Source organism: Mercenaria mercenaria, chromosome 16 (genome assembly GCF_021730395.1).
Source record: "Mercenaria mercenaria strain notata chromosome 16, MADL_Memer_1, whole genome shotgun sequence".
Taxonomy (NCBI): Eukaryota; Metazoa; Mollusca; class Bivalvia; order Venerida; family Veneridae; genus Mercenaria; species Mercenaria mercenaria.
Genome location: NC_069376.1, coordinates 10,147,296 through 10,717,279, shown reverse-complemented (window position 1 = coordinate 10,717,279; position 569,984 = coordinate 10,147,296). Strand labels below are relative to the sequence as shown.

At 35.1% G+C, this 569,984-nt stretch overlaps 4 protein-coding genes and 7 long non-coding RNA genes across 17 annotated transcripts; 3 read left to right on the top strand and 8 right to left on the bottom strand.

Moving 5' to 3' along the window:
- The first annotated feature begins 27,052 nt into the window (after positions 1–27,052).
- LOC128549466 (uncharacterized) lies at positions 27,053–50,277 on the top strand. Of its 2 annotated transcripts, XR_008367700.1 has the most exons (4): positions 27,053–28,407; positions 40,707–40,849; positions 45,358–45,433; positions 50,149–50,277. It is a non-coding gene; the product is annotated as an uncharacterized LOC128549466 (long non-coding RNA). The 2 variants fall into 2 exon arrangements; XR_008367699.1 differs by lacking the exon at positions 45,358–45,433 and having other exon boundaries at positions 27,123–28,407.
- A 718-nt stretch (positions 50,278–50,995) lies between these two features.
- LOC128549467 (uncharacterized) lies at positions 50,996–59,318 on the top strand. The gene is made up of 3 exons (XR_008367701.1): positions 50,996–51,637; positions 58,195–58,279; positions 58,377–59,318. It is a non-coding gene; the product is annotated as an uncharacterized LOC128549467 (long non-coding RNA).
- Positions 59,319–61,960: 2,642 nt separating this feature from the next.
- LOC123540052 (uncharacterized) lies at positions 61,961–75,187 on the bottom strand. Its single transcript, XM_053527489.1, has 5 exons — positions 75,172–75,187; positions 74,643–74,801; positions 63,907–64,932; positions 63,027–63,449; positions 61,961–61,971 (listed from the first exon to the last, which is right to left on the bottom strand). The coding sequence occupies exons 1-5, from the start codon at positions 75,185–75,187 to the stop codon at positions 61,961–61,963; spliced, it is 1,635 nt and encodes a 544-aa protein (XP_053383464.1).
- A 67,394-nt stretch (positions 75,188–142,581) lies between these two features.
- On the bottom strand, positions 142,582–557,538 carry LOC123540064 (uncharacterized). Of its 2 annotated transcripts, XM_053526102.1 has the most exons (6): positions 556,744–557,538; positions 555,824–555,982; positions 174,745–175,429; positions 160,376–160,627; positions 160,045–160,089; positions 142,582–142,802 (listed from the first exon to the last, which is right to left on the bottom strand). In XM_053526102.1, exons 1-6 carry the CDS (start codon positions 557,314–557,316, stop codon positions 142,744–142,746), a joined length of 1,773 nt encoding a protein of 590 aa, XP_053382077.1. In that variant the 5' UTR covers positions 557,317–557,538; the 3' UTR covers positions 142,582–142,743. The 2 variants fall into 2 exon arrangements, with proteins under 2 accessions (XP_053382077.1, XP_053382076.1); XM_053526101.1 differs by lacking the exon at positions 142,582–142,802 and having other exon boundaries at positions 159,676–160,089.
- On the top strand, positions 267,044–283,828 carry LOC123539715 (periplakin-like). The gene is made up of 4 exons (XM_053526103.1): positions 267,044–267,480; positions 267,704–267,775; positions 280,496–281,531; positions 283,440–283,828. The coding sequence occupies exons 1-4, from the start codon at positions 267,088–267,090 to the stop codon at positions 283,538–283,540; spliced, it is 1,602 nt and encodes a 533-aa protein (XP_053382078.1). The 5' UTR covers positions 267,044–267,087; the 3' UTR covers positions 283,541–283,828.
- Positions 381,922–397,303, bottom strand: LOC123540719 (uncharacterized). Of its 2 annotated transcripts, none has more exons than XR_008367695.1 (8): positions 396,625–397,303; positions 395,709–395,902; positions 395,067–395,190; positions 394,206–394,404; positions 386,945–387,143; positions 383,869–383,968; positions 382,984–383,120; positions 381,922–382,084 (listed from the first exon to the last, which is right to left on the bottom strand). It is a non-coding gene; the product is annotated as an uncharacterized LOC123540719 (long non-coding RNA). The 2 variants fall into 2 exon arrangements; XR_008367694.1 differs by having other exon boundaries at positions 394,267–394,404.
- LOC128549465 (uncharacterized) lies at positions 420,295–423,313 on the bottom strand. Its single transcript, XR_008367698.1, has 3 exons — positions 423,229–423,313; positions 422,725–422,840; positions 420,295–421,885 (listed from the first exon to the last, which is right to left on the bottom strand). It is a non-coding gene; the product is annotated as an uncharacterized LOC128549465 (long non-coding RNA).
- Positions 424,035–427,294, bottom strand: LOC128549464 (uncharacterized). 2 transcript variants are annotated; one of them, XR_008367696.1, is made up of 3 exons: positions 427,103–427,294; positions 425,885–426,103; positions 424,035–424,425 (listed from the first exon to the last, which is right to left on the bottom strand). It is a non-coding gene; the product is annotated as an uncharacterized LOC128549464 (long non-coding RNA). The 2 variants fall into 2 exon arrangements; XR_008367697.1 differs by having other exon boundaries at positions 425,977–426,103.
- LOC123543926 (uncharacterized) lies at positions 448,246–464,120 on the bottom strand. The gene is made up of 4 exons (XR_008367691.1): positions 463,780–464,120; positions 449,706–449,791; positions 449,157–449,346; positions 448,246–448,751 (listed from the first exon to the last, which is right to left on the bottom strand). It is a non-coding gene; the product is annotated as an uncharacterized LOC123543926 (long non-coding RNA).
- On the bottom strand, positions 502,567–513,389 carry LOC128549463 (uncharacterized). Of its 2 annotated transcripts, XR_008367693.1 has the most exons (8): positions 513,204–513,389; positions 511,143–511,266; positions 510,246–510,443; positions 509,842–509,929; positions 509,120–509,246; positions 505,778–506,025; positions 505,274–505,389; positions 502,567–504,491 (listed from the first exon to the last, which is right to left on the bottom strand). It is a non-coding gene; the product is annotated as an uncharacterized LOC128549463 (long non-coding RNA). The 2 variants fall into 2 exon arrangements; XR_008367692.1 differs by lacking the exon at positions 509,842–509,929 and having other exon boundaries at positions 513,204–513,379.
- LOC128546076 (uncharacterized) lies at positions 548,419–551,159 on the bottom strand. 2 transcript variants are annotated; one of them, XR_008367688.1, is made up of 4 exons: positions 551,015–551,159; positions 549,492–549,769; positions 549,064–549,258; positions 548,419–548,537 (listed from the first exon to the last, which is right to left on the bottom strand). XR_008367688.1 is itself a non-coding variant. In XM_053526104.1 (4 exons), exons 1-4 carry the CDS (start codon positions 551,128–551,130, stop codon positions 548,444–548,446), a joined length of 498 nt encoding a protein of 165 aa, XP_053382079.1. In that variant the 5' UTR covers positions 551,131–551,159; the 3' UTR covers positions 548,419–548,443. The 2 variants fall into 2 exon arrangements, 1 of the variants encoding a protein (XP_053382079.1); XM_053526104.1 differs by having other exon boundaries at positions 549,677–549,769.
- Positions 557,539–569,984: the final 12,446 nt, after the last annotated feature.

Genomic DNA, 569,984 nt, shown 5'->3' with positions numbered 1-569,984 from the left:
CAATTCGATTCATTTTAAGCTCACCTGAACTTTGTACATGTGGATTGTTCGACGTCTATCGACTTACGTCTGTCGTCATTCCTGCAACTTTAAACATTTGACTCATACATCTTATCCTCAAAACAGAAGATCTACGGGGGTGGGGGGTTGTCTCAGTAGAGAGAGCGTCGGTCTACGAATTGCGGTGTCGTGAGTTCAATTCCCGGGCGGGGCGTATGTTCCCCGTGACGATTTGATAAAAGCCATTGTGTCTGTGGGGAAGTTGGCAGTTACTTGCGGAGTACAGGCGTGGACTGGTACAGAATCTAGGAACACTGGTTAGGTTAACTGCCCGCCGTTACATGACCGAAATTCTGTTGAAAAACGGCCTTGAACCCAAAACAAACAATCAGAAACAGATAGAGGAACTTTACAGGATTGTATATGTCACATCGCTGAGCTCTTGCTCCTCAGGTGTTAGAAAAAAAAACGATTTTCCTATACAAAATTATATAAAATAAATCACTCCATTGGCGGAATCTATTTTGACTTCTGCGACACGGAAATATTTTTAAGCTGGCCTCATTTTCAGTGCAGAAGACGTTGGTCGACGTGATGTGTCTATAAAAAAGAAACTCTAAGTTGATGTTTCTGCAAAGAGTTCATGTGTGGTAAAAAATGATATATTCGTGTCTTTGTTCATTAATTTCATATATTATAATGGACAGAACCGCGAATTATAATTATTATTTTTTCAACTCATCTAAAAATGCAAAATGAAAAGACCCTCGCATAAATAAGGGGTTCATATACGTCTAGATAATTTCTTCATGCCATAATGACACATCAAGTGTAATAATTGCTCTAGAGTCATTTTAAAAAGTGTGCCATCACGGCTAGTACATTTATTGACTTTTTCATTATATACCTTTTCTTCATATTTATCTTTGTGTTTTCAAACTTTCCAAAATCTAGTATCATTTGTATTGATTTATCATCAACAGTGTAAACATCATTTTAGTATTGATCTAAAAAAAACAAATTAGCAACCTTTCAACGGCCATAATGATGTTACAACAAGACGTCAACGTCAGAACGCTCCGAACATTTGGGACTTTTATGATTACGGCGATTGATGCACACTGCACCATCGTCAGCCTTAATGACCTTTTAACGGCTATAATAATATCAAATATTTTCCCAGGAGCTACAATTCAGATACAAATTACTGTAACAGATGTTAGTATGATACGTTTTGCTTGTTTGTTACATTTCCCGCCATTTCTTGGGTGTTGCAGAAGACAATTTACGTAACATGATTCGTTTTGTCTCGTTTCTGAGTTATTGAAAAGCACAAGTCGCTGACCTGGTGCGTTAAGCTTTAGGCAGACTACTAATGAGAAGACGCTTTTTACCTAACACTATGTGCCATACTGTCGTTACAAGGAGTTGATCAGTTGATTGAAAATTCCACCAAGCATTAATTAGTCCTTCCATTTCAAAGAAAACAAAGGAGTTCGCAAATGAAGGTTCTATTCATTTAATAAATATCTCAAGATTGTATTACAGACCAGCTAGTACCCCAGATGTTATCACTTTTCTCTGACTTCTCCCTCACTGCTCTGTACTATCTATCAGAGGTGTTCCGATTGTCGCCGGTGATCGAGTAAGTCGGCGACATCGATTCTGACCACAGAGAACTGATTGTAGTCGTTACATGCCTTCCTTGAAAATAATAATCAATTTGAATTGTCTATGCTTTTTCAGATACCGCTTGCTGCTTATCGTACATCTTTGCGCGATTTAAATCATCTTTGAGTTAATTTTTCAAAATATCTGATCTGTAAGGTTGAAGGTCGGTAATTCAAATCCTTCATTGTTTCATATTAAAGCGACAACTTCATGTCGTCTCAATGTATCTTTATTGAATACGTTTCTTTCTACATCAATTTCTCATACAAGTTCTATCATAAATACACACAAAAATTGAAAAGAGAATAGACGACTGAAGAGGTCCTAGTGATGTACAAAACTGACCATATGGGGTATACACATAAAAAACATGCAGATTGTATTCTAGCAGTGAAAGCGTGTGATTGAATACACGAATTGCGCTTTGGACTTCTTCCGATTTACCACGGAAGAACATTTTTGACCATATGACTGGCCTTATTCCTTTAAACGGGCCGCTGTTTTAACGACGTCCTCATGTAGTCAGGGAGAACATTTCCTAAATGACGTCACAGTTGTTCCATATATTAAAGTCACGTAGCTGATTTCAAAGTTAAATGCAACAAAATATGCGAAAATTATAATATAATCCTGTTTACAAACGGAATGAAATATGAAATAAGATTTTTTTTTTTGTTTAAGTTCAAGCAAAATAAAATGGATCTGCAAATTAGTAATGAATTGCTAGAGCGGTTTACAGATTATAAGGATCTTACATATCTACCAGTGCAACATGCATGTGTTTTTCACTACCCGAGAGTCAGTTTGGAAAGACAAAATGAGCGTTAGCGATGTGTCTTTATCCAAGATGTCCCGAGGGTTAGGAAAAAAAACTGTTTTATACAGGCGGACGTGTAATATCATACTTCTTGCCCATCAGGCTCAAAATAGATCATGGTCACATAGATCTATAGATTTGGTGCCAATATTATGTGACGTCACCTACAGCACGCTGTGTTAGACAATAAATTCCCCTAGGGAAAGACGGGAGAGTTCAGGCATATTTATATTATCCCCGCTTGCTGGTCAAGAATTGCTAATATCTTATTTTGTCGTTCATTTCGCCGAAAATTTCTAAATGATAATATATATCTAAAAAGAAAAAAATAAACGATTTATAATTTCCACTTGAACAAAAAAAAAAAAAAAAAAAAAAAAAAACATCAGTCAAACATCAAAAAAAAAAAAATCATTGTATTCAATGTTAAACCACTGACTGTGATATCTCTCAAGTATGCAATAATATTAGGTTATTTAACATTGTTCTGTACAATACGGAGATATATTTGGACTCGTACCCAGCTGAGAAAACCATATTGGACGAGCCGCTAGGCGAGTTCAATATGGTTTTCTCAGCTGGGTACGAGTCCAAATATATCTCGTATTGTACAGTACAATGTTAAATAACCTTTTTATTCTATATCTATTTTATCTTACTATAATAGTTTAAATTAAAAATGTTTCACTGAATATTGTTTTCCTGCCTTTTCTAGTTTTTCTCAGCTTGGTATGAGTGCAAATATATATTATACAGAACAATGTTAGACCTTAAATAACCTTTTTATTCTATATTTATTTCACTAATACGTAATATACGTAATTCATTGAATGTTGTTTTTTCTGCGTATCATCATTAAAAAAGTATATGGTGCAATCTCCCTACAACAGCCATTTGGCAATTTTGGTGGTAATAATACTTGGCTGAGATATTATGCCCACAAACATTGTCAGCAAGTTTGATGAAGATCGGATGAAAACTGTTCGGACAAGGCTAAATTCCCCATTTTTCGAGTAATTCAAGGACTATAATCAAATAGTACCTGGTACAATTTGGCTGGTTATCGAAATTGGCCGAGATGTAATACCCACAAACATTGTCAGCAAGTTTGGTCAAGATCCGACGAAAACTGAATTATAGAGCAGACATGCTTTGGATGCTGACCGCCCGTCCGTTGCCATTCATAATCTTCTCCATTTTGTTTCTTAAAAACTGCTGAGGTAGCTATTCAGACTGTCAGGGCTGATACCAATCTCTAGGTTTCGTCCGGAACGGCTCCTTTAAGCGACTTTTAAAATATTCCAACATCTGATGACCCTTTTTACTGTATTTTTAAGTTTTTGATTATTAACGAACGTTTTAATATCTAAATCAGATAGCATTGTTATCCATTGAATCGTTTTTGTCTGTACATAGAGCGCCTACTTCATCCGATTTACATTCGGAACATTTTCACGCGTTTCGGGCTTTATCGTATGTTTAACATAGGACTGCTGAACCGTCCAAATACAGAAAATACAGAATTTTTTGTACGCGCGTGCGTCCAAATACAGAAAATACAGGATTTTTGTACGCACGTGCATCCAAATACCGTAATATATATACCGATTTGAGACTAAATAGTTTATTCCCATATGACTACCAATACTTAAATCATCACAACGATATTATGTCCTCGTGACGTCACGTCGACGTGATATTCAGCGTCAGGTACGCATCCAATATAGCGCTTCAATTTTGATGAAATATTGTTTACTTTAAAAAATGTTTGAAACAAAATGTCGCATAACACAACTACAGCTCGTTTAAATGGGTCAACCGTGTTGTTGCACTTATAAAATAGACTGGCCCGTTTCATAGTGTGGTTAGTACGGAATCCTGTTAGTGCCATGTGGAATGTCGTCCGTCGCCCCTCAAAGGCGACGCACGACATTGCGATACGACATCGCGACAATGCGATACGACGCGCGACAATGCGATACGACACACGACAATGCGATACGACGCGCGACAATGCGATATGACATTTGTCAAAATGTCGCGATGTCGCTTCGCAATGTCGTGCGACGAGTTGGCAATTTTGGCACGATATGTCGCGATGTCGCGTCGCATTGTCGTCCGTCGTATCGCATTGTCGTATCGCAATGTCGCATCGCATTGTCGTGCGTCATGTCCTGCATTTAAGCGACGTGCGACGCGCGACAATGCGATACGACGCGCGACAATGCGATACGACACATGACATTCTCAAACGACATTGTCGCGATGTCGTGTCGCATTGTCGTGTGTCGCCTATGCGCCAATAGCACGACGCGCGACATCGCGATACGACACACGACAATGCGATACGACATCGCGACAATGCGATACGACGCGGGCCAATGCGATACGACAAACGACATTCTCAAACGACATTGTCGCGATGTCGTATCGCATTGTCGTGCGTCGACCGGTGTTCACTTGAATAAATACCGGTGTTCATTTAAATAAATACCGGCTAATCTTGGTCGCAATTTTTCGAACAATTCATCAATTTCATTTTATTATCAAAAGCGTTAAAAGTAAGGTATCAAAGTGAAATTTCTTTTAATAAGTAGTATTGCCTAATCGAATATTAAAAACAATGTTCTTCCCCGACGGGCACGCCGTCGGGAACATTTGCTGAACTTTGTCATTTTTGGCTTAAAATACTAGCAGTAAAATAAGGAAAAAGTGCTTATAAAATATTCATTTTGGGTAAATAACTGCAAATAAAAACTTGTTTTGAAAGAAAATGACAAAATCTGAATATTTGTGACAAAAAAGACAGCATCTGTTCGTCCGTCTGTACGTAATTAAAGATAAAAACTGTATTCCCGTACTTTTCCTTACGGAAAATGTCCGTGTTTTTCATTAACTTCAAATAATTGTAGAATGTTTCAAACACAAGATATTTTAATGAAATAACTTTTATAAATTGAATTCAAACATTGTCTAAACGGATATGTAACTTGTATAACTTTATCGCCGACGGTTTCGTCGAAGAACCGTCTCAAAATTTATCAGTTTTTGTGAAAATATGCATGCTATATACATATATTAAATAGAGGGGTGGTCCTTGTCTGAGGAGCCATATCTTCATAACCTGATGTCCGATTTTAATAAATGATACCTTGTTGCAAACGGCAAGCCAGTACCAAGAGGAAAAAGGACACGTCAGGTTCGAATCCGGTCGGCTAAGGGTCAAGGTCATAGGTCAAATTCCGGTAATATTCTCAAAATATGAACTTGTCAGAGCAGTCAAGACGGTCCTGAAAACCCAAGCTCTACCTTCACTGAGTCCAATGACACCATTGGAGCAATTCTCACGGCTCCCCGGGTCGGGTCAGCTTAGTCTTGGCCAACACCCTATCGCATATAACAAGTTTGATCATTTTCTGATACATGTCCTATTTTTTTTAATTATTATTATTGTAATTTATACTGCATATGGGAAAATTACACCCATCGTGAAAATCACCACAAAAGCCGATAATACGTTTGGCCAGGTAAATCGGCTGTCGAGACTGTTCGCTAGTTTTCGGCCTACTCCGTATTTCAGGCCGATGTCTAACCCTTCTTCGCCAATGTACCGTTACATTAATACTTTTGATCATATGGATTTAGGGATATTGTTAAGGCCAGTTTTTCAACTAGTAAGTAAAGACTTAAGCTCCGACTTAAGCAGTGTCGGATATATTTACAACGCTTAAGTCAGTCCGTGAATAACGGGGCTCGACAAAAGTAAACCTTCGATTGGATTTTTCTAATTTGAGCGGTGTCAGCAATGGCTTTTCTTTCTATTGTTATTTTAAACCTGGGGCATAGGTGGTTTAAGAAAAGATGGAGGCGGAATATTTAGACATGGATTTAAATTTCCAGCATGAAGTTAAAGCAGAAATGTTGAGGAGGGAGGGAATGATACGGGACTGAGCAAACCCTTTCGTTATGTACGACGATTTGGACTTTTGAGTAGATTTCGTCCCAGTAAAGCTGGTATTAGAGATGTTTTACTTTATAAAAAAAACTTAAACCAACGGTGAGGCCGACGCCGACGCTGACGCTGGGGCGAGTGCAAAAGCTCTATTTTTTATTCGAAAGGTCGAGCTAAAAATGTAACAGATTCAACTGTTCAATTTTAACTTTACTAAATTCGCTACGTTTGTACACGTTTCAAAATATACGAGCAAGCATAAATATATAAGTGCATGTAATTAATTATAATTACATGTAACGCAAAAATATGTAGTTGAACATATATATAAACATGGTATTTTTTACATAGGGTTTTAAACAATTAAGATTGATTAAACATGGTATTGTATACGCACTTGACTCACGATATAAAGTCATATTTGAATGTACGAAAATCTGTTTACATTCGTCTTTATGTACTGTATTTTAAGTTTAACGAGGTCATACAGAGGGCCTAAGGTGTGAATATCCCGTCACCTTTTATCCATAGAGGCAGCTTAGGAAAAATGATAATAATAAAAAAGATAAATATCATGCCACGGGTACAGTTTTCACCCCAAAAAGGATGGTGTTGGTGTTTGGTGCTTCCAGGACGGATATAGATTGGCATTTACTACATACAACCTTTCTGAATGTGAAACTATATTTTAAACAGCCAGCTTCCGGGAAAACCCAGTACTGGTGTCATATGAGAAGTCATGGTCGTGACCCCTTTCACGGATGCCCGAACCCACGACCCCTGGGTTGAGCGGCCGACACATTATTCACTGGACGACCGCTCTCCTCAAAATATTTGAATTTTGGTCATCTTGCTGGATCTAATTTCAATTCTGCTTCGGAATTCGACGAATTCTTTTTATTTTAATTTCGATTTCCGAGTCTGTGCGAAATTCAATGTAAGCGAAATTCAACATCATCCTTTCAAAATTTGAATTTTGAATTTCTACTTCTAACTTGCCCAAAATATGCCGCCTAAAATTTCAACGTTTCTTTTTTAAATTTTGAACTTCGATCCTCAAGCTGTTTAAAATTGACTAATCATATTATGGAGTGTCCACTAATTTATAAATCCGTACATGTGTGCTGTTTAGCGGGTGAGAAGATATCAGTCTTTACCGTTAAGGAGCTTAAATTCCGTAAGAATTGACGGAAACATACGAGAATGTTCGAGTCTTTCCGATAAGGAAAAAAACAATCTATACTCATCTGCAAAATGCTTAAAAAAGACCATTTTCTTCTTTACCTAGAAAACTGAAATTAGTATGAAACAATAGCTAAATGAATATAGATTACTAAGTCGTTTGCAAAGGTCTTTAAGCACACATAAGAATATATTTATTCTTTGTTAAACAGAAGAAATTTCAGCAAATTATCCATATTTTACTATATTTCTAATTGTAGATAGACAGACATAAAGTATACGCAAAAAAGACCATTTTCTTTTAAATTCATTTTTAAAATAAAATATTCATAAGAAAGACAATGCATTGAATATTATCACATCGTTTGCAAAGCTAAAATACCTATAATACTTTTTCCATGAATTTAAATAAGGTAAAGGGCTCCTTCTTTGCGCTATATAAAATATTTTCACTCGTGTGAAAAATCGATGGGTCTAATTTTCCCATATTGAATTTCAGTTGATAATGACACTATGCTAGATTTAGACCCTTGTTCAAGTCTCTACACCCCAGGTACCTACCTATACCATATATATATGAATATGTTCGTAGATGACTTGGCTTTACATTTAAGCTACTTACAAGTCCATATGATGCCATCAGAGCTCAGGACAGGTATCAGAAAATGATTTAACTTGTTATATGCGGTAGGGTGCTGGCCAAGACTAAGCTGACCCGACCCGGGAAGCCGTGAGAATTGCCCCAATGGTGTCATTGGACTCAGTGAAGGTAGTGCTTGGGTTTTCAGGACCGTCTTGACTGCTCTGACAAGTTCATATTTTGAGAATATTACCGGAATTGACCTATGACCTTGACCCCTAGCCGACCGGGTTCGAACCTGACGTGGCCTCTTTTCTCTTGGTACTGGCTTGCCCTTTGCAACAAAGTATCATTTATTAAAATCGGACATCAGATTATGAAGATATGTCTCCTCAGACAAGGACCACCTCTTTATTTAATATAATGAAGAAGTATGCATATTTTCACGAAAACTGATAAATTTTGAGACGGTCCTCCGACGAAACCTTAGACGGTAAAATTATACAAGTTAAATATCCGTTTAGACAATATTTCAATTTAATTTCTAAAAGTTATTTCATAAAAATATCTTGTGTTTGGAACATTCTACAATTATTTGAAGTTAATGAAAAACACGGACATTTTCCGTACGAAAAAGTACGAAATACAGCTTTTATCTTTAATAACGTACAGACGGACGAACAGATGTTGTCTTTTTTGTCATAAACATTCAGATTTTGTCACTTTCCTTCAAAACAAGTTTTTATTTGCAGTTATTTACCCAAAATGAATATTTTATAAGCACTTTTTCCTTATTTTACTGCAAATATTTTAAGCTAAAAATGGCAAAGTTCAGCAAATGTTCCCGACGGCGTGCCCGTCGGGGAAGAATATTGTTTTAATGTTCGATTAGGCAATACTACTTATTAAAAGAAATTTCACTTTGATACCTTACTTTTAACGCTTTTAATAATAAAATGAAATTGATGAATTGTTCGAAAAATTGCGCCCAAGATTAGCCGGTATTTATTCAAGTGAACACCGGTCGACGCACGACAATGCGATACGACATCGCGACAATGTCGTTTGAGAATGTCGTTTGTCGTATCGCATTGTCGCGCATCGTATCGCATTGTCGCGATGTCGTATCGCATTGTCGTGTGTCGTATCGCGATGTCGCGCGTCGTGCTACTGGCGCACAGGCGACACACGACAATGCGACACGACATCGCGACAATGTCGTTTGAGAATGTCGTGTGTCGTATCGCACTGTCGCGCGTCGTATCGCATTGTCGCGCGTCGCACGTCGCTTAAAGGGAATTCCTATAGTTTTTTATGCGCATCTTTCTGCGCAGCCGACACATTCTATGGAAAACTGAACTGAAGTCAACACTTGTTGAAACATGTTACAGACAATCTTAAATATGACGAATCTTGAATGAAATAACATTTTTGATAAGTTTCATCAGTAATCAAATGTTGATACTGGTTTATGTTGTATTGACAAGTATCATGCGTGACAGGTATCTTGCTATTTTTATGGTTGTGTTTTCACATCGAATTTTAGTACAAAGACAGTGTTGTTCATATAATGTAAGATAATTGACTTAGTACTGATAAGACAATATCACCTTTCAGATTATTTAGTATTCAATTATAGAAAGAATTAAGAATTTTTAAAACTTTTTTTAACTTCTAGCAGACATACATGTAATCAATTTGGCCAGGTTCGCGCCATTTTCCGTCCGAACAGGTGTTGTATTTTAGCGGTCTTAACATAAAATTTAGCCTGGTGACCCATACATTTTTAGCCATTTTTATGCTCACAATACAATTATCTATACACAAGAAAAACAGGAAAAAATTCTATGAAAGAGTTTTTTTCAAAATCTAAAATAATATTCTTCACTATGGGTATTTTTCATTGAAAAAAGTAAATATGAAACATTTTTTTTTTCATTTGTACCCATTATTGTAAGGATAGAGTACTACAAATATGACTATGATATCAAATAAGTATATAATAAAATCTGTAAAAAGAAAAAAAAACCGTACTGTGCTGTCTTGATGTATATTTCGGTTGGTATTTATAAAAAAGCAGAAAATTATGAAAATGTTGAAAAATCACTGACAGTTTCAGCAACAGTGGGTATGTTCAAAACAATTTTTCACAAAAACAAGCCTGGTGACCTATTGTTTTTATTTGTTCATTGTTTTCAGCACAAATGTTCCTATAATATCGGAATTCTCTTTAAACGCTGGACACGACGCGCGACAATGCGATACGACATCGCGACAATGCGATACGACGGACGACAATGCGACGCGACATCGCGACATATCGTGCAAAAATTGCTAACTCGACGCACGACAATGCGAAGCGACATCGCGACATTTTGACGAATGTCATATCGCATTGTCGCGCGTCGTATCGCATTGTCGTGTGTCGTATCGCATTGTCGCGCGTCGTATCGCATTGTCGCGATGTCGTATCGCAATGTCGTGCGTCGCCTTTGAGGGTCGACGGACGACATTTCACATGGCACTAACAGGATTCCGTAGGTTAGGGCTATGGATATGTATTGTATTTTGCCACTGAAATATTGCTATAAAATACTTCTTCCCCTTTCGTTTGGATCCGTCCATGTTTACAAACACGTTTGTTTATTTTATGGACTGTATCTTGATAAATTTATACACACATGGAGTTAAGTCGCCATCATTTGCGCCCTCATGGAACTATTCTCAGTGCAGACGTGTTACCATTTCCGGTCCTGGCGTGTATAAACAAAGGACCATTTGGCGTCGTACATGTGACAAGAAACAGTTCTATCAAACGGATTTAAAGATCACAATGAACATGATAAAAATATATTAGAATCGAAATAGTTCATAGCAAAACAGTGTTTTAACACTACTTATGCACTAGGCATGCAGACACTAAATAGAAAATAGCGCGAAAAAATGGTAATCGCATAATGGCGGATACAAATAGTTCTTAGATTTTTTTGCTCTGTAGAGCTTTTTTCCTTCTTTTCTTTGCATTTGTTTTCTAAGTGCACATGACAGATCTATGCTTGATATGTAGGTAGCATTTTCATAATGAAATAACAACATGACAACATTTTTCATGGAAACTTAAATAACACACAACCAGTATAATTTGGGGTCTAATTTTTAGCTGATTTTGCAGTTTGTGTGTTTGACTGAAATTATTTTTTCTTGCATCAAATATAGCCCTCACTTTTCTTTTATTTTTAGTTTTGCACTGACAATATTCTTCAAAAAGTGTAGGTTACAGACATTTAAAATGGGTCCTGATGTGTGCTGTTGCCATTGGAAATAGGTAAATTTTATATAGAATAAAGAACAACACTTATTTAGTGTGTTATAACCACTAGGCCGGTGATACATCGTACTAGATAATTTCACGAGGGCACAGCCCAAGCAAATAGCAGTATATTGTCTACAGTATCACATATTTGATTTTCAAAATATTGCATTCTACTGAAAATAATGGGATTCACGTTCTGTCGAAATTTCATGACTGTCGCCGCCGTACGGTTCAGAGAATTGACAACAGTAAATAAAAGATAATACAATTGTAAGTTTTGTTTTGGTAAATAAACGTTAAAATGAGAAAAGACGCTTTCTATTCATCAGTGTTATATTTCAACAGTTTTACCAGTATTACACTTCCGTGATTTCAAGGATATCTTAAAGTCTCACCACGACTTAGTGACCTACTTTTTTCACCCACAAAAATTTCATGAAAAGCATTCTTATAATACGGTAATATACAGCTATACTACAAGTTTTCAGCTGGACAATATTGAGGTCCTTCCGCAATAAATGTGTTTTTCAAAACTTCATCTGCAAACTTATTCAGACAATCTCTTTTCAGCAAAGTTTTAAGAATACAATAGGGTTATTATAACAGTAGATTGATCTAGGATGCAGTATTCGGCTCGAGTGGATTATGCTAGATCGGATCTTACGAGGCGCGCAAGCGCCGAGTGTGATCCGACCTTGCAAAATCCACGAAAGCCGAATACAAAGTCCCATATCTATAGCTACTGTTATAATGACCCTTTTATTATATACCTTTACCATTTTGATTCTTGTTTTGTTCTTGAACGAAACCTTCAATGTTTATCGATATTAAATGGAACTTAGTGAAGTTTTTATGTGCGCTATTTATAGAAATGTGTCGGGTCATGCATATTTATGAAAATAGTCCTGCAGCATACAATACGGAAGGTACAATACGGAATTTAAAAGGTACAATACGGAATTTTTGTCTGTCTGTTCATATTTGATTGTGAAATACAAGCCGATTTTTTACAGAATTGATATAGGTATATAACAAAATAAAATATTAAGACATTTAACATATTGTCTTGGCTTAATATAATGTCAATGTCAATTTGAAACTAAATTCTTGTATATCTAATATCTTTCATGCATTAGGTATTATTACCATCATTGAAATACAAAAGAAGACATTTATTTTTAGGCGTGTCTTTAACGCCACTGAATTTCATTTAGGATGTGAAAATACAAAATACTAATCTCATTTTTATAATTTCAATGCGGCTGGAAGGCAGCACCATGTTACATGAAATTTCATCAACAAGGAACATGTAGATCTTAAAAATCCATGTCGATTTCCTCGGGGTTAGACAGTGACACCTGATTCATTTTTTCAAGATGGCGCTGTATCACCAGCTTCCCGGAAATGCACCGACTACTAGAGGGCGCTCAAAGCTGGAAATGCGCCGACTACCAGAGGGCGCTCAACTGTCTGATGTTTCTAAGAATGACCTTATAGATACACCGAAAACACACTGTAACCTTGACGTACTGGCTGGAATCTGATGAAGAAATGAAACATCCGTCAACTGTTCGTCTTGCTGAAAAACAAAAGATTCTTATTTATTTAGTGAAGTTGAATAAAGTGTCCAATATTCCTACTTCCTCGCGTTACATTTATGAGAAGGAAAGGGACATAATTATACATTTTTATAGTTAAACCCGCTAAAGGTAACAACCCCGTTATTTTGAAGTTCACAATCTATAATTAAACATTGGCACATCAAATTTATCAAAAAAAACACCAAAAAGGACTATACTTTTGTTTTTTTTAGCCCAAGGGCCACAAACTTAACCAAGGTCACATTTACGGAAAAAAAAGATAAATTCTTTTTGATTTTAAAATAGTCAACACAACTTTACCTTTTGCACTCTTTTTTAAAAATTGGAAAACTTGAAGATTTTTTTAAAGTTTTACTCAATTTTTTTAAGTGTGAATTGTAAAACCGAGCGTTAACGATTATTTAAAACCCGGCTTGTCACTTTACGAATGATCAATTTAAAACAAAAGAAAAAAAAAAACAAAAACTTTTTGTTGCAGTTTTTAAAAAAACGAAAAACAGCACAACAGAAACATTGAAAAATGCATCCTTTGAAAAAAATATTTTGCGATTTTAATCATTATATACATGTTGTTTTTCGTTTTTGAAACAATTTTTTTTGTGATATTTTTTTACAGGGTAAAAAAGTAGGCAGAGCTTTTCAATTCCACAATTAAGATAAAGATACAGACTACAACACTATTTTAGTGTTTACAAAACTGCTGTCGTCCGCATATCGTCTGCTAAACGCTGCCAGAATGAAAAAACAAAATTTTTACGGGTTTGGGTTATAGAAAATTTTTTTGGGGATTTTTCAATTAACACTCAAGTAATGTATGAAACACATTTTTTAAAAAAGGACAAAAATTTTTATCCCAAATAGAGAGATATAAATAGTTTGTATACATGCCCGTTTCCCTCCGTCTTCAAAATAAAAGTTCGAATTACTCTTTAAGGTTAAGAAACAAAAATCAACAACACCAATATAGAAAAAAGGGATTTGTTTGACTGAAAATTGAACGCATGAAAAACATGTTAACTTTACGAAACAAGTGTCGAAAACTGATATAAATTTTTGAATTCCAAAAATGACGCCATAGGGGCCCCATTTCCGGACAGTCAAACCCCTTTTAAAAAAACCCCCTTTTTCCCAAAAGAACTTTTACACATGTTCGTTTTGACCATTTTGCAATGCGTGGGGTAGTGAAATTTCCAAAAACAAGGTGGAACATAGTTTTTCAGCAATTATTTATCTTTATATCTTTACAAATGCCCGCCCCCGGGTAGCTCAGTAGGGAGGCGCGGGGCACGGGTCGCGGGGGCGTGATTCTTTTTTAGGGCGGGGCGAAGTTCTCCGTGACTATTTGAATACACATTTTTCTAAACATTAGGGCCCCCACCTTGATTCATGTGGGGGAAATTGCAGTTACTTCGGAGAACGTTTTGTTGGGACAGAAAAAGGAACCTGGTTGGTTAACTGCCCGCCGTTATATGACTGAAATACTGTTGAAAACGGCGTTAAACCAAAAACAAACAAACAAAATCTTTACAAATGGCTTTCATTTTCAAAGGGAGACAATTTTTTCTCGACAATTACTTAAAATAATCGGAAAAACCTGTCTCCTTTTTCTCGACGATTACTTAAAATAATCGGAAAAAGTTGTCTCCCCTTGAAAATGAATGCCATTTGTACTTAAAATAATCGGGAAAGTTGTCTCCCTTTGAAAATGAATACCATTTGTAAAGAAATATAGATAAACAATTGCTGAAAACTGTGTTCCACCTTGTTATGCGAAATTTCACCACTCGCATGCTATTGCAAATGCATCAAAACGAACATGTGTAACTGTTCTTTGAAAATGGTGAGTTTTTAAAAGCGTTTAACTGTCCGGAAGTGGAGCTCCTTTAGGTAGTCCTTTTCCAGAATTCAATGTTTATATCAGTATACTGACACATGTATCGTAAAGTAATACGCATGTTTTACATGCTGTTCAACTTTCATGTCAAATAACTCTTTCGTTCTATGATTTGGTGTTGTTTGATTTTTGTTTCCCAAGGCCTACTTCGAAACCTTAAGAGGTTTTTGTTTGATCTTCAGGAAACTTAACAGACATGTTGAGAACAGCATTATCATTGTAACAGGAGCCAAAATTATGAGCTCTGAAAGTCCCAGGTTCGATCAATGTTTTAGTTTCGGAATAATTTTTGAAGAAAACAAAACAATCCACAGTTCACACTTTCTTTTACTGGTTACCCTTTCTAAATTGTTCAAATTTTACAACTCATTAATAACAATTGCTCAATTACAAAACCCAAAAAATAAGCAACTAAAATATCCTAATATAATATCTGGGGGGAGAGAGAGAGGGAGTGGTTCAGGCAGGTCAGTGAAAGGAGGTAAACACTTTACCTTTCGTTTCGGCGACCAAACACAGAACAAACCCACTGCTATGCAAACCTGCCTATTTATTAGCCTAACATTCGCCAAAAACGAGGGTCATAGTAAAAGTAAAGTAAAAGTTATGAAAATTCTAGAAACCATGTACACAATCAATATGGTAAATTGAAATATTAAAACTATTGACCAACCCTGCCCTGACGACTGCAGCGAAAAAGCAAGAATCATGAAAAAATTATGAATTAAGCTACAGTCTAATACTGGATAGTTTAAAGGTGCAAACCAATTATTTAAAAGATGGTACAATATGCAAGCAAAACTGCAATAAAAAGACCCTCAAATAGGAGGCAAACATAAGTATTTATCACCTAATTACTAATTACTAAGCTTGTGAAGTCCCAATAGGTACAAAACATCATTTAAATAAGATTTAGAAAAAGTGACCATCATTATACATGTATATAAAACAGTATCACTATATGGCATGGACCTTTAAGGAGAAAATGTACTGAAAACTGGTTTAAGTAAAAATAGAATGCACAATTGATTTAAGGTGGCTGTATACCAGTTGAAATAAGAATATACTGACAGGTATGTACTTGAAAATATCATTCCTGCTACATCATTATGCCAGCTGAGAGTACGGTAACCGTTGCAATCTTTGCTTATCTTTTTTTCAGGCGCATTAATTTTTGAAGACTTTTATAAATAGGCAATGTGTTGACTATGTATATAAATATATATACATCTATATTCAACATGATTGTGTACCAAGCATTGTTGAACCGTATATGTCACAGAACGAATATGTAACACGAGTGAAAGATTTTACCGAAAATATCACACCTGTGATATATTCTGTCAAAAATAGCACGCGCGGTAAACGAGTATTGTACATAATATGTGATATATTCGTTGGACATAAGTTTTTATAGGCACACACACAAAAAAGAATATCTCACATGCAAAAATAAGCAAGGAAAAACGAATTTTCAACGAATACATTACATTTTCATTAGTCTGGAAAGAATCATTTTTAAAACAATCAAATTTTATTGACACATTTTAGTTATGCCACACAAATTTTGCTAATGCTAGATTCACACGGCCGATCGGATCAGTCCGATCTTTCCAAAACATTGTTCGAGTACTGGACTTGTGTGGTCAGGATGATTAGTCTTACGTGTTCAATTTGTATAAATGTTTAATCAATTATCGACCGAATGATTCAGAAAGTTATCGACTGCGTTCGTGCGGCCTTCAGATCTTTGTTAACATTGACAAAAAATGGGAAATCAAACTCCATTAGCAATAAGTCGGGATATTCGTTGTAGGTCTACTTTGATCGTCAATGCTCGGATTTTTAATCCAATATTTTTGATATCTTAAAACATTGAGTAGCAGTCAGTTTGCAAGCGTTGTTGAATAAATCGTGAAAAGATCATGTAGCAATCGACTCTTCATCATTTAGAAACTGCCTTGATTGAAAAAAAGATCGAAAAACGATCCTTGATTCCTGTTCCAAATCGCCACCCGATCGATTCCATCTGCTGTCCAGATAAGTTCAAACTACCACTACCAGCATCACTACCACTACCACTACCACTTCTATTAGTTCTATTCTATTTCTCCGCTTTGAGTGCGGGAGGTCTTGGGTTCGATCCTCCGCCACGTTTTACCAAAGACGTGAAAAATAGTTCCAGTAGCTCACTTTCTTAGCGCTCAGCGTTAAATGGGAAACTGGCTTCTCTTCTTTCATACCTACGTGGAGATGGATTCCATCAGGTATGAGGTGTCGAGAGTGATTATTATAAGTTGAATAACTTGCTTCACAACCTACCTAAAATAAATTATGTATAAGCTAACCACTACCACCCACCACTACCACTACCTACTACCGTCACAACAATGACTTCTACTACTACAACAATTACCACTACTACCACCACTAATAGCACGATCACCACTATTAATTCTACTACCACCACTACTACCACAATCATCACTACCACCGCTTCTACTTCTGCCACCATTACTACCATTACCACCATTTCTAGTACTACCATCGCTACTACCACATCACAACCACTACTACCCTTTGAAATTTCTTTCTTTGAGCTATATCTTTGTCATGCCCCTGACCATTGCTCCCTTTCAAACATTGATGGTATAATAATAAATTACGCTGCTAATTTTATACAGCATGTACATTTTTATTACATCGAGTATCAAATATCACTATGCATTTTTATCGGTGTAACAGTTGGGGACATCTATTATAGCATTTCATTTTTCATCATTGTTAAAGGCTTAGTCTGTTATTTACGGACAGCCGAAATGCAATGGCAGGATTACCTATTACAATACATTTATCTCATAAATACTGAGTAAACTTGATATATATTTGCATGGCCGGCTTCTGTGGGGGATCCAGGATGGGTGGGTTTCTATCCCCTTCCTGGAATGAATTTAACTGATTAGTATAATTTGTAGTTTTTATTTTATATCACAACATATGTGACATATACGTTTTTGTGTAAACTGTCAAAAATGACCAAAGGAATATGTCACATTAGACAAATGCCAATGTTACGGTCGAATACACCACACACGTGTTACATTCGGTCTGTGACATATACGTCTAAACACAGCATGCATGTACATGGAGTAATACTTCCAACGCAACACTTTTTGACATACTAGTACTTTCGAAATTACGTACAGTAATTAATACTGGTTAAATTCTAAGGTATTCGATCCACAAATAGGTAAACTTCCGATGTCTGACGACCCTATGATTTTTGTATCACTTAAAACAGTAACTGTATCTGCTGTACAAGAATTAGTAAAAATATGAAAATCATAATATGCACGAATTACTACTGTAACAGCTTTTCTTTTCTGACTGCGAAATGATAGATCTTACACTGTGACAACTAGATGTCTGTTGAAAACTATGATGAAAATATAAGAATTTTATAACATATTTTGTCAAGTTATTTATATCTTATTTTCCAAATCAAAACACTATCAAACGATTCTAAATTTTTATGAGTTTATTATCATAAATGACATATTTCAATTGCATAGTTATATAGAACTTGCTTTATGTGGACCGGATAACTTACATCGCAATTTATTATATATGTATTGTAAAAAAATCAAATTAACAAGATGTATTAACTGTATTCATTTAAAGAGTCGTCATATTTTATGGTAAAATTGTGTTATCTAGACCATTTTTTTTTCAAACTGAGATGTTTTGAGAATGACTTGTGAATTAATTAAACTGACAATTTTTTTTCTGCAATATTATCCCGTAAAGGTAGCACTGTAACGCCGCATAGCAGCATCGCCGCATAAACGTGTTTTTTTTTCGTTTATGAGGTGATTTTCAACGCATAAACGTTTATGCGGCGACGCTCAACGCATAAAGCATAAATTGTTTATATGGGGCGCAGCTGTGTCTTTTTGCCACATAAAGAGGATTAACTTAACCATTTATTATAAAGCTAAAAAATAGAGTTCTAATATTTCAACAAAAACGATGATGATGATGTTGATGTTGATGATGATGATGATGATGATGTCCGTCCGTCCGTCCGTCCGTCCGTCCCGAAATCTTGTGACATGGGAGTCTCCAGAGTCACTTACATTTATTCATTGGTGTATGAAGCTGTGTACCTGCTTTAATCATTTTTATTTTTATTGTTCCAGTAACGACATAATTATGACCCTTGATTCAGTCAAAATTGAGATATTCTTTTCAGAATAATTTTAGTGCTCGCATAGCTCCTTACCTACCACACATAGAGTCACCAAACTTTACACAAATGTTCACTGGCATGTGAAGTTGTGCACACGAGTTTTCATTTATACATACATATATTAATGACAGTGTTATAGTCCTTGACCTAGTCAGTAAACATTTGTTTTATTGTTATTTTGTGGCACATCTTTGTCAGAAATTACGTCTCTAAAAGTCTAGTTCAAAGCTTGGTTAAGTGGACACAAAAAACTAAGTCCGATCTTGATGAAACTTTATCAACCACTATTGTACTAGTATGAGTTTTAAAGACGATTTCGGGAGTTTCATGCTTTTTTCATATAGACAAAGAAGGAAAATTACAAACTGTTCAATAGAATTTTCTTAAACTTGGCATGATTATAGAAAATTACCCCAGGAAGAAATTTATGAGAAAAAAAATCGAGGGTCACCGTCCTACATTTTGAGTTATCTGCCCTTGAATCTGGGATTTTTACTATTTTAGGTCATTTTCAAGGGCAGATTACTTAAATTTGCGTCTAGTCATACTAATTGTCATTTAAAATAAATGGTTTTTACTTTATTCCGTGTCAGTGTACCAACTTTACAGAACTTTCATCAGACAGATATCTTTCAATAGTCTCTTACGCGAACAAATAGATTTTTTTCAAATTATCTCCCTTTGTTCAAGGAAAATTCAATATGCTTACTCATTGAAGTATAGCAATAATTCTATTTGAACGAATTATTTAAAACTTTGCAGAATGTCTGAAATTGAGATAACAAACAAGAATATGAAATTGTATGAAGTATCAGTAGGCTTGATTTTGAGTTATCTGCCCTTGAAAATGACATAATAGCAAAAATCTCAGATTCAAGGGCAGATAACTCAAAAAGTAGGACGGTGACCCCCGATTTTTTTCTCATAAATTTCTTCCTGATGTGATTTTCTATAATCATACCAAGTTTAAAAAAAAATCTATGGAACAGTTTGCAATTTTCCTTCTTTGTCTATATGAAAAAAAAAAACCCAAAAAACACGAAACTCCCGAAATCGTCTTTAATTGTTTTTTATGCGGCAAAAGTGTGCCTTTTTACCACATAAGAAAGTCCTGTTTATGCGTTGAAAATCACCGCATAAACGAAAAAAAAAACACGTTTATGCGGCGATGCTCTTATGCGGCGTAGCACAAAACTGTTTTGACAAGAGAAATCAAATGTACTTTTTATGTCTTTTTTCTTTTTAGCCCACCATCATCAGATGGTGGGCTATTAAAATCACTCTGCGTCCGTGGTCCGTCCGTCCGTCATTCCGTCCGTCCGTCCGTCCGTCCGTTAACAATTTCTCGTTATCGCATCTCCTCAGAAACTACTGGGGGGATTTTGACCAAACTTTGTCAGAATGATGTATTGGTACCCTAGTTGTGTCCCCCTGAAAATCAGACTGGTTCAACAATTTATGAGTGAGTTATGGCCCTTTGTTTATTTCTATATTTTACATAGATTTATATAGGGAAAAACATTGAAAACCTTCTTATCCAAAACCACAGAGCCTAGGGCTTTGATATTTGGTTTGAAGCATCATCTAGTGGTCCTCTACCAAGATGATTCGAATTATTTCTCTGGGGTCAAATATGGCCCCGCCCTGGGGGTCACATAGTTTATAATGACTTATATAGGGAAAAACTTTGAATAACCCCTTGTCCAAAACCACAGGGCCTAGGGCTTTGATATTTTATATGTGACATCATCTAGTGGTCTTCAACTAAGATTGTTCATATTATACCCCTAGGGTCATATATGGCCCCGCCCTGGGGGTCATATAGTTTACATAGACTTATATATGGAAAAACTTTGAAAATCTTCTTGTCCAAACCACAAAGCCTAAGGCTTTGATACTTGTAATGTAGCATCATCTAGTGGTTCTCTACCAAGTTTGTTCAAATTATCGCCCTAGGGCCAAAAATGGCCCCGCCCCGGGGGTCACATGGTTCATATAGACTTATATAGGGAAAAGCTTTTAAAATGTTCTTGTCAATAACTAAAACATTCAAATTTGGACCACATGTATATTTTTGAGTGGCAAGATGAACCTTGACACAAGTTGACCTTGATTTTGACCTAGTGACCTACTTTCACATTTCTGTAGCTACAGCCTTCAAATTTGGACCACTTGTATATTTTTGAGTGGCAAGATGAACCTTGACATGAGTTGACCTTGATTTTGACCTAGTGACCTACTTTCACATTTCTGTAGCTACAGCCTTCAAATTTGGACCACGTGCATAGTTTTGTGCACTGGAAAAAACTTTGACCTTGATTTTGACCTAGTGACCTACTTTCACATTTTTGAAGGTACAGGCGTCAAATTTGGACCATATGCATAGTTACGTGTTTCAAAATGAAATTTGACATTGATTTTGCCCTAGTGACCTACTTTCACATTTCTCAAGCTACAGCCTTCAAATTTGAACCACATGCATAGTTTTGTGTGCCGAAAAAAACTTTGACCTTCACATTGACCTAGTGACCTACTTCCACATTTTTAAGGTACAGGCTTCAAATTTGGACCACATGCATAGTTTTGTATTCCGAAATAAAATTTGACCATGATTTTGACCTAGTGACCTACTTTTACATTTCTCAAGCTACAGCCTTCAAATTTGGACCACTTGCATAGTTTTGTGTACCGAAATGAACTTTGACCTTTACATTGACCTAGTGACCTACTTTCACATTTTTAAGGTACAGGCTTCAAATTTGGACCACATGCATAGTTTTGTATTCTGAAATAAAATTTGACCTTGATTTTGACCTAGTGACGTACTTTTACATTTCTCAAGCTACAGCCTTCAAATTTGGACCACTTGCATAGTTTTGTGTACCGAAATGAACTTGGACCTTTACATTGACCTAGTGACCTACTTTCACATTTTTGAAGGTACAGGCTTCAAATTTGGACCACATGCATAGTTTTGTATTCTGAAATAAAATTTAACCTTGATTTTGACCTAGTGACCTACTTTTACATTTCTCAAGCTATAGTCTTTAAATTTGGACCACAGGCATAGTTTTGTGTACCGAAATGAACTTTGAGCCTTCAAATTTGGACCACTTGCATAGTTTTGTGTACCAAAATGAACTTTGACCTTAAGATTGACCTAGTGACCTACTTCCACATTTCTGTAGCTACAGGCTTCAAATTTAGACCATATGCATGGGATTGTGTACTGAAACAAACTTTGACATTGACATTGACCTAGTGACCTACTTTCACATTTCTCAAGCTACAGCTTTTGAATTTGGACCACATGCACAGTGTTGTGTACGGAAATGAAATTTGACCTTGAGGTAGTCAATAAGTCTTGAAATTTGGAACACTCAAAAATGGCACATTGGTGGGCGCCAAGATCACTCTGTGATCTCTTGTTTTTTTAATATCAGGGATTCTTTCTACATCAAGCTATGAGCATATAAACATTTTTTACCAAAGTATATGGGATTAGCTTTCAATTAACGAAACATTACCGAACAGAAACAAATGTGAATTAACTTTCTTTTCTCCAAAATATGCTTACAAAATTTACTTTTCTTCCTAATTTTGAAGAAATATTAGACTTAATTTACTCTTCGTATTCGCCTGGCATTTGTGATCAAATGGATTCAACCCGTTTAAAGGGAAAACTTCTTTTCTCGCTAGTTTTAAGCGGATTATATGAGTTAAAATATGTATGCTGTTGAAATATGACTATAATATTTAGGTTGCATTTTTCTGACTGTAAAGCAAATGCCAAAAATGTGCATCAGGTATTATTAAAATACTGACCACAATCTAAGGTTGTGTGAGTTAATTAGTGTAATTCAGTTATTTTTGAGGACCTAAAAGTATATATGGTTCGTTTCTTGTCGTTATTTTAGGACAAAATGTCTTTAAACTGAAAAAGTTTGTTTAGCGACTGAATGAAGCGGTATTGGGGGACACACGCTTTTTTTTTAAAGGAGATCTCTTTGCTTTTTTTTTGCATTATGTACGTTTTGTTTGTAATGTCATATATTAACATATATTGTTATAAATATTAATGTGCAAAAACAAGTAATAAACATTAATCAAAATTATCATCTTTCGATATCTGGCTATAATCATTTTGAATCTATTCTAGCTTCAAAATGATACCTTGGTCATTGGCAAAGACGATCTTCGGAAAGTGCTGGATGATGGTTGTAAAGCAGTTCAAGATGAAATAAGGACAGCAAAAGATGATTACAAAAAGGATGCTGAAAGGCAAAAGTTACAACTTATCAAAATCACAAATGAATATGTCAGTGATATTGGCAGACAAGGAAAAGCGTCAATGTCTCAGCTAGATCAAGCATGTAAATCTGCGATGGATGAAATAGAAAAACAAAGAAAGAAATCGGTTAAAGAAGTACAAGCTGAAGGAGGAAAACAAAAGGAGATTATAGTGGCCGAAGGACGTACTATTGCGAAAACGGTCATCGAAGAAGTTCAGATAGAAACAGTAAATGCTAAGAGAAAGATAGCAGAAGAGACTGATCAAGAAGTTAAAAGGTTGAAAACAGAGGCTACTGCTGGAATTAACACGTTGGAAGCGGAAGCCCATACTCAGGTGAAAACGATTTCAACAGAGGCTGGTGAAGCTGTAAAACAAATAGTGGGAGCCAGAGACGAAGGGGTGAAAGGAATGAGAACAGAGGCACTTACTCGAATGGAACACCTAAAAGAATATGCTGAGGAAGGGGTTAACAAGATAGAAGTTGAAGCCAAAGCTGGAGTTACAAAGATTAATTTAGAAACTGATGAAGCATTAAAGCAGATTGAGAAATCAAAAGCAGAAAGCAAAGAAGATATATACAACAAATTAAAAAATGGTAAGTGTATTTTCTTTATAACCTCCAGTACTTAAACATGAAGCATGAGAACTTGTAAATATCAGCTAATCATTTTGCTTCTGACTCACTTGAATGCTTATATTCAATGCAGCACAATAAAAGGTTAGCTTGTGTGTCACCTAAAATGATTTCATTTGAAGCATTATTTTCTTTGGTTATTATTACATGATTTACCCTGAATATTTCAATGGTTGTCATATTTCATGTGATATACCATTATATAGATAATCTGATATTTCAGTAAGCCGGTTCAATCTTACTTAGCCAAATCAATTACTGGTTCAAGACAATAGAAGTTTATATATATATTGATAAAGTGTATACACTTTTAGTTCTTATGACTATCACAGCAGCGTTGTTTGTGTCATGTGGCGGCCGTAAAATGTCTCCCCGTACCTTCGAACAGAGCTGTTGTATCCCGATCTCTTCAGATCGTTAAGCACGACATTTATGTTGTGTAAGCATGGTTAGTGTACTGTTTATTTTTTAGCTCGATCATTTCGGCCTGGGTGGTTCCAATACCCCGGCTTTAAAAGCTTTGGGTATTGTTTCATCACCTCTTTGATATGGCGCCTGCTTTTTAATTTTGTCTTCTGGCAGTTTCTGTAATATGCAGGCTCAATAACCATGGATACCCTATCTAAATTCCAGTTTGTTTAGTTCTGCCCATTGTTTTCTTGATTAGAGCAGTCATTATTTTATCTGGGGACCGTACGCCGCTTTTCGTGGAATTGCATTCTGTGTATCGTTGGAGGTTCCACGTGCACCACCACATAAACACATTTGAGGATGTCTCTAAATTACATTCTGGTACTTATAACATGTGTAAATGTTGTGTTCTGCTAAACCCGGGGTTAGAGGGCATGGACGGTAGCTTGCACTTCCACTACCGCCAATGAACAGGTTCCTTTAATATTTATAAATTTACAGAAATATCGGCCTTTATTCAATGCCGGGTACATCTACTTCTTAACATATCTAGTTCTGATATAGGTATATAATATAATATACAAAATAAATATTTCATTTTCAGCTATTTGCTTTAAATGTAGAATTATCCGTCGAATATTAAAATTTAACTTTACAGTTACTGTCTTTATATAATTTGATTATGTATTCAACACTCATAATATAAATGTCATGAAGTTACTATTTTACAAGTATTGGAATGGAAAATTGTGTCTCAATATTATTAATGCTGTTGCACAAAAAAGAGAATATATTTACGTGTTAACATTTGACGAGGACGCAGGGCGAATCATTCTGGCCACGCAAACCAATTTTGAATGTTTTGATTTAAGTAAACCATGATTGATTTTCCTATACACGCTTCACATTATTTTTGTATGCTACATTATTTTGATTAAATAGACCTATTTGTAATAATAGAACAAGACAATAGAAAACAGTACCTGCATGAAAATAAATTAAATAGGCTTATTTGTAATAAGAGAAAAAGCAATAGAAAACAGTGATCTATTTAAAACTTAAAACAATGCATTATAAGACAATACCGGCTACAAATCCAATGTAAGGGGAATAAGTCTGTTTGGTTCAGAGTTATTTAAATGGTAGTGATAGCTTCCCTTTATGTATCACTTTACAATAAAAGAGGTAATATACCTTAACGTCCCCGTTGGAAGCTATATTATAACGAGAGGATTAACGGCAATGTTTACGACAAACTCTTTAACATGTGCTAAAATAATGAATAAATTATACCACAGAGAATCATTTTCCATGCAAACTTCATAACTTTCATCTTGAGAGCATGTAATTCTGAGTATTTTGATGTTTTCGGCTTTTTTTGCACTCGTATTGAAATGTAAGCGTTATGTAAGAAAATGGATCATGCTAACTGGTGATTTTTAGAATATACATGTAGTTGGGTTCAGTGTAACTTTCAAATAAAAACTGTATCATATAATTTATTTTACAACCATTTCATCACACATGAAATGTTGCAGCACTTAATACTTAACACTAAACAGTTAACAACCAGAAGAAACCAGTGTTTGTACATGACACACACTACAAAACATTAAGTTATGTAAGGAATTAATGTTAGTTTTAGAAAATTGCGTTTATTCGTAAAGTTATGGTCATACTTCAGTTTTATTTAGGTACAGGGATTGGGAAAATGGTAATGTAAGGCCAGAAACCCTATGAAATATTAATTGAAAGGTTTATGCAAGGTAATAATCGTCTGCCTACCAAAACAGTACATCGATATTCATAGACAACATGAAACCTCAGAAAAGCAAAAATAAAAAATAAGCACATTTTGGTCAAAAAACACCAAAAAGACATTGTCAGAACTATTTTTGAAAATATTTACTGAAAGAGTTCATGAAGAAACTATATAATTTGACAAAGTTCACACTAATCCGTCCGTCCGGAAACATATCTAGGAAGTAGTTTGGGCTATTTAAATAAAACTTCATAACATACATGTTCACCACTACAGGGAAATAGAATCCGTCAGTTTTCAGTCAGACTGCCCAAATAATACCAGAGTTAGGGCCCTCAGTAGATTTTAGCGTTAACTTTATTGGATACTATGAATTTGAATATTTCTGCTTCATAACATATTTTAGCAACTTCAGAGTTATTGCCCTTTAACTGCTTAAAAATCGCATATTTTACATAACAAACTAACCAATTGGTAGAATTTCATTACACTTCTTTCACTTTTTTCCCATAAACATTTATTATCAACATGTGAAGTTGTGTACCTGATCACTCCACCACCCTGGTCACACCTCGTCCCCCTCCCTACCCCACATTTTTTTGTTTTCATATTTTGTTAACATTAAACGTTCCTTGAACATTTACTTACCTTTGATCTCATTTTGGATTTAGGTTGCTTTATAGGTTATAACACATTAAATAGTTGTTGTTCTTTATTCTATATAAAATTGACCTATTTCCAATGACCGCAGAAGAGTGTTGTCAGTGCTAACTCAAAATCAAAAGAAAAGTGGGGGTCATGTTTGATGCAAGAAAAATAATTTCAGTCAAACACACAAACTGCAAAATCAGCAAAAAATGAGACTCCAAATTATACTGGTGGTGTATGATCTAAGTTTCCATGAAAAATTTTGTCATGTTATCATTTCATTATGAAAATGCTACTTACATGTCAAGCATAGATCTATCATGTGATTTTTGCAAAACAATTGCAAAGAAAATAAGGATAATACCTCTACAGAGCAAAAAAAACTGAGGCCATTATGCGACTACCATTTTTAGTGCCATTTTTCTATTTAGTGTCTGTATGCCTATAAGAAGAACTTTTCTCTCACACTGTGCCAGTTTCATTTGAAATGTACAAGAAACTCAAATGCATGAAAAGATACAAGGTTTTAGCTTGACCATGTTGATATAAACAGTTTCCAAGTTTTTACAACATTTTCAGTACCATAGGACAAAGCATCAGATATATTGTGTCAAAAATAGCTGCCGCGACATAAGTTTGAAGCTATTACCCTAAATGCAGCTTTGACATTTTCTACTCTGACTTGCATGCAAATTATACATTTATTAAACTGTTAAATATGTTCACTTTTACCTCTGATGCCCAGAAAATAGCAATCAGTATAGCCTATAAAAAGCAGTTTTTGAAAAATATACACCCAAAACAGTGAAAAGGTGATATTTTTGGGTTTTATCCTCATTTTCAACAAAATTGCAATTAATTTTCTATCAAATTCTAATCAAAGTAGCCCATTTCCACCATCATCTGGCCAAATTTTATTTTTTATCAATGTCGTCTTATATGGGCCATCTCGGTTAACCAAATGGGACCGTTTTGTCTAACATCAATACCCCTTACAAGAATGAATTGATACTAATACAGATGTAAACTGTGACCATTCCTCATCTTTAGACATCACCTGACCTCAGTTTGACCTTGACCTTTACCTCGTTTTGGACTTAGGTGCAAAATCTATCGACAAGGATACCACTGGGGGCATTATGCGTTTTATATTGAACGGCAGCTCCTTGTCACAATTTTAAAGTTTCGTCTAAATTTATAAACATGTCATTTTGCAAGTATATAGTATTTGTTTTATTATATATGCCTATAAAAGAACTATTCTGCAAATATATTACTGAAATATGTTCTCATTTTTCAGCAGACTTTAGATGGATGTTCTTTCCAGATGTAAATTAAGTGAATTGATGAAATCCTGAAAAAGTGTTGGTGTTGTCCAGATATTAAAAGAAGAATTGAGGTTTGTATTAAAGATTTTTTATGACTATGAATATCTGAAAAAAATGTTAGTGTGTGCTAGTATAAGAAGTCGGTATATTTTATATTCTCTACAAACCCTGATTTGCAACCAGTGCAGATCATAATCAGACTGCACATCCATGCAGTTTGATCAAGATCTACATGTTCCCCATTCAGTCAGCATTTTTGGTAAGCACCCCTTTTGACAGTTAATGGTACTTTCCAAATCGACAGATGGACAAGTTGATATAAAAATTTAGCAGGGTAAGGGCGAAGAACTTGCAAGTGTTGAAACATTTAAATTGAATTACAATTTTCTTCTTCAAGTCTGTAACTTATTTAGTAAACATAGTCAAAAATAGGAATTGCTTATCAGATGACAGTCAATCATTATCACTGTGAGATCTTAGGTTCTCTTTAATGTGCCGGTGAAAATGTAAGATGCGTTTTAAAAAAGTTTTTGATATGCATGTTCAATTATTATTTAGTAATATTTGAAAAGTACAGTGTAAAAATCTACATTATCAGACAATGTGTCATGCCTTAGACACAGACCCCTACCTCCAAGGTCAAGGTCACAAACTTAGAAGTCAAAGGTTAACAAATTCTGTTTTGTGTCCGGTTCACTCTGCCATTCATAAAAGGATTTTGAAATTACTTAGCTGAATTGTTCCCCATAATGAGGTGACATATCATGCACAATACCCAGACCCCTAGCTCTTAAGGTCATGGTCACATGTAGAAGTTAAAGATTGAAATGGTTCGTTTTCTTATCCAGCCAATAACTCTGCCATCGATGGAGTGATTAACCAGGTTTTCAACGAAAACCTGAGTTATTAAATTGGGGTAGATGTCGGTCAGGCGGGCGGGCGGCAGCGGCGGCGTCAAACTGGTGTTTCCCGTCAATAACTTTTGCTTCGGTAAAGATATTTGAATAAAACTTGGTATGTATGTAGCTTATATCAAGACAAAGGCTGGGATTGATTTTGGTGTTTCTGGGGTCAAGGTCAAGGTCACTGTTACTTAAAATAGAAAAAGGGTTTCCGGTCAATAACTTTTGTTTCGGTAAAGATATTTAAATAAAACTTGGTATGTATGTAGCTTATATCAAGACAAAGGCTGGGATTGATTTTGGGGTTTCTGGGATCAAGATCAAGGTCACTGTTACTTAAAATAGAAAAAGGGTTTCCGGTCAATAACTTAACTTAAGAATGAGCTATCGTGATGAAACTTGGTGTATAGAAAACGTATATAAAGTTGTAGCTTGGGATTGATTTTGGGGTTTCTGGGATCAAGGTCAAGGTCATTGTTACTAAAAATAGGGTTAGGGTTAGGTTAGGGTTAGGGTTAGCATATCTTCTACATGCATGGAGGGATTTTGATGAAAGTTGGCACAATTGTTCACCATCATGAGACGGAGTGTCATGCGCAAGAACCAGGTCCCTAGGTCTAAGGTCAAGGTCACACTTAGAGGTCAAAGGATACAAGAATGAAAACTTTGTCCGGAGCATATCTTCTTCATGCATAGAGGGATTTTGATGAAACTTGGCACAATTATACACCATCATGAGAAGTGTCTTGCGCAGTTCCCTTCTTTAGAATTACTTCCCTTTGTTGTTACTATAAATAGCTTATATTGTAACTTTTTCATTACTAGACATAGGGAAAAATCAAGACCACTTTTCTGTAGTACAACATGCATGTTACATCCAATTTTGAGGTGTACTTTGACCAATCTCTACCTGGTAAGGATTTCTGTGTGGACTTACAATTTTTGTTTTGTATTTTTTTTTTTTTTTTTTTTTTTTTTTTTTAATTTTTTTTTTTAAGATTAACTTCCCTTAGTTGTTACTATAAATAACTTATATTGTAACTTTTTTATAATTGACCATAGGGAAAAACCAAGACCACTTTTCTGTGGTATAACATAGTTGTTACTTTCTAATTTTAGGTGTATTTTAAGGTATCTCTACCTGGTAAGGAGTTTTTTGTGGACTTAGAAAAACAAAAGAATTACAATGATTACTAAACAACCACAAAATTAAAATTACATCTGCAAATACAGGTGCTAGAGTAAAGAAATTTGCTGTGACGGGCGTATATTGTGACATTCTGGCACTCTTGTTTATTCTTATGAAAAGTGTTGAAAACCTGGTTTCGTGGCATTGCCGCGTTTCTTGTTTTAAAATTACTTTGGTGTAAAATTTAATATTTCTTATAATGAGATGACATGTCACGTGCAAGACCCAGATCATTACTGCGTAGGTCAAGGTCAGACTTAAAAGCCAAATGTTAACATGTTCGGTTTCATGTCCGGTTCATAACTGCCATCCTTGAAGGGATTTTGAATTAGTTTGGCATAAATGTTTACCATAATAAGACAATGTGTCATGCGCAAGACCCAGACCTCTAGCTCAGAGGTCAAGGTCACACTTAAAAGTCAAAGGTTAACATGGTCTGTTTCATATCTATTCCATAACTCTTTAGTGAACAGTTTTTTCTCCATAAAAATGTTTTCAAGTCTATTCCTAGAAAATATTGTAGAAAAAGTAAGAATCACTTGTGTGACAAGGACATCTGGATGCCCAGTTAAAGGCTTACATTCTTTTTGTAATTATTGTACATGTTTATCCCCACCTCTGCCTCTGTCAATATGCACCTTCTTTCTATCGTTTGACATTTGTAAAGCTTACATTATCAAGTTGTATGTGAGTGGTTTTCAAAATAATGAAGATTTTTTTCTCTCTCACCTTACTTTGATTCAGTTCAGTTTTAGAAAGTGTTTTGGGGTAAATTATATCCAGATCAATGTAGTCAATAAATGTGTGCAATTTCAGCTAAATGGCTCAAGCAGTTTTAAAGTTATATTGAATTATATAGCTAATTTTGTCCCCTGTGCACCCAAAAATGTGTGACATTTTACATGAAGGCTAGCTTTCAACAACTTGTTATATTGTTTATTATTACAGCTTTGATTTTTCAAAAAAAATAAACTCCCCACATTTAAAACAAAATGCTTTTTTATAAACAGCATCTTATTCTTACCAATATTTCACATCTTGTGATTGAACCCCCTTCACATGTGTTCACAAAAAATAGTGAAAAAATACTAAATTTAAATGTTGAACTCTACAATTTCACAACCCCATTACTTTTGCTAATTCCTAATGTTTTTCTAAGATCTTAATCCTTTAAGCTTTGAAAACATTATTTGACTTTTTGTTTAATAAATCAACTTCCTCAGAATCTTGATGAATGTCTATACACACAAAAATGTCCCCTGTGCACCTTTTCAGTAGTTAAGCGACCTGACGATTTCTTTTATTCTTTAAATAAAATGGGGTTTTACTTTATTTTCCTTAAAAGGAAGTTACAATGGATACAAAAGCAGCTTTCAACTTCACATATAAAGGACTGTTAAACTTTCACAAAGCCAAAAGTGATGTCCCCTGTTCACCCTTTTTTCGCATTCATCAATTATCTTAGCATTGCTGTAATATATGGTTGGCAGTTCTATATTCTAAGCAATGTGTACACAAAATTTGGCTGGCATACTACAAAACATAGAGTGGAGTCGTGGAGTGGAGTCATGGAGTGGAGTCGTGGAGTGGAGTCAAAATTGGAGTGGAGTCATGGAGTGGAGTCAAATTTGGAGTGGAGTGGAGTCAAAATTGGAGTGGAGTCATGGAGTAGAGTAAAATTAAGAGTGGAGTGGAGTCAAAATTGGAGTGGAGTCATGGAGTGGAGTCAAATTTGTTTTATCAAGAATATTTATTTATTTATATTTTTATAACTATTCAACATAGTGCTTTTGTTTAACATTGATTGTAGGTACACGGAACAGAGGGTTTGATCAAATTGTTAATTGTCAGTATATTTAATCTCATTGTTTTTGAAAAGATTTTAAAGCATCACATAGATATGAAATACAATTTTGTTTATTTGAGAACAGTTGTAAACAAATCAAAAGGAGGTCAACCCATGGGAACATATTCAAATAGACCACAGTATAAAATACTGGTAAAAAGTAATAACCAAGTTCCCAAAACAACAAAGTTCCAACTGAACAACTGTAGGAGCATGTTCTAATTACTACTTGATGTATTCTCTGATGGGTTGGGTATAATAATAGACAATATTTTTCATAACCTTTATCAGTGAACAAATATAACACTCCTCATCAGTGTTTTTTTTACTGAAGTTTGTTGTTTTTGTTGTTTTACTTAACAAATTTTTCACTTGGCCTTAGATCATTTTCAAAATTTGTCGACAGATTTATTATGAGAACGTTTCAGTCCCATTCTAAATACCAAAATCAATTTACAAGTTTAATTATCTTATTAGATGAAATATTTCAGCAGCATTTAATTTAAAATAAACAAGAGGAATTTATGCAAGTCAGATAAAATTTAGATATTTAAACTTGTTACATAAATAATTTAATATTTGTGATTCTGCATATTAGTGTTTGAAATTGTTTATGTCCACTGATATTGCAATATTCACTACCGTATAGCTCGGGTTAAAAAAAAATAAGTAGCATGCATGTTGGTGTGTTAAGTTCATTAATTTTATTGCTGACAAAATTTCTATTGTATCCACCCGCAACCTGCAGCCCGAAACCTGCAATTTAGTGTATATGTATATATTTTGCGGGCTGCAGGTTGCTACAACGAAATCAGTAGGGGAAACTTCCCGATCGGGAAATCATTTACTGGTTTTTCCCTACTTCCCGAACAGGAAACTTGTTACTAATAATAGTAACATGCTTCCTGTTCGGGAAGTAAAACCACTATATTTTATGTAGGTTCATTAAATATAACCGGTGCATAAGACTATACATGAGATCTCGAAATTGAATATGCCATATTGAACTTAAAAGGCATATCTAGATTTCTACCGTTCAGAGTTTTTTTAAATGTCTTAGTATTTTTTTAATTTTAGATTGAATCTGCCGTTTTTCTGAATGAACTGCAAAAAAGCAGAGTTTTCCGATTTGGAAACCTAACTTCCCGATCAAGAAATTCTTCTTATTTGTGAAAAAGCGTGGTACATCTTTTTATCATACTAAATGGAATATCAATCCAGTCGAAGTCATAAGAACCAGAAGACATTTCAAAGGGAGATGTGAAAAATACTTGATAAACTATATAAATATGAAAATCACAAAACTAGTGTCATATTGCAAAGGTTGTGTCTCCTACATTGAAAACTTTATTATAATAAAACTTTTATACAGAATGCAAAAACGGGACGTATTATGGGAACGCCCCTGGCGGGCGGGCGGGCGGCGTCCACAGACTTTGTCCGGAGCATATATTCTTCATGCATGGAGGGATTTTGATGAAACTTGGCACAATTATTCACCATCATGAGACGGAGTGTCTTGCGCAAGAATCAGGTCCCTAGGTCTAAGGTCAAGGTCACACAGAGGTTAAAGGTCAAATTCAAGAATGACTTTGTCCGGAGCATATCTTCTTCATGCATGGAAGTATTTTGATGTAGCTTGGCACAATTGTTCACTATCATGAGACGGAGTGTCAGGCGCAAGAACCAAGTCCCTAGCTCTAAGGTCAAGGTCACACTTAGAGGTCAAATGATACAAGAATGAAAACTTTGTCCTGAGCATTTATTCTTCATGCATGGAGGGATTTTGATGTAACTTGGCATATATGTTCACCACCATAAGACGGAGTGTCATGCGCAGAAACCAGGTCCCTAGCTCTAAGGTCAAGGTCACACTTAGAGGCCAAAGGTCAGATACAAGAATGACTTTGTCCAGAGCATTTCTTTTTCATGCATAGAGGGATTTTGATGAAACTTGGCAGAATTGTACACCATCATGAGACGGAGTGTCATGCGCAGGTCCCTTCTTTAGAATTACTTCCCTTTGTTGTTACTATAAATAGCTTATATTGTAACTTTTTCATTACTAGTCGTAGGGAAAAACCGAGATCACTTTTCTGTAGTACAACATGCATGTTACATCCAATTCTGAGGTGTATTTTGACCTATCTCTACCTGGTAAGATTTTTATGTGGACTTACAATTTTTCTTTTTGGATTTTTTTTTTTTTTTTTTAAGATTAACTTCCCTGAGTTGTTACTATAAATAACTTACATTGTAACTTTTTATAATTGACCGTAGGGGAAAAGCAAGACCACTTTTCTGTGGTACAACATAGATATTACTTTCAAATTTTAGGTGTATTTTAAGATATCTCTACCTGGTAAGGTCATGAGTTTTTTTTGTGGATTAAGAAAAACAAAAGAATTACAAAAATTACTAAAAAAAAAAACATTGTGAACAACCACAAAATTAGAATTCCATTTGCAAATACAGGTGCCAGTGTAAACAAATTTGCTGTGACAGGCGTATATTGTGACATTCTGGCACTCTTGTTACATATTAAAATAAAGTCAGTTTTTAGGTTACTTATTATACATGATAATATAACAGTATTACAAAACATAACGTTAAAATATGAAAGGGGTTTACTTATAATGACAAAGAAAGATAGCAGTGACAAGTCTCTATAAGCTCATGGATTATATTGTTTTGGAATACTAGTATATGCTTTGATAGTAACATAGATATTTGACTTTAAAAAAAACCTCAATCATAGGTGACGCCATCGCCAGCTCTACTTTTTTCTTTTAAAAATCGAGCTAAAGATTGGAACCGATACTGACAGACAATTTACCTTGTGATGCTTGATACTGTAAAATATTAAACATAAAGGAAACTGGGGCCATAAGATGCATGTACCTGAAAATGTAAATCTGTTCAAATGCAGCACATGCTCTTACAGTATTTTGGGGTTTCACGGTGTCAAGAAAAGATATAACTACTTTGGTTCTTTCACTTTTATATTTATCAAAATCTAAGTTAATCAAGGATTCTAGGTTTCTGTTAATAGCTGATACAGCATTACAATCTCTTATTATATGTCTTTCATTTCTGCATACCCAAATGCAAAGGTGACAAATGCTCTTTCAGACTGTTTTAAACCTAACTAGAGAAGTAAACAAAAATATGACTTCAATCTTAAAAATTTTATTTACTATCAAAGTCTACACCAATCCACATAACTCTAATTTGACTTATGACAGTTATTCTCCTTTTTAACTTAGACTTTTTTGTTAAAGTTTTTGATAAAGTCAAATATCTCTGTTACTATCAAAGTTTTTGACTTGGAACTTAAAATAGGTATTTACTGAGTTATGCCCCTTTTTAAAATTGATTTTGTTGTGAAAAAAGTTTCGATAAGTCAAATATTTCGGTTACAATCAAAGATTAAAGCTTTTGGCGAGCCCGTAAGGGAGTTGTCCAAATGGCTGTTCGGTGTATGTGTGTGCTTGCATGCGTCAGTGCGTCCGTCTGGATTTCTTTGTCCGGACCATAAGTTTGTCATTGATTGTGGGATTTTAAAATAACTTGGCACAATTGTTCACCACCATGAGACGGCGTATCGCGCGCAGATCCGTATCAATATCTTAAAGGTCAAGGTCACACTTGGAGTTTAAAGGTCAAATATGCTATAATTGACCTTGTCCGGACAATAACTTCGTCATTAAATGTGGGATTGTAAAATAACCTGGCACAATTGTTTACCACCATGAGATCGTGTGTCGCGTGCAAAACCACCATCAATATCTTAAAGGTCAAGGTCACACTTCGAGTTTAAAGGTCAAATATGGCTATAATTGACCTTGTCCGGACAATAACTTTGTCATTGATTGTGGGATTTTAAAATAACTTGGCACAATTGTTCACCACCATGAGACGGCGTGTCGCGCGCAACACCCGTGTCAATATCTTAAAGGTTAAGGTCACACTTGGAGTTTAAAGGTCAAATATGGCTATAACTGACCTTGTCTGGACAATAACTTCGTCATTGAATGTGGGATTATAAAATAACCTGGCACTATTGTTTTATTTGGCACAAATATTTGTCTCAGTGAGACCGAGTTTCGTGTGCAACTCCCAGTCCTTTTGACAGCTGGCGGGCTCGACATGTTGCCCTTGGGCATCTAGTTATCAAAGTCTACACCAGGAGAAACAATCCCCATAACACTGATTTGAAATTTGACAGAGTTATGCCTCTTTTTAACTTAGACATTTTTGGTTAAAGTTTTTGATGAAGTCAAATATCACTGTTACTATCAAAGATTTTGACCCGAAAATTAAAATAGGGGAAACAATCCTCAACTCTGATTTGAATTTTGACTGTTAAAATTTGTACTGGCAAAGCTCTTATTCAGAGTCAAGCACTGACAAGACTTATGGACAGCTCTAGTTATTCATCTGGTTGCTATCTTACGTTAATGAAGTGGCTGACATCACAGGGAACTTAGCAACTGAAATTTCTTCTGTCTTACTGTATAGAAGCCTTTGACAATGATCAAATGGAAAAACATGGTCAATTAAAGCTGATAACAAAGTAAATGCATCAGTTGTAACATCATTTTGTGCAGTAGATTTGAATTCAGAACATCAGTTTGACAAGGATATGCACCCAAATACCTGGTTCCGATATAGTGAAAACTTACAAAAACTAGACGGTGTAAAGAACAAAACAGGCCAGTATCATGATTCAGTTTATGACCCACATTATGAATATTTGTAAATTTGTTTCAGCAAAGAAGATTATTTTTGAAGAGCAGAGGTCCGCATTTGTTGAATGCAATATCTCTGATTGTATTGACAATGATAGAAACTGAACAATAGAAAAGTAATGAAATAACATGTGTATTATGTAGTAACACATACAAGAGATCTTAAAAAGATATCGCTGGGATTTTCTAAGTACAAAAATGGCCGTAATTCTGACAAAATGCAGATTAGAGTTATGGTTCTTGAACTATATAGTCCCTAATGATCGGTGATAAATAGGTGTGCAAAGTTTCAAAACTGTAGCTCTTATAGTTTTTGAGAAAAGGTGACCTAAAAAAAACATTTAACCAAGAAATTAAATTTTCCAACTACAATAAAGGGCCATCATTTTATCAAAATGCATATCAGAGTTGTGGTTCTAGGTAAACATAGTCCCCTAATGTGCGAAGTTTTAAAGCTGTAACACTTACAGCGTTTGAGAAAAAGTGGACCTAAACAAATTTTTTAATCAACGCAGACACCGACGCCAACGATCAAGTGACGACAATACCTCATAGAATTTTTTGTAAAAATCAGACGAGCTAGAAGGAGAAAGAAATTACGTTTACGTCAGAAACTATGCTGGAGTTACGCAAGACAAAATCTTGGTAAATGTTCAAATAATTGACCCACTGTCTTTGAACCCAAACTCATACGAGTCTGTTAAAATCCTGGGGCACCGGACACATCAAATTACTCCTTGAAAACATGAAATTTGAAATAGTTGCTCTTTATAACAAAATAAAAGAATAAATTTTCTTAATGTCTACTTTCAGTTCCCTGGTTGTGAAGTAACTTAAAGGCTCCGTTTCTCGATCAGGAAGTTAGGTTTCCAATTCGGGAAACTCTGCTTTTAAGCAATTTCTAAAGAAAATGGCAAATTTCAGTGTCAAATAAAAAATTCAGTAAGACATTTAAAAAAATTGTGAACGGTAGAAATTTAGATATATCTTTCAAGATTAATGTGGCATATTCAATTTGCAGATCTTGTGCATATTCTTATGCACTGGCTATTTTGAATGAAATGGGTCTAAAACTTGCGATATTGCTTCCCGAACGGGAAGCATGTTACTATAAAAAGTAACAAGTTTCCCGTTCAGGAAGTAGGGAAAAACCCATAAATGATTTCCCGAACGGGAAGTTTCCCCTACTGGAAACATTTTTCCATTAGAGCAACCCGCAATTTAGTGTTACTGTATTAAATGGTTGCACATTTTTACTCAAAAAATGATGAGTTGAGTACAATAAGCCTCTGCAATTTTGTCAGGTGTGATGTTGATCATTGACAAAATTCTTGTATTTAAGTTTATACTAATTTCTTTATTCTCGATTGCGAAACAAGTTCTTACAACTTAAGATTAATCGCTCTCAAGACTCATTCCAGATGGAATTAACCTCGAGTTAAGATGTTTTAGTTGTCTTGTAAAATGAAAAACGCAATAAGTATTTAAAAACAAACTCATACTCATCACAAATTGCTGTATCTCGTACAAAAATGATAGACTTTTGAGATTTCACAAGTTATTCTATTATTCTGAGAGCTGGATGCCCAGGTTAAACCTAAGTTTTTTGATATGCTCCAGTATACCAGCGTGTACACCTCATTCAATTAATTATTTTTATAATTTGGCTTTCACGATTTTTTTTTATTCCGATGTTACTTTGTTCCCAAAAAATTGCTTAAGGAACTACACATGGAGTAGCATTATTTATTGAACGACCCTCGTATTCCTGAGTGTCAAAAAGTTAGCGATGTTTTAAATCCATGTGTATAGCGCATGTGTATTTCCTGACTTATGTAATGATAGCGTAATGTTTGAAAGAATCTTTTCAAATGGTGACATTGACCTAATGATTCCAATAGCCCCTTCATCCCAGTGGTCTCAAATGCATTTCACAGATAAGAAACATGTATTTTATAAAGTTTCACCTAAAAGTCAGTTACTTTTAATAAACAAGAAAAAAACAACAAGAAAAACAACATGTTATCTCCATGTGATGAACATTTAATATATAAATGCAAATGCCATTTCAAATTTAAATAATAAATCCAGTGCTACATCATGAAATGCTAGAATTTTTTTTAATCATTTTTGATTGGAATTGACACCACTATGATAATGCACAACCTTTCTCCTGTCATTTAAAATGAAAATTAATGTAGGCAACAACCATTATTATAACCTAATTAAACCTTCAAATATCTAATCAACCACATGGTAGGTGTTAGAAATACATGGAACTAGAACATAGATATAGACACTACATTTATTATTTCAGAAATATATTATATATATACTAACTCGCATTTTCTCTAAAGGGCAATAAATCAATTATTTTGTTAACAGGAATTTAGATGGAGTTTCACAGGCTTAATACATTTCAAAATTTTGACTCAACAATTCCACTCCAAATTTGACTCCACTCCACGACTCCACTCCAATTTTGACTCCACTCCACTCCATGACTCCACTCCACGACTCCACTCCATGTTTTGTAGTATGCCACAAAATTTAGGCATTACTTCATAATTTAGCATTATAAAAGAAACCCTGGACAATTTAAAATTCATTGTTTGCATTTTTGTCCTAGTTGCCAATTTTCAAGTTAAAAAGTGGAAATATTAACTTTATTGATTCTTAAGCTGTCAAGTTTACCTATATATGTTAATGTTCACTAGTGAATATTGTGTAGTTGAAAGAATTTACTTAAATATGAACATATTCTATAAATACATGCGGTTGATGAACATACGAACTGTTAGAAAAAAATATGTTTTATAATAATATGTTCATTATTTTTCATTGAGCAATAACTTTTCTAAGAAGAATTTTATTTTCATGTCATATTTATGCAGAAATGGTGATTTTAAGAACCAGTGTCCACAAATATTTGATAAATTAAGTTTCGAACAACACACACATACCTATGTAGGGATAAGGCATATGTTTTCGTGTTATAACATCTGAGGGATTCTGGAAACGTTACAACACGAAAAGAGCATGCGCTATCGCTATTCTAGCATAACACGTGTAAAAAAAGCAGGTAAATGAATATATTTTCCCTCAACGTCATTAACTTCCATGAAATGCGTGGTAAAGTCTACGTTGTTTTTTTCACGTTGACGTCATTTCCCTTTGAATTATCCGTTTTGGGGCCGTAATACGTTTACGCTTTGCCACGGAATGCGCCTATATAAAAAGGTGTTATAACAGCACGTGAGCGCGTGAATGTCTCTGTTAACGCACGTTTTCTCTCCTGTTAAAACACCCCTGAAAAGTGACAATAACAGCAGTTTTATGCTAGGATTATGTATCATAAATATTTTCTGACTGGTATTTCTCAACACTTTGCCAAAGCTATTTCCTTGAAATTAGAAGTATTTGCTGTCATATGAAATAGGTGACCACTATAAAAAATAGGTTTGAAATTTCAACCCCTATGTCACACTTTGCTTCATTATTTTCAAAAAACACACATGTACGCCTTTGGTGAATTTGAGGCCTATTACGCCATGTTATCCTTAATATTTTCTGGTATAATATTATAATGAATTTGAAGCGACACTTATTACTGTGTGTATATAGTTATCTTTAAATTCATTGATGTCATAATTATAGAAATAGTACTTCTTTTCTATTTTAGGATCCGATTTGATGTGTAATTCAAAACAAATCTTCAAATTGACAATGGCAAAAAGCAAGGGGAAATGGAATACTCCAGTTGATGAAAATGGTTAGCATGGCTAACGTATGCTTGTGAAAAGTGCAAAGATCTATACAGTACTGGTTTGTTTTTTGAGTCTGTTTTTAGCTTGACTTTTCGAAGAAAAAGTAGAGCTATTGTACCCGCCACGGCATTGCCGTTGGTTAAAGTTTTTGATGAAGTCAAATATCTCTGTTACTGTCAAAGCTAACTTGAAACTTAAAATACTTTTTACCATCAAAGTCTACACCAGGAGAAACAATCCCCATATATCTGATATGAATTTAGACAGAGTTATGCCCCTTTTTAACTTAGAATTTTTGGTTAAAGTTTTGATTAAGTCAAATATCACTGTTACTATTAAAGCTTTTGACTTGAAACTCAAAATGGTAATTTACTATCAAAATCTACACCGGGAGACACAATTCCCATAACTCTGATTTGAATATTGACAGAGTTGTGTCCCTTTTTAACTTAGAATTTTTTTATAAAGTTTTTGATAAAGTCAAATATTTCTGTTACTATCAAAGCTTTTTACTTGAAACTTAAAATAGAAATACTTGTTTACCATCAAAGTCTACACTAGACACAATTCCGTTAACTCTGATTTAAATTCTTACAGAATTATGGCCCTTTTTAGCTCACCTAAGCAATGCTGAGGTGAGTTTTTGTGATCGCTCAATGTCCGGCGTCTGTCTGTCGTCTGTCAACATTTAGCTTGTGTATGCGATAGAGGCTGTATTTTTCAACTGATCTTCATGCAAATTGGTCAGAATGATTACCTTGATAAAATCTAGGCAGAGTTCAAAAATGGGTTATCTGGGGTCAAAAACTAGGTCACTAGGTCAAATCAAAGAAAAACCTTGTGTATGCGATAGAGGCTGTATTTTTCAATTAATCTTCATGAAATTTGGTCAGAATGGTTACCTTGATGAAATCTAGGCCGAATTTGAAAATAGGTCATCTGTGATCAAAAACTAGGTCATTAGGTCAAATCAAAGAAAAACATTGTGTATGCGATAGAGGCTGTAATTTTCAATTAATCTTCACGTAGTTTGGTCAGAATGATTACCTGGATGAAATTTAGGTCAAGCTCGAAGAATATGGGTCATCTGGGGTCAAAAACTAAGTCACTAGGTCAAATCAAAGAAAATACTACATTTTTAATATTTTTTCCATGAAATCAATAGGTCAAACATTCTTATTCTGTTTAAAATGTTGTGTTATGGTGTGTTTCTCAGGTGAGCGAACTAGGGCCATCTTAGAATTTTTTGTAAACATTTTTGATAGTCAAATATCTCTGTTACTATTAATGCCTTTGACTTGAAACTCAAAATAGTCATTTGCTTTTAAAGACTTCACCACGAGAAACAATTCCCGGAACTCTTGTTTGAATTTTGACTGAGTTATGTTCCTTTTTAACTTGTATTTTTTACTGGCAAAGCTCTAAGTCAGAGTCAAGCACTGAGAAAAGTCGAGCGCGCTATATTACGGACAGCTCTTGTTATTTCCAGCAGTACCTTTATTATACCCCCTTCGAGGTGTATATTGTTTTGCTGATGTCGGTCTGTCTGTCCGCACACCCATCCATTTCAAGAAGATAACTCAAAAATGCTTGGGCCTATGATCATACTCTGTTTAATATGTTATGGTATGGTGTGTTTCTCAGGTGAACGACCTAGGGCCATCTTGGCCCTCTTGTTTTGATTTTCAGGTCTCTGGCCTAAAGGTCAAGGTCACAGCTGCCTTATATAGGAAATCAATTTATGCTCGATATCTTGATATATACTATTCTCAAGGCTGTCATATTTCACAGGGTGATTGGTCTTCTTATGTTGACCCCTGTTGATTTTTGGGGTCAAAGGTCAAGGTCGCAAGGTCCTAATTGGTCAAATCCATTTCTGATTATTACCTTTAGATAACTATTTGACCTTGAGCCATTATATTTTATTGTATGTGTAGTCTCCTGATAAATTGCAGGTCATGAGGTCAAGGTCATTTAGGGTCAAATCCATTTTAAACCAATATCTTGAGATCTCTTTAGATTTCATATGTTGATTGGTCTCCATTAGTAGATGACCTTCATCAATTTCGGGTCACGTGGTGAAAGGTCAAGATCACCTAGCATCAAATCCTTTATAAATCAGTATACAGCAAAACTGATTTACTAAGTCTCCTTGAGAAGATGACCTCTTTTAATTTCCGGTCATGATGTCACGTGTCACCTAGGGTAAAAGCCATTTCAATTCAGAATCGTTTAATGCTGCAGCTGGCAACAAACTGGGATTCATATAGTGTTTTAACTATCTGTCTCTCAAACATTCACATGCACTCCGCTCCTCAAGTGCATGCGCATATTGTCCAAATATTAGCTCACATGTTACAAAATGACAAGATGAGCTCTTGTGATCGCGCAGCGTCCGTCATCCGTGCGTCCGTAAGTTTTTTTGTGACCACTCTAGAGGTCACATTTTTTCATGGGATCTTTATGAAAGTTGGTCAGAATGTTTATCTTGATGATATCTAGGTCAAGTTTGAAACTGGGTTACGTGTGGTTCAAAATCTAGGTCAGTAGCTTTAAAAATAGAAAAATATTTCGACTTTAGAGGCCATACTTTTTCAATAGATTTCATGAAAGTTAGTCAGAATGTTTACCTTGATAAAATCTAGGTCAAGTTTAAAAATGAACAGACTCAATCAAACCGAGTCTGCAATTTTCACTGTTTGTATTGTTCTCGGTGCTTCCGATGGATCTACTTTTCAGATTATATTTACGTGCTGTGAAAAACTAGGTCAGTTGGTCAGATAATAGAAAAACCTTGTGACCTATCTAGAGGCCACATTTTTATTGTATCTGTAGGAAAGTTAGTCTGAATGTTTATCTTGATCATTTCTAGGTCAAGTTTGAAACTGGGTCGAATGATATTACAAACTAGGTCAGTAGGTCTAAAAATAGAAAAACCTTGTGACCTCTCTAGAGGCCATACTTTTGAATGGATCTTCATGAAAATTGGCCTGAGTGTTCACCCTAATGATGTCTAGGTCAAATTTGAAACTGGGGTTTTTGCCTTTAGTAACTCGGTCAGTAGGACAAATAATATAAAAACCTTGTGACCTCTCTAGAAGCCATATTTTTCATGGGATCTGTATGAAAGTTGGTCTTAATGTTCATCATGGTTATATCTAATTTTAGTTTGAAACTGGGTGAACTGCGGTCAAAAACTAGGTCAATATAACTAAAAATAGAAAAACATTGTATCTTCATGAAAATTGGTCTGAATGTTTACCTTGATGATATCTAGGTCAAGTTTGAAACTGGGTTATGTGCGGTTAAAAACTAGGACAGTAGGTATAAAAATAGAAAAGCCTTGTGACCTCTCTAGAGACCATATTTTTCATAAGATCTTAATGAAAATTGGTGAGCATATACACCCTGATGACATGTAGGTCAGGTTCAAAACTGGGTTACGTGTCTTTAAAAATAATAGGTCAAATAATAGAAAAACATTGTGATCTCTCTAGAGGCCAAATTTTTCAAGAGATCTTCATGAAAATTGGTCAGAATTTTTATCTTGATGATATCAAGGTCAAGTTTAAAACTACATTGTGTAGGTCACATGAGCTCAAAAACTAGGTCACTATGTCAAATAATAGAAACAATGACGTCATACTCATTTGAAAACTGGGTCATGTGGGGACAGGTGAGCGATTCTGGACCATCATGGTCCTCTTGTTTTTCAGGGGTATGGCCCTTCTTCGGACTTTGAAATTTTGTATCTTTATCAGAACATCGTGTCAACAACTCCTGTCCTCTTCTTTCTGGAGTTATAGCACTGTTGTGAAATTTATATATTACTCTGTCAAGCACTTTAAGAGTACATATGTTACACAGTTATGACATCATTTTACCACCACAAAACGAAGTTGTTTTTAGGGGTGGGGTGGGGTTGGGTGGGGGATTATATAGGAATGAGCTTGTCCGTTGGTCTGTCAGTCCGTTGGTTTTCATGGTTTCCGGACAGTAACTCATGAAAGGTTTAACAGATTTAAATAATGTTTGGTACACAGGTGTAGCATTATAAAATACATGGAAATTCAATTTTAAGGTCAGTTGGTCGAAGGTCAATGTCAAAATGACTCGGAACAGTTAAATGGTTTCTGGATGATAAATTGAGAATGCTTAGGCATAGGATCATAAAATTTTATACACACATGTAACATCATAAAATACAGGTCAAGGTCAACTTTGAGGTTAGCAGGTCAAAGGTCAAGGTCACAATGACCAGGAACAGTTAAACACTTAAACATCAAGAATAGTTTAACTTAGTGTGCTCTGTACATCCACTGAGAAGGTTTGTGTGGGGCTATTTATCGCCGTTAGTGATAGTTCTAGTTAATTAAGGAGTTAGCCTTTAAAGTTCAGTGTTTAAAGTGGAATTATATGCATTTTTTCAAGTAAAAATCCAGTTGAAATAGATGTTTGTGTAAAATAGGTGTAGAAAATTATAGCTTTTAACCCAATATACCAAACTCTTTCTGTTACCAGTACGAAATAATAACACTGCCAATATGACTTTTCTTATTTTGGCAGGGGCAGTAGTTTTTAAGAGAATTTAAACTGCACTCAGGAGTTGCTTCCCTTCAACTTCAGAAATCTCTACCTATAGGTAAGGGAGATAATTGCGTAGAAGTTTGAAAAAAGAACTATTATTAGCTCACTTGTCACAAAGTTATAAGGTGAGCTATTGTGACCGCTTGATGTCCGTCGTCCGTCATGCGTCAACAAGTTGTAAAAAAAATCTTTACAAAGATTGACCCCGCCCCATGGTGTTACTTGATTGTACATAGAAAAATCTTAATTTTTTTCTAAAAATAAACCAGAAGGCCTAGAGCTTAGATATTTCATGTGTAGCATTGCTTAGTGAACCTCTACAAAAATTGTTCAAATCATGAACCCCGGGGTCCAAATTGACACTGACCCAGGGGTCACTTGATTTTACACAGGAAAATCTTCAAATATTTTCTAAAAATAAACCAAAAGGCCTAGATCTTGAATTTTTGACTTGTAGCATTGCCCAGTAGACTTCTACAAAATGTGTTCAAATCATGACCTCCGGGGTCAAATTGACCCCACCTCATGGGGTTACTTGATTGCACATAGAAAAATCTTCAAAATTTTCTAAAAATAAATTTTTAATTACTTCCTTTTTATGTTTTTAGCTCGACTATTCGAAGAATAGTCTAGCTATTCTACTCCTGGCGTCGGCGTCGGTGTCGGCGTCGGCGTCACATCTTGGTTAAGTTTTTGCATGCAAGTACATACAGCCATCACTGAAAGGCATATAGCTTTAAAACTTATTTCTTCTTTTTCTAGGTCAATTACCAACCTCTCTGGGTCAAGTCCCATAACTCTGACATATGATTTGAGCAAATTATGCCCCCTTTTGGACTTAGAATATTTTGGTTATAAAACTAGTTGATAGCAGCAAGTCCCATAACTCTGACTTTCATTTTGGCCAAATTATGCCCCTTTTTGGACTTAAGAAAATTCTGGTTAAAGCTTTGTGTGCAAGTACATACAGCTATTTCTAAAAGGCATATAGATTTGAAACTTATTTTTTCTTTTTCTAGATCAATTACCAACCTCACTGGGTGAAGTCCCATAACTCTGACATGATTTTTTAGCAATTATGCCCCCTTTTAGACTTAGAAAATTTTGGTTAAAGTTTTACATGCAAGTTACTATCTCCAAAACTAATGCAGATATTGATTTAAAACTTCACATGTGTCTTCGGGGTTATAAAACTAGTTGATAGCAGCAAGTCCCATAACTCTGACCTTCATTTTGGCCAAATTATGCCCCCTTTTGGACTTAGAAAATTCTGGTTAATGTTTTGCGTGCAAATTCATACAGCTTTTTTTAAAAGGCATATAGATTTAAAACTTATTTTTTCTTTTTCTAGATCAATTACCAACCTCACCGGGTGAAGTCCCATATATCTGACATGTTTTTTTTTGAGCAAATTATGCCCCCTTTTGGACTAAGAAAAATTTGGTTAAAGTTTTACATGCAAGTTTCTATCTCCAAAACTAATGCAGATATCGATTTGAAACTTCACATGTGTCTTCGGGGTTATAAAACTAGTTGATAGGAGCAAGTCCCATAACTCTGACCTTCATTTTGGCCAAATTATGCCCCCTTTTGGACTTAGAAAATTCTGGTTAATGTTTTGCGTGCAAATACATACAGCTATTTTTAAAAGGCATATAGATTTAAAACTTATTTTTTCTTTTTCTAGATCAATTACCAACCTCACTGGGTGAAGTCCCATAACTCTGACATGTTTTTTGAGCAAATTATGCCCCCTTTTAGACTTAGAAAATTTTGGTTAAAGTTTTACATGCAAGTTATTATCTCCAAAACTAATGCAGATATTGATTAAAACTTCACATGTGTCTTCGGGGTTATAAAACTAGTTGATAGCAGCAAGTCCCATAACTCTGACCTTCATTTTGGCCAAATTATGCCCCCTTTTGGACTTAGAAAATTCTGGTTAAAGCTTTGTGTGCAAGTACATACAGCTATTTCTAAAAGGCATATAGATTTAAAACTTATTTTTTCTTTTTCTAGATCAATTACCAACCTCACTGTGTCAAGACCCATAACTCTGACATGTATTTTGAGCATATTATGCCCCATTTTAGTCTAAGAAAATTTTGGTTAAAGGTTTACATGCAAGTTACTATCTCCGAAACTAATGCAGATATTGAATTGAAACTTCTCATGTGTCTTCGGGGTTATAAAACTAGTTGATAGCATCAAGTCCCATAACTCTGACTTTCATTTTGGCCAAATTATGCCCCCTTTTGGACTTTGCAAATTCTGGTTAATGTTTTACATGCAAGTTTCTATCTCCAAAACTAATGCAGATATTGAATTTAAACTTCTCATGTGCCTTCGGGGTTATAAAACTAGTTGATAGCAGCAAGTCCATTAACTGATATGCACTTTGGTCAATTTATTCCCACTTTTGAACTTAAAACTCTTTTGATATTTAACCTTTTTGGGTAATATTTTCCTGCTTCTGGGACAATATTTCGAATAGTCGAGCTTGGCTGTCTTAGGGACAGCTCTTGTTATAAATTAGCTTCTTGTCCTTAAGTGCAATGATAACAGGTGAGCGATATAGGGCCATTATGGCCTTCTTGTTTTGTTGGTCTGATTTTTTTTCTAAAGGATCCGCTCCAAATATTTATGTGGCATTGTCGTTAATTTAGCACATCTAAATGCACAGCAACCGAAAATTGCTGTTATAAAACATTCACTAAAAACACACTTTGTACATTAAGATGTGCATAATGTCGCTTTAATAAAATTTGACCAAGTCAGCTAGGATATGAATGAACTTTTATAGTAGTAAGCCTGTGTTGTAGTTGTGCATATTCTAGATGTTAAAGATGGGATAATTCTAAGCTATTTGAAGAACACATCACCCATTTTTTGGCATCTTCATCAGCATCGTGATTAAGTGAAGTTTTTTTTTTGTTATTTTACCCGTTAACAACTAATGAGAATATATTAAAACTTCACAAAAATGTTCAGTGTAGTGAACTGATACGCACTACAAATGTTTCACAAGTCTTTATGGGGATTTACAAAGTTAAGTTGCTCAGCAATATTTGGTTTAGTCTTTAATTTCTACCAGTATACGGGGTGAGCAATTGTGATCGATCGCTGTCCGATCCGTCCGTCTATACTTTCTTTAAACAACATCTCTTCTGATACCTTTTGGTGGAGTTGATGAATATATGTGTGGTGGAAACTTAAAAAAATCTTCTTGTATGAATTGAAAATAATTTTAAGGAATATGGACCTTGTGTAACACTGTACAAAGATTGTTTAAATTATTTTGATTTGTCAAAAACAAAATGGCTGCCAGAAGGTGTAGCTATTTTTATACGCCCGTCTCTGATAGAGCAGGGCGTATTATGTGAACACTTGTGGCAGTGGGCGCTCGTTGTCCAAAAAGCATGTCTGCTCTCTAGGTCAAGCAGTTTTCATCCAATCCTCACCAAACTTGGTGACAATGTTTGTGGGCATAATAATTCAAAGTTCGATAACCAGCAAAATTGCTCCAGGCGCTCTTGGGTTATGGCCCTTGAATTACTCAACATATGCAGTTTTAGCCTGTCCACCCTCTAAGTCAAACAGTTTTCATCTTATCTTCATCAGACTGCAGATAATGTTTGTCAGTATAATATCTCAGCCAAGTTCGATAAACAGCCAAATTGCCCTAGGCACTCTTGGATTATGGCCATCGAATTACTCAAAATCTGCAAATTTAGCCTTATCTGCTAAGTCGATCAATTTTCGTCCGAACTTCACCAAACTTGCAGAAAATGTTTGTGGGCAAAAAACCTTGGTCAAGATCGATAATCAGCCAAATCACCCTTATGGCCCTTGAATTAGGCCAAATTTTATGATGGGTATATTTTGTGACAGTCAGTCTGCCACTCTTGTTCCCTATAGTTTATATTGGAAACGTAAAACATTCTTGTCAGAATAGCAGGCTCAATTTTAAAATAACAAATGATTCTTGGGTGACCCTTTAAGAAGACTGTACAAATTACTCTGTTTCATCAAAAAGCATTGCAGCTAGATGTGGTTATTTTACCCCTTATTTATGTATTGGAAACTTTTAAAAAATCTTCAGGTTTGATATAGAGGATATTTGTTTGTTTTGAGTGAATATTGAATATAACTCACAGAGAAGTGAGAAAAATTCAAAAATGAATTTTCTCACGTCGAGGTGAGATATATTCCATATTCACAAAAAAAAAACAACAACAGATTTTCTTTTTATTTGATGCCTAAATATGTTGAGATGTGCATTTTGCGTCAAATTTTAATCTCGGCGTGGGAAACAGACGCCCGTAAACAGACATTGCGTCACACGTGTTGTGATGTTAGAAAGATGCACACGACATACAGTTCCATTTTATTTTTTTTTCGCTGCATAACGTTACGAAATTTTCATTAAGTAAAATAATTTGAATCGAGAAATATACTATAAAGAACAAAGTGCGACTACAATTTTCATTCTGTTTAAAGCAAATAATTTAAAATTCATACACAATGTACAAGTAGATCGGCATGTACTGCGAGTGATATGCAGTGAGTGGTATGGATTGTATCTCACTGATAAAACACAGTATTTCCATCAGTTAGCATAAAATAAATTGTCATGTCACATAATTCCCTAATGTCTTACCCAACTTTTACCCCCACAAGCAAATAAACTCAGGTTAGCGATATAGAGCCATCATTGCCCACTTCTTTTGTATACATGCTGGAAAATAATTACACTTTTTTGTCTTCCAGGTCTGCACAGATTGATTGGTCAGTTCACAAACATTTTGTTAGAAAGTCTGCAAAGCCATCGACTTGAATACGTTGGTTTTTTTCAATGTACCAACAATATAGAAATAAAATTTGTTTATAAATTTGAAAGGCTTTTTAGAATTTGTAACTTTGTAATTGTATCCACTGCCACGAGTGGTGGGGGTTAATAGGAATAGTCGCTGTCCGCCCGTAACAATTGTGTCCGCTCCATATAACTTAAACCCCTTGAAGGGCATCAAGCGTTTATTGAACGCAGCTCCTTGTTTATGTTTACATTATATTTGTTTTCATTTGTAAACAAGAAAAAATATTATAAATATTTTGAGGCATTTAACATTACCATTAGTTTCCCGGCCATTGTGTTCGCCAGACAGAACAACAACAACGTCAAATTGAGCCGTTCTATGTGAAAACCAACACTGTGCGTTTGCGACCAGCATGGATCCAGACCAGCATGCGCATCCAAGTTTCCTAACAGTTTCTCTAATTGCAATAGGCTTTGAAAGCGAACAGTCTGGTCTTGATCCAGACCAGCCTGCGCATCCAAGTTTCCTAAAAGTTTCTCTAATTGCAATGGGCTTTGAAAGCGAACAGCATGGATCCAGACCAGACTGCGCATCCGTTTCATAACAGTTTCTATAATTGCAATAGGCTTTGAAAGCGAACAGCATGGATCCAGACCAGACTGTGCTTCCAAGTTTCCTAACAGTTATTCTAATTGCAATAGGCTTTGAAAGCGAACAGCATGGATCATGACCAGACTGCGCATCCAAGTTTCCTAACAGTTTCTCTAATTGCAATAGGCTTTGAAAGCGAACAGCATAAAGAGGGAAGTAACTCCTGTAGGTTGTTTCTACATTGACATTTCTAATTGCCCCTGGCTCCGATGTATGGTTCAGACATCAGATAATATGTGCTTAGTGCTATTTTAGAGGCTTAAGATTTTCTTATTTATATAAAAAATTAACCATGCAGCCAGGGAGTCAGACTAATGCTGCGGACGTGTCATACACATGTAGAGCTCTGTGTATGTATTATGCAGGATTATCTTGAAATAAAGTCCCGTAGATGTAGGGCCTAATTTACTTTTGTACCTAACCCTTTACATCATTTTTTTCGACATTTAAACTACTGCGATCAATATAATTATAGAAATACACTTCTTGGCGGAGCAAACTACACGCGATAACCAGAGTGACAGTTACGTCATTAACTACCTGCGTTTGATGTAAACGCCCATTCGGTGAGCTTTTCTGAAAATGGCAGTAGCCCAACTGATACGTGATTTTGTAAAGCATCTTCAAATACTGTGCTGTGAAATTATTGGTGACGCAATAACGACCAATCAAAGACTCGTTGACAACAGGTCGGAGATAGTGGTGTTTATCTACATAGCGTTACACAAAATGTAGATAGATCTACATGCGGATTTATTCAGTTTCAACGCAGGACATTTAACATTCTTGAGGTATGTTTCGTCTACAGCTACTTGTTTTAATATTGGATTGCATTATATAGATCTATATTGCATCATTTTTTTTTCATTGCTTGCGTTATGATCGGGGTTAAAAATTAATCTGTCTCCACCCACCCAGACCACAGGAGCCTGAAATTCTATCCAAAAATCACGAAAAGTCTGTATATGAAAAAAGACCCCACTTCTATATAATAAAAAACTACAGGAATGAAACACATTCACTCCCCACCCACCACGAGAAAACAAGAAAATTTCAAAGTAAGCAGTGCGAGTGTTCTCGGGTGGCGTAATTATCTAAAGGCAACTAAAATATATGCGTGACTGTGCTTACTGGTCGCTTCACCGTATTAACTAACACGAAATCAACGATTTCAACAACATTTCGTTCATCGTCCAAACCATTGCGTGACGTCACACCTTCATTATATTTCTGCACCGGAGTTAATAATGCTTTTGTGTAAATGCCAATATCCGGTCCGATCCGTACACAATTCAGAACAGAACAGAACAGCATCGTGTAAACAATGTCATTTGTCATTTACAACACAATTAATATTTGATATCAGAAAACTCATTCCGTATCACCAAGCGTAGCTGAGCAGGATGATATTCTTTTTTTCTGTTATGCGCTGCTTCCGTCAATGGTTGAGTTACTTCCACTCTTTTGTCAATGCTAGAGTTAGTTCCCATAATGGGTTTTTTCCAACATGATATGCCTAATTCTTTTATTATTTAATGGTTAAAGAAATTCAAAGATATAATATTTATTGAAAGAAATACTAATAATAAAACATGACATATACAGATATTTTTTACCTGGTTCTTGAAATTATTTTGTATTCTCTCCGGCGCAGAACTATACATGAAGGTGTGACGTCACGCAATGGTTTGGACGATGAACGAAATGTTGTTGAAATCGTTGATTTCGTGTTAGTTAATACGGTGAAGCGACCAGTAAGCACAGTCACGCATATATTTTAGTTGCCTTTACACGGTGCCTATACCACGTGACTTTTATGGCTATGTGTGGGTATAAAAAACATAAACAGTCGTCGATTCAGGTAACATTTTTCATGATAACTTTCTTAATCCTGCACCACTTTTATTCAAATGAAGACGAGGGCCCGGCCATAAGAAAGATACAATCACGGCCCATCAGTTTGAAAAGAATAAATTCGTATTTTTGTCGAAAAGTGCAACCGGGCATTTTTTTGTCAGATTGCCGACGTGCTATGTGTGGGTGCATTCTGTTAATATCGTTTATAAAACTCTTAAAAATGCGTTCAGCGACAGGGCAAATGGAACCGAGAATGTAATTTTACCTTGTTTGACAGTTGCAAAATGATCGTTAAGAAATATAGCGTATTCCTCTCGTTTTTTAAATAAATAAAAACATGCTATGTGTGGGTGCCGCTAAATTTATGCTATGTGTGGGAGTAAACTCATAAAAATGATACCGTTGCTTGAGATACTTGCACTTAGTGAGTTTTAACTTACTCGTGTTACGTTCATAGAAGAAATGAGTATCCATCTAGCATAACTGATCTGTTTTATATTTATTTAGAAAGTCGCTGTGTTATAGAGAATAGCGCGTCAGATTCATTATTGTTATTGATTACGAGCGCGTGTTATCAAACATCTTTGTAGGGATAACGCATATTTTTTCGTGTTATAACATCTGCAGAATCTCGAGGATTGGTTGGTACCGAGCCCGTTACGGCGAGGGTACCAACGATTCTCAAGGGATTCTAAAGATGTTATAACACGAAAAGAATATGCGCTAACGCTATTCTAGAATAAAACGCGTTAAAACGGGAAATGAATATATTGTTCCTCAATGTCATTGAATTTCCATGAAATGCGCGGTAAAGTCTACGTTGTTTTGTCACGTTGACGTCATTCATTTTGAATTATCCGTTTTGGGCTGTAATCAGGTAATGCGTTATGCTCTGCCATGGAACGTGCATATATATATATATAAAGGTGTTATAACAGCACGTGAGCGCGAGAATCTCTCTGTTAACACACATTTTCTCTCCTGTTAAAACACCCCCGAAAAGTGACAATAACAGCAGTTTTATGCTAGAATAACGTTATAACTCTGATATATGTTTGAAGTAAAATTTATGAAAAAGTTATTTCCAATCTCCTTCAGTTGTGTTGAAGTGTGTTTTTTTTTATCTTGATGCATAACAACGTTTTTCATAAACACACAATTGAATCAGTGTCCCTAAGGTAGTTTTAAAGGGCAGTATGTGTGACATATAGTGTAGAGCATAGATCGTAGCCTTGGATGCTGCTCCATTGTAAATTCCACTGTTCACCTAGTTCGTGGTTAGTTGCAGCTAAAATGGCATTTATTGTAGCTTTGCGCTATACGTTTGAAACAACACAAATTACTACTACTTCAGGGTTGTAGTTCAAACCACTTTTTAAGCATAAAGAAAGGGCTTCAATCCCTCGAACGAAAGTAAAGTACCTGCGGTAGTGCATGTAAAAAACTGCTATTAAATTCATACCACACACATAACACATGGAGTCATTTCATCAGAGCCGCTAGTCTATTTAAGAAATAATATATCTCATCCAGTGATTTGTCGCTGAATAAATCATTGTTTGGAATTCAGATGCAAAGGAATTATATCACGAGGGCGCAGTCTTGTTGGAATGAATTTAGGCGCTTACAAAACCAATCTGTAGCGTGCCTATCGCTAAAAGTACAGCCAAATAATTTTAAAGAAACACTCAATCAATTACATTTCTTGATAATTAAAATTTCAGTTTGTGATTTTAGAAGAGTTCGTCACAGGTCTGTTGTGAGATAATATCTATCATAGCTTTTGCTTTTTTGTGTTGGTTTTGTAAGCGCCTACATTCATTCTAACAAGACCATTGCAGAAAATAAGGCTCCAAAGAAATTATCAAACAAATTAAGAATAAAATTGTTTGTTATGAAGGGGGTGAACTGTCCAAGGAACTTCTCTTAAAATGATCTAACAGACATAATTTTACCAGTATTTTGATTGTCTTCTACTTTGTTAGTGATAAAGGACACTCCATTATACTTATCTACTGTGACCTGCCTCCGTGGCCGAGTGGTTAAGGTCGCTGACTTCAAACCACTGTAACCTCTCATTGATAGAGGACCGTAGGTTCGAGCCCCAGCTACCCACTATGTCTCTTTATGTGAGAAAGTATGCAGTTGCTTACGGAGGATGGGAGTCTAGTATACTGGTACTTCCCAGGAACGATGGTTAGGTGAACTGCCGCCTCATATGTCATATTATAATTATATTTAAGTTGTAAATAATTATGTATATGGAATTCATTAAATTGATAGATCTAACTGATCAATTTGGGATATCAAACATATACGGCCAGTGTTTTATGCATTTCTCTATATGATGTCATAGATTTGTTTTTTGGTATACAACTTTCTGTTTCGTAACGTTTTTATATATTTGTGAAAATTATGTTTGTCTTACTTTCCCATATATATTGTATATCACCACTGTTCGTTTATATTATGTATATGTGTGCCACCGTGGGCTTATAGCCCAGTGGAATATATTTGAATAAACTTCAAACTTCAAAAACTTCATATGACTCCGACTGTTGAAACAGGGCGTTGAATCAAACGAATAAACAAACAAACTTACTGCATCACAACATACATGTCAATCCTAATATTAGTTATATTCACAGACGATATTTTGAACATTGTTTATATACAAAATATTTTCAATAGTAAAATGGGTAATCAGGCAAGTAAACTCTCCATGCAATATGATTCACTTTGTTGTTTGGCACGGAAGAGTTCACCGTATTGTCTTACCTTTTTACTGTTTCTGTATATAAACTTTTGTCAAAATATCATTTCTTAACTATGTGTTTATATTTTCGTGTGAACAGTTAAGACGCAATACTGACGTACAGTGATCTAAGTATGAATAACGACTCTGATGAAATGACTCCATGCGTTATGTGTGTGGTATGAATTTAATAGCAGTTTTTTACATGCATTATCGCAGGTACTTTACTTTCGTTGGAGGGATTGAAGCCCTTTCTTTATGCTTGAAAAGTGGTTTGAACTACAACCCTGTAATAGTAGTAATTTGTGTTGTTTCAAACGTATAGCGCAAAGCTACAATAAATACCATTTTAGCTGCAACTAACCACGAACTAGGTGAGCAGTGGAAGTTACAATGGAGCAGCATCAAAGGCTACGGTATGTGCTCTACACTATATTGTCACACATACTGCCCTTTAAAACTACCTTAGGGACACTGATTCAATTGCGTGTTTATGAAAAACGTTGTTTATGCATCAAGATAAAAAAAAAAACACAACACTTTCATACAACTGAAGGAGATTGGAAATAACTTTTTCATAAATTTTACTTCAAACATATTTCCGAGTTTTAACGTTTAAATAATTATGTTTGATAACACGCGCTCGTAATCAATAACAACAATGAATCTGACGCGCTATTCTCTATAACACAGCGACTTTCTAAAAAAAATAAAAAAGATCAGTTATGCTAGATGGATACTCATTTCTATGAACGTAACACGAGTAAGTTAAAACTCACTAAGTGCAAGTATCTCAAGCAACGGTATCATTTTTATGAGTTTACTCCCACACATAGCATAAATTTAGCGGCACCCACACATAGCATGTTTTTATTTATTTAAAAAACGAGAGGAATACGCTATATTTCTTAACGATCATTTTGCAACTGTCAAACAAGGTAAAATTACATTCTCGGTTCCATTTGCCCTGTCGCTGAACGCATTTTTAAGAGTTTTATAAACGATTTTAACAGAATGCACCCACACATAGCACGTCGGCAATCTGACTGAAAAATGTGCGGTTGCACTTTTCGACAAAAATACGAATTTATTCTTCTCAAACTGATGGGCCGTGATTGTATCTTTCTTATGGCCGGGCCCTCGTCTTTATTTGAATAAAATTGGTGCAGGATTAAGAAAGTTATCATGAAAAATGTTCCTTGAATCGACGGCTGTTTATGTTTTTTATACCCACACATAGCCATAAAAGTCACGTGGTATAGGCACCGTCGATAATTACGCCACCCGAGAACACTCGCACTGCTTACTTTGAAATTTTCCTGTTTTCTCGTGGTGGGTGGGGAGTGAATGCGTTTCATTCCTGTAGTTTTTTATTATATAGAAGTGGGGTCTTTTTTCATATACAGACTTTTCGTGATTTTTGGATAGAATTTCAGGCTCCTGTGCTCAGACCAGTGACCAGCAGGGGCGGATCCAGTATGTGGGTTTCTGTATATAGTGGCGTGTGGAGGTTTTAGTTGGGTTCGGGTGCATACCACCTTGGTTATAGTCACATGGTCTGATGTGTGTTTGAACATGAATATAGATATAGCTAAACATTCACACAATCAAATGAATTGACCAGTAGTGTCTGCTCCAACCAGTTAAGTAATTTCATACATGACATTCTAGCATATAACTGCTGTTATTGTCACTTTTCGGGGGAGAAAAGGGTGTGTTACTTGGTTTTTACTCGTTTTATGCTAGAATAGCGTCAGCGCATGTTCTTTTCTGAAACTGTTTGAAACCGTTTTATTTGATTATTAAACGCCTATTTTTACGCAAAACATATTCAATGACATTTTACAAATACATAAAAATACGACAAAAATTAAGATATTTAATGACATTGTCATATAACATAAATGAGCATAAATATCATTTTTCGTGTTATAACATCTGCAGAATCCTGAGGGATTGGTTTGTACCCTAGCCCGTTATCCCTACAAAATAAAGTTACACTTTTTACAAGGGCGTTGGAGCTAGGATGGCAGAGACGGCAGTCGCCGCCCCAATATTTCAAGGAGTGGAAAAATGAACTCGTAATTTTTCAAAAAAGCCAGAAAATATAATTGAAAATGAATACATCGGTCTTTTATTTATCATAAAGTGCATCTGAGGCTGATATTTATACACAGAATCTTGTCATATCGCTTACACCAGGTTCTACCCTGGCAAGACATTGTCCGTATCTAACATCTTGCCACTGTTTAAACACAGTATATGTAATTTATAGGGGAGAAAACTCAAGAAAAAAGCGAGTATGTTCAGCCATAAAAGTCGCCAGATTGCGCCAATTACCTCTTCTACCGTGAATTTTACGGAATACCTCACCCAGTATCACCCCTCCACTGTCAAGTGCTCAAATCCTCCCTACGCCTCTGCTTTATCAATTTTTCTGGGTGAAGCAAGAAAAATGATTGGCAGAGCTACCGCAATTTCAGGATATCAAAAATTCATGCTTGCCATATTTTAGTTCGAGATCCGCATTCATTCACCACAACTGGCGACTTTTGAATCATAGACCTCTGGGTTGGCATTCAGTCACATTGCCACAAGCAGTACGTAGGAGGTTTTATCCACATTATTTTCCATTGGTTTTGCTTTTGGTCTCTAGGAGAGTAACCAGACTGTACTAGAAAACATAATTATAATTTATTCATTTTGCAGCTTAATCATAAACTTTGGATATTTCAGATAAAGAAGGTAGGGCAAGAAAATGGCTGTCTGAACTCTGGACAAAAAATGAGCATGCATTGATAGAACATCATTTAATTCCCAGGTAGGTCCTATTGTGTCAATTTGAACAAAATGCATTCTTGATGTATGAATTCATCTCGAACCCACATGCACTATTTCATAACTGAACATTATTTCAGGGGCCTCCGTGACCAAGTGGTTAAGGTCGTTGACTTCAAATCACTTAATTTGCTCCTCATTGATGTGGGTTCGAGCCTCACTCGGAGTGATAAATTCTTCATGCCCAGTGGTTACAATTCTGGCCAGGCATTGGATCTGTATAATGAACTTGAAGACAGAACGAGTTTCCTGACACAGGATACATATATGTAACTGCAGGGCCTGCTCTGGGTGAGATTTTCTTTGAGCTAATTGGATGTCGCAGTTGTGGGGCGGGGCACGGGGCTGTTTTCGGGATGAAATTTTTAGTGAATTTCAAGTGTGAATGGTGCTATGATAGCTATTTTGAGCATTATTTTTGTTTTTTTACTGGGAGAACATAACTATACTGTAACATACTATAACATATAAGATAAATCAGAGTTTTAACTGTATCATATAACTTATTTTACAACCATTTCATCACACATGAAATGTTACAGCACTTAATACTTAACACTAAACAGTTAACAACCAGAACAAAACAATGTTTGTACATGACACACACTACAAAACATTAAGTTATGTAAGGAATTAATGTTAGTTTTAGAAAATTGCGTTTATTCGTAAAGTTATGGTCATACTTCAGTTTTATTTAGGTACAGGGATTGGGAAAATGGTAATGTAAGGCCAGAAACCCTATGAAATATTAACTGAAAGGTTTATGCAAGGTAATAATCGTCTGCCTACCAAAACAGTACATCGATATTCATAGACAACATGAAACCTCAGAAAAGCAAAAATAAAAAATAAGCACATTTTGGTCAAAAAACACCAAAAAGACATTGTCAGAACTATTTTTGAAAATATTTACTGAAAGAGTTCATGAAGAAACTTTATATAATTTGACAAAGTTCACACTAATCCGTCCGTCCGGAAACATATCTAGGAAGTAGTTTGGGCTATTTAAATAAAACTTCATAACACACGGCTACTAAACGCTAGCGCCACCACCAAATTGTGGTGATAAGGAAAAGAGCTATCGACATTTCCGTGGTGCAGCTATCGCCCGTTTCTACTTGTAAACACGTGAGTAAAATTTATATTTTATCTTATATTTTCATTGATAGAACTTTCTTCGAAAATCGGAGAATGTAGTTCCGTGTAAGAACACTTTTACTACAGGTTGGCTGTGATTTCATTAAAATAATATGCAAATTGTGGTGTCAGGAGCTTTTCTCCCGAATCTGACAGTGGCACATTTTCATATCGGCCAGTATTCGGATACCATTCCGATGAATAGACACACTGTAAGAGCATACCTGCGCATGCAAATGGTGTAGAAATGATAAATGATTATATACGCACACACCATGAATAATAGAATCTCGGGTTAGAAGTAATATACCAGGATTTTAAAAAGTGGTGGCGCTATAACTCTAGTGATGGCGCTATACAGTAGTGGTGGCGCTGTTACGGCATCTAATAATACGAACTGCTGACGCATCCGGAACAAAACAAACACCAACATTCTCTAATTGATAAATATTCCTGCAAGGAATTATGCTATTACAGAAAGAAAAACACGATCATATTTTACTTACCATTATGAAACATTCTCTATCCAAAAAAACAAAACAAATACTCACAGACCTTGGGATTCTTGTAGTCAAAGTAAATATTTTCCTTTGTTTAAAATGTTAATGTAGAATTATTTTTAACCTTTAAATATTCTACTTAAATACAAACGTAAGTGTACTTTAAATTGAGGTCAAGAAAATAGTAGCAATACTTTTATTTCAAACAAGATTTGTACATTTTTAGGGGTACCGAATTTTTTATTATTTTCAGAATATATCTAACTTTATCTTCGACGTCATTTGCATAAAAAGTGTGCATTTGACCTTTTCAATAATTGTACATCGGGTGAAGATCAACTTTTGCTGTTAATTACGTATGTTATCAAGGACGCAATTTGTTTTTGAAAATCCTGCACATATCAGGTACACCTTCTTCACCTTAAAAGCACTATTAACTAGAGCTATCACTAAAGGTGATGAATGTACCCCCCCCCCCCCTCCCCCGCATTCACTGACACAGTGCATTGCAATTTGACGCACACAAGATTGCATAATTATGCTGACTGTATGTATATAGACTGTATCTATACAGTTTAGTGACAAAAAACAAAGTCCCATAACTATGCATATTTATCTAAAAGAACATAACATGCACCTTGCACAACTAGGGTTGGCACTGATTACTTGTGTCAAGTTTCATTAAATTGTGTGCAAGGGTTCGGAAGATTAGGCGCACACAAGACTGCATATGCAGACTGTATATACATTGTATGTTAACAAGAAACAAAGTCCCATAACTCTGCATTTTTTGTCGTTGAAAGAACCTAACATGCCCCATGCACAACTACTGTTGTTACTGATCACTTGTGTGAGTTTCATTAAAGTCTGTCAAGGGGATGAGGAGAGATGGTGCGCACAAGATTGTGTCTACGGACAGACAGACGGACGGACGGACCGACAGACCGACAGACTGACAGACGGTTCAAAAACTATATGCCTCCCTTCGGGGGCATAAAAGAAATGAAATAAAAAATAAACATAAGCAAAAATTCATCGTACCGTAGTATTTAATTCATTAAATGTGTATTCACGGCTCAGTGTTCGAAATCGAATTATACAATCTTTTAACACTTTACCTATTATTTTATTTACCTTATTTGAACGTATAAAAGTAAGATAATTACTCTACTCCTGATGACTGTTCTATAAAAATCCATATTCACGCTCACGTGCACATATCTCCACAAATAACGGTAGGTGCGTAAATGAATTTAAGATATCAATTTGCAAACTACTGATAAAAAAAACTGTCATGTGTATTATGCATTATTATCCATGTTTCACGCATAGGTGACATGGTGTTTTACTGCACCCCCATTTTTTTTTTTTTGGGGGGGGGGGGGGGGGGGGGGGGGGGGGGGGGGGGGGGGGGGGGGGGTGTATTTCAGTATCAAGGTTATTGTGACATTGATCTTCAATCTACTGAAACCTAGAGCAGTATAAGTATTGGTGCTCTATTGACTAGAGGCAGTTAGCCTATGAAGTTTGTCTTCTGTAGGCCAACACCACAGCCTCTAGTAATTGACTGGAAATTGTGTTCTGATAGTTATACATCAAATCATCCTATAAAAGTTGACAACTGTCGTTTTCATTCAGACATCGGCCTACTGTCGCCAAGCTTCATCGGATGATTATATGTGGTCAGTTGATAACATTATTGTTTTGAGAATTAGTACGTCAAAGGCCACGGAATTAATGACTGTCAAACTAACAACAATTTCCGGACAATAACTAAAGAACGCCCTAGCCTAAATCTACAGGCATCAAATGACAGAGTTGATTGCCAGTGGTCAGTAGATTACACTTTTGCTTTGTGGATCAGTAGGTAAAACGTCAAGGTTTAAAAGACCTTCAGACTGAAAGAAGTCCCCTCAATACCTAAGGATGTCTTGACCTACAGTCATCAAAGTTTTTAACATTTCTGATTGCGGTAAGTAGATGACCGTTTTCGTTTCTTTTCGGTTAAGTAATTCAAAAGATTAAGGTCATAAAGACCCTGAAAATAAAATGCAATTAATAACCAGAGAACACTTTAGTCAAGAGACGCCACACATATTAGCTTAATAGGATGATTGACTGCTGTCAGTAGTGCGATTTTAATATGCTAACCTCCGGAGGCATAAAATTAGTTTCAAAGTTATATACCTTTTTATAATTGCTATATGTACTTGCACGCAAAACCTTAACAAGAATTATTTTAAGCTTCAAATGGAAACACACTGGCATTGTTCCGTTTTGATCATTCACATAAATCGGTAACTGATGTGCTGCACTAGTCTCTCTGATGTGACACTAGGCAGTTTAAAAAAATGACATACACTCTGTTACAAGCATGGGATATGTTTTCAGAACAGATTTTTCTTTTCTTTTCTTTTTTAATAATTCCATATAAAATTGATATAATAATTTCAAGATCTATCAAGATTGTTCAAACTAATTTGAGTCAGCTAAAACTATGGCCACACTAAAGTTTTTCTAATATATGTTATGTTGATGAAGCTTTAAAAATTTTCAGCACCCAAATTTTATTGACTTTGGAGAGAAACATACTTTTGCCTAAAAACGGATCGCTAAAATAATATTTTTATACATGTGATTTCCGTGGCAGGAGGGTCAAAATCGAAATATTTCACTGGCGATCAGCCTATATGTCCGTGGAATTAGTCTTGCCGCCAGCAGGCTAAAGATTATTTGGTTGATAAATAAAGAATGAAAAGCCACAGGTGACCAAACATTCCTTATTTATCATAAGTTCTAATCCCTGCTTCATTCTAAGTTATACGAAAAAGGAGATAACATCTTTTTCTTAATTTTAGGATTTCATTTAAAGACAGTTATAAAACAATTTCTAGTTTGAAATATTTATAGCTATTACAATAAAGTATCCTTTAAATGAAAGATATTTCGAATAGCCACAAACTACGTAACGCTAAAAATGTTAAGGATAGAAGTTCATCATTTGTAATTATTGAGCAACAGCGTTTAAGGTCTTTTAGAAAGTCATAACAAGTTAAACTTTGATGCTTAAAAATAAAGGCATGAAACAATTACCTTTGTGATTGATTTCGGTATCATCTATCCGGTCGTCGACTTCTTGGAATGCTTTAAGGGAGTATGGTGGTGAACAACCGATCGCATGGAGTATATCACATATTGGCGTAACAATTGCGTATCCTTTACTTCCGCCAGCCAAAAGACCTATAGCGACGAGTCCATTGTCAGATACACTAAACACAAGAGATCCAGAGTCACCCGGAAGAGCAAATGGCTTTTCCATATTATATATTTGAAACTGGTTACTAAGAAGAAAGTGGCCAAACACCATCGTTTTTGCTCCATAAAACCCGAATCGTCCCTGCTTCAGAAGCGTAGTTGCGCCATATTTTACAATATGTTTATCTTTCTGTCGAAGAAATGGTTCCGTATCGTAAACCATTCCAGATGTGTATCTTAGTGTACAGTCTGCATCAAACCCTTTTACACAAATAAAATGATATATTTGTTACATAATACCGTGTTATATTGCATATTTGTAACAGGATATTTCTAATCAATTGACCTTAATTTTAGTTCTTTGATGTTTGTAAGTGCATTGAGGGTGCTAAAATACTTGTTTTGCAAAAGAAACAATATTGATGGTATTTTTTAAAATTGATATATTAGTATCATTTAAGATTGCTAGTGAATCGAACCAAACAATCTGTTCCAGGCAGCAGGAAGAAAAATTGCGACTTCCACTGAGCTGCGAGGCCGTCATGAGATAATATCTGGTAAAATGCTATTTCAATTTATTCTTCATGAGTTTTATAAGCAACCACATACAAGGTAATTCAAAACAAAATTATTTTCTATACTCTATGAAATATTTATAAAAAATCATATACGCTATGGTCTATAAAAAGGAAAATATAAAATTTAGAACACAACATACCAGACAATTTAACGTCATCCGAGCTAATTTCAGGAAAGATTCCATTAACCGGCTTCCTTGATTCATCTATTTTCACCAATGCAGCATCAACACCAGCTTCCCTTCCTACTACTTCTCCTATTTTATGGTCTTTAAGTTCGCCACAGCGAAAATGGTTAGAGGCGGCCTCTTTATCAAAACTTGGTTGATAACAGGTAATTGGAGGTGTCTTATTCATCTGCAGTTCTTCAACATTAAGTAAAACATGCGCACATGTTATAAAACATATTCCATGATGTGGATGTTCAATGATTCCTCCGAGAGTTCCATAACCGTTCACCCCCTGCAAACCAATTCGGCATCCCATCTTTAAATCTTTATGCCACTCATTTGGTTTTCTACTGGTATATACTTGAAAAACATCTTCACGAATATCGACATTAAAACCTCCCAACGTTTTAGGGAAGCACTTCTCTTTTATTGGAATCAACCCTTTGACATGAACAAATAATGTAATGCAGTCTTCTCTTTCCATTTTATGATTATTAGTCAAGTAGCCAAAAGACTTCATTGAACTGGCAGAAATCATGGTAATGTTACTATGCTGTTTTCCTAATGTATCAGAATTTCCATTTATAACATTTCGCATTTCCTCACTTCGTGTATCACTTATATAATTATCTGATTCCACTTCGTGTTCAATTACTATTCTATTTTCTTCATTCGTGTCCCCATCTGCCCTTAAAACAATTTCAAAATCGTAAACATAATCTATATCTTTTGGTGAATCTAAACTTGTATCTGTAATGACTACGAAGACAATATCCGTTCTGTTGTTTTCTCTGTATGCTGGCCAAACCCGTAATATATTATCAGACCCTGCTTTGATATCTTTGCATATATCTTTAGTTAACTCCTCAACTTCTTCTGAATTTATTCCAAATTGTTTACATGTATTCTGTAAGTATTTCTTGTTTTTCTGATCAGTTGCATGCAAAATAGGCTTAATTTCTTCGCTGATGCTTGGTTTGTTTGCCTTCAAATATTCTAAAAGAAAGGAAAGAAGTTATTTTCAATGAGGTCGTTCTAAATAGTAATAAATATACACACAAAAAACACGTGAAGGAGTAACACAGGAGGACACTGCCTTGGATCGTTCAATGGCAAAACACCAGGTACGTGCACCCTAACCTCACTGTTTAAGCCCTACCATATTCCTATATGACAAGACGGTGTAAATAAATTTACTCCCCGCCAGGTGAATCCCTAACACATGAAACAGTATCCACAAAAACACATCGTAAAACACAAAATATTCTTAAGTAAAGATATATAAAACAAAACACATGGAAGAATTAACATTATATTATGTACTAGAAGCCAGACCACCAAGGCAACCCCAATTAAGGGCACAACGAAGCAGGGCATGGGACAAATATCTAAACCAGTTCGTCCAAAGGAGGGAATTTAAGAGGAGTCCCCCACCTGTCACGTTATCGCACAATAGAGGAAATCGTACTGACCAACTATAAAAAGGCTCAGTGTGTCTTATAACAATACGGTCATAGTCTCTAGCAATAAAAAGTTTGATAATTTTATAAGATAATGGTCGGAATTGTGGATATGCTTTAGAATTTTACGATGTTTGTAAATCACATCTCCATAAAAATAAGGTTGTGACATACCTTGTCGCAGAAGACTCTTAAAATTACTGCGGAATTTAATCACTTATTCCCAATTACGGTGATACATTTAGCAAACTATTAACGAAGCTTATGAAAGGAGTAGCGCCGCTGAAGAAGCGTTTTGAAAATGGCAATATTACGTAGATTGAAGTCTTCAGCCTGACTACAGGCTCTGGTAAATCTGATAAGTTGTGAAATATAAACCCCATAAGATGTGGCATGAGGTACATCTCCTCAAGGTCAAAATTAAAGTCACCTGTCTTATCATATATTCTTATACGTATAAAACACATGTACTCTATCACAATGATTAGAAATACTGTCACGGAAGTATGATACTGCTAGACGGTTAACTAAAATAAATATTCTTACTAATGCATGCTGGCCATGGTAGTTCTGTATATGTTCCCCTGATATCCTAATGTCCTAACAAGTAAGCAGTCTGAATAGTTTGTATGTATTAAATTGATTACTTTTGCTTTGCTTAAATTGATATCTTCCAAAAGTACATAAAATTGTAGTTTACGGCAACATTATAATTAACTGTACGCAGACGAATGTCAGTCGGCGTGTTTTGAGCTTTTATAAAGTTCCTGAGAAAAGGGGTTTTGTTTTGTCAGCATAGAATTTCCAGTATTGAAACAAGAATTACAGTTTAGATATTACAACATGTTAACGATAAGATGCGTGTTGCGTTGTAACAGGCCTCTTACGGAATCAGTCAAGTTGCACGGGGTACATCTCCATTTAAATGAGGAGGCTGTAATACCTATCAATTCAAGGACTGATTACTCCAAACAGGAGGTGACTACTCAGTGTTACCTGTGAAGTAGTCCAAAATGTAGTTCCATGTTGTTGTATACTGAGTCATATGAGGATGTGACAGTTACATTATTGGCTTAGTTTTATCGCTTATTATATTGAGTTCTAGACCATTTTCATTGTGAATTTCGAAGAATAAGTTTTATTCTTTGAGAAAATGTCTACATACGCGTAATTGCTAAACGGCTATTTTTGTTTAGGCATTTTAGAGGGTGATGTTTCTCGGAACAGATTATTTTTCTTATATGTAACATAACATGTCAATATTTTCTAATTTTTTTTATAAGAAGACATATCATACTAAATGATTATATATGGTTTTTATATCATTGAAATTATGTAAAGTGCTGAAAATGAGGTCTGAATATTTTATTGTTTATATGAAATAAAAAAAATGAACTGGCGTGGTAGAATGTAACCTAGACGATGAGCAGGGGTAAAAATTGAAACTTGTTTGGATGTGGCTGTAAATTGGCTAGTTTGGCCAGATTATGATAGAAAATGACAGTTTTAGTGCAATTTTGCAGAGAAAGTGTAGAAAAACTAAAAATATTTCAATTTCACTGTTTAGGGTGTAAAAACTAAATATTGCTAAATTGTAGTTGCCAGGGGTGAGTTTAGGTATATTTTACAGTAAAATTGTGTGATTTGAGTGCAGTTTATGGTAAAAATTGATAAAATATGGCAAAAAACGCCCAAGCAAGGAAAATTGGTCATATAGTTTGTCGCGACAGCTTTTTTGAAGGAAATTTGACACGCTAGCATACATTACTGAAAAAGCCATAAAACCTTAAAAATTGATTGTATCAAACTGAAACTGATATTTTTCATGCATTTAGGTTACTGGTACAATATATGTGAAAATAACACTTTTTGAGAATAGAAAGTTTTCCTTTCAGGACCGATTACACCAAACAGGAAGTGACTACTCAGTGTTACATGTAAAGTAGTCCAAAATGTAGTTCCATACTGTTGATGAAATCTGGTATAACTAGAGCTATCACTAAAGGTGATGAATGTACCCCCCGCATGCACTGACATAGTACGTTGCAATTTGACGCACACAAGATTGCATAAAGATGTGTACTGCATGTATATAGACTGTATTTATACAGTATAGTAACAAAAAACAAAGTCCCATAACTATGCAGAATATTTATCTTAAAGGACGTAACATGCACCATGCACAACTAGGGTTGGTACTGATCACTTGTGTGAAGTTTCATTAAATTGTGTGCAAGGGTTCGGAAGATTAGGCGCGCACAAGATTGCATATGCAGACTGCATGTACATAGTATGTTAACAAGAAACAAAGTCCCATAACTCTGCTGTTGAAAGAACCTAACATGCCCCATGCACAACTACTGTTGTTACTGTTCATTTGTGTGAAGTTTCATTAAATTGTGTCAAGGGAATGAGGAGAGATGGTGTGCACAAGATTGTGTCTATGTATATAGTAAAGTAATTAAAAACAAAGTCCCGTAACTCTGCAATTTTTTTTCTGAAAGAACCTAACATGCCCCATGCACGACTAATGTTGTTACTGACCACTTGTGTGTGAAGTTTCATTAAATTGTGTCAAGGGGATGAGGAGAGATGGTGCGCACAAGATTGTGTCTACGGACAGACTGACAGACAGACAGACAGACGGACGGACAAACAGACAACCTGAAACCAGTATACCCTCCCTTACAACTTTGTTGTCGAGGGGGGGTGGGGGGGGGGGGTACAATAAACCTCTTGCGAGTTTCGAACTCGAGCTATATTTCGCACTGCACAGCTTAGCCACCTGAGTTATTTCACCAATCAAGTAATGTTGATTTCTATTTGACAAGTACAGTGGACGCAACCTGACCCCGATGGTTGACCTTTGTATTGTAATACATAATGAGGCACAGCCTATTATGGAAAAGGAGTGTACGTTAAACACTTCATATCTTTGCATTCATAAATTTAAACACACGGCTAACCTAAGCACACCATATTTCTACAATGAAATAGTCGATATGAATAATCAGTCTAAAGTCAACCATCGCGGTCAAACTGCGACTACTACACACTATGTACCCGGATAATCCTAACTCTGTTCCAACATGGCTGACAGAAAGACGATGTATGTGGTTAATTTCCTTGTCTTCTTTCATGTTTTTATGTTAGTATGCAATGTTAGCGTAAAACTTTTGATAGCCAAAATATCCTGTATTGATAACATGTTTTGAGTACTAAATATTTCAATCGACATGTCACATTACTTATCAACTGTATTAGTTCAATAAACATCTCTTAGACAATGTTTAACAGTATCAAAGTTTGAAATTCATTTTTATAGCTTAAAAACTGTATTGATTATGAGGTGGGTTTAGATTTGCGGATAATTCCTGACTGGTATAGGAAACAGTGCTGGATAAATACGAACTTAGAATGGATAAACACCCAACCAAACGAAAACATAGCTGTTCGTCTGTGCTTTATGTATGATCTATAGATGCTCGAAGTTCTTTGACCCACCCTGTCCTGCAGGGATGTTGGATTCCTATATCCAACTTGTCCAACTCGTGATTTTTTTGCCAGCAGACAAGTGCATTTTTCATTCTGTGTGTCCACGGACAAGCAGAATTTTTCACGTTTAAAATGAGAAAACAAAATATATCATTTAGATTAAGTGTTGCTTCAAATGTATGGAGGTGATAAAGATAATTTAATGTATAAAATCCGTGATGTACTTGCTGACAGTCTCTCGATTGCTGCAGTTTTATAAAAAAACATGCATCTGTGTCTTTAAGCATCACTTTCCATGATCTGATTGGTTCTTTGACTAGGTCATGCGCACACTGTAACTCGATGACTATGATAAAATAATCAGAAACGTAAACAACTTAAAAAAGTATTTCGACAAGTATGTTAGTAGAATTCCAACTGCTGAGACAATAAGTCACTGTCAAAGGAATTATTGGAGTCAGTAGTCAGTCAAATGATAACCAAAAGCACACAGAGATCGCAAATATGACTAAAAATAAGTCGGAACGTTTTAAGAGTCTTTCTCTGAATTCATCTGGCTTTGTACCATTGCGTGGACCGTGTTTTTGGCAAGGCATCAAAAGATCACGAATCCTGCTTGTGCGATTTCAGACTTTTATAAACTTTAAAAGGCAAATATTTTAACAGCTTATTTTTTACCACAGTTACTGTGATATGCTTTTCTTTTCATTATCCTAAATAAAGAACTCCCCAGTCTATTTGCAGTTTCATGAAGGTTTAAAATGTGTGGATTTCCACACCCCTGGCCTGTCAGTCCATGATCACCCCCACCCCCCTCCACACACACACACACACTTTTCTTCCCTACTTACCGTCTGAAAAATATTATATTTAATAATTAATCATAAATCTAATCGCATTTAAACAACATAAAAAATTTTCCATTAGCACCTCTATAAAAGCTCTTACACTATGAGAAATACAAGATTTGAAATAAACGCAATTCTTCTGAAACAGTGTGTGCGTGAGAGAGAGAGAGAGAGAGAGAGATGGGGGGGGGGGGGGGGAGAGAAGGTTGGTGGTTACAGAACTTCAAACATTGGTGGTATTAAATAATTTCTGATATAATTATATAATAATTTTGACTTTTATATTGAATTATTTTCGAGGGTATATCCAGATTTTTGCAAACATTGCTATTTGCATAATATTAAAATTATGAAAAAATGTTTGACTGTAGTGGGCATACATATAACATCTTGTAAAATTAATGACAAAGTTTGAAGACAATACCGCTTATAAAGTAAAGTAATGTTTACAATAATGAGACTATGTACATGTCAACTCGTTCATTTCTGTAGAATACTAGTCAGTTAGGTGTTTATCCTTCCCGCGATTTCGTGTAAGTTAGGTTTTTATCCATTCCTCGTGTAAACTGAGTTCGGTTTTTATCAACTCGAAGTTAGGTGTTTATCCCTTTTCTCGCTGTCAGTACATTTGAACATGTATTGTGTCAACATGTAGTGGGTTAACAACATAGTGTAAACGGGCCTATAAAACAGTATATTTTTTCCTTCGAACAACAAAATAGTAGAGGCATCAAAAGCATATAAGTATTTTTTAAGATTTTTTGTATAATGTTTCATTGAAAAGTTTGCCTTGTTCGTCGGTACTTCACCTGAAAACACAAGGGTTGATATATTTAACATGATACATTTTGAAATAAATATACACTTGATCAATGGAGACAAATATAACAACCGAAACATTCTTTTATACATTGAAATTACACAGAAAACAAAGCTGTATCGGCTTTATATCCGCCATGTTGGCACTGAGTTAGGATCGCTGAACAGAGTTAAGATTATCCGGGTACATAGTGTGTACTACATCATACGAATTCCTTTCTAATTTACCATGTAGGCATAGGAAAAAGAGATCAATATAATTGCACCTTTACTAATCCTACCAGGTGTTCTGTATTACAAGAGTGCTTCTACTGTGACATTTCGATACAAGCAAAACTGTATTATCTGCACTATAAAATACTTACTGGTATTTCATTTTATTATCGGCTTGTTAAAAGTTATTTTTTACCATAAGTAAGTTGACAAAATCATAGGAACCAGTGTTTCAGGGTTAAATCAAGCACATATTAATAAATCCTAAACGATTTTGTTGTGCAAAAATGTATATTCTTGTGTTTTAAACCGTTTTCGTTTTCTACTCTATTGTGTAATTGCAAGGGAAGTAAACTAATGAATATCTCTGCTTTAAAGTACTAGCCCAAGGCAAGAGTTGACATTCTTTGCGGATCACAACTTTGAATTAAATATTAAAATTTCTGTTACTGATATTAGCAAAACTGTCATACATTGTACATTTGTGAAATCATTTTTGTTAATTTCAAGGACTTGGATATCAATTTCTAGACTTTATTTAATGTATTTCTATCAATGAAAATGTTAGGGTCTATCTCTATACCATGACATCTGACCAACCTAAATTATCTGTCTTAGACTCGCCTGACATTTTCGCGCTATTTTCATTATCGTTCGCCGACTGTAGTTTTCAAATAGTACCAGAAAGACCCGAGACAATCTCTGATCATTAATCAATCCACGGGCGAGTGCTCTGATAAAACCACCGGGATTTTTTTTACTTTTTATGAAATAATTCTGCAGTCTCAAAAGGGATTTTGAACTAGTAACAGCGAAGGACAAATTCTTTAATCTCAGTGACTTTTAACATTGACATCAATGTGTATTAATTAACTGACAGAGTGATAACTGCCAGACTTGCTGTAAAATCTGTGTTTAGAACACTAAATATGGTATGAACTTATTATTTGGTATAACGGACATCGTTGTAAATGATTCGGATACACTATTTCGGAGTAGATTTGACAATAAACTATTAACTAGAATTATTAATTGCTTCCGTTACGGGTTTTGGAAGACCTATATCGCGTAAATAAGTAATTTACACTTTTACAGTAAATTTACAAGAGGAAGTTACTTTCCCTTCGCAAGGTCTGAGGTATTTTTTCAAAGTCAGGAATAAGATGGTGTAACTGCACACTATTTTTGAGGCAGTTGACACACGATATGCCATAAGACAATACGACGTGACACACAATATACCATATAACAATGCTATGTAAAAACACGATATACCACACGACAATGCGACGTAACACACGATATAACACAGACACAAGGAGACACACGATATGCTACACAACAATGCGAAGTGACATACGATAGGCCACACGACAATGTGGCCTGATTCAAAATATGCCACACGACAATGCGATGTAAGACACAATATGCCACACGACAATGCAATGTGAGACATGATACGTCACACGTCAATGCGACGTGACTCACGAAATACTACACAACATTGCAAAGTGATACACGATATGACATACGACAGTGCGATATGTCACACTAAATACCAGGCAACAATGCAGCGTGACACACGATTAGCCTTACGGCAATACGCAAATTGCCTCGGCAAGCCAGTTTTATGATAGGATTTTACAATACTCAGTTCCAAAAGAAAGTGTGCACTTTTTAAGTTTAAATATTTCAAAAAATTCCCCGACGTTTTTGTTTCATTTCTTTTCATACACTAACTCTCAGGTATAACTCAAAATCTAAAATGCACATCAATTTGTTTCCGAACTGATTTAAATTTTGGTACCAAACATTATAAGTTTTCATGAAAATAACCGAGAAAAAATAACAGAAAACTAAGTGCACACTTCCTTTTGGAACTGAGTGTATGAAAACTATTTAAAAATCCGAAAATCTCCAATTCCTGGCTCCCAGCTTTTTCCCTTAACTACAAAGAGCAAGCCAGCAGCCTAAAAGAAAATGGCGGTTAGTTGATGAAAGTAACAAATCAACCATTAGGATCTCTACACTGGAAATATTTCAGGGACGGGATACATGTATATATACATTTTACGCAGAATGAGAAACACTAAACATTCCATGGAATCACTGACATTACCTTTAGATCTCGATTTTGATTTGATTAATTCTGATTCATTTAGGTCCACTGTAAAACAAATCATTTAAGTTTTGATAAATCACTGTCAACATGTTATTTCATGCCGTGAGTGTATGAAACAGGGGAACCAGTTTTCTTTCAATGCTGAGCACCAAACAACGGAAATTTCTGGTACCATCTTTACGTCATTGGTATGACGTAGCAAGGGATTGAATCCATGACTTCTATTAAGAATTGAATGGTGTTTTTCTGCGGTTCATCGATGTATGAACTGTCTGGAAGTTTACACCGAAGGTGTTTCTGTAAAAATTAGGTGTATACTTCCTGATAGTTCATACATTGATGAACCGCAGAAAAACACCATTCAATTCTTATAATTACAACTTTCAAATCTTCTTTAATTTGTTTCCTATTTGAAAAATCCAAACTTTTATACTGAAATGCAAGCTTTTACTTGGGGTAACGCGTATTAATTTCGACGTCATGGACGCAAGCGAACGACTCATTTGTATAAAAGCAAAAGAAAGATGGCCGACATCAACGTCGCGATCGTGACGGTCTGGAGTTTTAGGCTTGATTAAATTAAAATCGGATTTTTGAGGTTGCTAGGATGGAATTTGTGGTTTAACAACTGTAACTATTATCAAAGATATTCTATTTTTATGAATATAGCGTTCAAGAAATTCATTTGAAAGGATGATTGGAGAAAACACGTGTCAGAGTCGGTCAGTGACACTGACATCTGAAATTTGGAGCAAGGAAAAAATTTGAATGGATGATAGCGAATGGTAAGGAATTTAATTCATTATATGTCTGTTTATTGCAATAAAAAGTATCTACATTTCACAAATCAATAAACGTGGAAAAACTCCACAAATTAAACTCTTTTTTGGGCAAATTTTGCGTGGCCTTAAATTAAATTTAATTACTACATTGTAATTAATTCATCTGTTAACATGTGTTTATATCAATTTATTTCTGTCAACAGTTCAACAAGTATTATGTACCCGTGTTCTATGAATTAAATCAGGTATGGAAAATTTAGCACTGGGACAATGAATTGTTACAAGATAACAAAGTGAACATAATTCTGAATCTGTTTTTTTCAAATTGAAATTATGTTTTTAGTTTTAATAACTGAAAAATCTGAGCTTTATTTTGAGTATTTAGGGTACTTTGCAGAGTGAATGTGCAATTGTTAAATGTGCATGAAGACGGATTAAACATTCCCATTCTGGAATCTTGTTGGCACATGGTGTTTTTTTTTTATCTCATAGGTTGGATTTGGACCATCCGAGATGGGAACCGGAACTGCATTTGAATTTAGCTGAGAATTTTCCTTAGTGCCAGTTGATAATCCGATGAGGATTTTTGACATTCATTTTCTGCTCTGTTGTCGTTTCTCTGCTGTATGACCAAACAGATGCTTCGTTACGATATCCGGTCATAAGCATTATACGCCGGAGCTCACATCCGGCATCATCTAGCCCCTTGGTTGCACTAGCACGAAGGCAGTGTGCGGTGTATCAGAAAATGCAATTATGGTACCGTACAATAACCAGCTGACAATAACGAACAATCTTCGATGTTTATGTCAATTAGTCGTAAACTTCTTGACAGTTTATACATAATGGACTGCAGAAAAGTAACATTCAATTCTTATATCTGTGTGAAATGTTTAGTATTGATTTGTTTATAAGAAGCTAATTTTGTTTAAAAAATGGAATTGAAATTATTTGAAAACAGAGTTACCGTGTGTCAAGACGTGCATTTCTAGAAATATCGCCCATAATACTGGTGAATTGTTTGATGCTGACTGGTTTAGTGTTGTACCAAATCTGACAAACATGTTTACATGGCAAAATAACTTTTCAGCATTTGGATCACAGTGAGCATACAAGCCTTCAAGTTCTGAATAGGACAATTTTCACTGTCACCTTCTATAGCATAAATTTTTATTTCATTTGTGAGGTCACTTTGATTTTATTTTTCTTTCACTTCATGGGTTAGAGAAATGTACTCCCTGCCTTCCTCATCGGCACAAATCTGAAGGCTGTTGCGGTTCAACTGTGGGTGAAATTCAAGATACTGCAGTACCGGAATCAAACATTTTTTTCTACTCCTAGTTTGTATTTGTTTATGACCATGCTTGTTAAAAATTAAAATAGGATTTTATGTAATATTTTTTTGTGAGAATTTCAGTGGGCTAATTAGAAAAAGGTGGTAAATCAGCTTTAATGCATAGTTGATTTAGTAGAATGATTACTGAAAATCCCCATACCAATTTCTTTTCCCATCTTAACGCTCCGTTTTAGCTGTATAAACCAGAAATCGAAAAATAATTTTGCTAGCATATTGCAGTTCCACTGGCCAGATAGCTCAATTGGCAGAGCAACCCAACACTGTGGAAATTACATATGGTAATTTGTGTTTTGGGGAGGTTCCAGGTTCGAATCCTGGTCTGGCTGTGCAAACTGTCATGTTGTCAAGACAAGATTAACTTTCTTCAGTTTCTATGGAAGATACCGATAAAGTATAAAGATGGATTTTTTACTTAATATATTGCTGTATCACGGCATTTACCTTGAATAGGATTTATTCCCCACTTGGTCAGTATTTTGTTTTGTCTTGGGTAGGGGTGTAACGATACATTGAAATATCGATGCATTGCGATCGTGAGTGTCCTGATAGTATGCATCGATAGAATAGTCACGATCCAATAACAATCGCCGATAGTTCCTTCAACAATCAATTGTTTCGATTGTTTTGAAATTTTAGTAAATACAAAAATGTTTATATAACCTGTTTATCTTAAATGAGAAAAGGTACTATGGTCATGGAGAAAGTAGGCTACTCATATGATATAGCCAACTTTTCGGTAGGGCACTTCATTTAGTGCTGGTACACCTTAGTGAAGTTAGTCTGGTCCGTCAGTTTTCGTTTTTTTCGATGCGTTGGGTTATTAAACACGTTGACATTCGCAACAAAATGGCCAATTCGATGAGTATACCTTTCATAGGTTTTTTGTTTTACTTATTGTTTCAAAGCCAAGGAATGCAAGAAATGTTAAAAATATTTAATGTTAGATTTATTTCTGTGTGTTTCAGTTGATACAAACATTTCAATGTGTATTAAAGGGAATTCCTATAGTTTTTTATGCGCATCTTTCTGCGCAGCCGACACTTTCTATGGAAAACTGAACTGAAGTCAACATTCGTTGAAACATTTTACAGACAATCTTAAATATGAGGAATCTTGAATAAAATAACATGTTTGATAAGTTTTATCAGTAATCAAATATTGATACTGGTTTATGTTGTATTGACAAGTATCATGCCTGACAGATATCTCGCTATTTTTGTGGTTGTGTTTTCACATCGCATTTTAGTACAAAGACAGTGTTGTTCATATAATGTAAGATAATTTACTTAGTACTGATAAGACAATATCACCTTTCAGATTATTTAGTATCCAATTAAAGAAAGAATTAAGAATTTTTAAAACTCTTTTTTAACTTCTAGCACACATACATGTAATCTATTTGGCCAGGTTCGCGCCACTTTCCGCCCGAACAGGTGTTGTATTCTAGCGGTCTTAACATAAAATTTAGCCTGGTGACCCATACATTTTAGCCATTTTTATGCTCACAGTACAAATATCTATACACAAGAAAAACAGGAAAAAAATCTATGAAAGAGTTTTTTCAAAATTTAAAAAAATATTCTTCACTATGGGTATTTTTCATTGAAAAAAGTTCACCAAAGTAAATATGAAACAATTTTTTTTTTATTTGTACCCATTATTGTACGGATAGAGTATTACAAATATGACTATAATATCAAATAAGTATATGATAGAATCTGTAAAAAGAAAAAAACCTTATTGTGATATCTTGATGTATATTTTGGTTGCTATATATAAAAAAGCAGAAAATTATGAAAATGTTGAGAAATCGCTGGCAGTTTCAGCCACAGTGGGTGTGTTCAAAACATTTTTTCACAAAAACAAGCCTGGTGACCTATTGTTTTTATTTGTTCATTGTTTTCAGCACAAAATTTCCTATCATATATGTGAATTTAAAAAAATTCTATGAAAGGAAAAAAACTATAGGAATTCTCTTTAACAGCAATTATAAACGGTGCTCGAAAGGAAAGTATGTTAAACGAACGAAGTGTCCAAAGTTATAAAAAGAGTTTAATTACGGTGGCACAGATTTGCCATAAATGTTTTAATATTTATACGCGTATTTAACCCATGCACATTTATTAGTCCATGTATTGCAATAGTAACCTGCAATAGAATTAATCGCATTAAGTTTTTCAGCAATACTATATCAATAGTATTGCAATAGTAACCTGCAATAGAATAGATCGCATTAAGTTTTTCAGCAATACTATATCAATAGTATTGCAATAGTAACCTGCAATAGAATTAATCGCATTAAGTTTTTCAGCAATACTATATCAATAGTATTGCAATAGTCAAAATTTGCCTCAATAGTCACCCCTAGTCTTGGGGGTATATTTGTTCTCTTTGATTTTTTCAATTTCTCCTGGTGACAAGTTTTGAACTCTGGGGGGAGCAGCAGTTTATGTTACATGTATAGATTTAGCTTCAACATATAACAGTTTCTAGTTGTTCTGCATTCCCCCCACCCACCCCAAGGACTTCACTTTCGTCTTTGGTGACAGCTTAGACTCCGGGTTGTTAGTGGTTTCACTTTCAGTTTTAGTTTTACTTTCAATTTCAAGTTCATCATCGAAGGGCCTGAATATCCTCGGGAATTTCTTCTTGACTACTTTCATTTGGCTCATACAAAGTGCCAAATAATTGCTTAAAGACAAAACAAAATCTGATTGTTGTTGTTGTTGTTGTGCAGACGAAGTTTACAGAACGGTAGATGCGGCAGTAATTATCTATGTTTATCTACAATTTTTTTTCTTGGAAGAAGATGATAAATTATGCAGAGAAAACATGAATTAATAGCATAATTTCATTTTGAATCAACTAAAACTAACTTTTTATTCCCGTCCACCAAAGATTCATCGAAGATTCTTTGTAATAAAAGCTTATTTTTCAGGATAAAATTTACGTCTGCTTTGTTTACATTTCCTCAATGAAAGTCACGTGATGTGACAAATAACTTGGTGTGACGTCACAAGGGCATTCCAAAATGGCCGATATCTAACTGACATGTGCTGTTTTTCTGTTAGTTTCTTTTTATAACTTGGAAAACTATTCTGAAAATATTGCATGGATTGAAAGGAATAGGAACATTTATTAAGGTAAGATTAAAATTTTCCTAAAGATTTTAAATGCATTTATGCTGGAAATCATTAAAGGGACGGCTTAAAGGGACGGCTCATGGGCTCCCGAGGATATATAAATGTTTAATAAAAGATTTAAAGGGAGTAAATAAAAACAAATAATTCCTATTATATATTTATTTTTTGTTCCATGATTTATGGTCAGAAAATGTACTAAATCGGCGAATTGAAACTGAAAGTGCGTGGCCCAGAAACGAAAAGTAGTCCGTAGAATTATGAATATTAATTAGATCTAATGAATACGTGACGGCTTCATTGAGAAATGAAAGTTGGTCACGTGTGCTGAAGCAGCCAATCAGAAACGCGCAGATATCTATGAATTGAGTAATAGTTGTTATTATTATAGGGCACAAGCTCTATACGGCGTTACAGTTCATCTGTTGAAATAATTGTTACTGCTTGTTATCTAAGTAACGTCGGACATATATCTTTCACAAAGCCGGACGTTTTACCACAACTTTCCCGCTAGAGCTTTACGCAAAATATAACATATTGCGGAAGCTTTTATTAGTTTATGGTACAGTTTGCTGAAATTTGGTTTCTCAATACCAACTAAAGACAAAGAAACTTATTTTACACACTGATTTAATGTCTTAACATACTGAAAGCACTTAAGATTTGCCCACATGTACGCCAATATACTTTGGCAATTAAACGTGAAATTGCCAAATATCATTTAATATAAATGTGAATTTAGACTTAAAATATTGTTAATCCTAGTGCCGTATATAGCACCTTTTTTAGATTACAGGTATCACAACGCCACACTCAATGCGGTCATCCCTATTATTAGTAACAAACATTCATGGCAGAGAGATTTTCGGACAGTAGAATTCTATGGTACATAGAGTTAATTACTGTAAGGATTGCATTTGCACATTCTTATCTCACAGTAAATGATGTACCTGGCCAGTGATGCAAAAGTTTATATTTAAAGCACTAAAATGCATATCAACTGAGATGGTTGAATATTTGATGCAGTTTGTTTATATTATTTTTTTAATAAACATGAATGAAATATATATGTTATAATTGATAATGTATGTATACATGATTATGAGACATTTTGCCAATATTCTTAGTATAAAAAGACAATGCTTATAAAATGTCTCAACAATAGCATTGGCAAAGAAGGCAGTTAAAATAAGAACATCTGCTTTAATTATATATACACACGATGGTATAACTTCAAAAAATAATGGGTTATAATTTTATAGCCTATTTTAAGCTACTTAATTCATGTACCGAGTGTTTTAAACTATTATTTTCCAAGATGTTATTAGATGATATTTGTTAATGATGATAAATTGTATTTTGTAACAATTACTGTTTTTTATTTTAGACGGAAAATGTATTAATGACAAAAGATAAAGAAGGATTTTGATGAATTAAATTTGAATTTAGTAACTTTAACACATAATAATTATTATTTATATAATCTTGAATGATAGTAAAAATATGAAGAAAAAATATTGTTTCATTTCTGTTACCTATTTAAATTTGTAACACTTATTCTGACAGATTCTACTTGTTTTCTTTTTCTTTATTGTTTTACACGGCATTATTATCATTTTAGTCCTCTTTAGGTTTTGTATCATGAGTCTATTAACTGACGCAATGTAAACTGTCATACAACTTCCCCACAAAATTTCTGCAGAGAGCAAATTATTTCAGATTTACTCTCTCTGGTCAAATTGTCTCAGATCGAACTCGCAACATTTTGATTGGTCCCACTGAGTTGGCCCAAATTCTGATCACGTTTTAGTTTTTAAATTAAACATAAAATATTCTTACAAATTAAGACGGTTGTTCATGATCTCCCCACTCTGGTTCTCGAAAAAAGGAAAATTGTTTTATACTGACAAATCACTTTCAGCTAATTGTTTTCATTTTGATTGCTATAGATTTCAATCTAAGTCTTCAAAAACAGATGTATTATTTTCCTATTGGTGTCATTTTTTGTTTATTTTCACCAGTGATAATACATAAAAATATGTGATTTAATTTTATTACAGTTTTCCCTAATTATTATTTCTTATAAGTAAAGTCATAGCTCTCAATCAATCTAAATTTCAACATGAATAAGATAATCTAATAAGTAATATGGCATGAAAACAGTTTACTACATGTTAATAATAACATCAGGTAAAGTAAATGTTTTCTGTAATTCATTCTACAGAATTCTAGGACACGTCTGAAAACCATTTACAGTTCTTAAACAGAAAAAATAATGTGTATAACATCATACAACCATCACACAATTCATTGTTTGTCCGAACCCTCTAACCATAAACCTGTGTAGGACCCCCAAATGTAAAAATGGTCACATATGTAAAAATGGTAACAAATGTAAAATAATTTTACAGTATATGTAAAAAGTTTCTACAAATGTAAAACCGAGTTGTTCCAAATGTAAAAAACGTTGCTGGTGACATATGTAATAAAAAAGCGTCACAAATGTACAAAGAAAATTTTGGTCACATATGTATAATCAGTTTTCTACAAATGTAAAACCAAATTTTTGCAGTCACCCTGTGATTTCATCTGTATGAAAAAGCACGCCTTTTATTTTTTATAACAAAAACTGTATAGCCGGAGTGGTCTACGTAGTGATATGTGTAGTGTGCGCGCGTGTGTTAGTAATGGGCTTGCCTGTCCCTCAGTTTGTATGTTCCTTCTGCATAAAAGATAGAAGACAATGCTCCTAGCGGCGAATACAGGTAAATTGCTTGGGCAGGGGAAGGTGGTGTGTGTGTGTGGGTTGGGTGTGGGGGGATAGATGATTTTTTCGGAAAATAGCACCACAAGGATCATGCTACTTCTTAGGCATGAAATACAGCTTATGTTTACATTGAGCCTGTGTTTGGTATGGATCTGTGTACATCGTTTCCCTTTAGGAAGCACTTGAAAGGAAGCGAAAAGCGATTTTCGCGTCATATTCGTGCACGTGCAGTTGGAAAATGTATATTAAAGGTATGTATGTCTTTTCAATTATGTGGTAGGCTTTATGCATAGATGTTACGCAATGATCATGGGCAACTAGAACCTCGTGAGACGTCAAAAATTGAGCTATTCGGACGTCTCCCTTCATTATTCTTTACAGTCATAACATGCATTGTATCACTTAATAATTGCTATGTATTATAGGCGGACAAAACGTATTTACATTTTTGTCGAGCCCGCTTGCGGTAGCTCAACTTAGTTATCATAATGGCGGTTCGGTTTCAGTATGGGCACCCATCCGTGCGAGCGTCTGTTCGTCTGACTTGTCCAGGACATAGCTTCTTTGTGTCTTGGAAAACTAAAAAAAAAAACAACAGATGTTCACAATGATGAGTAGGTGTGTCGTGCGCAAGAGGCAGGTCAGACATTAATATCACACTGAAGGTCAAAATAGACATTGTCCTGGCTATATCTTTCATATGAGATGGTCAGTTCTGAGCAAGACCCTATTCTTCACAAGTGAGAAAATCGATCTGAGGAATCGGTAAATGACTATTATTCCAACGCGGAGACAGGTACGATATATAGGGCGTGGCGTATGTTCTCCGTGACGTTTTGATAAAAGACATTGTAACTGGAACAATTCGTCCTCTACCTCTGTGGGGAAGTTGGTAGTTACCTGCGGAGAACATGTTTGTACTGGTAAAGAATCCAGGAACACTGGTTAGGTTAACTGCCCGCCGTTACATGACTGAAATACTGCTGAAAAACGGCATTAAACACATAAACAAACAAAGGCATAAACGAAATAACTGTGACGCCAACGCCAAGTCTTCATAATTTCCGCACAGTAGATTGAGTTAAAGACATCCGTAAAATGTACATAAAGATCTAATGGGTTGTGGGGTACCAGATTAACATACATTTGCTGCAAGGTAAATTTGACAACAACCTAATGATATAGTGAGGGAAATCTACTGAAAGACAGTGAAAATAAGACAAATTATTATGTTGGTATTCAAAGCAATCGCCATCGTATTTTGACAATCCTCATATACATTTTCTGGATGTCTTTAAAGCCCTGGGCCGTATTATCCAACAAATCTTAGTTTTGACTTATCTTGGACTTAGAACCCGACTTAAGTTTCTGTCTTTGCATGTTCATCAAATAAAAAAGGACATATCTTAGGCAGGCTTGACTTAGTTTTGACTTATGTCAAATGTATGACAAATAACAGATTTTCGCTTTTAAACAATGAGCGGCAAGGTGCTTGTTATTTCACCTAGGGATTACTGCCAAAGTCTCTTAACTTAGTGATGCACATTTTTTAAAATATTTTCTCGACATATAAGAGGTACTATAAATCATGTACATACATAACAATGATTTTGGCAGTCCCAATAGCTCAGTGGTAAGCATCGATATCTTGAAATGTTGAATTCTGCGGGCCGTAGGTTCGAATCCACGCCAAGTGTTTTGTTTTTGTTTTTGTCTTTTTTCTATTTTCCTGTTTCTCTTTCAGGGTAACCCTCAGAATCGTTAATATTTCATGGATTATGTTTATTTTTTCAGATAATAGAAATATTACTGAATTTATTTATGTTGAAAGGAGACTGGTCGTCAGTTTGTGTTAATACATCGTATTATAAACTCATAGTCAGTTTGATATAGAGATAATCTGGGCACATAGCGCCCCGAAATCAAACAAAACGTGTTGCAAAGGAAGCCGTTGTTAGAAATATATAAATGAAAAGAGAAAAAGTAAATAGAAAAACACATTTGATTGAAACATAAAAAATGATAAAATATTAAAGAACAAAGGTATGAAAAATATAGATGAAGTGGGATTCGAACCAACGATACAACAGAAATGAAAAATCCTAACGCTCTTTGGAAGTCTCCCCGCAAAAGGTCTGTTTTGACCTATAACCTCTAAGTAAAACTGACCATCTCATCATGGTCAAGATGTTTGCCAGGTTATTTTAAAATCCCTCCAGGCATGTGGAAGATATAGTCAGGACAATGTCTATTTTGACCTTCATGCCCTAAGTGTGGTATTTACCTTTTGACCTGCCTCTTGCGCACGACACACTTATTCATCATTGTGAACAACTGTACCAAGTTATTTTGAAATCTTCCAAAACACAAAGAAGTTTTGTCCCGGAAAAGTCAGACGGACAGAAGCATGCACAGGTGGATGCCCATACTGACCCCGAACTGTCATTATGACAACTAAGTTGAGCTACCGCAAGCGGGCTGGACAAAAATGTAAATACGTTTTGTCCGCCTATAATATATAGCAACTAAGAAGTGATACAATACGTTTGTACATATAATGACTGTAAAGTACAATGAAGGGGCACGTCCACATAGCTAACTTTTGACGTCTCGCGAAGTTCTAGTTGCCCATGGTCATTGCGTTACATCTAACGAAAAAATAAATTCATAATTATGCAAAGGGCTTACCACATTATTGAAAAGGCATAAATACCTTACATATACCCTTCCAACTTCATGTGCACGAAAATGACGCTAAAATCGCTTTTCGCATCCTTTCTAGTGCTTCCTAAAAGTAGACGAAGTACACAGATCCGTAACAAACATTGAGTCAATGTAAACATAAGCTGTATTTCACGCCTAAGAAGTAGCATAATCTTTGTGGAGCTGTTTTCTGAAAAAAAAAAACAACAACATCTATTACCACCTCCCTCCCTTTCCCCCGCCCAAACAATTTACCTGTATCCGCCGCTAGGAGCATTGTCTTCTATAATTTATGCAGCAGGAACATACAAACTGAGGGACGGACAAGCTCATTACTAACACACGCGCGCACACTACACGTATCACTATGTAGACCACTCCGGCTATATAGTTTTTGTTTTAGAAAAATAAAAAGCGTTCTTTTTCATACAGAAGAAATCACAGGGCGACTGCAAAAATTTGGTTTTACATTTGCAGGAAACTGATTTTACATATGTGACCAAAGTTTTGTTTTTACATTTGTGGCGCTTTTTTATTACATATGTCACCAGCAACGTTTTTACATTTGGAACAACTCGGTTTTACATTTGTAGAAAGTTTTTACACATACGGTAAAATTATTTTACATTTGTTACCATTTTTACATATGTGACCATTTTTACATTTGGGGGTCCTACAAACCTGGGTTTTATCAGGTCATTCTAAAAATAGACTCAGGGGCTGATTAGAAAATGTGCTATTAAACACGTATAAATTTCCGTCTAAACCTGTGTAATTGATCATGTATAGTCCCGTGGCATTGTGGTCCAGCACACCTAAGTAATATTCCCTATATATTCTACATAAAATTGTTAATGTTCAGAGAGCTGCCACATATAACTAGAACCATTTCAAAGTAAAAATTATCAAATCATTTCGAAGAATTACTAGTCGAGGGCTGACCGGGAAACTATTGTATCTGCATTTTTGTAAATTTTCCAGGAGAAAGGAAAAACTGAATATTTTCTTAAAAACACAGTTTATTATTACCATTCTTAGTAAATCATTATCAATTGAAATAAGAAATAATATATTGGCTTTTAAAATGCACTCAAATAATTTGTTTTTAAGATTTAGCAAAAATTGTCAGATACAATAGTTTCACATTCAAAATGACGTTATTGAATTTAAAAAATTAACGTGAAAATACAATAGTTTCACGTTCAAAATGACGTTATTGAATTTAAAAAATCACCGTGAAACTATTGTATCTGCGTTGTTCATTAAATATTATTTATAAAATTCATATTGCTTTAAGCATAGAATTATTGTTTTACTTATAAATAACATAAATTACAAATATACAATGAAAATAGTGTTAGATACAGTATCTTCTTTCTGATGACCGGGAAACTATTGTATCTGCACTTAAATGATTTTTTCATTTTTTTATCATCTTACTGAATTATCGCTTATCTGTATTTATATCTTTGTATTTCCACTGATAAATTGGTAAACGAATATTTGTTAAGGCTCTGAAAGTAACTAAACAATATCATAATGCAGTAATAATGGTCAAATAAAAAAATATGTTTATCATTACCTTTATTATTTTTTTTGCCAGCATATGTATTAATACTTGTCTGTACACATTTCATTACATCCGGATATAAATTTTATACAAGAAATCAAGAAATTAATTTATGCTAAAATGAAGCTATACAAGGGGAAAATAAGCTGCAGCATGAGGAAACCAACATACAGCATTTATGATCAGTATGGATCCAGACCAGTCTGCGCATCTTTGTAGTCTGGTCAGGATCCTTACTGTTTGCTAACTGTTGTAAGTTTCTCTAATTGCAATAGGGTTTGAAAGTGAACAGTATGGATCCTGACCAGACTGCGCAGATGCACAGCTATTTGCTTGCTTTCTGGCTTTTTATTTTGCTGTCTGTCATTTTTGAAATTTTAGCCTCAAATATTGATAAAGTTTATAGAAGTTATTGTAATAAACTGAAGTTCTGTTAGAAACACCTTGTCGATTTTGTCATTTTTTATTTGTACTATAAAGATTTAAATTTTTTAGTGTATATGAATACCTTTGTCCAAAAAAGAAAAAGAGACAATGTCATGTAGAAGTTTTTTAAAATGATTCTTGATAATATTCTGTCTTTACCAAAGTTTCCCTATACTACTGTAGCTGTAACACGGGTGATACAGAGAACAAAATCCCATAATTGTTCACATTAAGGTAAATAATGCCTTAAAAATTCTTTGTTTTCGGTAGCATGCTCAAAATAAGTTAGGGTATGTAGGTTGGAAAATGTTTTTTGTTTGTTTAAAATTATTGAGACTTTATGAGAGGTTATGCATTTAGAGCACCAATAAGTTCATTTCTAACATTTGAAAAAAACTTTAGCTAAGGCCATAAAAACATTAAAATTTTAGGGTCGGACCAAACATTTTGGGTAGGTCGGAATACTGTAAACAAACAATGGAAACAAACAATTTTTATGCCTTATACAGTCACTTCAAAACAAAATTTTTTTTATGCCTTACACAGTCACTTCAAATTTTAGCAACAGAACTCTGTAACCATGCCACTGCACATCAATATTGGCTATAAGTTAAAACACAAAAGTGCTGTAACATTACTGAAATAATGACAGTGGAATTCACCGACTGTCCCGAAAAATTAAATTCGTGTTTATCAATATTTGAGGCTAAAATTTCAAAAATGACAGACAGCAAAATGAAAAGCCAGAAAGCAAGCAAATGACCATGCATGTGCGATAAATGAATAGTAACTTAGGCATTTTGTCCTGTCCTTACCCTCTCCGAAGCATAGAACCCTCCCATGTGACAAATCAGCATAATTCGAGAGAAGTCACAAAGGAAACTTCTAAGTTAATGCATCATTGACCTTATTTGGTCACGCTGCCATTTTCAAAAGTAAAGGACAAGAAAAAGCAACAAGATAAACCATTATGTCACATAACAGAATGACACATGGGTATTACTCCGTCTTCTATATTTTCATAAAAGTGTGTACTAAATTAATTCCATAGCCATTAGGGTGTAAATAAAATCTGGAATGTAGATCCCTCGGAAGCACCGAGAACAAGGCAAATAGTGAAAATTGCAGACTCGGTTTGTAGCCATGACTGTATGAATTAACCTGGTTATAATAGAGCCACATCACACTAACAACTGCCTTTGGTAATCTTCAGGACTTTGCAAACAGTGTGTGCCCAGATCAGTTTGATCAGGGCCCACAGTGTTTGCTAAGTAACAAAAGACCTGTTAAACTTTTTCAAGAAACAATTTTCTGATCCTGTTTCAACAACCTAGAAACACAGGAAAGCCTGGATCTACACTAAGTCTTGACAGAAATTTACTCAGTCATGAAGACACTTTTTTGCATGACATAGCTCAATTATGTAATAGTATTCAGCATTTATGTTTTGGGGAAATTGTCTTTGAAGCTTACAAGCCGAGTTCTTTCTGAAAAAAAAGTTACAATTTTCCAACAATAAAAATAACATGAGGATCCCACAGAATCGTGAAACGCTCACCTCAATTGTACCAATTTACCAAATATATAAACCCTTGGCTTTTTGGTTTTAGTCTAGATAATATTTTCAAATCTTTTCCTACGTAAGTGTATGTAAAAGAAGTGATTTTAAGAACAGCTTGAAATATCTTGATAGAAATATCTTGGTAGAGGGTCACCTCCAAAACATTATTGGACAGGTTTTGTTTAAACCATTCATGCCTAGCATCTGCGAAAGAGGACTTTGGCAAACACTGAAGACCAACATCAGATGCAACAGAATGTGACGTATGATCAGGGACTTCACTGTTTGCATGAAGGATTCTCTTGTTCTAAGTAAATCAGGACCTGACAGCCCCATACAAGTTTGCACATACAACATTTTGTTTTTTAACCAGTGTGTTTGCAGTTACCGTGAAACTATTGTATCTGTATCACATTTTGTGAAAATGTTAATGTAAACTATTATTTATTTTAGTTCTTTAATATTCACATAAAACCTGAACAACAGTAACAAGTTTTCTCCTAGTTTGGTGTTTAAAGTACAGACCATAATGTCACAAATAATGTTTTTTTTTTTTTCAAATTGAGACAGTAACTGGAAATGTATGGGCTAGGAGGCAGATACAATAGTTTCCCGGTCAAAAAAAGTTGATGGTTGCAGATACAATATTTTCACATTATTATAAAAAGAACAAGAAATTATTGGAAAGTTTTTATAATATTTTTGCAGTAGATGTATGACAATAAAAGGCTTAAGAAAATGCAATAAAACCATTTTTGGTCAAAATGTCAGATACAATAATTTCCCGGTCAGCCCTCGAAGTGTCATCCCGGAGAACGGAGCCTTGAATGGTATTCTGACAGGGAGTTACGGGCTAACCGGAAGTTATGTGACGAGCAGATATACCTGATGTATACAAACTGTTATAGACGATATTTCAATACTGAAAAAAATAATTTTAAAAAACTGGTAATTGATACAGTATGTCTTCAGATATTAGTTAATATTAACATTTAAAACAGCAACAGATCCCCGACGGGTTCGATGCGAGGGACAGTTTCATCGAAAGTTTCGTATTGCGACCCGAGTGCTTATCCTAAATGAAAGAGGAGTTTTCTGAATCAAAGAAAAGGACGCATTTCAAAGACTCTTATTTTCAATTGGTTATTTTTGATGTTTATCAAACTAAGGATGACCGCGAATGTGTAAACTGTGTAAAATAAGGAATGCTCGAATCGATTGTCTACCTCTTCTGTGGCGGTCGGGTTTAAGACCTAACATGACGTGTCGAAATTCAGTCAAAACTGAAACGGCCATCCAATCGTCTAGATTCAACTCAATTACTCAAATTTGTGAAAATATAATGGTGTCACGTGATCAACTGGTAAAAGTCGATGTTAATACAGTGATGAAAAAATGGATTTTATCTGGAATTTAATGATTTATTCAAAGTGAAAAGTAAATGTAGTTACTGGAAATATAAGTAAGGATATATAGACAATTTTACATGGGGAAAGGAAAACGGATAAGGTCAGAAAAAAGGAAGAAAAGTAGCGAAGGAGAGAACAATGGGCAAACACTAAAGGCGGGAAGGTATAGGTCGAAATCTAGTTCAAATTCAAGTCCGGTAGTAGAAGTTCTGAATGAAACTAACGGCATTTTATACAATAGTGAAACTTTTAGTGACAGTGTATTTGATCTTTCATGTACTTCCCCTGATACCACCTACGCAATCAATATGGCATCAAATGTAAATAAGGAGACTAGTAATGATGATCTTCTGGCGTACATGAAAAAACTTGATACCAAAATTACAAATATGGACACTAAACTACAGTCATTAGAAAACCTAGAAAAGAAAGTTGATTGTTTTGACAGTGAATTAAAAAGAATATGGACTAAGCTACATGACATGGACAAAAAAACTAGTGAAAAAATTAACAAAATCGAAGAAAAAACGGAGTGTAATGATTTTGCGCTGGCGCAGACTGCAAGCAAACTAGCAGTTAGAAAAACAAAGAGAGGACTTGCAAAATGAGGTAACTTATTTACAATCACAATCTATGCGCAATAACCTCATTTTCACTAACATACCGGAGGCCCCTGCAGAAAAAAATGAGGAAACAGAAAGCAAATTAAGACAATTTATGACTGAACAAATGAAAATTGCGCAGGACCTTGTCGATAAAATATCTTTCGAGAGGGTACATCGTATGGGTAGTAATGCAAACGGGCGCTGTCGCAGTATTGTGGCGAAGTTTACTTTGTACAAAGAGAAAGAGCTTGTACTCAAACAATGGAAGACCCTGTCCGGTACACCGTACTTTGTCAACGAACAGCTCCCGAAAGAAGTTGTCGACAAAAGGAAAAAACTCGTTCCTAAGACGAAAGCTGCCCGGGAACAAGGCAAGACTGCATGGATATCTTACGATACCCTATACATAGATGGAAAACCAGTCAGGGAATAGGAGTTCGCCGGAGATGAACTTAAAATTCTTTCATGGAACATTAATGGATTAGGCAAAGATAAAAGAGGCGATACTGAACTTGTGAACATTTTATTAAAGCATGACATCATTTTTTTGTATGAGACATTCGCTACTAAAGACAGTAATATTGAATTATCAGATTATGTATCCCATAACTTTTATAGAAAAAAATTTCAACATCGCAGAGCAAAAAGATCGAGTGGTGGAATAGCATTATATTACAAAGAAGCAATTTCGGAAGGTATTTCTGTTATTCAAAACAGGTATGACACTTTAATTTGGATAAAATTAGATAAAACGTTTTTTCATACAAAAAATGATATGTATATTTGTGGCGTTTACCTATGGGGTGAAGACTCACCTGCCTACAATACAGTGAATGTGGACCTTTTTGAGTGCCTTGAAAATGATGTTAGTCTCTATGAAACTCTAGGCTCAGTGTATTTAGCTGGAGATTTTAACAGCAGAGTTGGTGTTAAACATGATTTCATTATTTACGATGGCATAAATCAGGCATTTGATGATGACTCTTATGTTCCCGACAATTACATGGACCGGGCCTCTTTAGATAAGACTTATAATAACTACGGAGTCAAATTAATTGACCTGTGTCGGTCTAGTAATCTTCGCTTAGTCAACGGGAGATTAGGTACTGATTGTAATGTTGGAATGTTTACATATGTTTCTCAAAACGGGGCGTCCGTTATTGACTATGTCATAACAAAAGAAAATAATTTTTCTAGTATAAGCTCTTTTTGTATACAAAATATAAATGAATTGAGTGATCACGCTCCCGTTACTTTTTCATTGATTACGAATTATAGCGCACATGTGTTAGAAGAAGGTGATAGTACTAGATATAAATGGGAAAATTATCTGAAAAATAGCTTCCGGGTAGGTCTGATCGCAAAATTGCCCGATTTTAATCGCCTTACGAGCGATATTGATAAAAATGATCGCGGGTCCATTAATACTATGTTAAATAGTTTTACAGGCTTAATTAGAGAAGTAGCAGACCCACTTTTTTCAAAAACTTTTAGAAGTAAAAAGCATGTTACATTTGCAGATAGTTATTCTGTAAGTGATGCGGACTGGTTTGATGCTGATTGTAGGTCATTGAAAAGAGCATACTTAGACGCACTGAGTGCTTTTAATAGTTGTAAAAATTTAGCCAGTAGGCAATATTTTTGTCGGTGTAAAAAAGAATATAAAGATTTTATTCGTAGAAAAAAGAAAGCTTATATTAAAATGAAACACTCTGAAATTGAACGATTACGGTTTTGTAATCCTAAGCAATTCTGGAAACATTTTAAGAAAAAGAAGTCTGCCGTTACAAAAGACAACATATCTGTAGATGAATTTAGTAAATATTTCGAAAATTTGTCAAACAATGTATTTCAGTCACAAAATGATGAATGTAAATCTTTCTGTAATGAACATGATTTTAATTCTACTGACTGTAGTTATGAGGAATTAAATGTCCCCATTACGCTTGAAGAAATACAGAAGGCTGTAAAGTCACTAAAGTCAAACAAAGCTGCAGGTTCAGATTGTCTTTTAAACGAGTATTTTATTTCATCTATAGACGTATTGTGTTCACATCTTTGTGATGTATTTAATGCTATTCTAGAGTCTGGTTTTTTTCCAGACAAATGGACAGAGGGCATTATTGTACCTGTATTTAAAAAGGGTGACCCCAACGTTGTAAATAATTATAGGGGAATAACTCTAGTTAGTTGTATGTCTAAGTTATTTACTACAATATTAAATAATAGAATTGAAACATTTTGTAATAATTATTCAGTCATTTCTGATTGTCAGTTCGGTTTTAGACAAGGAAAGTCGACTGTTGATGCTGTGTTTATTTTGCACTCTGTTATACAACATTACCTTAATAATAATAAACGCCTTTATGTAGGATTTATTGATCTAAAATCTTGTTTTGATAGCATCTGTAGAAATTCATTATGGCTGAAAATGTATAAATGTGGCATACAAGGAAAACTTTTGCGTATTATAAAGGATATGTATGATAAAGTAAAATCATGCGTAAGATGCTGTAATTCATATTCTGATTTTTTCCAATATGCAATAGGCTTACGTCAAGGGGAGGTAATTTCGCCCATACTCTTTTCTCTCTTTGTAGAAGACCTTGAATTGTATTTGCAAGGCAATTTTAATTCGGGTTTATTGATTGATGACATTGTATTAATTCTATTACTTTTTGCCGATGATATGGCAATTATGGGTAAAACTCCGGAAGATTTGCAGAATAGCCTTGATTTATTACACACATACTGTATACAATGGGGATTAGAAGTTAATGTTATGAAAACTAAAATTGTTGTATTTAGGAAAAGGGGGCCTATTTTTGCTAGAGAAAGATGGTTTTACAATGACCAACCAATAGAAGTTGTAGATTGTTTTAATTATCTTGGTACATTGTTCAACTACACAGGGAGTTTTGTTTTAAACCAAGAACATTTGATTGGTAAAGCATTAAAAGCTTTAAATGTTTTATTATGTAACTGTAAAGATTTTGATTTTAAACCAAAGGTATTATGTCAGTTGTTTGATTCTTTTGTAGGCTCTATTTTGTCATACTGTTCTGAAGTATGGGGCCACAATAAGTCAAAAGATATTGAGCGTGTACATATGAAATTTTGTAAAAGGATCTTAAACGTTAGAAGTAGCACGTGTAATTCAAGTGTTTATGGTGAGTTAGGTAGGCATCCTCTGTATATTAATAGGTATGTGAGACTAATAAAATATTGGTGCAAATTAATAAACACTGATAATATTATATTAAAGAAAGTCTATGAGCTGGGCGTATCCGACTGTAATATAGGTAAAAATAACTGGGTATCGAATGTAAAAAAATATTAGATATGTATGGCTTTTCTGAATGTTTCAATAATACTTGTTTGTTAGATTGTAAAACGTTTCCAAAGATTTTTAAACAAAGACTTATTGATAATTACATGCAAGAGTGGCGTGCATCTGTTGAAAATAGTGCTGTGTTAGATCTTTTTAAAAATTGTAAAACAACTCTTGTATATGAATGTTACTTAGATTTATTACCTAAAAGTTATAGATTTTTTGTTACAAGAATGAGAATGTCTGCACATACTCTTAGAATTCAAACTGGCCGATACGGGCAAAATAGAATACCACGTAATGAGCGATATTGTCTATGTTGTAACACGATAGATATTGAAGATGAATACCATTTCATTTTAATATGCCCATGTTATATAGATATTAGGAGAAAATATATTAAGAAATATTATTATAGCAGACCATCGATGTATAAATTTATTGAACTTATTACTACAAATAAAAAGACTACATTATTAAATCTTGCAAAGTATATTAAAGAATCTATTAAAACTAGAAATATGATTATGAATGTTAACAATTAATATTAACATTTTCGCCTTATATTAGCAATTTAAAGGACATATTTATGCCTATTTGTGGATAGAATTATTTTAAATATATTATGAATGTTATATTATAACTGTTCATCCTCCATCATCAAACATTACTATTTATTGAATAATCATCATTGTTTGTTTAAAAGATCATGATAACGTGACAATGTATTATAATATTGTGTTGTTTATTATGAATGACGATGTACTATGTACAAGTCTTTAATAAAATTCTGTTCTGTTCTGTTCTGTTCTGTATAATTTTTTCAAGACCACTTAATACACCTAACTTCCTGCTATACAAATAGTGATGGTAATATGAAACAGGTGTCAATACATAAGCACTTTGCATATACTTACTTCATAATCTATTAGTGTCCTGCAATCGACAATTTAAAACGAACGAAAATGCAATACATTCACTCTACTGTCCCCGACATTTCTCAGACTTGTATTTGCAATGTTATTAAAGTACTTCTGTGGAAATTTCAACAGTCTCACTCTGTCGCATTATTACAATTGCATTTAAATATATATAGAGATTTTTTTCTATTTGATAGCTTACCGAGGAGAAAGTCATTGCTTCAATCTATTTTCAAGCAAAAATTCGATTAGCGTCTAGGGAAATGTATTTGCGAAAAATTTCTTTTAATTTTTGACTTCATTTTCTACTGATGATCTACAAAATGGAAATACTCTTTTTTTTCAACTGGAAGATTTTCATACCGCCCCGTCTCAATACGAAGTGGGGCTACACCACATCGAAATTTCCATACGCCCTTTTATGTTTCTTGGATATAAACATTCCTATATAAGGTTCCAGTTCATAATTCTGTTTAAAAAACTTGTAGGTCATTAACTTCTACCACTTGTTCCTTTATCATTATTCAAAGAATTATACCAGTCATTCTTTTATACAGACATCAATGGATTCACAATCTTATCATAGAAATACTCAGCCCATATATGATCACAATCATTATAAAAACCTGGTAATTTAACTTTATGTAAACATTTGTAAAAATCATATTGCCAGTTTTACAATTATTACTATTTTATTTCCACAAGCTTTAAAAATTTTGTAAATCCAAATTTTATATGTATACATATAATGACATTTGTCACATTCAACAATTTCACATATGTAAATTACACACCTTGACCTGAATTAACCACGTGACCTATGTTTACTCACTAGTCAGTTAATTACGTTTTCCCCAACAAGATCTTTGGTCTATTTCAATTAGCTATTATACTCGCCCTGAGGATAAAGTTAGGATAAAGTTTAATAACGAAAGTTTATTAGGTTATAAGCCTCATATGTCTCATTCCCCGAACCGACAGTCTCTCTCGTTCTCAACACCTTCTGGGCTTTAAGATATGACCTTGAAAAAATTTCATAGTAAGTCTTCTGAGCGATGTCACACATAAACAGCACAGTAAGTCATCTGAGCGATGTCACACATAAACAGCACAGTAAGTCTTCTGAGCGATGTCACACATAAACAGCACAGTAAGTCATCTGAGCGATGTCACACATAAACAGCACAGTAAGTCATCTGAGCGATGTCACACATAAACAGCACAGTAAGTCTTCTGAGCAATGTCACACACAAACAGCGCAGTAAGTCTTCTGAGCGATGTCACACATAAACAAGCGTATTAACAATACAAGCCGTATGTTCATAATTGACATATAAACCACAAAAAACACTAAGAAATGTAGGAGTCATGTATTTACTGAAAAATATTTTGACTGACAGGTCAGCACACAGTGGGATCGATTGTCTAACCCGCTTGGTACAGCAATTCCACCCGACTTGTTCTCGTTTCAGTCGGGCTAGCTGCGTGCGCATGAATTCGATATACATTCGGGATATGTGGAATAGCTAGATCGAAACATCACGGCACATTCTAATATACCGATCACGTTTTGTTTTCTGTTGAGTTTAACGTCGCCCCGACAAAATTTAGGTCAAATAGCGACTTTGCAGTTTTAATGAAAGAGGAAGATCTCAGGTGCATCTCTGTGCATTATCTCATCACAGGCAGACATCCGGATAGAACTACCGACCTTCCGTAAAACCATCTGGATGGCTTTCTCACATGAAGAATTCGACGCCCTGAGAGAAGCTTGTACAGATCACGTGATTGGTATTGTCCGGTGCTTATCAATCAAGCCCCCCTCCTCTCTCTTCCCATATCGGACATATTCTAAACAGACGGCTTAAATATTGGTTTAAAAAACAAACAAAAAAAAAAACAGGTTCATGCCGTGAATTCCCAGTCAAAATTACCACTTTAGATTTTCGCAGTAGAGAACTGTGGCAGGTCTATATCTGCATGTAGTTTTCGTGTGGCTATCGGTGTGTAACATTAACGTATTCGCATTGACCGTTAATTATAGGCTATGGGCTATATTCATAGTCGTCACTCAAACTCACACTTGACTCAAACTCCGGTAAGTATCACTCAAGTGGACCTCGAGTAGACCTTGCGGAAGTGTGAGTGGAGTTCGAAAGTCATATTCATAAATTCCACTCAGTCTTAACTTTCGGAAGGACAGCTGGAGTAATGGTTTTATGGCCGGTTGCAGGACAGATCGTCCGATAACTCGCGGATCAACGCTGAGCGGCGGATTGAGTTATCTACCTATAATCTCGAGATTATCCCGGAGTCAAATGGGTTGCGCATGAAAATTTAAAGTCTTACTCAGTTGAGTAATGGATGATAGGCGAATCATGTTTATTTAAGCATTCACATGTATATGTGTATACACGGTATAGCATTATAAAATTAATAGTAATAATAATACTAACTTTATTTTCTGAAGGTTACATTATAATTTACATACTTAGTGTACAAATACAAGTACTAAGTATTATACAACTTATTTCCAGTATGGCCTTCAATTAAATTTCATATACATTTACACATGTACACAATCATACAATAAATTCATAATTATACATTTATACAAAAATGCACATATCAGAATTACTTAAATTTTTTCCGACAAACAGGCCTCGAAATAAAGAAGTCTTAAATAAACATGATATACACAAATTATAATTATAACAATAACTATGTTTTAAAAAAAATATACCATGCGTCACAAAGATTAATTCACGACAATTAAGATGTGCAAAAAGTCTGTCCAATGAAATAATATACATGTTCCAGATTTGGATAATAAGATGATACACTTATAATTATTATTGTTAACCGAATAATTCAACATTCACGCTCATTTGGAAACAAACGTACCGCGCCATGAGAAAACCAACATTGTTGCTTTGCGACGAGTATGGATCCAGACCAGCCAGCGCATCCACGCATTCTGGTCAAGATCCATGCTATCGCTAACGGTTTCTCTAATTGCAAAAAAGCTTTGAATGCGAACAGCATGGGTCCTGACCAGACTGTGCGGATCCATGCTGGTCGCAAAGACACTATGTTGGTTTTCTCATGGCGCGGCTCATTAATAACATTAATTCAACAAAATTCTTGTTAATACATGTAACTGAAGATGCCTAGGCAAAAGGGCGTTTTATTTTCTCCTTATGAGAAAGAAGTTTTTTTAGAGCTTGCAGAGAATAATAAGATGATAGAAAGCAAATGTAACAATGCCAAAATCAAACACATACATACTATAATTTACCTCATGTACAATTGAAAACAAACCATGTATATAAATTGAAATATGCTTTGACTTGGCGATAAACCTACTAACAACCAGGTTTGTACAAGAAGTGTCCACTGAGAAATCATTACCGTCGTGCAAACCCAGCCATATCTTGGCCAAGAATTGTAACGGTTACCCAAGAAGGCGTTTCATGCAACCCGTTTGATCGGCGGATCACAATAACTATCGCTTAACTCTAGCTTATAGTTGTCTTGCAACCGGCCATTATTGTACACAATGGATTTAGAGGATTATAACGGTTTATATGACATTAAAACATTGTCATGACGTCACTTCTTTGTTCTCGCTGTACTGTATTTTTAACATTGGACTGCTTTCAATGCGACTTAGTACAGTATTTTCCACGTGGAGGCCAATATTATTTTAATATTGGACTGCGTATTTAATATTATAATGTTATTAATCAAGCAATTACGGCCTCGGGCCAGTGCGACTGCCCGAGGACAAATAACTAGGCCAATATGAAATCGCTTGATTAATGATAATATTATTATTCAACTTTCAACTGTTGGCGGTAACAGTATAAGAACTCTGTGAGTTACTTTATGACAGATATGCACGTTGACAAGTTGTTTAGACGTATTTTAGAAATCATGATCCTTTTTCGGCAGTAAAACAGAATGAGTTGTATGTAGGTACTTGAGCATAATTTTGAGAGATATTTTTTTTTAAATGCGACAAAATCAAGAGTAACTAGAACTTACCTTATTTTTGTGGAATTCCTACTAAGTCTATTTATTTTCTTTAGCCAGTATCTTATCATTTGAAATGTGATAAAACTGCTTAAAAGGTCATTTCCTTTTAGGCTGCAAGCAACGAGACACAAAATTATACACATATGTGTTGATCAAGATAATACAACCAACCAAACACATATTATATAGTCCCATGCCTCGTTTAATTCTTATCCGAAATTGTTTGCAGTTCACAACTGACACTCTTGTTCGCCAATTTATTTATCCATTTTCCAGCACTTGAATTGCTATTTATCATTGCACAAATAGGTTATTAATAAAACCCGGCCCAGCCCGGCCCAAACCACGGAAATAGCCGATTCCGATTGTACGGAAACCACCGGAAACTTACGGACGGAAGGCTAATATAATTACGAATGATATCGTGTCGATATCAACTTGCATATTTAGAGTTTAGTAAAAAACACTGAACTTTATGAAGCCCGCGAGGAACTTCTTTGATTAATGGGTTAAAAGACTGCGTGTTCTTGCAAAAACGTCTTAATATAATTTGTAAACTTGTACACAGGAATCGTTATACACAGCGTTGTTTTGACGAGCTTTCTAATTAGTTCCCGAAAGTTTGTATCGTTATCATTACATATACTATTTTATAATCACGTTTTGTCCAAAAAGTTGTTATATTTCGAAGAAAGGAATTCCTCTCGGGCCTCAAAGAGTTTTTGTTTCACCTGTGCATTCCCAAAGCCTAAATAATTCTTTGTGTCCAGTAACATGCCTAAAAATAGGTAGTAAATAGGCAGGTTTTTTTATACTTTTTTGTTCAATGAGACTTTACAGAAATTATTTTTATATTTCTAATCTCACTGACAATTTCTAAAGAATAGAATGAGCAGTTTTTTTAAAACATTTTATTAAAAAGTTTTTAAAAAATCTCAAAAACCATAAAACATTTAGGGTCATGTGAAAAATTTAAATTAGGTCGGGATACCGATTACGCACGGAGAATGCAGCGTTGAATATTGAAAAGTTTTACATACGGTACCCCATATTTTTAAAATATTCCTGTATAAATATATAGAAACAAATACTGAGATAGGTTTTTTATTCACGCAGTATTCTGAGTATCTCTTGAACTTAGTCAACTTGACGTGCGATGAAAGTCACACATTGAATTTATTGTGGTACATTGCAGTTTGTGGCATAGTCTTTGCACTTCATTCTCATCCATCAGATGTTCGTCAAAAAGTTCATCCGGGGAACCACGGTAGAAATCTGGTATGCGAGAATGTTGCACTTTGGATATTCGATTTCATATTCGGCAGGTTGCTATGATGTTTTAACATCTTTTTTTTTTTTTTTTCAAGTTTGCAAGTAATCTCTGAATAATCTGACTTACTTAAGTTATATTCAAATTAGTTCAAAACTATATAGAGTAGAATCGTGATACAAATTTTACCTTTTTTTCATTTTTGTACAGAAGTCTCGTAATCCGGAGGTCGCGGGTTCGAATCCTGTTAGCGGATTTTGACCGTGACTCCAACAGTCCCTTTTTCGGTGCGAGTACTGGTTAGTTTTCCAGGAAGCAGTCATCGAGTGTATTTCACATTAGTTAGTGAACCAAAACTCGACGCGAAAAAGAAATCTTTTAAATGGGAACAAAATTACCATTTAACTGCACTCAATATATAGAACGATTCACACTGTTCCGTGAAAAAAGACCAAGTAAAAACTTGTTAAGGTTCGTTTGGATATTTACCAATGCTGTACACTTTCAGATTAAGCATTTAGATACTTCAAGATTAAACTTCAAAGATTAGACATATCTCGCAAAACTTTGCAATTTATTTAGGTTGATTTGATATATTATTGTATACAGAATGTCCTTTCAGTCAGTTTGCTAGTGCTCGGCATTTTTGATACATAACAACAGAAGAATCGTTTGAGCCCGCTAATCATAATTTACAAATAAGTCTGGAAAAAGCAAAATAAAACTTTGAATGTATGTTGTTTCTTCAATCTCACAAATTTCTTCATTAAGATTTTTTTTTGTAATATTATCAAATACACAGTGTACTGCAGACGATTTACTCCAAAATTGCTTACTTTACTATGGTCACGTGACCACACCGGAAGTGAACTGTACTTGTATCTATATTAAGCAGCTTTAATGCTGTCGCATTCTGAGACCCTACGTTTTGTGAGTTTTTCATTGGTAGAACCAAACCTATTGTAACTATGCAAATTAAACTGTTGCTTTTTTATATACAGAGTAATTGTACGATAGTTTGCAGTTTTTTACGATGGATCTGAGTGTACTTCTCCAGCTAAAATGGTTTGTTAAACTGCCCATGTGTGGCCAAATCCATAATGCATCTCAGAAAAGTTTTAACCTTGCTTTATTATATACCTTACTATAAATAGTAACAACAATGCCGTTAAAAACGGTCATTACGGCCTCTGTTGACGAATCCATAATGGCGCAGTGCGCCTCACGCGCCATAATCATAATGTCCCCGGGTAACCGGAACGTCTGCGCGTTCTGGCGTCGACGTCATTCAGCAACGCCAAAATGGCCGCCGTTCGAGTCGGATCGGTTACTGAATTTAGATGGACTTGTACAGGATACAAATAATAAATTGAACACATACCAGTTTGTTTAAAGCATGAAAAATGATAATACAAAATCGAAAACAAAATCTGACTTTGAAAAAGTGGAGGAATTTATAAGAAGTGTCGGAGAGAAGCGGCAGTTATTTATTTATTTGGGTTTTACGGTGCACCAAGCGGCAGATTCAAATAAACTTACACCACCTGTGAATTGTGAGTAACTGAAAATTTAATATACAACTTGACTGCATTATCGAATCACTTTTAGAGAGCTGCTAATTTATTTAGTAACACCTTGTCACGTTTCAGGAATTATGAATATACAGTATATGCATTTTATCGCAATTTTCAAAATAAACAATTTTGGAAAAAGTATATGCCATGTTATGAGGGAAATTAAGCGTGGTATATCATCCTCAGACATCTTGGGAAAAAAAAAGGATTTGGAAGTCTTGTGTATATAATAAAAAGCTAAGAAGGCACACCGGAGCCGTAGGCCTATATTAACCTCTTAATATTTTTTTTTCAACTTTACGGTAAAGAAAGTGTAATGAGCGGGATTTTCCAAAAACAAGTTGCATACTTCATAACTTGTTTAAATAATAGTAAAAGTTGATCTTCACCCGATATTACATTGTATTGAAAAGGTAAAGTTCGTACTTCTTACGTAAATCGCGTCGAGAAATCACATTTTAGCTCAACCCTAAATATATATACATGTAGTTGTGACGTTTCTGTTTTTACGGAGATTAATTTATTTTTTGGGGTTGTCCATTATATCCAAAAAGTAATTATGTTTCATTTGGTATAACAGGCCCATTGAAACCTATATGTTTTCAAACGGAATGACTAAGTAGTGTGTTCTTTTTTTTCACAAATACAATTATGATAAAAAAATTTAATTGTAATATGAGCGAAAACTGATAAACAGGGGTCACCTTCTTCGTTTTCGCGGTATTGTCTTAATTTTCTCCCAGTACCCTATTTTCACGCGCAGCTATTGCACACTCAATTTTTACATACAAATGCTTGTATCTAAGGGAAAAATAAGTTAATCACCAAAAAAAGTTTACCACTGCATAAATTTCATTTTAATTATATTCTTATTTTGTTAGCCATTTTCGATTTCTTTCCGATATTTATTGTTACGCGTGTATACCTGAATACATGTTACACACAGAAGCAGCGTAATGAAAAACATAATATAGTACTTCTTATTAAACACTTTACTGATCGTTCGCCACTCAGTATGTATCTTTTATTTTCTAAAAATGTTCCTGAAATGTTTTTGAATGAAATAAAATTATAAAATGACTACCAGGTTCATTTTCATGCTGTGGTGCTTGGAAAATTTGGACTGTGCATATCAAAGTCCCGACCAACTTAAAAGTCAGAATTAGCCGGGAAGAATTATTTCCTGTTGTGGTCTTTTAGGATTTTAAGCCCATTTTCGTCAACATTTTATTGTACATTTACAGTTGAAATACTAAACTCGTTCTCTACAGTAACTACAGTAACTTGAGAAATATTAGTCACGGATAGAGTTATTTCGGGGGATCACCATCTCAGGAATACATTATTTATTTTATTATACCGAAAAATTAATGAAATTATTTATTTAACATTAAAAAAGGTTATTACTAACCAAAAACTGAAGACAGAATTAAGGAGGCTTTACTAGTAAGCACTTAGAAATTGTCGCGACTTTGCTGTATAAAAATACTTTCTGATAGGTATAGTCTTGAGGTAACATAACGCTGTATTTTATTAATGGGCATATTTCAACAAAATCAGCAGCAGTAACATTCGAAAAAACGGCGATAACTACGGAACATATAATGAGAGCACTCATTTTCTTAGTATTTAGTAGTTAGTTAATTTCCAATCTGATGGTGATAGTTTCAGTTTAACATTTGATGAAAAAATGTTTTCAGAATGTTGCATGTAGAACAAATCATTCAAAAGCAGAAAAGAAAAATAGGCCCGGTTCACACATGTATGAACACAAGATAAAGTAATTTAATCCTATGTATAAATAAGCGCATCGTCTTTTAATCAGTACGAACGTATCGATCTCACACAGGGAGACATGAAAATGTAATATCACATGCGCAGAAAAACAAAATAGCGTTGTTGCGCATGTGATATGAAATTATTGTTCTTATCATTAAATCTATATCTATAGTCCTTTCCATTGTTCTAGATGTAGTCACAAATTCAACGATAAAAAGTCGTATTTTCTCGAAGGCGGAGCCAAACACACGTATTGACCTCCAGCTGTGACGTCCACACGTTAACGTTTAAACAATGCGACGTCGTGTACAATTAACTACGAAAGATGACCTAAGGCTGCAGACTATATATGTATATACTTATGAGTGGGCTGGATTTAATAATAAAACAATTGTCGCCTTTTATGTGTGATCGATAAGTGGATTATCGACCTTTTAAAGCGATATCAAGCCGATAAATATATTGCTTTTATCATATCAGGCCGATAAATCCACATATGAGCCACGCCATGAGAAAACCAACATTGTCTATTGCGATTAGAGAAACCGTTAGCAAACAGCATGGATCCTGCCCAGACTGTGCGGATGTTGGTTTTCTCATGGCGCGGCTCATATCGACCTCACCAAAAGGCAATTATTGTATAATATCACATGTGCAGAAATTGAAAAATAACGATTTTGCGCACGAGATATAAAAACGCTTGTAAATACGATATATTATTCAAGTTAAACTAATGGGAAAATTGCATTGGACATTGTGTGGGGTATAATAATTTAACATCTGAATTGCACACATTTGCAATCCATGCTTTAAAATGTTCATTTTAAAAACAAAAAAGTTAACATTATGTGAATAGTTGTATAAGCATAGGCTGAAATAGTTCGTAGTCCGACCAGACCGTCTTTTTTTTAATTCTGTGTTAAAAAGATATACTAGTATTATTTCAAATATAACAGAAAGAGAAATCAAAAATTAAACAATCTAAAAACAAAAACAACGTTAGCAGTTAATTGTTAAAATACGCAAGTTCATTGCTATTACTACCCTCCCATTTATCCATATTAGATATTTACCGTTTTTTATTGTATTGTATTGTTTTGGACAGACTGAGCGGACAGGTTTGGGGGCGTGTGTGTGTGAGGAGTGGGGGGATTGGGGGGGGGGGGCGGGTGGGGTCGAAACTTTGCGACCGATCTTTCATATTTTAAACTCCAGCTCATTCATTTCTACAACTTACTGTAACTCCGGGTATCATCTCCATACATATCACCCGGTTTTGTTTAAAGCTAAATCATATGATTTATCATTTGAGCAAGATTTTATTTTTTTTCCAGTTTTCTTGTATTTCAGGAACAAAGACCTATTACATAGAGTTATACCTCTTCTGGAAATGTTTACTTTGATACTTTTATGAAATTTTGTAATTGTCTCCCTTTAATATGAAAAAATGTAAAAAGTGGGCTATTTTTTAGCTTTTGATATAATTTATTGGTTTCTTTTCAGATTTGAATACTTCAACAACCTGAAACAAATGGCAAGTATAAAAACAGCGCATAGCTTCGAAGTTCATCTATTTTCGATCTGTCTTGGTTGCGCAACCGAGATAGGCAAAAGGCTATTTCGTGTCTGTCCGGTACACAAAATGACACATCGACTGCCGATTGAGTGTGATTCAAATATCTTGTTATTTTAGGTCTTTGCTTATGTCAAGTGCAATACTTCATCAAACATACGTATCATCAATATTAAATACTTTGCTTCTGCTTTTGTAATAATAAAATAAAATATACATGTACATAAATTTGCCTTGATAAAGATGGCGGTATCACCATTCGTAATTATATTAGCCTTCCGTCCGTAAGTTTCCAGTGGTTTCCGTACAATCGGAATCGGCTATTTCCGTGGTTTGGGCCGGGACGGGCCGATCCGGGTTTTATTAATAACCCACAAATAGTCCACACTATCAAAATGTCTGTTAAAGATAAGTCTCATCCTTTTAATTAATCTGAGTTTCCATATTTTCTTATTATTTTCCTTGACAACGCCAGAACACTTGCATTTTACACAATATCGAATAAGCGAAAGTACCGTTGTAATCTCTGAAGACGTACATCCCGCTCAGTCATACTTGGTTATTAAATGAACATGTTGGATGAATTTTTTTTTGTCAAAATGTGAAAAAAATGTAATTTATAACTCTGATGTAAAACAAAATGGCGTCATTTAAAAATCTAACGGAAGTGGCTTCTGCGTATTGGCCCTCTCTTTTGAACCAATCAAAATGCTTGAATTCCGTACTGGCCCTATTTTTCTCGTATTGGCCCTGTTTTTCTCATATTGGCTCAGTTATGTTTTGTATTACCTCTGTCTCTTTCATATGATGTTTGCAATTGATCTAATACAGTGTGTAATATTGTAAAGTTGAATAATAATGGACTGCACGAGAAAACTATTTATATACAGAATCAGTTTCTTCGTGTAGTCCGATATTTATCAATACATGTAGTGTAATTCTATAAAGAAATATTGTAATCAAATGAAAGCAGTCCAATATAATAACACAGTACTGATAATAAAAAAGGAAAATTAATATAAAACTAAGTGTTATGTATAGATCTAGATGCATAATATAAATGGATAAAATCGCAAAATTTTAAAAAAGCATTATACATATTTTGCATGCGTCAAAGTAGACTTACTCCCTAAACGACGACTTCCTAGAGCAACAATTTTCTCAATATTGTTCACGTTTCCAGTTTTAAAAATTGTGCAAGAAGTTATTTCTCTCTGTGTAAAAAGCAGTTTTATAAGACCAATCATGATAGTTATTTAAGGCTATACTGTTAATGGCCTTTGCGATTTTGTGAAGTTTAAATGAAATGTCATAAATAAAAGTAATGCTCCGGACAAGCCTTATTTTGTATAATAAAGGGAGATAATTCAAAAGCTAGGTAAGGTAGAGTTATTGTTCTTTGACACTGCTCTTTGTCTCAATGGCCTCTATGATTATGTGAAATTTTAATAAAATGTCATTTATTAATACTTTTCAAGTTATACTACGGACGGACGGACGGGCGGACCGACGGAAAGACGGACAAAGTGTCAACCATATGCTCGCCCTTCGGGAAGTATAAAAATAACAGTAATAATAATTTACGAAAGTTAAGTAAAGCATAGCATCCTCGTATACACAGCTCATTTTTTGTTATGTCACTATCCACATTTTAATAATGTATCCGTACATCTGTACATAGAAAAAACTAGACAAATGCTTACACGTTTCTGAATGTTCATTAGCCGCGCCATGAGAAAACCAACATAGTGCGTTTGCGACCAGCATAGATCAAGACCAGCCTGCGCATCCGCGTAGTCTGGTCAGGATTCATACATGTACTGTTCAATAACAGTTTGTCTAATTGCAGTAGGCTTTGAAAGCGAAACAGCATGGATCCTGACCAGACTGCGCAGACTGGTCTGGATCCATGCTGGTTGCAAAACCAATATGTTGGTTTTCTCATGATGCAGCTCATATTTTTGTTGTGGGTATTGACAGTTACAGTTTATGTTTATTTGAGTATTACATCCGTATTGAAAAAAAAAACTGCAAAAAACAGGATGTTCCTTTCAAAATATAAACGTTTACAGCACCCTATGTAGAACAAATTGCCTTCATTTCTTGTGTTTGAAGCCAGTGTGAAGCATTTGCTCACATTTGTTCAGTCTGTGAGACTGCCTATTGGAAAAGAAAAACAACTGCAGTTAACAACTGGTTAAGGGACACGTGTACTTACATGAACCTTAGTTTTGTCGAAATATCTTTTAATTTTGTAATCGTATATTCTATTTCATTTTTATACTTTTTTTATGAAATACCGAGATTTTAGTGAAAATAAATTCAAAGTGAATGATATCAAATGTATTTTTCTGTATTCCAGTTAGGACCACATTAAACATCCATTGTGATAATAACTTAAATAAGAGTAGCTTCGAGTGCATAGATAAAATTCATATTGAAAGCAAGTTTTCCTTAGTTTTCAGCTTCCGCCTCGCCAGTATGCGTCGTGTATTAACCAGTTAAAAAGGAACGAAAATAATATTACAAGTTTAGCATGATTTGTTCTGTTCAGCTGTTAGTCTTCTTGCACTAAATTTGAAGATTTTCGGGCAAATTCATGTACAACCCAACAAAACCTGTCATTGAACTGTTGAACTAATAAATCACAACAGTATATTGTCAGGCGTGTAAACAAACACCCATTTTCTCATTTAGTGCACATGCAGCAGTCATTTTCTCCAGCTGTCCGATTCCAACAACGCTTTCAGCTGTTCAGCTGTTCAGTGAAACATTATCCTAATCCGCCATACCCTTGTAAATTTTAACACAAAGGAAGCTTCTTTGTACACATTTAAATAAAAAACTTTACCCTTGCCATGAGTTAAAATAAATCCAGTTTTTTGTTTCTAAAATGTCACAAAATTTATTTCCTCCCGCATACTACTGTTTATTCCGTACATGTGTAAACACAATTAAAAACATCACGAGAATCCCGGGCTAACGAAAGTCCAATATTACGAAGGCGAGAAACCCGAGAAAAACGCAGTCGTGCATTATGAGAAAAACGTGCGTACAAATAGTCATGAGGATCTACAGAGTATTTCATTATCACATAGCAACTTTTATCAAATGCGGCAAAGTGAATAAAAACCGAATTAATTTAAGAATATTTTACGTCAATGGTTTATACGGATTTTTTTTAATGGTTATATCATAAAAACAATGTTTTAAGTAAGATATAGGCCTCAAACGATCCAATATGTAAAATACTGGACGCGCTTCGGACAGTCCAGTATTTTACATATTGGATCGTTTTCGTCTTATATCCTATACATAACATCAAAGATATGTGAAAGTGCTGATCATTATTTTTGTAGTTGGAACTTGTCATCTTATTACTCGTCTGTATGTTTAACTGTCCGTTCGTTTGTCTATTTGTTTTATAATACTTCTTTCTGTCCGGTTGTCCGTCCATCAGCCAATCTTCTAATCTACATTAATAAAATTTAATTAATACTTAGAAATATAGAGTTTAACTTTCGCTGAAATTGAAATTTATTTAAACAATTGATTTTTTAACTCTGCCATTAATTGTTGGTTTTCCCGAATGCCAGCCCGCGTATCTTTTTAAAGTGCAATTACTAAAAACATAATTGAGCCGCACCATGAGAAAACCAACCAAGTGCGTTTGCGACCAGCATGTATCCAGATCAACCTGCGCATCGGCGCACTCTGCTCATAATCCATACTGTTCGCTAATAGGCTTTGAAAGCGAATAGCATGGATTCTGACCAGACTGCAAACGCACTATGTTGGTTTTCTCATGGCGCGGCTCATATCTTTTTGTATAAATAAGTGTTTCCGTTGTCATTTAAATAATGAGATTTAGTAATGATAGGTTCTTCATGACATTTAATTTGACGGATTGTATATATTTCAGTACGAATAAACGGATCTCTAGGTTGTGAAATGTAAATATCTGTTACTACGTCGTGTGTTTCTGGGAGTGACTGATGAGCCTCTTTAGGCTTGGTTTCTTAGATGTATATTTGATATTTGTCTTTTTAACTGTTTATGTTAATTAAACAGTCTTTTAATTTAATGGGTATTATTTTGCGTTTTCGTCTTCCTCAACAACATGTATTAAAAAAAGAACATTATATATCTTTCCAAAATACCTTGCACAAATATGAACTTCCGCTTTAACATGGCACTGTTATCTTACCTTCAAATTAATTAAATATTGTAAATTTATCATCTAAACTTACATTATGAGACCTTGAGAAACACTCATGGGTCCCCAGGACCTCCCTCAACAGTCACTCACTCTTGGGAGTTGACTCGACTGTCACTCACCTTTATGAATACAAATGGAATCATTCCTGAGTAAAGACGTGACCGTTAGGCAATTTATTTGAGTGTACTCAATGAGTGGTGTTTGAGTATTGTCTATGAATATAGCCATATAGCATTTATATTTATCCATCGGTATTTAACAAGTTAGAGAGTTAAAGACCCACCAATACCTAGTAGTCTACTTTTTCCTCCCACATGAACTTTGTGCAAATAATTCTGGTAAAACTGGTATCATACAACTATTCTACAAGATGACAGGCGGACAAGCTCAGTCCGGTTTTCATAACTTCATCTGCAAACTTACTCAGTCATTCTCTTCTCAGTATAGTTTTATAAAAAATAGAATAATAACTATTTTACACTGCATATAGAAACAAAGTGTGATCTAAACTCACCTTAATACATGAAGTACCGTGCATACTACTACATTAATTGAATAATATATTTAGTAATACATTGTCTTAGCCTCATATCTGTTACTGTCAAACTGTAATTAGACACTTGATATTTCTCATTTCTCCATACAAAAATGTATAATTACAATTATGGAACAATCTGACTGAAATACTTGATCTTCTGAACGAAGATCCGAGAATGACCCATTCTTAATCGTCTTCTGTATATTTTTGATTTCCAGAATTGCTATTTTTATTTTCGCAATTCTATTTTTTTTATTTTAACCAATCAGACGATTTGTTCGAATGTCAAAGATTAAGAAAAATGTGTAGGCTGTCAGGGACTCGAATCCGGGACCAGTCGCTTACAGAGCAAGTGCACTACCGACAGAGCTAACGCTTTACCGACAGAGCCAACTGACTGACACTTTACGTCATAAAAAATGTAACTATCAAAAATCCAGTCTAAATATAGATTTTTTATTCTTACAAAATGTTGTAAGTAAGTAAAAATGTGTAGGCTGTCAGGGACTCGAGTCCGGGACCAGTCGCTTAAAGATTTATTCTTACAAAATGTTGTAGGTAAGCCTTCTGCCTGGCTAACGGAATGGTCGTCAGAACGAGGCTATCAATAGCTCCTTCAGATCCTAAGTATAGCGTAATAGGAAATGTACTTTAGTCAGACAGTATTATGGAAATACAAAAGGTTACATTTAGTTAGTGGTGTGTCTTTAAGGTAACTTGACAATAGCCACTACTGACCTTGACATTTTAAAGGGATAAGTACAAATATATATATAACTCTCAAAGTTAGAATTGAAGCTCAAACAAGAGATGGCACTATAAGTGACAAACGCCCTCGAAGTTTGTCCAAGAATGCTACAGTTCGATGCGCAAAATATGCCAGAATAGTTAAGGTATGACTAATTTTTCGACAAGAGAAAAAGTTTCTCCGAAGGTAACCTCGACCTTAGAGCTAGGGTCTGGGTCTTGAACATGACACACTAACTCATCATAGGGAAACTTGTGACAAATAATGTTTGATGATGGCAGAGTTATTGACTGGACAAGAAGCATAAATGTTAGTTTTTTAATCTAAGTTTGACTTTGACTTTGAAGCTAGAGATTTTGGACTTGCGTCTGACACGTCATTTTAATATAGGGAATGTTTATGCCATGTAATTTCAAAATGTCTTCATCCACGGAATAGGTATGGAACTGACAAGAAACACACCATGTAAACCGTTAACCTCTAAATGTGACATCGATCGTGGAGCTAGTGGTCTGGTTGTTATGCACGACACGTTTTCTCTTTATCGGGGAATATTTCTGCTAATTAATTTCAAAATTTCTTGATTAATGACAAAGTTACGAACCGGATATGAAACAGACCCTTTTAACCTTTCACTTGACTTCTAAGTGTAAACTTGATCTTTGAGCTAGGGGTCTGGGTCTTGCGCGTAATCATTTTGTGGCTTCGAATCTACGTGAGTTGTTTTCATGTTTTGTGTGTGTGTGTGTGTTTTCTTTTCGTTTTCATTCCCATATTTTTGTTTCTTTCTTTGATGGTTTGTATTTGTATGTATGCCTTTATATAAAACAACAGTGTGTTTATTATTTGCATGGCTTAAATGCATGCATTTAGTCAATATCATCTTTGATATAATGGTAAACTTTTCTGGTCTGCCATATCGGCTTATGATACTTCTCTGTTGTGTTGTCACATAGTTCATGAAGGAATCTAGATGTTTACGGGAAAAAAATAATGTCGATGGCGAGTTTCGAACCCACACAGTAAAAGATCTGTTTAACATGGAATGTATGCTTTACCAATGAGCTAATTTGCAATTGGTACAAAATCTTAAAATATTTAGATTGTAACATGATTAATGACAGAGGTACGAATCGGATCTGAAACAGACCCTTTTAACCTTTCACTTGACTTCTAAGTGTAAACTTGATCTTGGAGCTAGTGGTCTGGGTCTTGCGCGTAACACCTCCTTATGGTAAACATTTATGCCAAGTTGTTTCAAAATCCCCTCATGGATAACAGAGTTATATATCGGACACGTAAAGATCTATTATGATATGACTTCTAAATATGACACTGACCTTGGAGCAAGGGATCTGGGTCTTGCGTGTGACACATTGTCTGATTATAGTTACCATTTATGCCAAGATATTTCAAAATCCCTCCATGGATAGCAGAAATATGGATCGGACACAAAATAACCCTGTTAACACATTGACCTTGGAGCTAGGGTTCTCATTTTGATAAACATTTATGCTAAGTACTTTTAAAACCCCTTGATGAATGGCAAAGTTACGATCGGAACACAAAACAGACTGTTTGAATTCTAAGTGTGACCTTGACCTTGTAGAAAGCGGTCTGAGTGTTACACATGAAACGTCGTCTCATTTAGGTTAATATATTTATGCCAAACTAGTTCAAAATTCCTTCATGGATGGCAGAATTACAGCCCGGACAAGAATTTACAAAGTTACGGTCGGCATTAAAATCAGAGAACATACTGAAGTGTAAATAAAAAGTTATTTGCTGAAACATATTTAAATGATGTAAGGATGTTATCATTAAATAAAATCCTAAAATTATCTAATGGTTTTTTTTATCTTTTTTTATTATTTCTTGAAATAGCTATTGATATATACTTAATCACTTAATAACAACATAATATATTATGCTCTAACAAAATCTGAAAAAATAGATCCCTCAGAAGCAACGAGGACAAAACAAATAGTAAATATTGCAGACTCGATTTGACTGATAGTTGGTTTAATTTGTACGTTAGTCAGCAGTGTACATGTATTTAGATAATTTACAACTATGCTTTGCACGGAATGAATTTGCAACCATGCTTTGCACGGAATGCCATGGATCAGAGGGATAGACTGGCTATATTCATCACTGAAACCCGGCAAACTGTATGAAATCTAATGTGGTAGGATATTCATGGTATGAAGATAAAATATCAAACAGAAAATGAGCAATTGACGTGAAAGATCATTTGCAACCAGGTGGGGCTTTTTACGTGCACGCACAAGTGTAAAATCGAAAAAAAAAAACGATACATACACTTTGAAAATAAACAGTTTGATCTATAACTGAGCAAAATTTAATACTATTCCGTTAAATGTCTACATTCCGCTCCTAGGGTGTGGATCGACCTAAAAACATTTCCCGGAGCTGTTACTGTTGCCGATTTGATACTTACTGATTCAACTTTAACTTAATGAAAATCTTCTAGAAGGTAAAAACCGATTATATCTAATGGAAAAAACAATATTATAGAAAAACGAGATGCCCATTTGCAAGTAAGAAGATATGTATAAGAAACCACATTGAAAAATAAAGGTTATCAGAAATTAGCAAAAGAAAAACATTTGTTAAAATATTCCATCTACAGATTTAGATTTAATGACTGACAGTTTTCTTTTTTCTTTTCTTTCTTTTGTAAAAATCACAAGTATTTTCTCTAGATAACTCATTTAATTCTATAAGACTTGTCTCTCATTCTTATCCTTCCCTAAATTATAATATTCACTGAATGACTATATATCAATGTATATGTTTACTATCTGAGAATAAATCTGTTTAAACTAGATAACCCAGAAACTAGAATGTGTCTGTAGGACACAGGGTGTGCCCCCACCCACCCTGGTAAATAAGTAAGAGGCAATAATTAAAATGTTTGCAGTCTTAATGGGGTATAGCCTCATCAAACATTTTATAAAAAGGATTCGTTATTCTAGGCCATACACGTTTTGAGCTATGAGCATCACAAACAAAAAAATCCACTATTTTGGCTATCTCAAGGGCTATAACTCTGTAATTAGCACTAAGATTCTCAAGAAGAATGCCAAGTGTGCAAGGTCACATCATGATAAAGATTCAAGCAAGGTTTCGTGAATTTACATCAAATATTTTTGAGCTGGGTATATAATTAGGTAAAAATGTGCATTTTTACAATTTCAGGGGCCCTAACTTTAAAAATAGAGGTAGAGCCAGCCAAGAAAATAAGAGATGTGCAAGTTTATTTCATGATTAAGACTTATGCAAGTTTTCAACCATTTATATTAAATGCTTTTTGAGCTATGTGTGTCACAAGGTGAAAATGTGCATTTTTTGACTATTTCAACGGCCATAACTCTGAAATAGAGGGCGGACACAAATGAAAAATATAAGGTGCTCAAATTATATCATGATCAAGACCTATGCAAGGTTTAATGAATCTATATTAAATACATTTTAGCTAGGCCTGACTATCAAGTTCAGGGCCAAAACTCTAAAAATAGAGGGGGAGGGGGGGGGGGCGGAAAGGCGGAGCCAGACGAAAAATAGGAGGTGCGCAAGTTCATATCATGATAAAGGCTCATGCAAGGTTTCATCAATTTATATCAAATACTTTTTGAGCTAGGCGCGTCACGAACTACGGACAGACGGACGTCCTCACGGACAATACCAAATATATATACCCACCACCACTCATGGGGGGCACAAAAAGCATGCATACCTATTTTTATGTTTTTGTGTTTATGAACGTCGACTGAAAAAAGTTATGATCTAAACATTTGCTTTGTGTTACACTTTTAGTATATCATACAAGAATTTTTCTCTGAAATATTATTTTCTTTAAATATATTCTTTTAGTTTTTTTAGTAACTATATATATCAATTTTGAAGTATAATATATATACTGTGGTAAAACTAAAAAAAATGTGAATATATATAATTTTTCACGAACATAATTCATAGTTCTCTTAAGTTCTTCGTTTTCATATTGAATTCGTCATAGGGACTACATTTATCCTGTCTATATCTTTAAAACAGGGCGTGAGGACATAATAATAATATCTGTCATGTGTTTACGAATCGGATAGAAATATCCGTCCCGGGGGCACCTGCGCATTGGGCGGTAATGAAGCTTGCCGAATTACCGCCCATGCGCAGGTGGCCGAGGGACGCATATTTCTTTCCGATTCGTAAACACATGACTGATATTTTTTCTTGCGTATCGTATACATGTTAGCATTTTATTCTGGCAGATTATTTTTCTTGAATACCGTATTTTACAAGTAACAGGTAGAAATTCTTACGAAGCACTCTTTCTTATTGTAGAGAATAGACACAAAGCGCGGGAAATTAACGTCCGTAAGCAGAAGTGACGTCATGATGTTTTGCGTTACGCACAATAACAAAGTTCCACTGTAGTTTTATCAATTGTAGCGTAACGTTATGTTCTTACGGTAAACTAACGTATCATGGTCAGCTTTTAACGAGAATTTGCAAGAATTCTCTCCCTTCATTGCTGACTGTGTGAATGCAATTCTCTTCAAACTGGATTACCTCCCTTACATTAGCTAAAGTGTCATTCATGACCTAAGTCAATAATTCTTTGTTATGGATTTGCATTGATCTAATATTTTGCTTTAAGTAACCGTAATACACGGAAAATAAGGTCGCATGTTACTCCATAGACAGCAACAAAATATGTAGCCAGTTTTTGATATAAATCATGTTTTATATAGAGGATAATTGTTGGTTTCGGTGTAATATCACGTTATAATTTCACCGAGTGGGCACCAAAAGTGATATTTTCACGAGTGGCGCAGCCACGAGTGAAAATAACAACTTTTGGTGTTCACGAGTGAAATTACCGTGATATTACATCCATACCAACAATTTTTCTGTTTATTTTATGTCTAAAACTCTACTGTTGTTGTGTTTGTTTCAATAAAATGTCGAAATTTGCGGGAAATTTTATCAGGAAGCATCGCAAAGATGACGTCATTTTAACGACGTCATCGTCATATTGTTTCCGGCTTTCAGTACGCTCGGTAAACTTTTTGACGTTAATCCGGGTATCAGATTTGATAATTTTCACTGAGTGGCCAGTGAGTTTATCAGGATATAATTCACCGTTATATTTCGATAAACCACCGAAAAACATAAAATAAAGATTCATAATAGAAGTTTTATTCATGTAAAGATATAAAACGTTTCTGTTAAAAAATCCACAACATTATGTTAGCTTCTGATATTGCGAAATTCGTGTTGTCATGTAACAGAAAATGAAAACATTTGAATAAATTTCTTTTCTTTTAAACTTTTTGAAATCCCGCCAAACATTAAAATCGCTGCCACACTATAAATTCAAAATTGCCAACGACGTTCACGACGTCATCTAAATAAAACCGTCACTTTTCGAACGATTACGTTTGTAATATTAGCGCGACGTTTTGTTAATTAAGTAGTAATTGGGAATTTGTAAATATGCAAAAGAGGGCGTGTGTTTTAGATATTATAGTTTAATAAACTTTTTATCATTTTTATAAAATACAAGTGCTTGATTCTCATTCAAAACATATGGTCAGTTAGTGATACTTATTTTATTTTAGCTCGATTGTGATGAAAGGTTCAAGCTTATCTGAACCACTTATGACTCCGCTTCCTTGAAAAACCAGTACTAACGCTCACCTTTATACAATAAGAATTAAAAATAGCCATTATAAGATTTACATTATTATTGAAACATGCGAGGTTTTACTTGATAGCAGTGATGTACATGTCGCCAGATATACAAACATATGTAACAACAAACAGAGAAGGGCATTTTTGCATTCCTCATTTCGAGCTTTTTTTAAAACGTTGTTTAGTAAACGTCTTGATTTAATAATATGAAAAACGAATGAATACGGATGAACGGAAGCCATACTCAGCATAATCAGTGTTGTTTTCTTCATCGCTGTAAACATATAGTTTGTGTATGTACATAGTTTTTTCTGTCATGCCTTCAACACTGTTCAAATTTCATTCAATTGGTTGATACATAATGAAAAAATTCTATGCCAGAACTGCTGATACAGGAACGGACGACAGTGTCATTGACGCAACCGCAACTTTGCCATAAAATTACAGTGTGAACTGCGAGCGAAAACGAATTCGGTGCCCTAACATATATGTGAAAACGTAAACAAATACGCTTGCAAAAGTAGTATGTTATCATGATTAGTTCTGGATTATAATGTGAAATTTAAAACATATATTTAATGGACTCTTACTAAATGTCACTATAATAAAATTTACTTACTTACTTACTTACTTACTAAAGTAAAAATTGTGGCTTTACGTATGAAGATTGCATACATTCATTTTATTTAAAAGTATTATTCAAATACATGCAGAAATGGAAGCAGTTTATCCACACATGTATAAAAATTTATGCTACAAAGCACGAAACAAAGACAAAAATACACAGGTAGGGTAAATAAGTTCTCATATTTTGACCCTACCTAAACGAAGATATATTGTTTTCTATTGCAACTTTGTCGTTAACTAGGATTACTAAAACGGGAAAGGGAAATGATAAATACCACAATGCCCTGCATTGCATACAAGTACTCTAAGCACTGTAATAAACTCGCGTCAATTAAACTTAATTCGGTAATGTTATGATAAAAGACGCTGAATTTGATTTTGCGTTGTGAAAATATGCCCGTGTTTACTGGCTCATATTAAGCTTTTATGGAAGTTTTATGGAGTTGTCTCCCTAATTAATTTTTTTTTGAAATAAGATCGGGACTATGAAAGTGAATAGATTAATGATGTTGTTGATTCGCGCTCAAGTAAATGTCAGACGGTGACAGTGTGTTCTGTGGTACGTAAAAGTGAACTCGGCGTATCTGTAGTGGCATACTGTGCACTAGAACCTGTTCAGCGTGGTCATTAGACCATACGCCTCGGGCAAACGGTGACTCTTTTGTTTCCCTTCCTTTCAGCATTTCCTCAACCGATTCACAAATTGCTGTCTGGTTCGAAGATGTTCATAAGAAAGCGAATTGACACTCCTCCAATGAGTTTAAGCCTATTTAATAGATGGTCGTTATTATGTTATATTAAATGTAAGCGTTAATAGTATATCTATGAACAAGATAAAAAAAGTAAACGTTTTGCTCATTTTCGATGTTTTTTGATGATCAAAAGTATAAGTTAATTAAAAGCTTATCTTTGACGTTTACATCAACCAATTATTTATTATATTTGGTTACGATCTTGTGTTTCTCGTTACTACTTAGTCTGGTTCCCGTCCCTAGGTTTTTTTTTTCTTATTTTTTCTTATTTACATATATCAGTTTTCTTCATTTAGAGGGAAGTAACTTAAGAATTTTGTTTCTACATTGATAGTTTTATTGTCCCTGGCTCCAAACAGCCATCAGACAAAACTGTGCTATTTTAGAGTCTTAAGGTAGTTCTGCACTTTTAATAAACCGGAAGTGATGGCGTAACGTCATTTATCCAGAAAACGTAGAAAAAGGCCTGGATTCGGCGTACGGAAATAAAAATTATTTTAAGAATTAATTGAAATCTTTGAGTAAATTCATTACAATGGCACTGTTGCTATATTTCTAAAGTCAAAATATGATATTAAAACATATGACACGTTAAAATAATCAAAATAATGATTGAAATTAGCGTGAAATGTCCGGTGCACTTTAATCATGGTCAAATATCTCAAAAATAAGCACACGGACCTAAACATTTTATTTCACCAAATTATAGGTCATGTGTTTATTTACTGTGAAAAGTTTTGCCAAAATCTACATTGTAGGAAAAATTCTATTTGCGAAAATGTTATGAAAGTAATGGTTTTTCCATAAACTCCCATTATGAAATATTGCGTGAGGTCCAAATTGTTCAAATCAGTCTAGCAAAAAATCAAGCACACGACCCTATCTTTTTTATTTGCTGAAAGTTGTAGGTATATTCTGAAGTTTTGAAAAATCAGAGTTTAATCAAATTCTACATTGTAGAAAAATTTCCGATCCAAACGTGCAGAACTACTGCTGGATCTGTCCGTAGCGGAGGATGCTGGATCTGTCCGTAGCGGTGGATGCTGGATCCGTCCGTAGCGGTGAATGCTGGATCCGTCCGTAGCGGTGAATGCTGGATCTGTCCGTAGCGGTGAATGCTGGATCAGTCCGAAGCGGTGGATGCTGGATCTGTCCGAAGCGGTGGATGCTGGATCTGTCCGTAGCGGTGGATGCTGGATCTGTCCTAGCGGAGGATACTGGATCTGTCCGTAGCGGAGGATACTGGATCTGTCCATAGCGGAGGATGCTGATAACCACCCATGTATTTACTGTATTTGGTAACAATCTTATGTTTCTGGTTATTACCTAAGCTGGCAGCATGGAAAGTATTCAACGATTTTACTTTTATTTTTTAATTTATTTTCCTTGAATGTCATGCAAAAAAACCCAACAAAAACGGCGCCATTTCTCTCTTAAATTTTTATCATTTATTGTAGCTGTATGCTTTTGATTGCATTTGGCATAATGTATTTGACGTGATAATCCGGTCAAAAATATTTTCAAAAACTAAGAGGCTACTCTAAAGCGGATGTGAAAAACAAACTGTCAAAATATACATAATAAAAACTCTTAAACAAGGTATCTTGTTCAATGGGTTACAAAAAAAATGTTGTTATTTCAAAACGTTTTGGATTATGGTGCGGGTAAGCACACTTCTAAACTACTAAGTACTCTGTCTATCTCGTTTTCGTCGGTACTGTTCATCCTGGGCTTATTGATCAGACCCATGTAACACGGAAAATAAATACTTTCGGTTTATTTATTATTAGTTTTCTCTACCAGTGAATAGCGCCTTGGTGCTGGAGCCTCGGTATGTGTACAATTGAACATGACGAGAAAGTTGGTTACTTATTCCTTATTCCTTTTTCGAATAAGGGATAAGTAACTAAGTACTTTTTGTTACTTATTCCTTATTCAAATGCGAATAAGTAACAAACACATTAATACAAGATAAAGTCTCATCTCCTACAAAAACGTGTTCTGAACACATCTCATATCTATTTCTCCAAGCAATGATAAAAGTTGAATAAGGAATAAGTAACTGGATTCATTTTTGTTACTTATTCCTTATTCAAACGCGAATAAGTAACACACAAATTAATACCATATAAAGTTCATCTCGTTCACAATTCTTCAATATGATTTAATTATTCACTATAAGACCTAAAAAACGTGTTGTGAAACATACCATATATCGTTTTCGCCGAGAACTAATATACGTCGAATAAGGAATAAGTAACTGGATTAATTTTGTTACTTATTCCTTATACAAACGCGAATAAGTAACAGACAAATTAACAACAAAAAAAGTCTCATATCGCGTTCTCTATTTCTTCGACATGATTTAATTACTCACTATAAGACCTACAAAACGTGTTCTGAACACATGCCATGTCTTTTTTCACCTAGAAGTATTATAACTCGAATAAGGAATAAGTAACTAGTTTCATTTTGTTACTTATTCCTTATTCCTTATTCAAACGCGAATAAGTAACAGAGAAATAAACACAAGATTAAGTCTCATCACGTTCACCATTTTTTTCAATATGTTTTAGTAACACACTTTTTAACCTACAAAACGTGTTCCGAACACATGACATTTTTCTTTCATTAGAAAAATTTCAGAAGTCGAATAATTAGAACTGGAAAAAGTAAAAGATGAATGAACCTAAGATAACACCTCATCTCGTTCATCATTTCTTCAACTTGATTTTATTACTCACTATAACACCTACAAAACGTGTTCTGAACACATGTCATATCGTTTTCGCCAAGAGCTGATATACTTCGAATAAGGAATAAGTATATGATTTCATTTTGTTACTTATTCCTTATTCGAAAAAGGAATAAGGAATAAGGAATAAGTAACCAACTTTCTCGTCATCAAATGAACTGTACCACATACTGGTATAGGCTAAAAACATTTTAAAACCGTCTGCGCTATATATATATGTCATTTTTTAATCATTGTGCAAACTAACAACCACTTTTATCAAAATTTGATATATATTTTGATACACAACGAGTAATTGTGTGTATGTTGGAATTTTTTTTTTTTTTTTTTTTTTTTTTAAATTTGGATTTCTTATTTTTATGTTGTGTTAGAAAATTATTGAAATATTTTGTTTGCCTACATTTCAAAGTTTATTTCCCCATCATTTATACTCTAATCATGATTGAAATGTAACTTTAATGTAGTGGCCGGCAAACTCAAACAGAAGTGTACGTAAGAACTCATTCATTATCTGCTAAAATGCTATTCCTTATCCAACGAGTTTTCCTGTTTCGAAGTTCGATATATATAAGTAAAGCAGAGTTAATTCGGGGTAGGGTGCAGGCTGAACTTGAAAACATAAACGTGAAAGTAATGGTTCATTTTGTTTGTTTGATTGAGTTTTACGCCGTTTTCAGCAGTATTTCAGTCATGTAACGGCGGGCAGTTAACCTAACCATTGTTCTGGAGTCTGTACCAGTACAAACCTGTTCTCACAAGTAACTGCCAAACTCCCCACATAAATCAGAGGTGGAGGGACTAATGTTATCAGACCAATGTCGTTTATCAAATAGTCACAGAGAAATACGCCCGCCGTGGATCGAACTCGCGACCCCAAGATCTGTAGACCAACTCTCTTACCTATCGGAGCTAAGCGGGTGAGCTAGTGATGATTAGGTGTTACCGTATAAACATACACATGTTGATGTCATCAACTAATATCAATTTGTTACTTGTTCCGTTTTCTCATCATGTTAACTTGTGAACTTCATTGTCAAATAAACTTTGCTTGGAATAACGTTCTGGTATATGTTTTGGGCACTTTCATCAGCTACTAGATTTGTTGTTTTCTTTTTCGTTCCGGTGGAAAACACTCTCCATCCATATGTTTCATCATTTTGAAAATGTTACGTGATGATATTATACATGTCAGGTGTTGTAACGTGTTTCCTTTTCATAATTTTCCTTTTCCCAATATACTGGTGTGGATGGTACCAGCTCTGATCTGAAATAGTTTTGCCTCCCTTCAATATCTCAAGAGGCAGTAAACAAACATGTAGTTTTGTTGTAACAAAGTGAAATATTAATCTGATTTTACTGGATGGGAAAAAATATGAAATAACTTAACATGCAAGTAAAATGCTTTAAGACAGCAATGAAACGTTCATACTTGTTGTTATACAACTGTAGGGTAGAAAACATACCATAGTTATACTAACTTTCACCGTCAATATTCAATGAGACGCAAATCCCATTAGAACTAGGACAAAATTAAAATTATTGTTTCGATACAGTCTATATCATACAAATTAAATACGTTTGTGCATTTCAGTCAAGACAGTATAAAACAAGGGCTCAGTGTGCCAAAAAATTTCGTTTACACGAAATTTTATAGGTATACAGTATCAAATATAACTAATAAGACAAGTTCAGTTATCAACGTAATTGGAATATTTACGGCGCGAATTTCACGTAGTCGACGTCACGGCGGAAATGACGTCATAAAGGTGCAAAATAATAACTATTAAACATTTCATCAAATTCCTTTTTAGCAATAAAAATTACTGGAAATAAACGTTCTATATCGGTCCCAAATTGAGCGGGTGTCGGGCCACAGAAGTGGCCCTTGGCAAATTTGGTCATTAGTCGGGCCACAAAAGTGGCTCTCTGGCAGTCTTTAGGGTTAAAATCTGAGGAATTAATTCATAACGAGCTTCCCACAAACAACATGGATACATAATACTTTTCTCGAGAAAACGAAACTTTTGTGATGATCTATGTATTCCATTTTGACTGATTGTTCTTGTCCATATACACGTTACTTATGTTTAAACTTTCATGCCTTAGATGTTTACTCTTTAAACTGGTAAGTATAAACTAAGCTATACAGATTTGAAGGCAATGGGGAAGAAATAACCCCGTAATTTGACAACTTAAAAAAACAATACATGTTACTAAAATCACGCACCACATGTTTTGTTTAACTGGACGTGATCCAGATTTTCCATAGAAATCAATGGAACAGAAAGCATCTATTGTATTATGAATCAAGTTTCTGATTTTTTTGAGCAGCATAGGTGTATGGGTATCATAGATGATCCTAACTATTTTGTTAAACAATGCGCTCTGACTCATCTGTCTCCTTTTTTATAGTGCTAAGTTACTTGATATACATAAATCAACTTTGCCATTCAGCTATGTGTATGTACATACGGTACTATACAATTTACCATGAAAATCAATTGATGTGAAATTAAAGTCTTTAGCTGTAAAGGTGGATGTTTTTTCATTTCATGCTTTCCACGCACAAAACCGTGACCAAAAAATGTAGGTCGTACAAAGAGATTAATCTACCGTGGTGCAAACTACTGAAAAGCGTGCCAATTATTTTTAAGCTTGAATTTCATTTCTAAAAATAGGCATGATCTTGCGCGTCTGTTAATTTCACCCTTTCTTTGTACATCAAAAGAAACTATGTGTGTCTTTTGTTTTAAAGTCCTGCGCGTCCTACCTTTTAACCATTTAACTGAAAAAAGCATGAAAAACCCTGACTATGAAACAGTGACATTGTTAAAGATAGAGTCTATTTTATATAAAATTCCATTTGAAATATTTGTGGTTTTGCGTGCTGAAGTGGTGGCCACGTGGCCGTGAATGTTACTATTGTAATCGATGGGTGCATACACACAAAAGATTTGAACAGCGGAAGCAGGGCTTTAAATAGATGTACACATCCTCTTCCCCCACTTACCAGCTTTTAGTGAGCGCCTAACTTGCCCACTTACACGATTGCCATTTTGTTTGTTGGATTTAACGTGCACCGACACCGATTAGGTCTCCATGGGACTTTCCGGCTTTATATGGTGGAGGTAGACCCCAAGGGTACCCCTCCGTGCTTTTTTCATCACAAGCGGGCCACCTGGGTAGAACCACCGACCTTACGTAATGGCTTCATCACATGAAGAATTCAACGCCCCGAGTGAGGGTTCCGAGTGAGGCTCGAATCCCACTTCCGATGTGGGGCAACAGATTTGAAGTCAGCGACCGTAAACCACTCGGCCACTATTTAATTAAAAAATTTTGTGAAGTTGTTTTTGTCTGTCGTGAATATTTCAATATTTGAAAGATATTTAGCTTTCAGTCTTGAACCTATGTAATTTTGTTGATTCGTATTGTTCTCATAAAGAGTTTGGGGAAATATCAATGCTCTGTTCTATTTTGTTCTTATTTGTTTTTGACTAATTAGACAATTATGAACGTTATTTACAGGTATTTCAAAAGAACTGTATGAGCCGCGCATGGCAAAACCAACATAGTGGGTTTGCGACCAGCATGGATGGTGTTCAGTTTCAAACCCTATTGCAATTAGAGAACAAAACTGATAGCGAACAGCATGGATTCTGACCAGACTGCGCGGAATGTGTGCTCACTGATTTAATGGTAAAGTAATAATTACGTATTTGCACCATTTAGCTGATAACATACTGGTCGTACTGTTTTATACATTGTATGGTGTAACTCTATATATTTAGAAAAAAGTGTACGGCATCCATCACTATATGCATGAACTTCATTAGGTATGTCATTGTTACTGGCAGTATGCAGTTACAATATACATTCCTTACTTTGAATCGGCCATTTTGTTGCTAATGTCTTCAACGTTTACCAGTAAAAATAGGAGTGTTTAATATTTTGACTATCTCTGTTTTGGTAATTTTTTCGTGAGGTATACATGTACACAGAAACATTTAAAAGCCGGTGTCAAAAGATAAAAACCCTTTTATGCAAATTAAAGCTACAAACGATGCGTAAATAAAGATTTTGATAAGAAATATCACAAAAAGGAGGGTAAACTCCGTCCATGGACTAAAGTTGGTTCATAATTAATTCCCCAAATATCACATATGTATTTTTATATTAATTTTAATGAATGCTGCGCACACTTCATACGATCCCTATAATGCGCAATTTGGCTATTTGGTTTTATACAGTCAAAGATTATTTTCCAACGATAAAGACTCGAGACGCGCGACAACAAAATTCTAAGCAATCAGCGATCTCTACGAACAGATCATTGCAGTAAAACTCACAAAAATGGATTTGGCACTGTCAATAATGTTTGTCTAATTAATATCATAAATCATGGTTTTAAGCGCGAATAATCTTGTGAAATTGTTATCATTATTTTAATTTCATTTTCAAGGGCGACCTTGAGCGTTTGTTTACCGGATAGAATTGAGTATAGCCGGATCACTCAGCTCGGTACGCTTATATGGGTCTATTGATTTGCATTCGCCGCTGGCGTATCGGGGAAGCCGGTCACATGGACCGGGTTACTCCTATATGATGAGTGAATCGGCACTCCGGTTAAACAAAAAATGGGCGGCTTGCTGTGACAGCTGTCTGTAATTACAGATTACGTGCATTCTTATCTTTTTTTAAGTATTTAAGTTATGTTACTCAACTTTTTTTTTTTAATTTATCATAATAATTAACCTAACTTACTTCAAAATTTCCTTATGAGTAGTTTTCAGCCATATTTGTCTACACTCGCCGCATCTCACCGCATTGTGATCCCGTGCGCAATCGGGTTCTCGGCGGCGCAAACGAGAGAATAAGTGGCTGCGCCGGTTCCGGAAGTTGAAATCCCGGCGTTAAAACGGTGAGCCGCCTTTTGTAAAAACAAGCCCCACACATTTAATACCGGAGCTGGAAGTGAAGTTTTACGGTCTTGTTAACAGTCTTGTTTGCATCACCAACGGATGTTAATGTTTTTCATTCAAATTATGTTACTATTTGTTCATATATTATAAAAATGTTTGTTTCTCTACGAGTTTGTTCTTTGACATTGAAGTCGTACCTTCTCATTCTCGCATTGTTTTGCGGTCTCCTAATTAGGAGGTATGGTGTGAAATACAGACCTGAAAACGCCGCCAGATTCTTTTGTACAATAACGTTTCCGCAGCCTGTAACGTAATTAAAAACAAACGGGATGACCCCTGCCGTTTGCCCTAATATAGACCTAATCCATAAGAGTCTAGACGACTTTCGTTTAGAAGTCTGGCATGTCTACTTTTATTTTCTTTACTTCTGAAATGAGCTAAAAAGTCGAGTGATGTCATTTTCATACTTGTATCAACGATGACTATGTTAGAATAGTTTTTATACATAATATTGTTCATGTATTTGCCAGTGTACACACTGAGTGTTTTAAATAAAACGGGTCTTAATATCAATCTTATACACAGCAGCTCACAACAAAGAAAATGGAATAAGATTAAAATATCTTCACAATAAAAACTTAATACATCAAGTTTGGGTTCTACATTTATAAATATTCACGGACATCAGAATTACTCCAGAAAAGACAGGTATAAAACACAAAATTTTTAAAATAGATACTGTATACCTTCAAGAGACTTGCGGTCAAGAATAAATTTTAAAGTTCTCATTTATTGAGGATTTCGTTTCACGCCTTTTCTGGATACTAGTGACAGAAATTACCGTCGTTTGTAATACAACACTTAAAATGTGTGAGGCATTACTTATTAACTGGAACACCAGGAATGTAGGATTCTGCATTTCTTTTAGTACTATTTTTTTATAGTAGTTAATTAATTTACGCATTACACAGTCATTCACTTACAGTCCGAGCGTCATTTTCTACATTTTACACACATGCAAAGAAAAAAATCACACTAAAAATACTGATCACAGAAAAAACTGTTATCGTTCAGTGCCTACCAATGTGAACGGTCTTTTTTTATGCCATGCAAATGTCAGGAAATAAATTCTGAAACATTCTGTATCGTGGGCAATTTTATATTCATGCTTGTTTCATCATTATATTAATATTGAATGACATAATAAATCTTCGGGCGTTTTCGTTTGTTTTACTTAATTATAATATTCTTAAAATGAGCCGCGCCATGGGAACACCAACAATAGTGGCTTTGTGACCCAGTAAGGATCCAAAAACAGCGCATCGCGCAGTCTGCAAAGGTCAGAGTCTATGCAGTTCGCATTTCAAAGATTTTACAATTAGAAAACCGTAAGCGAACAGTCATGGATTGACCAGACTGCGCCGGACTGCAAAGCCACTATTGTTGGTATTCTCATGGCGCTGGCTCAAATTTATTTTTTCTTTCTAATACAATATATTAAGTAAGTCGATGACACGGTAGTGAAGTAGAAAGGTTTTCTGACTTTTCACAAACGTTACTACAGGTTCGAAGTCACTTCAGATATTGTTGTTTCAAATTCTTTAAATGTATTTTATAGACATTACTTTTATTCTTACATTATTTCATAACATTGTTCACGAATTTTTTTGAATTGTTTCTCTTGTTAAAATTTATTTTCTGGAGAGATTGGTCAGTTTCAAAGATTTGTCGGGGATAGGCAATTACAATCCCCCCTCGCTGATGTTATACAGAAAAAAAAACATGCGTATCCCGTATTATAACCCACCGCAAAATGAAAGCATTGTTGTTATTTTTGCTGTCCCAACTCAACTGCTGTCAAATACTGACAACTGAACACACACTATATCATAAAAATGAATAAAAAAATAAACAGTAGTTTAATAAGACAAACATTCATTGGACCATGATAGTTTAAGAACGTCACGCTTAAAAATATAATGGCAAAAGGAGTGTATCTTGGTTGTCAGAGTACTTCTCTAGCATGTAGTAGCTAAGGGTAATAGACTCGTTATGACATTCGGCACTTGCCGTTCGAGTTCCGTATTCTCCGAATGCTATTGCGGCATTATTCGGCTGCTCACGTAGTTTATAAATACGAGCAAACCATCAGCGGATGGTGAAAACATATTCCACCTCGTGCACGTCGCGGAGAAGCCAAAGGCATCGACAGATGTAGAAAGCCAAGACAACTGACGGTGTCCTGACTAATCCGGAGGGAGTGGGCCCTATAGGGACCTGGTTTTTGGTGGACACAGAGATACGTACTTGGCTGACGGCTTGTGTTCAGACGGCCTGCCAGAAAAAAACCCCCCCCCCCCCCCCCCCCCCCCCCCCCCAATTACGACGGCATGCAGAGAAGCCAAGTGATCGAACTCCCTCGCTCACGTGAGGGGAGAGCGAGGGGAGGGGCACAACACCACAGCGGAGGAGCGGCGGGGATTCCAGCGACAGCGGCTTGCAGCACTTACCGCAATTTTAAGGGCGGCTCTTCGAGCAACCAGTCTCTTTACGGGTTCTCTGTCGTTTAGGTCTATTGGCTGTACAGAGATTCACTTTGTGGCATCAAATTATTTTTCTTTGGCATATACTCTACGGAAATTGCGTGAGGGAAATTAATCACCTTTTGGGTTCAAAAACTTATCTTTAACGGACTGAATGGTGACATGTCGGGGGTCTATACTCTACTTAGCTAAAATGCTATACTGTGCCCTAAGGGCGGATGGACCCTTATTTAAACATAAATAAACTGTACTGAGCGGAATGGTGAAATCTTTACGGAAAATACGTTACTTTACGGAAATTACGAGTGTCATTACGGTTTCAATACCTAAAACTATATTTGCCAAACTTTACATTTTGTCGCGTTACAAGAAGAGGCCATATCCTTGACATTGGTACCCATTCAGCAAGTTTGATTCTCAGTTTGGATAATCACGTGAACAAGGAGAGTTCTTCAAAGAACAATTTCTTTGTTTCAATTGAAATGTTCAGTTATCCTAATTCATTTATATATAGAAAAAAATCAGTACGCAAAATAATATGATTTGTGCTTTCATTTGTCTTGAATCCATCTCGTTTTTTCCTGAAATCGAAAGTGGTTTGTATGGGTACAGGTAGAGGATTCCTTGAAAGATATTCGCTGTATATATCAGCAGTTTTCTGGGAAAGCGGTTGTCATCAATCTAACGAGAGGGGCCAAAATGGCCCTATATCGCCTCACCTGTTTATCAGTGAACTTAAGGGACGAGAAGATCAAACCTAGAGAGGCCCACAAGGTATTATTTGACATAATTATCCTAGTTTTTGAAGGCATGTGACCCAGGTTTTGTACTTGACCTGATATCATCAAGACATTTTCACAATTTTCATGAAGATTCATGAAAAATAGGCCTTCAGAAAGGTCACAAGGTTTTTCTATTTTTTGGATCTACTGAACCTAGTTTGTGACCGCACGTGACCTAGTTTCCGAACTTGACCTAGATATTCATCAAGGTGAAAATTTTCACCAAGTTTCATGAAGTTCCATTGAAAAAACATATGGCTCTAGAGAGGTCACAAGGGGTTTTCTATGTTTAGACTAGTGACCTAGTTTGTGACCGCAGTTGATTCGGTTTCAAGCTTGACCTAGATATCATCAAGATGAAATTCAGACCAACTTTCATAACAGTTCATGGAAAAATAATCGGCCTCTGAGTGGTCACAAGGTTTTTCTATTATTTGACCTACTGACCTCTAGTTTTTGATTCGCATGTGACCAGTTACAATTTGACTAGATATCATCAAGGATAAACATTCTGACCAATTTTCATGCAGATCCCATGAAAAATATGGCCTCTACAGAGGTCATAAGGTTTAACTATTATTTTGACCTACGAACCTAGTTTTAAACGCAATGACCTAGTTTCGAACTTGACCTAGATATCATCAAAATGAACATTCTGACTAATTTTTATGCAGATCCCATGAAAAAATGACCTCTAGAAAGGTGATAAGGTTTTCGATTATTTGACCTAATGACCTTCTTTTAGACCGCACATAATCCAGTTTCAATTTGACTTAGATTTCATCAAGGTGAACATTCTGACCAATGTCATGAAGATTTTTGAAAAAATATGGGCCTCTAGGGAGATCACTAGGTTTTTCTATTTTTAGACTACTGACCTAGTTTTGGACCGCGTTGATCCAGTTTAAAATTTGACCTAGGATATCACCAAGATGAACATCTGGCCAATTTCATGCAGTTCTCATTTAAAAAAAAGGCCCTACAGAGGTCACAGGTTTGTCTCTATTATTGACCTACAAACCTTGCTTTTGGACTGGACAAGATCAGTTCGAATTAACCTTAGATATCAATCAAGATGAACATTCTGACCAATTTTCATGAGTATTTGTGAATAATATGGCCTCTAGAGAGGTCACAAGGTTTTTCTATTATTTGACCTATGACTAGTTTTGACCACAGTTAATACAGTTTCAAATGTGACCTATGTATCATCAAGATAAACATTCTGGACTAATTTTCATGCAGATCCCATGAAAAAATTCGACCTCTTACAGAGTCTGCACAAGGTTTTTTATTATTTGACCTATGACCTAGTTTTGGAACGGACAATAACACAGTTTCAAATTGACCTAGATATCATCAAAGAATATACATTTCTGACCTAATTTTCATAAAGATCTTGTGGAAAAATTTGGCCTCTAGAAGGTCACAAGGGTTTTCTATTTTTAGACATACTGACTAGTTTTTTGACCGCACTGTGATCCAGATTTCAAACTTGACCTTGGATATCATCAAGATGAACATTCTGACCAATTTTCATAAGATCCCATGTCTCTAGAGTGGACCCGCCAAAAGTTTACGCAACGGGACGCACGGACGCACGCACGGACGACGGAGACGGACGCTGCGCGCTTCACAAAAGCTCACCTTGTCACTTTGTGGACAGGTGAGCTAAAACTGTTTAAGCCACTCTCATCCGTAGAATTAAAACTCATCTGCATGTGAATATAATATATGTTTAATTATTTATAATGAAAGATACTGACAAAAGAAGGAACATGATGTAGCAAATGATGCAATAAACGACTTTTTAACGAATTTTAAATATGTCTTTTAAATTTCTTCTTAATTCCTATAAGCAATCGGTTGATTATATCATGTCGTTTTTTTTCTTGTCAAGAAATCCTTTGGTTGTGATTCGGAATATAAAATAAAGATGCTATGATTGTCGAAATACACGTTAACTTTGGTAGCGGGATAACGTCGCAACCAAAAAAATTTATTTACATTTTTTAAAGAGGGAGAGGAAGGGGGTTTAGTTGTGGGGTGGGTTGGTTGAGAAAGGAGGAATAATGTTGGCAGGGAGAATGAGGACTAAAGCAGACAATTAAAAAAAAAACTAAAAGTAAAAAAATCCAAAATGCCCTCTGCCACCTGAAATAATGTAAGAGGGGCACATAGGATCTTTCGCTGCCATGAAGCTGGATAGTTGCCTTTTGACTTTAATGTAAACCTCCAACAAGAAATAGAACCATGGACTGATCAATAGAGAATCTTCGTTTTTTCGTTTCCCTTCCTGTACTGGTATAAAAGAGAGGTTAACCCGTTTAGGTTAAACTGGTTGCGGATATATAATAAGTGACCGGACAGGTTTAGTCTCTCTGTGCACCCCTTTATATGAACTGGCCTTAACAGATCGAGTAGTTCACATTATCGCCATGTGCAATCAATTGCATTGAATGTCTTTCTTGTTTTCAACCTTATCGGGGTACGATTTTGGTTCGCCAAGGCATTTTTAATTTACATTTTCCAATTACAAAAAATATATTTTTAGCAGCTTTTACTAAATGAAAACCGTTGGCTTGGGGGCTAGTTTAGCATATAAATTGATAAAGCCACCCGCCTTTTTATAACGCCCGAAGGGGCGTATTATATTAGGACACGGTGTCCGTCCGTCCGTCCGTACGTTAGCAAGCAATTTCGTGTCCGCTCTGTAACCTTTGATCCACTTGAAGGATTTCGAAGAAACTTGACACAATGTTCACCACATCAAGACACATGCAGAGCGCATGGTTTTGGATGGCTCGCTTCGTGGTCAAGGTCAAGACGTAGGGGTCAAAGGTCTTTGACTTTGTTTCGTGTCCGATCCGTAACTCTTGAACAGGCATGGCGTTTTTAAGAAACACAAAATGACTCACGACATTCGAGTTGACGTGCAGAGCTCATCCCGGTTTGGGTGGCTCGCTTCACGTTCACGGTCACACATGGAGTAAAGGTCATAGCTTCGGGTGTATATTGCTCGCATTGCGGGCTCTTGTTATCTTTTGTTATATTTGATATCGTGAAGTAGTTGTCGGAACTGTCTAAAAGAAAATGTTTATATTTAGTAAAGTAAGGATGTAGTATAGGACGCACACTTAAGATGTTGTTTTTTTCGCCACTCACGAGCAATCGAAATAAGATGCGTGCGATAAAAAAAAAGGAGTCGCGAGCTACGAGATAAGATTTTCGTGTGATCGAGTAAGAAGTCGTGAACTCGAGATAAGAAATCTTGCTCTCGAAAAGAGTTGTCGCACAATCGAGATTTGATGTCGTGAACTCGGGATTTGATGTCTGCATTCGAAGCACGCCATATGCGACACGAAAGCATGACAGTTATGTACACGACACCGACATGCGACACGAAGCGCGACTTTGATGACACATATGTCGGTCGGATTGTCGGCCCGTCGGTATCATGTGTCGAGCGTCACACTGTTGGGCATCTCGTTGCGGCAACCAGGCCCCGATCGTGTCCCAGGTTGAGTCCCCTCTCCCCAATGCTAGCTGAAAAGTGACCTATACTCATCAAGGCTGCACTCAATAATTCTGAATTTAAGATTTTTCTCAAAATTTAGATCCAAAAGCTCCAGAGGTCAACATTTTTTACCTCGAATTTCAAAATTTCCCGGAGGAAAACCCATGAACCCCCTATAAATGAGAAAGAGTGCCCTCCCAATTACTTAAATGAAGTCAACTAATGCATCAGTGGCCACCATTTCATACCTTTATTTCATTTTTTCTAGGGGGAGAGCCCCCTGACACATTCTCCCACCCCCGCTCTAAAAATTTACCAAGGAGTACCCCCTCCCATCAATCAAAATTTATAACAGAAAATGCACCAGAGCCCAAGCATTTCATAACCTGTTATTCAAATTGTTCATGGGGTGGCGAGCCCCTAACCTCCCTAAAATGATGAAGAGTTACCCCTCCAATACCTCAAAAATGAGACCAAAAAGGCACCCACAGGCCAACATCTTTATACCTCTGTACATAGACAACTTCCCTGCCCCCCCCCCCCCCCGTGAACTCTAACAATCACCAATACAGAACCCGTACCTACCGCACCTCGCCGGTGACGCTTTGTTCTAAACTGGTGCTCCCCACCTGGGCCTTTTGTGTAATGAAATTCTTCCTGTCGACGCAAAACATTCAATGCAATGAGATAAAACATTGAATTACGTAGTCTGAAATAATTTTAGTACTGTGGCGAGTACCGCGTTAGTGTCAAACTTTAAATATTAATAACGTATGTATGGCACGGGACCGGTTGAAAAAGCAAACGTGCAGTTCAGAGGGGATGTCATTTAAGCCTCATTGCTATCGCTGCATGCAAGCTGCACCCACCCAATCTATCTCTAAGTTGTAAAGACTGTTGAACTTTCCTTTTTTTTGCTGTGGACATTTAGCGTTGGTGTTGCTAATAAACGGTGGGAAAATTTTTGCAACATTTAACCGTTAAAGGTGGTTGCGACACGTAGCGGTGTTGCGACATTTACGTTGCCACACCGTTGTCGTCAATGTCTTTATCTTTTAAAATAGAGATAATCATTTATTTCTCTCAAATAAACTAGAATTATTTTCAGAGAAAAGAAACTGTTAGCTCGGTTACAAATTTCTGTAATGTTATTGTGTGCTTTGGTATTTCATGCAAAACAACCCGTCTGCGGACTACCGAAAAACATAAAACATTCCCCCGTATTATGCCAGGGTACAAAGACGAATAACTACTAAACGGACGTTACCCGTTCGAGAGATTTTATACCTATCATACACAAGAAACATATACAGCAAACTTGAATCTTAGAAAATTTTATTTTGATATTAGATTGATTATCTTTCCGGATGGGTCTGAAAAAAGATAGCTAGTTATAACATGTTTTAAAGACAGCTAAGCTTTTAAGTTGTGCGGAATGGTATTGGGCTTTAACAAAGTACATTCCTAGTTTTCTAAAAGTGATGTCAATGATTTTGTATAAAATACCAATCAGAATGCTTTAAAAAAATTATCATAGATCTCAAATGTTTTGAAATTTCATATGCAGTAACTCTGATTCTGCCTTCAGGCAGTATGAATTTGTCACAACAATCGTACTTGACAAGTATGCAAAAAGCTGTTACACTGCGGTTGATTGATATTTCAAGTGAAAACAAAAATAAATCTATATGCCACTTATTACTTTTTTTTGGGTTTGCTGCGATCAGTGCGATACTTTTAAAACTATACATTATGACCTTTGCCAATAATATCTATTTAAATGCCGATTTTTTGTCTCAGGTACATTTTCATTCATATGTCATGTTTTGCATTATTCTTGAAATATTCATATCTCACACAGTTGGCGAGATGTTTGAACATTTACATTTTCCGAATAAAGATTATTGGAACTTACAGTTATTTTTTGTGTTGTTCTTAAGTCAACCTGTTACCTTATCCGGGTATATGATATATCTCGATAGAGTTAATAAAATCCGATAGAGAGATGTACTTGACCTGTTAAATTTTTATGACAAAAACAATTATGTTACAATACAAGATATGCATGATACCTCCATTCACTATAAATCGGGTACCATTATGTAGCATAAGATATGACTATACGAATACGCGCATCTATAGATACGGATGTCTAGTCCGATTCTATAGTGCTTGAGTCTACTGATTTGATCAAGTAGTTTGCGCCAAAACGTGCTAGTGCTGATTACCGTACTCCTCGATCCACATATATGTACACTCATACACCCACACTATAACGCGGATGACACCCTCGATCCTCCAAGCCCTCCCACTCCACACCATACTCGCCCCCTCTCGGATCCCACCAAGCATTCGCCCCATGATACGTCCATCACTTATTTGCCATGATCCAAAGTTATGCAGATAACCTCCATCACTTATATGCATGATACAAAGTTATGCATGATACGTCCATCACTTTATGATGGTCAATGATATGAAGATACCTCCCTTCACTCTATGCATGGAACAAGTAGGCATGATACCTCCATCACTATTATGATGATACAAGTTATGCATGATACCTCCATCACTATATGCATGATACCAAAGTTATGCATGATACGTCCATCAATATATGAAGGGAACAATGTTATGTCATGATACCTCCATCACTCTATAGCTGGAACAAAGTTATGCATGATACCTCCATCCACTATAGAGCATGATATCAAATTTATGCCTGATACCTCCATCACTATATGCATGATACAAAAGTTATGCATGATACCTCAATCACTATATGATGATACAAAGTTATGCATGGATACGTCATCACTATATGAATGGACAATGATATGCATGCTACTCCATCACTCTTGATGGAACAAAGATATGCATGTACCTCCATCACTATATGAATGAATACAAAGTTATGATGAAACCTCCATCACGATATGAGATGATCCAAAGTTTTATGCATGATCCCTCCATCACTATATGCATGATACAAAGTTATGCATGATACGTCCATCACTATATGAATGGAACCATTGATATGCATGGATACCTCCATCACTATATCATGGAACAAAGTTATGCATGATACTCCATCCTAATGCTTGATACAAGTGATGCATGTTTCCTCCATCACTATATGCCATGTTACAAAGTATGCATGATACTCCCTCACTATATGCATGATTGATACAAAGTTATGCATGATACGTCCATCATATATTGATGGAACTATGATATGCATGTACTCCATCAGCTCTATGCATGGACAAGTATATGCATGATACCTCCATCACTATATGCATGATACAAAGTTATGCATGATACCTCCATATATATGGCATGGAACAAAGATAATGCATGATACCTCCATCACTATATGCATTGATACAAGATAAAACACTGTTATTTTTGGTGGGGTAACTTTTTTACGTTTGCCCTGTTGCGTAACTTGTAAACAGAGACTGTAGGAATTGTACTTTGGGAATGCATCCGCAGTTTATAAGTTCCCATATCTCAGAATGCATTTATGTAAAAGGGATTTTGTAGATTTATTGACAATAGCTCAATATCTTTTAACATACAATTTGACACAGGACCGATACACGCATGTCAATAGTTTTTTCATTCTGTTTGAGCTTACTTGGCTCGGTTTGCTCTTCTTTCTCGCAAACCACAAACCATATTCAAGTAATTTATATCGTTCGACAGATAGAGGCTGATCTGTTCAGTACAGCAACTACCCTGTAAAATCAAGAGAAAATATCTGAAGTATAGTTCTTCGTCAATCATTATTGTTTTTACGTGAAGGTATTCTTATTTATGCACATCTCCTACAATGTGGGTATTGAAGTGATTATGATTTATACTGGCTGCTCGGACCCAATTCAAATCTCTATATAAGTAACGCGTTCAAAAAAGCCATGATCATACGTCTATAAAAGGAAATTGGTTTTCGTTTGTATTAAAATTTTTCAAAATTTACTTGGTCACGAAAATTTAGCTATGTAGAATGGATATAAATGATAAGAAATTCACTCACACGAGTGTGGTTAACTCAGTCCGAGTTATAATTAAATCCACAATTTACACCTATATGTACTTTGTTTATAGTACAGGAATGCTGCACACTTCAAACTATCCCCGTGATGTACAACGTAGGCTTATATTTTGGTATTACGAACCTCTTAAGATATATTTCAACGAAAAATACTGGAGAGCACGCGAAGAAAATTGAAACATAAAACCAAATCAGCGACCTCTAAACAGTTAAATTGCTGTGGGTAACAGTAAACTCATCAAAATGGTTTTGGGGGACTCTCAATCAAATATGTTCTCATTTACATCATCTCGTATAGGAGACATCATGATGTCCGGTGACTATTGCTGACTATGTCAGAATGGTTATATAACAGATAATTTTGCTATTGTCTTTGTACATGTTAAAAAGAATGTCAATAACTTTTTTATATACAAAGCAACAAAACTAAGAAAAATGAAAGGAATAACTTGTTACATTTTCAGAAATGTTAAACTGATAAACATACTTCTGACAAATTCATATTATGGAAGGAAATGTTTCAAACAATGGAAAATATTAAAGAATGTTCATTGTTTCCACTAACGCCAAAATAGCTATCGAACTGTGATACAGTTTATTTCTCGCATACTCATATCCTTCTATAGTAGAATGAAAAAAAACGAGACTTACTTTTGTTTAAAGCATTATTTTATCACAGTAGCTTCAGAATTTACGCATTTGTTTCTATGTTAACAGTATAGAAGTCATCTTACACCATCTACAACATGCAAATAAATCCATCTTAGTGCCTGCCTAAAGTGAAACGTTAATGTTTATGCCGTACAAATGTCAAGGAATAATGATGAAACTATTATGAACAGTTTAGGCATATTTGTATACATAGATATATATTTATTTGTCGTTATGGTTTCGACCTGGCACAAATACATTTTTAGTTTCGCAATATTTTCGGGCGTGTTCTTAGTTTTATGCAATTTTATGTTTATGAAAAAATATTTTTTACATATCTAATTTTTTTCATTAGCCGACGACACGAGTGGCAAAGTAGACAGTTTTCTGACTTCCGCACACATTTACCACGGGTTCATATATTTTTGAAACATTTCTAAAAAAAAAATATTGTAGTGCAATTTTATCGATATTGCTATTGTATATAACCTATTTTCGAATATAAAGTATATTCTCTAGCAGAATTCTTTTTTTGAAGCGTTTGTTATTTGATATTTGTCTGATTGAAAAATTTACGGGCTTGGGCACCAACGAAAATAAAAGGAGACGTTGTGTTTTTCTATATTGTAACTTGACTGAAAAAAAATATAAGCTTTGCTTTTTATTGTTGCTGTCCAACTCAACTGTAGTTGACTCGTTCAAATATTGATACACATGTATATTAACACTGAACAAAAATATAAGTTAGGTATGAATTAAACAGTTACCCGTAGTTATAATCGAAAAAAAAATGTCATTGGACAAGTTCAGTTCAAGTAGGATTACCCTAAAAAACAAGATGACAGAATTAGTGCATCTTGGAGCAGTGACTGAAGATGCAAATGGGGCCATATGCGTGATTAAGGTAATAGACACGTGATGACATCGGCAATTTTCGTTCGATTCCGTATTGCTCCGAATGCTATTTCAGATTTTTCGGCGTCTTACGTACAGTACACCTGTCCTAGAGGGGACCCTCTCTTAAGCAAAACTTCTCTATAACAACATCATCCAAATTTCCTAAGCTGTGAAATATGCTACCGATTTCCCTCTCCAGAACAACAACCTCTACATAACAGTCATATTTTGCATCTCCCAAAGGGGTGTTGATCTACAGAGGTTGCACTGTAGTTCATTCGAAAATCAGCCGGAGAACGCCGAACTCTCTACGGAATATACTTAGAGTACGGAATAAATATTAAAAATACAAAAAAATCGATACCCACAAGCCGTGTATTTAGGAATATGTGATATTGATTGCTATGCTAGGTATTTTTCTTTTTGAAATTTTAATTTTAATCATTTCCAATCCATACATCTTATACTAAACATAAACATTAACAGTTTTTTTTTTTTGCAATAAACTTTCAAATTTATATGAGAATATCATCATACATTCGTTCAGTGAAAGATATTTTTGAATCATACCGAAGAATATTCCTCCGGCCACTAATCGATAGCGGTCAGATTTTCTATATAGAAATAAGAAGGGCATGTACACATTTTACTTAATAACAAAATTACTAAAAATAAGAAACCTTAGGTGCAAAAAATATTACCAAAGTTCAACATTTGATTCATCACAAGGTTTTTTTTAAACTAAATTTTATCTTAATTTTTGATTCGTTCTTCGCATGAAGTTTGATGCCATCATTTCATCATTTTTCCCTTCCTTTTTTCCATATAAAATGTGCAAAAATCTCATACATGCGTTTCTTCAAAGCATTTTTTGTATAAAACCATTGATATGAAAGCTTAGGTGCAAGAACTTTCCTACTCTCATTGAATTTATCTTTTGAATGATATTTATTTCATTTTTGTGAAATAAAAATTTGATTTGTTCTCAGACGGTTTATTTTCACTAATTTCGAAGAAAAATTAACTTCAGCGTGAAGTTGTTGTTGTAGCGTCATAAGCAGACGATATTATTATGCCGCGTGAACATGGGGTATTGTGATCAAAACGTTAAAGTAATGATTTAATCATTTAATGTAATTTTACTTCGCGAGTAATTCATTTTGTGTTAATATCACAAATTAACAATATAAGAAATGCAATTAAAAATATCAGTGTCAATTATGCCAATTATGTCAATTAAACATTAAATGAGATAGCTTTCTTAACGACCCTTGGATCACAGTTTTATTGCTTATTCAAGTCTCATTCATATACATTGTACATATATCACATTTACATATTAATTGTACAAATACATGTATATGACCATTCTAAAATAGAATTATAAGAGACTACTGTTTAATACACTTAAGACCTGCTATTCAAACACATAATCATATGTTAAAAACCACATAGATGCTGCTAATCGACATTAAAATCACTTAAAATGCAGTTGTTATTTAAAACACTGAGATACAAAAAAGACGCTAACGCGTACGGATTCAAAAATGTTTTTAAGAAATCGATATCCTCTTTAATCAGATTAAAGAGGGCCTGATTAACAACATCTATATGTATTATATATAAATACACAATTATTTAACTAAGAAATACAGGGACATTATTTACACATTATAAGAGATCGCTTACGTAAAATTTTAAAACAGGTTTTGGCAGTAATCCTTATCAATTGTGGGTTTGAAAATAAATAAACCAGTTTGTCAATATCGGTCATGTTTAAGAAAGCAGGACATACATGCTCTGCTTTCATGTAAAGTTCTTGCCTATATTCTACGTATATATGACAATTAAACAAGACATGACATTCATCTTCTATAGCATTGCAAAAAGTGCACTTTCTGTCTATAACATTAAGATTTTCATATCGACCAGTTTCAATTCTTAACGGTGCCACTCCACACCGAAATTTACTGAAAGCTGACCGATGTTGGTGGGGTAATATCATTTTACAATATTGTTCAACATCAAAATTTGATTTAAACAGAGAATATGTGCGTAATTTATTACGGCCTACATCACGTATACCATTTACTCTGTTAATAAATAATTTCCACTCGTTAATGAATTCGTCCATTAACTTGGGCTTTACTATATCAAATAACATGTTTTTACCTATATGTTGGTTGATAGTACTGTATACGTGACAATTCAAATTAGTAAGCCTATTCATTACAGTATAGAACCAATTTCTACATCTAGAACTAGCTTTAAACTGAGCCCATAGTGCAACACGTCTATTTATTCTACGGAATGGAAGAGAAGACATACGGCACCACAAGTTACATATAGTCTTCCATTGTCGGACTATTGGAGGATCCCATCCCATTTCACCAACAACTGCTGCATTTGGTGTATATTTCCCCACGCCAAGGAAGAAACGCATGGCTCTATTATGTATAGCATTAATACATGAGAAAGATTTCAGGCCCCAAATAGCTGATCCATAGTCAATAACAGGCCAAACCAATGAGTTGTATAATTTCGTATATACATCATATGTAAAACCACCTATTGCTTTGCATTTCGCTATCAAAAGTCCAAGGGCTCGACTTGCACTCTGGGCTACAACTTTAGCAGTAACATTATAGTCAAGGTGTTCATGCAAAACAAGGCCAAGATAGGTATATCTGTCGACAATATCTAAGGTAAAAACACCACACTTGAAGACAATGTCAACTCTAGTAATAGAATTAGGTCTAAAATGGACAATTTTGCTTTTAATAGGATTGATTTTCATGTTGTTTCTACCACACCAATAATCTAACTGGTCCAATAAAAATTGTAAATCTTCTTGTTTGTCTGCTATTAAAACAATATCATCAGCATACAACAATATACATACCACGTCATCATCAACTTTAATATCAACATTAAACGACTGGAGAAATAAAACCAAATCATTGACATATAAATTAAACAAAAGAGGAGATAACACACATCCCTGTCTCAATCCACATTTAACCTCAAACCAATCGGTATTTAAACCATTAACTCTAACACATGAGGACACTGTATTATAGAGAGACTTAATTGCTAAAAATAATTTACCAGTTACTCCTATATTCTGAAGACGTTCCCAACGTTTGGTTCTATTTATTAAATCATATGCTTTTGTAAAATCAATAAACGCACAAAAAGTCGATTGTCTACCCTTTTTCCTTGTTTCTATTATGCTAGTCAACGTAGACAATTGATCTAAGTGCAAACTGTCGTAAAAAGGTTAAATACAGAATTTTTTGTATATATTTTACTTAATAATTTTTAGTAAATAAATTCAAGGTCCGCCTTAATCAAATTAAAGCTGGAATATTTAATTATGTCCGGAGCATTTTTGTGTACAAGAATGTTTTTGCAATGTAAATAATATTTGCATTTAAAACAGAATTGAATTTTACTTCAGTAACTTAATGATATATTTTTGTTTTCGTGAAGATTTTACCTGGTTTCATGATCTTTTCAGTTATCATAAATGTCGCCGTGATTAACTTACTTTCATAATTTATTGTACATGTTCAATTCAAGATAATTTTACATAAAACTAATTTCTATACTGTAATCCTATTGAATGATAGTTTATAAAAGTAATAGAATGTTATATGCATCACGCATAAATCCTTTTTATTGGACCTGTAATAAAACTTGCCAGTTACCTCTAAATAAGGAACGTTAAAACAACACAGACGTTTATAACACTGATAAGGCTATAATGGGGACTATCTCATATGGATAGTCCCATGTTATTTGGGCGATATCTTATTTGTTGGTTTATTAAATTAGTGGTATATGTCCGTAAGTCAAAGCAAATTTAGTGGTGTTTGTCCGTGGCGCATATACCACGTCATCGTACTACGTCACATTCTTTTCATCCTTGAGCTGCATTGAGGAAGGTGCGTAGAAATTCAGACAATTTAAAATTGGCGGTATTCAGACAATCGTATGGCAATGGACAGGTCCCGAAAAAGACTTAACAGTTACGGGGCTAAGAGGGTGGTTGATTCGGGTGGTGTTTCTCTCCAGCACCCACGTATAAATGTTCAGAGTCCCACACTGTTTCAGGGTGATGGAGTTCATTTATCTGAAGAGGGGAATATGTTATTTCTGCATAGTTTGGCTAGTCAGTTGGATGCAATTGTTAATGTCTGATGTGCTATTGGTAGTAAACTAAGGGCGAATGGTCTGGGCGTGGCATCATTGGTTTGTCTTGTTCGCTGGTGCCAAATAAGTTTTTGTTTATTTGGCGGTGGCCTTCGTTCCTGGAGCCCACTAGGTCTCCAGGTCTGATGGCCATGTGGCGGCCAGCGAACTTCGGACGCATAACTTTACCTCTTGCATGTGATATAAGCCTCTGTTTCCCAGGGCCAAATTTACAATAACTAACATGATTCTAATCCTCTATGGTCCGAACGATATGAACTAATTGTTGCTGTTGTTGTTTAAACAATGCCAATGTGGGGCGTTATTGTGACTTTAATGAACTCATAGTTGCCGGGATACCCTAAATGGTCGTTTGTAATGACTGAGTATCTCGAATTGTTGTTGAAAATTTAAAATTGTGAAAAGTGAAATATTGTGCTCGTTGAGTGAAACTTGGGACGTTGACAGTGCGGAAAAATTGATAAATATTGACATTTTTTTAAAAACTATGGAGCCGCGCCCAGAAATTGCCATTCTTAAAGTTCAGTAATAAAATTGTGTACATTTGTATTTGTGTTTACTATTTTTTGCTTTTGAAAAAGTAAAACGCTGTCCATCTTATATACTTGTTACTTAAGTCTTTTGAGAGTACCAAATAATTGCGTTTTGAATTACGGGTATTTTCTTTTTGTAATTACAAGGTATAATTATCATGCGATTTTAATCTTTCGCATATTTTTTATTTTGCAATCAGTTTTCATATATTGGTGGAATAATGTCTGCTTGAATACGGCAAAATACCTGTACCACGCTGATTGCCACTATCTTTTTTTTTAATTTTACAAACTTCCTATTTTACCAATATTTTAAGAATTACTGAATTGATATACGTGTGATGTTCAACCATTCAACCATTTCAGAATAAAATAATTCAAAACCTACACCTGTGTAATTATAAATTGTAAACAGCTGTTTAAAAGAAAAAAAAAACAAGCAAAATAACTTACGTATGTATTTTTGTGACATAAGAATGGACGTGGTAGTGGCAGCAGGTATAATACATACCAATCAGACAATTTTAAAATATATTCGTCAAGTTTATTTGTATTTTGTGACTTCCCTGTTTGATATTTGTCTTTGTTTTTTGTTGTTTTTTTTCTTCTTTTTTTTGACAAGAATGTGTTATGGCCGTAAAAGTTATAAAATCGTATAAAACAATGGGGGGGGGGGGGGGGGGGGGGGGGGGGGTAAAAGGGGGCGGTGGTACCTAGGTCTTTTACACATATTATACTTAAAGACAGCGTTATTTAAAACAATGTAAAATCAGATCATATTTCTTTAATATATATGTCAGATTTTATTTTTCAATGACAGCGTATTTTATAAAAATATCAATGCTAGTGCTATATAAATATAAAAGGAAGTGTCTATGGGTACGAACCTCCCTTTTTCTAGAGATTAAGGGTCATTTACATTTCAGATTTGGTTGAAAATGAAAAAAAAAATAAAAATTAAAAAAATAAAAGACCATCGATATTTGCCTTCAACTTGAATCTAAATGGTTTACAGATAGCAATGTTCACCCGATTTTTTACACTGTTTTTCGAAAACATGTTAAAATATACATTCTTCTTATATAAGAATATGTATGAAAATAATTTTATATGAAAATATGTTTTTTATTGCTGATAGATATGTTATATTGATATAAAAATTAATTTAATTATTATAAAACAACATGTTAAAAAAGCTATGGTTCAGAAAATTACATATTAAACTTTTTTTTTGGATAAAAATGACTTGTTTTATTTCTAATGAAAAATCCCTTTTCCATAGTTTGTAACTCCAGTGACATTTCAATTAAGCTTGTTTAATTATCTTATGAAAAACCTTCTCTTTTATTACACTTGATATTGAAATAAACATCCAGGTGACAATACTGACATCTCTCAAAAAGTGTTTTCAAAAGTAAGTGAGTTGCATGTAAAACTTAGCGGTTTAATGATAAACCAAACACTGGTTAATATTAATGAATCAATTTTGTATGTCCTCATATAATTCTACGTTATTCAATACAAACATTTATGAGGCAACAAGAAATATTGGAGTGAACATATCAACATTGTTACTTACGAGTTTTTCGTTCTTCATAGTCTTGCTCTGCCTGTGACCTGGGGTGTTTATCTTGAAAAAAAGAATAAATAAAAAAATAAAACAGTTGTCTGCAATCAAGGTCTGTAAAAAATCCAATCAATTTATATAATTAGCAAATATTATCTTTTATTATACCTCACATAAATGTCTAATGCAAATTTCCCATTAGTTTAACTTGAATAATATATCATATTCCCCAGTGATTTTATATCACATGCGCAAAATCGTTATTTTCAATTTCTGCGCAGGTGATATGATCCATAATTTCATATCACATGCGCAACAGCGTTATTTTGTTTTTCTGCGCATGTGATATTATTTTTTCATATCACCCGTTGAGAGATTGATACTTTCGCATTGATTAAAAGACTGAGTCGATAAATTTTCAGACAAGGCGCTTACATAATTATACTTTAGGATTAATACCCTTTTCTGGCATGTGAGAACACGGCCGAATTTTCTTTTTTATGCTACGTGCAAAATATTTCGAAAACAAATTTTCATCGAATATCGAATTGAAACTACCACAATAAGTTTGGAAATGATCTGACTAAGAAAATAAGTGCTCACACTTATATGTTTCGTTTAGAAAAAAGAAAGTTATCGCTGTTTTTCGAATGCTACTGATTGACACAATGTTGAAATATTAGAATAAATATAGAGGTCAGCGATATGTAAACGTCCCGACTAAATCTATAAAAAAAGTCTTATTACACAGCAAAGTCGCCACAAATTATGAGTGCTGACAAGTAAAGAGTCTTTAATTCTGTCTTCATTATTTGGTTAGTAATTACTTTTTAATGTTAGATAAATCATTATGTTGATTTTCCAGTAAATGCTTTGACCCTTATAATCTTTCGGTATAATAAAATAAATATTGCATTCCTGAGAGGGTGATATGAAAAATGTTCACCCCTCGAAATATGAATATAGACCTCGGCTGGCGCCTCGGTCAATGTTCATATATCTCGCGGTGAACATTTTTCATATCACCCTCTCAGGAATGCAATATTTATATAATAACATCGTGGAAAATAATAGTACAAAAAGGTTTATCCTACAGTTTCACTAGTTACATTAACGACCCATTATTTTTTTTTCAATTTATAACTTTAGACTCTTATTTTTCAAGGTCCACAGATATTAGCGCCAGGATATCCAAGTCCTGCATATGTTCATACTTTAACTGCCTCTTTTGACTAATTGTTAAGACATTTCAAGGGCATTTTCATAATTTTTACTAATTTTGTTTGGCAAGAGTTTATGTCTACATAGCGAATTTATGTTCATTTTAAAAATGCACCAAACTTATGAAATATCTCCGTAGAGTTTGATTGCGTGCTTTGAGCCGAGAAGGAATGATACACCTTTTCAATTAGGTTATTTCGATATTTGTTCCATACCGGTTAAAATATCTCAACAGAGTACTAAGTAGACTGGCATCAGTCGTTAGAGTCATTAAATGTAAAGCACTTGGCCATAAAATCAATCCTCTTTGATAGCACTTTCTAAAAAAATTTACAATATCTCTAACCTCTGACTCTAACGACTGTTGAGATGAGCCTAGAGAGAAAATGTTTTTCTTGGAAAATATTAGTGTCAGTATGAAGAAAGAATAAACTTTATTACAGATAACTTGATCTCAACAGACTTTGTAAGTCTAAGTACTAAGTTGATATGTATTTTTGTTTACCGTGAAATTGACTATATCGCTGGCGAAATTGGTAGAGCGTACTGATTACAAACCGTAAGGTGCGAGTTCAAGCCCAGATTACGGGCGTATTTTTTCTCTATCATACATTATTTTTCATTTTATTTCCAAATTAGTCAAGAATCTTTGAAGACTCTTTTCAAAAACCATTTCATGTATTTTGATAAAAATGTTTAACTTTTTTTTTTTCATTGTTTCTTTATTTTTAATATATTCTGCTGTTATTTCAATTTAGTTTGTGTCTTACTTGCTGTGAATGTTGACGACCTTTCAGCTGTGTCAGTCTTTGAGTCAGATGATGTATCGGAATCCGAGTTAAGCTCGATGATTACCGTTGCCGAAAGATCGTCTATAGAAATATCTAACGTTGAATGTTTATGGATTCTTTAAAAAAAATGTGAACGTACTAAGGCTCGAATCTCGAACACCTTTGTTAAAGGCAACGTCAATATCCTTTAGGTCGTGCATTTGTTTACATTAATCGATAACTTATATCGCTTTACTATTTGTAACCAACTCGGTAGCCTAGAAGTAGAGCGTCCGCTTCGGGTGCGGGAGGTCGTGGGTTCGGTCCCGGGCCGCGTCATTCCAAATACTAAACTAGAAATTGCTTTTGTAAAAAAGCGCATGTCTCCCCCAATGCAAAGTCCTATAGGCAAGAAGTCAATAGGGGTCAGGAGCGAAAGTCAAAGAGACACTGATGGTTGGCTGCAAAAGGGATCATCTACGTGGCATGTCCAGTCATCCCGCTTTTTCAACACTCTTGGCCTAGTGGTTCTCAAGTCACTGTTCAGGCTCCTGTGACCTTGACCTTTGATAAAGTGAGGGTCATCTACTCTGCATGTCCAATCATCCTATTAAGTTTCAACATTCCAGGTCAAGTGGTTCTCAAGTTATTTTCCGGAAATGATTTTATATTACCAGGCCCCTGTGACCTTGATCTTTAATAGACTGACCCAAAAATCAATTGAGGTCATCTACTTTCCATGTTCAATCATCCTATGAAGTTTCAACATTCCGGGTCAAGTAGTTCTCAAGTTATTGATCGGAAATTGTTTTCCATGTTCAAGTTCCTGTGACCTTGACCTTTAACAGAGTGACCCCAAAATCGACAGGGGCCATCTACTCTGCATGTTCAATCATCCTATGAAGTTTCAACACTCTGCATTAAGAGGTTCTCAAGTTATTGATCGGAAACGGTTATCAATGTTCAGGCCCCTGTGACCTTGACCTTAAACAGGGTGACCCCAAAAACAATAGGAGTCATGTACTCTGCATGACCAATCATCCTATTAAGTTTCAATATTCTGGGTCAAGTGGTTCTCAAGTTATTGATCGGAAATGTTTTTCAATGTTCAGGCCCCTGTGACATTGACCTTTAACAAAGTGACCCCCAAAATCAATAAGGGTCATCTACTCTGCATGACAAATCATCCTATGAAGTTTCAACATTCTGGGTCAAGTGGTACTCAAGTTATTGATCGGAAATGGTTTTCAATATTCAGGCCCCTGTGACATTGACCTTTGACGGAGTGACCCCAAAAACAACAGGGGTCATCTACACTACATGACCAATCATCCTATGAAGTTTCAACATTCTGGGTCAAGTAGCTCTCTAGTTTTTGATCGGAAATGGTTTTCAATGTTCTGGTCCCTGTGACCTTGACCTTTGACGGAGTGACCCCAGAAACAACAGGAGTCGTCTACTCCAGCAGCCCTACAACCCTATGAAGTTTGAAGGTTCTAGATCAAATGGTTCTCCAGTTATTGCAGTTCGGAAATGAAGTGTGACGTACGGACGGACAGGGCAAAAACAATATGTCTCCCATAGAGGGGGGGGGGGGGGGGAGGGGGGAGACATAATAATGGTACTAGCAGCTTCCTCGCTTGGTGCTCAGCATTAAGGGGATAGTGCTAGGACTGGTCAGCTCAGTGTCAGTACAATGTGACCGGGTGGGGTATCATGCCACGTGTCTACGGCGTGATATTCCAGTGATGCAGCATTATAAAGTTGGGCATTGTGCTCACTGCTACAAGTAGACACCGTCGTTTTTATTACTGAAAAATTGTTGAAAAAGACGTTAAACCCGAACTTTGTGTTTAGTGCTTTATATATAAACATATTTTGCATCACTGGCCATGCAAATCATTTTCTGTGAAATTAGAATCTGCAGTTCCAATCCTAACAGTAATTAGTTCTATGTGCTTCAGAATCCTACTGTCCTAATATCTCTGCACCTGCACTTTTAGTTACTTATAATAAGGATGACCGCATTAAGTGAGACCTATTGATACCTGTAATCTGAAAATGTGCTATAGCAGTTTGTTAGACTATAATTTTATAAATATTTCAAATGTATACTACTGTAACAGCAGTTTGATAGACCAAATTTATATGTTACCTTTGTTTAAATGTAAACCACAGCAGTTTGATAGACCATGTTTATATGTAAATTTTGTTCATACCATATGCATATTGTATATATTATCCGTGGCATTATTCTATCCAATTCTTTAATATTGTATTTTACCATTGCTGTATCGGAGATTAAGTTTTAACCTTTCATCAATATTGGAAACCAATTTATTAATTTTATATTTCCTTAAAAATGGATAAATAGTGCAGCAGCTTTTAAACTTTTTCTGGAGAATGTAAAGAAGTTAATTAAAGGTTTTAAAATTTCAATCACTCGTCATATCCAGCATTGATATTTTGCTTTCGGACAAGATCTAATGCGGTTTGTAGAAACATTTCATACATGAATAGTATAATTGATATGACTTAAATGTTCGAATAAATATAACAAATCTTTCGTTGTCAAAATTATAACTTTTTTATAGATAAGTAGAGCTATCACTTCTTGTGATTCATATAATCACTAAAAACCTTGAAAGAAAAGGTAATAGAAAATTGGTAATACATAATGATCACTGATTCTTTTTAATACCACTCACAGCACGTTTATGTTCAATTTTGGAGATAATTAAATTTATAATCAAGAAGAATTACATTCTTCGTGCATTTTAGTTTATTTCCTTAATATTATGGAAAAGAAGTACGAATAGACAGATAGATTATTACTACCCGGGGCATGGTAAATCTGTCTTTCAATTCCTCTAAATGATATGTATCACTATATCAAGTTATATCAAAATCCATACATATGAATGAAAGTCATTTTCTTTACTTCTGACAAAAATAATATGTGACCAACTGAATCCAATTAGAAAGAGATATAACGTTGTAAAACTAAAATGTGTGACTTTCTAGGTCGCTGAGCTTTCGTGATGTCACCTCCTATTAGATAAATTCCATTCTGTAAGGCGAAAGCATTTTTCAAAGATAGAAAAAGAAAAAGGACTTTTATATTATTCATAGCAGAGTTATGGTTATTGTGCCTTTCAGTTCCTCAATTCTATGTCAAATTCCCTTCTGTAGATTTAATGACATTTTTTCTCATAAAAATGTGAAAACTAAATACAATTACAAATGGAAACAATTTTGTATTGATAAGCAGTCAGCGCTATGTGACTTCTCATCCCAACTTCCTTATAAGCCAACAAGCTTCTTCAACATTCTAATAACATACCTCAATTAATTTCAAAGCTACTTTAGGAAACAAAAACCTTACTAACGGAAATGGAACTTTAAAGATATTCTCAAAATACAAGACGGGTCGTACTTTTGTCAATATGAAAGTAAGAAGTTTGGGACCTAGTACATGAAAAATGCCGTAAGATCCTTACAAACCTAATTTAATGTCCAAAGCCATATCTTCATAACTACCAATATAATCTTAAATGTGTGTCTGGAGTTTCCATTCAATGCATTGACTGTGACAAATTTCAATCAATTGCCTAAGCAATATAGAAGGAAAATTCTTTTTATTGACAATTTCCCACAGAAAAAAGGACAAATAATTTTGTCTATCTATTAGTCAGACTTATGGGACCTGGTATGTGAACTTATCAAATAAACCTTCACTTTCACTTTAAGTTTGTTTGTTTGTTTTGGGTTTAACGCCGTTTTTCAACAGTATTTCAGTCATTCAGCGGGCAGTTAACCTAACCAGGGTTCCTGGTTTATGTACCAGTACAAACCTGTTCTCCGCAAGTAACTGCCAACTTCCCCACATGAATCCGAGGTGGAGGACTAATGACATCAGACACAATGTCGTTTATCAAATAGTCACAGAGGACATACGACCTGCCCGAGGATCGAACTTTTTTTTACTGTAAGAGTCAACATGGTATATGTATTGGATCCGTATAGGGGTATAGTGGTACAGGATAGATGGGACGGTAAGTTTGGTAATGGTATGATTAAGAAACTGTATGTTGAAAGACGAAATACTTTAATGCCATAGTTACGTTAGTTACACAAGCTAGGTGGATTATCTTATTCGAAGATCTTTTTTCGTTTCACTTCGAAGTTTTAAGAAAGCTTTATCCAAGGTACACACGAATTTTGTTTTCACTCCTGCAGACAAAGCTTCTAATAAAATTATTACTATATGACGCATTTACTACACAGAAGTACGGGTATTTCAAAATGAGCTGAAACATACTAAAACTTACCAGTTATCAGAACTAGATGAGAAAACTATTGCAAAATGTCATGTAAATCAATGTATAAATTTTAATGTCGCTCTTGACAGTCAAATGAAGCTCCCTACTCTTTATTGGATTCCTAAGCTTCACAAAACTCCATATAAAGCTCGATTCGTTGCAAAGTCAACCTTATGCACTACAAAAAAGAAACATTTCTTTACTTTTGACTTCTTGTCTTACTGCAATCAAAGAGCACGTACAGATGTATTGCTCCAAGGTATATGAGAACTCGGGTGTTAATCTGTTTTGGTCCATCAAGAACTCTGGAGATGTTATCAAAAAGCTAAAGAACAAACACTTCAAATGTTCGACAATAAGTACTTATGATTTTTCTACTCTTTATACTAATTTACCACATAATCTTATTAAAGACAAACTAGTAGCTTTAATTGAGAAAACATTTGCAAGAGAAAATGTTAACTATATGGCTTGCAAGGAAACTAGAGCATTCTTTTCTAACAGTACATTTAAGAGATACAACCTATGGAGTTGTGATCAGGGTTTTGAAGCTCTAAAGTTTCTACTAGATAATATATTTATCAAATTTGGCAATAAAATTTACAGACAAGTAGTTGGTATCCCGATGGGAACCAACTGCGCCCCCCTCATTGCTGATTTATTTTTATACTGTTATGAACGAACCTTCATGCTAAGTTTATCCAGTGAGACACAACTTGAAAATATTGAAGCTTTTAATGGAACCTCAAGGTATCTTGATGATATTTTAAATACAAGAGGGCCAAGATGGCCCTAGGTCGCTCACCTGAGAAACACACCATAACAGTGTAAACACGTTTGACCTAGTGATTTCATGGAAACAAATATTCTGTCCAATTTGAATTAAGACTGGACCAAAAATGTGGTCTCTTGAGTTTAAACAAGTATTTTCTTAGATATGACCTAGTGACCTAGTTTTTTAACCCAGATGACCCATATTCAAACTTGACCTAGATTTTATCAAGGCATTCATCCTGATTAATTTCATGAAGATCCATTGAAAAATACAGTCTCTATTTCATACACAAGGTTTTTCTTTAATTTGACCTATGACCTACTTTTTTGCCCGAGATGACCCATATTCAAACTCGACCTAGATTTCATCAAGGTAATCATTCTGACATAATTTTATGAAGATCTACTGAAAAATACAGTCTCTATCGCATAAACAAGGTTTTTCTTTGATTTGATCTAGTGTCCTAGTTTTTCACCCCAGATGGCCTATATTCCAACTTCACCTAGATTTTATCAAGGCAATCATTCCGACTAAATTTCATGAAGATCAATTGAAAAATACAGCCTCTATCGCATGCATAAACAAGGCCTTTCCTTGATTTGACCTAGTGACTAGTGTTTGATCCCAGATGACCCATATTCAAACTTGACCTAGATTTCATCAAGGTAATCATTCTGATCAAATTTCGTAAGGATCAATTAAAACATACAGTCTCTATCGCATACACAAGGTTTTCTTTGATTTGTCCTAGTGACCTACTTCTTGAACCCAGATGACCCATATTTAAGCTCGATCTAGATTTCATCAAGGCAATCATTCTGACCATATTTGCCTTGAAAATCAATTGAAAAATACAGCCTCTATCGCATTAACAAGGCTTTCCCTTAATTTGACCTAGTGACCTAGTTTTTGACTCAAGATGACCCAATTTAAAGTTCGACTTAGATTTCATCAAGGTAATCATTCTGACCAAAATTCATGAAGATCAATTGGAAAATACAGCTTCTATTGCATACACAAGGTTTTTCCATGATTTGACCTAGTGACCTAGTTTCTGACCCAAGATGACCCATTTTCCAACTCGGCCTAGGTTTCATCAAGGTAATCATTCTGACCAATATTCATGAAAATCAATTGAACAAGAGCCATGTTAGACATGGCCAATCCCCCCGCCGGGCATATTATAACTGAAGGCTAAAGTTCCTGGCAAGTTAGTGTCTGAAAGTATTAATTTTGGGGAAAGCTTTGAAGAAACATTTAGTTGTGGTCCACATCAGGGGTTTTAAAGATGTGAAAGAAAGAATAAGTCAGTGGTGAGGTGGTTTACTGTTAAATTTTATTAATTTTCATGAACAGTATAGCTATGATGTTTTTCTATATGGCTACTGTAAAAAGAAGGAATGGAAAGCTAACAGGGAACACGAGTGCCAGAATGTCACAATATATGCCCGTCACAGCAAATTTCTTTACACTTGCAGCTGTATTTGCAAATGGAATTTTAATTTTGTGGTTGTTCAGTAATCATTGTAAGTCTTTTGTTTTTCTAAGTCCACAAAAAACTCCTTACCAGGTAGAGATATCTTAAAATACACGTAAAATTGGAAAGTAACATCCATGTTGTACCACAGAAAAGTGGTCTTGTTTTTTCCCTATGGTCAATTATAAAAATGTTACAATATAAGTTATTTATAGTAACAACTAAGGGAAGTTAATCTTAAAAAAAAAAAAAAAAAAATTGCAAGTCCACAAAAGAATCTTTACCAGGTAGAGATTGGTCAAAATACACCTCAAAATTGGATGTAGCATGCTTGTTTTACTACAGAAAAGTGGTCTCGATTTTTCCCTACGACTAGTAATGAAAAAGTTACAATAAAAGCTATTTAAAGTAACAACAAAGGGAGGTAATTCTAAAGAAGGGAACTGCGCATGACACTTCGTCTCATGATGGTGTATAATTGTGCCAAGTTACATCAAAATCCCTCCATGCATGAAGAAGAAATGCTTCGGACAATGTCATTCTTGTATCTGACCTTTGGCCTCTAAGTGTGACCTTGACCTTAGACCTAGGGACCTGGATCTTGCGCATGACATTCTGTCTCGTGGTGGTGAACATTTGTGCCAAGTTATATCAAAATCCCTCTATGCATGAAGAAGAAATGCTCCGGACAATTTTTTTTAAGAAAATATGATAAAGGGGAATAACTCAAAAATAGGCAAGGCAGAGTTATTGTTCTTGCACACTGCACTTCCTCCCAATGTGTTCTATCAGTGTATGACGTTTGAAGAAAATCCCTCCAGTACTTTTGGAGTTATGCTCCGGACAAAATTTTTTAAGAAAATAAGATAAAGGGGAATAACTCAAAAAATAGGCAAGGTAGAGTTATTGTTCTTGCACACTGCACTTCCTTCCAATGTGTTCTATCAGTGTATGAAGTCTGAAGAAAATCCCTCCAGTACTTTTGGAGTTATGCTCCGGACAAATTTTTTTAAGAAAATAAGATAAAGGGGAATAACTCAAAAAATAGGCAAGGTAGAGTTATTGTTCTTGCACACTGCACTTCCTCCCAATGTGTTCTATCAGTGTATGAAGTTTGAAGAAAATCCCTCCAGTACTTTTGGAGTTATGCTCCGGACAAAGATCGTTGCGGACGCACGCACGCACGCACGCACGCACGCACGGACGGAGAGCATTTCTAATATCCCCTTCGCCTTTGGCGGGGGGATAAAAATACAGCCTCTATCGCATACAAAAGGGTTTTCTTGATTTGACCTAGTGACCTAGTTTTTTACCCCAGATGACCCATTTTCAAACTCGGCCTAGATTTCATCAAGGTAATTATTCTGACAAATATTCATGAAGATCAGTTGAAAAATGCATCCTCTATCGCATACACAAGGTTTTTCTTGATTTGACCTAGTGACCTAGTTTTTTATCCCAGATAACCTATTTTCAAACTCGGCCTAGATTTCATCAAGGTAATCATTCTGATAAAATTTCATGAAGATCAGTTGAAAAAGACAACCTTTATCGCATACAAAAGCTAAATGTTGACGGACGGCAGACGACGGCATCGAGCGATCAGAAAAAAAAACACCTGAGCATTGCTCAGGTGAGCTAATAAACAACCATTTTTTTCAGAAATGGTGAAATATATTTACCCAAATTACAATTCATCAAGGCTAATACTTCAGATTTAGAAGCGTCATTTTTGATTTAAATTTAACAATTGTGAATGATAATCTAGAAACGAAAATATATAATAAAAGGGACGATTTTAATTTTGAAACGTCTTAAGCCCTCTACAGACGGTAGGTTTTTGTTGTACAACACTAATTATCTCCAAGATGTACAATTTTGAAATTGTACATTTTTCACATACAGACAGTATTCCATTCCCATATAAATCACAGAGATTTACCTAGTAAACATAGTGCATCAGGTACTGAAAAGAATGTAACCATTAATAATAAAAAATAATATTCACCTTTTTATGTCCCATGAATTTGATTACGCATGACACAAATGAGCCACGCCATGAGAAAACCAACATAGCGGCTTTGCGACCAGCATGGATGCAAACCAGCCTGTGCATCCGCGCAGTCTGGTCAGGATGTTTGCTTTCAAAGTCTATTGCAATTAAAGAAACCGTTAGCAAACAGCATGGACCAGACTGTGCGGATGCTGGTCGGAAACGCACTATGTTGGTTTTCTCATGGCGCGGCTCAAATCATTTAACTTTTCAGTGTCATCCTTTTTCCATTATGCATTAGAAGCCATTTTATATTCAGATTTGTGTTTATTTTTTGGGCATTTGTTTCTGGAATTTCATTCACTTGCCTCTTTATCAACTAATTATTTACCAATTTATTGCTTGTCAACGTGGGTGGTACGTAAGGCAAAACTTACGAAATAGAACATGTCCTAATCTGTAAGTCAAGACTTAAGATTTACGAAATTAAGGAATAGCATCATACACACGATAATATTTGGCTGTACATCTTGAATTTAATTGGTGTTGTACAACAAAAACCTACCGTCTGTAGAGGGCTTTACGGTGTCTATATTTCACAACTGATTTTAGTAACTTTTACCACAGATAAAGTCGAAACTGTTAGAAAAATACAATACGAACCTTAAAACACTTCTAAAACTTGGACTTACACACCCAGAATACTATGGAGATGTAGTTTATAAAATTCGGAAACTTAAACAAAGCCCTTATTTCAATCAAATATTTGTAAAATGGGTTAAAAGGTTTATCAAAAGAGGATACGATGCGAAAATCGTAAAGCACAGTGCATATTTAGTGACTGGCCCCTCTACAGTTAATTGAGCTACGCTTTCCTATTTGATAGCGCGATGACAAATAAAGTGTAAGACTCCATGATGCTTTTCTCCTAAATCCTATATACAACGGACGGATGGAGTTGAATTTTGTCTTACAGTTTTTTTCAGTCGTGCCTTTAAAAGTTAGGCTCTTGTTGCTCAGACTTCAGACAAGTTGTTGAGTACTTTGGTGTAATTATACCTTAGATTTACTTTAATTTTATGTTTTGCTTTATTTATCTGTTATTTTTGCACTAATGTTAGAGCCTTTCTCAGCAGGGATTTTATTTACATTGTGTTGTCTAACATGTTGAAGATAGGGTAAGTGCGAGGTTGGCATGTCCTAAACGCGTTTAAAACCCCAGTTTCCTTTATATAGGTTACTGACCGTTCTAAGGCGGTGCCCCTATTTTCAACTGGTTGTTTTGTCTGTCTTGTATTGTCTGTTGCGTATATTTTCTTGTTTGTTGTAAGCGTTTTTTCCTCCTCCTCATTTCCCCAATCGACCCTCATTTCCCTTGAATTTACGCTACTTTTGCATCCCCTCTCCCTTTACTTTGAGTAAGTTTTCGTGGCTACCCTTTGTTTTAGCAGTCGGAATCCTAGGACGGTTCACGACTGTTTCTTTTTCTACTTGTTAGGGTGCGTTTGTATGCTTGTGAGTCTATAACGGCCCTATTGTTTCCTATAAGCCCTATTGTTTCCTTGTGTGTTGCTTGTTCGTTTTTCTATGTTATTCAGTTAGTCGTGGTTGTGTGTTTATTTTTGGAACACGAGAGTCTGCTGTATCTTGATGTAAATTGTAGTGTGACTGTTATTAAGGAACGTGGCATTCCCTTTGTATATTCTTCCTTGTTCAACTTTCCATTTCGGGTTCCTCCCCCCACCACCGCGACCCAATTTGCCCCTTACCATTTCCTTCTCCATCTATATTTAGCATAAATCAATATGTACTTGGATGTTTGAAGCAACCTGTCTGAAATATTTTTTTTCCATTACAGCTTCTTTTTGGTGTGGGCCTACTATGTAAATGCGTGGCTCTGTTGCTGTTTTTGGTGCTTTGTGCTTCAGAGAAATCTACCTCTAATCTTTTTTATGTGATGTGATTTGTAATCCCAAAACATGTAATATGTGATATCTATGTTATTAATATAAGGCGGATGCTTTCTGGTCCCTATCATGTCACTGACGGGGTTTACATATACATCTAATATGGTATAAAATATCTACTGCCAAATTGACCAAGGCTGACAAATTTCCGCTCAGATATCTTTTCCAACTTTATCATTTATACAAATTCTAATTCACTTGTCAATTATTCAATTTTATTCCATCATTAAACAAGAGGACCATGATGGTCCTGAATCGCTCACCTGTCCCCACATGACCCAGTTTTGAGTATGACGTTGCTTTTTCTATTATTTGACATAGTGACCTAGTTTTTGAGTTCATGTGACCCAGTTTTAAACTTGACCGAGATACCATCAAGATAAAAGTTCTGACCAATTTTCATGACGATCCATTGAAAAATATGGCCTCTAGAGAGGTCACAAGGTTTTTCTATTATTTGACCTAATGACCTAGTTTTGAAGGCATGTGACCCAGTTTTAAACTTGACCTAGATATCATCAAGGTGAACATTCTCAACAATTTTCATGAAGATCTCATAAAAAATATGGCCTCTAGAGAGGTCACAAGGTTTTTCTATTTTTAGACCTACTGACCTAGTTTTTGACCGCCCGTAACCCTGTTTTGAACTTGACCTGGATATCATCAAGGTGAACATTCTCCCTAATTTTCATGAAAATCTCATGAAAAATATGGCCTCTAGAGAGGTCACAAGGTTTTTATATTTTTAGATCTACTGACCTAGTTTTTGATTGCATATAACCCAGTTTCAAACTTGACCTAGATATTATTAAGGTCAAAATTCTGACCAATTTTCATGAAGATCCACAAATATGGCCTCTAGAGATGTCACAAGGTGTTTCTATTTTTAGACCTACTGACCTAGTTTTTAACTGCACGTAATCCAGTTCCGAACTTGATCTAGATATCATCAAGGTAAACATTCTAACAAATTTTCATGAAGATCCGTGGAAAAATATGGCCTCTAGGGAGGTCACAAGGTTTTTTTTATTTTTAGACCTAGTTTTTGACCGCACGTAATCCAGTTTCAAACTTGACCTAGATATCATCAGGATAAACATTCTGACCAATTTCATAAAGATCCCATGAAAATTGTGACCTCTAGAGTGGTCAAAAGCAAATGTTTACGCACGCACGCACGGACGGACGGACGCACGGACGACGGACGCCGCGCGATCACAAAAGCTCACCTTGTCACTTTGTGACTGGTGAGCTATAAAACCTCTAACAACATTTATCAATTTTTGCTATATATTCATTTGTAAATTGTAATTGTAAGTTAAAACCAACGAAATCTAAGGGGAGTGTCTCCAACTTGGTCAAACTTTATTTTGTCCGACTTTGTCTTATCCTCTTAACTTTAATGTTATTAGGCTATGTTGTCTAATGCTTGTTCCTTTAAGATTCAAGTAATGGTATTAACTGACAGATTTCTACGCACGGTTTATTTTCTCGAGAGTAATGGTTAGATAAAAACAGCAGTGGGAATACATGTAAAATATATCATTTTAAATGATCCAAAGAAATTAGATAAATAACATGTAAAATTGAAATGGGGGTTCGTCTAGAATTTTTTCACCTTAAAGATCACGGAGTGTTGCAAGAATTATCGGTGACTCATGACCGCCCAATTATTACGTTTTATATGCAGTTCAGAAAAAAAAGTGTATACTGCATTTCTTTATTTACATTTAAATGTGAGTGTCTATAATTATGAAAATTTGAGATGCAAAACTTTAAAGTTGTCATATTAATTAAAAGTGCAATGGATAAAGGTATTGATAATCGAAGTTGATTGATTTGGTAATTTGAGATTGAAGAGCTAAAGGTAGTAGTTATTGGAGGTGAAAGGGTTCAAGTTTTAGATAATGGAGATGACAACAGTTTTAGTATGTGGCGATTGATAGAATAAGGATTTAATACTTTGAAATGCAAAAATTCAAGAGTATGATAGAGCTGCAAGAGTTTGAGGTTGAAACGTCATTCATCTTGGTTGTGCATCTTGACAAACGGTAGACAATAATACTTTTCAAACTTGTATTTCATAATGACTTTGGCTAAATGTATTATGATCTTTGGCAAATGAAATACAAAATTTTTGTTCGTAGCATTCTTTAGACATAGTATGTTTGTCAAAGCTGTACTCATGCTAAAAGAAATTTATCTTGGTTTGGAAACCAGGATAGGTAAACCAAATGTTAGAAATACCTCTAGTAAAAATCTGACATGTATCAAACACAGTGAACCAGCAATGTGTACATGATCAATTGAAGGCTTTCACTATAAAGACCATAGATGATTCAAGAATTGCTAATGACTCCTGACAGTTAAATATTTCGTTTCACATTCTGTTTTCAACTCCATTTCAAACAGTGTAAAATAATTTCTATATTCACATCGTTAGTCATGTAGGCAACATCAAACGATACCAGCTTTAAGGCTGCGATAAATTGACGTGTAATAGTAACTGGAGTGTAAGTTTGTGACTGTTACATGTGCGATAAGGCTAAGATGGTTGGAGATGCAAGGGATTTAGGGATTTTCGTTTTTGTCGTGTTGAGCGACCTGTGAAGTTTCCACTTTTCTCTATTTTACAGCTGTTGGTGACATTAGGAGGTGCAAAATAAATAAGGTTGTGACAATGGGAGGTACAAGAGCTTATGCGTGTGCATGGTTTGGGATGCAGTAGCAAGTACGGGTGTACTGATAGCAGATGCATGAGGTACATGCTGTGCTAGTGGAAGCTGCACGGGTTTAAGGTAGTGATATATGGAGTGTTATGTTGTGACATTTGGATAAGCATGGTTAAAACTTGTGATAAATGGAGGGTTGTGATAATTGTAGGTGCAAGAGTTTAAAAGTTGGATCATTAGAGGTACAGAAGTTAAATCTAGTGATAATTTGAGGAACAAGAGGTCAAGTTTGTGATTACTTTCATTGAAGATTGCTGTAACTAGAGATGCAAAGGTTTATGGTTGTTATGTATAATGGTGCAAGAGTTAAATTTTGAAACATTTGGTGGGTACCGGAGTTTACGGTTGTGTTACTGATTGAGATTGATAAAACCCGTGATAAATGGGGGAACCAAGTATTTAAGCTTGTTAACATTGGTGGTGCAAGTGTTTAGGGGTAATTTAAGCAGATGTGCATTAGTTTACAGTTCTGATAAATGGTTATGAAAGGGCTAAAGTTATGATTGTCGGAGGTACAGTTTAAGATGTTTAAGTGCTAGTGTAATTCAATTTTATTCAAGGATCCGTACAAATGCTATCATATTAGATGCCATGTAAATTCTGCAAGAATTGCCGGTAACTCATGAAGTTCATACACTATGTTTCATTTTTAAATTTTGACATTAGGAAGCGGAACTGTTTAAATTTGTGACAATATGAACTGGCCGTGAGAAGTGGAGGTGAAAGAGTTTAACTTTGTTAAATGCTGTTTAAAGTTGTTATAATTGGTGCTGCAATTGGAAGTGCAAAATTTAATGATTGTTGCAATTGGAGATGCAAGAGTTCAAGGTTGTGACAGTTGGGGATGCAAGAATTAATTTCAGGTTGCGATAATAAGAGGTGCAATAATTTAAGGTTATGATTACTGCAGTTGCATTCTGTTTGTGATAATTGAAGGAGCAGAGGTTCTAGTGTGTGTTAAGCAAAGGTGCAAGAACCAAATTTATTGATAGTTTGAGGTACAAGAGCTAAAATTTGTAACAATCAGAGGAACAAAAATTGTTCTGACAGGTGATGGTGTAGGCGTATTCGATTGTGGCTTTTGGTCCTGAATAGTTTAACGTATTGTTAATTCGAAGTGAAAGAGTTTAAGTTTGTTATCATATAAATTTAGGAGTTTAACGTTTTGATAATTGGAAGTGCCTAGTTTAAGGCTGTGGTAAATTGAGGTGCAATGGTTGTGAAAACTGGAGAACTTTGTGATGAGTTTTGGTGCAAGGGTTTGAAGTTGTAGTAATTTAAGGCGCCTGAGTGAAAGGTTTCGATCACTTGATGTACAAGATTTATGATGGAAATGCAAGTTTTAAGTTTGTAATAACTGAATGTGCAATAATTTGATTTTGTAATATCATGAATCTCTAGAGTTTAAGGCTGTCCTTTTTCAGAGTGCAAGGGTTTACTGTAGTAATAGTTAAACATGCACGAGTTTTGTAGACTAAACTTAAGTAAGTATGGCAAAATTGTATTAATGTAGTTCAAAAATTTGAATTTTCAAGTTTAAATATTAAATAAAGTCAGCAGACAACAACTTGATATTTCAAATGTTTTATGTAAGTTTGCATGTTGCAATTCTTTTACACATAAGGTAAACATAGCCATTTATTTTTTTGCAGAGAGGAATAACATATTGTTTCTATCGCATAAATTGTTGGCGGTTCTGTCTAGGTCAAAAAGAGACTGATAAAAAAATGGAAATTTGTCAGACAGGTAAAACAATTTCTTTTTTATTAGTCTAGTTTCTCATAACAATTTTATTTGAAAACGTTTTTATTTTAAGGAAAACACTTAATTGAGTCTATCAACTCAAACACAGAAACATATTTTGATAATTTTTAAATATCTATTATTGATACTTAACGAATATCATTAGATTCGTAAATCGCAAATATGCTTGCAACTCTTGCTATCTAATAAGTAACAACATTGTCGTTTAAATGTCTTACTAAACGAAATGTTACTGGTGCTCTTTTCAAGCAAATAGTTACTGGTTCGTGATAATATATACATACTTTTTTCTCTTGGCTTGTATTTTGAAGCGTCAGGGAAAGATTGCTCTGAAATTGATAATTATCAATTAGTTACCCGTATTGACCATAACGTCACTACTAGTAAATAAACTGACTCTATTAGAAGCAGGCTGATTTTTTCCCCATAAAAGTCTAAAATGCGATTATTAACAAAAATACTTTTATCGATAAAGTGGACATACACTGTTTTAATGCATATTGTAAAAGTTTTATTGTGTGAACAAATTTGTATGAATTACCGTATTTGTAGCATTGAAACGTATTTTAATTATGTACTGTTTAAAATATATCATTAATATTTTAATAATCATACCAAGTGCTTCCCAGTCAATATATGTGGACGATTCATTACTAAAGGCAGTGAAAAGCTTTTGTTTAGTGCCATTCAGTCCTTGATCTTGCTGCCAGACCTGTAGCATTTTATATATCCTTTTCTCCGTAGTTTCATTGTCCATTTTTATATGGTCAATCTCCGCTGTACGTAGATCAAGGTGTGGTCCTAGAAGCTCCCAGTTAATTCCTATTGCCTTCACAATCTTAGCTAGATCCGAATCGGATGGTAAATCTGGAAGCACAACAATATTTTCTGAATATAGCAACGATAGACGAAAACTTTGAGCATGCTCATTTCAATTTGCTAGGGGCCGTGTGGCGACCATAAGTAGCCAATTTCTTTTTATTTTTATTGTCATATGGTTGTGTTTCATCGCCGTTGTCATATTCATTATAAAAGGAAACAAGAGCTCGTCGAACACGAAATGCCCCCCTTGATGCATTCAGTAATTGCACAAAGAACAGAAATTACATGCTCACTGTAAACAAAAGTTCTACCATTCTGGTTTAATCTGACCTTGACCTCTAACCTATTAACCTAACAAGAGATTAGAGTGATCTTGGCGCCATCCACTGAGCCATTTTTGAATGTTCCAAATTTCAAGACTAGCTCAAGGTCAAAATCAAGGTCAAACTTCATTTGAAAGCTGTGGGTTGAGAAATGTGAAAGCAGGTCACTAGACCAATTTCAAGGTCAAAGTTCATTTCGGTAGACAGAAATGTGCATGTGCTTCAAATTTGGAGGCTGTAGCTTGAGAAATGTGAAAGTGGGTAATAGGTAAAAATCAATGTCAAATTTACATTCAGAACACAAAAAAAAATGCATGCGGTCCAAATTTGAGGCCTGTACCTTCAGAAATGTAGGTCACTAGGTCAGTTTCAAGATCAAAGTTCATTTCGGTACACAAAACTATGCATGTGGTCCAAATTTGAAGGCTGTAGCTACAGAAATGTGAAAGTAGGTCACTAGGTCAAGATCAAGGTCAACTCATGTCAAGGTTCATCTTGCCGCTCAAAACTATACATGTGGTCCAAATTTGAATGATGTAAGTTATGGACATGAAGATTCTGAGTTTTCCTCTATATAAGTCTATATGAACCATATGACCCCTGAGGCGGGGCCATATTTGACCCTAGAGAGATAATTTGAACAAACTTAGTAGAGAACCACTACATGATGCTACATTACAAAATATCAAAGCCATAGTCTTTGTGGTTTGGACTAGAATATTTTCAAAGTTTTTCCCTATATAAGTCTATGTAAACAATGTGATCCCCAGGGCAGAGCCATATTTGACCCTAGGGGAATAATTTGAACAATCTTAGTAGAGGACCACTAGATGATGTCATATACAAAATATCAAAGCCATAGGCCCTGTTGTTTTGGACAAGAGGTTTTTTCAACGTTTTTCCTATATAAGTCTATATAAACCATGTGACCAGCAGGGTGGGGCCATATTTGACCCCAGGGAAATAATCTGAACAATCTTGGTAGAGGACCATTAGATTTTGCTACATACCAAATATCAAGGCCCTATGCTCTAGGGTTTTGAACAAGAAGATCAGAAACCGTTTAACTGTTCCTGGCCAATGTGACCTTGACCTTTGACTTAATGACCTCAAAATCAATAGCAGTCATCTGCTGGTCATGGCCAACCTAACTATCAATTTTCCTGACACTAAGCCCAAGCGTTCTTGAGTTATTGCCTGGAAATCATTTTACTGTTCCTGGTCACTGTGACCTTGACCTTTGACATACTGACCTCAAAATCAATAGAGGTCATCTGCTGGTCATTACCAACCTCACTATCAACTTTTATGACCCTAGGCCTAAGCGTTCTTGAGTTATCATCCGGAAACCGTTTTACTGTTAAGGGTCATGTGACCTTGACCTTTAACATACTGACCTCAAAATCAATAGGGGTCATCTGCTGGTCATTACCAACCTCCCTATGAACTTTCATGATCCTAGGCCCAAGTGTTCTTGAGTTATCATCCGGAAACCGTTTTACTATTCAGGGTCACTGTGACCTTGACCTTTGACATATAGACCTGAAAATCAATAGGGGTCATCTGCTGATGATGGCCAACCTCCCTACCGACTTTCATGATCCTAGGCCCAAGCGTTCTTGGATTGGTCTACATTCCGACCGACCGACCAACCGACAGACCGACCGACTGACATCTGCAAAACAATATACCCCTCATTCTTCGAAGGGGGGCATAAAAATTGGAAGTAATGAGCTTCCTCTTTTTTGGAAACTTTCGAAGTTTTATCTTGTTTTCATAATAAAACCGTTTTGTATGATCGTTCGATGAGGAAACCAAGCAACATAATAGCACGAATCTGGTCAGTCCTAATTTGTTCGAGAACAGAGTCTCAAGTCGCCGGTAAAATCTACAAAACGATATTGAGAAGCCGATGAAAAATGGAGGAAAAACGCATCCAACTACATGAACGGCAAGACCAAGCAACCAAGGTAAATTTACAAGAGAGTTTTTTCAAAGTCAAGAATAAGATTGTGTAATTGCACACTATTTTTTGAGACACGATATGCCATAAGACAATACGACGTGACACACCATATACCTTATAACAAAAAAAAACGATATACCACACGACAACGCGAGGTAACACGCGATATAACACAGACAATGTAAGGAGACACACGATATACTACACAACAATGCGAAGAGACATGCGATAGGCCACACAACAATGTGACCTGATACACAATATGCCACACGACAATGCGATGTGAGACATGACACATCACACGACAATACGATGTGAGACACAATATGCCACACGACAATGCGATGTGAGACATGATACGTCACACGACAATGCGACATGACTCACGATATGCTACACAACAATGCGACGTGGCACACGATATGTCACACGACAATGCAACGTGGCACATGAAATACTACACAACATTGTAAAGTGACACACGATATGACATACGACAGTGCGATGTGTCACACTATAGTGGACGCAACTTGACCCCGATGGTTGACCTTTGTATTATAATACATAATGAGACACAACCTATTATTGGAAAGGTGTGTACTTAAAACGGTGTACACAAACTCATTCTATATAAATATACACGACCACCCTAAGCACCCCTTATTTCTACAATGAAATAAAAGATATGAACGATTAGCCTTACGACAATGCGATATGAAACACGATATGCCATACAACAATACAACGTGATATACGATATGCCACACGACAATATGACCTGACACACAATATACTACACGACTATGTAAACGATATGCCAAACAACAATGCGACGCGATAAACGACAGTGCAACGCGACATTTGATATTTAATGCGACATTTCATGCCACATGCGCGACACATGACAGTGCAACAACGCGACATTCCGTGTAAAAATTTAGTATGTCACGTCGCAATATCGACTACTGAAGTGAGTGTCGTGTTGCAGTGTCATGTGCCGTGCCGAGTGCCGTATTTAGCTCAATATGACTCAAACCGGATTTCGTAAAAATGAGGTTATGAAAGAGATAAATGATATTTCATCTTTGAATCTTTTTGAGACATTACAGTGTGATAATCAGCTGGTAATACTGATGTTTTCTCTACAGTTTGCTGGCTTGCCTCGGCAAGCTAGTTTTATGATACGATTTTACTATGAAAACTATTTAAAAATCCGAAAACTCCAATTCCTGGCTCCCAGCTTTTTCCCTTAATTACATCTTTCACAACTTTCCCGCTAGAGCTTTACGCACAAGCTTTTATTAGGTCATGGTAGAGTTTGCTGAAATTTGGTTTCTATAATGTACGTCTATGGGAAAACAATTGATGGTCTCTAACGATATCCAGACTTCCTTCAACGTTATTTGTGGCGGAATTGGAAAAGAATTGGAAAAGTATACATGGTCACATGACATTTGATAATATATTAAAGTAATAAAATCACATTTTATGTTTGCGTGACATGACAGGCAATATTGCTTTATAAAACGGACCAAGCTCTTTCCTCTCAAACCGACTTTGCTCTAAAATGTTAACACCAAAATTGTCCTCTTTCTATTCAGTATGCAAATAAAGGTATGAATTAAGGTACCGCCTAGATTATAGGGCCAATTCGTTTCTCTCAACCGGGGACATGCCGATCACGTGAGCGGCAAGAAAATAATAAAATAATTTCCGCCAGCTGAATAATAAACGAATGCTTCAGCGTAAGCCACCAACGTGAGCTGCAAATTTCCAATTTATCATGATTTCATATTCAGGCCTTGTCATAAATAAAGTTAGCGAAATATGTTTCTACCTTTACTGTTACATTTTATTAACCAAATTTTTCAGATGTATAACCGATTTAATAAATGCGAATATATATGATGTGCCGCTTTGCCTATCTTTTTAGACCGGCGCACATCGGCGTATGCCGGTAGAACCCGGGAAGTGCCGGAAAACCAAACGAACGCCTAGCCTGTTGAAACAGACAATTTATATTGTGTCTGTTGCAGCGAATATCTTATGGATTAGCCTTTAACTCGAGCGACCTCTAAATGCAGTTATGCAGAATGTTTTACAAATTTAAAACATGTCAAACTTTGCAAAATTTAAGGAAAGCCGGTGACGTCATTTTCTATTCGCCGCGCTCTCGCACAGACTTTATGATTACTAATGACAATACGTTCCGTTGTCTGTCCATTGTCTGTCCATTGTCTTCATCTTCTAAAATAAAATACTTATTTCTTTCTCTCAAATTACTAGAAGCATTTCTTGCATTATTTTTGGTGAAAGAAAATAAAACAAGAGCTGTAGGAGGACAGCAACGCTCGACTATTCAACAGCCTTGTCAATTGAATGAAGACAAAAGTTGAAAAAGGGGCATAATTTTGTAAAATGCAAAGTAGAGGTATTGAACCTCTGTCTTGCATGTCATATCATGACAGTGAACAAGTGTGTGAAGTTTCAATCCTTTCCAATTTGTGGATACTGAGATACCAGCTTACATACAAAAACTTAACCAAAAACTGCTAAGTCAAAGGGGCATAATTTTGTAAAAATGCCAAGCAGAGTTATGGGACCTTCACAGTGCATGTTAGATCATGACAGTGAACAAGTGTGTGAAGTTTCAATCCATTCTCATTAGTAAGTACTGAGATACCAGCTTACATACAAAACCTTAACCAAAAATTTCTAAGTCGAAAAAGGGGCATAATTTTGTAAAAAAGCAAAATAGAGTTATGGAACTTGTGCAATGTAGGTCAGTTCATCACAGTGAATAAGTGTGTGAAGTTTTAATCCATTCCCACACGTGGTTACTGAGTTTCCAGCTTACATATAAAACCTTAACCAAAAATTTCTAAGTCGAAAAAGGGTCATAATTTTGTGAAAAAGCAAAATAGAGTTATGGAACCTGTGCAATGTAAGTCAGTTTGTCACAGTGAATAAGTGTGTGAAGTTTCAATCCATTCCCACAAGTGGTTACTGAGATACCAGCTTACATACAAAACCTTAACCAAAATTGGGACGCGGACGCGGACGCCGACGCCGACGCATGGGCAAGTCCAATAGCTCTACTATTCTATGAATAGTCGAGCTAAAAAATGTTGGCACGGTTTACAAATTTCTGTAACTGATTTGGGGTGCCTTGTTACTCATGCAAACAACCAGTCTACGGACTACCGGAAGACATAAGAAAATTGCCCCGTATTAGAGAAATATTTTGTTTGATTTTTCCATGAATTTGCATTCATTCTCAAGGTACACCTATTTCACAATGATTCTGCTTTGTTTTGGTGCAAAATATTGAAAATATATAGAGAAATGACAATTCATTACAGGTCACCCCCTCCCCAAAAATATGCAAAATTTAGCCCTGTGCAAGCAATATTTCAATTAATTTTACCTTATTCGTGGAATTTACATTTAACATCCATTTAATCGTTACGATGTTTGTCATTTTCATTCAGAAACATGCTAATTTCAATATTATTTAGACAACTGAAGTGCTAAAATGCGAGAAAAGACATTTACTAGGTCCTAAAAAGAACCAAAATAGTGCCACCTGGTCGAAAATTCGATCTAAATTCCAAAAACACAAGAAATTTAAGCGTTTTCAGCCATTTGTTACCGTTTTACATCATAAAGAATAGATTAATGGCATTTCCATTCATTTTCGAGGGGTTTCAGAAAATAACATGTATTGCCCTTATAGGCTGAACACCACTAAATCCAGCTGTTCTTTATTTCATATAAAATCCACTCACTTCATAACGGTGTTTCGACATTTTCTAGCATATCAGATTTTCAGACACTTATATTCCCATAAAGAACTAGATCGCTACTTTAGAAAAACAAAAAGAAAAGGGGGTGTTAACTTTTATATAAGAAAACTACAGTTCGTTAAATACAACCCGCTGAATTTACTACTTTTCGCTTCTTTCAATTTCTCTTTTCGTGACATTAAATTCTTACGCCGCCATTTTTATCTAGCATGCGATAGGAACATGCCGATTTCATTAGAATGCAAAGTGATACATACTGAAACGCGGTAGGGTAAAAGTAAGCACGTTGCTGCCGAGAAAATGCACTAGGAAAGGAAAAAAGATTAGTACTAATTATATTTGGACTACTTGTGACTAGACCTGCGGAGGCTTACATTCTATTTGGTAGTGATCAGCCTATTACAAACTCCAACGCAGTGATCAATCAATGAGCGAAGCGGCAAGGGAGATCACTGCGTTGGAGTTTGCCCGTATTATGCAGATAACAAAGACGAATAACTATATACGGACGTTGCCGTCTGGAGGATTTTCATACCCTATCATACTCATGAAACATAAATATCAAACTTGTATTTTAGACATATCTAATTTTGATATTACGGATTGAGCATTTACATTTTCCGAATAAAAATTCACCTGAACTTTAATACTTTTCTGTTGTTCTTATGTCACCCCTGTTACCCCGATCAGGCTATATGATATATAATACAATCCGGCAGGGAGATGTACTTGACCTGTTAAAATCTTTTTATGACAAAAATACTTGTCTAAAGGACAAGATAAGACAGGTTATGTGATATGGATGTAATATTTTCTTATTATAATGTAAATGATAAACTTACTTAAAATTGTGCGGACAATGTGGCTCAAATGAGAGCATAGCAGTAACTATGGCAACAGTGTTCACTATGTTACTGCATTAACTTTAAAATTATGACAGATGAAAGGGAAACAATTAAAAGAAATATTTATGTATCAATATTTAATGTATTGAATATTAATGTTCCATTTTGTTTATTTCATATTCTTATTTCTTTTGTTTATTTGTTTGTTCTCTCTTTTAAATAGAAGATCCATTACGATGATTTAAGAATGGAAAAAGATAAAGCCGTAAATTGAATTGCTCACTTAATTTAATGTAAAGTAATAATTACGTATTTGCACATTTAGCTGATAACAACGGTCGATACTGTTTTATACAATGTATTGTGTAACTCTATATATTTAGAAAAGTGTACAGCATCCATCACTATATGCATGACACAAAGATAGTTTTAACCGTTTATTCCTTTAGCTTAACTTGTACATAGAAATGTACAAAACAGTACAGTTCAATACAACCGCATTTTATAAGATTCATATCAGAATTCATTATTATACGTTAGTCGAAACTGTATTAAGAGAATGTCCAAGGAACAGTTAAAAAGTGGTCTCTTCATAGAATAGTTTCTAAATGAATTTCAATGAGGTAAAGATAAATGTTATTTTTAACTGTTAATGTAGTTTGTGTTTATACAATGCGGATGCCATGATTGCGAAAAGCTAACTTTATGATTTCAAATTATGCTTAAAGATCGTGAACAAAGTCAATTGCATTCAGCCAGGTGCAAAAAGTGCTCGCTAAGTACACAGGTGAAAAAATGCCCGGCAGGAATTGGTACCCGGTTGTTTAATAGTTGGGACCACATTAATGTTAGACTGGTATCAGCCGTGAGAGTAATTAAATGTAAAGCAACCCTCCATAAAATCAATCCTCTAATCCTCTCTGATAGCAGTTTCTGAAAAAAAAATCATTGGATTGGAAACAATTAAGGACAAGTTTTCTTTTAATGACTGATCTATTTTTAGGTTTGATTAATCATTTTTATTAAGAAACCTACTTATTAAATGGCATATTTTTGTATAGTAACAACAACTGCACCTGACTGGGACACTTCATTCAGGTATGTCATTGTTACTGGCAGTATGCAGTTACAATATACATTCCTTATTTTGAATCGGCCATTTTGTTGCTAATGTCTTCGAAGATTACAAAAACAAGTATTCGCCGCTGGCGTATCGGGGTAAGCCGGTCACATGACCGGCGTACACCTATATGATGAATGAATCGAGCAATCCCGTTAAACAAAAAATGGCGGCTACTGCTGTGACAGCTGTCTGTAATTACAGAATTAATAAGTGATACAAGATTTATCTTACCAAAAAATCCTTCTAGCACATATTAAATATTCTGTTTAAAGGTCCTGTTACATATTGGTGCACTTAGCTATCATTTCACTCTGAAAAAAAACCTATAAAGATGAATTTGAATTTTTTAGGTACCATCTCTACATAGACGACTTTCGTTTTGAAGTCTGGCATGTCTACTTTCATTTTCTTTACTTCCTGAAATGAGCTAAAAGTCGAGTGATGTCATTTTCCGTGATGTCAAAAACATACATATGCCTGGAGAGGTTGCACAAAAATGTGAGGCTATCCTAAGAATATCTTGTTGTCCAGTCTGATTATTATATGCCATGTATCAACGATGACTATGTTAGAATAGTTATTTATACATAATATTGTTCATGTATTTGCAGTGTACACACTGAGTGTTTTAAATAAAAACGTCTTAATATCAATCTTATACACAGCAGCAAACAAAGAAAATGAATAAGATTACAATATCTTCATAGTAACAATTAATACATTCAAGTTTGGGTTATAAATTTATAATATTCCACACGACATCAGAATACTCCAGAAGAGACGGTATAAAACACAAAATTTTAAAATAGATACTGTAGTTTCAAGAGACTTGCGGTCAAGAATAAATTTTAAAGTTCTCATTTATTGAGATTCGTTTCTGATACTAGTGACAGAAATACCGTCGTTTGAAAATACAACTCTAAGATGCTAGTGAGGCATTACCTTATTAATTGGTACACCAGGCATGTAGGATTCTGCATTTCTTTTTAAGTACTATTTTATTATAGTAGTTAATTAATTTACGCATTACGCAGTCATTCACTTACAGTCCGAGAGTCATTTTATACATTTTACACACATGCAAAGAAAAAAACAAACACCATAAAAATACGGATCACAGAAAAAAACTGTTATCGTCTCAGTGCCTACCAAATGTGAACGGTCTTTTTTATGCCATGCAAATGTCAGGAAATAAATTCTGAAAACATTCTGTATCGTTGGGCATTTCATATCATAGCTTGTTACATTAATATATTAATATTGACTGACACAAATAAATCTTCGGGCGTTTTCGTTTGTTTGCTTAATATACACATTCTTAAAATGAGCCGCGCCATGAGAACACCAACATAGTGGCTTTGTGACCAGTATGGAGCCAAAACAGGCTGCGCATCCGCGCAGTCTGCAAGGTCAGAATCTATGCAGTTCGCTTTCAAAGCATTTTGCAATTGGAAAAACCGTAAGCGAACAGCATGGATCCTGACCAGACTGCGCGGATGCAAAGCCACTATGTTGGTTTTCTCATGGCGTGGCTCAAATATATTTTTTCTTTCTAATAAAATATATTAAGTAGGTCAATGACACGGTAGAGAAGTAGAAAGTTTTCTGGCTTTCACACACGTTACTACAGGTTCGAAGTCACTTCAGACCATTTTTTTTCAAAATTCTATAAAATGTAATTTTATCGACATTACTTTTATTCTTACATTATTTCGTATAACATAATTCACGAATTTGAAATGTTTCTCTTGTAAAATTTATTTTCTGGAGAGATTTGTCAGTTTTCAAAGATTTATCGGGGTTAGGCAATTTCAATCCCTCGGCAGATGTTCTAACAGAAAAAAACATGCGTCATCCCTTTATTATAACCTCACCGACAAAATGAAAGCATTTGTTGTTATTTTTGCTGTCGAACTCAACTGCTGTCAAACACTGACGACTGAACACACACTATATCATAAAAACGAAATAAAAAATAATAATAGTTATAATAAGACAAACATTCATTCGACCATGATAGTTAAAGAAACGTCACCCTGTCACAAATTGACATACGGGCCTTATTTTACCTGTAGTGTAAATGCAGGTATTGCATCATATTTTTGTAAATTTTTGAGTTATTGAGGTAAATGTCAGATTTCACGCATAAAATACCTCTCATGTTTTTCTGTATTTCATAACTTAAATTTTCATGTAAATTTCATTAAATTCTGTTCAGTAATAAGAAAGTTGATATTTTATAAACTTCAGTAATTCATGTTTTTATCCCCAAAACCACTATAATGGGCCTCAAATTGTCAATTTCAATCCGCGCCAAAGTAGTTAGATTTCCCGGCTATATTGTGAATCCCGTGGAACCACAAATAGTCGGAGTCCACGGCTTAGCCGTGAATCCCATGAAATTTAGTATTTGGCGGGACATTATCCTTTAAATAGACTGGACTAGATATGCATTGCGCACACCACCTTCCGACATTATAGACGAATCTATGTCTGATTAATTTTTCTTTCTAAATAATTATGCTCGATCGAGGTAAGAAATTTATTTGTTAGATTTTTGTATGATTTTTGCATTACGATTTTTATTTGGTAAATTTTTGTTCATTCTACAGAATTCTGTAACATTTACTTTTCGGCATATGATTTTTGCTAGTTTCGGTATGTCAGGATAATTTATTAAATTTTTCAGACTTTTGTGAATTATTTGGAAAGAGGAATCTAAAATGTTTCATTTATATAAGATGTAAAATTTGTACTGAAATTTGTAACATGATATTTATAAAGTACTTTGTTTCAAAAACTTATGTCAAACATTTCGTTGTTATGGAACGCCATCACTGCACTGTATTGTTATGTATAACTCTATATGGCAAGTCTAGTACCATGTATGTAATATATTATTGTAATATGAAATTGTGTGACAGTCTGTTGCATACACATACAATGTCCGTTTTGTTGTATGGCATTAGATATTATATGGATGCCAACTATCATATAACGTTTGATTTACATTGAATTTTGTTAATTTGTAGTTGTAAATAATGGCTGCAGTTTATCATTTCCATTACTATAATGTTTCATCATATACTTTTCATATCATTTCATACTTTAACTTTAGTCTTTTAAGTAAGTAATTTTTGTAATAATGGAAGTAATTAGTGACGTATTTTAATCACGTGACGTCTGAACTTAGTAGCACATATGTTTTGTATAAGTAGCACGTATTATTTATGGGAGCCTACGGAGGTATGGTGTACCCAAAGGAGCAGTTTTATGCCCTGACTTATTTGTTTTGCTATGGTGCTTACCATATGTTATATATTTTAGCTTCTTCCGCCAGACGATTTTACCTGGTGATGTCATAACCCGGAAGTACAATGCCCGAGGTTCACTTGTCTTCACTCGCCTGGATGTGATATTCCCAGCGCAGAGCTTTCGTCCCATGGTTGTGCCGTAAACCGCAAAGACGATGATTTTTGTTATCCTCTGAAGTCAGCTCAGGGATGCAATCGCCTACCACCATAGGGAGCCAACACGGAATCAACGTATTCACGGTTTAAAGGGACTGAATTTAGAGATACGTTTTGTTTGTGCTACTTAAAGTTCGCAATTAAATTAAAGAATTGTACCACGTCACATTAGAATGGAACTATACGAACTTTGTATCTGGTGATACTGAACTTTTATTTTTTTTTCTTATAATCAGTTTTTTTTCTTCATATCATCTATTCATTGTAAATAATCATCTTATGTAAATAAATTTGTAAATATTGTAAAGGGTGTTGATTTGTTCTGATGGTTACTGTCGCCGGTACGGCCATTCCTGTCACACACCCTAAATAAAATGTCAAAATGGGTGTATCTTGTTGCAGAGTACTTCTCTAGCAAGTAGTAGCTAAGGTAACAGACACGTGATGACATTCGGCAATTGTCGTTCGATTCCGTATTCTCCGAAAGCTTTTTCGTTATTATTCGGTTGTTGACGTAGTTTATACGAGCAGCCATCAGCAGATGCTGAAATCTCTTTCGGAAAATACGTTACTGTACGGAAATTACCGAGTGTCAGTATGGATCTAATACCGAAATTGAATTTGCCAGCAACTTTACATTTATCACGCACAAGAAGAGGCCCTACTCTTGACACTGGATACTGTTCAGCAAGTTTGTATTGTCAATTGGATTTCCGGAACAATTGAACACAATGCGGATAATTATGTGATCCTGAGAGTTCCTTCAAAGAACACATTTCTTAATTTAGTCTTAAACTGTTCAGTTCATTGCAGTTTATTTATATACAGAAAAGAAATCAGTACTCAAACATAATATGCCTTTCTTTGTGCTTCTTTTTGTCATGAATCCCTCTCGTTTTTTTCCCGAAAGTCGAAGGTGTTTTTTTTATGTTGTACAGCAAGTGGATTCCTTGAAACAATTCGCTGTATATATCAGCTCTTTCGCAGGAAAGCTGTGTAACAGACTTAATACTGTTTAAGTACACTTTCCTCCGTAGAATTAAAACACATTCGCATGTTTATATCTGATGAAAGATATTTGCAAAAAAAAGGAACTGATGTAGACAATTCTTTGATGCATACAACGAACGTTTTAACAAACATTTTGATCACACCCTTCAAAAGCTACACGTTTTTTAAATTTACGTGTTTAGTTTTTACAAACAATCGGTAAATATATCATTTCGTTGTTGTTGTTTTTCAGAGTATTTTTGGGTTGCAGTGTTAAAATTGATGGAAATCTACTACAATGTACTAACTCTTCGTTATTACACAGACATCCTTGTAACTTAGATTCATTTAGAATATAACCCTCTCGTTAGCTTCCAGTGGGGACGTTGAGGTATATTACCTCTTTTATTGTAAAGTGATACATAAGGGGAAGCTATAACTACCATTCAAATAACTCTGAACCAAACAGACTTATTCCCCTTACATTGGATTTGTAGTTTAGAATGCTCAGCCGGTATTGGGTGTCAATGCATTGTTTTAAGTTTTAAATAGATCACTGTTTTCTATTGCTTTTTCTGTTATTACAAATAAACCTATTTAATTTATTTCCATGCATGTACTGTTTTCTATTGTCTTGTTCTATTATAACAAAAAGGTCTATTTAATCAAAATAATGTAGCATACAAAAATAATGTGTAGCATGTAAAAGTAATGTGTAGCGTGTATAGGAAAATTAATCACGGTCTACTTAAATCAAAACATTCAAAATTGGTTTTGCGTGGCCAGTATAATTCACTAATAAAATATTTATTTCATGTACATGCTATACCTATATCAGAACTAGATATGTTAAGAAGTAGATGTACCCGGCATTGAATAAAGGCCGATATTTCTGTAAATTTATAAATATTAAAGGAACCTGTTTATTGGCGGTAGTGGAAGTGCAAGCTACCGTCCTCGCCCTCTAACCCCGGGTTTAGCAGAACACAACATTTACACATGTTATAAGTACCAGAATGTAATTTCGAGACATCCTCAGATGTGTTTATGTGCTGGTGCACGTGGAGAATGCAATTCCACGAAAAGCGGCGTACGGTCCCCAGATAAAATAATGACTACTCTAATCAAGAAAACAATGGGCAGAACTAAACAAACAGGAATTTAGATAGGGTATCCATGGTTATTGAGCCTGCATATCACCGAAGCTGCTAAAAGACAAAATTTAAAAGCAGGTGCCATATCAAAGAGGTGATGAAACAATACCCAAAGCTTTTTAAGCCGGGGTATTGGAACCACCCAGGCCGAAATGATCGAGCTAAAAACTAAATAGTACACTAACCATGCTAACACAACATAAATGTCGTGCTTAACGATCTGAAGACTGAGATCGAGATACAACAGCTCTGTTCGAAGGTACGAGGAGACATTTTACGGCCGCCACATGACACAAACAACGCTTCTGTGATAGTCATAAGAACTAAAAATGTATACACTTTATCAATATTCTATTGTCTTAAGCCTGTAATTGATTTGGCTAAGTAAGACTGAACCGGCTTACTGAAATATCAGATTATGTTTATAATGGTATATCCCACGCTTCATGTTTAAGTACTGGAGGTTATAAAGAAATTACACTTACCCTTTTTTAATTTGTTGTATGTATCTTCTTTGCTTTCTGCTTTTGATTTCTCAATCTGCTTTAATGCTTCATCAGTTTCTAAATTAATCTTTGTAACTCCAGCTTTGGCTTCAACTTCTAACTTGTTAACCCCTTCCTCAGCATATTCTTTTAGGTGTTCCATTCGAGTAAGTGCCTCTGTTCTCATTTCTTTCACCCCTTCGTCTCTGTCTCCCGCTATTTGTTTTATAGCTTTACCAGCTTCTGATGCAATTGTTTTCACCTGAGTAGTGGCTTCCGCTTCCATCGTATTAATTCCAGCAGTGGCCTCTGTTTTCAACCTTTTTACCTCTTGACCAGCCACATCTACTAACTGTCTCTTCACAGTATGTCCTTCTGCGACTATATCTTCTTTTTGTTTTTCTCCTTCAGCTTGGACGTCTTTAATCGATTTCTTTGCTTGCTTTTCTATTTCATCCATTGCAGATGTGTAGGCTTTCTCTAACTGAGACATTGACGCTTTCCCATGTTTGTCAATTGTACTGACAAATGTTTTTGTGAGTTGAATAATTTGTAACGTTTTCATTTTAGCATTCTTCACGTAATCTTCTTTTGCAGTCCTTATTTCATCTTGAACTGCTTTACCAATATCGTCAAGCACTTTCCGGACATCGTCTTTACCAATGACTAGGGTATCATTTTGAAGCTAAAATATAATATATAATCAAAAAGATTGTAGCCAGATATCGAAAGATGGTGATTTTTATTTAACTTTATTACAGTTTTTGATAGATACATTTGCAGATAGATATTTATAATATTGCGCTATGTAAAATATATAGTGGATGATAAAATGTTTGAAAATTTATTTTAAGTATTTGTAACAACATATAAACATAAATAATGCATAACACTAGGTTGGAGATTTTCTTTAGAAAAGCGTATGATTCCCAATACTACTTCATCCATATAGGATGATGAATAGATATACAATTTCTGTCAATAGCAGAAATACAATTTGATAGTGACAGACGCAAGTCCTGTCAAAATCAAATAAAGCAAACTCGACGGGACATTAGAAGTTTGACTCTAACAAAAGGACTATATGGCTCGTAATCGCATACATGAGTTTCAGAGCTGAAATAGTTTTAAGGGTGTGCAATTCTGAAAGACGACTATAATATGCTTTAAGTGGCAACAAAATATATCGGGAAAAGGAATGAAAAATAAATGTTTGGTGGAGGGAGTGCATGATCAGGAAGGTGTGGTCGACTGGCTTAGAGGAGAGAGGATGGTGTAGAGTAAAACTTAGCATGCTGATAAATATTTATTAAAGGTTTAAAAAAAAAAAAACAGAAAAAAAAACTGGTGGTGGGGAGCGATACAGGGTGATCAAGGTGATTGGGATGACCGGGTTTGGCTAAATAACTTCACATGTTGATTGTTTTGTTGTTGTTGGATTTAACGTCGCTCCGACACATAATATGTCATATGGCGACTTTCCAGCTTTAATGGTGGATGAAGACCCCAGGTGCCCCTCCGTGCATTATTTCATCACGAGCGGGCACCTGGGTAGAACCACCGACCTTCCGTAAGCCAGCTGGGTTGCTTCCCCACACGAAGAATTCAACGCCCTGAGTGAGACTCGAACCCATATTGACGAGGGACAAGTGATTTGAAGTCAGCGACCTTAACCACTCGGCCACGGACGCCCCCTCACATGTTGATAATAAATTGTACCTGTATAAGTAAATGTAAAGCAAGAGGCCCCTTGACAAATATTATCTAAGCTCTGGGCCATATGGCTTGAAAGAATATATATTTTTAAAGTTTTTTGAAGACTACCCACACAATTCTACTTTACATATGTCATGTGGTTTTGTACAAGATTTTCAAGGTTAACGTCATATACAAAGAGCGCATTCTTTCCAACACCATATGATCACAGGGCGGGACCATATTTGACACTAAGTGAACAATCTGAACATTCTGGGTAGAGAACATTTAGATAATGTCACATACCAAAAATCAATGTCCTAGTCTCTGTGGTTTTGGACAAGAAGATTTTCGAAGTTTTTCTTATAAATTAATATGAATTAAGGCACCGCCTAGCATTGGGGATTTATATTTTATATATCCGCTTAGAAAGAAATATTCAACGCTCAAGAAAGTGAAACTCCGCTCTAAACTGTAGTTTACATTTAGTGTCATCATACCTCTTACAGCGAATATCATACTTTGCAGAATTTACGGGAGCCGTCACGGTGACGTCATTCAGCGTTCTCGCACTAGCTTTAGGATTTTTTAGTTTGTTTGCACTCCATGCAGAAACTTGACGGCTTTTACACATCCTTACTGTTTTAAAAGTGTTTTTAAAAGTGTACAGTTTTCATTACGAAAAAGAAGTAAAATAATCATGTTAGCGCGGTTTACGAATTTCTGTGACTGATTCGGGGTGCTCGGATGTTCATGCAGACAACCATTCTGCGGTGTGTATATAAACCGGAACCGGAAAACATCGAAAAAAAATGCCTCAGTATATGCAGACAACAAAGACGAATAACTATATACGGACGTTACCGTCTCGGGGATTTTCATCCCCTACAGTAATATGAAAAAAGGCAAAGCCTCAAAGAGAGCTCAAAGAAATCGGATTTAGCTAAAAATATTATGCATCATTTATTTGTCACAAAGAAACTATTCACTACTCAAAAGAATTCGCGAGAACCTATTCACTTGAAAAAAGTCTACATTTAGTGTCACCATACCTGTAACAGTGAATATCATATGTTGCAAAATTTATGGGAAGCCGGTGTCGCGTTGACTTCAGTACCGCGTTCTCGTGGCTTTCTGCTTATTAATGACATTTTTTCCATTTCCTGGCCGATGCTTGATCATTTAAATGAAAATAATATTTTTTTTTCAAACAACTTGAAATCTTTCTTGCGTTAATGTTGAGTGATGAATAATTTTTAGCAATTGAATGAAGTTCTGTATTCACTCCGGGAAGAAGTATTTCCTGTGAGCACCTGTCCGCTAGGGTGCGCTTTTTAAGAACTTCCGACGAAACGTTTCAAATCCATCACCAAGTGTGAAAGTATACTTGCGTTACCGTAAAGCTCGATTGAGCTCGCTATAACAGTGAATATCATACGTTGCAAAATTTATGGGAAGCCGGTGTCACGGTGACGTCATTACCGCGTTCCCGTTTCTTTCTGCTTATTAATGACATTTTTTCCATTTTCTGGCCGATGCTTGATCTTTTAAATGCAAATAATATTTTTTTCAAATAACTGGAAATCATTCTTTCATTATTGTTGAGTGATGAATAATTTTTAGCAATTGAATGAAGTTCTGTATTCACTCCGGAAAGAAGTACTGCCTGTGAGCACCAATCCGCTCGGGTGCGCTTTTTTAAAACTTCCGACGAAACTTTTCAAATCCATCACCAAGTGTGAAAGTATACTTGCGTTACCGTAAACCTCGATTCGGGCCTGCTCTTCGAGCTCGCTAATATGAACTAAGGCAAAGCCTCAAAGCGAGCTCAAAAAAATCGGATTTATCTAAAAATATTATGCATCATTTATTTGTCACAAAGAAACTATTCACTAGTCACAAGAATCCAGGAGAACCTATTCGCTTGAAAAGAAGTCTACATTTAGTGTCACCATGCCTATAACAGTGAGTATCATACGTTGCAAAATTTATGGGAGCCGGTGTCACGGTGACGTCATTACCGCGTTCCCGTTTCTTTCTGCTTATTAATGACATTTTTTCCATTTTCTGGCCGATGCTTGATCTTTTAAATGCAAATGATATTTTTTTCAAACAACTGGAAATCATTCTTTCATTATTGTTGAGTAATGAATAATTTTTAGCAATTGAATGAAGTTCTGTATTCACTCCGGAAAGAAGTACTTCCTGTGAGCACCAGTCCGCTAGGGTGCGCTTTTTTAAAACTTCCGACGAAACTTTTCAAATCCATCACCAAGTGTGAAAGTATACTTGCGTTACCGTAAAGCTCGATTCTCGAGCAGGCCCTTCGGGCCTGCTCTTCGAGCTCGCTATTAGTCTATATAAAGCATGTTACCTCCTGAGCGGAACCATATTTGACACTAGAGAGATAATCTGAACAGCTTGGTAGAGAACCACTAGATGACACAAAGTTGCAAATACATGTATCAGCCATTTGATCCGTGATTTTGGAGGAAAAGATTTAACGACATTCCTTCCGATTGCTATGGCAACCACAGTTCTGCATCGAATTTGACACAGTTATGAAGAAGACCATCCAAGGATCATCCCAGACCTGCGAAGTTTCGCGTTATTTTTTACAGGAAACTGTGGACGGACGTACGGACCCTGAGCACTTTGTGAGCTAACATCCAAGGTTCTCTGTTGCTCTATAATAATGTTTGACAACAGTACGTACGAAACACGCTATATGATATGTGGTGTATGAAATTGTAAATGTTTCACGAATATTCCACACCAAACTATCTTCAGTCGCTAAACATTTCTTTTTAAAAAATACATAAATAAATAAAAACAAAAGAAAACTAGAATTGTCACAGGAGTGACGAATTGTACCCCCATATTACGGCATTGTCACAGGACTAAGCTAATGTCAAGCCAAACTTGCTTGAGCTTTGACCTCCTGACCTAAATATCAATACAAGTCATTTGTTAGTTATTTTCTTGCCTACCTAGCGGGGAAAGTATACATTTATCCGAGCACGCGCCGGGGATAGATATTCCTGTCTTTCCCTAGGGAAAAACCTTGTCTAAAATAGCGTGCACTAAGGTGACGTCACATAGTACTGGTACCATTGTGACGTCATAAACTTTATAAATAATGTCGGGAAATACCCAAAACCTATTTGTCTCCACGATCTATTTTGAACATGATAGGCAAGAAAAATGATCTAACATGTCTGCCTGTGTAAGACAGCTGTTTTCCCTACCCTCGGGACAGCATGGATAAAAAACCTCGCTAACGCTCGGTTTTCCATTCCACACTGTCCCTCGGGTAGGGAAAACCCAGTCTTACACAGACAGGCATGTAAGATCCTTATAATCAACATTCCTATGAAGTTTCGTGATCCTTGTCCTAAACGTTCTCAAGTTAGTTTCCGGAAAAGGTTTTCATGTTCCAGGTCACTCTGACCTTTGACCTTTGGAACTCGTAATCAATAGGAGTCATCGGTTGGTCATGACCTACCTCCCTAATAAGATTGGTTATCCTATTCCAAAGTTGTCTTTAATTAGTGTCCGAAATTCGTTTTAAATATTCCGGTCACAGTGACCTTGATCTGTGACCCTTTGACGCAAAATCAAAAGAAGTCATCAGCTGGTCATAGCAAACCTCCCTATCGATTCTCATGATCGTAGGCTAAAGCATTCTCAAGTTATCAATTGGAAACTGTTTAACTATTTTGTGTCATTGTGACCTTGACCTTTGACCTACTAACTTTAAAGTCAAACTTCACCTGTATTTTATTATATTACACCCTAGTATAAAAATATGATCCTAGACCAAAGCGTTCTCAAGTTATCGTCCGAAAACCGTTTAACTGTTTCAAGTCAATGTGACCTTGACCTTCGACCTACTGATCTCAAGTCGAACTTGACCTACACTTCATGATGATATACCTGTGTACAAAAATCATGATCCTAGACCCACACGTTCTAAAGTTATCACCCTGAAACCATTTAACTGTTCTGAGTCACTGTGACCTTGACCTTTGACCCAAATGTCAAACTAGACCTGCATTTTATGATGATACACCTGTGTACCAAAATGTATGATCCTAGGTATAAGCGTTCTCAAGTTATCATCCGGAAACCGTTTAATTGTTCAGGGTCACTGTGACCTTGACCTTTGACCCAAATGTCAAACTAGACCTGCATTTTATGATGATACACCTGTGTACCAAAATGTATGATCCTAGGTATAAGCGTTCTCAAGTTATCATCCGGAAACCGTTTAACTGTTCAGGGTCACTGTGACCTTGACCTCTGACCTACTGATCGCAAAGTCAAAGTTGACCTGCATTTCATGATGATACACCTGCGTACCAAAATGCATGGTCCTAGACCCAAAAGTTCTCAAGTTATCATCCGGAAATCATTTAACTGTTCCGTGTTACTGTGACCTTGACCTTTGATCTACTAACTTCAAAGTATGACCTGCATGTTATGATAATACAACTTTGTGCAAAAAATCATGATCCTAGACCCAAGCGTTCTAAAGTTATCATCTGGAAACCATTTAACTGTTCCGAGTTACTGTGACCTTGACCTTTGACCTACTGACCCAAAGTCGATCTTGACCTGCATTTTATGATGATACACCAGTGTACCAAAATGTATGATCCTAGGACTACGCGTTCTCAAGTTATCATCCGGAAACCGTTTAACTGTTAAGGGTCACTATGACCTTGACTCTTAACCTACTGACCCAATAGTCAAACTTGACCTGCATTTTCTGATGTTACACCTGTGTACAAAAGTTATTTAATTCGGTCAAGTCTTTCAAGAGTTATCATCCGGAAACCATAAAACCATCGGACCGACCGACAGACCGACAGACAAGCTCACTCCTATATACCCCCGCCCCCTACCATCACCACCACCCTCCGCCCCCAAATTTCGTTTTGTGGGGTATAAAAACATTTTGTCCTGAAATTACGCCCAAAGGCGGATTCTACATGTTTCCTATGCATATAGCCCCTCTGAAGCTAATAAACCACACAAAGCAACTCACAAAACGTTACATTTTAGTTATTCTATTAAATAATACCTGATGCACATTTTTGACATTTGCTTTACAGTTAGACAAATGTAATCTACATTTTATTGTCATATAATATACATATATTAACCCGTAAATCCATTTTATAACAAATGACAAATAAGGAGAGTACAATAGTGCTTATATTTCTTCAAAGTCAGGAAAAAAAGTAAATATTGTAAGCATCAATTCACCATGCCTTTGACTAATATATACAAATACAATTTATCGTAGCCACCAAATGTTCATGCACATTAGCATTATTTTGTAAATTTCAGATATAAATTATATTTCGTTCTAAAGGTATCCAAAAGTGGTAGGAGGGCATTTTTTATTTGCGAAGATTTAACACTTAATAAATATTAAAGAAAATTGTTAAAAGCTATTTCCGATCGCATAACTGTATGACTTTGTGTTCCTTATTCTAATACCATTTACACCATTCAAATAGATTACAGAACAGAACAGAGCAGAACAGAACAGAAGGTTATTAAACAATTGACGTTGATCTTTATAATTCATTAAAATAATACCCTGTTCAAAACACAGTTTACGAAGAATTGATATTATTACGATAAAATAATAAGAATTTAGCATGATCAAATTCAATGAGAATCCGAGAACTATCCCTTTGAAACAAAGAACCTAGCAAATCAAGAGACTAGAAGCTTCCATTTGTTTGAGTTACATAATAAGTGGAAAATTAGTTATACAGTAGTTACATATAGTATTGTGCTATTTAATTGACCTGTCAAAACATGTTCCCAGCTTTCATGTTAATCTTATATAGGCTCGAACATAATATAATAAAAGCCGAGTCCATTTTTTGACAGGTCAAATAAATTGGACAATAGTTGCAGTGACTTTAAGGACCAGAATATATAATAAAACTCTATCATCATTACAAGGAAGAAATTTACAAGCTATTTACAGCCGAAGTCATGTAAAAGATCAAAGCTAAAACACTATTCTGAATACTATAGATAACTTAAAAGAAAACAATTATTTAAATTCGTTCAGCCCTTATGAAAGCCCTGGAGGGACAATTGATTTCCGTACTTCCTACTTCTGACTTCTAACTTTTGCACTTCTCACTTCCAACTTCCTGACTTTCGACTTCTTATTTCCAACTTCCACACTTCTTACTTCCGACTTCTTGACTTCTTACTTTCTGCTTCTTACTTCCGACTTCTTGACTTCTTACTTTCTGCTTCTTACTTCTGACTCCTAACTTCCACACTTCTTACTTCCAACTTCCTTACTTCTTACTTTCAACTTCCACACTTCTTACTTCCGACTTCCAAAATGGGAAAGTTGGAAGTCAGAAGTGCGGAAGTGTGGAAGTTAGAAGTAGGCAGTCAAGAAAGTGGAAGTGAGTAGTGTGGGATTTAGAAGTCAGAAGTGCAGAAGTTAGAAGAGGGAAATAAGAAGTCGGAAGTAAGAAGTGTGGAAGTTTAAAAATCAGAAGTCGAATGTCAGGAAGTTAGAAGTCAGATATGCGGAAGTTAGAAGAGGGAAGCAAGAAGTCAAGAAGTCGGAAGTAAGAAGTGTGGAAGCTGGAAGTCGAAAGTCAGGAAGTTAGAAGTGCGGAAGTTAGAAGTCAGAAATGCGGGAGTTAGAAGAAGGAAGTAGAAAGTCAAGAAGCCGGAAGTTAGAAGTATGGAAGTTTGAAATCAGAAGTCAAAAGTCAGGAAGTTGGAAGTCAGAAGTGTGGAAGTTAGAAGTCAGAAGTGTGTAAGTTAGAAGTAGGAAGTGGGAAGTCAAGAAGTTGGAAGTGAGAAGTGCAAACGTTAGAAGTCAGAAGTGGGAAGTACGGAAATCAATGGATGGATTCCTGCTGTCAATCAAACTAATTGTTATCTATGATATTGACCAATAAGATAACGCGGATTATTCAGTGCATTTACCTTGTTGCTAACCAGCCATTGCTTCCCACAAGCTTTCACTTAGAAACCGTTATTGACTTATTCTTTTAAGTTTGATACATTTTTTTTCTTTGAAGGAAGTGGTGTTGAGGTGTGCATTATGAATATGTAATGCCGACGAGTGGTACCCGAAAATGCTAGGAGGGGGGAGATTTATTTTTTCTGTAAACCAACAGCTGATTTAGAAAAATGTAAGCGTTGAACGTTAAACAGATCAATAAGCAATCTGCTCAAATGTAATTCTAATATTAAACTTTATATTGAAACTGCCGTGTGTGTCACTAATGTGCATGGTATAATATGATAGCATACGTAATACATCATGAATCGTCTCTATCTCTCTCTCTCTCTCTCTCTCTCTCTCTCTCTCTCTCTCTCTCTCTCTTTACTCATTTGTCTGTGGTCGGAATTTTAATATGAATGCTCACTATATTTTAATTTAGCCCGATCGCAGAATTATTCAGTTCAAGACATTAAATATATAAGTCATAAATGTATATCTTATTTCATATAAAAGTAACAGCCAACCTTCTTCAGCAATATATTCTCGCAATTGAAAGTATGATCTATATGTTTGCATTTGACTGTATGTTAATTATACTACATAAAAATGTTGAATTAAGCGACAAATCGTCTTACACAGAAAAATATTAAACATAGAGCGCACATTGAACGAGTCATTAATAAAGTCAAAACATATATTACATGTAAATTAATTTTACATACAATACCAAAATCATTATTCAAACATATACATAAGATCTGGACAGTGAACGGCACATTAACTTTATTTCAAGGACAAAACGTAAGCTTTTATTAAGACATTAAATCAGGAGCATAAAGATATATATTAGGAGTGAATTTTAATGCTGTCTCATTATTTATTATGTTGTTATGTCTTTCATATTTGTAGACAGCAAGTATAACAGTATCCCCTGTTTCGGCACCATTCTGTTTTATTCAATGAAGTTTGTCAATTGATAAGTTTAAATTGATTTTCCTTTTAAAGAGAATTCCTATAGTTTTTTTCCTTTCATAGATTTTTTTTTAAATTCACATATATGATAGGAAAATTTGTGCTGAAAACAATGAACAAATAAAAACAATAGGTCACCAGGCTTGTTTTTGTGAAAAATTGTTTTGAACACACCCACTGTTGCTGAAACTGCCAGCGATTTTTCAACATTTTCATAATTTTCTGCTTTTTTATAAATACCAACCAAAATATACATCCAGGCAGCACAATACAGTTTTTCTTTTTACAGATTTTATTATATACTTATTTGATATCATAGTCATATTTGTAATACTCTATCCTTACAATAATGGGTACAAATGAAAAAAAAAAATTCATATTTACTTTTGTGAACTTTTTTCAATGAAAAATACCCATAGTGAAGAACTTTTTTTTTTAATTTTGAAAAAAACTCTTTCATAGAATTTTTTCTTTTTCTTCTTGTGTATAGATAATTGTATTGTGAGCATAAAAATGGCTAAAAATGTATGGGTCACCAGGCTAAATTTTATGTTAAGACCGCTAGAATACAACACCTGTTCGGACGGAAATGGCGCGAACCTGGCCAAATTGATTACATGTATGTCTGCTAAAAGTTAAAAAAATGTTTTAAAAATTCTTAATTCTTTCTATAATAGAATACTAAATAATCTGAAAGGTGATATTGTCTTATCAGTACTAAGTCAATTATCTTACATTATATGAACAACACTGTCTTTGTACTAAAATGCGATGTGAAAACACAACCACTAAAATAGCAAGATACCTGTCAGGCATGATACTTGTCAATACAACATAAACCAGTATCAACATTTGATTACTGATATAACTTATCAAAAATGTTATTTCATTCAAAATTCCTCATTTTTAAGATTGTCTGTAACATGTTTCAACAAATGTTGACTTCAGTTCAGTTGTCCATAGAAAGTGTCGGCTGCGCAGAAAGATGCGCATAAAAAACTATAGGAATTCCCTTTAAATGTAATTTGAAAAAAAAAATATATACGCACATGTCGATGCGGTTTAGAATGTCGCTGATTTTTTATGTTTGATATGTTTATTTATTTATAACTACTATTAATACTATGATACAATAAATGCAAATGGGTTTATTTTATCTGTTTGTTCTCTCTTTTTTCATTTTTACTTTTTGTTTTGCTTGCAGCAGGAATACATACTTAATTTTATGAACTGTCAAGTAAACAGATCACATGTTTTCGTTTCCTTGTTTCCACCGGTCTAACAAAAACATGGTTAATAGGTTTCGGCAAGATCTTTGTCCCTTTTAGTTTGTGCCATTGCTGTGATAGACTTGTTTAACTTTGCTGGTCTGGATTTTTTTAAATTTAATTGTGGAGGAGATTTAATCAGCCCTATGATATGCGAGCAATGTCCGACCGCACTGAAAATAAAATTAATATGACTATCAAATGTTCAAAATTTTGTAAGTTTTCACGCAAAAATTAGTTCTGAAATATACACCAAGCATGGACATATGTTTATTTTTAAGACAACTGCGTGGTATTTTACAAATACATATAATATAATAGGATTAATTAACTTTATTGATATCACAGTGATGATCGACAATTCCACAATCAGTTGCAACAGCAGCCCGGTCGCAAAACATACTTGTAAAATAAGAACAGTAAAGTATTACGCAACGTTAATATAAAGCTATTGAACCAATTAATAAATTTCTTTATCTGTTGAAAATGTTATCTTGATGTAAGAAATCACTTACACCATATGTGACTATACATGGTGTTTGATATTTTTATCATATAAGCCTAGCGTGGAAATACAGTCTTTATAAGGCAGAAGTGGGCGTACTATTTTGATCAAATAATTTATGTAGTAATATAAGACGTAATTTCTTTTCACATGATGCTTAAAAGATAATTAAGATTATAATATTAATATTATACCATGCACTTGCATAAGGACTCGATATTGTTCCTGTCAGGAATACCTAGCAAGGACGGAAAGTGGTTTTTCTTTGATAACGCCAGCATTTTGGCGCTAACTTTTACCGTGGTTTCTTCTGAGTTATGTTTAATATCATGTACACAATCTTTAGTAAAACAACTAAGCCTTTTTGACAGCTATCTTTGTGCATTTTGGTTCACTTTTTTTTTTAAATATTTCACACAGATATCATCTGAAATACTTTCTAGCGAGTCATTCGCTAATGTACATTAATCCGCCATTTTGAAAGAAGCTTGTGGGAAACAGCAACAGTAACTAAGGGGCGGAGTTTATTGATCGGTTTACGAATCCATCCATTGTCCCTCCAGGGCTTCCATATAGAACAGAAAGTAATGGCGTAATGTCATTTATCCAGGTAACGCAGAATAACGCCTCGTCTCAGCATCCGATATTGTAATGTATTTCATGAATTAATGGCAACGCGTGTGTAAACTGCAATATTTATCACTGTGAAGATAAGATATGACATAGAGATATTTAACATGTTAAATAATTCCAAATTGACTTGAGCTTGAAATAACAATTGACAAAAAAGCACTGACATGGACCTATGCGTTTTATTTCCCCACATATATGACCATGTGTTTATTTACGACTGTTTCATTAGAATTTATATTGTAGAGAAAACTGAATTGGAAAATGCTTTATTTTTTTCAAAAGGCATCTTTTACAAAAACCTCCGTGAGGCACAAATATATTACACATCAGAAAAGACAAAAATCAAGCACATCTTATTCTGCTATTTTTTGCTAAATTCTATATAAATATTCTGAAGTTTTAAAAACCCCAATGTGATAACAGTAAAAATAAGATGCGTTAGCATGATAACACGATGAAACGGCCCGACAAAACGACGTAAAAATGGGACAGTGCATGTCTAACAAGAATGCCGTCAAACCAACGTCTTGTCATTCTCGTCACCTCAGCAACCTAAGGTAGCAAGGTACACTTAGATTAGAATATTTCAGACAGTCTTACATGTAGCGAGTCGCAATTTTGCACTTCCCTTATGAGCAGAATCAGGGTGGCCATTTTATAAATTGCGTGCATGTTTTGTGCTTTTAATTAATGGCAAGATCAGGATTCTCATACAAAAATAAAGAAAGTTATCAAAACGAAAGTTTTACACCATCCATTAAAAATAGCATGCCAAAATCATCAGTTTTGCACCTTTTGAACAGCCTGCAATGATCCCGCTGCAAGAACAATGCCCAATTTTATTGAATTTCTCAATTTAATAGTCCTTACTGAACTTCAGGATATAAACGGAATGGGGGCCCATTCCGTATTCCGTCGTTTTTTTCACAAAATAGCGGAAATGTTCCCGAGTACCAATCAACAAGCACAGAACCCTTCCGTGATTTGATTTTTTTTCCCGCGAAAAGTTGTCTCATTGATTCATACAAAGCTAGCACCAGTGAGTTAGTTTTACAACTGACAGAATTTTACGTGTACCGGCAGTATAAATTTTCTAAAGAATTAACAATCACTATCTCTCACCTTGATTTACAGACATCCAAAATCACGAAGTTCTAATTATTACAAATATTGACGGGGTAAAACTTCGAAGTGTACCCTGCTACCTAAATATTTTAGTGCGAAATAAATGCGGCACTGCTTTCCAATTTCATTTTTTTTTGCGTTGTCACATCGTGTTGTCGTTGTTTACAGTTTTGAAATTTTGGATAGGGTAACTTCGTAAGCGTAGTCTTAAAGCTGATTTTGCAAAAATCCATTGTAGTATCAAGGTATTTCGTAACAGGTGTCAACACCCGGCAGTCAGACTTTATGTAGAACCAAAAGAGCCCGCCCGCTTAGCTTAGTAAGTAGAGCGTTGATTTCAGAATCACGGGGTCATGAGTTCGATCTTTGGCGGGGCGTATGTTCTCTGTGACTATTTAATAAACGACATTGCGTCTGAAATCATTAGTCCTCCATCTTTGATACAGTGGGGAAGTTACTTGCGGAGAACAGGTTTTCACTGGTACAGAATCCAGGAACACTGGTTTGGTTAACTGCTCGCTGTTACATGACTGAAATACTGTTGAAAAAACGGCGTTAAACCCAACACAAACAAAAGAACCAAAAGTATTTTCAGGTGTCTGAGTATGTATGGCAAAGACATTGAAATTTTTTATTATTGTTACAAACATGAACTGGCAATACAGCGTTCTCTATTTTAAAGGAATAAGTCAGTAATACGGTCGAGTGGTGTAGTCGAGGGAAGTTCACAGTAAGTAGATCATAATTGTCCTATTTTTGGCGCAATTCGTGTTAAGCGAGTACTTGGTTCAGTCACATGTTTTAACTGCTAGAATACATTCTGCGTGAAATGAAATGTATATACATCCTTTACGGCCAGTTTTGCACATCGAAACCTGAAGAAGTGGTTTATTGTGCGGACAAGAGCAAGTATGCGCCATGAGTAGGGTAGCAGACCAAAACTGACTGGCATTTCACTAGGATCTATTCAATCGCCTATTTTCTTAATTCTTTATTTTATTTTTTTTTATTTATTTTTTGTTTTTGTAAATTTATGATAGAATGGAAGGTAGAAGGTAGATGTAAGGAAACGTGATGTTCTATAAAGATACGTAAATGCGACCTGGTATGGAACAAAGAAGCATTTGAATTACCGAATTACCTACATTCAACCTTAAAGAGCATGAAATATTAACCCAAATATGATTTAAAACACACAAAGATGTACATTAAGCAGCAAGGAGTATCTGAAATAGCATTGGAAATTTAAATTGTTTTTCTTTAACAAAGGCATCGACTAGAATCGATTCTCTGTGGTCAGAATTGATGTCGCCGACTTGCTGATTAATCGATCATCGGCGACAATCGGAACATCTCTGCAGATACCCTTTACCAATACAAGAGTATTGTTCGTGTCGGGTATTTACAGATGCCCTCTAACAATACAAGAGTATTGTTCGTGCCGGGTATATACAGATGTCATCTCCAATACAAGAGTATTGTTCGTGCCGGATATATACAGATGTCCTGTACCACAATACAAGAGTATTGTTCGTGCCGGATATATACAGATGCCCTCTATCAAAGCAAGAGTATTGTTCGTGCCGGATATATACAGATGCCCTCTACCAATACAAGAGTATTGTTCGTGCCGGGTGTATACAGATGCCCTCTACCAATACAAGAGTATTGTTCGTGCCGGGTATATACAGATGCCCTCTACCAATACAAGAATATTGTTCGTGCCGGGTATATACAGATGTCCTCTACCAATACAAGAATATTGTTCGTGCCGGATATATTCAGATACCCTCTGCCAATACAAGAATATTGTTCGTGCCGGATATATACAGACACCCTCTGCCAATACAAGAATATTGTTCGTGCCGGATATATACAGACACCCTCTGCCAATACAAGAATATTGTTCGTGCCGGATATTATTAGTTACACTGCTTGTTGGTGACAGGATACGGGATATACGCAGATACAATAAAGTAATAACGCAAGTCAAAACTCAATAACATCTATTTATTATTTCTATATATAATTCTATGGATATGGAAGAAATAACTTACAAAATTTTCATATATAATTTGGCAAAATATTAAATTTTGTCTGACATAGAACCTTTACAAGTTCATGCATAAAAATAGTCATAAAAATGAAACGAAATATATTAGCATAATGTGACAGAAATCAAAACTGTGATTGTGTAAAGTCATTATACATTTCATGAAATATTATCACAACACTGATACAACACAGCCGTGCATATATCATGCGGATGATCTGAAACATTTAAATTGTGTTCGTACAAGATCCACAAAAAGAAAAGAATGATTTGTCATGATAAAGATAATTTATATTCATTGAGTGTATCAATAATGGCATTATTCTTAAGCTGAGAATTCAACTCGTTCAAAAACTCCAGTATTGAACCTGCACTGATTTGATATACTCTCTTTAAACATGTTTATCATAAATGTAGACATCAGATAAATGTTGTGATAACATTTTGCATGGAAATAGTGTAATAGGCATAAGACACCAATTCAACATAAATTCCTAAATATGTATATAGAACAAAACTATGTACAAGTACTTATATAACATACACATGCATGGATCATATAACTTAATATTCAATAATCAGAAGAATATATCAGCTATGGAAGGTAATATCCGCCACAACATATATTCCTTTACATGTATATAGAACAAACTATTTACAAGTATTTATATAACATACACATGCATGGATCATATAACTTAGTACTCAATAATCAGAAGAATATATCAGCTATGGAAGGTAATATCCGCCACAATATAAATTGCTAAAATACACAGTCATTGGAGACTGGTGATTACAATTTCCTTAGCCTGAATGGAAACTTCTAACTTTCACCTGGTTAAACTGAATGTTGCAATATCTGACATCTACAATGAAGAGATATTACCTAATTTTTCAAATAGGTATTAAGTTCAAACGCTTTGAAATGTGTTTGAAGATGTGTCCATTTAACATTTTTAATAAAGGAATATTTTTGTGATGAAGGAAAAGTAACTTTTCCTAAACATGTAGAACAGAAACATCGAAAGGACATAATATTTATAGGTTATCAACTTTGTATTGGATATATTCACAAGTTCTGCAGCGGTAATATTGCGCGACTTTAGGAGCGCAATATCTTCCGCGAAAGAACGTGAAAATACACCTTATTTTTGAATTACCCTCAGCCGACTGAGTCCACCTGTGATTATTATTAGCAATTATCATAAACGGGAATAATAAACAAGTATTTGAAAATATGCAAACATTTTTTAAGTTGCAACATTCAAGTTAACGACATGGAAAGTCAAGGTTGCCATTTGTGTGCATTCGATTTGTATTTACAAATATTATATAGCAAATTTGTATTATGGCAGACAATACCCACCATATTCATCTATAGTCGCATCATAAGTGTGCAATATGGAATTTAAGGTAGTTGTGCACCTTTGGTAAACCAGACTGCTGCCTGAGTCAAGGTACACAGATTCAGGTATCGAATGTTATCATGTGAATCAGTATGAACTACAACTTTTTGAGCAGATGACGTACGACCATTAGTAATGATCACAATTCCTCTCCACGAACACTTTGTGCTCATGACCCAAAGTTTTTTTATTTGCCGAAATTCAATGCTTTTTGTATGTGCCTACACATAAGTTTTTAATCAAAACGGATATACCAAAACGCACACAACTACCTTAATACAAAAGTGCATTCCATAAGAAGTAAACCTATATTTAACGTATCTTTATAATTTATCTGATTGCATATTTCATCATCACCAGCATCATCATCATCATCATCAACAACAGCAACAACAATTTCAATGGAATCCATTTTCAATGAAGCGTGTGGCATTCAATTATTGAACAAACAATATTTCATCTATATACAGTAATAAAATACAAATGAAATTAACATTTTTTATATAAAGTAACTTAAGTGTCTTTCATTGAAAGCTTATACTTCTTCATTTCCCTAACATCCCCATCACTCATTTCAACTCACCCAATAATCTAACTACTGATACTGCAATTATCATGATATCCTCGCCATAAACATGCTCATCATATATGATATAGACATAAAAATAACAAATGTAACAAAACTATGTACAAGACATCAAAACATATGCGAATCCGTATATTTCACTACTCTTAATATATGATTTAGTTTATACTAATTTATTTATTCTCGATTGCCAAGCAAGCTCTTTCAATTTATATTAATAACTCTCGGGACTCATTCCAGATGGAACCAACCTCTAAGAGCAGAGAGAGAGAGAGAGGCAATGTGGAATTAAAGTGTCTTACCTAAGGACACTACCACTAAGGCAGTGGTCGGGATCGAACCCGGGATCCTTCGATCTCAAGGCGGACGCGCTACCACTGCGCTACGGCGGCTCCACTATATATATGATTCCACGTAACTTTGTACATCACTGACAATAGTAAATAGCAATAGACACTACATAAAATAGTGTATGAACTGTATTTAATATGACATGTCATGCAGTTCTGCGCCTATGATATTCAAGACTACTGCCCGGCATAGTTCACCATAAAATATACGAACTGTATTAAATATGACATTGCATGCAGTTTTGCACCTATGATAATCGCACTACTGCCCGGCATATGTCATCATAAATTATTATATGAACTATTTTAGATATGATATTTCATGTAGTTCTGCGCCTATGACTACTACCCGGTCCCGGTATATGTCATCAAAAATATATATAATAAAGCCAATACGCGGGTAAACAGACAACTTTACTATTTCTCTTGACATAAGTATAACAAAACTGCTAACACTGCCATACAAAACGTATTTATTAAGCTTTAGATAAAAGGTTGTTAAGTATGAATTTCTCTGTGAAGAATTGATCAAAACGAAAGAAAAGTTTGTTGTTTTTATGACAAGGCAACTCGGGCTAAATTCCGACTCATACAAGGTTACATTCTACCAATTCATTTCATTCTTTATTTTCTTATAAACCATAAAATATTCAGACCTAATTTTCAGCTCTTTAGAGCATTTCAATGATTTGAAAACCATATATGATCATTTAGTATGACATGTCTTCTTATCAAAAATAGAAAATATTGATATGTTATGTTACATAAAAGAAAAATAATCAGTTCTGAGAAATATCACCCTTTAAAATGGCCCCATGAAAATAGCCGTTTAGCTATTGCACACGTATAAACATTTTTCTCAAAGAATAAAACATATTCCAGGAAATTCATAGTGAATTTCTCAATACAGCAAGCAATAAAAGTAACCTAAAATATAACTGTCACATCCTCATATGACTCATTATACCAGATTTCATAAACAGCATGGAACTATATTTTGGACATGTAAGACTGAATAGACACTTCCGGTTTGGTGTAATCTGTCCTTAAAGGAAAACTTTCTATACGCAAAAAAGTGTTACTTTCACTAACATTTTTACGGCTTTTTCAGTAAGGTACGCTAATTTGCCAAATTTCCTTAGAAAAACCTGTTGCAAAATGATTTATGACCACTCCACTGTTCCTTGACATAATCTATCATTTGTTTAGAGTACACTGCACTCAAATCACACAATTTTACTGTGAAATATACCTGAACTTAGCCCTGACACCTAAAATTTAGCATTATTTAGTCAGTAAACATGCAGTTTTAGATAAAAATACACCATGAACAGTGAAATTGAAATATATTTAGTTTTTTCTACACTTTCTCTGCAAAATTGCACTGAAATTTTCAGTTTCTATCATAATATGGCCAAACTAGCCCATTAACAGCAATACCTAAACACGTTTCACATTTTACTCCTGCTCATTTTCTTGGTTACATTCTACCAATTCAGTTCATTCTTTACCTCATATAAACAATTCAGACCTTATTTTCAACTCAGTAGAGCATTTCAATGATATGAAAACAATATATACTCATGAAGTACGATACACTTTCTTATTAAAGATAGAATAATATCAACATGTTATGTTATATACAGGAAAAATAGTCTTTTCTGAAAAACATCACCCTCTAAAATTGCCCCATGAAAACAGCTGTTTAGCAATAACGTGTATGTAGACATTTTGTCAAAGAATAAAACTTAAGTTCAAGGAAATTCACAATGAAAATGCTCTGGATATTTTCTCAATACAATAAGCAATAAAACTAAGACAAAATATCACTGTCACATCCTCATATGACTCATTGTACCAGATTCCATAAACAGCAAGGAACTACATTTTGGATTACTTCACATGTTACACTGAGTACTCAATTCCGGATTAATGTAATAAGTCCTACATGCTATTTTCTTTTTGAATTAAGTGTTAAAATAGTAGAGAAATTAGAACAATAACAACTACAAAACCAAAAATAAAAAAAATTCGTGTTTTAATATTTATAATACGAGTAAACATCTTTTTTAATAAGTCCAGTCTTTTCAAAGGGAAGTAAATCTGCTGAAATATTATATATAGTACAACGTCACAGGAAGAGAAGAAAGCAGATACAAAACAGATACTATAAACCTTTGAACTGCAAGTACATGTATGACCTTAAGCTAAGGCTCTGCTAAATGAGCAGGACAAGTCATATCATTAAGGTAGCGTTTTACCCTTAATGAAAATTTATTTAGTAAATTTCTAAAATGCTTGAATTTTTTGTCATTAAGAAATAATTTAAATCGGCGTCTGTTATTTAAATGTCCTTTAAATCCCTGAACAGATAAAACAATATAATACAGACATCGTGCATACATGTACAAAATATTTAGGTCACTATATGGAATACAATATTTAACAAATTATCAATAGGCAGTGACTAGGTAGCCGGTTCCGGCCACCATGACCCTCATCTTTAACCTACTGACCATACAAAAAATAGAAAATTGTCCTCTTCAAGAGGTTCCTCGTGATCAAGAAAAGTGAGAAAACTAAAGCTGTTATAGTTTCCCTGTTCAAAAACGTAATGATTTCCAGAAATTATGTCAGGTCCCTGCAACCTTGACCTTTGAGTCACTGATCCTGAAACCAATGCCCAATTTCCTCAGATCTACAATATTCGTATGTAATTAGAAAAGCCAGTAGCTGTTACAATTTATAACTTACATAATTGTTTTTCATTCTCTGAGTCAATGTGACCTTTACCTTTGACATTTAAACGCAAAATATTCCTAATCACGCACAATGATACAAAATGGGTGAAACGCCCCTAATGCAGCGCCCAAGTTCCTTCCCGAGATAACATGAATTCCAAAATATGTAGGCACTTTTTCCGCCTAATTACTGTGATGTCATTGGTCATACTACGGAATATAACAAGTGTTCGACAATATGTGTAAAATATGACCATAAAAAATTTTTGCAACAAAAAAGTAGTACTAGATGCGCAGAAGACTTGATTTACAAGTTTAAGATAAAACCTGATTAAATATGCATCAATGATCTATAACTGGTAAGGACAATATTCAAGCGAGAAGGGCAGGTTTAATGGCCTCTTACACTTTTGCACAAGTGAATCTTAGGGTGGTGCCAGTTTTAAATCAAAGGGCAAAATTAAAACATACGGAGACGGGACCCACAACAAAAGTTATATTCAAAGGGCTGAGGTTTTAGATAAGAAAATTTTAAAGAATGTCTTTTGAAGAATCTTATTAATTTGGAAAACAAGGTATTAGGCTTTAAAGGGAAATAATCCTAAAGGTGAGCAAGGAAAAAGTATGGTTCTTTAATTTCTTACAATACTCTACACTTCCTCTAGAGCGTGCGTTAAAAGTGTTTTCTTTTTATAATTTGACCTAAAGTCCTAGTTTTAGACCTTCGGCCTGGTATAAGACCTTAAGTAACCAAATTTCTGAAATCGACCTATATTTTTCAGACACAGAGACCTTGACAAAGAATAATCATGTTCATTTAGAAAACACTGTTTGACCCGTTTCACAATTAAAAGACTTATAATATGTGTTATGTGTCGCATTTTTCATTCTGACCACCTATTATGTCTATTTCTTATTAAATCCTGTTTCAATAATTGTGTTTTTATATTCTTGGCAAAGGTTTGAATATCAATTAACATCGTGGAAAATGTTATTTAATCCATCATTTAAGATTGCACACCGCCCCAACCTCCCTTTATTGTCCAAACTGTAAATTCATGTGCAATATTGAAAGAGGAGCCATTCTAACATAATATCTAAATTGACAGCTGCTTTATCTATAAAATTAACAAGAGGGCCAAGATGGTCCTTGGTCGCTGACCTGAGAAACATTTCATAACAGTGTAAACATGTTTGCCCTAGTTATTTCATGGAAACAAATATTCTGGCCAATTTTCATAAGGACTGGACCAAAAAATGTGGTCTCTTGAGTTCAAAAAAGTATTTACATTGATACGACCTAGTGACCTACTATTTGACCAATATTCAACCTTGACCAAATTTCATGGAGTTCAGTTGAAAAATATAGCCTCTATTGCATACACAAGGGTTTTCTTTGATTTGACCTAGGGACCTACTTTTTAATCCCAGATGACCCATATTCGAACTCAACCTAGATTTCATGAAGGCAATATGACCAAATTTTATGAAGATCAATTGAAAAATATAGCTTCTATCGCATTCACGAAGTTTTTCTTTGATTTGACCTAGTGACCTACTTATTGACCACAAAAGGCCCATTTTTAAACTCGAATCTGATTTCATCCAGGCAATCATTCCGACTAAATTTCATGAAGATCAGTTTAAAAATACAGCCTCTATCGCATACACAAGGTTTTTGTTTGAATTAACCTAGTGATCTAGTTTTTAACCCAGATGACCCATATTCGAGCTCGACCTAGATTTTATCAAGGCAATTATTCTGATTAAATTTCATGAAGATCAACTGAAAAATACAGCCTTTATCGCATACACAAGCTAAGTGTTGACAGACAGGCAGACGACAGACAGACGCCGGACATCAAGCGATCACAAAAGGCTTTAAGCTTTTAAGAACAATGTTCAGGTGAGCTAAAAACCTTATGGAACTTTAAGACGTTAGGTAACCCAATTTGAAGATAACTTACATTACATAGAGCAAATTCCTCGCAAAGTGCTATGAAAATCTGGTAGAAAACGTAGTAATTTGGTATATCTATGACTTAACCTAGTGACAAAGTGTTTGAACTGAAATGATCAGGTTTTAAAGACCTAAATATTGTAGATGTAAACATTCTGGAAACGTAAATAAACAAGAGGACCATGATGGTCCTGAATCGCTCACCTCTTCCCACATGACCCAGTTTTGAGTATGACGTCGTTTTTTCTATTATCTGACATAGTGACCTAGTTTTTGAGCTCATGTGACCCAGTTTTGAACTTGACCTAGATATTATCAAGATAAAAATTCTGACCAATTTTCATGAAGATCCATTGAAAAATATGGTCTCTAGAGAGGTCATAAGGTTTTTCTATTATTTGACCTATTGACCTAGTTTTCGAAGGTACGTGACCCTGTTCTGAATTTTACCTAGATATCATCAAGGTGAACATTCTCACTAATTTTCATGAAGATCTCATGAAAAATATGGCCTCTAGAGAGGTCACAAGGTTTTTCTATTTTTATACCTATTGGCCAAGTTTTTGATCGCACGTGACCAAGTTTCGAAATTGACCAAGATATCATCAAGATGAACATTCAGATCAATTGTCATGAAGATCCATTGAAAAATATGGCCTCTAGAGGTCAAAAGATTTTAATAATTTTGGGCCTTCTGACCTAGTTTTTGACCGCAGTTGACCCAGTTTCAAACCTGCCCTAGATATCATCAAAATGAACAATCAGACCAACTTTCATACAGATCCCATGAAAAGTATGGCCTCTAGAGAGGTCACAAGGTTTTTTTATTATTTGACCTATTGACCTAGTTTTTTAAGGCACGTGACCCAGTTTCAAACTTGACCTAAATATCATCAAGGTAAACATTCTGACCAATTTTCATGAAGATCCATTCAAGTGTATGCCCTCTAGAGAGGTCACAAAGTTTTTCTATTTCAAGACCTACTGACCTAGTTTTTGATCGCAGTTGACCCAGTTTCAAACTTGACCTAGATATCATCAAGATAAACATTCAGACTAACTTTCATACAGATCCCATGAAAAATATGGCCTCTAGAGAGGTCACAACGTTTTTTTCATTATTTGACCTACTGACCGTATTTTTGAGGGCACGTGACCCACTTTTGAACTTGACCTAGATATCATCAAGATAAACATTCAGACCAATTTTTATGGAGATCAATTCACAAGTATGGTCTCTAGAGAGGTCACAAGGTTTTTCTATTTTTAGACCTATGACCTAGTTTTTGACCGCACATGACCCTGTTTCGAACCTGACCTAGATATCATCAAGATGAACATTCACACCAACTTTCATACAGATCTCATGAAAAATATGGCCTTTAGAGAGGCCACAAGGTTTTTCTATTATTTGACCTACTGACCTAGTTTTTGAGGGCACGTGACTCACTTTCGAACTTGACCTAGATATCATCAAGGTGAATATTCTGACCAATTTTCATGAAAATCTCATGAAATATATGGCCTCTAGAGAGGTCACAAGGTTTTTCTATTTTTAGACCTACTGACCTAGTTTTTGACCGCACGTGACCCAGTTTCAAACTTGACCTAGATATTCATCAAGATGAACATTCAGACCAACTTTCATACAGATCCCATGAAAAATATGGCCTTTAGAGAGGTCACGAGGTTTTTCTATTATCTGACCTACTGACCTAGTTTTTGATGGCACGTAACCCAGTTTAATACCTGACCTAGATATCATGGAGGTGAACGTTCTGACCAATTTTCATGAAGATCTTGTGAAATATTTGGCCTCTAGAGAGGTCACTAGGTTTTTCTATTTTTAGACCTACTGACCTAGTTTTTGATGGCACGTGACCCAGTTTCGAACTTGACCTAGATATCATCAAGGTGAACGTTCTGACCAATCTTCATGAAGATCTCATGAAATATATGGCCTCTAGAGAGGTCACAAGGTTTTTCTATTTTTAGACCTACTGACCTAGTTTTTGACCGCACGTGACCCAGTTTCAAACTTGACCTAGATATTCATCAAGATGAATATTCAGACCAACTTTCATACAGATCCCATGAAAAATATGGCCTTTAGAGAGGTCACAAGGTTTTTCTATTATCTGACCTACTGACCTAGTTTTTGATGGCACGTAACCCAGTTTAATACCTGACCTAGATATCATGAAGGTGAACGTTCTGACCAATTTTCATGAAGATCTTGTGAAATATTTGGCCTCTAGAGAGGTCACTAGGTTTTTCTATTTTTAGACCTACTGACCTAGTTTTTGATGGCACGTGACCCAGTTTCGAACTTGACCTAGATATCATCAAGGTGAACATTCTGACCAATTTTCATGAAGATCTCATGAAATATATGGCCTCTAGAGAGGTCACAAGGTTTTTCTATTTTTAGACCTACTGACCTAGTTTTTAATGGCACGTGACCCAGTTTCGAACTTGACCTAGATATTATCAAGATGAACATTCTGACCAATTTTCATAAAGATCCCACAAAAAATGTGACCTCTAGAGTGGTCACAAGCAAAGTTTACGGACGCACGCACGCACGCACTGACGGACGACGGACGCTGCGTGATCACAAAAGCTCACCTTGTCACTATGTGACAGGTGAGCTAATAAAAAATAGAAAATGGAGCATCTGGAAATTTAATTATGTTTTCAGTTAATTCTACATATTTTTATGGTTTATTTGAAATAGTGGACCTCTTGTCTGAGATTTTATCAAGGTCAACATTTTGACGTTTCATTAAAAAGAGTTCCTTAAGTTGTTGACACCAAGAAATTGGACGATCGCGATAGCTCACTTTAAGCATTTTATGCTCTCAGATGTGCAAACAATAATACCAATGTTTAGATCAAAACCACAGTTACATACTATTAATATGTATTCTTTTCATAAATAAAAACATAAATAGTAAAACTCAAAACAACTTATATACTGAGCCGTGCCATGAGAAAACCAACACAGTGGGCTGCTTCAAAGCATATAGCTATTAGAGAAACCGTTAGCGAACAGCATAGATCCTGACCAGACTGCGCGGATGGCTCATAAATACACAAAACAAGTAAAACTCAAAAAAGTTCATATATAATACAAAATAGCTAAAACTTCAGACAATATATCTACCATAGTCTATCAACTGTATATACACAAGGCAACTGCTATAATTCAGATAGCAAACACACATCTTCCTTAAAAATAGACCTACATACAATATTACAATAATATATGTAAGCTGATAATACCCAAGTCCTATGTTTATCATATAGTCCGTAGTCCCCCTTTCTAGTAAATCCAATGTTTGTTGGTGAAAATATTATTTTTTTGTAACATCTATTCATTGAAATGTAGAAATACATGTACTAAGTGAAACTTTAAACAATTTTAATCAGATATATAAAATTAACAATTTAACCACTATACGCCTGACACAAGATATATGAATGATACGCCCATCACTATATGTATGATACACAAATATGCATGATACACAGATCCATCACAATATGCATGCTTCACAGATTTGCATGACACATCCATCACTATATGCATGATACAAAGGTATGTGTGATACAAAGATGAACATTGTTCTTTGATGTAAATATGTTTACCGTTTGTTCCAATGTTGCTGTAACTGTACATAGAAATGTACATACAGTACTTATCAATACAACCGCATTTTATATAGATTCATTCAGAATTCATTTATTATGAAAGTATATTGTGTATAGATGTAATGCATATAGCTCAATATCTTAATAACATAAATATTGACAGAACGTGCTTAGCATGACAAATTATGATAGATCTCGATATCTGCTTTAACTCATTTGTTATGCAAACCAAAACAAAAACCATATTCTTACATTATATTTATACAGATAGTCTGTGCAATTCATTACATTTATATGTTACTACGTATATCATAAGACTGAATCAATTCATTATATTATATCTTACTACAGATAGAGCTGATCAATTCATACATTAATATCTACTAACAGAATAGAGTGATCAATGCATTACATTTATATCTTACTACAATAGAGCCTGTCCAATTCATTACATTTATATCTTACTACAGATAGAGGCTGATCAATTCATTACATTTATATCTTACTACAGACAGAGCCTGATCAATTCATTACATTTATATCTTACTACAGATAGAGCTGATCATTCATACATTATCCTACAGAAGAGGCTGATCAATTCACTACATTTATATCTTACTACAGAGAGAGCCTGCTCAATTCATTACATTATATCTTACTACAGATAGAGTGACATTCATACACTTTATCTTACTACAAAACATCACTTACTATTGCAGTAGAGGCTGCTCAATTCATTACACTTATATCTTACTGCAGATAGAGAGGCTGATCGATTCATTACGCTTATATCTTACTACAGATAGAGGCTGATCTATTCATTACACTTATATCTTACTACAGATAGAGGCTGACCAATTCATTACATTTATATCTTACTACAGACAGAGGCTGATCAATTCATTACTACAGATAGAGGCTGACCAATTCATTACATTTATATCTTACTACAGACAGAGGCTGATCAATTCATTACATTTATATCTTACTACAGACAGAGGCTGGTCAATTCATTACACTTATATCTTACTACAGATAGAGCTTGCTCAATTCATTACATTTATATCTTACTACAGAGAGAGCCTGCTCAATTCATTACACTTATATCTTACTACAGATAGAGCATTACACTTACATCTTATTGCAGGTAGAGGCTGCTCAATTCATTACACTTATATCTTACTGCAGATAGAGGCTGCTCAATTCATTACACTTATATCTTACTGCAGATAGAGGCTGATCTATTCATTACACTTATATCTTACTACAGATAGAGGCTGATCTATTCATTACACTTATATCTTACTACAGAGAGAGCCTGCTCAATTCATTACATTTATATCTTATTGCAGGTAGAGGCTGGTCAATTCATTACACTTATATCTTACTACAGATAGAGCCTGGTCAATTCATTACACTTATATCTTACTGCATGGTCTATTCATTACACTTATATCTTACTACAGATAGAGGCTGATCAATTCATTACACTTATATCTTACTACAGATAGAGCCTGGTCAATTCATTACACTTATATCTTACTGCATGGTCAATTCATTACACTTATATCTTACAGCATGGTCAATTCATTACACTTATATCTTACTACAGATAGAGCCTGGTCAATTCATTACATTTATATCTTACTACAGATAGAGGCTGATCTATTCATTACACTTATATCTTACTACAGATAGAGGCTGATCTATTCATTACTTTTATATCTTACTACAGATAGAGGCTGATCTATTCATTACACTTATATCTTACTGCAGACTGAGGCTGATCTATTCATTACACTTATATCTTACTGCAGATAGAGGCTGATCTATTCATTACACTTATATCTTACTACAGATAGAGGCTGATCTATTCATTACACTTATTTCTTACTGCAGATAGAGGCTGATCTATTCATTACACTTATATCTTACTGCAGATAGAGGCTGGTCAATTCATTACACTTATATCTTACTACAGATAGAGGCTGGTCAATTCATTACACTTATATCTTACTGCAGATAGAGGCTGATCTATTCATTACACTTATATCTTACTACAGATAGAGGCTGACCTATTCATTACACTTATATCTTACTGCAGATAGAGGCTGGTCAATTCATTACACTTATATCTTACTGCAGATAGAGGCTGATCAATTCATTACACTTATATTTTACTACAGATAGAGCCTGGTCAAACAAATATCCTCTATATCTTACTGCAGATAGAGGCTGCTCAATTCATTACACTTATATCTTACTACAGATAGAGCATTACACTTACATCTCATTGCAGGTAGAGGCTGCTCAATTCATTAAACTTATATCTTACTGCAGATAGAGGCTGATCTATTCATTACGCTTATATCTTATTACAGATAGAGGCTGATCTATTCATTACACTTATACCTTACTACAGATAGAGGCTGATCAATTCATTACACTTATATCTTACTACAGATAGAGGCTGATCTATTCATTACACTTATATCTTACTGCAGATAGAGGCTGGTCAATTCATTACACTTATATCTTACCAAAGAGAGAGCCTGCTCAATTCAATACACTTATATCTTACCAAGGAGAGAGCCTGCTCAATTCATTACACTTATATCTTACTGCAGATAGAGGCTGATCAATTCATTACACTTATATCTTACTACAGATAGAGGCTGATCTATTCATTACACTTATATCTTACTGCAGATAGAGGCTGGTCAATTCATTACACTTATATCTTACTACAGATAGAGCCTGCTCAATTCATTACACTTATATCTTACTGCAGATAGAGGCTGATCTATTCATTACACTTATATCTTACTACAGATAGAGGCTGACCTATTCATTACACTTATATCTTACTGCAGATAGAGGCTGGTCAATTCATTAGACTTATATCTTACTGCAGATAAAGGCTGATCAATTCATTACACTTATTTTTTACTACAGATAGGGCCTGCTCAAACAAATATCCTCTATATCTTACTGCAGATAGAGGCTGCTCAATTCATTACACTTATATCTTACTACAGATAGAGCATTACACTTACATCTTATTGCAGGTAGAGGCTGCTCAATTCATTACACTTATACTTTACTACAGATAGAGGCTGACCAATTCATTACGCTTATATCTTATTACAGATAGAGGCTGATCTATTCATTACACTTATACTTTACTACAGATAGAGGCTGACCAATTCATTACATTTATATCTTACTACAGACAGAGGCTGATCAATTCATTACATTTATATCTTACTACAGACAGAGGCTGCTAAATTCATTACATTTATATCTTACTACAGAGAGAGCCTGCTCAATTCATTACATTTATATCTTACTGCAGAGAGAGCCTGCTCAATTCATTAAACTTATATCTTACTACAGATAGAGCATTACACTTACATCTTATTGCAGGTAGAGGCTGCTCAATTCATTACACTTATATCTTACTGCAGATAGATGCTGCTCAATTCATTACACTTATATCTTACTACAGATAGAGGCTGATCTATTCATTACACTTATATCTTACTACAGATAGAGGCTGATCTATTCATTACACTTATATCTTACTACAGATAGAGCCTGGTCAATTCATTACATTTATATCTTATTGCAGGTAGAGGCTGGTCAATTCATTACACTTATATCTTACTATAGATAGAGCCTGGTCAATTCATTACACTTATATCTTACTGCATGGTCAATTCATTACACTTATATCTTACTACAGATAGAGGCTGATCAATTCATTACACTTATATCTTACTGCAGACAGAGCCTGGTCAATTCATTACACTTATATCTTACTGCATGGTCAATTAATTACACTTATATCTTACTACAGATAGAGCCTGGTCAATTCATTACATTTATATCTTACTACAGATAGAGACTGATCTATTCGTTACACTTATATCTTACTACAGATAGAGGCTGATCTATTCATTACACTTATATCTTACTGCAGATAGAGGCTGATCTATTCATTACACTTATATCTTACTACAGATAGAGGCTGATCTATTCATTACACTTATATCTTACTGCAGATAGAGGCTGATCTATTCATTACACTTATATCTTACTACAGATAGCGGCTGATCTATTCATTACACTTATATATTACTGGAGATAGAGGCTGGTCAATTCATTACACTTATATCTTACCAAAGAGACAGCCTGCTCAATTCATTACACTTATATCTTACTGCAGATAGAGGCTGATCAATTCATTACACTTATATCTTACTACAGATAGAGGCTGATCTATTCATTACACTTATATCTTACTGCAGATAGAGGCTGGTCAATTCATTACACTTATATCTTACTACAGATAGAGCCTGCTCAATTCATTACACTTATATAATACTGCAGATAGAAGCTGATCTATTCATTACACTTATATCTTACTACAGATAGAGGCTGACCTAATCATTACACTTATATCTTACTGCAGATAGAGGCTGGTCAATTCATTACACTTATATCTTACTGCAGATAGAGGCTGATCTATTCATTACACTTATATCTTACTACAGATAGAGGCTGATCAATTCATTACACTTATATCTTACTACAGATAGAGGCTGATCAATTCATTACATTTATATCTTACTGCAGATAGAGCCTGGTCAATTCATTACACTTATATTTTACTGCAGATAGAGGCTGATCAATTCATTACACTTATATCTTACTACAGATAGAGGCTGATCAATTCATTACACTTATATCTTACTACAGATAGAGGCTGATCAATTCATTACACTTATATCTTACTACAGATAGAGCCTGGTCAAACAAATATCCTCTATATCTTACTGCAGATAGAGGCTGCTCAATTCATTACACTTATATCTTACTGCAGATAGAGGCTGATCTATTCATTACACTTATATCTTACTGCAGATAGAGGCTGATCTATTCATTACACTTATATCTTACTGCAGATAGAGGCTGATCTATTCATTACACTTATATCTTACTGCAGATAGAGGCTGATCTATTCATTACACTTATATCTTACTACAGATAGAGGCTGATCAATTCATTACATTTATATCTTACTACAGATAGAGAGCCTGGTCCTTTCATTACACTTACATCTTACTACAGATAGAGAGCCTGGTCAATTCATTACACTTACATCTTACTACAGATAGAGCCTGGTCAATTCATTACACTTATATCTTACTACAGATAGAGGCTGGTCAATTCATTACACTTATATCTTACTACAGATAGAGAGGCTGGTCAATTCATTACACTTATATCTTACTACAGATAGAGCCTGGTCAATTCATTACATTTATATCTTACTACAGATAGAGCCTGATCAATTCATTACACTTATATCTTACTGCAGATCCGGCCTGGTCAATCCATTACATTTATATCTTACTGCAGATTGAGCCTGGTCAATTCATTACACTTATATCTTACTGCAGATAGAGCCTGGTCAATTCATTACACTTATATCTTACTGCAGATAGAGGCTGGTCAATTCATTACACTTATATCTTACTGCAGATAGAGCCTGGTCAATTCATTACACTTATATCTTACTGCAGATAGAGCCTGGTCAATTCATTACACTTATATCTTACTGCAGATAGAGGCTGATCTATTCATTACACTTATATCTTACTGCAGATAGAGGCTGATCTATTCATTACACTTATATCTTTCTACAGATAGAGGCTGGGCAATTCATTACACTTATATCTTACTGCAGTTAGAGGCTGATCAATTCATTACACTTATATCTTACTGCAGATAGAGCCTGGTCAATTCATTACACTTATATCTTACTGCAGATAGAGGCTGGTCAATTCATTACATTTATATCTTACTACGGATAGAGGCTGATCTATTCATTACATTTATATCTTACTACAGATAGAGCCAGATCAATTCATTACAAACAACTACTCTTCGACATTAAGAGTAAATATCTGAAATATATTTCTTCGTCAATGATTAAAGCTTACGTTACGAAATCTTATTTTTTGTACATCTCATACAATGTGGGTATTAAAGTGATACGTTTATACCACGCTGCTCTTACCTAATTCAAATTCCCTATATATGTAACGCGTTCTAAAACAGCCATGATTATACTTCTTTGACGTTTCAGACAAATATTCAAAAATACTCTGGTCACGCAAATTTAGCTATATTCGAATGGATATATATAGCATGAAATACTCACAAAAGCCGCACATGTGGTTAACTCAGTCCGAGTCCATAATCTGGTTAAATCCACAAATAACACACAAAGGGCTATATTCATAGACAATACTCCAATACCACTCATTGAGTAAACTCAAATAAATTGCCTAACGGTCACGTCTTTACTCAGGAAAGATTCCATTTGTATTCATAAAGTTGAGTGACAGTCGAGTCAACTCCCAAGAGTGAGTGACTGTTGAGGGAGGTTCTGGGGACCCTTGAGTGTTTCCAAAGGTCTCATAATGTTAGGTTAGATGATAAATTTACAATATTTGATTAATTTGAATGTAAGATAACAGTGTCACATTAAAGCGGAAGTTCATATTTGTGCAAGGTATTTTGGAAAAAATATATTAAATTATGTTTTTTAATACATGTTGTTGAGAACTATGAAAACGCAAAAGGCCCAGCAAATCAAAAGACTGTTCAAATATATACCTACGAAACCTAGCCTAACGGGGCTCATCAGTCACTCCCAGAAACACACGACGTATTAACAAATATTTACAGTTTACAAGCCTAGATATCCGTTAATTCTTACTGAAATATATATACAATCCGTCAAATTAAATGTCATGAAGAACCTACCATTTCATTGTTTAAATGACAACGGAAACATTTACTTATACAAAACGATATGAGCCGCGGCGTGAGAAAACCAACTCAGTGCGTCTGTAGTCTGGTCACGATCCATGTTTCCGCTTTCAACGCCAACTGCAATTGGAGAAACTATTAGCGACCAGATGGATCATGGGCAGAGTGCGCCGATGCGCAGGTTGATCTGGATTCATGCTGGTCGCAAACGCACGATTTTGATTTTCTCATGGTGCGGCTCAATTATGATTTTAGTAATTGCACTTTAAAAAATACGCGTACTGGCATTCGGGAAACACCAACAATTAACGGCAGAATTAATAATTCAGTTGTTTAAATAAACTTTAATTTCAGCGAAAGTTAAACGCTATATTTCTAAGTATTAATAAAATTCTACTAATGCAGATTACGTACGGACGGACGAATGGATGGAAGGACGTATTATAAAATAAATAGACGAACGAACGGACGGATAAACATACAGACGAGCAATAAGATGACAAGTTCCAGGGCATATGAAAGAATGCAGGTTATTTGTATAAATTCAGTTTTACTCAAATACCGGATTTACTCAGATTTAACGTTCATAAACACTTTGAGTCATTTGCAATCACAAATGCTAAACAGTTAAATATGGATTTCTCGAAAATACTCAAAACTGAACTGCATGCTGAACAACTATTTGCATTTTGGTGAAACACGATGACAGATACTTGATTCAAGAAGATAGCCAGGTTCCGAAACTACAAAAAAAAAAGCTGACAGCAAATCGGAGGTAAACATGATGGATAAAAAAATATTGTTATTTGAAGTAATCTGGTATTTTAAGTATGGACTAGTGCTTACTGGTAATATACATAATCACATACAAATTATCAGATTCTATTAGAAGTCACTTTTCAACGATCGGTGTAAAGTGACAAAATAATTATGGTTATATTCCTTTTTGTTCTTATTTAAACAGGAACCAGTGACGGTGTTTATCTATCTATCTATCTATTTATTTATTTAGTTAGTTAGGCCTCACCAAATTCAAAAGTTGTTCATCGGATTTGCCGCTCGTATATTTTCAGAAACACAAAAAAAATATTTTTTTTTTGTTTTTGGCTTGCGCTCGCCCCATTGAAAAAAATCAATCCAAAATTTTTTGGTGCGCTACCTTTTACGGACGTAAAAGTGTATAAATGCTTACAATTCCAGTCCTAGATTGTTCTCAAATGGATTTTAATCAAAATAAATACATACTACGCACACATCGTCTATAATAAATCATAACTGTTTACACTTATATTTAGTTGCATTAAAGTTGTTTCCCCTTTATGCAGTTACGCCATTTTCTTCAAATGTTTACCAAATTACATGCTAAAAAATCGGTTTATTTCATTGAAAACTGGGTGAAGAAAAGCTTACTAATTTATTTGATAACTTCAATCTACATTATTTTGGTAAGGGTAAATACTTATTGATGCATGTCACTTACCTGTTTTCTGTTTTTCCTGTCCAAATGATCAGCATTTGCATACGAAAGTTGGTGGGGTAAGGAATTTACATTATGAGTTGTTTTCAGAACCGTTTCGATTTTCAAATTTTCCAATCATTTAGTTGACTAATGTTAATGCACGTTAATCTCCATTTCAGACTTTAATTGAGACTTTGTTTCAACAAATTTAATATGTTATGAAAGTTTAAAGTTAGAAAAAGAGCTGTACAGTAAGACATCATGCTCGACTTTTCTGAATTACTGTAGAGCTTTGCCAGTAAAAGGGGCATGATAGTCAGAAGCTTTGAAAGTACAGAGCTATTGGTCATTATATAAAACTCAATATTTGATGTATCAAAAACTTTGTAAAGTCAGCTAAGAATGCTACATTTTCATAGCAGTAAATATTCAAGTCACATATGTATGTGATAAGTATGGTGTAAGGTTATGCAGTGTTGTTATTACATATTTTCTAACAGCATTTTCAAAAGCATGCATTATTTGATTACAGTGTACAGTATGACACTGTTAATACATTTTTTTCACTAGTTCGCTCTGTTGTGCGTCTGCAGGTCAGATTTTCTCAATCCCTGGGGACTTACTTTTTAATTTAAAAGGGCTATGCATTCTATACAAAGGTTTTTATTAGTCAGCCGAGAGCCAAATGAAGATAAATATATTTCTTCGCTCTTCGCTCGCTCCTGATTTTCTCAAAAACCTAAACAAATATTTAAATTATTTTTTCGCTCGCCGCCTCAATTTTTTCAGAAAAAAATCCGATGAACAACTTATCAATTTGGTGTGACCTTAGTTAGATATGGTCATATGAGAAGTCATGGTCGTGACCCCAATGATGCTCGAACCCATGACCACTGCATTAAGCTGTTAAACTAACCGCCTGTTAAATTTCTATTCAAGATACTAGTCTTGGTGGCTGGGAAACACTAGTATGATGTTTTAATTTTACTGTAAAGATGATTTAGTGTTTATTATAATCCTTAACAAGTACATTTGTTTTTCTAAGTTTTCTAAATTGTCGAAATCTACTGATAAAGTTAATCGACTGTTAAAGTTTCGAACAGCTGGATCCAGTTGTTTGCAAATGTAAGGATCGTGCTGACATGTCTATTTTATAACAAGTGAACATAAAAAGTTACAACTGTTGGAAACGTTTCAGTGAATGTGTAAATTACGTTTTTACCAAGTTGGTTCTACACTACAAATATGTAGTTTATTGTAATTCAATTTTATTGATATCCAATAACATGGGGTCATTTTTACGATATTAATATAGTCAGTCGTATTTTTTATTCCATTGATAACTGGTGAGAATATTGCAAGGTCATTTAACTCCGGCGTTAGCCTGTATTGTTAGATGGTAAATTGACACGAAATTCACGCGTTTTTTTGCCCAGGTTTCCCCCGATATACTATGCCCCAACGATAACTTGATATTTACAAACATGACTATAAATAAATTAAAATGGAACATAGGGAATTCAACATTTTTCTAACATGTTACAATCTAAATATTTCTATATTTTGTACCAATGACAAATTAGCTCAGGGGTAAAGCATACTGTCCATGTTCAACAGATATTTTGCCGTGTGAGTTCGAAACTAAACATCGACAGTCAATTTTTATTTAATTCATTCATGAGCTCTGTGACAACACGACAGAGAGGTATCTAAAGGCGACATTGCAGATCAGAATAGTTTAGTATATATAAAAGATGATGTTGATTAAATGCATGTACTTTAGCCATGCAAACTCTGAAGATAACTAAATGTGTTATATAAAGTCATATATACAAAAACAAACCATCAAAGAAAGAAACAAAAATACGGAAGCAAAAATGAAAACGAATAGGAAAAAGCAAAAATGAAAACTAATAGGAAAAACAAACAAAAACATCTGAAAAAAACCCTCATCAGGATTCAACCCACACAACGATTCGCTTATATCCAATTCTTGTCTGCATTTTACCCAACTGAGCTATGTTGCCACATACTAAGTGGATATTTAAAATGGAAGAAATACTAATATTTGCTTGTCAAGTAATGTGCATGCATTATGAATTGCTATTTCATCAGTTATCATGAATTAGACTCGTCCTCGCGTTTCGGCGGGAATCACGTTATCATTGGGGATTAGTATATACAACGCTACTGTTGTATATGAAATATAGACGGGTACAAGTCTGCTTTGCGATTGGCTATTCACGGATTATCGTGGTCTAAACATACATATAATATAGATAGTTCCTACTTGAAGTTTGTATTTTCAGTTACAATGCCTATATGAGGTCTATAAGAATTTCCAGACCTGTCCTATTTCTACTGTCTTCACAAAAATCTCAAGTGCCTGAAGTGGGAATCGAACCCGAGCCACTTCGTCGTAAGTCCAATGATCTAACCACTGAGCCAAATTCTCGACACACTTACGCACTTGTCAGAGATTAAATTTAAAGTTATGCGTAAGCGACCGAAACAATGCAGTAGAATCATGAGAAGTCCGTGCATGACATTTGACTCCGTAAATATAGTATCAATTGTTTCAAAAAGTACGTTTTAAGTGAAAAAAAAATCGAAGAGTTTTACATATCTTGAAAATTGATCTAAACATGACTTTACTGTAAAATTTTAACATTCAATTCTGAGCAGGTCTGGATATTTGTCAGAAAGTTAAAACGGGTATACTCATCCGTCAGAGAATGCTAAAAAAATTCAGCTCAAAGATGTTGGTGTTGCGACATAAACACTGGGCAAATTTTTGCGACATTTAAGGTTAAAGGTGCGACATTTAGCGGCAGACGATTTTGCGACATTTAGCGGTGGTTGCGACATTTAACGTCAACCTTGCGACATTTAACGGTGGTTGCGACATTTAGCGGCGTTGCGACATTTAACGTTGCCACACGCACATTTCCTCCAAATTGATTAATAGTCTCTAATGAAAATTGTACTCCTATCAGCCGTTTTATATATTTATTTCGTTAGTCGATCGTATAGTGGATTTTATTTAGTACATAAAACATGAGGTACAAAGTTCTTTAAATATGATTTATTCATTCCAAAGTCCGTAATTATCCTGAATTAATTAATACATAAAATCTCTCTCTCTAGATGCACATTTAAAATAAAGGATTTTATCTTTCTTAAATTAATTTATCCATAGTTCCAAAATAGTCCTTTGAAATTAAATAAGTTTAATAAAAATAATTATAATTTAGAATCTTAAATGCCAAAACTGAGAGACACCCATCATCTTACAGCTCTGTTCGAAAGCTGAGGCGCTCCGCAGCAAAAGCGCTGCCTAACTAAGGTGCTCTCGACATTCTAACCTCCTAAACCCACCTATATCAGTCTGTCAATGAGACAAGAGTTATATAGCAAAACCGTAAAGGATGATGTGTCAACTGCTGACCATTTCTCATGCCACCTTAGTGGAATCAGTATATAATATATTCTAACAAGGTATATTTAAGGAAAACTATCCAGTAACATCTTATAATAGTGATAAATATCCGCTCGCCGAATAGATACCACTGTGGCACTTGTCATGCTTTATCTAAACTTGCTGACCCTTAAATTAGTCTCGCCTTTACTATAGTCTAGCTATCTTAAAGAAAATGAATATGATTTCAAGTTTAGAAAATAGTTAAAATCAATAAAAACTCTCCTTAATAATTACCATAACGATACAGTCATAGTATTATATTTCCTCCCTTTCTTGGAAAAATAAAAGTGAGAATCACTTTTCTTTTTAAAATCAGTGCAAAAGTAGATAAACATGTGCATCCTTACAAGACATACAATTCACACTCACACAGTCCTATCATAATAATAATGATTATATACAATTCATTTCAAGCATTTCAAATAAGGTTTCATCGTTGTGGAGGCGATAGTGGTTCGCTAGTGGGACATCATGGAGACATCAGTGAACATCTGTGAGGCGTTAGTGGTTTGATTGTAGGACATCAAGGAGACATCAGTGAACATCTGTGAGGCGACAGTGGTTAGTGGGCCATCACGTAGACATCGTTGAACATCAGTGATAGTGTTGACTTATATTTGCGTAGTCAACACGCTGGTGTACTGCGGCTACTGTTGTACCAGGACATTGTTGACCATAACATCAAGATGTTGAAGCGTTACCATTGCTGTGACCATTGTACCATAACACCATCGAACCATAAACAGTCGTACCATAACACCGTTGGAAAAGGGACACCACTGACCATACGACAATTGTACCATAACACCAATGAACCACAGCATCGTTGTACCATAACACCAATGTACCACAGCATCGTTGTACCGTAACACTATTAGACCATATGATTGGTGAACCATAGCATCGTTGAACCATAACATCGTTGTACCATAACATCATTGTACCATAACATCGTTGTACCATAACATCGTTGTATAAGTGCGAAAATCTTCATGCTGTAAATCTCAGATAGTGGAGTGTTTGGCATTTCGATTAAACAGATAGTAGAGAAGGGTTCATTCATAGTACAACGCAGAATCCAATTTATTATTAAAAGTTTGGTAAAGATAATGATTGATCGCGGAGAGAGAGAGTTAACAGTCACTAAGAACATTCGTGCATGTGATAATATGGTAATTATCTGTCCTCCTTGTAAGTTCGACATATACATAATTTCAAATAACATAATTTCAAATGTAACGTTGGTTAATATATCCTTCACCACATAAGTAAATTTCATGTATGCACTTTTACTCTTCACCATGTGTATGGCCCGAAATATTCATATTCGGATACAGTGCAATATACTCCTCAACAGGTGGTGTTGACTTGAATTTCACAATAGGATTCTTGTCTTCTTCAGTATCCATGCCTGTTACCTTACCCTTTCTGCTAGTACCTCATGCAAGCCAATGTCTTATAGAAAATTACTTAACTCTATAACAAAAGCAGCAACAAACTAAAGTTATCATACCACGCACAAAGACAGGAAACCCCAACAACAACAGCAATATACCGGAAAAATAAACCTGTCCATTTATCTTCATATCGCGTGATGCCTTTTTTGTCAAAGCAGACAAAGGCCACTCCAAATGAGTTTAATTACATGTTATAAGCTCCCCAAACTTAAACATTATTTTAAGTCATTTTTCTGTTAAAATGACATACGTTGAATACTGCTAATGTATTGCTAGACAATACCTTGCAAATGATACTGAGCAATTATCATGAACCTGCAGGGTAAGAAACCATGTTTCTATCATGGTTTTCTAATAGACAGAAACGAAATAAAATGCATCTCATGCAAATTTTATAAACACCTTTAATTCTTTTAGGTGCTATATAACATTTTTTCATTTGTTATATAAATAAAGTCTGTCTTCAGTATTCTAGGAGATATTTATCAATAAAACAAAAGCAAGATATTCATAGACAATCAAAAATAAAACATTAATAAATTTGCCCTCACCCTAACTATTGCAATTAAATTTTCGTATTTATATATGTACAACATTTTATCAAAGTCTTTCACTCTCGCAATGACGTATAATAAACAATTCTAGTCTCAGATAACCTTTTTTTTTTTTTTTTTTTTTTTAATCAAAACAAAACATTTTGATCAGTGTTTTTTTATTTACACTTAAAACGGATAAGCTTCGTGTAGAAGTAACCTTTTGATTTACTTAGTTTATTGCTTTTTACAAGTAGCCTCATCTACTACTGACCTATCTTTAATAGATCACAGTAAGGTTGGAATATGAAAGGTGTCTATTGTCTTAAATCTCTAATACTTTCCGCAAAGATAACCGTATTTTTCTTAATAACACGGAATAACACATGTTGATATTCAGATGGGCATTTGACCTCTTCTAAAGGAATAAGATTGTGGGAATCGTTATCATTCTTTGAGAAACTGATTTTGTCCTATTCGACCCAAATATACTTGAAATTTTCCTGTTCTGTCCTGTTTTGACCAAACTATCTATATATAATAAAGCCAACTTATCTGTCATGTAATCTTCGGTAATGGGTGAAATTACATAAATAATTGGTTGAAAATGTGAACTTGTCCGTAGTTTTACTACACATACTTGTGAACTCAGCGGTTTAATAACCGACATTATTTACGGTCTATTAGTAAAAAAATGTTCAAATCTTTTTTGACGCATATAATTTTTGGCTACCCTTAGCCTTTGTAAGTCGTAGTAAATATGAATCCTAAAATTATACAAGAAGCCTTTTCCTAAAATAACTGGATATTTAAATCTTCTTTTAATGGTTTCATTTTGAGAGAAGAGTCCTAAACATTTAAACATTTCGGATGTTCATACGATACAACTTCACACTGTAAATAATCCCTTTTATAACGACAAGTCCTATATTTTCTATTTTCTTAATCCTGTTTATGAAAAATTTTGCATTCCGGTCTAATGCTGATATTGTGTGATTTATGCTATACGTGCGTAACTGAAAGCCTACTCGAATTTCTGTTGCTAAAGAATGGACGGCTTGCGTCATACTAGAAGGAAAGGAAAAATAAACAGGACTTACAATTGTTCTGATGTATAACTTCTTATGTTGTCCTTCCGTCATTCCTCTCAAAGACTGTAACTAAAACTGTCCGCCGACGAAACTGCTCAAAATGCCTAAACGTCTAAACATTGTTGAAAAAATTGCTGGTCACGAGCACCAAGAAGGACGATGTACTCCTATCAGCCGTTTTATATATTTATTTCGTTAGTCGATCGTATAGTGGATTTTATTTAGTACATAAAACATGAGGTACAAAGTTCTTTAAATATGATTTATTCATTCCAAAGTCCGTAATTATCCTGAATTAATTAATACATAAAATCTCTCTCTCTAGATGCACATTTAAAATAAAGGATTTTATCTTTCTTAAATTAATTTATCCATAGTTCCAAAATAGTCCTTTGAAATTAAATAAGTTTAATAAAAATAATTATAATTTAGAATCTTAAATGCCAAAACTGAGAGACACCCATCATCTTACAGCTCTGTTCGAAAGCTGAGGCGCTCCGCAGCAAAAGCGCTGCCTAACTAAGGTGCTCTCGACATTCTAACCTCCTAAACCCACCTATATCAGTCTGTCAATGAGACAAGAGTTATATAGCAAAACCGTAAAGGATGATGTGTCAACTGCTGACCATTTCTCATGCCACCTTAGTGGAATCAGTATATAATATATTCTAACAAGGTATATTTAAGGAAAACTATCCAGTAACATCTTATAATAGTGATAAAAATCCGCATGCCGAATAGATACCACTGTGGCACTTGTCATGCTTTATCTAAACTTGCTGACCCTTAAATTAGTCTCGCCTTTACTATAGTCTAGCTATCTTAAAGAAAATGAATATGATTTCAAGTTTAGAAAATAGTTAAAATCAATAAAAACTCTCCTTAATAATTACCATAACGATACAGTCATAGTATTATAAAATTGTGACGATTTACATTAACATGGAACAGACATCCCGAGCGTGTCTGAAATTGGACTGACAGTTTAAACAGTTTTAAAGGCAGTTTTAGGTAGTGGAAATTGATGGGAAACTGGTTAAAGCACATTTCTTGTTTTCTGAAAAAAAGTTCTAAATTTGCAAAATGTCTTTAATTCATATTGAACTAATATTTGACATTTTTATGCCTTTAAATATTATTAGATATTTTGAACTGTACAAGGTTTCATTGATTCTGTACTTGTATTGACATCCACAAGTATATGACAACTTCTACACGTAAATCAGGTGTGGAGAAACAAAACGACATTAAACTATATAATGTTTATTCAAATCGTTGCCATGTCAATCAAAACGGAGGCCTCTAACTACAAACATCTTAATTAGTTGTACTCATTACTTCAATTGTCAAGCAAACTGAAGCTGTTTATATCTTCTCGATGATGTCAGCTCAGTTTTTTAGCACATTTGGTTGTGTCTTTTTGACGTATGCTAAATCTTGGTATATTACGTTACGCATTTTCTGAGATAATGTAATGATAAATCTATATCAGTACTTTTTTATACGGCAATGTATATTAAAGTGTCAAATTAAAGAGCTAATAAACTTTATTTTTTAATAATTATGAAAAAAAACAACAACAACATTAAATATCATTCGCGTCAAATTCTGACTGATTGACTAGACACACACTGATGATCTCAGAGAGAGACTATTTCCTAAGTGTGCACGGATTTTTCATGCAATACAAAATATCATGTCCTAATTGCTGACAAATATTTTACAGGTCCGTAGCACGTTGGGCATTATGCTATATCAATATAAATTGTGACACATATTGTCTTGTTCTTCCTTCAAACTATTTTTTATCAAACATTCTTCAAATCCGAAAACAATCTGGACTATGTAAAACAAAGAAGCATGTAGGTAAGTCGGTTATCATTCTCGGAATAGGTCTGCATTGTGTTTATAGACCTGTGAGGAGATTTGAAAACCTCGCTCGCTACGCTCGCTCGGTTCACAAATCCCTCACAGGTCTATAAACACAATGCAGACCTATTCCTCGAACAATAACTATTACTTACAGTAATTCTTTACTGTAAACCACCTTAATAAAGAACAATATTGAAAACCCTGAGGCTGTATTTCTTTATACATGACCCCGGCTACAAATATTTTGACTGAAACGTCAACGCACAGTGGGGTCGACTGTCTACCCAGTTTTCGCTTGGTACAGCAATGCCACCAGACTTGTTCCCGTTTCAGTCTGACCAGATGCGTGCGCATGAATTCTATATACATTCCGGACATGTCGAATAGCCCGATCGAAACATCACGGCATATTCCAGTATACGTACCGATCACGTTTTGTTTTTAGTCGAGTTTAACGTCGCACGGACAAAATTTAGGTAAAAAATCCCAGGTGACCCTCTAAGCATTATCTTATCATGGGCGGATATCCAGACCTACCGACCTTCCGTAAAACCATCTGGATAGCGGAATTCGACGCCCTGAGTGAAGCTTGTATCGATCACGTGATTGGGATTGTCCGGTGCTTATCAATCAATCCCCGCTCCCCTCTCTTCCAATACTATCGAATATATTCTTAACATTTATATTGGTATAAAAGAAAAACTAGAAACAGGTTAAGATAAAATGTTAATCAGAAAGCGAGTATTTGACGTGAAAGACCGTCTGCCACCAGGTGGCGCTTTTTACGTGAACGCACAAGTGTAAACTCGAAAAAAGAAACATTCTGAAAATAAAGGGTTTTATTCATAACTGAGCAAAATTTCATACTTTTCCGTTAAATGTCTACATTCCGCTTCTAAGGTGTGGATCGACATAAAGACACTTCCTGGCGCTGTTACTGTTGCCAGTTTAATACTTACTGATTCAACTTTGAGTATTAAAATATGAAGTTAAAAAAGTGCGAAAAAACGAATGAAAATCTTTTAGCAGGTAAAAACCGGTTTACATCTAATGGAAAGACAATGTTATGAAAAAAATAAAATATTTCATCCACAGATTTAGATTTAATGGCTGACAGTTTTCAGATAACCCTGAAAAAAGCATGCGTACCTTTTTTTATGTTCTTGTGTTTATGTACGTCGACTGAAAAAAAGGTTATGATCTGAACATTTGCATTTTTGTTACAGTTTTAGTATGTTATACGAGAAGTTTTCTCTGAAATATTATTTTTCTTTAAATATTTCATTTTAGTTTTGTTAGTAGCTATTTGTATCAATTCTGAATTATCATATATACAGTGGGAAAACTAAAAAAAAAAAAAAAGTGAATATATTTAATTTTTCACGAACAGTAATTCATACTCATACTTATCCTGTCTATATCTTTAAAACAGGGCGTGGTGACATAATTACCCTGATGGCTGAAATTAATGATAGAGAAAGTATTAAAGTAAATATAATTATGCAAATTTTCTCTTAAAATTTTGTCATGGAGAAAATGTTTCGGAAATGTCCTTTAGACGATGTTGCAAGTTTATACACATGAATTGAATCAGGCCAAAGCTATTTTATTATATTATTAATAATAATTAATCCTGCTACACTGTATGAAAATAAGCAGGAAACCGCTTTTATTGTCAGTGTATATGAGATTTTCTTGCTAATTTATGACGGACATAGAATTTTATTTTTAAATACAAAAAGCCTTATTTTCTATGTTTGAGGCATAACTTGTAGCCTGTATGACATGCCCTGGTACATGTAACTAATGCAGCGTTGAATTTAAACTTTTTCTACCGAAAATTGCAGAATTAAACTATTATTATTGCTATACATATTTTTTCTCGATTTTAAGAGATTTCCATTATTTGCATAAGTCAAAGAATCAACTCCATTCTGCCAGGTCAAATAAAACGCAGTATATAACGACAGAAGTATTATACAGTACATGTATTCATGAAACTGTCTATTGCAAGGGAGATAACAGCAGATGTATCTATTGATAGCGGGAACATGTCTTTCTCCCCTTGCTTGTTCCCCTTGTTCAGGTGTGCCTCTCAAATGCTTTAAAAAGTATTGTGACAACGGGCATATAACAACGTTTGTAATCACCTGAATCATAATCATTGTTAATAAATATTAAATAGCACATAGAAGTTTCTTGGTATTTGATTACTGTGTTTATAAAATTAGATTATGTGTTTAATAGTGTCATTGTAAGGCAGGTAGGGAGTGCGCCTCAATCCCTCCACTGCCTATTACAGGGTCACAGCTGATTGGGAGAATGGGGACCTAAAAAATTAAATAAATTGCTTAAAATGTGCCGAAAACCACATCTAAAAAAATACAACTTACTGGGAATGAGATATGCATATACCTGAGAATAAGGTCAAAGTAACTTCTGTGCATTCTGATTGGTCAGTCATTTAATCAAACCCAAAGCGTGATTTTTTTACAAAGCTATTATTTTGTACTACATGTACAGTATATTATAAACATTTTGACAAAATTTGCTACATTTTCACAAATTTCTCTCGCCATGCCAACGATGTAACCTCATTCATAATAAAGTATCACAATTCATATGCTTTTCGTCCGATATTTTGGTAGAAGTAAGATAGTTCTTGAAAAACATGTACTTAGTGATACATGTTTCGATTCATGAAAAGCCGTACACGCAATGATGTTATAATGTACGTCTATGGGAAAACAATTGATGGTATCTGAGCTAATTACGATATCCAGACTTCCATCGACGTTTGTAGAGGAGTTGGAACGTATACAGGGTCACATGACATTTAATCACACTGGTTATTCGGGTACCTACTCGTGTGAGCGATACCGCCCTCGTGTGATTAATGTACATATTGGTGAACAGGAAATTCACACCTATGACAGGTAATTATTCCGTATTTTACTGAAGATTTGAAAAGTTTTAGTATTAAATGTGTAAGATCATACCTTAACTATATCCATGTCAAATACCTATCTCATATGATCTGAATAACTGTGAAAAAATACGTTTTTTGTCGCGGAAATGAAGATATTTTAAGGCGATGGTATGATTTTCACGATTAATGGTATTATTTTGGATTAAATTAGGAATTTTTTGTTTGGAAAATGAAAAGCAGTCATTCTGTGTATTAGTCATTGCTTTCATTTCACAAAAACTTGAAGCACAGTAAAATTAGTGTCTAGAAAATAAGATACCTCTGACGATGTACCATGGTACCATCCTCGTTGTTTCTGTCAATCCAGCTGATACCGTCCTCGTTATTGAAATGAACATTACATTGACGCAGATCCATTTTCTAAAATTTAGCGATTTAATATGCAATGACCAGCTAGGATGAAAATAAAACTTTGGTCTTTTATACTCCAGCTACTGGAAGCAGCCTATCCGAAGAAAAACTTCTCACACAATTTCTTCAAGTTCGCTTTCAAGATCCATCTACATAGACACATCCTTAGGTGTATTTTCAATTGAATATTGCGACTTCCGTACGTTTTGTCTTGTTATTTAAGTTGTTATGGGGTACAAAATGTTTGCAACAAAAACAAAATTAAATTTGTTCAGAAATGATATGATTTTTGTCAAATATTTTATTGCGATCGACCCATGTTGAGCTTCGTTTTGAGGAATAAACCCAGTAACTCGGTCGAAAATGTGCTTCGTTTGAGTAGTCGAAAGAAGTCAGTAGCAAACAGATCCTTGTTTCACCATTTTTTGTGCAAAAATTCGTGTAGAACAAGTGCATTAATCACACCTTTTTACTACTGGAATACATAATGCATGGAATGAGATGAGATATGTTTATACACTTCACATACAAGATTTGCAGATCGAAACCGAATATAGGGGGTTTATTGTGCGGACAGGAGCATATACGCGCCATTTTAGGGTAGCAGACCACAACTGACCGGCATTTTACTAGGAACTATTCAGCTCCCTCTTTATTTTTATCGTTATTTTAGCTTACGATAGAACTTTCATGAAAAATAGGTGTTGGAAAAAGTGATGTTCTATTAAGGTAGGTAAAGAGGGCATGAAGTTTAGTAATTTGCCGGTTTGTCGAGCAATTCAAGCCCCGAGCAATTTGCTTATCATCTAACTCTTGAAGGCAGAGTTAAAATGGTGGGAAATGAAAAGAAAAAAAGAAAGCGACGAGAAATTTTGCTTGTTCTTGGTAACCATTTGTACATTATTTCAAAATTATTACAGCTCGTCTGATACTTAAACTTCAGCAAAATATCATCTTAGGCCTCACCAAATTCAAAAGTTGTTCATCGGATTTGCCGCTCGTACATTTTCAGAAACACAAAAAAAAATATTTTTTTTTTGTTTTTGGCTTGCGCTCGCCCCATTGAAAAAATTCAATCCAAAATTTTTTGTTGCGCTACCTTTTACGGACGTAAAAGTGTATAAATGCTTATAATTCCAGTCCTAGATTGTTCTCAGATGGATTTTAATCAAAATAAATACATACTACGCACACATCGTCTATAATAAATCATAACACTTATATTTAGTTGCATTAAAGTTGTTTCCCCTTTATGCAGTTACGCCATTTTCTTCAAATGTTTACCAAATTACATGCTAAAAAATCGGTTTATTTCATTGAAAACTGGGTGAGGAAAAGCTTACTAATTTATTTGATAACTTCAATCTACATTATTTTGGTAAGGGTAAATACTTATTGATGCATGTCACTTATCTGTTTTCTGTTTTTCCTGTCCAAATGATCAGCATTTGCATACGAAAGTTGGTGGGGTAAGGAATTTACATTATGAGTTGTTTTCAGAACCGTTTCGATTTTCAAATTTTCCAATCATTTAGTTGACTAATGTTAATGCACGTTAATCTCCATTTCAGACTTTAATTGAGACTTTGTTTCAACAAATTTAATATGTTATGAAAGTTTAAAGTTAGAAAAAGAGCTGTACAGTAAGACTTCATGCTCGACTTTTCTGAATTACTGTAGAGCTTTGCCAGTAAAAGGGGCATGATAGTCAGAAGCTTTGAAAGTACAGAGCTATTGGTCATTATATAAAACTCAATATTTGATGTATCAAAAACTTTGTAAAGTCAGCTAAGAATGCTACATTTTCATAGCAGTAAATATTCAAGTCACATATGTATGTGATAAGTATGGTGTAAGGTTATGCAGTGTTGTTATTACATATTTTCTAGCAGCATTTTCAAAAGCATGCATTATTTGATTACAGTGTACAGTATGACACTGTTAATACATTTTTTTCACTAGTTCGCTCTGTTGTGCGTCTGCAGGTCAGATTTTCTCAATCCCTGGGGACTTACTTTTTAATTTAAAAGGGCTATGCATTCTATACAAAGGTGTTTATTAGTCAACCGAGAGCCAAATGAAGATAAATATATTTCTTCGCTCTTCGCTCGCTCCTGATTTTCTCAAAAACCTAAACAAATATTTAAATTATTTTTTCGCTCGCCGCCTCATTTTTTTCAGAAAAAAATCCGATGAACAACTTATCAATTTGGTGTGGCCTTACCTGTCTTACAGTCTGTTGCTAATTCTGTATTGCAAATGGTGATTATGAATCTAAAGGCAGTAAGTTAAAGTATAAAAAACCAATCTGCTCTGATATTGTGCCATTGTAGATTACAAGAAAGCATTTGATTCTGTCGATCGTATGTGTTTATGGAATAAATTACTACAGCATAGCATTGATGGGAAAGTCTTTAAGGCTGTATATTATGCAATATATGATAAATCCAAATCTTGTGTAAAGAGTAGCAAAAGTCTATCAAATTTCTTTATTAACTCAACTGGTGTATGACAAGGTGAAAATTTATCACCAATATTATTTTCTGTTTTCTAGAATGATTTAGTCTCGTATATGTCTAATTATTGTTCAGGACTAGTGGAATTATCAAACAATGTATAGGACCTGCTAAGTGATGATATTTCAGAAATGTTCTTCAAGCTATTTTTGTTACTTTATGCAGATGATACAGTGTTATTTGCAAAATCTTAAAATGATTTACAATCTGCATTAAATGTATGTCAAATAAACCTAAGATTGTTCTTTTTTAACTTGGAAAAGTACAAAATAAGTCTACCTTTTATCATAATAATGCGGCACTTGAAGTAGTAGATGACTTCAGTTATCTAGGAATTAACTACAATGGTAACTTCAATAAAACTAAAATATATTTGGTTAAAAAGAAATATATATATAAAGTTGCAGCTTAGTATTGATTCACAGTTACATTTATTTAAGTCTGTGGTTCAACCAATACTATTGTATGGATCAGAGGTATGGGGATTTGGTGATGTTAGCATTGTTAAAAGTTTTCAGCTTAAATTTTTAATAACACTACTGAAGGTTGAAAAGTCAACACCTTATGTCATGGTTTTGGTGAGCTTGGGGTATTACCAATAGATATTATAATTAGAAATAGAATATTGAACTACTGGTGTACAATTTATAAATGGTAAACAAGAAAAGACAAACTGTATACTTCAAAGGTTCATGTATAGACACCATCAGCAAAATGTAAGTTATTGTTCTTGTATTTCATATGTAAAAGAATCTTTAGAACAACTTCCATCTGCTGCATTCTGGTTAAATCAGTCAGTACTTTCACCAGTGTATTCCGCAATATTCTTATTTTAGAATATCCCTACATTGATTTGGACAGAGTAAAATATTTACCAAGTGACTTTCAACTGTTAAATGTAATGTCATTTCAACGTTTATTTCAAAGTAATGAAATAGTACTCTTCTTTTTAAGTTAGCAATGTTTGTACAGTAAAATACTTCAAATTTTTAGGTAGGGATAGGTTTTTGTCACTGGCAGTTACTTGCTGGCCAGTTAAAACAATGTTTTCAACCTGGTTAATTCTAAACGTACACCATCTTCTATTTTTTAGCTTACAACATATTTGTATCAGATCTATTATGACCGTAGAACTACTGTTTTAAATTATTTTATGTATTAGTGTTTGTTTTGTTAAATTTGTTGTTATTATAATGCTGATGCCGTATGGGCCTAGTTATAAATAAAATTTTGAAATCTTGATTTTTTGTTTGTTTGTTTTGGGTTTAACGCCGTTTTTCAACAGTATTTCAGTCATGTAACGGCGGGCAGTTAACCTAACCAGTGTTCCTGGATTCTGTACCAGTACAAACCTGTTCTCCGCAAGTAACTGCCAACTTCCCCACATGAACCAGAGGTGGAGGACTAATGATTTCAGACACAATGTCGTTTACCAAATAGTCACGGAGAACATACGCCCCGCCCGAGGATCGAACTCACGACCCCGCGATCCGTAGACCAACGCTCTTACCTACTGAGCTAAGCGGGTGGGCTTTGAAATCTTGAATCTCACAAATTTCCTCCTAGAGGTATATTTAACGTTTACAACGGTTTTCCGCTGTGAGGAGTGTGTGAACAAGCAATAAAAAGAGATAGAATCTGATACCCAGACTTCCATATCTTCTTCTGTTTCTTCAGTCAGTCATCTGTAAGACACTTATACAGTAGTGTATATTGTATGCACTTGTAAACAAGTCGCCTAATAAGCACTACTTTAATGGAGGGTGCGCCTATGAACAGATGCGAATATTACAAGATACGATAAAAGGCAGATTTATGAAGCCAGAGCCTCTCCCTAAACGAATACATGCCCAGAGAGAGGGTCCACTTTCCCGTTCAGGAAGAAAAAAAGGTCTTAACATAAGCACTTTTGCTCGGTGTGCGACAAATTTGGTCGTTTTCATAATAAGACTCAGAAGAAAAAGAAGAACTTCAAGAAGGCAAGATGATAGAATTCGTAGAATAGAGGGTGGGTGTGACGGAAGATTTAATATTGGTGAAATACTGCTAACACGGTCCACTCCCATGCTTTACATCTTTAAAGTTAAAATTCTAATCAAATAGATCTACTGAAGGTCGGGTTTCACATTTCCAGTTCTTATTTCCAGATCCTCAAAGCAATTACCTTCAATTGTGTTTATTTAGTGTACCGTATGCGGAAGCAATCGCTGCGGAGAGTTTTATAAATGTTCATTGACATAACGAGGACGGTATACATATACCCATGTGCAAACGGGTAGGTATCTTTGTTTATTTTCATCCATCGTCAGAGGTACCATCAAAAACAGCAACAGGATGTATATAATTGAAATTTTATCAACAAAAAGAACTTGCAGGTACGTGATTCAAACTTTTTGTAGTTGAGTATGTATAGTTCCACCAAGCTGAGTGGCAAATTCAATTATCTCAATTTTGAACAAAGAAAAATACGTCTCAAAACGTCAAAATACGCGAATTTCGCTCAATTTCTTCAAATTTTATAGTCATATCAATATCATTGAGGACTGATATTTTCACCAGTGCGAATTAATGCCCTGCCTCAAACGAATCTGTCTTTAAAATGTTCACATTCTTAAATATTTGTCATACGTTGGCATTGTTTTTATATACCCGAAACAACCTACATGTACATAAATCACACGAGGGCGGTATCGCTCACACGAGTAGGTACCCGAATAACCAGCGTGTTTAATGGTTTATCAAAGTAATAAATCACATTTTATGTTTGCATGACATAACAGGTAATATTGCTGTATAAAACGGACCAAGCTCTTTCTTCTTTAACCGACTTTTATGTGGATTTACCGTTAATAGGAAATAAGGCAAAGCTTCAAAGCGAACACTCGATGCTATCTTGTCTGGTTTAAATATATATTGAAAACAGACAGTTTATATCGTGTCTTTTGCAGCGAATATCTTAAGGTTCAGCCTTTTAACTCAAGCGACCTCTAAATGCAGTTATACAGAATGCACTGTTTCAAAGTTTTCAAACTTTATTGAGAGAAATCAAAGCCCTTTAAGAGTATCTAACAACAACAACATGAAATGATGGCATGATAATTGAGTATGACAGCAAGAAATAATGTTAATTATTGCATGTTTTCAGTGAAGGTTTGGAAAATAGAATGGTGTATAACCAGCAACTTTCGCAATGAAAACGAAAAACTAAAGGACGAAGAAATTTTCACTTAAAAAGATAAATTAGTCAAAACATGCACTAATAGGAAAGAAAGTCTACCAGCTCCACACGTGAGACCCAAATATCCCCACCCACAACCACCACATCCCGCAACCCCACTCGTAGCTAAGCCACTTGTGAAAATACCGCACCCGGTGCTCGCACGCAAGAGACATCCCACCCACACACCGAAACAAACAAACTTTCCCTTTTATATATGTGTGTATACATATGTGCAATATAAACGGAGAATGTCAAATGCCAAATTTAAGGAAAGCCGGCGTCATGGTGACGTCATTTCCCATTCGCCGCGTTCTCGTATTATTCTAGCATAAAACCTCTGTTCTTGTCACTTTTGGGGGTGTTTTAACAGGAGAGAATACGTGTGTTAACAGAGAGATTCTCGCGCTCACGTGCTGTTATAACACCTTTTTATATATGCGCGTTCCGTGGCAAAGCGTTAACGCCATTCGGCCCCAAAACGGATAATTCAAAACGAAATGACGTCAACGTAAAAAACAACTCAGACATTCCCGCGCATTTCGTGGAAAATTAATGACGTTGAGAGACATTGTATCCATTTATCAGTTTTTACGCGTTTTATGCTAGAATAGCGTTAGCGCATGTTCATTTCGTGTTATAACATTTGCAGAATCCCTCGGGATTCTGCAGATGTTATAACACGAAAAAACATGCGTTATCCCTACAATAACAATATGTTCGTTGTCTGACCAATATTTTAAAATATTTTGTTTTCCTCAAATAATTGAAAAACGTTCTTGCATTATTTTGACTGAAAGAAATAAAAGAAACATGTTGGCAAGGTTTACGAATTCTGGGTTACTCATGCAACCAGTCTGGCAGATAACAAAGACGAATAACTCTTTACGGACGTTGCAGTCTCGAGGATATTCACCCTCTATCATACACATGAAAAATAAATAACAAACTTGTATTTTATAAATATCTAATTTTGTAATAGGGATTGATAACTTTTTCGGACTAGAATCTAGTCTGAAGAAAAAAAAGATTAGCCTAGTGTTTAACATGTTTTAAAGACAGCAAGCTTTTAAGTTGTGGGAATGGTCAGGGGATTTAACAAAGTACATTCCTCGTTTTCTAAAAATGATGTCAATGACATCGTTAATTCGAATGCATTTTAAACAGACATTTCCCTAGATCTGAAATGTTTTTTTTTGAAATTTCATATGCCAGTAACTCTGATCAGCTTCAGGCAATATGAATTTAGTAAAACACTCGCTGCTTGTGTTATGTGTGCAGAAAGCTGTTTACTGCCTTAATTAAGTAAGTGAAAACTAAAAATAACTTATTCATCTAGTTAAAGTATAAATGCCACTGTTTACTTCTTTTTGTTAAATTGGTTTGCAGCAATCAGGGCCGCGCACACCACCTTACAAAATATGAAATATATGTAAATGTCGAATATTTTTCTCAGGTACATTTTCATTCATGTAATACTTCCAGCATTAAATTAATGTATCATGTTTTGCCGATTCCTGGGTTTAAAACCAGTGCCGTGACTTTTTAAGATTTTGACTCTGATCGATTTAAACGTATAAACGTTCTTAATTGAAACCCATTTTCAAATAGGAAAGTTATACGGAGTTCAGTAATTCAAGGGAGAATACTCGTCTGGGCTTGCTACTTTGTGTTAAAATTGATGTATGAGATGACGTCATAATACACTGAAGCGCGTGTTACCATTCTTTTCTCTCTGGACAAGAAGGTCGACATTTAAATAATTTTGTTTAATCGTGCATTTTAGCTGTTTTTGAGTCGTTTCGGAACAAAAATTGTGACCTACCCTCCCTGCCCAATGATTTTATATAGATCTATAAATCTGTCTATCGGTATTTACATCATAGTTTACAGATCTTGTAATGATTATTGCAGATATGGGATAGATCTATGTTGCTTGCTGCCTTATTCTAGATCTACTTTATAATTTCAGGATTGTCTAGATCTAGCATCACAGTAAAATTAATAGATACATTATGACATCGCCTTAAAATTCTGTATTGTCGTCATGGCTGATTAGAGCAAGTTCAGGAAAGAGCCGTCAAGTAGAGTTCAGCAAAGAACTAGCGCTACGAGTTTTCTGTATAATTCTAGACCTATATGAACAGTATCTAAATCGTATGCGAGTTCAGCAAAAACTACGAGTATATATATATATATATATATATATATATATATATATATATATATATATATATATATATATATATATATATATATATATATATATATAACGAAAGAGAATGGCGTACGTTATATACAAATTGAGTCTTTTGTCAAACGCCAACTATTGCTGATTTAGGACATGATTTCATTTAAGTTTATGTATGACATTGTGTCAATATTACGATTACTTCCAGCTAATTATTATGATAATGTGAATTGAATTATATAATTATTATACATGTAATCTATGTACATTTGTATCATTATGATAGGTTCTTTCCTGCTTGTTGTTTTATTTTATCAATTAAAAGGCAATCTAGTGCATTTTAATATCATTAAGTGACTATTGCGTCTTCGCGAAAACCACCGGCACTATACATGAAGGCGATCTATTGATACTTTAACTTAGGACGTCTGCTTGCATTTTTTCAAATCTTACTTTTTCCTGAAAAAGATCTACGCAGGTGTATGGTGCCTCGGTTTTCATGTCAGTCAGTCATGGCCGAAGCAATGCCATCTCTTTACTATGATAATATATAGATTGTACTATTAAACGTAAATTTGTTAAGATGATTTTTGTTTTCTAATTTGAATTCCGGATAAACTGTTTTCCTAAGGAAAAGCTTTCTTCATTTCCCTATATAACAATTGTGTCCTTGATGCGCAGTAGTATATAAAATACCGCAACCAAAACAGTTTAACCTAATTTAACATTCAGTCCCCGTTCCGAACCAACTAATGCCGGACAATTTAAAACCCACAGGTTTTATCAAAGTATTGAGAAAAAAACTTTAGTTAAACATTACAGTTAATCCAGTTAATCCAATGTTTAACTATAATACAAGATGAAATAAAATTGACTTAAATATCTATACACCGTAGCGTATTTACTTTCTGATTGACAGTGCATATCAAGATAAAGATCAGGTTTTCAGTGTAACTGGAGAACAAATACTACGCTATAGCAAATACAATTCTATTGTGTATTGAGAGCTTGTCCTACCTGTAAGACACATACTTGTCCTTTATGTACCTGTTGTGTCATAGGTAAATCAAGTTTACGTACGGCAATATAAATACCTAGCGCATTTTCTGAAAATGATAATGTGGGAAACCACAAATTTAACCAATCAAAAGCCTGCCATTTTTCTGCCAAGTTGGCAGACACTGCCACATTGCTGCCACTTGGCAAAACTTTGGCAGAAATTTGGCAGATTATTTTTATTAATAAAATGTAAGGTATTTGATCTTATTTTCAATTTGTAAGTATATTATTAGGGTACACATAGTAATTAAAACTTTAATTAAGCTTTTAACTCAAAAGTTTGTTTCTATCATGGAATGCATGTTCATCCGATACAGATCCATCCGGTATAGGTTCATCCGATATGTAGAATCTGATGTAACTATTCTTCATAAGCGAAAATATTACTTCTGTAGATGTTGAATCGTTATAAGGATGAATGTCAAACATTGTTCCTTGTGTTAGATGAACTTTAATTTTTTTCTTATACATAGATATTAACTGATCAGTGTCAAAGTCCTCAGCTGCCTCAGCTACTATATTTACAATATTGATAAATGTACTAAGAATTAGATCATTAGCATCATTCCACCACCTAAATATAAAATGTGATATTGGGCTTTTAATCGGTTTATACGGTTCACCTATAGGGCTCGCACCCGTTAATAAAATCTTAATATCTATTATATAAATTCCGTTTTTTTCGACTATAAACACACCCCATCAAAAGCAAATTTAGTACAGCTATTTTATATTCTTGGTTTGTGTTTATAAAATCTCTATAATCTAAGATAATTCCAGGTCTTAATTGAAATTCATTTAAATAGTTCAGACCGCCCATATCTTCATATGTTGAATATATCCAGACATCCTGACGGTCAAAATACTTTTTCATTTTGACGTAATGATAAAAAATGTTATTATAGTATTCAAAGAGAAACACTTCATGTTTTACTTTTTCTAGTTTTTCTTCTATTTTCCTGTCTTTCTTTTTAAGTTTAAGAATTATTTCAGCTAAATCATCAAGTCGTTTTGTTGTAGCAACTTAAGAAGCAGACAAATTGTCAACAACAACCTTTGTTTTAGCTAATTGTGTTTCTTGTTTTAAGAAAGCATCTTTTACTTCTATAATTTTTTTCCAATTATTAGAAATTTTTTCATCATTAGTAGAAATTTCTTCGACATTATTGGTTATTGCTTTAGTATTAGCAGTAATTACTTGGGTATTAGCAGTGATTGATTCTCCTTGTTTAGCTGATATTTCAACTACAGAGTCCAAATCATTTATTATTTTTTTAATTTTGTCATTAATTATGTTAATTGCTTCAGTATTAGTAGTGATTGATTCTCCTTGTTTAACTGATTTTTCAGCTACAAAGTCCAGTTCATTTTTATGTTCTTCAACTTTAGCATTAAGCTGCGTCGTATCTTCTTGTAATTTTTTTGTAATATTATTTAATTCTGCATACTTTAAATTGTGACGTGTATCAACATTACTAATCCAAATTCGAATTTGTTTTTTAAAGTCATCTATTTTAGAATTGAGCTCTTTTTTAAGGTTATCTAATGCTGTGTCATGGTCATCACCTCTTTGTGAAGCTGCCTTTTCCAATTCAGATTTATATTCTGCAAGTTTATTTGAAATTAATTCTAATAAATCTTTATGCTTTTTTTCAGTTTCAGTATTTAGTTTATTTATTTCTGTTCTAATTTCTAACTGATACATATTTTGTAACTTTTTTTCAGCTTCAATAATCTTGTCTTTTAGTTCTTCATGTTTAATCATAGTATCATTTATTTCCTGAACTTGATTGTATAACTTTTCAAAATTGGCTTTAAATACTTTTTTTTATGTTGTCATCTGTCAAATCAGATTTTTCTTCAAGTTCTTTAATAGAATTAACCATAGCTTTCATTTCTTCTCCAAGTTTACCTTGTAATTCAACTACTAATAATGAATTCTTTTTAAAATCTTTTGTTAATTCTTCAACATTCTTTACTTGTGCTTCTAGTGTTTGTTTTATACTTTTGACATCTTCAAGATTATAGTCATCTATTACACTTTGAATTTTTTTATACATAAACCGTCTTGGAACTGCATCAGCAGGTTTATCTGGATTTCCTAGGTTGATTATTTCATTACCTCCCATATCTAATGCTCTGTTCATTGTGTTACCAAGTTCCTTATTTCTGTGAAGATATGATTCCACGTCCTTTTTAAGCTTTTTGTATTGTGTTTTAGTAGCATAATCACTTAAATCAATATCAAATTTAACTTTACTTATACTGTCAGGTTCACTTATTTGTTCTATATTATTAAAAACTCCCATTATATATTACCAGTAAAGTTTTTTTTAAAAAAACTTCCTTGGTTTGTCAATATATAAGAAATCAAATTTTTGATTTGTTGCATTAGCAAAAGAGTTAGGGTTAATATTTTGTTCATTACAAATCATATCATTTTCTCGTTTACCTGGACTTTCAAATAAAATATAATGTGAACAGTTAATTCGGATATCTTTTGGTGTTTTAGAGTAAGACTGACTTAAATAAATAACACAACAGTTTTTGTGACGTCCTTGAATAAAGTATTTTGTTATTTCATTTTCAACTTTTTTATCTTCACATACAAAATCATCAAATATTACTACTTTTTGTTTTTCTGATTCAAGATTCTCACAAAGTTCAATTTGGTTGGAATCAGCAGAATATTCAAGTATTTCATTTGGATTTACTTTAATTGTTTTTGCAATTTCATTTAAGTGATTTAATAAATCCTGATATTTAGATTGTTCTAGGTTTTTAGCATATAAGTATAATTTATCATAATATATAAGAGGTTTTCGAAGTATATGCATTAATGTATTTGTTTTTCCAGATCCAGAAGATCCACATATTAACATTCTAAAACATGAATCTGGCATAAAAGGATATTGCTTAAAATGTTTAAACTTATTAGATTTATCACTTTTTGTATCATAATTTGGAATTTCCATTTATATAATATTACATTATTTTACATTATTTTACCTTATCTTACATTATTATATAAATGCAATCAAAACTTAATGAAATAAGAATAAGAAAAAACTTAATCGGGCAAAAGATGAGAGCTCTTAGAGAAGAAATAATGAGAGAAAAAATAAGAAAAGCTACAAATCGGGATATGTACACTGAAATTTATAAGCCAATTACTGAAGGAATAGAAAGTCAAAAAGAACAATTATCAAGTCAGTTAAAAGCATTACCTGTAATTAAGGAGCAATTAGCATTACTAGGTGATGAAATGAAAGACATACAAACATATCAGGGTTTACCACAGCTATTCCAAGAACCATCAATTACATGGTCTCCTGAAGAACTGGCGAGGGAATATAAAAAATACAGGGAAATAAACAAAGAACCTACTGAAAAAGAAATTAAAAAAGTACTGAAAGATTATGAAAAAGAACAAGCTTTAAAATCGGCTTCTTATATACCGATAGATGGGGAGATAAACCTGTTGGACGGGTTTCTCAAGATGAATTTAAGAAATTAGAAGATTATGGAAGAGAAAAGATGGGAATAACTGAAACATCTGATGATACAACTAAAGATACAATTGAAGAATCAGAAAAATTTGTGGCAAATTTAGATGTAAATATTGATAAAGATGTATTATCAGATTGGTACTTACCTGTATTATCAGAGTTAGTAATAAACAAAGATAAAGATGATTGGATAAAAACAAGAAAAGGGTTACCGAAAAAATTTAAAAAAATGTACTCGTAGAATAAATGAACACAGTAAAATAAATCCAGATGAAATAGTTGAATTTACAAATGCAGAACCTATGGCTGCAGGTGAGTATGTTTCGGAGTTAGAATTAGACAGAGAAAATCTTAAAAGATATGGTGAACGCTTATCAAAAATGATTAATGACTCAGAGGTATTTGGAAAGGGAATAAGATATCATAATTCATATAAAGTTTCACCAAATGGACAATATGGTAATTTAATTATTAACTTAAATAAACTTTATGGTCAAAACAAATTAATTGCTAAGGATAGAATAACTGGAAAAGAAGTAATTAACACTAAAGTAGATAATGATTTGATTGATCTAATTAATAAAAGATATAACAATAATAAAAAGCATTCAATTCATTCAAGAAAAAATTTAAAGAATTAACAGAAAAATCAGGATTACCTACCAATAAAAGATCTATGAAATTTAAAAAAGTAATTAGGGGACAAGGTTATGACGTTTGTCCATGTAATCCAAAAGAATTGGTTAATGACTTGGAGTTAATTTGTGGTTCGATTGATGCTGGAAATAATAATGAAGAACTAAAAAATGAAGGTATTAACATAATTGATGAACTACTAAAAATGAATAAATTGTTACCAAAACAACATGAAATGTTATATAAAAATTATTTTTCTTGAATATATAAATAGAACAAAAAATAGTATTAAGTTCTGAAACAGTTAAAGATGATAATAAAAATACTCCGAGTGATTTTACAATCAGATTTAGTCGTTCTTTAATTTTAGATAAAAATAAAACTTATGTTGTTGGTTTGGATAGTATTAACACTATGACCTACTCTTGGCATAATATTAGTGATGAATATGACAATAAAAAAATTCGTTATAATAATGGTAAGGATTGGAAAAATATTATATTTACAAATGGTTCTTACAGTTACACAGATATTATAATTATATTAGGGAAACATTAATAAGTAATGATGATTTTGAATTTATTAAATCAGAAATTGCTCCAATAAGTTTGGAATTTGATTTAAGTAGTTTTAAGATTTTGATTTCAATTACAGATAATTTTATGTTGGATTTAAGAATGTCAAATTTTCATACATTGCTTGGATTTGAGAAAAAAAGCATTGAGAAATACTGAATGGGGAACTACAACACCAAATATAACTAACTCTGTGGATACAATTTACATTCATTGTGACCTTATTGATAATTCACTTGTTGATGGTAATTTCAGTGATATTATCTATGCTTTAAGTACTGCAGATTTAACAAGAGCTTATCCATTTACAAAAGAACCACAAAGAGTTGGATATTCTGAAATTAATAAATATATTATAAATTCAATTAGAATATATATTACAGATGTATTTGGTAGAATAATTAATTTTAATGAGGTTGAAACAAGTTTTACACTAATTTTAAAAGAAATATGAAATTATAAATTTTAGTTTTATATAATGTACAAAAAAGTTTATGACAAAAATAAAGGAATATTTATTTATGCTGATGCTCACACGGGAAAAGAAATCATACACGGTATAGGTATCTTTGACACTTTAACAAAATTGCTTTCAAGTGGAGTTGCATCTTCAATTAGCACAGCTGGAAAAAAAGCTTTGGAAACAGCAGGAAAAGCAGCACTTGAAAGTGGAACAAAAAAGGTTGGAACGGAAGTTGGAAATTTAGCTGCTAATAAAATTGTTGAAAAATTTAAAAAGAGACCTGCTCCGGCAGTTGGTAATTTAATTGCTAAGGAATTACAAGAAAAGAATAACAGTAAAAATAATAATGATAATGAGCAGGATATTAATATAAGATTAAATAGAATATTGTCAGGATCTGGAACTTCAGCTCAGCATAAACGTATTAACAGATTAATTTATAAAAAATAAAATAATATATAATATATACATGTTTAGAACAAAACAATATTGTGAAAGATACGAACTAACTCCTATTCAATTAGATACAGCTTTAATATCTGTCTTGGGAAATAATGTTAAGCAACAAAAAAACGGATACTACTTTACAATTAATGATAGAAGTTCATATTTTGATTGGTTTAATGCTTATTTTGAAGTAAGTTTTAAAGTAAATAAGCTTGCTAATGGTAATAATTATGCTGGCGGAGATCAAATTGCTTTAATTAATAATGCAGCTTCATTAATTGATCAGTTAGTGGTTAAACAAAATGGAAAAATTGTTTATGATTGTAATAATTTATACAAAGTAATAAATGTAAAAAATTTAGTTGAACTATCTGATGATTATGCAAGATCAACTGGAACAAATGAGTTTATTTATTTAGATACTACTGCTACTACTACTGATGATGATTTAGGTTTCAAACAGAGAAAGGATTTAATTAAGGATGGTAATGAGGTAAATGCTAAGATTCCATTAAATAATTATTCATTTTTTCAGGGTTTAGAAACTAATATTATACCTCCAAGTCAAATTCAAATAACACTGCAGCTGACAGATGATGATGAATTAATTTTTAGAGCTAATGCTGCTGATGCTGGTAGAGTAATTGTAACAGAATTAATTCTATGGGTTCCACGCTTAATTTTTAATGAATTTGGACTTAATCTAATTTCTGAAAGACATACAAAAGCAAGGTGGTCATACCTTCGGGAAATGGTGACGCAATCAACTGATACACAACAGATTAATACAACTTTTAGAATAACGGCTGGTGTAACAAAACCACAACATGTATTTGTTTATTTACAACGACCTGACAAAAGTAATTCACAAGAACATAACCCACATTTATTAGATACATTTAAAGTTAATGCAGCAAATGAAAATTGCACTTTGAGTTCTTGTCGTCTTGAAGTTGGTAATGGTGTTTTTTATCCAGAAACAGAATACACAAGTATATCAAGAATATATGACGATGTAATTAATTATTATTATAAACAAAATAACAAAACTACTGGAAGTCTCTTAAATAGATTTAATTTTCAAAGTTTGTATGGATTTATTCATTTTAACTTGGAATATAAAAAGGAAGTAATAACAGAAGATCCTAAACAAATTACATTAACAGCTAAATTAAATACACTTCCCACTGCAAGATATCGTGTTTACGCAATTGTATTGTATGAGGAAACAGTTGAAATATATACTATTGGAAATGAACTTGTTATTGTTTAAATAAAAAAAATTTTAAATATATAATGTCATCAAATTATATTGAATATAAAGTTAACCTTACAGATGGACAAAAGAAAAATTTAGCACAAGCTTAAAATAATAAAATTTCACATACTTTTAGATTAAAACATGAACAATTACGTGGAAACTTCCCTTTACTTTTAACAAAAACACAAATTAATCAAATTAAAAAAGCTGTTGCAAATAATAAGGGATTAGAAATTACAATTTCAAATAAACAAATGTCCAGTCAAGGTCAAAATGGCGGATTTTTAGGAGCTTTGGCTGGTTTGTTAGGAAAAACAATTATTCCAATGGCAGCAAAAATAGTTCCAAAAATATTAGCCCCTCTTGGCATCGGCGCTTTGTCTGGGCTGGCCAGTACTGGTGTTAGTAAAATACTTGGAAATGGTATGATTTCAGTAGCTAATAATAAGAGAAATATAATATCACCATATCTTACACCTAATCAAAGAAAGCAATTAGTAGGATCTGGAGTGATTAAATTAACACAAAAACAAAAACAAGACGGTGGGTTTTTAGGTATGTTGGCTGCTAGTCTAGGAATACCTTTGATTACATCTTTGTTAAGTGGTAAGGGACATGGCCAGGGTATACATATTGATTCACAACGGAGACCTTACAGACGAATTCCTATAGTAAAAAAAAAATAAAATTTATAAACAAACCAATTTCTAACTTTGAAATTGAACAATGGGTAAACCAATTAAAAATTAAAAACTTTAGGGGTGTGTTTAGTAGAAATAATTTACCAAAAACGAAAGAAAAGGTTGAATGTGGAATTATAAATTTGGACGACTTTGTTGGTCCTGGAACACATTGGGTTTGTTACTTTAATACTTTGTACTTTGATAAAACCAGAGGTTTTCTTAGAAATGCTTTGTATTTCGATCCATTTGGACTTCCTCCGCCGAAAGAAGTAATTAAGTATATACCAAATGTAAAATACAACAATGTTCAATATCAAGACAAAACAAGTACACTCTGTGGATATTATTGTTTATTTTTTATTAAAATGTTACAAGATAAAGTACCGTTGTATGATTTATTGTATAAAATACTAAAAATTAATAATGTAAAACAAAATGAACAAACTATTATAAATTATTATAAATTATTTTAATAAAAAAGGTTAAAACTATTGTTTTAATTAAAACTTATTAAAACTGTGTTTTTATTTAACTGGAATAATTAATATAATGGGAATATTCAATAATATAAATGAAAAAGTAAATAAAATAGAAAGACAATTAATAAGAAAACCTCCATTGTTTTTAACATGATATACCCAAGATACCGATGGTGGATTATTTCAATGGAAAACTGTAAATGCTAGTCCTGGTTTAGTTCAAAATGGTAATAATGTAACAATTAAACAAAATTGCATCTTAATTATTCTTGTTGATGCAATTAAATTAGATAAAGGAGAAGCTAAATTACAACTAAAAAATAAAGAAAATGTAATTCTTCAAAGTTATAATGTAAAAAATAATAGAAAAAATGAATCAATTTCTATTAATTATACAAATGAATTTAAAATAAATGATGTTATTTCTATTAATTCTTTAAACGTTATGAATATTCAGTTAACAATTTATGGTTCTATAATTTAAGAATAAGTAATGTATCAATACCATTATCAAAAATATATCTTTTATCGTCATAACATGATAAAGATGTTTTATTTATAACATAACTGGAAAGATTGTGTTTATCAGAACGAATAACTTTAAAGGTGCGATTACTTTGGATTACAAAGTATCTTTGTAATTTTTATGAACTATTGTTTTCTTAACAACATGTTTTTTAATTCCTTTACATTTTTTAACATTAACTTCATTTTCTAATAAATAAGAATAAATTTTACTTCTTAATCCAACAAATTCAACAATGGGAATGCCGATGTAATGAAGTATTTCGACCCCCATAGAATAATGATCCCCCGGTCATTATTCTATAGAAAAAGTGACCCCCCGGTCATAGTATTATGACCTCCAGATCATAGTACTATGACTCCCCCACGTGAAGAAAACTGAACCTCACGAAGAATATTGACTCCCATAAAAAATCGACCCCCGGTCATTTGGTCAAATTTAGTGATAACTCATGTATCTAAGGCCTAATTGCTGCATTTTATGCCCCCACTCGGGGGAGGGGGCATATAGATTTGCCCTTGTCCGTCCGTCCGTCCGTCCTTCCGTTTGACCATTAGCCCCAGATACCATCACTTGACACAGAAATCAGAGCATTCCGCAACGGGAAAAGGGATTCTATTTCTAGACGCTGTATCTTGGTGTATACATTTTTTTTCAGGAAAATAACAATTCACAATACGTTCACAAAACACACCAGTGTCAATAATCCTTGCAAACTTCGGTATGAAGTAATTCTTCAGAAGAAAACTGCACAAGAAACTGCTAGCATAGAACTTAGTATTAATAGAAGTTGCAATACTTAGCAGAGGCAGTAAAGTACGGTAGCGGCAACAATAGAAAGTAGTAGTAGTAGTAGTATGACCTCCAGATCATAGTACTATGACTCCCCCACGTGAAGTAAACTGAACCTCACGAAGAATATTGACTCCCATAAAAAAAAACGACCCCCCGGTCATTTGGTCAAATTTAGTGATAACTCATGTATCTAAGACCTAATTGCTGCATTTTATGCCCCCACTCGGGGGAGGGAGGGGGGCATATAGATTTGCCCTTGTCCGTCCGTCCGTCCTTCCGTTTGACCATTAGCCCCAGATACCATCACTTGACACAGAAATCAGAGCATTCCGCAACGGGAAAAGGGATTCTATTTCTAGACGCTGTATCTTGGTGTATACATTTTTTTTTCAGGAAAATAACAATTCACAATACGTTCACAAAACACACCAGTGTCAATAATCCTTGCAAACTTCGGTATGAAGTAATTCTTCAGAAGAAAACTGCACAAGAAACTGCTAGCATAGAACTTAGTATTAATAGAAGTTGCAATACTTAGCAGTGGCAGTAAAGTACGGTAGCGGCAACAATAGAAAGTAGTACTAGTAGTAGTAGTAGTAGTAGTAGTAGTAGTAGTGGCAGTGTTAGTGGCAGTTGCAGTAGCAGCAGCAGCAGCAGAGGAATAAGTGACAGCAACAAAGCAGCAGGAGAAGAAGAGGTAGATGTACAAGACGTATTAGTGGAAGCAGGTATAGTAGTATCAGTAGTAGCCCTTGTAGTAGTAGTAGTAGAAGTAGTAGTAGTAGTAGTAGAAGAAGAAGAAGTACATGTAGTAATAGCAATAGAAGTAGCGGCACCAGTAGTAGTAGCACAATCAAAATGTTAACTATTGGCAATTAAGGGTATTAGAGTTGTAGGTCTAGTAAAATTGTCCGTTAGGTTTGGTCGGGATCACTTTTTAATAGATATTATCGTCGAGTCTTTTTAGGAGCCGGTGTTTTACACGGAAAGAGTAACTTTTTTTAATGAAATAATGTCCGGGAATCGATATTGTATGAGAGTTCGAATGTAATAATTTCGGCAGTGAGTATTTTACATGGAAGGAGTCACTTTTTCTATAGAATAATAACCGGGGTCGTTATTCTATGAGATTCGAAGGGAGTCGTCTTTAAGGAGTCAGTATTTTACTTGGAGGGGTCAGTTTTTCTATAGAATAATGACCGGGGGGTCGTTATTCTATAGAGTTTTCAAAGGGAGTCAGTTTTTTATAAGGGGAGTCAATATTTTACAGGAAAGGAGTCACATTTTCTATAGAATAATGACCGGGGGGTCGTTATTCTATGGGGGTCGAAATACTTCATTACACCGGCAGCTTCATCTTTAAATTTTCCAATTACTTTTTATGATTATCAAAATAAAATTCTGATTTTGGGTTATAATCACTATTATCAAATAAATCTTTGTCCTTATAAAAATCCTCATATGCATCTTTGGTTTTTATTTCATAACATAATGAATCAGTGTCAGTGAATAAAAGCTTTGCTGAGTTTTCATACTTTTCCTTAATGTAATTATAATGAAAATCATACATTAAATATTTTGATAAATCTAGAATGCACATTCCACCATAACAAGGTCTGTTTAATAACAAACTTTCTTTTATTCTATGAATACCAAACAAATTCTTGTTAAACTTCGTTGAACTAACAAATGAAGGTTTGGCTATGTATTTTAATAAAATATTTTCATCATGTGTTAATTTAATATTAACCCTCTTGCGTAAATTCTCCATCGTCTTACCGAATACAGAATTGTTCATTAACTTAAAAAAGTCCTTTTCAAATGATTTTTTTTGCTTTAGATCTTTTTTGAGTATTAAAATCAATATACTTTTTTAACCAAGGACTTTCATCAAAAGTTAATATTTTGTGTATTTTTGTTACTTTTAACCCTAAATGTGTATATAGTTCAAGATTTTTAAAATGAACTACATAATTTTGTTTTTTCATTAAAGTTGGAACTAACTTTTTTACATTACTTTTTCCTATTTCAAATTCTGTTTTAATATTTTTACTGTAATTGGAAAGCCATTGATCTGGTATAATAATTTTTTCAGGAGCTAAAGGATAATCGTTGTGGGTTTTATGTAATTCTTGTGGATATTCAAGATCACATTCAACTATAAAGTTAGTTTTACATTTCGCAATTAATTTCTTGAATTGTTTTTCGGATATAAATTTAAAGTTTCCAGAGGGCAAAGGTTGACACATAGCCCAACCGTAAAGGTTATTGGCGTCAAGGTACATAATGTATTTGCTGTCAAGTTTAGGATCATAATCTTTCATATATTTATTGTTTGCTTTACTGTATCTGTTTGAAATATAACTTATTCCTCCTCTCAGTCCCTTTTCAATAAAAAGATACATATCAATATCAGTTATTAAATCTAACTTAATTCCAGTCTTTTTTTAACATTGCATCCCAAGCTAACCAAGGACTACTAAAATAATGACAAGGATCTAATTTGTAGTACTCCAAACATAGTTTTCTAAAATTTTCAAATACATCAGCTAAAAGTAATACGTCAGTTTTTAAATATAGATCATGATATTCTCCCATTGTTTTAATTTTAAATTTATTCCAAACATTTTTACCATGTTCATATTAGTTGTCAGATATGTGTGTTTCATTTAAAATTGAATAAAAATCTTCTTTAGGAGGTAATTCTGTTTCTTTGATTTTTTTAAATGAATCCATGTAATCATATGGATAAACACCTTTTGTTTTTAATAATTCTATATTTTTATCAAATTCAGTTGATGTGTATTTAAATTCTGGAATATTTTTTACTAAGTTATCCAATGATTGAGACATAAATTGAAATGAATCAATAAAGACCAAGTCGGAAATCATAAATGCCATATATCTTTCCATATTGTTAGGAATAACATTAATTTCTTTTTTAAATTTTCCTATTTGTTGCATAATAAAATGACCGTCATAACCTCTTAAATTATGAAAAATAACAGGAATTTTATGTGTTAGTCTAAAATTAATATTACATTCTGAGTGAGCACTTCCTCTGAATTTTCCTGTTATATGACAGTGATCCCGGACCTTTGGTCCGTTTGGAAAACTTTGTTTTTCATCTCTTACTTTGATTGAATCTTCTATATATTCTTTTTCACAGATATGACAAAACTTTTGTTTTTTAAATTCACTTTCATCTTTTTTAGACATTCTTAGTTCTTTGTTAAAGTGCTCTTTAAATATTTCTTTACAATATTCCTCTTCCTCAAGCATTTTTTCAATAAACTTATAAACTGCATTAGGACCTCTATAAATCTGGGTTGGTTTAGTATATTTATCGTCATAACAACAAACAACTTTATAACCGTAACCACAATCTATATGATTTTGATATGGTTCAGTAAATGAAGATTCAGGTGATGGTAAAGCAGTTAAAACTTTTTTAGTTATTGATTCAAAATCAGCATAAATTACAAAAGGTACTGCTAAACCTTTATGATAATTTTTAAATTGTACTTTACGTCTCTCTTTTGGCATTTTTACACCTTGGGTACCATTAATAGCTAAACAATTTGGAATATGTTCATTTAATATTCTTTCTTGGGTAAAGTGTTGCACACAGCTTTTACAGAAGTGTTTTTTATGTTGATCTTTGGTTTTATTAAACATTAATCTATTAAAGTCTTTTATCGAAGCATAATGTTGGACTACAGTCCTTGAGGGCTTACAGTCATCATTAGTTATTTTATCATTAGTAATTAGCAACATGTCACAGTGTTCTTCGTATTGATATTTTGATATGTACAATGGATAAATACTATTTTCTTCATAACCAAATATATTAAATGATATTTCATTTAAAACTTCTATTTTAGGTATTTGATTTAATGTAACAGGAAATTTAATTCCAGTAAAATCAAGATCGTTTATATGTTTTTTATATTTTGAAACTCTATGAGGGTTTTCTTTAACAGGAAATTTGTAAGCTAAATGACACCATCTAAAACATTCGTTATCATCATTCTTTATATTTATTAATCCTTTCATTGGATGTTGTAATGGTTTTGGTAACTCTAAATAACTTGAAGCAGCCAATGGACTATACTTATATCTATTTATATAATGAGCATCAACTGACTCTATTCTCCAGCCACTTCCTTCAGAAATCCAATTACCAATTCTATTTATTATTTCATCAAAAGCTTGATGTAAAGTTTTTTTTATTTCGTTTGTGTTAATAATTTCTAAAGCCTTTGATTGAAAATAAGCTGATTTATATATTGTATCAGTTTTATCCATTTTTGCAAAAGTTATTTTTAAAACAACGTTTATTTTTATACCTTTTAAAGTTTTAAGTTCAGATTTAAGTATTTCATAAGAGTCGTTTATAGTTAAATATAATTGATTCTTTGGATCTTGTCTATATGTAATTTTAATTTCAAATTTCTTATAATATTGTTTTGTAGATCTCTCATTTCCATCTATATATTATATTTAGAAAAAAAATCACTAAGGAAAAAAGGATTAAAAAATAATAAAATAAATAAAGTTTAAGAAGAACTAAAATATTTAAATTTATATCTTTTTCCGCTGGTTTTTGATATTCCACTTTTAACTTGGTTTTTTCCTTTGCAGCACATTGTTATTAATCCTGAATTAATATTAAGGTCTTTGGATGCTGCATAAGTGCTTTTATATGTTTTTTCTTCATTAGTATCATAATTGATTGCAATAACTTTTTTAGGATTGTTTCGAATATTATTTGGTCTGGGACAATCATATAACCTTTCAGCATTTTCTTCTTCAGTTAATAGACAACCGCAGTTCCATTCAAATAAATTAATTTTTAAAAGATAAGGATCCATAACATTTTGTAATTTATCAATAACGTGATTTTTATATTCATCGCTAACTATTTGATCAAGTTTTGATTTAATAACATTTCTTCTTTTAAGAACTTTCTTATATGAATTTTTGTCTGGATTCATTATTTCTCCTAAAGTGCTAGATAATTTTGGTATAATCATTCTATCTACCTTTCTATTAACCATCTATATATAATATACTTATAGAAAAAAATCTCTAAAAACACACGTAAAATTTAATACAGCTCTTCTTCTTTTTTACTTTTATATCCGTTAAGTTTAAATTCCTTCATATACGTTTCAAAAGGCATTGAATAGTTTTTTTCTTTCTGCATTTCTAATAGTATTGTAAAAATATCCTGAATAACTTGTTTCTCTTCTTCTTTATTTACTTTTCCAATCCGTGCTTTTGTTATAAGTTGTTTTATTTTGTGATGATGTGCTTTTAAAATAAATTTCTTGTCGTCAAGTTTTAGTCTGTTAGTAAATATGGTAATTACTGTTGGAACAGCGCCAGCAACTGCTACAAATATAGGAAGAGCTGGAACAAGTGCTAATGCAGCTGAGCAACCAAAGACACCTGCTGTAATATATAATCCGGTACTTACTCTCCCACAAAATTTATAACTTTTTCTGTAAGCAGCAGCTAGTTTAGTTAAGTGAATAATTAATTGATCTATTGTTTCTATTCCATTATTAGAAATTAGATTTTTATGACTCATTTATATAATATATTTTTTAAATTAAATTTCTTCCAATTCACTAAATGGTACCCAACTATTAAATTTTTCATTGTAACCTTTCCATTTTACTAAAGCTTGTTTTTTCTTATAGTCTCGTCTAATAACTTTTTCTATTCTAAAAACCTCTTGTGTAGTAGGTAAAAGTTCTTGTTCATAAAATGAACCCTGAATTATTTCATCAATTAAATCTTTAATAGTGTATGTTCTGGGATTTGTATTATTAATTTTATAAATTATAAATATCTCCTATGTCCGGTTTGGTGTATATCCTTTTTCAAAATGTCTTTTAAGTTTGCTTAAGCGAACTCGATCTCCAATTTTAAATTTTGTTTTACTCTTTGGTATCTTTAAATCACCATATAAATTAAAGTAAACAGTACCTTTATTTAAGTTTTTACTAGCTTCGGTTGGTGTCATTTTTATACTAGAATGTTTTGTTTTGTTATATTTATCAACCATATCCTGCAAATTATCTAAATAAGTATAAGTATTATTTGCTGTAAAATATTTCCACATTATTCTTTTTAAACTTCTATTAAATCTTTCTATTACTACAGCCTTTCCTTCATTAAATGTATGGTACATATTAATCTTATTTTTATTCAAAAATGATTCAATTTTTTTATTATAAAATTCTTTTCCTTCATCTACCCATAAATTTTGTGGAATCCTTGCAGTCTTCGGGGACTTTCGTCCCTGAATTCTACCTTCTGAAATTATTTTTTCAAATGCTTCTGTAACAGATTCTCCAGTTTTATTCTTTAATGGAATAACCCAAGCATATTTACTAAATATATCAATAACGGTTAACAAGTACTTTACTCCTTTATTATATTTTGAAAAAGCTTGCATGTCAACTAAATCAGCTGACCAAGTATCATCAATATCATTAACTATCACTCTTCGTTTCCTAAATTTTCTTTTAATTGGTTTGTGTAATTCTTCTGCTAATTCATCGCTCCATGTATACTCTACCCCCTTTTCCCGTTTTTTTGACTTTTTTCCCAGCCCAAGTTTGTATTTCGTTTTAATTATAGGTTTCACAACTAAATGTTTTGCAATCTTTTCTCCAAATGTTTTGGATTTAGTGTTATTTAAATTGGAAAGCATTTGCTTATCACAAGTACCCTTTTTTACACCACTGTCATAGCAAAAATCATGGTCCATACATACTGCATCCAGTTCATTGACAGGGGGTCCATTATCTAGGGGATTTCCTGGCCCACAATAATTATATCCTGGAAGTGTTAAACCTTTCTTAGGTAATAAAGGTAACATTGCTTTGTGAATATCTAAATTACCCCCTGTACTTTTAACAAACTTTGATTTCATTTTTCCACAAGATGAACAAGTAGCCATTATCATTTTTCTCCCGTTTTTTGTTGTAACATAATGAGGATTTATATTGTCAGTAAATCTTCTTTCTTTCAAACAATATATTCTATTCTGTAAACTCATCTATATCATATGTATTTAAAACTTTTTACTGGGTTTAAAACCTGTGGGTTTTAAATTGTCCGGCATTAGTTGGTTCGGACCGGGGACTGAATGTTAAATTAGGTTAAACTGTTTTGGTTGCGGTATTTTATATACTACTATGCGCCAACAACATACTTTTGCTCACATTTGATATTCTGAAGTTTGTAGGTGAAAAATGCTTATCAAGTCATAAACCGTGTTATATCCACGTACTAGCTGAATTTATTCGGTGAGAGATGTGACTACTAATAAATTTAATTACATACTCGACAAAAAAAGTTCTGCAACAAAACAAAAAAAGAAAAAAGAAAACAAAACAAAAGAACCTGGCACATGCATCTCAGAATATTACCTCGATCATAATTATTTTACCCTTATCCGGATAATACAATAACAATTGAATAACCAAAATTCAGAATAAAGTCATTATATTTTGAAATATTTATATCTCACAAAGTTTTCGAGATAGTATGAGCATTTACATTTTCCAAATAAAAATTCATGGGAACTTTAAATTTGTACTTTTCTGTTATTCTTATGTCACCTCAATAACCCCGATCAGGGTATGTGATATATCCCGATCGATATAATACATGTACTTGACCTGTTACAGGGTTTTTTCTAGCTAATTTGGGAACATAGCCTATACCCCCAAAATTGGAAATTTTGACGCGTAAATGTTTCGAATTGTGAAATATCTAGTCCCGTATGATATAGTAGAGATGTGTTTAAGCACTTTCTCATACACTTTTTTCACATTGTACAACCTCTTTTAACATACTTCCATTACAAAAGTGTCCATAATTTGGTCAATGTTTGTGCAATTTTGATGAATTTTTTTTCATGATTTTGTAGATTAGGAATTTTTGCACTCATTTTGGGAAAAATATATATTTTTGTCATTGGGAATATAGCCGAATAACGGCTATAAAAACGGCCGAAAAAAACCCTGTGTTAAAATTTTTTTATGACAAAAATACATATCTGGCGAAACCATTTTTTGGTAGATCACGTGATAGGCACATACGTTTATGTGGTACGGATGTCATAGTTTCTTATTATATTGTAAATGATAAACCTACTTAAATAACAAGCGTTATGCTTGAAATATACAGGATCATGTGCCTCAAATGAGAGCATAGCATAAATAGATACAAAGATGTGCATGATACGTCCATCACTATATGCATGACACACAGATGTGCATGACACGTCCATCACTTTATGCATGGTACACAGATGTGCATGACACGTCCATCACTGTACACATAGATATGTATGATACAAAGATGAAACACTGTTCTTTTGATGGTAAATATTTTTTACCGTTTGTTCCTGTTGCATAACTTGTACATAGAAATGTACAAACCGTACTTTTCAATACAACCGCATTTTATAAGATCTATATCAGAATTCATTTATTATGAAAGGTATTTTGTAGATTTTAATGACAATAGCTCAATATCTTTAACATAATTATTGACACAGAAACGTTACATGCATGACAATGGCTATTTATATATGTTTGTGCTTCCGTGCTTTACTCTTCGTTTCGCAAGCCATACCACAAAACAGCATTCATTACATTTATATCTTACTACAGATAGAGGCTGAACAATTCATTACAAACAACTTCTCTGTAAAATCAAGAGAAAATATCTTAAAGGGAATTCCTATAGTTTTTAATGCGCATCTTTCTGCGCAGCCGACACTTTCTATGGAAAACTGAACTGAAGTCAACATTTGTTGAAACATGTTACAGACAATCTTAAATATGAGGAATCTTGAATGAAATAACATTTTTGATAAGTTATATCAGTAATCAAATGTTGATACTGGTTTATGTTGTATTGACAAGTATCATGCCTGACAGGTATCTTGCTATTTTTGTGGTTGTGTTTTCACATCGCATTTTAGTATAAAGACAGTGTTTTTCATATAATGTAAGATAATTGACTTAGTACTGATAAGACAATATCACCTTTCAGATTATTTAGTATGCAATTATAGAAAGAATTAAGAATTTTTAAAACTTTTTTTAAACTTTTAGCAGACATACATGTAATCAATTTGGGCAGGTTCGCGCCATTTCCGTCCGAACAAGTGTTTGTATTCTAGCGGTCTTAACATAAAAAATAGCCTGGTGACCCATACATTTTTAGCCCTTTTTATGCTCACAATACAATTATCTATACACAAGAAAAAAAGGAAAAAATTCTATGAAAGAGTTTTTTCAAAATTTAAAAAAATATTCTTCACTATGGGTATTTTTCATTGAAAAAAGTTCACAAAAGTAAATATGAAACAATATTTTATTTCATTTGTACCCATCTTTGTAAGGATAGAGTATTACAGATATGACTATGATATCAAGTAAGTATATGATAAAATCTGTAATAAGAAAAAAACCGTATTGTGCTGCCTGGATGTATATTTTGGTTGGTATTTATAAAAAAGCAGAAAATTATGAAAATTAAAAAAATCGCTGGCAGTTTCAGCAACAGTAGGTGTGTTCAAAGCAATTTTTCACAAAAACAAGCCTGGTGACATATTATTTTTATTTGTTCATTGTTTTCAGCACACATTTTCCTATCATATATATGAATTTAAAAAAATTCTATGAAAGGAAAAAAATTATCGGATTTCTCTTTAAGTATATTTCTTCGTCAATCATTATTGCCTACGTGAGGAAATCATATTCTATGCACATCTCCTAAAATGTTGGTATTAAAGTGATATGTTTATACCTGGCTGCTCTGACCTAATTCAAATTCTCTATATACCATAAGTAACGCGTTCCAAAAAAGCCATGATCATACTTCTATAAAAGGAAATTGCTTTTTTATTCAAATTTTCAAAAATACTCTGGTCACGAAAATTTAGCTATGCTAGAATGGATATAAAAGATAAGAAATACTCACAAGAGTGTGGTTAACTCAGTCCGAGTATAATTAAATCCACAATTAACACACTATGTACTTTGTTTATATTAAATGAATGCTGCACACTTTAAACTATCCCCAATAATGTACAACGTCAGCTTTTATTTTATGCTAACGAATGAAATACTGTATTCTATCAGTTAAATATTTTCATATCTCATCACTCACATTGTGAAAAGATGAAATATATATTTTCACACTGTGAGAGATATAGCTCCGCCCCATCATTACATTGTGTATGAATTTTAAATTATTTGCTTAAAACAGGATGAAAATTGTAGTCGCACTTTGTTCATTATAGTATATTTCTCCATTCAAATTATTTTACTTTAAGATAATTTCATTACGTTATGCAGCAAAACATAAAATAAAATGGAATTTTATGTTGTGTGCGTCTTTATAACGTCACAGCACGTCTGACGTCATGTCTGTTTACGCGCGTCTGTTTCCCGCGCTGAGATTAAAATAGTTGCAAAATGCACACCTCAACGTAATTGAGCCCAAAATAAAAAGAAAATTTGTTCGTTTTTCGTGAATATGGAACATATCTCACCTCGAAGTGAAAAAATTATTTGAAATTTTCTCACTTCTCAGTGAGGTATATTCCATATTCACTCAAAACAAACAAATATCCTCTATATATTTGGTATACGAACCACTTAAGATATATTTCAACGAAAAACACTGGAGAGCACGCGAAGGAAAATTGAACCAATCAGCGACCTCTAAACAGTTAAATTGCTGTAAACAGTAAACTCATCAAAATTGGTTCTGGCACTGTCAATCAAATTTGTCTCATTTACATATCAATAATGATTTTAAGTGCGAATCATCTCGAATAGGAAGACATCATGATGTCATGTGACTATTGCTGACTATGTCAGAATGAGTTATATAAATATGATATTGCTAATGTCTTTGTACATGTAAAAAGAATCATTAACTTTATCATATACAAAGCAGCAAACTAAGAAAAATGAAGAATAAACTTGTTACATTTTCAGACATGGTAAAAACCTGATAAACTAATTCCGTATCCCGACAAATTATTAAAAGAATGTTCATTGTTTCCACAAAATAGCTATTCGAGCAGTGATACAATTTATTTCTCGCATACCATATCCTTCAATAGTAGAATGAAGTAAAACGACTTACTTTTGGTTAAAGCACTATTTTATCACAGTAGCTTAAGATTTACGCATTTGTTCAATTTTAACAGTACTAGAGTCATCTTACACATCTACAACATGCAAATAAATCATCTTAGTGCCTGTCTAATGTGAACGTAATTTTTTGTGTCAGGCAAATGTCAAAAAATAATTTCTGACAAATTTGTATACAGTTAGGCATTTTGTTACATGATATATATTTACATGTATATTGTCCGTATGTTTCGACCTGTCAAAAAAAAATTCGTCAATATTTTAAGGCGTTATCTTAGTTTATGCAATTTTTGTATTATGAAAAATTACAAACATAGATTTATCATTAGCCGACGACACGGTGGCAATGTAGAAAGTTTCTGACTTCCGCACACATTACCACGGGTTCGATATCATTTTAGAACATTTCTAAAAACAATTATGTAATGCAATTTTATCGATATTACTATTTTATATAACATATTTTCGAATATAAAGTATTTTCTCTTGCAGAATTCTTCTCGAAGCATTAGTTATAAGTTATTTTTCTGTTTGAAAAATTTACGGGCTTGTGCACCAACCAATCCGTCGGGATTCTGCAGTTGTTATAACACGAAAAAAAAAGAAGAAGACGTATGTTATTTCTATATTGAAACCTGACTGAAAAGATTAACTTTAATAAGCATTTGCTTTTATTGTTGCTGTCCAACCCAGCTGTAGCTGACTCGTTCAAATATTGATACACATGTATATAACAATGCACATTAAACACACAATATAAGTTAAGTATGACATTAAACACACAATATAAGTTAAGTATGACATTAAACACACAATGTAAGTTAAGAATGACATTAAACAGTTACAGTAGTTATAATCAAAAAAATTTTCACTGGACCAGTTCAGTTCAAGTAGGGTTACCCTAAAACAAGATGACAAAATTAGTGCATCTTGGAGCAGTGTCTTGTGGGGAAAGTAGCGCCATCTGCGTGATTAAGGTAATAGACACGTGATGACACTCGGCAATTTTCGTTCGATTCCGTATTCTCTGAATGCTATTTCAGCATTTTTCGGCTGCTTATGTACAGTACAACCTGTCCAGAGGGACCCTCTCTTAAGCAAAAACCTCTCTATAACAACATCATCAAAATTTCCCTAAGCTGAAATATACTATTGAATTTCCCTCTCCAGAACAACAACATTTACATAACAGTCAAAATATGTATCTCCCAAATGGTGTTGATCTACAGAGGTTGCACTGTAGTTTATTCGAACAACCAGCCAGAGAACGCCGAAATCTCTTACGGAATATACATAAGTGTACGGAAATAAATATAAAAAATACAAAAATCGATACCCACAAGCGTGTATTTAGGGATATGTGATATTGATTGCTATGCTAGGTATTTTTCTTTTTGAAATTTTAATTTTTTTCATTTCCAATCCATACATGTTATACTAAACATAAACATTAACAGTTTTTTTTTTACAATAAACTTTCAAATTTATATGAGAATATCGTCATACATTCGGACAGTGAAAGATATTTTTGAATGCTTGATTGGTTGACAAGATCATGTGAAAACATTGTGACTCATTTCACTAATAATTGCTAAATGGCCTGTTTGTAAGTGATAGTTTTGGGTAAAGTGATACAACAAAGATAATTTCTAACATACTTAACATGCATTGAATAACAAACTTCAGTAATGTAATGGTCAAAAGTTGATTACAAATTACAGTGTTTTTGCATGAAAAGTCATCTCCTTTATACTGACATCTCTCTAAAAAGTGTTTTCAAAAGTAAGGAAGTTGCATGTAAAACTTTAATGATAAACCAAACACTGGTTAATATTAATGAATCAATTTTGTATGTCCTCATATAATTCTACGTTATTCAATACAAACATTTATGAGGCAACAAGAAATATTGGAGTGAACATATCAACATTGTTACTTACGAGTTTTTCGTTCTTCATAGTCTTGCTCTGCCTGTGACCTGGGGTGTTTATCTGAAAAAAAAAGAATAAATAAAAAAATAAAGCAGTCGTCTGCAATCAAGGTCTGTAAAAAATCCAATCAATTTATATAACTAGCAAATATTATCTTATAACATCGTGGAAAATAATAGTACAAAAAGGTTTGTCCTACAGTTTCACTCGTTACATTAACGACCCATTATTTTTTTTTTCAATTTATAACTTTAGACTCTTATTTTTCAAGGTCCACAGATATTAGCGCCAGTACATCCAAGTCCTGCATATGTTCATACTTTAACTGCCTCTTTTGACTAATTGTTAAGACATTTCAAGGGCATTTTCATAATTTTTACTAATTTTGTTTGGCAAGAGTTTATGTCTACATAGCGAATTTATGTCCGTTTTAAAAACGCACCAAACTTATGAAATATCTCCGTAGAGTTTGATTGCGTGCTTTGAGCCGAGAAGGAATGATACACCTTTTCAATTAGGTTATTTCGATATTTGTTCCATACCGGTTAAAATATCTCAACAGAGTATTAAGTAGACTGGCATCAGTCGTTAGAGTCATTAAATGTAAAGCACTTGGCCATAAAATCAATCCTCTTTGATAGCACTTTCTTAAAAAATTGACAATATCTCTAACCTCTGACTCTAACGACTGGACAAATGCGATCTGAGCTAGGCACTTTTCATCCCAGCTATAATAATCACCATCTCATTAGAGATCATTGCAAATGTGTTCATGATGTAACATAACCCTTGAATGACTCCAGTGCCATGGATCATAGTTCTCCTTTAATGACCTTCACAGTCTGTATAGAAGTGCTTGCCAACGTTTTTTTTCAGGTGTTAATCAACTTTATACTTTCATAAATGTATCACCTTTAAATTGCAAATTAAGTAGAAATTAGTGTTTAGTACCAAAAAAAAAAAAAAAGAGTATTAATAGTTTATTGTCATGTTAAATCATGCTTTAGATGCAGTTACAGTAATTTCCTGTAACTAGTTGAACTGTATGTAGAAAAAAATGATTATAACACCAAACAGGTATTGATTATCAAAGCTCTGTCCTCGAGATCATAGGACAACAGAAAAAAGAGAAAATTTTAGGTAACAAGAAATTAATGCTATTAATCTTAAGAAAGCTTTGAATTAATTACTGACAGACTATATGTTATTGAAACACATGAGAATTGGTTGTTTTTACTAATTTTTACACTGGAAATTCAAAAGCGTTGATAACATTTTACTCGAGGTAAACTGCCTAATTATAAATTGTTGTATACATATTCAGGTCCTTAGCAGCAGGAATACTTCCATTGCCGTAGCTGCCCGGGTTCAATTCCCGACTCTGGCATCTTGTTTTTCTTGATTGAGCAAATTAAAGATAGTTTAGAAACAAAAGCTCATATTTTAATGTTCATAATATGACCGAACTTCAATTTAAAAGAAAAATCATTCGTAGCCAAAATTTGTAGGTCAGTGCCTTAGATGAGAGAAAGTTTATTAATCAAATCACACAATCGGTCGAAACAATAACTGGCAGTCATAATATTTAGTAACTTTCATGATATACTTTAATTATACTTTTGCACTGTTCACATAATTTCAAGAGAGGCCTCCATAGCCGAATGGTAAAGGTTCCAGACTTCACATGGGATGTTTCAATTCTTCATGCGCATAAACCGTCCGGGTGGCTTATATAGGGAAGGTCGGCGATTTTAATCTGATGTATGCCCATGCCTGAACAATGCCTAGAGATGCCCCTTGTGTCTCTTCCTCTGCTATAAATGCAATCGCATGATCAAACTGTGACAGTGTGACTATACCCCAACTACATACCCCGAAAAATACCAAAAACAAAAAATAAAAAGTTCAAAAATATCTATTAAAACAAAGTTCAAAAATATCTAATAAAACAATACTGAATTATTGCCTACTTCGTCTGTCGAATTCAGAACTTGGTCAAATGTGTCTTTAATTTATACTTAGGAAGTTTGTGCGAGACATTGAAAGAATGGAGATGTTTAAATAATTATTTTTAAATATATAATCTATTAGATAATCAGGAATTCTTTATGAAATTATACATGTACTATCTATTATTGGTTATGTAAACAAGAGCTGTCCGTAAGACAGCACGCTCCACTATTCGGCGATCTGACAGTAAAATGAATATATGTCTCTATAAGAGACCTCTATTTTAAGAGGAAGATACACCAAATGGGCATAATTCTGTCAAGAACACAAATTAGAGTTAGTCGGATTGTTACCACACATGCAGATGATGATGGTAAAGATATATTTTGAATTTCAAGTCATTATCTTATAGAGTACCAAAGTTATGTTAAGAAACCAAGTTTGTCAAAAGATTAAAGTAAGAAAGGGGCATAATTCTGTCAAAAATACATTTAGAGTTACAGGGAATGTAACCACACATGCAGATGATAATTATAAAGAAATATTTTTAATTTCAAGTTACCAAAGATATATCTATAAACGAAAGTTTCGATAAAATTTAACATGAAAATAATTCCAAGTATAACAACTTTATTACCTTGACCTTGGGTATAATGAGCCCAGGTCCTGCACATACTTTGTTTGTATGCTGGACAATGTTTTTATGAACTTACAGTAAGATATAAGCAATAGTAACAAAGATATGTCAGAAAAAAAAGTTGCCGAAAAACTTTAACCTTAAAAATAACCTAAGTACAACACCTTGGTGACCTTAACCTTATGTATAATGGGTCCAGCCCCTGCACATAATTTGCTTGTATGCTGGACAATGTTTATGTGAAGTTACAGTTAGATATAAGCAATAGTAACAAAGATATTACAGAAAAACAAAGGTTGCTGAAAAACTTTAACCAAGAAAGGTTACGCCAGCGCCGACGCCGAAGCGAGTTGAATAGCCCCCCTATCCTTTGAATAGTGGAGCTAAAAAATCAATTTACTAAATATATCTATACTAATTGACCACAGAAGTCTATCTAACGTTTTCAAAAACAGTTCTTATGATATTATGATAAAAACATAAACTCCTGTCATATTGTCCATAACAATGAAAGTAATAAAAAATATTTTGAAGGGTGTAAATGTTAAAAATATTTAACATTTATCATTCAGCAACTATAAATGCTTGAGCATACTTCTGCAGGGAATTTACAACATGGTAAAGGCTTTGCTTTCTTTCATTTCTAGAGAAAAATCAAACATCTGGTACAGGTGATTTGAAATAGTTCAATTAATCTTGTTGCCGGTCAGTTTAGGGTGGCTATTGACAGGTGGAACTAATCCCTCTTCATGAGGAATCGCATTTTATAAGTCTGTTGAGATGAGCCTAGAGAGAAAATGTTTTTCTTGGAAAATATTAGTGTCAGTATGAAGAAAGAATAAACTTTATTACAGATAACTTGATCTCAACAGACTTTGTAAGTCTAAGTACTAAGTTGATATGTATTTTTGTTTACCGTGAAATTGACTATATCGCTGGCGAAATTGGTAGAGCGTACTGATTACAAACCGTAAGGTGCGAGTTCAAGCCCAGATTACGGGCGTATTTTTTCTCTATCATACATTATTTTTCATTTTATTTCCAAATTAGTCAAGAATCTTTGAAGACTCTTTTCAAAAACCATTTCATGTATTTTGATAAAAATGTTTAACTTTTTTCTTTTTTTCATTGTTTCTTTATTTTTAATATATTCTGCTGTTATTTCAATTTAGTTTGTGTCTTACTTGCTGTGAATGTTGACGACCTTTCAGCTGTGTCAGTCTTTGAGTCAGATGATGTATCGGAATCCGAGTTAAGCTCGATGATTACCGTTGCCGAAAGATCGTCTATAGAAATATCTAACGTTGAATGTTTATTGATTCTTTAAAAAAATGTGAACGTACCAAGGCTCGAATCTCGAACACCTTTGTTAAAGGCAACGTCAATATCCTTTAGGTCGTGCATTTGTTTACATTAATCGATAACTTATATCGCTTTACTATTTGTAACCAACTCGGTAGCCTAGAAGTAGAGCGTCCGCTTCGGGTGCGGGAGGTCGTGGGTTCGGTCCCGGGACGCGTCATTCCAAATACTAAACTAGAAATTGCTTTTGTAAAAAAGCGCATGTCTCCCCCAATGCAAGGTCCTATAGGCAAGAAGTCAATAGGGGTCAGGAGCGAAAGTCAAAGAGACACTGATGGTTGGCTGCAAAAGGGATCATCTACGTGGCATGTCCAGTCATCCCGCTTTTTCAACACTCTTGGCCTAGTGGTTCTCAAGTCACTGTTCAGGCTCCTGTGACCTTGACCTTTGATAAAGTGAGGGTCATCTACTCTGCATGTCCAATCATCCTATTAAGTTTCAACATTCCAGGTCAAGTGGTTCTCAAGTTATTTTCCGGAAATGATTTTATATGACCAGGCCCCTGTGACCTTGATCTTTAATAGACTGACCCAAAAATCAATTGAGGTCATCTACTCTCCATGTTCAATCATCCTATGAAGTTTCAACATTCCGGGTCAAGTGGTTCTCAAGTTATTGATCGGAAATTGTTTTCCATGTTCAAGTTCCTGTGACCTTGACCTTTAACAGAGTGACCCCAAAATCGACAGGAGCCATCTACTCTGCATGCTCAATCATCCTATGAAGTTTCAACACTCTGCATTAAGAGGTTCTCAAGTTATTGATCGGAAACGATTATCAATGTTCAGGCCCCTGTGACCTTGACCTTAAACAGGGTGATCCCAAAAACAATAGGAGTCATGTACTCTGCATGACCATCATCCTATTAAGTTTCGATATTCTGGGTCAGTGGTTCTCAAGTTATTGATCGGAACCTAAATTTTGGGGACTGTTCACTTTGAAATGAAATTCAAACCATCTACTGCTTTTTATTAGAGTGTCTTCATAGAATGAAACTCCATATTCACATTATGTACCCAGATAACCTTAACTCTGTTCAGCGACCCTAACTCAATGCCAACAGCGGATGTGAAGCCGATACAACTTTGTTTTCTGTGTAATTACGATGTATAAAGGAATGTTTCGATTGTTATATTTATCTCCATTGATTAAGTGTATATTTATTTCAAAATGTATCATGTTAAATATATCAGCCCTTGTGTTTTCATGCATTAAAACGACGAACAATGCAATTTTTTCAATGAAAACTTTTACAAAAAAACTTTAAAATTACTTATTTGGTTTTGATGCCTCGACTATTTTGTTGTTTGAAAGCAAAAATATACTGCTTTATAGGCCCATTTACACTATGTTGTTAACCCACTACATGTTGACACAATACATATTCAAATGTACAGCGAGAAAATGGATAAAAACCTAACTTCTAGTTGATAAAACCGAGCTCAGTTTGAATGAGGAATGGATAAAAACTAACTTACACGAAGGATAAACTCATAACTTACTAGTATTCTATAGAAATGAATGAGCTGACATGACCTGATTATTGTAACATTACTTTATAAGCGGTATAGTCTTCAAACTGTGCCATTAATTTTACAAGATGTTATATGTATGCCCACTTTAGTCAAATATTTTTTCATAATTTTGATATTATGCAAATAGCAATGTTTGCAAAAATCTGGATAAACCCTCGAAAATAACTCAGTATTAAAGTCAAAATTATTATATAATTATACAAGAAATTATTTAAATCCACCGATGTTCGAAGTTCTGTAACCCCCAATACTCTCTCTCTCTCTCTCTCTCTCTCTCACACACACACACACACACGCGCGCGCGCGCGCGCAATTATACGCTACTGCAGCAATATAGTGAATGTGAAAGTACAATGACTGGTTGCACTGTTACCTATTTATCATACAAAATACAAGCATTAAATCAAATAAAGATCAAAGACGCCAACAAGCTGGCCCTAATACACATTCAAATATCAACTAAATTAAAAAAACACAGCGAAGGCAGAGTTACACATTCCAGCAGTAATTTCATAAATGAGCAAAGACGTTAACATGCCGGTCGAATTTTATATTCCAGTATCAGTTCAGTAAAAGAGTAAACATGTAAAAATCCTGCTGAATTACACATTTAAACATCAGCTCAAATTAAGTACAAAACATGTCACGGAAATACACATTCAAGCATTAATTCAGTTAAAGAGCAAAAACATGAAAATATATCTTTACAATTATTTTTTTTCAAGTACATACAATTCTTATGCAGTGGAAATTATTTTGTGGGGTTTTTAAACAGGCTGGGTTAGAAAACGCTTTTTATAACGTGTTAGAAAACATGTTTTAGTAATTTTGCATTCACAATTAATTGATATTCATATATAACGTAAGAAGTATGTCGGTATTACATAAAACGTATCACAAAAACTAAAACGTTTCAACTTTTTAGGTAGACCTGTATATAGTTTAACAAACAAAAATGTTGATTTAAAGAAATTTATCACATCAAGGTGAATCAAGGTGACATTTCCCCTTTCTAGACTCATTATACAGCATCTTAGACTTTTATTTTCCGAAACAACTCAAATATGTGTTAAAATGGTACCTATATGCCACCAGGAAATTATGACTATGAAATGGAAAACAACTTCAATAACGTCTTTTTTTCTTACCAATAGAAAGTGTATTTGTAGTAAAGTGCAAACACATAAATAGTAACAATAAAAGTTCCATGTCTCTCCTAAAAGGGGCTTGAGCTGTGTGATGTGAAGTATTTTCCAAACATCAATGCAATTGTCCAGATGATTCATTTTTTGCCTGCTTGATTCAATTCTTTCGAGCGATCCTTAAGTTCTTGACGACTTAAAATTTGAACGAGGCCAAGAAAAATCAAAGCACTGAAAGTACTGATGGGTGGCGTTTTAGAGTGATTGTCATAACGTTACTTGCTAGATAAACATTCATGCTAAATATAAACAAGAGATCACAGAGTGATCTTGGCGCCCACCAATGTGCCATTTTTGAGTGTTCCAAATTTCAACACATACTGACTAGCTCAAGGTCAAATTTCACAGACATTCGGCAATCAATGTTTTATCATTTCGAAAATAAAATAAAAATGAATTTGTAAACAAACACGGTCTTATTCGTTTTATCGATTGATAAATTGGTAATCTATCCAAGACGTTGAAAAATGTACATTTTGTACAGTGTGAATTTCATACAATATTTTGTTTACAGATAAGTACTTATATCTTAAGTAAATAACAGTTAAAACTATATAAAATCATTACTTATTCATTAAGAAATCAATAACATGACAGCTAGAAAATTACCTGAGAATTTGTTAGCTGTCCGGTCACCGGAGGGCGCTTTAAAAAAATTGTTTTAGGCATAACTCACTTGTGAAGTAACAGTAGATGTTAATTGTGTACAGTACATACACAGGTTTAAATCCCCAGAACATTTGTAATTTTGGATATTATAATATTTGATAATTTATACATAAATCAATCAGGAATTTAATCCCCTTTTAAAATTGATACATGTAAGTTTCATTTGAATTTATTGCCAATTCCGTGCAAAAATTGGCATCTAAACCTATAGCATGTGAGGCGTCAGCAGGGATGAAAGTTTAAATGGAACAGCTTGAACTATTGTGGTCTTGTGTATGACGTGAGTAGGGATTTGCCCATATGAAAAATACACTCGACAAAATTCCTAATTGGTCAGTTTATATTGTATTTCTATTTTGTTAACAATGCATGTATTTACAAGAAATTTCACATACCGACATTTGAATAGGTACTGCAGCTAAATATTCATTTATTTTTGGCCGACTCACGGCCAGGTTAACCGCATTAGGCGTTTTGACCAATATTGCATATTTTGCACGTGCAGGGCATGCGCACCAATATGCACTTGTTAGTGAACATTTTTGGCATTACGAAAGTCCTACTAGAAAAACACATAATTTATCATTGTGAAATTGACACAAGAGCAACGCGCCCGGGTTCTCGGAATTTTACAACAAAACACAAAATCGGTCACTTCAATGAATTGTCCTTGGGTCAAATTTTGCCAAAAGAGGGCGGATGGTACATAACCAACGATTGAAGGTTCTTGTAAACGGAAATAAGGTTAAAAATAGAAATAACCATCAAAGTAACAGCTACAAACAAATTATATCAAAATTCCTTTGAAATTGCAAAAAAATATTACACCCGTGTCGTAAATGTGTCCTGGCTAGCAACATTCCGACAGCTCGATCGCGTTGTTTTGTGTCAATTTCACCATGATATGTGTTTTTCTAGTAGGACTGTCATCAGTAATGCCAAAAGTGTAAACGAACACGTGTATGTTGGTGTACATGCTCTGCAATGTCATTCAAACATGTAATGCCAGTCAAAACGCCTAATGCGGTTACTTATTAGCTGCAGTACCTATTCAAATGTCGGTATGGGAAATTTCATGTGAATACATGCACTATTAACAAAATAGTAATACAATATAAACTGACCAATTAGGAATTTTGTTGAGTGTATATCTCAATATTTCTGAGGACAACTTCAAATTAGTTTGACTACTGAACACCCAGAACTCAGGCTAGTAGTAAACATACAGTTACCAGATGACGAGACACTTTCAATGATAATATATATAGCAATTTGTACCATAATCAGAAGCTTTTCTTAAATTCATATTTGTCTCGGAACTGATTGATGAAAATAATTAACGTTTCCTTCAGTCAAAGACCTATAAAATACAAACAATGACAACTGGAGATACTTCAGCATCATCGCATGTTAGCGCGTTATCTTATTTTAAAGCATTTGCAAACTTGATCAGTTGTGATCAAATCAACAGTCGCTTACCTGAAGTATAAAACAGACTCTACTCTGGCCCTAATAAACCGAATTGAATCCATTTTTTAAGATTTGCCAGACTTCCAGTCATAAGTTCATTTCTTCCCCATGTAGAAAATACTAATAACAATAAAAAACGCCATTATCATTGTAAACAAACATTCGAAATTAATCTAATTTCAAAGTGTTTGTCCACTTAATTAATAGTAATCAATGGACGCTTACAACGAAATCTCATTCAGTAGTCACGGGATGTTGGCAATTTGTTCTATATGCCTTTCATGTTGCCGGTCTATTTAATTATTTTAGCTCTTTGCTCCAGTAAATAAGGCATGGAGTGTGCTCATGACTTGCTGTATATAATTATTCAGAATTATAAATATTAAACATTTACAAAAATGGTGATAACAACTAATCATAATTTTACAAGCAATTACTTTTAGTCTTAATACTCTTGCTTTACAGTACTGTACATGCAATACAATACAATAAGTTTTATTTCAAGTCGGCAAGACACAAACATATGAAACATAATACGTACATGCTACTTATTGTATATTAAGTAACGGATCTCTAACCAATTCCATTAAAATTGGGAACGAACTGACTGGGGCGAAAGTACGGCTTCGTCCTGCATAAACAGATAATAACAAACTACAGCTGAGTCTAGATCATTTACAGATTACATCAGCATGTCTGTCTTACAATAAATTTATGATTTGCAGGATGATTTGAAAAGTTGGAATAAGATATTCACCTCTTTTTTTGGTGGAAAAATGTATTTCTGACATGTTTGCAAAGGACGTAAATGAAACGAAGGGAGGAAACTTTTTAAAGACGAATCGAACTACAGCTGTTTTCCTTGCTATCTTAGACTGTTGTTTTTTTCAGTTCAATAAAATCTTATCGGAGAAAATCGCTACAGAAAAAGACTCTTCTAGGTTAGCTGTAATCTTTAAACAACGTCTCAATGATCAGTCTGTGCTGTAAACAAAGCTGGCATCATAGGTTTGTCGGTGACCTAGTTTTCGCAACTGAAAACAAGCTGGCGAACATTAAGTTTACGCACATTAATATGTTAATGTATTCAGAACAATCGCGAAGCGCCGTCTACCTTCTCAGAAACTACCATGTACCTACATTATTGTATACGTTATTCAAGGGCACTAATCCACTGGAGGCAAATTGATCGAAAATCCCATGTATGACATTGGGCTGGCGTGAACGCCACCCAAAAAGGCAAAAGGCTTAATGGTTTGGCCGATTATTGACTCCAATATGGAATATTTAATACTTTTTTGTTAGGTTATCAATAAATACATTGCAGCATTAGTGAGTGAAAATGGTATACTAACATTAATTGTTCAATTGATCGTTAAACACTTGCTTTCTTATAGCAAACTGCGTACCGTTTGGTCAAAACGAAACTAACACCATGACATAACGAAACACAGAACGTGACTGAACAAAACATTTTGGGCTATATTCATAGTCTTCACTCAAACACACACTTGACTCAAACTTGGGTAAGTATAACTCAAGTGGACCTCGAGTAGACCTTGCGGGAGTGTGAGTGGAGTTCGAAAGTCATATTTATAAATTCCACTCAATCTTAATATTCGGAAGGACAGTTCGAGTAATGGTTTCATTGTACACAATGGATTTAGAGGATTATAACGGTTTATATGACAATAACATCAAAGATAATTATACAAAAGTGCTGATCATTATTTTTGTAGTTGAAACTTGTCATCTTATTGCTCGTCTGTATGTTTATCCATCCATTTGTTCGTCTATTTGTTTTATAATACATCTTTCTTCTGTTCGTCTGTCCATCAGCCAATCTACTCATCTGCATTAGTAGAATTTAATTGATATTTAGAAATACAAAGTTTAACTTTCGCTGCAATTGAAATTTATTTAAACAACTGAATTTTCAACCCTGCCATTAATTCCCGAATGCCAGCCCGCGTATCTTTTTAAATTGCAATCACTAAAAACATAATTGAGCCTAGGTTTCGTAGATGTATATTTGATTTCCTTTGTCTTTTTGAACCGTTTATATTAATTAAACAGTCTTTTAACATGTTGGGTATTATTTTGCGTTTTCGTCGTCCTCAAAAACATGTAGGCCTATTAAAAAAACATAATATATTTTTCCAAAATACCTTGCACAAATATGAACTTCCGCTTTAACATGACACTGTAATCTTACCTTCAAATTAATACTTTATATTTATCATCTGAACTTACATTATGAGACATTGAGAAACACTCAAAGGACCCCAGGACCTCCCTCAACAGTCACTCACTCTTGGGAGTTGACGCGACTTTCACTCACATTTATAAATACAAATGGAGTCTTCCCTGAGTAAAGACGTGACCGTTAGGCAATTTATTTGAGTGTACTCAATGAGTGGTGTTGGAGTATTGTCTATGAATATAGCTGTTTGTCTCGTACCGGAGCGCGTGACATTAACAAATATGTCGTGCTGACGCGTTAGCGTGTGCTCCATGACAAATGTATCGTTTTTTTCAAATTTGTACGATGTTTTCCATCATCCACCATAGTATATCACGAGCAATAAGTCACTTCACAAATGCCTGTAGCATGAAGACTAAAGCGTAAAGAAAAAACATTTATGTCAAAATAACGGGTTTAGTGTACATAATATAGTTCTTTGGACAAAACATTGATTCCTGGGGTACACATAGTCGTCGACAACTCAGTCACGCACTCAGTTTGATAATGGTCACAAAGATATGATGAAATCCATGCAAGTGTTTTGTCTGTGACTCCAAAATGATGTTCGAGTCATTGTAACGGTGTTTGGTGGTCAATCGTGTTGAAAGCTGCAAACGCGAGGGCTGAAGTTTAGGAAAGTGTAATAAATCTTTGACGTCGACGTCATTTCAAGTATAGGATACATTTGTCAAATTGACTGGTTTGTTACCTTACGGTCGTGTTACGTAATCGGTAAAAATAGTGTCCCTTCGCGTTGTGTCTCTGGTGGGTAATCAAGAACTCATTTGTATGTGAAACGAGAAGAGATGTATGTGAAACGAGAAGAGATTGAAAACAACAAACACACTGTCAGTTTTTATAATTTAATATTATTGTTAACTAAAATTTAAGTATATACAAGTAAAAATACGTAAAACAGTTAATAGTAAATACACAAATGTAGTTCCAAATATCTTTCATACAGCAGATCCTTTTATAACAACTATGTGACCGTTAGCCGTCTAGACATGAGGACTTACTTATCATTAGTCTCTTTCTAAATATATGTTTGACCAATGCCCATTTAATCGGGTCAGCTATATGTCACGCGCAGATGTATGTATACCTGTGTGACAGGTTTAGATATTTCATGTATAAACCAAAATATATGAATAGACATGAAAGATGGAATGCTACATATCATAATGAGCAGGGTTCACGTTAAAGTATAGCATTTCTAATAGTTAAAAAAGTAGAATTTCTGATGTTCCGATAGAAAAAGATAAAATATGATAAAAAGAATATTTCATATAGTAGTGACTTTCCTGATTGAATATATTTAACTCGTTGAATAAAATTGATAAAATGCTCGACAGAGCTTCGCATTTTATTGTTTTGTTCAACTCGTTTAATAGATTCAATGTGAAAAGACACTCATGCAATTTCTTCCTTTTCATGGATGAATGTTCATTTGGAATAATTGAAACATATTTAACAGGAATAGAACATATCATAAGAGTAATTATTACATACTCGTTTCTATTCTCCGTTAAGTTACACTGGTACAGGAAACGTCAATATTTTTCCATACACTGACGCCTGAATTTCATATCGGGTGCGTGACGTAATTCAGTGTGTGTTGTTGCACTATTTTTTCTATTTAGTTCAGTATTGTCAGTCTCATTCAGGCTATTGAACAAACTTATGATATTCATTTATATTTATATGTGCATATGCGTATACATGTAATAAAAAGGTTATTGTCTTTTTATCGGGAAATATGCACTCGTTCTTCAGCGGAAGAATATTGCGCTCCTAAAGTAGCGCAATATTTCCACTGGAGAACTCATGCATATTTCCCGACACAAAGCTAATAACCTATAAATATTATTCTAACACGACCCGATTTGTTTTCCTCTTTAACAAAGAAGTCTGAAAATTGTGTTATTCAACAAATCATTTTTTCTGACGTCACAATTGTTCCGTCATGGCGTTACACGGCATAGCGTCGCGATGGGAAAAAATGGATATCGACAAGGCTGTATATAATAATCTTACATAACATGTTTGGATCGAAATGATATATCTCAAAAAGTGATTTGTGCGTGAATAAAATCATTTATTGACGTTCAGGCACCTCCTTGTGATATAATTTCTTTTCATCTAAACTTCAAACATGATTTTATTCAATTTGGAATATATCATTTCTTACATAACTATTCTGTACGGTAACTGTATAAATAACAGACATGAATAAAATGAATACGAATGCTTTTTAGATACCATGTTTAGTTTAATATCGGGTATTTAGCAAAACAGGAAATGGAATTTTTACATCATTCTCTACAATAGATAACGAGATTTTTTTGGGAAAAAAATGTCTTATTCAGTTATTGCGAAATATCATTATCATTATGGCGGCTTCATTCTAGTTTTAACGATAAAATATTTCGTAATTACAATAATTTGTATTGTTATTATAAAAAGTAGTTATTATATCATAATTACGAGACATTCTGTCATTACAAGAAAATTCTCCGTATACCCTTGTCACATAACTACGAAATCTTTACATGCCGACTTCATATCTCGTTTACACAAGAAAATATTTCGTTAATTACAATGAACTATAGCAATAAACTATGTCTTTATGATATTATAATTATTTTTCTCGTAATACCGAAATGTGTATTAAAACTTTAGGAAATTTGACTTCATTTGTAGTAGAATGGTGAATTTGCACATTTCTGGGTATGACTGCAATTCATGTCTCTTATGGCAAAAAAAATCTAAACAAACACTACAAGAATTATGGGTATACATCATCTGAAAAATAAAAGAAAATTATTTTATTATTATTATTATTGCTATTATTATTATTATTATTATTATTATTATTACGTTGTCCATTTTCAGCTTAAAATGCAAGATGTATTTTACAATACATTTCTATCACTGTTTATGGATATACAATGAGGACTTTACTACTTTCTAACGGTTAAAGATTTAATTAAATTTCTGTTATTACATTTGGCATGTTCTTTGATTTTTATTCTACTGGTACTTTGGTGTGTTGGCTCAAAGTCATACGTTTCCCTTCAGATGTTTTATTGCAGCTTCAATTTCTGTAAAACGTTGCCGTGTTATGAAACTTTTTATTTTCATAGCCAACTGCAATGTATGTGTTATTTTAAGAATGGACAGTTATACATGTGTAGTTAAATAATGGTCAGATATAGTAAAATAATCGTGTGTATAGAGCGGTATTGGTACAGTAACTTATATAATGGCTTGTTTGAACGAAAAATAAACAGAGTTTGATTTTCTTTTTTTTTTGTTTATCTGGAGAAAGAAATAGTTTTTAAAAGATAATACGTAAGGGCAGACACAAAGCACCAAAACCAAAGTCCCAGAGCCACGTAAGCCCACAACAAAAAGAAGCTGTAATGGCGAAACTATTTCAGACGGATTGCTTCAAACATCCAACAAGGAATTTATGCTAAATATAGGACGAGAAGGAAATGGTAAGGGGAAAAATTGGACAGGGGGCAGGGGAGGAAACCCGAAGGTAAATTAAAGGTTAAAGTTGAACAAGGACTTATAAGCAAAGAGAAAGCCGCGCTCTTTAACAACAGCCACACCAAAACGTAAACCATAATTGTTTTGCTATGAATTATTTCATAAATGAAGCATTTAATTTATTTGCCAAAACAATATAAAATTACAAATTATCTTTTATAGATATGGTTTAACCACAAAGTTAAATGGAAAGAAAATGGCAGCTGCTGATGCCAATAACCGTGTTCACCTTTTCCGTCTACAAACGCTTATCATAGATGGCGGACTTCTAATATTAAGAAATATACTCGACCAGAATCTCCACGTCCAGAACATTTCTCTAAGTGCATGCTTGAATACAGAAAGACCGACAATTACACATCTCAAGAGCCGGAACACAATTACACAAGTCCAGTATGATCTACTGTATCCACCTGCAGGTGGAAAACTTCCATCGACAGCAGACTTTGACATCACGCTTATAATATGTCTGCTGAGAAATCTGAAAACTTGTGGATTGAACACAAAATTTAAATGGAATGACCCGCTACAGGCAACAGATACAAGTATAGAAGCGGATGTGTTAAGGCTGAAACATTTTAGAAATGAGGTGGAAGCACATTTATATAATAATTATTTTTATACCATGCTTAAATATAGATCAACTTTAATGCAGTGACTATTATCTTATCAAAGTATGGCAATTAACGACAACGTAACTATAACGAAAATTGCACATAAATAAAGCTAAATAAGTTACTATAAATATTCCTCTGTAAAGATAACATAATTATTCTTTCCATTAACACAATTTGTAAAATTCTCATTTACAGGTTGCACATATATCGACAACAACTGGAATCGACGTGAAAACATTCAATTTAAAATGGACGGAAATCGAACAGGTGAGACAATGTATTACAGAAAACATTCCAAAATTTAAATTAACATGGTAATGGTTAATCGCTCTGCTTACTCTTAGGTGAACGGTGACTATTCTAATCAAGTTTATGATTCATACCATGGTTTAAGTGTATTTGTTTGGACCCATGATCGCTGACTATTCTTATAAAGGTTATACCATTATTTAGAGATGGTACCTACCCAAATAAATCAAAGGGGGACAACTCTGAATTGATCAATAAACTGAAGCCAACATTAAACATTGATCAAAAGTGAAAGAAAAATCAGATAGGTCCTTTTTCAAACAACTTAACAGGCAGACAAAATATGACCTACATTTGTTTAAGTCCCTTTGTAGTCAATATACAATATGCACGCTTTTCTCATGACTTACACTGACAATTATTTTGTAAGTTGTAGTGAGGCCCTGATAGAAAGTTTAGTAATGCATGAAGATTATATAGAATAATGCATACGTTCCTTTGAAGAAAATTAACGACATTAAGATATTAAGTTTTGATCTTTTAGCCAAAGTTGTTTATTTATTGTTCTCAATGGTGATACATTGGTTTACACAACATTTATATATCAAAATGTAAGATGTATATATCCAACAATGAGAAATAACAAAAAAAGTTAAATTGGTAACACTAAAATTCATTGTCGTCAAATATAATTACAATGTTTTAAGGAAGTGGTTGTAATTACTACATGTTAAGGTAGCTGACAGGTAATGACTCTATGTAATGTATTTTAATCAATTCTCAATTTAAACATTCTCTGGAGGGAACTAGCACGATCATTTGCTTTCCTTGAAAAACGAATAAATGCTGAAAAAGCATATGGCGATTACTCTATTTGATGATTTTCGTTACAGGTCAAATACCCTAAACAAACTAAAAGGTGTTTTATTTATTGTTGAAAACAAAGTAATCGGGTAATTTCAGATATCAACATTAATTTAAAACTTATACTGTTTACACAACTTGAAAAATGTTTTTGTTGGGGCCTCTCATTTACAAATATATCAACAATTATCACCTGAATTGAGAGCATTCATGAGTGGAAAATATTGATGGTAAAATGGTGTAGAGGTTTGTTTACAATATATAAGCTTTAATAACTTCTTTAAGGTACATTTTTGGTATGGTTTTGGTAAGTTTATAATCAAGAGCATGTCATTCTCTTTCACTCAGAATTTTTTCAAGCGTTTTAGACTCTTGGCTAGTCTTGGAATTTGTCTTTATTAAAAGACAAAATGAAGTTCAGTATAGGCTCTTTCAAAATGTTGAAAGTAGAGTAAACTTACCTTATACTCTATTGAATTTATTTAGCTGTGGGAGCTTTTGATATAGACTATAATTGGGGAAGTCCTAAAATCTTTGAAAAACGGTCAATACAAGAGTTGCCCATTTTGCTTCAGATATTTTGAGAAAGTCATTTTTTAGATATCAAATATTTCTATTTTTGACATGGAGAAGAGGAAAACCATAAATATATTTAGAAAATTGGTGCACTTATCATTTCACTCTGAAAAAAAAACCTATAAAGATGAATTTGAATTTTTTAGGTACCATCTCTACATTATTAAATTCCATATTCGCTGACGACATGCCCAACTGCTCGCTTACCATTCTATTAAAGTGATGAGTTGCTTTTTTGGGGGTGGGTGGGCGGGAGCGGGGGGATTTAATTTCGCATCGACACATGATAGGTCATATGGCGACTTTCCAGCTTTAAAGGTTTTATGAAGACCCCAGGTACTCCTCCGTGCATTATTTCATCACGAGCGAGAGGACACCTTGGTAGAACCACCGCCAGCTGGAAGGCTTCCTCCCGGGAAGAATTCAACGCCCCGAGTGAGGTTCGAACCCACATCAAATGAAGGGCAAATGATTTGAAGTCAGCAACCTTAACCACTCGGCCACGGAGGCCCCGAAAGTGATTACTAGCACATTCTTCCTGACTACAGTTAAAATGTAAAGATTTATACCAATGTTGGCTGACTACTTTTACCAATGTAGTCATTGGTACAAATGCTCCCAAACAATTTTAACCTCCACTATTCGGATAATAGGGTGTGTGTGTGTGTGGGAGGGGGGGGGGGTGGAGCTATTCTACTCGTCCTGGCGTCAACGTGACCTTTTTTGATTAAAGTTTATTCGGCAACCTTTGTTTTTCTGTCATATCTTAGTTACTGTTGCTTATATCATACTGTAACCTCACACTACATTGTCCAGCATACAAACAAAATATGTATAGGGGCAAGGTCCATTATACCCAAGGTCAAGGTCATCAAGGTGTTATACTTACGTTATTTTTAAGGTTAAAGTTTTCGGTAACCTTTGATTTTTTCTGTCATATCTTTGTTACTATTGCTTATAGACAGACAGACAAACATTTTTATTTCAAATCAAATAGGCTAAAAAGCCCATGATGACATACATTTGAAACAAATGCAATAGCGGACAGTGTACAAAACAAATATAGTATTTCAATAACACATACTAATATAGTAACATAAACATCTAGCAAAACTGACATCGAGTTTAATGAAACCCTATTTTTTGAGGAAAGAACATATATTCACCCGGAGAAAGCCGATAAGAAATAGAAATAAGTTATCAAAAATAATGTCATAGCAGAGTGCATTTCAAATGAATTAACCTTACAGCTATTTTAGAATGTCAACATTTCACCTTTTGGTTCCGTTCAATGTTTACCGGAAAGAAAGATAATTACGAGACTGGTAAGCCAATTTCAATTAGCAGTTTCACAATCAGTTTAAGTATTTTTTTATGTAACATATTTGAAAACAATTTTAACAGAGACCAACAAGACAACAACAACACACTGTCACATTAGCTATATAAATACAAAAGTACATAAACTACATAGTACATTATATATTTGTGCTACAATATGGATGCAAAGCCTTGTCGAAAATAAAAATACAAGGCTAGCTAACCTACACATGATTTACATTAAACAACATTTAGCTTAGGAAAACCTATACGAAACCATCGAAAAATAAGGTTTAATTATTCATACTCTAAATAAAACTAATATAAATACTTAAAATTTCCTTTACTTTTCATTTAGTATACTCAATACCTTGCAATGCATATACAAGTCATCTGTGTGATATACATTAAATTATCTATACGTTCTCAAGTTTCTTAATTCAAAGGCATGATATGTATACATACCTAAGTTTTTCAACAGTGTTTTATTCTCGGAAGTTACTAGCTCTACAAACTTATACATACTAGGTTTTGTCCAGAACCTTTTTGGTATATACATTTTTCTAATATTTTGGTATAAAATACATTCAATAACAAAATGATACTCATCTTCTAATTTGTTACAAATTTGATATTTTCTACCGTGTAATGGTATTCTTAGTGGTTTATTCCACCTTCCTGCTTCAGTTAGTAATCTATGGGATGATACTCTTAAACGAGACAAAGCTTGACTGAACTTACTGGTATTAAAACTTTCTAAATATGGTTGAAACTTGAATGATGCGATTGATCTATAAAATAATGCCCTACTTGAGTTATTTAATCGATTATTCCAATTTTGCACGAACTGATCATTTAACCTTTGCTTTACTAAAGAAAGAAACACTTTATCATTACCTACTCCTTGGTATACCCACGCCTCTGCTAAACCAAGAGAACAAAGCAATTTTTTAAGTAAAGTACACCAGTTAACCTTGTTTGGATATAACTCCATGTCGTTTCTCAATAACTGATAAACAATATACACATATTTGTCTTGCCTTAATGTCAATATTCTTAACCAATACTTTATAACCTGCAGCATTTGAGTAGTTTTATAAGAAACTCGTCCAAATTCCCCATAAATAAAATCATTTTGTGTGGTTTTCTTTACTCCAAGTAATTTCTTACAGAATTGCATATGAACCCTCTCTAAAGACTGACTATTTGCAAAACATGTAACTTCACAGCAATAATTTAAAATAGGTGAAACAAGTTTGTCAAACAACTCTAATTTATGTCTAGGCGGAATGTAAGTGAATTTATATAAATATTTATCTAGTTTATACATGGCCTTAAGGGCTTGTCCGGCTAATGTATCTTGCGCACTACTAAGAGATCCTCCAGTAGTAAAAACAATACCTAAGTAGCTAAATTTGTTCACTATTTCAACCACCTTACCATCATCATCATAATAAAACGTTGTGTTTCTGGGAACGGAACCACCCTTTATAAATATTACTACTTTTGTTTTTGAAACATTTACCTTCAGTTTCCATGTGCAGCAATAATCATATAATAAATATAAACTCCTTTGTAATTCTTCAGCAGTATTAGCAAAAAAATAGCTATGTCATCAGCATAAAGCAACATGAATACCTTAAACATATTAACGTTAATACCTTCCATGTTACTATTTATAAAAATTTCTTCTAGGTCATTCAAAAACATAGAAAATAAAAAGGGAGACAAACACTCCCCCTGTCTTACCCCAAGCATACATGTATATTCATTACTTAATTGGTTACAATGCTTAACTCTATATTTGACTGATTCATACATTGACCTTATGACATTTACAATATTTCCTCTAAGACCTAGCTTAATTAACTTGTACCAGAGATTATCACGTACAACATAATCAAAAGCTTTAGTGTAATCCACAAACAATGTATAAAGGGGTTTTCCTTCATTTAATACATGCGTTATTAAACCATTCAATAAAATTTTTTTATCTACTTTGCTCATTTTTGCTCTAAAACCTGCTTGTGTCTCAATATACACATTATAGTTTTCGGCCCAATCCTTCAGTCTGTTATTTAAAATACGTGTGAACAGCTTACCTAAACAGCTTAAAAGAGTAATACCTCTGTAATTTTCTACATTGTTTATACTTCCCTTTTTATGTAAAGGTATCACATAACCTTCAGACCATCTAATAGGAAAATATCCGATTTCAAAAATCTTATTGAATAATACATATAGTACAGGTAATAATATGTCCTTACCAGCAACAAAAAGTTCATTTACAAAAAGGTCAGGACCTCCAGACTTATTATTTTTTAACTGAATATTAGCAATGTCAATTTCTTCAAGAGATAGCTTACTATTAAGTTCTTCAAACATGACTTTAAACTCATTATTTTCATACCTATGTACAAAATCTATAATATCATCATCTGGTACAAAATATCTGTCCTCAGGATTATTTACTGCTCAAAATAATGTTCAAAAGTTGATAATGAAATATTTGTCTGTTTGATTCCGGCAGTTTCTTTTAACATTTTCCAATATAGGCGGGCATTTTTACCTCTACTGTCCAAAAGTTTCTTTGTGTTATCATTATCATAATTAAATCTACATTTTCTCAATGTTGTCTTATATTCTGATCTCGCTGACACCATATTTACTCTATTTATATCATTGTTACATTCCCTATAGTTATCTAAACACTTTATAAATTTATTTTTCTTTTCATAACAGTCTTCATTAAACCACGGTTGATGATTGCTTGAATGGGAAATTTCACTATTATTTTGTTTATCTGATCGCTCAATAAACGGAGAAGCCGTATTACTTAATATATTTTCAAAATCTAAAATACAACTGACAACATTTTCATTAACTGTACATTGATTAATTTCGTCTAACAACTCACTTAATAAATTTGAACATTCTCTGCTACTAAGTTTATCTACATATTCTTGTTTATGTTTAGGCTTCCATGAGCATTTATATTCAATTTGAATTGGTTCATTTTCAGTAGGTACACCTGGACTAGATAATGTATGTTTTGCTTCTTTATCAAATGCATATGTAACAGTTATCAAACAATGATCAGATACAATATTTGGATCACCAATATCAAAACAAACAATGTTATGAAACATATCAGATTTACATAGTAAATAATCTACAGTGCTTCTACCCCTACTGGTTACACAGGTATATTTTCCCAAGTTATAATCAGTACCTTTTCTACCATTTACAATTCTAAAACCAGTTTGCTTGCAAAAGTCTAATAATAACCTGCCGTTATTGTTCACGTGACCTCGATCACATGACGATCTCTTAATCACAGTATCTTTCTCGTAGCCGTCGGGCAATAACTCCATATTACCTGTATTAACACTATCATGCTCGACAAAATCTGGCAAAGTTGACGTGCGAGAGTTAAAGTCGCCAATAATTGAATAATAAGAATCATCATTTGCTAAGTTCTCCACATAATATACAACATACTCTACCAATCTATCAAATACATTGTTATCAACCATTGAGTTCCTGCTACTATCATCCGGAATAACATAGCATAAACCAATGTACAAATCTTTTTTAATTGACAATTTTTTACCAGAAAGACGTAACCAAATTATATCATCCTGTGACGCAATAATTTGACATTCTCCATCAACATGGTGAGTTTTAACATAGATAATAATACCACCCGAGTTACGTTTCGAATAACAGTCAAGCTCGCTTTATACGAACCCATCCGGACCTAAGAAATATGTTCGTATCAAACGAAATTCGTATTAATGAATGTAAGACCAGATAATTTGTCCGAGCAAGTTGGGCAGTATCACCGGTATCATCGTAGAATAGATTCCAATATTATGATACATGAAAGTAGTTAATAGTTTTTAAAACTGATTAAGTTGATTTATTCAGATAACATTGAAATTAATCAAGAAAGTTATACTTAAACAGGTAAAACTGTATTAATTTAAATATTAATGTGCGGTCGAGGTCAAATTATATCCACCGCCAGCATTGAAGCTTGTACTATATAACAAGCATTCTAAGAGGTATAAAAGTTTGTATATTTTAAATTATTCCGTCTTGATCTGGCCTCTAGGTCCATGGTTTTGTAAGCTAGTCCCTTTAAAATTTCTGTATGTGAATCAGCTATTTTGACAACCTGCTGCACTTTCTGATTAACATGTACAAGATTGTTTTAGAAACTATTTAAACCTCTACTACAATTCACTTGCTCATTTCTAATAACTTGTAACTCATCGTACATCTGTAATAGTTTATAATCCATTGAACTATCAATAAAAGTTTGTCTAGAGTTCGAAATCCTTTGTTCACCTTGCTGATCACCCGTTTCCTGCGCCGTTAAAATATCAAAGCGATTCTGAATGGGAACTGAAAAACTTGATGTAAAATCCATGATTCGTCTTTTCAACAACAAAAAATGATACTTTATTTATAAATCAACAGTTCATAGATTACTTTCCACTTGAAAAAGACTAGTCACAGATTCGATTTTGTATTCAAATCCAGGTAAAATTACACTGCAATAAAAACTGTGTTTGCACTGTCCGCCATATTTAATTACATATATACCTTACTGTAAGTTCACATAAACATTGTTCAGCATACAGACAAAGTACTTGCAGGGGCTGGGCCCATTATACCCAAGGTCAAGGTCACAGAGTTGTTATATTCTGAATTATTTTCATGTTATTTTTTTCTCGAAGCCTTCACTTTTAGACATATCATCAATTTTGTACTTTAAAATATAATGACTTGAAATTAAAAATATATTTCTATAATAATTCTCTGCATGTGCTGTTACAAACTCAGTGACTCTAATTGTATTTTTGACAGAATTATGCCCCTTTTGTACTTAAGTTTTTTTTTGCAATCTTCGCTTTCTGGGTATAACTTTAATGCAATGTAGGATAAAGACTTGAAAATTAAAATGCATCTTTATCATCATCATTTGCATGTGTTGTAACAATCCTCATTACATTGATTTGTAGTTTTGAGCACATTATGCCCCTTTCATACATTTGTTTTTAACAAACTTCGTTTTTTGGACATAACTTTCGTACTATACAAGATAATGATTTTTTGAAACTCAAAATATATTTTAACCATCATCATCTGCATGTGTGGTAACACTCCCAATAAGTCTAATTTGTGTTCTTGATAGAACTATGCGCCTTGGTGTATCTTCCTTTTAAAGTAGAGGTCTCTGATTGAGACATATATTTATTTTACAATCAAATCGCCGAGTAGTGGAGCGCGCTGTCTTACTGTCTTACGGACAGTTCTTGTTATCTGTGTAATTTCTAATACCTATGCCTGCTGACTATTCTTAATGTAACAATGAAAACTCATACTCGCTGACCGCTCCTATCAGTGTAATGACACATATCGATGCTTGCTAACTATTGCTATCAGTATAATGATTTTATACCTATGCTCCATCACTACTCTTGTCAGTGTTATAATTTAAACCCATGACCGTTGACTCTACCTACCAATGTAATGATTAACACCTACGATTCTTGGCAACCTTATCAGAGATTTGATTTATACATAGTTTTGCTGACTACCACTTTAAATATCATTACTAAAGCCTTTGCCCGTTAACTTTTCTTATCAATATTATGATTTTTTACCATTTTCTGACAACTCTTATGAACTGTGTAACTAAAACCAATGTTCCCTTCACAGACTACTCTTACCAATTAAAGGACTAATACAAATGCTCATTTACTACTCTAATCAATGTACTGATTGATATATCTCCTTATTGTCATTTTTCATCAATTGAATGTTTACATCCAGTCCTACTTAACAACTCTGTTCAATGTTATACTAGTAACTAATATTCTTGCTCCCTTACTACTCTTATCATTGCCATAATTTACGCAAATACTTGGTACCTGCTCGAATCAATTTAATGATAAATACCCTTGTCAATCAATATTATTTCTAATACCAATTTTAGCAAACTAAAATTATCAATGAAATGATAACAACCAATGCTCAGTGACTGCTTATATCATTGTGACTGTTTTTCCTATTATCCCTGACATCTCCTGTGTTCGGGTTTAACGTCTTTGTCTACTTGTAGCAGTGAGCACAATGCCCAACTTTATAGTGCTGCCTCATTGGAATATCACACCGTAGATACTCCAACCAGTCACATTTTACTAACAACGGGCTGACCAGTCCTAGCACTACCCTCTTAATGCTGAACGCCAAGCGAGGAAGCCACTAGTACCATTTGTACGTTTTTTGGTATGACGCGACCGGGAATCGAACCCACGACCTCCCGCACTCGAGGCGGACGCTCTACCACTACGCTCTCGAGGCGGATCTCTGACTAATCTTATCAATGTAATGTCTAATATCTGTGATCCCTGACAGTAATTATCAATGTATTGATTGATGCCCAGTTCTTTAAGTACTGATTAATACTGATGCTCCCTGAATACTGTTACAACTGAGTGGTACCAATGCTTGGTTACCGTTCTTATGTTAGTGGATAACTCCTTTCATAGTAATGATGAATACCCTCGATCGCGATTCTTCTTTTACGAAATGATGAATACTAATGCTCTCTGATTACTCTTATCAAGGGAATGACTACGATTAATCTTCACAGTCTACAATAAGCAATGTAACGAGTATTACCTAATATGCTCCCTGACATATAAATTGAGATTTCCAATGACTGATAAACTACTCTTATCAATGCAGGGAGAAATACATTTATCCCCTGAATACTCTTATTAATGCGATGTCTATGACCCATGCTGCTACCTAGTCTTTTTAATTTCATCATAAAAACCAATGCCTGTCATCGAACTTGCCAGTGTTTGGGTAGTCTTACCATTTTTATAACTTATGCCAATTCTCAGTTTGATGCTACCTATACCTGACAATACAATTATGAATACACATTTTCCCCGAATAGTCTAATCATTATAATAATGGTCGCTGATTACTACACTATTTTCAATACGCATGCTCCCTGACAACCCTTATCAATGTAATGAATAATACACATGCTCGCTAACTGCACCAATCGATGTATGAATAATACCCATACATCCTGATAATATCTGGTTGTGCTTACTTCCTGTTTAGATGTTTCTGTTTATGATCAGTAGCTAGTAGCTACCATGATCAATATAATAGTTAATACCAGTGTTCCCTGTTATAAAAAAATGAATTGAAAACCGTTGTTCCCTGAATACGCTTATAAATATCATGAGTAATAAATATGCTGATTGACTACTCTCATTATGTAATGAGGAATACCTAACATCTCTGTCTACCTTGATAAATGTAATGATTTATACCCAACCGGCCCTACTTTAATCAATACAATTACTAAATCAATACACTTACTAAATCAAATGCTAGCTGATCATTCTTTTTAATGTTGTGAATAGTAACTGGACTCCCTGTATCACTGTAATGACTTTTATTTTATGCCTATATAGATTCTGTAAAAAAATCTGCTTGTATTTCACAATTAAATATGAACAGACCGACAACAATTCCGTATCGTACCTTTTAAATTCCGAATTGTACCTTCTGTATTGTATGCTGCCGGACTATTTTCGTTAGTATGCATGACCCGATACATTTCTATAAAAAGCGCACATAAAAACTTCACTATGTTCCATTTAATATCATTAAACATGGAAGATTTCGTTCCAGAACAAAACAAGAATTAAAGTGGTAAAGGTATATAATAAAAGGGTCATTATAACAGTAGCTACATCTGGGACTTTGTATTCGGCTCTCGCGGATTTTGCATAGTCGGATCCCACTCGTCGCTTGCGCGCCTCCTGAGATCCAATCTTGCAAAATCCACTCGAGCCGAATACTGCCTCCCAGATCAAGCTACTGTTATAATAACCCTATTAACTGAAACAGAAACAATGATAAACTTATGGTCCGTGACTACTCTTATCGATATTGTGTCTGCTACCAATGCTCGTTGACCAAAATTATCAATGTAATGATTACCACACATGCTTACTAGCTATGGTCATCACTATGATGCTTGTTACCCATGACCCTTTACTTCTAGACAAATGCCTTAACGCGCTTACTACTGTTATCAATGTAGGGACTAGCTCCCCAGCTCTCTGACTTCTCTTGTCAATATACTGAATTATATCAAGCTCCTCGACTACTACTGAACTGATAAATGCCCCTGCTTGCTGATTAATCTAATCAATGTTATAATTGATATCATTGCTACCTTACAAATCTTATCAGAATAATGAACAATGCCCATGCTCGCTGATTATTTTTTAGAAATGTTTTGACTAACGACCATGATCCCTGACTACTCATTAAGTTATCACCAAAACAAATGCTCGCTTACTACTCTAATCAATGAAATGAATAATACCCGTGCCATCTAACAGCTGTAAGCTATGCAATGACAATAACCTTACTCTCTGCTAACTCTTAAAAATGTAAAACATAGCGTTTTCAATATCATAAGTAATACCTTGTCATCGTGACAACTCTTGTCAATGCAATGACAAATGACCCTGTTTGATTACAGAGCTAATCAATATATTAATAAATAATCATAGCTCGCCCGCATAGCTCAATAGAGAGAGCGCAGTTCGGGTGTCGTGAGTTCGAGCCCTGGACGAGGCGTATATTCCCCGTTACGATTTCATAAAAGACATTGCCTCTGAAATCATTCGTTTTCCGCCTCTGATTCATGTGGAGAAGTTGGCAGTTACTTTCGGAGAACAGGTTTATACTGGTACATAAATATAATCCAGGCACACTGATTATGTTCACTGCAGGCCGTTACATAACTTAAATACTGTTGAAAAAAAAGCGTTAAATACTTATTCACACATGCTACTTTTAACAATTTTAACAATGTATCAGTATAATGGTTTGTATTCTTGCTCCTGACTACGTCTTTTAATGTAAAGACTACTGTTGACTACTTTTATTAATGAAATGATACATATCCTTGATCTTTGACTTCTCTTATCACTAACTACACTTTATAAATATAATGATTCAATCTATGTTCCCTGCCTAGTATTATCAGTGTTTCTATTAATGCATATACTTGTTGTCTTCTCTTATCAATGTAAAGATTAATACCTAAACTCCAGATGTTTTAATTAGTATCCATGCTCCCTGACTATCTCTTATCAATCTAATGATTGAAACTTGTACTGCCGAACTACTCTTATAAATGTAATGATTTGTACCGTATGTCTCGTATCAATGCTTTATAAATTTGTAATTTTGGTCACGCCAAATTGAAAAGTTGTTTATCGGATTTTTATCTGAAAATAAATATGAGGCGGCGAGCGAAAAAATAATTTAGATATCTGTTTTTTTTTTTTTTTTTTGAGAAAATCAAGAGCGAACGAAGAGCGAAGTTTTGGCTCTCGAATTCATTGCATCGGCAAACCTTATTTTGTTTTCTATAAAAATGTTTAATGATATAATATCTTCTCGGTGTTCAATTATTCATCAAGCCAGACCTGAAGATCCATACAGAATGAAAATATTTCATTTTACATACCGTTTTCAAAGTATCCATACAACATGATCATTTGATAAGGCGCTGTAAATGTTCTGCCTTGCTTTGAATGAAGTCGATGGTATGTGTCATGTAAGGCATGAGCTAATTTTATTAATCATATAGCAGTTATTTGCGCTTGATTTATTAACTAACTTTCATGCAACTTATTTGAGCGTTTGTTCTATATAATGCTACACGTTTGCATACTAAACTTTATGATATATGTTTAAGTTTAATGTACCAAATTTAAGACGCTGTGTCCTTGATCTTGTCATCAAGAGCATTGCTGTTCAAATAAGCGCCACTTGGCCACCATGTCCCTCTTACATATCTTATGCACCCTTTTCAATAACTTTCCATAGCTCAAATTTGTCATTATTTTACTGTAGGTACTCAATCGGCTGAATGTCCTAAATCCTGTTGCAAACCTGCAGCAGCTAATTAATGAATACAAAAACAGTTCACTTGATCCAAAGGCTGAGGAAAAGTTACAAAAAGAAATACACAGCTGGAGAAACATGGAAAAGGCCTTAGAAACTGAAATACGTCTTGTAAAGAAAGACGTATCAGATGTAATAAAGGAAGTTGGAAACGTTAAAACAGAAGTTGATAACGTGAAGGAAGAGGTTAATGTAGTGAAGAAAGATTTAGCACAACATTTTGGCAAAGTCAAAGAAGGTATTGACGAAGTAAAGAAAGATGTAGCCAAAGAGGTTGGCAAAGTAAAAGAAGATGTTGACGAAGTAAAGAAAGATGTAGAAAAAGAGTTTGGCAAAGTAAAAGAAAATGTTAACGTGGTGAAGAAAGATGTAGCAAAAGAGGTCGACAAAGTAAAAGAAGATGTTGACGAAGTGAAAAAAGGTGTTGCAAAAGAGGTTGGCAAAGTAAAAGAAGATGCTGACGTAGTGAAACAATACGTAGCAATAGAGATTGGCAAAGTAAAAAAAGATGTTGACGAAGTGAGGAAAGATGTGGCTAAAGAGGTTAGCAAAGTAAAAGAAGATACTGACGTTGTGAAAAAGGATGTAGCAAAAGAGGTTGGCAAAGTAAAAGAAGATGTGGACGAATTGAAGAAAGGTGTAGCAAAAGAGGTTGGCAAAGTAAAGGAAGATTTTGACGAAGTGAAGAAAGATGTAGCTAAAGTGGTTGGCAAGGTTAAAGAAGATACTGACGTTGTGAAAAAGGACGTAGCAAAAGAGGTTGGCAAAGTAAAAGAAGACGTGGACGAAGTAAAGAAAGATGTAGCAAAAGAGGTTGGCAAAGTAAAGGAAGATTTTGACGAAGTGAAGAAAGATGTAGCAAAAGAGGTTGAAAAAGTTAAAGAAGATGTTGACTTAGTGAAGAGAGATGTAGAAAAAGAGATGCACAATATGAAGGCCGTAAAAGAAAGGATTGCTCAACTAGAATTTGGAAAGAAATTTCAAGGTAAAAAGTAATTTTAGTAGTTGTATCTTTAACAACACCATTTTCAAACATGGTCCAAGGAGAAATTATTTTGTAGGCTCGTTAAAGCATTCAAGTCTCAATATCTTGCATCAACAAAACATTCATCATAGAAATTGTTGATATGAAATAAAAGAAATGTGAATAGCGTTTAGTTTTTTTAAGATGTTGATTGTTTAGCCACAGATTAAAGTATGTGATATTTAGTAGAATTTCGAAAGTAGCAAAATCTACCTATTAGTAATGCCATTTTTTTGTATGTAACCGATTTAAGAGTCTCTCATTTTTATATATCACGATTTTTCATCTACAACTAGACAGAATTATAGCCTAGAAGTAATTGTAATTTGGAAAATTTCTTCATTGAAAATTCGTCTGCGATACATGTACAAATGTAAAACCAACTGCCACCAACGTTAATTGAAAGTCGATTGCGACCTGTTGGTAATAGAAATGCAGTAGTTGCATCACAGACAATATTAAAAAGAACAGAAATGTCCAATGAGGCTATACTTTTAGTATAGCCTGAACCATTCTCCATTACAAATAAAATCTTACGACTATTTGAGGCACACCATGAGGAAACCAACATGGTGTTTTTGCGACCACTGTAGATCCAGACCAGTCTGCGCAACGGCGTAGTCTGGTCAGGATCCACACTGTTCGCTAACGGTCTCTATAATTGCAATAGGGAACAATAAGGAAAGCGAACACTATGGATCCTGACCAGACAGTACAAATGCGCAGGCTGGTCTGGATTCATGCTGGTCGCAAATGCACTATGTTGTTTTTTGATGGTGCGGCTCATTTTATTATTGAAAGAAACGGGTGTTTTAATCACACGTTTCCACTGCTTAACTTTGACGGATTACTTTATGCTCATGTTGGTGTAAAGTTGTGTTCATTAAAAATGAAAGAAATATGCCTCACTGGTAAAATCACGGACCACGTTATTCAACTAGAAACTAAATAACACTGTATTTGATCTCACTTCTCTGTCAGTTTGGGATATCGTTCTCATAGAAAGTCAGTCTAGGGAATGATGAAGGTTTAAAGTTTAAAATAAAAGTTATTCACTCAACTCTGGAATTGCCGATCTTTTTATGTAGCGATGTATAGCACTGCAATTTCCCTTTAAAACTGTATCAGCTTCTATGAGCTAAAGTTGTAGCCATTTTGTTAGTGGTTTTTTAATCAAGCCATTTTTGCCCGGACAAAATATGTTTTGAACAGACAATACATTCAAAGTTGTACAGAACAGATTATCATTTATAGCTTATAAATACACGATTTTTAATACTTGAACCATTATGAAGATTTCGTATAATTCTGTATAATTGTAAAACAGATTTATTACAAATATGAATATTTGTGAAAATGGTGAAGGATCTTGTCAACGTTGAATCTTGTTTACGACCTTTGTGTTGAAAGTTTCCTTCATATATGTTTCACAATTTAATGAAACGCTTCATTCGTAAGCTATATCCAACCAAAATTAATAGTGGTACATATTCAAGAACAAAAAGCGAATTAAGTACAATCTGTTAAATAACTTTTTAGAAACTGTACTCGCAATTTTAACCACTAGTAAACTTTCCTAGTAGCAGACGAGAATGTGTAAACAAAAGAGAACAAAAAAGAGTCGTCGCATTATACTGGCCTACTTTAGAGTGTTTACGACCGGTACGTGGTTCGGTCTGTTAACAGACTATACTGCTTTAAGTATCATATAAATAAAATGTACAAGGAAACCCAGCATCTATCGGTTGTGTGTGTTGGTCTGTCTGTAAAATGTCCGTCCATGCATAAACATGTGTTGCTCTTGTGTATCAATCAAAGTATCTTTAATTAATATTGATTGGGTTACTAGTAGTTTGTTTTTGTTTTCAGAAGAAACAGATGCAAGTACGGCTGTACATGCACAGCATTCGGCGGCGGAAGAGGAATATCTTCAAAAGAAAAATCGTAAGTTGATTTCTTTTGTTAGATGATCTTCATTCAAAATATGTATCCATTAAAAATTTACAGAGGTAGATACTGAGAACAAACACCGAAATTAATACAATCCGATAAAACTGAAAATTTTCAGCAGTCGTCAACATTCGTGAACTTTATGGGTTGGAGCAGAAAATGGCAGCAAATGGCGAAATAACGTGCGTTCGCATTGTATTTGTCCCAATTTACAGAAATCACGTACAGATGTTTATATTCCATGACTGCAAAGTTCGATTCGGAAGTAGATTATACTGGTATAAGAGTCATATGAAGAAAGTAAACAACATTTAGTCATAACAGTATTTGCTTTGTCCGTCTGTTTGTCCATTCTTACATTTGGATACTTCTAACTTGCTACAGATGGGAATAAAAGTTTATGTGTATCTGTCCTCAAGTCATTCCGATATGCTTTTGTGGTTATCACGTCTCTCTAGTATATGTCAATAGTTTCTATGTGCAGACGTCCTCAGGCCCTTCCGTTAGGCTTTTGTGTCCATCACGTATCTATATTTCTAGTATATGTCAACAGTTTCTAAGTGCAGCCGTCATTAAGCCTTTCTGTTCGATTTTTGTGTAAATCACGTTTCTATATCTCTAATAAATGTCAACAGTTTTAAGTGCAGCCGTTCTCAAGCCCTTCCGTCAAGATTTTGTATCCATCAAATTTCTATATTTCTAGTATATGTCAAAAGTTTCTAAGTGCAGCCGTCATCAAGCCTTTCTGTAATGTTGTATGTCCTTTACGTTTTTTGTGAGTAAACAAACGGGGCCCTACTGTTTTTTATGTGTTGCTTGTTCGTTTTTCTATGTTATTTAGTTGTGTGTGGTTGTGTGTTCATCTTTCCAATTGGTACATATGTGTTTGCGCTATTGTGGTTTACGTTGTAGTATGATTGATATTAAGGAACGTGGTTTTCCCTTTACTGTTCAACTTTCCTTCCCCCGCCTCCGACCCCATTTTGCCCCTTACCATTCCCTTCCCCTCCTTCTATATTTAGCATTTAGCATAAATAAATATGTACTTGTCGGATGTTTGAAGCAACTCGTCTGAAACATTTTTACATTAGAGCTTCTTTTTGTTGTGGGCTTGCTTTGCGGGTGCGTGGCTCTGGGGCTGTGTGTTTAGTGCTCTGTGCTTCCGAGAAATCTACCCTTACATTTTATCCTTTGTATCTCTAGTATATGTAAATAGTTTCTCGGTGCAACCATCCTCAAGCCCTTCCGTTAGGTTTCTGTGTCCTTTACGTTTCTATATCTCTAGTATATGCCAATAGTTTCTGAGTGCAACCATCCTCAAGACCTTTCGTTAGGTTTTGTGTCCTTTACGTTTCTATATCTCTAGTATGTGTTGATAGTTTCTAAGTACACCATCCTCAAGCCCTTCTGTTATGTCCTGCGTTCTAGTGTATATCGATAGTTTTTAATTGAAACCATCCTCAAGCCTTCTGGTAAGTCTTGTGTACATCACGTCTATATCTCTAGTATTATAATATGTCAATAGTTTCTAAGTGTAGCCCTTCTCGAGCACTTCCGTAAAGATTTAGTATCCATCTCATTACTGTATTTCTAGTATATGTCAATAGTTTTTAAGTGCAGCCGTCCTCAAGCCTTTCCGTTAAGTTTTGTGTCCATCACGTTTCTACATCTCTTGTATACGCCAATAGTTTCTAGGTTTAGCCTTCTTAGGATGGTCGCAATCACGTTTGTGTACCTCTAGTATATGTCGAAAGTTTCCAAGTGTAACCGTTCCCAAATACTAGCATTAGGTTTGTGTGCCCATCACACTTCTATACCTCTAGTAAATGTCAATAGTTGTTTAGTGCAACCATCCTCAAGCCCATCTGAAAGGTCTTGTGTACATCACATTTCAATATATGTCTAGTATATTTCAATAGTTTTTAAGTCAGCCATTCTCAAGAACTTCCTTCAAGATTTTAAATCCATTGCATATCTATATCTCTAGTATATGTTAGTAGTTTCAAGAGCCGTCCTAAAGCCTTTCCTTTAGGTTTTTGTTTCCATCTCGTTCCTATATCTCTAATAAATGTTTTTAGTTTTTGATTGCATCCGTCCTCAAGCACTATAATTAGGTATGCGTGTTCATCACTTTTTATACGCCCGTTTGAAAAACGGGACGTATTATGGGAACGCCCCTGGCGGGCGGGCGGCGTCCACAGACTTTGTCCGGAGCATATCTTCTACATGAATGATGAAACTTGGCACAGTTGTTCACCATCATGAGACGGAGTGTCTTGCGCAAAACCAGGTCCCTAGGTCTAAGGTCAAGGTCACATTTAGAGGTCAAAGGTCAAATTCAAGAATGACTTTGTCCGGAGCATATCTTCTTCATGCATGGAGGGATTTTGATGAAAGTTGGCACAATTGTTCATCATCATGAGACGGAGTGTCATGCGCAAGAAACAGGTCCCTAGCTCTAAGGTCAAGGTCACACTTAGAGGTCAAAGGATACAAGAAAGAAAACTTTGTCCGGAGCATATCTTCTTCATGCATGGAGGGATTTTGATATAACTTGGCACAAATGTTCATCACCACGAGGCGGAGTGTCATGCGCAAGAAACAGGTCCCTAGGTCTAAGGTCAAGGTCACACTTAGAGGTCAAAGGATACAAGAATGAAAACCTTGTCCGGAGCATTTCTTCTTCATGCATAGAGGGATTTTGACATAACTTTGCACAAATGTTCACCCCCACAAGGCGGAGTGTCTTGCGCAAGAACCAGGTCCCTAGGTCAAAGGTCAAGGTCACACTTAGAGGCCAAAGGTCAGATACAATAATGACTTTGTCCGAAGCATTTCTTCTTCATGCATGGAGGGATTTTGATGTAAATTGGCACAATTATACACCATCATGAGACGAAGTGTCATGCGCAATTCCCTTCTTTAGAATTACTTCCCTTTGTTGTTAGTATAAATAGCTTATATTGTAACTTTTTCATTACTAGTCGTAGGGAAAAATCGAGACCACTTTTCTGTAGTACAACATGCATGCTACATCCAATTATGAGGTGTATTTTGACTAATCTCTACCTGGTTAAGATTTTTTTTGTGTGGACTTACAATTTTTTGGGGGATTTTTTTTTTTTTTTTTTTTTTTTTTTTTTTTTTTTTTTTTTTTAAGATTATCTTCCCTTAGTTGTTACTATTATTATTATTATACCAGATTTATATAACGCCCTTTTCATGATCAATTTCACGTTCAAAGGCGCTTTACATAGTTCAAATGCAGCCACACAAGGCGCATAATTCATCCTCTACTAGTACAGACACAGAGCGATCTGACCAGAGGGACAGAGTGAGACAAAGCCCCCACGACAGAGAGATCAGAAATCAGATACAGGCATGTCCGGCTAACTTAGCCTAGCTCGTTGCGAATAGACAGCCTGGTTCTTTAACGTGCCCAGTGTATAGCACTGATACACGCAAGGATTGCCTGGGTTCCTGACCAGTACACCTCTAGTTGGGTGGGAAACACTGAAAAGCGTTTCTGAAAATTCCCGAGTAGCTGCTACTATAAATAACTTATATTGTAACTTTTTTATAATTGACCGTAGGGAAAAAACAAGACCACTTTTCTGTGGTACAACATGGATGTTACTTTCAAATTTTAGGTGTATTTAAGGTATCTCTACCTGGTAAGGAGTTTTTTTGTGGACTAAGAAAAACAAATGACTTACAATGATTACTAAACAACCACAAAATTAAAATTCCATTTGCAAATACAGGTGCTAGAGTAAAGAAATTTGCTGTGACGGGCGTATATTGTGACATTCTGGCACTCTTGTTTATTTTGGAATTAACGTCGCACCGACACATGATAGGTCATATGGCGACTTTCCAGCTTTAATGGTGGAGGAAAACCCAAGGTGCCCCTCCGTGCACTATTTCATCACGAGCGGGCACCTGGGTAGAACCACCGACCTTCCGTAAGCCAGCTGAATGGCTTCCTCACATGAAGAATTCAACGCCCCGAGTAAGGCTCGAACCCTCATCGATGAGGGGCAAGTGATTCGAAGTCAGCGACATTAACCACTCGGTCACGGAGGCCCCTTGTGTCCATCACATTTCTATATCTCTAATATATGTCTATAGGTTCTAAGTACAGCCGTCTTCAAGCCCTTCCGTTAGATTTGTGTGTCCATCACTTTTCTATATCTCTAGTATATGCTGACAGATTCTAAGTGTATCCATTCTCAAGCACTTTCCATCATGTTTATATATCTCTAGTATATGTAAATAGGTTCTAAGTGCAGCCGTCCTCAAGTCCTTGCATTAGATGTTTGTGTCCATCACGTTTCTACATCTCTAGTATGTGTCAATTGTTTCTAGGTGAAGCCGTCCTCAAACCATATCAGTTAAGTTGGTCTGCAGTTCGCAGTTCGCAGTTCGCGTTTCGAATTGCGAACTGCAATCTGGTCTGCAGTTCGCGATTCGAATTGCAAACTGTAAACTGGTCTGCACTTTACGATTCAAATGTCAACGTGCAGTCTGATCTACACTGTCCTGCGCATTGCAGACAAGAATGCATTTCACGGTTGGTCTGCAGTTCGCGTTTCGAATTGCGAACTGCAAACTGGTCTGCAGTTCGCGATTCGTGTTGCGAACTGCAAACTAGTCTGCAGTTTACGATTCAAATTTCAACGTGCAGTCTGATCAACACTGCCCTGCGCATTGCAGACAAGAATGCATTTCACAGTTGGTCTGCAGTTCGCGTTTCGAATTGTGAACTGCAAACTGGTCTGCAGTTCGCGATTCATGTTGCGAACTGCAAACTAATCTGCAATTTACGATTCAAATTTCAAAGTGCAGTCTGATCAGCACTGTCCAGCGCATTGCGGACCAGAATGCATTTAATAATTAGTCTGCAGTTCTCATTTCGCGTTTCCAACTGCGAACTGGTCCGCGGTTCGCGTTCCAGATTGCAAACTGCAATCTTGTCTGCTGATTACAATAAAAATTTCAAAGTGCAGTCAGATCAGCACTTTCTTGCGCATTACAGACAATAATACATTTCACTGTTGGTCTATAGTTCGCAGTTTGTGTTTCCAATTGTGAACTGCAAACTGGTCTGCAGTTCGCAGTTTGCAGTTCGCGATCTGAATTGCGAACTGCAAACTGGTCTGCAGTTCGCGAATCGAATTGCGAACTGCAAACTGGGACACCATTTACGATTCAAATTTCAAAGTGCAGTCTGATCAGCACTGTCCAGCGCATTTCGGACAAGAATGCTTTTCATAACTAGTTTGTAGTTCGCATTTTGCGTTTCCAACTGCGAACAGCAAACTGGTCCACAGTTCGCGTTTCAAATTGCAAACTGCAATCTTGTCTGCAGATTACAATAAAAATTTCAAAGTGCAGTCTGATCAGCACTTTCTTGCGCATTGCAGACAAGAATGCATTTCACAGTTGGTCTATAGTTCGCCGTTTGTGTGTCCAATTGTGAACTGCAAACTGATCTGCAGTTCGCAGTTCGCGTTTCGAATTGCGAACTGCAAACTGGTCTGCAGTTCGCAGTTCACAGTTCGCGATTCGAATTGCGAACTGCAAACTGGTCTGCAGTTCGCGATTCGAATTCGAACTGCAAACTGGTCTGCAGTTCGGGATTCGTATTGCAAACTGTAAACTGGGCTACAATTTACGATTCAAATTTCAAAGTGCAGTCTGATCAGCACTGTCCAGCGCATTGCGGACAAGAATGCTTTTCATAATTAGTCTGTAGTTCGCATTTCGCGTTTCCAACTGCGAACTGCAAACTGGTCCACAGTTCGCGTTTCAAATTGCAAACTGCAATCTTGTCTGCTGATTACAATAAAAATTTCAAAGTGCAGTCAGATCAGCACTTTCTTGCGCATTACAGACAAGAATACATTTCACTGTTGGTCTATAGTTCGCAGTTTGTGTTTCCAATTGTGAACTGCAAACTGGTCTGCAGTTCGCAGTTTGCAGTTCGCGATCTGAATTGCGAACTGCAAACTGGTCTGCAGTTCGCGATTCGAATTGCGAACTGCAAACTGGGACACAATTTACGATTCAAATTTCAAAGTGCAGTCTGATCAGCACTGTCCAGCGCATTTCGGACAAGAATGCTTTTCATAATTAGTTTGTAGTTCGCATTTTGCGTTTCCAACTGCGAACAGCAAACTGGTCCACAGTTCGCGTTTCAAATTGCAAACTGCAATCTTGTCTGCAGATTACAATAAAAATTTCGAAGTGCAGTCTGATCAGCACTTTCTTGCGCATTGCAGACAAGAATGCATTTCACAGTTGGTCTATAGTTCGCCGTTTGTGTGTCCAATTGTGAACTGCAAACTGGTCTGCAGTTCGCAGTTCGCGTTTCGAATTGCGAACTGCAAACTGGTCTGCAGTTCGCAGTTCACAGTTCGCGATTCGAATTGCGAACTGCAAACTGGTCTGCAGTTCGCGATTCGAATTCGAACTGCAAACTGGTCTGCAGTTCGGGATTCGTATTGCAAACTGTAAACTGGGCTACAATTTACGATTCAAATTTCAAAGTGCAGTCTGATCAGCACTGTCCAGCGCATTGCGGACAAGAATGCTTTTCATAATCAGTCTGTAGTTCGCATTTCGCGTTTCCAACTGCGAACTGCAAACTGGTCCACAGTTCGCGTTTCAAATTGCAAACTGCAATCTTGTCTGCTGATTACAATAAAAATTTCAAAGTGCAGTCTGATCAGCACTTTCTTGCGCATTGCAGACAAGAATGCATTTCACAGTTGGTCTATAGTTCGCCGTTTGTGTTTCCAATTGCGAACTGCAAACTGGTCTGCAGTTCGCGATTCGAATTGCGAACTGCAAATTGGCCTGCAGTTCGCGATTCGAATTGCGAACTGCAAACTAGTCTGTTCTGCAGTTAGCGATTCGAATTCGAACTGAAACTGGTCTGCAGTTCAAGATTCAAAATAAAAGTGAATTTGAAGGTTACTCTTATATTTTAAAGTAATAGGTCAGTGTTTGCTAAATATAAAATTTTGAGCCGTGCCATGAAAAAATCAACATAGTGGGTTTGCGACCAGCATGGATCCAGACCAGCTTGAGCATCCGCGCAATCAGGTCAGGATCCATGCTGTTCGCTAATGGTTTCTCTAATTGCAGTAGGCTTTAAAAGCGAACAGCATGGATCCTGACCAGACTGCGCGGATGTGGGCTGACAGTGACTTGAACATTCCGGCTAGTTACTTCATTATCCGGGCAATTTCCGTCAAATGAAACAGTTCTTTGATTAATCTTACAATTAATCTTTCGTTGATTTTATTTACAAAGGGCAATATAATTTTTGTTTAAAATTGAAATGATATACACACATGTACTGTAATAGAAATCACACAATGTAAAGCTGAATTATTTTACAGGAACAACGCACTACTGCAAAAGCTGCACAAGATTTTTTTATTTTATTTTTTATATGTCAGTTCATGTGTTTTATGACCTTTTAATAAGTCCTAAATACAATAGAAATGTATTTGAGTTAAAAACATTCCATAAGAAAAAATGTTATAACATCATGACAGTAAACGGGTTGGGCTTTAAGCCATTCAAGAGTTACATTAGGCCATACTTGGCTGTAGACGATCCTTATAATGGGTGTAAATGTCTTTACATTGAAACATGTCACCATACATATATCAACTGATAAAATAAAGATAAAATAATACAAAGTTTTCACAAAAAAAAAAAAATCACGCGCTCTGTAAAGAAATACAAACTACAATATTAAAGATATTTCAAAATATTCCTTGCCACACCGACTGGTGAATTAATTGAAGTAATCATAAGAATTCTAAATGATTTTAATTTAGTTTTCTATGAATTTTACTGTATTGCTCGTAAGAGTACATTAACTACTCTGAGCGTAGAAGGAATTTGGCAGTAAAAGGTACTAAGAGAACACCAGTGAATTTCTTTCTCTCATTCTAGCTCTCCTTTATACTCATAAAACAAACCAAGAAGATTGGTCATACAGGACGGATTACACCAAACCGGAAGTGACTACTCAGTGTTACATGTGAAGCAGTCCAAAATGTAGTTCCATGCTATGGATGAAGTCTGGTATAATGAGTGACATGAGGAGGTGACAGTTAAATTTTTGGCTTATGTTTATTGCTTATTGTATTTGAGAATAGATCTAGACCATTTTCATTGTAAATTTCCTGGAATAAGTTTTATTCTTTGCGAAAAATGTCTACCTACGCGTAATTGCTAAACGGCTGTTTTCATGGGGGCATTTTTAGAGGGTGATGTTTCTCAGAACAGATTATTTTTCTTACATACAACATAACGTGTCAATATTTTTCTATTTTTGATAAGAAGACATGTTATACTAAATGACCATATATGGTTTTCATATCATTGAAATGCTCTAAAGTGCTGAAAATGAGGTCTGAATGTTTTGTTATTAATATGAAATAAATAAGGAATTGAATTGGTAGAATGTAATCTACATGACAAGAATTCACAAAGACTGTACGGGCAAGGATGAAGTGCCTCGGACATCTCCGTTAATATTCGTAATAACACGTTCATTGCCGAGGATATCCAATTCAATTAAACAGCAGACGATACCGCCAGGGAAAAGTATTAAGGTGGCAGGGGAGTGCAGATTTGCGAATTCCACATTGACGTGTGGGTACCAGTGTTGAAATATCCATAGAAATCTCGTTTTTGCTTATTTTTCTTTGAAACTACTATGGACCATTGCAGATACTATAGACTACATAAAGACGACTCTCCAGTCCTATGCACCTGTCGCTTTCCATGCCAGATGTAGTGAAAATTGGCCAAATCACCCAAATTTTATAGACCAAAATTAGCCTAACCGGGCCTCACGTTGATCTCTGCCATTCATCCATTTCATATTTTTAAATCCAATTGCGTAGCATATATGTATAGTGCGAAAATAGATGCATCCCCAGGTGGTGTGGAATGTGTCTCCCAACCACCACTTTATTTCCCAAATTTTTCACTTGAAAAAAATGTGGATGGATGGCACCCGAGCGTCGGGCCCGGGACGTTTTGTTCTGGTGTTTTATGTTTTAGCCTAAACCCGGGAAAAGTACGGAGCTAGGAATTTAAAAACCCGCCATGTAGAATCATTAACCGTTCCTCATTCCCAGATATATTAAAGAATTAAAAACGATAAATAACCAGTAAGTGGGATATGCCTTTATATCTACCCTGTCCTGTTTATACAGAAATTCGACCGGGGCCAAACTACGAAACTGCTCCCCTGCCACCTTAGTTTCCCCGCTATGCGCGGCGCACGTCACTATTAAGTTTAAAGAATATGAAATGTTACATCCCGTGACAAACATGCTATAACTTCTACATGTTTTCTTTTGTTTATATTTAAGCTTATCTATTTCGTCACCGGTAATTGATATGGGCGGCTCCTCCATAAAAATGTTACTAAATTCATTGGAAAAATCCTCCCAAGATAGAGAAGCTCCATTTAAAGATTTTTCATTTCTTTTTTATTTTTTCAGTTTGCAGATCGCATTTGAAAGCGTGAACTGAGAACTGCAAACTGCAGACCAATGTGAAATGCATTCTTGTCTACATTTTACTGGACAGTGCTGATCAGACTGCACTTTGAAATTTGAATCGTAAACTCAGCACAGTGTACAGTTCTCAATACGAATTTCGAACTGCAGACCAGTTTTCAGTTCGAATTTGAATCGCGAACTGCAGACCATTTTGCAGTTCGCAATTCGAATGGGCGAACTGCGAACTGCAGGCCAGTTTGCAGTTCGCAATTCGAAAGGCGAACTGCGAAAAAGGGACCAGTTTGCGTTCGCAATTCGAATCCCCGAACTGCGAACTGCAGGCCAGTTTGCAGTTCGCAATTCGAAAGGCGAATGCGAACTGCGGACCAGTTGCATTTCACAATTCGAAACGCAAACTGCAAAACTGTAGCCCCAAACTGTGAAATGCATTCTTGTCTGCAGTTTAATGGAGGGGGAAAGTGCAGACTTTTCACATTTAGTTTAGAAAAACACTTGCCTATAACTTTAAAGTATAAGAGTAACCTTCAAATTCATTTTCATTTTGAATCTTGAACTGCAGACCAGTTTGCAGTTCGCAATTCGAATCGTGAACTGCGAATGGAAAACCAGTTTGCAGTTCGCAATTCGAATTATGAACTACGAATTGCGAACTGCGAACTGAGAACTGCAGCCCAGTTTGCAGTTCGTAGTTCGAATCGAAAAACTAGGAGCCGCAGACTTGCCGGGCACTTGCATTTTCTATGCTGTTCACTTTTAAAGCCTACTGCAATTAGAGAAACCATTAGCGAACAGCATGGTTCCTGACCGGGACTGAGCGGATGGCGCAACTGGTCTGGATCCATGCTGGTCGCAAACCCACTATGTTGATTTTCTCATGGCACGGCCTCAAAATTTTATATTTAGCAAATACGACCTTTACTTAAAAGTATAAGAGAAACTTTTTAAAATATATTTTTATTTTGGATCTTGAACCGCAGACCAGTTTGCAGTTCGCAATTCGAATCACGACTGCGAACTGCAAATTTGCAGACCAGTTTGCCAGTTCGCAATTCGAAACGCAAAACTGCAGACCAGTTTGCAGTTCGCAATTTGAAACACAAACGGCGAACTATAGATCAACTGTGAAATGCATTCTTGTCTGCAATGCGCAAGAAAGTGCTGATCAGACTGCACTTTAAAATTTTTATTGTAATCAGCAGACAATATTGCAGTTTGCAATTTGGAACGCGAACTGCGGACCAGTTTGCAGTTCGCAGTTGGAAACGCGAAATGCGAACTCCCGACTAATTATGAAAAGATTCTTATCCGCAATGCGCCGGACAGTGCGATCAGACTGCACTTAAAATTTGAATCGAAAATTTGTAGCCCAGTTTGCAGTTCGCAATTCGAAACACAAACTGCGAACTATAGACCAACTGTGAAAATGCGCAAGAAAGGTTGCTGATCAGACTGCACTTTGAAAATTTTTATTGTAATCACCCGACAAGATTGCAGTTTGCAATTCGGACCAGTTTGCGGGTTCGCAGTTGGAAACGCGAAATGCGAAACTGCAGACTAATTATGAAATGCATTCTTGGTCGCAATGCGCTGGACAGTCAAGTCAAGTCAAGTCAAAATTTATGAAATGTAACAAAGGCCTCCGGCCCAAAATACACTACATAATATTAATAAGTAAATATATAAAACAGTTGTGATCCCACAAAATGTATACATATACAATCGGATAAGTTGAAATACATATTCATAGGTTCAGCACACAGTCGACTAGTAAACATAGGCTGCAAATATCATTTTTAAACAGGTCAAACATTTTTTAAAGAGTTTTCCAATGCTTTTTAGATATAACACCTTTTCATTATCAGAGCTAAATATGTTATAAAAACTTTGTATACTTCTGTCAGATGGGAATTTCCAATTAAGAGATACTGATTACGGATCTCACTAAATTTCTCACATTGAAAAAAGCATGATATTCACATTCACCAATACTAGTGTTATTCTATTTAACAAAATTGGCAGATACGAAGATACGAGATTCAAAAAAAGGGGATTGTTGTGCCTACCAGTTTCAAAATGCAGCTTATGGCTTGAACAACGAAATTTTGACATTTGCTAGCCTGTATTTAAATGGCAAATTTATTGTAAGGGAACGTTCTGTATTTTATAAAGTTTTAAAATGTTTATAATGTTGACATCTACTTGATTCTTCGATAGCTCTTTCCAGTTTTGTTTATGAAAAATCTATGAGTCTTTGGACGAAAAATACTAAACGAAGTAGTCAATATTTCACATCATGTGAACCCCAAACATAAACCCCAAAACCCTAAAAAATAACAAGTGTTTGACCTGGTAGCCCAGGGGGATTTTACCCACGGGTTTTCTAAAGATTTTAGCATAAAATAACACCGTTTAGGGTAGCAAGAGTTATCCATCTGTATTAGTTAGTGATCAGACTGCACTTTGAAATTTGAATCGTAAATTGTAGCCCAAATTTTCAGTTTGCAATACGAACCCCGAACTGCAGACCAGTTTGCAGTTCGAATTCAAATGGCGAAATGCAGGGCCAGTTTGCAGTTCGCAATTCGAATCGCGAAAATGCGAACTGCGAACTGCAGACCGTTTGCAGTTCGCCCAAATTTGAAACGCGAACTGCGAACTGCAGATCAGTTTGGGAGTTCCCCAATTGGAAACAAAAACCTGCGAACTATAGATCAACTTGTGAAATGCATTCTTGTCTGCAATGCGCAAGAAAGTGTGATCAGGGCTGCACTTTGAAATTTTTATTGTATCAGCAGACAAGATTGCAGTTTGCAATTCGGAACGCGAACTGCGGACCAGTTTGCAGTTCGCAGTTGGAAACGCGAAATGCAAACTGCAGACTAATTATGAAATGCATTCTTGTCCGCAATGCGCTGGGGCAGTGCTGATCAGACTGCACTTTTAAATTTGAATTGTAAACTGCGCCCAGTTTACAGTTCGCAATATGAATCTCAACTGCAGACCCGTTTGCAGTTCGCAATTCGAAACGCGAACTGCAGACCCAAATGTGAAATGCATTCTTGTTGCAATGCGCAGGATAGTGTTGTCAGATGCACGTTGACATTGAATCGTAAATTGTAGCCCAGTTTACAGTTTGCAATACGAATCCCGAACTGCAGGGCCAGTTTGCAGTTCGAATTGAATCGCGAAATGCAGACCAGTTGCAGGTTCGCATTCGAATCGCGAACTGTGAACTGCGAACTGCAGACCAGTTTGCAGTTCGCAATCGAAAACGCGAACTGCGAACTGCAGATCAGTTTGCAGTTCGCAATTCGAAACACAACCCGCGAACTATGACCAACTGTGAAATGCATTCTTGTTGCAATGCCAAAAGAAAGTGCTGATCGACTGCACTTCGAAATTTTATTGTAATCAGCAGACAAGATTGCAGTTTGCAATCGGAACGCGAACTGCGGACCAGTTTGCAGTTCGAGCTGGAAACGCGAAATGCAAACTGCGACTAATTTGAAATGCATTTTTGTCCGCAATGCGCTGGACAGTGCTGATCGACTGCACTTTGAAATTTGAATTGTAAAACTGCACCAGTTTACAGTTCGCAATATGAATCTCAAACTGCAGACCAGTTTTCAGTTTGAATTCGAATCGCGAATTGCAGGACAAGTTTTCAGTTTGCAATTCGAAACGCGACTGCAGACCAACTGTGAATGCATTCTTGTCTGCAATGCGCAGGGGCAGTGTTTATCAGACTGCACGTTGACATTTGAATCGTTAAAGTGCAGACCAGTTTACAGTTCGCAAATTTGAATCGCGAACTGCAGACCAGTTTGCAGTTCGCAATTCGAATCGCGAAACTGCGAACTGCAGACCAGTTTGCGTTCGCAATTCGAAACGCGAACTGCGAACTGCGAACTGCAGACCAACTTAACTAAAATCCTCAAACCCTTCCGTTAGACTTTTTTGTCCAACTCGTTTCTATATCTCTAGTATATGTCGATATTTTCTATGTGCATCCGTTCCCAAGCATTATCATAAGGTCTGTGTGTCAATCACATTTCTATATCTCAGCAGCCGTCCTCCCTGAAACGGATTTGGTTGAATAAACAGTTACTATAGCAGTAAAATCACTGACCGAACGTGTGAATACCAATAAAATTGCTAACTGAAATACATTCAAATAAACACGGGTGTGTTACATAAGGAATATGGCAGTACAATCCATCTTACGTTGTTTTAATATTGACTGATTGATATACTTCTGATTATTATAAAGGTTGTGTAATCCTGGTTTTCTTCACCCGTAAGCATAGGATTGAAAATAAAAATAAAATTTTGTTTTATTTTTCTTCAGCGTAGTTTGATTTTGAGTTGTGTAAATTACATACACAGTCCCAGAAGGTACGGCATTAAAATGAAACCAGTTAACAAAATTATTACCTACATCAAGAAAATAAACGTAATTTGCGATCTTTAAATGAAAGTGGTCACGAACTTAATTGTAGCGTTATACCTCAAAATGGAAGCAACGCATTTTGGTAGTGAAAAGAAATTCGCTGTCACTTTTTTAATTGTGTCGTTAATATGCTTTATCCCGTCATGTTTTAGATGATGTATGATGATTTTATTTTTAAGCGACAAACCCTTTTAATTTCAGTTATTCAAAAAAGAATGAGAGATAACATATTGAAATTTTAAATATGTTCATCCTCGCACAAAAAAGATGATCATTTCGCAAATTCTACAAATGAATTTAGTTTGTGGAAATCAATTTCGGCCCATTTCCACTAGAATTATAGTAACTAAAGAAGCTTTCGTTTTTACGGGCCCGCCGTAAGGATTTTTATTTACCCAACATGCAAAACATTTTCACCTATTTCGAAATACAATACGGCATTAATCTGAGGTTTTAAATGGGGTCGTAGAAATTTAGCGGTGTGTCGTAACTACGGAAATGGCCCCTGAAGCTGGTAATCGCGGAAACTCTCCTTTATCATATTTCAAAAGGTAGTAGAATTAGAAACTTGAGTTTTTCGTATTTTCATTAAGTTATAAATATCTATTATTTGCAGTAATTTTAATCTAAATATCCTTTTAAATTTCTTAATTGTCGTCAGCTCGTGCATTTTAAGTAACTACCACGTGTATTTAACAGTGAACCGAAAAGATGCCCTTTTTAATTGAAAATTGTGTATATTATGCATGCAATTAATTCTAAAACTTTATATACGTCAGTTTTACATCATTTTATGCATTAATGGCACGAATTACATGCCAATATAGATTCTTAGTTCGCTTCCATTATCAATAAATATGAAAATAACTCGTTCAATTTTGGCTTGGAAGATGTTTAATGTATACTATATGAAAATCAGTGAAATAAATTGCTAGAAAACATGTGGATAATTTTTTCGGCGCTACTGCCTTTTGTAAATTGCCATTTTCAGTATTGTAAAGAACAGAATAGAACAGATATTTATTCCCGACTTGTATATACATGTAGCACATTGTCATATTCATACAAAATATAAACAATATTTACACAGTCACGATGATATATTATTGCAATATCAATAATTATGGATATAAACATAAAATATATAAATAATGTGTCTTGAATATGAACAAAATAAACTCTGAAATTTTACGTATTTAGTGAAGCATTTTAGATGATGTTAGATTATCGAAATATTTAGGCAGCCATCCGTTTTTTTAGCAATTCAATCATCAGACATAGAAACAGACCGAAAGAAGCTATGGCTTTACTAAAATTGTCGTAGTCCTATCTTATAGGACTGCTTACACAAAAAAGGAAGTGATCAGGTGAAACAGTCCAAAATGTTTATTTCCATGTTGTTGATGAGAACCGGTATACGGTGACAGTTACATGTATAGATTTAGCTTAGTTGTACTGCTTATTGTATCGAGAAAAGATCTAGACAAATTTCTTGGTGAATTTCCATGTCTACATGCGCTTAATCGCTAAACGATGGAAATGTTTTCAAAGTGTGATATTTTTCAGAACAGATGATTTTTCATATACGTAACAAAACATTTCAATGTTTTTTTGTTTTTTTTAATTTTTTGCTAGACGACATTTTATACTTAATTTCTATATATGTTTTTATATCATTGATATGCTTTAAAGCACTGAAGATGATATAATTGTTTATATGAAAGAAAGAACAGAATTGGTATGATGTGGCCTTGTACGATTTCGGTATTTTCACTCGAAGCAAATTGATTCTAGAGTGTGCATATTGGTAAATGCCGGAGCAGTCGTACTAAATTGCAATAAAGAATTAAGTCTAGCACTGAGACGTCTATGGTTTATTCAAGTTGCTCAAATTGAGTAAGTGGTAGTTGGTGTTGAGGGTGGGGTCCGGAGTTGGGTCACCCAGAATTATTCATTAACACTCGGAATTCGTCTTTACACGTAGCCCTGAACTAACTGTCTGCTGGATACTTCAAACGAGGTTATGGTATTGGTGTGTTTTTCAATGGTGTCATTAAGTCATCAATGTAAAAAGATCATTTGAGTTTCATTTTCTTTTCATTTTGTCAACATAAAATAACTACAGAATGCGATTTATTGAAACAACGGAGCCGGAATGAAAACGTATAAAGATAACATTTATTGACCATCCTTTTGCAAATTGACACTTTCACATTTGGATATATTCTTCGTAACCGCACACAGAGGATTTATACTGCTGCTACATGAAAGAAATATCAGGAAAGCTGTAAACGAAGACATACTCTCTCAAAAAAAACATTGTATGTTTCTTTGATTTTTCCATCCGGGCTATGTGCAAAAATGTCCTTGGTAACATACCAATGCTGATGATATCTCCTGAAAGTTAATTGCATAATATAAGATTTCAACAGACTAACAATAAGTTATCCATCTAAAAATTAAAATTACGCAAGGCATTATTATTATTACTTAGCAAATTTGATCGTACATTCTTGGCTACTTGGAACATGGGCATGTGTTCAAGAACCAACGAATTATTTTTCCATTGTTGAAACACATCCTTCCATAATATGAATTTGTCAGGATAAGGAAGGCAGTTTATCACAGGCTTTTAACATCTTTAAAAATATAACAAATTTGTTGTTCATTTTCTTGGTTTGCTACTTGGTATAAGATTAAGATAATGATTCTTTTTACATGTACAGAGACATCAGCAATAATAAATATATAACTCTGACATAGTCATCAATGATAAATGACATACAATTGTCACAGGACATCATGATGACTTTCTATTAAGTAACACTTTAAGGAGATTTTGCACCTAAAATCATTATTGATATGTAAATGAGACAAATTTGATTGACAGTGCCAGAACCAATTTTGGTGAGTTTACAGCAATTGATCTGTTCGTAGAGGTCGCCGATTGGTTCAATTTCCTGTTGTGTGCTCTCCAGTTTTTATCGTTGAAAAATATTCGTATACCAAATAAACCGACGTTGTACAATATACACCGTGTTATAGGGGATTGTATATGTGTGTATCATTCATTTAATCTAAAAGTACATAGTGTGTTCAGTATTTGTGGATTTAATAATTAACCAGATTTCGGACTCGAGCTGAATTAATCACATCCGTGTGAGTACTTCTTTTCATTTTATAGCGAAATTGGTCTTCGCTATACAGAAGTTGACACTCCTATTAGAGGCAAAAAGGTTCCTAACCCTAACAGGCAGATATAACTACAATACAGGTCACTTACTACCCAGATGGCCCCTGGATTTCGGTGGATAAGCAGAATATACAACTTGATACAATGGAGTCTGGTCGTGAAGCGATGCTCCTCGTCGGTGATTGGTCCTCCTGGCCATGTGATAGGAATCGTCCTCTCCGATTGGCTGGTTCTCCTGTGACCTCGTACAGGGACCTAACTAACATAAACTACGTTCCCACTACACTCCCCCACGTTCTATAAAGTGGGTCACCAGGGTCCGTGTGAATCACACAGTAAAGAGATGACCTGGGAGGCCACAGATGGATTCCTCACAGAGACAGGCATTACAGGGATACCCTGCTTAATAATAATCATGGAGGTTCCACTAATAACGATTTTACATCTGATGCAAAACAGACAAGACAACAAGGACTTCTGAAATCATGGACGAGATTCCCCAATAGGAGATTTATAACCATTTAGAAGCGGTTATTCGGAACATCCCTTTTAATAACAGGAATCAAGGTCATGGGATCCCCATACTGACCTAAGTTAATAATTTTCTGGGTAACCCAGATTATTAAGGTCCGGGTAAACCCAAGGGAAGAACCATTATACTGATACTAATGCATACCCGGAGAGGCATAATACACCATTAAGGTGCTGGGATACCCAGCGAAACAACTCTCATATCAAGGTGTACTATGGGATATCCATACTGCAGTACAACAGGACATAACACAAAATGTACCTAGCAAAACATTCAGATCTGAGAACCACCAGTCATTGAAATACCTCATTACCGATCATGGGACACCCTTTCCAAGTTTGGACCATTCTGCATTAAGGTTTAAAGAGACCCAATAGGGTTTCTAGTCTATGGAAATAGTTAAGCACTTGACAGTATCAGGACAAGTTATTCCAATGATAAACCTGGGATGCCCAGAAGGCTTGGGGTGCACTAGTTTCTACATCTAGAACAAGGATAAACTCGGAATACAAGGAGGCTGGGGAGACCCCAAGAAGATGGACACAGTTTCTGCGTCTATTGAAGGACGAGGCATTGCCTCTACTGACCCATATTGGAAAAAGGATCTGAAGTAGGCGATCCGTGACCCGGGGTCCCTTTCCCCAGGCCCTTAGCCCAAGGATCTCTATTGCTAAGATCAGACCGGTCCCGTGACATATCCCGGAATCCCCATCCCCATCTGGAAGAGGTTTGTGCTACAGCCCAAAGGTTTGCGTGGTTAAATAAAGGCGCACAGACTTTGGTCTCACACTAGGAATGTTAGCAGGTGATACCAAATACAATCAGTCCCACAAGTGAGACTCGGGCACACCATGCTCCTAGGGTTTCTGTCGTCGGGAACGGGAGACCTGAACACATTCCAGAGACCCTACACCAAAAGCCTCTTTCAGTATTTCCCTTTGATGTAAAACTGTTGCGGCAGAAACTTTGAGGCCGTTACGAACCTGTCAGAATTCAACATTTTTCCCCCCGGGACTGTAAACAGTAAAGTGTATACAAAACCTTCCATCTCTGAATGAAGGGGTGAGTACAACGGGGGGTATAGGACAACAGATTCCCAGACAAGGCCACTATAATTTGTGACAAAGAGAAAGAATCGCAAAACCCCATACTTGTTCACAGTTGCTGCCCTGGAGAACGACTTAATATACAGGCACTCTGGTTATAACAGGAAAAGGGAACCCTGAGGGAGGGGGTGGTACAGAGTACAATGACAAGGTTGCTGGTGGCGGCCACCCCCAAGCAGGTGAACCTTCATGGGCAAAGTCAGATAGGAATAAACTAACTGTTGGTTTCCCAACGTGGTAAGGCAGCAATTCCCCAGAATGATTGAAGGGCAATACCCTACCGAGCTCTTGATATTGAACATATCTGCTAGTATCAGGTCCGCAAACCTCTGAAATACAATGGCCTCTGAACTTTCCACCGGTGCCTTGATCTTTAGTAATAATATTCCCTACTATTCTAGATTCATCTATGACCTTTGGTTCCCAAGATGACACTTGAGGTCCAGATGACTTTGTATTGAACTGGGCTTTAGTTTGGCATAAACTTGGCAAGGAGTTTAGTGAAAGACATTGGTCAAAAGAGTTACTCTTGTAAAAACCAGTCTCCGAGTTGGGCAAATCTAATGTACCATTTTGCCTATTGCCTTTAGCTACCAGAGATACAGCAATTAAAGGATATCTTATTGTGAGGCAGTTCCTATAATTATCTTCTTGAATTACCATTAATATATACAGGCCAGTATTAACAAGAGTCACAGTACAGTGCTCAAGAACATAATTGGATAACTGCTCCTTAAAAGCTGTATCTTTGTTATTGTCACAATCTGCAAAGCACTTAATTTGCACAGGGTGGTTGCAACCGGGAATATTTACAATGTTCATGTTTTGGTGCAAAGCTAAGTGGACATTAGGATCAGGCGAGAATACGGTTTCCGTATTGTTCAAATTGAACAAGGCCCTTGGGGGATAAGAAGATACTGTATCAGTATTAATGTGTAAATCACAGGGGGTACTAGAGCTGGGGATGAATGTAGCATCCATTGTCTATAGCACACATGGAACTAGTTGAAGTGTTACAAAACTTTAAACTGCCTTATTGTAAGAACACTTGGAGCGCTAGAAACAGAACGACTATAACCATTTTTTCCCGGGGGAAATCCAAAGAAAATAGTAAAGAAACGGTATCTGCTTTATGGTATGGGCATAATAGGGCGCTAGCGTTTGTGACCGATAGGGAAACCGGTGTCTTTAAAATAGGGCACATGGCTTTGGGAAAGGGAAAAAAAGGGTACAGTACCGTAACACCGTCCTTTTTCATAGGGGGTTTTTGGGACGGGGGTTTACAAACGGTATCCCCCTTGCCTATATTGCACCTAACACCCGGACAGAATGGTAATCCCCTTTTTTGAAATTTACTGTCCATAGGGCTTTTGGATGCGGGCACCACTTTTTCCCCATATTGCCCCTCATTGGACAAAAGGTAGAAACATATTTGATTATTGTCCAAAATTCCCTTGGGGTCGGGCCTTTAAGGGGGTTTAAAAAGGGTTATTTTCTAAATTTACAGAGGGCGTTCAAAAAAATGTTAAGTACGGATCTGCACCACACACTTTAGTCCCAAGTTTAAATCAGTGGGTACGTCTCTGTGAATGATTTTCCTTAAACTTTTAAATAGAAAAAATAGGAACTTAAACAGGTGGGGTTCAAACGACAAAAACAAAATAGTGCGGCTCGGTTTGATTGAGCCTTTTCATGGACGTAGGGGAAATGCATCTACCGTTCACGCCCTCTACCCCCGGGGTTAGCATGCTATAGTACAAAAAGAAATTTTAAAAAGACTTTCCCAGATGTTTTCAAACGGGGGGAAAACTTTGGAACCTTAAATGCTAAAACTTTTGAGGCGTGAAAAATTCCCATGAAGAGGGGCGTTTGGTCCCCAATAAAAAAAAGGGGTTTTTCCCCCAAAAGAAAAAACAAGGGGGCAGAACAAAAAAAACTGGAATTTGGGAAAGGGGGATCTGAGGTTATGGAATCTGGGGTTATAAACGGGAAACTGTCAAAAGACAAAATTAAAAAAGCAAATGGAAGCGGGAAATTTTGGAAACCCCACCCAGGCCGAAAGGGTCATTTTAAAAAACAAAAGAGAACCAATAACACGACATAAAAGTCGTGCTGAACGATGTGAGAAGTCAAAAAAAAAACAGCCCTGATTGAAATACGGGGAACTATTTACGGCCGCCAAAACGGCACAAACAACGCTCCCTGTGATAATAAAATAGATTAAAATGGAACTTCATGGGTCGCCCAACAAAAAACAAAAGGTGCAGTTTGTTGCCTTTTTTTCATGGAGGGTAGGGGAAAGGGCAGTTAATTTGGTTGGGGGAAACAAAATTTAGTGGTTTTACAATATTACTCCCCCCATTATCTGATGCAGATTTATAAAGTTTTTTTACTGGGGTGTACGGGGGGGCCCCCTCTCAGAGACCCCATCACTGACTTCCCAAGACGGGAACTGGACTCAATAAAGACCAAAAAAAAAACCCCAAAAAGCTATTTTCCCTGCTCCCCCAAAAGGTTTCCAGACATCCCCCCAGCACGAGAGCACAAACAAACATTTTCCCCCACGCTTTTTCCCTACTTCAAAAAGAGCTCTATAATTTGAATTCAGAAACCGGGGGACAAATCCGGGCTCTGCAAATCCAGAAATTTTAAAAAACTTTTAAAGGTCTTCATCTGAAATTTTGGGAACCAGGGGACACATGGCCCCAAACCAAAAACCTTTTAACTAATATCACGGGAAAAAAAATTCCCCCCCCCCGTTGAGGACTTACCTAAAAATTTTCCCGGGGAAATCCGGATTTGGGGAAGGGGGGAGGTTTTCCCCCTTAGCACACCTACCAAAAGGAGTTTTGTTTTCAATTGAGGACCCCTTTTTAAATTTTTGGCAAGGTTTTTAACTGATTTTATTAAACCCCGGGGGACATATGGCACCCTTTCCCTGATCCTTAACTAGAGAAATACTGAACAAACCCCCCATTCCGTTGAGACTTACCTCCCACATTTCAGGGGAAATTTTCGGTTTTGGGGAAGTGTAGGAGGCCCCTTTCCCCCCTTAGCACATCTCCCTTAGGAGGTTAATTTCTGACTTAAGGGCTCCTAGGGTTTTTATCAAACTCCTTTAAAATTTTTTTAAACTAGACCCAAAAAAATTTTGTCCCAGTAGTTTCCCTTTTCCCCCACGAAGATTTGGCTTTCAGGGACTTCTTTTTATGTCCCAGAATTTGTTTACAAGTCATCAGTACTCCCCGCAAACACGTTTTAAAATGTCACATTTCCCTTTAAGGGATCTACTTTTTTTTGGAGGCGATCCTTTTGGCATTTTTGTTTTTGATTTTTTACCCTCCAGAAAATTGTTTTTCCCCTGTGATAAACTTTCATTTCTAAAGGGGAATTGTAGGAACCCTTAGCCCCAAAGGGATTAAAAGAGAACACGGGATACCCGACATGTGTTTCCGAGAGATAAGGGGGTTATTTTGCAAAGATCTTGGTCCGGGCCTTTACCCGGGGAAAGCAGCCGGGACTGGGGTCACAGGGGGGCGAAACATATCGCCTTGGGTGGTGGTGGGGGACTACTTTCTTTTGGGGAAGACCCCCAATGCCCCCTTTCGCCGTCCAAAGCCCAAATGTGGGGAGGGGATACCACCTCTGGAGGGAAAAAAATTCTAAAATTTTCCTTTTTGGCTGTAATCCTGGTGTAACGGGGGTAACGCCCCTGGAACCAAATCCAAACCCCCAAATTTGGGCCCCCCCTGGCCGGTTTTGTGAAAGGGGTAACCCCCCCTCGGGGAAGGGCCCCCCATATCCCCCCCATAGGGGGGGTAAAATCCCAAATTTAGGCCCCCCCCAACCAGATTTTCTTGGGGGTTTTGTAAATTTCTTTCAAAGGGGGAACTTACTTTTTCAGCCTAACCCTTTGAAAAAGTATAAAGCGAAAAAAACTGTTGTAAATTAAAATTTCTTTAAAATTAATTTCTTCTGTTTTTTTTGAATTTTAAAAACCTCCCTAACAACCCGTAAACCCTACACCCTCCTATTTTTTTATTCTTTTTTTTTTGGGCCCTTTTATGAAAAAACAAAAAAATAATAATTTCAGGGAAGGATACCTTCCACAAAAGAAATAAAAGAAACAGTACACTTTCGGCTTTTTTTATCCTTGAATTGAATAGGGAAAAGGGAAAAAAATAACTTTTTGAATAATTTTTTAAAAATACAAATTTACCGGTTTTTTGTTTTTACCCGGGAAATTCCGGGGTTAAAAAAGAAATAATTTGGTTTGGCACGTTTTTCCCCTCACGGAAACCGAAACTTTTTTTAAGAATATGACAGAACAATTTTTTTTGGGCGAGGAAAATTTAATCCACTGAAAGAATTTCAAAAATAAATCGTTATAACCCCAAAAAGAATAGCCGTTTTAAACCTTACGGCGAATTTCCCGTTTTTTTTGGGCAAATCCGCAGGGGTAATTTAAAACCCGGGTAGAAATTTTCAGAAAAAAAACCCTTTTCCAATCCTAAACCCAGGGGAAACCTGTTCAAAAAAACTTGGGCCCAAGGGACAGTTTTGAAGGCTTGTGCCTTCTTTCTACCTAACGGGCAGGGAATTCCCGGGGAGATGTTCGTGGGTTAAATTTTTGACACCAATAAGCGAAAATGGCCCCGGTTGACACTTTTCCCATTAAAGGCAAAAAGCTTCTAACCCCAACAGGCATTATTATTATTTTTACTGCTTTTTTGGTGGGCAGATCCCGGATATACGCTGTCAAAGGGAAAACCCAAACAGGGGGAGAGCGAAGCTTTGAGCCCAATGGTTTTTTTGAGACAGCTTTTACCCGAAACCTGTTTACTAACCCCAAAAAAGCATTTTAACGATTTTTATCTTTGCCGACTACCCTTTTCTTACATTTCTATAATCAAAACATTTTGTAAATTAACAAAGCCTTACAGTGCATAAATGGGAAACCTACAAATAATTTTTTAGTCATCACTATTATTTTCAAAAACCCGCCCCTAAAATGCCAAAAAGGGCCTGTGGGTTTAAGGGGTTTAATCACAAAACACAAAAGCTCATTTACACAGGTTATGAACTTGTTTAGATTAGAAACACTAAAAAACATCTTGTTCCATCCCTTCAAAAGTTACCGGATATCAAGATGTCATAAATGTCTTGATACTTCGGCTTTCATCCCGTTTCCTGTTAAATCATTTATCTTGCACGTAGATTAAATGATCCTACAACAAACTGCTGAGTAACAAATATGTCAATTCCTTTATTTCACGATGATTTAATTATTTAAACACACTTTTTCTTCAAGGTCTGTTGAAACTCACTTTGCACTGAAAAACAAGCTTTGCAATGGAAATTATTTCCTATTCTTTATTGTTCTTTAAACTATCTAGTACAATTAAAATGTAAAACCTGATACAGGCTAAATACCTTTTATTGTTGGTATGTATTTTTGTGTGTTGTATTGTATGTCCATATCATTCTGTGATATGTACACTTAACAAAACTCCTATTTGGTCAGTTTATATTGTATTACTATTTTATTAATAATGTATGTATTTACAAGAAATTTCACATACCGACATTTGAATAGGTACTGCAGCTAATTATTTATTTATTTTTGGCCGACTCACAGTGAGCATAACCGCATTAGGCGTTTTGACCAATATTGCATATTTTGCACGTGCAGGGCATGCGCACCAATATGCACTTGTTAGTGAACATTTTTGGCATTACTGGCGAAAGTCCTACTAGAAAAACGCATATCATTGTGAAATTTACACAAGAGCAACGTGCCCGGGATGTCGGAATTTTACAACAAAACTCAAAATCGGTCACTTCAATGAATTGTCCTTGGGTTAAAGTTTGCCAAAAGAGCGCAGACGGTAGAATGCCAACGATTGAAGGTTCCTGTAAACGGAAATAAGGTTAAAAATGGAAATAACCATCAAAGTAACAGCTACAAACAAATTATATCAAAATTCCTTTGAAATTGCAAAAATAATTACACACGTATCGTAAATGTGTCCCGGCTAGCAACATTTCAACAACTCGATCGCGTTGCTTTTGTGTCCATTTCACCATGATATGTGTTTTTCTAGTAGGACTTTCGTCAGTAATGCCAAAAGTGTAAACGAACACATGCATGTTGGTGCACGTGCCCTGCACGCGCAAAATATGTAATGTTAGTCAAAACGCCTAATGCGATAACTTTGGCTGTGAGTCGCCAAATAATAAATCAATAAATAGGGGCAGTACCTATTCAAATGTCGGTATGTGAAATTTCGTGTGAATACATGCATTATTAACAAAATAGTAATACAATATAAACTGACCAATTAGGAATTTTGTTGAGTGTAGTTTGTACAGCGCTTTTGAACGTTTATTTTATAGATGAAAAGAGCGCTATAAAAATCTGGTAAATAATAATAATAATATGGAATATATCCTGTCTCCGCGTGACGTCTATTGACCAATAGAAATGCAAGAAACTTGTAGGAGGCAAGATAAAACTACAATACAGATCACTTACTACCCAGATGATCCTGGATTTCGGTGGATAAGCAAAATATACAACTTGATACAATGGAGTCTGGTCGTGAAACGATGCTCCTCGTCGGTGATTGGTCCTCCTGGCCATGTGATAGGAATCCTCCTCTCCGAATGGCAGGTTCTCCTGTGACCTCTTACAGTGACCTAACTAACCTTAACTACGTTCCCACTACAATTTATATCCATTCAAGCCTAGCTAAATTTGTGATGGACGTACCATGCATATCTTTGTATCTTGCATAAAGTGATGGACGTATCATGCACATGTCTTTGTATCATGCATAATGTGTTGGACGCATCATGCATATTTGTGTATCATGCATAAAATGATGGACGTATAGTGTATAAGTCTTTGTATCATGCATAGAATGATTGACGTATGATGCATAGGTCTTTGTACCATGAATAAATGATGGACGTTTCATGAATAGGTTTTTGTATCATGCATATGTCTCTGTATCATGCATATGTCTCTGTATCATGCATATGGTAATGGATGCTTTTACCATATCTTTGTTTCGTACCAATAGTGATGGATGCTGCATACTTTTTCTAAATATTCCTTTAGCTAAATATAGAGATTGACAATCATAGGGATGGGTATCCCATTTAATAGAGAGAAAACAAACAAAGAAAACAAACAGAAGAACATTAATATTCATTACATTAAATGTTGATTCATACATATTTCTTTTTATTGTTTCCATGTCATCTGTTATAATTTTAAAGTTAATGCAGTAACAGAGTGAACAGTGAAAATGGGAGACTGTTGCCATATCTACTACTATGCTCTCATTTGAGGCACATGGTCCGCTCTATTTCAAGCATTACGCTTGTTATTTAAGTAGATTTATCATTTACATCATAATAAGGAAATATGACATCCGTATAACATAAACTGTCTGGTCTTGTTGGGCGTGCCTATCACGTGATACCAATAAATGGTTTCGCCAGACATGTATTTTTTCATAAAAAAAATTAACAGGTCAAGTACATCTCTCTATCGGATTGTATCATCTCGATCGGGGTATTTCATATACCCTGGTCGGGGTAACAGGGGTGACATAAGAACAACAGAAAAGTACAAAAGTTCCGATGCATTTTTATTCGGAAAATGTAAATGCTCATACTATCTCGAAAACTTTGTGAGATATAAATTTTTCAAGGAATAGTAAAACATGACATGAATGAAAATGTACTTGAGAAAAATATTCGACATTTAAATAGATATTTTGCAAAGGTCATAATGTATAGTTTAAAAGTGTGCGGCACTGATTGCTGCAAACCAAAATGACAAAAAATAAGTCTAATAAGTGGCATTTATACTTATTGTTTTTTTTTTCACAGCTTTCTGACACAAGTAGCGATTGTTGTACTAAATCCATACTGCCTAAAGCTGATCAGAGTTACTGGCACATGAGATTTCAAAAGCATTTTAGATCTAGGATAATGTCTTTTTAAAAGGCATTCGGATTGACATTTTTAGCCCACCATCATCAGATGGTGGGCTATTCAAATCACTATGCGTCCGTGGCCCGTCGTCCTTCCGTCCGTTCGTCAGTTAACAATTTCTCGTTATCGTACTCCTCAGAAACTAATTGGGGATTTTGACCAAACTTTGTCAGAATGAGGTATTGGTATCCTTGCTGTGTCCCCCTGAAAATCAGACTGGTTCAACATTTCGTGAGTGAGTTATGACCCTTTCTTTATTTTTATAAATTACATAGATTTATATAGGGAAAAACTTTGAAAATCTTTTTGTCTAAAACCACAGAACCTAGGGTTTTGATATTTAGTTTGTAACATCAACTAGTGGTCCTCTACCAAGGTAATTCAAATTATTTTCTTTGGGTCAAATATGGCCCCGCCCCGGGGGTCACATGGTTCATATATACTTAAATAGGGAAAAGCTTAAAATCTTCTCACAATAACCTGAAACATTCAAATATGGACCACATGTATAGTTTTGAATGGCAAGATGAATCTTGACATATGTTGACCTTGATTTTGACCAAGTGACCTACTTTCACATTTCTGTAGCTACAGCCTTTCACATGCATAGTTTAGTGCACCGAAAAAAAAACTTTGACCTTGACATTGACCTAGTGACCTATTTACACATTTATGAAGGTACAGGCTTCAAATTTGGACCAAATGCATAGTTTTCTGTTCCGAAATGAAATTTGACCTTGATTTTGACCTAGTGACCAACTTTCACATTTCTCAAGCTACAGCCGTCAATTTTAGACAACTTGCATAGATTTGTGCACCAAAAAACTTTGACCTTGACATTGACCTAGTGACCTACTTTCACATTTTTGAAGGTATATGCTTCAAATTTGAACCACATGCATAGTTTTGTGTTCAGAAATGAAATTTGACCTTGATTTTGACCTAGTGACCTACTTTCACATTTCTCAAGCTACAACCTTCAAATTTTGACCACATGCATAGTTTTTTTGTACTGAAGTGAACTTTGAACTGGACATTGACCTAGTGACCTACTTTCACATTTCTGAAGCTACAGGCTTCAAATTTGGACAACATGCATATTTTTTGTTCTGAATTGAAATTTGACATTGAATTTTACCTGGTACCTAAATTCACATTTCTCAAACTACAGCCTCCAAATTTTTAGCACATGCATAGTTTTGTATACCGAAATAAACTTTGACCTTGAAATTGATGTAGTTACCTTCTTTCACATTTCTCAATTTACAGCTTTCAGATTTGGACCACATGCACAGTGTTGTGTACCAAAATGAAATTTGACCTTGTTTTTGACCTTGAGTTAGTCTTAAAATTTGGAACATTCAAAAATGGTTCAATGGTGGGCGCCAAGATCACTCTGTGATCTCTTGTTATACAAAATCATTGACATCACTTTTAGAAAACGAGGACTGTACTTTGTTAAATCCCAAAACCATTCGCACAACTTAAAAGCTTGCTGTCTTTGAACATGTTAAAAACTAAGCTAATCTTTTCTTCAGACCAGTCTGGAAAGATAATCAATCCGTAATATCAAAATTAGATATTTTTTAAGATACAAGTTTGATGTTTATGTTTCATGTGTATGATAGGGGATGAAAATCCTCGAGACGGTAACGTCCTTATATGATATAGTTATTTGTCTTTATAATCTGCATAATACGGGGCAATGTTTATGTCTTCCGGTAGTCCGCAGACGGGTTGTTTGCATGAATAACAGAGCACCCGAAATCAGTACAGAAATTTGTAAACCGTGCCAACATGTTTCTTTTCTTTCACTAAAAAACAATGCAAGAAATATTTCCATTTATTTGAGAGAAATAAATAATTATCTTATTTTAAAAGATAAAGACATCGGACAGACAACGGAACATATTGTCATTAATAATCATAAAGTCTGTACGAAAACGCGGCAAATAGGAAATTACGTCACCATCACACCGGCTTTCCTTAAATTTTGCAAGGTTTGACATGTTTTAAATTTGTAAAACATTCTGCATAACTTCATATATAGGTCGCTTGAGCCTTTAACTCCGAAGTTTATTATTGCTGACATAATTTTGTTTAGAGTAGGAACTGGTTCGTCTTTCACTTTATTATCATTATTATCATGATTACTGTTGAAAGAGGAGATAAGTTATAATAAAAGTTCAAATTGCCTCTGCTGGGATTCGAACCCTGGTCTCACGGTTGGAGGTCCAATGCCAAAGTGTCGACTCTCGGACGCAAATATCAAAGATTGCTTTAAAACGTGAGGCTATACGTATTAAAGCGACCGTAACAGTTATTATAACAATTATTACAATCGGGAGTGGCCTTGCAATAATTCCGATGAAGAATAATGATTTTTATTTGAAAAAAGAAATCTTCATACGTACAATGTAGAATTTATTTATACATATTTCGAAGACAAACCCATGTGAAAATAACATGCGATAAAGATTAGCTGGTGCGGGATGCGGGACACTCAAATTTCTAATAATGGAAACACATCGAGTGCTGCGTCATCAGTTTGAAAATGAATTAAATTACAAGAAATATTTATTACTATAAGTTGAAGATGTGCTTTACAGATTATAGCTCGAAAGGTGCAATGTACGAATCTGCTTCCGAGCTAAGGATGTTTTTATCAACTTTTAACAAGAGTTACTGTCATTCCTTACGTGGAGTTTGTGTGTTGATGCGGGTGCTGGTGGTCGACCATAATAAAATAACTTGCTTTTAATGAACTGACGATATGTACTACTAGTATCATCTTACTGCCTTATTACGATGCTATTTCCGGTTGTAACATATTCATGAACTTTCATTCATAGTTCATAGCTGAAACGTTATTCATAGACATGGGTTGTCACTTTATTTACATGTTAGTTTACGGGGGAAGGAGGGGGTGGGAGGTTGCTGATTTCGACATACTAGTCCCAGCCCGTGACTCTAGTTACCTCCCACGACGGTTCGTCAACAGAGTCACAAGAAACGACTATAAATTTAGAAATACGCAAAATTGAGGTAATTTAGTCTTTCATATAAGATTACTAGCACAGTGATGCTTTAATGACAGAAAAAAAAATTCTGAATAGGAAATTTATTCTTATGCTTGTTTCTGTGCAATACAATACGCTAGCGGCTGTATGTCATGTCATGAGCGCTACACAGGACATGGGATAAGTCACCTGCTGGCCTATATTTTCGATTTCTTTTCCTTTGGTGATGTCACAGCTTTATAACGTCACTGTTGGCGCATTTTTTCACCGTCATGCACCAACAGTGGATAAGTAACACATATTCACAGGTCAATTCTCAGTCTATTAGCGCATAATAAATTATATTTTTAAGAGGTTCTAATATCAAATTACAAGTTTTGAAAACAAAATAAAAATAGATCTATTTGATCCATTTCATTTCTGTTTTTTTTCATGAACATCCGGGATAAAGTGTGATGGACAAATCGAACATGACTTTACACTGTTCTAAGTATGCCGTATGTTCGTGCATCGTTTTAAAAGCTGTTATATGATCTACAGCAAATTATGATATTTCTTTCGTTTCCTATTCTATGGAACTTACAGTTTCCTTTTAAATGTCACTTGTTATTGATATTTTGTGACTTGAAAGACAAAATGCAAAATAACATTTAAGAAACTACATATTAAGTATTGTTATGGTAAAAATGACTATTTTAATTTCTTACGAAAAGTCCCTTCTTTTACATACTTTGTAACTAAAGAGCATGTCAGTTATGAAAAACCTCTTGAAATTGAAATAAACATCCAATACCCGGAGGCAACAGATACCGACATTGCAATGCCGGTCACCCGTTACCAATACCATATATCTGTTGTCTCCCCTGATATCGATTTTCTGCCATATCGATCATGATGCCAATTCTTCCTCATGTGAATCACTAACGATTAAGCCTGTTCTCAGAATATTGAATGTAGCTCTAATAAATGTGTCAGGCTGAAACGAAATGAAAGTGTTTAATTACGTCACGAGTTGAACTAATGTTGACATATCTTTTGGCCAAATCCATTTGTACAATTATACTCCTTTTCATAGACATTGTAACTAAAAAATTAAAACCGGAATTTTTAACATTTTGACTCCAAATATATATTGCTAAGTGCATCAGATAATATATATACAATATTAAAATGCTGTGTGTTATTTTTTAAAAGAGATATTTACTCCAAAAAAATTAGTCCCCATAGCATTTTTGGAAATAGGATAGACAACTCCTGAATGACTATCTCATCAAATTTGCTGATATAAAAATAAACTTAGGTATTTTCCCGGGATACCCTCATTAAAGTCTGTTTCTTCATTTCATTCAGACATGGAATGTAAACAAATACAGGAACAACTTAACAGTATAAGGACATCAAACAACCTATTTTATTTTCTTTCAGGACAGGTACACATGTTAGGTCATACTTGTAGTTAATAAACCAGAATGTAAAACAATTAATTAGCTCATCAAACTAATGAAGACTAATAACTTCACAATATTTTATTACCTCCCTTCATTACATTTATCATCTACATTCTACATATTTTTTTATGGAATTACCTCCCTTTATCTCAAATAAGCTTTCTTATATTGCAATTTAATCAGTCAGTATTTTTACCTAAATTTTCAGACAAATAAATTTATATTCTTTTAATCCATGGTAAGGTAAAAAGCATAAATTATATTAAAGAATACCATAAAAGCATTTATCACACATGAATGCAAGGTATACACAACAAATAATTTTGAGCCTTGTTGCCAATAACAATGTTGAAAAATATTAAAGCTCAGATGGCATAACAGTGAGATAAAATCTTTTTAAGTTAAGTTAATAATTCCCATATTAACTTATGACTATAACAATTTAAAGTATGTTGTTATTCCCATTTCAGTCCAACATATCTAAAGAAGTAAATACTACAAAGACTGTATATCAAATTTTTGAAAATAAAATTCCACCAACATATTTTGTTCTTATTTCTTTTATCTCGATTATGTAGTGTACTTTATTGGAATGATGAGATATTTTGAAATGTATGTTTCTTTTTCTCCTGAATGGAAAAAAATAAAATATATAAACAAAACAACCATTTATACCAACCAAATTGTAAAATACTTAAGTTTCTTGATGTTAGTATTATATGTTGAGACATGAAAACAACATAAAATATCAACATAAAATATAACTAAAAAATTGTGGAACATCATATGTAGATTAGACTGTATTATACAAATATTCATATGAAAATATGTGACAACTCTGGTTAAATAGAATATTAGTTAACTTATGGTAAAATGTTGAACTGCTTTAACATTAATCTACAAGTGATGAATGAGTTCATCTTACCATAACTCTGACATTTAATGTATTATTAAGAAAACTATAACATACAAGAAATGACACACAGACAGTATTAGTTGCTGAATGACTGGGTCAGTCTCCACCACAAATACTATGAAACTTAAAAAGTCCAATTAAATGTGTTTCTTTAAATTAGATTGATCACATTTTAACACTTCTATGAATGCAATTGTTAAATGATGCTTGCTTCTTACATGCATGCAATAATGGAAATAAAAAATGATTTAACAATATATGTATACAGTCTTGTCATGAACACATTCTGTACAGATGATAATACATAGAAAAGTCAACATATTTATTATATAGGTCCATCTCAGTTTACAGCTGGTGCATGGCTGTCTTGCACTTGAATATACATCATGCAGCACAGTCTAGTTTCTTTCGTAACAATCTCTTCATGTAGCATTATAGATACAATGTAATCCATAGTATGTTTAGCTGTATCAGTTTCCAACCCCAAAAGTACTGCCCCCCCCCCCCCGCGAAATCAATGTACGCACTAGCTTCTCTTAAAGTTCACTCCCTTTATAAAGCGTCTGTTCAGTTATTGTAAATAACGGTGAATAAATAAGTATCGTGTAACTTGTGCTATTGCTCGGTTTTAGGTATTATATTTATGATTTTTGTTAGTATCAGTCGGTTTGTTTTACCTGATTTTTCGCATAATTCATAAATTATAATAAACCTTGAACATATAAAAGCAAGTCACTATCCTCGTACTCATCTGTACTCTAAATGTATTCGTACTCAAAATAATTCGAATGTAAATTTATTATTCTTAAAATTTGTGCCTGTTGATCAATTTTTTAAGTTATATGCAAAATTATGGGTAATATAACGTTTGTAATAATTAGAAATAAAAATAAGATGCTCAAAAGCCTTCAAATCACGCTTTTGGTAGTGTTGTTGATCAGTGTGCCCTGGTTATGGATATTTAAAACATGTTAACCGTTTCCAAGAACAACCGAATGGTAACTAAAAATGTACTGGAATCGTAAAGTCATCACATATGAAAACAATGCATTAAGTCGTCGTGTAATGATTTTTTATGCAAGAACAGCGACAATACACGTTTGTTTTATGTATTAACGTCTGCAGAAGCCCTTGGGATATGTTTGTGACCTCGACCTTCGGTCTCGTCACAAACTATCCCGGAATCGTAAAGTCATCACCTATGAAAACAATGCATTAAGTCGTCGTGTAATGTTTTTTTTTACGCAAGAACAGCGACAATACACGTTTGTTTTATGTATTAACGTCTGCAGAAGCCCATGGGATATGTTTGTGACCTCGACCTTCGGTCTCGGTCACAAACAATCCCGCGGGCTTCTGCAGTTCTTAATACACAAAAAAACGTGTATTATCCCTACATTAAAACATTCTTTTATCTTCCAGTTCTGATCATTTGAAATAATAATCTTCACTATTTCAGGAGTTATTAATAGTGCTTTTAAGGTGAAGAAGGTGTACCTGGTATGTGCGGGATTTTCAAAAACAAGTTGCGTCCTTGATAACAAACGTAATTAACAGCAAAAGTTGATCTTCACCCGATGTACAATTATTGCAAAGGTCAAATGAACACTTTTTATGCAAATGGCGTAGAAATTGCACCTTTTAGCCTAGTTGGAAATAGTTGTGATGTTGCCGTTGACATGACGATTAGTTTCGGGGCATTCATTTTATTTAAAAAAGATTTTTTTTTTTTTTTTTGCCCATTTTATATAAAATGCCATTCGAACCTATGCGGTGATGTAATTTTCAAAATATACTCCCACTATTCGCTGAAGGAATACTTTTTTATACAAAAATCATGCCAAAATCTTTTTATGAAATTATTGTTTTCGTGCGGAATGACTAAGTAGTGTGCAAAAACTGGTTCATAGATTAAAAAAAAATCTTATAAATTGATTTTATTGTAAAATGAGCTATAATTAGGGGTCATCGACTTCAGCGACAGTGTCTGTACGCGAGTTTGTTAAGTGGTAGGTTTGAGGCTGACCCTTCCCGATTAATTAAGTTGTAGCCATGAATCTTAGCATGTGTTGTTTCAAAATCCGAACTCTACGAAAGTAACGTTTCTCGCATAAATAGGGAGCATAAATTTACTGGTCCATAGATTTAAAAAAAAAAAAATTACTTTTAACGCATTTCTCAGCAAAATAACGAAACGAAGTACTTTACCGACTTCGTTTTCAAGCTACGAAGTCGCGAAAAAGTCTCAAATGGCGCTATTGACGGCGTTTGACGTTGCGCATTTTCCCGTTTTTTTCTGACGTTATGCAAACGTCTAATCACTAAAAGGGCGTATACTGTTTGCAAATATATATTTAGCCATTCTGTTTTAAAAAATCTAATACAATCTGAAACATACTTTCATTCTTGTATTTTCAAATCATTATATTTCATACTTGTCTTATCACGTGAATATATGTGGTATTTTTATAGTTACCTACTTAGACTATACAATCGCGTGACAAAGTACAAATAAGCAAGTGCATATGCAAATATTCAGTCGGAAATAATCTGAATTTTCATTGTATCCCGTGGTAAAAAGAAAGCCGTATTTTTTCGGTTGAAATGTTAGGACATATTTCAAGAAGATGTGTTGTTAAGTATAATTAAAGGTGCAACTGGCAGTAAATGATTTGTTGTGCATACAGAACGTAACAATATGAAATATTTCTTTTTATGTGCCCCCATCCAACTTATGTATGGGTGGGGCAATTAGTGTTCCCCTTGCCCGCCTATCAGTCCGAATTAATGTCGGGCATATCTCAGAAAGTATTGACCCAGAGTCAACAAACTTCACATGATTGTTATACGTATTTCCATTTGAGTATAATTATAATGTTTTAATTTGATCTCACAGTCAGACCAGTGTCGTGGCCCTTGACGTAGTCGAAAATATACATAAAAGTTTTTGTCGCATGTATCTCATTAAGTGCTTCAAGATTTTTATGGCATACATCTTAAAAATAATAATGGAGACATGAAACCATGTAGGAATAATATGCAGCATGTGAAGTTGTAACATATTTTGGATTGAGCGACCGCCAAATACTTGTTTTTGCTCTTATTTATCTTTTGGAACTACTGCATCTAAACATTCTCAGACAGTGGTATATAAAGATTTATTCACTCAGACTAAAGTTTACGTTTGTGAACATTTGACAAATTGACGTTTGTTACTTGTTGAGATGTCGTCAGTAACAAATGTTGAGCAAGTTAATACCATTAGGGAGTTCGCAAACAATGACAGTTAAATTGTTAGTATATTACTACTACATACAACTTAAAACAGAACACAAACATCAAACGTTTTTTCATAATGCTTCATTTTTATTTGGACGCTTGTTAACTTCTATGGCAATAATATAAAATGTCTGAATGATAAATGAAATTTATACACATCAGACTATTTGTCTCCATGAAATCACTAGGTAATACATGTTTACACTGTTAAAGTGTGTTACTCAGGTGAGCGACATGAGGCCATCTTGGCCCTCTTGTTAAAGATTTATGTTTTTTTATTTGTCTTCATTTGGCACCTTTACTCACCATGATTATCCAGCCGAGAATGAAAAGAAAAACGTACGGTGTATCGTCGTCCTGCATCGCTTGACGCCAACAACTTTACAGTAATGACGCGACGTTGCGAAGTGTAACGTCGCTAAATTATACCTTTATTACACTTTTATTGATGTGACGTTAAGAACGTCATGAAATCAATATGACGTCGTAGTGCATGGCGTGTATTTTTCAAGTCATAAATGGAACAAAGTCTAGCGCTTCTAAATATCATACATCTTTGTCAAAAAATAACTTAACCGTATATTTTTGGTTCCATAATGGGACTTTTTATCTATACACCTCTGTATTTTCATGATGCATGGGTGCCCTTGAATTTCCGATGCCATGAGAACACAAATAATATATCTATGTGAAATATGGTAGAATATGATTTCCCTTAGATACCTATTTCACAAACTTGTTTCTAGTTTGCATGAATATAAGAAAAATAATGATTTTCCAGCATTTTAAACTTCTTTTTATGCAACGACTATATCATGTCTCTAACACAGGTTTTCTCATGGAACGGCCCATGTATATGGAATTGATTAAGGTATTGGACCCCTAATAGTAATGTTTAAAAATGACATTTATTTGGTATAAAAGTTTTAAACAACTTTTACCATGTGGTATTTCCTGAAGCTCAAGTAGAGACAAATTTCAATGTGATGGTCACTATCTAAAACGTTTGCAGAGAATTCAATACAGCATTAATTTTGATAAAAGAAACATCAAACTATAGTTAAACAATATAAAATACAAAATAAAACTGTAAATATCATTATTTTCTAGGGTGCCTCAAGTAAACAGATTTAGTGAGACAGAATTCTAACTCCAACATTGAAAAATTAAGGTCGAATCCTGTGGGTCTATTTTGAATTTAGCTCCATTCAATCAAAAATAACCCTGGGGCAGAGGTGAAACATACCTGCATTTCTTCCACAATATGTAATCTAAAGAATGAAGGCAAAATAGAGAACTTTTAACGTATGTAACTCAGTATTTTTAAAGATGTATAACTACCCCTTTTGTTTCAGAGGTAAATTCACTTTGAACAGCAAGAAATCGCTTATGAAATGAAAATTATCCACTTTTGTACAATACATCCATAATAAGTCTTGAAAGAAGTACAAAGTTACTAGAAAAAAAGGAAAATATGGAGAGAAAAATTCTGGTCCCAATGGGGCTTGAACCGCCGCCCTTTGTATTAATTGAATGTTACAGAAGGGCGGCTGTTATTAACCTAACCTTCAGTCTGTCCGCTTTTTCGCCTGTCTCCAGTCAGTAAGTGAAGAACGCTCCGGCGCAGGAAAATAAAACTTAATAGGAGTGCTAGTGCTGATCGTGACTGGCAGATACCTCAGTCGTTTCTTAGGCTTGTTGCTTAATCTCATTTTTACATATTTTCAACATTTGTTTTACAACTGGCAAAGTTCCAACTGATTCGGGTAAAGGGATTATAAACCTAATCCGTAAATCCTCTACGACCGACCCTAGAAATCTAATGTGCTACCGTCGTATTAATTTGGCACGTACAATGTGTAAATTATACTGTCCAGTGTTAAAGAGTTTCGCTATGGTTAGAGGTTAGAGTGTAATGAAAAATTGGTTGATGAACAAAATGGTTTTAGGCATAATCGCAGTACAGTAGATCATATTTCCTCATTAACGTCAATAATTGAAAAAAGATGAAAAAGAAAATAAGCAAATTTCACCGCGTTCATAGATTAACATAGTTGGTAGCCCGCCCGCTTAGCTCAGTAGGTAGAGCGTCGGTCTACGGATCGCGGGGTCGTGAGTTCGATCCTCGGGCGGGGCGTATGTTCTCCGTGACTATTTGATAAACAACACTGTGTCTGAAATCATTAGTCTTCAACCTCTGATTTATGTGGGGAAGTTTGCAGTTACTTGCGGAGAAAAGATTTGTACTGGTACAGAATCCAGGAACACTGGTTCACACCCTATAAACGACTGTAGCCCCCTCTTCCTCTTGCGAGTGATCAAAACAATAAACTGACAGCTAAAAGTTAAAAAATAACATTTTAAAGTGACTGATTTGCTTTGAAGGTATGTATATTTACATTTTATTGGAAGCTGAACATGATTTGTTTCTGTATATAATGTGTTAGTCTGATGACAGGTAGAATTATAGCAAAACACTCGATTGATCACTGATTTTGTCCAGAATTGTAAATTGTCGGCGTCAAAAGTACTTATTTTCTTGCTTAATGAATGACCTACCTGTAAATTCCACTGTTTCATGGATAAAGAAACAATACTAGTTTGGTAAAATTAAATCAAGTCATTGATAAATTCTCCAATTTGTTTATAACCGTCAATGAAATAAGATTCGGTGTTATTTCCTGATTGTATGCATGCTTGCTTAAATACTGTACAAGTCCTTGCGAGTTTCGTAAAAAGACTGTATGCCTGTTTGTGAGTGACTTCTTTATAAAATATCGGCGTTTCCTATGCTCTTGTAGTACTTCTTCATCATTATAACCCGCAAACAAAGTTTGAAGGAGGGCGGAATATAGCAGTCAACACGCGGTTTGTCTGTTCGGTCTGTTTGTATATGTATCCTCATATATTTGATTGTGCAATTACTTCAATGCTATTACACCTACCTCTCTCAAAGATTGCGTACAAACATCGGCAATATGTACTTAATGTCCATCTTATTATTTTCCTTTTTCTTTTTAAAGTAACACTTAAAGGTGAAACATGGTCTGCTTTTTTTTGTCAGTGCCGTAACTTCTTTATGCATTAAGGGATTTTGAAATAACTTGGCACAAATGTTCACCATCATGAGACCATAATTAGACGATGTATCGCATACAATTCTATACTTTCTAGAATTTCAAACCATTGAAACCAGTATATAATCGCAACTACAATTAATAAGGTGTGAAAATATGAACAGTGAATGGGGTGATTTGGAGTGAAACGGCGCCAGACTGAATCCACTAATCACTTGTGGATCGCTTTCTTGACAGCGTCGCAGGGTAAACATCATTATTTTAGTTTTGTCTTTGTATTTGTCATAAAAACACGAACTTTAACATGAAACTTGTCTTATTTTACTGAAAATACATTCGGCGAATGAAATAAGTTCCCATTTTACAAGCAGAAGTCCATTAGAGGAAAACATGAGGTGAGCTTTTGTGATCACCCTGTGTCCGTCGTCCGTCGTCCTCGTCCGTCGTCAACAATTTGACTGTTAACACTGAGAGGTCACACTTTTGGTCCAATCTTAATGAAACTTGGTGATAATGTTACCATCAATAGAATCTTGGACGAGTTTAATATTGGGTCATCTGGGCTCAAAAACTAGGTCACCAGGTCAAATCCGCAAGGACAGATTCCTGACGTATTATCACTATCAAATGTAAATTATTTCTAACCTGAGAAATAGCAGTAAATCTTGACAGGTAGTAATCACGACGGCTGTACTACTCGCGCACGGTATTTGTAACGATAACATGTTTATGTTATTATTGAGGAAGGGGGAATCGGGACAAAATAGTTGTACTACTTTTGATCATGTTGACTGGTTTACCATGAAGTAACTCTGAATTACTAGTAGGACTTAATCGACTTTTCCGGTAATGTTTCGTTATCCTTTCCTATTTATACGTTTATTCGCAGGATACTTCCGGGTAAAATACAAAAATGTAGTTTTTTTAAAAAATCAGAATCATTTTGTTGCAGACGGACAGACAGACGGGGGTCAACCTATAGTCCCCTCCTGTCTCATCTCATATTTATTTTAAAATCGTCAGGTAACCGTGATTTCCGTAGGGAATCGACGGTTAATTTCTTGCATAAAATAGTAGGGACCCTTTTTATACTTTCAGTTTCTAATTCGTATTTTATGATAGTATATGTTGTGACAGGATGGACGTACCGGGGACAATAACTATCAAAACAAATCAACACCCATTACAATATTTACAAATTTATTTACAGAAAATGATTATTTACAATGAATAAATGAAAAGTGAAAACAAAATCTTATTATAAGAAAGAAAGAAAAACATCTGAGCTCAGTAACTCTTTTATGAAGTTCTAACACTGACTGTTCGTTGACACAGATGTTTCCGTTAACTTTGAACTTTAATTAGCACAAAAATACAACATATCTTCAAGTAAAGTCCCTTTAAACCGTGAATATGTTGACTTCGTTTTGGCTCCCTATGATGGTAGGTGATTGCATCCCTGAGCTGACTTCAGTGGATCACAAAAATCATCGTCTTTGCGGTTTACGATACAACCATGGGACAAAAGCTCTGCGCTGGGAAAATCACATCCAGGCAAGTGAAGACAAATGAACCTCGGGTATTGTACTTCCGGGCCGTGACAGCATCACCAGGTAAAAGTCGTCTGGTGGAAGAAGCTAAAATATATAACATATGGTAAGCACCATAGCAAAACAAATAAGAAAGGGCATAAAACTGCTCCTTTGGGTACACCATACCTCCGTAGGCTCCCATAAATAATACGTGCTTCTTATACAAAATATATGTGCTACTAAGTTCATACGTCACGTGATTAAAATACGTCACAGTCACTTATTACTTCCATTATTTCTAAAATTACTAACAAGTCTAAAGTTAAAGTATGGAAAAGATATGAAAAGCTTATGATGAAAAATTATAGATAAGGAAATGATAAACTGCAGCTATTATTTACAATCACAAATTAATACGATGCAATGCGAAATAAACGTAATACAAAAGCTAGCATGAATATAATATCAATTTGATGTAAATTCGTCTAATGTCGAAAGTGGTGTGCACTAGGCAATCTAGTCCAATCTATTTGCAGGGTAATGTCCCGCCAAATACTAAATTTCATGGGACTCACGGCTTATGCGTGTACTCTGACTATTTGCATTTTTACGGGAATCACGATATAGCCGGGAAATCTGACTACTTTGGCGCGGATTGAAATTTATAATTTAAGGCCCGTTATAGTGGTTTTAAGGATAAAAACATAAATTACTGAAGTTTATGAAATACCAACTTTCTTGTTACTGAACCGAATTTAATAAAATTTACATGGAAATTTAAGTTATGAAATACAGAAAAACCTGAGAGGTATTTTATGCGTAAAATCTGACATTTACCTCAATAACTCAAAAATTTACAAAAATATGATGCAATACCTGTATTTACACTACAGATACATGAGGCCCGTATATCAGTTTGTGACATATGTGTGTAAAACCAACACTGAATACTTACATGTAAACGACGCTGAAACAATTGTAACACCACACTGGTTGCATAGATTGAGAAAGTCAGCAGTTTTTCACACTCGGTTTTATTTACAAGGTTATACAGACGTCAACTATACTAACAGTCAATTCAGGTATGAATACATCAGCTTTTTAAATAGTATTTTCCCGCGTCAAACTTTTAATTAATTTGTGTTCTTAAGTCCAAAAGTTCTATAACATAATAGTCAGTTCTAAAACTTCCACATTAAATTTTAACCCGCTCTTAAACCCGAGCCCAAAAATCGAACTTAACCGAGCTGATCTGAACCGATCCGAACTCCAATTATCCGATCCCATTTTTGTAAAACATTTCTAACTTCCTGATTCTGTCTCTCTCTCCTTAACTCCGTCCTCTCTTTTCTTGACTCAGTCCTCCTCTCCCCATTCTCCTATCTTCTCTTAATTCTCTGAGTATTTATACCTTTTTCACGAACTATAACGCAATAACATGTTTACAAGTATTTTAAAATATTCGAAGCAATTTCAAAAAACATGTCAATCAAAACGTCCATTATGTACGCATATAATAGTAAACAATAGATGTAGAATCAATCACCATTGTGTATTTTCGTAAATAAATGACTGTTACCGAAACAAACAAAATAATTAGGGTCAAATCTAATAGATAAAACATTCAACGGTGATTCATTTTGTATAAATTGTAAACAACAACAATATGCTGAACAGGTAAACAAAGTAATTAACAGTTCTGGCCAATTAATAAAAATTCCATCGAGAACAAAAATAAAGTAATTAAGGCTGACCAAATCGATTTCTTTTGAAAATTTCGCAATATCTGATCGGTAATAATAGTAAACAAAGTCATTTAGGCCAAAACTTAATGGATAAAACACTCCGATGTTACGAAATTTGCTTGAGTAGTAAATACCAACAATGACCTACGCATGTAAACAGAATGCGTATCATTTGTAAGAATTATCAGGATTATCTACCAAAATCAATAACAGATAAAATAAACACAATGATTAATTAACTAAAAACTGACCTGCGAGCTATCATTGTGTTACACATTCAATCAATTATTTAATTAAGTAGGATAGCGAGTCACAGACACTCCATCCCCACCCCCAATGGATTAGTACAATCATCGCACCAGGGGTTCGACATTAAATGACATTATAAACATGACGACTGATCAAAAGAGACAATTGTGTATGCATTTTTTAAAAATTTCATTTACGCCTTTAAAGGACATAAATCGCCTGCTGTACTCGCAAGATGGAATACAGTATCACTCACAAATACGCGTTCAGATCAAATATCAAAATTGGCAAGTCGGCATACAGTTAGTGTTTTTATACAAACTAGATAAAAATCAGTTTCATTCAGAAACGCAATACATTTTATTTACATATATTTATGGAGTATGCATACATATTACAGAAAGCATCATGGATAATTGGATTACAAATCAATTTGGCGTGATATTCATCAGTTTCGTGACTTGGTCGAGTGAATGTTCATGCAATGAGTGTGATCAGTCAACATTTTGTAATCATTACCTGTCAGTTTCATCTATTATATCACCATATACACATATTTATGTTAGACTTATCGTTAAACTTTAATACACATACAGTGTAAAGCAAAATAGTGAATTTGAAGACGATTCTTACCTTTCGCGTGTCTGTTTATTGTTTTGATCACTCGCAAGAGGAAGAGGGGGACTACAGTCGTTTATAGGGTGTGTGGTTAGGATAACTGACAGCCGTTTCATGACTGAAGTACTGTTGAAAAACGACGTTAAGCCCAAAACAAACAAAACAATAAAATAGTTGTATCAAGTAATTTCTAAGTTCAGGCTCGTGCATGCAACCATTTCGCGCCATAGTTCTCCCACGCGCGTGGCGCACCGAGCAAGCGGAGTATCATCCAAGGTTAACAAAGTTTTGCTGCAAAAAACAAATGTGTTCTCACTCGCAGTAACATGTTCATCACGAAATAATAGGTTGTTGATATTGCACGGATAAGGTAAATGTTTCTGAAGTATTATAGAGATAAAAAGTTGATAAAGACGATATCGGCAAAGCTTAACAGGACCTGCAAATGCAATGTAAGGGGAATAAGTCTGTTTGGTTTAGAGTTATTAGAATGGTAGTTATGTAGCTTCCTCTTATGAACCGCTAACGTTTGTATGTGTATGCCCAAGCGGGAGCTAATGGGAGGATTAACGGTAATGTTCGTATATTCATTCCCTCACCTGTGGTCTTTTTCTGTTTTCTGCAAAGGCATTGAGTACACGCGTTTTAGTTTCTCAATGAATGCATTTTTATACGCCCGTTTGAAAAACGGGAAGTATGGGAACGCCCCTGACGGGCGGGCGGTTGGGCGGGAGAGTGGCGTCCACAGACTATGTCGGGAGCATATCCTCTTCATGCATAGAGAAATATTGATGATACTTGGCACAATTGTTCACCACCATAAGACAGAGTGTCATATGCAAGAACCAGGTCCCTAGGTTTAAGGTCAAGGACACACTTATAGGTTAAAGGTCAAATTCAAAAATGACTTTGTCCGGAGCATATCTTCTTCATGAATGGAGGGATTTTGATTTAACTTCGCACAATTGTTCACCGTCATGAGACGGAATGTCATGCGCAAGAACCAGGTCCGTACGTCTAAGGTCAATGTCACACTTGGAAGTCAAAGTATACAAGAGTGAAAACTTTGTCCGGAGCATTTCTTCTTCATGCATGGAGGGATTTAGATGAAACTTGACACATTTGTTCCCATTATGAGACGGAGTGTCATTCGCAATGAATCAGGTTCCTAGGTCTAAGGTCAAGGTCACACTTGGAGGTCAAAGGATACAAGAATGAGAACTTTGTCCGGAGCATATCTTCTTCACGCATGGAGGGATTTTGATGTTACTTGGCACAATTGTACATCGTCATGAGACAGGTCTTTTCTTTAGAATTACATTCCTTTGTTTTACTTTAAATAGCTTATATTATAACCTTTACATTACTAGTTGTAGTGAAAAATCGATACCTTTTTTTTACTAGGGCCTACTACATGCATATTACATCCAATGCTGAGGTGTAGTTTGACCTATCTCTATCGGATAAGGATTTTGTGTAGACTTACAATTTTTTTTTGGATTTTTTTTTTTTGAAGATTAAATTAACTTCCCTTTCTTGTTACTATAAATAGCCTATATTGTAACATTTTTATAACTGATCGTAAGAAGTAACCCAGACCACTTTTCTGTGGTACAACATACATTTTATTTTCAAATTTTAGTTGTATTTTAAGATATCTCTACTTGGTAGGACTTTTTTTGTGGACTTATAAAAACAAAAGAATTACAATAATTACTAAACAACCAAAAAATAAAGATTTCATTTGCAAATACAGGTGCTATTTGTTTATTTGCTGTGACGGGCGTATATTGTGACATTCTTGCACTCTTGTTATATATAAGAGCATTTTCTTGTTTTACTTCATTTACATGCCTTCATTACATCACCTGGCGGGGATAACTTTTATTTACACTGCCTTTTGACTTTGGAACATGGTGGGGTTAAGAGTGAGGTTCGGTGCACCGTAAACCGGTTTTGAACTCCCCAGTGGTGGTTTTGCCACTGACCGTTCCAATGTGGTGTCCCCCTGTATCCCTGTATTTGTTTGTTTTGTCCATGTGTGTGTAAATGTGGTGTGCGAGTGTTGTTCGTGTGTGCCTTTGGGGAGGCTCCGTTTTTGGAACGTGGCTTTACCTGTTGGATATTTTTCCTTGTTTTATTAATGCTAAGATGATGACTAAATTACCGCGGAGACTCAGTTACCGCGGATCATGGTAACTGACAATTTTTAGAATATAGCTGGGTTCAAGGTAACTTGCAAATTAAAAGTGAAAGTTTGATTTTTGATACCTAGTTTTCCGTTTCTATTGATAAGTTCAACTTGTGTATTATACACAAACACTAAAATATAAAACGGTTCATGTTTCTGTAGACAAAAGTAATATTTTGAACCAAATTAATATAACCATGGGAACGAACATCGCGGGCACTGAGTCACACCTTTCAGGTTTCGGCGTTTCTTAAGCCGAAGATCAGTTCCAAAGATTATGATGTCAAAAAGTGCTAAAAAATTTACTTGTATGTCAGAGACCTTGAAAAACTATTTGCTAGTCAACTCGAGTCAGAGAAACATTAATCAGAAAAGGCGCAGAATGAAATTCCATTCCCAACCTAGAAACCACTGCATGGAAGATGGTAGGGGCGACTAATAAGTCTCACAAAAATAGCGCTGAGTAAAGTTCTAGGATGCTTCCTCATTACCATGGAAACAATTTAGACGGTCGTCACGGAGAGCGGAACTATGCTAAGCAGCATACGGCTAACTCAGGTGTCATCAAGCGTTTATGACAAGGACCCAATGCCGCCGCCACCTCTCATTTGCGGTCGGATATTGACGTAATTTGCGTATAACACCATTGCCTTAGACTTTGAAACATTATTCAGGTTTGAAGAAAATTCGGGCAAAATTACTATTTAGGCTTTTTGACCATGTCTGAAAACGGTGGAGAATGGAGTATTTAACAACACTGAGTGAAAGTCACCTTAACTTTCACTGAAAAACATTAAATAAGCACGAAAAATTCTAAATTAATCCAACTTACTAGGATGCCATTGTGAAAATGAAAAGTACTATAGATTAGTAGATTTCCACCAAAATTCATGAGCAATTTTGATACAATGGTACTTAAAAGAAAAGCAAGTTGTTTTATTTGATTCTTCTATTGAAAAACATGGTATGCGAGAAATGTCTTTTATCACTCGTCGGATGGATATTTCGTGGAGACAGTGAAGATTCCTTTAGTATTTTTCCATCGTTAAAATCACTTCAGGCTTTCATAGTAGGAATTTGTAAGGATACGGAAGGCATTTTATCACAGATGTTTAATATGTTTGAAAATACTGTATGTTTATTTATCTGCGTGTAACTTTGTATAAGAAAAAGATTTTTTTTTGTACTGGTAACGCAGTGAACAAAATATATATATATTTATTTCATTCTAACATAAGTCATAATTGATACATGGCTTACAAGGCAATCAGAGGACAGCAAGATATTAAATCTACTAAACTATTTAAAAGGAAATTGAAACAGTGACATTAATCTCCCTAACAACTTGACGAGATGATTTTCACACTTTAAATCATTCTTGATATGTAAATGAGACAAATTTGATTGACAGTGTCAGAACCAATTTTTGTGAGTTTACAAGTCAAGTCAAGTCAAATATTTTATTGGCATAAACATACATATGTCCATCGCCAAATTACTGTGTGGCGGTTTATACATTTATGTACAATATTATAAGAACAGAAAAGTGTAGTATAAACAATTTTCATGATAACATATCTCTATGACATAAATTTAACATACATAAACAGAAAATCAAATATAAAGTTAACTAATTTCATTTCTTTTTTGAGTCGCCATGTATATAAACTTTGCTAAATTAACAATCACATTTCTCTGTGTAGATTTCATTATTGTTTTAAATTTATTTATATTAGGCCAAGAACAATAATATCTAGGTAAACATGTTTTTCTCAAGTTATTATAAAATGGACACACTAATAAAAAATGGTACTCTGTTTCAACTTGTTTCATATTACATTTAGTACAAAGACGTTGGTTTCTTTCAATATTTCTAAATCTACCCTCTTCAATCGCTAACTTGTGTGAAGAACACCTAAACCTTGATAATGCTATACGATGTTTCACATTATTAACACAATCTAGATATTTTTCATGAGAAAACTCCAGTTTAAATAAATTGTAACTTTCCAATTTAGAGAAGGTACTAAGTTCTGCACACCATTGTTGTAATTGTTGATCATATATTCTTTGTTCAATATTTAAGATATGTGTATTTGTAACAGTTTCAGCATCCCACAAATATAAAAATCCTAAGTCTGACAATAATATTTTTACATTTTTTGACCAATCATTTAACAGATTTCCATTTGCATCTTTTAAAAACATCAGTCTGTACAATAGGGAGTTAGAGGATTTCAAAATACGGTACCAGTATCTAATGATTTTGACTTTTCTTAATTCTGATAATGGGAATCTTCCAAATTCGCCGAGAATTGCAGATGTTGTAGTCTGTTGGCGTACACCAAGAACTTGTTTCAAAAATTTTAAATGAACTTTTTCAATGTCTAGTGCTTTATGCAAACCCCATATCTCTGATCCATATGTAAGGATCGGTAAAATCATACTATCAAATAATTTTGTCTTTTCTGTGATATTCAAAGCAATAGCATCAAATAAAGAATTCAAAGAGTAAAGTGCCTTTAATGCTTGATTAGACAAAGCTTTTTGGGGCTTGGTAAAAATTACCATTGGACGTTAATGTTACACCAAGATAAGTGAACGTCTTAACAACTTTAAGTAATATATTGTTATAATATACTTCAAAATTTTCATTTCTATTTCCGGATTTAAAAACAATAGCAACAGTTTTATCCACATTCACAACAATACCCCATTTTGTACAATAATCATGCAGTTTGTTAAGGAGGGTTTGTAATCCTTCCTTGGAATAGGAAAATAATACTGTATCATCAGCAAACAACAATAAAAATATCTGTATCTCTTCTAATGTAAATGTGTCAATATTATCTGTCTGCAAATTTTCATACATATCATTTACGAAGAAAATAAACAATAAAGGTGAAAGTGGTTCACCTTGTTTTAAGCCCATAAAACTGTCGAAATAGTCTGTCAGGGAGCCATTTGCTCTAACGCAAGACTTTACACAGCTATACATACTACGCAAAATTCTAATTACTTTTAAAGTCACACCTGACTCTATTAATTTAAGCCATATTCCATTTCTATACAATAAATCAAAGCACTTTCGGAAATCTATAAAGGATGCATACAATTTTTTCTTTTCATGTTTTATTATTTTATTGATAATCGAACTTAAAACAAATATGCAATCAATAGTACTTTTGTCTTTTCTGAAACCAAATTGAAAATCGTTCAACATTTCATTACTTTCGGCCCATTTGCGCAATCGCATGTCTAACATTATTGAAAACAGTTTTGAAAAAATACTAGTGATAGTGATGCCTCTATAGTTATTCACATCATTTGGATCACCTTTTTTGGGCACAGGTACAATGACACCCTTGCACCATGATTCGGGGTACGCACCTGTATCAAAAATATGATTAAACAGTTTACATAACACTGGTGCTAAAATGGTTTTACATTCAATAAATATTTCAGGAATAAGTCGGTCTACTCCAGCACTTTTACCACTTTTAAGGGAAGAAATAGCAGTAATAACATCTTCGGTCGTGAAATAAATGTCAAGTTGATCAACATTACTAAAAGCAATATCACTACTATTCAGCTGTTCCTCAACAAAATCGTTCTTAAATATTTCTTCATTTGAAAACAAGTTTTTAAAATGCTTATAAAATTCATCAGATGACAATTCATTTTTAGTAGTTTTTTTTTTCTCAATTTTTTAATTTCTTTCCAAAACTTTTGCGGATGTTTACCAGCTAAAGATGACATTTTCTTTTTCTGATTCAAATGAAATTTTGCACGTGCACTTTTAGCTATTCTGTAAAGGCGCCTTTTAGTAATAAGTATTTCTATATTTTGATTCGATCTATTCTTAGAATAATTCTTGTTTGCACGTTTAAAGTCTCTTCTAGCGTCCTCACATTCCTGGTTAAACCAAGAGCTTTTATGTTTTCGTTTTCTATTATTTCTCGTATTTCCTATTGTTTTAGTTTCTCCAAAAGCACTAAACGATTTTTCATACAATATGTCAGATATTCTCTGTATACCTATATCAAGCTCAACATCATTTGTAATTACACTATTTACAATCATATCAATATTACAAATTTCATTTACAATCATTTCTCTATAGCTACGTATCTTTACGTTATTTTCACTGTCCCATTTCAAAACATCAACATTAATGCATTCACTTTCGTTGATTAATGGTATACATCTAAAACTAAAGTCAACCTGTACAGGTTTATGGTGTGAAAAAGTGTACAGATCATGTATAGTAAAATTACTTACTAAGGGAAACAACTCGTATTGCAAGAGTACATAATCTATTAAACTTTTACCTGTATTGGACATAAAGGTAAAATTTCCGATACCTGCGTCACTACCTAATCTCCCATTGGCAATTTTAAGATCAGTACTAAGACACAAATCTAAAAGCTTATTTCCTGATGAATTAACAATATTATCCATCGATTTTCTTTCAGGCAAAATATTACTAATATCATTTAAAACACTATTTTCTATTGAGTGAATATATCGGTCTAAATGATCATTTTCTTCTAACATATCGGATTTGTCGCCGCATCTTGCATTCAAGTCTCCAAAAACGGATACTTTACCATATTGAGAATATTTTCGCACACCATTTTCAAGTGTTTCGAAAAAACCACTTTCATGCATATTAAAATAAATAGAATTGCTAGGAGGTATATATAAAAAAAAACAAAGAAATACATCATAATCGTTGTGAAAAAAGTCCTTGCTCAGTTTTACCCAGAATATACCGTTACTGTCAGTTTCCACTATTTCGATACCATTTTTTAGAAAATCTCTGTAAAACAGGCACACTCCACCGTGACCCCTTTTATTTTGATTTGAATACGATTCTGTTCTAGGTATTGAGAAACATTCATAACCATCTAAGGGAAAAATATCATTGCGACGTTCCCAAGTTTCACTTAGAAAAATTATGTCATAGATGTAAACAAAATCTAGAAAGTCTTCATCGTCAAAACAGGTGGATAATCCTTCGATGTTCCATGATAAAACACTTAAGTCACACTTTTCTGAATTTTCCTAACTAGTATCGATTGTTGTGGGGTCAGGTTTATAAATACATTACTGATGAAGAGTTTGTCCCTGACTAGCACGGCCTTTTTTCCTGCTTTGCACTCTTCCAACATCTTAGGAACCAATTCACGCCTGCGTTGCTGGATTTCGGGAGGAAACTGCTCGCTCACATTGTACGGTGTAGGATATAAATTGGTACCCTTTAATGCGTTTTTCACAATCAATTTTGATTCTGTATTAAATTTAACAACGATAGGGCGGATTTTATTTGGGTTTTGTGCACCTACCCTATGTGCTCTGTCAATATGAAGTGAAGTGTCTGGATTTTTTATATTTAACACTTGTTTACAAAACAAGTTGACTTTTGCGACGCAATCATCCGTATCAATATTTGTAGCAGGACTTTCCTCAACTAGTGGGGTATCTTTTGGGGGCACTACCGGGGACTTGTGAGTGTCTCGAGCACTGTTTCTGTCAGATGTTGATATGTGTATATCCTCCGAGTAAGGTCTATGTGAAATCTTATATCCCGAAACAGGTCCCTCTGGGATACCGAAAAATAAAAGATTGTCCCTCATTGACCTACATTTGAGGTCAATAATGGACTCGGCCATAGAATCACTCGCTGATTTCAACTCCGAGTTCTCCAGTTGTAATCTTTTCACCTCTTTTTCTACTGTTTGTACACTCTTTTTATTACTGTTTTGTGCATTGTGATAGTGTTTCGTACTGATCACAAGTAAATTTCTGGCTACGCTCAATTTCACACACATTTTTGTCCATTTGATCGATTCATACCGTTAGATTGCTCACTATTAATTGAATTTTATCAAGTTGTCCTAATTCCATGTCAATATGCCCTAATTTTTGCATAATTGCCTGCAAGGGGTCTATATTTGTGTTGTTTTGCTGGGTCGAAAATTGTGATCCTGAGCTAACCAAATTGTTTACTCCTTGTATAAATGGTGGATACTGAAATGCTGTAGGCATTAAATATGGCTGAGGAGTCTGTACATTACCCGTAGATCCAGGCGGAGTAACGTTTTGAGCCATTTTTGCGTTTTTCTTAGATTTTTTCTTTGTCTGAGTCAATTGTTGTTGTGGTTCGGCCGGCGACACAGTTGGTGATACAGTTTCATTTTTACGTTTCCTACCCATCTAAACGTTTTCTAAAATAGTCACAGTCATTACAAACAATACGGCTTACATTTTAAGTCCATTTTGACTATCTTACTATCCAAAATTACTAGATATATCCATTTTATTGTTAAAAAATCACAGCACTGAAAATATTACAGCAATTAATCTGTTGGTATAGGTCGCTGATTGGTTCAATTTTCTGTCGCGCGCTCTCCATTTTTTATCGTTGAAAAATATCTTACGTGGTTCGTATACCAAATAAGCCGACGTTGTACATTATCGGGGATAGTAAAGTGTAGCATACATTTGATATAAAAGTACTTAGTGTGTTATTTGTGGATTTAATGCTGAACCAGATTATGGACACGGACTGAGTTAACCACATGTGCCACATGTGCGGCTCTTGTGAGTATTTCATGCTATCTATATCCATTCGAACATAGCTGAATTTGCGTGACCAGAATATTTTTGAATATTTGTCTGAAAAGAAAAAAATATATCGTCAAAGAAGTATGATTATGGCTGTTTTAGAACGCGTTACTTATATAGGGAATTTGAATTAGGTAAGAGCAGCGAGGTATAAACATATCACTTTAATGCCCACATTGTATGAGATGTACATAAAATATGATTTCGTCACATAAGCTTTAATGATTGACGAAGAAATACATTTAAGATATTTACTCTTGATGTCGAAGAGTAGTTGTTTGTACTGAATTGATCAGCCTCTACTGTAGTAAGATATATATAAATGTAATGAATGTTGTTTTGTGGTTTGCTTTGCGAAACAAAGCGTAAAGCTCGTAAGCACAAACCACAGGAGTCTGAAATTCTATCAATAAGACCATAGAAGTCTATCTTTACAAAAATACCCCCTATAGTTTATTTTATATATATATAGGGGGTATTTTTTGTAAAGATAGACTTCTATGGTCTTATTGATAGAATTTCAGACTCCTGTGCACAAACATACATTGTTATGCTTGTATCGTTCCTGCGTCAATAATTATGTTAAGATATTGAGCTATTGTCATTACATTTACAAAATAAGTTTCATAATAAATGAATTCTGATATAGATCTTATAAAATGCGGTTGTATTGCAAAGTACTGTTTGTACATTTCTATGTACAAGTTAAGCAACAGGAACAAACGGTAAAAAATATTTAAATTCAAAATAACAATGTTTCATCTTTGTATCACACATATCTTTGTATCATGCATATTGTGATGGACGTGTCATGCATATCTTTATATCATGCATATAGTGATAGACGTGTCATGCAAATCTGTGTAACATGCATATAGTGATGGAGGTATCATGCATATCTTTGTATCTTGCATATAGTGATGGACGTATCATGCACATCTTTGTATCATGCATATAGTGATGGACATCTGTGCATCATGCATGCAGTGATGGACGTATCATGCACATCTTTGTATCATACATAAAGTGATGGACGTGTCATGCACATCTGTGTATCATGCATGTAGTGATGGACGTATCATGCACATCTTTGTATCTTCCATATAGTGATGGACGTATCAAGCACATCTTTGTATCTTGCATATAGTCATGGACGTATCGTGCACATCTTTGTATCGTGAATATAGTGATGGACGTATCATGCATATCTTTGTTTCGTGCCAATAGTGATGGATGATGTGTAGTTTTTCTAAATATTTCTTAAGCTAAATATAGAGATTGACAATTAAAAGAATGGGTGTCCTGTTTGAAAGAGTGAAAACAAACGAACAAGCCAAAGAACATTAATATTCATTACATTAAAAGTTCATTCATAAATTTTTAATTTCATTGTTTCTTGTCATCTCATGTTCTGTTATAATTTTAACATTCATGCAGTAACAGAGTGAACAGTGAAAATGGGTGACTGTTGCCATAAGTATGCTTTGCTCTCATTTGAGGCTCATGGTCCTCTCCATTTCAAGCATTACGTTAGTTATTTAAGTAGGTTTATCAATTACATTATAATAAGAAATTATGACATCCGTACTACATAAACTGTCTTGTCTTGTTGCGCGTGCCCATCACGTGACACGAATAAATGGTTTCGCCAGACATGTATTTTTGTCATAAAAAGCTTTTAACAGGTCAAATACATCTCCCTACCGGCTTGTATCATCTCGATCGGGATATATCATATAGCCTGATCGGGGTAACAGGGACAACATAAGAACAACAGAAAAGTATTAAAGTTCTGGTGAATTTTTATTCGGAAAATGTAAATACTCAGTCCGTAATATCAAAATTAGATATTTCTAAAATACAAGTTTGATATTTATGTTTCATGAGTATGATAGGGGATGAAAATCCCCGAGACGGCAACGTCCGTATATAGTTATTCGTCTTTGTTATTATTATTATTATTATTATTATTATTATACCAGACTTATATAGCGCCCTTTTCATGATAAAAACGTTCAAAGGCGCTTTACAGCAACTGCAGCCAGACAGGGCGCGAAATCATCCTCTACTAGTACAGACACAGAGCGATCTGACCAGAGGGACAGAGTGAGACAAAGCCCCCATGACAGAGAGATCAGAAATCAGATACAGGCTTGTCCGGCTAACTTAGCCTAGCTCGTTGCGAATAGACAGCCTGGTTCTTTAACGTGCCCAGTGTATAGCACTGATACACGCAAGGATTGCCTGGGTTCCTGACCAGTACACCTCTAGCTGGGTGGGAAACACTGAAAAGCGTTTCTGAAAATTCCCGAGTAGCTGCCGGGGATCGAACCCCGACCTCAGGATTGGAAGGCCAGTGTGCAAACCACTGAGCTATCCGTCCACCCATATCTGCATAATAGGGGGCAATTTTCTTATGTCTTCCGGTATTCCGCAGACTGGTTGGTTGAATGAGTAGCAAAGGACTCCAAATTAGTTACAGAACGTTGTAAACCGTGCCAACATGTTTGTTTGTTTTTTTTATTTCTTTCACTAAAAAATAATGCAAGAAATGCTTCTTGTTATTTGAGAGAAATTGATTTTTTTTTTATTTTAGAAGATGATTGGACTGACAACGAAACATATTGCCATTAGTAATCATAAAGTGGCGAATACAAAATGACGTCACCGGCTTTCCTCAAATTTTGCAAAGTTTGACATGTTTTAAATTTGTAAATCATTCTGCATAACAGGATTTAAAGGTCGCTGATTAAAGGACAAATCCAAAGATTTTCCCGGGAAAAAAGGCACTAAAAAATGTTGTTTTCAATAGTTAAACCAAACAAATTTATTGAGTTTCGCTTTGAAGCCTCCCTTAGTTTTTCAGTAAACCATTAGGCAATCTTTTCAATTTTGCGGGTAGCCTTTTTGTTTCGGGAAACCGGCTATGCGGTCGTTTGGTTTCCGGGGCATTTCCCGGGGTCTATCCGGCGTCCGCCGTTGGGCCCCGGTCAAAGAAAAAAAAAGGGGCAGCATTTTTTCGCGATAAAAATTTGGGGTTATACACGAAAAATTTGGGGTTAAAACATAAAAAAAGAAAAATACTTCAGGAATATTTTGCTAACCTTTTAAAAAGGCGTCTATTGGAAAATGATAAAATGGAAATTTACTTTTTATTGCACTCCGTGGGGGGCTACCCAAAGGTTGTTTATTATTAAACCGGGCGGAATTATTTTTTTACCCGCTCCGGCCCGGCACGTCCGGGTTAGTGAACATTGGCCCTATAATTTTTTTTTTTTTTTGATATAAAAAAAACAGGACAATTTGGTGTTAGCATTTAGGGCAATGTCGGTTTAAAGGAAAAAATTTGGGGGCCTTTCATTAGCTTTTGTTTTATGTTTTTCAAACAAGAAAGTGATTTTTTTTCTTTGGAACGTCAACATCAGGACCTGTATATTGCCCAATTCCCCGCACAAAAAAACGTTGAAGGAAGCCCGGATACTCTTAGGTTAGAACATAAATTTCCCAAGAGTACATTATCCTTTTTGGCGTGTAGGGTTTTTTAAAGGTGGTCAATCACTTTTGAGGAAAATTTTCTACATTTTTAAATATTTAAACGTAATTTTTTAAGAAAAAAAAGACCATTACATAAAAGTTAGATCCCTGTGGAAATGATGTTTTATTACTTTTTAAGAAATTTTGTAATTCTCCCTTTTAATACAAAAGTTTTTTAAAAAAGTGAATTATTTTTTAATTTAAATTATAATTTTCTAGTTTTACTTTTGCTTTTGAATTTTTTGGGAATTTACAACTCCTGAAACAAAGGCAATTTTTGAACAATTTTTAGCTTTGGAATTGATTTTTTTAAACTACGGGTTGCGAAACCCAAATAGAAAAAGGGGAGGAAAAATAATTTTTTAAAATTGCTTTTTAAATTGAATTGGCAAAAATTGTTTTTTAATAAAAAACTTTTACAATTTAAAAAACGAAGGGCTTATATTAAAACTTTCCCTTTAGCAAGTTGTTTATTAAAAAAACTATCTAAAAAAACGCTATCTTTTTTGGGCAACCGGGAAGGAAAATCATGTTTAAAAAATTTTTCCCCAGAAAAAATTTGATGTGATTAAAATTTGATAAACACAAAAAAGTGAAAATTTTCATTGGAAAATTTTTAAAAAAATCTAAAAATTTTGCCAAAAACTATAAACCTTTAAATGAATCGAAAATTAATCTAAGTCAGTATTTTTAAAAAAGTTTTTTGGGTTTCTACTAAAATATCGGACAAAAAGCAATGAAAGTCGGTCTTTTTTTAAGGACTTTATAATTCTTTGCCCAAATTTATGAACGGAACCCTTATATAGTGATTTTTATACCCAAGAAACTTTAAAAGGCTATCGAAATCGTGAGTACCCCCCACTTCGTTTTAGAGGGGCGGAGAAAATCCCCAGTTAAAATAGAGTAGTCTATTTTGTAGATAACATTTTAAAAAAGCCCCAAAATTAAAGAATTTTTCGCAATTATTTTTCCCAGCACAATCGACTTTGTTTGAAAATACCTAAAGAAGACTTTTTTTCTCATAAGTATAAAATAAAAAAACAAAAAAATAATTTTTAAATAAATTTGTAGTATGCACAACGTTGAAATTTCCGCAAAAGTTTTTTTTAACCATTTGCGATAAAAGTTTAAAAGTGGGGGACAGTAAGTGAAGTTTTGCTTTTTGTTCGTTTTTACTTTTTTGGGTTTAAGGCCTAACGATTAGAAGAAAGTAATGAAAATTTGCATTTTATTGACCCTTTTCTATTACATCAAATTGAACGGGAAAGTTTTTTTGGTCTTGAAAATTTTTTTTTCCGAAAATTTTAGTTTGGGGTTTGGAATCAACGATTGGTTGTCCGTTTCTTTTTTGACTAAAATTTTCTTCGTCTTTTAGGTTTTTTCCCCCGACCGCCAACGGGCTAAATAATCAATCGAGCATTTTTTTACACTTTTTACCTTTCGCGGTCATTTGTTTGAAAAAACACAAAAATAACCAATTAAAAATTTTAAAGGTCTTTGAAATGCGCCTTTTCTTTACAAAAACTCCTTTTCTTTTTGATCGCACTCGGCCGCATACAAAATTTTTCGAGAAACGTCCCTCGCTCAAACCCGTCGGGGCGGTTGCTTTTTTCCAAGAAAATTTTAAACAATATGAAGACTATGTTAAATAACCAGTTTAAAAAAAAAAAAAATCGGGTTGAAAATGCCAAAACGTTTGTAACATAGGTATACTCCCCTCCCATAATTTCCCGGTTAGCCGAACCCCTGCAGAAGCCCACAAGTTCCGTTTCCGGGATGCACAGAATTCTTAAAATAATTTTAGGTTTTTATTTTTGAAATGGTTTTCTAGTTATATGAAAGCACTTCCGAAAATAAACAATTTTTATGTAGAAAAAACAGGGAATATTACTTGGGTGGGCCACAATGCAACAGGAAAACAGAACAACACAGTTTTAGCAAAAATTATTCTTTTTAACAAACGACCAGTTTTAAAAATATTTTCAGTCTAATACCTTTTTTTAAAGGAATTTGACAGTTCACGTTATTTTTGCCAAAGTAAAATTGGGCGCAGGGGGCAAACTTCGTCTTTCAGTTGTTAAGACATAACAAATGTGAAAAAAAGTTTCTTTGTTTCGGTGGTTTTTTAAAAAACCCAAATTTTTTAGCAAACTGTAAAAAAATAATAAAAGCTTCCGCATATGTTTTTTGTGCGAAAGCCAGGGGGAAATTGTGTAAAAACGCCCGGCTTTGTGTAAATTTTAATAGCCCACGTTCAAATAAAAAGCGTTTTATTTTTTTCAACAAAGCACTGTATTGCCGTATGGTTTGGGCCCCTTATAGAAGTCATGGGTTCAATCCCTTCACGTCTCAAAGGGAGAAAAAAATGGACCAGAAAGTCCGTTGTTGTGCCAGTTTTTAAAAGAAAAGGGTTCCTCTCTTTCAACATCAGGCGATTTTAAAAAGATGTCGACATTTGATTTATATAACAGGGACCGAAATGAATCAGATTAATCAAATCAAAACAAGATATAAAGGGGGTAAACAGTGTTCCATGGATTTAGATTTTTCTTCAACGTAAAGGGAATTTTATCAGTATCCAGCCCAAAATATTTTCAGTGCAGAGATCCAATAGGTCTGTTTTTTAAAAGCACAAGTACTAAACCCAAAACTGGTTTAGTTACCCAAAGTTTCCAATTTTTAAGCTCATTTTGCAATATGGGAAAAGCATATGCACTATTTAGTTGCCCCAAAAATTTGGTCCTTTTGTGCCGTGAGCTCTTTTGTATCAAAGAGGGCCGTACATTGGGCAATATTTTGGGTTTTTCGTAAGCCCGTTTGTTTTGTACTTTCAAAAACGAACCGCCATTTGTTTTGGGTTTTGGGGGCTGCTTTTTAAATTAAAGGGGGAAATGGGGGAGCCAGGTTTTGGAGATTTTCGGTTTTTTAAAAGTTCCAATAAAATCCTATCAAAAAAAGAGAAAACCTTTTCCCATATTAAACACGAAATTCCCAAAAAGTTTAATAAAATTATTTATTTATTGGGTTCACAACCTCTTTTTACGGAACCCGGTTTGACCATTTTAAAGCTTATACGAAAATTGCACGGTATTGACATGCAACAGACACTTTTTCAATATCGATATTGCAAATCCCATACAAAATTTTACGCGGAAACTTTTTTCGCGTTGTTCCAGTTGTATCGGTGTAGCTGAAAGCGCTGTAATACAATGTGCTTTGCATGCTTTTACGGTCGCTTGCGTTGGGGGCATTGGGTGTCACGGCATTTCGTGGGCATTGTCGTGTAAAAGTGTGTTACGTTGCATTGTCACGTACATAATTGGTCAATAAATTGGTATGGCTTATCGTGTGTCAATGCTTTGGTGTGGCATTTCGTGTGTCACGCGTATTGATTTTCGCTTTCGGGTCACTTTGCTTTGGCTTGTGAGTACGTGTCTCCCGAATTTTCGTGTTTTCAGTTCTTTCGCGTGACATTCTGGTGTACAAAACATTGTGTGTGGCATATCCTGTGTCATGTGTATTAATGTGACTACTGACAACTAACGCCAATACAATATTTTATCATATTTCCCCCAATGACAATTTGTAGAAAAAATTTTTAAAGAAAGTAGGTGGTGTTACAAAACTTTACCAAACAGCTGAACAGGTAAATGATTTGAATTACCAATATGGTTTTTCCAAGAGTTAAAAACCGGTAACGGATGAAAAGTAAAATTCAATTATATTTTTTTTTCCCGTTAAATCTCCCAGAATTTATACCCGAATAATTACATGAAATATCGTCAAAGACAAATTTCTAGATAAATTCGAATTTAAAAATTGTTCAAAAACTAAACCCAGCAGTTAGGGGCCCATATGGTCTCTTTTTTGGAGTTTCCAAAATTTCCCATCAAATCTTTCTTTGTTAAAAAAAAAACCTCGACAACCCTGGTCTTTTTACTTTCCCTTTTAAGAACATATTTTTCCTACACTATTTTTTCATTAAGTTCCATCATGTTTTTCAAAATATTTTTGGGGCCTTTCCATGAGAAAACCTGTAAAAGTGTATTTTGCAAAAGATCAAATTAAAATTGAAATAACAAAACAAATTAAGAAACCCTTTTATTTTCCCCACTTTATCATTTGAAATATAACTTCACTAGTTCAGAGTTATTGCCCCCCCCCCGCCCAAAAGTTGAAAAGGGGGGGGGGGTTTTTTTGGTTTAGGTTGTCTTCGGGTTCTGTCTGTCCGCCCCGTTGTCGTAGACCATCTTGTGCCACCCTTCCTCACCCCGACAGACTTAATGAAATTTCACACAAGTGATCTAACAAAGTTTTGTGCATGGTGCAGTTATGTTCTTTTAGAAAAATATCCCATGTTAGGGACCTGTTTTTTTGGCTTTTTGGTTCTTTCATCGCAAAAAATCAGGTTAGGGGACTTTTTTCTTGTTAATTTTCAATGTTATACAGTCTGATAGCATTTTGTGGCCCAACTTCCGAACCCTTGCCAAAAATTTAATGAAACTTCACAAAGTAATCGTGCCACCCTAGTGTGCATGGTGATGTATGTTTTTTAGATAATTGCTTGTTAGGGGATTTGTTTTTTGTCACTAAATTTTAAAAAACAGTTATTACATACGTCAAAAAATATGCTTTTGGTGCGAAAATTTGCAATGTCTGTGCCCGGAAGGGGGGGGGGGGGGGGGTTAATTTATCCCTTTTTAGGATAGCTCATTAATGTGCTTTTAAGGTGAAGAAGGGTACCTGTTTGCGGGTTTTTCAGAAAAAAATTGGCCTTGAAACTACGTAATTAAAAAGCAAAATGTTTTCACCCGAGACAATTTTGAAAAGGTCAAAATGCACACTTTTTATGAAAATGCGTCGAAATTTCCCTTTTTACCCTAGTCAGAAATATTTTGTGACGTTCCCCGTTTCATGACGTTTTGTTTCGGGCGTTCTTTTTTTAAAAAGGGTTTTTTTTTCCCCCATTTTAAAAAAAACCCCAAAAACCTAGGCGGGATTTTTTTTTAAAATTTTCTAACGCAAAAGAAAACTTTCCAGATGTATAATGGGTATTTTTAATAAAAAACTTATATTTAAATTAGGGCGTTTTCTTCTACCTATTCCCAAAAGCTTCCGTTTTAAAAAATTTTAAAAAAATCGATAACCGTGGTCAGTGCCCCAAAAACCCTTTTTTTCCCGTTTCCGTGCGCGTGTAATTAACGTTTTTCTTTGTAAAATTTTTGTAAATTGGAAACCGGATGATTTGATAAAAAAAAAACAGAAAAAAGTAAAAAAATATTTTTGGTTTACGGGCACACCGAATCAAATCGCGCAGCGCGCAATTTCGATGATGCAATGAACAGCGTGCTGAAGTATAGCCAAATTTTTTGGTTTTTACTAAAGCTACAAAAACATTAGAGACGTTCCAACAAAAAGGGGAGTACCCCTTTAAGCCCCCGCTGGGCGCCCCGTGTGACGAGTGGTGAAGACTTTTCGGTGACGTCAGAGAAACCCGATTCCAAAACCCGGGACCGCCGGCTGCAACAAAACCAGGGAGGCAGGGTAGCGCAGAAAACCCTACGCAGGAGGCTTCGATTTTGGATCCGTCCGGACGCCGTACCCCGGGGCCCGTGTTTAAAGGAGAAAGAAAGCCGTCTGGCATGGCCCAACTAAAACGGTGGAGGGGTGTCGACTGGAATATGGTTTCAGCGAGAGACAGTTCCGGGTTTGGGCAGGCTGTGGGGAGAACCAAGGTTCGGAAGAAAAAAGAACGCTTTTTTCTGCCCCTTGTGTTTAAAGACGGACCGTTTTTGGTGGGGGAAGCGTGATGGTTTTGGGGGGGCATTTGTGGTGGCAAAAAACCCACTTTTCTCATCAAAAGGCAGTTTGACGGGACAGGGGTTACAGGGCGTGTTAGCACGCGTGACTTGCATCAACCCCTAAGGACCGGCCTTACCTTTCACCAAGACAATGCAAACCACATATGGGTCTAACCCGTCATACCTAAAAAACGAATTAACGTAAGGATTGGCTTTATGTGTCCTTTATGTCGCCAAATTTAAAATACTGGGATGAACTGAAACGTAGGTTAGACGCAACCTCTCCCCAAAACAGCGTTGCCAAGCGGTTTGCCGGAATGGGCAAACTTCCCCCCCCAGATATACAAACGTTAGTAAATTTCAGCTTGACGTATCAACACTAAAGAGCAAATGGTGGGAAAACCCCTATTTTAAAACACGTACAGAAGCCTTTTAAAAGGTTTTTTGGAAAACGTTTCATTTGTGTTTAAATTTAGAGAGTGAAAAATTTTTTTATTTTTGGTTGAGGGTGTTACCTTTAAATTTTTTCAAAGTGCGTTAACACGGGGACATTTTAATAAATTGGGGAAAAAAATTGAAGAAGCTTTTTTTTGTTTTTTGAAATATTTGATTTTTTTAACATTTAAAAAATGGGGTTTATACCCCGGGATATTTTTTTTTGCGTTCAGAAAAACACCCACACCTGAAGAAAACTTTTTATCAAAATCTGCCCCAAAAAATTTTTTAGAAATTTTGTTTTTGTGCGGAAAAAAATAAGTAGGGTAAACCTGGTCCTAGTTTAAAAAAAAAACAAAAAAAAAAAAAAACTAAAAATATTTCAAATTTATTTTATTGTAAAAGGCTATAATTTTGGGTCACCGACTCGTTTTCACGTATTTCATAAATTTTTTCCCTACCACCTTTCTCGGCATTTTTTTTTACAAAAAAAACTTTCGAAATCTTTTTATAAAACAAGAAAAAATTTCTTTACAAAAAAAGAAGCCCCAAAGCGCAAGACGCCCGCGAGTTTGAATGGTAAGTTGGGCGACCCCCCAAATTTAATTATTTTAGCCGAAACTTAAACATGTGTGTTCCAGAATCCGTCCTCTACGAAAAGTAAAGTTTTTGTAAATTGGGGCATGAATTTACGGACAAATTTTTTTAAAAATTACACAATTACTTTTAAGCTTTTCAGCAAAAAAAACGAAAGAAAACTTACTACCGACTTCGTTTCAAAGGTACCGGAAGTCGCGAAAAAGTCTCAAAAGGCGTATGGCGGGTTGACGTTTCGCATTTTCCCGCTTTTTTTTGACGTTACCAAACGTCTAAACACTAAAAGGCGATGCGTTTGCAAATATTATTTAGCCATTTGTTTTTTAAAAAAAATTAATACGATCTGAAACATACTTTATTCTTTTTTTCCAAGTCATTTTATTCATACTTGTTTATATTTTAAATATTGTGGTATTTAAGTTTTCTATTGATTTTACAACGCGTGACAAGTCAAAAAAGCAAGGCATAGCAAATTTCGTCGGGAAAAAATTGAATTTAGATCCCCTGGTTTTAAAAAAAGCCGTAATTTTTTTTCGGGTTTAAATTTAGGACATATTCAAGAGAAAGGGGTTTTTAAGTGAACTTTTAAAGGGGCAAAATGGCGGTAAATGATTTGTTGGAACGAATGTAAAAAATAAAATTTCTTTTTATTTGCCCTCATCCAGTTAGTAGGGTGGGGCAAAATTTGTGTTCCCCTTACCCCCCCATCAGTCCAATTAATGGGAATTCAGAAAGTTTTACCCCGATTTAACAAACCTCAGATGATTGTTATTAGTATTTCCCTTTGGTATAATTAAAATTTTTTAATTTGATTCCCAAAATCAAACCCTGTTAGGCCCCTTTACCCAGCGAAAATATCATAGAAAATTTTTGCGCGTGTATCTCATAAAGGCTTTAAGATTTTTGTTGCAAATCTTAAAAAATAGAGACATTAAACAATGTAGGTTTTTTTGCAGCATTGAAGGTAACATTTCGGGGTCGCCGCCAAATACTTGTTTTTTGTCTTTTTTATCTTTTGGAACACTGATTGTTAGAAAGATTTAACCCCTCGACTAAAGTTTTTATTTTTGAACATTGGCAAATGGGGGGTTGTTTCTGTGAGAGTCTGCCCCTAACACAGGTTTTCTCCGGAACGGCCCAGAATTTATTTTAAATTTGGCAAATACCCGCCTAGTGGTCTTACCCTACAAATGGGGTGTACCGTGTCCTCGCAATAAACTTTTAAGTTGGGAGATCTAACCAGCATTTTCAAGAAGCCCAAAATGGTGAGGAAAGTGTGTCGAAGCACCGTTTTCCCCAAAAAAATCACAAAATGGAAAATCAGGATCTCTTTACTAGAAAATTTTTTTTTACTACCAGTAAACACCTTTTTTTATGAGTAACTGTTTATTCCTTTTCAAATCCTTTTTAGGGGGTTTTTTTTGTAAATGGAATTTTTAAAAATTCCCTCTTCGGAAAAATAAGATGAACTGTTACCGTACTGATTTGCAAATTTTGTATTTGATAGCCTAAAGGTAATAATATGGTTTTTACAATCTGAATGATTAAAACACACGTTTGTTTGATAAGCCCCGCCAAAGGTAATTTTGTACCCCTACCATTGTGCCATTTGTTTTTTAAATTTTATGTTCCAGAAAGGGACTTTTATTAATCAATTCTGTCTTCCGTGCCCGCGAAAGGTTTAAGTGACTTAAAAAAGGTACTTACTTTTTTCTTTGATTAATTCATTCCGTTTTGTTTATTGGGGCTTTTTTTTTTTTTATGACTGTAGAACAAAAGAGGAACAATGGGGGGGTCACAAAATCCCTTTGTAGAACGTCCCTCTTTTCGCCTGTCTCCAGAAAGCTCCGGCGCAGGAAAATCAAAAATTTAATAGAAGTGCGGGTTGATCTGACTGGGGGATACCTCAGCGTTCTTAGGCTTTTCCTTAAAATTTATTTTACTAATTTTTTTTAACATTGTTTTACAAATGGCAAAGTTCCAACTGTTGGGGTAAAAGGGTTTAACCCCAAACCCCAAAACCCCATCTATTTTTTGGGGACCTACAATTGTATAAATTTTCGCGTTTTAAACCAAAAATTGCTTGGTTAGATGAAAAAAATTGGTTAATGAACAAAAGGTTTTTTGGGGTAACCGCAGTCAGTAAAATTTTTTTCCTTTTAAAAAAAAATTGAAACAGATTAAAAAGAAAATAATAATTTCACCCCGTTCATAATTAATAGGTTTGCCCCCCCTTGGGTCGCCGGGTCGTGAGTTCGATCTCGGGCGGGCGTAAGTTTCGTGACTATTGTAAACGACATTGCGTTGAAATTAGCTTCAACCCTTTAAAATTCAGTGGAAAGTTTTCAGTACTTTCGGGGAACAGATTTTTATGGAAAGATCCGGAACACTAGTTTGAAAACTTCAGCCGTTACATGATGAATTCGTTGAAAAACGGGGTTAAAACCCAAAAAAAAAAAACCAAAACATAATTGCAAAGGATTCTAAAATTAGACTATGCTTTCAAACCATTTGGCCCGCGTTTTACCCCCCGCGGGCACACCCGGCAAACGGGGTACATCCGAGGTTAACAAAGTTGCTGCAAAAACAAAAAGGTTCTCACTCGCGTAACTGTCTACGAAAAAATAGGTTGTTGATAACGTCGGGTAAGTAAATGTTTTTGAAAATATGAGATAAAAATTGATAAAGACAATATCGGGAAAGCTTAACAGGGCCGCAAATGCAATGTAAAGGGGAAAAGTCTGTTTGGTTTTAGGTATTTGATGGCTAGTAGTCGCAACTTACCGCAATAATTGACCTTCACGATTTTTCATATCGATATTTCATTTAAAAAATAAAGGGGGGTTGGGGAGCAAAATTTTATGGAGTGCATATCAAAAAAGTAACTCAATTTGATCTTAAAAATTTCCAAATTACTATTCATATTACACAATTTTAAATTTTAGACACCCTTTTTAATAATAGGCTGTGCCTTTTTATGTATTAAAATACAAAATTAAATCAACCATCGGGGCAAGTTTTCGTCCCTGTTTTATGGATTGTATTGTTTTAAAATAGTACGAAAAAAAGTTTGGGGTGAAACTAGTAAAAACTTTTTCAATTGCAATGATATTTAATTTTCGGGGGTATACCCTGGGGTGGGACCACCCGCATTAATACTTAAAGTTATTTTATTTTTTTGTATGGAAAAAGATTAAAACCATTTTGGAAATAGGTACAGTGATCTTATTGGCGACTTTTAAAAGCAGGGGGGTATAAAAAAAGATTTTATTTTTGGATCGAAAACCGTTATTGATGAGATACTTAGTTCCCGCACGTTTGGTACGGGCTCCTTTGATAAAAATGTTAATTTTGGGGTAAATTTTAAAAGTTTGTGCGCTCTAGAATCGCGATTAGTTAACGGTAGAAGGTAAAGTTTTAACGTTGGTAACTATAAATATGTTGGCCGGGGGGTCTTATTTTTTATCTCATCGCAATGAAAACTTTTCAGAGAAAAGTTCATTTAATAACAATTGTAAAGGGGGAGGTCATGCTCCCCTTTTTTTTCATTGATCCAAATTTTAAACGTTTTACCGATAGTACGGACTTTAAAAAAAAAGGGAAGAACCTTTAAAGGACAATTTGAACCAGTTGATCGCAAACACCCAAATTTAAAAATTTATACTTTTCCCCAACTTTCCAATATTTGAATCGAAAATTTTGACTTGACAGAGGACCGATTATCGTAAAAAAAGTTTTTAGATTTTTTTTAGTGAAATTTTGAGATGTTGCAGACCCTCGTTTTTAAAAACATTTACGACAAAAAAAAAAGTCTCTTTTGGGGTCGTAAATTTTCAAAAGATGCAGATGGTTCGACGCGATTGGAGATCGCAAAAAAACTTTTTTAAAGCTTAAAAAGATTTTAAAGCGAAAAATATGCAGTAGAGAAAATTTTGTAAATATAAAAAAAGTGTATAAAGGTTTGGGTTCGGGAAAAAAAGAAAATTTTTTAAAACGCAAAAATGCTGAAATTGAGAGATTTAAAGGTTTTGTAAACCAAACAATTTGGAGCATTTAAGAAAAAGAAAACGGTTGCCAAAATAATATCTTTGACGAATTTTGAAAATTTAAAAATTGTCAGATAGTATAATTTTATCCCCAAAAAAGAAAAATAAAAAAAATTTTGCAATGAACATGATTTTAAATTTTATGGTTTTTTCCCTTTGAAGAAAAAAAACGAGTTTTAAAAAAGTAAGAACAAGAAGGGGTAAAACCCTTAAGTCCAAAAAAGCTCTAGGCCGATTTTTTTTAGAAGAATACTTTACAGAAAAAATAGATATTTTGTGTTCCATTTTGTGATATTTCAATGCAATATTTGAATCGTTTTTTTTTTTGGGGAAAAGACCGGGGTAAAATTGTGCCGATTTAAAAAAGGTGAAACCCAAAAATTGCAAGTAATTATAGGGGGAAAATTAGTAATTTTATCTAAACTTTTTATCCAATATTTAAAAAAAGAAAGAACTTTTTTTGACAAAAACAGTTATTTCTGTAGCCCGTTTTTGGTTTTTGGAAAGGGTAAAAAGACGGGACGCAATTTTTTTTTACGTCAATACAGCATTACACAAAAACATTTTAAAGTTTGTATGTTTTATTTATTGTTTTTAAGTAGTTTTTAAAAGCAAAATATTATGTAGAAATTAATTTTTGGCCCAAAAATGTAAAAGCGGTATCCAAGGTAAAAGTACGAATTTTAAGGGGGTAGAGATAAAATAAAAAATGTTTTAGAGTTTCACCACATTTCTGATTATTTCCCAAAAGCAGAGGGTTTGGGGAAGGGGGTAATTTCCCGATCCTGTTTTCTTTCTTGAAAATTTTTGGTTTGTATTTACAGATAATTTTAATTTGATTTATTTTATAAAAATTTTATTGATTTTGTGTTTTGTGAGGTTGGGATTTTTAGTAAAATCGCCAGAGGAATTTCAAAACACCTGATTTTTTAAAACAATTTCAATTATGGGCCTTTAAGTAAACACTTTGAAAAAAAAAAAATGTTTCTTTTGGAAAAAAAGGGTTTGAAGTAGAACGAGAAAGGTGGCATATAATGGGAACCTATTGAAGTTGTAGATAATTTTAAAATTTCTTTTGGGCGTTTTTTTGCCACCTGTCAATAGTGACAAGGGGAGCTTTTGGGGATCCCCTTTTTCCGTCGTCCGCGCGTCTGCTCCGTGCGTGCGCCCCGGGTCCGTCAACAATTTCTTGTCGCACGATAGTGGTTTCATTTAGATTTTTTTTAACCAAACCCGACACAACTTGTATCACCATAAAAATCAGGGTTCCTTTCTTGAAATGGCCCGGGTCCCATTAGGGTTCCAGATTTTGGCCCCCGAAAGGGCCAAAAAAATATTTTTACCTTGTTGCACAATCGCTTATTTATGATTTTTTTACCAAACTGGGAACAACTTGTATCACCAAAAAACTTGGTTTTCCTTTTTTGAAAAGGCCAAATTCCTTTTGGGTTCCAGAGTTATGGCCCTGAAAAGGCCAAATTAGCATTTTTACCTTGTCTGCCCAAAAGCAGCTTATTTTTGATTTTATTTTAACCCGACTTGCACTCAAATTGTTCACCAAAGACTTTGGGTTTCCTTTTTTGAAAATGGCGGAAAATTCCCTTATGGGTTTTCCCGGTTATGGGGCCCCGAAAGGGCCAAAATTAGCTATTTTTACCTTTTCTGCACAAAGCAGCTTCATTTTTGATTTATTTTTAAACCCCAAAATTGCACAAAAATTTATCACCACAAATCTTGCTTCCTTTTCAGTGGCCCGATTCCCTCATGGGTTCCCGAGGGTGGCCCCTTAAAGTCCAAAATTGGGTATTTTGTTTTTCAGATTTAGAGTTTTATTTTGGTTTTTTTGAAAAAACTTCCAAAATTTCAACAACAATAAATCTTGATTCCATGAAAAACGATGCAATCGTAGGTTCCAATTATTTATATTGATTTCCCCCCATTGTAACAAAAAGGATTATACTTAAGTACTTTTTGGACTATTTGAAATTTTATCATTTTTAAGTTGGACTGGACAATCAGGGGAAAATCAAAAGAACTGTTTTATGTCAAATTTCCCCTTTTTTTCAAAATTTAAAAAGGGTATACTCCATACTAATGAAAAACTGATTGAAAATTTTTTTTTTCAAAGATTTATTGGCAGATCCTTTTTTGTTCCTTACAAATATTTTTTTTAATTTTCCCTTTACGTTTTTAAATAGCTTATTTTTGAAATTGGCCCTAGGGAAAAAAACGAGACCACTTTTCTGTGGTACAACATGGATGGTACCTCCAATTTTTAGGTGTATTTTGACATATCTATACCTTGTAAGAATTTTTTTTTTCTTTTTAGTTAAATTTCTTCGCTTTGTTGTTCCTGTCCTTTGGACTTAGATATTTTTTCTGAGGACCTTCTTGTCCTCAAGTGCAATGATAACAGGTGAGCGATATAGGGCCATCATGGCCCTCTTGTTAACTATACTGGTAATTTTGCATCAAATATAGAGCATTTGATTGGCAAGGCTTTAAAGGCTCTTAATTTACTAACGTATAATTGTAAAAATTTCGATCTTAAGCCTAAGTTATTATGTCAGTTGTTTGACTCATTTATAGGATCTATTTTATCATACTCTTCAGAGGTATGGGGCTATACGAAATCTAAGGAAATTGAACGTATTCACATGAAATTTTGCAAACGAATTTTAAATGTTAGAACCAGTACATGTAATGCAAGTATATAGGGCGAGTTGGAACGACATCCCCTATATATAAACAGATATGTTAGAATAATAAAATATTGGCGTAAATTAATCAATACAGACAATATAATACTGCAATCTATTTATGAGTTAAATGTGTCTGATTGTCAAAAAGGCCTGAATAATTGGGTGACGAATGTTAAGAATATGTTAGATAAGTATGGTCTAACAGAATATTTTACTAACTGGAATAGAATAGACTCTAAACTATTTCCAGAAATGTTTAAACGTAGAGTTATAGATAATTATATACAGGTGTGGCACGGTTCTGTAGAAAATAGTTTAGTCTTAGATTTGTATAAACATTGTAAAAAGACGATAGCATATGAATATTACCTCGATGTAATGCCTAAAAGTCTTAGATTCAATATTACAAGAATCAGAGTATCCGCACACGCTCTTAGAATCCAAACCGGTAGATATGGCCAAAACAGAATACCACGTAACGAAAGATACTGTGTATGTTGTAGAACATTAGATATTGAAGACGAATATCATTTCATCTTAATATGCCAGTGTTATAATGATATAAGAAAGAAATATCTTAAGAAATATTACTACAATAGACCATCAATGATGAAATTTATTGAATTGATTACTACAAATAAAAGGAATGTTTTAAACAATTTAGCTAAATATATTAAAGAATCCATTGAAATAAGAAATACTAATATTAATGCTAATGGTTAATTGTAGCTTTGTGCCTAATATAATATGAAGTATGATGTTACGATAAAGCCTTTGCCGATTCGTCAACCATGGGGAACCTACACCTACGGTGGACACCGCCGTGGGGTAGGGGGCACTCATGTGATGCTCACTTGGCACCACAGGGTGTGCTGCCATGAGGATGGTCTAAATGTGACCCTTTCCTGGTGGCTTGACACCTCGGCATATGGCGGGGCCTACGGTTCGTTACATACACTTTTCTCAATTCATTTGTCAATTTTGCATTTTGACCAATATTGTTATTCATGATTGATATAACCTTTGGGCAATATACTTTGCTTTGTACTCTCAAATGTATACGGTTAACCTGTCATATATATTTGGGTACAGGCTACAATTGATTAGAATTAGTGTTAAGATACCTTTTATGATGTCGGTTGTATTATTCATCCTCAACTACATGTTAACTTACACTTTCACACGTGATACCATGTTTAATTGTATATCATATATATGTATATGATGATGTACTATGTACAAGTCAAAATAAAATGTATGTTCTGTTCTGTTCTGTTATGTAGCTTGCTCTTATGAGCCGAGGTCACTTTGAATTTTGGCCCCGCCGAACTTCGTGATTTCGAATGTCTGTAAAGTATGGTGAGTGGTAATTATTGTTAATTCTTTAGAAAATTTATACAGCCGTTATATGTAAAATTCTGATGTCAGTTGTAAAACTAACTGCTCCTAGCTCTGTATCAATCAATGAGACACACTTCGCGGAAAAATTCAATTCGAATTTTTATTCACGGTTTATTTCAGTATACGTGTATTACAATTTCATAGATATTAATTAAAACAAGTTTTATTCATGATTCAGTTTCGATCGCTATAATTTCAGTACGAAACACATGTTATCGTGAAGCCCGTAAATTTTGATTTTCACGTGTCCCTTTGTAATTTTAAACATATAAACTAGTAAACTAATAAAAAAGAAAATAAAAAGAACATGTTCTTACTTATGGGCTCGAACCAGCAATTTCCCGCATAAAAGTCATGTGTTGTAACCACTGAGCCATCGATACAAACAACGAGTAGGGGTTTCACTTACAATACTAATAAGGACATTTAGACACTTAACCAAAATTTACTTCGCGGCCGAGTGGTTAAGGTCGATGACTTCAAATCACCTGCCCATCATCGATATGGAGTCAAGCCTCACTCGGGGCGATGAATTATTCATGTGAGAAAGCCATCCAGCTGGCTTACGGAAGGTCGATGGTTCTATCCAGGTGCCCGCTCGTGATGAAATAATGAACGGAGATCAAAGCTGGAAAGTCGCCATATGACATATAATTGTGTCGGTGCAACGTTAAATCCAACAAAATAAATAAATAAATGTACTGATAGCACCGAAGTTGGGCTGAATGTTATAATATCGAACGCACATAGCGTATAATGTATGCACATTTGACAGGTTAAAAAAATAGCACAATACATGTACATGCCTTCTGTTGCCTTTACGTATGTAAGGGTTTCACCTGACGGAGATAACTTTAATTTACACTGCCTTTTGACTTTTGAAACATGGTGGGGGTAAGAGTGAGGTTAGGGTGCCCCATAAACCGGTTTAAACTCCCCAGGAATGGTTTTGTCACTGACCGTTCTAAGGCGGTGCCCCACTGTGTTCCTGTATTTGTTTTCTCCTTCATTTGTCCTTGTGTGTGTGTAGTGTGCGAGTGTTGTTCGTTTTTTAGGCAGCGATTTTGGAACGTGGCATTACCTGTTGGATATTTATGTCTCTTTCCCCTTACGTCACACTTCATTTCCGGGCAATAACTGGAGAACCATTTGATCTAGAACCTTCAAACTTCATAGAGTTGTAGGGCTGCTGGAGTAGACGACCCCTATTGTTTTTGGGGTCACTCCGTCAAAGGTCAAGGTCACAGGGGCATAATCATTGAAAACCATTTCCAATCAATAACTTGAGTACCACTTGACCCAGAATGTTGAAACTTCATAGGATGATTGGTCATGCAGAGTAGATGACCCCTATTGATTTTGGAGTCACTCTGTTAAAGGTCAAGGTCACAGGGGCCAGAACATTTAAAACCATTTCCAGTCAGTATCTTGAGAACCACTTTACCCAGAATGTTGAAACTTAATAGAATGATTGGTCATGCAGAATAGATGGCCTTTATCGATTTTGCGGTCACTCTGTTAAAGGTCAAGGTCACAGGAGCCTGAACATCAAAAACCGTTTCCGATCAATAACTCGAGAACCTCTCGACCAAGAATGTTGAAAAATTATATGATGATTGTTCCTGCAGAGTAAATGCCCCCTATTTTTTAGTCACTTTGTTAAATGTCAAGGTCACAGGGACCTGAACATTGATAGTCATTTCCGATCAATCACTTGAGAACCTCTTGATCCAGAATGTTTAAACTTTATAGTATTATTGAATATGCAGAGTAGATGACCCCGATCGATTTTGGGGTTACTCTGTTAAAGGTCAAGGTCACAGGAGCCTGAACATGGAAAACAATTTCCGATCAATAACTTGAGAACCACTTGACCCAGAATGTTGAAACTTCATAGGATGATTGAACATGCGGAGTAGATGACCCCTATTGATTTCTGGGTCAGTCTATTAAAGGTCAAGGTCACAGGGGCCTGGTCATGTAAAACCATTTCCGGAAAATAACTTGAGAACCCTTGCCCTTGAATGTTGAAATTAAATAGGATGTTTGGGAAACATGCAGATTAGATGACCTCTATTTATTTTGGGGTCACTTGATAAAAGGGGCAAGGTCACAGGGGCCCTGAACAGTGACTTGAGAACCCTAGGCCAAGAGTGTTGAAATTTAAAACGGGATGATTGGACTGCCAAGTAGATGATCCCTTTTTGCAGCCAACCATTAGTGTCTCTTTGACTTCCGCTTCTGACCCCTATTGACTTCTTACCTATTGGGGGAGACATGCACTTTTTTACAAAAGCAATTTTTAGTCTTCCATATTTTAATAATGCTAAGATAATGGATAAATTACCACAGAGACTCAGTTACCGCGGATCATGGTAACTGATCATTTTTAAAATATAGCTGGATTCAAGGTAATTTTCAAATAGAAAGTGAAAGTTTAATTTGTAATACCTATTTTTCCGTTTCTGTTGATAAGTTCAAGTTGGTTATTATACACAAACACTAAAATATAAAACGGTTCATGTTTCAGTAGATAACAGTGACATTTTGAACCAAATTAATGTTACCATTGGAACGAACATCATGGGGACTGAGTCACACCTTAAAATGTCAAAAAGTGCTAAAACGTTTACTTGTATGTCAGAGAACTTGAAAAATATTTTCTAGTTTACTCAATGCAGAGAAACATTAAGCAGAAAGAAACAGAATGAAAGTCCATTCTCAATCGAGCACCACTGCATGGAAGATGGAAGGTACGACTAATAAGTCTCACAAAAATAGCGCTGAATAAAGTTCTAGGATGCTCCCTCATTACCATGAAAACAATTTAGACGGTCGTCACGGAGAGCTGAACTATGCTCAGCAACATACCGCTAACTTAGGTGTCATTAAGCGTAGAAGACGTGGACCCATTGGCGCCGTCATCTCTCCTCTGCGGCCAGATACTGACGTCACATCCGTATAACACCATTGCCTTCGATTTTGAAAACAAATCCAGATTTGACGAATATTCTGCAGCAATTAAGATCCGCGCTTCTTGACCATTTCTGGAAATGGTGGAGGAAAGTGTATCTAACAGTACTGCGTGAAATTCAAATTTCGCTGATAAATTTCAGTATTTCACTGAAAAGAATGAAATAAAAACGGAAAATTTTAAATTAATCTAAGTAACAAGGATGTCTGTGAAATAACGAAGAGTTAGTACATTGAAGTAGATTTCCCTCAATTTTAACACTGCAACCCAAATAATGCTCTAGAAACAACAACAACGAAATGATATATTTACCGATTGCTTGTAGAAATTAAAAACGTGAATTTAAAAACGTGTAGCTTTTGAAGGGTGTGATCAAAATGTTTGTTAAAACGTTCGTTGTATGCATCAAAGAATTGTCTACAACAGTTCCTTTTTATGCCCCCACTTTGGGGTCCGTCAGTCCGTCCTTCCGAAAATGTTGTGTCGCGCGTAGCTCTGAAAGTATTTGACGTAGAGTCACAAAACTTTACAGGAATGTTGGTCAGCATGTGTAGTTATGCACCTGGGGTTTTGCGTCCGGATTCATTCAGCCATGTAGAAGTTATGGCCCCTGACTTTGTAAAAACTGGTCATTTTAGTGTTGTGTCGCGCGTAGCTCCAAAAGTATATGACCTAGAGTCACAAAATTTTACATGCATGTTGGTCAGCATGTGTAGTTGTGCACCTGGGGTTTCGCGTCCGGATTCATCCACTCATGTAGGAGTTATGGCCCCTGACTTAGTAACAATTTGGTCATTTTAATGTTGTGTCGCTCATAGCTCCAAAAGTATTTGACCTAGAGTCACAAATGTTTACAGGAATGTTGGTCAGCATGTGCAGTTGTGCACCTGGGGTTTCGCGTCCGGATTCATCCAGTCATGTAGGAGTTATGGCCCCTGACTTAGTAAAAAATTGGTCATTTTAATGTTGTGTCGCGCATAGCTCCAAACGTATTTGACCTAGAATCACCAAAATTTACAGGAATGTTGGTCAGAATATGCAGTTGTGCACCTGGGGTTTCGCGTCCGGACTCATTCAGTTGTGTACGAGTTACAGTCACTGACTTAGTTAAAAATGGATCATTTTAATGTTGTGTCCTGCGTAGCTCCAAAAGTATTTGACCTAGAGCCTCACCAAAGTTTACAGGAATGTTGGTCAGCATGTGCAGTTGTGCACCTGGGGTTTCGCATCCGGACTCATTCAGTATTGTAGGAGTTGTGGCCCCTGACTTGGGAAAAAATTGTCATGTTAATGTCATGTAGGGGGGGGGATCTGTGCCCCATGGACACTTTTTGTTTAAAATTTTTTAAAGAAAAAAACATGGGAGTTTTTTAATTTACGGAAAAACGTTTGCTTAAAAGTTTTAAGTTGTTAAAGCTTTCTGGAAAGAGTGAATTAAGCGAATTGTTTAAGGAAATCCTCTTGTGTAAAACAACAAAAAAAAAAAAATTTTTAAATTGGAAAAAAAAAAACGAAAAAAGAGGGGATTAAAAAAAAAAGAACCCAAAGGAAAAGTCTATTTGTTGGTATGATTTTTTTTGTTTTAAAAAGCTAGTAAATGAACGTTTAAGATAAAATTATAAAATGTGTTTTTGAAGGAATTAAGGTCATGAAATTTTCCCGATTGTGTTCAATTTTTCCGGAAATAATTTGAAAATAAAATTGGGAAACGTATCCTTCAGGTAGGGCTTTTGGCGTGAAAAGAAAAGTTGCGGAAAAATTCATTTCGGTTTTGATCCGTACAAACATCGGAAATTTCCGTAAGAACGTTTTTCAAAAGAGATTCGATTCTGTGTGGTTTTTGGGCCTAATTTAAAAAATTGTTTTTTTGCAGTGTGATAGTTTTTAGGAGGGGTGGAAGGTAGGTAGAGTTTTTTTTTGGGAAAAGTCAGTGTACCTTTTTCCGCAACTTTGAAATTATTCAAATTTTTCAGTGAGTAAGAGCTACACGCAGCAAATTCTAAAGGAATTTCAAGAAAAAAAATTTAGAATTTAAAAAACCAGATCTTTATTTTATAATTGACAAAATTTAAAAATTGAATGACAGAAATTTGGATATGACAAAAGAACGGTTATAGAAATTGAATCTTTTTTAAAACCCTTTTCAGGCAGTTGTTTGACTTCATGAGTTTTTGGCAAGTGGGGGGGGAAGGAGACAAAAAAGTGTTTGTCCCACCCCCGGAAATGAAAAAAATATATAAAGGGAAATTTGTGGCTCTTTTACACCCTTTGACGGGAAGAAATGGGCCTCTTTTTAAGTTTTTTTGGGAAAAGAAATGCGGCCTCAGTTCGTTTTTTAAGGGAATAGGCCCCAGTTAATTTTTTTCAGAAAAGAAAGGGGGTTTTCAGGTTTTTACGGAATGAAGTAGCGGCCTCATTCTTTTTTTCAGGAATAAAATAGCGGCCCTCTTTAAAGTTTTTTACGAAAAGAAAGCGGATCGTTACGGTTTTTCGGAAGAAGTAGCGGCCTCGTTACATTTTTTAAAACAGGAATGAAACGGGGTCAGTTATTTTTTTAAGGAAAAAATAGGGGCCCTCAGTTCTTTTTTCAGGAAGAAAAGTGGCCTCTTTTCCTTTTTTGATATGAAAATAAAATGGTGACCTTTTTTACTTTTTGGTGGGAATGGGGCCTGTTACATTTTTGTTTGGAATAAAATGTGGCCGTGCTTATTTTTTTGGGGAATGAAATGTGGAAGTTAATTTTTTTGTCAAAATTTTGCGTGAATTAATCATATTTATTGGTTCGGAAAATTTTGTTCTATAAATCCAATTAAAGCCCAAAATGGGTGGTATAAAAATCGAATTCAAAGTTTTTTAATGGGGGGTTTGATACTGTTCAATTTGTTAAATAAGGTAATTTCCGGAAATTGGGGGGGGCGCTATGGCCCCCCAACCCCCCCCAAACCCTTTTTAAAACGGTTTTTGAAGAGGGGTTTTTGTGCCCAGTGTGGAGCTTTCATTTTTTAATTTATCTCCATTTTAGTGAAAAATTAAGGGCTTTAGAATTAAAAGGCTTCCTTTTAAACACAAGTAAAAGTATGTCAAATTTGATTTAGTTTTACAAAGTTCACAGCAAAAATTGAAAACCCAAAAATACCCAAATCGTTAGGTAATACAAAAATTGTCCCTGTAGTTTAGGTAATTAATACACCCATCACAAATTTAGTGTCAAACTGTTTCCCTTTCATTTTACATCAAAGGCCAAATGCGTTTCCCCATCTTTCCTTTAAATTTACCCGACAAGTGCGTGTATTTTTCAAGGTTTATGAATTTTTGTCATAAAAATGTTTTGGATTAAAATGAATTTAAAAGTTAAAAAATGTTTTGAAAGGAAGGAAAATTGGATTTAAAAAAAAACCGAGGTATGGGCTTTTTTCGTGCTCGAGCAAGGGTCTCAATTATTTAAAAAAGTGAATGTTAAAATTCAGGTTGGGATTTTTTGGTGATGATCAAAATTCAGGTCTTTTTTAATTTTTATAACTTTTAAATTTTTGAAATTAATAAAAAAAATCAGAAAAATTTCTTAGACCTGGTAGGTTGACTGACTAGTGGTCAGGTCCGTGCAGTGGTTGTGTCAGAAAATTTTTTATTGAAAGAATGAGTTGGGTTTTAACGAACCAACCCGAACACGTCTATACCGCAAAAATTTGTTTTTTAAAAAATTTTTACCCAATATAATAGGCCCGTTAGAGTGAAAAGATAAGAAAAGTTCTGAGCGATTTTTCTCATCGGATGGTTGTGTTGAAACGTGCAAGACGGCAATAGGTCGCGTACACTAAAGTTGAATGATTTGCGTAAAAAAAAAATTTGCAGAAAGCATTTTGTCAGAAAAGGATCAAAACACCACATTTTATTTAAAAACCCCAATGTCGGTGAGGTTATAAAAAAGGGATAACGATGTTTTTTTGTTGAAATTGCGAGGGATTGTAATTGCCAAACCCCGATAAATCTTTGAAATAACAAATTTTGTTCCCGCTTTTTCCAAAAAAAATTTCTAAGAGAAAATTTAAATTGTGAAATTGTTATATGATTAATGTAAAAAAAAAAAAGAAATGCGATCAATTCATTTTAAGAATTTTGAAAAAAAGGGTTAAAGTGACTTAAACCCCTTTGGTAACGTGTGGAAGTCAGAAACTTTTACTTCACCCCAGTGTCTTTGGTTATTAATAGTTTCTTTAAAGAAAAAAATTTTTGAGCCACCCCAAAAGAAAACAACATAGTGGCTTTGCCCCCCGCCAGTTGGTAACTTTTTGGGTTTCGCTTACGGTTTTGCAAAATGCTCTAAAAGGGAAACAGCTTTGACCCCTGCCGATGCCGAATGGCGCTGTTTTTGGTCCCTGCTGGGGCGCAAAGCCATATGTTTTTTTTTTTTTTATTGCGCGGGCCCAAATTTTGTATAGATTTTTGGAAGGGCAAAGAAAAACCCCAAAATATTGGAGAAAATTTTTTAAGGCAGCAAATTTTAAATTTAATTTTAAGATTAATATTTTTTTTAAAACACTCGTTGTACCGTGAATATATAAACAAAAATTTTTTAAAAATAAACCTTTAATTAGAATCGTGTAAAAGTCTCAATAATCAGAGGGCAACAAGTAGCCTGTGTATACCCTTCATTTTAGCAAAATTTATGATTTTAAATTTTTTCTTGAACGCTGACTTTTCTTTTCCGGAAGTAAAGGAAAAAAAAAAGTAGACATGCCAAAAATTCAAAACGAAAATTGCCCATGGTTGGTAGATAGTTTGAGGCCCCGTGCAGGGTCATCCCCTCTAAATATGTTTGTAGGGGAAAAATGTTTTTATGTTAACGTCTGCAGAATCCCCGGGGTTGGTTGGTGCCGGCCCCTAGAGCGGGGTTTTAAGTTTTGGGGGTTTGCGGTTTTTAAAAATGAAAACATGGTCCCCTATTTAGATAAAACGGGAAAAAAATACTAAAATGCTAATCCTACCTCAAGTATTTAAAATTTCCTGAAATGGTGAGAATGTTGTTTTTTTTTTTTATGTTTACGTCTTTTGTTTGAATTTTCCCTTTTTGGGGCGAATTGAGTGAACGTTTTTTCCCCCCGGGAAATCGAATATAAAAAGTTGTTATAAAATCACGGAGCGCGGTTAAAAATACGTTTTTTTTCCCGTTTAAAAAAACTCCGAAAAAGTGGCAATAACCAGTTTTTGCTAGAATGTTACGGACGCTTTAAAAGGGAAAAAGACGCAGACGCTTATCAATTAATTTTGTTACAGTTGGAAAGGTTATAAATTAAAATTTTCTAAAGAATCTGGTGGGTTTAGGATTAATTCAACCCCATCCCAATTAGGGGGACCCCCAAAATGCGAAAACGAGAAGGTAAACTTCGTGTCAAAAAAAAAAAACATCACAAGAGAACAAAAATTTATGATTTATGAAAATTGTAAGTTTATTTATTTTGTAAAGGAAATTGCTTGCTGAATGAGCCCGTAACATATAAATAACAAAAAAAATGTCGTGTGGAATGCATAGAAAACAAATGCCTAAAAAAGGCTGAACCCACTAAACCCCCTGTTTTATTTAATTTAAATCCAGTTACTTTTTTAAAAAGGTTTTTTTTGAAAAAATAAAAAAAAAAAATGTCGGTGGAAAGCATATGAAAAAAAGTGCAATTAAAAAGGGCGAAAACCCCCTAAAACCCGTGTTTTTTTATTTTTTATAAAATAGTTATTCTTAATGGTTTTTCGACATTTTCTAGCATATCGTTTTTTAGGACATTCCCCAAAAAACTAGACCCCTACTTCACAAAAAAAAGAAAAGGGGGGTTTAAATTTTATTTAAGAAAATACGTTGTTAATACAACCGCTGAATGTCTACTTTTTGTTCTTTCAATTTTCTTTTTGAGAATTTAAAAATTTCGCCGCCATTTTTACCCAAAATGCGATAGGAATGCGATTTCAATGAATGCAAAGTGATTAATTGCATGAAAGCGATGGTTAAAAGTAAGCCGTTTTCTGCGAGAAAAGATAGGAAAGGAAGAAATATTAGCACTATTTTATTTGGACTATTTGCCCGCGGAGGCTTAATTTATTTAGAGGCCCACATTCTATGGTATGATCAAACCTTAAAAAAGACCGAAAACCCCCCTTCCCGGGTTCGGGGGAATTAATTGGTGTTCCGGTATACTCAAATTGTTAAGGAATGAACGTAAAGGGCTCTGTTGAAAAAGAAATCAAAAAATTTACAAGCCACAAAAGTTGGCGTTAAAAAAATGATTTATTTTAAGTAAATTAGACAAATTTGATTGACGTGCCAGCCCCCTTTTTTTTTCGTAGAGTCGTGACTGGGTTTTTAAAAGTTTCTGTCCCCGTGTCTCGAGTTTTTTTGTTAAAATTATCTTTGATGTATAGAAACCCTTAAACCCAAAATTTGGATTTAGGGAAAAAAAAGATGTGTGCATTTTAAAATACAAGTCATTGTGTGTTTTGTGGGAAATTTTAATGAACAGACTTGGGTTTGACTGGGTTTAACGATTTTGTGAGTAGTTTTATAATTATCTTTATGTAGCATGTTAAGTGAATTGCAAAAAAAGGGATCTTTTTAACCCGGGTTTCAAATATTTTTGTTATTTGAACGAAATATTCCAAAAAGGATTACTTGTTTTTGTAAAATTTGAAGAAAGGGTGCATTATCTTTCTGTGAAATTTATCATGTTTGAAAAGATTTTTGCCTGTTAGAATGCGTTAAACAAGAATTATGATTATTGTCTTTGAATGCGATAAAAAATAGAATTTGACTAGGCCTTTTGTGTGTTTTTATAGGAAAAATTTTACACGGGATAGAGGAAAAAAATTTTTTTTGTAAACGTTGCGGAATATAAATCTCATTTGAGTATCAACTTTTTGGGGGACTAAAAAGAAATTTATTTTGTCTGAGGTTAGAATTTTTGAAGAAAAATATTTCAGTGAGTGAGTGATTTGGGGTTTTACGGCGAAAACGGGCACAAAGGTCTTTCGAGAAGAAGTTTATTGCAAAAACCCCTGTAAAACATAACATCGATTTTAAAAATGTAAAGCTACCCAAAAAACATCCATGAAAAAAATGTAAAAAAACCCATGAATTAAAGTAAAACAATCTAAAAAAATCCATTAAAATGCCCAAAAAATATCTAAAAACGTTTTTTTAAAGTATATGTATGTGTTTTAAAATATTTCAGATATTACTCTTGATGCCCAAGTATATTGTTTGTAAAAATAGATGGGCTCTTTCTGATAGATCAACTTTTGTTCGAGGTGTCGTACATTTAGCTCATAACAAAACTGCGTAAAGGAGGTAACGAACAAGTACTCCGTTTCTAGGTTTAGAGGTTTCCGTTTTAGGTTTTGCAGTGGGCCAGAGACGTTTCCTTTTTGATTCAGCAATGTGATTTGAAGAAAAAACACATAGTATTTTGTTTTGTTTTTATTTTTAAATTTTCCCAAAAGAAAAATTTCCAATTTAAAAAGATCTTAGTCCATGTAGGTAGGGAATAGTGCAACATAGGTTGCGAAAAAAATGGATAAATTTTCCGAAGTTTGCCATTTTGCATTGTGCTAAAAAGTTAGGGGGGAAAAGGGGAGGAGTCGAACATGCAACTGCTGAAAAAAAGCCCAGCCCGTACTATTTGATAACAAAAAAAACGTCAACGGATAATTTTTTTGTATCATTAAAATTTTGAAATTTTCACACAGAGCCAGCAACAACACTCACGTTTTCTTGACCAATTGAAATTAGGGGCATAAATTGTTAGGTCGGCTGATATTGTCAGAAGCTTTTGGGGAATTGCCCAAATTTTTAAAAAGACCCAAAGCAACCATTCCCCATGAAAAAATCCTTTTGAATGAAAAAAGGGCCTTAGTTTTGAACTTACCCTTTTTTTTAAGATTTTTACCATTTAATCTAAGGGGGAAAACTCCCAATGCTATAATGGAAAAATTACCTTGTTTTTTCCTGAAAAAATTTTTGTAAAGTGTAAAATAACCCAAAAATAACATTGGGCCCTTTAGTGGATTTCTCTGACTTTTTCGTATTACCTTGCCCCAAAATGGTGCGGTTAATCAAAATAAATAGAATTTTGTGTAGGTTTCTTATAAAAAAAAATCAAAAGATAAAAAAAAGAGGGAAAGGCCCCAACTAAATGAACAGCAAAAAACTGTCCAGTGTAAATGTGATTCTTTTAAAAGAAAAAATTTTAAAAATTTTAAAAATTTTATGTTTTTTTTAATAGTTAAACCCAACACTTCACATTTGGGAAATTTAAAAATTAAAACCCAACCATGAAATCAGAAGTCCCAGAATAGACGTTTCGCACGAAATTCATGTGCGCGTGTAATTAACGATAATTACATCGATGATTAGAAAAAGAGTATAAAGTTTTAAAAAAAAATGTTCGTTGTATGGCACGACTGAATCAAATTCAGCACAGAAGATATGGCCAGAATTTCGTGCAAACTCAATGTACTGACTTAACGGTTGATTTTTGTTTTTAATTTTGCAAGGCTAATGTGGTATGAAGAAAACAAGCCAAATTTATATATTCTAGTAGTGAAAAGGTGTGATTAAAGCACTAATTCTGCACGACTTTGCGCAAAACATGAGAAAATTAGGATCTACTTATTATGGACTTCTTTCGACCACGGAAACACGTGGATCCTTCTAAGGAACTTTATTTGGTATTTTAAAAGAACAGGTTTTGTGACAAAATCAACCCAAATAACATTCTAATTACCGAAGTACGGAGACGCAAGCTGCTGTGCAATATCTTTAAAATATCCACCATTGGAGTCATTAAACACTCGAGTGACAGCTCCACTTTCCTCAGACGTGCCACGTTTTACTATCCGGCATTGAAAATGTCGAGCGCGCTTTCTCTTGTGACAGCGCTTGTTTATAATAATACTTAAAAAAAAAGCTGAGATGAGTCACGAAAAGTGTAATCGATAATGCTTGTTTTAGCTTAACACAATGGCCTAGTTTGGATCTTTCACATTCTTTGTCCTTAAAAATGTCTACAGAAAAAAAAATCTTCTTGTGCGTTTATGCAGGTGTAAAATGACATTGAGACTTCTGGCAAATATAAGAATCACGCTGTGTTTAACTAAGAGCGACGTTCAAGTTTTGAAAAATAAAATTAAATCCTTGCTTGTTTGTTTACTTGGAGATTGCGCCGTTTTACAACATAACAAGCATACTACCCAGTGATCGTACTGGACTGCGTATTAAGCGAAGAATGCGAACTTAGTTTAAGAATATTTTATTGCAAATGTAACACAAGATACATTCATACACATACAAACAGACATAACAACACAAGCAATAGGATATTGACGGAAATACTTATCGAGTCAACCTCCGGAAAGATAATATTTACAATACTATGGATGGCTGTTATACTGATGTGTAACACACTCTTAGTTATTCATAAAAGGAAAAGAAAAATGAAAAACAAAAAAGGGAAAAAACAACAAAATGCTCAAAAATGGAAGGTAAAGATGAAATAAAAGTAGAAGTACATTGCATTTTAGTATTTAGAATATTTTAGCAAAATTAGGCAACTATAAAGGTTACAGTATGAAATAGTGCATAGAAAAACTATATTCGCTAGAATGAAAAGGGAAGGAAGAAAATATGTAGAGGAAATGTTCAGCTGCCCTGAACCACTTCTAGCTTTATATACATAAAATTCTTGTTGACTGGAGATAATGACAGTGTAAAACAGTATTGGGGTCAGATCACAAGTCAGGTAAACCTATGGCTTCCAAGGATAAATTGTTGGACAGCTGTGAAGATATGTCTGTTTTCTATGGAAGCGTCCTGGTGCCAGCAGAGAGATTTAAATTTGTCTTACGTACGACTTACAATCTCCTACGTAGGAGTTAGTATCTCCTACGTATGACATAGTATCTCCTACGTAGGACTTAGTATCTCCTACGTAGGACATAGTATCTCCTACGTAGGAGATATTAAGTACTACGTAGGAGTTAGTATCTCCTACGTAGAACTTAGTATCTCCTACGTAGGACATAGTATCTCCTACGTAGGAGATATTAAGTACTACGTAGGAGTTATTATCTCCTACGTAGGACTTAGTATCCCTACGTAGTACTTAATATCTCCTACGTAGGACTTAGTATCTCCTACGTAGGACATAGTATCTCCTACGTAGGACTTAGTAACTCATACGTAAGGGTTCCTATTTTGGGGCGCTGCAGCGTTCTGTGGTCCTACTCGCGTTTCCGGTACATGTGTTAATTGAACATTGCTGGTTGACTTTTTAATTGCGCGCTGATAAATGGCATTTATTGCAATATTTGATTTATTTTCTTAACTATTTATATTCTTGTATTTTATGTGTTGTCTCGAGAAGGGGCTTAAATAAATAACTTCTCATTGCAATCAGTGAAAATATCTCTTAACCACTGTTTCTAACCAATAACAAAGAATGAATTTATATAGACCTGATTGCATGACACGATTATCAATGTTCTATAACATTTAGTTAGTTTCAACTAGTCAGTTATTCTTTTATCTAGTCACTCTGATCAAACAAATTTGTAAATGTTATTTCGCATGAAATTAGCTCTTATATTTAAAAAATAGCCCCTACTGTGAAGAGCGATAAAGGGGAATAAATCATGTTTACCAAGTTACTCGTCCTTAATTTCTTCTCTCTAGGCATACACTTAACAAAACAAAGGATAGCCAGATTTAATGACTGAAACCTACAAATTCCGTGATATTCGGTAATTAAAAGATTTTCCTGTCAAAAAATGCTTCACTTTACTTAAATACTATTCTATTGTTCCTCTTTTTCACAACATATACAATATATAAAAGATACACACACCATGTTAAAGAAAGCAAAACCGTCGGACCACAAGTTGATTTGACATTAGTTTTTCGGAACACTATAGACTCGCATCAGTCGTTAGAGTCATTAAATGTAAAGCACTTTCCTCTCTGATATCACTTTCTGAAAAAAATTTCAATACCTCTTACCTCTGACTCTAACGACAGGACATATACGATCTGAGCTATGCAGTTTTCATCCCAGCTGTAATAATCACAATCTCATTAGCGATCATTGCAAATGTGTTCATGATGTAACATAACCCTTGATTGACTCCAGTGCCCTGGATCATAGAATATCCTTTAAGACCTTCACAGTCTGTATAATGAAGTGCTTGCCAATGAGTACCTTTTATTACCAGATGAATGGGAGAGGTGTTAATGAACTTTATACCTTAATAAACTTCATAAATGTATCATCTTTAATATGCAAATAAAGTAGAAATGAGTGTTTGAAACAAAAAGTATCAATAGTTTATTATCATGTTAAATCATGCTTTAGATGCAGTTACAGTAATTTCCTGTAACTAGTTTATGCTTGACCTGAATGTAGAAAAAGAAAATTGAGTCGTGTCATGAGAAAACCAACATAGTGGCTTTGTGACCAGCATGGATCCAGACCAGCCTGTGCATCCGCACAGTCTGGTCAGGATCCATGCTGTTCACTAATGGTCTCTCTAATTGCAATAGGCTTTAAAAGCGAACAGCGTGGATCCTGACCAGACTGCGCGGATGCTCTGGCTGGTCTGGATCCATGCTGGTCGCAAAGCCACTATGTTGGTTTTCTCATGGCGCAGCTCAAATGATGATAACACCTAATAGATATTGATTATTAAAGGCACTGTCCTTGAGATCATACGACAACAGAAAAAAAGAGAAATTTTAGGTACCAGTATCAAGAAATTAATGCTAATACCGCTTAAGAAAGTTGAATTAAATACTGACAGATTATATGTTATTGAAACACATGAGAACTAGTTGTCTTAACTATCTTTTACACTGGAAATTGAAAATCGTTTGTAACGTTTTACTAAGGTAAACTGCCTAATTATTAAATATCTACATTCAAGGGTCATTGTATACATATTCCTGCGTAGTGTATATTGTTAAAGACAGCAGGAAAATTTTCATTGCCGTGGCGGCCCGGGTTCGATTCCCGGCTCTGGCATCTTTTTTTCCTTGATTGAGTAGATTAAGGATAGTTTAGAAACAGAATCTCGAATTTTAATGTCCATAGCATGCGTGACCGAACTTCAATTTTAAAGAAAGACCATTTTTAGCCAAAAATTTTAGGTCAGTGCCTTTATTGAGAGAAAGTTTATTAATCAAATCACACAATCGGTCAAAACAATAACTGGCGGTAATTATATTTAGTAACTTTCATGATACACTTTAATCATACTTTTGAACTCTACATAATTTCAAGAGAGGCCTCCATAGCCGAATGGTAAAGGTTAGAAACCTCACATGACATGTTTCAATTCTTCATGCTCATAAACTGCCCGGTTGGCTTATGGAATGTCGGCGGTTGTAACCTGATGTCTGTCCATGCCTGGAGCAATGCCTAGAAGTGCACATTGTGGGTTGCGCAGTGTGACTATACCCAAACTACATAGTAAAAAAAAAACAACAACAACAACAAAAAACAACAACAACAAAATAAAATGTTCAAAAATATCTATTAAAACAAATTTATTAACTACTTCATCTGTCTAATTCAGAACTTGGTCAAATGTGTCTTTAATTCATACTTACGAAGTTTGTGTGAGACATTGAAAGAAGGGAGATGTTTACTTATTTACAAATATGTAATCTACCGGTATCAGATAATCAGATAATCCTTACTAAATAATAGTACACACGAGTATATTGTTCCACTGCGCATGCTTGAGAGTCTTTTAGTCAGTGACATACGTACGAGTTACTAACTCCTACGTAGGAGATACTAAGTCCTACGTAGGAGATACTAACTCCTACGTAGGAGATAATATGTCCTACGTAGGAGATATTAAGTCCTACGTAGGAGATACTAACTCCTACGTAGAAAATAGTATCTCCTACGTAGGAGATACTAAGTCCTACGTAAGAGATACTAACTCCTACGAAGTACTTAATATGTCTTACGTAGGAGATACTATGTCCTACGTAGGAGATACTAAGTCCTACGTAGGAGATACTATGTCCTACGTAGGAGATACTAAGTCCTACGTAGGAGATACTATGTCCTACGTAGGAGATATTAAGTACTACGTAGGAGATACTAAGTCCTAAGTAGGAGATACTAAGTCCTACGTAGGAGATACTAAGTCCTACGTAGGACATAGTAAGTCGTACGTATGATAAATTTAAATCTCTCTGCTGGCACCAGGACGCTTCCATAGTTTTCAGTATCAGACAGAGTAGTATCACCATAAAGTAGGGTGTTAACAGTGATAGACTGGGTGAAATTACCAACAGAAGTTAACATTACATGGCGAGGAAGGTAATACAGTCTGCATTCAAGCAAAAAATGTGAGCTGGTCTCTGGTTGTCCGCAATGACAAGCGGTGAGTTAACAATATTTCGTAAGAACTGATGATAATTAAGACCACTGCATTTCATACGAAGTCTAGCATGAAGAATTTGTGCTTTTCTACTTCCACAGTAATAATAAGAGGGAGTTTGACGTTGGTTGGCCTTAAGACGCCTCTTTAACAAACTAAGCGACGGTGCATTTTTGATGTCATCCGAAAGATTGTTCCATTCGCGCACAGTCAAAGGAAGAAAGGGATTGAAGTATTGTGAAGTGCGAGATGCCACCGAGCGAACTTCGACAAAGTCTATTGATTTGGTTATAATGGTTGCTTTCTACCAATTCAATTCCTTCTTTATTTAATATTAACAAAACAAAAATATAATCAGACGTCATTTTCAGCACTTTAGAGCATTTCAGTGATATGAAAACCATATAATGGTCATTTAGTATGACATGTCTTTTCAAAAAGACACATGTTGATAATATTTTGAAAAAATGCAATTCACTTTTATACCTGTTGTCTCGCATCAAAGTATATCTTTCTGTACATATGAGGAAAATGTTCTATAACTCTTACATACTGCCTCACTTCGATTACTGTTGTGTAATATGGGGAAGCTGTTCTAGTTCATTAGAAGACAAAATTGTTAAGTTTCAAAAAAGAGCAGCTCGCCTAATTCTTGATAAAGACTTCGATACCCCTTCTGCTGAATTATTTCGAGAATTAAACTGGATGACTTTTCCGGAGCGGGTAATACTTCAAAAAGCAGTTTTAATGTACAAAAGTCTAAACGATCAAGCACCTATTTACCTCAGAAATTCATTTACATTTAGCTGTGATATACATGACATACATGCTCGAACTTTGAGGTCAGATTCTAATTTGCAGCTTTACCTTCCTCGACCAAAAACTGAACTATTTAAAAAAAGTTTTACCTATTCTGGTGCTACTATCTGGAATTCCTTATGCTGCGTTTACACTTAGCCACGATGTCCACGATGTCCACGATTTGAGAGAAGCGTGGTGAGCGTGAGGGCTCGTGGGATCGAATCGTGGTGATCTTGAGAGAACTTGGTGGAATCGGGATGACCGTAAGGATCGTGACAAAATTTTTGACAGTCAAAAAATTTGCCACGATTATCCCGATTTATCTTAAATCTTGAGAGAGCGTGATGGAACGTGGAAATCGTTGTAGAGCGTAATGCAGCTTAACAGACCTTAACGTAGCGCATCAGACCTTGATGCTCCATCGTATGGGGATCTTGATGAACTTGGAAACACGACTAGATCTGGAGGCGTCCTATATAATATTGACGTTGGAGCCAACATCTTCACGCCGAGTTCTGTGTTGAAAAGTTGAGAGTATTGTCCCAGTCGGTGCCCTCGGTTGCCACTTAAACCATGGTCTCACCCACCAGGTCTTGGGCTTTCTATTTCTTCTTCTCATTTCTCTCTTTTATATCCTGCCCTATTCCTTCCCTTGTTGCTGCTGCCGACGAGAAACTATTATAGGTATACACGAAAAATGCAAATTCAGCATCTTGTTCAGCTCTTTGATGTATAGCTCGTTCCTCCTTGGAATTTCTGGAGAAAATGAGAGGATGACCCATAACTCCTATTTATACTCCAATCGTGCTCAAAACGTGGCAATCTTGATCAAATCGTGGCCATAAATCGTAGGAGAGCTTAACAAAACTTGATAACGTGAGGGATCTAAACAGAACGTGACAAAGCGTGATAGCATATCGTGGTAATCGTAAGAGAACTTGAGAGAACGTGATGGAAATCGTGGAAGATCTCGACTAGAATCGTGTTGGTTTCGTAATAAAACGCTGCAGGTAGTAACAAAACGTACTGAGAGCGTAAGAAAGCGTAAGAAAGCGTAGTAATACAAAATTCGTGCAATAAATCGTGGAGCTCCGAGCTTTTCTTTAAATCGTGGACATCGTGGATATCGTGGCTAAGTGTAAACGCAGCATTACCAAGTCATATAAAAAGAGCATCATCAGTAGGGCAATTCAAATCACTATACATAGCTTGGCACAACACACAATCATAATACTTAATATTTCTAATATTGCACTTCGTATAGTTATAGTATAAACAAAATACTGGTATTAAATGCACTTGTCTGTCTTCTATATGTTACAATGTACCATGTAAATATTTTAGATGTATATGTTATGTATTGTTTTGAGGGCCTCATGGAAGATTGATGTTGTTCGTCAAATGAGTTTTCCTCGTTAAATAAAGGCTTTATTATTATTATTATTATTATTATTATTATTATTATTATTATTATAAAAAGAAAGAAAAATATGTTGACATGTTCTGTTACATATAAAAAGAATCTGAAAAACATCACCATCTAAAAATCCCCCCATAAAAAACAGCCGTTTAGCAATTACGTGTATCTAGAAACTTTTCGCAAAGAGTAAAACTTATTCCAGGAAATTCATAATGAAAATGGTCTAGATTTTTTTCCAACTCATTAAGCAATAAAACTAACTTAAAGGCAAACATATAACTTGTCACCACCTCATATCACTCATTATACCAAATTTCATCCATAGCATGGAACTACATTTGTGACTACTTCACTGAGTAGTCACTTCCGGTTTGGTGTAATCCGTCTTAATGATAATAAACATGTGTCCTGGATTACTCTCTTATTATTTGGTTAGATGCTTTCTTGAGCACACTTTCAGCTTTCATAGTATGTTTGTTTAGGGCTTCCGTTAATTCACACATCGTAGAATCAACAAAATTATGTTACTCAAAATTCATTTAAAGTCTGTAGCTTTCAATTACGAAAATTTCTAACATTCAAGAAATTTACTGACACTTTTAACCAACATCAACGAGGACCCTTCGAATCATATACCGGTTTTCAAATTAAAATCTCCAAATACCCTTGCTCCGTTATGTATCCCAGTAGGATTTGTGTTAATTTCGAGTTTATATATTATTTGGTTAATGAACAGCTGATATGTCGCGCTAAAAAAAAGAAAGAAAATGAAGTCAACGCGCATACCTTTAGTCGGAATGACCCCTGCGCGTGACCCTTGACTATAGAACGTTTAGCCTGTACGTTTACTTTAATTTTTTTTTTACTTCCGGCAAAAGTTGAAGATCGTCTGACGTCATTTTCAGTGTTGTCGCCTGGCGAGATTGTACAAAATCCAAAAGATATTGGCACTTGTGTGCGTTTTGATTTAACATGAATTTAATGTAGAATGTTTCAGAAGAACAGTTACGTAAAGGTAAAAAATGATGTGCACATTTAGCTAATTTGAATGATGATCTAATTTATTTTGATGAAAACGGGATATGTTCAGAATAAGGACATAGATCCATGTCTTTACCAGATACTAAGGATTTTTAGGGATAATAAATGAGGATATACATCTTCGCGAATATAAATTCTATGAAACTGAAAACGTAAACAAAATACAAAATGTACTTTCTTTTAGCTCGCTCCTCTCGCAGATCATTTTTACATTATATCCACCTTTTGTAATACACTAGGAACAAAATCATTTTACAGGAGGATGAATATTCCTATGCACGTGACATTTCCAGCTCGCTTCGCTCTAAGCCTTCATTGAGTGTCACTTACAAAATAGGAAGGAATCGGCGTAAAATAGGTTAACATTTCATGTAAGACTTCCCCCCCCCCCCCCACCCTTTCAAAAAACAAAAGCTTGAAAGGTTCACAAAATCCTGGATCAGCCCATGATACTTAAGACGTTCCGCTAACACTGAAGACTTCATGACTGCAATTTAGACTTACATGTAACCTTGAAATGTGAACTTTGCGTTTTGTTCTCTGAATGCTATATTTTAACAGATTGTGATCAAACTTTGCATAACTATATATATAAATCACAGAAAAGTTTCATAAGCATACATTCCTAGAAACACAGTGTTGTGTATTTACTGTCTAATCTAAACTTAAAGATTGAAAGCGACTTCTAAAGATCTTTTAGTTAATCTAGGTAGTCAAAACGTTGTTCGCCCGTGATCTTACCGATTGACCTCGTTGTCCTCCATCTGAATGTTACAAACACTTCCAGGAACAGCTTTTTACGGAAGCATTTAATTGACTGAAGACATTTTCAGAGTGCATGTGTTAACCCTTACCATGCTGGACACGATTGATTCTTCCTTTGTAACCAGTGTAGATCCATGCAGTCTGGTCATGATCTGCACTGTTCGCTATTTAGTTATCTTTTGGGTAAGCACCGCTTTTAACGACTTATGGTACTATCCAGTTTTGAAGGTAGACGAGTTCATTACGCAAATTTAGCATGGTCAGGTTTAAGACCTTTAAGTGTGAGTGTTAATCGTATGTGCGTGTTTTAAGTCACATACATGTAAGTGATTAAAAGAAATGACTCGTAACATTCGATATATGACTTAGTCATTTGAAAAACGTAGGAAAGACATTTAATTCATTTCTTGTCTATGTCTCTAGAACGATTCCGTAGATTTTGACACTTTGCAGACAGCGCTATTTATAGAACTACTGTTCATTTCATTAGACGCTGGCTGCAGCGTAAGTCAGTGTGTTGGTGTAGTCCTAGATGAGAGAAAATATCAATAAAATATTAATTTAAACGGCATAAAAGTAATCAAAGGTATGTAGTTTCCTTTCAGATTCGTCTAATTCTTCTTTTTATGTCAGTATTAGGAAAATAGAGGTTCTTGCTTTGGATAAATCCGTGTCGATAAAATGTCGGCTGCTTCAGATTAAATAGATAACAACTCAAACAACTGTTATTTTTACTTTTTTATTTTCTTGATTATGCTTTTGGTTTACTCTGAATTATTTTAACTCGATTGTGATGAAAAGCTTCGAGCTGATTTGAACCACTCTCGGATCCGCAGTGCTGGTGTCATAAGAGAGCATATGGTCGTGGCCCCAGTGGGATTTGAATCCATTAACCCTGGTACAATGTTCTGCATCCAACATGTGCTGAAGATACGGGAGGCATGGTTTTAATAACTGTTCGTCCGTGTGTCCGTCCGTCATATTTTCTTTCGTACTTAACTCCAACAGCTATGAGTTAGTTAAAGTGAAGCAACATGTATCTTGCAACACATCTTTTTTCTTTTCCATTCATTTGAAATGAAGTTATTTTATTTTATTTTAAAGTTAAGCCTACTTTTATTATGTCGACAGGCATTTACAAGGACATGTGTCAAACACAAATGACATCATACTTGTTGCATCATTTATATCCGTGGCTTTTTTTTGTTCTTTTGATTCGTGTGCAGGTTGAATGCTCTCTAACAATTTTATTTGATGTACTTCTCATATCCTTTCACTTCAGATGTATGAGCAGAATTTTCCAGCGTCAGTATAAATGAGCCATGCCATGAGAAACCAACATAGTGGGTTTGCGACCAGCATGGATCCAGACCAGCCTGCGCATCTGCGCTGTCTGGTCAGGATCCATGCTGTTCGCTTTCAAAGCCTATATTGTAATTAGAGAAACAGTTAGCGAGCAGCATGGATCCTGACCAGACTGCGCGGAAGCGCAGGCTGGTCTGGATCCAAGCTGGTCGCAAATCCACTATGATGGTTTTCTCATGGCATGGCTCAAATGGCTTGTCAGTCAATAATTAAAACTATTGTCCGAAGTACATTCAATATGTGTTTTATTAAATGATGTCAGAAAGTTAATTTTCAGTTTTAATTTTATACTTCTGACTTTTACAGCAAGTTTTTTTTTCAGTGGTGAGGGTCCAACTGTACCTTCACAGTGACAAATATTTGTCTTTATACACGATTTGATGTGTATTTTTGTGGATATTAGGCGTTTACCAGTAGAAGTAGAAGTTTTTGTTTAATAGGCCGAAAAAGAACAGTACCGACCAGCTATGAGGACCGGGGTCATAAAACCCCCTCCTACACACCCCGCCTTTTGAAAATTCTTAAAATCAGCGCTTCATTTCCTGCATTCTGGGCTATTTTAGGTGCATTTAAGAAAACCTTTTCCCCTGCAGTTTCATATATAGTATACCCCTTATTTTCACATTTGTATGCGCTCACTGTTAAATTTTGGAAAAATTATAAAATTAAATTTTCTTAGAGGTAAAGTTTCTTGTTTCTTAGAGATAACTAGCATCGATATAAATAACGTTGAGGTCGTATAAAGCAGAAGCCACATACACTTTGAATGATGTCTTAATGTTGCAGAGCCCGCCCACTTAGCTCAGCAGGGAGAGCGTTGGTCTTCGGATCGCGGGGTCGCGATCGAGTTCGATCCCCGGGTTGGGTGTATGTTCTCCGTGTCAATTTGACATTGTGTCTGAAATCATTCGTCCTTCACCTCTGATAATCCATGTGGGGAGTTTTGCAGTTACTTGTGGAGAACAGGTTTGTGCGCTGGTACAGAATCCAGGATCACTGGTTAGGTTACATTGTAACTGCCCGCCGTTACATGACTGAAATACTGAGAAAACAACGGGGTAAATCCAAAACAAACATAATGCTGACTTTTCGAAACATTTTCTTCTTCTCTTCTATCATTTTTATACGCCCGAAGGGACGTATTATGTTATGACGCTGGTGTCCGTCTGTCCGTCCGTCTGTCCGTTAGCAATTTCGTGTCCGCTCTGTAACTCTTGAACCCCTTGAAGGATTTCAAGGAAACTTTACACAAATGTTCACCACACCGAGACGATGTGCAGACCGCATGTTTTGGATGTCTCACTTCAAGGTCAAGGTCACACTTAGGAGTCAAGTGTCATATCAGTTTGTTTCGTGTCCGCTCTGTAACTCTTGAACCCCTTGAAGGATTTCAAAGAAACTTGACACAAATGTTCACCACACCAAGACGACGTGTAGAGCGCATGTTCCGGATGACTTGCTTCAAGGTCAAGGTCACAATTAGGGGTCAAAAGTCATATCAGTTTGTTTCGTGTCCGCTCTTTAACTCTTGAACTGCTGGAAGGATTTCAAAGAAACTTGGCAGAAATGTTCACCACATTATAACGATGTGCAGAGCGCATGTTCTGGATGACTCGCTTCAAGGTCAAGGTCACACTTAAGGGTCAAAGGTCATATGTGACTTTGCTTTGTGTATATTGCTCTGCATTGCAGTGGTCTTGTTTTTATTTGGCAGATCTCTTTTTTTGTACTTACATAATTTTTTTTAATTACTTCCCTTTTATGTTACTATAAATAGCTTATTTTGAAACTTTTTATTATTGGCGTAGGGAAAAACCGAGACCACTTTTCTGTGGTACAACATGGATGGTACCTCCAATTTTAAGGTGTATTTTTACATACCTATACCTGATAAGGATTTTTTTGTAGACTTTGTTTTTTTTTTTGAAGTTTTCCTTTCGTTGTTCCAGTCCTTTGGGGCTACAACAGTCAAGTTCTTAAAATTTTGCTCCAATCCTATGATGTAAGCCTTCGGGCGTATATTGCCCCGCATGGCGGCGCTCCTGTTAGAATATGGAAATGAATGGATTTCCGGTCAATAGTATACAACTATCTACCTTTTTACTGTCAGTAGTATGCACTTAGCTACCTCTGAAGCGGTCATTGGTTACAATTTACTGGCAAGGAAAATGATTTTTGACACTCTTGACCGAACAAATTCAAACCAAATCAATTAAAGTTTGATTAAAATTGATCTTTTGTCAAGTTCTACGATATTCAGCAACGCCGTGCGTGATGTTACTTCATTTCGTTGATCAATTTATTTTCGAGGCAAAACATTTTTAACTTTTAGGTAAATACTTAGAAACTTTATTGTCGCACCTGCTTTTTTCAATTTCTTCACGGAAAAAAAAACTGAGCAACAGACTTCTTCTTTAATAAGTTGCCGCATGACTATATATTATGCCGATGTGGCGTTATCAACAAAAAGCGAAACAAAAAGGAAAAGTGGTATCCACGAATAAAAGCATTTCTCACATAATACCTGATAAGAATAATATAATTAGGTCTTCAAAATCATTTGTTTGTCAGCGGGCTAGCGACAAGATGTTATTTTTAAATTAAAAAAAATCACGTAGTGCGCGTCAGACCTCAGGTTACACAATACGCATTTTACCTCGCAGAGTGCGCACTAAATCTCGCATAGTGTTCACTTTAAATCTCGCAGAGTGCGCACTAAATCTCGCATAGTTCACACTAAATCTCGCAGAGTGCGCACTAAATCTCGCATAGTTCCACTAAATCTCGCATAGTTCGCACTAAATCTCGCAGAGTGCGCACTAAATCTCGCATAGTTCGCTCTAAATCTCGCAGAGTGCGCACTAAATCTCGCACTAGATCTCGCATAGTTCGCACTATATCTCGCAGAGTGCGCACTGAATCTCGCATAGTGAGCACTAAATCTCGCATAGTTCGCGCAAGACCATACACAGTGCGCAAATAACCTCGCACAGTTTGCACCAAATCTCATGTAGTGCGACCTAAACCACGTTCTCACAGCTCAAAGAATATCTAACATGTCATGTACATCAGAAAATTATGTATTCTCAGTTGTAATTTCTGCTTTCTCCTTTTTCGGAAATACTTGGACCCTGTCTTTTAAAGAACCGAGGAAAAATGTTTCTACAGTAAGGCTTTGATAATAACATACTGCTGTTTACACTGACTATTTTTAATCAAAGTACTGAAAGTACAGAAAGGCTGGCTACCACAAAACACTGAATGAAAACTGTGCGGGAAAGATGTTTGCAAAATCTTAGATATTATGGGTTTTCCATATTAAACTAAAGCGAGCATAGGATATTGTTGTGATCTTGATTAACTTGTGCATCCAAGTTAAAGTTCAATCGAGAAGCCTAGTTTATCGGATGTAAACATGGATCCAAGAGAGTAAACTATAGTTTAAGTCCGTTATACTGTGTGTTCACTCATAAAATAATGTTAGTATTCGATAATCATAGTTTTTCGACAAAGAATGTAATTGTCGGATAACTTGATTGCCGAGAACCATTGTATACGGACGTGAACCTATGTTTACGACAATGAACTTGGGTTTACGAGCGTGAACCATAGTTTTTGAACGTGAACGTAGGTTTAAGTTCGAAGAACAAAACTATGATTTTTGGTCATTATCCTATGTTCACCAGCGTTAACCTATGTTCACGGTTGTAAACCCATGTTCACGGTCGTAAACCTAAGTTCTCGATCGTTAACATATGTTCACGTTCGTAAGCTATGGTTTACACCCGAGAACCCTGGTTTACTCCCGTAAACATAGGTTCACGCTCGTGAACTTAAAATAACGGCCATAATTCAAAGTTCAATTGAAAAACGTAGTTGAAACCTGGGTTCACGGGCGTGTTTTCGCCCGAAAATATGGGTAAGTATTAGATAGACCTGGTTTTACGTTCGAAAACCTTTTTTATCTGTAATTGTTAATTCTACTTATTTTACCGTAAACCTGGGTTAACGTTATTATTGGACAAATGGCGTGCCATAACCGTTTATATATGTTTCTTACGAAGCGATAATAAACATTGAGGGACATAATATCAGATAAAATATAAAGGTAACAAACACAACATCTATATTTCGATATGCAATCCCCACACCAACACACACATTATGTGTGAATGTATGAACATTGATCAAATGGGGCGACTTTCTTGTCGGTATGAGGGGAATTTGGGCTCGAACCCCACTATAAACCGGACTGTTAATGATTATTGTCTAGTCATGTTGCTTCCTTAATACGATGGTTAGGAAAATTGACGTACCCGTAATAATGTACTTTTTTCCCTTCAATTCCTATCATGAGATTACTTTAACTAATTTTTCAGGAGGACGTAGGTTCAAACCCTACTAGAACCAAACTTTGTTCATTATTTTTCTTTTTTCGAGTAAGATAAACTGTTGTTTTTTTTAAAGACATATTATCAATGATCTGCCGTACAAAAGCGGAAATGTTTTATTTGATTAGCCATTTCTTAGTCATTTCTTGCTGTTTCAAATGAATTTGACGTGAACGGTGAATGTTTAGACATCTTTGAAAAATACTTAATTACATGATTTTGCACTTATTTTTTACAAAGTTTTAAATAAATGTAGGTAGGTAGGTTTTACTTCTGCCCCATGGTTCTTTATGAATGCATAGAGCAAGGCCATAATTTTCAAAAGTTGGAGCTTAATGTCTTTCCGATTAAATCCTTTTACTCGAGGCTCCCCAGAAAAATTGTTATCGCCAATTTTATTTATGTTTTATAATTGTTACGCAATATTTTGAGGTTTCATTTAGAAAAAATTTGGTAAAATGAATTCTCTGTGATCGTTTTGCACAATGGCTATCACTTTAAAATTTTGTCTCTGTTTCAGCTGGAGGAAAAAAAGGCAACTTATACAAAAATTAACAAATAAAAAACAAACAAACAAACAACAACGAAGGGTTTAAAAGTCATTTAAGATGAATCACAGTGCGAAATATGTTAACTTCAAAACTGTATCAAGTTAGTGCAATTGTTAAACATTACCAATACGGGTCTACTATCTTAATATAACCTGAAAAAAATTGAAAACGTTGTGTTTAAACAAAACTCGCTACATCTACACACCCACCCTTAAAGCAAATTGGTGACAAAGCGCTTTTTACATTTCATCTTTCAGTATTCGTCAGGATGTTTAAAACGAATTTAGTATAAAAATAGCCTAAAAACAGGTATAATGTGGTCATTTGTTTTTTATCACGTTACTGTGGCAATAACGCAGCGATTACGTCCCTTAGTACCTATAGCAAATGATCTGAAAGAATAGTTTCTTAAACCTTAAGCCCTAAATATAAGACCTGACAGAACTCATATCACTATAAGTTCATTTTAATTGATATTTCATATTTCTTATTTTCCACGTTATGTCAGGTCGTCGAATAATGCGCAGTATAATTCATATCGACGACTGTTTCTCGGAACCAGCGTTTGTTTACTTAGCTCCTTATAGACCGAGGTCATAATCTATAACGAAGCGGTCAACGTTGAGTTAGTTCCATTCATACGGACATTTCATTCATGGAGGCGAACTAATTTACCATCATTATGTAATATTTTCTAATGTTATCTTTCAAGTATTTACCGTTAGAAAAACAAAACATTAGTGGATCTATTGAAACAGGTAAGTTTAACAATCTTTATACAACTCTATGGCAAAACTGATTAACGTGGCCGACTATTTGAATTGCGCATGAAATTATATTTTGTGTTGTCAGTCTCAGCACCTGTTGAACTTTACAGAAGCTCGATATATGGTTATAATAGTCTGGCGAATATCGCCAGCCTAAAAATCATAAAAGATTTTAACGCTTTGTTACAATTATCTCTTAGATATATTATCAAAAACATGAAATGACTTTGAATAATATGTTAATAGGGGATTTATCACCGGCGCGAAGCGCCGGGGATGAAAATCCCCGAGACGGTAACGTCCGTATATAGATATTCGTCTTTGCTGTTTGCATATACTGAGGCAATTTTTTCGATGTTTTCCGGTTCCGGTTTATGTAAAATCCGCTGACTGGTTGTCTTTATGAACATCCGAGCACCCCGAATCAGTCATAGAAACTCGTAAACCGCGCTATAAACCGCGCTAACATGATAATTTTACTTCTTTTTCGTAATGAAAACTGTACCTGCAACTGAAAAACACTTTTAAAACAGTAAGGAAGTGTAAAGACCGTCAAGTTTCTGCGTGGAGTGCAAACAAACAAAACAAAATTCTAAAAGCTAGTGCGAGAACGCTGAATGACGTCACCGGCATGGCTTCCGTAAATTTTGCAAAGTATGATATTCGCTGTAAGAGGTATGATGACACTAAATGTAAACTACAGTTTAGAGCAAAGTTTCACTTTCTTGAGCGTTGAATATTTCTTTCTAAGCGGATATATAAAAGATAAATCCCCAATGCTAGGCGGTGCCTTAATTCATATTATTTATAAATAAAGTCTTTACTTTTCACTGATCTGTCTTTGGACGCTGTATTTGTGTCACCAGAAGCTTGCTGCAGAGCATTTAGAATGTCATAGAGGTCGGCTCATCTTCTCCTATCTGCGGTCCCGTGCTAGCAGGGAAATCGCCCACTTTGTCTAGCTGGTGTCAAACGAAGAAACACTTCAGCATCTTGAAGTAATAAAAAATAATATGTTTAAGAAGATAAATACTAAAGTTATCTAATTAAACATTCATTTTTTTTACGTTTATGTATTCAAAGTTTCTTTATGTACGCGTAACTCTATCACGTTCATTTTATCGTTTATGTATTCAATGTTTCTTTAAATTAGTGTAACTCTATTACATTCATTTTTTTACGTTTATCTATTCAAAGTTTCTTGAAATAAGTGTAACTCTATCACAGTAACTAAGTACACAGCCGTAGTAGCACGACTTTCTCGAGCATTCTAGGTCATTGAGATCACGACTAATTAAATCATCTTTACTTAAAATAAACAATAAAACTTCAGAATTTTTCTTCCGGGAGAACCAAAGAAGTTTCCATCAATCCCACACAGCATTACAGAGAAATCAATACACCACACAGCATTATAGAGAAATCAATACACCACACAGAAATCAGTACCCCACACAGCATTATAGAGAAATCAATACCCCACACAGCATTATAGAGAAATCAATATCTCACACAGCATTATAGAGAAATCAATATTTTATTTTTATCCTGCAAAATGATTGAACTGTATTTCAAATATTATGACTGAATTTTTTCATCTTAAGAATTCTTTGAATTATAATTTTATGTTTTAAGTTTGATTTTATTGTGGGGTTTCATTCATTTATTATGTAAGTTTCACAGTAGTATATTCACATCCGCCAAAAGCAAGTGTCTGTGGAATATGTGACTATATCTATAAGATGTGTGTGTACTGAGGATTGTAACCGGACATATTTTGTGTAACTAATTTAATTTCAAAACGGAACGGATTTAATATAGAGTTAATATTTTAACTTTACATGAAATACCCACGGTTAATTTAATCCACACCATAAGCATTAAAACTTACCTCATATCGCTGTACCAAATATTTTACTGTAACAATCTCCAATGAACCGCATGCAGATAGAGAGCTGTCAGTATATCACCCGGATGTAGCAATGTGTCACCAGGGGGCGTACTGCATAGATAAGACACGAAGATATCCTGAAAAAAAAAGTTCTAAGTGGCATTTCATTTCATATTTAAAAGTTAAAAAATATAAAAGCTAAGCTGTTCATATGTTATAGAGGAAAAGTCTTCATTAAATGCAATTTATAGCAAATCAAATATTGCTTTTTCTTTACAAACAGAAAATGGCGAAAAATGTTTTTATTTTTTGTTCAGTTTCCGTAAGAATTACATTTTGTATGATATTTTGTGTGAAAACCTTGTCAGTTTTTGAGATAAACAAATAAAGAGTTTCGTGCTTTTATTCTGTTTGAACGTCACATTTGCTACCGACAGTAATTCGAATATCTCACCACACGATCAGAGTTTTATAAATGCTAGGACGGGCCTACATGCCAGAGTGGCTACGGTTGGTGACTTTACTTGCCTCTCGACGATATAGGTTCTAAACCTCGGTGTGGAGTAGAATTCTTTCATGTGAGGAAAACATTAAGTGGACTTTGTGGATGTGCGAGGTTCTATCAAGTTGTCCACTCATGCACAAAATAATGCTTGGAGTGGGTACCTGGGATCTTCCTTAGAGCCGGAAAGTCGCCATATGACCTAAAATAACGGTGATGTTACAGCTAACACAAAGAAATAACGCTATATTTTTTGTAAAAGTACCATCCAGTTGAGGAAATTTTCTTTAATTAAGATGAAGCATTCTTGTCTTTTTCTTTAGTGCTTTTGTAATTAATATCAATACACATATTGCAATCTCTGCTAAAATATACTGAAATACCTGTAAATGCCTTCTGGAACGCTGGGCACTTATTCAGCAAGTTTCTGTTCAAATGAAGTTATATATTTGCTTGAAGGCACTCCGGGAAACTCTTTAAAACCTACAACATAATAATTATGTCTCTATCATATTAGTTACACGCATTTATAATTACACATAACACATAAATCTTCATCAGAATTTAAAAAAAAAATCTGCTTGGCATAGAAGTAAACACTACCTTAAACATAATTTTAAAGAGATGAAAGGAAACGCTTTCACATTAACTACACTGTACACACATAATTCAGGTTTTCAGTATCTAGTATTTTTGAGAACAGCCGCAATTCGGACTGGCCTCCTTAGTCAAGTCGTTATAGTTAAGGTATTTGACTTCGAATCACTAACCCCTCACCGATGCAGACCCTCGTTTAGGATGTAGAACTCTTCGTGAGAGGAAGCCATCCAACTGGCTATAGGAAGATTGCTGACAGAGGCGAGCCCAGGTCATTTTTCCAGGGCGGAGGTGTCCAAATGGGAGTAGGTGTTGGAGTGGGTACAAATTTTTGTTCGGGTCAACGGAGAGCGATTTTTGAGCGTTTTAGAGTAAAAAACAAGAATCTGAATCCCATCAAAAATGTAATAATAACTTCGAAAATAAGAAATCCAATATTATTTTACAAATTTTCCCATGCTATTAAAACGAGCATACTAAGTGGAGGAACGGATAAATAAAAGTAGTGTTAGCATTTTTTAAATTTTTTTTCTTGTATTACCAATTTGAAAACATATCGATAAGAACTTCGATCAATGAAATAAGAAACCAAAATTGGATTTATATGAAGTCAAATACGTAGTTTTAAACGCAATTAAATTTCTTAAAAGAAAACTACTTGATGAATGATAGAAAATGACATTCATTGATCAATTGCAGCGTTATAAAGGAATTTCCCATCATGACAGAAGGATGCCGATATCACACACGGAGAATTACGGAAACACACGGAAACTGCCGATTGTAAAACTAAACAAACTCGGCTCATAGAAACTGTGTATACTATGTACTATACCGTATTCCATTAGTGTACACCCAGGTGTGTTGGAAGGTCTCTTGCAATCAGTGTGCAGGATTCTTCGGAAGATGATGAAAGTGTTTTTTTTTCTTGGTAGTCATCTGTCCGCTGATACACCCGCATCATTTTAAAAGAGACGTTACCGTCGAAGATTGCAGTACTCAGCAGCCCTATAAAATATATTTAGACAAACATATCAACACTTTCCAAATAATTTTAGTTTTTACTCCGCCAGTTAGAAAACGATCATGATGCTATCTATTCATTTTGACATCTTACAGTTTAGACTGAGATAATGAGAACTGTAGAAAATAATTCAAATCATTCTATAAAACATACCGCATATTCCCTCGTCTACGGCACAATCTGCACCAACTCTAATTGCAGTGAAAAAGTAGTGTTCCGAAATGATTAGAACGGGTGTGTACTACCCGATGTAAATATTTACGAAAACGGATACAAGCCCCAAAAAATGGACTCATACCAGTGAGACTCTAGAATTTTAAAGGAAATGGTTCAGAAAAGTCAAAGAACTATGGCCTTGTTGGCTACATTCCTAGTCTTATTCAACATTAAGGCTACGTTCCAAGTTTTTGTTTTTGTTTTTTTATATTTGTTTCTCAATTATTGGTGCTATTCAAAGATTAATCTAATTTACGGTTATTATTCAGTAGTTGTAGCTAGATTTGTATATTTCCGGATTTGTTCGTTTATCTTGGTAAATCTATTAAAGATAAATCAAAATTTTAATGCTACTTACAACCAAGCAGAACAGCAAATATTGAGAATATTTTCCCGCCGTTAGTATTTGGTGACATGTTTCCTAATCCTGTTGACGTCAGCAACGTAAACCTAAAATGCTGTGATGTAATACGTCTTTATGCTGGGATCAATATTTGTGACGTTGGCAACGTAAGCTTCATCGAAACTTGTGGCTGCACTATCTAACCAACCTAGAACACCAGTAAAACTGATAAAGCATTTCCAGACAGCATAAATAGGTAAAAAGCACACGTCGCAATTATGTTAAACAGACTTAGCGCTTTAAAGAGTGCATTTTTGTTGAAAAAGCATATGCCAATATTCAGATCAAGTTTGCACAGTATAACAGTGTTAAAAATACATAATAAAGTATGTACTCCTTCACAGATGCCAAACAATATTTATTACATTTCAAAAAAAAGGAGATATCCAAATTACAATAATTATTCATCTCATATTAATAATGAATTTTAGAAAGCAGTTACGCCTTAAAAGTTAAAGAAAAGAAAAATCAAATATCAGTCCGCCGTCTTCAACTGAGTAACAGACGTGGTCTATAGTAAGTTGTTGTATGACCTACAATTTTATAGGTGTGCCGTTATTAACAAAAATGGGGAAAAGAAAGGTGGGTATCAGCTAATAAACGTATTTCATTTCAACCAATAATTTGTCTAGCAACTACATTTTTGCAACAAAACTGGCGTTTACATTTTATGAGGTTTCATAATTTCTGTTACAGTGTATTCAAAATACTTACTGAAAAAATGTTAGATTCCTTTATAGTTAAGGTAATGGTGACGTAATGACACTCGGTAATTTCCGTCTAATTACGTACTGCCGCGACGTAATTCGGCATTCTCCGGCCTTACATGTATATAGCTGAACGTGGCTTTCCGTAATAACCGATGAGTGCCGAAATCGTGTAGCTAAACGTGCATATGACTTTCAGTAATAACAGAGGAAATCCGAAATCGCATACAAAGATATAAAATATTGCCGCCGATTATTCTAACGGGTTCCGCAACCTAAAACTCTAAATGTATTATTCTCCATGTTGGCGACGAAGACTATCAAAAAGTGAATGACTTTAAGAATATGACATACAGTGCTCATTAAAGCTTTTAAAGGCACATTAATTTTGAATAAAATCAGATAATATTTGAGGAATAACATATAGCTGAACCATATTTTATCATATTTTTACCACGACAAAGATGCTTTAGTCCGGGCGAGTGATTTAGTAATATATGATAATCACTCACCTGTGGCTTTTGTCCAAGTGTAGTTGCTCCCAGTATACGATTGCATAATACACAGTAGCTAATGTTCTACCAGAAAGAACATAGCAATTAACAAAAGTAGTACGGCTGCACAACACTATGTAAATTATTGAATGCGCATCATCACACGGAGTTAGCGTAGTAATCTGGCTGTCTTTAGAATATCTGCTTTCATCATTGTCTGAAAGAAAAGTAGTAAATGATTATTAGTTTTAGTTATTACGTTTCCGAAACATTTATTCTTAAAACCTTATGATTACAAAAAAAGGAAAAAATAATGCTCTTAAAAGTACTTATAGAAACGAATGGCGCATGCGCATTATGGCGCATGCGCAATCAGTAATTTACACGTGGTCTCGAGTTTTTCCAGTATCATGACCAAAACACATTTCATTTTCATTTTTTTTTACAGAATTCTTTCCACAGAAGAGAAGAATACGTCTGATAATCTCACAGTGGAATATATAACATTTTTATTGATAATATTGTCAATTTCTAATATGTATGTTTTTAAGTTAATGAGTTGTATCTCTAACTTATTTAATGAATGTTACTTTTAATCACTTAAATATATATATAGTGTATTACCAGTATGAATTGAAGCAATAACATTATATAAGATCAATGTGTAACTAGAACAATAATCTAGCCATAAAAAGATAAATCCCTTTTGGTGCAGATTACATCTTCTTGCAAGCCAGTTATTCATAGAAGCAAAATCTTCATTATATAAGAATGACAATTATGCATTTTATAATCAGCAAATATATAATGATCTCATCTAATAATGATACAACGTAAGTTAGAATTCGTTAATTGCTTGTAAGTTTCAATCTTCCATTCGCAGGTTGTTAAATATAGTTTACTCCATCCCTAGCTCCACGCGAACATGCAAAGTTAAGGTGGTGGAAAGTCATTCCTGAACGTGCAATGTTTTAATCATTTTTTTTGTATGTTTTGCCCTTTAAACTTACAAAGCTGTGGATCTTGCCTCTAGTGATTCTAGCAGAAAAGATATTGTAAATATGACATCAAACAAATGTTAATCCTTAATCATTCTGACAAAGTGGATTATGAGTATCGTTCTGTTGCCAAGAAGACAAGAAGGCAGGAAGGCAAGAAGACAAGAAGGCAGGAAGGCAAGAAGACAAGAAGGCAAGAAGACAAGAAGGCAGGAAGGCAAGAAGGCAATAAGACAAGAAGGCAAGAAGGCAAGAAGGCAGGAAGACAAGAAGGTAAAAAGGCAAGAAGGCAAGAAGACAAGAAGGCAGTAGTTTTGCTGCCTATATGTTGTGTATCGAAAGGTGAACAAACTTGTTCCAACAGAATGATAGTGTGTCAGCAAAAACCCTTTTGACGGGAAGTTAAATGTTTTCCTTCCTTCAACAACGATTCATTAATATTCGTGCATCAAAATATGTCATAGTGTGGCCTTTAAGACTGTAATGACCACATGGTAAAAGTCAATGAAATGTTGACAGCATTGTTCAATGAGCTCGTATCTATGGTGGCATATTTCTGCCACGAGATAGCTTGGTAGCTATCACGATAATTTGTAAACTTTCCAGGAAATGTCTGCTTTTTGTGAACACATTTCAGCAATACATAATATTTTCTAAATATTTTTACTATTTTCTGCAAATATTTTAGCGCAAAATTTCGCGTTAATGCTTGGAACTGCCACGAGATGCTCGGTAACTATCTCGATAATATTTTAAACTTTCCAGCAAAGTTGTGCATTTTTCTTAAAACATTATCACAATAAATTATTTTTTCCCGATATGTTTTCTTTTTCCGGGAAACTTTAGGCTATTAACATAAACTTTTCAGAAAAGTTCGAAATATCACGATAATTTCTGAAAGTATCGCGAAAGCTTATCTAGATAATAAACGGCAGTTGTGGGCACTAAAACAAAAGGTTTTGAGAAAATAATGTAGCCTAAATTATCGCAATAATATTTTAGGAAAATATTTTCAGAAAACTTCGCTTTATCAAAATATTTTTTTTAAGTATCGCGATAGCTACCCAGCTATCTCATGGCAGAAATATGCCACCATACGTGTCCTCCGGATTTTTCTTCTTTTCCGGTCACGTGTATATTCCAATAAGGGACTTATGAAGGGGGCAGAATTCTGGACAGTTCAACTCCTTTAAAATACTCACCATTTTTAAAAAGCTGTTACATGTCTCCGTCTTAGTGCAACAATGTACTAGAGCTTACACATTACATAACTAGCTTGAACTTCGTTTACTTTTATTTCTTTACAAATGGCATTTAATGTTTAAAGGGGGACAACTCTTTTAAGAATAGTTTAAGTATCCAATTCTACGGGACAGAATGTTCAAAATGTCTGTAACATATAGGTTATTTTAAAAAAATGTTGCTCGTTTTCTAAAAGTTTCTGTGGTTTTGAGATATAGTGTTCAATTTTAATGTAAGGTTTCAGTACAGCTGTGAAATTTTCCGTTTCTGTTTGCAAAGTCGCCCACTTTCTCGGTCACTTTTATTTTGCTGCACGATATCAGAAAATGTTTTCATAAAATCTTTCACGGACTTTAGCACGAAGCTTTTATATCATACATGTTTCCCTTCTATTACTACGAAATATGTACAAGGAAATAATACATTTTCTTGTGTAGGAAATCGGCGCGCTGTGTATTATACAAATTTTAAATATTTAACTGCACGTGTTATGCGTGAAAACGCGACTATCCTGTGACTTTCTTGGCTGCGTAAAATGTTCACTGTAGGTAGAAACTCAACTGTACAAGTGTTCTTCGCGTACTTTGATTCTTATTATGTAAAAACGCACCAGTAGCCAGTAAAACAAAAATAATGAATTTCATATTTATGAATCATGTGCATTGATAATAGGTTTTTTTTATTTTTCTTGATTTGCTTTGGGTTTAACGCCGTTTTTCACGATTATTTCAGCTATGTAAAGGCAGGCAATTAACCTAACCAGTGTTCCTGGATTCTGTACTAGTACAAACCTGTTCTCCATAAATTACTGCAAACCTCCCTAAATGAATCAGAGGTGAAGAACGAATGATTTCATGCACAATGTCTTTCATCAAATCGTCACAGAGAACATACTGCTCGCTCGAAGATCGAACTCACGACCTGGCGATCGGCGCTCTCCAGAGAAATGTAGGCCGTTTTGACCGATTGAAAATGTTAAAAAGTTAGTATATTTTCCTCAACAAGCTCACAAAGTCAACACACCGATAACCCGGAGTACTCCGAACTTGTCATTGTTACAACATTTTTCCAGTTCACGTAATGTAGTCTGGTAGAGAATAAAGGTGTACTTACATTGCTGAACTATAAATTCTGCTGTAAAAGCGAAACTGTGGCGTGTCCGCCATAGTTGCAGGAGGTCCTGTGTTCGAGTCCCGGTCAGCGCTTGATTATTTGCATTCTGCTTCACCATATATTTGGACTGTATTTATAATTTTTATATCTAATTTTGAGAAATATACCAACATCTGACGGGTGTGGATTATTTTAAAGGCTGAACACCACTAAATTAGGCTGTTTTGTATAAAATGTACTTACTTCATAACAGTTCTTCGACATTTTCTAGATTATCAAATTTTCTGAAACGTACATTTCCATAAAGAACTTTATCGCTTTAGAAAAACAAAAAGAAAAGGGATTGTAGACTTTTATATAAGAAATCTTCAGTTCGTTAAATGCAACCATCTGTATTTTCTCCCTTCCGCTTCTTTCAATTTTTCTTTTCACGTGGAAATTTTCAGGCCGCCATTTTTACCATTTACCTGCATGCAACAGAAAAGGTAGCAGGGTACACTGAGATTCGAAAATTTTGGACATAGTCAGCCTCTGTCATGTAGCGAGTCGTAATAGTGCACTTCCCTAAGGCCATACCAAATTAATTTGTCGTTCGTCGGAACTACCGCATCAATAATTTCATTCCCGAGAAAGAAAAAAATAAAAATTCACCCGCCCGCGCGTGCATAAAACTGTCCGATTTTTATGCCCCCCTTTGAAAAAGGAGGGGTATATTGTTTTGCAGATGTCGGTCGGTCGGTCTGTCGGTCGGTCGGTCGGTCAGTCGGTCGGTCGGAATGTAGACCAATCCGTTTCCGGAAGATAACTCAAGAACGCTTGGGCCTAGGATCATGAAAGTTGATAGGGAGGTTGGTCATCACCAGCAGATGACCCTATTGATTTTGAGGTCTGTATGTCAAGGTCAAGGTCACAGGACCCTGAATAGTAAACGGTTTCCGGATGATACTCAAGAACACTTGGGCCTAGGATCATGAAAGTTGATAGGGAGGTGGTAATGACCAGCAGATGACCCTATTGATTTTGAGGTCAGTATGTTAAGGTCAAGGTCACAGGACCTGAACAGTAAAACGGTTTCCGGATGTAATCAAGAACACTTGGGCCTAGGATCATGAAAGTTCATATGGAGGTTGGTAATGACCAGCAGATGACCCCTATTGATTCTGAGGTCAGTATGTCAAAGGTCAAGGTCACGTGACCAGGAACAGTAAAATGGTTTCCAGGCAATAACTCAAGAACGCTTGGGCCTAGTGTCAGAAATGATAGTTAGGTTGGCCATGACCAGCAGATGACCCTATTGATTTTGAGGTCATAAGGTCAAAGGTCAAGGTTACAGTGGCCAGGAACAGTTAAATGGTTTTTGATCTCTTGTCAAAACCATGGGCCTAGGGCTTTGATATTTGGTAGTGTGCAAATCAGTGTCTTCTACCAAGATTGTTCAGATTAAAGGTCAAGGTACTTTGGGCCAGGAACAGTTAAATGGTTTTTGATCTTCTTGTCAAAACATAGGGCCTAGGGCTTTGATTTTGGTATGTAGCAAAATCTAGTGGTTTCTACCAAGATTGTTCAGATTATTTCCCTGGGGTCAAATATGGCCCACCCCTAGGGTCACATGGTTTATATAGACTTGTCCTCTACTAAGATTATTCAAATTATTCCCTAGGGTCAAATATGGCTCCGCCCTGGGGGTCACATGGTTTACATATACTTATATAGGGAAAAACTTTGAAAATCTTCTTGTCCAAACCACAAAGACTATGGCTTTGGTAATTTGTAATGTAGCATCATTTAGTGGTTCTCTACCAAGTTTGTTCAAGTTATCCCTCTCGAGTCAAATATGGCCCCGCCCAGAGGTCATATGGTTCATATAGACTTATACAGGGAAAAACTTAGAATCTTCATGTCCATTACTTACATCATTCAAATTTGGACCACATGTATAGTTTTGAGTGGCAAGATGAACCTTGACATGAGTTGACCTTGATCTTGACCTAGTGACCTACTTTCACATTTCTGTACCTACAGCCTTCAAATTTGGATCACATGCATAGGTTTGTGTACTGAAAAAAACTTTGACTTTGTTATTGACCTAGTGACCTACTTTCACATTTTTGAAGGTACAGGCTTCAAATTTGGACCACATGCATAGTTTTTTGTTCCAAAATAAAATTTGACCTTGATTTTGACCTAGTGACCTACTTTCACATTTTTCAGGCTACAGCCTTCAAATTTGAACCACAAGCATAGTTTTGTGTACTGAAATGAACTTTGATCTTGAGATTGACCTAGTGACCTGCTTTCACATTTCTCAAGCCACCGCTTTCAATTTTGGACCACATACACATTGTTTTATACCTAAATGAAATTTGACCTTGATTTTGACCTTGAGCTAGTCTTGAAATTTGGAAAATTTAAAAATGGCTCAGTGGATGGTGCCAAGATCAATCTGTAATCTCGTGTTAGGTTAATAGGTTAAAGGTCAAGGTAAGATTAAACCAGAATGGTAGAACTTTTGTTTACAGTGAGCATATAATTTCTGTTCCTTGTGCAATTACTGAATGCATCAAGGGGGGCATTTCGTGTTCGACGAGCTCTTGATTTTCTGATTACGCGGTCTGGAATGATAACGGTAAAACAGGTTTTATCGCTATTTTAATGCGTCAAAGTGATATTGATAGGAATTCATGCGTCCGTAATACATGTAGCTGATGACCCAAACTCAAAAAGCCAGGAATTATGGTGTAGTTCATCATTTGTTTTAAATCTGGAATGTCTGTACTATTGCCACATATGGCCTTCGATGTGCCGGTAGGTGAAGAAGTAGGCACGTTCTACGATTGTTCAATACAGTGAAAAGAACAAAGCCCGACTGTAAGACGTACGTGCACGGGGATTCAATTTGTAATTACTGGCTTTTCTACATTAAAAATTAAAACTGGCGATGATTTGTTCTTCAAACACTACTATAATGCACATTTATAGCGAGCTCGAGAATCGAGCTTTACGGTAACGCAAGTATACTTTCAAACTTGGTGATGGATTTGAAAAGTTTCGTCGGAAGTTCTTAAAAAGCGCACCCTAGCGGACAGGTGCTCACAGGAAATACCTCTTTCCGCAGTGAATACAGAACTTCATTCAATTGCTAAAAATGATTCATCACTCAACAATAATGCAAGAAAGATTTCCAGTTGTTTGAAAAAAAAATATTATTTTCATTTAAAGATCAAGCATCGGCCAGAAAATGGAAAAAAAATGTCATTAATAAGCAGAAAGCCACGGGAACGCGGTAATGACGTCACCGTGACACCGGCTTCCACTAAATTTTGCAACGTATGATATTCACTGTTACAGGTATGGTGACACTAAATGTAGACATTTTTTGTCCAAGTGAATAGGTTCTCGCGAATTCTTTTGAGCAGTGAATAGTTTCTTTGTGACAAATAAATGATGCATAATATTTCTAGCTAAATCCGATTTCTTTGAGCTCGCTTTCAGGCTTTGCCTTATTTCATATTATTCAATTATTCAATATTGGACACTATAAGCGGGACGCTTGAATCATCAAAAGAAAAAAAAACGTTACAAGAGACCCGAATAAGACCGATTCCATCTAATACCGCGAATTTTCAACTCGTTAGAATACGACAGAACAAGAATAACTTGTCTGCTGATGTTTGTTCGTAAGAAACTTAATTTTGTCGAATGTCGCCCTGAAAATTATTCACCGCGACGCAGCAGTTCCGGGAATTAAGGTAATGAACATATTCCTAAGCTGAACGGTATATAGGTTTACTTTGACATATATACACGTACACGTACACATTATCTATAGACAGAAAAATCTTCGGTTTTCCCGTATAAATCTTTGCATTAACTTAATTCGAAGCGAAAGGAACTCGTAGATCAGAAAAAATGTCATATTTGTATACCTTGCTAATACTTTAGTTTGCAGACGACTTCTACGAGACTTGACAGTGACGTTTGTCTCACCTTAACATGTGGCGCTGTATCATCAGCTTCCAAGGAACGTGGACGACTACAAGTGGGCGCCCCATCGTCTGATGTTTCCCAGAATGATATGTTAGTTCCGCCGGAAACGAACTGTGGCACTGTTTTAATAGCTGAAAACTGAAGGAGAAGTTCTAACATTGGGTTTCAAAACTTGGAACTGTTCATCAACCATTAGTCTGGCTAGATTTTATTTTTACGTAGAAAAACTTTTTTTCTAAATTTTTACTTTCTCTATCATCAGAATTCCTCTTTGATCTTTCTCTTGTTCTGAGAAAAACGGGGACATAATTATGAAAAATCTGAAGTGCCTTATCGCTTATATCCTGTAAAAACATAGGGTCTGAATACAGACTAAAAACAATATTATAGGATAAGAGAATAAAAATACTATTTGTCTCAATGTTATACCTGCATTAAATGAACTGCTATATAAAAACATATAACGAAGGTTTGACGAAAATGTGTTTGTCATTGTTTTCTATAACTTAGCAGACGACATCACTTACTTGTACTATCCCAACTTTATAATGCTGACTCACTGGAATATTACGCCGTAAACACGTAACATGGTATCCCACTAAGTCAGATTATACTGACAATCCTGTTAGTGCCAAGCAAGGAAGCTACTAGTACCATTATGACGCAGCCAGAGATCGGACCCACGACCTCCTGCACTCGAGCCGGGCGCTGTATCATAGGACACCATGCACCCTTAAATATTTCATCCAAATTATGAAATGGTTTTCAATAGTGTAAATGTTTGTAAATAAAGTCTTTACTTTTCACTGATTTGTCTTTGAACGCTGTATTTATATTGCTATAGGCTAAATGTCGGCTCATCTCCAATCTGCGGTACCGTGCTAGTCATTCTTCTGCGCCAGTTAGATCGCCCACTTTGTCGAGCTGTTGTCAATACAGAACACAATTCAACATGTTGTTTAGATGAAAAATAATTCACTGCGTCAAATAAAATAACTCGGACCAGAAATCTTAACGTATTCCTTGAATTATGGAAAAACACTATATTTTATTATGAAACGTGTTTCGTACAGGTTTTAGCTGTGATAATGCTACAGCTGTATTATCAAATTTGATTTGTTCATTTTAATATTCTCTTTGAAGGAAAAGCCGTTAGTAAACGGTGTAAAAGTCCTGATTGTGTCAAACAATGATCAGAAAATGTCTAGAAAAGATCAAGTACAACGTATCTAAACAGTTCCTAAAATGACTTTTTTTTTAAGAAAAAATCTATGCTAGCAATAAATGACGAAAAACTTGGTAGGTTTGTTATATCTGTGGTATTTTGTTTATTTTCAGAATGTAAAACAAACCCTGTATAAGTTTTCTGAAAGTGCGGAATAATTTTGAAAATGAAATTATTTCACGACGGATGGATTTGATTGTAATAAAATCATACTTACCCGCTTAAAATTGACCTTGTGATTCATCCATGATTTTTTTGTCCGAAAATTCTGGTGAAGTATTCAGAGTTTCTTTCAGCATATGTGACTCTGTCTTGTTTATATCACAGTATGATCTAAGTGCAAGTACAAAGTAGAGCGATTTTCCCGTCAATTCTAGGTCACCGTGACACCGCAAAATATATCATCTTTACCTAAAATAAAAAAAGCAGGTATGCACATTCTATTTCTTCCCATAGAATAAAACGGCCCCAACCCACACCTCACGTGACCGCCCATTCACTCAGCGTACGCCACAATTATGGTATCCGGTCCACAGATAAGCACGTTCTATATGACAGTGCTACAAAAATATATCAAACGTTGATGCCTGGTAAGCTCATATAATTTTGGTTTCATTTGAAAGTGTATTGTTTACTGAAAAAGATAATATAAATTACATGACAAAATTTTGTTACAGATTTTTTACAGAAATGTAGTTATTACAGTGTAAAACTTATCATATCGCCATCAAAACCATAATTTTCATGATTCTTGCATATTATCTATGGTCATCTTATTCACAAATTCTTGGTCAACAGACACCAGTGACCCTTTCATATGAATAATAATAATAAACCGTTGTAGATAGCATAGTCACGTGATAACTGAACGACAACTGAAGGCAGGTTCACAATGGATAAATTTGTAGGCTGCTCTAGAATTTTTAAGAACACCGTTCAAAGAATTCAAAGGACTATGGTCTTGTTGGCTACATTCCTAATTTAACGCAATAATTTTTCTCAATACTTGGTTTTACCCAACGATTAATCTACATTTACATGTTTTACTCAATAGTTGCAGTTACATTTGTATATTCCCGGATTTGTTCGTTTATCTAGGTGTATTTATTAAAGCTAAATCAAATGCTACTTACAACCAAGCAGAACAGCAAATGTTGAGAATATTTCCTCGGCGTTAGTATTTGGTGACACGTTTCCTAATCCTATTGACGTCAGCAACGTAAACGTAAAATGCTGTGATGTAATACGTCTCTATGCTGGGTCCACTATTTGTGACGTTGACAACGTAAGCTTCATTGGTACTTGTGGCGACACTAACAGTCTTAGAATATCAGAAAAACGATAAAACATTTCCATACAACTTAAATAGGTATGAAGCAGACGTCGCGATCAGGTTAAACAGGCTTAGCGCCTTCAACAGCGCCTTTCTTTCGAAAAACAAAACCTATGCCAATATTCAGACCAAGTTTGCACAGAATAAAACTGTTAAAGATACATAATAGAGCATGTATTAGCTAACAGATACCAAACAATATTTTTACTTTACAAAAAGCGAGATATCCAAATTACAATTCATATCATATAAATAATGAATTTTAGAAAGCAATTACGCCTGAAGAGTAAAAGAAAAAAAATCAAATTAGTCCGTCCTCTTCAACAGAGGAACAAACGTATTCTAAAGTAAGTTGTCCAATGAGGTTTCATAATTTTTATTTCATTGTATTCAAAATACTTACTGAAAAGGTATTAGATTCCTTTAAAGGCGTAATGACACTCGGCTATTTCCGTCTAATTACGTATTGCCGTAACGCAATTTCGGCATTCTCCGGTCGTACATGTATATAGCTGAACGTGACTTTCCGTAATAACCGAGGAGTGCCGAAATCGTGTACAAAGATATGCAATATTGCCAGATTATTATAATAACGGGTTCCGCTACCTAAAACCTTAAATGTTTTACTCTCCATGTTGGTGAAAGAAGACTGCCACAAAGTAAATATTACAGCGCTTATTCAAGCTTTTAGAGGAACATTTGAATTAAATCAGATAACATTTGAGAAACAAAATAAAGCTGCACCATGTTTTTATCATATCTTACCACGACAAAGATGTTATAGGCCGGGCGAAGGGTTTAATAATACATGATAATTACTTACCTATGGCTTTTGTACATGTGCAGTCACTCAATGGCATCAAACACACAAAGTCTTGTAAGCTACTTAGTGTCCTACTAGTGGGAACGTAACCATTAACAAAAGTAGTACGGCACCAGACTCGTAGTAATCTGGCTGTCTTTAAAATATCTGCTTTCGTCAGTGTCTGAAAGAAAAGTAGCAAATTAATTATTAGTTTTAGATATAACGTTCCTTCATATATTGTGTATGAATTTTAAATTATTTGCTTAAAACAAGATGAAAATTATGGTCGCACTTTGTTCTTTATAGTATATTTCTCGATTCAAATTATTTTACTTATTAGTAATGAGAATTTCATAACGTTATGCAGCAAAATAAAATTAAAAAAAATGGAACTTTATGTTGTGTGCGGCTGACGTCATGTCTGTTTACGCGCGTCTGTTTCCCGCGCTGAGATTAAAAATTGTTGCAAAATGCACATCTCAACGTAATTGAGCATAAAATAAAAAGAAAAGTTGTTTATTTTTCGTGAATATGGAATATATCTCACCTCGAAGTGAGAAAATGTTCACATTTTCACTCGCGCTACGCGCTCGTGAAAATATTTGAAATTTTCTCACTTCTCAGTGAGATATATTCCATATTCACTCAAAACAAACAAATATCCTCTATACATTTGATAATCTCACAGTGGAATACATCTAGTAATCTCATAGTGGAATACATCTGATAATCTCATAATGGAATACATCTAATAATCTCACAGTGGAATACATCTGATTATCTCACAGTGGAACATATCTGATAATCTCACAGTGGAATACATCTGATAATCTCACAGTGGAATACATCTAATAATCTCACAGTGGAATACATCTGATAATCTCACAATGGAATACATCTGATAATCTCACAGTGGAATACATCTGATAATCTCACAGTGGAACATATCTGATTATCTCACAGTGGAATACATCTGATAATCTCACAGTGGAACATATCTGATTATCTCACAGTGGAATACATCTGATAATCTCACAGTGGAATAAATCTCACAGTGGAATACATCTGATAATCTCGCAGTGGAATACATATGATAATCTCACAGTGGAATATATCTGATAATCTCACAGTGGAATAAATCTCACAGTGGAATACATCTGATAATCTCGCAGTGGAATACATATGATAATCTCACAGTGGAATACATCTGATAATCTCACACTTGAACAAATCCGATAATTTCACAGTGGAACACATTTGACAATCTCACAGTGGAATACATCCGACGATCTCACAGTGGAATACATCTAATAAACTCACAGTGGAATACATCTGGCAATCTTACAGTGGAATACATCTAATAATCTAACAGAGAAATACATCTGATAATATCACAGTGAAATATATTACACTGTTTTATTTAGAATATTGTCAATTTCAACTATATATGTTGAACTATATATGTTGAGCAACAATCGTAAAGCGACTTGTTAGTGCTAGAACAAACATAACTCAGTTTACAAACAATTATCATATGCTTCATTTGATTTCTTCCGAAATTCTGATCTTGAAATTTTTCTTTTTTAGGTTATTATTCGACTGCTGTTCAACTCAGAGAATATTGGCAGACTAGAAGCTGAATTTATGTCTATTGACGTTGCGCATTTCCCCCCTTTTTTCTGACGTTACGCACATTATACAGTGAACGTCTTAGTACTAAAACGGCGTATGCTGTTTGCAACTAGATAGTTATCAATCCGTGGTAAAAAGAATCTAATACTTTCTAATGCTTACATTCACTCTTGTATTTGGAAATTATTATCTTTCATAGTTGTCTTTATCACGTGAACATATATGGTAATTTTCAGGTTACCAACTTTGAAGATTGTACAATTGCGAGACAAAGTACAAATAAGCAAGTGCATATTCATGTACATATGCAAATATTACAGTCGGAAATGATATGAATTTTCATTGTAACCCGTCGTAAAAAGAAAGCCGTATATTTTTTCGCATGAAATGTTTGGACATATTTCAAGAAGATGTGTTATGAAGTATAATTTAAGGTGCAGCTGGCGGTAAACGATTTCTTTTGCATTGAAATGTTACAATATGAAATAATCTGAGCCGTGCTGTGGGAAAACCAACAGAGTGGCTTTGTTCGATATTAAAGCCTATTGCAATTAGAGAAACTGTTTGCGCGGAACAGCATGGGATGCGCAGGCTGGTCTGAACCCCTGCTTGTCGCAAACACATAATTTTTGTTTTCTCGTGACGCGACTCATCTTTATTTTTGTGCACCCCCTCCCTCCTTAGTTATGTTTGGTTATGGTGATTAGTGTTGCCCTCGCCCGCCCGTCCAATAGAGACATGAAACCATGTAGGGATAATATGCAGCATGTGAAGTTGTTACATATTCGGGGTTGAACGGCCGCCAAATGCTTGTTTTTACTATTATTTATCTTTTGGAACAGTCGAATCAGTGAATTTAGGCAACCCCCAAAACAGTTATATAGAAAGATTAAACAAGTGCACTAAGGCTTTCGTTTTGAACATCGGACAAATGGACGAAACCCGCATTGGTATTGTTGAGATGTTGTCAGTAACAATGTTTAAACTTGTTAATACCGATAGTGAGTTCGGAAAACAATAAAACTCAATGAAATCTTTAAAGGCACTGTTCATGGAACTTTATTGACTACCTCGTTTCTGTGATACAATTTAAAACCGTTATTGTAAAGTTCTTGCATATGTTAATAATCAGTTTAAGAGTCTTCCATAACGTCCAGTTTATTTCCATAAGTATTGAGTAGAGTCTATAGAATAGATGTAGATCTAGTACCCTCCAACATAGCAAGATCAAGTAAACATACCGGAACCAGTAGTTTCTAGGTCAAAGAACACCTTTTTCAGCGGCCCTGTGGATCTGCTTAGTGGCTACTGAACTGTTGAAGCAGGAATCTCGTTTAAATCAACCTCTTGTAATGTCCATCTTCCGTCTGATATGTTGGGCCTTCTCTGATTCTGCTGCCCTAAGAGTGTTTCTTTTCTTGGGTTTCTTTAGGAGTCTACGCCGTTTAAAACTACGTTCTGCTTGCCCCTTTTTTTTTTTCAAATGCTCGTTTTTTTGTCAATCGAGCTGCAGTAACTGCCCGTAAATTTTCCTAGCAAGAGGAAATTTGTTTGTTCACGTGTTTCAGAGGAAAATTCTATTAATAACAGGTTTTGTTTTACTGAAGCGTATCCATTGTTAATCAGATTTCAAGTAAGATGAGCAGGTCGATCTCCGCACTGAGAGTTTTTGCATCAAATCATTCGCCACTGTACTACAAGTTGTGAAGTTCGAGCAAAAATCAGCACTGTGATCAATAGAGTAATAATGTATACAGTGATTCCCTTATCATCGAAATCTTGAGGATTATAGACTAACTGCTGCTGGTCACAGATACGATCCTAAAAGAGAATAGGTAATTTATTTTTTATGTACATAAGGTCTGTTAAAAATCATTTGTTCATTAGTTTATTTAACCGTGGTTAGTTACTTGTGTAAAAGTATTATAAATGAAAATCAAACATTAACTTTTATATTTATATGCCTTGATATCTTAAGAGTAATGGTAACAGTTTAATTCTAATATTTTTCTCTATATAATTCAATTTTTAAAATAATTTAATTACCTCTAATAAATATTTTCCTTCCAACATTCTTTGGGGTATACCCGATGTCACTTGGAAATTCCAGTGAAGAACTGCCTCCGAAGTGTTTCCTTTCCGGGGCCTTTGTTGATATTATTTGATTTAAGGATTCATTTCCTTTGAACTTCCTAGCTGTGAAAAGGTTTGGGCGCCCTCTTCTGTCTTTTTTTGAAACAATTGGTGAGATCGTTAAAGAGTCTTAGTCCTGTAAACGGTTTGCCGTATGGAAGAGTTCTGCATTTCAAAAAGTATATCATTTGCATGCTTTGGTTGCCACTTGAAAGTACTATTTATTTGACTACTTCCGTGATATATATTAGCTAATTACAATAAACAAGCAGCCCTTTGATCCCTAACAGTGACCTTGAAAGGAACCTGGAGTGTGTACATGACACTTCATCTCAATAGGTTAAAGATTCATGCCAAATATAAACAAGATTTCCTCAATGCAAACCAAAGTTATAGGTCGGACAACATCTAACATGACGCATGCACAAACACCGACCAGCCATTTTGACGACTAGGTAATCGCTTCCGCAAGCGGTTTCGAAAAAAAATGTAAAAGATAATACCTGTTTCTGACACCGGCAATGGGTTCTCACTTTTGACTGTCCAACATTCAATAAGTGTATAACATCTAACTGGTAAAAAATTGTAAATTTTGAAAAATGTAAGATTACATGCATTTTCCTACGAAAATTAGCGAAAATATTGTCTGGTGGACATCGTCTGATCAGAAATAACATATATTCTATCGACAAGAGCACATGCGCAAGCGAGAATAAAACATCTACAAATATAATTGACTTACTTGTATCGGGAGTAATCTAGATTTTGCAAGTATCCGCACCAGTCTTTTTTACACTGATCATGTTGACCGAATGCCGGTGGCACAACAGCTAAAAGTGAGGCTCTCAATACATCTGTCTTTCCCTTGTTTTGCTCAGTAGCGTATGGCTTATCTTTTCACCAGAAGTTTATCACTGTGGCGGGAAGCTGTTATGTGATTTCTGAAGCTCTTTACATTGCATTTGTGAATGATTTACGACAATGATTTTTGTCGCAGACTTTCAGAGTGTCGGGGTTTATGGCGATCGTATCCTGGCAAGGGTTTGTGCTCTCGTTATCACCTATGTTTAAAAATATATGTATATACACGTATAATTATATACAAACTAGAACATGCATACCTACACACACACATATATAAAGGGTCAAAATTTCGAAATTATGATAATTCAAACGATTTATTTTTTCAAATGATGTAAACAAGCCGCATGATCATGTAAATAACAATGTTGGAATCACCCTGTGTATATCCTTACGTGCGTGGGGATGCGTAACAGGATACTCGTTCGGTTCAAACGCAGGTCCGTTGTTTTTTATACAGCTTTATCAGTTGTCGTGCATGAATTGTTTTAATAAAACATGTGCTTATTTATTTTTATTACTGACTTCGTTGCATACCTGTGAAGTGGGACACTTTTGTACCTTTTTCTGTGATTTTCTGCACCATCTCCACAGCTAAACACGGCTCCATCGATTTTGGACTTCCTGTGTGTTTTTTACGACAATCGTGCTGTATTTGGGCGTCCTCTTTTTCATTTAAGGGGAAACACTTTTACAGTCCAGCGACCGTACTCCCTAGGCGATACATTTTGTTTATTTTCGCCAGGTAAAGTAACGTGTCCCGTTAATAATTGTACTTGTTGGATGTTGAAGCCCCCGTTGAATATTTTTCCATTACAGCTTCTGTTTGTTTTAGTCCTACTTAGCAAATTCGTGGCCCTGGGGCCTTGTTTTTAGTGCTCTGTTCTTCCAAGAGGTCTTCGCTTACCAATTATCTTTTGATTACACGACGAGAAAAATGGTTCAGGCAGAACTACGTATAAAGGGGGGCACACTTTGGACAGTTCAACGCCTTTGAAAAAGCTCACCATTTTAAAAAGTCACATGTCTCCATCTTCAGCGTGCACTTGCAACAATGTACCAGTACTTACACATTACATAATAGTTAAACCCGTTTTTGAAAATTTGTTTACTTTTTAGTTCTTTACAAATGGCATTCCCTTTTTTAAAGGGGGGACAACTCTTTTAAGAATAGTTTAAGTCTACGGGACAGAATGGTCAAAATGTATGTAACGTATAGGAAATTTTTTTAAAGCGTGCTCGTTTTCTGAAAGTTTCTGTGGTTTTGAGATATAGTGTTGAATTTAATGAAAGGGTTTCTGTACAGCTGTAAAATTTTTCCGTTTCTGCTTGCAAAGTCGCCCACTTTCCCCGTCACATTTATTTTGCTGCACGATATCAGGAAATGTTTTCATAAAATCTTTCACGGACTTTAACACGAAGCTTTTATATCATACATGTTTCCCTTCTATTACTACTAAATAATACATTTACCTGTGTCAGAAGATCGGCGCGCTCTGTAGATTAATAATATATGTCATGTGTTTACGAATCGGATAGAAATATCCGTCCCGAGGGCACCTGCGCATTGGGCGGTTATGAGGCTTGGCTGCGTAAATTTGTTCACTGTAACTCAACTGTACAAGAGTTCTTCGCCTACTTTGATTTTTGCAATGTAAACACGCACTAGTAGCGAGTAAAACATAAACAATGGACTTCATATTTAGGAATAGTATGCACTGATAATCAATCTTTTATTTTGTTTATTTGTTTTGGGTTTGACGCCGTTTTTCACGATTATTTCAGTTATGGCAGGCAATTAACCTAACAAGTGTTCCTGGATTCTGTACCAGTACAATCCTGTTCTCCACAAGTAACTGCCAACTTCCCCACCTTGATCAGAGGTTGAGAACAAATCATTTCAGACACAATGTCTTTTATCAAATCCTCACGGACAACATACTGCCCGCTCGAAGATCGAACTCACGTCCCGCGATGGGGGTGGGAGGGGGGGGAGGGGGTGGGGTGTCCTATTGAGCTAGGCGGGCGGATGAAAAATTTGAAAATCGATCTAAGTTTTTAACACAGATGACAGCAAATTTAATGATTTCATGTGTTGTAATGTATCTATTAAAAATCACCGTTAGTCTGCTATTAAATGGCAAATATAAAAAAAATCGGTGTAGGTTATTTTTTTTGTGGTTTTTCCCTCAGTCATAGAAAATGTAGTTTTGACCGATTGAAAATGTTGAAAAGATAGATTAATATACCTTTTTTCTCTATAAGCTCACAAAGTCAACACACCGATAACACGGAGTACTCCGAACTTGTCATTGTTACAACATTTTACCAGTTCACGTAATGTAGTCTGGTAGAGAATAAAGGTCACGGTCAAGTTAAAGGTGTACTTACATTGCTGAACTATAGACTCTGCTGTAAAAAGCGAAACGCCTTAGTTTGCGGGGGGTCCTGGTTCGAGTCCCGGACTCACTTGATTATTTAAAATTCTGCTTCAGAATATTTTTGGGGACTGTATTATAATTTTTTTTATCTAATTTTGAGAAATATACCAACATCTGACGGGTGTGGACTATTTTAAAGGCTGAACACCACTAAATTAGACTGTTTTATATAAAATTTACTTACTTCATAACAGTCTTTCGACATTTTCTAGATATCAAATTTTCTGAAACGTACATTCCCATAAAGAGCTTTATCGTTTTTAGAAAAACAAAAAAAAAAGGGGATTGTAAACTTTTATATAAGAAAACTACAGTTCGTTTAATAGAACCCGCTGTAATTACTCCTTTCCGCTTCTTTCAATTTTTCTTTCACATGAATTTTTCACGCCGCCATTTTTACCCGATTTTACCTGCATGCAATAATAGGAAAGGTAGCAGGGTACACTTAGATTCGAAAATTACTCTGTCACATTTAGCGAGTCGTAATAGTGCACGTCCCTATGAGTAGAATCGGAGTGGCCATTTTATATATTTTGTGCATGTTTTGTGTTTTTAATTAATGACAAGATCAGGACAAGAATACAGAAAGTTATCAAAACGACACCTTTACACCACCTTTAAAAAATAACATGTCAAAATCATCAATTTTGCAAATTTTGAACACCTACAATGATCCATTGCAGAAACAATGTCCAATTTTATTGCTACTAATCTACAGGATATTAATGGAATGGGAGCCTATCTATCTCGTTTGTTTTTTCACAAAATAGCAAAAATATTCCGGAGTATCAATCAACAAGCATGGAACCCTTCTATAATTTGAATTTTACGCGCCATGGTGACTCATTGATTCATACAAAGCTAGCAGCAGTTAGTTTTCCAACTGACATCAGAAATTTACATGTATCAGCTGTTTAGATTTTCTAAAGAATTAACAAACACCATCTCTCACTTTAACTTACAGACATCCAAAATCACGAAGTTCTAATTATTACAAGTATTGACGGGAGCAAAACTTCGAAGTGCACCCTGCTACAAAAAAACAAAACAAAAGAAAAAACATGCCGATTTCGATGGTATGCAAAGCGATACATACTGAATCACGGTAGGATAGAAGAAAACACGATGCTGTTGAGGAAGGGCACGTGGAAAGGAAGAAAGATTAATGTGCGTGAAGTTAGCAGCCTGTCAGCCTAACAGCATAAACTTTCGTTGTAAATGAGGAACGAGTCCGAGTAAAAACTGCCGATTCAAGTTCCTGCAATAGCTAATGGTTGTTTCGTTTTGTGGAATTTGAACACAAGTACCGCCAGACGAGATTATTTCCCCTCTTTTCGTTTCAAATGGAGGGGAATAATTATATAAGTAAAATATATATACTACCCCCATAGTCATAACAGTGCTGAGAAAGAACTGATCTTGCAAATTCAAAATTGGCTTTTTATTACATATGTTCCTGTGACTAGCGGGCTGAAATAATGATATTGCTATTCAAGCTATGTTCGATCCCGTATTTTGAGAAAATAACGAGTTATGAAAATCATTCATTGTAAAACTCTTAACGACTTTACATGGGCAAAATCTCCATACTTGAAACTTGAACATAGTTTCGAACTTTAATTGGGCCGTTATTAAACATTCAATCTGTGGACCAGAATACTTGACAATTACAGACCAGCTGGGTATGTACAATAGATATCAAAAAAACAATCATATACACGTATCAACAGTTATTCGTCTTTTAATGAAACCAAACCGTAACCAAAAAAAACGGAAAGTAAAAAATTGATTTATTTAGCGCCGAAAGTGTCGGCACTGACATCGAAGATCGAAAATCGAAAAAAACTAGCCAGATTTAAATTTCAAGCCGGTCGCAGATCGAAATTCAACATCAAATATCAACTTTGTGCTCGCTTTGACTTCAAAGCCAGCTCGAACATCGAAATTCCAAGTCTGGAATTGAATTTTGATCTAGCTCGAAGGTCGGAATTCAGATTATCAAAAAATGAATAAATAAAAAAAAGGGCAAAGCATTTACTGCACTAGTTTTTGCACTCCAAGGCAAATAAGATGATAAGGCGCTTTTCGAAAAGAAACGAGATATCATACACATACTATATAAGTTCTGTGCAAGTTTGTCAAAATCAAATAATAAATGTTGTCTCTATCGTAATTTACAGAAAATGTGAACGGAAAGGACAGTGGACGACTATTAAAGGGGTGATCACAATAGCTTACTTGTCAATTCTTACGACCGAAAATGCCATGTTTCAAATGTGATCAGAGGTCACATCAAACATCGGCATCGATCACATTCGTCTCAAAAATTATTACATAAGTGCTTGATTACTTTTACATATGCGATCGCATTTGTTACACCTGTTACATATGCGATCGCATTTGTTACACCTGTTACATGTGCGATCGCATTTGTTACACCTGTTACATGGCGATTCGCATTTGTTACACCCGTTACATTTTGCGATCGCATTTGTTAAACCTGTTAAATATGCGATCTCATTTGTTACACCCGTTACATGTGCGATTCATTTGTTACACCTGTTCATGGCGATCTATTTGTTACACCTGTTCATATGCGATCTCATTTGTTAACCTGTTACATGTGCGATCTCATTTGTTACACCTGTTACATGTGCGATCGCATTTGTTACACCTGTTACATGTGCGATCGCATTTGTGACAAATGTTACAAATGCGATCTGATAAGAACGGGGGCATACATCGCTGGCATGGCGGGAGAAATCCGTTTGATAAATCATTTTCAATTTCACTAAACTGAAGCATTTTTTAAATGTATAATAAATACTGTAAATGCAGTTAACAGTCAACTTTACATTTTGGGGACACCACGTATCTTCATTCTAAGAGTTGACGGTAAACAGCTTGGTGGAAAAGGTTATCAATCTTCCATTATATAATAGTGTTGGCTTTCAAACTAGGAGGATTTAGACTAATTTACTAATTTTACGGCGTTAGATTTCACTTTCTAGCGCAAATTGCGGTTAGCCAATCCATAATGCCCCAATGCGCTAATCAAGCCTTGAGCACAGTAAGTTTTGAAATCTTCTAAGATGTATGAATGCATTAAATGTCTCCGCTACTATTTTCTATGTAAAATTAACAACTTATAACATATTTTATCGAGGGTATCTAGGCTTTCACTTTCTGCGAGACTTCCCTCGGTCTCATTTGGGGGTTTACCATAATGCAGTGAAATTATGGTCACGTACTGGGACACGTGATAAAATATGCGTAAGTAGACATCAGGAAATACTAACTTTCACTTTAATTTTACCAGGGCGTCAAAATCAACTTTGAAGCATATAACGTAGCTTAGAATCATCTGATCTGCACACATTCCTTTTTATTTTTGAGCATCAAAATAGCTTGTATCTGGATGAAAAATGGCCTTTACTTTGGGGGGAAAATTGCATATATATTGATAATTGGACTACATTCGAGTGGCTCCACGGGAACATATGGGGCCGGCGAATTGCCCCTTTCATGGGCCCCGAAGACCCAAAATAATTCAAAATAAAGAATTATAGCGTAATATTATTGTTAAAATGATTTTGGGAAAAGGTTCAGTAACACAATTTATGAGCCGCGTCAAAGAGAAAACCAATAGTGGCTTTGGGGACCAGCATAGATCAAGAAACCCGCCTGTGCATCCGCGAAGTCTGGTCAGGATTTCCCTGCGGGCGCTTTCAAAGCCTACTAGAATTAGAGAAACTGTTAGCGAACAGCATGGATCCCGACCAGACTGCCTAATGCGCAGGGGTGGTCTGGATCCATGCTGGTCGCAAAGCCACTATGTTGGTTTCTCATGGCGCGGCTCTTATATAGATATGTATTTACTATTCTTTTTTTCGCAGTATTCAAAGATATGCATATGAATTGAATCGGTAAAATGTATTTCGGTCAATTAAATGAATTTATTTTTTAAAAAAAACTAGTTTAAAAACTGTTAAGCCAACTTGGGATTCACCTCTTGCTGAATATTAGCCTTAAATATTTTTTTACCCAACTCAGAGCTACGTTTAAAATAGGGATTGAATAATACAACTTCCAATTCCAATCCTGCTGTCAACTGCATCATCTAGTTGAAATTTTAAATGAAATACCAAATATCAAACTTTTCTGTAATCACATTTATCCGCATAAATCATACTTACAGAAATCATACTTTAAGTTACTAAATCTTACTTACATAAATCATCTAAGCCAATGTCAGTAAATGTAAATCAACCAATATGTTGGTTCATGTTAGCTCTCGTGTTTAGAATACCTTCGATCTTTTTTTCAATATATTTTTGAATCAGAAGTTCTTATACGCGAACTGGAGGGGTTTTTCAATACTCGGGACGGCAATTTTATATTCTGGTTGTGTGTGTTGAGGGGGTGTGGTGGGGGTGGGTGGGGTGGGGCAGAGGGGCTGTGTTTTTCGGAATTGGAGGTCTTCTGTGTCTCGCACTATATCGCCTATCTCGCAACTCACATTCAGTTTTAAAAATCTTCTGGAGGAGCTGCTCTTTGCAAACAAGGGAAAAACAGCTAACCGACAACCATATTATCAGTGTACATATTCAAAAGTTCATCAGTAACCCAGCAGAATGCAGAAATGCGTTTAATGTATAAAAGCTTTTTCCGGGGAAGGACCCTTTCCCCCTCGGCATGACAGCATGCTCGGATTTCTCTATCTTTTTTGTTTCAATATTTTTAGTATGTAAATATTATACGTGTATTCAAACGGGTTTTGTGACAAAGCTAAGTTATACATGTTCTTAATGTTTGTTATTTGAAACATAAAAACAGCTGTACAGTCTGATCTAAAAACCATAAGATGTTATTACGTCTCGACACGACAGTGACATTAATCAGTGGACAATATAATGTATAAAGTTTTTAGTATGTTAGGCTGTCTGCCACTACGGGCACAATGCGTTAGGCCGTAATTTTACTTGGCTGCTAGGCTGCCAAGTTTCTTTACTTGATGGAGGTGGAGGACGAATTATTTTTTTATGCAATGATTTACAAATTGTCGCGGAGAACATTACACCTCACCAGGTATCCGTAGATCTACCTGCAAGGCTGCTAGGCCGCCACCCTTCACGCACATCAACAGACATCATTTCCGCCAAATTTAAAATTAGGATTTTCCTGAGTTTAATTTGCTTTCCGCAGCAGTTTTATGTCACATCTTTTATTTTTTATTTGATGAAAATATCCGTTAAGATTTAAATTTATTGCTAGTTACGTTTTCAAAATCAGCTTCATGTAATATCTTCGCATTGTTACATCCAAAATAATGATTTTGATCAAGGGGGAAAACCCCTGTACAGGGAAAGTAGGAAGCATTTTCAGATTGGGGGAGAGGTGGGTGGGGGGGGGGGGGGGGGGGGCACACATTATGAAAATCAGCTAAAATTTTCTCGCTGTCAAAAATTGCTAAGGGAATTACCATTATCTACAAATTATTGGTGGGTGCCGCCCAACCCCAGTCCCCTCTCCCCGTTCCCACGGCCCTGCTGTATGATATCATTTTGGTTTTTACACGATACGAAAGGGTAACAACTGCCTACATCCACAAGCTTGCAGCGCGCCAGTGTGGCGTTTGATATGGAATGACGTTATTTGTGTCGCTTAAGGACACGTCACGGCTGAGATAGTTTAGTATTATTTCAAACACAATGGGTATCAAAATTGTGTTTCCAATACATGGTGCTCATTACATAAATCCTCAATATCTATGTAAAAATTAAGTGATGTGTTTTGTATGTTTGAACACTGTCGTTGTCTAATTAGTGACAAATGACTGAAAAAATAGGAAATTTTTAGTGACTTGGATAGACAAACGACAATAAGGTAACAATATATTCTTTTATGTTTTAATTTATGAGCTTTAAGCTACAATATAAAGACCCATTTTTAAGAATGAAACTGGAAGTTAGAAATAACAGAAAATTTTTAAATTTGATCTGAGTCTCATACAACTGTCAAAATTTATCATTAGTTTTCACGAGTTGTCAAAATTTATTTTTATCTCCCATTCTGCAATTGCATTGTTTTTGTAAGTATCTTAATAGGACAATGTAGTGTGCAACCTACTTTAACTTTCCACATTGATATGTTTGCTTGAAATTGCTTTGTTGAACTCACTGTTCAAAGTCACGTAAGAATTTCTATTGTTTAGTTTTATTGTCTGTAATAAGGTATCAAACCTCAAAATAAAAAATGTATGAATTGGGACCTTTCTGGTAGGCAAAGGAAACTATTTGGTTGAATCTTGGATACCGGTTTTTGGAGAGAACGAATAATTCTTTGGTTTTTATCATTCACCGGAAAACAAAAAGTGATACCAAACCCAAAGTCATTCCATCTTAAAATATCAAAAAAGACTATACCCCAATTACACACTACCATCACAATTAAAAGCGAAATGTTGACACAGTAACTCAGGGTCAAAACTTATAGTCTTTTCAATATAACTTTAAGTACTATATAGCCTTTTTTCGAAATTATAAAATTTGGGCACAGTATAGGTTGTTTCAGAGATTATCATGATTTCTATAACCTTCTAATGAGTTACAAAAGGTTTAAAAAAATTTTTTGTTTCCGGTAAATGCTAAAAAAAAATTAGGGAGGTAGGTGGGAAATTTTTTTTTTTTTTTGGAAATTTTTTTTTTTAAAGGGGGGACTTTTCGGAATTTTTTTTTTGTAAGAAAGATTACAAAAGGGGGTATTGCCTTTAGAGCATCAGTAAGTTGATTTCTAACATCACTGGCTATGTTTTAAAGCATAAAAGTGCAGTTTTGCCATCTTTTTGTTAAAAGTTGAAAAAAATATTCTCCAAGGCCATAAAAACATTTAGGGCCGGGGCCAAAATTTAGGGTAGGTCGGGATACCGGAAACAAAATTTTTTTTTACCCCTAAGCAGAAACTATCAAATGGATGAAACTGCGATAAAATTTGAAAAAACGTGAAAAAAAAAATGTTTGTTTAACATGTTTTATAAGTAGATCTATCACTGTGTGACTCTAACTAATCTTGAGGGTCACATCGACTGAAAAGAAGTTTTTTTTCGCCTTGGTACACCAATGTTGATAGAGACATTGGTTGCAGAAAAATACGTGCAACGTTCTATTAACTTCTCTAATGTGACGTAGGAACTGTCGTTTTTTTAAGTTTAATATGAAGGAAGGGACAAGCAGACTGACAGATCTACAGTTTGCTCCAGAGAAAATTTAGCTATTAAATGCCACGGTAAATACGTCTAAATCAACTTTTCGTTGGAAATGACACAAATATCCATAAAACCAAGCCGCATTGAGAAACATGTCTACAAACTGAACATGCTGAATATGTTTTCATTCTAAAAGCGGGACTTAAAGTAACGTGTTAAATGAAAATGGTCAAAAGTATGAACAGTTGAAGAAGAAGCATTAGCATTTGTAATTAGGTATACCCGCATGGAATGACACTTTAAGCATACAGAAAAGCGAGACTATTTCAAAAATGGCGTATAAAAACACTTAGTGTGTGGTTTCTGTACAGTTGTGTGACCATTTCTCTTTCTCTTGTCCGCTTTCACTTTGCTGCATAGCAAAAGAAAATGTTTCCATAAAAACATTCACGGACTTTGACGCTATTTAGGGTTTTGTTTCCAATTTATACCTTTCAAATGTTCCAAATCCAAATTATATTTATGTTTGTATTTACACTTTTCCTGATACGTTCTATCGAATTGAATCTTCATCCTCAATGACGTCAACATACCTCAATGACGTCAGCATACCTCAATGACGTCAGCATACCTCAATCCGCCGTTCTCCGCGTCTTTGTGTAAAATTACCGCTTTATCTAACTCCAGCTTTGTGACCAGTTTTTCCTTCAGCCTATAGCAAGAAATACCCTTGTTTCACCCTTTTGAAAATTGCATTAGGCCACACCAAATTGATAAGTTGTTCATCGGATTCTTTTCTGAAAAATTTGAGGCGGCGAGTGAAAAAAATCATCTAAATATTTTTTTTTTTTTTTTTGGATTTTTGAGAAAATCAGGAGCGAGCGAAGAGCGAAGAAATATATTTGTCTTCATTTGGCTCTCGACTGACTAATAAAAACCTTAAAATAAAATGTATAGCCCTTTTGAATTAAAAAGTAAGTCCCCAGGGATTGAGAAAATCGCACAACAAAGCGAACTTGTGAAAAAAGGTAGTAACATTGTCATACAGTACACTGTAATCAAATAATGCATGCTTTTGAAAATGTTGTTAGAAAATATGTAATAAACAACAACATACATATGTGACTTGAATATTTACTGCTATGAAAATGCAGCATTCTTAGCTGACTCTACAAAGTTTTTGATACATCAAATATCTATGTGAGTGTTACTAGATCTATTAAAGCTTCTGATTTGAAACATAGAACAATTATTTACTGTCAAAGTCTACACCAGGAGAAACAATACTCTAAGTCTAAATCTAGACAGAGTTATGCCCCTTTTTAACATATTTTAAATTAAGTTTTATATAATGACCAACAGCTCTGTACTTAAATAGCTTCTGACTATTATGCCACTTTTACTATTATTCACTTTTGCTCTTTTTCTAACTTCATAACATATTAAATTATGTTGAAACAAAGTCTCAATTAAAGTCTAAAATGGAGATTAACGTGCATTCACATTAGTCTACTTAAATGATTGGAAAATTTGAAAAACGAAATTGTTCTGAAAACAACTCGTAATGTAAATTCCTTACCCCACCAACTTTTGTATTCAAATGCTGATCATTTGGACAGCAAAAAAAATACAAACAGAAAACAGATAAGTGACATGCATCATAGGAGTCTGAAATTCTATCAATAAGACCATAGAAGTCTATCTTTACAAAAATATACTCCAAAACCTTAAGAAATGTATATTATCGTTTCTTTTTCAATAGTTGTATCGTTATTTCAGTCCGAACTCCGAAGATTGATTTACGGAAACATACGGAATATTCACGAGTGCCAGGTAAATAGTTACGGACAATGCAAGCACGTGCTGTATGTCCCGGCGTCTGCTGATATATCCAATTGAAAGAAGTAAATGAATTAATCACAGAACGTAAACACAGATTTACAAAGTCTATCTTTTATTTTCTGTCCCCAAATTTAAGGGTCAGTTTTATTTGTCAATTTAAGATATGTAAAACATGAACCTATGGGCAAAAGTCTCGAGAAGATATATACTTTGTATTTCAAAGCAGAAATGGACGGTTTGGTTTTCAACTGCAACACTAGATATTTAATACTTTTTGTGCTCCCTCTCCCGCCATGAGTGGTGGGGGCATACAGATTTGGTCTTGTCCGTGCGTCCGTCCACCCGTCCGTCCTTCCGTCCGTCCGAAGTGAGCTCATAAAGTATTTGATATAAATTGATGAAACCTTGAATGAGTCTTTATCATGATAAGAACTTGCGCACCTTTTATTATTCGTCTGGGTCCGCTCATATTTCCAGAGTTATGGACCTTGAAATAGTAAAAATGCACATTTTCACCTTGTGACGCACCTAGCTCAAAAAGTATTTGATATAGGGTGTCACCCCGGTATAGAAGTACTTCCGGGTCGTTGTATCCTAGAAAGTAGTTCTTTAAAATTTTGAAGTTCCCAATTTAACGCTATCCCTACTTTGACATGTTATATTCCAAATGTATTTATTGATACTGTGTACATTTTTTGTCATTTCTGATGTCTTTAACAGTTGTTTTATGTGTGTTGTTCAGGATTACATTTCTGTGCGGAAGTATTAAAAAACTACACCAGACTGGTGGCCATGACAGATGTCAGTGGGAAATTTAAACATGGACTAGATACTTTGATGTGTAGCAAAAAAGTTCATCGTTGATGGTGGTGTTTTTTCTGTGATATATTGACTGGGATAGTATTACTCTTCAGAAATACAGAGCTGTCAATGCTGCAATTTTGTTGTGAAATTCACAATCCATGTCCAAAAGTGCTTGTTTTACTATACAGCAAAGAAGAAGAAATTGTACCGGGCCGACACCATAGACCTTTTTACTCCGTACTAATTCCTTAGCAACGGGAAACAATTTTCGCGCATGCGCAATCTACGTAGGGCAAAAAGACATGACTGCACAATATAAATTACGTTAGAGTTATACTTTTTTTCAATATATTCGATCAATAATGAGTTTGTTTTATAGAAAATATCCACTAAAAGACAAAGGAAAATATATGTAGCTCTTGCAAACTCACCGCTGATATAGTTTAACTAATGCGCATTATCTAGCTTTGAAGATTTTGGATAAATAAACATTTTTTCAGCAAGGTTGTTCTCGACGAATTCAGGTTAAGAAAAATGAAAAGAAAAGGTATTTCTATTTATTAATAAAGTTTTTGTTTTATTTCCTAACATGATCTCACATAACTTACAACCTGTCGAAATTAGATTACATGATAAAATATAATTTAATGTGGCATTTGAAAATAACAAAGTTCAGCCTTTGATTTTTTTATCAAATCATACTGATCAATTCATTCCGAATTCAAAGAAAAAAAAATAAAACGAATAAATAAAAATCATAAATATAATAATAATCATTTTAAAACTGTTATTTTTTATTTCTATTGATTCTTCGAATTTGAAAGTTTTTATATGACACTATGGAATTGGTTCGGATGCGGTCAGATTAAATATAGAGGCTGCGTGTAGCGGGGAGGGGTGTTCTTTATTTACACTCTTTATCTGTTCTATTTTTTTGCGAAATTCAAGTTTATCATAATTTTTCTATTGAATTACGAATAATGACTTCTGCTCACGATACATTTTCGATATGAAAATGATCAAGCATGTAAACATAAGAAATAAAACAATTAGAGATTTATATTAGGTGTTTTCCTTCAGTGTGTAGTTATAGTCCTGGATTTGATTCATATCTTACGAATTAGCAGATAGCATTTTAAAACTCACGCTGTTATAATGGTAAAATTAATAAAGTTAGTAATATGCATGATACGAACCAAAAGAAACAATGTGAACTTCGGCAGCTTTGTGCGTAGAGATAAAATTCCGGTTTCCTAGCCTATGCACTTTGGGTAGAGAACCGATTCCGGACGAATAACTCCTCTGTCTAGGGAACCGATTCCGGACGAATAAGTTCGCTGTCTAGGGAACCGGTTCCGGTTCTCTAGCCACTGCCTATATTAATCCGAGTGCGTTCTTATATTATGGCATTGATTACCGAACGCATTAAAGTACATCAGTACGGCGTCAACGTGTTGTACTTCCTGGTATTTCTTCATCCTGGGCATATATTGCTGCCGGTGTTCCCCAGGGATCAATATTGGGTCCCCTTTTGTTCTTAATATTTATAAATGATATCGTCCTTGATCTTGGTAGTCATATCCGCCTTTTTGCAGATGACACTAGTCTTTACATCATTGTTGACTTTCCGGTCCCAGCTGCGGAGCTTCTGCAATCGGACATTCTTAAAATCATGTCATGGGCTGATCAATGGCTTGTAGATTTCAATCCTTCAAAGTCAGAATCACTTCTTATATCCAGAAAAACAACACAGTTGCTTCATCCTGCTCTGACTATGTATGGCCAAGTGATTCCGAAAGTGTCACATCATAAACATCTTGGACTCATACTTACTAATGACTGTTCTTGGCATGAACATGTCAACTACATCACTGAAAAAGCCTGGACACGAGTACACATTATGCGTAAATTGAAAATGACTCTCGACAGGAAATCCCTTGAAACGATATATACTTCTTTTGTTCGCCCTATTTTAGAGTATGCAGACGTTATCTGGAATAACTGTACAGCTTTTGAAAAGGATCAGTTAGACAAGATTCAGAATGAATGTGCGCGAATTGTGACAGGAGCAACTAGACTAGTATCCCTAGAAAATCTCCAACGCGAAACCCATTGGAAATCACTTGAAAACAGAAGAAGAGACCACAGATTGATTTTATTTTATAAAATGAAAAAAGGACTGACCCCGAAGTATCTTCAACAGTTAATTCCTCCGTCAGCGGGAGCTTCAACCCAATACAATCTTCGCAATCCTGATTTTATAAGACAGGTATACTCGCGCACTTCACAGTACTTCAACTCATTCTTACCTGCTACTATACGTGATTGGAACAATTTGTCCACTGAAATCCGAAATGCGCCAACTTTGACTAGCTCCAAGAATCTTTTGAAAAAAAACGTTAACAAAACTCCAAAATTCTATTACACTGGCAATAGAAGAGCCCAGGTCCTTCACGCGAGACTTCGGATGAAGTGCAGTAGCTTGAATTATCACTTGTTTCTACGTAATATTGTTGAATCCCCTCTCTGTCAGTGCGGTGAAGTAGAAAACAGTCACCACTTCTTATTTGTATGTAGAGCTTTTGACAACTGTCGCACCTCACTTCTGGCGAGTCTTGTCCCTATCACTAGAAATATTTGTGAAACTACCCTGCTCTTTGGTGACGACTCTTTATCTGATGAAGATAACATAGAACTATTTGCAGCTGTCCAGAAGTATATTCTTGACAGTGGAAGGTTCACTAATAATTAACATTGACTTTCATTGTGACATGTGCTGTAATATCTTGATAACACCTGACATCCTTCTACGTTTTAACTTGTTCATCTGCAGGTGGATTATTTCTATTTTCATTATTTTTCACTTATTTTCATTTATTGATTTATTCCTTTCTTTTTTCTACATATTTTTTCTTATAACTATCACGATTTGAAATTATTTACTTCTCTTACTAGCACTTAACTTATTTGTGACTTCTGAAATATGACTGAACAGGCTGATAATATTTTGTCTTTTTCTTGGTAACTATAGGAATAAAAGAGCCTTGTATGATGTTAAGTGACTACGATTTTCTTACTAGCACTTAACTTATTTGTGACTTCTAAAATATGTACGAACAGGCTGTCAATATTTTGTTTTGTTCTTGGGATTTATAGGAATACAGCCTTATATGTTAAGTGTCTACGATTTTAAGAAACATCTCTTATCGTATATTTTCTTCTAAAATTGGAAGTATTGCACAAGAAATATTATTCTGTTTTGTAAATTTAAGCCATGTTTTTGGTGTATATCTTATAATAGAAGATTGACCTTATAAGTACAATGTGCTTTCGTCAATATTCTTTGCATGCAAAATGGTAACTGTACTATTGTTATTTGTGAAATTCATGCAATAAATATGTTTAAACTAAAGTACATCACATCAAGCTTCAGTAAATTTTATGATCCGCTCTAATTAGGGGACACCTCTGAAAGGATCCGGTGTCCTATGTTTTATCATGTCATTTGCATAATAATAGTTACGTAAAGATTTCCGGTAGATCACTTAAAACAGCAACCTCAGTGACATGGGGCCGCGACCCCCAAGTATGTAGATATCAGTCAGGTCGGAGAAAAATATATACAACAACGATTTGAACTTGTGGGAAAAAATAGATATAATGAAAACAATATGACATTTTCAAATGTAAGGAACAATTTTTATATTGTGATGTGTGGAAATGGACTGGAAATGCTTGTTCTTTTCTGACGAAAATATGAATAAAGGTGGCTTTTCAGGTAAGATATGATTAAAAACATACATGTCTTAAATCAAAGCATACTGTATAATTAATTACTTGACTGAAATCAACCTTATAGTGGCAAAACAATTCGTAATAAAATGATGATTTTGTGTAGGTTTTCTTATCGTTGAGAGTTTGCCATACGTAAAAGAGCGCATGCGCGATAAAATCAGAACATCTGTGGAATTTGCATAGTTACCGTAGCTTGGGTAAAAAGGTTATTTTCACCTTGTGACACACCTAGCTCAAAAAGTATGTAATATAAATAGATGAAAACTTGCATGAGTCTTTATCATGATATAAAGTTGCACATCTTTTATTTCTTGGCTGGCTACACCCCCTGTTTATAAAGTTTTATCCCCTGAAATAGTAAGAAAATGCACATTTTCACCTAATTATGTGCCTAGCGCAAAATGTATTTGATGTAAATTCACGCTACAGTACATGAGTCTTTATAATCATGTAACCACACACACTTGGCATTCTTCTTGAGAATCGTAGCATTTATTACAGAGTTATTGCCCTTTAAACAGCCAAAATAGTGGATTTTTGTTTGAGATGCTCATAGCTCAAAAAGTATATGGCTTAGAAGAATGAATCCTTTTCATAAATGTTTTGTCGAGGCTATACCTCCTTAAGACTGCAACAAATTTTATTATTGTCCCTTATTTGTGACAACTGACCAGTGGGGACGGGGGCACATCCTGTGTCCTACAGACACATTCTAGTTACTAACTGTTTTATTCTACGTACATCCGTGTGAAAGCTGTTGATTATTTACTTTGAACTATGCGGGTTTTTTATTTTCCGTATTTTCTTTGCAATGCTTTAGCTAAAATCACATTTATTGACCAATCTATGCTTGACATGTAGGTGGCATTTTCATAATGATATAACAGATTTGTTCATGGATACTTGGATCAAACACCACCACTATAACTTTCAAACACTACCACTATAACTTTCAAACACTACCACTATAACTTTCAAACACCACCACTACAACTTTCAAACACCACCACTACAACTTTCAAACACCACCACCCCTATAACTTTCAAACACCACCTCTACAACTTTCAAACATCACCACTATAACTTTCAAACACCACCACTATAACTTTCAAACACCACCACTACAACTTTCAAACACCACCACCCCTATAACTTTCAAACACCACCTCTACAACTTTCAAACATCACCACTATAACTTTCAAACACCACCACTATAACTTTCAAACACCACCACTACAACTTTCAAACACCACCACCACTACAACTTTCAAACACCACCACAATAACTTTCAAACACCACCACAATAACTTTCAAACACCACCACAACTTTCAAACACCACCACTATAACTTTCAAACACCACCGCTACAACTTTCAAACACCACCACTACAACTTTCAAACACCACCACTATAACTTTCAAACACCACCACTACAACTTTCAAACACCACCATTATAACTTTCAAACACCACCACTACAACTTTCAAGCAACACCACTATAACTTTCAAACACCACCACTATAACTTTGGGTCTCGGGTTTTAGCTGATTTTGTAGTTTGTGTATCGGAATGAAAAAAAAATGTTGTTTTTATTTCATCAAATATGACTCAAACTTTTGTTTTTATTTTTATTCAGCACTGACAATATTCTTCAATAAAATTTACAGACATTAAAAACGGGTCCTGATGAGTGCTGCACGGCTGTTGGAAATATGTATATTTATATAGAATGAAGAAGAACAGCTTTTTGTGTTTTGTAACCATATCAGGCCGATATAAAATATTGATGGAATACAAAACTTTACACAAAAAAATACACTATTCATCATACTTTGTAATAATTTCAATTGTGAAAATGCATGATTCAGTTTTCAAACGCCAGTTTTTGTCCCTTGACAACATGTAGGATCAAACTTATAAAACTTATTTTCTGCATATAAAATGAGCCGCGGCAAGGTGAAAGGGGGGCTTTTCGTTATACCTGACACTTTCGGATATTTGTTTCATCTTGATCAGCACATCATGCCAATTACAACAATGCATAGAAGTTCATTTGTTATACGTACAAATATTTCTGTAATTTTTACTCATGTTAAACATCATCCATGATTCAATTTGAGCCGTGCCATGAGAAAACCATCATAGTGGCTTTGCGACCAGCATGGATCCAGACCAGCCTGCATGTTCGCGCAGTCTGGTCAGGATCCACGCTGTTTCCTTTCAAAGCCTATTGCAATTAGAGAAACCGTTAGCGAACAACATGGATCCTGACCAGACTGCCACTACTATAGTATGTTGGTTTTCTCATGGCGCGGCTCATTTATCATCAAGATGTGATGACGTCAATGTTTTGGAGACGTCGTTGAGAAATATTACTGACCAAAATGCTGTAGAAACATTATTTTTCTGAATCAACCAGAATGTTTACAACTATATTCAACTTCCTGTATTTTGGACAAATTCGTGCACATAAAAACGAAACAATATAATGAATATTATTATTACCACGAAAGATTTATTCAATAAAGCGAATCTATATAGTTTTTAGTTGTTCTCAATCTTAAACCTGCAAAAAAATCCATACTACGTCTCAAAACACAATGCAAGTGTACGCTGTAAATAAAAATTGGTGCAGGTGTTCTTCAGTGTATATATACTTGAATATTTAAACTACACAGAATCCTTTTCGTGTTACAATCCCGGTGCTGCCTCGTGCGATATATCTGTGCAGGAGCGGCGACCGTCACCAACTCGATGTCAAATATAAAAGAAACTAAGTTGTAGTTTCTTACTTTCAAACTTTCTTCTGTATTTTACATGTCAAACTGTTTAAAAAGAATTTGAACTTAATGTGTCTCCTTTTCTAATATAAAGATGTACAAAATTTCTTCAAAATTCGGCAATCAATAATCGCGTCTTTTTTTCTCAAAAGCTTTTTTATAAACCAGTTTTTTTTTTTATTTCATGACATAAAAACAGAAGGAAATATTGATTGCTTCATTTTGATAGCACGCTGGATCGCCGCCGTGCTTGCATAAAAATGATTCCGGAGCCCCTCTGCTACGTTATCAATTCCATATATCACCGCTACATCCTATTATATGTTCAGTGCAAAGCATTATAGTTTGAATCAACATTCAAATAAAGAAATTCTAGAACGTTTGTTGCATATGTCTGAATAGATACTGCTACTATTTAGCTCCGAATCCTGTGGGAGTTCCGGTTGAACATCATATGGGCGCGTTTTAAGATGCGTCTTTCAACGACAAATCTTACTTCCTTGGAATCTGCTGCAGACACTAACGAACATGACACCTGGTTCATCAGACGTGAATCGGAATCTGCGATACAGGTATTTGGAAACATTGTGATTTTTTAAAACGTATCCTCAATGAAATGTTTCCACTGTTGCCATATACGACAGTCTCGTTGCTATGAGATGAATGGTTTACCACTTCCGCTGCCTGGTTTACGGTATCAACGTCAGATCTCCTGTGTAACTGTTTAATACGACCAAATCCAGCGTCAGTCAGGCACAGTCCTGTACAAATATATAAATAGAGAATTTGTAATCCGGGGATTTTCGACTTTCTTCTCATAATTTTTGATGGTCATTCTAGCCGTGGTGGGTCATTATATGAACATGATGAATAATAGTACTTTACGGTACCAGAATGATTATTTTAAAATATTACCTAGTGTTTTCAGGTAGCTGCATCGTGAACATATGTGATTTGTGATAACACTCCAGCTGTAATATCAAAGTACGTAACGTAACGGCTTTTATTTTAACCTTAAACGAGACCCAGATAACGGTGTTAAAAAGTTATTTTTATCACGAAGACTTGCCTTCTATACTCCTATGAACTTATTCATTTCTATCATTTAAAAAGAAGAAATATGTGCTGTTTTTACGGTGGTATCTTTAGGACATGCATTTTTTTTTGTTCTTTAATTATTTCTTTCGCAAGACATATTATCTCGTGCGCAGGACATCTTATCTCGTGCTCTCGTGATAAGATGTCGTGCGTTCGAGATAAGATGTCGTGCACACGAGAAAAGATGTCGATAGCTCGAGATAAGATGTCGTGCGCACGAGATAAGATGTAGAACGCTTGAGATAAGATGTCGGACGTTCGAGATAAGATGTCGTTCGCGAGCGCTCAAGATAAAATGTTGTGTGCTCGAGTTAAGATGTCGTGCGCACGATTTATTCTAAAAAAATATTTAAAATAATTGAATGTCCTAAACATTCCAACGTATGTTCTTTACTGTCATGCCAAATACATGTTTTTCTTCTTAGTTACTTTTCGACTACATTTCAGTTACAGTTTTCAAGTACAAATCTTTAATTTTTTTATCTGTGAATTGCATACAAACCGGAACAATTATCAGCATTTATCCTGTATTCGTCTTCTTCCACTGAAAACTGCTGAATGCGTGGTCTTACATCGATATAACTGAGTCGGGTCCATGTGAATGTTGCTCATCTACACCTGGAAGTATAAAGGTAATACGGCGGTACGTTATTGGATCGTGAAACTTGTCCTTTGAAAAATGTAATGCGGTCACATGATTTCAAATTTACTGTTTATTTTGACAGCTACTTAAATGTGCCTCTGTGATGTAGATGATGATGTACTACCGTTGTGGTGACTTTGATAAAAGCTATAGAGGTGTGCATTATACAGAAAGCTTAGATGTAGATTTCATTCTATGGCAACAGAGATCTCTGACGTGATAGACTGGAACTCCGACTTACTGTTATTGCTGTTAAACGACATTTTAAAAGCTAATGCCAAGGAATCCAGTGTGTACGAGGCATGAGGCTTATCACGCTTGAGTAAAAAAATATTTCTTGTATATACAATACATTTTACTTACCTTGAAAGTATCTTTTATACCATTTCTTCACGCTACGGAATTCCGTTAGGGCCATCGCTTTTGTATGTGTTGATCTGAAACGCGATACTCGATAGTACGATGATGAAAACGCGAAATCACGAAACTACGATAACGAAAACGCGACAACACGATGATGATAACGCGATACTACGATAACGAAAATGCGATAATACGATAGTACGATGATGATAATGCGATATACTATCGCGTTTTCACCATCGTAATATCGTGATATCGCGTTTTCGTTATCGTAGTATCGTACTATCGCGTTATCACCATCGTACTGTCGCGTTATCACCATCGTATTGACGCGTTATCATCATAGTACTGTCGCGTTATCACCATCGTACTATCGCTTTATCCCCATCGTACTGTCGCGTTATCATTATCGCACTATTGTACTAATTTATGAATTAGAATTAGCCTAATGTTTCCCTTCGTAATCTCACTCTGGGTCAGACATTTTGTCACACTGAGGGGAAATGTTTCTATACGCATGAGCACCGGAAGGCGATAGTACGATGCTGATAACGCGATAGTACGATGGTGATAACGCGACAGTACGATGGTGATAATGCGATAGTACGATGATGAAAACGCGACAGCACGATGATGAAAACGCGATAGTCCGATACCACGATAACGAAAATGCGATATCACGATATTACGATGGTGAAAACGCGACAGTACGATGGTGAAAACGCGAAAGTATATCGCATTATCATCATCGTGCTATCATATCATCACGTTTTCGTTATTGTGGTATCGCGTTATCATCATCGTGTTGTCGCGTTTTCGTTATCGTAGTTTCGTAATTTCCCGTATCGCGTTTCAGAACAACACATTCAAAGGTGATGGCCCTAACGGAATTCCGTAGAAAACACGATAGTATATCGCATTATCATCATCGTACTATTGTATTATCGCATTTTCGTTATCGTAGTATCGCGTTTTCAAGTCATCATCGTGCTGTCGCGTTTTCTTTATCGTGGTTTCGTGATTTCGCGTTTTTATCATCGTACTATCGAGTATCGCGTTTCAGATCAATACAATCATTCAAAGGCGATGGCCCTAACGGAATTCTGTAGTTTTCACCAATATACTTTCTCGTATAGTTTTTGAGGACAGAAGGGAGATAATTACATAAATCTGAATTGTTCACGGATTCTCTCATATCTGCAAAACAAAGGGTGTGAATATAGACTGTGTGAAATGGTATAGATCTATTTTTTTAAAAAAGAATTATGCCACTTAGATCAACTTATTATGAAATATTTAATCTTATAATACATCTACTGAATTTTTGTTAGGTATTTGACTCCTGACTAATTTAGGCATTATGTTTCTGAACGGAATTCCTCCTCAACAATTAGTTTAGATAATACTTTTTTTAAATTTCTAAAGTTTATTTTTCTAAATTTCAACTTTCCCGCTTTTACTATAATACCAACAAAATTCCTTCTATCTCTTCCTTATGTATGAGACAAAGGGGGCATAATCATACAAAATTTGAACAGCCTCAGGAGTTATCTCATATGAACAACAAAGTAGGGTCTGAATACAGACTATAGTAAATCAGTATCATATGATATATGAAGAAAAGTTATATTTGTCTAAATTATACGTCCACGAAAGAAATTACATATAATTCTTTTTAACAAAAATTTGAAGATGATGTGTCTGCTGTTGTGTTCTATGAGCAGACGACATCACTTACTTGTATCAGCTGACGCTGTGTTCTATAAGCAGACGACTATAAGGATCGTACATGCCTGCCTGTGTAAGACGGGGTTTTCCCTTCCCAAGGGACAGTGTGGAATGAAAAACCGAGCGTTAGCGAGGTTTTTTATCCATGCTGTCCCGAGGTTAGGGAAAACAGCTGTCTTACACAGACAGACATGTTAGATCATTTTTCTTGCCTATCATGTTCAAAATAGATCATGGAGACAAACAGGTTTTTGGTATTTCCTGACATTATTTATAAAGTATATGACGTCACAATGGTACCAGTACTATATGACGTCACCTTAGTGCACGCTATTTTAGACAAGGTTTTTCCCTAGGGAAAGACAGGAATATCTATCCCCGGCGCGTGCTCAGATAAATGTATACTATCCCCGCTAGGTAGGCAAGAAATCTCTAACTAGTATCGGCTGACGTTGTGTTCTAAAAGCAGACGGCATCACTTACTTGTATCGGCTGACGTTGTGTTCTGTAAGCATCGGCTGACGTTGTGTTCTATAAACAGACGACATCACTTACTTGTAACAGCTGACGTTGTGTTCCATAAGCAGACGACATCACTTACTTGTATCGGCTGACGCTGTGTTCTACATGCAGACAATATCACTTACTAGTATCGGCTGACGTTGTGTTCTATGAACAGACGACATCACTTACTTGTAACGGCTAACGTTTTGTTCTATAAGCAGACGACATCACTTACTTGTAACGGCTGACGTCGTGTTCTATAATTTAAGCAGATGACATCACTTACTTTTATCGGCTTACGTTGTGTTCTATAAGCAGACGACATCACTTACTTGTATCGACTGACGTTGTGTTCTATAAGCAGACGACATCACTTACTTGTATCGACTGACGTTTTGTTCTATAAGCAGACGACATCACTTACTAGTATCGGCTGACGTTGTGTTCTATAAGCAGACGACATCACTTACTAGTATCGGCTGACGTTGTGTTCTATAAGCAGACGACATCACTTACTAGTATCGACTGACGTTGTGTTCTATAAGCAGACGACATCACTTACTAGTATCGGCTGACGTTGTGCGACTGTGTCCGGGCAAATGCTCGATCTGTGTGTTGTGAGTTTGCTATTGAGCACTTTCACCTAAATAAAATCAATATAGATGTAATTTATTATTTTATCCTATGTTTGACGTCGCGGGGGTGTAATAAAGACATTACATAAAAATGGTAATGTAATACAGCTTTAACGTGGACGTCGTTTTATATGTAGGAGACGTTGGTCAAATTGACTTGTTTATATAATGAAAGTAAGTAGAATTTTTTATGCTTCGACTGGAAAAGCTAATATGTGATAAAAAGAATATTACATCTGCGACTTTACACACTGAATTGACTTGGCACAGTCTCGCATTTTATTATTTTATTCAACTCGTTTAATAAATTCAGTATGAAAGGACACTCATGTAATATCCTCTATGTCAAAAATATAAATATAATACAACATTTCATAAAATCATTAAGTGAAAAGATATCCTGGACCATTAGAAGTAAAGAAACAATGTTCCCACAGCCCTGCCTTCGGGATACTTCATCCTATTTTTGCATAATTTGGACATCAACACGATGTACAAAGGCAAAGTAAAACCATAAATTACAAAGACAAAACAAATATACAAAGAAGCTAAATGCAACATCGCCATGGGAAAGTTAGAGGTAATACAAATTCTGGAACTGACCTTACACATTGCGCATGTAACCTTGCGCAGTGCGCACCAAATGTCATGTGGTGTGAACTAAACCACGATCTCACAGCTCACGTGATATCTGAGGATAAAAGACCCGTATTAAGATCGACAAATTATATAGTCTCCGTTTGTAATTTCGGCATTCTTCGGACTAACGGAAAACCACGTGCGTGTTGAGCTACATTTTCACCCGAAAAATGTCTGCTTGCCAGGTGTCATTACATCTTCAGTACCAGTAAGACAAAACCGCTTCCTTAATTAAAAATAAAAACAACCCATAAAACCATGGATATACGTATGCACTCTACTCATAGCAACATGTTATATAAATCTCTTCATCGATACAAAGCGAAAGGAACTCATAGATCTTTAAAATACAAGTTATATTTGTATACCTTGCTGATGGTTTAGTTTGCAGCCGATTTTACGAGGTTTGACTGTGACGTTTGTTTCACTTTTACAGGTGGCACTGTATCATCAGCTTCCAAGGAATGTGGACGATTAGTAGAGGGCGCTCCACCGTGTGATGTTTCCCAGAATGATATGTTATTTCCGCCGGAAACGAACTGTGACATTGTTGTAATAGCTGAAAACTGATGGAGAAATTCAAACATTTGCTTTTATAATTGGGACTGTTCTTCAATCATTAATCTGGTTAGATAATATTTTAACAAGGAAAAACTTTTTTCCTAATTTTTACTTTTTCTATCAGCAGAGTTCCTCTTTGACCTTTCCCTTGTTTTGAGAAGAAAGGGGACATAATTATATAAAATCTGAACTGCCTCATCGCTTGTATCCTGTAAAAAACATAGGGTCTGGATACAGACAAGAAAACAGTATTATAAGATAAGAGAATAAAAATACTATTTGTCTCAATGTTATACCTGCATTCAATAAACCGCTATCTACAAATATCTAACGAAAGTTTGACGATGATGTGTTTGTCGTTGTTTTCTATAAGCAGACGACATCACTTAATTTCACTAGAACAACGCCCTACTTTATAACGCTGCCTCACTGGAATATAACGCCATAAACACGTAACATGAAATCCCACTGAATCAGATTACTGGTTGGGATTCATTTTCCGGACAGGACCAGTTTCCGGACACATGTAATATCCGCTTAATTTCGTTGTTATTCATGTAATTGTTTCATCTATATCATTAAGATGTTTCTTTCTTCATGTCTACAACAAACCACTATATTATAAGGCTGTATAATATTTGGGTTTTGATGATAACTCACCAGCGTTTACAAAACAACTTTCTGTCTTAACGGGGCATGCAAATAGATTGCGCATGCGCAGTAGTTCACACTAGTCGAAGTATCAAGTAGGGAAGAAATAATTAAACTACATATTAATGATTGTCTGCTGATAACATGTTCTACTTTAAATTTCACGGTAAAAGTTACGTAAGATGCAGGGCTGTCGATTTTTGCACTAATTTAATTCTATATTTATTAGAATTATCAAGAATTCGTGTTAGATCAAATGTCGTATCAAACTGACTGCAAAACACCGTCAAAATCTTTGTCCGGAAACTGGTTTACCTGACGGGCAAAATAACTTCTTTTAGTGACCTCATTTGAGGCCCCATGGAACCCATATTTTACGTTACAACGCGATGCTGATTATAACATAGGATGCGGCAGGAGCTGAAATTTGTGCAGTGTGGGGCTTCATTTTTGTCAAATATTTTTTTTCAGGGAATAATGGAGCCGAAATATTAAAATGTGTCCGGAAAAGGGTTCCCATCCAGTATCCTCTTAGTGCCAAGCAAGGAAACTACTAGTACCATTATGACGCAGTCAGGGATCGAACCCGCGACCTCCCGCACTCGAGCCAGGCACTCTACCATTAGGATACCATGCATACTTAAATATATCATCCATTTTATGAAATGGCCTTGAATAGTGTAAATGTTTGTAAATAAAGTCTTTACTTTTCACTGGTTTGTCTTTGAACGCTGTATTTACGTCGCTATAGGCTAAATGTCGGATCATCTCCAATCTGCGGTCCCGCGCTAGTCATTCTTCTGCGCCAGTTAAATCACCCACTTTCTCGAGCTGTTGTCAATAGAGAACACAATTCAACATGTTGTTTAGATGAAAAATATTTCCCTGCATCATGATATAACTCGGACAAGTAATCTTAACGTATTCCTTGAATCATGGAAAGCTCTATATTTTACTATCAAACGTGATTCGTATAGGTTTTTGCTGTGATAATGTTTACAACCATATTATCAAATTTGATTTCTTTCATTTTGATATTCTCTTTAAAGGAAAATCGGTTAGTAAAAGAAATAAAGAATATGAAAATTTAGGATCAGGGCATAGGTGCTAATATCTATTGTGACATGAAATTTAATGATGTAGAGTTGAACAAACCCTCTAAATCAAATTCTGTCCTTTTGATTACATATACGACATCTTCTGACGTATAAACCTTGACGTCTCGTCATCCATTTTTGACGTCTTCCTTCTTTAAATCAGAGTTACCTATTAAGGTAGTTCTGCACGTTTGGATCAAAATTTATTTCTACAATGTAAATTTGATTAAACTCTGATTTTTCAAAACTTCAGAAATACCTAGAAAATCCAGCAAATGAAAAGGATAGGGTCGTGTGCTTGATTTTTGCTAGACTGAATCAAAAATTTTTGGACCTCACGCAATTTTTCAAAATGGAGTCTAGGGAAAATCAACCTTTCAAACATTTTTGCAAATAGAGATTTTCCCTACAATGTAGATTTTGATGAAACTTCCACAGTTGTACATAGTCAAAGGGCCTATAATATGGTAAAATAAAATGTATAGGCCCCGTTTGCTTATTTTCAGATATCTGACTATAATTAAAGTGCAGCAAATAGTCCACGCTGATTTTAGAGAAATTATTGAACTATTTAACGTGTCATATGTTTTATGCATTATTGACTTAGAAATATAGTAACAGTGCCCATTGAAAAAAATTTACTCACAGTTGTCTTTAAAATTCCTAAAATGATTTTTATTTCCGTACGCCGAATTCAGCTTTTTTTCCACTTTTCCGGAAAAATATTGACGTTACGCCATCACTTCCGGTTTATCAAACGTGCAGAACTACCTTAAATAATATAAAAATTTTACTATGCACGTATTATATGTTCACATGAGCATATGCTTACTGTATCTTAGATAAAATCTTTTTTTTTTCTCCTGTTTTCTTCTTCATATTTCATGATGCATAAAGGAATTTACAAACGCTGGAGAAAAGTTGTCGAGAGTTTTTCGAAGTAATTTAAGTTACAATCTACGAATAAAATTTCTATAAAGATCATTTATATATATCATGTGTTTGGTTTACTGTCACACCGACACACTTATATGTCATATGGATCCTTTCCTGCTTTTTACGGAAGTCCCATCCGGGCATTATTTCCGTCACAGGGGTGTACATGAAGAGAACCATCGACAGGCTGTAAACCCCGGGAAAATAATTCAGAATGAATATTGCAGATTTAGTCAACATGAAAGCAAACTCGATTTGATGGAATGTTCATAGAAGGTAAAAAAAGAATAATCACTCCTAACACTGGCTTCAGAAAAGAAAAACTCTGCTTTTACATTTATATACCATGGTCTAAAAGGACACACAGGGTCCGAGTATAGAGTGAATGTCTTGGAAGTGCAGTGTTATAAGTGTATAATATTGTCTAGTTCCCCGACTGTAGCATATTTATCATGCTTATGTAAGAGTAAAAAATGCAGACGGCAAGTCAAAGCTTTGAAAATCTGTCTACATTCATCAAACTTTGACGCGAGAAAATTCAACAGACTTTAAATGAGTATACCACCAAAACTAAAACTGTATTTATATGCATTCTGCATAGATTCAACTTTAGATGAAATAACCTGATTGTTTCAAACAATAATCAGAATATATGGCTAGAAAAGATCAAGTACAATGTATCGAAACAGTTCCTACAATATGGTGGCTGATTTCTGTCATCTCGTTCTGGCGCGATGGAGCGTTTGCAGGGCGCCAGAACGCCAGGACGCCAATTATACGCGCCAAGACGACAAACCACAGGCGCTTGAAGCTCTATCAATAGATATATGCATTACCAACCCCACCCACCTAATATACTATGAAATAGTACAGGTTGGCAAGTAATCTTGTCTTTTTTATAAATTTTTTTATCGACTGATAAATCGAACCACATGTCAACTACCAATGAAAACACCCTTTCAAATAGTAAAATAATCATTCCTCTTACGGGACGCTGAGCACATCTAGTAAGAAACATACCCAAGTCGTACATTTCATTCGTTATCTTACACTATCGAAATCGCCGTACTGGTATTCCGCTATACCTTCTCCAGCTTCCGGTTTAAAAATTCGAGGTGAATCCCTTCTGAGAAAAACTAAATTCACCGAAAACAATTCGTATCGAACAACAATGGTGATTGAAGAATTATAAAACGCCAGTTTGTAAACCATCCGAGCTAAATACAGTCAATAAAACTTTTATTTACTTTAAAAACCCCAAGGGTTTCAAGGAACTGTGACGTAATGTTCTGACGTCAGAACAGCCTTGGGGATGAAGAGGTTCTGCCGTGTGCTTATTTTAAATCGAGATGACGACGACTGAAACCTAGCATTTAGTATTTTCTATGTATCATTTTCAATTTTAAAAAACCGTTTTCATTGCTGTTATATTAAAATATATATGTAATACTTAATGTTTGATCGCTAAACTTTCAATATAAGTCATACTTTGTTGGTTTATTTGTAAATCTTAACAACATATACGCTAACGAAAACGTTTTTTCTAAACGAAATGGGATCGGAAGGCACTTTTTGAAAAAACCCACCACCCATATTTTTGTTTTTTTATTTTCCCCCCACCCCCCAACCCATAATTATGAATTTTCCACAAACCCCCACCACCTATAAATTAAAATATACGAAAATCAAACATAAAGAGGTATATTTTTAAATAACCAATGACGGAAGCATTACCGTTTTTCCCCTTTCTAATATCTCAAAAACATCAAAGAGTCACAAATGTTTCATTCCGCTTCGAAAATTTGCCGCTAGAATAGAAAAATGTTTATACCCCTCACACCAGATTTATTTAAGCACGTTTCCTAAAACATTACGTTTTACCGCTTCCGACTTTTAAGTTTGTTTGTTTTGGGGTTTAACGCCGTTTTTCAAACAGTATTTCAGTTATGTAAGGGCGGCAGTTAACCTAACCAGTTTTCCTGGATTCCGACCATACAAACCTGTTCTTTTCAAGAAACGAAGTAACTGCCAACTTCCCAAACAGCATTTCATTATGTAACGTGGCAGTTAACCAAACCAGTGTTCCTGGATTCTGCACCAGTACAAACCTTTTTGCCAACTCTCCCACATGAATCAAGGTAAGGACATACCTCCACCCGGATCGAACTCACGACCCCGCGGATCCGTGACCAAGGTTAGGGGGGTTTCCGACATTAAGAACTCTAATAAAAGATATTATAAATTCAACATTTCAGAGCCTGTCACGGACGTACAGACGCGATAAAAATTCAAGCTCTTAAGCATCATTTTGTTTTGGGTTGTAGAGCATTTTTTTTATAATATATGAAAGTTTCAACACGTTAACCATTCGGAAACGCGAAAATATAACGCCAATACGTTATTTACAAATAAGCACACAAGGAGCATCGTGGAAATGCACTTTGCAGTTTTCCCGCCCAAAATACAAAGAAGAAACGTCTGCTTTCCGGTTCAAACAAGAAATTCATCGGCCCGAAATTTACGCATTTTAAACAGGATTTTTATTCGAAAAGGGCTGATTATTTTATTATTCACGTTCCATTTTAGCGTTCACATCTAGGTGTGTTCAACTAAACATCAGAAAATCTGCCGAACAGCGTACAAAAATGTATATATCGAACCAGCCAAAGAGCTATAAAAATAAATGTATTTATACTTCTTTGATGTAGCACACATGGATTCATGTCCAATGGAAATTTAGTCATCCGTTTTTAGAATAACGATTTCACGCAGTACATGTTTAGTAAACTTGTAAATAAAGGGCACTGACCACCAGATCGTACGACAAAAAAAAATAGATATCGGAAAGTTATTGCTATATATTTCTTAAAGTTTTAAAACTTATTTACTGACAGATTATGTTATAAAAACACGAAAGAATCATTTTGTTTTTGGGGTTTTTCCATTCAAAATCGGGATTCTAGAGTTAACAGTCTTAATCATAAAAGCTTTACATTTATTTAACACCGTTCGCGCATATTCTTCCATGGGTACTGGTCAAGACCGTAGAAAATTTTATTGCCGCGGGGGTTCGGGTTTGATTTCCAACCGAGCATGTTTTCTCTCACTCTCTCTCTCTCTCCTCTCCTCTCTCTTTTGATTTGGCATTAAGACAGATTAAAAAAAAACCGTGTTCTGATGTTCAAAATATGACCAAACTCCAAGCGAAAATCTCAAGGTCAGGTCTTTAAATGGCTAAACGCGAAAGTAACAACTTTCAAGAGTTTTTTTTGGGCCACATACTATTTAAACATAAAAACGGAAATAATTAAGGCGGGTTATGTTTTAGGAAAGAAATACATATTTCGCGTCAAAAATTCTTTTTACGATGCTGGCTTTGTCATTAAAACTTTAAACTGCAGAAATGCACTCATTTATGATAGGTCTATCTATCATTTGCTTAAATCGGGAGGCAAAATATGATTGGAAATCAATGAACACGTGGCTTTTTTTTTAAATCATGCTCAACATAAATCATTCAAGTAATTTTAAAGAAATTGATGTTGGGGATTTTTGCATTTTTAACTCATTGATACATAAGAGATTTAACAGAACAATTCGACACTGCGTGTGCAACAGCTTAATAGTCAAATCCATGTTAGGCCACGTATTAGCAAATAAAACTCAAACGTAAATACTGCAGTAAATATGATTGTGTGCGACATTAGTGACTTCCCAAAATTTAAAATGAGAATCTGTGGGGAATATTATGATGGGGGTTTCCTTAGCGACTTACATGTTTCTTGAAAAGAAAAAGTTTCCGAATCGGCAAATGCTCGCAAATATATTGAAATACCTGAGTCAAATGATGATGACGATAATTACGTCGGCATGGGATAATAGGAAATCGGTACCATTCATTTATTAACATATAAACATATAATTTTGTACGGCTGTTTAAAGTATTTTTTGCGTGAAATGGAAAAATTCGACTAATTTTAGGAAAAATGATCTCATGCAAAGAATTTTTACTCAGTTCCGCATCTTTTCGTTTCAAACAGGCCTCGATTTCATATACGCGTCACGTGCCAGTCAGAATACACAATGCAATGAAAAAGAAGTATCAATGGGTCTCCACAGATTTTATTCACTTCTACCCCAAGTGCGAGATATAATCGATGACACGATCTTTTTACATCGGGAAATGTTGATTGACATACTTTTCGCGATTAAGGACGCTGTACGTATCACCAGACTCCGAATTCAACGAGAAAAATGAAATATTTAATGAACAGAAATAATAAAAAGAAAGATCATATTTTTTAGATGGGTGATGTAAAAATTTGCATTCCATGTATCGCGGTCAGTAAAGTAGCGACTTGTCGTTAAAAAGAAAAAAAATGTACGTAAATTAATTAAGAGAGGTGACCCAAACACCTACCCACACCCCCATATTTTTTACAATCAACCCACCACCCATAAAGACGTTTTTGTGAGGACAACCACCCAAAAATTTTGTGATTTTCTGATAGCCCCCCACCACCCATAATTATGATTTTTCCGATGGACCCCACCACCCGTCAATAAAAATTCTTCTGTGAGAATTATGGAAATTGTAATGAAATTTAAAAAAAAATCTGTAATAAAAAAAGTCGCAAATTGCAGATGTGGTGCATATATTCACAGGCGTGTAGTCTAGTAAAATTAGATCTATACATTTCGAATGAAAATTTTTCCCAAGATATAAATATATTTAACAATGTTTTTACTTCAAATATATAAACAAAATGCATGATTTGCCGTTCTAAATTTTAAAAATATAGCGGGACAAATACCTATAACCTCTTTACCACGCCTGCGTACTATGAAAAATTTCCAGCTACGCGCCTGAGTTGCTTTTTAGATATTTTTCTCCATACATTTACATAATTATCTCTCCAATTGTTTTTTTTTTTCTAATTTCTTGTTAATTATCCAAAAAGTAATTCGTGCTATGCATCCAGCGGTCTGAGTAACGATAATTTCCAGAGCATCAATTTTCTTTCCCACAGGATACACAAAACTGAATAATAAACCCTTGACGGGCCTCAGTGGTTTCATTTCATTACTGACGTAGATAACAAATGACGTCACATACATAGTACTTGGAAATTGTTGCAGCCATGTTTATAATGTCATTTGCGATAAAATGTGATAAATCACGGTGCACAATCACGTGGTCTATGACGTCATGTTATAGGTATCGCGCCAAGAATTTTTAGTCAACAAAGCGTCGATCCAAGAAGAAAATTCGTGGTAAGTATTTTGTTACGAATTTTTGTAAAATGTCTTTAGTATGTTGCAAGTCCTTTAAGATGCGTACCTCCGATCACACAGCATCTGCCCGTGTCTGCTTTAGTTTGGCTGAAAACGGGCAAACTGACCAAAATCTCAAAAATCCCCTCTTGCTATTGCTCCAAGCGATCCAGAACCGATAAAACCAGCTTCTCTTGCTAAAGTCTTCAAAAGGCCGTTTGTTTGGGTATTTTGTCTTCAAATCCCCTGATTTATTATTTTTTCACATTAAAGGTGTTATTTTCATGAAAAACCAAGGATAAAAAGATAAGATATGCGGCAAGTTCTAAAAGATAAAGATAACTTTAGTGCAATGACGGGGCTTGAAGGTTTGAGCTAATTTTCAGGATAAAAAAAAAGGGTTTGAAGCATTATAAATAGTTATGTGTTTTAAAACAGAGCGGTAATCGCGAGGCTATTATTTTTTTATATACGCGATTTTCACTTGAGCACACATTCAAGACACAAGCGTAATAATTATTTCTTGCTTAACGCAGCGCTAAATATTCAAATTTAAAAATCTCTAAAAAATTTCCTCCCCAAATCAACCCAGTTTACAGCTTTATATTCAATTTCCAAATTAGCTTTTTTCTCAATCATGATAAATAAATGGCTAACGGTGTTTTTTATTTTCATTTCAAACGCAGAATGGCTGATGAAGCTAAACAAAAAGTGTGCAGCCAGCGTGGGAAGGCTTCCGCCAGAGGCGAAATTTGCATACGCTCGAGAAAAGTCACACAGAAACGTTTCCCTAGGGGTTCAGCTCTCGATAGGCATTGGTAACTATTTTCTGTAATTTATACTGTTAGCAAATGGACAGAAAATGGGCCAATATGCGAAGCTTGAACTTTTAGTTTTGAAAAACATTCAGAAGCTTTTGAAAATAATGTGCATTTTCTTTAAAATTAAAACATTTTAAATTTTATACCTTGGACTCTCGAAGAAGCGCGTGACACACTAAACCAGTAGGAATAACTTAATGACCGAAGAACTTAGTGTATGAATCAGTTTATTAAGGGGAATAAATACTGAAATTACATACAGCTGGTTAAAAAATGAAACAGTTTACTTGTAAATCAATGGAAAATTATCAACGATCCTTTACGTTTTTGAGTGTATTTACGAAATATTTGATCTGTTTATCCTATGCTCAATTGCATCAGCATCAGCAACATTCAGCTAGAGGACGGCCGCCAATACAACTTTTGGCAACTCCTCTTGTAAAACAACAATCTGAAGAAAATGACTATAATTGAGTATCTAGACATGGTCCCAAATATGCAGATAATTACGACAAAAGTGCATAATATATTTTATTAAAATTTTGGGAAAATATCACAGCATTATTTCTATTTATTTTCAGATGAAAGAGCATAAGTTACACTTAAAACGCTCCCCGACAGAGAGAGAACAATCCCCGACTTTCAGTTCTGACATTGCGGCTAAACTGGTGGTGACCCGTTACGAACTCACCGAGCACAAGCGCAGTCATGAAACAACCGAGTCTGCCTGCAAAACAATGTGGTGCATTGAATAAGCACAGGCCAAATTTCCCGGGAAACGCGAAAATAAGGGGAACGTCGCAGGAATGTTTGTGTAATTTAAACCAGTGAAACTTTGAAAAATTGATGAAGACATGTTGATCTCGAATTTTAGTGGTGCATTCGGGCAATGTTCAAATAGCATTTTTGGCATGATGCAACCCTCGTGCCTCTCTATTGTTTTGTTTCTTAAGCGGCTTTCAAATTCAAATATCTGTTACTAAACAAAGCCATTGACTTTTAACATAAAATAGTTATTTGCTATCAAAGTCTACACCACGAAACCAATTCCTGCTTCTTTGTTTGAATTTGACAGAGTTATGTCCGTTTCAACTAAGAATGTTTTGGTTAAAGATTTTGATAAAGTCAAATATCGCTGTTACTATCTAATTTTCTGACTTTCTGAATTTTTCGGGGCATAAACATTAATTTAAAAATCATTGGTACGTATTATTTTACATAAGTTACATGTCTTTTAAAAAAAATAAAATTGAAGCTGACAGTTCTGGAATGTGTTATTGGGAAAATGTTACAAATGTTTAAACGAAAAGTTCAATCTGCATCATGAACATGGGATAAAGGCTTAAGAGTTAACTGTGTAAAAACTAAAATTTCAACATAAAGAAATTCATGATAATGTCTGAAATAAATTTTTAAAAAAACTTCCGATGTCAGCATCTGAATTTTAGTCTAAAAGAAGAAATGTCAATTAACACGCCAACATCTGTGTAAACATCAGTTGTCGAGTCCAATTCTTAAAGCGAATTTCATTCCGCCTGCACGCTGTCCCACGAAACACCAAGGATCCTTTTTAACAGCATTCCTGTCCCATGCTCATAGTAGCTACCTTTTTATGCACAAGGCCCCTAGTTCTCTTTTAGCGACCAAAGTCGTGGCCCCTGAAACAACAAAAAAATAAAGAAAAAAAACTGTAAGTCTTTTAAGATTCAAATAAACTTATTATAATGCAGATGTGACGTGTCGTGTGCCCGCTATAACATGTCGATTTAATCCCAAAGCAAATGAATACATACATGTAAATGCTAACGGCCCTTGCCAAGGGCGTCGATATTTTGTTTTGCTCATAGTTCCTTATGAACAACTCAAATCGAGTGTTGTTTTGTTTGTCTTGCTTTCGACTGGTCTCTTCAATTTATTCAATTATTTGTACTATGACGGGCCCTTTCTTATGAATTTTTGTTTTTGCCGGTGCAAAGGTTATTTCAGGAGTTTACAGACTAAATTCCCCTATTATTATCATTATAAAATAATAATAATTTTTGGGAATGGTATTATTTTTAATTATTACTATTAACATTATTTTATTGTTATTATCATTTTCTAATGACTATAGGTTACAGTACAACCTCTCCTGAGCGGCCCTCTGTTAACAAAACCCCCTCTATAAACAACATATCAAAATTTCCCCAGCTGAAATATACTATCAAATTTTCCCCCCAGAACAACAACCTCTACATAACATCAAATTTGTATCCAAAGGGTCTTGCTCTACAGAGGGTTTCATTGTAAATTTCCTGTCTTCCAATAACAACGTTTATTAGTGGGCACACGTATGGACCTGTCATCTGCTAGTCGCTCATAATTTTTCCACCAGCTTTAAAACAGTCTCCCGACTAGTTCGATAGTAAAAGGACCTGTAATAGCTCGTATAATCCAATTCTTATATTTTCTTAAAATAAAAGTATCAAATACTTAATTTAGCATTTGCATTAACATTTAACCATTTCGTTTTTTCTTGGGACCCCATACATGTATCTTAAAATAATTATTTTCAGATGTATTGATTTGCCCATTGAAATTTGTTATAATCTGTACAGTACTTTCTAAAGATATTTGATTTAAATGACAAAATGGCTTAAGAAAGGTTAAGCCTGAGCGATATCATTGATCTTTCTCAGTAGCATAATCTTAGCTCCCTGTTTTGCCTAAAAATTTTATTTCCATAGCGTATTTCAATGAAAGAGTACCAAGCGTAATTGTGAAAATTTAAAGGGGGCAATGCCTTAAATTCCAAGTTAAAATTTTAGATTGTTGTAACATCATTTAATCTTTTAAAACTAGCCGCGATGGCATTTTTTTTGCCCCCGTGTTTTGCCTATAAACTCGCATTATACACAAGATAAATTCGACTGACAATCGTGTTTAGATGAAAGAGTGATATGCCCTTGATTAACGTATGAAAACTGATGGGAAACGGACTAATAAGATCACGTTCGCTTGTTGCGATACATTTACTCCAGAACTTTCCGAAACACATCTTTTTTCTTGGTTTTACCTGAAAATAACACATTTAACTGAAAAATAATCATCAAACGGATGTTTTTAGACAGAAAGTACCAACCAAAACGGCCAACCAAAACTTTAGCAACAAAAGCTGTTTTAATGCGGTTCTGGAATCAGCTTGGAGCAATAGCAAGAGCGATTTTGAGATTTTGGGCAGTTTGTCCCGTATTTCAGCCAAACTAAAGCAGACAACGGGCAGATGCTATGTGAAACGAGGTACGCACCCATAAAAGGACTTGCAACATACTAAAGACATTTTACAAAAACGTAACAAAATACTTACCACGAAATTTCCCTTCTTGAATGAAACCTTTGTTGGCAAAATTCTTGGCGCGATACCTATAGCATGACGTCATAGACCACGTGATTGTGCACCGTGTAAATGGACTTTGGAAATAACTATGTTATTGGAGATTTCGTGTAAAACATATTCTTGATAACTTTGGCAATCGGACATTCAGCTTCCAAAATGTGTCAGGTACTGTACACTTTACACTCTTAAATTGCTGTATGTTTCAAAACCCGGGTAGCAATAAATGTTCTTTCTGTTCCACAACGACCATATAAAATGACGCTATGTCCAGTTTTTACGAGTTTGAACAACGCTCGTCCTCCTTGTTCGTAGACATTTTGGATGAAAGATTCTTAATTTGTTGCTAAGGGGATACATTCTCTCCGACGGACCGGAAGTTGATACGGAATGGCCGAATACCAGAACATTTTATGTAATTTATTTGCTATATGTGTATTCTATATATGAAATCAGTCATAGACGTATAAGTACGTACAAAATTTATTTCTTTCTCTTTGGGATGGTGTATCATAGACAAAAATCCAACGTCATTTGCCTTCAAAATCGCCGTTTAAAAAATCGAATCGAGCCGTGAAGTTGCCAACCTGGATCTCTTTCAGAGATCTACGATCTCTTCAAGAGATCTAACCTGCATATATATTTTATTGATTGAGCTTCAGACACCTGTGGACAAACAAGGCATTTGTCGTTCTGGTGGGGGCGCCAACACTCTAAATTGGTAAGTTGTTGTTCTGGCATTTTGGCGTCTTAGCGCGTTTGCAGGGCGCCAACACGCCAGGATGACAATTATACACGCCAAGACGACAAAATCCATATTTGTCGTTTTGGCACATTCATTTGTCGTCTTGGCGTGTTGGCGCGTTGGCGTTTGCGGGGGCCAAAGACCCAAACGAAAATTTATACGCGCCAAACAAAAAATCCTATTTGTCGCTTTGCGCGTTCTTTTGTGTTTTTGGGCGCATTTGCGGGGCGCCAACACGACAATGAACGCCCCAAAAACCAAAAATTTGGGTTTTTGTCGTTTTGGCGCTAAAATTTGTCGCCCTGGCGTGTTGGCGGTTTTGGGCCCGCAAACGCGCCAAAGCCAAACGAGGGCAAAATCAGCCCCCATCAAAATGTTTTTTGTTAAGAAAAATCAATGATAGCAATAAAACACGATAACTCTTTAAGTTTTTATATCTGGGTTTTTTTTGGGGTTTATTTCAAATTAAAACAAACTCTGTGTTTTTTTTCGAAAGTGCAAACAATTTTGAAAATGAAATTATTTACACGGATGGTTTTGATTGAAAAAAAAATCAATTTACCCGTTTAAAAAATTTACCTTTTTTCACCATGATTTTTTTTGCCCAAAAATTTCGGGGGAAGTATTGAGGGGTTTTTTTCAGAAAATGTACCTGTCTTCTTTATATCATGTATTTATGCAATACAAAGAGACGTTTTCCCGTGCTTCTATCACCTGTCCCCCGAAAATTTTAATATTTTTAACCTAAAAAAAAACAAAGCGGTATGCACATTCTATTCTTCCGATGAATGAAAGGGCCCCCAACCCCACCCTCACTGCCCGCCCATTCACTCACGTACCCCACATTGGGTATCCGGCCACAATAAGAACGTTCTATATACAGTGCTATAAAAATATAAAAATGTTGATGCGGTAAGCTCATAATTTTTGGGTTTCTTTGAAATTGTATTGTTTATTGAAAAATATAATTAAATTACAGGGACAAAATTTTGTTACAGATTTTTTTTCAAAATGTATTTTATTAAAAAGGTAAAACTTATCATTTTTCGCCATCAAAACCATGACTTTCATGATTCTTATATTAAAAAAAAAAAAAAAAAAACTTTAAAAACCCCCGGGACCCCATTTGCAAAAAAAATTGGGGCATTGTCACGGAAAAATATTTAGCAACTAAAACGGGTTTTGTTTCATTTTCAAAATGGATAAATTTCTGGGTGCTCTAAAATTTTTTAAGAACCCGTTAAAAGGGGAATTGATCTTGTTGGCTACTTCCCTATTTAAAGAATAATAAAAATTTTTGGTTTTTCCAACGTTTTAAATCTATTTTTACTGTTTTACTCAATAGTTGCAGTCATTTGTATATTCCCGGATTTGTTCGTTTTTTTAGGTGTATCTTTTAAAAGATAAATCAAATACTACTTAAAACCCAAAAAAGACAGCAAAAAAAAAAAAAAAAATATTTTCTCGGTTAGTATTTGGGGGACCTTTTTCCAAACCCTTTGACGTCGCAAAAATGATGTGTTAGCGGGGTTCAATTTTGTAACGTTAGAAAACGTAAGTTTCTTTGGGTTTTTGGGCGACACTACTAACCATCCTAGAATCCCAGAAAAACATAAAACTTTTCCATACAACTTAATTTAGGTACAAGCGACGTCGCGTACTTTAAAAACAGACTTAGAGTTTAAAACAGCGCCTTCGTCGAAAAAAAAAACGTTAAAGTACAAAAAAAGGCATTATTAGCTAACAGATACCAAAAAAATTTTAATTAAAAAAAGCGAGAACCCAAATTTTTAAAATTAAAATTTATAAAATAATGAATTTTTAGAAAGAAATTACCCCTTAAGAAAAAAAAAAAAAAATCAAATTGTCCGTCCTCTTCAACGGGAAAAAAACTTTTTAAAAGTAAGTTGTCAAATGGGGGTTTTTCAGTGTATTCAAAGTACTGAAAGAGTAGTTTCCCCTTGGGGGTTTAAGGTAATTGACGTCAACATCGGCTATTTCCGCCAATTACTTTAAAATGCCGTGACCATAGGCATTCCCCGTCGTCATGTAGCTAAAATGATATGACTTTCGTAATAACCGAGGATCCAAAATGTATAAAAAGGGGAGGCATTCAAAGAACAAAATATTGCCCGAAAAATTATAAGGGTTCCGATTTTTTATCCCATGTTGGTGAAAAAAGCTAAAAGAATTAAATGACTTTAAGGATATAACATCAGGTTTAAAAAGCTTTTAAAGAAATTTTTGAATTAAATCAATAATAAAAAATTTTTTAAAATGTATCATATATAATACACAAAGGTTCCCCGGCCGGCGAAGGGTTTTTGAGTACGATAATTATTTTCCCTATGGCTTTTATCCAAGTGCGGTACTCCCAAGCAATGACAAACACAAAAAGTCCCTACTATGTGAACGTTATCATAACAAAATAGTACGGCAGCACCATACTTGAAATTTTTTCAATATCCCTTTCACATTAATAGCGTAAAATTTTGACGTTTTAGTCTTTAAAATATTTCTTTGTCATTGCTGAAAAAAATACAAAAAAGATTAGTTTAATTTCTTACGTTCCGAAAAACTTGTTTTTCAAACCTTATATTAAAAAAATGTTCCTTTTAAAAATTTTTTGGAAAAAGTATTATAGAACCCAAATGGCAAACACCACTCAAGCTTACACCGTCAACGCTTCCCCTATTTTGTAAAATTGTTTGGGTTAAATTTTTAAATTTTTTGCCTGCATTCAAAAGAAATAATATACAATTCCCGTGAAGGCAGCTCCCGAACTTTTATATAGAAATTTCCCGTGAAATGAGACCCCCCAAAATTTTCAATAGAATTTCCCGGAAAGGGCAGATCCCGACATTATATAGCAAGTTCCGTGTAGGCAACCCCCAAACTTTTATATAGCAACCCCGTGAAGGCAAAACCCCCGGACATTTAATAGCAAGTTTCCGTGAAGGCGACTCCCGGGACATTCATATAGCAATTCCGTAAGGGCGATCCCGAACACATAGCAATTTCCGTAAGGCAGACCCCCGGGACATTTATTAGCAAGTTCCGGAAGGCAGACTCCCGAACTTCATATACAAGTTCCTGAAGGCAGCCCCAACATTTTGCAAGTTCCTAAAGCGACCCCGCATTCATATAGCAAGTTCGTAAAGGGCAGACTCCCGAACTTTTTATATAGAATTCCCCGTGAAGGCAGATCCCCACATTTTTTCAAACAACCGTCTTTTATTTACACCTCTGCAGTTCTTGAAACTGCTTTTTTTTACTGCGGGGTCCTTTAACCTCGCTTCGAGTATTGGGCCCGGGAAAATTTGCGCACAGGTACCGTTAGGGATACTACAACAACAAATGCCGCGAATTTATTTTTTCTTGAAATTAGTAAAATAAACCATCTGAGAACGAATCAAATTTTTATTTCACAAAAATGAAATAAATATCATTCAAAAGATAAAAACAATGAGAGTAGGAAAGTTTTTGCACCCAAGCTTTCATATCAATGGTTTTATACAAAAAATTTTGAAAAAAACGCGTGTAGAATTTTTTTCACATTTTTTAAAAAAAAAAGAAGGGGAAAAAATGACGAAAAAGATGGCATCAAACTTTATGCGAAGAAAGAAACAAAAAATTTAAAATAAAATTTAATTAAAAAAACCCTTTGATGAATAAAAGTTGAACTTTGGTAATTTTTTTGCACCTAAGGGTTTTTTATTTTTAGTAATTTTTTTTATTTTAATAAAATGGTTTCTCCCTTTTTTATTTCTATATAAAAAATCGACCGCATCGATTAGTGGCCGGAGGAATATTCTTCGTATGTGCGATTACGGGATAACTATATTAACATTTCCCAGTCTTTTTTGTTTTGTTTTTTTGTCACTTTTTTTCTTTTTATGTATAATCTGTAATCTAATCACCTTTTGGAATGAATGCAAAACAGCAAACCCTGATAAAAAATCTGTTTTTAAACTTTCGTACAGCTTATATCACCAGTCATGTGAATTGAAATTTTTCTCTTTCATTGTTATCAAACCTGACAATTTTTGTTTGTTCTGTATTATAAAAAATCACAATTTCCGCCATCTTCGGTTTGGGGAAAAAAGTTAAACAAGTTGGTCGGTTTTTATATTTCTTAATTTTATAATTTTATGATGACTTTATGACATTTTAAAGACAACGTCGATAAAATGTTCGAAATCGAGACAAATACTTAAAGGACACAAAAATTTTTCTGGGCCCACAGGGTTAACTCTATCATAAATATTTAAATCATATCCATATACATCGAAATCTACGGGTTTGTACGGTGTCCCCCTTAGGGCCATTGAAAATGTCATGGTGAGGAAGAAAACACGATGACGAAACGTGGGTACGATCACGAAAAACACGAAGGTACGATCCGAAGACGCGAAAGGTACGATCACGAAGACGCGAAGGTAGATCCGAAGACGGAAAGGGACGATCACGAAGACACGATTACGATCCCGTTGTGATTTTGATCTACGACAGCACTGACAAAAATTCGCTATTACTTCCGCTTGTTTTGGCCCTTTGCTCATCATCACATGTTGTTGATTGTCGTGTCAACCCCTCGAAAAATATCGCTGTCGCGTTAACGCCTTTGTCTGACATGCGCATACAAAAAAAACAATGGAAAAAGCATGGCTTTTCCGTATTTTAAAAGTTTTTTTGCGTGGTACACATACTGACAGGAAAACATAAGGCCGAACAAAAAAAATATGAAAATTACTGATAATATATTTATTTAAAATCCTTTATACGTTAAAAATCATGGGTGAATGTTATCAAGAATGCCGTCGTAAAGTACGGGGGCCTTTTTGTTTTTGGGGTCAATGAGTCAAAGGCAAAGAAACCTTTCGAAGAAAAGATTTCCCTTACTTACAAAAAAAACCTTCGTTACATCGGTTACTTATAGGATATTGCCGTTGTCAACAAAATAAAAATAAAAGCACACAATTGCCTGTAGCAAAAATAAAATCACATAGCTACACAATTGCCTTTGTCAAATATAAAATTAATAGCTAACAGTTGCCCGTATCAAATATAAAATTACATACACACAATTGTGTTGTCAACATAAAAAATTGCCTGTAGTCAACATATAGACTTAAAAAGCTACACAATTGCCTGTTGTCACATAAAAAATTCATAGCTACACTTGCCCGTAGTCAACATATAAAAAAACATAGCTACACAATTTCTTTTGACCGGCCATCACGGGGGGTAGGTGTTGGGGAATGTTTCCTTTTTTCATTGAATTATCCTCTGCCTTAGTGAAATTACAATCATGTAGCCATTACCCTTTAAAAGTTATTTAAAAAAGAATGTTTTTCCCAATATACTCTGTCAGTGTAGGACTTGTTTTTCTCAACAATTTTTCTACTATCTGTGAAATTTCCCGTTATTATTGTCAAAGGAAATTCATGTTTTTTTTTTTGGGGGGGGGGGGGGGGGGGGGGGATGAGCGAATTACTTTATTTTTTTACTTTTTATTTAAAAGAGGGGGATACAAAACGGGGTTTTTCCCCCTGATCCCTTACCCCAAAGGTTGAAATCCATTTGCACTTGCAGAAAAACACTCCCCCAGACTTTAAGGAGGGATGTCCCAATTTGTTCCCTCCGTTGAAATCACCCTTTAGGTCCAGTTTATTTGCACTTGTCGTGATACATAGAGGAAAAACACAAAAACCTTCAGGAGGTGGTGCCAAACTAAACATTTTCCCATACAAAGTTAATGGTTGAATTTATTTGTACTGGTCTGCAACATTTTTAGGAACATTCGCAACTTTAGGGCGTGCCAAAAAGGTGTTTGTCATAGATACATCCTTACCCCTTAAAAGGTTTTATTTTCATTTTTAGTTTTTCTGCAACATTTAACAACACTCTCAGACTTTCACAGATTAATGACATATAGCACAAGCAATTTTTAACTCATGGATGCATTTATCATTGTAGCAATATAATTGTTCGACAAAAATTGTTTCCCAAAGCAAGGCGGGTGGGGAGGCAGAAGTGTAAAATAATTATACGGCCATAGTCTTTAATACCGTGAAAGAAACTGCATGTCCGTGTGCTTGTTTTTGAGATATGTGTCATTGATTAAAGAGATCTGTGACTGTAAAGGTGGTTTTAAAACATTTTTTTTAATTGTCATGATTATTTAACATATGTCAGATGTTTATATGTGTGTGTGTTTGGGTTTAACGTTTAAATATCACATTTCAACTTTAGGCAAACAGTTACGTAACCATTGCAGTTTATTCAACGGTTGTCAATTTTCTCTTAAAATGATTTTTATTTCCGCACACTGAATACAGCCTTTATTCTACATGTTCTGGTTAATCAAACATGCAGAATTGATAACATTCCAGAAATCATATGTTGGCAAAGAAGGAAAACGTACACTGAAAGCTGGCCTTCAGATAAACTTTGGGCGACTTCGAATAACTTAAACCCTCTGTTATGCTAACCATTTATAAGTTGGCAGCGTCATAAATTTAACACGAGTTGTTTCTGTAAGTTTGAACCTCTGTAGAGTGATACCCTTTGGAAGATACAAATACTGACTGTTATGTAAAGGTTGTTGTTGCAAACAGTTAATTTTGATAGTAAATTTTGCTTAGGGAAATTTTGATGATGCTGCTATAGAGAGGTTTTTGCTTAAGAGAGGGCCATGCTGCTATAGAGAGTTTTTGCTTAAGAGAGGGCCGCTCTGGAGAGGTTGTATTGCAATTTGTTTAATAATAACATGATTTAAGGTTCACAAGTATATTAAGAGTTTTGACTTCATACAAATTTACCAGTTTCTATTTTTTAGTTTTTACTGGCTCGTTTTAGTACAATCTTAACTTAGATCAATATTTTTTTTTATAATTTTGACACATGATATAACAAATGATCAAGGCCTTCAGTTTGTCGTCCAACAGTTCAGATGCGCAGGAATTGAACGCCCTAGTCATTTAATATCTGAGCATCGGAACGTTGAACCGTTGAAAACTAGACAACAAACATCAGGAAAGCCTTGCTTATCTTCATTCTTAAAAATTCATTGAAACAGTTTTATCACAGTTATGATGGGCTGAATTTTATTTGAGAAGAAATGAACCGGACATCATATGGCAACTAGATGTCAAAATTGATGTCAGAGCGCTGTCTAAATGGTGCGCATATCAACCATTCTGTATCGCAAAATATACAGAGATCTTTAACTTCTTGTTTGTTAAGTTGGCAAGAAAAACTAGCCAATGATGTTACAATAACAAATATATGGTGAATTTCGTCACTACCTATTTTTGCAATCTGAAAATGTTTGACGTTGTTCTGACGTTTTTTTTATGTTCTACTGAAAGCCACTTGTAATTAACGTTATTCTTTATTTAAGAGGATAAATTATGACAAGAAACATTTTATACTGCATATTCATAACAGATATCAATTACATAATATAAAGAAATGTTTGATATAAATGTAACTTCTAGATTCAATACTTTACACCAAAGTGTCTATGCCATCCTAAAAATGTATGTCTGCATGTTTACCGCTTCTGACCAAGCACTTCTATGTAATTAAAATTATACAGGCTCAGTTTTAGAACATCTTAAACATAAATACTTATCAAGAATTCGGATTGTTTCAACCATCATTATGATTTTAACATTGGCTGGTCATAATAGAATGAAAATTATGACATTCACTTCGTATGAACAGTAGAAAGAAATGCGCTTAGGGGATATCTGCGTATAGTCAGTCAGAACCTTCCTTAGATGATGTCTAGGTTGTTCCTTCTGGTGAACAGAATAGCTGATTTTAATGTGAAATGCAACAAAATGTTTACCACTTATAATTCAATCTTGTTTACAAATGGAAAGGAAATATAATGTAAAATAAGAAGCGAAAGTGTTTACAGTATTCATGCGGAATGAACGATGGAATAAGATTGGCAAATAAAACATGAATCGCTTAAGCATTGCTAGTCATATTAGAATGATATGTGACTTAGAATTTACGTTTTACAAAAACAAAACACGCATGTCTTTAAGGTCTAATTTTTTGTTAAAGCTTTTTACAAACATGCCTTGAATGGAAATGCATTCTCATTACATTTGGAAACCACACCGATGTTCATTTCAAAATATAAATTCCACATTTTAGTTGGGAGCAATAAAGGCAGGCTAGACATAATCATTGTTGACTGTCAATATAAACTCTTTCACATTCATAACGTTATAATGTCTTGTGAAGTCTCGCAAGATGATCTTGATATTTAACTATGGGTCTTTTACAATGAAGATGAAAACTGGCAAGTTGTACATTTCAAAAGCAGTTTTCAGCAGTCAATGAAAATATATGCACAGTCGCTTTTATGTGAAGTCACATTTTATCGAGAAATCTCGCGATATAATTTGAAGGCTTGAATAGCTGTAGGTGGGCGAACCCGTTCCGGCACTTTTTCTCTAAGCATGGTCGAGTTTTCCAGGCAACAACACTATATTCTCTTCATTATCAAAGAGTTGATATTCAAAAATTTGCATTGGGCTGAAAAAAAAGAGTTCACGGTCAGACCTACATTACTGTCGTTGACATTCTGGTTGTAGATATGACAACAGTAAATGACATATATATTGCAGCTGTAAGATGGTTTTGGTAAATAAATGTTGAAATGAGAAAAGATATTTTTTGTTCAACTTCTCAACTTTTCTACTTTCAGATTAACAGATAATATTGCTTTATGTCAAAAGATGATGACCACTTCAGTGATTTCACGGATAACTTATGACGGTGGTTAACACCTTTGAATTTCATCAAGTATATGAATACACAAAATACTTAAATCATTATATTATTCAAATGCAGTCAGAAAATAGCATAAGTTACATGACTCTCTTCAACAGTATGAAGCGAACAAGAACATACAGATGTTAAAATTATATATTTGTGTACTTTACTGAATGGTTCAGTTTGCAGTTGATTTCCCCGAGGTTAGACTGTGATGTTTGTCTCACTCTTCCATGTGGCGCTGTATCACCAGCTTCTCAAGAACGCAGACTACTAGAGGGCGCTCCACAGTCTGATGCTTCCTAGAAAGACCCATTAGTTCCACCGGAAGTGGACTGTGGCTTTGACGTACTAGCTGAAATTTAATGGAGATATTCAAACATTAGGTTTCTGAATGGAATTGTTTGTTAACAGATAGTCGAGATACTTTTTTTCATTTCTAAATTTCTACTTCTTGCTCTTACCAGAATGTCCACAGAATTCTGTCTAGCTCTGTTCTATGTTTTGAGAAGAAAAGAGGCAAAAACATAAAAATTTTAAATGCTTAAGGAGTTATCTCCTATGACTGAATTGAGTACAATAGGATAAGAGAATGAAAATACTTTTTGTCTCAATTCTACAAACATGAAAGAAACTGTTGTTTACAAATATTTAAAAGTTGGTTGACCAGTAAGTGTTTGCTGTTGTGTTCTACAAGCAGACGACATATCTTACTTGTATCGGTTAAAGTTGTGCGACTGTGTCCAGGTGAAGGCCCGGAATCTTTTTTGTGTGGTGATTTCGCCTTTTTACGTCAGAACCTGAAATTAATTTAGATTTAGTAATTAAATGTCAAATATCTATATACACAACATTTCATAAACTGGATTATGAGAAAAACAGATCCACCAGAAAGAAACAATGTTCCACACAATATAAGATAATAAAGGTAAATCAAATAAAGAAAGTAGTACAATGTCACACCACCATAAAACAGTCAGAGGCAGAACAAATTCTAGAAAGTTTAAACCAGTAAACTGTGTGCACCAGACCTTACCCTACAAACCTTGCAAAGTGTGCAACAAACCTCAGAAAGTGCACAACAAACCTCAGAAAGTGCGCAACAAACCTCGCAAAGTGCGCAACAAACCTCAGAAAGTGCACAACAAACCTCGCAAAGTGCGCAACAAACCTCGCAAAGTGCGCACCAAACCTCAAGTTCTGTGAACCAGACTTCACGTAGTACGCACCAGACCTCAAGTAGTACGCACCAGACAATATACACATAACCTGCACAGTGTGCACAGAATCTCAGGTAGTCAAACTTGACCATTGTCACACAGGCCACAAGATGTCTTAGGGAAATCATCCCCTATAAACGACTGTAACTCCCCCCCCCCCCCCCCCCCCCAAAAAAAAAAAAAAAAACACCACCATCACCCACTTCCTGTTGCGAACAATCAAATCAATAGCTGGCCACTAAAAGTTGGAAAGACCTATTTTATATAATTTGTTGGTGTGTATATTTATATTAAATTGGAAACTGAACATGATTTGTATCTTATATATTTTTGTGTTAGTTTGATTACAGGTAAAATTACAGCAAAAAAAATCGATGGATCACTGATTTTGTCTAAAAATTGCATATTGTCGGCATCAAAAGTACACATAAACAAGTGAATGAAGTATTGCCATGCAATACAAAGTCCCCTACTGGAAGGCACCTAATTTTCTCTACTGCAGTATATAACATAATGTACTGATATCTGTCAATGATGTATAAACAATATTGTACTATATATACAATATGTTATAACAACACACTTGGATTAAAGGTGGTCAATCACATTTAAACAACATTTAATGACATTTTTTACTTTTGTATATTCTGGTAGAGAATTATTTAAGGAACAAAAATATCGAATACATAGAGTTAGATTCCTATTTGAAATGTATATTTTATTATTTTTATAAAATTTTGTAATTACTCCCCTTTAATATGAAAGTATATAAAAAGCTGGGTATTTCTTTTTATTTCGATACAATGTGTAGTTTTACATTTGCATTTGATAGACATATCAACTATTGAACAATCTGAACCAAAATGCAAGTTTTAAAGCTGTGTGTAGCTTCTGAATTCATTTATTTCCAATCTATCTTGGTTGCGCAACCAACCAAGATAGACAAAGGGAGGTAATAATAATTTTTCAAACTTGCGTTTCTAATGAATTCCATCTAAATACATAATTTTTAATGCAAATATTTTACATATATATTACAATATGTCTAATATTTATACATTTCCTTAGGCAAAGTATGTTTATCAAATTTATACTTATGATAAAATAACTCTATCTTGGTTGGGAAACCAGGATAGGAAAATGAAATTTTAAAAATACCTCCAGTGAAAATCTAATTTGTATTAAGTGTTAAGTGAACATAAATGAATGTAAATGATCAGATGCTAAAGTTTCAAACAAATCCGTTACATGGCCAAAATCTGATTATCCACCTTTAAAATGTGCATATATAAAAACCCACAGTCGTTTTCATATTGAAATGTTTTTGCCGATTATAAAAAAGTTATCATATAAGTTATTTATAGTACCAACAAAAGAAAATTAATCTTAAAAAAAAAAAATCTATATAATATAAGTCCACAAGAAACTCTTTACCAGGTAGAGATAGGTCAAAATACACCTAAAAATTGGATGTAACATGCATGTTGTACCACAGAAAAGTGGTCTCGATTTTTCTCTACAGCCAATAATAAAAAAGTTACAATAAAATCTATTTACAGCAATAACAAAGGGACATAATTCTAAAAACAAGGGTGCCTCATGGTGGTGAACATTTGGTCCAAGTTACATCAAAATCCCCCAATGCATGAAGAAGAAATGCTCCGGACAAAGTCATTCTTGAATTTGACCTTTGACCTCTAAATATGACCTTGACCTTAGACCTAGGGACCTGGTTCTTGCGCATGACAATCCGTCTTACGTTGGTGAACATTTGTGCCAAGTTACATCAAAATCCCTCCATGCATGAAGAAGAAATGCTCCAGACAAAGTCATTATTGTGTCTGACCTTTGGTCTTAAGTGTGACCTTGACATTAGACCCTGGGCTTGGGTTTTGCGCATAACATGTTGCCTCATCCAGGAAAATATTTGTGCCAACTGATATCTAAATCCTGTTTTGCATGACAAAGTTATAGACTGGACAGGAAAAAAATCCTACTGACCTTTGATCTCAAAGTGTGACCTTGACCATTAAGCTAGGGTACTGGGTGTTGCGCGTGATATGTCATCTCATCATGGGGAACATTTATGCCAAGCAATATTGTAATCCCTTGATGGATGACAGAGTTCTGGATCGGACAGGAAACAAGAGCTGTCACTAATGGTGACAAATGCCCCCCGCAGCACCTTGACCTTTGACCTGGTGACCCCAAAGTCAATAGGGGTGGTGTACTCAATAAGTACTATCAGCATGTGAAGTTTGAAGGTCCTGGGTGCAGTGGTTCGCGAGTAAAGTGCCTTCATGCAAAAAGTTAACGTTTGCCCCTGTGACCTTGATCTTTGACCTGGTGATCCCAAAGTCAGTAGGGGTGGTGTACTCAATAAGTACTATCAGCAGGTGAAGTTTGAAGGTCCTGGGTGCAGTGGTTTGCGAGTAAAGTGCCTTCATGCAAAAAGTTAACGTTGTGACGAACGAACTAACTAACTAAATAACGATCGAACGAACGGACGGACAGTTGAAAACTAATATGCCTCCCTTCGGGGGCATAAGAAACCTTATTGACCTTTGACCTCCAATTGTGACCTTGACCTTTGAGCTAAGGGTCCGGGATTTGCGCACGACATGTCGTCTCATCATGGGGAACATTTGTGCCAAGTAATATTAAAATCCCTTAATGAATGTCAGAGTTATGGACCGGATAAGAAACAGACCCTGTTCATGCTATGTTAACATTTGACTGCTAAGTGTGACCTTGACCTTTGAGTTAGGGGTCTGAAAGTTGTGCATGACACATCGTCTTATTATGAGGTACATTTGTGCCAAGTAATATTAAAATCCCTTCATGGACTGCAGAGTTATGGACCGGACAGGAAAAAAGCCCTGTTGACCTTTGACCTCCAACTGTGACCTTGACCTTTAAGCTAGGGGTCTAGGTTTTGCGCATGACACGTCGTCTCATCATGGGGAACATTTGTGCCAAGTAATATTAAAATCCCTTCATGGATGGGAGAGTTACGGACCGGACAGGAAAAAAGCCCTGTTGATCTTTGACCTACTATTGTGACCTTGACCTTTGAGCTAGGGGTCCGGGTTTTGCTCAAGACACGTCGTCTCATCATGGGGAACACTTGTGCCAAGTAATATTAAAATCCCTTCATGGATGGGAGAGTTATGGACCGGACAGGAAACAAGAGCGCCGCCAAGCGGGCAATATACGCCCGAAGGCTTACATCATAGGATTGGAGCAAAATTTTAAAAACTTGACTGTTGTAGCCCCAAAGGACTGGAACAACAAAAGGAAAACTTCAAAAAACAAATCTAAGTCCACAAAAAAAAAATCAAAGTCTACAAAATAATCCTTATCAGGTATAGGTATGTAAAAATACACCTTAAAATTGGAGGTACCATCCATGTTGTACCACAGAAAAGTGGTCTCGGTTTTTCCCTACGGCCAGTAATAAAAAAGTTTCAAAATAAGCTATTTATAGTAACATAAAAGGGAAGTAATTCAAAAAAAAAATTATTGTAAGTACAAAAAAGAGATCTGCCAAATAAAAACAAAACCACTGCAATGCAGAGCAATATACACAAAGCAAAGTCATATATGACCTTTGACCCTTAAGTGTGACCTTGACCTTGAAACGAGTCATCCGGAAAGTGCGCTCTGCACATTGTTACAATGTGGTGAACATTTCTGCCAAGTTTCTTTGAAATCCTTCCAGCAGTTCAAGAGTTACAGAGCGGACACGAAACAAACTGATATGACTTTTGACCCCTAAGTGTGACCTTGACCTTGAAGCAAGTCATCCGGAACATGCGCTCTGCAGGTCGTCTTGGTGTGGTGAACACTTGTGTCAAGTTCTTTGAAATCCTTCAAGGGGATCAAGAGTTACAAAGCGGACACGAAACAAACTGATATGACCTTTGACTCCTAAGTGTGACCTTGACCTTGAAGTGAGACATCCAAAACATGCGGTCTGCACATCGTCTCGGTGTGGTGAACATTTGTGTAAAGTTTCCTTGAAATCCTTCAATAGGTTCAAGAGTTACAGAGCGGACACGAAATTGCTAACGGACAGAAGGACAGACGGACACCAGCGTCATAACATAATACGTCCCTTCGGGCGTATAAAAAGCCCTGTTGACCTTTGACCTCCAATTGTGACCTTGACCTTTGAGCTAGGGATCCGGGTTTTGCGCATGACACGTCGTCTCATCATGGGGAACATTTGTGCCCAGTAATATTAAAATCCCCTCATGGATGACAGAGTTATGGACCGGACACGAAATTGCGGACGGACGGACGGACGGAATGACGGAAAAGCGCATTCCTATAGTCCCCGAAACTGGTTTTCAACCAGTAGGGTACTAATAATCTACATACAATGTATAAATCCCACTGTTTCATGAATAAAGAAACAAGTTTGGTAAAATCAAATAAAATCATAGCTAAAGCCTTCAATCTGTTTATTAACGACAATGAAAGAGGATTCCGTGTGATGTCCTGACTGTATGCATGTTTGCTTGCAGCACTGTACAAAAGACTGTATACCTGTAAGCAACCGACTTATTCATTAAATAGCGGCTTTTCCATTGCTCCAATGAAGTTTGAACGAGGTGTATAATAGGAGTCACCATGCGGTCTGTCTGTTCAGTCTGTTTGTTAGTGTGTCCTCATAAATTTAGTATACCGGTAATTTTATTACACCTAATTCTCTCAAACTTCACACACACATAGGCAATATGTATGTAATGCCCTTTCTCTTCTTTTTCTTTTCTCTTTAAAGTCAATGTCACACTTAGGAGTGTCAATGCCATAACTTCTATATGCATTAATGGATTCTGAAATAACTTAGCACAAATAAGGTGTACACAGGTAGAGCTGGTAGCAAAAAGGTCACTGGGTATCATCACAGTTTACACGGATAGAGTTTAAGCAAGAAAGTCACTGACCTTCATGGCAGTATACACAGGTAAAGCTGGAAGCATGAAGGTCACTGGGCTTCATGACAGTATACGTAGGTAATGGGCTTCATTACAGTGTAAGAAAGTCACTGGGCTTCATGACAGTGTACACGGGTAGAGCTGTAAGCAAGAAAGTCACTGACCTTCATGGCAGCATACACAGGTAAAGCTGGAAGCATGAAGGTCACTGGGCTTTATGACAGTGTACACTGGTAGGGCTGGAAACAAGAAAGTCACTGAACTTCATGGCAGTATACACAGGTAAAGCTGGAAGCATGAAGGTCACTGGGCTTCATGACAGTATACGTAGGTAATGGGCTTCATTACAGTGTAAGAAAGTCACTGGGCTTCATGACAGTGTACACGGGTAGAGCTGTAAGCAAGAAAGTCACTGACCTTCATGGCAGCATACACAGGTAAAGCTGGAAGCATGAAGGTCACTGGGCTTTATGACAGTGTACACTGGTAGGGCTGGAAACAAGAAAGTCACTGACCTTCATGGCAGCATACACAGGTAAAGCTGGAAGCATGAAGGTCACTGGGCTTTATGACAGTGTACACTGGTAGGGCTGGAAACAAGAAAGTCACTGAACTTCATGGCAGTATACACAGGTAAAGCTGGAAGCATGAAGGTCACTGGGCTTCATGACAGTGTACACAGGTAGAGCTGGAAGCATGAAGGTCACTGGGCTTCATGACAGTGTACACAGGTAGGGCTGGAAACAAGAAAGTCACTGACCTTCATGGCAGCATACACAGGTAAAGCTGGAAGCATGAAGGTCACTGGGCTTTATGACAGTGTACACTGGTAGGGCTGGAAACAAGAAAGTCACTGAACTTCATGGCAGTATACACAGGTAAAGCTGGAAGCATGAAGGTCACTGGGCTTCATGACAGTGTACACAGGTAGAGCTGGAAGCATGAAGGTCACTGGGCTTCATGACAGTGTACACAGGTAGGGCTGGAAACAAGAAAGTCACGGACCTTCATGGCAGCATACACAGGTAAAGCTGGAAGCATGAAGGTCACTGGGCTTCATGACAGTATACACAGGTAGGGCTGGAAACAAGAAAGTCACTAAACTTCATGGCAGTATACACAGGTAAAGCTGAAAGCAAGAATGTCACTGAACTTCATGGCAGTATACACAGGTAAAGCTGAAAGAAAGAAGGTCACTGACCTTCATGGCAGCATACACAGGTAAAGCTGGAAGCATGAAGGTCACTGGGCTTCATGACAGTGTATACGGGTAGAGCTGTAAGCAAGAAAGTCACTGACCTTCATGGCAGTATACACAGGTAAAGCTGAAAGCAAGAAGGTCACTGGGCTTCATGATAGTGTACACAGGTAGAGCTGGAAACAAGAAAGTCACTGATCTTCATGGCAGTATACACAGGTAATGGGCTTCAATACAGTGTAAGAAAGTCACTGACCTTCATGGCAGTATACACAGTTAAAGCTGGAAGCAAGAAGGTCACTGGGCTTCATGATAGTGTACACAGGTAGAGCTGGAAACAAGAAAGTCACTGATCTTCATTGCAGTATACACAGGTAATGGGCTTCAATACAGTGTAAGAAAGTCACTGACCATCATGGCAGTATACACAGGTAAAGCTGAAAGCAAGAAGGTCACTGGGCTTCATGACAGTGTACAGAGGTAGAGCTGGAAGCAAGAGTCACTGACCTTCATGGCAGTATACACTGGTAGACCTGGAAGCAAGGTCACTGGGCTTCATGACATTGTACACAGATAGACCTGGAAGCAAGAAAGTCACTTGATTACAAGGCAGATTACACAAGTAGAGCTGGAAGCAAGGTCACTGACGTTCATGGCAGGATACACAGATAAAGCTGAAAGCAAGAAATTCACTGTGTTTTATCACAGAGTACACAGGTAGAACTTGATGCAAGAAAGTCACTGGGGTTCATAACAGTGTACACAGATAAAGCTGCTAGAAAGAAATGTACTGTGCTATATGACAGTGTACACAGGTAGAACAGGAAGCAAGAAAGCCAATGGGCTTCATGACAGTGTATACAGGTAGAACTGGAAGCAAGAAAGTCACTGGGCTTCATAACAGTGTACACAGGTAGAACTGGAAGCAAGAAAGTCACTCGGCTTCATGACAGTGTATACAGGTAGAACTGGAAGCAAGAAAGTCACTGGGCTTCATGACAGTGTACACAGGTAGAGCTGGAAGCAAGAAAGTCACTCGGCTTCATGACAGTGTACACAGGTAGAACTGGAAGCAAGAAAGTCACTGGACTTCATGACAGTGTACACAGTAGAACTGGCAGAAGGTGAGATGGTATAGGGACTGCGTACATAGGTAGAGCTGGCAGAAGTTGAGGTGGTATAGGGACAGCGTACACAGGCAGAGCTGGCAGAAGGTGAGATGGTATATGGACAGCGTATACAGGCAGAGCTGGCAGATGGCAAGATGGTATAGGGCAGTGTATATAGGTAGAGCTTGAAAAAGGTGAGATGGTATTGGGACAGTGTACACAGGGCAGAAGGTAAGATGGTATAGGGACAGCGAACACAGGGCAGAGCTGGCAGAAGGTGAGATAGGGGCAGCATACACAGGCAGAGCTGACAGGTGAGATGGTATAGGGACAGCATGCACAGGTACAGCTGGCAGAAGGTGAGACGGTATAGGGACAGCGTACACTGGTAGAGCTGGCAGAAGGTGAGATGGTCTAGGGACAGCGTACACAGGTAGGGCTGGCAGAAGGTGAGATGGTCTAGGGACAGCGTACACAGGTACAGCTGGCAGAAGGTGAGATGGTCTAGGGACAGCATACACAGGTACAGCTTGCAGAAAGTGAGATGGTATATGGACAACATACACAGGTTGAGTTGGCAAAAGGTGAGATGGTATAGGGACAGTGTACACAGAGAGAGCTGACATAAGGTGAAATGGTACAGGGACAGTGTACACAGGTACAGCTGGCAGAATGGGAGACGGTACAGGGGACAGTGCACACAGGTGCAGCTGGCAGAAGGTGAGATGGTATTGGTACAAAGGTGAGATGGTACAGGGACAGTGTACACAGACAGAGCTGGCAGCAGGTGAAATGGTATAGGGACAGCGTACACAGGTACAGCTGGCAGAAGGTGAGATGGTATAGGGACAGCATACACAGGTATAGGTGGCAGAAGGTGAGATGGTATAGGGACAGCATACACATGTACAGCTGGCAGAAGGTGAGATGTTACAGGGACAGTGTACACAGGTACAGCTGGCAGAAGGTGAGATGTTACAGGGACAGCAGACACAGGTACAGCTGGCAGAAGGTGAGATGTTACAGGGACAGTGTACACAGGTACAGCTGGCAGAAGGTGAGATGTTACAGGGACAGCGTACACAGGTACAGCTGGCAGAAGGTGAGATGGTACAGATGCAGCGTACACATGTACAGCTGGCAGAAGGTGAGATGTTACAGGGACAGCGTACACAGGTACAGCTGGCAGAAGGTGAGATGTTACTTGGACAGCGTACACAGGTAGAGCTGACATAAGGTGAGATGGAACAGGGACAGCGTACACTGGTACAGCTGGCAGAAGGTGAGATGTTACAGGGACAGCGTACACTGGTACAGCTGGCAGAAGGTGAGATGTTACAGGGACAGCGTACACAGGTACAGCTGGCAGAAGGTGAGATGTTACAGGGACAGCGTACACAGGTACAGCTGGCATGTTACAGGGACAGCGTACACAGGTAGAGCTGGCAGAAAGTGAGATGTTACAGGGACAGCGTACACAGGTAGAGCTGGCAGAAGGTGAGATGTTACAGGGACAGCGTACACAGGTAGAGCTGGCGGAAGGTGAGATGTTACAGGGACAGCGTACACATGTACAGCTGGCAGAAGGTGAGATGTTACAGGGACAGTGATACAGGTACAGCTGGCAGAAGGTGAGATGTTACAGGGACAGCGTACACAGGTACAGCTGGCAGAAGGTGAGATGGTACAGGGACAGCGTACACAGGTAGAGCTGACATAATGTGAGATGGTACAGGGACAGCGTACACTGGTACAGCTGGCAGAAGGTGAGATGTTACAGGGACAGCGTACACTGGTACAGCTGGCAGAAGGTGAGATGTTACAGGGACAGCGTACACAGGTACAACTGGCAGAAGGTGAGATGTTACAGGGACAGCGTACACATGTACAGCTGGCAGATGGTGAGATGTTACAGGGACAGCGTACACAGGTACAGCTGGCAGAAGGTGAGATGTTACAGGGACAGCGTACACAGGTTCAGCTGGCAGAAGGTGAGATGTTACAGGGACAGCGTACACAGGTACAGCTGGCAGAAGGTGAGATGTTACAGGGACAGCGTACACAGGTACAGCTGGCAGAAGGTGAGATGTTACAGGGACAGCGTACACAGGTACAGCTGGCAGAAGGTGAGATGTTACAGGGACAGCGTACACAGGTACAGCTGGCAGAAGGTGAGATGGTACAGGGACAGCGTACACAGGTAGAGCTGGCAGAAGGTGAGATGGTACAGGGACAGCGTACACAGGCAGAGCTGGCAGAAGGTGAGATGTTACAGGGACAGCGTACACAGGTACAGCTGGCACAAGGTGAGATGGTACAGAGGCAGCGTACACATGTACAGCTGGCAGAAGGTGAGATGTTACAGGGACAGCGTACACAGGTACAGCTGGCAGAAGGTGAGATGTTACTAGGACAGCGTACACAGGTAGAGCTGACATAAGGTGAGATGGTACAGGGACAGCGTACACAGGTACAGCTGGCAGAAGGTGAGATGTTACAGGGACAGCGTACACTGGTACAGATGGCAGAAGGTGAGATGTTACAGGGACAGCGTACACAGGTACAGCTGGCAGAAGGTGAGATGTTACAGGGACAGCGTACACAGGTAGAGCTGGCATGTTACAGGGACAGCGTACACAGGTAGAGCTGGCAGAAAGTGAGATGTTACAGGGACAGCGTACACAGGCAGAGCTGGCAGAAGGTGAGATGTTACAGGGACAGCGTACACAGGTACAGCTGGCAGAAGGTGAGATGTTACAGCGACAGCGTACACAGGTACAGCTGGCAGAAGGTGAGATGTTACAGGGACAGCGTACACAGGTACAGCTGGCAGATGGTGAGATGTTACAGGGACAGCGTACACAGGTAGAGCTGGCAGAAGGTGAGATGTTACAGGGACAGCATACACAGGTTCAGCTGGCAGAAGGTGAGATGTTACAGGGACAGCGTACACAGGTTCAGCTGGCAGAAGGTGAGATGTTACAGGGACAGCGTACACAGGTACAGCTGGCAGAAGGTGAGATGGTACAGGGACAGCGTACACAGGTACAGCTGACAGAAGGTGAGATGTTACAGGGACAGCATGCACAGGTACAGCTGGCAGAAGGTGAGATGTTACAGGGACAGTGTACACAGGTAGAGCTGGCAGAAGGTGAGATGGTATTGGGACAGTGTACACAGTTAGAGCAGAAGGTGAGATGGTATAGTGAGTGCAGGCAAGAAATCCAGTACCAGCTGCAGTTTTGTTGTTTATGTTGTATTACTGGAAAACACAAGATTTAGTGTTTTCATGTGAGATATGACTCACACATTGTTTGATGTATCAAAGTATTTTTGTGATCAAAGTTGGACAGTCAGACTCCTGCTACCAACAGAATAAAATTCTATGATCATTGAACGATAACTTTCATCAGGATATATACCACCAAAAACAATGATTATATTATAGCCGCAGTAATGGTTGTTTCATTGTTGATACGATACCGAATAGACTTGATAAGTTATGATGTAATACAGAAAATAAACAAGAGGGCCAAGTGGCCCTTGGTCGCTCACCTGACAAGCCAATGAGGTACTATGGTTGTAGGAGAACAAGTTAATGACTGAAAATGTTATTTGAACAATCTTGGTAGAGGACCACCCAAGGATCATTCCTGTAAAGTTTCCTTAAATTTGGCTCAACAGTTTCACAGGAGATAACGGTGCAATATAGGCTCGGCCAACCCGGTTGGGCCCACACCCTCAACATCTCTACCAAAGCAATCCTTGATGAAAATCATAATATGTATTTTTTTCTCCAGGTTCAAATATCATGTCTTCTATTTTTATGAATTTTTTAAATCAAGAATTTTTCCTATATAAGTCTATGTTAAAACAAATATCCCCTGGGGCGGGGACAATCTTGACCCCAGGGCCATGATTTGAACAATTTTGGTAGAGGTCAACTAGATAATGATATACACCAAATATCTAAACTCTAGCCATTGTAGTTTCAGACAAAAAGATTTCTCAAGATTTCCCTCTATAATGTAAAACAAGTGGGGGCCAGTCCGTGGCCGAGTGGTTAGACTCGTTGACTTCAAACCATTTGCCCCTCATTGATGTGAATTCGAAACCTCATTTGAGGCGTAGAATTCTTCACGTGAGGAAGCCATCCAGCTGTCTTACGGAAGGTTGGTGGTTCTACCCAGGTGCCCGCTCGTAATGAAACTGTGCACGGAGGGGCACCTGGGGTCTTCCTCCACCATTAAAGCTGGAAAGTCGCCATATGACCTAAAATTGTGTCGGTGCGACGTTAAACCCAACAAAATAAATAAATGTAAAACAAGTAGCCCCTGGGGCGGGGCCAATTTTGACTCCAGGGCCATGATTTGAATAATCTTTGTAGAGGTCCACTAGATAATGCTACATACCAAATATCTAAGCTCTTGTCATTGTGGTTTCAGACAAAAAGATTTTTAAAGATTTTCCTATATAAGTCTATGTAAAAACTAGTAGTCCCCAGGCTGGGGCCAATTTTGACTGCAGGGCCACGATTTGTATATTCTTGGTAGAGGTCCACTAAACAATACTACATCCCAAATATCTAAACTCTAGCCATTGTAGTTTCAGACAAAAAGATTTTTAATGATTTTCCTATACAAGTATGTAAAAAAACAAGTAATCCCTGGGGCAGGAGCAATTTTGACCCTGGGACCATAATTTGAACAAATTTTCTAGAAATTCGGTGAGGTGAGTTAAAAAAAAAGTTAAATGAAATATAGACGGTCCCCCTATTTCAAAGCCAGAAACTCTGGCCCAAATTACCCGACCCCTCTGGTTTTCGAAAGAAACCAAGATCTTTCACCAATCTAATCTCTGACCAAGTTTGTTGAACATGCAAAAATAAATAAAAGCGCTATCGTGAACACAAGGCTAAAATCTGCAATTTTAGCCATTTCAGGGGGCATAATTCCAAGACTATTGTGCAATATAGCTGGTTTTTGAAAGGAACCGAGATCTAATAGAGATACAAGTTATGTGCAAGTTTGGTTCAAATCAAATAAGAAATGAAAGCGCTATCGTGAACACAAGCTCAATTGTGCAGATTTTAGCCATTTCAGGGGGCATAACTCCAAGACCCATCGTGCAATATGGCTGGTTTTCGAAAGGAACCGAGATCTAATAGAGATACAAGTTATGTGCAAGTTTGGTTCAAATCAAATAAGAAATAAAAGCGCTATAGTGAACATAAGCTCAATTGTGGACGGACGGACGACGGACAAAAGACCATACTAAAAGCTTCACCTGACTTTCAGTTGTGGTAAGTTGTGGTGTCCAGAACTTCATTGAATTTATTTATTTTATTTTGTTGGGTTTATTGTCGCACCGACACAATTTTAGGTCATATGGCGACTTTCCAGCTTTAATGGTGGAGGAAGACCCCAGGTGCACCTCCATGCACAATTTCATCACGAGCGGGCACCTGGGTAGAACCACCGACCTTCCGTAAGCCAGCTGGATGGCTTCCTCACGTAAAGAACTAGCACCTGTATTTGCAAATGGAATTTTAATTTTGTGGTTGTTTACTCATCATTGTAATTCTTCTGCTTTTCTAAGTCCACAAAAAATCTCCTTACCCAGTAGAAATACCTTAAAATACACCTAAAATTTGAAAGTAACACCTATGTTGTACCATAGAAAAGTAATCTTTGTTTTTCCCTACGGTCAATTTAAAAATTACAGCATAATTTATTTATAGTAGATTCTAACAACTAATCTTTAAAACAAAAAAATTGTAAGTCCATAAAAAGATCCTTTCCAGATAGAACTAGGTTAAAACACACCTCAAAATTGGAAGTAACATGCATATTGTATTACAGAAAAGTTGTCTCCATTTTTCCTACCCACTTGTAACGAACACGTTACAATATAAGCTTTTAAAGTACCAACAAAAGGAAGTAATTTTATACAAGGGACCAACACATGGCACTCTATCTCATGATGGTATACAATTGTGTCAAGTTTCATCAAAATCCCTCCATGTATGAGAAAAACTGCTCCGGACCAATCATTCTTCTATCTGTCTTTTGGCCTCTGTGACCTTGACCTTAGACCTAGGGACCCGGTCCTTGCGTATGACACTCCATCTCATGATGGTGAACTATTGTGCCAAGTTTCATCAAAATCCCTCAATCCGTGAAGAAGATATGCTTCGGACAAAGTCTGTGGATGTTGCCCGCGCCCCCTCCCTCCTGGGGTATTCCCATAATACATCCTGTTTTTTCAGACGGGCGAATAAAAATATCTATAAACTGAACTATATTACTGCATGCTTACCTGCAATGTTTTGGTTAGTTTGACTGTTCCAAGTCATTTTAGGTTTAGACTGCCAAAGGCCAACTTTTGAAACCTGCTCATTTTATTGCTGAAAATCAAGATTGAAGAAATATTAATGACTTCATGTGATATCTCATACAGTATGTTGTTACTTTGGTTATTGAATATTGTTCATATTTTCTTGCATTGCTATAACAAGAGCTGTTATAGGAAACAGAACGCCTGACAATTTCGATCCTGGAAAGTGAAAATTGGCACATCTGAGGAAACTGGAGCTGTCACTTGAGTGTTAAATGACTTTAATGGTGGATAAAGATATTGCACAATAGCTTTAGTCTGTGTCCAAAATAAAAAGTAAAAGATAAAGAGTATAAAAACACTAAATAACTATAATTTTAGTGGGCATAATTTATAAAATTTTGGTGCAAGAATTATGCATCTTGTGTCATATGAATGTGGAACAACTACTTCAAGTCTGAATCAAATCCATCCAGTAACAACTGAGATATAGTGAAAATGCATAAAAATTTACCTTACATTTCAAGTGAAAGGGGGCATAATTCATGAAAAATTGGTGCCAGAGTTATGGACTTTGTGTTGTATGATGTGGGTGATGATGTGTGGAGCAACTATTTTAAATTTGAATAAAATCCGTACAGTAATAACTGGGCCACAGTGAAAATGCACAACAATTTCTACTTGAAGTGTAAAGGAGGGAAAATTAATGAAATACTGGCATGAGAGTTATGGCCCTCGTGCTGAATGATGTGGATGGTGGTGGGGAATAGCTTTTATAATTAAAAGCAAATCAATCAATTACAGAGAAAAAGAGGAAATAGGGAAAGTGTAAAAAAAACCTTTAAAGGCCGAGAGTTATGGCCCTCAAGCTGAATGATGTGGATGGTGGTGGGGAAAAGCTTTTATAATTAAAAGCAAACCAATCAAGTAATTTCAGAGATAAAGAGGAAATAGGGAAAGTGTAAAAAAAACCTTAAAGGCCGAGACTGGAGAACTGGAGAACTATTCTGTGAATGACATTAACTGTAAAGAAATTACTTGCTGACCTTAACTGACCACAGCAAGACTTAATGATGTAACACATTCTCTCAGAAAATTAATGGTTTTATTACCACAAAGATTTTTCTTGAATCTGTGTTTACAGGTAAAGAGAATAGTTTGGGACCAAAAATAACTATAAACAAATAGAATGTTTTATACATGTACATGGGTATATGCATTTTACATTTTACACACTATATGTAGTGCTGATATGATAATAGATATTATGGTGATGTACATGTATATAATGCAGGTCAATCCAATGAAAATGTTGGTGATGTAGATCATAATGAGGAAGAAAATTAGGCTTCATGAGTAATATGGTTTGTATATACATGCTGAAATAGTATTATACTGGGCCATTGATTTTACAAAAAGATGACCTGTACATTATAGTATCTTCATAATTATATCATTCTGTGTATTTATTGCTGCTATTATACCATTTCATGTACAATGTACTTTTGTTTTGGCTCTTTTTTAATACGGTGTGAAAAATCACTATTTTCCAAGATTAAATGCATTGTACTTACTATCAGCTGGCCCCGTGTTCACAAAACATGTTTTGGTCTCAGCTGAGTTTGAGTTTGATATTTTAACATCAATTTTACTAAAACTTCAAGGTTAAATACCACCTGAGACTGACCATCATTACTGAATAGTCACGTGACAATAGTTATTAACATAAAATTTAGTTTTAATCATGACATTTAGATATAAATGACAAATAAATTTTCATTATCAAACTCAGCTGAGACTGTTTTGTGAACACGGAGCCTGGTCTAACGATAAATGTAAAACTCTGATATCGTTTAAAAAATATTAACAGCTGATACCATAGTTTAGAACCACTATTTGGCCGGAGTTAGCTGCAAGAAGTGTTTTAGCTCACCAACAGGTGCAGCTTTTTGTACATGTATGTTGTTTAGCTGTTGTCCGTCTGTACACAGTATTTCTGTGTGCGCAATAGTACGTCTATTTGTTATTTTGATTTTGACCAAATTTGTCTCCGTAAGTCCTTTCTTTGCTTCTTGAAGCAGTCACAGTAGATAATTGCCGCCAGATTTATGGCTCCTGAAATGACATATATTGCCCCCTTTCCCTGGGTAAGGGACCCAGGACCATTTTGGTCCTCTTTTAATAATTGGTATATGCCAAGTTTACTCAGACTTGAATCAATATTTGAACCTGTTAACTGTCTGATTTTTACAGTCAGCTCATTACCCCAGGTAAGATGTAGACTTGCTACTAGATGGTAATCAATTTTGTGTAAAAGAGGATTTATTTTCACTTATCTATTTCTATAGACAAAATTTTCTATTTCAAAAAGTGGTACTGATGTTATATTGTACTCAAAATGTAAACCAGTCAAGAAAGAGATGGGAAATATATTATAGACTGGTCCCCTGCGAACTTTAAAAAAGTACGACAGGTAACCACCAGCGACTTCTGTGGCCTGATTGGCTAATGGGATTTTGGTAAACAAATATAGCAGCTGCGAGGTAAGCTACCGAGAGATTTTATTTTCTGACGAAATGTAGGTTTGTCTCAAATCAATACAGCCAGTTACAAATTAAATTCCATTTAAGGAGGTAGGTTACCTTGGTACAAGGGTAAATTCAAATTAGTTGAACCGCAGCATTTTTTTGTATTTCGTGTAATATGAAGTTTTAACTCCTACAATCTCAATTTCGTTTGTCTCTGTCCCTTCAAGTTCAATTTTTATCCAGGTTTGAAGAAACTGACCCTCCAAACGTATTTCATATTGAAAGAAGAAGGAAAACACGGAAATTTAACACTTTTCAGAGCATTTTACTTTCATTGATATCCGTAGAAGTCTGCATAATTGATAATTTTACTAGTATGCACGTTAGCTTTCTAATATAAGCTTAAAATGTATATGTCGCGGGGCTCGTGTTTCCATGGTAACGCATTTTCTCTCATTTTTAAACAACTATGTATAAAAATAGGGGTTTTCGACGGCTTCAGTGCCATTCTGTTATGACCATCATGGAATATTTGGGTAATATTATTAGCAAAATACCATGCACTTTACATGGTACCCTATTTTTCTTAAAGTTTAAAGTAACCATGGCAACAGAGATGTTTAAAGTAGCTTTTATCATGCTTTTTGTCGTAATTTCTTATAAAAAATATTGAATAAGATTATCTTTTTAGTTAATGTGGCTTTAAAACATATTATTTCTAAAGTAAGTTACATTTTCGAGTTATTTGCATTTATTCAAACACATTTCACAGGTTAGAATACTTACAGCAGTACCCCTCGTATGGCATTTTTCATGGAAAAATCGTTCAACTTGCTGCTTCTATTCTCATGGATATTGTTGAAATGAAAATAAAAAGCCGAAGCTGTGTTTCTTAAATAGATCAGTGTCAACGCTTTTGAATTTTACATTTAGACAAATAAGTCACGGGCTTCGTTTCCATGGTAACATCAATTCAATTTAAGAAACCACTATTTTCTACTGAAATTTGAACAATTTTAGATCTTAGTTTTAGTATATAAGTAACTAATTATCAACGGACCCTGAAAAAAAGGTATTACAAATCAAACTGCTAGATTTTTTATTTGAAAATAGCCGTAAAAAGTAACCTTTCACCCAACTATATTCCAAATAACATTGGTTACCATCATCCATTTTCTTACATTCCGCATAACATTTCAATATAACTACATAAAAGAAGCAAAATATTGATTATTACTCTGAGCAAAAGACTCATAAAAAATATTTTAGCAAATAATGGTTATTTGAAAATAGTTAAAATAAAGGAAATGCACAGAATTACGTACTTTCAAGATAAAAGCTATTAATTTTGCGCGGTAACTGACACGTAACGTCATGACGTTAATGACGTCATTTAAAGGCAACATTGTTTTGAAGCGTTTCTGCAGCAATTTATTCATTATTTCTACATTATTAAACCATAAAGCATCAGCTCGAAGACAGGTTCATGATTTGTTTTCAGAAAAATGAATATACAAACACATTTAGTTTGTCGTAAACGTCGTCGTAAATCGTCACGTTAGCTTCCGGTTGGACATGCGCACTTACAAATATGAAGGTAACCTACCTCCTTAAATGTTATAGATTTACTGTACTTCATGTTTGTTTAATGTTAACTAGACGAAGGTGTTAAAAAATATGCGTAAATGATGGCATACTGCTGATTTGCCCCCAGTCAACTCGCACTTGTTTTTACAATTCGTCCCCAAATAATTAATTTAATCATTTAATTAATAATCTTAGTTCAAGTCTGATGCCCTCATACAAATGTACAGATTCTTTATTAACAAATGAAAAGATGCAATTTTGATGATAACTTACTTCGGATTTCACAATGACAATTTCCAGTAAATAACATTATAATTTATGATTTTAAATTTATGCCCATACCGGTAGACATAGAATCTAGGGATTCAGTTACTGCATCCATTTGTTTATATTTTTAATTTTGACACTTCTAGATTCAAAAACTACAACAAAATTCACTTTTGTTTGAGTTGCACCATGAGAAGAGCAAATATGAAATGTAGTCATAGCTTCAATGCAATCTAAACAGCTGATCACATGTATTGTATCTGACTGAGGCCTAGACTAGCCACTAGACTGATAATAACTATATTTCTATATTTTTCCCTTTTTTGACAAATTAAATTTCATAGAGACAAAAGCCAGTCTATTTTAGAGATATCTTCACACAGGACTGATGTTGAAATTATCAGACTATGATATTGGACATAGGATATAGACTGGCTCAGTTCACTACATTCAACCATAAAATTGTAAAAAGATAATTATTATATCATAGTCTAGGAGCTAGTCTAACTGAGGCCCAACAGGGGTAGCTGAATTCAGAACTGTACGTATAGATCTAACCAAATAGTGATTTGCAACCAGCATGAATCCATGCTGTTCACTGACGGTTTCTCTGATTGCAAGAGGCTTTGAAAGCGAACAGCATGGATCCTGACCAGACTGCACGGATACTGGTTGCAAACACACTATGCTGGTTTTCTCTTGGTGCAGCTCATTTTGCTATTTTTTGTAGTTGTATATGAACATACTACTAAGTGTTGTAAATTTATCAGCAAATATCACAGCAGTTCATGATGTATTAAATTTTGTTTCGTTGAAATATTTACAAGTATCACCGTCACATATATAATATAGATTGCCGTTTTGTATGTCTTCAGTTACCATTTGTTATTTCAGATTTAGGAACTAATTGCACTTTTATATTATGTATAAATGAAAGTGTTAAGATGCTATAAAAAGTCTGTATTGCTATGGGGTTACTTCTTGTAGTGTAAAGAAACACGCTTACTTCAGTAAGAATTCTAGGTTCAAATACTAGCAGGAAGCCCTGGCATTATGCCGCATACAGAAAAAAATAGTAATTACTTATTTCTGTAGAATGTCATAATTTATTCATTATTAGCCTAAATATTTCTGTCATGTCTGTGTTGGCAGAATAGGGGGAAAAGCATCTACATGTACATCAGAGCACTGCAAACAAACAATATTTTTTATAATTTTTATTGTTTAAAAAAATTATTTTCCCTTTATAAGTCAGTTGGGTTTTAATTTATATGCACTGCAAGCAAAGTATTATAAATGCCATATATTACATGTTTCTTAAATGAAATTGACCACATGTAAGTTTTTCATTGGAGAACACCAGAATGTGTTGACCAATCTGTTATGTAAATAACGCTCTAAACTTCACAAAAAGGAAAAAAACTTATATGTGAGGTCTAAGCCTTTGTATATGAGAAATATTTATTTGGACTTCCAATTTACAAAATACTGTGTATTTTTGTTTTGGTATACACCTTGGGAAATAATATAGATAGCCATAAAACATAAACAGGTTTTCTCTAAATTTCCCACACAATAATTTGTTGGTACAAGGACAATATGAAACAATAATATACTTGTACATGATAAATTCATGATCGTACTTACATATTAATCACCAAAAATGAGCATTGTTGTCTCAATACATTTTTATAACAATTAAGGGACCCCACACCATGAAATGTGACTGTTCTTATTGCATTATGTAAATTATTGTTGCTTTTCTTTATCTTAAAAATGTACAATTACCAAATACTTGTGATGGATAGTTTATAAGTACCTAGATGTATTAAAGCTAACAAACTTAAATGGAAATAACTGTAAATGTACAAAAATAGTTTTTTACTTTGACAGATTGATTTACATTCTGTTTTGTTAAATCTTTTAGATATGGCCTAGTCATAATTTTTAAATGAAGAAAAAGATAATAAAAGAAAAATATTCTTTGAAGTGATATGCAAGACTGCAAACTTTGTCCAGAGTTATAGCTGTGCAGTAAGTGCACATCTCACTGTGATGTTTACTGGGAGAAGCATGGGCTGATCTGAAAGGGGCCAAAATACAACAAGCATTGAATTTTGACAGCATAAAATGCATCAGTCATTTTAGACAAAAGTTCAGATGGCTTCACTGAATCACTCACAGAACTTTATTTACATTACTCTTTACTTTTGCTGTCAAAGTTAAAAGCCATCACTTAGCCAGATTGTTCATACAGAAAAATTACTTGTGATATTTTGTAAAAAAAAAAAAAATCATGCTAAAACTGCGTCAAATATAGTCAGGTTGCAACAATGCAGGCATCCTTGCACAATGTTCCAGGGGTGCATATGCTTAGAATCTTCAGGAAATTTTGCAACCTTATCAACCAGAATCCTGGATGTGGCCCTGATAGCAGGTATCACATTTTGATAAACTGCATTCCATTGAAAATTACCAGTCTTCAGCCTTCATGTAACATGCACATTCCTGTATTGAATATGCATGACACACATTAATGTAAGCTATGGGTGTATTTGATCATGACATGCGAGTCATTTAATAGTACATTTAATTGGCATTTTATGCAAAATAGACATTTTCAAGTGAATGGTCATTCAGTAATAATTCCAGGTTTTAACTGCAAGTCTGTGGTTTTGTTTTGAAGGAGATTGGGGAGGGAATTTATTGCAGGGGTAAATGAAAATAAGTAAGGGTTTTGTCACATTTTGATAAAAAAAGTGATGATTATAAATGTTGGAAGACTATTTTATGCATTAATAATTCGACAAGCTTGGACTTTGCACATTTATCTATGAACTCATGTTGAAAAAACAAGACTTGTAAATATCTAATAAATTTTATTGGGCAGAATTCCAGAGTCAACATGTGTCACTGGCATGCCTTATTTGGGGGCAGCATTTTCTGGCAGCTTTTCTTCATTTGTTGAACAAAGACATTATTACTTGAGGTATAAGTTGTGTTTTTCTCTGATGATCATGTATAAAATACAACGAAATGAAGTACTTTCGTCATAGAAATTCAAATTTTTCAGAATGAATCGAGGGAAAAAGTTTTCAAGTTGTTGTTACTGATATGTCATTCTTTGTTTACCTTGGAAACAAGGAGATGATTTCATTGGTTGGTAAAGTCTAAGACATTATCTGATTGGCCGAGCTATTCAGGTGCCCGACTGGTATATATTTTGATTAGGAAATCAGCTCGGTTCAAATATTATTTTACGACGCAGTCTGTTAGCCACAATTTTGGCTATTTCGCTTGGTGGTTACCTGATCCAACAATTGGAAGTCATTTTGAATGAGAACCAATATTGGACAAGGAACCAGATTAATCCAATAATTGGAAGCCATTTTGAATGAGAACCAATATTGGACAGGGAACCAGATTAAATATATTATAGTCTAGTAGCTAAAGTCTGTCCCATCAATCTGGTTAACATCATTTTTAAAGATATGATATGGTAATGATGCCCTGAAATATGTTTTTATATAGTGCAGGTCCATATCTCTAGGCACTTTTTTCATTTTTTCAAAAAAAAAAATTGAAGTTGATATGTTCATTTTTGTATATTTCTCCATAGAACGTAATGCTAAATGACATCGCATCGCTTCTTGTATATAAACAACATGGCGGCCCCCTGTAATAGTTTTTTAAGGGGACAACTCAAAATTATCGACGTTTAAATGTATTAGGCAGAGTTCACACTGTATTGCTAAAAAGTATCCTTGTTATTTTATGAATTCAAATAAATGTTATTAATAGAAGATACTACGGGGAACAATTGGCATGTTTAACTTTCAGTTTTACAGAGTAATTTAAACATATTTTTAGGGGCCTCCGTGACTTCAAACCATTTGCCCCTCACCGATGTGGGTTCGAAACCTCATTTGGGGCGTAGAATTCTTCACGTGAGGAAGCCATCCAGCTGGCTTACGGAAGGTCGGTGGTTCTACCCAGGTGCCCGCTCGTGATGAAATAGTGCACGGAGGGGCACCTGGGGTCTTCCTCCACCATTAAAGCTGGAAAGTCGCCATATGACCTAAAATTGTGTCGGTGCGACGTTAAACCCAACAAAACAAAATAAACATATTTTCGATGTTTGAGTATTAATCATTAGTAGATCTAAATGTTTCTAAGAAGAGCTTGTCTAAATTTAGGTTGATTTTAAGATTAATGTTACCTGTAAAGCAGAAAAAGGTAAAATCTCTTATACCTTCCCTTGCCCAGCTTAATTTCACCTCGTACGTATCTTAGTCGCCGGTTTTTGCGTTATGAATTTATCTTATTTTTTAAAAAATACTTAAATATAACTTGCCTTCCTGCATATTTTTAAGGAGGTAGGTTACCTTCATATTTGTATGTGCGCATGTCCAACCGGAAGCTAACGTGACGATATACGACGACGTTTACGACAAACTAAATGTGTTTGTATATTCATTCTTCTGAAAACCAATCATGAACTTGTCTTCGGTCTGATGCTTTATGGTTTAATAATGCAGAAATAATGAATAAATTGCTGCAGAAACGCTTCAAAACAATGTTGCCTTAAAATGACGTCATTGGCGTCATGACGTTACGTGTCAGTTACCGCGCAAAATTAATAGCTTTTATCGTGAAAGTACGTAATTCTGTACATTTTCTTTATTTTAACTATTTTCAAATAACCATCATTTGCTGAAATATTTTTTATGAGTCTTTTGCTCTGAATAATAATCAATATTTTGCTTCTTTTATGTAGTTATATTGAAATGTTATGCGGAATGTAAGAAAATGGATGATGGCAACCAATGTTATTTGGAATATAGTTGGGTGAAAGGTTACTTGTTACGGCCATTTTCAAATAAAAAGTCTAGCAGTTTGATTTGTAATACCTATTTTTCAGGTTCCATTGATAATTTGTTACTTACATACTAAAACTAAGATCTAAAATTGTTTCAAATTTCAGTAGAAAATTGTGGTTTCTTGAATTGAATTGATGTTACCATGGAAACGAAGCCCGTGACCTATGTATCTAAATGTAAAATTCAAAAGCGTTGACACTGGTCTATTTAAGAAACACAGCTTCGGCTTTTTATTTTCATTTCAACAATATCCATGAGAATAATAGCAGCACGCTGAACGATTTTTCCATGAAAAATGGCAGACGAGGGGTACTGCTGTACGTATTCTAAGCTGTGAAATTTGTTTGAATAAATGCAAATAACACGAAAATGTAACCTACGTTAGAAATAATATGTTTTAAAGCTACATCAACAAGAAAGATAATCTTATTCAATACTTTTTTAAAGAAATTACGACAAACAGCAAGATATAAGCTATTTTAAACATCTCTGTTGCCATGGTTACTTTAAATTTAAGAAAAATAGGGTACCATGTAAAGTGCTTGGTATTTTTGCTTATAATATTACCCAAATATTTCATGTTGGTCGTTAACAGAATGGCACTGAAGCCGTCGAAAACCCCTATTTTTAACATAGTTGTTTAAAAATGAGAGAAAATGCGTTACCATGGAAACACGAGCCCCGCGACATATACATTTTAAGCTTATGTTAGAAAGATAACGTGCATACCAGTAAAATTATCAATTATGCAGACTTCTACGGATATCAATGAAACTAAAATACACTGAAAAGTGTTAAATATCCGTATTTTCCTTCTTCTTTCAATATGAAATACCTTTGGAGGGTCATGTTCTTCAAACCTGGATAAAAACTGAACTTGAAGGGACAGAGACAAACGAAATTGAGATTGTAGCAGTTAAAACTTCATATTACACGAAATACAAAAACATGCTGCGGTTCAACTAATTTGAATTTACCCTTGTAACAAGGTAACCTACCTCCTTAAATACAAAACAAAATGACATATCTGAGATGATGCCGCTTTGAACATTCTTATGAACAGAATACGGACAAGATTCCTGATTTCCGCGGATAAACCAATGAGGAACATTAGCTTGTTACTTCCCTTGAATTGTTGTATGATAAAGCGCAACGATAACCAAATATTACATTGGTCCCTTTCAGTTGGATTCCTCTGACTTTTTCGTTATAACCTTTATCCAAGATGTTGCGGTTGGTCAAAATAAATATGCTTTTTATAAGAAGGTCTCTAAATAAAATGATTAATCCAACCTAAATTTAACTGAGGGCCACTAAAAGAAAACCTGTCTTTAGTCATTTTCCAATCCAATGAAATTTAGTATAGATATTGCTTTTGAAAATTACAAAGAAATCAACGATAAAAACCGAGGAAGGACCAATCTACATCTTGGACATAATCAGGGGAAGTAACTGACTAATGTTCCCCATTGACATAGCGGAAAAAACACTGGTATTTATTCCCGAATTAAATAGTGGATATCAGTTACCTGATATTTTTATCATGAAGTTTGTCTTGATAACTTTGTCATTTAATCTTTTTCTTTATAAAAATCTAAAATTTATACTAAATACACAAATAGCCGGTCAAAAATCTCGTTTCTTAATGTTTTAATTAAATTCTTTGAAATACATTCAGTGGGAAGGAAGGATTTTAAATCGTAGAATACAGGTTATTTTTTTAACCATGCGTATGAAAAATGGTGTAATCAACGCATTGTTTCATATGTATGGTGCAATTGGTGCCTGAATATCATCTAGAGTGCCACATCTAGAGTGAACTTTCATGTTCTCCTCCTTTTTAAAGAGTAAGCGCCAATGGCGGCCAATTTTTTACAACAGTGAGCTGCCGGTGGAAAATATATGTGGCATTCATTTAGCAATTCGAGTACTTAGAGAAAAATCCTTGAAATTCTCGACTTTGACTTTTTTGTAGTTTAATTAACGCTACTTACTTTACCGATAGCTGCACCAGTTTTGTCACCGTGCATCTAAGTTGATGTTAACCGATGGGATGGGACAGACTTTAGTCTAGGTTATATGTTTGAGAAAAGTCCCACAAATAATCCTTTGATGGTGAATACAAGTCGACAATATGCATTACCAACATAAAAAATATAACAATGTATCCAATGTAGCAGTCACTCAATGCAGGATTGTTAATATTTTAATAATGTATATTCAATTCTATTCAGTAAATGCACAATTACACAGTTAGGTTCCCAGATAGTTAGATCAGTTTCCACAGAAAAATCAGTGAATGACCACAAGACTTTATACAGGTGTAGTTATTCCGTGGCTAGCTCTAGAGAGCAAATTATAATGATTGAAATGCTGCAAGATGAAGGATTTTATGACCCGAAACTAACAGGAGTTAATGGTAGATGCCAATCGAAGGAAAATTCTCCAGGGCTACCAATCTCGGCCTTTAACCAAAAATGGGCATGGAAGACGCCAACGTCGGGGCGAGTAGGATAGCTCTCCAAACACTTTGTAAAATGTCAAATGAAAATTACAGAATAGATCTACTGCAAAAATAAAACCGACTGAAAAATTGGAATATAATTAAAGGTTTTTCCTATATCAGTCATCAGTCTATGTAAAAACCTGAGACCCCCCGGGGCATGGCCTCTTTTCACTCCAGGGGCATACTTTGAACAATTTTGGTAGAGAACCACAAGGCAATGCTACATACAAAATATCAAAGGCCTAGGTTTTATGGTTTTAAACAAGAAGAATTTTAATGTTTTTTTTTTCAATATAGTCTATGTAAAACTTGTGATCCCCGGGGCAGAGTTTCTTTTCACTCCTGGGGCACAATTTCATAAATCTTGATAGAGGACCATAAGATGATATCACATGCAAAATATCAAAGCTTTACGTCTTGCGGTTATCGACAAGAAGATTTTCTATATTTTTCCTTTTGGCTGACATGGAAACCAAATTTCTGCAAGAAATTCAACTGTTTGAAAGGGGACCTTCCCAGAATCATTCCTCCGAGGTTTGGTGTTATTCTGCCTAGTGTTTTTTTTAGAAAATGTTGACAGACAGACAACGCGCAACTACAAACACTGAGCGGTCACAAAAGCTCACCATGAGCAGTTGGCTCAGGTGAGCTAAAAAAAGGTTTCAAATCTATATGCCTTAATGATAGCTATATGTATTTGCACGCAAAACTTAAATTAACCTATTACGACTCAATTTTATGAATATCCAGGGTAAAATGCAGTCCCTATTGCATACACAAGATTTTTTTAAAAATTTGACTGGGTGACATAGTTTCTGACCACAGATGACCCACATTCCAACTTGACCTAGATTTCATGCAGACAAACATTCAGCTCAAATTTCATGAAGATTTAGTGTAAAATGCAGTCCCTACTGCAAACACAAGCATTTTCTTTGATACGACTTAGTGACATAGTTTTTCACCCAAGATGACCCGTATTCCAACTTGACCTAGATTTCAACGCAATCATTCTGACCAAAATTTAGCTCCTATTGTTTACACAAGGTTTTTTTATTTGACCTAGTGACCTAGTTTTTCACCCATTTTCAAACTTGGCCTAGATTTTATTGAGGCATTTATACTGACAAAATTTCATGAATATCAGTTGAAAAATGCAGCCTTTATCGCTTACAGAAGGGTTTTCTTTGATCTGACTTAGTGACCTAGTTTTTGACACCAAAATGACCTAATCATTATCAAACTTACCTAGTTTTACATCTGGTTACATTCTGACGACAATTCATGAAGATCAATTGAAAAATACAGCCTTATCTCATACACTGTTTTCTTTGATTTGAGCTTGTGACCTAGTTTTTTATCCTAGATGAACCCATTTTCGAATCTGGCCTAGGATTTTAACAGGGTATTCATTCTGACAGCAATTTCGTCATAAAGATCAGTTTGAAAAATACAGCCTCTAGCACATACACATCTAAATGTTGAGAGACAGACTGACAACAGATGCTGGACATTTGATCGATCACAAAAAATCAACGTGACAATAGGTGGGATAAAAAGCTAAAAATTATACATGGCATATAAGGTTTGTGTAATTTTTATTGACAGTTTTAATATGTACTAATTAGACCCTTCACCAAGCCAGCTTAGAACCCTTTGCACACAGGTACATCCTTCTATCAGAAGTTGCTGCATCGAATCCTGGGGAAGATGTTTGGCTGTCTGTAAGCAAAACATCAAGGTTAAGTTTACTCCCTAGATCATGTTAAGAAGTTATCAGTTACTTGTAGAAAACATCAAAATTTGTAGCCCTGGCTTAGGGACATTTTTCATAAAACATATTGCATGAATTCACACAGACGTTATGTAGTTTGAAAATGTCTGGAAATCTATAATTTGTGAATGCTTTCAAATGCTAATACATGCATTGTAATGGTTTATCTGTATTTTTTATCTTTAAATCAGAAAAGCAATTAATTTAAAATAAAAATGAATATTTATTATAATAAAAGGGAGGTAATTAATAAACAAAGTGAAAATACATGACGTTTATACGTACTAAGCAGTCTATCAATACAAATTATCTTACTTTCCTTTTTTAAATTACTGCAAAAAAAAACTGATATAAATACATATGTAATTGTACTTTTCATAAAAAAGGGAAGTAATTCATGTACAAACCAGAAAAAAGAATTAACTGGAGTGCCTGTGACCTCGAATTTGTATATATGACACCATGTCTTGTAATGTGTATATTATACCAACACCACTGCATCAAAAAGTTACTGAGGCAGACAAAAATTACCAAAAATCCCAATAGGTGATCACTGACCTTCATTAGATGTCTGAGTCTTACATCAACAAAAATAATTTGTTTTTGTGACTGTTAAGTCAAGTTTAACATCTAACTGTGACCTAGTGACTCGTTGTAACAGGGGCCTGGTCTTGCACATGACACATGCCTCTTAATGAGTGAATATTTGTGCTAAGTGATTTTAAAAATTCCTTGACAAATGGCAGAGCAATGGATAGGACAAGAATCAAGACCATGTTAACCTTTGACTCTATGTGTGAACTTGACCTAGAACCTAGAGTCTGGATCTTGCATATGATATAACAACGACATGATAGGGAAATTTTTGTACCAAATAACTTTAAAATCCCTTTAAAAATGGCAGAGCATGGACTGGACAAGAAAAGGACCAAGTTTAACCTTTGACCTCTATCTGTGACATTGACCATTGAGCTAGAGGTCTGGATCTTGCATATGGACATCATCAACGGCATGATAGGGAAAATTTTGTACCAAATAACCTTTAAAATACCTATATAAATGGCAGAGCAATGGTCAGACAAAGGAAGCAAGACAATGTTATAACTTTGACCTCTAAGTGTGAACTTGACCTTGGAGCTAGAATCTGGATCTCATATGATATATCAATGACATGATGGAAAATTTTGTACCAAATAACTTTAAAATCCCTTTATAAATGGCAGAGCTATGGACTGGACAAGAAAAGGACCAAGTTAACCTTGACCTCTATCATGTTACATTGACCTTTAGCTAGGAAGGGTTTTAGGGGGGGGTTCCCCCCCTACAGAGTGACACATCAACTTATTAAAGGGAAACAGTTAAATTTGAATCCTTATGGATGACTGGACTAGAAAACATGCAATGAGAAAACACTGAACCCTCTAAGTGTGACCTTGTCCTTGGTACTATGAGAGTCTGAGTCTTTGCACAAGACCATTGCCCATTACGTAAAAAAAATTTTGCAATCAATTTAAAAAATCCCTAGAAGAATGGCAGTTATGATCGGACATTGAATAATGACACTATTTACCTCTTGTTAATCTTAAAAGCTACATGTATCAAGTATATGTTTGGTTATCCCATATAATCATAAAACAGGATCATCACACGGCACTTCAAAGCATTAATTAATGTGAAAAACAATTATCCAAAACTTCACCCGAATTTATAAATTGAGGGCATACTTGAGGAAAGACTGGTATGAAATTTATGGTCCTTAGTTTCATATGAGCATGTTGTTGTGAGAATTACATTTCAGTGAATTAAGCCATCAAGTAATAACACAGACAAAGTAGAAGTTCAGAAACTTTCAGCATTAAACTGAAGACATGAAAGCCGGTGCCAGAGAAACAAGAATAACTCCTCTGTATACTTTGTACAGTCAAACCTAAATAGTTGATTCGTTTACCTAATTTTTTTCACAGGAACAAACCATATCCTTACATATTCTGTACCCTTTTTCTATAACTATTCCTTCAACTCCATAATGTGAGACACAAATCTGTTCAACAAATGTGAACTTCTGTTGCGTTTTTTTTATGGAAACTGCCCTACCTTGAATATATTTCTCTACAAAAGAAAATATCTCCTAACATAGTACATAAATGATAATCATGTATTTAATGCAAAGAATAAATTAAGACATATCTCGGTGTTCTATCAAATTGTGCATTGTAGCAATTGTAGATCACAAAAGCTCACCTTGTCACTAATAATTCCCACTTGGAATACTGCTTACTGGTACCAATTATTAGGAACAAAATCTGTCCAATTTCAAAAGTAAACAGATTACTAATGTTATCGCACTACCAACACAATGCTTCAGATTGCAGTCATTATAGTAAAACTGGCCTGAAATAATGCTATTCCAAATATAATTCTAATTTCTACCTGTCTTTCAATTGCCGTTGCAATTTTAAACGAAGTCTATTAATTTTAAAGTATCACGGAAAAGTATTTTTATTAAAAATATTTACAAAGGAATTATTACCTATTCCCAACACCAAAACAATTGTCTTCAGTCAAATCTGAGAAGTTGGTATACTATATATACATAAAGGCGGTCAATCCCCATCTATGCGACAAACTTGCACTGTTCAAGCGCTCTCATTTCATGTTTTTGGGTACTGAAAATATAAGAAATCCAACAGAATAAGTACACATGCAATTCAGGACTGCAATAAGAAGACTTATGCTCAATTTAAGCAATTAAGAAACCCATATTCAAGTCTAGCCGTGTGAAAATCTGCCTGTTTTCCTTCCAAATCTATTGAAAAATACCAGTTTTTAGACTGATCTGTTTCAATTCAAGTCCGTAAACTGATTTTTCTTGCACAAGATAGATTTACACATATTTCTCTATTCAACTGGTGTACTGTGTAAATTCAAGTACCAAAAGAGCAATTTAATGAGTAAACAAGAATAGAAATATATAGAAAGCCAGTCCATTGGAAACCAACATAGTGGCATCCGCGCAGTCTGGTCAGAATCCATACTGTTCGCTTAATGGTTTCTCTAATTTGCAGTAGGCTTTAAAAGTGAACAGCATGATCCGACTAGACTGCGCTGATGCGCAGGCTGGTCTGGATCCATCCTGATCGCAAACCCACTCCACTATGTTGGTTTGTCATGAGCGCGGCTCATATATAATAATCCGACTCTAGGTCAATTTCCTCGGCGCAGCTCCAATTCTAAAATCCATGGCAGCATTTGTAATACACCATTTTGTTTTTCCCCACAAACGTCAAACAAGAAACTTTATACAAATGCATTTATGCATGAAAACCTGCAAAATTAGAAATTTTCAGAAATATGTATGCTGAAAGTAGGATTTCACATTTTTTCAAGCATGGAGTAGTTTTTACTCAAACTGAAGCCAATTTCAGCAATTGTAATAATAAATTCAAAATTCCAGATTTCTATGCCAACACAGCCATTCTCCATCAAAATTACAACCATGTAGTTTGCAAAATAAACAAAAAATATGACAATTTACTTTCTGAATTTTTCCATTAAATCAAGGGCCTAAGCCCAAGTTATTTTTACTATATGTTCTATATTGGCAATGGACACTAATGCATTTTTGCATGCATTCCAACCCACTAAAATACCTGAACTGAAATGCTGAACAATGTTAATGTAAAGTTCAAGTAAGATATAAGCAATAGTGACAAAAGAAAAAAAATTGCCGGAAAAACTTGTAACCAACCACCTCCAGCAGTCATGAGCTTAATGAAACAGAATTATTTAAAGGAATTGTTTGGCAAATGGCTATACAAGAACAATGCTTTGAATCATTTTCAAATCAGCCAGTGTTTCATAGCTGAAGATTTTCAAATTTTCTAACAAACAATATTGGGCAAAACTAACCTACCCCCAGCCCCACCCCATACTACCTACCCCCTGCCCCACCCCACACTAACCTCCTACCCCCTCACCCACCACCACACTAAACCTACCCGACCTTTGCACCCCACACTAACCTACCCCTCACCCACCCCACACTAACCTACCCCCTGCCCGGGCCACCCACACTAACCTACCCCCTGCCCACCCCCACACTACCTACGCCCCTCACACTAACCTACCCCCTCCCCCACACCACACTAACCTACCTCCTCCCACACCCACCCCACACCCACACCACACTAACCTACCGCCCTCACCCACCCCACACTAACCTACCCCCTCAGCACCCACACTAACCTACCCCCTGCCCACCGCCCACCACAAAACCTACCCCCTCACCCACCCCACACTAACCTACCCCCTTCTCACCCCACACTAACCTACCCCCTCACCCACCCCAACACTAACCTACCCACCCCCCTGCCCCGGGCCACCCCCACACTAAACCTCCCTGCCCACCCCACACTAACCAAAACCACCTCACACTAACCTACCCCCTCCCCCACTCCACACTAACTACTCCTCACCCACCCCACACTAACCTACCCCTCACCCTCCCCACACTAACCTACCCCCCTCAGACCCACACCCACACTAACCTACGCCGCTCATCCCACCCACACTAACCTACCCCCTCACCTCCATCCCACACTAACCTACCCCCTCACCCACCCCCACACTAATCCTACCCCCGCCCAACCCCACACTAACCTACCCCCGCAGCCCCACCCAACATGGTTTTTAATGCCAAAACTGCTGAGTAGGTACTTTAAAACTGAAGAAGCAATTTCTGAAAAAGATCTTCCAAAGTTTTCCATATAACTAAACTAAAACATTAGCCCGGACCTAGTTTTTGTTTTTGTTTTTTTTTTACATTTCTTGGATAGTATTTTTCAAAATGTCTCTGGCAAGTATATTATAATGTTTCTTCTCCTTTTAGTTGGCCGTCACAACAAATTCTACTATGATAGTCTAGCAATCTGAAATAAGGACCTCCAAAGCAAGGAAACAATTCTGTGAAGTTTGGTTGAAATAAGACCTCCAAAAAGCAAGAAACAATCCTGTGAAGTTTGTTGAAATATGACCTCAAAGCAAAGAAAACAATCCTGTGAATTTTGGTTGAAATAGGCATAGTGGTTAAAAGGAGATAGAGAAATTTTGGATGATATATGGATGACATACCCACACCAATGATCCTTAAAGCTCACAATGAGTCATTTTGTGCTTCAGTTGAACTGAAAAAAAGCTTTAAACTAGTGGAATAAAAAAGAATGAATTCCTTTTAGTAATAACCGAGATGTAGTGAAAATGCAATCATACTTAACCTGAACTCTGAGTAAAAGGGTGGGTGGGGGGGGGGGGTGCATATTTCATGAAATAAATGGGCCCCATATAAGACATGGATCCCGGGGGGGGGGGGGGCTTTGTGTCAAATATGATATGCGTGATGAGGTGGAACAACTACTTTATAAGTTTGAATCAAATCTATTTATAAGTAACATAGATGGAGAATGCATCGAGACTTTAACCTAAAATTCAAGGTAAAAGGGGGTGGGGGGGTGATAATTCATGAAATATTGGTACCAGAGTTCTGGACTTTAATTTAAATGATGTGGTGATAAGGTGATAAGGTGGAACAACAACATACAGTCTGAATCAAATCCATTCAGTAATGGGGCCCTGAGACAGAGTGGAAATGGCATCGAGAACTCCAGATAAGATGCATATTTGCGTATATACGTTTGAAATTTACGAAAAAACGCAATTACAATCATAAACAACAACCAAAACAGCCGGCATAACTTATATCCATCTTAAATTCATTGTTATAACAGACCATTTCCTGCTGTAAATTAAAGAAAAAATAACAGAAAAAAAACACTATGGTAAATGTGTTGATAAATGCCCTAGACAGTCTGCTAAGCGGTGCCCTGCACAACGGGAAATGCCCATAGACACCTAGAAATAGAAAAACAATTTTTCCTTAAATTATTTGTACTGTTTCCTTCCCTCAAAAACAAGTTGTTCAACATTTATGCACAGTTTTTATTATTGCAAAAACGTGATGCCCTGTTGACTGCTGAAATATCAAAATCTCTATAATAAACCATTAATGCAACACAGTGACTGGTTCGTGTTCTATACCGCAGAACGGTGGGTCCCTTGGACCTCTGTAACGAAACTGGCTGTACCAAATTTGTAATACAAACCGTCCAAAATATACATTCTCCATTTTCCAAGCAGAACCACCTGTTGATCTGCAGTTTGTTGCGGCAAATGTTTTCAGAATCGGCATCCATCCCTAAAAAAAAACTGTTCGAAAAAGCAATACACAAAAATAGTGTTGTTTTTTTAAATAAACAAATTAATTTTTTTTTTTTAAATTATAAAAATCTGTATGATTTTTTCTCTTATATAGCCTAAGGGGTTAATAGTCTTTTTTCTTGTTCAAGAGTCTTTGCGCTATTGCAGACGACAAATAATCAATGGGAGATGACTGTTTACTTATTTTACAAATGAAAAATTAAACTATTCAATTTTTAAAAAATTCAATAAAATTAAAATTTCATACACCTTGATAAAATCCTTTTAGCCACTGGTTTCTATGTTATCACTACTAGTGTGTGAAGTTCCAATGATGTAAACCGTTTGGTTGCTAGATATTCAAAATAACTAATTCCCAAATAGGTGTCGCCCAGTACAATTTTCTTTTCTTGCTGTATAGTAAGAAAACAAACACCTCTGACATGGATTGTGGACTTTCACACAAACAGCAGCATTGTGACAGCTCTGTATTTGTAAAGAACAACCCTGTCCAGTCAATATAGCTTAGAAAATCACTATCATCAACGATGAATTTTTTGCTACACATCAATTTTTAAGTCCATGTCAATTTCCAATAAACTCTGTCATGTCTACCAGTCTGGAGTAGTTTCAAACTATCCGCACAGGAAAATATCCTGAAAAACACAGACCAAAACAACTGTTAAATAGGCATCATTAAGGCACAAAATGTACACAGTGGTCAGTAAATACATTAGAATTTAACATGTCCGAAGTAGGGAACGGCTTAAACTAAGAACTTCAAAATATTCAAAGAACTACTTCCTAGGATACAATGAACCGGAAGTACTTCATATCGTGTGACCCCATAAGTATCTGAAATTAAGATGTAGTTCTAAGATGTAATTATGCAGTTAACAAAATGTTACATACTATTTGAATGAAGGCTCAATAAGAGTCAGGAAAATACAGCATTGGTCCGACAAAGGCACACAGCGAGCACATTAATTTCTGTAAATGGGGGGGGGATACAAACATTTATTATTATTAGCCCGTAAATGAATTTCAAATACTTTAAATTCATTTAGAAACTCTAAATACACTTTTGAAAAAATATCTAGGAATAAAATACGACCCTTTTGAAAAAAAAACAAACTAGGATAAAATACCCTTTAACCTTAAAATCTTTATCTGAGCTCTGAGAGCAATCAAAACTTTAATCAGAAATTCTAAATAAAAGAGGGATAACTCATGAAACCCATTGTGGCAAGTGTTATGCCCTTGAGTGTAACATGATTATAAGTGAAGATGTTGAGTAACTATTTTAAGTCTGAAATCAATCTTTATAATACCCTGAGATAGAGTAAAAGTGCACAAAAACTAACCTGAAATTCTAAGTAAAAAGGGGGCATAATTCCAGTACAATATTGGTACCAGAGTTATGGACCTGTGTCCCATATGAATATGGTTTGATTAGGTAAGAATAATATTTAATTTGAATCAAATCTATCTATTTAGAAAGATCTGAGAAAGAGTGAAAGCACATCAAAACGTTCTAAGTAAAAGGGGGATTATTCATGAAAATTGGTTAGAGTTTTTTGAGTTATGGCCCTTGTGATTTGAGTGGGATGAGCAATAACCATTTAAAAATTGAAATAAATCCATCAAGTAATATAAGTGATAAAGAGAAAGTGCACAAAACTTTAACCAAAGTGCATACACATAAGGACACCGATGCCGGTCGAGCAGGACAGCTCGTCTGACACTTTGTAAAGTCGACTAAAACTTACCAAAAATCTTTTGCAATCTGTCTTAGTAACTGTGAAAAAACAAACTTTGCCAAATTAATTGAGAATCTACGCATTTATTGCGAATTTGTCAGCTGGACAGACCGTAAAAGTCTGACAGACTGTACACATATCACTTTCCTACAGACCTGAAGAAATAATATTATACGGTATGTATGGTTAATTGGTATGAAATATAATCTGTGCATTACTGTAATATGGAAGCATCCATCAATTCTTAAAAATACCAAGTAGTCATACTCAATCCAAAACTAAGAAACCTGATAAGATTCTGTAAGTGAAAAATTTCTATGAAAGCAGGCATTTCAGAATGTAATTTTTTTTAAAATTAAGTTAGCTCCCTTCAATTGTAAAATCTTATTATAGAAAGATTGGACATTTGTTGCTGCCTGCTTTTTAAAATATTGGTTATCTGTTCAGCTCTTATGTAACTCTAAATGCAGTTTTAGTGTAAATTATTCTTACAAAAATTATCTGGTTACTTATTAGATATTTCTATGACTGCCATGAATTCCCAAATTTCCACCATGGTTCCCATCATACACCATATAGAACAAAGACCTGCATCTCTTTCTTCATTCTGAACTAATTGTCTGTAGCCATTCTGCTTTTACTGTTCTTCTCCACTACAAAACAAAGACATTTTCAGAGTGTTTAGAAATAAATAATATCATAGAGAAAGAATTTTTACAATTTAATGATAAACATCTAAAACTCCTCTACTTGTAACATGAAACTATAAAAAGTTTCCTGGTGGGATTGGGCTGGCAATGATATTTGTAAGTGAATCTATATCAGGGGCCTCCCGGCTGAGTGGTTAAGTTTCTGACTTAAACACCTTGCCCTCTCGATGAGGGTTCCGAGCCTCACCCGGGGCATTGAATTCTTCATGACAGGAAGCCATCCAGCTGCTGTACGGAAGGTCGGGTGGTTTCAACCACCCAGGTGCCTGCTCGTGATGACATACGCAGAAGGGGCACTTGTGATCCTTCCTCCTACCATCAAAGCTAGAAAGTCTCCATATACCCTATTTTTGTGTCGGTGCGAACGTAAAACACCCAACCAAAAAAAATTAAGAGGGGTGGTGGGGGATTCAAATAAAAAGAATTTTTGTCAGTAAAGTAAAAAGGTTAAGACTTAACAAGAAAACAAAATAACTAAAATAATTGCCGTTTCAAAATTTAAGTCAGTAAGTAAAAGGTTTAGACTTAACACAAGGCCTCCTAGCAGGCCCTGAACAAAAATAAAGGTTTTATAAAGGCGCCAATCTATGAAATAAAGCTTTTAGTGAAAATATATTAAAAAAATAAAGAGAGTAAATAAAGGCTAATTTTGTCGGAATTTCTCGTTGAAAACACCCAGGTCTGAAAAACACTACTGCAAAAAACATCTACATGATTGGGTTCTGGTTGAACACAACAGCATTCTGAAAACTCAAGATGAAAGATACACTAGCAGTATCCTAAAATAACAACACTTAAAAGGGGGGAAGAAATACAGTAGTATAACATTACTTGTTGCTTTAAAAACTGGCACGGCAGCAGTCTGAACAAAAATATAGGTTTTGAGGAAAATTACAAGGCTATTTGGCCGTTTTTAAAGGTTTTTTTCAGAAGTTGTAAAGTTTTAAAAAAAGTTTGCTCTGAATTAAAGTTTTTAAAGTTTTAAGAAGGTTTCACTAGGAGGCCTGCAAGTAAACAGAAAAAACAATACCTAAAATAATTGCACGGTTCAAAATTTATGTCAGTAATAAAAAAGGTTTAGACTAAACAAGAAAAAACAATACCTAAAATAACTGCCGTTCAAAATTTATGTCACTTTGATTTTCCTTGAAATTAATTTCCCCTGTTATTTTTTGGCATATCTGAATAATTACAAAATCAATGCATGTAGTGCAAAAATTTGTTGAACAGAAGGAAAAATGAAAATGTTTACGGTACTTTTAAAATTTTTTTTACCCGAAAAATTTCTTCTGCCTTGTCTTTTTTTCAATTTGCAGTCCATTAACTGTTAATAGGGTGTTACCAAAAAGTACGCTGAAGGGCGAACAGAGCAGTCTTATCGACTGCAAGGCACTTTGCTGATCATGATTTTGCAATGGTTGCTGCGAATAAATTGTTCAAGCATTGTAAGGGTGAGGGCCCCAAGAAGAAAGAAAGAAAACAAAAAAATATTGGTCAAAATCAAATCTGGCCATCAAATTTTTAAAAACGGGCCTGGTGTGTAATCATTTTACCTGAACAGAAACCAAAATTTTCCTGTTTTTTCTTAACTGTTTTTAGTAAAACATTCGTGAAAACAAACCCTAAAATTTTATTAAAATAGAATTAAGCAGGGGCATTCGTGTGTTGTGTTTTTTTTTTTAAAATTTTGGTTCCCCCCTTCAAATTAAAAATTAAAAAAAATATCGGGCTTAAGAAGTGCATTTGGGTTTTACTGGAAAATAATTCAAAATACAAATTTAGGTGTTTTTAAACTTCCCAAAAACTTTTCTTGCTGTGACCCCACAATGTTTCCTTTTCCCCCTGTTGAACAAGGCTGTGCCCACAATGTTTCCCATAAAAACCCATTTTGAACGAACTGCACTTTCATTTTCTAAATTTCAGGGTCTGAGCTTTTTGCTTTTCTGAAACTGCCCCCTCAGTACAAAAGAAGTGGAATTTCTTTGAAAATTTTTTTCCCTCAAAGTTAAAAAAAATGCACATTCAAAACAGCCAAATTTAAATGAAAATGTCTACCTTCATTTAGACAGCTGACAGACATTCCTCACAAACGTGTGTAAAAGAAAAAACACTATACCTAAATTTATACCTTGAATTTCAAATTTTTTTAAAATTTTAATGTACTTTGTAGATAATGAGAAATCATCCAAGAAAATTTTAAAAACGTTTTTTCTGCTCAGAGAACCAAAGGTTTGTTATATGGAAGGACCTGAAAACAAACTATGTGAAATATCAGGGTGGGGAAAAAGTTAGTTCCCTTTGGGCCAATTCTTTATTCCAAGGGGGTTCCCAGTAACCTTTTTGGGGGTTCCCATGGAAAACTTATAAATGATCACCTTAAAATTCAAAAGCACCAGGGTTCTAAAAATTCACCTATAAAAAATGCCCTGCACCCTTTTCAGTTCTAAATTAATGGTTTTTGCCTTCTGTGTTACTTTTCTTGCACTGCAAAAAAAAAATATGTCCAGAAAAATTTTAGATGTACTTTATACCACAATAAAATCAACTGGAGAATTTTAGCTTAAAAGCTGAAATTTGGTAAAAAAGTGAAAAAATAATAGATCCTTTTTTTTCCCTTTTGGGGCACAACGAGCAAAACTGAAAGCCAATGGATATAATTTACTTTTCATAAAATAAAGCCTTATTTTCATATTTGCTTTTTTCACGATGTTACTTAAAAACGAAATTTGGGTATTTTCTGTAGCTGTTTTTCTGGAAGGGGTGCAATACGTGGCCCCCTGATTCAATGACTTGATCACTGCTCCATTCAACACCGCCTTTTCTTTTCTTTTTTCTTAAAAGCAAATGTATAAATATGAAAAACGTTGGGTAAATAATCTCCGAGGGGAAGAATTCTAGAAGTGCTTGTTTTTTTAAGAAAAAAGGATTAATGTAATACCTATTTTATAACAAAATTAAAGTTTTTAATTTTATTTTTCAAAAGTCAACAAAATTGTCAACTCTAAGTAGTTCGGGTGTAAAAACTTTTGTGAATTAATTACAAAGTTTGGGAAAGTTAAAAAACGTGTCTGCATGTTTTCCGATTACCTATTTTTCTAAAAAATTTCTTGGTAAAGGGGGAGCTCCGGTGAGGGCAAAGGCTTTGTCGTCCCCTCCCGCTAAAACTCAATTTTTTTGTTAAAAGCTGGCGGGTCTTTTAATAAAAAATGTTTTCTAGTTGTATACAGCTGTTCAAAAGGCTAACTGAACTTTTATTATTCTGGAAATTTGACCGAACATTTTTTTCTTCTGTGCATTGCTCTTTGTAGTATATACAAAGTTTTGTGACGGCGCTCGACTATTGAAAAAAAAGATTGAAAAAATGGGGTCAAAAATTTTTCAAGGAATTCGCAAAAAAAAATAAAAAAAAATTTTGACAAACGTTCCTGTTTACTATGATTCATGTCTGCACTAAATGGCAATATTGTGGGGAATTTCAAAGTCCAAAAAGGGCCTATTCTCAAAATAGTTTATGTCTCTTGGGTACAAAGGAAATCATAAGTAAACAATGTTAAAGTTTAAAAGCCATATTCAAATATTTTGGGCAAAACATTGGACTTGTACATGGTATAAAAACAGAAAAACCCAAATTTTAAAACCAAAACCTAAATTTGCCAAAATAGTGCAGGTTATTTTCTTTTTCCTCAGAGAGAATTTTACTAAACAAGGATAAAATTTCAAAGCCATTTGTCAAACCTTTTAAAAAAATTTTAACTGGCGAAAAAAATTACAAGTTTCTAAGTCAAAAGGGGGCCCAAATTTAGCCAAATCCTGACGGGTATTTTACTCTTGCCTATAAAGAAAATGGTGTGGTTAACAGGTGTAAATTTCAAAGTTTTTCCAAAAGACTTTGTCAAAATTGAATAGGAAAAATTTAACCCAAAATTTCTAATCGAAAGGGGGGCCCTAATTCAGCCCCAAATCCCTGAGGAGTTTGACTCTTGCCTATAAATGGCCAAAGGGGATGGTAAAAAAAGTGTTTTAAAGTTTTCAAAGCTTTATCTTAAAAGACTTTGCAAATTTGAACTGGTACAAAAAACTTAACCCTGTTTCTAAGTCAAAAAGGGGGCCCAAATTCACCAAAAACGTTGAGGGTTTTGTGCTCTTCCCTTTTCTGGCCTGGTGATGGAAAACAAGTGTTTGAAAGTTTCAAAGCTTTATCTCAAAAGCTTTTTCAAAAAATGAAAACGAAAAACTTTAACCATGATTTCTAAGTCAAAAGGGGCCCTAATTTTAGCCAAAATTTCCTTTATGGGTTTGTGCTCTTTCCATAAATGGCCATGATGATGGAAACAAGTGTTGAAAGTTTCAAAGCTTTATCTCAAAAGACTTGCAAAATGTGGGCTGGGACGAAAAATTTTAACCAAGGGGTGACCGGCGCCAACCCGCCCGCGCGTGGGGATAGGATAGCCTACTTTTTTCTTTTTGAATAGTCAGCTGAAAAGTTGAATGTCATTATGTTTTGCTTTAAGTAAACTTCAGGGGCACGGGGACTTCAGAATCACTTCTTTTTTTGGTTTAACCTTTTTGTGATTTTTTTCTGAAACGAGTTTTCCCCCTTTCCTGAAAAATTTGTTTTATTTTTAGAAAAAGTTAGCTTTTATAATCAAGTGCAGCTGGTTTGAGGAAAATGGCTCTAATGTAAATGATCTTCTTTTTTCCTGTTTTTTCCCTATGTTTCCCCACACACCAGTTGAAAATTTAGGGGGTGTATCTTCTTTCCTTCAGGTCTGTAGGTATTTGCATTACTGTATTCTAAATTGCCTGCAAAAAAATTTGTTTTTTTTTGTTTTTTGTTTTAATGCATTTTAAAATATTCGTTGTGTTCCAGCCACTGGTTCCGGTAGACATTTAACCTTCTGGGGTCCGATTCTGTACCAGTACAAACTTGTTCTCTGCAAATGGAATTCCGATATGAAAATGAGGTTGAATACAAATAATGTCAAGGAACTGTGCCTCAAACCCCGCCCTAAACTCCGTGTGCAGGCTGTCTTTGGGCTGCCTGTACACTATGCTATCAATAAATTTTTATGAAACCCCTTTGAAATTTTTTTATGCGCCCCGTTGTGACAGACCAGTCCATTTTAGAAATTTAGGAGGGTAAAGGTTTTTGTTGAAAAGATAGAAAATTCTTACAGTCAATTTGACTTCAAGTTAAATGATTGTAGTATCATTTTCAATTTAAATTTAATTTGCCTGGTCCAAAGGGGAGATCACTTCCGACACTGAACAGCAGTTAAATGAATATTGTATTAAATGGGCAACTTTAAGTACGTTCTATAATCTTATTTGTGATAGCCATGCAAAACTTTGGCGATCGTGAACTACTAGTTTGTTAATCTAACTTATTTTCAGTCACTCTTATAAATTTATGTCACTATATAAATACATGTACATAGTTTAACGCCATAAGATCAAACAAGCCTAAGATGAAGAATTTGCAAGATCGTCCTTTTTGGTACGACCCACCAAAACATAGATAAATATAGCAGTCAGTTATGTATAATTAATCATGAAAGATAATTATGACTATTTAAGGAACTTACTATTGCAAGTTGTGTAAATGTCCATTTGTCTGTTTCATTAAGGACTATGCTATTTCGACAATGCAAAATTCCTATGTAAAACTGAGATTGTCGTAACAACGCGAGAAATGCACGGGGATCAAAAAGAAACTAATAATTATAAGAAAATGTATCTCCGAATAAATTATAAAGTATCAATGACACTCAAAAACATGTCCCAACAGTGCACTAGAAGAAAATGCATAGAAATTTTCGGGGTAAGTATTTGGTACCGTAAGTCTCTCATATATATACAATATATATATTCTTCAATCAAGGATATGTCAGTGTAAATGAACTGAGCGTTAGTTTGCTAAGAAAACGCCGTTAAACTATGTTACACGAATCACACGTGCACCGCTCTTTTACAAAAATATGTCCGCCATGTTTTTTTCAGTGAACGAAATAAAAGGAGTATTTTACCTTAGATTTCCTTATTGTAGAGTACGATTGACTTTCTAATCTAAATAAAACATCACTTTTTTATAACATCCCACTGTCCGATCTTTCTGATCACTTAACGATCACTCACAATTACAAAATAAAACCAACGTGTCATCAAAATTATCACTTTACACGGCTTCATGGACATCACGGCCTACTAACATTAAATTTGTAATCATGCGCCAACCAAACAAATGATGAAAGATCGGTACTTTTTCAAAGATATGTTTTATTTCCTGTAATTTTCTGATATTCTAACCTTCAAACAACCGAATTGTATGCACAGAAATAACGAAACATTTATGCAATATAGCTTTTAGTTTAAATTTTGGATCTACCTTTTTCCAGCCCAACAACAGACATGTATATGTCACAAACCCGGCCTGTCCTCGAAATCAGTGTCAAAGGTTACTAGAACATAAATACAATAAATAAACAACCGCTTACTATGTTCTTGTAAGTCCTGTATAAGATGAAACGGCTCGTGTTTATACATTCATATATATTCCGTATCGGGAACATTGACAATCACAAGCCTTCGATCCTTACCACGAACATGAAAACAGTTACTTTTATGCCTTTGTTTACATTTCAAAAGTAACTATTCACATATACGTTCAAGAACGTAAATTTCGTGCTTTCCGACCCACATGGTGTGTAAACTTGTGTATTTAAAAGTATGGTGTATTCGGCAAACCATTTGTAATTTCCGACATGGTAAATGTCATTGAGAGTATCAGTTATGTTTACGAAATTTAATTGAATATTTATTTTTATACTTGCAAAAGAAAAACTTGATGGTCATGGTCGCTGGCTTCGAATTCCTCGCCCATCACCGACGTGGGATCAAAAACCCACTTGAGGTGTGAAACTTTTCACGTAAGGAAGCCATCCAACTGAGGTTAGTGTCTCGATCTAGGTACTAGCCTGAGCCTCAAAAAATGTCTGGAGGGACCCCTGGAGCCTTTCCCCACCAACAAAACCTGGGAAAAGTTCATTGTGTTGTTTCGGTGTTACTCTCAATCAAACAAAACAAATATTGTTCCCGTTTTTGTTTGTTTGTTTTATATAAATGAATATGCAAAAAGGGTTTGTTTGTTTCAGTGTAACGTCAAAATATAATATTACGATTATATATCAACAGTGAACGCCACATGCATTATTTTTCACGAGGGGTTAATGCTTTAATCTTACAGGTAAAACAAACATAGTCTAATTGTATAAAGGGTAAAGGTAAATATTTATAGGTTATTAGCTTTGTATCGGGAAATATTGCGCGACTTTAGGAGCGCAATATTCTTCCGCTGAAGAACGAGTGTATATTTCCCGATGCAAACATAATAACCTTTTTATTACATACGCATCTACGCGTACAAATATTATGTAAATATCATAAATATATTCAATAGCCTGAATAGGAATGACAATACTGAACTAAATAGAAAAAAATAGTGCAGCAACACACACAGAATTACGTCACGCACCCAATATGAAATTCAGGCGTCAGTGTATGGAAAAATATTGACGTTTCCGATACCAGTGTAACATAACGGGGAATAGAAACGAGTATGTAATAAATATGTATATGTGTGTGTACTCGTGGAAGTAAATGTTAAGTGTAAAAAGTATATATTCACAGTGAAAATCATCCATGCTAAATAATACGTACGATATGTTTGCTTTCTCGCTGTCTAACATGTTCGAAATGATTTATTCGATTTTTATCATAGAGTTCTAGTTTATTTTTCACCTTAAAGCAAACGCGTTCCATATAATTTTAAACAAACTCTGAAGTTTAGTAGGTTATAGCATTCTCTAGGTCAATGGTATTTTTATTACCTTCTTAGTCAGTCATTATCTATTGTAAAAAACTCTTTTTAACCAAAGTGGAAAAATTCAGGTACTTGAAAATGCAGCTTTCTAAAGTTAGAATTCTCGATGTCATTTGTCAGACATACCTTGTAAATAAATAATATTATTACAAAATTAATACTGCTATTTCTTTTGTTGCACTTTGCGGACTTATGATAAAGTTATTTATGTGCATCTGTTCACAACGAAGCACTGAACCTGAGGACTATGTATGGGAAAATATAAGAGTGAACTAATTAAGTGTTGACTGAAAAAGGGCAATGTTTATTTTGCCGAACAATACCTTAACAAATATATATTTTCACATATCTGGGCGAAATACCGCTTAACAAATATATATTTTCACATATCTGGGCGAAAAATACCGCCTTTGCAAAACAATACATGAATATATATATATTTTTTTTCCCACATGTCTGGGCGGAAGATACCGCCGAAAAATATCTTAACAAATTTATATTTTTACATATCTGGGCGAAACATACCGTCCTTAACAAATAGATATGTTCTCATATCTGAATGGAATTACAGTCCAATACCATAACAAATATATATATTCACATATTAGGGCGGATATAACCGCCGAAAGTATATTAAGAAATGTAGATGAATTTGCATATTAAGAGAAATCTTTCAAAATTAGTAAATTATCACTTGAAAGAGGAGGTGGAATGGGATGTGGTGGTAAGATAAAACCAGAAATTAGCCAAAATAAAATTAAAGAAAGAAGCGTGCTATTCACTCTTGAATGCTGACGAAGAAGAAAGATGCCGTTTCACGATTGGTTCAACGGTATAAAAGGAATTCATTGATTGGCTTTTACCGTAGTATATAAATTAACATATTTCAGAATAGGACCGATTTGCTCCAAATGTACAACAATGACATAAATAATTTTATCTACCTATATATATATATATATATTTATCTGAGCAGTACAATTCCTGTAAATGAGCACTACGTAAGCGCTCAGACCCCTCTCGCACACCATACCTATAGTTCGGACTTCTTTCATGTGTAAAGGCATATGCACAAAAATGACAAATTTTGCCAACACCTGGTAAATTGTAATGTGTTTTTTAGAAAAGTAATAAACGGAAATAGAAAAATAGCTCTCAGCTCATTTACACGGATAGTTTAGCTTTATTATGTATGTTATAGTTTTTCGCAGTTATGCACGATGACATAGAATACTTACCCCGAAAATTGTGACACGAACATACTGATAACTTTTCCCACTTTACTTTTTAGATTAAAGTAAGAGTTCAGCACTTCATGGTTTTGATGTATTGTCACATTGGAATAACGTTTGTTTTACAGTAACTTCGAAATTCACCAGAAATAATATCAAGTACCCCACCCACCTAATTCATAATTTCAAAATAGCATAGGCCTTAAAGTCATAACACACAGACTAAAGGTTACACCAACACACGACTCACTCATTTTGTAAATCTTATTTTTAGTTATAAACAAACGGATACATTTGCATCCGTATTTAAATACTAGTTTTGTCTATTAGTGTTAAGTCGAAGATTATTTCATTGAAACAGATAACACGTGGTATAAATATTTACACTATAGTATGCCACGATAGTATGTCGCGGATCTAGGTCATAAATATAGGTAACCCAATAAAGTTCAAGCGACGCTATTCGTTGTCGAAAGGAAGGTGTGAGCAAAACAACCAATCGAAAGCTAGCAGCAGTGTATATATGTCAAAAGTAAAGGATAGTTTAACACCTTTACTCGCCGTCACCTGTTGTCACAACGAAGGTGTGAGCGGAATAACCAATCATATTGCCGTAGTACTTTATAGGTCAGAAAGTAAAGTATAGCTTAATAGAAAAAAAAAAAAACCTCTTGGTACCGGATAGTTTAGATAGGTTAAAATAATATAGCATAAGACAAATCTTATAAACATAAACACTTGTTCTGAAATAACCGTAAAATTTGTTAAGAAAGTGAAACCGATTGTCTTGTTTTGACAACCAACGGAGAATTTTACTGTTGTTGTTATTGTTGTTTACTACTTTCATTATTGTGAAAGTTGTGTCAGTAGTATATTGAATTATTTTGAAAAAAACTATGATAATGCGTAAACGTAGAACTATACATTGTCAGTTTGTATTTATATACATGTTTGTTTTTCGCTTTGTGCCTAGTTTTCTTTGTACAGTATTTTTGTTGTTTAAGATGTATTGTTTACGTCACAAGTTTCGTGGCGTTCCGACAGTCATCTGTTTCATTTCTTCCATTTATTTTTTTATATTGAAATTTAAGTTACCTATTCCTTTTCGCTTTGTTAATTTTCTACTTAATAGTGGGTATTGGATACAGTCACTTTTCAATTACCTAACAGGTGATCATGTAAAGATTTTTTCGCAAAATTGCCAGGGTTTGGGAAATACTAAGAAAAGAAGAGATCTATTTCATTTTGTTAGAAAAACAGTATAATATTATTTGTTTGCAAGATATACATATAACAAAACAGATGTGTAATTACGTAAAGGCTGAATGGGGGAACAACATATACTTTAGTCCATACACCAGTAATAGTAGGGGTGTAATGGTACTTTTACAGAATAATTTCGACAGAACGTGGAAAACGTCTTAAAGACGAACATGGAAATTACCTTATTTTAGATATAAATATTTATATCATAGGATGACCTTAATAAACCTATATGGTCCAAACGATGATAGACCAGAATTTTATGAAAATATTAAACAGAAAATGTATAATATTGGAAATGATCACGTCATAATCTGTGGAGATTGGAATCTGGTTATTAATCCTACTTTAGATTATGATAATTATAACTCAGTCAATAATCAAAGAGCTAGAAAAGTTGTCACTAATCTTATTGAAAATGGTGGTTTTGTAGATGTTTGGCGAATTAAAAACGAAAATATAAGGCAATACACATGGAGAAGACTAAATCCAAATAAGAAACATCAAGACTCGACTTTTTTTTAATAAGTGACAGTGTTATGAATTTTGCAATAGATTCAATATTACTCCTGGTTATAGGTCGGATCATAATGGTATATCTTTAACACTAAAATTTAATGATAACCTACGGGAAAAGGTTACTGGAAGTTTAACAATTCCCTTTTAAAAGATGAAATTTATATTGTATTAGTTAAAACTACGTTAGCAAATTTAATTGAACAACATAAAACCGAACGAAATGAAATTACTGCGGATAATACAAACGATAATTCCTTCAAATATCAACAGGTTCAATTAAATATCAATGATCAATATTTTTACAAACGTTTTTTAGTTATACTTAGAGGTGAAACTATAAATATTGCTCTGAAAAAAGGAAAAGAGAACGTAAAAGAGAAATAGATCTAGAAAAAGATATCGAAAAATTTAGAAAAAATATGTCAATGAACATTTCATGACTGTAAATGAAAATGCAATTAATGAAACTGCAAGAGAAAAAGTCTGAATTAGAAACTTTAAGACAAAAAATCATAGATGGTGTGATGGTAAGGTCAAGATGTAGATACGAAAATTTAGGAGAAAAGCCATCGAGCTACTTTTTTCAATCTCGAAAACAGAAATTTTACAAACAACAGCAATAAATAAACTTATTGATGAAAACAATGTTCACTATACTAATACTAAAGATATTTTAAACTTTCAAAAAGGTTACTATGAAAAGTTGTATAAAAATTCTGTGAAGGTCGATGAAAACGCCACTTGTAAATATCATTGGAAATAATCCAAGGGAATTAAGTCCGTCAGAGTCTTAAAACTAGAAGGTGAATTAGATATAATTGAATTAACCAAATCCCTTAACGATTTGAAAATAACAAAAGCCCTGGGTTAGATGGATATACTGTTGAATTTTTTAAGTTTTTCTGGAAAGACATCGCATATTTTGTTTTGAGATCATTAAACCACGGTTATAATATAAACAACTTATCAGTAACACAGAAACAAGGGGTCATAACCTGTCTTCCAAAACCAAACAAAGATAGATGTTTGATGAAAAACTGGCGGCCAATTTCTCTTTTAAATGTGGTTTATAAGTTAGCATCAACAGTGATAGCAAATCGATTAAAAACGCTTCTTGGATAAACTTATCCATCAAGATCAAAAAGGTTTCGTAGCCGGTAGATTTATTGGGGAAAACATCAGACTTATTTACGACATCATGTTTGAAAACTAACTCTCAAAATATACCTGCTTGCTGCTCTCCATAGATTTTCAGCAAGCATTTGACTCATCTCATGGCATTTATACACAAAACTTTAGATTTCTTTAAGTTTGGGAACTCATTTAAGAAGTGGATACGTTTATTTCAAAATGGGAGTGAAACATGCATTTTACAAATGGTCACCTGTCTGATTTTTTCTTCCTTGAAAGGGGTTGTAGACAAGGAGACCCAATTTCTCCTTACTTATTTATTTTATGTTCTGAGATATTAGGGCTAATGATCAGACGAAATATAGTATTGTAGGTATTAATTTGCAGTATAACAATATAAAATCAGTCAATATGCTGATGACACCAGATGTTTTTAAACGGGTCCGAAGAATCGTTAAGACACTGTTTGATATACACTTAATAACTTTTATACAATGTCAGGTTTAAAAATAAACATTGATAAAACAAGAGCCTACTGGGTAGGTTCATTAAGAAACTCGCACTTAAGTTATGCACTGGATCAACCATTAGACTGGAGTCAAGAACCCATTAAAATACTTGGTGTTCGTTTCTCTGCAAATGTTTATGATATTTGGAATCTGAATGCACCTGAAATTTTGCTGAATGTGTAGAAACATCCTTAGTGTATGGTCAAAAGAAACTTACCCTTTTCGGAAGAGTAAGTATTCTAAAATCCTCGTTTTATCTAAGTTCGTTTTACATATTTATATCACTCCCCGATCCCTCGGATGAATTTATTAAACAATTAGAAACTATTGCCTATAACTTTTTATGGAATAACGGACCAGATAAAATAAAAAGAGTAAACGCAGTCAAAAATATAGAATCCGGAGGATGAGAATGAGTGAACATTAAAGCTTTTATCTTAAGTCTTAAAATTAGTTGGATTAGAAGATTAGCTATTTTTAACTGTGATACATGGAACTCTCTTTTAACATTTTCATTTGATAAGACTATTTCTTTAGGATCGCAATATTCAAAAATACTCGCTATGGAAATACAAAATCCTTTTTGGCGAAATGTTCTTAATAGCTGGGTAAATTTATTGAACGGTGTGAAATCAGCAACTTAGAAGACATTCTGTACTCACCTTTATGGTAATACCACCATTTCAGAAATAAAACGGATACATAGAGAACTGGTATCGTAATAATATCGTATATGTAATAGATTTACTTGATAATGAGGGAAAGTTTTTGAATCTAGAAAGTCTGAAAAACAATTACACAATAAATGGAACCTTTTTAGATTTACATCGCATTATTTCAAATATACCCATAGATTGGAAAAACAAAATAAGGCAAAACGCAAATGATATAATTCAGTATAAAAATAATATGTATTTAAATCCTTATCTAAAAAAAATTGATTAAAGAAAAGAAAGGGAGCCGTATTTTTTATGATATATTTGTTGATACGAAAAGTATAATGGTACCAAATAAATGGATACAAACAATGGGAATTACCGAGTCAGAGTTTAAGGAACTGTAAAAATCTACAGACAATAAAGAAAGTAAAGCTAAAAGATTTTCAGTTTAAAATAAATCAAAACATACTTGTTACAAACACGTTTTTATATGTCATTAAAAAAGCGACAGTAATATATGTTCCTACTGTAAAAATCAGAGAGAAACGATTGAACATTTATTCAATCTATGCCATATGTTAAAAATTAATTTAACAGAGGTGAAAAAACTGGATAAAAAATGAATATGAAATAGTCTTAGATATACAAGAAAAGCAATTTCTTTTCTCATATGCTAAAGATAACCATAAAGGAAATTTTATATCATTGCTACTTAAATACTACATCTATAAGTCGAAGTTTAAAGAAAATTGTGTACAGTGTCTAAATATTCCATTGTTTATTCAATATTTAAAACAAAAATTCATAACACTAATATATATAGCTAAACTAATAAAGAGTATCAAAGTTTGATAAAAAAAACTGGTCAAAAACTGGTTCAAAAATGAAATATATGGACAAACCTTAATACGTAGAATTACAGATTTGTATAAAAAATATTTACATTTGCTACTTTTTAAATTACCCACATTTAATGTAAAATAAAGGGTTTATAATTGGCGATAGCAGGGAAAGGTACCCTTTTATTTTTTTTATCTTAACCCCCACCCCCTTTTTTTTTGGGGGGGGGGGGGGGTCAGCAGCTTAAAATTCTTTTCATTTTTTTTTTTCGGAAAACTTTTTTGAGGTCCATTTGAGGGCCACTTCCAAACAAAAAAAATCCATTTTATCTGAGAAATTCCAAAATGTATGGTTTTGTTTTGATATCTAGTAAATATCATGTATATATATATATATCATATAATTGTGCATTTACTGTGTATGTACATGTATTTGCTGGAGTTTAAAAAATATACATTGCTGTACGTTATAATTTCATATAGTATTCATACATACTGTAAGGTTTAAAATATATATTGTTATATTATATTATTTCATATTTCATAATTTCATATTGTAACCATATATTATTGTAAGGTTAATAGGTGGATGGCTCTCCGACCCCTATTATACCAATTTTACGGGGATAATAAACGGGGTTACCATCTGGGCCTCAAAAAAAAAAAAAAAAAATTCACATAGAAGGCAGTTTTCAGCAATTGTTCATTTTTATCGTTACAAATGGTATTCATTTCTAAAGGGGGACAACTTTTTGAAAATATTTTAAGTATTGATCGTTCGGGACACTACGACAGAACGTGTAACAGTGAGATACGTGGTTGATATAGATATGTTGTTTGTTTATCAAATATTTCTGTGTTTTTAAGATATACTCCAAAACCTTAAGAATGTATATTATCGTTTCTTTTTCAATAGTTGTATCGTTTTTTCAGTCCGAACTCCGAAGACTGATTTACGGAAACATACGAAATATTCACGAGTACCAGGTAAATAGTTACGGACAATGCAAGCACGTGCTGTATGTCCCGGCGTCTGCTGATATATCCAATTGAAAGAAGTAAATGAATTAATCACAGAACGTAAACACAGCTTTATAAAACAAAATTAGGATTTACCAAGCCTATCTTTTATTTTCTGTCCTCAAATTTAAGGGTCAGTTTTATTTGTCAATTTAAGATATGTAAAACATGAATCTATGGGCAGAAGTCTTGAGAAGATATATATTTTGTATTTCAAAGCAGAAATGGATGGTTTGGTTTTCAACTGAAGCATTATAATATTTTATACATTTTGTGTCCCCCTCTCCCCCCATGAGTGGTGGGGGTATATAGATTTGGTCTTGTCCGTGCGTCCGTCCGTCCTTCCGAAGTCAGCTCAGAAAGTATTTGATATAAATTGATGAAACCTTGAATGAGTTCTTTATCATGATAAGAACTTGCGCACCTTTAATTTTTCATCTGGGTTCGCCCATATTTCCAGAGTTATGGACCTTGAAACAGTAAAAATGCACATTTCACCTTATGACGCACCTAGCTAAAAAAATATTTGATATAGATTCATGAAACCTTGCACGAGTCTTCATCATGATATGAACTTGCGCACCTTCTATTTTTCATCTGGGTCCGCCCCCTATTTCCAGAGTTGTGGCCCCTTAAATTGTCTAAAATTCTTATTTTCACCTTGTGACACACCTAGCTCAGAAAGTATGCAGTATAAATAGATGAAAACTTGCATGAGTCTTTATCATGATATAAAGTTGTACATCTTTTATTTCTTGGCTGGCAACACCACCTATTTTTAAAGTTGTATCCCCTGATATCCCCTGAAATGGTAAAAATATGCACACTTTCACCTATTTATGTGCCTAGAGCAAAACGTATTTTATGTAAATTCACGAACTATTGCACGAGTCTTTATAATCATGTAATCATGCACACTTGGCATTCTTCTTGAGAATCGTAGCACTTATTACAGAGTTATTGCCCTTGAAATAGCCAAAATAGTGGATTTTTTGTTTGTGATGCTCATAGCTCAAAAAGTATATGGCCTAGAAGAATGAATCCTTTTCATAAAATGCTTGTTGAGGCTATATCTCCTTAAGACTGCAAACATTTGTATTATTGTCCCTTATTTGTGACAACTGACCAGTCAGTGACAACTGACCAGTCTGTGACAACTGTCCTACAGACACATTCTAGTTGCTAATTGTTTTATTCTACGTACATCCGTGTGAAAGCTGTTGATTGTTTACTTTGAACTATGCGTTTTTTCCCGTATTTACTTTGCAATGTTTTAGCTAAAATCACATTTATTGACCAATCTATGCTTGACATGTAGGTAGCATTTACATAATGATATAACAGATTTGTTCATGGATACTTGGATCAAACAACACCACTATAACTTTGGGTCTCAGGTTTTAGCTGATTTAGTAATTTGTGTATTAGACTAAAAAAAATCATCAAACATGACCCAAACTTTTGTTTTTATTTTTATTCAGCATTGACAATATTCTTCAAGCAAATGTACAGACATTAAAAACGGGTCCTAATGAGTGCTGCACGGCTGTTGGAAATATGTGAATTTTATATAGAATAAAGAAGAACAGTTATTTAGTGTTTTTAACCATATCAGACCGATATAAAATATTTATGGAATACAAAATTTTACAAAATAAAATACACTATTCATCATACTTTGCAATAATTTTAATTGTGAAAATGCATGATTCAGTTTTTAAACGCCAATTTTTGTCGCTTGACAAACTTATAAAACTTATTTTCTGCATATAAAATGAGCCGCGGCAAGGTGAAAGGGGGCTTTTCGTTATACCTGACACTTTCGGATATTTGTTTCATCTTGATCAGCACATCATGTAATTTACAACAATGCAGAGAAGTTCATTTGTTATACGTACAAATATTTCCGTAATTTTCACTCAAGTTAAAACATGATCCATGATTCAATTTGAGCCGTGCCATGAGAAAACCATCATAGTGGCTTTGCGACTAGCATGGATCCAGACCAGCCTGCGTGTTCGCGCAGTCTGGTCAGGATCCACGCTGTTTCCTTTCAAAGCCTATTGCAATTAGAGAAACCGTTAGCGAACAGCAGAGATCCTGACCAGACTGCCACTATGTTGGTTTTCTCATGGCGCGGCTCATTTATCATCAAGATGTGATGACGTCAATGTCTTGGCGACGTCGTTGAGAAATATTACTGACCAAAATGCTGTAGAAACATTATTTTTCTGAATCAACCAGAATGTTTACAACTATATTCAACTTCCTGTTTTTTGGACAAATTCGTGCACATAAAAACGAAACAATATTATGAATATTATTATTATGATTACCACGAAAGATTTATTCAATAAAGCGAATCTTGACCATTTTTAGTTGTGTTCAATTTTAAACCTGCAGAAAATCCATAATACGTCTAAAACACAATGCAAGTGTACGCTGTAAATATAAAATAGTGCATGTGTGTTCTTCAGTGTATATATACTTGAATATTTAAACTACACAGAATCCTTTTCGTGTTACAATCCCGGTGCTGCCTCGTGAGATATATCTGTGCAGGAGCGGCGACCGTCACCAACTCGATGTCAAATATAACAGAAACTAAGTTGTAGTTTCTTACTTTCAAACTTTCTTCTGTATTTTACATGTCAAACTGTTTAAAAAGAATTTGAACTTAATGTGTCTCCTTTTCTAATATAAAGATGTACAAAATTTCTTCAAAATTCGGCAATCAATAATCGCGTCTTTTTTTTTCTCAAAAGCTTTTTTATAAACCAGTTTTTTTTTTATTTCATGACATAAAAACAGAAGGAAATATTGCTTGCTTCATTTTGATAGCACGCTGGATCGCCGCCGTGCTTGCATAAAAATGATTCCGGAGCCCCTCTGCTACGTTATCAATTCCATATATCACCTCTACATCCTATTATATGTTCAGTGCAAAGCATTATAGTTTGAATCAACATTCAAATAAAGAAATTCTATAACGGTTGTTGCATATGTCTGAATAGATACTGCTACTATTTAGCTCCGAATCCTGTGGGAGTGACTTCCGGTTGAACATCATATGGGCGCGTTTTAAGAAGATGTGTCTTTCAACTACAAATCTTACTTCCTTGGAATCTGCTGCAGACACTAACGAACATGACACCTGGTTCATCAGACGTGAATCGGAATCTGCGATACAGGTATTTGGAAACATTGTGATTTTTTAAAAGTAGCCTAAATGAAATGTTTCCACTGTTGCCATATACGACAGTCTCGTTGCTATGAGATGAATGGTTTACCACTTCCGCTGCCTGGTTTACGGTATCAACGTCAGATCTCCTGTGTAACTGTTTAATACGACCAAATCCAGCGTCAGTCAGGCACAGTCCTGTACAAATATATAAATAAAGAATTTGTAATCCGGGGATTTTCGACTTTCTTCTCATAATTTTTGATGGTCATTCTAGCCGTGGTGGGTCATTATATGAACATGATGAATAATAGTACTTTACGGTACCAGAATGATTTCTTTTAAATATTACCTAGTGTTTTTCAGGTAGCTGCATCATGAACATATGTGATTTGTGATAACACTCCAGCTGTAATATCAAAGTACGTAACGTAACGGCTTTTATTTTAACCTTAAACGAGACCCAGATAACGAACGGTGTTAAAAAGTTATTTTTATCACGAACTCCTATGAACTTATTCATTTCTATTATTTAAAAAGAAGAAATATGCGCTGTTTTTACGGTGGTATCTTTAGGACATGCATTTTTTGATCTTTAATTATTTCGTTCGCACGACATATTATCTCGTGCGCAGGACATCTTATCTCGTGCTCTCATGATAAGATGTCGTGCGTCCGAGATAAGATATCGTGCACACGAGAAAAGATGCCGAGAGCTCGAGATAAGATGTCGTGCGCACGAGATAAGATGTAGAACGCTTGAAATAAGATGTCGGGTGTTCGAGATAAGATGTCGTTCGCACAAGAAGAGATGTACAGCGCACGGGATAAGATGGCGTGTGCACGGTGCCGAGCGCTCGAGATAAAATGTTGTGTGCTCGAGTTAAGATGTCGTGCGCACGATTTATTCTAAATATATTTAAAATATTTGAATGTCCTAAACATTCCACCGTATTTTTATCTGAGAATTGCATACAAACCGGAACAATTATCAGCATTTATCCTGCATTCGTCCTCTTCCGCTGAAAACTGCTGAATGCGTGGTCTTACATCGATATAACTGAGTCGGGTCCATGTGAATGTTGCTCATCTACACCTGGAAGTATAAAGGTAATACGGCGGTACGTTATTGGATCGTGAAACTTGTCCTTTGAAAAATGTAATGCGGTCACATGATTTCAAATTTACTGTTTATTTTGACAGCTACTTAAATGTGCCTCTGTGATGTAGATGATGATGTACTACTGTTGTGGTGACTTTGATAAAAGCTATAGAGGTGTGCATTATATAGAAAGCTTAGATGTAGATTTCATTCTATGGCAACAGAGATCACTGACATGATAGACTGGAACTCTGACTAACTGTTATTGCTGTTAAACGACATTTTAAAAGCTAATGCCAAGGAATCCAGTGTGTACGAGGCATGAGGCTTATCACGCTTGAGTAAAAAAATATTTCTTGTATATACAATACATTTTACTTACCTTGAAAGTATCTTTTATACCACTTCTTCACGCTATCATGTTATAACATGGGCGTCGCCATTTTTAGAAGTACTGGTAAACTTTTGACGTCATTTATCTCGATAACGTTATAACTACGATAAGCTCCCTTTATTTGCCGCGGCTCAATTTACCACGAAGACTAGGTTTTCACCAATATACTTTATAGTTTTTGAGGACAGAAGGGAGATAATTACATAAATCTGAATTGTTCACGGATTCTCTCATATCTGCAAAACAAAGGGTTTGAATATAGACTGTGTGAAATGGTATAGATCTAATTTAAAAAAAAAAAGAACTATGTCACTTAGATCAACTTATTATGAAATATTTAATCTAATCCTACTGAATTTTTGTCTGGTATTTGGGCATTAAGTTTCTGAACGGAATTATTCTTCAACAATTAGTTTAGATATAACTTTCTTAAATTTCTAAAATTTATTTTTCTAAATTTCAACTTTCCCGCTTTTACTATAATATCAACAAAATTCCTTCTATCTCTTCCCTATGTATGAGACAAGGGGGCATAATCATACAAAATTTGAACAGCCTCAGGAGTTATCTCATATGAACAACAAAATAGGACATGTTAGATAATTTTTAAAGTAGGGTCTGAATACAGACTAGTAAATCGATATCATATGATATATGAAGAAAAGTTATATTTGTCTAAATTATACGTCCACGAAAGAAATTACATATAATTCTTTTTAACAAAAAATTGAAGATGGTGTTTGTCTGCTGTTGTGTTCTATAAGCAGACGACATCACTTACTTGTATCAGCTGACGCTGTGTTCAATAAGCAGACGACTATAAGGATCGTACATGCCTGCCTGTGTAAGACGGGGTTTCCCTTCCCGAGGGACAGTGTGGAATGAAAAATCGAGCGTTAGCGAGGTTTTTTATCCATGCTGTCCCGAGGTTAGGGAAAACAGCTGTCTTACACAGGCAGACATGTTAGATAATTTTTCTTGCCTATCATGTTCATAATAGATCGTGGAGACAAACAGGTTTTTGGTATTTCCTGACATTATTTATAAAGTATATGATGTTACAATGGTACCAGTACTATATGACGTCACCTTAGTGCACGCTATTTTAGACAAGGTTTTTCCCTAGGGAAAGACAGGAATATCTATCCCCGGCGCGTGCTCAGATAAATGTATACTTTCCCCGCTAGGTAGGCAAGAAATCACTTACTTGTATCGGCTGATGTTGTGTTCTAAAAGCAGATGGCATCACTTACTTGTATCGGCTGACGTTGTATTCTATAAGCAGACGACATCACTTACTTGTAACGGCTGACGTTGTCTTCTATAAGCAGACGACATCACTTACTTGTATCGGCTGACGTTGTCTTCTATAAGCAGACGACATCACTTACTTGTAACGGCTGACGTTGTCTTCTATAAGCAGACGACATCACTTACTTGTAACGGCTGACGTTGTGTTCTATAAGCAGACGACATCACTTACTTGTAACGGCTGACGTGGGGTTCTATAAGCAGACGACATTACTTACTTGTATCGGCTGACGTTGTTTTCTATAAGCAGACGACATCACTTACTTGTATCAGCTGACGCGCTGTGTTCTATAAGCAGACGACTATAAGGATCGTACATGCCTGCCTGTGTAAGACGGGGTTTTCCCTTCCCGAGGGACAATGTGGAATGAAAAATCGAGCGTTAGCGAGGTTTTTTATCCATGCTGTCCCGAGGTTAGGGAAAACAGCTGTCTTACACAGACGGACATGTTAGATCATTTTTCTTGCCTATCATCGTAGAGACAAATAGGTTTGGGTATTTCCTGACATTATTTATAAAGTTTATGACGTCACAATGGTACCAGTACTATGTGACGTCACCTTAGTGCACGCTATTTTAGACAAGGATTTTCCCTAGGGAAAGACAGGAATATCTATCCCCGGCGCGTGCTCAGATAAATGCATACTATCCCCGCTATGTAGGCAAGAAATATCTTACTAGTATCGGCTGACGTTGTGTTCTGTAAGCATCGGCTGACGTTGTGTTCTATAAACAGACGACATCACTTACTTGTAACAGCTGACGTTGTCTTCCATAAGCAGACGACACCACTTACTTGTATTGGCTGACGCTGTGTTCTATAAGCAGACAATATCACTTACTAGTATCGGCTGACGTTGTGTTCTATAAGCATCGGCTGACGTTGTGTTCTATAAACAGACGACATCACTTACTTGTAACGGCTAACGTTTTGTTCTATAAGCAGACGACATCACTTACTTGTAACGGCTGACGTTGTGTTCTATAAGCAGACCATATCACTAACTTGTATCGACTGACATTGTGTTCTATCAGCAGACGACATCACTTACTTGTATCGACTGACGTTGTATTCTATAAGCAGACGACATCACTTACTTGTATCGACTGACGTTTTGTTCTATAAGCAGACGACATCACTTACTAGTATCGGCTGACGTTGTGTTCTATAAGCAGACGACATCACTTACTTGTAACGGCTGACGTTGTGTTCTATAAGCAGACCACATCACTTACTTGTATCGACTGACATTGTGTTCTATAAGCAGACGACATCACTTACTTGTATCGACTGACGTTGTATTCTATAAGCAGACGACATCACTTACTTGTATCGACTGACGTTTTGTTCTATAAGCAGACGACATCGATTACTTGTAACGGCTGACGTTGTCTTCTATAAGCAGACGACATCATTTACTTGTATCGACTGACATTGTGTTCTATAAGCAAACGACATCACTTACTTGTATCGACTGACGTTGTATTCTATAAGCAGACGACATCACTTACTTGTATCGACTGACGTTTTGTTCTATAAGCAGACGACATCACTTACTAGTATCGGCTGACGTTGTGTTCTATAAGCAGACGACATCACTTACTTGTAACGGCTGACGTTGTGTTCTATAAGCAGACCACATCACTTACTTGTGTCGACTGACATTGTGTTCTATAAGCAGACGACATCACTTACTTGTATCGACTGACGTTGTATTCTATAAGCAGACGACATCACTTACTTGTATCGACTGACGTTTTGTTCTATAAGCAGACGATATCACTTACTTGTAACGGCTGACGTTGTGTTCTATAAGCAGACCACATCACTTACTTGTATCGACTGACATTGTGTTCTATAAGCAGACGACATCACTTACTTGTATCGACTGACGTTGTATTCTATAAGCAGACGACATCACTTACTTGTATCGACTGACGTTTTGTTCTATAAGCAGACGACATCACTTACTAGTATCGGCTGACGTTGTGTTCTATAAGCAGACGACATCACTTACTTGTATCGGCTGGCGTTGTGTTCTGTAAGCAGACGACATCACTTACTAGTATCGGCTGACGTTGTGCGACTGTGTCCGGGCAAATGCTCGATCTGTGTGTTGTGAGTTTGCTATTGAGCACTTTCACCTAAATAAAATCAATATAGATGTAATTTATTATTTTATCCTGTGTTTGACGACGCGGGAGTGTAATAAAGACATTACATAAAAATGGTACTGTAATACAGCTTTAACGTGGACGTCGTTTTATATATAGGAGACGTTGGTCAAATTGACGTGTTTATATAATGAAAGTAAGTAGAATTTTTTATGCTTCGACTGGAAAAGCTAATATGTGATAAAAAGAATATTACATCTGCGACTTTACACACTGAATTGACTCGGCACAGTCTCGCATTTTATTATTTTATTCAACTCGTTTAATAAATTCAGTATGAAAGGACACTCATGTAATATCCTCTATGTCAAAAATATAAATATAATACAACATTTCATAAAATCATTAAGTGAAAAGATATCCTGGACCATTAGAAGTAAAGAAACAATGTTCCCACACCCCTGCCTTCGGGATACTTCATCCTATTTTTGCGTAATTTGGACATCAACACGATGTACAAAGGCAAAGTAAAACCATAAATTACAAAGACAAAACAAATATACAAAGAAGTTAAATGCAACATCGCCATGGGAAAGTTAGAGGTAAAACAAATTCTGGAACTGACCTTACACAGTGCGCATGTAACCTTGCGCAGTGCGCACCAAATGTCACGTGGTGTTAACTAAACCACGATCTCACAGCTCACGTGATATCTGAGGATAAAAGACCCGTATTAAGATCGACAAATTATATATTCTCCGTTTGTAATTTCGGCATTCTTCGGACTTACAGAAAACCACGTGCGTGTTAAGCTACATTTTCACCCGAAAAATGTCTGCTTGCAGGGTGTCATTACATCTTCAGTACCAGTAAGACAAAACCGCTTCCTTAATTAAAAATAAAAACCACCCATAAAACCATGGATATACGTATGCACTCTACTCATAGCAACATGTTATATAAATCTCTTCATCAATACAAAGCGAAGGGAACTCATAGATCTTTAAAATACAAGTTATATTTGTATACCTTGCTGATGGTTTAGTTTGCAGCCGATTTTACGAGGTTTGACTGTGACGTTTGTTTCACTTTTACAGGTGGCACTGTATCATCAGCTTCCAAGGAATGTGGACGATTAGTAGAGGGCGCTCCACCGTGTGATGTTTCCCAGAATGATATGTTATTTCCACCGGAAACGAACTGTGACATTGTTGTAATAGCTGAAAACTGATGGAGAAATTCAAACATTGAGTTTCAAAATTGGAACTGTTCATCAACCATTAGTCTGGCTAGATAATATTGTTTTCATAGGAACACTTTCTAAATTTTTACTTTCTCTGTCATCAGAATTCCTCTTTGATCTTTCTCTTGTTTTGAGAAGAATGGGGGCATTATTATAAAAAATCTTAAGTGCCTTATCGCTTATATCCTGTAAAAAACATAGGGTCTGAACACAGACTAGAAAACAATAGTATAGGATAAGAGAATAAAAATACTATTTGTCTCAATTCTATACCTGCATTAAATAAACCGCTATCTACAAATATTTAACGAAAGTTTGACTATAATGTGTTTGTCGTTGTTTTCATTAAGCAGACGACATCACTTACTTGTACAAGCAAAATGCCCAGCTTTATAATGCTACCTCACTGGAATATTACGCCGTAAACACGTAATATGATATCCAACTAAGTCAGATTATACTGACAACGGGCTAACAAAATTCTAGCCCTATCCTCTAAGTGCAGAGCGCCAAGCAAGGAAGCTACTAGTACCATCATGACGCAGCCAGAGATCGAACCCACGACCTCCCGCACTCGAACCGGGCGCTCTACCAGGATACCATGCACGTTTAAATACATTATCCAATTTGAAATTATGAAATGGCTTTGAAATGTGTATAATGTTTGTAAATAAAGTCTTTACTTTTCACCGAGTTGTCTTTGAACGCTGTATTTATGTCACTATAGGCTAAATAACGGCTCATCTCCAATCTGCGGTCCCGCTCTAGTCGTTCTTCTGCGCCAGTTAGATCGCTCACTTCGTCGAGCTGTTGTCAATAGAGAACACAATTCAACATCTTGTTTTAACAAGTTAAAGCATACCAAAAGTTCCTTCTAGGGCACATCTATATAAATATAAAATGACCATCTTGTAAAATTTTGGTTGCACTGTCTGTTTTATACTGCCAAAAATATCAGGTAAGTATTTACGCTAGTTATTTAACATAAATTGTTAAATCCATCTGTTACCTCTTTCAGTAGAGTAAATACGGCAATAAGACATTGACCTGGTATTCGGTGTGTGAATTTGCTACACATAATTAGAGGGTCGCAATGGGGTTTGTTTTCATATATTAACCATTCATTTGAAGGTAACGATAATATTTGGTTGTTTACATTTAAATTTGCTGATATATGTCTATCTGGTGAATGTACATATGTTATGTTCAGGAGGAAACAAAAGAATCAATTAATCATCCTCGGGTTTAGTATTGTGTAACCCATGGAGTCCCCTCAATTGAGAAATAATAGTTTAACGTCAGAGGTTATTTCTAAGGTCACGGAGTTTAATTGGCCAGCTTGTAATTACAACAGCTTTCGTCATCAGTAGCTCAGTCAAGTGTGACTTATTGAATTAAGATATTCCTTCTCAAGAGAAGGAATAATTACATGAAATATAATTCACTGCGTCTGATAAAATAACTCGGATCAGAAATCTTAACGTATTCCTCGAATCATGGAAAGCACTATATTTTATTATCGCACAAGTTTCGTATAGGCTTTCGCTGTGATAATTATCAAATTTGATTTGTTCATTTTAATATTCTCTTTAAAGCAAAGGCGGTTAGTTAAAGATGTAAAAGTCCTGACTGTGTCAAACAATGGCTAGAAAATATGTCTAGAAAAGATCAAATACAACGTAACTAAACAGTTCCAAAAATGCTTTTTGAAGAAAATATCTATGATAGCAATAAATGACCATACTCTTCTCGACGGATGGATTTGATTGTAAACATATCATACTTAACCGCTTAAGATTTACCATGTATTTCATCTTTGATTTTATTTTCCGAAATTTCTGGTTATGTATTCAGAGTTTCTTTCAGCATATGTAACTCTGTCTTGTTTATATCACAGTATGATCTAAGTGCAAGTACAAGGTAGAACGATTTTCCCGTGCATTCTAGATCACTGAGATCACCGCCAAATATATCATCTTTACGTAAAATAAAACATAGTAGGTATACACTAAGAATTTAGGCAAAACGTTCACATTCTATTTCTTCCCATAGAATGAAACGGTCCCAACCCACATCTCACACCGCCCAGTCACTCAGCGTACGCCAATATTATAGTATCCGTTTAACAAATAAACAAGTTCTATATGACAGTACTATCAAAATATATCAAATGTTGATGCCTGGTAAGCTCATATAATTTTGGTTTCATCTGAAAGTGTATTGTTTACTGAAAAAGATAATATAAATTACATGACAGAATTTTGTTACAGATTTTTTTTTACAGAAATGTAGTTATTACAGTGTAAAACTTATCATATCGCCATCAAAACCCTGACTTTCATGATTCTTGCATATTATCTATGGTCATCTTATTCACAAATTCTTGGTCAGCAGACACCAGTGACCCTTTCATATGAATAATAATAATAAACCGTTTTAGATAGCATTGTCACGTGATAAATATTTACGACAACTGAAGGCAGGTCTTGTTTCATTTTCACAATGGATAAATATGTAGGCTGCTGTAGAATTTTTAAGAACACCGTTCAAAGAATTCAAAGGACTATGGTCTTGTTGGCTACATTCCTAGTTTAACGCAATAATATTTCCAAGTTCTTGGTTTTATCCAACGATTAATCTATATTTACATGTTTTACTCAATAGTTGCAGTTACATTTGTATATTCCCGGATTTGTTCGTTTTATCTAGGTGTATTTATTAAAGATAAATCAAATACTAATTACAACCGAGCAGAACAGCAAATGTTGAGAATATTTCCTCGCCGTTAGTATTTGGTGACACGTTTCCCAATCCTATTGACGTCAGCAACGTAAACGTAAAATTCTGTGATGTCATACGTCTCTATGCTGGGTTCACTATTTGTGACATTGACAATGTAAGCTTCATTGGTACTTGTGGCGACACTAAACATCCTAGAATATCAGAAAAACGATAAAACATTTCCATACAACTTAAATAGGTATGAAGCAGACGTCGCGATCACGTTAAACAGACTTATTGCCTTCAACAGCGCCTTTCTTTCGAAAAACAAAACATATGCCAATATTCAGATCAAGTTTGCACAGAATAAAACTGTTAAAGATACATAATAGAGTATGTATTAGCTAACAGATACCAAACAATATTTTTACATTACAAAAAGCGATATATCCAAATTACAATTCATATCATATAAATAATGAATTTTAGAAAGCAATTATGCCTTAAGAATAAAAGAAAAAAAATCAAATTAGTCCGTCCTCTTCAACAGAGGAACAAACGTATTCTAAAGTAAGTTGTCCAATGAGGTTTTATAGTTTTTATTTCATTGTATTCAAAATACTTACTGAAAAGGTATTAGATTCCTTTAAAGACGTAATGACACTCGGCTATTTCCGTCTAATTACGTATTGCCGTAACGCAATTTCGGCATTCTCCGGTCGTACATGTATATAGCTGAACGTGACTTTCCGTAATAACCGAGGAGTGCCGAAATCGTGTACAAAGATATGCAATATTGCCAGATTATTATAATAACGGGTTCCGCTACCTAAAACCTTAAATGTTTTACTCTCCATGTTGGTGAAAGAAGACTGCCACAAAGTAAATATTACAGCGTTTATTCAAGCTTTTACAGGAACATTTGAATAAAATCAGATAACATTTGAGAAACAAAATAAAGCTGCACCGTGTTTTTATCATATCTTACCAAGACAAAGATGTTATAGGCCGGGCGAAGGGTTTAATAATACATGATAATTACTTACCTATGGCTTTTGTCCATGTGCAGTCACTCAATGGCATCAAACACACAAAGTCTTGTAAGCTACTTAGTGTCCTACTAGTGGGAACGTAACCATTAACAAAAGTAGTACGGCACCAGACTCGTAGTAATCTGGCTGTCTTTAAAATATCTGCTTTCGTCAGTGTCTGAAAGAAAAGTAGCAAATTAATTATTAGTTTTAGATATAACGTTCCTTCATATATTGTGTATGAATTTTAAATTATTTGCTTAAAACAAGATGAAAATTATGGTCGCACTTTGTTCTTTATAGTATATTTCTCGATTCAAATTGTTTTACTTAATGAGAATTTCATAACGTTATGCAGCAAAATAAAATTTAAAAAAATGGAACTTTATGTTGTGTGCGTCTGACGTCATGTCTGTTTACGCGCGTCTGTTTCCCGCGCTGAGATTAAAAATTGTTGCAAAATGCACATCTCAACGTAATTGAGCATAAAATAAAAAGAAAATTTGTTTATTTTTCGTGAATATGGAATATATCTCACCTCGAAGTGAGAAAATGTTCACATTTTCACTCGCGCTATGCGCTCGAGAAAATATTTGAAATTTTCTCACTTCTCAGTGAGATATATTCCATATTCACTCAAAACAAACAAATATCCTCTATACATTTGATAATCTCACAGTGGAATACATCTAGTAATCTCACAGTGGAATACATCTGATAATCTCACAATGGAATACATCTAATAATCTCACAATGGAATACATCTAATAATCTCACAGTGGAATACATCTGATTATCTCACAGTGGAACATATCTGATAATCTCACAGTGGAATACATCTAATAATCTCACAGTGGAACACATCTGATAATCTCACAGTGGAATACATCTGATAATCTCACAGTGGAACATATCTGATTATCTCACAGTGGAATACATCTGATAATCTCACAGTGGAACATATCTGATTATCTCACAGTGGAATACATCTGATAATCTCACAGTGGAATAAATCTCACAATGGAATACATCTGATCATCTCACAGTGGATCTGATAATGTCACAGTGGAATACATCTGATAATCTCGCAGTGGAATACATCCGATAATCTTACAGTGGAATATATCTGATAATTTCACACTTGAACAATTCTGATAATCTCACAGTGGAATACATTTGACAATCTCACAGTGGAATACATCCGATAATTTCACAGTGGAACACATTTGACAATCTCACAGTGGAATACATCCGACGATCTCACAGTGGAATACATCTAATAAACTCACAGTGGAATACATCTGGCAATCTCACAGTGGAATACATCTAATAATCTAACAGTGGAATACATATGATAATCTTACAGAGAAATACATCTGATAATATCACAGTGAAATATATTACACTGTTTTATTTAGAATATTGTCAATTTCAACTATATAAGTTGAACTATATATGTTGAGCAACAATCGTAAAGCGACTTGTTAGTGCTAGAACAACCATAACTCAGTTTTACAAACAATTATCATATGCTTCATTTGATTTCTTCCGAAATTCTGATCTTGAAATTTTTCTTTTTTAGGTTATTATCCGACTGCTATTCAACTCAGTGAATATTGGCAGACTAGAAGCTGAATTTATGTCTATTGACGTTGCGCATTTCCCCGCTTTTTTCTGACGTTACACACATTATACAGTGAACGTCTTAGTACTAAAACGGCGTATGCTGTTTGCAACTAGATAGTTATCAATTCGTGGTAAAAAAAATCTAATACTTTCTAATCCTTACATTCACTCTTGTATTTGGAAATTATTATCTTTCATAGTTGTCTTTATCACATGAACGTATATGGTAATTTTCAGGTTACCAACTTTGAAGATTGTACAATTGCGAGACAAAGTACAAATAAGCAAGCGCATATTCATGTACATATGCAAATATTACAGTCGGAAATGATATGAATTTTCATTGTAACCCGTCGTAAAAAGAAGCCGTATATTTTTTCGGCGACGCCGTCTAAATTCGTTTTCGTTACATATTCCACGTGACTTCAGTTTGCAAATCAAACTGCTTGATAACGCATTATAGATAATTTATCAAAATGGAAGATTTATGCAACACTCTGCCTGATTGGACGAGAGTGTCAATTTCTTTCACTCTGTTGATTGTGCTACGCTGAGTGAAATGTAGACAAATCGTTTATCCTAAACGACGCTGTTCACAGTTTTAAAGCTAACTTTGGCTCAGTATATTTAGCAAGAATATTGATATATCTCAAAATGATAAGTAAGTTTAATAAATATGATAAAAACCTGTTCAAATACCAACATATATCAAATTTAAGAAAGAGCTGAATACGGTCTGCGTATCACATGAATAAGGGTGTGATAAGAGTCTTTTATGTAGAGAAGTGCTTTTTAAAAGATTTTCCTTGTTACAATTGTCGTCTGTATATGAAAAGGTTTCTTGCTTTTGTGACTTATTCAGATTGCATATTAAAATGAGTACTTGTTTGCTTTGATATATTTGTTATAAATTATTTAACTGATTTATTATATATGAATAGTTTTCTTTAGTATGGTATGCAAATATTGAACTCAGTTGAAATCTGTTTCATTGTATATATGCTATATAATGACTGAATCTCATTACACTGAAATGAAGGTACGCTGCATACAGTTTATTTATGTGATATGACTAAGGTCACACTTAGCTTATGAAACAGAAATATTGAAATAATTACAATTGTATGTTTTGCTTGACCTTCACTTTTTTATAGATGTGACGTCATTGTCCAAAGATTCATGAATAGCGAATATGCATTTGTTAAAGCGGGATCAGTTGGCCTATTTTAGAAATAAATAATAAATAAAAAAATCCTTTAATTGATTTTTTCTCATGTATTCTAATCAAACTTGATTTGTAGCATCTTTATTAGGCCCGCAGCCAACTTTGTTCAGCTGGGACATTTGACCTTTTTAGGGGCTGCTAGAGCTAAAACTAGAAATGCCTTTATACAGCGTCTCATGAACAGCTTGGTGGATCTTTGTCATACTTGGTCTGGAGCATCATTATAAGGTCCTCTTCCAAATTTATTTATATAGGAAATTGGGCCCTATTAGAGACCACTATAGCTAAAAGTAGATATGCCTTTCTTCGCATTAACCACTAAAATGTAATGGATTTTTATCAAACTTGATGTGTAACAATATCGAAAGGTCTCAGGCTATTTTGTTACAAATGGGGATAGAGACCAATTTAGCTAAAACTTTAAACACGTTTAATGACCTCTTCTCATGAACCGCTTCATGAATCTTCATCAAACTACTGCTGTAATTATTCGTCTAAGGATAAACGAAACAAAATTGCAACCCTACGAAATCTTTACGAAAAATTAAAAGAGAACCATTTAAATTGTTAAAGTGTGGTGTTTAGTTTTGCAGTTTGAAAAATGTTAGACGAAAGATGAATGTTAGATGAAAAATTCATAAACTTCTTTCCTTATTACAATTCGCCGACCATCATTTTTAAAGATATTTCTTGTTTCGCATGAAATGTTTGGACATATTTCAAGAAGATGTGTTATGAAGTATAATTTAAGGTGCAGCTGGCGGTAAACGATTTCTTTTGCATTGAAATGTTACAATATGAAATAATCTGAGCCGTGCTATGAGAAAACCAACAGAGTGGCTTTGTTCGCTATTAAAGCCTATTGCAATTAGAGAAACTGTTTGCGCGGAACAGCATGGGATGCGCAGGCTGGTCTGCTTGTCGCAAACACATAATTTGTGTTTTCTCGTGACGCGACTCATCTTTATTTTTGTGCACCCCCTCCCTCCTCGGTCCACCTTAGTTATGTTTGGTTATGGTGATTAGTGTTGCCCTCGCCCGCCCGTCCGTCCGTCCGTCTGAATTAGTGTCGGGCATTTCGCAGAAAATATTGAGTCGGTATCATCAAAAATGACAGGATTGTTATCAACATTGCAGTTTGTATATAAAGTGTTTTAATTTGATCTCACACAGTCAGACCAGTGTTGTGGCCGTTGACGTTGAGGAAAATATACTTAAAAATTTGTGTTTCATGTACCTAATTAAGTTCTTCGTCTTTTCATAAAAACAATAGAGACATGAAACCATGTAGGGATAATATGCAGCATGTGAAGTTGTTACATATTCGGGGTTGAACGGCCGCCAAATGCTTGTTTTTACTATTATTTATCTTTTGGAACAGTCGAATCAGTTGAATCTAGGCAAACTCAAAACAGTTATATAGAAAGATTCAACAAGTGACACTAAGGCTTTCGTTTTTGAACATCGGACAAATGGACGTACCCGCATTTGGTACTTGTTGAGATGTTGTCAGTAACAAATGTTTAACATGTTAATACCGATAGTGAGTTCGGAAACAATAAAACTCAATGAAATCTTTAAAGGCACTGTTCAGTGGACACGTATTGACTACCTCGTTTCTGTGATACAATTTATTATTTTGTACAGTAAGATGGGTTGCTTGTGATGCCATTGGGTTTTAGTTCCTTCAGCGGTAAGATGTAGAGTTCAAAACATTCTTCTCCATATAATGCCGCGATACGGGAAAAACGGACTGAACGCCTGTCAAACTTGTCGGAGGTCACAGAATGATACGACATGAAAAGTATCTAAACTGAACGCCTGTCAAACTTGTCAGAGGTCACAGAACGATACGACATGAAAAGTATCTAAACTGAACGCCTGTCAAACTTGTCGGAGGTCACAGAACGATACGACATGAAAAGTATCTAAACTGAACGCCTTTTAAACTTGTCGGAGGTCACAGAACGATACGACATGAAAAGTATCTAAACTGAACGCCTGTGAAACTTGTCAGAGGTCACAGAACGATACGACATGAAAAGTATCTAAACTGAACGCCTTTTAAACTTGTCAGAGGTCACAGAACGATACGACATGAAAAGTATCTAAACTGAACGCCTGTGAAACTTGTCAGAGGTCACAGAACGATACGACATGAAAAGTATCTAAACTGAACGCCTGTCAAACTTGTCAGAGGTCACAGAACGATACGACATGAAAAGTATCTAAACTGAACGCCTGTCAAACTTGTCAGAGGTCACAGAACGATACGACATGAAAAGTATCTAAACTGAACGCCTGTCAAACTTGTCAGAGGTCACAGAACGATACGACATGAAAAGTATCTAAACTGAACGCCTGTGAAACTTGTCAGAGGTCACAGAACGATACGACATGAAAAGTATCTAAACTGAATGCCTGTGAAACTTGTCAGAGGTCACAGAACGATACGACATGAAAAGTATCTAAACTGAACGCCTTTTAAACTTGTCAGAGGTCACAGAACGATACGACATGAAAAGTATCTAAACTGAACGCCTTTTAAACTTGTCAGAGGTCACAGAACGATACGACATGAAAAGTATCTAGACTGAACGCCTGTCAAACTTGTCAGAGGTCACAGAACGATACGACATGAAAAGTATCTAAACTGAACGCCTGTCAAACTTGTCAGAGGTCACAGAACGATACGACATGAAAAGTATCTAATGTGAAACAAGCGTATACGTCAGCTAGTGCGTGCTGATGAAAACTTAAAAATCAAGACAGCAATGGGGGTCATGTTTGTGCCAGAAAAATAATTTCAGTCAAACATACAAACTGCAAAATAGGTTAAAATTGTAGTAGTGGTGTTTGATCTAAGGTTCACTGACAAATTCTGTCATATTATTATTCTATTATGGAGCTGCAACCTGCATGTCAAGCCTAGATATAGATATGCCATGTGATTCAGAAACAAAAATGCAAAGAACATGAAGGAAGTATTAGGCAAACAGCTCTACCAAACAAAACAAATGAGGACTATTTAAATCCGCCATTTGTTTCGCGACATTTTACTATTTAGTGTATGTATACCTAATTCTGGAATTCAGTTGTGGTCCAATCATGAGATATAGATTGTTGCTCTGGACAATAAATCGTATCCCCAATAAAAACTAATTTATCACATACTCTTTGAGAAAAAAATACATATGGCTCGCAAAAGTCACTTCATGTAAAAATAAATTTGAATTCCTGCTTTTAAAACCGTTATTGTAAAGTACTTGCATATGTTAATTAGTTTATGAGTCTTCCATAACGTCCAGTTAATTTCCATAAGTATTGAGTATAATCTATAGAATAGATATAGATCTAGTACCCTCCAACATAGCAAGATCAAGTAAACATACCGGAACCAGTAGGGTCAAAGAACACCGTTTTTAGCGGCCCTGTGGATCTGCTTAGTGGCTTCTGAACTGTTGGAACAGGAATCTCGTTTAAATCAACTTCTTGTAAATGTCCAACTTCCGTCTGATATGTTGGGCATTCTCTGACTTCTGCTGCCCCAAGAGTGTTTCTTTTTCTCGGTTTCTTTAGGAGTCTACGCCGTTTAAAACTACGTTCTGCTTGCTTCCTTTTTTTTTCAAATGCTCGCTTTTTTGTCAATCGAGCTGCAGTACTGCCCGTAAATTTTCCTAGCAAGAGGAACATTCGTTTGTTCACGTGTTTCAGAGGAAAATTCTATTAAATAACAGGTTTGTTTTACTGAAGCGTATCCAGTTTGTTAATCAGATTTCAAGTAAGATGAGCAGGTTCGATCTCCGCACTGAGAGTTTTGCATCAAATCATTCGCCATCTGTACTACAAGTTGTAAAGTTCGAGCTAAATCAGCACTGTGATCAATAGACGTAATAATGTATACAGTGATTCAGTATCATCGAAATCTTGAGGATTATAGACTAGACTGCTGCTGGTCACAGATACGATCCTCAAAGAGAATAGGTAATTTATTTTTTATGTACATAAGGTCCGTAAAATCATTTGTTCATTAGTTTATTTAACCGTGAGTTAGTTACTTGTGTAAAAGTATTATAAATAAAAATCAAACAATAACTTTTATATTTATATGCCTTGATATCTATAAGAGTAATGGTAACAGTTTAATTCTAAATATTTTTCTCTATATAATTCAATATTTAATTAATTATTACCTCTAATAAATATTTCCTTCCGACATTCTTTTGTGGTATACCCGATGTCACTTGGAAATTCAGTGAAGAACTGCCTCTGAAGTGTTTCCATTCCGGGGCCTTTGTTGATATTATTTGATTTAAGGATTCATTTCTTTTGGAATTTCCTAGCTGTGACAAGGATTGCGACTCTTCTGTCTTTCTTTGAAACAATTTGGTGAGATCGTTAAAGAGTCTTTGTCCTGTAAACGGCTTGCCGTATGGAAGAGTTCTGCATTTTAAAAAGTATATCATTTGCATGCATTTGGTTGCCACTTGAAAGTACTATTTATTCTGACTACTTCCGTGATATATATTAGCTAATTACAATAAACAAGCACGCCCTTTGATCCCTAACAGTGACCTTGAAAGGAACCTGGAGTGTGTACATGACACTTCATCTCAATAGGTTAAAGATTCATGCCAAATATAAACAAGATTTCCTCAATGCAAATCAAAGTTATAGGTCGGACAACATCTAACATGACGCATGCACAAACACCGACCAGCCATTTTGACGACTAGGTAATCGCTTCCGCAAGCGGTTTCGACAAAAATGTAAAAGATAATACCTGTTTCTGACACCGGGCAATAGTTCTAACTATAGACTGGCAAGACATTTAATAAATGTATAACATCTAATTGGTAAAGAATTTTCAACTTGATAAATATAAGATCTACACGCATTTTCCTACGAAAATTAGCGAAAATATTGCCTAGTGGACATTTCGATCTTCTGATCAGAAATAACATATTATATTCTATCGACAAGAGCACATGTGCAAGCGAGAATAAAACATCTACAAATATAATTGACTTACTTGTATCGGGAGTAATCTGGATTTTGCAAGTATCCGCACCAGTCTTTGTTACACTGGTCATGTTGACCGAATGCCGGTGGCACACTAGCTAGAAGTGAGGCTCTCAATGCATCTGTCTTTCCCTTGTTTTACTCAATAGCGTATGCTATATCTTTCACCAGGAAGTTTATCACTGTGGCGGGAAGCTGTTTATGTGATTTCTGAAGCTCGTACATTTCAATTGTGAATGATTTACGACAATGATTTTTGTCGCAGACTTTCAGAGTGTCGGGATTTATGGACGATCGTATCCTGGCAATGGTTGTGCTCTCGTTATCACCTATGTTTAAAAATATATGTATATACACGTATAATTATATACAAACTAGAACATGCATACCTACACACACACATATATAAAGGGTCAAAATTTCGAAATTATGGTAATTCTAACGATTTATTTTTTCAAATGATGTAAACAAGCCGCATGATCATGTAAATAACAATGTTATGCCATCACCCGGTGTATATCCTTACGTGCGTGTGAGTGCGTAACAGGATACTCGATCCGGTTCAAACGCAGGTCACGTTGTTGTTATAACAGCTTTATCAGTTGTCGTGCAAGAATTGTTTTAATAAAACATGTGCTTATTTATTTTTATCACTGACTTCGTTGCATACCTGTGAAGTGGGGCACTTTTGCACCTTTTTCTGTGATTTTCTGCGATTTTCTACACCATCTCCACAGCTAACACGGCTCCATCGATTTTGGACTTCCTGTGTGTTTTTTACGACAATCGTGCTGTATTTGGGCGTCCTCTTTTTCATTTATAGAGGAACACTTTTTACAGTCCAGCGACCGTACTCCCTAGGCGATACATTTTGTTATATTTTCGCCAGGTAAAGTAACGTGTCCCGTTAATTAATATGTACTTGTTGGATGTTTGAAGCAACCCGTCTGAATATTTTTCCATTACAGCTTCTGTTTGTTTTAGTCCTACTTAGCAAATTCGTGGCCCTGGGGCCTTGTTTTTAGTGCTCTGTGCTTCCAAGAGGTCTTAGCTTACCTATCAGCCTATTATCTCAGGCAGAACTACGTATGAAGGGGGCACACTTCTGGACAGTTCAACGCCTTTGAAAAAGCTCACCATTTTAAAAAGCTGTCACATGTCTCCATCTTCAGCGTGCACTTGCAACAATGTACCAGTACTTACACATTACATAACTAGGTTAAACATCGTTTTTGATAATTGTTTACTTTTAGTTCTTTACAAATGGCATTCCCTTTTTTAAAGGGGGACAACTCTTTTAAGAATAGTTTAAGTATCCAATTCTACGGGACAGAATGGTCAAAATGTATGTAACGTATAGGTAATTTTTAAAGACGTTGCTCGTTTTCTGAAAGTTTCTGTGGTTTTGAGATATAGTGTTCAATTTTAATGTAAGGTTTCTGTAGGCCTACAGCTGTGAAACTTTCAGTTTCTGCTTGCAAAGTCGCCTACTTTCTTGGTCACTTTTATTTTGCTGCACGATATCAGGAAATGTTTTCATAAAATCTTTCACGGACTTTAACACGAAGCTTTTATATCATACATGTTTCCCTTCTATTAGACATTTACGGATTAAGTCTACGTGGACTGTGAACACCTAGGACGATCGATTTTTCAAGGGGACCGTCTCAACATGATAATTTTAATTTGTGTTTGGTAGGAAAACATTTCTATAATGATGGTAAGGTCTGGCTTAATATGTCACTGCACAGGATAATATTTGGATTTGTCTGTCCGTCCGTCTGTTCGCCAGAGAAATGTTTTGTTATACATATCGCAAGAAGTATTTGATCTAGCGTCATAACACTTTCCTGAAATGTTCTTCAATATTATAAGTTGCGCGTAGATCTGCGACAAAGTTGAAAAGATGTGCTAGTCTGATCGTAATGTATCCGTATTCCATCGTCGTCGTCCAACATGAAAAAATCTAAACTGGGTCAGTTGGGATCAAAATGTAGGTCAGCAAGTAAAACATTGTGAAAACTGTAGAAAACGTAATATCTTGCGTCTCCATTCCTTTGTTGTTATTATACGCCCGAAGGGACGTATTTTGGGATACCACAGGTGTTCTTCTGGCTGTCTGTCTGTTTGTCTGTCTGTCCGTCTGTCCGTTAACAATTTCGTGTCGACTCCGCTCCTTGAAGGATTTTAAACAAACTTGAAACGAACGTTATCCACATCAAGAGGACGTGCAGAGTGCCTGTATCAGGAGGTTTGCTTTAAGGTCAAGGTCACACTTAGGGGTCAAGGTCATATGACTTTGTTTCGTGTCCGCTCTGTAACTCTTGATCTGTATGAGGGATTTTAAAGAAACATTGCACAAATGTCCACCACATCGAGTCGACGTGCAGAGCGCATGTTTTAGAAGGCTAGACACAAGGTCAAGGTCACATTAAGGGGTCAAAAGTCATATAACTTTGTTTCGAGTGCGATGTGTAACTGTTGAACTGCTTGAAGGATTTTAAAGAAACTTGGCACAAATGTTCACCACATTGAGGCGACGTGCAGAGCGCATGGCTCGCTTCAAGGTCAAGGTCACACTTAGGGGTCAATGGTCACATGACTTTGTTTTGTGTTTATGTTGCTTTGCATTGCGGTGCTCTTGGGTTTATTTGGCATACCCACTTTTTGTTCACTTACAATATTTTTTATTGAATTACTTCCCTTTTATGTTACTATAAATAGGTTATTTTGTAACATTTTTATTATTGGCCGTAGGGAAAAAACCGATACCACTTTTCTGTGGTACAACATGGATGGTACCTGCAAAGTTAAGGTGTATTTTGACATATCTGTGCCTGGTAATGATTTTAGTGGACTAAGAGTTTTTCGGGGAATTTCTTCCCTTTGTTGTCCTTTTCGTTTGGGCTTCAACAGTAAAGTTCTTTAATTTTTGCTCCTATCCCCTGATATAATCCTTCTGGCGTATATTGCCCCGCTTGGCGGAGCACTTGTTATTTCTGTATTAGCCGCGTTAAAGACTTTGTATTCGTATAACTTTATTGTTTTAATTTGTCAGTAGTGGATGGACGAAGAGATGGACAGCTTTTTTACTAGATAAATGAACCAAAGATAGGAAAATAATCAAAATAAAAAATCTTCCGATTTATACTGTATTATGGCATAAAAATGAATTAAATGAAATTCATTTCTTGTTGACAGTTTTCAGTTTATACACTCAATCCGTTATGTTTTCTTCTACACACAAGGGATGCACAGACATCTACGTAGAAACTAGGCATTCAGACTGTTGAAAAGGTATTTCTATGATATGACCTATCGACTGACTTTTATATCCCAGATAACTGTATTTTAATTTTTTATACATTTAAAAAGAGAAATGTTCTGTCTTTGGATTAAATTTCATAAAGAAAATGTGGCATCTAGAGTAAGTATAAAGTTTTCTAAAAAGGTAGATAATTAAAAAATGGGACGGCCTAGATTATAATTCCTTGTCCCTACACTCCTTCTCACTGACTTCTATCAGTTTGTAAAGTATGAAATCTATCTTGCATAGTATTCGAGTTATGCCCCAAAGAAGGTTTAAAAATGGAGATTATTAAAAATGGGACCAACTACAGTTATGGTTCCTTGTCACTGCACTTCCTTTCAATGAGGTCTAACATTGTATAAAGTTACGACTTGGTATCTTCAATACTTATTTAGTTTATCATCCGGTCAAGAAGTGTCAAAAGGGAGATAATTCAAAGGTGTGACCACATAGAGTTATAATTTCTTGTCAAATCAGAGTTATAGGGATTGATTTTCCTTGTGTAGACTTCGATAGTAAATAACTATTTTAAGTTTCAAGTCAATAGCTTTGATAGTAACAGAGATATTTGACTTTATCACAAACTTTAATCAAAAATTCTAAGTTAAAAGGGGCATAATTCTATCAAAATTCAATCAGAGTTATGGGGATTATTTCTCCTGGTGTAGACTTCGATAGTAAATAAATATTATAAGTTTCAAGTCAATAGCTTTGATAATAACAGAGATATTTGACTTTATCAAAAACTATAACCTAAAAATGCTAAATTAAAAAGGGGCATAATTCTGTAAAAATTCAATCAGAGTTACGGGGATTGTTCTTCCTTGTGTAGACTTTGATAGTAAATAAGTATTTTAAGTTTCAAGTCAATAGCTTTGACAGTTACAGAGATATTTGACTTTATCAAAAATTTTAACCCAACGGAGACGCCGACGCCGACACCGACGCCGGAGAGAGTGCAATAGCTCTACTTTTTCTTCGAAAAGTCGAGCTAAAAACAGGCACATCCAAATTTATATCACCTACCGCATAGTGATGATATAATAACTCAAACCCTATTACCGTTATAAACACTTTTTCATATCGCACATAATATAATTAAGCTATGTTGAGACGGTCCCCTTGAGAAACCTATCGCCTTAGGTGTCCACAGTCCACGTAGACTTAATCCGTAAATGTTTATTACTACGAAATAATACATTTACTTGTGTCAGAAGATCGGCGCGCTCTGTAGATTAATAATATCTGTCATGTGTTTACGAATCGGATAGAAATATCCGTCCAGAGGGCACCTGCGCATGGGGCGGTAATGAGGCTTGGCTGCGTAAATTTGTTCTCTGTAACTCAACTGTACAAGAGTTCTTCGCCTACTTTGACTTTTGCAATGTAAACACGCACTAGTAGCGAGTAGGCCTAAAACATGAACAACGGACTTCATATTAAGGAATAGTATGCACTGATAATCAATCTTTTATTTTGTTTATTTGTTTTGGGTTTGACGCCGTTTTTCACGATTATTTCAGTTATGGCAGGCAATTAACCTAACAAGTGTTCCTGGATTCTGTACCAGTACAAACCTGTTCTCCACAAGTAACTGCCAACTTCCCCACATGAATCAGAGGTTGAGAACAAATCATTTCAGACACAATGTCTTTTATCAAATCCTCACGGAGAACATACTGCCCGCTCGAAGATCGAACTCACGTCCCGCGATCGGGGGGTGTCCTATTGAGCTAGGCGGGCGGATGATAAATTGATAATCGATCTAAGTCTTAACACAGATTGACAGCAAATTTTAATGATTTTATGTGTTGTAGATGTATCTATTGAAATCACCGTTCGTCTGCTATTAAATGGGCAAATATAAAAAAAATCGGTGTAGGTTATATTTTTGTGGTATTCTCAGTCATAGAAATATAAGTAGTTTTGACCGATTGAAAATGTTGAAAAGATAGATTAATATACTTATTTTCCTCAACAAGCTCACAAAGTCAACACACCGATAACCCGGAGTACTCCGAACTTGTCATTGTTACAACATTTTTCCAGTTCACGTAATGGTAGAGAATAAAGGTGTACATGTATACATTGCTGAACTATAGACTCTGCTGTAAAAGCTAAACTGCATTAGTTGCGGGAGGTCCTGTGTTCGAGTCCCGGTCAGAGCTTGATTATTTATATTCTGCTTCAGAATATATTTGGACTGTATTTATAATTTTTATATCTAATTTTGAGAAATATACCAACATCTGACGGGTGTGGACTATTTTAAAGGCTGAACACCACTAAATTAGACTGTTTTATATAAAATTTACTTACTTCATAACAGTCTTTCGACATTTTCTAGATTATCAAATTTTCTGAAACGTACATTCCCATAAAGAGCTTTATCGCTTTAGAAAAACAAAAAGAAAAGGGGTTGTAAACTTTTATATATTAAGAAAACTACAGTTCGTTTAATACAACCCGCTGTAATTACTCCTTTTCCGCTTCTTTCAATTTTTCTTTCACATGAATTTTTCACGCCGCCATTTTTACCCGATTTTACCTGCATGCAATAATAGGAAAGGTAGCAGGGTACACTTAGATGCGAAAATTTTGGGCATAGCCAGCCTCTGTCACATTTAGCGAGTCGTAATAGTGCACGTCCCTAATGAGTAGAATCAGAGTGGCCATTTTATATATTTTGTGCATGTTTTGTGTTTTTAATTAATGACAAGATCAGGACAAGAATACAGAAAGTTATCAAAACGACACCTTTACACCATCCATTAAAAATAACATGTCAAAATCATCAATTTTGCAAATTTTGAACAGCCTACAATGATCCTATTGCAGGAACAATGTCCAATTTTATTGCTACTAATCTACAGGATATTAATGGAATGGGAGCCTATCTATCTCGTTTGTTTTTTCACAAAATAGCAAAAATGTTCCGGAGTATCAATTAACAAGCATGGAACCCTTCTATAATTTGAATTTTCCGAGCCATGGTGACTAATCGATTCATACAAAGCTAGCAGCAGTTAGTTTTACAACTGACATCAGAATTTTACATGTATCAGCTGTTTAGATTTTCTAAAGAATTAACAAACATCATCTCTCACTTTAACTTACAGACATACAAAATCACGAACTTCTAAATATTACAAGTATTGACAGGGGCAAATATTCGAAGTGTACCCTGCTACAAAAAAACATGCCGATTTCGATGGTATGCAAAGCGATACATACTGAATCACGGGAGGGTAGAAGAAAACACGATGCTGTTGAGGAAGGGCACGTGGAAAGGAAGAAAGATTAATGTGCGTGAAGTTAGCAGCCTAGCAGCCTAGCAGCCTAAACTTTCCTTGTAAATGAGGAACGAGTCTGAGTAAAAACTGCCGTTTCAAGTTCCTGCAATAGCTAATGGTTGTTTCGTTTTGTGGAATTTGAACACAAGTACCGCCAGGCGAGATTTATTTCCCCTCTTTTTCGTTTCAAATGGACGAAAATAATTATATAAGTGAATATATATATACTACCTCCCATAGTCATAACAGTGCTGAGGAAGAACTGATCTTGCTAATTTCAGGCTTGGCTTTTTATTACATATGTTCCTGTGACTAGCTGGCTGAAATAATGATATTGCTATTCAAGCTATGTTCGATCCCGTATTTTGAGAAAATAACGAGTTATAAATCATTCATTGTAAAACTCTTAACGACTTTACATGGAGCAAAATCTCCATACTTGAAACTTGAACATAGTTCGAACTTAATTGACCGTAATTAAACATGTCAATCTGTGGACCCAGAATACTTGACAATTACAGACCAGCTGGGTATGTACAATAGATATCGAACAACAATCATAATACACGTATCAACAGTTATTCGTCATTTAATGAAACCAAACCGCAACCAATAAAAACGGAAAGTCAACAATGATTTATTTAGCGCCGAGAAGTCGGCACTGACATCGAAGATCGAAAATCGAAATAAACAAGCCAGATTTAAATTTCAAGCCGGCTCGCAGATCGAAAGTCAACATCAAATATCAACTTTGTGCTCGCTTTGAACTTCGAGCCAGCTCGAAGATCGAAATTCCAAGTTGAATTTCGATCTGGAATTGAATTTTGATCTAGCTCGAAGGTCGGAATTCAGATTATCAAAAAATGAACTAAAATACAAAAAAGCAAAGCATTTACTGCACTATAGCTTTGCACTCCAAGGCGAATAAGGTGATAAGGCGCTTTTCGAAAGAAACGAGATATCATACACATACTATATAAGTTCTGTGCAAGTTTTGTCAAAATCAAATAATAAATGTTGTCTCTATCGTATTCACAGAAAAATGTGAACGGACGGACAGCCGGACGACATATAAAGGGTGATCACAATAGCTTACTTGTCAATTCGTACAATTGACCTAAAACAGATTACAAATGTGTTTCAGAGCTAAAAATGCATTTTTTGTTCATTTTTACGACCGAAAATGTCATGTTTCTAATGTGATCAGATGTCACATCAAACATCGGCATCGATCACATTCGTCTCAAAAATTGTTACATAAGTGCTTGATTACTTTTACATATGCGATCTAATTTGTTACACATGTTACATATGCGATCTCATTTGTTACACCTGTTACATATGCGATCTCATTTGTTACACCTGTTACATGTGCGATCTCATTTGTTACACCTGTTACATGTGCGATCTCATTTGTTACACCTGTTACATGTGCGATCGCATTTGTTACACCTGTTACATATGCGATCTCATTTGTTACACCTGTTACATATGCGATTGCATTTGTGACAAATGTTACATATGCGATCTGATAAGAACGGGGGCATACATTGCTGGCATGGCGGGAGAAATCCGTTTGATAAATCATTTTTCAATACACATAAAATGAAGCATTTTTTCTAAATGTATAATAAATACTGTAAATGCAGTAAACAGTCAAACTTTACATTTGGCGACACCACGTCTCTTCATTCTAAGGGTTGACAGTAAACAGCTTGCTGGGGAGGTCTATCAATACCTTCCATATATAATAGTGTTTGCTTTCAAACTAGGAGGATTTAGACTAATCTACTAATTTTACGGCGTTAGATTTCACTTTCTAGCGCAAATTGCGGTTAGCCAGTCCATAATGCCCCAATTGGCTAATCATGCCTTGCGCACAATTAAGTTTTGAAATCTTCTAAGAGGTATGAATGCATTAAATGTCTCCGCTACTATTTTCTATGTAAAATTTACAACTTAACACATATTTTATCGAGATATCTAGGTTTTCACTTTCTGCGAGACTTCCCTCGGTCTCATGGAGTTGACCATGTAGTGAAACTATGGTCACGTGACTGAGACACGTGATAAAAATATTGCGTAGGTAGATATCAGGAAGTGCTAACTTTCACTTTAATTTTACCAGGAAGCTTCAAACCAACTTTTGAAGCATATAACGTAGCTTAGAATCATCTGCAGACATTCCTTTTTATATTCGAGCATAAAAATAGCTTGTATCTGGCATGAAAATGGCCTTTACTTGGCGGGAAAATTGCACTATATATTGATATGGACTACATTCGAGCGGACCACGGACACATATGGGCCGGTGAATTGCCCCCTTCATGCCCCGGAGACGAAAATAATTGTTAATTCAAAATAAAGAATACTAGCCTAATATTATTGTTACAAATGATGGAAACGGTTCAGTAACAAAATTTATGAGCCGCGTCATGCGAATACCAACATAGTGGCTTTGCAACCAGCATGGATCAAGACCAGCCTGTGCATCCGCGAAATCTGGTCAGGATCCATGTTGTTCGCTTTCAAAGCCTACTAGAACTGTTAGCGAACAGCATGGATCCTGACCAGACTGCGCTAATGCGCAGGCTGGTCTTGATCCATGCTGGTCGTAAAGCCACTATGTTGGTTTTCTCATGGCGCGGCTCTTATATAGATATGTATTTAGTATTCTTTTTTCGCAGTATTCAAAGATATGCATATGAATTGAATCGGTTAAAATGTATTTCGGTCAATTAAATGAATTTATTGTTTAACTAAAAACTAGTTTAAAAGCTGTTAAGCCAGTTTTGTATTCACCTCTTGCTGAATATTAGCCTTAAATATTTTTATACCCAACTCAGAGCTACGTAAACTAGGTATTGAATATTACAACTTCCAATTCCAATCCTGCTGTCAACTGCATCATCTAGTTGATATTATAAATGAAATACCAAATATCAAACGTTTTCTGTAATCACATTATCGTCATAAATCATTCTTACAGAAACCAGTCTAAGCCAATGTCAGTATATGTAAATCAACCCAATATGTTGGTTTCATGTTAGCTCTCGTGTTTAGAATACCGTCGATCTTATTTCAATATATTTTAAATCAGAAGTTCTTATACGCGAACTGGCGGGTTTTACTAATACTAGGGACCGGCCATTTTATATTCTGGTTGTGTGTGTTGAGGGGGTGGGGGTGGGGTGGGGCAGAGGGGCTGTGATATTCTGGAATTGGAGCGTCTTCTGCGTCTCGCACTATTTCGCAACTCACATTCAGTTTAACAGTCTTCTGGAGGAGCTGCTCTTTGCAAACAAGCAAACAGCCTAACCGACAACCGACAACCATATTATCAGTGTACATATTCAAAAGTTTCATCATGTAACCCAACAGAATGCAGAAATTTGCGTTTAATATATAAAAGCTTTTTCCGGGGAAGGACCCCTTTCCCCCATCGGCATGACGGCATGTTCGGATTTCTCCTATCTTTTATGTTTCAATATTTTAATGTATGTAAATATTATACCGTGTTTCGTGACAAAGCTAAGTTATACATGTTCTTAATGTTTGTTATTTGAAACATAAAAACAGCTGTACAGTCTGATCTAAATCCATAAGGTGTTATACGTCTCTGACACGCCAGTGACATTAATCAGTGGACAATATAATGTATATGTTCTTTAGTATGTTAGGCTGTCATGCCACTACGGGCACTATGCTGTTAGGCCGCTAATCTACTTGGCTGCTAGGCTGCCAAGTTTCTTCATCTTGATGAGGTGGAGGACGAATTATTTTTGATGCAATGACTTTTATCAAATTGTCGCGGAGAACATACACCTCACCCAGGTATCCGTAGATCTACGCTGCAAGGCTGCTAGGCTGCCAAGTTCACACACATCAACAGACATCATTTCCCGCCAAATTAACATTTTAGGATTTTCCCTGATGTTTAAATTTTGCTTTACCGCAGCAGTTTTATGTCACATCTTATATTTATTATTTAAAGAGAATTCCTATAGTTTTTTTCCTTTCATAGAATTTTTTTAAATTCACATATATGATAGGAAAATTTGTGCTGAAAACAATAAACAAATAAAAACAATAGGTCACCAGGCTTGTTTTTGTGAAAAATTGTTTTGAACACACCCACTGTTGCTGAAACTGCCAGCCATTTTTCAACATTTTCATAATTTTCTGCTTTTTTATAAATACCAACCAAAATATACATCCAGGCAGCACAATACGTTTTTTTCTTTTTACAGATTTTATTATATACTTATTTGATATCATAGTCATATTTGTACTACTCTATCCTTACAATAATGGGTACAAATGAAAAAATATATTGTTTCATATTTACTTTTGTGAACTTTTTTCAATGAAAAATACCCATAGTGAAGACTTTTTTTTTTAATTTTGAAAAAAACTCTTTCATAGAATTTTTTCTTTTTCTTCATGTGTATAGATAATTGTATTGTGAGCATAAAAATGGCTAAAAATGTATGGGTCACCAGGCTAAATTTTATGTTAAGACCGCTAGAATACAACACCTGTTCGGACGGAAATGGCGCGAACCTGGCCAAATCGATTACATGTATGTCTGCTAAAAGTTAAAAAAAAGTTTTAAAAATTCTTAATTCTTTCTAGAATTGAATACTAAATAATCTGAAAGGTGATATTGTCTTATCAGTACTAAGTCAATTATCTTACATTATATTAACAACAATGTCTTTGTACTAAAATGCGATGTGAAAACACAACCACAAAAATAGCAAGATACCTGTCGGGCATGATACTTGTCAATACAACATAAACCAGTATCAACATTTGATTACTGATATAACTTATCAAAAATGTTATTTCATTCAATATTCCTCATATTTAAGATTGTCTGTAACATGTTTCAACAAATGTTGACTTCAGTTCAGTTTTCCATAGAAAATGTCGGCTGCGCAGAAAGATGCGCATTAAAAACTATAGGAATTCCCTTTAATGAAAATATCCGTTAAGATTAATTGATTGCTAGTTACGTTCCCAAAATACAGCTCTAATGTAATATATTCGCATATTACATCCAAATAATGATTTTGATCAAGGGAAAACCACTGTACAGGAACGTAGGAAGCATTTTCAGATTGGGGGGGTGGGGGGGGGGGGGCACACATTATGAAAATCAGCTAAAAATTTTCTCGCTGTCAAAAAATTGCTAAGGTTATTACCATTATCTATCAAATTATTGGTGGGTGACTGCCCACCCCCAGTCCCCTCCACCTGTTCCTACGGCCCTGCTGTATGATATCATTTCGGTTCTTACACGATACGAAAGATAACAACAAAGCTTGCAGCGCGCCAGTGTGGCGTTTGATATGGAATGACGTTATATGTGTCGCTTAAGGACACGTCACGGCTGAGATAGTTTAGTATTATTGCAATACACCATGGGTATCAAAATTGTGTTTCCAAGACATGTGCTCATTACATAAATCCTCAATATCTATGTAAAAATAAGTGATGTGTTTTGTATGTTTGCAACACTGTCTGTTGCTCTTATTAGTGACAAATGACTGAAAAAATAGGAATTCTTACGTGACTTGGACAGACAAAACGACAATAAGGTAACAATATATTATTTTATTGTTTTAATTTCTGAGTTGTAAGCTACAATATAGAAGACCCATTTTTAAGAAAATGAAACTGGAAGTTAGAAATAACAGAACATTTTTAATTAGGTCATGAGTCATCATACAACTGTCAAAATTTGTCATTAGTTTTCACGAGTTGTCAACATTATTTTTATCTCTCCATTCTGCAAATGCATTGTTTTTGTAAGTATCTTGGTAGGACATTGTAGTGTGCAACCTACTTTAACTTTCCACATTGATATGTTTGCTTGAAATTGCTTTGTTGAACTCACTGTTCAAAGTCACGTAAGAATTTCTATTGTTTTAGTTTATTGTCTGTAATAAAGGTATCAAACCTCAAAATAAAGATGTAAGAATTGCACCTTTCTGGTAGGCAAAGGAAACTATTTGGTTGAATCATAGGATACCGGTTTTTGGAGAGAACAGAATATTCTTTGGTTTTTATCATTCACCGGAAATTCAAAATGTGATACCACCTTAAGGTCATTCTGTTATATTCCTTCTTAAAATATCAAAACAGACTATACCTGAATAACACACTACTCATCACAATTAAAGCGAACATGTTGACACAGTAACTCAGGGTCAAAACTTATAGTCTGTTTCAATATAACTTTAAGTACTATATAGTCTTTTTTCGAAATTATAATTCGGTCACAGTATAGGTTGTTTCAGAGATTATCATTGATTCACGGTGTCAATCCATAACGGATACCTCGTAGCGCAATTTACCTTACCAAGCCCCTCGAAGCGCAGGGCACAGGAGCCTCACAGCTCAAAACATGGACTCCGGCGAAAAAAAGAGTTAATAAAAAAGGGTAAAACCGTTAAAAACGACAAGTATAATTTATCAAGACTCTTGCCATGTCTCGAGGAACTTCTGATATGTATACTTTTGTAGTATGGTATGCTTTTAATTCAATGACGGGCAAGACAACGTTCTGTATCGAAAATAAATTGCCCATATCACGGTGTATTTTGTAAAACATGACAAATATTTGGTTAAAGTATGGTAGTTGCAGTATAAATAGCTCTTTATACAAAGTAAAATAGTTAAGAATTAGTTCCACGCACAGTCCAAAATGACCATTCAGACAAGTGCTCCACAGAATGAGGAAAAGGCGTAATTCATAAGGTACCTATATTTTCACAAACACGGGTGTCCTTTTGGCACCTGCAAATTGTCTAAAATATATACTTAGTAGCACCGGACACCTTTAAGATGTATGACACCGGACACTTTTAAGCTGTATGACACCGGACACCTTTAAGATGTATGACACCGCACACCTTTAAGATGTATGACACAGGACTGCTTTAAACTATAAAACACATAAATAAGTAAAATGCCATGCTTTTGTCTGATTTTAACACTTTGTTGAGAGTCTGTAAAACACGATGTATAGAACTGGGATAAAAAAAGTTCGTACACCTGTTATCATTTTGATTTGAGATTATAGGTTGCACGGAATTTAGAGTTGCTGGAGATTTCCACATTCAAATAGCTACATACTTCGAGGTGCATGATTTGCGACGCCGAGTCATCTGCTTGAACTTCTGTGGATGTAGTCCAGCCAGTGTTTGTTGGCGATGAAGAAATTACACTAATTCCCACATCCTGACTTACTTCAGATGATTTGAACTGATACTTTCGTGATTCGATACAGCCGTGCTTGCTTCATTATTTGGACCCGAGTCGTCTGCTGTATCTACAGTTGTTGTGGTCATACAGGAGTCTGTAGTCGATAAAGATACTATTCTGTTCTCGTCAAACTTATCCAGAGTCCAAAACATACCTGACGGTAGAATAGTGACATTATTGTTTTCGTCACAGCTAGATTCTTCGTCTGACAGCGGGGTCATGCTAAACATCGTCAACCATTTATTGCGCTCATAGAATAAAAAATAAATAAATAGTTACTACTTAGAAAGAAATGTGGCCTTAGATATACATAATATATTCGATGTCTCCTTCAGGCAAAGCTCGGGGTAAGATGTGCGAAAGAGGGAGAAAGAAATCGGAGAAGATATTCGTTTGTTTCAGTGTGAGACTGAAATATATTTCACAAGTCTGAATACTAGATGCCATATTTCCACGTGTGGCATGTTACTCATGGAAATGTAAGATGTGGTGTTCAGGAGTGAGTGATAATTTCATCTAACATGTGAAACAAACAAACTATCTAACTCTTTCATGTTTCGACAAAATTTACCTATCCAATACTGAATTTCTTACCAGTGGAAAATGCATTTGATATTTTTCACTTTGAAATTCCAGATATATTTCTCAATAGTATGCCAATAATTCACTGAAAGCATGTATTTCCCCTTAAATATTTTTAAGTTTGTTACATTTTTTTTCAAATCACTGTGATATTCTTGCGTTCAGAAATAAAGAACATATTACCGCTGTGTTTACCTTAAATTGTGGCGTCTTACACCTTGGAAAACATATTGTAGTTTAAACATCGAGCGAGCGAAACGAATGAGAGAATAAAGTTGGAAACCTCACATTTTCAAACTTTAACAAAGAAACATGCATGCTCTTTACCCTAAAACAGGTAGATGTAAAAAATATATATGTAGGATATTAACATGTAGAAAATGTAGGGAAAATTCAGCAACCAACGCTAAACTAAACTGACGCAATGAAATAAGTGTCTTCAGAAGGTGGTATTTTTACTGCGACGAATGTTCGATGGAACTGTTAGTTCAACGAGTATAAAACATATTCAAACATATGAGCCGCGCCATGAGAAAAACCAACATAGTGCGTTAGCGACCAGCATGGATCCAGACCAGCCTAGGCATTCGCACACTCTAATTGCAATAGGCTTTGAAAGAAAACAGAGGAGATGCGCAGGCTGGTCTGGATCCATGCCGGTCGCAAAGCAACTACGTTGGTTTTCTCGTTGCGCGGCTCATATATGAGAGTGGTAAGAAAATTCCATGGATGAGCCTCAGTCAATAGCTTAAAGATCTGTCACATGTAAACACAGTCTGTGACAATTATCCTAAAAGCTTTCCGTTCGGAAACTAATTTCCAGAACGGGAAGTTTCCTCTACTGGGTATAAATATGAAATGACAGGCTTTGTCACTCATTTTTCGAGGAACTTTCTTGCCATGGATTCAAAACATGACCGGACCATGGGGTTTGTCACTAGTAAGTACATACAGAACGTTATTTTTGAAAACAAAATTATATGAAATGCACGTCTCCTGTTGCGTATAAATGACAGATGTGATGAAAATAACCACATAATTATAAAACTTAAGGTAGACTACCCGTAGTTAATAGGCCTCAATTTCACCAAAAGCGTACATACAACTTGGTAATGTAAGCTTTGAAAATGTCAAACGATAGAAATAAGGTACATATTGACAAGTAACATAGTTCTAAAAATTTCCTTTAGATTACCTCCCCTGATAATTTTGTTTTTTCATGAGTTATCTCCCCAAAAACTAGATAAAGTAGTTTTCTACTTTTCCCTATGGCGAATTTTAGATTTCTTTTTTGATATTTGTACCAGAATCATATAATGCGGCTTTCTACTGCAAAAAAATCTCAAAATTCAAGTTACGATTCTCATAATCAAAGAAATTGTATATTTCCCATAGGCATCAATGTTAACTTCAATACCGATTATCTCCCTCAAAAATGATAAAATTTGAAAAAAAAATATCTCGGAGAAACGTTTTATTTTTGAATTAGATAGTGTCGTATTTAGGTAAAGAAGAATTTTACATAGAAATATAGGAACTTCGATTATCAATTTGTTGGTAGTGCAAAAGCAACGTTAGAAAGGCAACATGGCCCATGATTCAAATATAGCAAGACTGTTCCTTTTTTTTTTTTTTTGATGAACCACTTATTTAACACTTACCATTTCAATAACCTCAAACAATCACTAGTTAGTGCAGAAAGTTTGCAAATATATTATGTTGTTGTACCAAGCAGAATTTTTTTTAGCTCACACATACTTGTCATTATGCACTGCTCATATATGCGACTTTTCTAAGGACAGGCGACAAACTGGCAGTTTGTCTTTAAACTGTCAAATGTTTGGAGCAAATTAATCTCTTCTTGTTTAAAAGAAACCAAAAATGATAAAAATAGCAACATTGACCGAAATGTCCACAATGCTTTAATAAAATGTATAAATACCACCATTATTAACACACTTAATCATAGGCAGCTAAGCTCATTAAACTGGACATCACGCTAAAGGGTCTCCGGTCTCCGGTGCAACAGTTTTATAGGACTCCGGTGTCGTTGCACTTTCGTTTGGATTCTATTTGCGTGATGCTGTAGCTCTTCAAGTGACAGCACGGACCGTATATTATTACAGGTAAAGTATGTATGCCAGGAGGAAAGTTTTAGCACCAATTTCCTTGGCGAGAACGTAATACGTATTTAAATAATGCGGTAAATGTGCATGTTTACGACCACTGAAAGCTTACACTTGTCAACTGCTTTCATTATTTTGTGAAATTGCTTGGTTAAATTTTAATTTTTAGCCATTTATTCATAAGAAATATATATAGCAAGTTCCGTGAAGGCAGACTCCCGAACATTTATATAGCAAGTTCCGTGAAGGCAGACTCCCGAACATTTATATAGCAAGTTCCGTGAAGGCAGACTCCCAAACATTTATATAGCAAGTTCCGTGAAGGCAGACTCCCGAACATTTATTCTGAAACAACAGCGTACTTTTACTTACTACCTCTGCAGTTCTTGAAACTGGCTTGTTTTTAGCTGCGAGGCTCCGTTGCCTACGCTTCGAGGTATTGGGCACGGTAAATTGCGCTAAGAGGTATCCGTTATGGATTGACATAGTGTGATTGCGGGATAACTGTATTAACATTTCCCAGTCTTTTTTTGTCTTTTTTTTTTTTTGTCATTTTTTTTTCTTTTTATGTATAATCTGTAATCTAATCACCTTTTGGAATGATATGCAAAACAGCAACCATGATAATACTATACATGTTATTAGACTTCGTACATGCTTATATCACCATGTCATGTTGAATTGAATGTATCTCTTGCATTGTATACTCAAACAACAGTACAAGTTTCGTGTTCTGTATTGTTCTGTTCTGTCCTGTATTATAAGAAAGTCAAAATTTCCGCCATCTTCGTGTCTTGGGAAAACAAGTCTGGTCGTGTTATAATATTTCTTAATTTTATAATTTTATGATGACTTCAGTGACATTTTAATGACAACGTCGATAGAAATGTTACAGAAATGGCGAGACAAATACTTAAAGGTAGCACAAATTTTTCTAGTGCACCACACGCTTGAACTCTATCACTAAATATATGTATAATCATATCCCATAGTACACTACGAAGATGTACAGGTTTGTACGGTGCACCGTTAGGGCCATTGTAATAGTACGATGGTGATGGAGAGAAATCACGATGACGGAGACGCGAAGGTACGATCACGAAGACACGAAGGTACGATCACGAAGACGCGAAGGTACGATCACGAAGACACGAAGGTACGATCACGAAGACGCGATGCTACGATGACGAAGACGCGAAGGTACGATCACGAAGACACGATGCTACGATCACACGGTTGTGATGTTGTGATGCTACGACATCACGATGACAAACATTCGCTATTACTTCGCGTCATCGTCTTCGTGCCTTCGCTCCATCATCATCATGTTGTTGTACTGTCGTGTCATCACCATCGTAAAATATCGCTGTCGTGTTAACGCCTTCCTGTCTGACATGCGCATACAAAAGTGAACAATGGAAGAAAACATGGCTTCCAGTATTAGGAGTTATTGTGTGTCGTGGTACACATACATGTACATGGAAATGCAAAAGCTGCTGAGACCAATATAAAATGAATAATGTACATGATAATGTTTGTGATATATGTGCTTTCATACGTCTTACAATCGGTATGGATTGAATGTTATGCAAGTATCATGCCTGTCGTCAGTACGGGACCTTTTTGTTTTCGGGGTCAATGAGTCAAAGGTCAAAGAAACCTTTCGAATGAAAACAATTTCCACTTACTTACAAAAGAACGCTTCGTCCTACAGTCGTGTTACTTCATAGGATGATTGCTTGTTGTCAACATATAAAATTACATAGCTACACAATTGCCTGTAGTCAACATATAAAATTTCATAGCTACACAATTACCTGTAGTCAACATATAAAATTACATAGCTGCACAATTGTCTGTAGTCAACATATAAACTTACATAGCTACACAATTGCCTGTTGTCAACATATAAAATTACATAGCTACACAATTGCCTGCAGTCAACATATAGACTTACATAGCTACACAATTGCCTGTTGTCAGCATATAAAATTACATAGCTACACAATTGCCTGCAGTCAACATATAAAATTACATAGCTACACAATTGCCTGCAGTCAACATATAAAATTACATAGCTACACAATTGCCTGCAGTCAACATATAAAATTACATAGCTACACAGTTGCCTGTAGTCAACATATAAAACTACATAGCTACACAATTGCTTCTGACCGGCCATCACGCGGGGTAGGTGTTGGGGATATGTTTCCTTTGTTTACATTGAGAAGTTACTCGCTCTCGCACTTGATGTGAAATGTATCAATGCAGGTAGCCATGACCCTTAAATGTTATTTAATAGAATGTGTTTTCCAAATATACGTCTGGCATGTGTATGGACTTGTTTTTCTCAACAATGTTACTACTATTCCTGATGAATTCTCAGTTATTATTGTCAAAGGAAAGTTCATGTTTTTTTGGGAAGATGAGTTGAAGTTACTAATTGTTTTTACTTTTTACTTAACGAGGCGATACAAAACGGGTTCTTCCTCCTGTATCCATTACCCAAAAGTTGAAATCCATTTGCACTTGCAGAAACACTCGCAGACTTTAAGGAGGTATTGTCCAATTAGTTCTTTCTCCAGTTGAAATCACCTGTAGGCTCCAGTTTATTTGCACTTGTCTGTGATACATAGAGGAACACACAATGACCTTCAGGAGGTGGTGCTAAACTAATTCATTTTCCCATAGGCAACGTTAACAGGTTGATATTCATTTGTACTGGTCTGCAACATTTTCAAGAACATTCGCAGACAGGAGTCGATGCCAAACGAGTGTATTGTCATAGACATCCTTACCACTTGCAGGTTCATTTTCATTTTCATTTGTCTGCAACATTTAAATAGCAACACCCTCAGACTTTCAGCAGATTAAGGTGTGTCGATACCTTATTCGTCAAATACGGCATTCCATCCGATTTTGATGAAACTTGGTCCAACTGTAGCACTATGTTTCTAAACTATTTTTGCGTAGTCTTGGCAACAATGCGTCATCAGTGATGACGTCACGAACGTCACAATTAAGGGGGCCAAAATGTCGAAATACTGCCGTTTTGAGTCCTCTAAAATGCCTAACTATGATTTAAAATCAGCGAAACTGTACATTTTGAAACTTTATTTAATTTATATTAGGACTAGCGTGTTTGTAAGTGGTATCAAGTGTAAATTGTGCGCAGGACTATATTCAGTAACCGGGAAGCAATACCTACAACTAAAATGTATTAAATCACAGGGAATTATCTCCCCTAGAAACGATTGTCTTGTTACATGGATATTTCGTACTAAGCAGGTAAAATAATGACGGGGAAATTACAGGACCGTAGGAAGCATTTTCAGCTTTGATGGGGGTGGGGTACACATTATAAAAATCAGCTAAAATAAACTCGCTGTCAAAACCTTGCTAAGATAATTACAATAATCGATCAAATTATTACCCCCCACCGCACCGTTCCTACTTCCTACGGCCCTGAATTACCTCTTTTGAGAATCCAGAAAATCAATGACAGTGTAGCCATTTTATGTAAGGCACATTTAATTGTTTATATTAGCTTTTTACAGACATAGCTAAAATACCGGAGGAGTTTTGAACAGTTTGCAAGTTAAACAACTACATAGGTCATGCCTGGATGGTGTCTGGGACACGTCTCAGCTCTAAAAATGTTAACATTTGAAATGGAATGCAAAGTTTGCTAATGATGACATACCGGTACCTGGCTTAAACAACTGATGCAGGCTGCCAGCAATGAACACCACGGTTGGATGAGGTTATTTTACATGTACCAGACATCAAAGCAAAAGAGAAATTATTTGAAGGATCAGAACTTTCAACATGTACTCTGTAATATTGGCATACCTTGCTGTAGAGGTGAAAACATGCTATCATATACTTTAAGAAAATCTGCACAATCATACGGTATCCACCCTGTAAGTTATTAACTACAATTACCATGACAACGAAACTGTTTTGAGTGGACGCATGTTACATATTTCATTCATGTCTCATGGAAAAAGCACAACCAAACTGAGCTTACTCATAATTTGATTAGGTGCGTTCTTTACTTCCACAAAGAACTTCCTATGTACAGAGTAATTACAGAAAGATTATATCAAAGTTTAAAGGCCCATAATGCTTTAATCATTTATTTAAAAAATGAGAAAGTTTCTAAACAGATGTTATGCGTACTAACGTGGTTAGAAAATGACTACTAATAATACTGTAATTGGACTACACATGAACTGTTGTATTTAGAGCAATAAAGGGAAGTAATAAAAAAAGCAATAGACTTAATAAAACATTTAGGTATAATCAGCAATAATGAAACCTTTGACATTTATTAAAGAAATGAATTATCATAAATAGGATTTCACAAAATATTAAACGTATTTTATGTTTATGATGGAAAATGTGGCAAGCACATTTTAAACAAAGGCCCATCTCCGCCAGGAATTACCGTAGCAATGTTCGGTAAACGTGAACGCAGCAACTAAATGAACAAGTCTGGACATCACGACCAGCAAATAACCTATATACACATAAAAAAACATCAGCAAATGGTTCTTTTGCGATAACCGATGCGCGTGCAGTGACGTCATTGGATGTGCGTAAACGGTCTGAAAGAGTAGTTATCATTAATTTTTTTTCATACACTGTACTAGTATGTCGTTTTAAGTATATAGAATAAGTATATAATACTTGTTAATACAAAAGCGAAAAGCGGAACAAGTCGAATATGTTTATAATTTTTTTATCAAAAATAGCATATTAGGCCCCTAATAGTAATGTTTAAAAAATGGCATTTGCTTGCCAATGGTATATTCTTATCGCATAGTGCGGCAATTTTCCTTTGATCTTTGCAGCATGTTATACATAGTAACACACATTATTACTACAAAACTGTGCTGATATCTTACAAAACTGTTGCGATATATATCAACACGGAAATCTCTATAGAGTTTCATAAGAAAAAAAGTGTTCCGATATATATCAGCACAGTAAAACTGTTCCGATATATATCGGAACACTTTTTCTCTATTGAGGTCCTATCAAGGGAGTTATATTTTTTCCTTTCAAAGAAAAGATGATTTTAGCTCCAATTTACAATTCACAGAGAAAGAATTGTCACAAACACCTACATTTATAAAGTAAAAGAATAAATAAACTAGAATATTTCAAAAACTTGATAGTTATTGCCAAATTCAGAAATACATGAAATATATGAAATTCTGAGATTTCTCAAATGTTTCTTTTTCTTTGATTTTTTTTACAAACAAAACAACAAGTTTTACAATATGTCTGGCCAATGAAATGCAAAGATTTAAAACCAATGCAGAAATTTGTTGGGTACTTTTATCTGGGGAACACATTTTCTAAAACAGAAGTTTTAGTGTTTCAGTCAGCGAGGCGCAGAATGGGAATCAAAATAGTAAAAATAATAATAAACAAATTTAAATGAAAATAATATATAAATTTTAATGATAAACTATGCGATAAAACAGTTATAATATGTAGTGCTCGTGTGTTACCAGGATATATCAGAGCTAGGGGTACAACTCGTTATTTTTCTCTTCACATATCTGTCTCGGCCTACCGGCCTCGACGATATGTGCAGAGAAAAATACCCTCGATGTACCCCTAGCTCTGATATATCCTGGTAACACACTCTCACACATACTATAACTATTACTTACAGTTGACCGTGCTTCGCACTTTGTTGCAAATTTTTAAAAACTTTTACCGTGCCGTTTTTTTATAAATTTTGTGTAATTTATGGTATTTCCTCGAGCTCAAGTAGAGACACATTTCAAGTTGGCGGCCTGTATCCAAAATGTTTGCAGAGATTTCATTATACAATTATTTTTTATGAAAGAATCATCAAACTATTGATAAACAATTATAAAACTAAAAAGCATAAGTGTCAGTATAATTTTTTCTAGGGTGCCTCAAGTAATCAGATTTAATGAGACAGAATTCTATCTCCAACATTATAAAATTGAGGTCGAATCCTGCGGGTCTGTTTTCAATTTTGCTCACTTCATTCAAAAATAACTGTGGGGCAGAAGTATATCTTACCTGAATTTCTTCCACAATATGTAATCTAAAGAATGAAAGCAAATAGAGAACTTTTACCGCACGTAACTCAGTACTTTTAAAGATGTCTAACTCTACCCCTTCTATTTCAGAGGTAAATTCACTTTGAACATCAAGAAATTGCTTATCAAATGAATATTTTCCATTTTTGTACAATAAATCAATATCAAGTCTTGAAAGAAGTAAAAGCTTATTAGAAAAAAAGAAAAATAAGGAAAAATAATTTGGTCCCAGTGGGGCTTGAACCTACGCACCCCTGAAAATCGCAGTCAAAGTAGTTTATGGTAGAAAATGAGTACTCTTCAAAGAGGAGATACTCTATTATGGGCCTAATACCTTAAGAATATGAATAGAGTTATTTCATCTCAAATATTCAGAAAGCGTTACATATTAGGCCTATACATCTAACACATGAATTTACTTTCCTATGTCCAAAAAAAAAAGTCATTTCAATCATGCTCCACCTAACGATTTTCAACAGACTATTATAAAATTTTCACATAGACTGGTATTTATTTACAGCTCTCTGTAATACATGACCACAAACTTCTTTTTTCCAGCAGAGCGCAAGATGACGTACTTTACAGGTTTTTTAAGTAGTGTTTCTATATACAATAAAAATACGGCTGACATCAAAATACGGCGAATTTCTTTTTCTTTTTCATCGATTTTCAACGGACTGTTATAAAACGTTCAGAAGTAACTGTTAATGTTGACGATATTTCCGATAAACTGGTATTTTTTCAGATCTCTGTTACTCTCCATTTTACAGTTGTAAATCTTCAAATATGACTACAACATTCATTAATTTCAACAGAGCGCAAAATGAGGTACTGATCAGGTTTTCTAAGTAGCATTTGTATAATTCATACTACAAAAATACGGCAGAAGTTCTTTATATTCAAGTTTGTGTTTAAATTACCTAAAATGATATAAAATTTGTCCAGATTATCGGAGGCAAACGATTTATAAAGTTTAACGTAAAATGCATAAAACTGACTAAAACCGAAGCAAACTTTTGCTTAAAGACCTATGTTTAACAAACTGCCCGATAATTTTATCATTTTTTTAAATAATAATTTTCAATAATATTGAACAAACGTACATAATTTCAATCTGCAATCGCTATCGATGCTGGAAAAGAAAAAGACCGTTTTAGAGTCTGCTCTAATTCTGATTGCGTTTCCCCTATCCCAAGTTTATGGGAATTCCTTAAGTTTTTTGTCAAATATTGGCCAGGATCTTTACTGTTCGTTATTCTCTCAGGAAATATTTACGGAACAACTCTGTTAACATTTAATTTTATAATCTAACGTCATAGATAGACAGTCCATTACAATAACTTAATATTATTGTTAATTTTTAAACTGGGTAATAGTTTGTAGCGATTCTTCCTACTGACATGAGATTAATTAAAATCATAAAAAACTAAACCCTCAAGAGAAAGAAAAAGACGATATAAAGACAGATGTAAGTGAAATATATATGACAACGCAAAACCCATGAAACCATGAAAATACCTATCACTTTCTGTAAGTGGGGTAACATATTTTTTACGACCCAGCTTGAAACAACACTGACCAGATATTGCTTATCGCCAGGCAGTATTGTAATACACACTGAAATTTAAAGGGTGATTAAACATTTGACAATGTCAAATGTAACTTTGTGCAGTCTTTGGACTATAATAAATAAAACAAAACGCACTTTTGAAACGAATAATTAAAAGAATACTCAAACAGACATTAAAGGCACTGGTCTACAGATCGTTCGACAACAACAAAAAATATTTGGATCTGGAAATGAATGCTATATTTTTTTAAGAACGTTTTGAAACTTCTGCTGACACAAATCCGCCTAACTTATTCGCGGCAGATGGAAATGCACGGTAAGAGAGATTTTGAAATTTAATATTGCACAATTGACCGGAACCTTCAGGGACTCTGTATCAGTTTTCCGTCCTCTTTATAGCATATACGGCCTCTTCTAAAACCTTTTCTTCTCGTCATCCATTTTTAACGTCTTCCTTCTTTCATTCAGAGTTTCCTGGTAAATATCAGACTATATACATATCAGAACCGACAAACAAAAACTTTGATCTTTTCGAGGTCATTTTATAAAAATCTACAAATACAACTATAAGAAAATAATACGCCAGAATATGTCACAACATGGTAAAATGACAGAAGACACGAGTTTGAACATGAGAAGTCTTGTGACATGTTCTACTTTTTAGTTCGGAACAATAAATGCTGGATAGATAAAATATTGCCGACAGTCAATAAAAACTCGTTTTGCACATTCATGATACTAATGATAGCATTGAAATGTGAGATGATTTAGAGATTTGAATATCGAGCTTTGATCATATGAAGATTAAAAACTGCACGTTGTACATTTCATAAAAATAAAGATGTTTTCTGCAGTCAGTCAGAAAAATCTTGCAGAATTTTGTTTGAAGTCGCAAATTATCGAGAAGTCTAGCAAGATCACTTATAGATTTGATAAGTCGAGGACCTCGCCTTATGGATTACGTTGCAGGAGGGCGAACCGGTTCTCTAAGCATGGTTGATTTCTCACCAAACAAAGCCTGAGTCATAGAGTTGATATCCAAAATTTTGCATTCCGCTGAAAAAGTAGAATTCACGTTCAAGCGTAATTTATAACGTTTGATAGAAGTGACAGCAGTATATAAAAGACCAAGCATTTTGTATGTTGCAGAGAGACTTCACTTTCAATTTCTTAACATTCTGTTTTCAGTATGGCCACTTTAGTTATTTCAAAGATAACTTAACAAAGATAATTTAACTAAATTTCATTTAGGATTTGAAAATACAAAATACTAAATTCACTATATTTTTTATATGCGTTTGGAAAATAAAAGTATGTTACACGAATCTCTTCAACAGTATGAAGCGGAAGAGAACACATAGATCTTAAAACAGGGGCATCCGTGGCCGAGTGGTTAAGGTCGCTGACTTCTAATCACTTGCCCCTCATCGATGTGGGTTCGAGCCTCACTTGGGGCGCTGAATTCTTCATGTGGCTTAAGGAAGGTCGGTGGTTCTACCCAGGTGCCCGCTCGTGATGAAATGAATGCACGGAGGGGCACCTGGGGTCTTCCTCCACCATCAAAGCTGTAAAGTCGTCATATGACCTATAATGTGTCAGTGCGACGTTAAACCCAACCAAAAAGAAAAAAAAAGATCTTAAAACAACATGTCATATTTGTATACTTTGCTAAATAGATGAGCTTGCAGCCGATTTCCTCGAGGTTTGACTGTAATGTTTGTGTCACTCTTACAGGTGGCGCTGTATCGCAGGCGACTACTTGTGACTAGAGGGCGCTCCACGGTTTGATGTTTTCCCAGAAAGACCTGTTACTTTTTGTCGGAAACAGACTGTGGCATTGACGTACTAGGTGGAATTTGATGAAGAAATTGAAACATTAAGTGTCTGAACGGCAACTGATCGTCTCCTAATTGTCTGTCTACAAACAAGCTTATCTTTTTTTTCATATTTCCAATATTTCTTAGCTGAGAAGGAGAGGGACATAATTATAACCAAATTAACACCCTCTGGAGTTTATCTCTTATAAATAAAAACCGTATCCGTAGATATATCCCCGTTCTACTTTCGTGAAACTGAAAACGGTTGTTACATATTTTGAACAAATTTTGCCGTTGTGTTCAAAAGCAGACGACATTACTTACTTGTATCGGTGGACATTGTTCGAATGTGTCCAGGGGCAGGTGAAGACCCGAAAGCTTCGAGCATTTGTACCTGAATAAAACCAATTTAGATTTGATAACTTCTATTAACTGTCAAAATCTTAATATCAAACAACATTTCATAAACTCATTAAGCGAAAAGATTTCGATTAGAAATAAAGAAACTATGTTCCAACACCGCCGTCTTCAGGAAAATTAACCCTTCTTTATCTTAATACTGACATTAACACAATAAACAAATACCAAGCAAAAACATAAATTACAAAGTTAAAACAAATATTCAAAGTAGCACATGCGACGTTGTTATGGAACAGTCGAGGTTAGAACCAATTCTGGAGAGTTTAAACCAATCTGTGCGCACCGCACTTAACCTTACGCAGTTGCCCACCAACTTTTCCCCTTGTGCGAACTAAACCTGATCTCACAAGCCGTAGATGAACAGTAATTAAAATCGGAAAATTATGTAATAATACTTTATGTGTCAAGCCGCCCTATACATAAACATAGAATCTTCGTTTTGTAAAGCAAAGGGAACTTATAGATCTTAAAAATGCATGTTTGCATTAGCATTTGTGTACTTTGCTAAAAAGTTAAGCCTGCAGACGATTTCCACGAGGTTCAACTGCGACGTCTGTCTCACTCTTACAGGTGGCGCTGTATCACCATCTTCCCAGGAATGCGGACGATTACTAGAGGGCGCTCGACTTTCTGATTGTTTCCCTGGGTGACCTGTTAGTTTCGCCGGAAAACAGACTGTGCCATTGACGTACTGGCTGAAATTTGATAGAGAAATTCACACATTAGCTTTCAAAACGCGAACTGCTAGTCAACAAGTAGTATGGCTAGATAATTTGTTTTAATTGCAAAATATTTTTCTAATTTTCTACTTTCTTTTTTTTGTGATTATGTTAGAAGACTACCTCTCAAGTTTGTTCTTTGTTTTGATACGACATCACTTACTTATATAGACTGACGTTGTGTTCTGTAAGCAGACGACATCACTTACTTGTATCGACTGACGTTGTGCTCAAGCAGACGACATCACTTACTTGTATCGACTGACGTTGTGTTCTTTAAGCAGATGACATCACTTACTTGTATCGACTGACGTTGTGTTTTATAAGCAGACAACATCACTTGCTTGTATCAACTGAAGTTGTGTTCTATAAGCAGACGACATCACTTACTTACATGTATATCGACTGACGCAAGGCGATTGCGCCAAGGTGCAAGGCATGGATTTTTCTTCTCTTTTTTTGTGGTTTCGCCATTTTACATCGGAACCTGAAATTAATTCAGTGTTTTAAAACATCGGATGCCTTAATTCATAAACATTTCATAAATGCATTAAGAATCTCAGAGAAAATAATCCATCTAAAAGAAATAATGTAGCAAAAGCGCCGTCCCCAGGAATATAATCCTATTTTAGGGTAAAAACTAACATTTAAACAATATAGACAAATAAAATAAAGAAAGTAGTACAATGTCACACCGCAATGGAACAGTCAGAGACAGAAATAAACTTCTCGAGAGTTTAAACCGGTTAATTGCACCAGACATTACAAAGTGCGCAACAAACCTCGGAAAGTGCGCACCAGACTTCAAGTACTGCCCACCAGACTTCAAGTACTGACCACCAGACCTCAAGTACTGCGCACCAGACCTCAAGTATTGCCCACCAGACCTCATGTACTGCCCACCAGACCTTACAAAGTGCGCAACATACCTCTGAAAGTGCGCACCAGACCTCAAGTACTACCCACCAGACCTTAAGGACTGCCCACACCAGACCTTATATAGTGTGCAACAAACATTAGAAAATGCGCATTAGACATCAAGTACTGCCCACCAAACCTCAAGTACTGCCCACCAGACCTTATACAGTGTGCAACAAACATCGGAAAATGCGCATCAGACCTCAAGTACTGCCACCAAACCTCAAGTACTGCCCACCAGTCCTTATACAGTGCGCTACAAACATCGGAAAGTGCAAACCTCAAGCACTGCCCAGCAGACCTTAAGGACTATCCACCAGTGTGCAACAAACATCAGAAAGTGCGCATCAGACCTCAAGTACCCCCACCAGAGCTCAAGCACTGCTCGCCAGACCTCAATTACTGCGCCCCAAACCTCAAGAACTCCCCACCAAACCTCAAGTACTGCCTACCGACCTTATACAGAGGCACATAACCTTGTATAGTGTGCACAAAATCTCAGGTACTGCGGACTAAACCGCTGTCTGAAGGTCACGAATGTCTAAGAGCACATTGTAATACAATTTAAAGGTGCGTGCGCTTTATTTTTGAGATATTTAAACATGACTAAAGTGAACTACACATACTACTAATTTTCGACATTATTTAGAATTATTTAGTTGTCAGATGTTTTAATGTCATATTTAAATTTTAGAAGATTTTGATATCCATTCTAAAGATTCTATACGTTGTGTTAACAATCAGCTCTTAAACACATCATTAAAATCAGGAAATTGTTTTGAACTATGTAATTGTTTGTAAATAAAGTCTATACTTTTCAATGATCCTTCTTTGAACGCTGTATCTATGTCTGTAGGCTTGCTGCAGAGACATTTGGAATGCCTTAGATGTCGGCTCATCTTCTTCCATCTGCGGTCCAGTGCTGGTCATCCTTCAGCGCCAGTAAAAGCGCTCGCTTCGTCGAGCTGTTGTCAAAACAGATCACAATTCAACATCTTGTTAAATGAAAAAATTTTACTGTGTTTAACTTTAATAACTCGGACCGGAAATCTTAACATTTCTTTGAATTTGAAAAGCGCTTTTATTATTATTATTATGATAAAAATAATAATATCAGACTGGTTTATAGGAGGTAATGAATTATGAGTAATCACGCTTTCCCTTTCTAGCATCGGTTTGGAGAAACTCTGTTATTGCACCGGTTTCATGTATATTAAATGTTTTCCCAATTGTTCAAAATGACACACAACATAACAACACGGGGTTCAAGTATTGGTTGCTGCCTTGGAAGCGCACTGTTATGAGAATATGATAATGACTGGTTCCCGACATAAGACTAAAATGTGCGGAGTGGGAAGTATGTGTGTCTTTGGGAAGCGGCAAATCAACGATGTAAAAATATGTCCACATTTATTGACGCGAAAAAACAAAAAAATTCAAAATGTACCGTTTCTGACAGCATACAGTTTGGAAATCATAAATGGACTGGTTCGTATTTATTTGACGACCCTTTTTGTTGTATTCGTGGTTTTTGGGATTTATAGAGTCTACGAGAGGTGTTGCACATTTTCATTATCTCTCACAAAAAGATCAATCAAACCGAGTCTGTTTTTAATCATTTTTTTTTGTAGCGATATATGCTTCCAAGAGATCATTTACATATTTTATCATTTATGCAATATAAAGTAAAAAGCCGTTAAACATTTAAATCTTGCTGGATAAAGTTTAAAACTTACCCTGTATCACTATTACATTAAAGTCTGCCACAATTTCCATGGATTCGCGTGCAATAAGATACAGAGCTTCAACATACACCCGGATGTTATCAATATGTCACCAGGGGGCGCACGTATTTTTTTTAAATTGATAGATTAAGGCATGAAGGCATCCTGAAAAGAGAAACATTTATTTTCATTGGCATTTCGATATTATAAGAGTTACAGATATAAAGCTTAGCCGTTCATATATTACAAAGGAAAGCAATTTAAAGCAATTCAAGAAGTACATGTTCTGTATACAAGAACACACCCAAAACCGCTTTTTCTTTGTAGTTCTTTTCCTTTTTTTGCATACAATATTTAGTATGAGAACTTATATTTGTCATTTTTTATTTTGTTAATTTTATACGAGTTTTTTAAGCTTTTAGATGTTTTGAAGGAGGCTACTTTAAATACGTATTTAGTGGATTCAGTGTTGTAATATTTTCTGGTCCTTTGGGATCATGGAGTCCATTCAACATATGTGTAATAGAGTCCGCTTAAGCCGGTGCTAAGGGGCGTAAGAGGTGTTGAACATTTCATTACCTCTCATGAACAGACTCAATCCAACCGAGTCTGCTATTATTATTATTGTTTGCATTCTCTGCTTCCAAAGGATCTTTTTATAGTCTCCATCGCAGAATCCATGTTAAATAAATACTAGAGGTATCCGTGGCTCAACGGCTTCGGTCACTGACTTTAAATCACTTGTCTCAAGTAGAATTCTCTGATGTGTTGAAGCAATCCAATTGACCTGTTGGATGTCTGTGGATCTATCATAGTGTTCCTTCATCATGTTTTAAAACCCGAAAAAATTTTTTGAAGGGCAGCTGGGGTCATCCTTAGAGCGGAACGCCAACCTATGACCTATAACTTGTCGGTGGATGTGACCGCTAACATAAAGAATAACGCTACATTGCGAAATAAATAATGCTTGTAAAATAATCATATAGTTTAAATTGGGAAATTTCACAATCGCACTTTGCTTTATGTTTTTGTAATTTGTATCAGTCTATCTAAAATATATTGATATACTTTAGATGTCTTTGGGAGGCAACGAGCACGAGCATTTGTTCAATTGAGGCATATGTTCGCTTGTAGGCACTCCGGGAAATCTTTAAAACCTACAAATAGTTCGTGTCATATGTTCGCTTGTAGGCACTCCGGGAAACTCTTTAAAAACTAACAACGTACGTCTGTGTCATATCAATGTCACGTAAGCACGGCACATATAACAAGAAGAAACTACACAAAAGGATATGAACACGCAGAATTCAGATTTAGAAATAGTTTTCATTTAGCTAGAATTTCTGATAAAAGAGAATCATATTATCAAATTAATGCCTAAACCAAAGTGATACTTTGAAGAACACGAATAACTTTCTTATTTATGGGTGTGTGGATATTATGAATTTTTTTTGAGAGGTAATAAAAAGCGTGACCTGGGTCTTCGAAATCCATCGCAGTAAGAACGATACCACAATGTTATTTTGATAACCTCTGCAATAACGCATACAAATGTAGCATGGTACAACAAACCAACATGCCTGAATGAGTTATCTCCCTTCCAATGTCTCCAGATTAAAACATCTGTTTAGTGACAGGCTTTAAACAAAGGGACTTATCATGATACGAAGTAAAAACATTGCTTAACATATGCCTACTTAGGGGAACATGGGCTCTTCCTCCATCTACGAAAGCTGGAAAATTCGTCATGTGACCTCAATTTGTGTCATGTGACCTCAACTTGCGACTTTAAACCGATGTTCTTGTAAAGAACTTAAATATAGACTCAATATTTATTATAGATATAGGGGTAAATAAATCCATTGAGATCCAAAAGTAAATCATAATTTGAAAGTTTCTCGTGCAATAAAAAATTTAGACATAGATTTCCGTATGAATATATTTTTCGTATGCTGAATCCCGTCCCTGTCTTACTCATTTATGTCGAACACTGCTTAAAGTGCTACTTATTTATGTCGAACACTGCTCAAAGTGTTACTCATTTATGTCGAACGCTGCTTAAAGTATTACTCTTTTATGTCGAACACTGCTTAAAGTGTTACTCTTTTATGTCGAACTCTGCTCAAAGTGTTACTCATTTATGTTGAACGCTGCTTAAAATGTTACTAAAATTTGTTGTATACTGTTTCTTGTGTTTCCCATTTAAAAATTTTTTTATAGAGTCCGATCAATGACCAAAGAAACCCAAAAATTTGACCTTTATTTTAAATGAAAATTTGGGCTTTACACATACTAGAATATTTTATGAACCCTGGTGAACGATAAAAAAAGACATTCAATATTTTCCGTTCACCAATGTATTATCAGTATGCGATTCGAGCGTTCTCCAGTCCTCAAGAAAAGGAATTACCTATCATGACAGAAGGATTCCGAAATCATACACGGAGAATTACGGAAACGCACGGAAATTGCCGATTGTAAATACGGGCAACTACCTTCAGTTTAAATTGTGACGGAATGCTCTTGATTCATAGAAACTCTGTATATACTGTACCATGTTCATGTCAATTCCATTAGTGTACGCCCAGGTGTGTAAGAAGGACTCGTGCAATCAGTTTGCAAGATTCTTCGGAGAATGGTGAATGTTTTGGTTTCTTTAATACCTTTCATTTTCTCGTGGTACTCATCTGTCCCCTGATACACTCGCACCGTTGACACTCAGCAGCTCTGTAAAATATATAAACTCTTAAAACTAGACCGCCAATTAAAAAATGACCAGGATGTAATTTTTTTAACTTACATCATTAGCTGAGATAATGAAACCGCAAAAATCATTCAAACCATCTTATTAAACATGCGCGTATTACCTGTACTACTGCAAACATTCTGCATCTACTCTAAAGTAAATGGAGTGAAAAAGAGAGGTGTCTGAAATGATTAGAAGGAGTGGGAACCGTTCTAAATAAAACCTGGTGTAGATCTAGATGCATAGTCACGTGATTAATATTTACGACAACTGAATGCAGGTCTTGGATTTTAAATTCAGTAGGACTGGGTACCAGTGTACCATTTTCTTCCGTAGACTACTCTAGAATATTTAAGAACACCGTTCAAAGAAATCTAATGACTTTGACCTAGTTGTCTCAATTCCTAGTTTATGCAAAATTTTTCTCAAATTTTGGGGATATTCAACGTTTATTTACATTTATCGGTTTGAGACAACAGTTGTAAAAAGATTTGTATATTCCGGCTATGTTTCCCTTTTTTGGTACATTTATTAACGATAAATCAAATGCTACTTACATCCAAGCAGAACAGCAAATATTGAGAATATGTTTTCGCCGTTGTTATTTGGTGACACGTTTCCGAATACTATTGACGTCAGTGACGTAAACGTAAAATATAACGCTGTATGTAATACGTCTTTATGCTGGGTCCACTATCTGTAACGTTGGCAACGTTAGCTTCATTGATTCTCGTGGCTGCAGTATCTAATTTATCCCAGAATACCAGAAAAATGATAAAACGTTTCTATAAAACATAACTATGTTAAAAGCAGACGTCGCGATTACGTTTTTTTTCAAAGTTTATATCAGTATACTGACACTTGTTTCGTAAAGTAATATACATGTTTTACATGTTGTTCAATTTTCATGTCAAACAACTCTTTCTTTCTATGATTTGGTGTTGTTTGATTTTTGTTTCTCAACCTTAAAGAGTAATTCGAACTTTTGTTTTGAAGACGGACGGAAAAGGGCATATATACAAACTATATTATATCTCATCATATACGAAGATGCATAATGATTGTGTCCTTTCTAATAAATGTGTTTCTATACAACTACTAGTGAGACCTATAACTTTGAAAGTTCCCTCCAAACATTTACTATGACACCAACCTGTAATAATTTCGTTTTAGCATTCTGCGCAGCAGTATTAGCAGACAGATATGCAGGATCTGACAACAGTTTCTGTAAGACACTAAAATAGTCTTGTAGATCTGTATCTTCCATCTCTAATTGTGGGCAATGTCGAACTGCTCTGCCTACATCTCTACCCTGTAAACAAATATCACAAAAGAATTGTTTCAAAAACGAAATACAACATGTATATAAATGATTCAACCCGCAAAATATTTATTTCAAGGGATGCATTTTTCATATGTTTCTGTTGTGTTTTTGTCGTTTTTATGAAGACTGCAACAAAATGTTGTTGTTGTTTTTTGTCTTTTGTTTTAAATTCGATCATTCGTAAAGTGACAAGCCGGTTGTAAATAATCGTTTACGCTCGGTTTTCCAATTCACACTTCAAGAAAATTGATGTAAATGTTTAAAATATCTTCGAAATGGTAAGAGCTGTGTTGAGCTATATGAAAATGAAAATCAAACGAACTTGATCTTTTTACCTGTAAGTGTGTCCTTGAGCTTTAAGTTTGTGGCCTTGGTCATAATAAAGAACAAACAGGTATAGTCCTTTTTGGCGTTTTTCTTTGCATATAATTTGATTATCAATATCTGCATGGAAAAATAATGACTAGACTTTTTTTTTAAAAAAAGCAGACGAAATTCTTGACTTTATCTCTAGGAGTGATTTGACCTTTGTGCCAAGGCCATGGATTTAGGAATACATCGTTTTGTTTTTAGGAGTATTTGTACCACGTTATATGACTCGATTGATGACAGTGTTATAGACAGGGTAAGCACAGGATGGACCGTAGGAGTAACTGACTAACGGACGGATAATGCGCACACAAATGACTTCTGAATACAGGGGAAAAGATATCGGACAATTTATTCTAATCAAACTCATGAAGTGTTACCTGTTCAAAGATGTTGTTCTGTTTGGAAAGGTCGTCGTGAATTTTCGTTTGAAATGCTTTATAGTTCAGGACAACACTGGTGATACCATTGAAATCAGTGTCTGCTGCATTCATCGCATCTGTGTATCCGTCAGGTGGCATGAAACATTTAGCAACTTCCCACGAATTGCTGCACCACTGGGTAGCATCAGTGTTTTTATAGGATGGACCAAAGTATCGATGGGCACGCTGTATCTCGTTTTTAAAATTATGACATATCTTGTTAGGGCAGCCAGACGGAAGATATTGCGTGGCAGAATTTCTATGGAAGTTACATTTCCCACGTCTTGCATTACAAATTCTATTTGTGGGGCAAATGACGACATTTTCTGTGCAACAAATAGAACACGTGGTGCCAGCAGGAAGTCCATTGTTGTTGCAAATGTCGCTCAAACATTTCTGCTGGAACTGTTCTATTTCATCATGAACAAAAGGCTCTATACCTTCTTTGGTAAATAACACACCTAATCCAGCCTTAATCCAATTTTTGAATTTGGCTCCTGATAGTTTAGGATCATACAATGGAGTGGCCATATTTTGTTTAGCACATTATTGAATAACGTAATCCAAAGTGTTAAGTCCACGTTCGCTCAGTTTACTTCATTTATTACCGTTTTTTGTAACATCTTTAAACTTGGAAATTCAACTTCAATGTAAGTTTAACTTGCACGAGGGGTCATCTTAATCTTCCGTTACCTTTAGATATGACAGCCGGAAATCCATTTCACTTTTTTAAATGCAATCCTGCTTAGTGTTCAGCAGTCTGAAAAAGACATAAAAAAATGTTACACCAGAATATTATATCGTAAATTCAATATATCATCATCTACGTTACTCCGATATGTAGTCAGGGAATCTAGAATAATTTATGAAACATGTAAGGATTATAGGTTATAATTGTATTGAGAAATTTGACTGCAGCGGAAATATTGCTCGACTTAATCTTTTATTATATACCCATATATGATACAATGATAATTATACATAAATAATATATATTCTTAATAATATTTAAATTAAATAATTATATTCTTTTACTGGAGTAAAATTGAAAATTCACTTGAACTTCTTAACAGATGAAACTGACGTCATAATATTTAGTTTAACCGAATTAAGGTTAAACTCTTTATTCGGCAAAAATGACTCCCCTTGTACACCATACCTTCACGTGACCAGGGAATTCTGGGCCAGGTATATAAACGCCCGTCTCACCAGATTCCAGTCTTTTCGATTCTGAGTCCACTGAACGAGGTAGAGTCATTGATACTTTAAACAAAAATTTTAGTTTAAAAACTTCTTAAGACTTATATTCTCTTTCCAAACAATAATAGATTAATTTAAGATGCTGCTGTTACATATTTGCAATTTTTTACAGATCTAAAATGAGTTTAAAGCAGGTTTTATATACGACCACGTGGAAGCACATGGTGAGCACATGTGAACTATTGTAAATTAATAACCTTGTCTGTCAAACTTTAGATGATCACATATAGATCTAGATCTAGATCTAATTGAGATTTAAAAAAAAAAAAAAAATGTTATCAATTATTTATAAATATCTTATTGCATGCATGTATACATCTAGATCTTGATCTATAAATAAATAATAGAATTTAATTTGTTGACGTCATGACCGCGTGCAGTTGTAAAGCGTGTTTACAAGCTTATAAATTTGTAAACAAATTGATGGGTCGTGTTTACAAATGTCAGAGCAACCGGGTTTCGAACTCTGCCTGTGTGAATGTTCTCATACTTAAAGCTGAATAAAGCTGAAACTGTTTTATTTGAGTAAACGTTTTTAAAATTACGCAAAACATATTCAAGGGCATTTAACTTATATAATAAATTTCGCATTCGTTCTTAATCATTTTACAAGAAACACTCTCATCTCACAACTTTCTTTTATTTTATGCTTGAGATAAAACCCGAAGATAATTGAGCGCAAGCAACTAGTCCTACAGTACAAGTTCAGAGAAAGCAGAGGTCTGGTCAAGCCGCCTGGCGGAGATGAAAGGGTCCAGGAACAAGATGAGACGCCAACCGATTTTACAGTTAGAGCTACATCGTATTCACTAGGTGAAATTTTTTTAGTAATTCTGGCTGTATGCTTGTCACACACGTCCATAAATAAATAAATAAATGAATAAATAAATAAATAATGGACCAACTAGTCTAAAGTAATTGTAGAATTGCAAATCTTGTTTAAAAAAGTATCAGGGTTGGACTTTGGTGTTTTAAGTGAATCCATGTTTTGATCGGCGAATTGACCACTTTTCCATCTGATAATAGCTTTACCAAAATATTGCTGGAAAGACATACGCTTTCTTTATTTTCATTTGCATTTATATTCAGAAACACATTGGCTGGGCAACTTATGTCTCGAAATTTAGATTCGAATTGCTTAAAATGGGAGACGATTGAACTCGGTCTGTTGATCGTGATGTTGTACGTACAAACTATCCAAAGCCTTAATCGATTCTACAGTCGTTTCCTTTTTAACAAAGTGTTTTGCAACGAAAGACTATGCAGGTACCGCGGCCCATAAATGTTTAAGGAGTCTTGGTGATCACCTAGGCCCAATCCGTAACTCTAGTTAGATCTAGATCTACCTCCTCTGACGGTCCGTAACGAATATCTAAAATCGTCGTAATCGAGGCCAAGTCTTTCAGACATGATTGCAAGCATTATGATGAATTAATGGCAGAAAGAAAAATATTTCTGAATTGTTTTTGTCTTATTAAAAACACGACATATATCGTGTGCACTCCGTACTTATCACCCACTGACATACATAATCGATTTGTTTTTCATATTTGGTGATGTCACAGCTTTATTACGTCACTATTGGTGCATTCATTTTCATTCATAGTCAGGTATGGGTAGCGGATGAGCACAACGTCTCGGGTTAATTCTAAATGTTTTAGTGAAATATTATTTCGTATATTTACTGCGATCTAAAGTTAAATAGCAACATTTGAAAACAAAGCAGATATTGGGAGACATCTATTCATATATATTCTCACGTGCTTGTTTCTTCAAGAACAATCGGAATAAAATTTGATGATCAAATCATGAGCTAGATTTAGTACGGCTTCACACTTTGCTAAATTGTTGTAACACGTTCATGCATATAGATCTATTTGATAGCTGTTTTCTATAGTTTTTTTTCTGCAGAACATGTCAAATCACGTTTCTGTTCACGAGAAAAATGTTTAATCTACAGCAAGTTAAAATATTTATTTTGTTTTTGATACCGTGTAGCTTTTTATTTATGTTCATATTTTAATCACTAATGATTTCGCCTGTGTTCGGACGTGGCTGATTTGGACTTAATATCAGACTGAAATGAATTGTAAGTGATAATTATGTCGCGAGCTGGATTCCTGATTACTTTGCTTTATATAGATCTACTGTCCGCTTTACTTTCATAAAAGTCTAAGAAACAACCAAAATTCATTTGCTAGTTATCAAGGCCATAGAACTTTAGAACTTGGCCAGAACACCCAATAAAGCACTCGTGTTAAAAGAAAGAATACACTTTTACCACCGATAGGGGACGATGCAAAATTTTTGTTGACGGGTTTGTTCAGGATTTAAACTACACTGTTGCGGCCGAATACCAGTAATGACTGAAAATTCGTTTTCTGCGCCACAACATAAATCTGTATATCTGTATTTCCAAGTTGTTTGAGGGAAAATGTCAAGGTAGACTTATAGGACATTTCATTCCCTTCCCCTTCCCCTCCCCCTCCCCCATCTCAAATTTACGTATAAATCCAGTAGGCTTGGTTAGAAAATATTCTGGCGGTGAAAAGACTTGTTACAAGTTTTTCACATCCCATTTGATAGCGGTGTGTAAGAATTCACTATGTCTAGAATATAACAACGTCCATTATTCTCATATTCATAATGCAGTAAATATGGTCCACAGACTAGGTTATGACCTAAAGCAGGGTTGGTCGGGTGAATTTGAACTGAGTATCAAACCCGACGGAGGTTACTGGTTATAAATGATAAAATAAAATTAATTAGAAATAAATAAATAATAAATAAATTAAAATCGCCTGTGCATAAATGCCTTCATTTAATTTCGAGTTTTTGCTTATATATGTTGAGATCTCTGCGTCTCGAACCATGCCAAAATCCTTTCGAGTGCGTGAAGATCTTCAATCCAAAATTGATACCCTAATAGCATCTTTGTCGGATTATACAAAAAAAGAGCTACAGCCATTAATAAGATAACTCTACTGCATTTGCGAACATCTTGGGTCTCGAACATCATTTTCCACCTAAAACTTTACGTCATAGCAGAATCCATTGTCTACCTGTCCTTGAATCAGTACTCTCACTCGACTATTAATTTAATTTACGTTAACAAATTCGATGGATTGCCAGAATACACAAAACATGTCGTGATCAAAGATTTGCTGGTTGGTTTGCATAAGACGCGCAAGAACTGGGTTTGTAGACAACCCATCACAGGCTCAATCCTCAGCAAGCTCATTTACATCCTTAGGACGTATGCATGCCTATCATAATACGAGGTTATGTTGTTACAACATGTTTCTCCCTTTCAGCTCTGCTTCGTATTAGTGAGTTTGCATTACCAAATTAAACTCCAATAAATATGTCCTACGTCATCAAGATATTGTTATGGGAAGCAACATGCGTAGACTTAATTTCTTATCATCGAAAACAGGCAAAAGGGACTGCGGTACTCAATTAAAATCGATCCCCAAAATACCCAATATAATGATCGTAGAACCACAAACTTGGACTACAGGAATAAAGCATCCGTCCCACCTTTCTGTCATTTTCTTTTTTTATGGAAGTTCAATTCAGTTCCGTGTAAATCTGGATTCCCCATTTCAGAAATCAATTATCGCCAAATGCCTACATCACATTCCTCAGATAATCGGGCCATCTATAAATTACTACTAGTTTTCCGGTTCATGAAATATTTTCCCGCATTTTCGTACTATTCATACAAAGCTAAAATGTACATGTGTGCTATCCGAGCTTTACTGAAGGATATGCCATTTGAATTAATTGTTTTTATTACGGCTGTCCGAGCTTTACTGGAAGATATGCCATTTTGAATTATGTTTTATAATACGGCTAACTGAGCTTTACTGAAGGTTATGCCATATAGAAAAAAGTTATATGTTTTATAATACGGCTAACTGAGCTTTACTGAAGGTTATGCCATATAGAAAAAAGTTATATGTTTTACAAAACGGCTAACTGAGCTTTACTGAAGGTTATGCCATATAGAAAAAAGTTATATGTTTTATAATACGGCTAACTGAGCTTTACTGAAGGTTATGCCATGTGGAAGTTGTCTTATAATGTGATTACCAATATAATAAATAAACAAAATATTTTTGGGCTATCTTACTAATTTATATATATCCAGCCACCCAAAAGCCCAAAACTGCATTTGACGCCCCCATTTTAATTAAATTCAAATCCAAATAAATAAATAAATAAAAAAATAAAGTGATATATACAATTTTGGCTAAAGGGCTGCTGAGCTTAAAGTGGAGGCAGGCAGTCCGTGTTTATTAAAAAAAAGGGGCGTCACTTTCAAAATTATAAAGTGATGTTATCAGTTGCCATATGCTGTAAGGTGAATGCCGGCAACACCTTTTGGCTTTTAAATACGTAGGTCCCCTAGAATAGTATACATGCTATTTTAACTCTGTTGTCACGTTAAATAGCATTGAAACATCTTTACATGTTCATTTTGATTAACAGAATAGTTTCCTCTTAAGTTTTGCACTCAAATTAACTGTCCGCGATGCAATAAGCATTACTGATTTGCCTCCCTTTGCGCTGCAAACCAAATATGGGTCTAGATAATTTCGTTAAGCGTTAAAGCGATGGATATTTGTTGCTTATTATGATACCGTCTTTTATTCCGACATTAGAAGTTTTGATTATTCACTGTGAGGGAAATGACCTTAGGTCCAAAAATTACAACGCCAGAATTAACATGGATGATTAAAAATATGCTATTTCAGTGGTTAGGGATTGTTTGTTTGGTCTAAGATTCTACCGAGAAGTCTTTGCGTTATATTCCGCACTATGTTTCAGCAAACAAAATGCGAGCAAAAGTTAACAGTTTTCTTGGAACTTACTTCATAAAAAACGGGGGGGGGGGGACTTATATGAAATTCCCCGATATGAATCAAGATTTTGTATATTTTTCATCAGACGATTGCCATTTTTTTCCCTGGGATATGACATTATGGCTGACGCTATCTCGGGTGGTATTTATATGTTCCAACTGAATAGTGAACAAATTTTCCCAACACAGATGAGACATGATACGGCTTAACCCTGTCCACGGAATTTATAATTGTTTACTGATTAATAAAAAGGCTACATTAACGTGGACTACAATGTTTTTAACCGGAAACTGGAAATATCCAAACTTCTTTTAAGTTGTTGTCGTTGTGGTTGTTATTTTTATTTATTTATTTATTTTATTTTAATTTTTTTATTAGTATTATTTTTCGATAACTTTCAATCAGTAGTATACGTATGTTGCATAAAATTGTCATGACTTTTTGAAGGCGTTTTATGATATTCCGCTTTTGGCAGAAGGTTCATTCGTTCACTCTCTCTCACCTTTTTGGCGTTTTTGATATCATAAAACTCTTGCGATCGTGGACGGGGCAAGAAACAACGTCGATTCATATTGAATAATTTCAATTCAAGTTTTTACTCAACTGCATTTATTAAGCTATATATTTACTAGTAATCTTAATCCAGTCATGACAATTTTGTGCCAATCTTTAATCAAATAAAATATATATTAAACATTTGTATTTAGTCATTTTTTGCTGGGTAAATGACGTTACAGATACGAAAGTTGAATATAAATATGGAAATATTGACGCTTCAGGTTCCGTTAATGGCGTGTCTATAACGCAGTTTGTAATAATTAAGTGATGTATTTCTTGGAATAAACATGATAAATGATTTCTAAGTGACGCCTCTAATTTAGTCAAAGGTAAGAAAGGAGGTGTATTTGTTGAAGGAGGTGGGGTAAGTGTTGGGTTAGCGCACAAGGCACAAAAGGCATACAATGTATTGAGAATGCAATCCTTTATAATGAGGATGAGTGTGGATCAAATAGTTGGAAGAAAATTATTTTAGAATTAATGCTTGTATAACACTGACTAAATACTAGAATTTAGTAGAAGAAACTTATTTTCTGTTTAACTTAAGCTGTGCCTGTTTGATACCTTGAACATTAATATATGATAGCTATTACAGGTGGGCCGATGGTCTAGTGGTAACACGCTTGACTCTTAATCAAGATGGCTTCGCGTGTATCGGTGCTATACACCTGGCACGTTAAAGAACCAGACTGTCTATTCGAAAAAAGCCCGGACACGCCTGTATCTGAAACGTTTTCTTTCATTTTGGGGGCTTTATCTCACTCTATCCCTCTGGTGAGATCGCTCTGTGTCTGTACTAGTAGATGATAAGTTCGCGTCCTGTGTGGTTGCAGTTGCTTTAAAGCGTATTTGAACGTGTTTATCATGGAAAGGGCGCTATATAAATCTGGTATGATAAAAAAAATAATAATGTCTTATTTAGCATGTAATTTTAAATTTTATAATGTCAACTGCTATATTAGCTTGTGATATGTACAAATATATACTGTAATATACAATGATACAACTGACGTGCCATGCCTAGATGCTAACAGCCTGATTCAGCCTGAACAAAAATGCTTTATGATTTGTGACATGAAATTACTATTTGTAATCAAAGATCATAGCATAGTAACGTTATATTTATTCAAACATTAACGTTTAGAAACATAAAGCATATGAAAATATCGAACAATGAACATTTTCTTTTTTTCATTTAAAGATCAACATTTTTGCTTTTTCGGCTAATAAAATAGTTAAATATCTTTTGTAAGCATAAACAAACCTTTTTTAATTTAACAATTGTTTAGCGTCTGTTCAAGAAATGTAATCAAATGACAAACCACTTAGGCCTTTAGCACCAGCTTAAACGGAACTATAAAATCAATCGAAGAATTCTATTAACGTTTTGTATGACCCTCTCAATTACGTGTTCTTTGCACAAGGTTGTTTAAATTGAGTTTTGATCAAATGTTTCATGGGAAAGTTCGATTCATTTTAATGCAGAAAGCAACCCCAATAGTTTTCATTATTTGCCAATACCATTTTGATTCGAAACATTTTAAACCCTTTAATTAATTTTAAGCGTAAATTAGAACTGTTTTAGATGTAAGAAAAATAAGTAGTTATAACAAAAAATACAGTATATTGTTAAATGAAACTCTAATTTTATAATTCACATAGTATTCGCACCACCAGTAAAGCCACATCAAATTGATTTCTCTGTCATTGATTTTTTCCCACAAAATCCACGAAATGAAAATGAAAATATTTTTCTTTAGATTTCACTTGTTTTTGGAGCGGGCGAGGAGCGATTTGAAGAAAAATAAATAAAAAGTTTGTAACAACAATCAACAACCACTGCCAAAACATAACAAAAGGCTCGAAAAAACATGAAAGAACTAAAGATCTGTTAAATATTGAAGGTTTAATGACAAACTGTCCCAAAAATACATGGAGGCCATTCAACACCTAACTCTTATATATCTTTATGCTTACCGGGACGCCGCGCTGCATTGTAATAGTTACAGACATTGAAAGAAGCGGCAAAAGGTGGATATAAGAAAAGCTGGAAATTTAACCATATTTCTAGTGTATAGACCTAATGTGTTAGCTAAGTGTGTGTCCTAGGCAAACCAATACCCTTGCTACATAAAGTTTAAACAAAGGGTTCTCCTTGCCAAGGATTCTATATCACTTATGACGACATAAGAGTAAGAAAGGTATTACTCTCATGTAGTGTATTAGCAGAAATCATTATAGATATGGAAAACACTGCAATCACCTCAACTGTACATTAGGTACCCATATGATCTATATATTATAGTATCTAACAACTTTCGGGGCAATTTCAATTGCAATTGCCCAATTCACTTGTGTATTTAGTGACTAATTTTGAAGTTCTGTTTTTACCTTTAACTTTGGCAGTGAAGAAAAGACATACTTCTGATGCTACAAATCTTAACAATAATGCATTATTATCTTCAGTTTCTTTTAGAGAAATGGATCTGATAATATTCATTAAACAAATCAGAAAGAAGATCTCTAAAATGCAACATAATATTCTTGTATAATTCTATTTGAAGAATAAAACGGTACACCTTTAATGCATGTTTTTCAGATTGAGAGTTTGAAAGCTCTTTGCGATTACTTTCGTCTTTGCCCTAATTAAGTTTAATATGTGTACCCACTCTCCTCCTGAAAAAAAAAATGTTTTCACTTTACATAGCTGATAGAAGCAATGTACCATTCCTTAAAATCAACAATACTTTATTCTTACAAGTTATGAGGCTAACCAGCAGGACAAATATAACATATTTCATGAGTGTTGCTCTACATAGCATATGAAATAGGTAAGTGTTCGAATTTCAAAAGCTTGAACGCTGAATAAAATCTGCAACTAGCGTTGAATTAAACACATATATGTAGTTCCACTGTCCTTACTATATTTGTCATAAGAATGCACACACAGACTACACAAAAGACTTCTTCAATTTTACCCTCTATTGCTCTCAAGGTAAAACACGCACATCATGGATGTACTGACTGGGTAAAGATAAGATAAAAATTCTTCCCATGTGAGCAAAAAAGAAATCAAAATTGCCGAAATCGGCACTCACTCGAAATCAATACATTTATAAGTTTGATTGGCACTTTAGAATAGACAATAATGTAACACTGTATGAGTTGTCCAAATTGAACTATATCACCTGCTCATAATTTAACTGTTACCCAGTTATTGCTTAATATATGTGTATAATTTTGAGGATTGCAGCAAATCCATTGTTCCTATCACCAATGATTATTAGATGTTACTGTCTATATGACCTTTCCAAGACTTATTTAAAAAATCTAATTTCTTATCGGCTGTAAATTTTGCAAGCTGGTCGCAATACAGAGCTTGAAACATGTTCTCATGGTGTTTTAATGGACACTTATGATTAAAAGTATCAAATGTTATGAATTCATGTCGCTTAAGAGTGAAAAAGGGGCACAGAAACAGTGAAAAAGGCCCGCTTTGAAATTTTGAAATTAGTCAGCAAAAACTGAAGCGAGCGGAAGCTGATTTTCAAAAAAAAAATCTTTTTTATTCATTCTGGAAAAAAATGGAGCGGGAAATCCGTTAATCAAGTAACCACTTTGATGTGGCCTATATCATAATGCTTCCACACTTTTTAAATACTATTCCTTTATTTTAAAGAGCATTTCGTCACATCCTAATTTTGTTAGAGTAAATGGAATGTGTTACTTGTCTTTAGAAAACAATCATCATAAGTAAACTTCTCCCTTGATCAATTTTGGTACCATATTTTGTCGCGGTAAAATTAAACATATTAGTTTGAACAATGCTTTAACATAATTTTCCAAACTGTCATATACATGTACATTCGTAACTCGATTTGAAACAATTGCAAACTGATTACCTTAGCTATGATGACCGCTCCTGTTGGCTTTTCTTCAACATTGATGACAACACCTGCTGACTTTTCCTCAACATTGATGACCGCTCCTGTTGGTTTATCCTCAACATTGATGACCGCTAGAATTTGTTTGATAATTAAGGCAATATTCCTAATATGGTCTGCCAAAACAGAAGCAACATACTTTTTCACAAACTTAATGTACTATACACGAATTTATGAATTGATAATCAACAGCTGATTTCCTTCACAATTTTACGTCCTTAAACCACATACATTAACTATTGTTTTGATACATTAACCGTGTGCGTATTCTTTAAGTAAGGACAAACGGACGGGGCGTGTTTGAGAAGGGAGGTGTGATTATATCTATAGCTCTGACATATGAATGTCAGTATGAAAAAAGACATAATAGTTTCAGTTTACCTTAGATTACCATAATTACTAATTGAAACAATACATTTAAACGTAAATTGCTGTATGGGCGGGCGCTTCATTAGAACGGGACTTCCCTATTGTCCCATTTTCCTTACAATTTACAATATTTGTAACGTATTTCAGAATATGCAAGAGCAAAACGTGTTAATGACGTTGTTTACAATATAAGAAAGAACATATTCTAAATATAATATATAGATATAAGAAAACATAGGACATAGATCCAAGTAATATCCATGTTCAATTAAAATGAAAGCCTAACTCGGTGTTTGCATGGATGTAAAAATTGTTCTATAAACACAAAATTCTAACAGGATCCGATTTATTTTCCTATTAAACAAAGAAGGCGGCAGACACCGGTGAATTATTATACAACAAAATCACTGTTCTGATGTCACAGTTATTACGTCAAAGTGCCAAACGTCATAGCGGCGCACTGGAAATAAACCGATTGAAAACGGGCAAATATTTCATGAATGTCATCAAGGATGTACTTAATATTCCTTGGTAACGTGTTATAATCGAAATAATATATCTCATTTAGTGATTTGCTTTTGAATAAATCATTGTTTGTCGTTCAGATGCGTATTACTATATCATTCGGGCTGCGCCCTCGTGATATGATTCTTCGCATCTGAACTCCAAACATTGATTTATTCAACGACAAATCACTGGATGAGATATATTATTTCTTAAACAACATAGAATGATGATGCGAAAATACAAGGCAACAATGACGAATCAAACAAATAAAGGGTGATGAGTTTGTCGCATTAAAAATGACTGTTGCAAAAACGCAACTTGAAATTTCAAGTAAGGATCGCATGGTAAAATAGAGAAAAGTGGAAACTTCACAGGTCGCTCAACACGACAAAAACGAAAATGTTGCAGGCTTGGTTTGATTGAGCCTGTTCATGGACGGTAGTGGAAATGCATGCTACCGTCCATGCCCTCTAGCCCCGGGTTGAGCAGAACTCAACATTTACACATGCTAAAAGTACAAAAAAGCAATTTAGAGACATCCGCAGATGTATTGAAACGGTGAACATGGAACTTCAATGATACACGTGTTGAGGCGTGTAATTCCATGAAGAGCGGCGTTTGGTCCCCAGATAAAGTAAAGGGTTTGCCCTAAAAGAGAAAAAAATGGGCAGAACTAAACAAACTGGAATTCAGGAAGATGATATGAGGTTATGGAGCCGGCGTATCACTGGAACTGTCAAACGAAATAGAATGTCCTTTGTTAAAACGTATAGCTGGTGAGACCAAACACCTCATATATAGAATTTTCCTCTGGCTACCTTCAAGTTGGCTAAATTATTAAATATACCAATGATTTTTAAATGATTCTATATTATGAGCTGGACAATTTCAGGGATCGGGCAAATCACTAAATGTTTCAAACTAACAAGTTTCTATTAGCTCAACTCCCATAGGCTGGAGACTCTATACTTGACTGGTCATTTTTTTAAAGTTCCCGTCAGACAAATGTCTTTGAATCAACAACATATGAGTCCTATCGCATAGATGCTCGGCCTCTGTTCTCTCAACTCTATATCATTGCCCTGACTCCTGGGTGCTTAGCGCCTATATGCTATCATATGTAGCATTCAACTACCATATAGGTATATCTCCGATGCCTTGGCTGTACTTCACCAGTAATGCTGAACCGTCTATTAGCTGGAACTCTCTTACTGTCTCAGTAGATTAACAAACTTTGGGTCTCTGTATCAGCTTCCCGATGCTCAGCCTATATTTGCTATCGTCTATAGCATTCAATTACCTTTAAGGTAAAACTCCTATGCACTGGCCCTATAGCTCGAAACCTTGTTGAAATTCTGCAACTCTTCTTTAGTCTATGAACTTCAAACGTCTTCTTTTTAATGATTAATCCGCCTTAACAGGGTAACTGCAATAGTCTCATTATCAAGGTACTGGGATAAATTATTAGTTGAATCCTCGATGTGTCTTCTTCAGTCGCTGTATACTGAATGCCCTCTCTGTCATCCATCTACCATTCTACCTATTCATACCTCAGCAGACGTGCTATTTTAGAACATGTTTCTGATTGGTGAAAATTTAAACATAGCGTTTAACAAGGAGTACTTGCTCTAACAAACATCTGGTTCCATTGAACTGTTGTATATGACATAGTGGGCGCGTTCGGCATACATAT

Bases quoted from the DNA above. Each gene is read 5' to 3' on its own strand.
- LOC123540052 (XM_053527489.1), bottom strand. The intron at 64,933-74,642 runs GTAACTCTGTTT...CCTTTCTTTTAG, and splicing joins AATGCACGTCTTGACACACG to AATATTTGAAGGCAAACAAA. The intron at 63,450-63,906 runs GTATGTTGTGTT...TTTGTGTAAAAG, and splicing joins GGATGACGTTAAATTGTCTG to GGTTTGATGCAGACTGTACA.
- LOC123539715 (XM_053526103.1), top strand. From the start codon at position 267,088: ATGGCAGCTGCTGATGCCAATAACCGTGTTCACCTTTTCCGTCTACAA. The intron at 267,776-280,495 runs GTGAGACAATGT...ATTTTACTGTAG, and splicing joins AATGGACGGAAATCGAACAG to GTACTCAATCGGCTGAATGT. The intron at 281,532-283,439 runs GTAAAAAGTAAT...TTTTGTTTTCAG, and splicing joins ATTTGGAAAGAAATTTCAAG to AAGAAACAGATGCAAGTACG.
- LOC128546076 (XM_053526104.1), bottom strand. From the start codon at position 551,130: ATGACCAGCACTGGACCGCAGATGGAAGAAGATGAGCCGACATCTAAG. The intron at 549,770-551,014 runs GTATAGACTTTA...AATTAATTTCAG, and splicing joins CAAAGAAGGATCATTGAAAA to GTTCCGATGTAAAATGGCGA. The intron at 548,538-549,063 runs GTACACAAATGC...GGTTTTATTCAG, and splicing joins AGGCTTAACTTTTTAGCAAA to GTACAAATGCTCGAAGCTTT.
- LOC123540064 (XM_053526101.1), bottom strand. From the start codon at position 557,316: ATGGCCACTCCATTGTATGATCCTAAACTATCAGGAGCCAAATTCAAA. The intron at 555,983-556,743 runs GTAACACTTCAT...ATTTGTTTACAG, and splicing joins AGAACAACATCTTTGAACAG to GGTAGAGATGTAGGCAGAGC. The intron at 160,090-160,375 runs GTATGATTATTA...TATCAATTTCAG, and splicing joins TATTGACTGGGAAGCACTTG to AGCAATCTTTCCCTGACGCT.